Here is a 576,716-nt window from a genome sequence, read left to right on the forward strand (position 1 = left end):
GTTAACCAGGAAAATTTTTAGGCATTTGGATCTTACCTAGTGTAGAGATCTGTGCATAGCTTCCTTAGGTCCACTTTATCATTCCCCATTTCTTGTTTTTAAGGACCAGATGACTCTTGCTCCTTCTACCTTTGTGTGGATCTGCTAAGGGCATGATGCTGAATGCCATTTTCCCTACAGCAAAGGCAGTTGAAGGAGTACTGTCATTCATCCTTTCACCCTGCCCTTCCCTGCATCTAACAGTATGCTTTCAGATGTATCACCAGGGAAACTACATACAGTCAAAAGTAAGAGGTTTCTGTTGCAGATATTATACACAACTTTTTGGTATTTGTCTTATGTGAGGCTCAGTCCTCATCTCTGGAGCAGCATACAGAGAGATCCTTGTATATAGAACATGAAATCCTTTTTACCCACCAGATTACGTCACTAAAACGCAACAGCTGTTTCCACACCTCTTTTGACTGCATAGGAAGGTGTCAACACATTTCTGGCATGTGTCAGGTTGTAATAAGGTATTCTCTCCTTGCTGATGTCCCATGCAGCTTTAGCTGCTATGAGAAAACAAGTAGTGTAACAAGAACAGTGAAGGATCCTCTGGCTGAAATTCCCCAGATGACTGCTGTGCAGACAGGGGGGCTCAGAGTGCTCTGAGCCTCTCCTTTCTGTCAGTGCCCAGATCTGGTTTCCAGACTGTGGGGCTCCATCAGGAGCACTCTGAGAGCTTCAGTGCTTCTGAGGGCCCGTGCTGCCCTATCAGACACCTACTGGCCCACAGGCTCAGGAGACTTCCAAAACGCACAAGCAAAGAAGTTGTGCAGTTTTTCAGGCCTCCTGCTTTTCCTCAGAGGGAAAAACATGTGAGAGGATCCTTGGATGCATCCAGTGCTGGGGCCCTGGGGCCTCATTCACATGCAGCCTCCAGAGGATGAACATGGCACCTGGGTGGCACTCTGGGAGGTGCTCGCCTGCCAGGTGACTTCTTGCCAAAATCACCTTCTCCTTGCTTTCCCCAGCAGGAGTTAGTTCCCTGTGGAGGGTGATTACATTTCAGTGGGAGAGCACGTAGGCTAATTGCTCGGCATTGTTAGCCCTGTGCCAACATTCCTCTAGAGTTTTAGTTCAAAGACCTGTGTTGCAATCAAAATACTTTGCTGTTTGTCACTGATATACTCAGAGTTCATCAGCTTGAAGAGAATGACTGCATTGTGTGGACAGAGTGCTCAAGTGCTGTCAGGGGAGCAGGTAACCAGCGGTACAATCAGACTGCAACATTCCTTCTTCAGGTTCTAGAACCGAGAGGCCTGTTTACTGCAGCTGTTTTTACATATAAAGGCCATAAAAGATGGACCTCCTCATCACCAAAATTTACTTTGCTGCTCAATTTCACCTCTTGATAAATGCCATGGGGATACTTATATCCACTTCAGTTGTTCGGTTTGCTAAATCAGACAGAAGCAGAGAACTTCAGGGTGTTTCATTTGGTAGAATTTCCAGTCCAGTACAAAAAGAAAAAAAAATATATCAGCAAAACCAAATCTTTCTGCTTTGTACAACACATTCTCTGGATTGCTACTGTGAAATATTGTAACACCCGTCAGCAAAGGTTCATGCAGACACTTCCTTGGGAAAGCACGTAGTGAGTATGAAATTCACAGTCAGTACAAGGAAGGGTATGGGCGGAATAATGGCTTTTTGGAGACAATTGTCTGTGAATCTTTGTAGAGAAAACAATGAGGAAATAATGAAAAATGTGTTTTCCCGATTTTTTTCCTCTCTATTCAAATACAAATAATTGATTGTGTTGCTTTTCTAAAACATTGCTTTCATGGACACCATGCATTGTATATGATAAATTAATTCAGCGTATTTGTGTCTGTATACACATATGCTTCAGTATACATCACATCTTTTGGTGATGACTCTCTTTCCTACCCAGGTAAAGCCTGAAGTGCTTTCCAAACTTTAAAACATATCAGGGGAGCCTTTATGGCTCATTTCTACAGGGAAGCTGTTTGGTGTGCAGCTATTCTGCACAGTAGTTTTGAGCAGAACAGCCAAGTGAAATTATGGTGGGAGTTTTCAGCAGACAGGCTGTAATTATCCAGTTTGGAATTTGACCAGAGTGAAATAGAAGCTTGCCTACCAATAAACATACTTGAAGTAGCATGTTTTTGAACTTTTTAAACCAAGAAGCTTGTTTGGATGGTGAAAATGTAAGATGAGAGTCATAAAATCAGTGTTTCTGTGGCATAAACATAGATGACTTATACTGTGAATTATTTAAGGTCTCCTTTCCCTTATGTTTTTCATCAAAAAAGAACAACTGTGTGGGGACTTACCATCACTTGCTCTTTTTCTTTGTCCTGTATTACCTTGTTACCTTAGGAACAATGCTGGAACTGCAGAAGACACAGAGACTCAGTTTCTTATGGTTGGTACTCACTGGTTGCTCCCTGGTGACTCCAAAATGGCCTTGCCCATGCAGGGCTGGCTTCATTATCCTGGTGAGGACAATTGTGTGAGCATCTGTCTGCAGTGCCTCCACCCTGTGGAGTTATAATTTTAGTAATTATTTAATTTTCAAACCAGGGTTGTCATTATTTTTTTTTTGCTTTGTTTTGAGTTTTTTTCCCATGGTTTTCATTCTGTGGTGGCTGTGAGCTGCCCTGTGTAGACAATCCCCTTGCTTGGGACTTGTGGATGTTCTCTTGGATCTTCTTGTGGAAACCAGTGAGAAGAATGAACTACCATAAGGGAGCTACCTTAATAAAATGATCCAAAGCAATGTTTCAACTGTGAAATAGGCAGATGAAAGTGGGTTACTGACATCAAGTTTTCTCCATAATTTTCACACCAATGTGCTTCACACAATATTTGAAACTTCAGAGCTTTGTTGTCAATTCATTTGTCCATTAATTTCAGCTAATAGAAGAGATGGAGAGAGCCTTAGAAATGCACAGGGTGAATCAATGTGCACATATATAGTTGCAGCAAGGCAGGGCAGAAGTGACAAAAGATTGATTTGCTCAGAGTTGACCTCAATTACTGGTGTGTTGCAAGGGACATGCCAGGGTTAACTTTGCCATAAGTTTCATGACATGTGAAAGTGGCTGTACTGGATGGATGAAGTGCCATCATGACGTGCAGAGGTGGGTAACTAACAGGAAAATATGAGAGAGTGATGAACACGTAGAGACAAATCCCCAAACATCTCAGGCTCAGCTTCTTAATATGCTTCGAGAAAGCTCCGAAACTCGGTGAAGTGGCCTCAGTTAAACTCAAGCACCTGAAACTATACTTGGCATAATTAAGGTTTTATGATAAAATCAGGTGCTTAACCAAACTATTAGTATTCATTGCAAACCTTACCAGGATTGAAGGTTGCCTTTTCTTCAGAGGATCTTCCCTGGTGCCATTCTGAATCACAGGTCTCACTGTGTATGTGGTCAGGAGAAATCAGGAGCCAGGCAGAAGCTGTCTGTCATGCACTGTGCTGCAGCCAGGAGCAGCATGGAAGCTCTTCCTGTTGCCACCTCTGGAGTGACAAGATTTTGTGGTGTGACCTAGAGAAAAGCACAAATTCCAGCCATGGGCTTTATGTAAGTGAGTTGGTAACGCTCTTGTTTAGATGGGGCAGATACTTAACTTCTTTGAAACAGAACCAAACCAATTGTGCTAATAGCATCCACACAGCTGAAAAGGCACTTAAATTCTTGCAGTCACCCTGAAAACATACCACACATGCTTTCACATGAAACACTAGATATGTAACCTTTTCCTCTTGCATCGCTTCATTTTTTCCTATTATTTCACAAAGTAGCTGTGTTTTTGGTAAGAAAAAAAGTGTTACAAATATATCACTCAGCTCAGCACACTGAAATTCTTTCTTTGCACTGCTTCTAACCCAGTAGTTCCTCATTTTTCTTTTGATAGGATGTTATGTAAGGTTGGATTCTGGTCCTGGTTTTTGTGGTAGACCTCTGGAGACATTTCACTGGCTACAACATGCCTTCACAGACGATTAGACAGCATTGTGCTTCTACATTTTAAATATGACCATCCAGTTTCAGATATCAGTTTCTATTATTTAAAGAAGTTAAATTGCTTCCATTTGCTGTCTAAGTAGCTCACTACTGTATTGGCTAAGAGAATACTGAGCTTCTTATAGCTGAGCATTAATTCACATTGCCACATATCTCACTGTCTTTTTGGGCTGACTGACAATGGCTAACTACCGTGACTGGATTTAAAGCATTTCAAGATTGGCATTCCTGGTATTAATTCTGTTTATATTTACAACACAACCAAGTCTCTGATTTGCTTGGTGCAGTAAAAGATTGATAGACTGTCTGTTACGAAGGAACATGCAGTACAATGAGCTCAGCTGCTGGCTGAAATATTCCAATCATAAGAAGTGCTGCTAATTTAGCTGGACGATAAATACATTGACTGAGAATATTTATGAATATGTGTTTGTGCAGATGGCCAAAGACAATAAGGGAATGATATTTCCTCACTACATGAGGAGCTGATGTTTATCACTTGCTAGCGTGGCAGGTATTTACACTGTTTACTTTTGGTCTGTACATTCAGATCTCCGGGTTAGGGGCCTTTTATCTCATCTGACTTAGGCACTTAACCAAGCTGAGTAAATCAGAGAACAGAGCTGTCCTATTTTCCTTAAGTAATCAAAGTGTGGAGGAGGAGGAGGGTGAGTGAGAGAGAGAAAGATGTCTGAGAAAATGCTTTGGTCCCCTGCAATCCATGTGGCTTTGGAGATTAGATACCTAGTTCTCCAGTGATCAGGGTAATTCAGTCAAGCATCTGAAGTCATGAGGGGTGTATCCGCATCACCCCTTAAAGCAGTTCATCTCTGTCTGCTGTGTGTGGGGACTGCTCTCAAAACTCATTTATCCGAGCCTGACAAAGTAAGTTTCATGAATAATCCTCCCCAGGTCAGCTGTGGTAAGATTGTTCTGAGAGTTATTCTGTTATCCTTTCCTCTGGGGTATTTGTCTTAAAGGAAGACCAATGATCGTAGAATCATAGAATCATAGAATCACATCGATGTTGTGGACTTTGGTCCAGTATAGATATTTGATCTCAGTTCTGTGCCTTTTCTAAAAGCAGCTCCATACTACCCAGATACAGCACTCTTATACCACATGTGTGATTCAGATTGGTCTTCCCGAACCACTGAAGCCAGAGGGACACATGGAGATGTGCAAAATACTGTTTTCTGCTACTTCAGACTTACCCGCATTGGAAGCTCTTTGAGAAGTTTAATGAAGTTTCATGCTTCTGACAATCTTGCCTTTTATTTCCATAGTATGTCTAATTGCAAAATAGTATTAGGCACGGTAAAAGCTAAAACAGACCACAGGGCTCTCAGCACCACATTATCCCTACTAGGCCAAGTGCTCATTCATAGGGGTTGGATGGCAAGGGCACTTTCAATACTTCAGGGTTTAGAATCTGGCCATGTTTAGATCATTTTGTAGTTTCATTATGTCCTTAAGCAGATGTACTTAATGGTGACTATAGCAATTCTATGCTTTCCATAAACAGGTATTTTTGGGCAAATTGTCTGTATTCTGCCTATGATATTTTTTTCCAGAAAAAAAAAATAAAATCCCAACACCTGTACTGTACAGAATTCCAATTCTTTTTAACCACACTCATTAAAGCTCAATCAACCAGCTGTGCAACATCGTATTTCTCCTACTCTCACTTCTGTTTGGAGGTTCCAGATATTTTGAGAGGACATACGTGAACACTGAATGCCATTTCATCATTAAATGCTGTTTTTTTCTCTTATAGGTTCTCTGCGGAACTGATAAATTTCAAATAAAAGCCCATTTTCCCCTTAAAATGGGGAAACATAATGAGATTATAATTTATTAATATTAATTTAGTTCTATTCTAGTGCTCAGAGAAAATATACTTTTCATTCATTTTGCTCTACCTGATGGTTTACAGCTCATACTTGGTCTGTGGGATTCTTCCATCAGAGTAGAGAAGATGGAGACCAACTGTTCTTTTTAATGTACAGTTGCATTTTTTTCACTCCCATTTTTTCAGAATTTGGGAAAAACACCACCCCTTCTCACATACAGTGTATCCAAATAGTCAAGTTATTCCCCATGTAGACAAGAGAAACTCCAGCACAGCTAAACAAGCTTGGAAACTGTGGGCATGTGATTTAGGTCTCTTCCTTGTTATTCATGTGATGGGCTGGAACTGAAGGTGGAAGAAATGAAAGTCAGGGCTATGCAAGAACAGAGTGCAGGCAATGACTTAGAAGGAAAATGGATTAGGCAGAGTTTGTTTTGACAGCTTTTCAGGTAAAATTTGAGTCTGATAGGGAATGCAAGAACAATGACTTTCTGTTCCTTGTGCTGCCTCAGAAACAGGGTCAAAGAAGGAATTAACATACAAATTTTCCTCCCAAATATCAGATAGTAAAAATTCTGAAGTCATTGTTTGCTCAAGTTAAAGTGAATTTGGAGACTAATTCTGCTGGTGTTTTTTGGATGTTGTTTAGCTACAACTCAGGAGGGAGCATTGTGTTATTCGTGCTTGACAGGGTCCATCACTGTATTTCAAGGTGAACTACATCCAACATTGTGCAAGCTGACACTGATTTAACTCCTCTTATCACTTTTAACATTTTTTCCACATTAAAAACAATATTCAAGCCATATCGAAACATGATAAAATTGACACTGTACGAACATCTGCAGCCTGATTCTTCTAAATTATTTTACTTATCTGTTAATATTGGGTAATTTTTTTCTCAGTACTACTTGGTTGTGTTTTTTAATCTTTTCATTGTAGGATCATAGAACCATAGAATGGTTTGGGTTGACGTGGACTTTTGATATCACCTTGTTCCAGCCCCCTGCTATAAGCAGGGACACCTCCCTCTAGACCAGGTTGTTTACAGCCCCATCCAGCCTGGCCTTGAATGCTTCCAGGGAGGGGGCATCCACAGTCCCACTGGGCAACCTGTTCCAGTGTCTCACCACCCTCGCAGTAAATAATTTCTTCCTAATATCTAGTCCAATTCTACCCTCTTCCAGTTTAAAGCCATTTCCCCTTGTTCTGTTGCTACATGCCCTTATAAAAAGTCCCTCCCCAACTTTCCTGTAGCCCCCTTCAGGAACTGTATACTCTATGGACCAGTTAACAAAGGCCTTGTAATTGCACAGGCATTGGTGCTTGTGAAAGATACAAATCTGGTTGTTGTAAAATTGAAGTCTTCTGTTATCTCTGAGCAAGAATAGCAGAAAACTGCTACTATTCTAATATGCCGAAGTATGCAGAACCTGGCCTAAAAGGAGGTTCAGATTCATTCTCCCATGAAGCTTTTACGACTTGACCTCCAGCTGCCAAGTGTGTGGAGTTTTTCTTTTAATGTGGACACCTGTCAGGAGTAAATGGCACAAGACTGCTCTTTTATTTCACATAAACTACTAAGCACCTCCTCAAATTTGTGCAATAAATAACACAAAAATGACCTGGAAGAGAGTAGCACACCATAGCAAGTACTGAAATACCCAGCCTGAAGAAAGATTGTGAAACTAATAGCAAGCAACTTCCAGGTACTCAAAGACCACAACCTCCTCTTCAGAAAAAAATGAATAAAAAACCCCACAAAATCAAGAGGGGAGAGTATCATTCATTGAACCATAGCCCTTTTTCTACTGTGACTTCTTTTGTGTGTGTAATATGCATATTCACAACTTATTTCCTGGCTTCATCTCTTGTCTGTTACTGACCACAATGTGCAGCCCTTCCCTGGACTGTGTATTAATTCAGATGTCTCTGGGCTGCCGTCCTGCTTCAGACAGTATATGCATGCTAAGCTTTACCTCCTCTCACAATCAAAGAAAAAGAAAAAAGGAGGAGCAAAGAAACAGTTTATTTATTTTAGTTATTTACCATTATTTATTTTAGTTTTTGTTTATTCATTATTTTTCTCTTCTACGTTTAACACAAAACAAGCACTACATCAAAGATGTAAAATATCATATTTTTTGCATTAAATCCCTCACAAAAGCTATTTGCTGCTCTATATAATTTTCTCACATTCATAGAATGCTTTAAACAAACCTTCTCATTCTATTCCATCTTGTTTTGTGTCTATTTACCTCCCAAGGAAATCAACTGTATTGCCAATGGATGAAGGTCTTAAGTGAAAAACTTTCTGGCAAAATAAAAGGCACATAAAAAGTTAAGAAATTTCACTGGATGAGGCTGTAAGAATAAGTAGGATTTCAAGGAAAGGTAGACAAAGAAGGCAAAGATGCACAATTTGAGCTGAATGCTGTATTAGAACAAGTTCGTATTGATGGAATAGTTTTTAGAAGTCTTGTGAAAGAGTTGCCGGGGTAAGACTGTGCTTGAATCTGGCCTGCAGAACAGTAAAACCTTAAGTTTAGAAGTGTTACTTTCCCAGTGAGATTGAAAATAGAAATACAAACTATTTCAGAGTATTTTCCACTGAATTGTATTTACAGGAACAAAGATTGTAGTTTTATCACCTCAGGTTAATTAGTTTTTTTTTTTCTGAACTAATGAATTAAGGGTTTGAACAAAAGAAGAAGGTTATTTTCTCCAAATATTTAGCTTATGAAATGCTGAACTTACTTCAACTCAATCTTAGAAACTTTTCACACAAACGGGAGCTTCTCTGAAGTTGACCTAAATGTATTTGGAATCGTACCTGCGATGAGTAGAGGAAGGGAAGACCTGGATCATAGAATCATAGAATTACTCAGGTTGGAAAAGACCTCAAAGATCATCAAGTCCAACCACAGCCTAACATAGTACCCTAACTCTAACAACCTTCTGCTAAATCATATCCCTGAGCACCACATCCGAACGGCTCTTAAACACATCCAGGGATGGCAATTCAACCACCTCCCTGGGGAGCATATTCCAGTACTTACATTTTTTGCTACCGAACAGATTTTACTGCTTACACCTCTGACCAACAGAGCAGTAACTTCCCACCTCAGCTGTGAGCTTCAGCCTTGTTTTCACTCACGCAAAATCTCCAGAGACGAAGGCAACAATTTAAGGACTGTGAAATTGGTGATTTTGTAAGATTTTCCAGTTTTCAAAATTCTCCCCTCTGTAACAATGTCTACAGCATTTATTTATTTTTTAAGGAACTATGCTTTTAAGGGTTCTGAGAAAGTTTACTGCATCTTAGAGAAGCATCATCTCCACAGTACAGCCTTTTCTTTCGTAGACCTAGATGATGAAGAGGATTCAGCAAGAAATAAAATTAGATTGTCAATAACGGAATTCATAAGCAGGAAATAAAAATGCAGGTACATTAAGTGAGGTTATTTTTGCTTGCTTTCAACACTCCATAGAAAAGCAATGTTTCTGATGATTTGATTTACTGACCTACTTTGCAGGAATCTATAGAAAGCTGTCTGTAGTTGTTGAATCGCATTTTTTCAGATGAAGTGCTGCTTTTCTTTCTATGTACATAAACGTCTAAATAAGATAACGACGTATACACATAAAGCCAATTCAACTCATGGAAATGGATGGCAAAACCTCAGTAATGCAAGATCTGGCCTTGGTCAATTGGTGGGGATATTGGGAAGGCAGAAATGTTATGAATGAAAGGTTTGCAATAGCTGTCCCTACATCTCTTTTTTTTTAAAGCATATTCAGGCTCCTATCCCATGACAGAAGCTGCTGCACTTTGTCTTATGTCTACCCAAGAAAGCTGGTAGTTCCAACTACCATATCTAACAATTTTTTAACTTGTGATATGATTTCCCCCAGAATATTCCTGTGGGACAGGGGACTCGCCGTTATTTTTATTTTACAGAAGGAAGAGTGAACTACAGAGAAGTAGCTCTTCAGGGGCCCATGTGTTTGTGTTATGGTAGGTACTTCCAGATAGGCTGATGATCTAAACGTGATGTCATGTTTTCTCCTGCTGTTCTCTTGCTTGATGCATCCTCACAGCTGTGTGGGTTGAAGAAAATGGTGCAATCCTGGAACAGTGCATGAGGGTAAAGTTCAAACTGTGAACTTGAGAAAGGAAGTGTAGCAAATATGTCTAGCAAATTTGTCTAGCAAATATGTAATGCAACAGGCAGAAAGGAGAAAAAGGAGAACATCTTCTGTGCACCAATGCACTGCATCAAATAATAATTAAAGGAAAAAAAAGGTAAATGCTAAGAGGTTGCAATAAGAGATTGGATCCATAGTCTGAAGCTTCCTCTAAACTCACAAAGTAAACTGAGCAGTCCTATTTTTTGACTGCTGCCTCTGCTATATTTTTCTGTTTTTCTTTCTGTAAATAGAAGGATGCTATTAACAGTCACATAACTCATTCTGGTTTACGACCTGGTGGAGGAAATCAGCTCTAATGCTTTATGGCACCAAAGCAGAATATTTTTTCCATGTAGTTCTCTTACACTGATTATCTGCACTGTAAAAACCATAAATCAGTATCTAGTACAACTTAAAACATTTGAAGGTTAACAATTAAACATTATCTCTCCCTGCAAGTAGACAAAAAATGTCAGAAATGCATCTGGAAAGTCTGATCTGCAATGTATTTAATTTTTGCATCAATAAACATACAGGAATGTCCTCAGTTCAGCTATTGAGATTTATAGAGTGGAGTGTGTGTGCATATACATGCACATAAATATATATGCATTATATTCAAACAAGAAATATTGTCTTATTTTATTTTGCTTTACCGGTATCTTTAAGGGAAGATATTTGCCTGGAAAAGGGATAAGGTAGCAACAGTCTAAAAACAATGTGAAGACTAAAAGCTTTGAAAATGGGTAACTTCTGGTAAGGTCATTTTAAATTAAAAGAGATAGTCTACCTTCACCATACCTCCAGAGGCTCAGTCTAAAACAAATAATTTCCATGAGACAACTAGGCAATTAACAGTTCTGCTGCATCTTCTCTCCAGCTCATGGTTACCCATACAAAGTCAGACTTAATCTCTCAGACATGAGGACATGACCGTACCACTGACTGATATGACACAAGTGAAGGCTGGTATCTGTTGAAGTCTTAGATTATCGAGGTGAGGTTGCAGCAGAGGTCAGGTGTTAGAGTGGTCTGTCTTGTTATGACTTCTAGAACATGACTTTTTTCTTTTGCCCCAGAAGGCAAAGAGCTTGATGCAATGTAAATAATCCATGCTACATATGAGTTAAACATATACATAGGTGAGCATGTGGGATAAAAACACCCATTTAGGAAGAACCTGTAAGTTCTGAGACATATTTAGCTTTTGCAAGGGGAAACAAGATTCCCTAGAAGACATGCAACTGCGCTATTTTTAAATAAGTTCTTCAATTTCTTCTATACCCTGAGAATCTTGCAAGACTGGTCATGGGTCAGAATACGCCTCTTAATGGGAAAGCTGTCCGAAATAATGTGCTAGCCAGGAGGACAGATGACACTCCCAGCTATTCACCTCTTTGCTAGCCTGGAAAATAACAGTTCTGTTCAAGCTTTCTTGGCTTTTACAAACGCTTTAGTAAACAGCGAATGACAACTTCAAGCTGTTAGCCCAGAATAGCCAAATGGTCAGCATAATGATGTCTGTCACAACAGCAAGGAAACGCTGTATTACCTTATTAAGTTATCATTTCTGGTAATAAATTCATGCCCTGTTTGCAGTCAACAGAAATGCAAAGGAAGAGAAATCGGCAGAAAAACCTGGAAAAGAATAAGTATTCTTACCTAAAAAAAGGCTTTGAAATCAAGCTTTGAAGACCATGCAGTTTATCAATGAGTAAAGTTAACAAATGTAAGAGCAAACCAATGAGAAGAAACAATTGGATTAATACCAGCATTTTGAGCATTTTGTATGAAGATTTCTGTTGATCTGAAGGTACAGTGCTACTATGCTGTCAGCTGATAGAAATCAAGAATGAAACTGTACTGCAGAAATACTTCTACATGACTTGTGCAAAAAGTATTCACTGATCAGGGAAAAAAAGAAGTTGATATCATTCTGTGGGGCATGCTACAATGAAAGGATGCTCCTTGTCAGTGTGTGTGAGCTGCTGCAAAAGCCTTGTAGGACAAACTAATATGTATTCATTAGAAAGTGGGATATCGATCATAAGCATGAACCTAATAAGAAATACAGGAAAACATCCAAGCTTTGTGGAGAAGAAAAAGAAGTATGAAAAGCTGTTAGAACTTCCTTGTTTTACTACTGAGGCCAGCTCACATGCTGCCACGTAACTCAAAGACTGAGTGCTGTAGGCTTAGCTCTTGATCATTGTGGCTATAGACCAGGATACAAAACTGAGGAGAGAAGCATAAGAGAGTCTGTTCATAGCAGTGTGCTGGGGCCTCAGGGAGTCAAATGACAGCAGGAGTCTAAGGAAGCCTGATGATCTTAGGAGATAAATAGCATAAACTAAGAGAAAGCTGACATCTTGGTAGTGGTGGAGCTGTTTTGCAAGTACAAAGATGAGACACTCTCACATGTATGTAGGTTGCTCCAAAAGTATTGTCTCCTATTTATTTCCATGGAAACTGCAACAGATACAAATACCACAAGAACTGTTTGACACAGCAAATTCTCAGCTACAGAACACTGTTCTTTAACATAGTCATCACCATTAACTCATCATTTTCATCAGTGATGAGCAAGAGTCTGCATAAAAATCTGTACTAATGGAGTTGACCCACTGTTTCATACCAGCTTTGATGGCATTGTGGCTACAGTGCACCACCCACCACCTCACTGTACTCACATCCACTGTTTGGTCTCCACAGATGTTCAGCAGGTGTCAATGAATGTTGATGGGTGCCATTTTTTCCACATGGAGGAATACAGTGACGCACCTTCATAAGCACTGCCATATCAGATGCAATCTGTCAGACTGCCCTTCTGTTGCCATCTGTCACATGACAACAAAATGTAATGGAATACTGGTGGAAAGGTTCAGCTTCTGCTGCCATACCAACATCCACTTCTGAGGCCGTGGGCCAATACAATAAAACAGACAGCATTATTTTCAGAGCAGCCAATGTATTACCACATTTCACATTCTAATAAAAGCTGCTGGTTTCTGTGGTTTCACATCTCTTTCTTCTCCTTTCTGACTTCTGATTAATTTTGAACTCATTTCGGATTTCCTGAAAAGTAGGGTGGGTCTACCACACTAATGCTTGCAAAGCAAAATGACGAAGAGAGGAAGCTGTGTTTGTATTAAACCACACCAACGCCATTGGTGACAGTGGAGGCCATGAGTGCTCATTTTACTGGGAGCAGTGGAAAGTATTTTTCAGTGAGTGAAGAAACAAACCTGGAGAAGTACAGGGAACCAGGGCAGATTTGGGAACTTTGTCAGGTGCCGAGGCTGGAAACATGGCTCTGCTCCACGTTGGGACTTCAGTGATGTTGTCCATGTTCAGCTACTTTGCCTGTGTGTGTGGTGAGGGAACTACAGGGCATTCCTTACCCAGGCCTTGATCTGGGCAGCCGGAGGACTGTAATTTGAAGGGACAGAGCTACATCCCAGCTGGTCAGCTAGCAAAACTTGAAATGCCAGTCAACAACTCCAGGAGAACAAGCCCCATGTCTGACAAAGCCAGCAGTGCCCTGCTGACATCTCACAGATACAACATCCACCAGCCTACTCAAAAGAGAGATTTTCTGCATTACAAAAATACACAAATGTACAGTGTGATTGACAAATGTCAGCATTCAGCAAAATAGATGCAAACTTCATAACCTGACTATTCCATCAGAGAAAGTGTTTGTGCCCTATGATCCAAGCCACTGCTTAGTGCAGATGGAGATTAAGAGAGGATGTATGTAGATGGGTATGCCTCGCCTACACATTTATAAACATTTTGATGTTATACTGAAGCCTCATGGATAAGATAAACAGAGAGGTGAAATCCACATGAGGAACAGCAACAGATGTATGGCAGGATTGATCTCACCTAACTTTAGACACCTAGATTGTCGGCGTCTCCATCTGAGCCAGCCTGCTCCTTTTGTAGCCAGGGAAAAGAAATAGATGCTTCCATGGGGTGGTTCGTCTGCTTCAGATTGCACCTACATCACAGTGAGATGAGATGCATCCTATAAATGCCACTCTCTCTCCATAGGTCATGAAAGGACCTTGCAGTGAATAACCTAAATATAAATTTAAGTGCTGCCTAAATCAAGTTAAAAAGTTCAACTAAACATTTTTTTTTTCTTCTTTTTTCTTTTCCCCCAAGGGATATTTTTAAAGGTACCCCTGTTTTCTGCTCTCTCACTGTGTGGTCCCATGAGCAGCTCTCTGCCTCCATGGGAGGGCTGCCTTGCAGTATAGGCCTCTGTTCAAGTGACATGTGCTATGGGGTCAGGACTATCTCAAATCCCATTGCTATGGAACGCTCTGTGCCATGAAACCTTGACTTTGATGCTCAGTCCACATAGGGATGTAGGTACAACCTTTACAAATTGAGGATGGGGTAGATTAACCCATTAAATAAGGTAGAGGTTTATTTAGCTCAATATGCAGGAGATTCAGGCAATCTATACTGTAATTACCTCAGTGATGATCAGATTGACCAACAGATCCTTAGGGTCAAATGGTTCGCCTGTTATTGAGTGGGCACATATCCAGCTAACAACATACACTGGGTCTAGATTATTTTGTTACTGTTGCTGATAGCTGAGGATTTAAAACTAAAAAAAAAAAAAGAAAAAGAAGATCTTATCCCAAATTACTTTGTTCTGTAAGACAGAGCAACCTGGATCTTCCAAATGCATTCAATATGAGAGATACCCTGAGAAATTCAGTACTTCCTTAAGAACGCTTTGCTCTGGGAGGATGAGAGTGTCTGTTTGGTGGTCTTCCTTGTGGGTTTTTGTTTCTGACCCCCTGGCTGATTTTTGATCCAAGCACACAGGGTATGCATCTGTTTGCCTGCCCACCTTGGGACCTTGCTGCCCTGACATCCATCAGCAGACCTGTCTGCCCAGAGCAGTGCTAAGGCAGCAGTTTGTGCCTTGCGCTACTTCACTGAAAACCTGTCTTGAGGGGCAGGTGCAGGAACTTGTTCCCTTTGGCTACTTACTAGATGCCTTATTAATTTTGTTTCTGAATTAAATATATGATGAGCTACATGCGGCAGCAATCTAATTCAAAAACAAGAGGAACACCAGAAAATCCTCATTATTCAATATTTCATTTCAATATTCTTTCAAATTAAAATTCTCCCTGGATATTTTTTCTGCCTTTCCATGTCACATTCAGTGTCCATGATATTTAATTAGAGAAAGACCATGGATTTAGCCTAAAGGAGAGAAAGTTTTTGACTACGGATGTACGTTATCTCTCTGTTGATGGCAAATCATTTTGAGAGAATAATTCCTTCTGAACTCCCTCAGTTGAGTCACCCCCTCCCTGCAGTATGAGTCCCAGCAGCTGGAGCAGTTCATCTTTTTACACAACTTCACTGTAATCCAGACTTCTGGAAAGATTCAACTTAGAAGTGTGAGTTACCAACACAGTCTTACCCTGGATGCCAAAACCAATGCATAACTACAACCTGATTCTCCAGATTCATGATTAGCAACGGCAGAACTCCCCACCCAACCATCAATTTGCCTATAAACTGAACACATCTTAGAGCTGTATGCAGACAAATCAATGACAGTCAGTAACTGCAGTTTCCTACAATATTGTTTTACAAATCACTTTACTGTCTACCACATCTGAAATAGTTTTTTGTTTTAACAGCATAATTTAAAACTTGCTTGAGGTGCATCAAGTGAATAATAGGCTGGCAGCCAAAATATGCCAAAGGTATTAAAATTTACATTAAGCAGAGATTTGCAGGAAGCTCTGAACTATAAAATCTTCCTGATTAAAGTGTGGTTCTGGGCTGAAAACTATGTATGAAAATATGAAATATGGCACCTGCTTGATGTTTGCTTTAGAGATTAAGAATTTTCTCTATAGCCCTGTTCTTGTTTCTGCTGCAAACCATTCTCTGGCACAGAAAAGTTATTTGGATTTTCTTTACATTCCTGTATCCTTACAGTTATTAGCTCAGCTTTCAGTGTGGGGTTTGTTGTGCCCCCTGAAATTTTGCTGTTGCTGTTTGTTTGTACCAGGTACAAGGATAGTGTGGTTGTTAGCACCTTGACTGGGTGTTAATAATCAAGGATCAGGTTTTCATTGTTCCAGTCTCTACTTGTGAGAGCTCAGATTTAAACAAATGATAAAGACAAGGAGAATTCAGAAGCATAAGAAGATTTATTGATGTTTCCCCTGTTTTGCAAGTGGGGCCAAAAGGACCAGAGCAGAAATAAGAACTGGGTCCCCTGACTCCAGGCCCTATTCACTGAGCAATATTATTTTCTGAGTAAAATTCATGACAAGTAGTCCCTGACCAAACCAGCTTAAAATTTAAGAACAGTATGAAAGCAAAAATGTGGTGTCTGGGAGGAAGCAGTGTGACTGCAATGAGATGAATAGCAATTTGCTCCAAGTGGATTTTCCTGCTTGTTCTCACCATCTCTTTTTCTTTTCCCATCCCCTTCCCACCTCCTGACAGCCCTTCCTTGCTCATCAGTGAGGCAGTGAATCCTGCGAGCTGGCAGAGCTCTGTGCTCTGCTGCTTCCTGCCAGGAGGGTGAGTGAGCTGCCACACACAGGGCTGGAGTAACACTCAATTTGGTGCAAGAGATGGGGTTAAATTATGCCACCAGCAGAAGAGACTGCAAACCTAGCAGCCAGAAGCTGTTAAAGCAGCTCAGTCTTCCCTATTGAACAGCACCCTAATGAAGGCTTTTCTGTTTTTTTTTAATTTTTACCTTTCTGTTGTTGGCATTATTATTGAAGACTGTGATTGCCTCTACACAGGGGAGCCATGAGAACATCCAGCACTCCTTCTCAACGTGTAACGTCATTCTTTGCAGAAATCCCCTTGTGGCTAAGAATCTAAAGAGGAATTTTCAGCCCTTTAATTATCATTGCTAGTGACGCTGTGAGAGCAAGAAAAATACCAGGCTGTAATTTTCAGTCCCAGGTGAGCTTTGCAGTGATGGAAGTTCATTAAACCATCTTCTGAAAAGAGCCTACTTGATCCTGAAGACATGCAGCCATGGACAATAAAAGAAGATGGCTGTCATTTTTCAAACTATTGGTACTTCTTTAGGTAGCCGCTTCTCTTCCAAAGGCTTTCAGTCAGAGGGAAACTCACGTTCAAAGAAATGGACAGCAACCAGTTTGGATAATCATCAGTAATGCAGTTTTACTCAGATCTAAATTGTTGCTTAAGAAAGCGAGACTGAAATTTGGCCAGCTTAGAAAGCAACTTGGGAAACTTCATTGAAGTGACAAACTATGCGACTGCTAAGGAAATAGGCTCTTGTGCACAGGGAAACAGTGTTAAAGTCAAAACCACACAAGGCTTATTAAAATCGTATTGAGTGTTGGCAGTGAATAAGTGCAGATGGCTTTATGAAAGCAGCTTCCTTACGCTTAAAAGAATAGAAAATAAAGACAACACAAAAACAATTAACAAATTGCCATTATTGCTGAGGTAGAGAAGTAGGAAGGCAGACAAAAGAAATTACCAAATGTCAGGATGAATTTGCTAGTTGGCAGTGATGTTGCTTAAAAATGAAGTAGGTGAATGCACATTTACAAGTTCTCAGCTGCCAGCTGCCAAGAATGGAAGTCGCACATCTGGCTAATAAAATAGATTTGCTCCTGATTGCCTGGTTTCTAATAGTGTTAGTTGGAGATGTAAAAATTCAGGAAAATGCTCATTGCACTAAGGAGACTGTTCTGTAACACAGACCAACATGAATCTTCCCATATCTTTATAATACCTGCATGAAATTCTCTGTAAATTTCAGCATTTCCTTAAAATTGGTTTGTTCTGAAAGGATCAGTGTCTGTTTATTGGTCTTAGTCTTCCTTGTGCTTTCATTCTTCTTCCTGCAGCCCCAGGGAGATATTTGGTATGCTGGCTTGCTCTGATCAATGAGGAATGAGCTCCTACACAAGGTTCCTTTCTCCTCTGCCCATCCATCAGCTGACCTGCAACACCTGGCACAGAAGAAGGCAATAGAAAGCTGATATATTGCATTTCCTGCATCCTCCAGATAAAGGTGTGGGGCAAAAGAGAACTGGGAAGATAGGGTAGCTGGATGAAAGATAAGAGAAGGTAAAACAGGGCTGGGATTCTGTGAAGTTGTGCAGGAATACGGGAGATAGAGGTCATAGCACTAGGGTGAAGGTCCTGGCTTAAAACTGATACAGGTGTTAAAGTATACGTAAAGGACATCGATTTTAGCATTGAGTTTTGACAGTTTCTTTGGGCATGCCACAACTCATTTTCACGTTTAAGAAATTTCTAGGCCTAAATCTTTGTGTTTTTTTTTTTCTTGAGCTATTGGATCACTTTTCAGGGCCAGACTCATTTCTGATTCTCATGTTTGATTTCACTTTCTGATTCTGCAGATCAGCTAGCACTTGTTTCAATGAGATGAAAAAGCATCCCCAGCCCAGGCGTGATCTTTATTCTTTCATGCCCAAACAGTACACTCTGACTGCCTATTTATCTCTCCTAAGGCCTGAAAGTCAGGGTATTGCATATCCCAGAGTTGTCAATAAAGTCACTCATGTATCTATGAACTACTTTTTGTTTCCTCTCACAGGCTCAGGCATTCACTATTTATTTAATGCCACTTTGACAGTACATTTTAGTGAGGTTGGAAGTTGAACAGTTTTACTGCTGTTGAGCTACAGCCAAAGATGCTTCTTTTTCATTTGGGAATGGAAAAAGACAGAAAGTGTAATAAATGTGTTTTTACTTTATTTCTCTATGTCAATCACAGCCATTGCATGTATAGAATATCACAAGGCCACACAGCCTCCAGGGCCACATGTGACTTACAAAGAGTTCCAGTGTGATTTCCAAGCTGAGCGTGCATTTTGTGACCAAAGGCTGTACTCGTGTAATCCACATCTCTGCCTCTGAGACGAATGGAGTTCACAGAACTGTGGAGACTGAGGTACTGGGTTGTTCTGGGATTCAGCTGCATATCCAGCCCAGGCAAATCGTGAAGAAGTGTTTTGTATATGATGTTTCTGGTGGTGTGTATCTTGATGAAGTTATATTGGTGTGTAGTTTTGGTGACATTTTTGGCATGCAGCTTGCAAGATCAGGAAAGTTTTTAGTTTCAGCTTGCACAGGTGCAGCAGATGCAGTGAGGCAAACATGTTCTGCCCAAGACAGCACTGAGGAGTCTGTCTGATTTTGGCCTGGGTTCACCCTTCCTGTCTTAGGGTATATTAAAGAAACAAGGTTGCATTGTACCTTATCTACTTAGTAGAGAAACATATGAATATTCATAGGGCCTTGGAGACCATTTCTGATCTGAATTACCCTCTGAGCTGACTGAAATGGTGAACAAATTCCTCCTACCTATTATCCCCAGGTTGAGACAAGCGTGAAGTGTGACATCATTAAGGAGTCACTTTAATCTTTATTTAACGGGCATCTTTAGTTATGAACAATGTGATCAAATACAGTGAAAGCAAAGACATGTCAAGGCAATATTGCACATACCACTGTCTACGTCACATTATAACATAGATAATAGCATTTCTTGTAACTTGCTGATCATTAAGGGTGTCTGGTGAGCATGATGAGCTTTAGGGGAACTTCACAAGTACAATCACAGTTCTAAGCAAAGAATTTTTTATCTGACAGTCAGCCACTACAGCTAACCAGGATGAACCACCAAGGCCCAGTGTATACATTCCTGCACATAAGAGAAAAGGAATGAGTCACCTTAGGCTGTTTGGTTTATTTTCTATGTATTTACAGTGCTCTTGCAGACAGTGTGTTCATTTATATGGAATTAATTTATGTACGTAAACTATTATCAGCTAGCTTCTGTGGGTGGGTGAGGAAAGGAGTGGTTCGAAAACCCCTGAGAAGTCTTGATGAACAGAAGAGGAGATGATCTTCTGCCAGATGTAAGCTAAAGAAATGGAACAAGCATACTATATCAGAGCCCTCAGCCAGCAGGAAGCCCTTCATACAAATGGCTGTAATTTGTTATGGAATGTCAGGAGCAAATGTCAGCATTTTCTCTGATGTACTTGAAGTAGCAAGCAACTGGAAGGCCATGAAAGCAGCTGGTTGCAAAAAGGTCTCCAAGCCAGGGAGTGTAAAATGTGTGCATGTACCTAAGATATGGAGGAAAATACAGTAGGTAATTTGACAGGTTCGTAACATGGAAAAGTAAATTGCTGTGTTAGGAAATACTATAATCTTCTTTATGCTTGAAAGCCATAAAGATTTACAATGTACAGGTTAGTGGGTAGCAAATGGGGTGGCAAGAGCAGGCAGACCTGCACAGCAGCAGCAAGCAGATGAGGTCAGTCAGCAGCAGCCTAAACCAGACTACCAAATAAGGACCTCCTTGCCTTGTATTAGATTTATCAGTAACACTATCTGGCATACAGACTCACAGAATCACAGAATCACAGAATTTTTCAGGTTGGAAAAGACCTAGAAGATCATCCAGTCCAACCATTACCAATACTTCCCAGCTAAAACATATTCCTCAATGCAACATCCAAACATTTCTTGAACACTCCCATGGTCGGTGACTCTACCACCTCTCTGGGCAGTGCATTCCAATGCCTGACTACCCTTTCTGAGAAGAAATACTTCCTAATGTCCAGCCTGAACCTCCCCTGTCGCAGCTTGAAACCATTCCCTCTAGTTCTATCACTGTCTACATGAGAGAAAAGGCCAACCCCCAGCTCACCACAACCTCCCTTCAGGAAGTTATAGAGAGCTATAAGGTCTCCCCTGAGCCTCCTCTTCTCCAGGCTGAACAATCCCAGTTCCCTCAGCCACTCCTCATAAGGCCTGTGCTCCAGACCCCTCACCAGCTTCGTAGCCCTCCTCTGAACACGCTCCAGGGCCTCAATGTCTTTCTTGCAGTGAGGGGCCCAAAACTGAACACAGTACTCAAGGTGCGGCCGCACCAATGCCGAGACTCCTCAGGTCTGAATGTTTTGTAGGGTCTGCCCTCCATTTGGACCTTTCTGAGGCTGCTCTTTGAGGAGTGGAGGGGAATAAGCTGTGAGAGTTGCCCATCCTCATACAGATAGTGGTAAGAGGTGGGTCACATCATTGACAGAGTGCCTTGGGGATGTTCAGATATAAGCAAACAAGGAGGCCAGGTCACTATTTTAATGGGACTGTAGTTCTGGGAGCACTGCCTAATACAGTGCGGGAGATCTGAGTAATGATATATATTTGTGTCCACACAACTATGTATCTTCATCTTCCACTTTAGGTTCTGCAGACTCATTTACTCATGATTTATTACTCTGTGTTTCCAACATAATGTTTATTACACTATTCTTTTCCTCCTGATAAAGCATTATGGCTTAACACTTTGGATACAGTGTTTGTCAGGGGTCAGATACAGTTCATAAGTTCTTACACCATGATGCTGTTTTCTAGATACGCACATGAGAGCTGGAGCTAGTTTTGCTTAAGATTCAGAGAAGCCTCTACTCTTGGGAACTAATCTTTGCTGCTTAGCAGTGTCTTGCACAGGCATGACATAATGATGTCTTGAGAAGCTGTCAGTTGTAATGTCTCTTTCATTGTGCTGCTTGAGATAACAAAATTAAGGAGGGTTATCATAAACTTCTTACTTAACATTCTATTACACCTCATAAAAACAATACCACCTTAGACACAACAGTAGCTTTATTTAATTGACTTGTTTGACAACTGAGGAACTCCATTCACAGTCCTCCCTGGATTTTACATGCAGTGTTTGTAGAGGCTGTTCACCAAAATGTCCTGCCCATTCCTTTATTGGAGATGGTTTGCCAGAATGGGCAGAATGGTTACTGTTTGTTATTGATGAACACAGGTAGCCTTCTCATTAGCGATTATAGTTCAGTCTGGTATTGTGATGTAACGTAACATCAAGGGCAGTTTAAATTACCTCACTGGCTAAGAACTGTAGCAGTGAAAACATCTGATTGATGATCCCTGGTGGATTATGCTGTGGCAGCTGAAGAAGTTACTGCTCCAGCTGTGGGGGAGGTCACCAGTCCAGCCTAGTGCAGCTGAATGTGACAAGGAAAATGAATCAAAGCTGAGAGGCATTTTCCTCTAGTTTGGAGAGAGTTGTTTATCCAGGCTTTGTGTTATACAATAAGTCTTGTGTATACTTTGAAGGCAGTTTGATGCTAGGCTCCATTCAGTATCAGCCACTCAGCATTCAGTGTTCCTTCTGCATCCTGCTGATCAAATTTTAGTGGAATGAATCTTTCATCAAACTTCACATAGATAAAAATAGCTTGTGCTCTGAGTGAAAAAGGTGTCTGCAGCTTTAATGTATTTCCACCTACCACCCTGCTGAATTTCACAATTGTCCAAAACATGCAGCTTGCTTCTTAGCCCACAGCCTACTCCCAGAAGACAGGCTGAGCTACTTGAGTCTGTTTGCAGATTGTATTTGGTGCTGGAATGTATGTTCCTCATTTCACCATTGCTGTTTGTATTAATCAGCATTCATTCAAATTGCTGACATAACAGCCAGTAAGGTGAACATATCTCTTCTGCTGTGCTGACTGGATCACTGCACAGCTTCCCATTCCTTCCTCTCTTTTCTTGCTGGCACTGTTTCATAGAGCATTAGCAATACTAATCACTGGTTTGCTTTTACCAGTTAACAGGCTGCATAGCAGTGATGATGTGCTAGAATTTCCATTTCCTGATACATCTTACAAATGCCACTGAAATTTATCACCCAAAACTGCTATTTGGGACACACTGGGTATCTCTGTGATGTCTGTATTCCCAGAAGAGCAATGATATTTAATTCTTCAGCCTCTCCAGATATATAACAACTAAAGTCATTTGCTAATTTTCTCTTGTATAGTTTCCTCTCAAACTTTTCACCAGAGCTGAAAAACCAGGTTTTCCCATGATTTTGCAACCACAAGCACCTACCTTGTTGCTTTTGCTCTTTACATCAGGTCAGAGTGCCCAGGAGGACATCGGAGTGGGATTCACCTTGCCTAATCCTCTGAGTCACTCACCCCAGCTCTTTTAATATCTGGTGAGAAACACACTTCCAATGTGTGATTCATCTCACCCTAATATAGAAATCCAAAACAGGTCAAGTGTGTGTGTGCATTCTAGAAACTCCTGAAGTCAGATGAGCTGAATCTCTTCCCAAATGTCCTGAGAACTGCTGTCACTTGCAGTTCTGCTGGAGATACTTCTATTTATTTCCCTGGTGTTGCTGAGCATAATGTTGGGTGTCACTGCATCTGTTGTGGTTTCCTTAAAGTTGTCTCTGTGTTAATACGGTGGAATGCTTTGCATCCGTTTGGATTTCTATGAATTGTAGTAGTCCTTATTGGTGAAACCACTATTTTTCCTTAGTAAATTGATAGCAAATCATGCACCCAAACACCTCAAACTACCCAGTGCTACACAAGTTAATAGAAAGTACTCATTCTTTTCTCTAATTCTTGTTTTTGGCAACAAAACTACAGGGAAAGAAGATCATTTCAAAGTCACTCACTTCTAAGTTTCCACTTTTAGCTGAAGGCACATGAGAACAACGTTTAAATATATGTAAATATGCAGTTTAGCTAATGCATTTTAGCTAAGTTTAGCAACAATACCTCCTTTTTCCACTCACTTTATTATTCATGTATCTTTTTTCTTGTAATAGAATCATAGGTATGAGACAGTGCTGTGGCTGGTGAATTGTTTTTATCTATTTCCAGGTAAAATATGTCCAGAAGACTTTCCAGCCTTTACATTCAACTTGCTACAACAATGCTGCAATATATTGCCAGGATATAATTTTCATTTTCTTTATGCTATGAATTGTTTATACCCCATATAGGGTCAATATGCTCATTAATTCCTCTATTTCCACAGCACTTTCTGCACTACCTATAACATCAAGCTTTCTCTTTCTTGGAACTGCCTGCCTCCCTGGTGTAGGCCATTTCAAAGGACTCCAATCAGTGCAGCCATGGTCAGTTGTGTTCCAAACAAGCAATCCCTACTGACAGCCCCAGCAGGGAAGTGCCATTTCCCTTTCACTGGACTATTCTGGCTGATCCTCAATCACATTCAGGCAGCTTATGGAAGATGTTTGTATGTCTCCAAATAAATGATGTCTCATCTTGTTTATTATGTGATTAGCCTCTTGGACTGTAACCCCTTTTATTCCTAACTGAATGTTACACCCTTTGCCACAGAGGAATGCAAGAAATGCATCGTGTTTTCCCAGAGTTAATTGAATCAAGAACCTTGGACTGAATTTATAGTTCTCTTCAGAATTTGCAGCTTCCAGGTGGAACTGTGAAGGTACCATCATATAATTTTAATCGGCCTCTGCTTGTTTGTTGTTTTGTTTTGAAATCTCCTGCGATGCTATGGGAGAGTTGTAACTGGGCATATTCACTAGTGCCCTGTTGTTCATTCATTACTCTGTTTCCAGTTTGCTGTATACTGCAGCTTTGTCTTTGTTGATAGAGCATTCAGACATTATTTTTCTGCTGCCGATCATGTATCCAATTGAAATTTTGCTGGAAGTAATTTTTCTTGTGGAGAAAATCAAACTTCAAAGATAGAAGAATAAGTAAGAAAAAGATGCTAGCTGTCATTCTCTTTCCCTTTCTGGGCCTTTATAAGGTAGCCAGCAACACCAAACAGTGCTTACTATTCATGATGCAGTGCTATGTGGCATTGAGCAGGAGCTGCTGCATGTTTTGTAGGTACATGATCTCTCTGTCCAAACCTTTAGATTTTTTTTCTATGATTCTGAGAGGGGAAAATGCAGATTTTTTACTCCTCCTTTGTATAAGACTCTTATTCACAGTCCTTCTCTTCCCTCAGTAGGGTGGCATATACATATTCCTTTCTTCATTCTTTGTATGCTTAATGATATTAAAAAAAAAAAGAAGAAGAAGAGAATAAAAACCAATTTTCTGTACTTCCATTATCATTTTGATTTGCAGCAATGAAACAGTTTTGAACACCCGCTTCTATCATGCTAACTTATTTGGTTATGTAGGTAAAGCTTTTGAATCTTACGTATCTTTCTGTAAATACACCAAAATACGCATGCTCAACGTGGCCTCAGATTCACTTGTACCATGTCAGTGTTGGCACTTAGTAACCACTGACTTTAAAAAATCCATTAGAAACATTCTCTTTTGGCTGTGGCCTGAGAATATTGATTTCAAAACTAGAAAGTTTTAAATCAGATGGCTGCATGAGGACTTCCCACAAAAAAAAATGATCTCACTTTTAGGACTATGTGATCAATTTCACTTGAAACGTTCCTGATTATTATAGCTGGCAGCATGTATCCTAGCAAAGCTAATCAATAAGCACTAACACACAGATTGATACCATCCTCTGTCAGGCAGTTAGGATATAATGTGTTTGCAGAACAGGGTCCTGGGAGTGAAAAATAAAAGAAAAATGTATTATTTTATTGACTGTGCTCTTATGACCCGCTCGCTATACATTTTCACTCTATTTGTCACAAGGCAGCTGGGTTAATCATATATGCCTGTGATGCACTTCATGTCATGATAACAATTCTGCAGTGAACTATAATCTGACTTAATAAAATATTAATTTCAGAAGCTTGTAACGTAATCAGATTTAATTCTGGTATTTACAGAAATGTTCAAGGATACTTTTTCAACAAGAGCTAGCCACAAGCCAGATTGAAATGTTCTGCCTTTAGTCATTGCAATAGCCAATGTGTTCAATTACAGAATTTTGTGAAATGGAAAAATAATTTGTTTTCTTTGCCATTCTCATGCTTCAAGGAGATAAAATCAGGAGATAAAATCATTTCTACTAAAATTGAAAACAAACGAACCTCTAGACAGGCTGCTTTTATTGTTAGTGGAAAATATCTGGAAAAAAAAAAAAAAAAAAAAAAAAAAGAGAGATTTACCTTAGCTTCCACCTTCATCTGCATACAATGAATTCCAATGGAGTGGGAAAAATACAGTTTGAAGGCAGCCTCACCTCTGGCAACAGCAGCCTTTAATGCACTGCATGTCCTAATGGCTCTTGATTAACTCAGGCAAAGGAGGTCAGCTCTGACCCCTTACAGAAATACATATGGTACTCTCCTCTATATCAGTCTGAAACACAAGAAAAGTATTTTTAGGTAGATATTACAGAAATTAAATTAAATTGAAGAAGAATGTAATTACTGAAGACTTCATCACACTTCTGAGAAACTAATGGAACACTTGCTTAGATATTAGACCGAGCTTGAGATCTGGAATGAATAATATGAAAAAGAATGTGGGGAAACTCACTGAAACCATACGACAGACCGACAAGAACTTGCCATGTTAAGATGGAAGTGCAGTGACAGTGGATATTGTGTGGGCATTTTAGGCACAATTACCAAAAGAAAAGAGATCTGAAGCAGAAAGAGATTGGAATGTCCAACCTAGAACTATTGTTCAGGAAAAGTTAGCACTGAGATAATGGTAACTAACAACAATCTTCTCAGAACTTATGACTGGTACGGAAACAACAGCTGTTCCTATGTGTGATCTTGTTTCTAGAGCCAAAGATCATGGCAGAGATGCTGCATAAAAAATAACGCATTTGCAGTCCTGAGCAGGTTAAAGATGTCTGTCATCTATAGCAAGTGTACAAGCTAAACTAATAAAATGAACTGTGTTGATAGCACAGGAAAAAAAGAAAAAGAAAAAAGAAAAAAACCCAACACTTCTGAAGAAAAACAGGTTTATCTGAGTTGTCCAAGGGAATACTCTACTTATTCAATACACCATGTACTCATCCTAGAGAACTATTCTAATTGTGTAGATACAGATTCATACTAGTAGATATGGGTACTAGGAGAACTGGGTAAGTATCTATGCATACTAATACTTTTCTCCCAGACATACTAGATTGGACATATTAAAGACTGTAAATACACATGACATTTGTATTTCAACCTGTAATCCCTAATCCCTATTATTTTCAGTCTGTCAGGCTAATGCAAAATTGGATTCATCATCTGTAAACCACTGTTTGCCTACTTCAGGTATTACTTGTACTATGAAAATAAGATTTAGAATTCTTGCAGCTTTTGATGGTTAAAAAATAAGAAGCAATTGGGATTTGTAGAACAATGAAGGGACAGGTAAAGCTGAAGAAAGATACCCTCTCCTTTCAGCAAAATCAGCTGTATTATGAATATGTAATACGAATATGTTGCACTCCTATCTCTCATACCAGTCAATAGCTGCAGATCTTTCTGTGCAGTTTTTCTGTGGTCATATGCAGCTTTGACTGGAAATAAATTGATGGAACCTTCTCAGCCTTCAAGAGCAGGGGAGATAAGATGCCTCATATTGCTTGTTTGCACTAGAAAGTCTATTAAAAGGCCACAAATGCAGCAAGTGCTGACTGTATCCCAAGATATAACGGGTGAAAAATAAAATAAACCAGGCCATAGCCTCACCAGACATCAACGATTTTTGGGAGCCTTGGGACACTGTCAGTTGCAAAAAATTTTACATGTGGTGCTGCCTGTTTGTGCGCATCCTCCTCTGCCTACAGTTGTAGGATGTTTCTTAATGGATAACTTAGCATTCTTGTTCTTCTGAAAATTGAATAATTTTACCTAGTCCTGTTTCTTTGCCAGAAAGGAGGTATTTTAAAAACTGTTATGCCCGTTGTTACTCAGTGCTGACTCAAAGCACGGATTCTGCAATTTCAGTTTGGTGTCAGTTTATTCTTTTCTCATGCATTCTTCTATGTTTGAAGATAGACAAAAATAGAGTATTATTTCCCATTTAAACCCTCACCTTCATAGACCAAAGATTCCCCAGCACACTGAATAGGATATTTGCTTTTTACAGCTTACTGTCTTTTAATTAATTTACATTATTCCTTTTACAACTGTTACCTGATACTAGAAAAAGAAAATGTGTTATCTACTTAATATAAGGGAAGATAGACAGTGTAAAGAGAAGACCATATCAACCAGTATAAAACAATATTGAACTGGAATAGCAGGCTTGTGTTTCTAACTTACTGTGCTTTCAGGTGTGGGAATCTGCTGAAGACAGAGGGAAAACGTGACCATTAATATGATGCTGCTTAATATGTAGGTGACTAATTCTCTAAATGGGAAGCAAATACCGGATCCGTTGAAATCAGTGGGAGGTTAGATCCTGAAATATGCTCACACATCTGGTGCTTAAGGATATATTTATACAGCACAAGTTCTACCTGTATCCAAGTATCTTGTCAGTAGAAGAATGTTTCAGATCACCTGCATAAGGTGTCTGAGCCAGACAAGGTGACAAGCAATATATAACATCAGGCATGAGAACTTCTATAGAATTTAGACTCCTGATCCATGAAAACTTTTCTACCTTGTTATACCAATAGGACGTTAAGAGGACTTGGTTACTTATTTCTTTTCTCATAAAGCAGAGGTCATTGCATTAACATGAGTAGCCAAAGGAGAACCAGGGGGGCAAATTGGTTTTAGCCCACTACTGAGCTGAATCAACATTCCCATTAAGAAGGTTCTAAACATTAGGAACCCATAGACATCTTTAAGACATCAGTGATATAAGACTGTTCTGGAGAGGGAAGCTCTGAAGTCCCTACAACTCAAATAAAACAGGGTGACTCACTGCAGGTGAGTCAGTTCAGACTTGAGAAAGTAATTGAAACTAGTAATTCTGTTTCTGATCATACAGGGATGCACATCTTCAAAATTCTTGAAGTATATGTATGGAACCAGTAGAGGTGAATTCCAGAAACTTCTTGTGCTGTATTGAGCAGGTTTTTGTCAACATTCAAATCACTCATAATTTATTTGCCCTTTCATTTATATTACATTCAAAATAGAAGTTAGTAGCTCCATGGACTCAAAATCAGTTCTATAATACAGGGGAACTTTCCTTAGAACAGATATCTTTAATCAGATATTTTGGTACATACAGGTAAAACTGTACAAAAATTCTCTCCCGTTTCTCTGTGAATGTTGAAATTTCTGTTTTCAGCCTTTTATGCATAATCTATGGGAAATAAATGATGTGTCAGTACACAGATGTGTCAAGAGAATTCTGATATATCATGTGTTTCAATTATCCGTGGGCTGTTTATCCAGGTTGCAGATTAACTCAGTGAGACAATAGAGCTGGCTCTCTGCACAGCTGGTTGGTTTTGGCTTGTATCAGTGCAGGTGCAGTAGAGGCATTTCATCAGCTTTCATCTAACACAGATGCCACACCAATAGCACTTGTAAATGTGACCTGGATGCATGCAGACTTGCTGTGGATGTGTCTCTTATTCCTATTGCCTTCTGTGCAGTGCCAATTCACATCTGAGTGGCTTGGGTCAAATTTGCACCAATTCAGAGTTGATACTACTGGAATAATGGTAGTTCTGACAGAGTCTTGTAGTCTCAGATTCTGAGAGAGTCTGTCAGTTTGAACTCAGTACAGTGATGATGTTCAGAGCAAATTTGGCGTGGTGCTGTGCCTGAGTTAAGAAGCTTCTCCAGGTCAGCAGAACTGGAGAGGGAAGCACACAAGTAGGTAGTCTGAGCAGGACTGGCCCTGAGCCCCATGAGTATGCCTACTCTTATCAAGTCCCAGGTTACATGATCTGGGATGAGCCCCCTCCCTGCCTCTGTGACTGTATGTACAGAAGGGTTTTACAGGCTTAACCGAGCTACAGAACAAAGTCCTTATTTAATGCAAAATGCTATAGCCACCATATAAAATTAGCATGAGACAATTCAGCTTGTCATGAGACAGAGTCTACTTGGCTACTTCTCATTTTTCATTGCTTTCTCTTGTTTTTCTGATTGCATAAGCCAAATAATAAGTTTAAGTTTGCTTTATCAGCAAAACTGTCAATTATGTCTGTCTTCCAGTAACCCAGTCAGCTAAAATAAGCTTCTTACTCCTGAGCCTTCTGTCCTCTCTTCAATCAGGGAATATGGGACAGATGTATTGTAGGGGTCATAGACTGCCCATTGGCACTGTACATGTGGAATACACATAGCTGTATAGCTGCTGCTACCATCATGTGGGATAAGTAGATTCTCTCTTTCTCTAGCAGGTGGCTGTTTCTGGCTATCCATTTTCATGCTTGTACAGTAGTTCTTTCTTTCTCATTTTAAATCAAAGACTCAGTAAAAGCATGGCTGAGTCTTGAAGTTTCTGACCTTTAAAATAGACCCTTTCAGTCCTTCTGCAGCACTATAACAGGCTGGTGCCACAGTGTGCTATGAGCAGAGCTTCTGGAGTGGATACATGGACTACTTTGTTTGGAGGAAAAACTAAGACAACTGCATGTTTCTGCAGAGCTGTGCACACAGACAGAGAAATTGAAAAGATTCTTTTTTTGTTTTCAATTTTATTTAAGGAAAAATGCAAATAAATTGTCATAGCTAGAAGCACGGGAAATTATCCCATATTCTATTCCTATTTTGGAGAGAGAATGAGAGCTCCAATCTTCCATTTCCAACAAGATATAGTTACCAAGAATCTTCCTTTCAGACACACTAGATTCCTACTGACTTTCTGACAACTACCCAAGAGAGTGCCTCATTCTGTCTGCTAATTCTTCCTCACTTCTTCCCTTCTCTCTCCACTCTTTCCCCCACAGTGAGTTTGTCCACAGGAAAGCTGATCAGGACTGGCCTGCCAAGATCTAGACTCTTTAGGGAATTCTGATAGCAATAATCTAATTTGTTCCCCAGCATCAGTCAAAAGTCTTCATTCCACAGCTGGAAGATTGCATTTTTGTTTGTTGAGTCACTTAATCAATTTACGTAACTGAAATTATTGATAGCTGACAAAGTAAAAGAGATGAGCATGCCCACACAGGGAACTTCCCAACCGTGACAATCTACTCTTTGACAGAGAATGTGGGCCACACCATCGCACATTAGGACTACTGAGCCTAAATCTCCTGTAAACCTGCCACTTGTTACAGATCCCCCAAATGGGAGAAAAACTGACTGGAGCATAAAGGTGTAGGCCTCAGGATCTAGCCAAACTACTGTGTTTCAAAAAGCATACTGTGATGAACTGAGCTGTGGTAACTGAGTGACGCAGAAGCGGTATGACTTCACATAGCACCTTCCACTGTAGGCCAACAGTCTGTGCACCAGCCGAACATGAGTTGTTAGGCCACAGAAAGCTCATCAGGAGTAACTCAATGCAATTATTACTTAGTTTTCAGTCTACAATATGGTTCAGATTCCTCCCTTTTTGAAGTGAAAAAATGAAACCGTCTCCTGGCCAACAACATCTGATGTGAAGAGAAGACAAGAAAGGCCTGCTTGTCTTTTGTGAGCTGGTCTGAAGTTCCAGTCTGAGAAACTGTTTGTGCTTTCAGGACCGACTGTTTTTTATCAAAACCTGTTGGAGATTTGAAGAGTTATAAATAGCTTCTACTTCATTAGCCAAGATCTCAGACTTCTAGCACAGGTGCAGGGATTTCTACAGGGATAAGAGAGAAAAGATCACTCTCCGTGGAACTGCTGTGTCCTTGACAGTCTGAAAAATCACAGATTGCCTTTTCTTGTTGCTGAATGGAATGTAACACTTACATACTTCCTTGGATTATTCTTGATTTTGAAATAATTTGCATGGAAAATACTTTTAAATAGGTAATGCTGTGAAAATACATAAGGATCAGCACCCAAAAACTGAGAAAAATGGATTCATGAGAAGCTTACTGCCTGATCAGAATATTAATAACATCCTCCCCTTGTACATTAGATCTGAAAAAGGAAACAGCAAACATTTTCAAAAAAATTATCTCTGTCATGAACATCTGTTACCAGTCAAGCAAATGGTAACAATAGTAAGCAGCCTTTCTTTCATCCTGAGCAGAGGTTCATCTCCAAGTTCAAAATGAAGGTCAGATTGCAGAGAGTCCTACAGCAAACACAGTGAAAAATTCAAGGTGAAAGCTCTGAGCTGCTTTTCTCCCAAGTATAATTCTGATCTGTAGCTTGGAGAGATGTCACCTTCATAGTACAAACAGGAAAAGTTAGCATAGCAACAAAAATATAACAGCATCTGGGCAACAATTTTAATAAAGAAGAGAGCAATAAGAAGAGTCCAGCTAATGGCAGCAAAAGAGGAAGGCCGCATAGCCAAGGTACATCTGAGTTTTGAGAATTTGAATTTTGTTTTCTTTGGCTGAACTGAAAATTTTAAACATCTCTTGGAACCTATCAGAATTCAATATACAGTTTAAAATAAGTCCGTGATTGAAATGAAAATCTTAGGTGTGAAATGTTTTGATTAACAATATGACATGAAGATTTAGAGACCTAAAGTAGGTCAAGATTCATAGCACCAAATAGCCTGAGATCCTCACAGCGGTATGACGTAATTTAGCATTGTAATTGTTTCAAATTTTCACAGCTGTATCCAGATGCTTTGAAATATCAGCATACCACTTGTTGCAATGTTACCTTCCCTACTTTGTGAATTGATGTGGAATTTTTCCTTTAATTGTAGTCAGAAAGCTAAGCAAAATAAATCAATTTTACACTTTGTTCCAGTGTGTTTGGAGTTATTTCTTGAACATCCTTGCTCTCATTTTCTATAAGTATATAAAAACAAGATACCTAAAGATAACAAGAGAGCACATGATTCTGGAAAGTGAGACTGCTAGACTGGATACGTGAAGAAATACAGATTTTAAACGTAAGGTGTGAAAGAACTAATTAAATAACATTGCAATGATGAATGACAAAGCAAGTAAATATTTAGGTTGAATGAACTTATTTTACTGTGGTGGTTCAATAAACTTAATTAAACTCAGGTTTGTTTTTTACCTCTTCAGAATACTTCAACACTCAGAAAATTCACAAACAAAGAACTGGTATGTTGTAGTATCAGTTCTGTAAATGCTGTCAGAATTCACTGACCATTTACTTACATGTTAGTTAGAAATTATAAACAGAAAGGAATTTGAGAGGATACTTTCAGTCTGGTGATTTTGGGTATTTACATGACAATTCAATTCAAATTCTGTGTAAAAACAGGTAGGATTTATTTCGCCAATATAAATCTCAGGCTCTATTTCTAAGCTCAGTGGAATTTCTTATTTGAGCTTATTGTTCTGAAACACAGATGATCAGTACTGTACACAGTACTCAGAGTGATGAAGTTTATATAATGACATTAAGACTTCTATTTTTTTACTGGAAATACTTCCTGTTACATTTTAGGTTCTTTGCTCTGTGTTAACAATTCAGATCCCCCATCTGCTTAGATATCTAGTTTCATTTCCTCCCAGGCTTTCTGGTGTTGTTCAGTAACTATCATTTTGAAGCATCAACTTCTATATAACTGCTGTTATGATAGCCTTCAAGGTCACGATAGCACAATATTACTCTGTAACGCAGATGATTTTCAATTTTACATCACTAAGAGATTCCTAGAAAAAGGCCCCCATGCCTTTCTGTTCTTGAACTCCTGTTAGTCATTATGCCTTTCACTTTGCATTCTGAACTACAGTCATTAATGAAAACTGAGAAAATGATAGTTTATTCAGTTTTCAGAGAAACTGAGGCTGTCATTGCTTAGCGGCTTTTTTTTTTTTTTTCCTGAGTTTTTCACATAGATGGCTAAAAAAATCCTGCTACTTTTATTTTCTTATCCTCTGCCAGTCCTTGTTCTCACTTTACCCCTAGATTTCCTGTGATTGAAGGCAATTTTATCCTCATTCCCTTCCTTGTCAGTTCAATTCTGCATTCCCTGTGGACTATGCTCTTCCTTCCAGTTTTTCCCTGCTATCTTAGGATATTCTTTTGTTTCCTGATTTTGTCATGCTTAAAATATATATATATATATATATATATCCTAGTGACTTGAAAACTTCAGTGACTATCTTTTAAGTGACTGAATGTATTCTTCAACCAGGAGACTCAACTACATATAGCTACATTCCCAGTCCTCAAATCGCAGCTTTGTTTCATGAGTAGAGCCATGTCACTTGTCCCAGCATGAAAGATAATCAGTTAATTCTTCCAGTTCTTATCAGAGGTCTTTTTAGCCTTACAGTCTCATCTATTTTTTATGTTAAATGCATCCTGACAAGTAATATATTTTCTACTGGGTTTGCTCAGGTGATAGGTCTACTGTTTCTTACCTGGGACTCCTAGGTAAATAAATTCTTCTTCTACATTAGACTATTATGAATCTTCTGTCATTTGCTTTTTTCCTTCTTTCTGAGAGTCATCTCTCCTAAACATCTTGAAATCCATTTATTTTTCCCTGATCTTCTCAGTCCTGACTTTTCTAAGTGAAAAGTCAGTTCTTGATTTTTTTTATTCATTTTATATTGGAGCAAGTCAGTGTCACAGTCCCTCTTACCTCACCCCCATCTCTCTCTGTCCTCATGATGATGTTACCCTCTTCATTTATGACTGCTCTTCAGATTTTACCCAATGTCTGTTTGAAAACACAAAGTTGTTTGTGGTTCTGTCTTCCTTGATACACTCAAACTCATACCTACACTGTGTTGATCAGTACACTCTGGCACTCAGCTCTTCTCCAGCATTAGAGTTCTGTCAGTTGACAACACACACATTGACTGACTGCAAAGTTTTGATAATATAGGCAATATAGGACAATATGGACCCTGAAACCTCCACATCCGGCAATCTTGATTGTCTTGGCAAATCTTAAGGTTTTACTCACTAACAGCTCAGCAACCACTACAGCTTTCTTACAAGTTCCAAGCTTTAAAGAAAAAAAGAGAATTCTTCTGTTTAAGCCTCTGGTGTTTCAGACTTCATGCCTTTATAAGCTTTGTCTAGGTCACTGCTGTCAGCTTGCTGAGACTTAGCAGTTAGTTATTTTTCAGCTGCAATCAGTCAAAAGCAGGAAGCTCTCTTAACACCATTAGCTGCAGTGCCTCAGTCTTACTCATAAAACGAAGTTCTGATTTGAGAAGCTGGGAATATTCCAAAAAAGAAAAGAACCAAAAGCTTTAAGAGTGTTACCTGAAAGGGACAAAAAACAGCAACAGAATAAAAAGCTAAACATTCTGGAATGATCTACTAAATTAAACATAGATTTAAAAAACACTATAAGACAGATTTATTTGAATTAAACAATATTTCATAAATCAATGGGATAATTTGACTGCGTTGGGCTACATTTGTTTTTTTGGCACAAGGTTTGTTTGTGTTAAGATCCTTTTCTTTCATTTCAGGTGGTAAATCTGAAGTTCCAGTTTCCACACTTTTTTTTTTGTAATGGTGGTTCAATGTTTTATTTAGTTGGAAATGGAACTTTTGGTTGGGTTGTAACAATTACTGCTTGTCTTAAGTAAACAAGCACACAATTACTTTTTTTGTAAAGGCATAATTACTTTGCATACCAATGTCACCTGCCCTATTGCCAAATTCCAGATCTCCTATTACTTACTTTACCATTTCTCAGCCATGGCTGATACCAAAAGAACACTGGGTGTTCTCCTACTGAGCAATTACTTGGATCAGTTCCATTATTCTAATTCCTTTTATGCCCTAATTCCCTAATCCCCTCTTTTATAGTGTCCTGACAACCTGCATTTCCTTTGGCAAAGGGGAGGAAAGAAATCTCCTTTTACTTACCTCAGTTTTGATTTATTTTTTATTTTTTTTTCAGAGCAGAACTCATCTCTGCTTTTCCCAGAGGTGACCCATCAGCTCGTCTCCAACCTTCCTGTTATATGGAAGGCCATTAATTAACTTCAGTGTCAACCTTAAATATTGTATGTGGACGCATACAGTTTCCTGAAACACAGGGGAATTTCTGGTTTTAATTCAAACTGAAAAACAGACAGGGAACTTCACTGTTCCTTTCAAAATCCTCCTGAAATATTTTCGTGTATTTTTAGCATTTTATCTTCAGCAAAACATTAGGCTTGAATGACTGAAAATATAACTGCTAGCTTTTTACATTTCTCTCTCTCAGTTTGCTTACCTCCAGTACAAGAACTTGTTGATTTTTTTTTTGGTTGTAGGGATAGAAATATTTCTTCCTCCTTTCTTCCAAGAATTACAACTACAGTTGATGACAAATAGAATTATAGGATTATAGAATCCTTCAGAGGAGTGATATGATTGCAACAAATGCCCCCAATGAAGACTTCCTGTCATGAACTGATCCATTTCTGCTTGGTCGAGGAAGGAATAGTAACATTACTGTTTTGTGGGAAATTTACTTTGAGTCTTAGTAGGCCTTGGGCTAAGTCCTCAGCTGGGCACAGCATGAGAGTTCATTAACTTACATTAAACTACACCAGTTTATGCAACTGGAAGAATCAGTCCATTATGCTCTTTCAAACTGCTTAATATCACTGAAGTACATTTCTGGCATTTCCAAAATATTATGTGGAGAAAGGACAAGAAATATCAGAGCTAAAGCATCTGATTTATTTGATTTAATCACTACTACTGCCCTGTAGTAGTACTTCCAGCATGAGATAAGAGTAATGGGAACACGGGAAGGCCAGCTGTTACAATCAAGACAAGATACAAAAAGATGCTGCAGATTTCTCCATTCATTTACATCTGAAGACATGACCTATTGCCCAAGCATGGCAGCTGCAAAGGGGTATTATCATTCTTTTGGCTCTAAATTCAAATGATCATGATGGGCTTATGACAGTCCTGCTATATTATATTATCACATGTCAAAGTAGACATACAGCTAGGAATGCACTTCAGAATAGCTCTCTTCTGGGTGTTCTACAGATCCAAAGAAGAATAAGGAGTGGACATTGTTGCAGAGTAAAAATGTGGCAGAGTTGCAAGGCACAATGCTCCTTCAGCAGCACATCCATGATGTCATGTTCATTCTCTACAGTTTCCTTCAATGAGGTTTAAGCCTTCAGTAATTACTGAATCCTACGGAAGGAGTTTTATCTCACTGATGCCAGAAGGTGCAATTTTAGCTAGTGTGATTATAGCTCAGAAAGAAAAGGCCAGGCTCAGTCCAAAATAAGTAGAGAGTTATGTCTACTGTCATCTAAATGGATTTGGCCTCAGATACTCAAAGAAAGTATTACAAGAAAAGCCAGAGAAGATCGTATGTTCATTACGTATGGCTTCCATTATATATGTAGTATGCATATTTTCTTTAGGTACTCTTATACACAAGCTGTGGATGCTCAATTTTTGGCTGTATATCTACTTGGAAATGTCCCATACTGCTTGATAAGACCCAGATGGCAACCAGATGGCTTCATGTAACTCTTTGGAAGTGCTGCTGGAGACTGGGAGTAAGAAATTGAAGTAAGTCTACAAACAACTCCCTCTCTTTCTCGTGACTTCTATTAATAAAGAGTGAAGATTACCTTACTGTATTCCCTTGTTAAATAACGATAGATGCTTTGGGGCTTGCAGATAATTTCACCATTTCACAAATAACAAAATCACTCTGATCCAGTCTAAGCATTTTTTTATGTTGATTTGTTTGCCTATTTGATATACACTGCATTGTTGAATTGGAGGCAGTCATAAACTTGAAACTGATACCAAAATCCAGAAATATGAAAATATTCCAAGACTTTAGGAATATAGCAAATTCTGCTACAATTGCCCCCTTTCTAGGAGCTCTCCTCTTGACCATCGATTTTTAAAGGGAAAAGAATGCTCAATTGCACTAAGCAACTAACAGAAGATATATAGGCAAATAACATATAGGCAAACCCATCTTTTGGAAGTCTTGGCTCTGAAACCAATGATTAGATCTCAAGAGAATTTCTGAATTAATGCTTATCCCAGCTACAAACAGAGAAGTAACTTAGTTGCCCTTTGTTAATAACATCCTTTCCAAAACCAAGAATTACAAAAGAGTCGTAACGTTTGTTCTACAGTACTTTTCCAGACACGATCTGTTTACAGTAAGAAAGAGAAGTTATGGGATGGTGATGATTCACACGATCACGGTATTTTCCAGTCACATGCAAAGACAAGGTAATGATTAAACTGCTTCTTCCAGTCACACATCAGGAACTCATAGTAGAATTTGAGCCATTTTTTTTTTTTTCATTTTTCAATTCCATTGGCTTCCCAAGCACTTCTGTAAGTCACCACGCTCCTCTCTGAACAGAAAAAAACCTCTTACTAGGCAGAAGGCCTAAAAGATGATTTAGCATAACCTGTAATACCAGACATCTTTCTCCCTCTCTCACTCGCTGTTTTAGTCTGCAGTCAAAGAAAATATGCTGATGGGAAGATTTAGAGATTTAAACAAGGCCTGGAGTATTTAACTGTTGCTACTCTAATATTGCTACAGTGCCATGAAAAGTTAACATACCCCGGTTTCTAGATCTGTGGAAATTCTGTGTGCTTACAGGAATTTCTTAAGGGAAGTTCTTTGAAAAAATGTATTCAGCTCCAGATGAGTTACATTTTCTCAACATACTTCCTAATGTGGGTCACCAATTCACTGTGAAGTTTTTGTTTTACTTTAGAACCTGCAGTGCTGTCATCACCTCTGCATTATAAAACACAATAAACTTCCTTCATGGTGATACCTGACACAAACATTTCAAATTCGTTGGAGTTTAATCATACCAAAGCTTTTTGGAATCGAAATGTATTGCTCTGTGAGACACAAGTTAAATAATTTTCAGCTCTACAAACAAAGGATACATGATATTGGTTTGTAGTTAAACACATCAGACATCTATTAAGGAGAAAAACAATTGCATGGGATAATGAATGTGTATTGATAGGGGAATATACGTGTGTGTGTGCATGAAGGAGATTCAGGACAGACAGGCAAAAGGATAGAAAGGAAATGTCTGTAGTGGATGATAGATTTAAATGCAGGAAAGTACTGCCACTCAGAATGAGAATCAATGTTTTCTTTTAAGTATCATAGCTGCCATTTTGATGAGAGAAGACCCCAACAAAAGTACATTCACTGAAGCCTAAATCATTTAGTTGAATGCTAATATTATGATGACTTGGTGATTTGAAACTGTCCAATCTGTTGATGAACTTCCATCTAAAGGTTCATTTCTTCATCTTTGTTCTACTGTACAGTGTCAATTTTGCATGTTATAATGGTTTTTGCCCTGTCTTGAATATTTGCTCTCTGAGTGTTTCTCATTATTAACTATTCTGAATTTTAATTTTTATGTGTTTTAAGCTGCCCGTATTTATCAAGAGTGTAATAAAATCAGTGATAGGGAAGATCCAAAATAGCTTTGGAAAGTCCCTTTGTTTTCTGCTTTCATACTGCCATCTTCAGTATGAGCATTAAAACTACAGTTACTATGTAAACTTACAGTCATGACTTTGTTTTCATCCATTAAAATATCCTTTTACATACTTGAAAGTGGGTTTTAAATACTGCCAGATTAACATAGTTGAACTTTATAAACAAGGAGACAAATACACGAAGGAGAACCTGGTTATCAGTGATGACTGTTCAGTACACCACAGCATCATGTTGAACAAACAGCTGTACATTAACATGGTTATTTGCTTTGTCATATATATCGTCTAGAACAAGTATTTCCATTTTCATCAAAGCCCGGAAACTATTTCAAGCAGGAATTTTTTGTTTGTTGCCTCCTCCAACATGAAGATTTATTTGTAGATCTTTGATTTCCAAGAATGTGACAAAAGGGCTTTAATTTGTAAACATAGAAAAAATATTCCCCATATTTTCATATTATTACACTTTAAGTAGAGCATGTCCTGTTCTTTTGTTGTTGTTGTTGTTGTTGTCACTGTGTTCCAGGAGTAAGGACCTGCCTCACAGTGCTTAGCTTCAATTTTCAAAGTTGACTATTGACTTAGAAATGAACACAACCTGATTCTCAAGAAGTTTTGAGCTACTTGGCCCCCCATCAGGCTACCTTTAGAGCATTCACAGACTGCTGGCTGAGGTGGCGGAGGTGCTGCCCAAACAGCAAGTTGAAATGGCTGATCTTGTAGTAATAAGGATTCATTTATGATAGTATGACAATGGGCAGGTCATTAGTATCTGTCTAAAAGGATAACGTTTTGCAGTTCTTTTTTATCAAAGCTGTATCTGATGATGTATCACCTGATATACATAAGCCAATGTATTCAGAGATTACCATCTAGAAAATATAAAGAAAGACTATTTTCTGTAGGGCTGCACTGAGTTAACAAAGCTTCTTGCAAATCAAGAAACACTACTCATGAACAGACAGTCCCTTGGAAGAAATAAAGAAAAAACAAACAAACAAAGGAAGAAGAAAAAACAACGGAAAAAGAAATTTAAATCTTTGATATTTGCACAAAGAGCATCATATCAAATCTTTGCCTAGTTATGATTAAGAGCAATTTAGCTGTATTAAGAACAATAAATGTCTGTGTGCAAGGAAAAGCCATATTCTAAAATTAAAAAGATTGAGAGATGATTAAATCTTGTAGGTTCTCCAATTATCTCAGTCAAATATAATGACAGCTATTAGAGAACGATTGTAATTTTTGTGGTCATTCTGTCTTTCTAATAATATATGTGCAGATTTCATTTTTTTAATCAGGTTTCCTTCTTCACTTAACTGATTCATGGACTGACCATGTGGAACTCAAATTATATTTATATTTTACTTGTGATCGGGTTTAAGACTGGCAGAAAATTATAACTGGACATTAAATATATAATCAAACAAAATCCCTGACTGAGCGGGCAGGAGAGGCAGATGAGTTATATCACTATGAAGTTCCTTCTCAGCACAAGGAGAAGGAAAAAAAGAAAAACGATATTTCTAGCAGATAGACAGCAAGGAACATTCCAAAAGCTTCCCAAAAGATTAATTGATGCTGTACTAAATAATATCTGATGTCATCTTTCTGAGGATGGGTCAAATCTCAGAATCTATGGCATACCTTGAAATGCTTCTTGGCATTAATCACCTTTTCAAACTTACTTTTTATCCCATTAAATGCCTATTTGAAAATAAACTTACTTTCTCAAACGCACATATTTGAACAAGTTGCTTTACATCCTCACACGTTAACTGAAGGATGTCATGAATTAGTTAATAGTTGTCAGTAGCCTTTGGGAAATAAATGTTTGCTCAACAAGTTTGCTTGTGGAACGTATTACATCCAGATTCCATTCTTCCTGGCAGTTGAATGGTGGGTCTGAAAAGTACAACATCTATTCTTGAACGTGCTTTGAACTGGACAGAGATGGGTACAGTCAACAGAAGGCTGTTATTCTTCACATAACCTGTGGAAAGGTAGGAGGCAAACCTATGATAGAGAAGTGTGCTCTATTAAAAAATAATTGTGTATCACTTGAAGTTGTTTTTACCCTGTAAATTGGCAAAAGAAGTGGCCTGTCCTGTTTTTAAAATCATAGTAATTATATTGTTGAATATAAATGAGTACCATAACATCATAAGGATTATGCAACTGCAGGACTGTCATCAAGAATTCCTTTAATTAAAGATAACCACACCTAAAGAAAACATATTACGGAGTTATGAATATTACTATTAAACTGTAGAAAATTGTGTGTGCATTTATAACTACACCAAAGACATCTCAACTTCAGTTGCCTAGATCAAGTGTCTGTGTTTTCAAGCACTATTTTTGCACTATTCCACCTGCTTAACAACTGTAAAAATCTGGTCAACCCTGTCAAGATTTATGTAGTATGAATCATTAAACAGTCAGAACTTTCCAAAACCAGCCTATGTTTGCAGAGATTATAGCCCTCATTCCCTCCCTTTTTATCTTTTGTTTACTGCAGTCTCTGTCTGCCACTGACAATTATTGTCTTATTGCTTAACTGGAACCTCTATCTTTTTCTTACTTAGACTGTAAGTTTTGAGGGTAGGAATCATCTTTTTCTTCTGTCTTCATACAGTGTCTAATACAAAGCAGGCCATAATGTGTTTCTGCTGTATACTTAAATAAGTTACTGCTCTTGCCCAACTAAGAAAAACAAACAAACAAACAAAAAACAAAAACAAACAAAAAAAAAAACAACCCAAGTTTACCATTGAATATAAAGAAAAAGAACTTGAAATATTGGAAGGATTACATCAAGAATTTGCAGGAGCTATTCCCACAGTCCTACACAGACTCTGTGTTGCATTCAGCAGTTGCACTTTGAAGGGCAGAAATCAAACACTGATAGTATTCCATTACAGGTACCCAATTGGACAGAAATGAAGGCATGCTGGAGAGAGTCCAAAAAGGACAAGATTTAGATGTTTAGAGCTTGAAAGGAAGTAGAATAGTTAAATCTAAGAAAGAGAGATCCAGCAGAGTGCATGTAATAACCTTCCAGGATGTGAAACAGTAGAGAAGATGACAGGAACAGTAAGGAATCCATTTTTGCTGAAGTTGGCACAATGATCCAACTAGGATGATAAAACACTGGAGCCTAAGTGTGCAGTGAAATCTCCACTGGAGTGTCTCATGCAAACTTACCAAGTATCTGGCAAATATCCCACCTTCCTCAGTTCAGCATCTGACAGAAATGATTCCTAACTGCTTATCCCTATGTATTTCAGTGATGCCTAGGTGAGGATACACTGAACTCCCAGTAATTTTTGGACCATCAGAGTTGCAACTATTACACTTAATCTACTACATTCAACACTTTCAGTCTGCACGAAAAGATATGTTGTCCATATATAAATAACTACAGCTCCTTAGGGAGTAGACGGGAGATGAAATTCAAGAAAAAGCCTGAAGCTGTACATTTAAATTATATATTGTTTAGCAACGCCGGTGGCGCAGCGGTAGAATTGCCGCTTGCAACACCAGAGGGCCCGGGTTCGAATCCCCCCTGTGGCGCAAGGGGTAGAAGTGCCGCTTTGCTACACAGAGGGCTCGAATCCCGGGAGTTCGACTCGATGATCTCTAAGGTCCCTTCCAACTCGCACAATACTATGATACTATGATGATGATATGCAGCAGGTTTAAACCAGGACATGAAGGTCAAATCAGTGAATCATCAGGAGTAGGGAATAATCTACAGTTAGAATGGTGGCAACTTCCCCACCTGCTGAGAGCTGTTAAACAACAAGAATATGATCTAACTTCCAAGAAAACATCTGGGCCATGTGGGATCACATAAAGTCCCAGATCTACACTGACAGTGACCCTGAAGTGGTCCAACAAAATACTGCTACACAGATTCTTTTACAGTATGTTACCCCTGTGGAAAGACAGGCTAGGAAGGTTTGGGAAAGGTGGTTGCATTAATATGCATTGGGAATTTATTTAAAAATCTGAGCTGAGATATTCTGAATCACCTTGTTCTGTGCTATGCATTTTAAAGGGCAAAATACCCCCAACAACATTAGAGTAAGAGACAAAGTAAAAAAAGGAAAATGGAACTACTGAAAATTACAATACTAATGAGCAGCAACGGTGCATCTAAATCCTCTCCAAATGCTAAGAACAAGAGGACTATTCTATATAGGCCTCCTGTGAATAGGCTCCTGCAGAATAAACTTTCATAAATATTCAGATGACAATTCTCTGCAGGAAACTGTGGAATAGTTGGTAGTGAAAGTGCAGGCTGTCATGCTCCGAGACTGCATTGTATGCACTTTATTTATGTATTCTCAAGTTTATACATCAGTAATTTAAAGAAACATCTTTCTAATTAAAAGAAATGGAACCAGATGTAAAATTTTCTGTGAAGGTAGTTCAACTACGAGTTTTCTACTTTCTTCCCTAATATTCTGACAAATAAGCTCACTGGTTGGTTTGAAAAAGGAGCAGTGGCTGTGGAGGGAGCAGTTAAACACAAACACTCTCGTTACAAAGACTCACCTGGTGTCCAAAAGATTTTATTTTTGTATCCATGCAAAGCTGAGCAACATCATTTCAGTTTCAAAATGGATTCAGGGCTCGGCATGCTGCTGTGCTGCTCTGCCGAGACCACTTGATGGTAGTGTTGCACAGCAGCCTTGGAAGTGCAGCCGGAGAGGGGAGCCAGGTCTCATTCTTTGCAGCTAGGACAATAAGTGTGAATGCAAGCAACCTCGCTGTTCTACAGCTCATGACTGCCTGCTAGCTAATAAGCTGACAAGATAAGCAAAGTATAACCAAACGGGATTCTATGCCCTCCTCGTTGGAACCATTAATAACTGAGGTTCAGCTTGAAGTTATTTAAACAAAGATGCACTGGTTACAAGATCATACCCAGAAAGGGACGGTCAATGGCTCAGTATCCAGATGGTGATCAGTGACAATTGGTGTCCCCTCAGTGACCAATGCTCTTTAAAATCTTCATCAATGACATCGGCAGTGGGATCAAGTGTATCCTCAGCAAGTTTGCTGATGACACCAGGGGGACAGGATGCCATCCAGATGGACACAGAAAGGATTGAGTAGCGGGCCCAGAAAACTTCATGAGGTTCAACAAATTGAAGTACAAGGTCTTGCATATGGGTCAAGGCAACCTCCACTATCAGTGCAAGCCAGGGCATGAAAGGATTGAGCACAGCTGTTTTGAAAAGGACTTGGGGGTACTAGCAGATGGCAAGCTGGATATGAGCCAGCAATGTGCCCTCACAGCCTAGAAGGCCAACCATATCCTGAGCTGCATTCAAAGAAGCATGGCCAGCAAACTGAGCAAGTGAACCTGCCCCTCTGCTCTGTGCTGGTGAGGCCTCACTTGGAGCATTGCATCCAGATGTGGAGTCCTCAGTACAGGAGAGACATGGACCTGTTGGAGTGTGTCCAGAGGAGGGCCACAAAAATGATCCATGAAATGGAACATCTCTCCTATGGAGACAGGCTGAGAGAGATGGGTCTGTTCAGTGTGGAAAAGAGAAGGCTCCAAAAAGACCTGAGAGCAATCTTTCAGTATCTAAAGGGGGGCTGTACAAAAGAAAGGGACAGATTCTTTAGCAGTGTCTGTTGTGATAGGACAAGGAGAGATGGTTTCAAACTGAAAAAGGGGAGATTTAGACTGGCTATAAGGAAGAAGTTTTTTACAATATAGGTAGTGAAGCACTGGAACAGGTTGCCCCGAGAGATGGTGGCTACCCCGTTGCTGAAGACATTTAAGATCAAGATGGAGGGGGCTCTGAGCAACCTGATCCAGCTGTAGGTGCCTCTGTTCATTGGAGGGGAGTTGGACTAGATGACATTTAAGGATCCCTTCCAGCTCAAACCATCATGTAATTCTGTGATTCTATACTGAGCATGAGAAATATATTTATGCAATTTCTTCTGGCTTTCTAAAGTGAAGAAAGTGTTTCAGACTCCTCACAAAACAATCCAGGCTAAAACCAAGCTAGGGGTGTTCCTATTACTGATTGCTTTTCATATTGCCAAAGATACACCATCTGCCTTTGGCCTACCTTCTCTCTTTCTGTGGTTAATATTATGCTGGGATAAGGAGAGCAACTTGGCAGAGCGAGAAATCACTTCAGTCTTACCACTAATCCCACAGTAGGATAAATTGGCCAGGCTTGAGCATGCCACTGCAACTAAGATATGCACAGTACCATGAACTACTTTATTTAAAGTGAAATTGGCTACTTTCTCTCTACAGTGGGACACTGACATACCCTCAACATTCTGTGCCCACCGAGACAAAGTCGCTTCAGTTTTTCAGTGTGTAGATTGCTCTAATGCTGGCAGGGCTGCTTTAAGAAGCCTGGAGGCCCTGAGCATTGCATGAGCAGCTATACACAGAATTTCATCAGGGCAGGAGGTAGCACTCAGGCAATCCCAGGCAGCTGGACATGGTTTCAAATTATGACAACTGCCTCAAACTTGAGAGTTTCAGATATTGCAGTGCTGTGGTGGTTCGTACTCAAAAATATGCACTTTTTAAGAGCTGCAGAAATCACGGGAAATTCCTTCAACTCTGTCTTCCATGCTAACTGATAAGATCCATCAACTTCCTAAGCTGCCTACGTCCTCACATTTGTTTGTTTGTTTGTTTTGACAGTGATCAGTAGAAAGGGGCAGAACATACAGGCATTCAGCCAGCCATCAGTGATGCCATGGATTACACCTAATAGCCTTTCTTGTGTTGTAAATCCATTGAGCACACACAAAGTACCACACCAGAGTCCGCGTGTCTATCGATGCCTCGCATTGCATTGAATGGTTCTCTACCTCCTCCTAGTGGATGTAACACTGCAGACTGCTGCTGAAATGAGCAATTTTACTTTGTTTTTTTGTTTTTGGGTTTTTTTTTGCTAAGCATTTGAGTGCAAGCCGACAAGCAAAAGGGGGCTAATTAACCACACAGACCAGCTGAATTGCAGCTCAGTGGTTTGATATAAAAGGCCATTTGACAATCTTGTCTGGTGTATGCAGGCACTTTTTTTTCATGCTCTCTCAGAAGATTTTTCTAATCAAGTCTTTTTTTAGCTAAATTAATTGAGAAATCAAGGCATATCTCAAGTTGCAGCGTCTGGGAGCTTGGAAATGTTACAGTGGATTCTCCAGAATCCACTGAATAGGTGGAAACTATTACAAGAATGTGTCTAGAGAAGAATATCATTCAGCCATCATGCACAGGAAGGTGCTGGTACTTGGAAGAAAATGTTCACAGGCTGATATCTAACTTTGGTCCTGTGTTCAACACTGCTTCACTGTCTGAGTGCAAGAAAATGGGCTAAAATGTATTAATGCACTTGATGTGCTTATCACTTCACTGAAGCATCTTATAAAATTGAGCTATTGCTCTCAATTTCTTTCAGCTGAAGTAATGTGATAAGATGTTAGAGAAAGTCATATATGACAGTAAGAACATGAGTTCCAATCCTTACAATAGATAAAAAAATCTTAAATGTAGAGACTGAATAAAAATATTATCATGATAGAACATTCCTAAAGATACTACTTAGAACCAGAACATGTCACCAAGTTCTTGCACGTAGCCTAGTACCAGTATACTCCACTGGCTTTACAGCTGTAGCAAGGAGAAGTACTATACAGTGGTATGACAGTGGACAGAAATTGTACGCAAAGGCAACAAATGTTGCCTTCAGGCAGATACTGGACTAGTTCATTGCCCAGTGCACACCGGCAGCAGGTTTATCTCAGGGTCACCTTTGACCTGTAAGCACAGTCAGTAATCAAACAAGTAAGCAATTATCTAATATATGGAACCTAGCCAACATTCCCTTAACTATAGTCCAGACTATAAAGTTAGAAACATTTCAGTGCTTGTTATGACATACTGTTAGGTGACATAAATTATTGCATTTTGCTACTAATATAGGTAGCAAATGATACCAGATTTGAAAAAAAATATATCCTTCATCTTTCAGGATCACTAAGCAAGAACTGATATGGAAACTGTTATAAATGCTTGCCAAGTACCTGTATTCATCAACTCTATTCAGTATGTTCGTATATTTATGACAAAGTGACTCACACAGAATATGCTTCTTGGCATTCAAATTGGAAGATGGATGAACTATAACGTAACGATGGAACTTACATTTATGGCAGCAGTGGAGCAGTAAAGCCTTCAACTAATCATTTCTTAACTGTTGTATTCATTTATGCTAGTTAATTTTGTAACTATCAAAATTAGATTTGGAGTCCGACCCCACATGAACTTCTGTGAACTAATTTTCTGAGTGTTCTAAAATATAATGTCCCCAAGTACAAACATATATATATATATATATTTTCCCAGATTAACTAACAAATTATTTCTCAGGAACATTCAGATTTTGCTTCAGTAACTTCTGAAGTCACAATTACTATGTAAATGACTAGCAAAAAAAAATCTTTTTAATTATTTCCTCAATTGTTCTGTTGCCAACATGTTCCTCCTAACCAGGACTGAAGACCTGAGCTAGTCTTTATGATAATGTACATCTGCAATGTAATGTTAGGATCTTCTGTCTGGGACTATTAGATGGCCATTAGATGGCCTTATGGCATCAGTACTACTGAAGGCCCCTTTCTATCTTCATTTGTACTTTTGGAGTAAATTGTGCTCAATAACATGCTATACTCTAAGTAGACATAAAAAATACTGTAGGCTGTTTGGTCACAAAGTCTGTGGTTTACTAAACTGGATCCTTTGTTTGAGGGAGCACATAAATTTCCTTAAACATTTTCCCATACTAAAAGCTGCAGTTGGGATGTAGAGCTAGCAACAGATTTGCTTGCAGGTCAGACTTTTAACCTCTTTCTGCCCCAGCCAAACACAGAGTTTATACGCCCCATCAGTTTTAATCTGCAATTCCTACAGTCGCGTGTAGGCCTGTATTGTAAAACACAGCTCTTGCGAATGGTATGGTTTACACTTTCAATCTTAAGCTGCAGCCAGTTAAATTTTCACACATTGTCAAAAGAAACCACCACAATGGAAACAAATTCCCAGCAATGCCATACATAGCTGCAGATGCTGTTGCAGCTATAAGCACAAATAAACTTCCACTTGCTTAATTTACTGGAGTTCAGTATCTGGTTCTAGTAGGAGACACGAGGAGGTATTTCAAGGTACTTAGAAGGCCTTAGCCTGTATGAATTACTGTGGAGAAAGAAAGCAGAGTTACAGACAAAATTCCTTTAGAGATTTTCCCCCAGAGAATGTTTTATTGTCCGCCAGCAGTCATCGAGCCACATAATCAAACTAAAACCACAGAGCAAGTGGGCCAGGCAGAAAGGCTATGCACCCTTTCTAACCCTGCTTCCCATTTCTTTTATAATTTGCCCCATAGTGGTAGGGCACATCAGCTGGAGCCGATTAACCCTCTACTATTTGAATGTTGTCATTGACTATATTGCCCAGAGAGGAAGTTTTCTCCTAGTTTTGAAGGTTAATTGTTTGTTTGTTTGTTTGTTTGTTTGTTTTTAACTTTAAAATCATAAAGCTTTCCAGCTTTTCTGTATTGCTTTGCAATGTGATTCTGATAAAAATCATTACTCTAAAGCTAATGAGCATAAAATGTTTATTTCCCCCTGTTTACTTTTCCTCTGTTCACATCACTTAATTTCTCTTTTTTTAGGCTTGACTTGTTCCCACCTGAACCCCACTCTGCTTTTCCTTCATACGCCTCTCCTGTCAGAGCTTTGAAGATACAGAATACAGAATTGATACTCAAAATCCATAGACTTGCTATGTAAGTGCTGAGTTTTACAAGTACTAATGAAGACTGTATGTCCTAGACAAAATCTATAATATTTCCAACATCAACCACACTGTGATTCAGGAACAACCCAACTAATGCAGAGGTTTTAGCATAGTCATCGTATATAGAACATTTACTTATTGTGTATTCTGGTTTGGATTAAGAAAGAAATCTTCAAAACATTTCAAGCAGTCTCAATTTATTGGCATAGTCTCTACAAATTATTTACCTATATAAATATTTGTAAATCTGAAACTACAGTCAGGAATGCTTCTGTCCTTATGCTGTGAAGTTTCTTAGTTTAACTTTGGCACTATAAAACATTGAAATCCTTTCCACGAAAACAAACTTACTAATGTATATTATTTAATAACTACAATAAATGTAGCTTAATGTCATAATAATCAAATGCAAAGACCACAACCACCAAAAGTTAATATTAATTTCTTTTGTAAGTTTTGCCTTCCCCTACCATTGCCCATAGTTTACCCTCTGCCTTCTATCTGCAGCAGATTTCTCCATCCCTCCTTTGCTTTCTTCCAAGAAGGATTTTTCTTCCTTGTTCTCCTTTTCAACCAAAAAGCAGTCTTGGGAAAATTGAATATTTTCCCCCAGGCTAGAGCTGCAGCTCTTGTCTCCACAGTTACCTTTACAAATGCCAGCACAAGGAAACCCAAGCTATTATCAGTGTTGCTGTTCTGTGTCCTCCAGATGCACAACTTGCTGGTGGCTGTTTCCACCCGCTCCTGACAGCAGACTGCCCATGCTGCACACCTACTGGGGTGGGGAAAAGCAAGCAATGTATTTGCTATTTCTATTACTTTGCTGATGGATATAAGTTTGGCCAGGATACAGCTATTTACATTACCTTCAGTATTTTATTGATGAAATAAAATTACTTTAAAATGTGATGGCAGCTATAGCGAGCTCATCCACCACCCCTTTCTTCAGTTAGCCACCTGCTTTTCAGCACTGGGTTTCATAGCAGTGTGAAATGCAGTCTCTACAGCCCCCAGTTTCACATATCTTACAGCAATCCCTTCCTTAACTCCACCATGTCTCCCACACACCTTCCCTGAGGTGCATGCAGCTCCGTACAGCACCTGCTACGTGGGCAGGGCAAGGAGAGAGAAGCTGTGCCCACTGACAAGATGGCCATCAGCACTGTGGTTGGATGAAGCAGGTTGAGCTGCTGTCCTGGAGAGCAGCAGCCATATTGATGGCCAGAACTTTGCCACAGAGTGGCAGCCATATTTGTTGATTTATTAGGCTACTATTTGAGAGGGAGATATGGTAGTATGGAAGAAGTAACTTATTTGTGCTCCCACCATTAAATAACTTTAACATATGGCACAGATGATCCTAGATAAAGACTGAAAAAAAAAAAAAAAAAAAAAAAAAAAAAAAGGAAGAAAAATATTACAAAGTTTTGCATTACAATGAGCCTGCCTTGTAGTATTTGATCATATGTGCTTGAGTATACACTCAAAACTCTCTCTGGTTTGTTGAACCCAGTGAAGTATGTGTGTGCTACTGCTATCTGAAACTGAGCTTCATGTGTGGCCATTAAAAGGTTGAGATGACAGCTGAACTGCCCTGTGGCCCTGTCTTGCCTTTCTGTTAGTGTTCCGGAATCCACAGGAGATTTCTTGGTAAGAAATAGTAAATCAGTCATTTAGGAAATGTCTGGACATTTGACTTTCTTCACTTTACACGGAATAGCAGCTGTACCAAGAGGCTCTCTGTAATGGTAGAAGCTGCAGTATAAAATATAAGATGCTGAACCCAGGAAGGAGAAAAGAATAACTGTTCAGTTGCTGTCACTATTGCCCTGTGAGGTCAACAAAAATCCTGTGCTGCCCTACAGGTGCATCTGGGAGCAAAAGGTGGGTGACTGGCCAAAGGCAACCCCCAAATAATATCACTTTACATTGTTCTAAGGATGTTCAAAGAAAGAGCTAGTGCAGGGTAGTAAGTGCATTGAAATTCTTACCAAAGATTAAATTCTGCCTGCATCTCTATGTAAACAACTCCTTAGATTACTATATGTAAATTTCAAAGAATGGGTCATCAAAAGCAAAAGCAATGAATACTGTTTGACTGGATTTTCTCACCTAGTTAAATCATGGGTAAATAAAATTTTCCACATCTCTACTGTAATCTACAAAAAGACAAAACCAAACAGAAAATCTCACAGAAGGAATACAAAGAATACTGTCTTTTTTAGTACTGCCTTCTTGTCTGATCAGACAGCAGCAAGGACATGCAAACTTTCCACAACTCTTGGAAAGATAAAAATGACCTAGGTAACCTCCCTGTGTTCTGTTATTGCCCCAGACTGCAGAAGCGAAAAGAAATGCTATTACATGGCCACGGTGGTGGCAAGTTCCCCCTAGTCTGTTGCTGCATGGGATAGGCAGTAATATTTTTTTAGGACTAACTACATATATTGTCTCAGATGCTTAATTCAGTTCCAAGTCTGGTATCTAACTTGTACTGATGTTTCCATCAGTGAGATGAAAATTCAAAGTATGTTTCTGGAAGCTGTTCACCTACTCTTCCATCCACTTAAGATTCAGCCTACTTTAACCTTTCAGGCTAACATTTAAGACCCTGGGCAAGAAACAGTTATTCAGTGCATGTAAGCGTGCCTCAAATCAGGTTCTGTGTAGAAGCTTTGTAAATATGATCACTTCTTTTGACTAGCAGAGTAAAAATCCATCCCTGTCTTGGTAGAAGACTGAGTCAGAGAATAAGGGTACAAGTTGGTCTATATTAAGATAAATTTCCTGAAGGCAGCAAGACAAACTGACTTCATTGGTTTAACTGTGAAGTGATACCTGCTCCCAGAGTAGCTACCCGGCTACTTTGCCTTGCTGTGCTAGGACGTCAGGCTGTCCATTTTGCACAAGCCTGCTTCCAAGTTTGCACTGTTTGTCATGGGAGGATTAAATAATGGGGTAATAATGGGAAGGAGAGTGAGATCAAGAGCAGGAAAACACGATCATTTTCTCCACTCTGTTATAATGCTAGAGTGCAGCTCTCATCTCTCACCTGATCTTAGCTCTGCTGGATTTTCCCATAGTCTTTTGTCCACACTTAGCTAGTGTGATTTTTCCCATTCTGCTGAAGCAGTGTGCATTGCCTGTTTCTCTTCCTCTTTCACAGCTCACCTTGTGTGAGCATTCCAGAAGATTTCCAGTTAGAGTCTTTCAGCTCCCAGTTTGACTGGATGCGCCCTTTTGACTCAGGCCACTTTACCTCAGCAAGTTTCTTCTTTGGATATCCCTTCCCATGACTCTGAATCTGAGGAATATCCCAGAAATATTATGTGTAATATAATGAACATGGCTAAATCAAAATGAAATTGTGAAGTTTTCACTTTACCCTTTTCAGTGTATCTGTGAACATTTGGTGATAAAATATCATGCAGGTTTGTAAGGTTACCAGCAATTATGTATTTTGTACATATCTAAACATTTCTTTGTGAAACTGAAAGATACTGCCAACCCACATTTTTCATCAGTGTGACTGGCTGACAAAAGCCTTCCTATGACTTCATTTCTGATTGTTAATACTGAAGGAAAACTACATAATATCTACAAAGCTACAATGGGAATGCAGTCAGAGAAAGCAGCATAATTGATCATTTCACAGACATGGGGATTTCACCAAAGACAGACTTATGAATAGACAGTGTAAGGCAATAACAGCACTTGGAAACCTTGAAATCTAATGTTCTCACACTTACAACAGCAAATAAAAGAAGGAAAAGCCATCTCTAGGATAGATAATCAAGTATCTCAAGATCAGACTGAGTTTAATGCTCTGAAGGCTTTGGATCTTGGAAGAGTGTAAAATGACTGTGAAAACAGATTGATCTGAACATCTTTTCTTGTGTGACAGTTTAATTCCATTGATTTTGACAAACTTATTCCAGACTCGTGCTAATGTAAGGTTAGAATGTGTCTTTATCACTTATTAGCCAGTAGCTGTCTGTAAAATAACCATCTCATAACACTTCACTGGCAACCACTTCCTTTTTTTCTCTTCCTTTTTTTAACCCATCAGTATTCTCTTACACAATCTGAAAATAGTGATTTAGCCTGGACAGAGCTGTTTTGAAATGTCTGTTTCTCATAGAAATGAGGGAAGATAAATTAGAAAACGCTAACATCAGTAAAGTGCTGGTTGCCTTCAATCTGTTCTGAGCACATACAATAGAAATAACTTCAGTATACAAGAAAAAAAAAATAATAATAAAAAAAAAATGCCCCAGAACTTCAATAAGAGATCCACTACTTTGTTCATAAAGACTTGCCAAAACTGGATTTCAGCATTACCACACTGGATGTTGCACTGTTGTATTTTTAGCAAGTGTACAAGGTAATGATCTCTTCAGCTGCCTGTGGTAGAGATAAGTTTTGCCATTATGCAGTCTCCTCTCTTCCTGCAATACTTTGGCAGCAGTAGACTTTCCTTTCTGACTTCCCCACTCCCTCTCTCCTTGCTGTATCACAGAGGGTTGCATTTCTTCTCTAGAGAAGGTATCCATGCAATGAAAGTGGAGGACGTTCCATGCCTTGTAGCAGAAACTGGGCAGAGAAATCTGAGTAGCAGCCTGTCAGTAAAGCAGAAGAGAATGGTTGCTTGAGCAATGTTCATTGCTCGAATGGTTGTTTCTACTCTCCATTAGGGAAACAGTAGTAGACTGGATAAAAACATCTCATCTGCTTGATGTTAACCGAGAGCTGTTATCTGAATGTCGTTACCATTAAAATGCACTGTAGCATTAAACCGTTAGTGAGCAGATCCATAAAATTCAGTAGACAGTATGAAACTACCTCAAATAGGAACTTATAAAGAAGGAACAGATCTGAGCCTTTCCTCTCTATAGGGTTTAAATTCCAGTTTTCAGTTTACTTTTCTGTGGGCTAAATTAAACATTCATTTCTGAATAGGTATTTGACAAAGGTCTCCTTTTTGGAGAACATTTATTGTTGGACTGATGAGTATTTTGAACTCTGATAAATATTTTGGTATTTCTTTCTGGTCTTTTTCCTTCTCTCTATTAGTTGTGCTATATGAGGTGTATTTCTGCCTGCATGAGAGGCTCAGAGTGCCCCCTGTAGAATAACCTGTGTTGCAATTTGACTTTGCCTGGGGAAGGTGATGCAGGCTCAAATCCCTTTGCCATCCCTCAAGGGTGCTGTAACAGATTGAATGATTTAGTAAGTGCACACTGCAGAAGCTGTGCCTCATCTGGCTGTACTTTGTACAGAGTGTAATCTGATATGTGTGGCTAAAGAATGCCTGTTGGATTGGATTTTGCTGAAAAATGGCAGGGATCCTGAGCTTGTGAATCCTGAGGGATTTACCCTATTATTGGCTTCCATGTTATGACCTGAATCTAGGAATGCTTACAAGATGACTCAGTTTATGTTTCTTTACTATTGGGAATTAAGTATCTGTAAGTGGTTAGGCCCTTCCAGGATTAGGTTGGGGAAAAAAAAAAAAAAGGGAAAAAAAAGCCAAGGATGAGTTTGAAGGTCTTAATGTTTAAATTAGGTCTTTCTACAGATTGTTGAAAACCTAAAAGAGTCTTTGGGTCCAGCTCTGAGCACCTGGGTCTGCAAACCCTTGTGCAACACAATGGATTTTCATGAAATTTATCAAGCATGTTTACAGGATTAGAGCCTCATTCCCTGATGTACCATCATGTTGTAAGTTTCTATGGGTTGAAACAACTTGTTAGTACTAAAATTGTTGCAGTAACACAATAAGTTCTATACCTTATGGTAAAGACATGACAGGGACAAATACTGATTGAAGCTTCTTGCTTTTTCAGGGACAAAGCAGCTCACGTGAAGCATTTCCCCCCTGGTATATTCCATACAAAGATGTGAGTACCTTCTTTTAATTGACTTGAACAAATTGTGGCATTTATTTCTATAAATCTGTGGAATGACATGGAGATGTTGAAACCCCCAGAATTTTTAAAAACTGGACCTGTGTTTGTAATTGAATATGAAATTGATCTTTTCTAACTGCAGACTTACCCAGCCCCCCCTCCCCCCCCCCCACACACACCCCTTAAAGTACACAACAAGGTTTCATTTACTATTTACTTTTCAGTTTCTGCTTTTCGCTGTTTCACCTACGATTTCACTGTTCTTGTTCTTCCCAGCAGCACAAATGAAAATAATGATTTTCGTAATTGCAAGCTGCAAAACGTTTTGTCTGCCAGTATATTAATGGTCTTTACGAATAATATACATCTATTACACAGATTTTCAAGGCTTTTTTTTTTTTTCTCTGTGTGAGTTATTTCTATCTCCATGGGGACGCTTTCTAGCTAATAATGCATAAACACACTATAATGCACAATTAGTAAATAAACAAGTAGATCTGTTATATTAAAATGGTACTGTTCAAAAATCCAGCCCCCATTGGAAGTGGCTAACAAAAGCATTCATCCAGTTTCATCCTACAGCAAATGACTTCAGTATTAGTTGCAGCTGCTCAGCTTTTCAGTGCGTCTTTCTTGGCCTGATGTGTCCTTTAAGAGGCAATGACACATATTGCTGCACGTGTTCAGTTGCTCTACCTTTGTGCTGCAGTTCTTTACTCTGTAAAACGTTCTCGGTACACAAAAGCAGCTGCTGAAGAAACCGCTTCAGACCGAGGGTGAAAGAAGTGATGGCAGCACCAATAAGAAACTCCAGTAGAGACTGAGGGAGTGAGACAGTGCAGAGACAGCAAAGGAGCTTCTGTGAGAAACAAAAATATCAGCATTATTGCCTGTCATCAGAACCCCAGGTGAGACTGAAAAGCCACCTTTTGGCTGTAGATCTGTGCACCTGTGTTATGTTTAACTCGAAAGGGTTCACCTTAGATGATGAAAGAAACTATTTTGCAAAGACAGTACTAGCGGCTAATTCTTTATCCTTTGCCTCACCACTGGTGATAATGATGTTTTTTTGCAACAGCAACAAAATAATTCCGGGGGGAATTGTCTGTACCTTTTGGAAGTTTCATAGCTGATTGTTAAGGGAATTAATTAAAAATTCCAATACGCACAGACTTGAGAAATGTCTATAGCTGGCTAAGTCACCAGTGCCTCCTGGAAGTGGTGGCAGAAAGCCAAACAAGCAAAAACTGATGCTTACTACTTAATTTACAGCCGTATATTTAAATATATTTTATTCTAATCATTTGTAGTGAGAGATTTACCCGGGAAGAGCCCTAAAAGCTCCATGTGAAACATGCACAGTTAGTTCTGTCAGCGCTCCGACTTTATTTCAGCAGGTTTTTTTTTTGCATTGCTCTAGCCATAAAGCAATCTGTAAAGGGAACCTACTCTGATACAGTTTGAAAAGTGCATTTTGTACTTGGCTCTCCCTTTGATCGAATTAATCTGGGCTTTTTTGTAGTTCTAAATGAGGCCTATGGGCTGACAATGTAGCTGTTTAAAGGGGATTTTAGGGGATAATAGCCAATGCAAATAGTGCCATGAGAATGGCAACTTGCTTTTGCACTTTCAATCACATAATAACAGCAAAGAAAGCTTTTAAAATGAATTGAAATTTTGTGGCATGCCATCTGGGATTATTTGGGGAAACAGTTCTGAATACTATGGTTGTGTAAAAGAATGGTACTATGGGGCACTCTTAAGCTGACATGTTTCAGATGGCACCCTTATGCTAACTGCTGCAAAGTTGGCTAGCATTTTTTTTATTATTTTCTTTCTTCTGGATTATCTGCAAAAAATTCTCTTTGCTGGTATTTGGGCCTGAAAAACTTTTCTATTGTTAAAGAATTCAATTCAAACCCCTTGCAGCTGCTGATCCCTTTATTGTTCCAAATGTTATGTATACGCGTCTCAGATGAATGTAGCCAAGCCTTTTAGTGCCTTAATAGGTGTCTGTATAAAGGTCATTTATTCTGCAGTACTTGTTTTAACAAAAGTTTATACACAAACAACAACTACAGCTAAAACATTCACATTAATCAATGCTCCTCGCAGTGTAAAATGCAGAGAAAAAACGTAACCGGAGAAAGTATGTCCAAACATGAGAACTCTTTCTGTGTTTAACAGTGAAGCAACAAATATTTTAGACTCCATCATCAAAAGCTGCATGAAAAATCATTTCAAAGCTGTTCTGAACTGGGACGGATGAGTCTCGACTTTTCAGAACAAGCACTGTTTGAATGAGGTCACTGAAAGGTTTAATACATAGGAATGAGTTGAAATGTGGAAAAAATATCTATCTATCTGATTTCCCCAGTCCAATTAGTTTTGGAACTGAGCTTTAGGCTAGCCAGCACCTTGACATTTCAGTTGACATAGCTGCCTTTCCTTTTCCCTATCCCTTTGTCTGAGTTCCAACTGGCTGCCCTTATAAACACTCCTGGAGGAATTAGGGTGCCTGTAAGTCAGGTATCTTAGATGAGAAGAACTGAGCGCACTCCACTGGCATGCAAGATTTTTCTTTTTATAGAAACATTAAAATACCATCTGTAAGGTTTAGGAATGTAGGTCGTGTCCGTGGAGAGTTTAAATTTGAAGTTATGACAGATGTTGGATGGTGAATTAAAAATTTGGCTCCAAGTCTGTAAATTAACCTGATTCCATTGACTTTCCTGGAGTTAGTTCTGCTGACACACATGTAATGAGATCAGATTCTGACTATCTAAGTACTCAGTTGAGTGCTACATAATATAAATCCATCAGTGAAATGAAGGATGGGGCTTGTCGGGAGCATTATGTGTGAGCTACGGTGAGTATGCATAAGGAGCAGAGCCAAAGAAGCCCAACTACTTGATCTCTGATAGAAGAAATTGCACAGCATACTGTGTTTCCATATTTGTTCCTTGGAATTCTTTGTCATCCTTAACAGTAATTATAGTGCTCCAGTCTCTAAATGTGTGGTTTTTACATATGTAGCAATTAAGCTATTCCTCCTGCTGCTGCTAGGGACATTATTATACACCACTCCTGAAGCCTGGGGTAAGCTGTATAAAAGAATCACAGCAGCTCTGTATAAAAAGCTGTATAAGGAATTCTGAGAAAAGTTATGTGTGTTTCTCTGTGTTGATCATTTGGATAACAGCTGTGGGCTCTGTTAGAAGAATGAAAATACTGTAAAAGCGGGGGCTGCAGTGGGAACAACTTATCTCTCAGCTCTCAGATCACTAGCTGGGACAGTTCAGTTGCACTGTAATGCTACGTGTAAGAGTGAGCCTGACTGAAGCCATTTCATACAGGACCTCACTGAGCACTGTCAGTTCTACTGCAGCCAAATGCAAATAGATGGAACATGCCGTGTTTGGAAAGTTGATGTAGTACGTGCCTTGCAGCTGACATTGTTAGTCGCACAGGCAGCCACATACTGCTTTAGTTGTGGATTCCAGGTGGTCTTCAAAACTAGTCACATATATAATGCTTTGTAATAATCCCATTTGGCAACAACATAGGCCCAGCTAACTGCTGTTAGGTCCTCAGCCAAGGGAAATGGCTGCAGTCTTGCCAGGAAAAATGAGGTATCAACAACTAGTGACATGCTGGGTCAAAATCCCAAATCAGATATCCCAAATCCTTGTTTTGGTGGACAAATCCCATTGCCATAAATAATCTGAATATTGAATAATGACAGTACAGTGATCCTGCATAGGAGATGTTGAGTGGCAGTGGTGTGATGCTGCCAAGTGCTCTGTGAGAACAGCAGGAGAGGAAAGAGAGTGGGATTTTGGAAACAGAGTGAAAAGGTTTCTTCCTTCTGATAAATCTAACTTTAATGAGACTAATAAAAAATAATGAAGTAAAACAGAAAAACATCAAACAAAACAGAGCATGCTGCCAATCATGGGGGCATGGATTTTTCCTATATGTGTAACAAAATTTCTCAACATCTGCTGAGCTCAGCATACCTTGGAAAGTGGACTCCAGTACACTACAAAAGCAAGATGCTGCTAATTAGCTGCTTGGTGGTTTATTGTTTCATAGACAAAGTGTGGCTCTCAGCCAGTATAACTGCTGCTACTTGCAGGAATTCAGTGCCAACAGCATCTCACATCAGGTTCTTGAAAGCATTCTGGGTGACACTGTTTTGCCCTACAATGGGATGCATTACTGTGTGTTGGGTTTTGGGTTTTTGTTTGTTGTTGTTTGCTTTTTTTTTATTTTTTCTCTATTTATTTATTTATTTATTAAAGGAAAAATGCTATCACAGTAGTTTGTATTTGTGCCATATCACCTGACTTTGTTCTGTACCAGATTGTGTAAACAGGTTCAGAAACTCAAGTTGAAAGACAAACTACTCAAGATATGCCTAAGATATAAAGTCATGGGGTGTTCAATAAAAAAGTCCATGTACTACTACTACTTAATTTAGCATATATTGAATTTAAAACTAGAAGACTTTCTGACAGCATCAGTGAATGTCACATCAAAGGAAAGACAATTGCAACAGAGTAAAAAGAAACACACAAACACACAAAAGGAAACATGCACCATCAAGAACCTCCATTCCTTCTAGCTTTCTGGCTGCTGTGCAGTAGGTAAGGTGAGGGTAATTGCTACAGCACCACAGAAGCTGCAGACATTGATAGTGCTCCCACTGAGCAACAGGCATGTCTGTAAACCAATTTCTCCACCAGCCACTGTCCACCAGTGAACTTGGACTCCAGGATTTTTTCCCTCACCCCATACTACTAATTCTCTCCTCTGTCTTGTGAAACACTATTTCTACTCAAATGGAAAGGACCGATCTTCCCATTCATATACGTTTTGTATTATCTATGCTGGGGACATAGCTGAAACTTCACCCTGGTGTTACAGAGTGACATGATCAAGCCATTTTCAAATAATTATTGATATGTTTCAAATTGGGTAATTTCCCGATCAACACCAACAACAGTATTTGTTCCTCTGGATAGTTTATTAATGTAAAATCACATATATTTTGTCTGAAGATGTGAAATGCTGGTAGGATGTTATTATGTCCATATCAGGCCTGCTCTCATAAAATGAGGAATCAGTCAAATACATTAGAGGCTTTTATGGTATATTTGCTGCCAAACCCTTTGCTGGGTTAAACTAAATATACTCCGTTATCTCGCTCTTCATGTTGTGAACCTGATCTCATTAATGCTGCAGGTATAGGTGCACATGGATCTGTCTTATCCCCGAACGACACCTACAAACTTACAACTTGTTTCATCACTAAATCAGCTATGAGTAGCTCTTTAGAAACAACAAAAATAACAATTAATAACAAAACCAACTAAAATAAATACCTAAATATAATAACTATAAAAAAAAAACCAACAAAATATAGTATTCTGAAAGAATGATTCCAAGTTAAATGCTGGAGCGATCAGTAGCACAAAACATATATATAGACGGTGAAGAACAGTGGTAATCTGATCAAAAGTTTCATAAAAGTTTAAAAACTCCCTCAAAATCCTCAGCGACACAAATTTTCTGCTTGGTGGTAGGCAGCTTTAATTTACTGTGGATAAATTTGTTAAATGTTGCATTTTTATGTATAGACACAAACAGTGGTATTAATCTTTGGGAACGCTGTATTTTTCTAATGCAGCAAAGCTAATATGATACATAAAAATAGTGAAATGCTCAGAATATATGCAATTATTTTGTCTCTCACAAGTCAATTACTTTAGTTCAGCACAAACAATACATTTTGTCCTTACCACAGTACTTGCATAACTCTTATTAAGAAAAGCCACGCACACACACACATACACAATAAATAAGTAAATCAAAACGAAATCCACAAAACTCTGCAGCAGAAAACTGTCATGAAAAAAAGGCTATCACTGAGTGGTTTGCAGCACACTGGAAACAGCTGGCAGGCTGTGAATGAATTGTTGAAGTTTTGTTGGTCCTTAATATTCTCACAGCTTTAGTGTCCAAAGTCACTCATTAGATCTGTCAAATTGCAATTGGGGGTGTTTCACAAACATCAATTAGCATCCGGTTCCTGCACTGATAAGCTTAAATATCTGCTAAGGTTGCCAGGGTATTGGAGTGTGTTTTTGCAGCAAACTGACCATCCTCAGGTTCTCTTTGCAGGAGTTTAGAGTTGGGTGTCCTCTTTCCCCACTCACATTTGGAATATTTATTCTTCTATGAACAAAGGGTTGTAGGAATGGTTTTCAGTCTGTTCATGGCTCCCACCTTGGACCCTTAACAGAATTAAGAGCTAAACAGGATCCAGGAGACACTAATTTAACCACAGTGGATTAAAACATCTATTGAAGTGGATGCAAAGAGCCCTACTCTTACAGTCTTTCATGAGCGTAAATTCACGTAGACTTGTTGTTGACAGGAATGGTATGGAATGTCTGCATAATACCCTGGGGATTCTAGGCAGAAAACTGTTCTCTTAGACCTATAATTACAGTCCTCACAGTAGTTTAACATCTGGAGGGCATGACAGGGTTCTCTCTTTATCTCCTGATATTTTATGCTTTTCCATGATGTGTCACAGAGTAAACAGAGTGCATGCAGTTTTCTGGTTTACTGGGCAATGTGAGTGTGATAGGTTAAAAGTTACTCACCCCTGTGATTGGATATGGGAATACCATGTTCTCTTGTGACTTTGACTCCAATGGATCCTTATTACATAGATAATATTTGCTATAAAGACAGCGTTCTATCTACAAAATTCAGAGTTTTCATTTTCTGGTATAAAACACAGATTTTAAATCCAAAACTGTGTGATAGATTGACCCACAAAAACAAACAAACAAACAAAAACAACCAACCAAAATCCTATTTGAAGTTTTGATTATCTTGAATTCATATGAATGTTTTCATTTTGTACTTTGCAATTCAAGTACAAATGACTGGCACAGACAGTTTCCCCTGTGTTAATCACTACGTGATTCACCTGGCGTGAAATTTCTGACGACTTATTCTGGGCTCAGTTCTGTTTAACTGACTGCATTCTGCCAATCTAGATTACTTTCTGCATACCCACATATCTAAGCTGATCCTACATTCTGTTCCCATTCCTGTTAGTGCAGGTACTGCAGTAATGTATGATACACGTATACAAGTTGGTCCTTCTCTGCGGAGACGTGGTAATGCACTTTGGTCAGGAGAAAATTCCTGCAAGGGAAGGAGGGCAAACAGGTCTCAGGGAGAGCACTAGATCCCATACATAACATTAACTAGGAACTGGAGGGGGTTCTGAACTCTCATTTACCTTGGGAAAGGAATTGTTTTTTAATGTACTGAGGGCTGAATTAATTATTGAACTGTTGAAAGGGAGGCTACCAATCACTAGACAAGTGAAGACAAGACTATTCTGTGACCTTGAATGACTACAGGATTTGTTGCCAGTTCAATTTAGCATTTGATTTGTAGCTGATGTTGCTTCTTTTCAGAAGTATTGGAGTCAAGCAATAAAAACATAGAGCACATACTGAAACACAGCTTATTAGGTCAGCAAGAGTTTAGGTGGCTGCTGCTAGTGTAACACTTCACTTTGCTAAATGCACTATGGTATGGTGCTGAGAGTTGGCACTGTCATCAGGTGCTAAACTTGGAAAGTCTCAAATCACAGATTTTTGCTCTGGTGGGTTACTATAGCCAATGACAGTAGTAGGACCTTATCCTCTATAAGGACAGGCAGTAGTGAAGTAGGCAAGTTTTGGTGCTATGCTGAATAACAAGTAGATCCAGTTGCCTCTTTGTTCAGTTTTCTGAGACTCTTACCTCCTCAGTTAGTGATTCCTGATAAAAAAGAAAGCTCAGATCTCTCTATAATGTGGGAAATGCCATGCTTCAGTCTGTTATTGCTCTGGTCAAATGCATCTCTCCTTTTTTTGCAGGAAGGGAGCATGAAAGTTATCACATTGTTGGATTATTCTCGAACAGCATTTATTTAAGCTGCTATTTGGCCTGAAGATCAGTGTTTCCTCTTCATGAACTATCATACAATTATAGAGTTCTACACTGAAAAAACCTTTTTGTCTAAATTACATCCAGCAAAGCACTGACAGGCATTTGTATATCTTACTGCAGTTGGCTGATACTGGAAGCTCTAAGTCACCAGATAATAGAATACGCATCGGCATGCACTGATATATTGTAACTTGTGTTGGACCTCAGCTGCATATGGATCTTAGCAGACATGGATCTCTAATTTCAGAGATACTAATATTATTCTTATATTATTCTTATATTTGGTTCTTCGCATCCAGGTAACTTAAATATGGAGATGGGAGTGTGTTACATAGGCTGAGCTCTCAGGTCTTCTGAGAATGTAGTACTGTAAAAATGCAGTTATATTTTGTCATGCAAAGTGTCTTGGTCTCTTCTTCACAAACATTCTCATTCTTAATCACTTGTGTGCCACGTGCAAGCTATGAATTGTAGCAAAATTGTAGTTTCTGATCATAAATAAGTGGAACTATCATGTTGTCTGAGCAGAATTGCTCAGCATTTTTATCTGCCTACAGACTTTCAAAATTCACAGTTTAGTTGTTTGTATGTCTAAATGCTCAATCAGCCTCATCTGACAGGGATGATCTGAGCATATCTAACCCACAGAGGCATCAGTGAATTCAGTTAAGAGCACAGAGCAAAATACAAGGAAATGTGCATTCCACATATTTCATATGTGCAGTGGCAAAAAGGTTCTTATTATTATCTTTTCCCTTTTTCAGGGATAAAAGAGTTTCTTCCTTACTTTGACATTTTATTGAGAGATATTTTCCCATTTCTAATAGCATCTGCTATGATCTAGCAGGCAGTTCACAATTTTCTGTCTGGGCCAGTCAGATGCTATTCATTTTTCACTCTCTCACTTTCTAGGAGTAACATTCTGGAAAAATATGAGGTCAGATCCTTTTAAAGTAGTTGGATTGACTTTAGAAAACTGTAGGTGCAGACAAAAAGGGAAAGTTTAACTGGGCAATCTGCACAGACAAGTGCAAAGCAGAGGAAATGACTCACTTCTTTCCAGAGGCGGATAACCACAAGACACTAGGGTGTTAGTCAGCAATTTAAAGTTGTCTTCTTCAGTAAAGCAGTCATATACAGGAACTAAATAATTGCTACTGTATATCAGTTACCTGCTGCAACATGCTGACTTGATATGATATACACTGGTTATGAGGAAGTAAAAATCTTGACACGTGATACCCAAATGTCAATTGTCCATGCACTGCATAGTGCCCTGCTGCATTGGTTAGATATTGAGAGGAAGTTTTTCCCACAGAGAGTGGTGATGCACTGGAACAGGTTGCCCAAGGAGGTTGTGGATACCCCATCTCTGGAGGCATTCAAGGCCAGGCTGGATGTGGCTCTGGGCAGCCTAGTCTGGTGGTTGGCAACCCTGCACAGAGCAGGGGGTTGAAACTAAATGATCATTGTGGTCCTTTTTAACCCAAGCTGTTCCTATGATTGGCACCTTGAAATGGAGATCCAGATGGCCTGTTGCATGTGTATCTAAAATAGATGAGTAAATATTCTCCAGTGCTACAGAACATCATGGAAAAGTTGGACTTGACAACAGAAGTTGACTGGCAAAAGGCAAAGAAGGATTTTTATTGCACTGTTTAGTGTAGACATTTGTGAAGAAATATGTGAAATAAGCAGGTTTATATTGCCGCTGCTGCTGCAGAGAATATTTGCACTGTATGCATTAAAGAACAATTCAACAGAAGTTAACTCTTGAGGGTATTATAATCACTGTTGCTAAGATTAGCAAGAAGGTAGTCATATAAATGTTGGCTGTGACACAAGAGCAAGTGTCTTATTGAATGTGTCTACTGGCAGTTATTGCTGCATTATGTTACTGATGGAAATAAACTCAGATTGGAACAGAAACCTGGTATCAGAGTTTTAGTTTAGGTGAAAATCATAAAGCTTATGTGTTGGGTTAACCCTGGCCAGCAACCAAGAACCTATCCAGATGCCTTCTCTCTTCCTTTTCCTACAGTATAGGGAGAAAATAGCAGGTAGGTGGACAGACTTGTGGATCAAGACAAAGGCAGTTTAACAGTTGAATTAAAAGCTGAACGTGCAAGGAAAGAAAATATAGCATTTATTCACTTTTTCCCACTTTCTGGAAATCAGGGTCTCAGTGCATGTAATGGTTACTTGTGAAGACAAATGACAAAATCACAGATGTCCCCCCTTTCTCATTTCCTGGAGCTGTTGCTGCTGGGCACCTCATCGTATGGTATGGGATATCCCTTTGGTCAGGTCAGGTCAGCTGTTCTGGGTGTGTGCCCTCCCAGTTTCTTGACCTTCCCTTAGTCTGCTTGCTGGTGAGAGGCAGAGTGAGGAAAAAGTGAAAGCACTGCTCAGACACAGCCAAAATACTGGTTTGTTATCAACTCTGTTTTAGTCACAAATCCAAAATACATCATCATACAGGCTATGATTAACTCCACCCCAGCCAAACCCAGTACAGCCTACTGGGACAGAAGAAGTAGGACGTGAAGGATTCAACAGAGATTTGCACCTTCCCCTCCCTTTTGTGCTGCTGCTTAAAAAAGTAGTGCTTTTGATAAGCCAAGACATACACATCAATATTTGGTGCTCTGACAGAAAATGAGTGAAGGTTGTATGCTGGCTTTTGTGGCAAGACATCCTGACTGCAGTCATCTGAATCTTTTCTGCAATATCAGATGTCACATCTCTTCTTTTGAAGAATGGTAATTTTGTAGGACATGCTGAAGCAAATTGAGCAGGAGTGTAGGTTCAGCTTTAATAAAAAAGACAGTAACATTACTTGCAATGTGTCATGTTTTCATCTCATGTATTAAACCAAACCAAATGCAATATATAACTTCTGCCTTATTCATGTCAGAAGAAGTTACATATACAAAATGCTTTTGCAAAAGCAAATGTACCAACATTGTTATAGTACTATCAAAGAAGATTGATATAGTATAAATGATGAGCATAGGTGATTAGTATTTGTAATAAAGATGATAAAGCATAAGTTTTTTGGGTTTCACAGTAGTTTTTTGTTGTAGATTTTTTTGTTTTAGGGCTCTGAATGTTAGTAGGGGATTCTATCGGGGAATATGCACTTCATTTCTGCAGTGATAGAGCAGAGTGTAAGTACAGAAATAGCACTGGTACAATGTGTGCTTTACAGAGTGCTAGATTTTAGATCACTTTGCTGGGAAATGAAATAGTATATTATTAACAGTGCAAGGTGAGGGATTGAATTTCCTTGTCTGAGTTGGCTCATTCATCTACAGCTTCCTTGGTGGCACAGGGGTCACCACAGCCTTGACTAGTCCCTAAAACTATCACAGAGAGTTCCAGGTATAAATTTCACTAAGGTTTTGAAATGCATCATCCAAATTGAAAGGGAACTTCAAACTATTATAACCTGGCTTTCAAAGGAAATCAGACATATGTACATGCTTGACTAACTCTTCTCTGTAAATAATTTTGATGACTGGCCAACTTCAGTTACAACTGACAGGAGTGTGACGATCTCTTCATTAAATTTTACAACTTAAAAAGGCATGAGCTGGACAGGAGAGAGATCTAATGCTGGCATTGGAAGAGCTGTTGCAGTGAGTGGCCTACTGTACTTAGTCTGTTACCTGACCAGTCTGTTCTGACATGCAGATTGAGCTGTATGATTACCATTTTAATAGTCTGCAGCCATTTGAAATGAGTTCTTCCAGTCTGGGTAGTAGTACAAAGCACTGGACGGAGTTAGGGTGTGTTGTTGAACAGGAAAGTGAAGAAGAGTTGGGTGTTACAACAGAAGCGATACTGCAAAGATTATGTAGAGTTCAGATTTGAGTTTGTTACTGCAAGGATGGTAAACGGATGCTCAGAACACATGCAGGAAACAATGGTTCATTAGTTTTGTTATTCTTAGTCAGTCTGGTTTATTCTCCTTTTCTTCCTTATCTGAACATTTCTAGTCTCTTCAGCCTATCTGAACAGCTCCTTCTGCCCTCTATATCTGGGCCCATCAGATGGCACACCTAAGTCATAGTCCTCTGAAGATTTGTACAATCTGTATCACAGTTTACATTTAGAAGCATTTCTTAAACAATGAGGCATCTAACTTTGTCCTCCTTTATTAGCAGTGTTTTGTATTTTTTGCAAAATTTTTATTCTAACTAGCATTGTACATGAAGAATAATGTAGCATTATTCCTCATAATAGGAGAAACTGGGTATTTTTCATGTTGATAGCCAAAGCGGGGCATCAGTTTTCTACTAAAGAGGAAAGAGCAATTTAATGTTATTTACTGTGCAGTATCTTTCAAATATATTGTCCTTCTTTGTACAAGCATCATTAATTTCTCCAGCACGTCTTTATTTACTTTTGGTCGCATACCCTCAAATGTAAATGCAGTATGAGAAATCCAGCTCATTATTTGTTGGAGTTTTTAACTGGTTCATTTTCTTTAAGTCATATCATATGCATTTTCAATTACTTTGTACAAAACATGATTATTTCAACTGCTTCTGCTCTGCTAATGTAAATTTGTTTCTAATGTTAAATTCAAGATTAAAATATTAAATTGTGCAAATGAGAAAGTGAGGACAAATTACCCTCCAAGTCGGATGAAATATTAACAAAACATTTTGAAAATAATGAATGTCTGCTGGAGAAAATTATAGGGAGTGCAATCACTATCTTGAGATAAATTATATCTTTTGCTGTATTCTAGTAGCTGTTTATTTATACTGACTAGAAGACATGTACAGCAACACTTTTTCTTTTTCTTTTTTTTTTTTTTTTTTAATTAACAGATGCTTTTCCCTTACAAACCTTTTCTAGATTTCTAGAAATGAAACTGGTCCTTTGCCTTGACCTCTGTTTGATCATAACATCTAGTCCAAAAAACTGTTTAGTAACCACTAGCCCAAGATGTTTGCTGAACTCCTAGGAGTTTTGTTTCCAGTCATCCCTAAGGGCAATGCATTTTCTGTGCTTTCAAATGCCCTTGCTGCTAAGAAAGCTAATGGTAACTTTGGCAGCATTAGGTAAGGTGTTGCTAGAAGGTCTAGGGAGGAAATAATTCCCTCCTCGTTTCTGTATCTATTTGTGGGCTACATAGTACAGCAGAAAATGTGGACACAGTGGAAAGAGTGCAAGAACCACAAAGGTGGTGAAGGAACTGGAGTGGCATTCCTATGAGGAATGATTGAGAGAGCTAGGACTTGGAGAATGGGAGACTCTGGGGTGATCTCATCAGACACTTCCTAACACCCAGAGCTATACTGGTGCTCAGTGTATTTGCCTTTGGATCAGTGCAATACATGTGTTGCTGACTCTTGTTTGTCTGTGTCCATGTGTTAGCCTTCAATCCAATCAAGTAGAAAGCCTGATGTGTCTCATCCATTCAGTTTTGTTGAATGCTCCCAGGTTGCACCAAGTGACAGCATTGTTTCTGGTCAGCAATCTGTTAATGTGGACTAATTTGATTATTATTTCTATGATGTTACCTTAAAAGTAATTATCAGAAATTCAGATTTGAAAATCTTTCAAATTAACGGTTTAATTAATCCAGAATAATTGCTAGTGAGGGCCAAAAGGCAGCTGTGTATAACTCTAACCACAGCATTAGGTCCATAAAATATAAATCATTTGCCAAGTCTACCTTTCTTCCAGCTCCCAAAGCCTTCAGTAGCAGCAACAAGTTTCTCACTCCTATCTGCTGGTTTTGAATCATATCATTAGTAGTATGGCAGTGAAAATGCAGGGTCAGTAGCTGTACTCCAATGGCACTACTGCACATGCTCTGGAAACACTGCTCACCTACTAACTTAGAGAATTCAGAGGGTCTTAGAATTTAGGTTATACGAAGAATAGTGATATGAAACATTAAATCTATGCGTTTGGTGCTTGAAAATGAATTGCATTCTGAACACTTTTATAATGAGAATTGTACGTGCACAGATACAAGCATGAAGTTAATGCAATTCGGGGAATTACAGTTCATTCTCCAGGAAGTTACTCCCCACCATAATTCACTGACTTAGTCCATTGCAGTGGCAAGTAAAATGGTTTACTTAAACTTAAATGCATTCCTTCTAGATTAAACTGTCACCGGAATAAGTCACAGCCTTAGTAGCCTTTCGATGAGATGAGATATATTTTGAAGATTAATTTTCTTGCTGAAAGAAGGTAACGGTAATACTGTGTTTGGAACCCATTTATAATTGAGATGCTTTTTTTTTTTTTCCAAGTGTATCATAGTTAAATATCATTTTCTTGACAAGTCTTTTCATCTTGACTATTTTTAGGTGTATAATCCTCCACAAGTGATACAATAGCTTTTTTTTTCATGGCTACAGACTGGGATGCGTCAAACTTGATATTATGGTCTCTTAATGTCAACAATCTGCAGAAACATATGTTTTGAAGCAGAGAGCTGCTAATTAAAATGCAGTTAGTACAAACTGAATTCGCCAGAGGATTTAAAGAGAAAAGGTTCTTCTCTTACAATGGAATAAAAACAAATTATTTTCTTAGATTTTGATATGTATTTCCAAAGGAGGGAGGAAGCTAGGATGCAAGACATAACAGTTTGTCAGGTGAAAAGTGCTAAAGTTCACAAGAAGTCAACACAGCCTTTCTTGAGTCTTGTGTTCTTATTCCTGGTGGGACTGAAAGTTGGACTTCTCCTTTTGACTTTGTTGGAGATGTGTTTTAGCACAAAGAACAGAGTCTGAAGGGAAACTCATCCTGTAGAATGGAGAAGATACGTATAAAATAGGTAATGAGGAGAAGAATAAAGACCTCCCTAAACACTGGGGCCTGGGCAAAAAATAGCTGTAAATTCCAGCAAAAGAAATTTAGATTAAACACTGAGGATTTTTTTAGCAGTTAGAATAGACAAGCTCTGAGAAAATTTGCTGGAGACAGGTGTGGAATTAGTGATTTTTAAGTAGGGCTTCAATAAGATGTTTAAAGAAGTTAGGCAAGATTTTAAAGAGGTTAAACTACTGTGAGAAATGATTTATGTCTAGGTGATTCTGCTGAAAGATCTAGGCTGGTTAGGTGGCCTATTTTGTTCTTAAATCGTTTGCTGAAAACACTTCCGGACAGGCCTGTTCTGCCCTATTGCTGTCTTCTGCCAGGATAAGGCTAAATGAAAGGCTCCTTCAATTCAGGCTTAGAAAACAAAATGGGGATAATTTTGTGCCATCTTTGGCTCAGTAGAGACAAGCAAAATGAAATCCAGAATAGGACACATTCAAAAGATCTCTGACAGAGTTAAAACGAAATATGTTTCATTTATCATGCCTTATTTCTTTGACTCTGAGATCTCAATTTACTCTACAGAAAAGAAAACCCTCTCTATCACTCACCTTTCATTCTGCACAGAAGAATATGCACAAGTTTGGTTTTGTTGAGAAACAGATCTAACCTTCAAGTAGATCTTTTCAGTATCAAAAGTTTGCCTGCCTTTTTTTTCTTCTTGTTTTTAGATTAAATTAATTTGAGATCATGGGGGCAGTGTCACAGAGCTGAATGTCTGCTGTTATTGAGCTTTTGTATACTGAAGAGGAGGAATAGAAAGTTCAGTGAGATAAAACTCTGTTCCTATTCCCTCTGAGGATATTTATTTTTGGGTGAAGGAAGATAAAAGTTACAGCAGTTTGAACATGCATTGACTTAAGTAATTTCCTGTTTTCCGGGCTTAGTTTTGCTGTTTGTGTGTTTATGCTTCCCAGGCAGATGGTGTGAGTGTTTGGAGCAGCAGAAATTATGCCACAGTTGTGTTAACACTATTTTCATCTTTTCTTTGATGTTGCCAACTGTTCTCATTATAGTGAGCATCTTGTCACTAGGATGTGATTTAGTTGAAAGGCATTTTCAGAAATTCTCCAGAAAACAGTACTGCACTGAGGCAGAATCTACTTTTCCTGTATTTTTTCTCTGCGTTCTTTTGGAAAGGCTGATCATTCACTGATAACTAGGAGGATGAATTTCTTATTTTTCCTTCTTATTGGCTCTGAAGCTAGAAACTACCTCTTCTCTTGCCACACGTGGATTATTTTGAATTATGGAAAAAGAAAAAGTGAGAAGAATGGAACCTGTATTTCTTGAGCTTCGATTGTATTTCTGATTTGCTTTAATGCAGCTATAAAAATTTACTTAAATAAAGGAGAAAGAGTCTGCAGATTTTAATTTCAAATATTAAAATAACCTTTGAAAGTGGTAACCTTAAAAATACATTTTTCCCCGCTTTCAGGAGTTTTCCTAATAGTCCTAAATGGAAGGTACACCACGACACACAGTCTTGAAGAAAATGGTATCTGACAGCTTCAAAAAAATTATGTAGGAGGAAAAAAATATATCATTTTAATTGTCAAAGCAGTACATGGGAGTGCTTCAGGGCTGAGCTGCGTATAGAACATCAGCATGCAGATAATGAGTGCAGTGAAAGGCATCGTTACTCAGATATTATCAAATTATTTTTTTTTATTTGTTTAATTGAAAAATAGAGTTTGATCTCAATAAATATCCTACATTTAATCAGTAAACACATGTTAAAATTAAAGAGTGAAAAATAGAAGAGATTTGTATTGCTGGTGCTTTGGGATTATTCTCTCTGGTACTTTGTGACGGCAGGAATGTTCACAATAATGTTAACTTTGAAGTGCAAAATGTTTGAGAGTATTTGATCAATATATATTTTGAATTTATAAATAAATTTTCATGTCAAATGCTGGGTTCTAACAGCAATACTCATACTGGCAGGAGTCAGATCCAATAATATGTGACCCACATAAGCAATGAAATCGAATTGAAACTGTTCAAATTGCAGATGTTGCTATGAAATGCTTGTGAACAACCTTCAGAGCAAAGCTTGTTCATCTAATTATCCACTGGGTAACTCTGAATAACAAACAAAATTGAGCAAACTGTAAGCTTCTCTTCAACAGTTCTTCAAAAGAAAGATGCTTTATCTGTTCAATTATTCACAATGTATTTGTTCAGCCATAATAGCAATGATATATACAAAGGTTCCCTCTGGCAAATTATATCACTACTAATATGGTTCTACGCTTGCTGAGCTTCATCGTACAAAGTTCCTCCTAATGTCTACTAATGCCTACAGAGTGCTGAAAAAAAAGCTGAGGATTAGGTTGTTGTGACTGTGAAGGAGAGCTGCAGAAATGAGTTTGCAATGTCCTTTGCTGCACAACTTTTTGTGTTAAAATCCACAAAAACCTAAATGCAGTTTTGCAGTCAGCAGGAGAATATCAGACCTTTGTACTGCTTGTGTCTTGTTATCATGGGCACTACAAATACTCTTTCTCTTGCATTAAATCTCAGTTGTTGTTGTTGTTATTTTGAAAATAATGGCATATATTTAGCAGGGAAATGTCAGAAGTTTTTGTGCTTTCCGTAGGCAATGTATGAGAGAAAATGGGTGGGACAAACATTCTGGTAGTAGGCCTACATTCTGCTGGTATCCATTATATGAGAAATATAGTTTCCTCTTTCATATTTCCCTAGTTATTGTGTTGATTCTGGTCAATTAATGTTCACATCACATTACAAGTTTACTTTCTTATAATTTCAAGATAATATACATAAGACCTTCTCATTACATTTTTTCACACTAATATCCTTTGTTATCCTGTCTGTCATCCTGATCTGAAGTATCTTTAATATTTGGTGTTCTTTAAATCTCTTTAATTGTTTTCATTATATCATCATCTGAGTAAAAGTTGTATTCTCTTGAAGAACTAAGGAAGCTATGGATCACAGACTCATGGAATTTTAGGGGCTAGAAGGGTCTTCTGGATATCATCTAAGTCACCCCCACTTCTAAAGCAGATTGGTGGCAGAAGAGATTACTATTTCTCAAACTGGTAAATTTTGCATTTTATGTGTTGTGTGTTTGTGCCCAAGTGCTGACAGGGGCCTCTGTGAGGAGAGGCCAGGGCTGCCCTGTGCTGGGCACAGCCGGTGCCAGTTGGCTCCAATGACCCCAGCACAAGGTGATGCTGGGCCCCACTGCTAACATGGCTGTGCCTTGGAGAAATGGATTTGACAGAGGTTCAGAATCTTGTGTGTCAGTGAGGAGTGTGGGAAAAAATAAATAATTGAGAAACTACTCTGCAAACACCAAGGTTGGATAAAAAAAGTTAAGGAGGAGGTGCTAGAGGTACAGGAGGAGAGATTCTCCTGCAGCCATGGTGCAGGAGGAGAACATGGTGGAAGAGGCACAGAGAAGCACTTATCACACCGCAGCCCACCAGGGCATATCCAGCAGGGCAGGTGGATATCTCCAGGAGGAACTGCAGCCCACAGAGAGCCCACAGTAATGCAGGTTTATCCTGAAGGATTTCAATCTTTGGAGAACAACCCTAGAGCAGGGGAAAGGTATGAGGGGGAAGGAATGGCAGAAAGGACCATAATCCCATTGCCCTGTGCTTCTAGGTGGGTTAGAGAAGTAAAGAATAAAGGGAGCAAGGTAGAGCCTGGGGAAAGGGGATGGATAGGAAGAAAATGTTGTAATCTCTTTTTCTTTTTTATTTCCTCAGAATTCAAATATTTTGTCATTAAATGAGTTTTCCCCAAGTTGAGTTTGTTTTGCCCTGATGGTAACTGGTAGGTGATCTCTCTGTCCTTGATAGACCCATGAACTCTTTTTTTTCCTCCCCTGTCCTGGCTAGGAGGGGCAGTGAGTGGGCAGCTGAGTGTATACCACCACACAGAGAAGATCATGAAGTCAAAAGTGCTTTCCTATAACAAGTATTTTTCTTTAAATACTTAACACTTCAGTGTTTAGAGAAGTATTTTAACTCTTGAAAGTATGTTTTATGAAATACAGGAAGCCCACATACACCTAGGATCCAGTGTGGTTTGGATGGATTTTCTGTTTCCCAGCAGATGGATAGATACTCTCCACTGTATTCTGCCTTTTGAGTTATCAGTCTTTCCCAAAGTTGTAATACTAACTTCAAGACTTGCAAGTGAACAGAAAATTTGATAAATGGCTACTGTGTATAGTCCTCTTTACTTGATTCTATCAAGTGACTATTTGAAGACTGGCCTTTAAAGAAAAGAGTGCATAGAAAGTATCAAAATGCTTTTCTGTTATAAAATCTATGATTTTTCTTTTTCCTCATGGAGATGTTACAACATGGGATTTTTTATGTTCTACTGACAAGATTTCCATGTTGAAAATCTTCATATGATATCAACAAAAGCAAGAACTGTAAAGAGAAATTTACTCTCCTGGTGAACAGAAGAAAGTGGAAATGAGATGATGTCTTTTAGAACTGACTACTGATTCTAGGCTATTCTAAGAACAATTGCTTCAGGGTTGATTGACAAGGTGATGATATGCTTTTAATCTCTATATATGAAATTTTATTTTTTAGTGTCTGTAATTCTGTTTTCTATTTCTATTGGTCTTCTTAGGTACCCTTTGTAATAAAGAAGAAAGTGACAGGAGAGCAAGGAGATGAAGGACAGCCTTGCGACAGACACATTTGGGGAGGGAGGAAGAGAAGTCTTGAGCCTTCTGGAGACATAAATATATGTAAGATTAATGTTTGTTTGCACATCATTTTCATATGGAGTATACCATCTTATTAAATAAGATATTCTCCTTGTACACTGTTAAAGAGAGAAGTGAAAAGCTTGATGAACTTGCCATGCCTACCTTTTTTGAAACATCATAACCTTTTGAAAGGAAGACTGGGCTACTATCATTAGAATTATACAACTTTGTACACTCCTCCGAAAGGCTGATTTTATGAATAGTTTTACAGACCTGTTATTCTGCTGGCATAAGTAGCAGAATGTTTTCTATTGTTGTCATTTTTTTTTCAAAGATGTTCTATTATACATGAACAAATGGGACTTAATAATTGGAATGTCTGATATGCTTTGAAGAAATTAAAGGATTTTATCATCACACTTAAGATATGTGATAGTTTGCAGGGTGGAATTCACTTCTGTACATCTATTTCAGCAGTGGTTTTTGAAAGGATTCTGACACCTTTGAGAAATTAAAAATGTTATCCATGACAGGGAGATGTACGACTTCATGAGAACTTCCTTACTTAAGTGTTGATCAAGTAGGAACTAGGAACACAACAGTGAAATCCACATTGTCTCCAGAGCATTACATATTGATCTTTAGGACCTGCATATATAGCAGAAGAATTGTGTGTAAATCTTACAAAAATATGGATGGCTAAGTCAAATTCAGCTCGAAAGTTAATATGAGTAATAAGCATAAACTTCACCAGGATTCAGTATAAGAACACATTGCATGGTTTTAAAGAGCCTAAAGGGAGCTATAATATCATCTTTCAAAATATTGTTCCATATGCACTGAAGAAAAAGACAGCTTTCAAATATTTCTGTGTGTTTCTAATTTCACACGTGGCTACTTGAGAACAACATTTCAATATTGTTCTTGCCTTTTAAATTAGACAGGAATATCTACAGTCCTGAGGCATTAAGCACTAGTAATTCACAAGCCTGTACTGGTAAGGATAGTCCATTTGGATTTTTCAGAGTTAAAATCAATAAAAGATCTTTTCGGTAAAATGATATTAAAAAGAGGCTTTAAAGCAAAATAAAATAAAATAAAATAATAATAAAAAAATCAAATATAAGTAAAGCCTTTTCCTAGATGGCAGCAGCAGTTGTGGAATCCATTAAGAGCTGGTTCTGGACAATGCCAGGTTTAGGAGTTTATGCCCCGTAAATTTCAAATTATGCTAAACTTCATAGCCTTGATCAATGAGTTCTAACTGCAAATGTCTTTTTGGCTCCCACCACAATGTGAGTCTGACTCCTGCAGTGGATATGCACAAAAATGTGTCCAGCTGGCCTGGAGTCATGTTGTGTCTACTATTGTTTGAGCTCTGAAAACTGCACACTGTAGTAGGAGAAAAGATGTAGCTTCTACGTATAAACAATCAGTGGATTGTCTTGGACTCTAGGCTCTTTTTTGCAAAATTGAAAGCTTTTTTATTCTCGTTACATTCAGGGAGCATTCAAGAAACTCAGCACTTCATAGGATGGACTACAATTGTGAGATTTTTTTAATAGGTGAAAACAATAAAGCTGGAGTTAAGGTGGAATCATTTTAACAAGTGGATATGCACTGTACTTAGAATCACATAATGATATCCTTACAGTTGCAAAGGACCTCTGAAGGCCAACTAGTCCAACTCCCCTATGATGAACAGAGACACCACAGCTAGATCAGGTTGCCCAGTGCTTGATCCAGCCTGGCCTTGGAAGTCTCCAGGAATGAGGCATCAACCACATCTCTAGGAGAGCTGTTCCAGTGCCTCATCATCCTCTCTGTGAAAGACTTTTTCCTTATATCCAACCTAAATCTACTCTCTTTGAGTTTGAAGCCATTTCCCCTTGTTCTACCACCACAGACCCTGCTAAAGTCTGTCTACTTCTTTCTTGTAGCTCCCCTTTAGATGCTGAATGGCTGCTATCAGATCACCTCAGAGTCTTTTCTTCTCCAGACTGAACAGCCCCGGCTCTCTCAGCCTGTCCTCGTAGGAGAGGTGTTCTACTTTGTAGATCATTTCTGTGGTCCTCCTCTGGACACAGTCCAGCAGGTCCATGTCTGTCCTATACTGAGAACTCCACAGCTGGATGCAGTATTCCAGGTGAGGCCTCACAGTGAAGAATAGAGGGACAGGATCACCTCCCTTGCCCTGCTGGCCACGCTTCTTTTGATGCAGCCCAGGATACAGTTGGCTTTCTGAGCTACAAGGGTCTCTTGTCTTCCATTCCTAAGTTGCTACACCTGGGCATGGAGAGCTCTTGTGCCCTGAAGAAAGCCTCATTAATGATCTGCTGGCTCTGCTTCACACCCTTGCCTATGAGTACAGTTTCCCAGGGTGTTTTGTTCACAACTCTCTGAAGAGCTAGAAGTTAGCTTTCTGGAAATTTAGCATCCTAATTTTAATCTTTGCCTGTTTCACATTGCGCTGGAGCACAAACTCCATCACAGCATGGTCACTACAGCCCAGGCAGCCTCCAGTCCTGATGTCATCAGTAAGTTCATTTGCACTGGTGAGCAACAGATCTGATATTTCATCCTGGCTGGTAGGGCCTTCAATTACTTGACTCAGGAAGTTATCCTCAACGCATTCCAGGAGCCTCTTGGATTGCTCATAGTTTGCCATAGTACTTTTCCAGCAGATGTCTGGGTGGTTGAAGTCCCCCAGAAGGGCAAGTGCTTGTGATCACGACACCTCCTGTAGCTGGTAGAGGAAGGCCTCATCAACAAGCTCTACGTGATTGGGTGGCCTGTAGTAGATTTCAGTCATAAGGCTCTCTTTGCTGCCTTGATGTCTAACTGTCACCCATAGGCTTTTGACTTGCCCTTGACTATTCTTTAGGGGCAACTCTTCATATTCAATTCCTTTTCTGGTATAGATAACAACACCCCCTCCCCTCCTTCCTTACCTGTCCCTGAACAGCCTGTAGCCATTGTTGGCCGCACTCTAGTCACGGGAATAATCCCACCAGGTTTCAGTGATGGCAACTTTATCGTGGCATTCTAGAATAGTAGCACAGTAGCTTCCATCTCTTCCTGTTTATTTCCCAAGCTGTGTGCACTGGAGTAGAGGCACTTCAACTGAAATTTGCAGTCACTGTTTCCTAGCCAAAGAAAGGCATTTCTTTTCCTTGTGCTTTAGAGACTCGTTGCCATCTTTAGGATGTCAGGATAATTCTGCTTATTACTTTGAAATAGTCCTAGTATGATCTATATATGATGTAGAATCAATTTTGAGAGATAAAGTGGGATTCAGATAGTGCATATGTGATGTGCTAATTCTTTATATTCGGTACATTTAACCACATATCAGCTGCATTTGTTGTAGCATCAAGAGACTCAGAAAACAGCCACATAGGGGCAGCACACATTTATGCTCAGCTGATGCAGGGCTTGTGTGCTTTCCTCACCAGATCTGTGCTCTCTTTAAATAAAAAATAAATAAATAAAAAACACTAATAACAGCCCTGGACAGTTGTCAGTCTAGGCTTTTCCACTGATAAGCACAATCTCGTGACCACTTCCTTTCTGAAAATAATGCAAAAAAGGTAGGTAAAAAATACACGTTTACAGGCAAGAATCTTTTTTTCCCCTAATTTTATTTAAATTATTAGTATTTTTTTCTAGCCATCTTTTTGAAGAAGGCATGTGCTTAATATTGAGGTCTGCTCCAACTATCTATAGCTTTTGATTTTCAGAGATAGCTGGCTGTTAAAAGAACGCACAAAAAATTATTCATTCTCAGTGGCAGAAAAATTGCTGTCTTTTGTTGTTTCTGCACTGAAGGTATCAAACAAAAGCTCTGAAAACTCCTTGAACAAGTAATTTTCCACATAACAGATATTATTTTTTTTACACTGATAAGAAGTAAAGATTAAATGTCAGTTCTAGTATGAGCCTCCTACAGTGTAAGAGAAACAAAAGTCACATTTATGAACATCTTTGCCTGTTTGCTGATTTTCAAGATAGAAACTCAAAGGTATTTTGATGAACATCTTGCATATGGATGTACTTCAAATTTAATTTTCATTACATATTTTCTGTTGTTTACATTGTGAGTTCTATGTTCTACTGCAGAAATTACTGTTTGCAGTAGTATGCAGGCAACTAAGAGGTGATTATTTTATGTAATTAATAATGATAATTGCGCATAATTATGATTCTATTTAAAAACAGCAGCTTATATACACTTTCATAGGGAGGTAGCAGTAGCCTCACTTACATGGGACCTTATCATAATGTTCAAATAACCTTATGATACACGCCTGTGTATATTTTCCTGAAACATACTTAAAATGGTTTATATGCAGCATTTAATTTTCTGCATGAAAGGTATTGCTATTTGTTGCAGTGACGGGCCTTTAAATAAAGGGATTCTGGATTTTCACACCTTCATTTTCAGCAACTCCGTTTTTCCAGAAAGTGACTGTATCTGCTGAAAACTCTCATGTTTGCTCACTCAGAAGTGAACATTTCTCTGAAGTTAAAGGGGAAACAATTTTGCTCGCTTTTAATGATCTGAGTATGTAAGATTGTTGTGGTTCTCATACTTCCAGAAAATTGCTCAGATGTTATCTGTTCTTGGGTAACTCAGAATTGGATTGATTGTAAGACTTCATACATGGCATGAACAAAATTACTTAGGTGAAATATGAGTTTTAATGAAGTCAAATTATAATGATAGAAAACTTCAAGCTCTACATCTACAGTCTCTATATATAGCACACTCCACGTATTCAGGCACTGGTGCCAGCATATCAAGCAACGAGCTTAGTACTGTGCCCAAGCAACTAAGCTAACAAAGTTCACTGAGGAAGTAGCACTCTTAGGCACATTATAGCAGTAACGTTATGTCACAGATATTTCCCCACTCCAATGGCTTGAACTATTTTCCTACATACTATCCCTGTGGACTGTTCAAGCTGAAGGAGAAATGTGGTGTTGTTCCCCATTAAGAAGGACTTTCACCCAGTTTAAATCCTGAGGGTGATGGCAAGTATACTGCTAATGTAAAATCCACTGTGCCCTTTGTCAGCTGCACTGAAGGTGCAGCTTGTTTATCTTGGTCACTTCTCCTTCTAGCTTTTATGATTTGCAAAAGATCATATTACTGTCAAATCTGATATTGTACCACAAATGAAAAGAATTGAAAAAGCAGGTGATGCATTTCCTATGGCCAATTTCAGAAGATTCATTTTAATATTAATCAGTACTGAAACCATTATTTAGGATACTTTGAGTTAATTTCTTTTTCTGTCTGCTTGCTCTGACTAAGGAGCAAAAAGCAGTGACCTGCAGTAGCCTTGCTGAAGTAAGAGTGGCCACACTGTGATGATACAGCTCCAAAGAGTGATTTGATTAGCAGCTCAGAATGTTAGCAATTCAATTAAGTTAGTCCCTGCTGGTATGAACTCAGTACCTGTATCTGCGCAGACTGTTCACCTACTCCTCTGCACTATAGCCGTGTAATGACTTTCCATCCTCTGTTGCTCCCTCATTCATGCTGTGACACTTGCTTGGGGATTCATACAGTAAACCAGATTAGAGAACTGAATAGCTGTTCTTCTTGCCAAATTATATTTCAGTTGCATCAGTGAACTGATCCAGTTTTCCATGCAGCCTTGCAAAACTTTGGCAAAGCTACACTGGATAGATGGTTACTGCTAGTGCAGATGACTTCCTAAAGCCTCATTGCTGCTGAGAAAATGATGCATAAATGAGCATTAAGAAGAGCTTCATCCAAAGCCCATCATGGTTATGGCATTACCAGACACACAAACAATGGCCTAATATGTAGAACTGGAGCACATCACACTTGTGAGTGCTGCTTACAAAAGATGAGCTATGCCTCTGAAAGCATGAGAAATGAGTAGGCTATGTATTGAAAGACATACAATTAAAATGTGACAAAATTGCCTCTGATTCTTCCAAGGGTAAATTTGTTTCTGCTAGAGAAAGGTCTGTATGGATTTTAACAATTTGTACAGTTTAAAATACATGGAATCATTTGAGTTGGAAGGGACCTTTGAAGGTCATCTAGTTCAGTTCCTCTGCAACAAACAGGGGCATCCACAGCTAGATCAGGGTGTTCAGGGCCCATCCATTCACTCCTGAATCTGTGGATACAGCTTTCTTTGTAGAAATGCTAAGCTATTGCTAAGGTAGCTAGCCCAGGTGCTTCCAGTGATCTGGGTAATCAGCCACTTGAACACCTCCACTGCAATTTTAGCTACTATTGTTAATATTTGTAGTAGCAGTACATGAAGGGAAAAAATAGATTGCAGCTATTTACAGAAAGTAAAGAGGTAAGAAGAAACCCTCAGAAATAAAAAGAAGTGTTATTGAAAGTTATACAGAAAATACATGCAGCCTTCAGTATGACTTTTTGAAGAGCAGTACTTCTCACATGAAGGACTTTCACCAAAGAAATTCAGCCTGAAGTACTTTGGATGTTTTTTATTTACTAAAATAGCATCAGAAAGTCCAGAACCAGAAATGAGAGCTGCACTGATAGAAATAAAAAAGTAGTAACAGAGGGTTCTCACAGGCTTATGAAGTTTTTTCTTTGTAAGGACAAGAGCACCTTGTCCACATGAGTATTGGTCATGAGTGGGGCATGGAAGTGGCTTCATATGTGAAGATCCCTCTTGAATTACCAGTGCTAACAGCTGTGCTGTTGTAGATGACGTGTTTTGTGACTGAATGTCCTGAGATATCATCTTAATTAATATACAGGTGGTATTTACCAAATGGCTCAATTGAACAGATTTTATCCTAGATTGCTAATAACTTGCTGAAACATTTTTGAGTAATTTTGCTAATTGCTCTCAGTTGTGAAGTACAAGTTTGTTTGTTACTGTATCAGTGCCACGAGATGAAAGTAGCTGTCTGTACTTTCAGACTAGTATATCAGTTGCTGAACAAACTTGTTTGCATGTGACAGTATCTTAGGAAGAACGGCAATTTCTCCATTGCTGCAATGAGCAAACCTTATTTTCCACAAAAGTCAATAAACAGTTAATAATAAGGGTTAGTAAAAGGATCAGAAAAAAACAAATGTTTGGAATTCAAATGAAGGCTCATGAATACTGCCTCACTAAATGCCATGCCACATTTATGACTTCAGGGCAAAATATATGAATACCAGACAATGTGAACATATTAATTAATGCTAATTACATCTCTGCAGTACAGATGGGGTCTATTCTCTTGACATGAGTATGTAATATATTTGGCATAAATGTGATTTAATATATTTATGCAGAAAAAATATTCTGTAGTTTGCAAATACACAATCAGCTGTCTTTTACTGTTGAACATGTTATGTGCTATAGCCGATCCACACTGACCTGCAGTGTGAATGGTCATCACCATATTTATCACATATTTACTGTGTTACAATGACTCTTGGGGATTCTTAAGCTTTCTGCTGTTCCTGCTGTGTGACTTTTAGCACGGCAGATGCAGATGGAATGCAGGTAGATGTTGCATAGTCTCAATCATATCACATAACTGAGGATAAAATGAGGAAAAACATTCTTCTTTAAAATCCACATTCTGTAATCCACCCTAGTACAGGCACCTAGTCTAAATCATAGAATCATAGAATGGTTTGGGTTGGAGGGGGCCTTTAAGATCATCTAGTTCCAGCCCCCTGCTATAGGCAGGGACACCTCCCACTAGACCAGGTTGCTCAAAGCCCCATTCACCTTGGCTTTGAATGCTTCCAGGGAGGGGGCATCCACAGTCCCACTGGGCAACCTGTTCCAGTGTCTCACCACCCTTATAGTATCAGTCTAAATGTACCCTCTTCAATTTAAAGCCATTTCCCCTCATTCTATTGATGCATGCCCTTATAAAATGTCCCTCCTCAGCTTTTCTGTAAGCGCTTCAGGTACTGGAAAGCAGCCATTAAGTCCCTCTGGAGCCTTCTCTTCCTCAGGCTGAAAAGCCCCAGCTCTCAGCCTGTCCTCATAGGAGAGGTGCTCCAGGCCCCCCCAGATACATCCACACTGATGTTAGTGGTGGATGTTCCTACTGGAGGTCACATTAACACCATATGGTGATACTCTCTGGTGCAGACAAGAGGCAGGATTTCTGTCTTGCTGCAGCTCCACTCAGGAGTTCTGTGCATCACCACGACAGACCTCAATCAAGTGGTTTGTTCTGTGGCTTAGGGAAGCTTAAGCTCCACAGCTGTGCCCAGCCTTTATATGCAGATACAGAATAGTAAAAAGTCAACCAAAAGTGAAATTAAAGATTGTCTGGTTTTGGTTTTGAGTTTTTTTTATTACAGTACTGTAATATCTTCCAAGGTTTGGAATGAAGTGCTGTTTGTCCTTGTTTTGTGATGTGCTTATAAATTTTCTCCAGTGAATTTCAGCAGTGCTGTGAATGAGATTTGCCTCTTGGATAAATGTATATATATATATATATATATTATTTTTCACCATAGATACTGCCTTCATTCATGCATAGAAGCAAAAATCTTTGTGTGCTACTTTTTGCCCCAGAATGTCCCTATACAAGCCATGGTGTAGAATTCCATTTAAGAAAACACAATGACCTGTAGCCCAGATTCTGTCCTTTCACTCCTGTGTAATTTGTTTTCCTTTTTTTTCCTTCTATTTTTTTTCCCCCTTTGTTTGGCATAAATTGTCTTTCCCTTTGAAGGGAGCATAGATGCCAAACATTAGATTTCAGATGTTCCAGAAATAGTATACATTAATTGGGAAACTGACATTTACTAATTGTCTGGCAAATTGTTACTATGTAATTCTAAAAACGTTTCCAGCTATTCAGCAATGAGCACTTCCCATGTAATGCATTCCAGTTTCACTCCAGTACAGGTCTGAAATACAGTGCTGAGACTGAATACATACTCAGAATTCCTCTTCCAGTGCAACCATTACTAAAGGACTCTGATTAATTTAGCTTAATATAATGTTATGTAACACATAAATTTCAATTAAAACAACTTATTAAAAGATTATTAAAAGAGATGATTAGAAATACACATTTTGGCTTTTTATAACAAGAGCTATTATACTAAAATGTTACTGGGCATTTTTCCACTGACTTATCAACCTGACGGCTGTGACAATTTTGCCTTGAAACAGGCATGTAAAATTAGGCCCTCATCATTTGTTTGATGACTAGCAATTATTTTTAATACTTTCAGAGCTCTTAGGAGATGACAGTTTGACATTAATAGTTCTTGGTATCTTAGGTTTGGGAAATGCCTCTCTTTAACTGGCTTTAAATGATTATTTGCAACCTGAGAAGCTTCAGTATAAGTGATAATCCATCATTATTTCAGCGTGCTACAGTTCAAGGCATACAGGGTATTGTCTCCAGTATTTTCTGAGCTGTTCATGTTGGACAAAATTCTTTGTCTCTCCCTCTAACTCTTTCTCTTCTATCATTTGAGCTATTGTAATTGCCAATACTTTATCTCACCTGTTATTAGGTTTTTTCATTCCCTATACACACCTGTTATGTATGAGTTGCAATCTTTTTGATGTGTATTGTTTTCTAGTGAGCATCACAGCTAAATCTATTGTATAAGATAACAGAATACATTTTCCTGCTACTCAGTTGTTTTTTCCCCCTAACCTTGAGTACTTCTGCCTTTTCTTGATCACATTCCTCCTATCATTTTTTGTGACATTACCTATGTGACCATTCTCTATGTGTTTCTTTTCCATTAGAACCGAATTATGGTTGTTACTATGTTTTTTTAACCAGCTTTCTCTTTTCCTCTATCAAAATGCAGAATCTACATCTGCTTGTGAATGACAGCAGATTTCACCACCCAGCAGTTGAGATTTTAGAGAAGAACCTTACTTGTTACATTGCATCTGCCCTGCATGATGGGGAAGAGATCTTTGTGCATACTTGGAACCACTTCAGTCCTTACAGTCCTTGTTATTTATTTTTGCTTTTTAGATTTGTAGCAATGGCTACTTGGTGAAAGACTGGATGCTGCAGGGTTAGAGTGCCGTTATCACTGCTTGTCACATTGTCTCCTGTTCCCACCTCTCTCTGCTGTTAGCTACCAATTTTGTGGTTATTTTGTCTCATATCTCTTTTATTTATTTATTTATTTATTTATTTTGTGGAAGGACCATATTTTCTTAGACTGATACAAGCCAAAGTCTATAGCTACCAAAATTAGAATACAAAATAATAATGCCTAATTATATGAAATACTGCAATGATTTTACCTATCTGGAAATCATGTAGCTAAAACTTCAGTTCTGCTTTTCTGATCACATAAGTGTTACTCTGGCAATGCAGTGAAGGTCAGAGAACTAGACTGTGAACAGTGAAACAAAGAAATAAGAAGCATTTGCCATCTGTCCTTTGGAACTATTACCAGAATTACAGCAGAAAAATTCAAAAAAGTCAGTCAAATAGTAAAAATCATAAGTAACGATTGCCTGTTGATTCACTTGTGAGATGAAATGCAAATCAAAAGATCTGATTTATAACCATGCCACTAAAATGAGGTACTATATCACATAAATATTTTACCACCTGGTATGATATGTGTGACATGACAGTCAGAGATGCCAGCTACTGATTTCACTATGTGTGCTACTGCAGTAGGACTTTGTTATCCCTAGACATTAATTATCACTATCTTCATAATATTAACAAGGAAATTCTGTTTGTCAAGACTTCAAAGCATTTTACAAACATTAACAAATAAAGCACATATGAATGTTTTATCGCTTCTGATCAATATACTTCAGCCAATAGGCCATGAACTGAATCTACCACCCAGTACATTTCCATCTGTCTGCATTTCCAGAGAGGATGGGAAAAGCTGTTTAGCAAACATCTTCCAAATACTTAAATATTCTTTCCTGCATTTGCAGTCTGAAGCAAACCTAGCATGTTGTCTTGGTGGCAATAGCAATCTTCCTGGTGCTTCTCTCCACTTCACTGCAGCATTTATTCTCTGAAAGCAATGGAGATTGTGTTCAATCACCTTTTGCTGCTTCCTGTATGGGATGGAAAGAGATCTGGGGTATTTGAATTTTTTTATATTTGATAGGCTGCAGCTTCTTGAAGAATGAAGGCTGAATGTACTGACTTGCCTGCAAGACTACTAATGAGTCCTCATCAGAGCTAGCACTCAGCTAGCTCAGCTACAGAGGAGAAATTGCTTTTGAGAAGGAGAATTTCTTTCCAAGGGATTTAAAAAACAACAACAAAACAAGTAGCAAGAGCAGAGAAGGAAAAGAAAATATTCTTACTGATGGAATATGTGTGATGTGTGGAAATCTGTTTGAAAGATGAAAGTTCTTAAGTTCAGTTATGAACCCATACAAATCTCCATGAATTTACAAAACCAAAATGGAGATCAGAACAAGATCATAAGAATCAGCGCTACATCGTGGTACATAACATCGTCTTTTTCAAAAGTTCTGGAAACAAACTGACATCTGTTCACCTTCATAATGCTTGGGATTTGCTAGAACTTCAGCAGTTTTGAAAACTCAGGTAGATTTTCAGGAATTCCTACATAAGAAATGCATGTAAATTAAATTGCAAGCATTGTTCTCCTGTGTAATTTTGTGGAAAGCAAGCCTCGGCATAGTTAATGTTTATGTGCTTTCCTTGCCTTCAAAATACGCACTGTCAGACAACAAGGTCCATGAACTCAGTCGTTCTGGCTGCAGTTTGAAAGAGCTCTTCCTTTCTCTAATATCTCCTCTTCTTTGTCTCTATCTGCAGTTAGGGTGCTGGGACTCGTGTCAGATCATTTCAGTATTAGGTCACTGACTGGAGACACAAATAATCATGAAGAAAGAATTACAGTTACCATCTGGGACAGTTTCCATGTGGCTGGGGGAACTGAACTTCACACTTCTTCCAGGTCCTGTCATAACAATGTAGTCCACATGAGTTCATACATCAGAGAAGCCCCTTCACCATATGAGAGTGGTAACCAGTTCTCTCTTGTCACACACTGCCTTCCTACTCTGTTCACTATCAGGTCACTTTGTACTTTCGCATGGTACTGGAGCTTATCTAATGCACTGCAATAGGAAAACACAGCTTTCCAGCTCAGTGGAAACAGAAAAGGAGACAGAGGCTAATGGGATTAGGAAGGCTCCTGGTTCTATAATTATGTTGTACAGACACTTCCCAGTGCTGCAGTATTATTAAGTTGGACATGTCTCCATTTGTAGCAGCAAGATTTTATTTCTCTATATTGCATAGCAAATATGAACCACTTGAGCTCATATTTGCTGCCTAAGTCTGACAAGGAAAAACCATTCCATTAACAAAGCAAAGGAAAATTACTTTTCTAAAAAGCCTAGTGATAATCTGAAAAGTTCTTGAAATTTAGTATGCAGTTGATGTTTACATCTGCTGACAATTGGTCTCACAGCCTTTTGAAAAAATGCCAGTCCACCTATATGACCAGGAATATAAATAGGACTTTTAGCCAAGGTTCCCAAAGATGCTATGTGGGCACCTTAGCCCCAAACTGAGAAGGGCTTTTCTGAAAAGGTAGTTCATATTAAATAGGTGAGCTGATTTTGAGAAAGGTTTTCCCTTGTTTAGTATCATCCTTATACTTCCAACATTTGTGCTTGGACTGCATGGAGGAGGACATCTACTAAATTGTCAATTGATCAAGAGTAAAAATCTGACAGGGATGTGGGAAGACAAGAGACTGAAGCAAGGGTTGTGCAAGGAACAACCAGGCCAGCTGGGCTTATGTGGTGAAAGAAGGTAGGAAACAGGCTCTTGAGTGACACAGTATCAAAGAACTGCAGGGGTTTGAAGGGACTTCTGTAGATCATCTAGTCCACTCCCCTGCTAAAGCAGGTTCCCAAGAGTAGGTTACAAAGGAAAGTGTCCAAGTGGATTTTTAGTATCTCCAGACCAGACTCTAAAACTTCTTTGGGCAGCTGGTTCCAATGCTCTGTCACCTTCAGAGTAAATAAGTTCTTTCTCATATTCTTGTGGAGCTTCTTGTGTTCCTGCTTGTGCCTTATTCTGTCACTGAGAGGAACAAGGGCCCCACCCTCTGGACACCTCTACTTTACATAGTAAAGTAAGTAATAATAAGTAAGCACTATTAAGATCCTCTCTCAGTCTTTCCTCATACTGGAGGTGCTCCAGCCCCTTTGTCATCTTTGTGGCCCTCTACTGGACTCTGTCTAGAAGTTCCTGTCTTTCTTGAACTGGAAAAGACCAGAACTGGACAAAGTACTCCAGCTATTGCCTCATCAGGGCAGAGTAGCAGGGGACCACCACCTCCCTTGACCTACTGGCCACATTCTTTGTAATGCACCCCAGGATAACATTGGCCTTCTTGGCCACAAAGGCACAATGCTAGCTCATGGCCAACCTGTTGTCCACCAGCTCTGCCTGGGAAGACAGGACAGATTCTCTAGGCAGACTGGAAGTAGCTGGTGAAAAGTGAAGAGGATGGCCTACAGCCAAGGGACAAACAGTTGGACCATCAGTTTTCAAAGGATATGCAGGTTTTCAAGCATTCAGTGGTATCTTGTATGCTATGGGCTGCATAGATCTTCCTTTAACAAGTGTATGAATGTTTAGTTACTGGAGATGTTACTGAAGATTGTTCTGCAAGGACTGTCTGGATCCTTAGGAAGCCATTAACATATCCTAGAGTTCTCCTGATGTTATTATTCACTCATTCTTTTGGCATACAGTTTATATGATCCCCAAAGGGTGGCTATTCTTGCAGTAAATGGTAGAAAATAGGCTATGCGATGAAGGAGACAGGGCTGTAAAGGAAAGAGGCAGCAAGAAACTGGGCTGATCCAATGAGGCAACATTAGATAACTGAGACATTTACTTTCTGTCTCTTGTCACACAGTTAGACGCTACTCAAGTACCTTTAACTAGGCTTCTCTTACCTTAGATGGTCATCCATTTTGTAATTGTTTTATGGATACTGGACTAGAAGTACTGCACTTTCATTTGAAAGCAGCCTCTGAAGTTAACAAAGGCACTTTGAGTCTAATGAATCTTGTATTATGCCGCATACACTGAACAATCGTATTGTGTCTCAAATTGAGTAGCCAAAATTATTAAGTACTTTTGACCTTAGTGTCTCTATGCATTTCATAGTCAGCAACAGAGAGAGAATAATATCTCTAATCTCATTGATATTTTATAAAAATAAATCTTTTGAAAATATTCAGTTCCTATACAGATGTGCTTTATGGAAGAGCCTCTAAGTTAATTCTGTGCAGAAGGTGCACTGTGTACAATAAAAAGGGCATAGACTATACCGCATAATTAGGAGAAAAGAGTGTATTGGAAAATCAGTCACTAAAGGAGTTCAGTGCATTATGAGTGCTGGGTGAATACATTCTTCACAACCTCAGTGCTCTTTTAATGTAATTGTTATGTTTAATATCTGCAGCAGTAGTATGAAATACTTCTAGCAGGATTAAGCTTAGAGCTCTAGAAGGTGGCATTTAGAATCTAATTTTTAAATTGTAGAATAATTTTAATTAAAAGAAGTTATAGGAGATAATTTCATGACCTGTTTTACTGCATAGACAATTTGAACACAAAACAAGTTTCTGAAGTTCCTCTAATCTCCATGTATACTTTACCATTTTGTGATCTATGCACAAAAGCAAAGGCATCTCTCAAAAATAAATTAGATAATTCTTTTAGTTTTAATTACAGGGACCACAGAATAAGTGGAATTGCAATATAACTGTAGGTATAGAAAAGTTAAGGAACCATAGCAAAGAAGCATTTTTAGTCCTTTCTTGTTACTCTTTTATTCTTATCACTAACCCATATTTACATGGTTTCTGTAGTGAACAGACACTTCAGGAAAAGGTTTGGTGCCTTCTTACGTACATTATTGTAAGTATTCTTCAGCAGAATCAGGCAACACTGGGTCTGACATTTATGTAATTGTTTGTTAAAATCATGCAAAATTAAGCAATAATTATAAGCCAGAGAATGTTTGGAACTAAAGGAAAAAATCTTAAAAACATTTATCACTTTTGAGAGTTAACATGAATGTCTGGTTTGAGGTAGATGTATACACAACTGCTTCTGTCACTGTAAGTAATAAAAATTACACTCATCTAGAGCCTGTTGAACTGCACACTCTGCTGTAATGTGCCAGTCATGCCCAGACTCTGCCTGTGTGAGCTGGAGCAGTCCACTTTATGCAGAGAAGAACATGCCATCATGGCAGTGCTACACCATCATGGCTATTCTGTGCCATTACAGAGGTTCCATGCCATCACGGTGGTGGTGTGCCATTGTGTTGGTGCTCTGCAATTATGGCAGTGCTGTGCCACCACAGTGGTTCTGGGCCATCCCTGAGCTACCATGTCATCACAGAGGTTCCATGCCATCATGGCAGTGCCATGCTTTCATGCTGGTATGTGTTGCGCCACCAGGAGCTTGGGCTCCACTGCTTCTTTTTGGGCAAACAGACCCACTGTTGGCATAACCACCGCTGGCAGCTGATAGTGCCAGTGATCTAGAAGTACCTTTAAATAGTTGTCATCTCTGCACGTAGCCTTGTTCTGTAAGCCGTACTTTAGTGTATAAATGTTTCCAACAGCTTGCACTAAATTTAAAGCACAAACTATTTCTTCTCTGAAAAGGATTAAGCAAAAGATTTCAGTGAGCTGACCTGAGCTTTCAGCCAATGTAGCACATATTTCCTAAGAGAAAATACTAAATAAGGTGATTGTATCTACCTTAATATGACATGCTCAATTGTTATATATCTGGATTTTAAAAATAAGTAAGTAAAAGGAAATTTGAGATTGTCCTTATAAAACTAAGAACAGATCACCACTGACTGCTTGAAAAATGAGCAGGGGAATATGATAGAATACAGGAAATAAGACTAAGCAGTGATTGGCAAGTCAATGGAAAGGATTATGGATGTGAGGAACAGTAGCTGAGTATTTAAATAAAATTATAGACAGTGTGAGAGATAGTGAGAGATGGAATGAGGAAGAATATAAAAGTACACAAAGACAGCATGCACTGCTGGATGCCAGTATCCAGTCAAAATAATATCAGTCTACCAAATCGAACAATCCAGTCCTCAAATATCAGAAAAAACAGGGCTCTAAGGGATGCTGAACGCTAATGTAGCCTACTGACCTCTCTAAATCAGAATGATCTGTAATTAAACTTTTAAGATCCAGATCTAACATGTCTTAAAAAAACCTAGGATGATAGAAATTCTACAATTTCCTAGCAATTCACACCAGTATTAGAAGTGTCGTCAGAAAGTCCTCCCTAAGGTCTAGTCTAAATCTTGTATGGAACTGTTTAAGCTTTCTACATTCTTTTCCTTCAGTAAATGCCCAGTGACTCAGTGAAGAAATTTTCTTCCTTCTTCGATGCCACCTTTTAAATATTGGAAATTTCCTGTCTAAATAGAAGGTCCATCATTCCTCTTATGTTTCCCATAGGTCATATGTTTTTAACACTTTTTACACTTGCAGGTTTATTCTGAGCCACCTTCAAAATTCAATAACAAAACTTAGACAGCATTTTAGCTAAGGATTTACCAGTTGAGCTGAGCAGAAATACTCCTTCCCATTCATGTTTATAGTTCAACACTTGGTGCTTTTCATTTTTTGGAGCAGTGTGATATCGCTAAGTCTTCTTCTGCTTGTCATTCACTAAAACCCCAATATACTTCCCTGTAGAACTGCCATCTAGCAATTTCTTTGCAATACTGCATGTGTACATTTCATAGGGACCTCTGTCCTTTCATGCTAGACTGAAAGAACCAGGTTCACCACAGAAGCCAGTACACGAAAGGAAGAATACGATAGTGATCCTTCCTCTAGCGTATCTTCTCAGCTCAAGAGCTCCCCAGACTGAAGAACACTGTGATATACAGCCACAAATGTACTCTTTTGCTTCCATTTATACATCACTTTTGGAACACATTTGTACTTTTATTTTTTTATTATTATGATTATTTTTCCTGTGCCAGTGAGGCCTATAATTTAGTTACATATTACATTCAAATCTAGTGTTTAATTTGCTTCCCAATAATTTCTTATAGGGTCTGAAAGTAGTTTTTGTTTGTTTGTGTAGTTACAATATTTCTAATATTCTTTTTATCAGTTACTTTTTCAGTATTATTAGTTTCAGATCTTTTTCTGAAAGATAATGAATATCACAGTGAACCACCCTGTCATGTATCCATAATTAGAGCACTGTTAAGTTGTCTGCATGGTATTATACTTGTCAAGATTTAGTTCAGTTGTTTTTATGGAAAGTTTCAATATTTTGAGATCCCTCTGGATTTTCAGTCAGCTTTATATTTGTCTAGTTTACATAATATTATATCATCACAAAATTCTGGCCTTTTGTAATTCAGCCCTTTTCCATATGGTTATGAGACGCATTAAAGCCAACAAAAAAAGATGGCTTAGATTCTGAGGTGTCCAAGGGTAATATCTTCTCACTATAAAAGCTGATTATTAAACCTTACTCTTAGTTTTCTGTCTTATGTTTGACACCGTAACTTCTTTAAGAGGCCCTGTATGAATCTCTGTGAAAAACACATCAATTAGGTGACATTTATCTTAAAAACTCCTCCAGAGACATCTAATTGATTTGTGACGTAGGAGTTCTCAACAGAACTTCTGCTAATTCCTTGCCAGTACATTACATTTAATATACTTAATTATATAGAAGAAGAGCTGATTGAAAATACCAATCAGATTTAGGGTCTAGTAGTACCCAGAATTTCTCCTGGTGTTTGCTTTAAGCTTGATGTCACATCTGTCACTGACCTTTGGTCTTAGAGATTATTTTGAACCATAGGTTACATACCACAGTATCATTGCTCAGCAGTTTCATATTTGCATTTCTTTACAACTCTGGGATGATTACTATCCATCATGTCCCTGTAATTTAGTACAGTGAATTTTATTAGTTTGTCCTTATATGAACATTTTAATTGAGATAGCTCCTCAGGTTCATCACTTGTGAAGAATTACTTTTAGAGCTGCCCTGATCTTCTCTTTAATGGAAACTGACGCACTCTGATATAGTTTAATATAGTAAGGGAGGTTGTAGTGAGCTGGGGGTCGGCCTCTTTTCTCATGTCATTAGTGATAGGACCAGAGGGAATGGTTTCAAGCTATGGCAGGGGAGATTCAGGCCGGACATTAGGAAGTATTACTTCTCAGAAAGGGTGGTCAGGCACTGGAATGGACTGCCCAGGGAGGTGGTGGAGTCACCGACCCTGGGGGTGTTCAAGGAAAGACTGGATGTTGTGTTGAGGGACATGGTTTAATGGGAGCTATTAGTAATAGGTGAACAGTTGGACTGGATGATTTTTAGGTCTTTTCCAACCTTCTTGATTCTGTGATTCTATGATTTAAGTTTATCTGCCTTGAGAGCTGCTTGTGATCAGTGATCAGTTTCACTGTTGGTCTGATGAGCCACTTCTTTCTGATATAGCTGGAAAGGTGTTGAGCATTTAGTTAGGGCTTCTTCAAAATGGGTTTTTGCACTAATCTGTGATTTTACACTTAAGACTGCTTAGACTTTTGGACATAATTACTGTTTTTTAGGAGCTTATTTCTGTATTTTAGTATCTTCCCACCAATTTCATCAAACTACTGTGTTGCTTTTAAGTGCTTCTGATATCCTCTTAAGTGAGTTTATTCAATGACCCCTGGCCTATTCCACGACGTTACATAAAGTTTCCACCCCAAAGTAAACTTTTGTTATTTCAACTTTTAGCTTTCTTTTCAAAATGTGAATATTGCCATTCAAGAACTCTAACATCCTTTTATCTGTACCTTTACCATCACAAGATGGGCTATTCATACTTGCTTCTTGATCGCTGGGAGCTGTAATCTCACTGTAGCAAGAACTTGAAGTCTCTCTATAATTTTTGCCTCACTGATGTTTTTAGCCTTTTGTGGCAAGTGTCAACACTCTGGTAATCTGATAGACTGTGACTCTACTATCATGCATCTCCTATTTATAATATAATTCACAGAGATTTGTGTATATATGAACACTGATAGCATCTTCACCTTATTACCCTGTACTATAAATGCATGCTTTCTACCCACACAGTATCTATTCTTACCTGAGCAGTATTTCTCTTTTCCAAACTAACAATGTCCTATTTTTGTAGGTTTTTCTTCCAATTCCCCAAACTTATTTAAAACTCTCATTTTATCCCTCTCTATTCTTGTAGATCCTTTAGCATGAAATCTTTGACAAAGTTAACAAATACGCCAAGTTATGAGATAAAATATTTGATGGCATTGGACCAGGATAGAATCTTAAAATAGTTCTCTGCTTTGACAGCAAACCATTGATATATTTCTTTTTCAGTCAATGTAGTTTGCATATAAATGAGCATACCACATAAGAAAACATGAAAAACCTTCCTGAAATCCTGTTAGATTCCACTTCTCATTTTCTCAAGTCCTATTAATCATTAAGAAGGAAATTAGAGGACTTGTCACAATTCGTACTTGGCAGGTACATGTTGTCTTTCACATATTCCTCCTATCTTCTAAATGCTTAATAATACTGTCTTCCGTTATTTGCTTCAGTATTTGGGTAACTGGGGATAAGCAGACAGGTTTTTTAAATCCTGACCTTCTCTTTTTCCTTCTTTAAATACAAATAATGAGCTTACTTTATTCCAGTATTTGTATCTCATATACAGGATGAGTTAACATCAGTGTTAAATGAATGGAATCTAACTACTCTTGCTGTGTAATGGCCCAGAGCTACTGCAATCCTCTATGGGCTGTTGTTTGTTCCTTTGCACATAGGTAACTGAAAACACTACTTGCCTGGGACCTTGTCTGTGCTACATATTCTTTACCATAAAAATGCTACAAGATATGTACTTATCTAGTGATCAGATCAAATGTATTCAATTTGCAGAACTATTCTCCAGTACCTACACTGCTTAATTCAGTCTGATATATTATTCTTGCAGTGAATTCGAGAAGACGTATTCAAAATGAAGCAAATAATAGAGTTAATTTACCTGGGAGGCAGCTGGTATGCTGGTGGACAATATATTCTGAGTGACCAGTTAAACATCACATCCTAATTTATTTGTGGTAGAGTATTAGGAAAGTGTTCCGAGCTGATGCATGAATAAAATACAAAACCTTTTCTTTAAAAAATAAAAATAAAAATGGGAAAAGGTGTAGGATGAGTTTGAGCAACTGTCATTATGTCCTCCTTCCCAGTCAAAATAGCCTCTGATAAAATGTCCTTTGCCAAAATATCCTGCGTCAGTCTCTTTTCAGTTAAATTCCATTAGCCTGGAAGCCACAGAGATACTGACAAAAAGTTAGAGAGAGACACAGTGTGTTGGCATCAGAGCAGGTGAGCCCTGCTCATTATAAGAATTCACTTTGTGTTTGAGGTTTGATTCCTTGAGACTATTTGTCATTGCTGTCTGTTTCCAACCTGAGAGGAGACTGCTGAAATTATGTTTCTTGACGTAACTGCCTGCTTTTCTTATTGCTGCATAACACTTCTGTCATCACTTCTAAATCTTCGGCTGCCTGATTTTTGGGGGGTATATCTTTCTTATGCATTAATGGATTCTGAACACTGAAATAGGAACAGCCTTGTGACAATCCTTTCTGTCACACTTGTTTCACAATCTCTTTTGTCCAGGTTTGTGTTTTGCTTTGTATCTCCCAATTTGTACCTTTTGTTCAATGTCACTGACTTTATTTTAACAGAAATGTCCTTTATTTTGGCCTTCTAGTTCAAATTAGACATGCCATGTACTACTATCCAAGAAGCCAATTTATATCACAGTCCAAATGCAAACCGTGTTTAGCTTTAATGTAGTGGCAGTCAGCTGTCTACTTGAATTAATTTCATCTCTTTTTGCTTTTTTATAGTTCTAGCTTCACTTCATCAGGAAGCAAGATTTACTCATCTGTACTTTCTGTCATTCTGAGCCTTGCCATTTCTTTGGAACCTTCTTGAAAATTTCAGCCAACTCTGAGAGTGCTCAAGGTCTCAGTGTTACGACAAGTGAATGGAGCCAAGCAATCTCCCACTGAGGGCAGTGATGCAGTTCAGCTCATTTATTTAGACATGTCCTGTATACATAAAAGATACTGCTTAACTACCATCCAAAAGAGAAGATCCCATTAACGCTTCTTCTCTCTTAGACACACTTTGGCTTATCAGTTACCTGTTACTGGTATTAGGCAATGCACTCTTTCATTTTTCTTTCATCACCCAGTTTATCACTTGTAGTCCTTCTTTATATGAAATAACATTTGTATGCTGACTGGGATAACTGTATTTACCCAGAGCTTATATATTGGATTTCTACTAATTTTTGTCCTTAGGATTTTTGGTAGCATTGTTTCTGAAATTCAGCTTTTTTGTTTGTTTGTTTTCCCGGCTTTTCCTTCAACATCTTCAAGTACTCGTATTTGCTATTGATGCTGAGTAATATCTTGCAAATTTGCTAATAAAATCAGAATTTCCATAACGAATTTTAGAAGTTTGCCATTATCCTGCAATATACAATTTGATATACTTAGGGATGCATGTACTTTATGAATAAGCTCATGAAGACTGTATTTTCCTTATTAGTAGAAATAATCTCATTATGTATGGATATGCTGTTATTAGACCCAGGGCCTGTATGTTTATGTTTATACCACATGTTTCCTTTTACTGCAAATCTTGTGAAAATAATAAGCACATAAGAAAGTCTTATTCCAAGTTATAAAACCACAGGAAACTTGGCTTCATACATTCTGCTATTTGTTCACTGTTCCTTGACTCCCTACCTCTTCATACCTCTTTCAGTTGTGCTTCTTCTGTCTGTCTTTTATGCATTAATCTTAAGCTACTGTGTCCAAATATCTCTTTTCTAAATTCTATCTCAGCTCTTCTCATAAATCTCTCTCATTTACATTTCCTTCTTCAAAATACCTTCTAAATACATTTCTCTTACTTTCCTATTTCTCCTAGTTATCTTGCCTACTTCCTGCAATCTTCTCACACTGTATCTGATCTAGGGGGAACTATATACCTGATCACAGTATCCCTGCCTACACCAAGGGGGTTGGAACTAGATGATTTTAAAGGTCCCTTCCAACCCAAACCATTCTGTGATTCTATGATTCTACACACATAGGACTACATGTGTATGTATACACACATTTATCTAAGCACACAAAGAAAAACATATTTTTTTTCCATGTCTGATTTTCTCTGATACCTTTCTCTTATGATCATGTTTAGGAATATCTTTAGGAATATTTATTTTTTCCATTGAAACAATTCAGAATTCTAATTTTTCTTCTCTCTCTTCTGCCTTCTGTTGTCTGTATCTTTTGCTATCAGCCATAGAGGAAAGAGACAGCTGTCTATGCTTTATACTGATTGCAAACCTCACTATATTCATGTGTAGGATAGTTTTTCTGTACACTACATGGTACAAGACATAATCACTCTGTGGCTCAGCATACTGGACTAGGTGTACATTCTGCTCCACATTACTTATCCAGATGTATTTCCCTCCATTTCTTAATCTACACCATAAATCACAGAGTCATAGAATAACTTGGGATGGAAGGGACATCAAGGATCATCAGGTTTCAGCCTCCCTGCCTCAGGCAGTGTTGCCAGACACTAGACCAAGTTCTAGACCAGGTTGCCCAGGGACCCATCCAACTTGGCCTCAAACACATCTAGGGAGGGGGCATCCAAAACCTCAAACATCTGGGCATCCAGTTCCAGCACCACACCGTCCTCTCAGTGAAAAAAGCCCCCTGCTGTCTAATCAAAATCTTCTCTTCTTTAGTTTAAAATCATTCCCTCTTGTTCTATCACCATCTACCAGTGTAAGAAGCTGATTTCCCTCCTGTTTATAATCTCCATTTAAATACTGGAAGGCCACAATGAGGTCTTCTCACAGCCTTCTCTTCTCCAGACTGAACAAGTCCAGCTCCTTCAGCCAGTCTTCACAGGAGCAGTGCTCCAGCCTTCTGATCATCCTTGTGGCTCTCCTCTGGACCCTCTTAACTCCTAAAATATGTATCTCAAATTAAATTATTTATGGAAGTATGCATCTCACTGTGTTGTGTATATGTATTTTCTATTAATCAGGTTAATCAAGGATAAAAGCATAAGTTAACTTTTTTTTTCCTTCTATAGGAAGGCTGTGCAAGGAAAAAAATCACTGGACTGAAAACTGAATGTGGTAAGAAGATGCAAATTCAGTTTATAATAGTGTTAGCAAGTCTTTCATGCTTCCTAATGTATTTGCTAAGATTAATTTTTATTTTAATGTTGTTGGTAAGTACTGTAAGAATGCTTTTTTACATGCTAGATGGGTAACAGTAAATTAAAGGGGAACAACAAGTAAAAAGAGAAGACTGTTTCTACAGAAGAATGTCTTTTATAAAGAAACCTATGTAAAACAGATCATTTTTAAGTTGAGAATCGTGCTGTACCTGCTAGAAATCCATAAGGAGGAAATAAAAATAATGGAACTTCTTGGACAATGGAGGTAGGTTCCCAGCAGGACACGTGCCCAAGTCCCACTCATAAACTATCTAAGCTATGTCTTCAATGCAGTTATGCTTCCCCCCCCCCCCCCCTTATTTCTTGCGTAAAAGGGGATTACTGACCACACTGATCTGGTGACTCAGAATGCCTTCAGTGTCTGCTTCTTGTCCCCTGCAGTATTCTGAAGCTTTTCTCTTCAGTTGTTTCCCACCACATACTATTTTTTCTTCCAAAAAGTGTTTACTTTGTGTGCTACTGAACTCTTCTGCCAGAAAGTGTTGTCATAAGAAGGTGCAGCACTGAAACAGGAAACCTGGATTCCAGTCCTCATGCATCCCAGCTTGAACCTGAACCATGTGTGCATGCTTTCCAGGAATACACTGTAATCACAAGCTAAATAATTCTATGGTGGAATTATTTCATGCCTCCATGCGAAGCTGGATCACTGTGCAACCAGGAATCTAAGCTGAAGAGTACGAAGAAAAAAATAGAAGAGGTTGAATCTATGCTCAGATGATGACATGGGTCTCCTAGGGAGAGGTGCATTGCAAATTGTTCCATTTACTGAACTTTATACCAGTGTGCCAGAAAGAACAGAAGGAAATTAGACCCCATGAGAAGTCTGGTTAATTATGAGTTTCAGTAACTCTGTAAATAAATGAATTATGGGTAAGATAATACACATAGCAGTTTATTTTTATCCCCAAAGGGTAATGAAGCTTTGTGTTAATTGGGGAACAGAGCATGCAGCCACTTGTTAGACTGGAGTACATATTGACTAAGATTCAGAAGGTCCAGAATATCTAGAATATATCTAGAATATCTGTAAAATTCTGCCAAGGCTAAGATATGAAAGTGGTGTAAACTTTGCAATCATGAAAATGTAGAATTGATGCAAATATAAATGAGTTTTATTTTGGGATCTCATCAAAAGCAGAAGCATACAAAGATATGCAGTTTAAAACTGTGAATATTGCAAGCAAGTTGTATTTGAGCTATGTTATGGGGATCACTGGTTCATTTGTAGTGCATGAAAACTCTTAGTGTACTTTTTCATAGTGACTGATCCAAGACAACCAGTCGTCTGGATGATCCCACCTTTATCTGAAAGTCAACATGTCTGTGCTCTAAAGACTTGTTTATGCATTTCCCATTTAAGCATCAGTGGATATAAATAAATAAACAGCACTGGGAATTGCAAGCAGATCTCAGTATTGTTTTCCCCCTCTCCAAGTTAATCGCATTCTCAATAGAATCAGCCTGTCTTTGTTAGTCTCTTTTTAGCCTGCTAGCTCCTGCATTCCTGATTGAACTGTGCCTTGTGCTTAACAAAAGGGGTCTCTAACTTGTAGTTTAGGATTTAGAAATCAAGATCTTCTTCTTCCTCGGTGAATGTTCCACCCATCTGGCCATCATGGATGCAGAGACACTAACAAAGGAGCCTTAATGTGCCCGAAACAGTCTGAATTGCTCTCAGACTTCCATGTCGAAAATTTGTTTAATCTGGAGTTTATAAACAGTTCATCAAAGGATGCCATCAGTAAGAACAGCATACGAAGCCACATCAAGTCAGTAATACAGATGAAGAGCAGTGTATTAAGGAATGCTAGAATATCTGTATATGCAGTAAAACGTTTTATGATTGGGATCCATGATACTGTTTGACTAGCGTACATTTGGTAAGAGATCCTGCAGAAGTTATGAACTCTCCCTTCATCTCTGCAAAGCTGAGCTTGGCTCAGTGTAGTTCATTCCAACTTAACTTAGAATTGCTTTCTTGTAGGGAAGGCTATTGTGAAGTTAGGTGCTTCATCCAAAATACACCCAAATGCAGGGGAAACAAAAGGTGGTCATAGGATATGAGCAAAAGTTTCACTGATCCAATCTTACGGTTCTTGGATGTGTAAACAGATGGCAAGATATCTCAGCAGGTGTTGCTACCGGCCCTTTGGCAGAACAAAACCTCTCAGTGGACACTAAACCGACTTAAAAAACTATTTGAAATAATGCCCCTACATCCTCTACTAAAAAATACCTCCCTTGCCAGAAGAGCTTGTTATACATCTTGGAAACACAGTGCAGTAACTAAGAGAAACTGATCTGAATTTTGGATTTCTCAAAGCCATTAACCATATGAGAAATAATTTTAAAAGAATTTGATCATCAAGTTGTAACAGAATTCTCAGATCTAAATGTGCGCCATTTGTGTATCATGTAAAAGGCAATAAATAAACAGCGATGCTGTTTAAAATCCTAACGGTTACGCTGAGAATATGGCTCAGAGGAGAAAAGCTCAAAAAACCCACCTAGTAACTTATTTAAGTCTAGAATCTACATGAAATGAATTGAGTGAGAGGATTTTCATCTTTCTCTTTGTTACATGAAAGAACTTCCTGTGCTTTTTTAACAACATGAGTGGTTTAGCTGAGAAGTATGAACGTTCTTTAGATACCATATATATTTTTAAAGATCCCCCCTTACAAATGATACCACAAAACTGACAAAACCACAGTGTATGGCAGCCAGGACAGCTTCAGTGCACAGGAAGGTTAATTAAGGCAGAACTCTCAGTAGGATAGCTGGGATAGAAGAAAATCTTAGGCGCTACGGAGGGCTGCTGAGTATGTTGTTAAGTAGATTTGTGGTTTCCTTTTTCTACTGACTCTTGCAAGAACATTTCATTAATAATTTCTGCAGGAACTCCTGCAGGGAATAGTAGGCAACCGATTTATCAGGAAGAATATTTGACACATAAAGAAACCCACGAGTACTTAATTTTGCAGAAGTCATTGCCATAGGTTGTCTTGGATGTATTGGTTCTCTCAGGAATAAATAGAAGAAGCCCATGAATGGCAGGCGCTTCATTTGAGACTACAGCGGTCCAAAGAAAAGTGCTGGTTTGCTCACAAGCAGCAAATAACTACAGAATAATCTGAGAATATCTATTATGAATTCTCAGGACTTATGAGCAGCACCTGATGTGTTAGAAAAGTGATCCGAATGTCATATTTTGTTAGTTAAAGTATTAAGAGGGATGTTCAAGAGAAAATACAGCACTCATAATCTAATGTTTAGGTTGTCATTACCTGAGACTGTGTCTCTTCAAGTTTAGAGAGCAAAAGTGGGCAAACCTGGAGAGTGCAATATAGCAGCAGCAACTTGGGTGCTGTGGAAGGGAACAACAGTATCAAAGCTTGTGCTATTCTTTCTTCTGGTATGCTTGGCTATGCTAGTTTATCATAAGAAAGTCAGAGAAGAAAAAGCAAAGGGGACTTAGCAGCCAGGACTGCTCCATGGTTTGGCTGCCCGTGTGTACAGCGTCTGGGACATGCTCACAGATCTACCCAAACCCACACTGCTGCTATATCATGGGCATTCATCTCTTAGCAGAATCTATGAAAACAGTAAAAGGAAGTGAGTCAAACCCCAGCTCCAACTGTAGTGGATTCTTAGCCTAGATATAGGCATTAATTAATTAGCAGCAGCCATCCTAAGTTAATTGGTTAGCAGTTAGCACAGTCATTATGTTCAGTGTCATAAATGGTGTAACACTTAAATCTCTGAGATTTCTTTGTATGCAGGGGGATTAGTTTCAGATTTTGAAAGAATTTGCAATACACCTGTTCTGAGGAATTCTCCAGCTGGACAAATCTTTTTAGTGATTTCATGTTAAACCTGCTCTGTGCTGGGAAGAGGCATTTCGCACAGGACTGGCTATCCGAATGATCATAGCTTGGGCCCATCTGCTTGACCATTCTACTTGGTTATTTTATGAACTATATAATGAGTAAAATGTAACAATGTACACATGAACACCTTCCAGCTAGAAGCAAATTGTAAGTATGACAGCTTAGATACAGATTCATACAAGCATGCAACACTGTCCACTTTTTTTCTTCCCGATCTTAAGATTAGGATACAAAGTTCTGAGTCGGCTTTTAAGACAAAAGGATCCTCCTGTTTCAACACTTGTATCCAGTGGCACTACAAGAATAGAAGGTGATCTTATTTCCAACCAGACATTGACCTCTCCTAGGAGGTGGGGGATGCTAATTCTCCAAGTTTGTTACTGTTTGAGCAAGTGCTGCAGTCAGTGGACAGTCTCACAGGAAGGAGTTGAGGGCTGTGCTCTTGGAACTTTGTTACCCGTGAGCAGTGCTTTGTGTGGGCTGAACCCAGAGATACGTTTGGGTGGAGTGCAACCTTTTTCCTGTCTGCGTGAAAATGTAGCAGAGCTCAGGATGTAGCCAAACTCATCAAGATAAGAGCACTTCTGGATGTACACCAAGACCCATCTTTGAATGAGTTGTATGAAGGCTTCAGCTGATGTCTGCTGGGATGCTTCCTGACACGAGGCTGCTCAAACTGTTCTCCAAAGCGTAGGGTGCCTCAAGTTCTTTAATCAAAGCCCAAAAGGACTTCACAGGGTTTGAATTTTGCCTCCTGGTGCTCCAGGAACGGACGAGTTAATGGTGAAACAGATACCTGCCTTCAAGAAGAAGACTGCACTGCTTACACGTGGTGGCTGGAGATGGCAAAGGCTGATGTGAGGAACAGGGTGAACAAGGCACGGCATGGACAGCAGGGATGGCTTTGAGCTCTGTCTGAAGCCGTGAATCCTGTCTCCACTGCGCAGCAATCCCTCCACAAGCCGAGGTCTGACCCGTCATCGCCACGGCGGTACCGCCCCTCAGCGATTTTCCTGTCACGATGCGTTTATGTCTTGCGTTTCCTAGCAAGTGATTTTCCTTACTTCAAGGAAGGTCTGACAAACTTCTTGCCTTTGGCAAAAATCGATGAGCACCATATTCCATTCTCCACTCGCCGCACTTTGGATTGCACTCGCGGAAACTACTCCGTCCTCCAAGCGTGGAAAACACCGATCCGTCCTTCTTCGTGGCAACTCTACCACAACAACCTTTTTCAAACGACGCGGGCCGGGCAGCGGCACCACCGCATTCCGAACGGCGGCACGGCAAGGCACCGCCGAGCACCCCCGGCGGGCACAGGGCGGCGAGCACGGCGCCAGGCTCCTTCGGCCGCCGAGCCGCTCGCCCCGCGCCGCAGCCCGGCGCCAACGGCCGCGTGCCGCCGCCCGGCACCTGTGCGGCACGGGCGGGGGAGCGGCGGGCGAGGCGCCTGCGCACTGTGCGCCGCGCGGCCCCTCGCCGCCACGGCCGCAGTCACTTCCTGCCCCTGTGCCCATCCGGCTCCGGGGTCAGCGGCTGCCGCTCTGGCGGGACAGGGGCGAATAAAGTGGAGTTCGGGGCGGGGGAGGCCGTCCGTTCGCTGCCAGGTAGGGGACGGCGAGCGGCGGTCCCGCGGCGGTCCGCCCGCCGCTCCCTGCCGCTGCCGCCGGTGGCGTTCGGCGCCCGCTGTCACCTGCCGCCCGCCCGTCCCTCCCTTTCTCTCCCTCTCTCTCTCTCTCCCTCCCTCCCTGCGGCTGGCGCGTGGCGGCCCGGCGGGCTCTCCCGGCCGCGGCTCCGCGGTACTCGCTCTGCTCCGTTCCTTCGCACCCGGCCCGGCTCGGCGAGCTGCCGGCGGCGCGGTTCCGCTCCCTCCGTCGCGCGGGAGTTGCGAGGTGGTGGCGGCGAGGGACGGCGCGGGGCTGCGAACGCGGCTGAGGGGGGAGAAGGAGGGCGGGAGGGAGGGAGGGAAGGAAGGGCGGCGGGAGCGCGGCGGGGCGACCGAGGCGCAGGTGGCGGCGGGCGGGCGCGGGGCTGGAGCGGGCCGGGCCGCGCGGGAGCGGCGGCGCCGTGCGCTCCGGGAGAAGCCGCTGCGAACAATGGAAGGGCCGAGCGCCGGGGGCCGCCGCGGAGCTCGGAGTTCGCGCTTTCGGAGCGCTCCGCGGGGCTGACGGCTGTCTGCTCGTTTCGGCAGGGGCGAGCCGCTGCATGTAGAAGGACCGCAGGTCGTGCGCACCGAAAATGCCTCTGCGGGACAAGTGCTGTCAGACGGATCACCACCACCACGGCTGCTGCGAGCCAGGTACGGCGCGGGGGAGGCCGTGCGGAGCTGTGGGAGCACGGGGGTGGCGGCTGTGCGTCGTCGGGGGGCGGCCGGGGTGTGCAGCGTTACTGGACTCTGCTGGAGCTGTCCTGCGGTACCCTCGAGCTGTCATGTTTAGCCGGTACAGTGGGATAACAACTCGGGTCCTGTGGGGTGCCTCGTTGTAACTCATGGCTCCAGGTGGGCACTGTGCGTGGCGGTCAGAGGCAGGCCAGAAAACATGTACAAACTCCAAGTGTTCTTGTTCCCGAGAAGTGGAATATCTTGGTCTGTTTTCAGTTGCTTTTCTTGTTAAGTGCTGTTTCTGGCAATCTCTTGCATCCTTTATTTTGTCCTTCCTCTGGTGAGCTCTGATGAAGACAAGGATCTTCTTGTCAAGTGGGGGGAAAAAACCCTGCAAGTCCTAAACCTCATGTCTGCATCCCACTGCTGTGTGATATGGGAGAGGCTGCCAGTAGAAAGCGCTTAAAAGTTTCAGCCAGCTCGCTTGTTTTTCTGTAATTGTTATGCCTGCAGTTACAATTGGTAGCCTAAAAGGGAACTTGGTTCCTTTCTTCTTGCCTTGATGTAGAATTTGTTATTTGGATGCTTTCACTTGCGTTTGGAAAAGAAAGGCATCTGTTTTTGGAATTAGTGCTTGAAAGTCTGCGTGTGGCAGCTTGATAATACTCCTTTAATTAAGTGTAATTTGAGAGAAGGTACTGTTCAGTTAGGAGAAATGCTTTTTGTGTTTAGGATGAAATGGCTTTGAGTTGTTCTCATGTTTTATAAAGGCTGAAATACTTTTCTTGCCCTACAAATAACCGTGATGTGTGATGCCTGCTTCGTGTATGTCACTCCTTGATGTCAGTGGCTGTTGCATATGCATGTTAGGGGCGGTATGCAACTCCAAGTACACTATTTTGAAGAGGATGGAATGGGCTAGTAGGATACAATATGTCATTGTGTTAGAAATCCCTAAACGACTAGCTGATTTGTAATGGTTGTTATGTGTTCATATATAATAGTATATTAGGGGGCCACAGTTGCGTGGAGTGTTCATTCTGTCATTCCTTTCTTAGACTGCTTTTTCTTTCTGGTATTCTTTTCAGCTTGAATTTACTTATATAACCTTACATCCTGCATTTAGGCTATTTGCAGTTAGTAAAACTAACTGTTTTACACAATGCTGTTAGTGCTCTTTACTAATTAAATAAATTTCTTAGAGATGTTTTGTGCTGCCATTAGGAACAGAGACTTGAAAATGGTCTGCCTTATGGAATGGGTAATGGAGGAGCCAATGGAGGAGCTACAAGTTTAGTTTTGTTAGTAACAAAGATGAGTTATCAGGTGATTTTTGCAAACTTATGCTTGAGTAACTGCTGGCATTCCTGTAAGTTTGGTATTCCATCTCAGCAGAGCTTGTTTGGTTTCTGAATGGACAGCAATGGAGTGCTGTTAGTTCTGTGTGCGTGAGCACTGTGTATCACAATACGTCATAGTCTTTATGCTGGGTAAATCTTATAGTAGGTTTTATGAGGATTCCAATGTAGCATGAGATTTCAAAGTGCTCCTTTTGCAGTTTGCTTGAACCAGAAGAGTTTTTTGAGTGTGATTTTGTTTTATGGTATCTATTATGGTATGTGTCTTTGGACCATACCAGTTAGATATGCTTGTGCTTTATTCTGATCATGGTGGAATGGATGTGAGCTCAGGGTGTAGTGCCAGCAATTAATGTAGCATGTTCAAAAGAGATGCGGTATTTGATAATTTTCTGCACATCTGTTTTGTTGTTTTGGTTTAAATGATGGGAGTCAGGTTTTGGGGAACTGCCTTAATTGATGGAAACTTCTGAAGAGTCAGCATGGTTTTGTATGTTTATGTTTGATACACATAGCTTTGAATGCGTTCTTGGTTTGACTAATCAGAAAACGACTCATAATCTCAAATGACTTTTTATCTTTTATGCGTTTCAGTGCATATACTGGAACCTGGTGATCCTCCATTATTACAGCAGCCTCTGCAAACATCAAAGTCTGGTATTCAACAAATCATTGAGTGTTTTCGATCAGGTATGAAGCCGTGACTTAACTCTTAGAAAAGTTTGTTATCTTGTTATTACAGTTATTAATTTATGGTATATTTAGTGCATATTTAAACAAAACAAAAAACCAACACCTGACTTTCTACATATTTGCAAAATACTTGTGGCTTTTTGGTATTAAGTGGTATTTCTTCTTGTTTGGATTTTCATGTACACTGGTCAAGGTATAAGGTATCTGATTCTACCCTTCTGATGTGGCAAAGCAAACTTAGTGCAAGAACACCGAGCTTGTTCTTTTCAAGCAGTTACGTAAAAAGATTTATATAAAGCAGCAGAGCTTTATGTGTATGAAATAGGTGTTTCACATAGAAGTCATTGCTGGCATGCAATGTGGTGTGTGTCTGCTCTGAGTCTTGTTGAATGACACAGTATTTTGTATGTTCTCTACCTGCATTTAAAAGCTTTATACAAAAAAAGGAAAACTGGATATGAGAGTCACCACTAGCAGTCTTATTTATATGTGTGAGTGAATGAAATTGACGTAAAGCTTCAAATATGTGTGGCAGGCCTCTTTGACTTGAAGCAGGTTAATGGTATTTCAGTTGGCACTGGCACAAACTGCAAGTAGTCTGCCTCAAGGCAGCTTCCAGATTGTCCTTTCTGGCATTTGTTAAATTGATACTTACCTTGTTGTCTTCAGGGCGGTTGGACAGAAGGCAAAGTGACTTGGACCAAGATTTTACAAGTTAGTCTTGAGCACACAGCTTTCCATTTTGCTAAGGAGCCCTTTTGATTTCTACAGTAACCTTAAAGAAATAGATGTTAAAGCCATAACTGTGAAAGCAGTCTTAGCAGAAGGCTTCTCCAGTAGTACAGAGCATTAAGGATAACAAAATAATTAGTAACTCCTTTCTAATTGTGTTAGATTCAAATATAACAAAATATAATCATAATATCGTAATCAACGTTCTTATATGACTCATAGAATGAATAACAGAATGGCCTGGGTTGAAAAGGACTGCAATGATCTTCTAGTTTCAACCTGCTATGTGCAGGGTTGCCAACCAACAGACCAGACTGCCCAGAGCCACATCCAGCCTGGAACCTTGAAGTTCTGGAGTTCTATAATGCTGTTATGGAATAGAATGTTCTCCTATGTGAAAGTGAACTGCTGAGATTTTTCTGAGAAGTGAAATTGCTTGCTGAGGGCCTAACCTTGGCTGTTTCTGCCAGAGGATTGTTTGCAGTGTCTGATACTCTGTAGCAGTTTTTTTGACAGTGATGCTTTTCTGTCACCTACATCTACAGCTGTTAACATAATTCATAGAAGAACTGCTTGCCCCAGTGAAATGAAACTATAAAACAAAGCTACAGTAAACTGGAGGATGCATATGCTGGCAGAAAACTGACTGCTCCTTGCCACAATCAGTAGTTGGTGAGGAATGTGCAGATGCTTGCTTTTTCTCTGCCTGATGAGTCAACAAAACCAGTGGATGTTTTAACTTATTTTCTGTTTCCGGGAGTTTGTGAAGGTCTATTGTATAATTCACAAGGACCCATTAATAATAAGTAATTAGCTCTTATGAGAAGCTGCATGGTCACGTAAGAAAGATTTGAGGCCAGAGGAACCACTGCATCATCTAGTCTGACCTCTAGTAGAAGTCCTTAAAATTCTTCAGACTGGTAGTATGAATTAGACAGCACTTCGGTACTGAGTGGAAGAGAATGAACTCGAAATGAGAGAGGGGTGGGAAAGAGGGATTGAGGGATGTGTCTCCTTGATTAGGAAAAAGAGATAAATTAGATGAGTTTTTTCATTTGAGGGGGATATTTGTGCCTCAGACGTGCACTGATAGCACAAGTCAAGTTTTATTTCATGGTGCGCTGTCACCAAGCTTGAGGCCTTTTATTTGGATTACAAGTAGTGACTTATTGGAATTCCGTCTATGTGGAGCACCTTCAGTTTTGTTCAGCTGGGTTTTCACCAGTTACCAGATTCTCAAATTTGGTTACCAAGTTCTCAAGCTTGTTGTTTGTTTTTTTTTTTTTTTTTTAATAAATGGAAGTATTTTTCCAGTGGTTTGTTGTCTGCAGGTCACAGAATCACAGAATCACACAGAATCACAGAATGACCCAGGTTGGAAGGGACCTCAAGGATCATGTAGTTCCAACCCCCCTGCCTAGCAGGGCCACCAAACATACGCCTTTACTAGATCAGGTTGCCCAGAGCCCCGTCCAACCTGGTCTTGAACACCTCCAAGGACGGGGCATCCACAACCTCCCTGGACAGCCTGTTCCAGGACCTAACCACTCTCCTAGTAAAGAACTTTCCCCTAACATCCAACCTAAATCTTCCCTCTTTTAACTTAAAACCATTTCCCCTAGTCCTGCTATTATCAGCCCTTTCGAAGAGTTTGCTCCCCTCCTGGGAGTAAGTTCCCTTCAGGTATTGAAAGGTCAGATGAAGGTGAGGTTGGTAATGCTTGAGTAACGAGCAGTGAGAGGAAAGGACAAGAACCCAGGACAGTGGGACCAGGAAAGGCATAAGCAGAGCGGGAAAAAAATGGATGGAAGCATCAGATAGTCAAGTTTGGGTCCTGGTTTTAAGCAACTGAGGAAGGTGTTGAGCTTTACTAAAATGCAGTCATAAAAAGATTTGGAGCACTATTATTAGGCCAAGAAATAGAAAGCTAACTTGGTAAGGTTTATTCACATCGAAAACCAATTATGGAATTATTTGTATTTGAACAAGTTTTTTGTTTAGAACACAGTTCTACAGTATGACTAAATTTGATCTTTAAATGGAATCCTTAATTGTCCATGTTAACCAAAACCTTGAGCTTCTGCCTCAGCTGGAAGAATGTATCTTGATGCCATTTTTGTTGTTTCGCAGTTATCTGTTGCATAGTTTGTACTTTGCCAACTTTCATTATAGCTTTGCTGTTTTGACTAATTTAGATTAATTTTGTTTTGTTCCTTTATTAAAAATCAAGTTAGGACAATTAACTGAATTTGTTTAGCCAGCGTTTCCTTCTGGTTTGGTGTGGTAAGTATTCATCATTCAGTAATTCACTGCTAATTGTGGACATTATGTTCATAGTTTTAGTGAGATGTGAAATGAAGGAATGGATTTGAAGTGTAACGCAAACAATTAAAAGAAGCAAAGTTTAAGCAAGGCAGGAGCTGGAAAGCACCTATAGTGCTAGATCAAACTTCTTACCCTTGTGGGTTTAGGGTTCTTATTTTTGAATATACAATGTACACGTATACAGTAGTCTGGAAAACCTGCACATTTTGTTGAGCAATGCGTGTTTTAACAGAACATTTTCTGAGTTATTTTATTCCTTTTGCAAGCTTGAAAATATGTCTCCAGTTCTGTTTTCTTCTATAAGTGCAATCACCTTCATCTTGTATCACATGCCTAAATGTAGTAACACTGGCATTAGCTTTTTGTGTTTCACTCTATGCTGCATAGTTTTGTTGTTTTTGTTTTTCCTTATCTGGTAATTTATTATATGAAATAGATGTATATTTATTGCTTCCTTAACATGAGGAGCTTTTTAAAATGCTCTAGGTGCTTATTCTCTTTATCTGTCTTACAGCAACCAGACATTGTACCATGGAATCCCTATTAACGTTAGCTGTTGGTTTTGATCCAAGTCATCGTTCTTTTAGTTCACTGTAAAGTGTGTAAACCTTAATTTTTATGTATTTATTTTAAAGTAGACTTATTTTGATAATGGAAGTTGGAGTGTGTATCACAAACTGTGCAGTGAAATGGCATTAATGCAAGATGAAATGCTGATGTGATTATTGTGTTTTAAAATGCTTTTGTTTTCATGTGATGATGTGAATTAAAAAGTGAACAGAAAACCTTCCTTAAGTATAATGTTTCTTTTATTACAGGAACTAAACAACTTAAGCATATCTTGTTGAAAGATGTGGACACCATTTTTGAGTGTAAATTGTGCCGGAGTCTCTTCAGGGGATTACCAAATTTAATTACTCATAAAAAGTTTTATTGTCCTCCAAGTCTTCAGATGGATGATAGTAAGTTGTCCTAATTGTAGTATCTAATAAAGCCACCTGAAATTGAGAGCCTTTATGGTAGAAAACAAGCTACCACATCAAATAAATATGCATTAACAGCACAAACCCATATTTGTGTCATAGTTTATATTATTTTATAGGTCCAGTGTTTTAATGAAAGGTGTCACTGTTAATGATTTTTAATTCTTCCCCTTTTTCTTTGTTTTTTCTTCTTTTTATTATGAAAGATAATGAAAAGTTCACCACAGAATGGGAAGCTGAGTCTCATAGAAAAGCTTGAAGGCATTTTTGTTTTATATCAGTAGAATTCAAAAAGAGTTTGGCTGGATCATGTAGAGCGATGTGGGTGATGTGTGTCATTTTCTTCCTGTACTTGGAAAATATTCATTAATCTCGGGTGCAATCCTTCATTGTTAGTCATGAAACAGACTGAAAAAAAACACTCTTTTTGAAGACTTTTTCTTCAGTTATACCGTATTCCTTTCTCACCACTACAGCTCATTCTTCCCTCTGGGAACCAGGCAGAATGCTTGGGAACAGCACGAGGCTGCACCAGGGAAAGTTCAGAACAGACACTAGAAAAAATCTCTTTACGATAAGGGTGGTCAAACATCTCTCACGCTTGGTAGACAAGTAGTTGATGTTCCCAAGCCTGTCAGCGTTCAGGAGGCATTTGGACAATTCCCCTTAATGATATGCTTTAAATTTTGGTTAGCCCTGGAGTTTTCAGGCAGTTGGACTTGATGATCTTTGAAGGTCCCTTCCAACTGAACTATTCTGTATTCTTGTTGCATTTATGTGATCATGTCTAGACCACTTTCTTTTTTGTGGAGAGTAAACTTTATTATTAAAAGTAATTAAAAGGAAAAAAGAAAAGTACTTGCATTTAAAAAAAAAAAAAAGTATTAAAGATTCATTTCAAGTTATAATGATTTGTTAATCTTGGTAAAGCTGGATAACTGGGGAATATGCTAGCATTCAAAGTGTTTTGTAAAGCTTTTTCTGTTATTTTAGTCATCTTTGTTGGCTTCATCAACATTGGTGTGATGGTGATTTTTAGATCCTTAGTTAGCATCTTTGTACCTCGACATGTCAAAACCTATGGAATTGTAAGTGTATGTGACTTAAATGCAGGAAAGACCGAGCAAAATAAGATTAACTTGAGTATACTTCCAGTCTAGATGTTGACTAGGTTTCCTTTAATTGGCTGCTTGGCTGATACAACTGACTGTTCACTAGGAAGAGTACAAATGAAAGCAACAGTGCTATGTGCTCCAAATGAAAAGAATAATACTTAGATGCTCTGAATTAAGTTGCTGCTGTGTAGGAGATATTCAGATCACTGCGGGGAATTTCAAATGGTATCATCTCAGTGCCTCGTGCTTTTATGTTAATGCACTGGAGTTTTAGTTGTGCCAGTGCTGATGTGTAGCCTGCCATGCTGGAATCTAAATCACTGAACTTACTTGGCATTGAAAAACAGATTATTTTTTTTTTAATCTCATTTTTCATTTCATAGTATGAAACCTGTAGGGTTTCTGTCCAAAAATCAGGCAGTAAGATTATCGGTACTTTTGCTTTTAAAAAATACATCGCACGTAACATCATTGCAGTAGCCAACAATGTAAATGGTTCAAAAGAACATTTGAACGAACTTTTCTGAGAATTAGTGTATTAAAACAATACTTCAAGGGCAAACTTACACTTGCAAAGTTTCCTCTTTTGTTTATGCCAGTGAAGGAGAACCCCTGTATCATCTTTTTTTTGTAGTCTGTTCCAGCTCACTGTCAGGGCAGACCACAGTGAGAACTTCTGGAGAAGCTCAGTGGGGTCATTTCTTGAAGTAAACTCACTGAATTGCTTTGAGAAATTAGTAGGAAAAAGAAGATAAAATTCCAAAATGATACAGAATTTTTCTGTCCTTACATTTGTTACTAAGCCTCTCAAGTGTTTTGGTAGTCCTAACAGTTTTCACTGCCCCAGAAGTTAAGTTCTGTCTCATCTATGTCTGTCCTCATGCAATGCTCAGGTTACGCAGGCATTTCATTGGTTCTGAAGGACTGCTCTGATTTCATGACAAAATGCTTGTTTTCAGAATTGGGTTCATTTATTGAGAATGCCTGTTTCCAGCAGTAGGAAAATTGGTTTTTAGTTATACTTTGGACTTAAGACTGTGCTTGTTCTTAGGTGTGCAGCTTATGTCCTTAATTTTGCAATTGATACTGACTTTAGGAGGGCAATTCAATTTGAAGCAAACTAGTTTTTAGCTTAGGTGGCTTCCACATTGCCGTACTGGAAGGCTGTAGTTCCACAATTGGCTTCTAATAAAAGTGTCACTTATACTGATTTAATAAAAAGGATTACTCAAAGCCTTTATGTATGAAAGATCAGAAGAATAGTAATGATTGTGCACATTCGGTGTCTGAATTGACGTAGTGGTGGAAAGACACTTTGAGTTTTGTGAAGCTTAATTCAAAATTGCCAAATCATTTAAAAATGTCTTTGCCTTTTTTTTTTTTTCTTTCTTTCTTTCTTTCCCCAGACCTTCCAGATATAAATGATAAACAGAGTCAAGCCATAAGTGACCTCCTGGAAGCAATCTATCCAAGAGTAGATAAGCAAGAATATATAGTTAGATTAGAACCTATAGAAACAAATCAGAATGCTGTATTTCAGTATGTGTCAAGGACTGATAGCCCAGATGAGAACACAGAAAACAGTAGTGCCCCTGATCAAGCTCCAGTACCAATGCAGGAACCCAGCACTGAACCACCCAAGGCTGTTTCAGCTCTGGCTCCAGTTGGGGAGACTGTGGAATTACCTCCTGCTGATCCTGTTACAAACAAGGTGACCCCTACTCCTGAAGAACAGCCCCCAGCAGTAACACCTGAAGTGGACTCTGTGGATAATTCTGATTTTGGCCACCAGTTGATTTGTTGTCTCTGTAGAAAAGAATTTCATTCTAGACGCAGTGTACGCCGGCATATTAGAAAAGTACACAAAAAAAAGATGGAAGAGCTGAAGAAGTACATAGAAACAAAAAAGAAACCAAATCTGTGCTCTGCAAAAGGCCGAAATAAGAACGTTCTGGTAGCACTAGGTAGAAGTTGTCCTGTATGTTATAAATCATTTGCCACAAAAGCCAACGTAAGAAGGCATTTTGATGAAGTCCATAGAGGATTAAGAAGGGATTCCATTACTCCTGATATAGCTACAAAGCCTGGGCAACCTTTGTTCTTGGATACAGTTTCTACTAAAAAATCTTTTAAGACCCGAAAACAAAAGTCGTCTTCAAAGGCTGAATACAATTTAACTGCATGCAAATGCCTTCTGTGCAAGAGAAAATATAGTTCACAAATAATGCTGAAAAGGCACATGCAAATTGTTCACAAGATAACTCTTTCTGGGAAGAACTCTAAAAGAGAGAAAGGGCCCAACAATACTGCCAATGGAACAGAAATAAAACTAAAAGTTGAACCAGCAGATTCTGTAGAACCTTCACCCCCTTCCATCGCTCTTTCTCCACAGAATGAATTAAAGGGAACAAATCATTCAAATGAGAAAAAGAACACACCGTCAGCACAGAAAAATAAAGTTAAGCAGGACTCTGAAAACCCTAAATCAACCTCAAAGTCAACCACTAAATCAACCTGTAAATCAACTACTAAATCAACTCCTAAGTCAACCAATGCATCTGCTGCAGGTGGCCAGCAAAAAACCAGGAAGCCAAAACTTTCAGCTGGCTTTGACTTCAAGCAGCTTTACTGTAAACTCTGTAAACGCCAATTTACTTCGAAACAGAACTTGACAAAACACATTGAATTACACACAGATGGAAATAACATTTATGTTAAATACTACAGGTGTCCTCTCTGCTCTTATGAAACACGTCGCAAACGTGATGTGATAAGGCATATAACTGTAGTTCATAAAAAGTCACCACGCTACCTTGGGAAAATAACTGCAAGTTTAGAAATTAGAGCAATAAAAAAGCCAATTGATCTGGTTCTAAATAAGGTGACAAAAAGAGGCCCTCAGAGGGATGAAACAAAACAGATTGGTTCAAAACACGATGTCACCTCTAATTCGCCCAATAAAAAGTATGAAGGAGCTGATGTTGGCATTGAAGTAAAAGTAACAAAAAACTTTTCTCTTCACCGATGCAATAAGTGTGGGAAAGCATTTGCCAGAAAAGCTTTTCTAGAACATCATAAGAAAACACACAAGGCAAATGTATCTCATTCACCTGAAGAAAACAAAACCAAAGGCAGAAGTACAAGATCTAAAGCTGTTGTCTGGTGAGGAAAATATAGTGTTTTGTCTTTTCTTTTTCCCCAAACAAAACAGAAGCACTGCCTTTTATGTTCTGTTGTACATGTATTGCCAAAAACATTATTGTTCCATAGATTTTACGGTTTAGCAGCTTAAATACTGTGATATATATCTGAATTGGTTCTTACTTTTTTAAAAATGTTTTTAGTGTTTAGAAAAAGAGTTAATTTCTAAATTTATCATGGTAGGAAACTGGAGTAGAGTATAGGTGAAGCTGTACCAAGTTGACTCTTTAAATTGCTTTAAGGCATCTATTGTAATCAAGCTATCATAAGGACATTTCTAAAACAGTGTGTTTTCAAATTATCAGTGCCTTTGGTTCATTTGAATAAGTTAGCCTGGTAACGAACATCTCGGTAACCTCACTGAAGAAGCACTAAAGGAACCACGATAAAAGCTAATGACAGAACATTTCTCTACGGATGTATTGGAATGATCATTTTATAAATATTTATAAATACTGTGTGTTGTCTGTGTTCTGTCCACAGAAAGACATAGAACAGTTTCTTTGAATGTAATTTGGATGCTTAATTTCTTTGGTTTAAAAGGAGTTTGGGTTAGGTTCCTAAGGACACTTCTAAAATAGTCAGGATTTGATCCTTCTAGTACTTATTTATATAAGCACAAGTTTGGAGACTTCTGGTGATTCATTTTTAAAAAGGTTTGAACCTGATATTTTTTGTTTGCTTGTTTTTTGCCTAAATATTTATACAAGTCTGGCCAAGAATTTTCTTAATTTCTGCCTATACAGAACACCGTTTTTTTTTTTTTTTTTCTTTGTTTGTTTGTTTTTTAAACACTTAGGGGATTTCTATATGTATTTTCTTAGTTTTCTGTTGCCTTCATATTAAGGATTAGGGATGGTCTGATTTTTAAGAGAACCTTTTAAAAAGGGAAATTATATACATAAGCGATAATTTTGTATTACGGAATGACTGAGTGATGCCTGAAGGTGTGGGGACTGTACAAAAATGGAACAGAGAGACATTACTGATACCTATATGGGCTTTTAACATCCTTATTCAGAAATATCCTTGTAGCGTATTTGGGGAAAAGAAAACCAAGCAATGTGTGCCTTATTCCATCTTTTTAACTTCAAAATGTTGTATCCCAGAAGGTAATTTGGTTTGAGTTTAGCTTCTGTAGTGAATTGCTACGTAGCAATGTTAAAACATTATGTGAAATATGCGTGACTTCCTAGCAAATCTAGGCTACATGGAATGGAACTTCAAAAAAACGAGCTGAGCTGGACCTTGAGTTATGGTGATTTTAAGAGGTCTTTTGTAGTTTGATGGTAAATTAAAAATTTGAGCTTATACATTATTTATGTTGTGTAATTTAAAACAGGATTATGCTGGTAAATGCAAAGTATTAATTTATTCCCATTTCTTCTCAGATAGGTTCAAGTGATGTTCGGAAAATTTGGAGTTCATTTGCATGAAAAAGACTTTAATGTGGTGTTGGAACTGCTAATATTTTGATAATGGTACTATAAGGAGGAAATATCTTCACAAGCTGTTGTTTTCTTACTAAATTACATCTATTCTGACTACGTGTCATTAGACAGTGCCTCCTCCCAAAACACTTCTGTAGTTGAAATGAACTCATGCTTCTAAATTGGCAGTTAACTGTGCTTATCTCTATGCAGCTGTGGTTTGACATGAACTTTCTGAACTTAAAAAACCAGTACAGAAGCAACCTGACAAACAACAGCTTTGGAAGAAGACTTTTGTTCCTCATGTAGGAAGTCATCTTCAGAGAGCTCATCATACAGTTCCTCCCTGATAGTGCTAATGGATGAACAGCTCTGACTTCTTTGTGATATCCTACTTTGGCAATTGTTGTTATATACTGTTTTAAACTTATTACAAATGAATGTATAAGAGCAAACATGTAGTGTATATTGGCTGAATTGTACTAATTTTTAGTATTTGCCATAACATCAGTTTGTTCGTATAGACTAATTTCCCAGTTCTGGGACGTTCTGAATTTCACTGTACTACAGTCGCTTCAAAGATGTCCATATGTTTTCCATCTGTGGTTCGTTGGACAACTTGATAAACATCTAGGATGTTTACAAGAATATCCACATTCCTCTATTCTTTAATTTAAAAAAGAAAAAAAAAAATAATTATACAACAAGCACTTTAATGATAGTCGCAGTTTATTTTTTCAATTTATTTTTTGAAAGATCAACACACTAATGTTAATATGAAGGTAGTGAATATTCGTCGATGTGTTATAGACAGACAATCTGTGCACAACCACTTATAATGTTAGTTTATTTCATTAAATATTAATAAAAAGGGAGGATAGTATGAGAGAAACTCCAAGTAATTTTTCTCTCAATGTGATAAATGACCACTATAGATAGCACTTGAATTTGTATAATATGGAAATGGTTTAGATCCCTTTTATTTTGACCTTTTAACTAGGATTTCAGGAAACCCATTGCATGGCTGCCATTATGGAATTCTTGGCAGCTTTCATGCTGCAGTGGTTTTGTTCTTTTGTTTGTTTGTTTGTTTTTTCTTTCTTTTTTTTTTTTAATGTTTTAGAGAATATTTTGTTTAGTGATTTGTGTCAAATTGCTACAATTTGCAAGGTACTGTACATCAGAAGAAATACCGCGTCTTTTATATGGGTTTACTCTCTTACTTAGGGAGGTGCCCCGTGTTCATATATACTTTTTGTATAAAATATATCTAAAATTGTTGATCACAAGATCAGAAGTAAAAATACTTTTATGGATAGAGAACTATTTGGCCCTGTTAGTGCATTGCACTACAAGTACTGTGAATGGGAACTGGACTGTAGCCGTTGCTCAAAATGTTCTATATTGAATGTACATCTTTTGTTTGGATAAATGGACTGTATTTGATTGAAAATAAAGCAGACTGGAAATCACTTTTAAGTGTGCATAAACAGAAAGACATTTTTGTAAACCTGGAGTATCTGTCATTCCACAATCAGAAAGTACAAGTTTTGTAAAGTTTACCCTCTGATCCTTGAAACTAGTTGTTTGTAATATTCTGTTGTAATAAATGGTTTCGTTTTGATATTAAAAGTTTGGCACTTGTGGAGTGAACGCTTCTCCACCTTATGGTTGACCCTTTGACACCGACTTTTTGTCATTTGTAAAGGTATCTCCTCTTTAATTATGCAATGTTTGCTTTTGCAATCCTTCTAAAACAAAATTGGATACAGATATTGGTGGAGATAGGTTATGTGTTTATTGTTACTAAGAGAACTGAGTTATTTAGCTTGCACTGTGAATTGTGTTGGTGGCCAGAGAATATTAACTCTTCGTGTGATTGGAATTTAAGATCTGCCATAATTGTTGCTTGTTCTTCTGGAAAGAAAGAATTTCTTTCTTTGTAAGTGCAATTTAAATAATGTTCCTGAAAGCCTGTAGGTTGAGATTGAAAAGTTAAAATGCTGGAATAGCGATAGAATAACAGTTCATTTCTCGGCTGATCTGTGTGGTTTCTGTGTTCTGTTCTGGATACGTGAACAGTCTGCATCTTGAAATTCTAGAAGGTAAAGTTATAGCTGTTTCAAAGAAGCTTTCTGCAAAAGGATCTCCAGTTCTGCATCCATGTAGAAAAATCATTTTGTTCCGCTTGAGATTGTGAACAGTGTATTTCCTTTTGAAGATGTAGCTTAATAATTAGCAATTGCCACACCATTCTTTTTTTTTGTTTTGTTTTTAATTTAATTTTATTTTATTTTATTAAGTCTTCCATTAAGTTAAATCTGCTGCAAAGCTCATTTGATGCACGAGTCTCCTTTCTGTCTTGTGGATTAGGTTCACAGTGAGGAAAATGAATGCAAATACGATAGACTTGTTCAAATCGGTGATTTAAAAATATATATGTATCTTTTTATGCAGCTAACTTGAATGGGGGGAGAAAAAAGAGGAGGAGGAAAGGGTTGCTCATTGCTCTTTTCTGATAAATCCTGAAAATTTTTAATAGAGTTTTGGATATAATCCAGATCTATGTGGGGACTTATATGCGGGGTTTCATGTGAACATGTGAGGATATCAGTTGTTAATTAGGATGTACTCTTGCATGGGTTTGCTTATTGATGAGATAAGTTGGTTTGGCCTTTGTTACTTTTAATAGCAAAAGATAAATGTGAACTGTCCAGTGTGCCTTCAGGAATAAGGTGGAGTCTTGTTAAATAGATTTTTATTCAGAATGGATTTGGTATACAGTATGGAAAATTTTGAGGCTGTTCTAAACATTTTGTATGGAAGATGATATTGAAAAAGAACTTTTTTTTAAAGTAATTCTTGTGTTTTCTAATGCCAAGGCTTTGAGAGGCCAGCTCAAATGTCAAATTGATGTGAAATTGTGCATAACAAGCAAGTGAAACTCACACTTGATGACGCTTGCTGAAATTTCCAGTCTAGTAGAACTCTGACTTCTAACTCTAAAGCAACTTTTCATTAGTTAATCTTCAGTTAGCTGAGGATGTCCTTCTTATTAATGGTTCGACTAGATGATCTTTTAGGTCTTTTCCAACCTTGGTGATTCTATGATTATTGGTTTTCATTTTTTATATCTTTCTTTTTGGTGTGTTCTACTTCACTTGCCTTTTCTCTCTGGAATCTCAGTTTGCAGGGTTTAAAATCCCCGTAGTATTTGGTTCACTCAGTTTTAGGAGAGAATTAAGTTGTGGCTGAGATAGTTGATGGTCATTGTCACCATCTGTGTTTTGCTGGATTCCAGTGAGATGGAATTGAAGCTGCCGTGCACAGTATTTGTGTGACTAGTCAAATGCTTGAAGTATTTTGGAAAGGGGCGACTGTTTTTGATTGCTGGTTTTAAGAACCTTTGGATAGATATTTTGTGTTTCACTTTTGCTGAATAGTGAATTACAGCAATTGGATAAACAGATGTAGATATGTATGTTAGTTGAGAGATGAGTAATAGAAAGGAAATTAAGTTGCTTGGATATCCAAGAATTTAGATACTTCCTATAGAAACAAGTCTGTTGTGCTATGGGTTGGAGCAGTAGATTACTCCTTTATGCTTAAAAGTCACAATTGCATGATGTGATAGTTTCCCTTTCTGATACTATCTTCATTTTTCCTTTTCTGCTACTTTGACTCCTTTCCATTGTTTTGAGATTCCAGCATTTTCTTGTATCATTCAGAAATCACTGAAGATTATTAGCTACGCCTATTCCATTAGATAATTATGGATTTGTTTATATAGCTTTCAGAATTTACTTTTATTGTGATTTATGTTGTGAGATTTAAATATGGAACCTACTAATGTGATATAAATTAGGGCTTTTGTTTTAATGTTAGGGAGCCATCAGAGCGATTAACTTGTCTCCATGTTTTCCTATGTCATTACAGCTGTAGAAGTCAGCTTTTGTTTTAGTAGGCCAGGAGAGTAAATGTGTTGAAAGCAGATTTTGAGAGTGAAGATCCTGGGAGAAAGACATTATTATTATGATAAAGACTGTTATAAGGACAATAGGGAAGAAATAATCTAAATTGGTTTCAAGCCAGTTGTCTGGATCACCAATGGGAGACCTTAGTAATTGTTGAAGAACCCCTGCTTTTTGTACAAGCAAAGAGATCTTCATGGTCTTCTCGAGGGACTGCTGTGTAGGTACAGAGGTTCTGTACCCATACTCAGAGTGGAGAGGAAGTGAATTATGTGGAATGCTTTTCAGTTTCCTTTTGTTTTGAGCTTGCAGAATGTGCTTTCTGGTACGCCACAGTTATAGTCCTGAAGTGGTAATTCAAGTGGAATGTAATTTGAGAAGTTATGATTGCCTGAGTTCAGAGATCCCTTGGGGAATTGGAAAGATATTGGTAATCTTAATAAAAATGTTGTGTGCTTGGAACAATATCTGCAATGAGGAAACAATATCATTGACTTTGGAGGACATAGTGGGAAATAAAGATAGCCTGAGCCTTTGATAGTACATAAGGCCAAATACGTTTTTCTTCAAAATAGATTAAACTATGAACTATTTTGCTGTGTTGCCCGGAGCAATGCTGACAAGGTTGTGAAGACTGAATGATAGAAGAGGGTGTGCTGCTTTATCTCTAGGAGTGGATTTCATAGTGCTTTTACCTCAGTTAGGGATGAGATGGAAGTTCTCTGCGTCAGCGATTCATTGTGCAGAATATTGGTGCCTGGTGATACTGGTAGTCTGTGGTTATAGTGGTGGTTTTCCTGCCATGTCAGTCTAAGGAAGCTCTGATTTACCTGGTCTGACCTCTCAGCACCAAGCTGTTCGTTCAGCTTTGTTGGCTGAACAGGATTTGCTTTTCCACCTTATTTATGCTCTTTGATCCCGGGAATCTGCTCCTTTATTAGAATTATAAGAACCTGCTTTAATGATCTTCCTACAGCTGTTAATGCTTCCTAGAAGTATCCAGGGGCTCTGCTGAAGAATGTATATCAATAAATGTAGTCTAGTTTTATTCTCCAGAATGTTGTGGTTTTACAGTTCTCCCCAGCTTGCAACACGTGGCAAAGGAAGGGATGAGTAAGACCATTGGAGCAATGGTTTGAAGTCACTGTCTTGTGGAAAGGCAGGTTGGTTGCAGCTTGAATTTGAAGCAGGTGTGGAAATGCAAAACAGTAATGGAACAGGCTGCCCAGAGAGGTTGTTGTCTCCTTCTCTGGAGACATTCAAAACCTGCCTGGACTCATTCCTGTGTAACCTGGTCGAGGTGTTCCTGCTCCAGCAGGGGTGTTGGACTAGATGAGCTTTTGAGGTCCCTTCCAATCCCTGACGTTTTGTGATTCTGTTAATTGTTTTGCTTCCTTATGTGTCTAAATCTGACCTGTCATTCTTTCTTTGAAGAAACATAGTTACCTAAGAATGAACAAACCCGGAATGGACACATTCCATGCGTGTAAGAGTGTGCAGCCATGTTCTCCGTCAAAAATACTTTCCTAATATTGACAGGTCACCAAAGATCAATTATTTCTCTTAGGTATAAAAGTGGGAAGAGCTTTCCAAAATCATGGAGAGATTTCCCTGCAAAGTGTCCAATTGGTAGCGATTAAGTGGTATCTGAGTTCATAGAGTGTAACTTCTGGAATCTGTACTGCTTTAGGGCACTTGTTCCCACCTCACTATAAATGAGGAAAACAAAAGTGCACACACCTCTATAGAACTGAACTGGCTACGGGTGACTTTTTTAATTAAGCCTCAGTAGTTGAGCAGTTCCATTTTCTTTGCTGTGCTTGCCTGGGGCAGTGACAGCAGTTATCTTGTGGTAACCCAATGTCTTTTTTCCTTTTTCCTTTTTCCTTTTTCCTTTTTCCTTTTTCCTTTTTCCTTTTTCCTTTTTCCTTTTTCCTTTTTCCTTTTTCCTTTTTCCTTTTTCCTTTTTCCTTTTTCCTTTTTCCTTTTTCCTTTTTCCTTTTTCCTTTTTCCTTTTTCCTTTTTTTTCCTTCCCAGAAGTAGCCTATGCCATTGTCTGTGTGGAGACAGAGCTCTGGTGTAGGCTTATTTGAAGACTGTTGGCAAAGCTGTCTCTGAGAGACAACTTTGGTGACTTGCACTGGCTGACCCTTTCCTCTCATTGTCCAAAGCTACAGTTATCATGGATAATGATGCCATTCTGAGAGAACAGCCTCAGCCCAGCATTGTGTTACTATCACAACAGACAGTAGGTGTACTCTTTCTTCGGTACCGTCATTCACATACAAGTGTGGTGCCAAGGTGGACTGTTCTGGTTGAAGTCTCCAAGAATTTAAAATACTCTACAGTCCATGTTTTGGGACTTCTAGAAACATCATAAGAGTGTTATTTATTCATAGACAACATGTATTTTCTTAATTAAAAGGTTAATTCTGTGTACCTTTGACTAACCATTGGTCTGGATCTCAAGAAAGTAATTGATTCATGTTATGCAATCAGGACACTGTTTACCTTGATTAGATGCACAAACTTCTTGCTTTAATGATTTCTTGCTGAAAATGCCATTCCTAGAAACTGAAGCCAATTGTTTGGGTATTCTTACGAGTGGTAATGTTTGTAGAAACCATGTTGGAAACATCCTTGGAACTAGCAGCAAATTAAGCAGCATGAAAATAGATGTGTATGCTTAAAACGTTTCATGGACTAATTCTTAGACATCAATGTCTAGAATCTCAGGCTGAGATAAATTTCATTTTTGTCTTTTTTATTTTTATTTTTTGCAGTTCAACAGCAAGCAAACATCTAAACTGTACGCAATCTATTGTCGATATTCCAAGCTACAGTTAAATTACCATTATCTCATGTTTCTAACTTGATAATTTGCTTTTTTCCTACTCAACGTGATACTGAGATATTCTGCTTTGATTTGAAGATTTATCGGCTTACTAAGAGTCTAAAATGCAGTGTGTTTGTTTTTCATATCATCTTGCTGTAAATATTAAGGCAACTAACTGACTGCAGCATTGCGGAGTCAGGTGCTCGGTTGTGTTCTGAGAGATTTCCCTTTAAAAAGAAGTTTCAGCTCAGGAAGGCACATACTGAGAAGCATGGAGAACAGCTTTGAAACACTTTGTGAATGCATGCACAGCCATGCACTGACTCAGTGTGGTAGGAAATAGCAAGCAACATATTAACATTCTTGGCTTCAAAACCAGACTAACAGACTAAGATACTGCTGTATCTTGAAGTACCAAACATTATATTTTTGTATCTTGGAAATATTTTTTTTCCATCTTGGTAGACTGATGGATTATGTTTGCAACAGCGCAGTGCAGGGCAGTATAATCCGGAGGTAGCAGAATTGCCAAAGTCAGTATTTGAATGGGTCTGGGGGGGGACAAGACTGAAGTGAGTAAGGATCTCTTCCAGCAAGTAGCAAGGTGCTCACCTGCTTGCATTGCTGTGTAGTTCCACAGTTGTTTTCTCAACATTTCATTGTTGGGCTGTAGTTGAATTGTGCTGAATTATGATTCAGCTGCTTATTATTTTAGCTTTTAAAAAACTCTTATCAACTCCACCTACTGGCAGCAGAAACTTTTTGACCTACTTTGATATTCAAAGGTGAGGGTAAGGTTCTGTGTTGTTAAGATTTTTGTCTGTGTTTTGAAACTGATGGGCATTTGATAGTGTTGAGTCAATGACTTTTGGTTGGTTTGTTCCTTTTCAGAGAGCAAAGTGATACAAACACCACCAATGCAGCAGTCTACAATTTGGCTACAAAGTTTCCTAGAAGATGATTTTGAAAAACATGGGGCAGAGATCTGGGTGGAAACAATGTGGATCTAATTGTATTTATGTCTTTAAAAATAGATTGGAGGAGCAGTTGCTCGGGATAACATTTGTCTGTGCACTATGCGCCCAGTAAATGGCCTGCAAGCCCTGTCCAGCTCTATTTTCCTCACTTTTTCCATGTTTGAATTAGAACCGCTGCTTGCAACACTGGAGGCCTGGGTTCGAATTCCCCCTGTGGGGCAAGTGGTAGAAGTGCCGCTCTGCTACACAGAGGGTTCGAATCCCGGGAGTTGGACTCGATGATCTCTAAGGTCCCTTCCAACTCGCATGATACTATGATACTATGATGATGATGATGATGAAATGCAGTGCTCATTTTTCTCTTGCCACCCTGCCCCCACCTCCAGGTGAGGTTTAGTGCACTTTAATCATTTTTTTATAGCCATTAAGTTGTCATTCACTGTCTCAGAACGACAACATCTTCCTAAATTCAAATCACTAAGAATCCTCAGCTCCTGGTGCTGGGCTTGCTGCTGTGGAGCTGCACCTTTTTATTTTCAGAGCAAAACACAAATAAACCCTAAATGTTTAGCAGAATAACCCTTTAGCTGCAGTAAGTCTCAGGAAAGCACCTGAGGTAGCGGTTTTTTGTTGACTCACCTTCTGCCAAGCACACGTGGGAGGAATGCAGTAGTTGCTGCCCTGAGGAGCTCCACAGGCTTAGAAAATTGCCCTTTTCACTTCACTTATGTACAAAGAGCTTTGGACAAGTGTTCCACTTGTGGGCAGCAGAGAGGCAGGGGCAATGGTGACCGCTGAACTGTGTCTTTGCTGTCAGACTGCTGCATCCTCCTTCCCCCCCAGGGCCAGGGTCAGAAGGGAAACACAGACCCTGAAGCAGGTGGGTGCCTGGCATTTGAGACAGCAACTGCAAGCAGAGAAGCACAAAATCAAAACGTGAGGGGTGGAGAGGGGTAGGTATGAAGCAAACTGGAGGCCCACCTAAACCTCCAGCCCTCTTCTGGCACAGTGAGGGTGAGGTGGGCAACTGGGCCACACGGCTTCAGCTCCTGTACTACCAGGGGACTGCATGAAAATCACATCTGGTTAGTTTACAAAAAAGGTATTTGCTGTGTTCAGGGCTCTTGCAGGGCTGTGACAACCCCTTTTTGTTGGGCCAAGCCTCGCTTCGCAACTGTCGTGTAGCAAGGTGTGTTTTGCTGCCATGGGAGGGCTCCAGGTGAATGCTGGAGACAGCAACGCCATGTGGGCTTTGGGTAGAGCCACTTTCTGGAGGCATGTCTGTGTGCAGGGAAATAGTTCAAAAAAAGAACACAAGGATATTCTGACAGTGAAGACCAAATGTCTGCAGAAAGGTCAGCCTCAGCCAAGTATGTGTCAAAGGAATGAGTCATTAATGTGGAAACAGCTACTAGGTGGTGGTATTTGAAGTTCTTGAGTAATATCTGTACAACTTCCATTTGACTGTGTTATTTCTGGTCCCAGGGCACAGGGACAGCGCTGGGCTGTGTTGTTCCCATGGTGGGTGCCTCTGCTCAGACATATGTGGGGTTAATGCATTGAGAATCTATGCAGATCAACAGCATTTCAGCTCAGTGCTGTTAATCCTTTATGGAATATTGAAGAGAAACTGTACTTTATTAATGCGTTACCTCCTCCAAGCTTTGTTTAACTCATCTCTGCTTTTAAAAAGCAAAATGCTGACAGCAAAATTACCTCAACCTTTTAAAGTGTTAAAACTTTATCTGGGGGATGATGGAAGAGATATTGTAAATAGAAATTGCTGCGTTCTACTGTTATTATCATCTGCAAGCGTGCTGTCTTCAGACCTTGCATACTATTGTGCTCTCAGACGTATCATTCAGAAAGGAGGAGTACAGGTCATGTCTGCAGGTAGACACCATCTCGAGGTTTTGATGAAGTTGAATGTCTAATTTCAAGTTAGCAAAGTTTCTCCGAAAAGAAATACAGAAAAAAAAAAAAAAAAAAAAAAAAAAAAAACAACATGGAATTAATGTATTTTTTTCTAACCCCCTGCAGTGAAGGAGGAAATGACTCAGTACCTTGTGTTCAGAGGAGTAACTACAGGGAGTGCAATAACACGGTAGCTATGATGAGGCATATACAGGTCAGTGTATATATGGTACAGTGATTGTTCTGTCTTGTTGATGGCTAAAACCAGGAGTGCCATTGCAGAGCCCCTTGCTTTCACAGCTTGTATTCTGCTTGGGAAGAAATATTTGTGTACGCTATTTAAAATGCATGCAGCAAGCTCAGTTCTTCTCTTTGTATGCAGTCAGATCAGACCTCCTCAGGACATGCTGGATTTAAAGCACAGATGCTGGTCAGTTTTCTGTGGGATCATTTGCATGTGTGAGCGCTTTCTAGCATTTCATGTCAGATTTGTTGGTATCATACAGTGCAGCTTAAATTTAGTGCCTATACAAAATGATGGCATTGCTTCAAATGAGTGTTATGTGATGGTTACATCTGCAGTTCTGAACATCTAGAAATCTCGAATCAAGGTACTAAAAGCCCAAATTGTGCACTAAAACATAGTCCTGCATGGCTACTGGGAGAGCATGTTTAGACAGTGAGAAGCTCACTACTGTTGCCATCAGCCCCACATCCCAGCTCACCTTTCCCTGAGGAATGATCCCATTCCTGGTGTGCCTTGGTATCCCTGCCACCAGCACTTGCTGCTAATGCAATACATCTACCAGCTTCCCTGGTACCACGGTGCTTTATGCCCACAAGGGAAGATGCGCCACAGGTAATTTCCAAGAATGCTTCTCCTCTTGTTCCTTCTGCTCATCTCTTAATTGCAGACAGCACTCCCACCCAGGTCAGACTTCTTGTTCCTTTGAACATTTACAGATAGCTGATTCACAAGTACGTGAGGCTTCAGCTCTGTAGAATGAAGGGTAAGCTCTGAGCTTCAAGAGCTTCACTTGGAGGATTGTTCCTTGTATCCACTCCATGGTGTCCCTACATGGCTGTTGCAGTTTCTGCTTACACTCAAAACCAGATGATGTAATCAGATATCTGGAAGCATAGTAGGGTGTTTTGGGGATGCATCAGTAGTAGAACAGACTATTATTTTCCTGCAGAATTCTGTGTGTTGCTTTTATGTTAGTGAAATGTTATCAGCTCCAACATGAAGTTTCTGCTTTTCTTTCTTCAGTGTTCACTTGGGTTTTGCAGATCATTCTGTTCTAGATGAAAACAGATGAAGTTCAATGGTTACAGGCAAATGATGCCCTGTGATTTTTAGTGAAGATGCTGTCTTCCATTAAAACCTTCAATTTTTTTCTCAAAAGAAAGGAGAGTTCATCTCTATAAGGGAATGAGCTCTCCCTAGTCTTTCTGATCCTATCGGCAATGACCAGTTATAGTCATTAGGGAGAAGCTGTTCATCCAACATGCAGCATATTTTTATCTGCAGAGGAAATGAATTACCAGGATGCTCCATCTGCCAAATTCACTGTCACGGTTTCATTGCCAGCTTATCCATGGGACTAGTCATTCTCCTTAAGGACCTCTCAGCATTTAATGAGCCCTGAGAAGGCCCTTTTGTGTCATTTTCCCTCCTGTTTGCTGGCAGAGGGAGCCCCAGTGCTGTGCAACCAGTGCCTGGTTTCCAAAGGGGTCTCACATGGAGCTGCAGGCAGTCAAGTCTGTCCATGGTGTTGCAGGAACTGCCTGACAGGTGTGATGTGCTCATTGCAGTGGGTCATACCTGCATTCTTCTGACAAAATGGGCTGCAAAGTAGAGATGGTATCTACTGTAAGGGTAGAGGAGATGCAAATGGTTGTGGGAGGGCTTCTGACCACTGTGCACTGTAATGCTGTGTCTTGTAGGACCTTGGGACCTCCTTGAGATTTACCAAACTTCTTCATGAGATCTTCCCTCTCTTTTTCTTCCTCTTCCCAAGCCATTTCTACCACAGGGGAGGCTTCAGAGAGATGTCAACTTTGATGCTGATAGAAGTAAGCAAGTTGATATAGGTTGCAGTTTTCCCCAGGGCAAATGGTCAGGCTGTACTAACACCTACATAGAGATTTCCTCCCCCTTTGAGTTTTACTGTGAAATAGCTACATTAGATCTATACAGACAGGTGTGTGCAATACCTATGGCTTTCAGGCTTTGTTCCAGTGCTAGAGATCTGTAGAGCAGCTCATAAAGGCATGAAGCTGTGTCAGGGGAGGGGTCAGGTCGAGTGTTTGGCAAAGGTCCTTCACCACAGAGTGGTCAGGTCTTGGATCAGGCTGCCCAGGGCAGTGGGCACAGCCCCAAGCTGCTGGAATTCAAGGAGCATTTGGACTGCGCTCTCAGACACAGGGTTTGATTTTGTGCGGTCCTGCATGTAGCTTGAGTTGGACTCAATGATCACTGTCCTATCCAATTGAGGTTATTCTATGACTATATGTTAACCCTGTGCTATCCTATGACAGAAGGGTCAAAGCCATTTTGGCATAATCCTGTGGTTTTCAGAAAGGTGCCAAATGACTGCTCCCTGTAAATTACATTACTTTATGTGAAAACTGGCAGAGGAGTATATATTTGGATAGAGATGTCAAGAAGCAGCCATGATTTTTATGTATTGCCTCTGCTATCATGATAATGTTTAAGCTTTTTAGTTCAACATAGGCTTACAGCTTTCCTTGATTTTGTGCTTAGTATTCACTTTTGTCTTCATACAGGTGTCATTTAGATTTATGAGCCTGAAAAGAACCATTATGATCAGGTGGTCTGACTTGAATACCCTAACAAAACTTGTGCCTACATTAGACCTGTCCCCTCCATGGCTGACTTCCAGCAAGTTACTGAGAAAGATCTTGTCTTGATTTTAATATTAACCTTCTGTTGTTTGTTCTTGCTCTCTCTCCCCCTCCTTCTCTTTTGTTATATTCTCTGTTACCTGTCTCCTGTTCCTTTAGGCAATTTCTATCACGCTTCATGCAGATGGCGCACCTTTAATCTTTAGTTAATTGCTTTCCTGTTCTTCTAATAAAGCCTGAAGACCTCTTTTTCAGTAAGGAAAAAGGATTTTGTGTTAATTAGCCTTTGTGCATATGTTTAGAGAAAAAATTTCCTGGCTTTGTGTGGTGGGATGGTAGGAATCCTGAATCTAATCTGTTTTGTAAGTCAAGGATTCATGAAGCTGTCATATACCATAATTAATTTCAAGTTTCACTTTCCATAGCAGGTGAAATGCTTTCATTATAACCATAGAATTGAGAGCTAGTCTCTTAGTCCAGAGGCCCAGCTTTAGAAGAAACTGCGTTTTTTTGTTTTGTTTTGTGTCAGTTATCTTTTCTTCGTGATACCTTTTGTTCCTGCTTGATAAATAATACAAGATGGGGGAAAAAAAAATTAAATTATATATAGTAGGTACATCTAGACTTTTCTGCATAATAGCTACATATGGACTTTGAAATGTTGCATCTTGAGTATATTTAAAGTTTACTGAGCAGTGGTGGTGTGGGGGAGCATTTTGCCTACCTATCTGAAGCCTTCATTCTATGTTTATGTGATGAGTACATGGAGTATCAGGACTTGTAGAAGTGGTCTTAAATTCTGATCTAGTCAAGGAAAAGTTATAGGTGGCTTTAATGACCTCCCGACAGAGGTAGTGTCTGCCCTAAGTTTTGTCATCTAAGCCATCCATGAAGTATGGACAGACACTCTTCTGGACAGGCAACGTAGCCACTCATTATCACAAGATCATTTAGCCAGCTGAAAATAGGCATTTAAATTAATTACAGAACAAGATTAGTTTGTATGTCAAACAAAAGTGGAGACTGAATTCAGTGCTCTTTGGACGTGAAGCAAATAAGAGGACTGCATTTTCATTAAAACAGGAGTTAAGGTGCCTCGGATAAAAGTGTTTTTTGATGTCATCTTTTCTAATTAGTAAAGGCTAGTAGGTATTGCACATGCAGACTGGATATCTGTACCGTGCAAATGTTGCTTATAAATGCTAGCTCCTTATTTTGTCATTTAATTTACATAAACACCATATGGCAACAGTCCATCTACCACATACTGGCTGTAACTAATCTTAACATTATTATTCATCTTTCTTCCAATAACAGAAGGAAAGAGCTTCTGCTGTTTGAAATTGTATGCATTAACCAACGTGTTGTAAAGTGGTGTTTTCTCCCTTAGCTATAATGCAGCCTCATCATTGCAGAGCTGAAAATTAGGAAATCAAATGCATAAAACTGGAAAATTGGACTAATTCTTGAACTGCTTCTGTGTCTCTACGACATTTTCTTTTGATCTGTGTTTAAGGTTTATCTATGTATCCTTGGGGGATGCAGTGGTGATGGTCTGTTGAACAAAGTGGCGCAGCTCTGTAATAGGTGTCTGAAGAGGTGGTTAATAATGGAGAAGAATGATTGAAAGAATGAAAGATGTTGAGCTGAATAGTCACTTTGTCTGTTGGAAAGAGCAGACGAGAAGCTGGCCAAGATCTAGATTAGCTGACTGATCTATAAGATGTCGTTTCTAAGCCAAATCATTAAGACTTGAAAGCTAGCTATTAATCATCCATAAAGGTTTTTGTATCCTCTGTGGAGTATTGCTTGGAGGAAGCAGAAATAGCCCTGGTGCATGCACAGGAAATCGACAAGTTCAGGTAGCAGCTCTGGAGCAAGTAAAACCTGTGTGCTGATCTGGGGAGGGCAGATGAGTGAGAACACAGGAAGGTGTAGATATCTAAGGAGGGACAGAGGCTGGCTACTCACAGGGAGAAGATTGCTTCTATAAGGTATAAGATACTGTCTCTCTCTCTTTTTTATTTTTTGTAATATATAGGCAAACAGAGATTGTGATAGGGCTGAAAGGGGCATTTGGACTTTATTCACTCCAAAGGAGGGTCAGTTATACCTCATATATCTTTCTCAGTGAAAGTTTGTCTGACCTCTTATTCAGGCAGTCTATTTCCACGTTTCATTATTCTTGCCAGCAAAATATTCTCCTGGCTTCAAATGTAACCCTTGCTGTTAAAATTAAAGGCTGCTTCTTTCTCCCCCTTCTGGATGGACATGAAGAACTACCAATTCAATCCCTCTTCACAGCAGCATTTTATGTGCTTGAGAGCTGTTATTATGTCATGCCTTGGTCTGATTTTCTTTAGATTAAAAACTCACTGCTCCATCTTTCTTCCAGAATCACGTTTCCCAGCGCTGTTTTTGGAGCTCTCTTCTGGATTCCTTTCAGTTGACCCAGATATGTTTTACTTACATATTTACCGTTATATTTTGAGAACAAGGCAGTATCGCAGCTGCACCCCATAGGAGAGAGCACAAGAGTTATATCGCATGGTTTGCATGCTATGTTCTGGCTCTTGGCTGCATGCGTAATCCTGCATGCGTAATCCTGCTTTTACCTAAAGGAACCTGTCCTGTGATGTTGACCTATATTTGGTTCCATTTTTATATAGTTCCAGGCCCTTTTCTACAGAACTGATTTCTTACCAGTTCTATCCTCGTATGCGTTAATCATATAATCACAGAGGTGTTGGGATTGGAACAGACCTCTGGGTTCACCTCTTTAACCACTGCTCCAGCAGGGATACCCATAGCAGAGCGCACAGGCAGCTTCCGAAGATCTCCGTGGAGGAGACTCCACAGCATCTGGACAACCTGTGCCAGTGTTGATGCACTGGCTCTCTTATTGCTCTCTCTACTGGATATGTAGGTGTTAGTACAGCCTGACCATTTGCCCTGGGGAAAATTGCAACCTATATCAACTTGCCTACTTCTATCAGCATCAAAGTTGACATCTCTCTGAAGCATCCCCTGTGGTAGAAATGGCTTGGGAAGAAGAAGAAAAAGGGAGGGAAGATCTCGTGAAGAAGTTTGGTAAATCTCAAGGAGGTCCCAAGGTCCTACAAGACACAGCATTACAGTGCACAGTAGTCAGAAGCCCTCCCACAACCATTCACATCTCCTCTACCCTTACAGTAGATACCATCTCTACGTTGCAGCCCATTTTGGCAGAAGAATGCAGGTATGACCCACTGCAATGAGCACATCACACCTGTCAGGCAGGTTCTGCAACACCATGGACAGACTTGGCTGCTTGCAGCTCCATGTGAGACCCCTTTGGAAACCAGGCACTGGTTGCACAGCACTGGGGCTCCCTCTGCCAGCAAACAGGAGGGAAAATGACTCAACAAGGCTTTCTCAAGGCTTATCAAATGCTGAGAGGTCCTTAAGGAGTGTGTCAGTGCTTCACCATCAGCACAGCAAAGAAATGCTTCTTGGTGATCAAATTTGTGATCACTGCCACCTGCACTTGCACTGGAGCACTGCTAAAAAGAGTCTGACTGTTTTTAATGCAGTTCAGGTATTTATAGATATTCCCCTCAGCCTCCTCTTTTTCAGGCTGAGAAGTACCAACTCTCTCAGCTTTTCTTCATAGGAGAGATGCTCCAATTCCTTGATCCCCTCAGCCCTCTGCTGGACTCTCATGTCCTGTGGCTCTCAGCTGGACACAGCGCTCTACTCACCAATGCTGAGTAGAGGCATTAGTGCTCATTTGTGTCATTAGTATTTATAGTATCTTCAGTCTGTCCCTGTTGAGTTGCATTCTGTTTGTTCTTCTCCCCCAGGCCTTATTTCCATTTTTGTTGGGAATATTTTGGTCTTTTCCAATACTTTCATTTCCCCCTAGGTTCTTGCCATCTGTAAACTTAATATACAGTACCTGAATCACGAAGTAAATCCTGAACTGGGTTGCAGCCAGGACAGACCCCTGGAGAATCCTGTGTGACACATCTCTGTCCATTCTAGTTGTTACTCACATATGGCAACATTACGGGATAGATGCACACCTCTGCTCCCAGTCCGAGAATTTACTGGCCACAGGATTGTCATTTTGGTTTGTTCCTTGCTTTATGTCCTTAATTAATTCTATCTTTTTGATTTGGGGTAATAAAAATATGAGCAATCATACTGTCTGGAAGGATGCAGAAGTTGAAAAAGTATTAGTCATAGGTAGAACCAGTACTTTGAAACGTAGACCTCAGCCTTTATTCTTCCCCCCTGAGGAAAGGAAATTTTGCTGCTGCATATTGTTCAGGTCTGCTTGCAAAGGCCAAACTGACTGAGATGCTGGAAGAAAATGAAGGAATGATGGTGGTGTCTGAGCACCCCTGCCCTGCAACTATAATATCTCTGCTGAGATAAACCGTATCTCATTCAGCAGCAGGTCTAGCAAACTAAAATGAAAGCGAGCTTTGTGGCTAAAGAAAGGGCATCTGTGTTTTTTTTGTTTTTAATTTTGATTTAACTTCCCAGTTTTTCATCAGTAGTGTTTAAAATTGTGTCTGTCTTCTAGCGCTACTGCATTCTGACTGTTCTTCATAGGGCGATGAGAGAACACATCTCTTTCCCAGGTGCTAATTATTAAGAAGGACTTGAGAATTATTTATTTATTTATTTATTTATTAAGATAAAACTTGGAAAGGAAAGCTGCTTGTTTTGGTGCATGACCTGTTATTGCACACCATTCCCTATGGTTCCAGAGCATTTTTTCTCCAACTTTTGTCACCTTGCTAAGGTGGCCTCGCATCATCTCATCTGAGCAGTAGCTGTCTCCTCACTCTTGAATGTAGTAAGGAGGTAATTTACTTGTTTTGGGGTAATTGGGAGTTATATCTGTATGATGCGAAGGAAAGACCTACCTGTGTTGTTCAGTTGCTCTTCTGTTCTGCTTTTGCTGCCAACAGTCTTGTCATTCCCAGCTTTCCTTCATCCTTCATTTCACTTTTCACTGTTCTCCTTGAATACTCCCCTGCTTTTCCTTTTCATTCCCTTTTGTTTGTTCTCTTTTGCACCTGTCCTCCTGGCAGGAGGGACATTTGGTGTGTGGGGAGGTGAGGAGGTATGATTCAAAATATCTCCCATTTTTCCACTCCATTCCTCCTTTCACACTTACTGCTCCATTTCTGACAGCGGTGAAGCCTCCCTGTGTGAAAGGCTCCATCCTTGCTCCTGCTGCAGGGTCAGTGCTGTGGGCTGGCCTCTTGCTGTCCCTGCAGTGTGAGATGAGACTTTGTGTCACACAGAGTTTTCAGGTGGGTTTTCATCTTGTATTAAGTGCTCTCAAAAGATTAAAAGTTGTGGGGTTTTTGTCCTTTTTGTTAACTTGGAACAAAGCAAATTTTATTTGAATAAAACCAAGGAGGAAGGGAAGATTTAGGTTGGATATCAGGAGGAGGCTTTTTAGAGTGAGAGTGGTGAGGTGCTGGAGCAGGCTGCCCGGAGAGGCTGTGAATGCCCTGTCCCTGGAGGTGTTTGAGGCCATGTTGGATTGGGCCCTGGACAACCTGGTCTAGTATTGAATGTAAAGGTTGTTGGCCCTGCCTGTAAGGGGTGGGGGGGGGGGCGGGGGGGGGGGGTGAGCTGGGGCTGGAGCTTAATGTCCCTTGAGGTCTCTTCCAACCTGAACCATTCTGTGAATTTATGAAATTAAGTTTTCAAAGAGAATGAACTTAAAATCTCTTAAAGGAAACAAAAAGGGAGTGGAAAAAAAAATGATCAATAAGGGCTCAGCAATGCCATTCCTTCCTTTGGGCACCTCAGTGATCTGCTCACTCTCCTCTTCCCTGGGAAGTTCTCAGTGCTCTCCCCGAGGGCAGGCTGGCTCCTCACTGTCTTCTCTTTTCATGTGATGTTTTCCTTACATCATCTGTTAACTTAAGCATCCCTTAAGCACAATGAACAGCTCCCAAAAGAAGGTTCGTGTTCTACCCTCTTAATTTCTGGCTGACACCGTATTGTGAAAAGAAAACGACAACTTGGAAGCAGCAAATAAAACAGAATCTGTCATGCAGAATTTGAGACAGTGAGCTTGTTTTGAGCATCAGCAGGTGCATCAGGAAAGGGTCTGTGAACTTGCCATGTGGAGCTGCTTTTGTATTTTGCTGGAAGGGAACTTCAAATGGAAGAAGATAAATGAAATCCAGGATTTCGAACATCAGTGTTCATCTGGGATCTTGGACGAGGAGCTTAATAGTTAAAGCAGAGTGTAATTTTACTTAAATGTCCCCAGTGTCTAGAGCCTTGTTATTTATTTATGATGGTGCCCACAGTTTGCTGAACACTTTCCAAATATTCAGAAAAAGGCAGTTCCTGGTCTGAGATCTTGCAGTCTAAGGACAGGGAAAGGTGGATAGATGGAGCTTATCTGCATTTACCGAATTTTGAAGAGATCTGGAAGATGGCTGCTTTTCTGACACTAATGCAAATATCTAATTGTGACTGATTTATTGTGTAAGAACATGGTTGCTTTTTTGTTGTTGTTGTTGTAATTAAGAAACGTTTCTTATAATCTTGTACAGCTTCACAATTTTGTTTTTGTAATAATTTCAGTATTAATAGGCTTGTTGTGTGAAGCAAGCATTATACAAAGATTAGCAATGCGTGGAAACGCGTTTCTTCATTTGAAGCCACAAGATAGAAGCATTACTGCCATGGACTTACTGCTCTGTCTGATGTATTTTAAGTAAGAGAATTTACAGTTGCACTTAGATGGTCTGACAAAGGAACAAGGGAGGAGGCAGAGCACAGTACCAGTGATCCACACAGCAAGAATTCTGTCCTGGGTTGTCTAATGCTCAGTGTGCTTTAGGAGCATGCATTGCTTTTCTTTTCCTTTTAGTTCTCTGGGCATCAGTTTTTAACTCTTCTGCAGCTCCCCTAGAGATAGTGGTGGGTTGTTGGCTTGAAATTTTTTTTTTTACCACTGACTCTTGTTCAGAGAGTTCCCCCTCTCATTTGATTTATTAACATTTTTTTCTTTTCCTTTTTATCTCTTTCATGTAGATGCTGGAGACATAGAAAATACTTTGCCTATGGTGCTGTACCTGTAACTGCATGGCTGCACTTGTTTCAGAGCATCTTGTCTTGCCTGAGCAGGTCATCTCATCTGTGGAATGCATTACACTGCTGCCCTGGCCTCCTATTTTTGAGGGTTTTTTCTTTTCTGGCTTAATTTTACCTCGTCTGATTATTGGCAAGCAGTGCTTGTTCTTACAAATGTATGTTGCTTATGGCAGGCAGCAGCTTGAACTGAGCAGCATCTGATTGCTGTTTTATTTCCTTCCCGTATTCTCAGGCTAAAAACCAGGAACTGTGATAACAAAAACACAGAATAGTTGGTGTTGGCAGGGTCTGACCCACTGCTCAAGGAGGACCACCTAGGGAAGGCTGCCACCTAGGGAAGGCTGCCACCTAGGGAAGGCTGCCACCTAGGGAAGGCTGCCACCTAGGGAAGGCTGCCACCTAGGGAAGGCTGCCACCTAGGGAATGATCTCACAGCATGAGCTGCAGGACCTTCACTCAGACACGGTCCTACGTTTGTAACTGAGAGACAAGCATTCTTTGTAGCAAAGAATCTCAAATAACAAGACCCCCGATGTGACTCCAAATAAACTGACTCAAAATAATGAATGATTTATGGTAATCCTGACTTTTACCATTGCAATGGGAAATAATGACGTTCACTTAATTTCTAATTGAAATTTATTTGGCTTATGGTTCTCATGTTAGGTCTTGTTATGCATTTTAAGGTTAATAAGTTCTGGAAAAGCTCAACACCCTGTCTTCAGACTGTGTTTTGAAGAAATCCAACTCCAGATCCTTCCTGCAGCTCGTTTGTAACATGTCCTGGCTTCTTATATTTTTTCAGTTATTGACATTAAGCTCAGGTTGCAATATTTGTATATGAAAGAAAATTGAGGATATCAGAGACTCCCTCTCCAAAATCAAAGCAAAAAGAGTTCTTAACAGTTTCTGCAGCTGTAGGCTCAGAAGTAGTCTTACAGCAAACGTGATCAATATTTCATTAGTTTGGCTTTTAATGATTTCCATTTTTTATTTTTAATATGAAGTTGCCCAAGAGGTGAGAATGCTAAATTTAAAAACAAAACATATATTGAAATATATTTAAAGATACAAGAGAGGTGTTGTGGAAATCATAACCTTCTCCCACTTCTTTTTTATCATAACCTTCTCCTACTTTATATTTAAATTCCATCTCCTTGTGAGTATGTGAAATTTTCTGATGAAAAATATGACAGAAAAAAGAAGTATCCCAGATAGCTCTTCTCAGTGGCAAGCGGTCTCCCTGCTTCTGGCAGATTCATTCTTGTTTACACATCTGAGCGCCATGCTAGTCCTGGTAATCACACAGTCATGTTAAGAGCTCATTTTTTAGTCTGCTGTTTCCCTTAAACCAGAGTTCTTAAAGTCGCTGAATTACAGGATACTTCTCTTCCATATCTGGATGTTTGACCTACTTTCTTTGTTCAAATGAAACGAATGCTTCTAGTGCCACAGACTGTGTTGAGCTGATCCATTGTGATCATTTAGCATGCTGCCAGAGTTTGTTCTTCAGCAGCAGCAATTCTTTTGTATTCAGTCCAATAATAAAGGTATTTTATAGTTTTCATCCAAGAATAGAAACTTTGTGTGATACTATTTAAAACACTGCTTTTTGGAAATGTTTAAATCCAATTTCCATTTGAAATCCATTTCATATCCAAGCATCTGCAACTCAGTGATGATCTAGATAATCTTATGAAGCTTTTCTGACTTATTTCTTATAATGTTACACTCCTTTTTGTACAGACGTTATTTTTAAGCAGAAAGTCCTACAGCACGATGTAAAATACCTTGTCAAAACCTGTTATGTCAGTATAATTACTTTTATCGCCTAAACTTCTAATCTCCTCCAGTAATGATATTTCTGTGACAATCTGTTCCCCAAAATTCTTACTGAATGGCATTAATTATGTTACCATACTTTTATTCATGGTAAATGGCATCCCTATCAGCCTTCCATCGCATTGTATGTGATCAATATCAGTTCATCCCTTTAGCTCATCCTTTTTAACTATCTTAATATCTAATTAGCTTTTTGCAATTCTTTCTTCTTTCCACATTATAACAATATTTCTTTAAAATCAATGTCTATCTTCTCCAGGCTTTCTTGTTTGCTGAAGAAGCTCAAGGACAAAGCTCTTTTAATTCACAGGGAACGCTGAGGCTTTATGAACTATTCATGCAGGTCCCATTGCCAGATGCTGAGGAGACATTTGAGAAGTAGCTGTATTACACTTGGTTGTACATGGCAGGGAAATGTGTTTTCAGGTGAAACTTTCCAGGAGATGTGAAAACTGCATACTTGATTGACTTTAATTTGGAGAATTAGATTAGCCTGTAACAACTTGAACTTTTTAAAGTGGTGTTGGCAAGACTGTACATACATCAGTCATCTCTCATGGTAGTGACAATGCTCCATTGGCTGGATAGAAGGCATGAGAATGGCATTGTGTTTTAGTACCCTGAGAATGGCTCCAGGCTGGGAGATGAGATATGTCCCTGTGTCCCAGATGACTTCTGCCACACTTTCCATTGGATTTAATGTAACTTTCTTTCAAGTAACAAACTTACATTTTCCATATCTGGAAAACAAAATATGGCATCTATGCCTGGACGATACCAAATACCCGGGCTTATAATATTATTTACAAATTGTGCACCTACATCTTTGTTCTGCTCTTGCACGTGTGTCACAGCCCATGACTCTCCCCCATCTCTCTCATAGTAAAAGAGGCAGAACCTGTAGCCACATAATATTTGCAAGTGCCTGGGGAACCTAACCAAAGATTCCAGGTATTGTCCATCACAAAAAGGCATGCAGGCAGCAGGGATGTCTTTGAATTATAGCAGCTTTGATTGACCTAAGGTATAATCACTGTTAAGTGCAAATTGAGAACAGGCTGATGAGAAGATGACACTAAGAAAACATCAACTAGCTGATGGCCATCTTAGGCTCAACTGAGTTGTGAAAGAGTCGATGGGTTGACAAGTGAAAGCCAATCAGTTACCACACCAGGTCAGCATGCAGCAGAAATGCATAATGATTTTCAATTTTTCTTGCTGTTTTTATGAGTCGTACACACACTGCCTTCTTAATCTCCTCTGGTGTGAGGAACTCATGTCTTAATAATAGTCCAAACAAGAAAATCTGTTAAGTATTATGAATCCATTTAGAGACGTAATTTTCTGTGTTGGATCCTATTTATTCTGTCAGTGTTATTTGCTACACATGGCAAAAAAATTTGATTAACCAGATTAAAGTTCAGTGCTGTCTATAAACTGAATGTTGCTAAACTGTTAGCTTCAAAATGCTCAGGATTGAAATGGTTAGATTTTTAATGTTTTTAATTTTTGGTGTTCCCAAAGAACATGCAGATAAATAATTATTTTTAAAGAAGCAATTCCCTTGAAGACGATAGAGAAAAGCTTTAGACTGGTTGTCTGCCCCAGTTCCTACTGATTTCATACAAGCCTGCTGACATTCTTCTTGCTTACATTTCTCAGTTGCAGAAAAATTAATGTGCAAAAGAAATCTAAGATCCTTATGGCACTGGTTTTGGCCAGATACATTAAGGGCAATAGTATGTAAAGCTGCTGCTGTCATACAATATCTAAAGCTGGTTGTATTGTACTCTAGCCCTCACTGCCTATTTTATGTCTGCTCTGGAACCATGTATGTCATCTGGTTTGAGAGCATGTTCTCTCTAACTACGCTTGCCATGGTGTTTGCCAAGCTAAACAGTAACTGGCAAAAGCCTTCTCCGTTGTGTGTCCAAAACAAGCAGCCTGCTGGGCGAAGTGTTTGATCCCAAAGCTGTGTGCCTGCTTTTTCTTTGCCTGTAAATCTGCTCAGTTGGGCTTTCACTCCAGAAGTAGTTATTTTTCTCAGAAAGACCTGTGAATGCAATTCTCTGTCCAGACAGCTGTAAACCACTGTATGATCTGTTTTTAAAAAGAGAGTGGAAATTGGAGGCAGCTGAATCTACTTCCCTGTAATTCTCACTTCCCACTAGTTTTACAATATGCAGCTGAAGAACCAGGTCTGTGCTTTGGCACAAACTGTTTACCATAACATTTTATTAGGGTAATAAAATATACAGGAGAACTCACGTTTTCAGATGGTTTTCACCTCTTGCTAGTTAGTATTTATTGCTCCTGGTGGTACCTTTCTCTCAGTGTACCAAAGGCTAGAAGCAAGGCCTAAAATTTACATGCCAAATATGAGATTTATAGTCATTATATATGCTTGTTTTAGTTGTTAAAATGTAGGCATCTAGTTCCATTTATGAGACTGCAGGGTATCTGCTGGCCTTCTGCTTCCACTCCAGAAAAGCTGTGTGGCCTCCATCATGTCTCTCAGCTGCCTCTCACTGGGGCATGCCCCAGACATGATAAATGGTGCTAGAGGTCAGTAGAACTGAGGTCTTAGTGCTTTTAATACAAACATGCCTGCCCGGTGACTGCTTACCTCTCTGGATACTTTTGGAGCCCCAGCTTCAGCGGATCCTGAAACCAGAGAGAAAAGTACGCAAAATCCCACCTGCCTCATGCACTGCTAAAGCAGGGTCCCTTCCAAGTGATAATTACACGTAATGCATTTCTAATGAATCTCTCATGCCTAATAATTCACACTGAAGATTAGGAAAAGGTTCTTCATCAGAGTGTGGTTGGGCACTGGAATGAGCTGCCCAGGGCAATGGTCATGGCACAGTGCTGCCAAGTTCAACAAGTGTTTGGACAGTGCCCTCAGACACAGGGTTTGGTTTTGGATGGTCTGTGTGGAGCCAAGAGTTGGACTCAGTGATACTTGTGAGTCCCTTCCAACTTAGGATATTCTGTGATCCTATATTGTAATATTCTAATTGTGTGGGAGGAGCACTCATCCAACAGGTGAAAACATGGGTGGAACATCCTCACCCTGAGGGACTTCAGGCTTCTGCTCTCGTAGTGGAGCACAGCAGTCAGCGGGCAGGGTGAGCTTCCTGTTGAGATGCAGAAGTAAATAAGGCTCAGCAGCCTCCTGAGGATTTAATTGTGGAGCTGTAGGAAGTGGAATGGTGAGACCTGGGGTCTCATATCTGTGCAGAGTGTTTTGTTCTTCCTGCTGAGTGGCCTATCTCAAGTTTTGGAAGGAGATCAGGTATCTGGATCTGGATTTCATTCTGAAAGCCAGTCTTAAACCAAGGTGCTACAGCCCTTAAATCCTGTACTGGACCCAACTCCAAGTGAATAAGAAAAATATTTTAACAGATCTGTTGGTCTAATGATCTCATAAAAGTCTTTGCAATTGTTCACACTGTGATTTTGATGGGTAAATGTCTGTGCTGCCAACTCTTGTGATTTTGGTCATATGTCTTGTGATATATGTGACCATTTGTAAAGACCTGGACAAATAACAGAGAGCACTAAGTTTCCGTAAAAGCTATGAAAACACTATGTTTTTTCTTTAGTTGTTACAAAAACCTTGAAATTTTTTCTTCAGTGGAAAGTTGAGACCCAGAAGACAAATATGACTCCAAATATAAGGAATGACCAGCATTCCTAATTTCATCTAATGTAACTCTGAGCTCTGACATGACTTTTGATTGAATTGTAGCTGCAGAACTGAACATGTCTGAGTTATAGGAAGTTCTTCCAAACACTGGAAGTGGGAAAGGTCTAGGAAGAAACAGATTGTTTCAAAATGGATCAATTTTTTCATTCACCTGATATTACAGATCAGTTAATCCTGGGTAAACCACTGTTTGGAAAACTTATAAATGAGACTTTGTTTCATGCTTAACAGGAGCATTAACTGTTTCTGCCCTGAGGAAGTATTCAAGGGTCATTTTGCAAGGACTCATTGCCCACACACAAGGGCCTTCATCTTCTTTCTCTTCTCTGCACAATTTTACATCGTGTTGGTTTCATGCTTCTTTCTCCTGGAGAGGAGAAGGAGAGGTGTTACATGGAGCGCACACAGGCATGGTTGTATGGAGTACATGCATAATGCTGTAGTGCTGTTAGTGCCAGGTATGTCATCAACAGCAGACAAGGAGTGAACAATTTTTGCATTCTAAAAATATTGACAAAACACTATAATCATTGCACAAACGAGCGGTACCAGCAGATGAAAACAGGCTCTTTTAGCAGAGCCATTTCTCACAGAAAGGATATGAATGGATGCTAATTTAATAACCTAAGGTTTATTGTAAGTTTTTCAATAAGTTACCTCTACTCTAATACTCATTGAAGACAGAGGTATTTTGATGGGGTGGTTGGTAAGAAAGTGCTTAAGCAACAAATGCATGAGGGGAAAAAATGTCTCTATTAGCTGTTCATTTAATCTCACAAATAAAATTGACTCCACTGAGGAAAAGCTTTAAAAATTATTCAGATTAACCCAATTGGGTTCTCTAGAGATTCTAAATTTAATTGTAAAAGTGTATTTTTAACTGGCAGATACCAGATCAAATTACATGTTATTTTAGTAAAAGTGTGTATGTTTTAATCTCCATTTCCCTTCATTCAATTAGACTCTTCATGGTTGATGTGACAACATTAAATATCACAGCTTGGAAGCAAAAGCATTTTGGAATGCTGACGCGGTGTGCTGGCTGAGCAGCCCTATGCAAGGCTGCAATTAGGAGCACTAAGCATTTAAATCCTGTTTATACAATAGCTCGTTCACGGGAGATAGCTGTATTGCACTGAGAAACCTGCATCTAAATTGCTCCCCTTCTGGAATTCCACATGTGCAGTCAAACACTGGAAGTTTTCCAGATGACAGAGACGAGTTGAACGTGGGTACCAGCTTGCTTCAATTTCAGATTCCTCTCTGGAAGGTGTCATACAAAGAGAGAGAGGTTTTCATGGTTCCCATGAGACTGCAGAAAGTAAGAAAACACCTGTGCTGATTCAGTGTAAAACCTTGTTCCCATTTAAGTCCCATGCTTGTATTTCATCTCTGCAAGACAAGTGGGAGCTGCAGGGCTCCTCCAGTTCAGCAGTGTGACTGCAAAATAGCCATTCTGACATTGGTCTAGATTAGGCAGAGGCTGTGCTTAGCTGGAGACTTTCACCGAAGGTGCTTGTGCTGACATGAGGTCAGCCTGGAAAAGAGAAGGCTATGGGGAGGCCTCACTGCAGACTTCCAGTATCTAAAGGGAGCTTATAAACATGAAGGAAATCAACTTTTTACACTGGTAGATAGTGATAGGACAAGGGGGGAATGGTTTTAAACTAAATGAAGGGAGATTTAGATTAGATGTCAGGGGGAAGTTTCTTACTGAGGAAGTGAGTGGTGAGGTGCTGGAACAGGCTGCCCAGAGAGGCTGTGAAGCCCCATGCCTGGAGGTGTTCAAGGACAAGTTGGATGGGGGCCTGGGCAGCCTGGTCTAGTACATGACCTAGTGGCTGGCATCCCTGATCCTTGAGGTCCCTTCCAACCCAAGCTATTCTTATTCTGTGATTTTCACCTTGGAGAAACGTGGCCTACCCTGGCAGAGGCAGCCCTGGTGGCAGCCATGACCAAGTTACCTCACTCCCCACACTGCGAGGAAAACCATGTTGCCCTGGGGGCAACGGAGTGCTGTGTGGCAGGGATGTCCTTTCCTCCCTAGAGCTCCCAGCTGGAGGTCAGTGTTTTGCTGAAGAGTGGTGACTCAGAGCAGGAGCACATGAGCTGTCTGCACTGGGGTTTGAAGAGGGATACTGAAGGTTCCTGGGAAAGGGCAAACCCCTCTGGACCCTCCCACCAGGAAATATGCTTCTGAAACAGTAGGAAAGATCTTTGATTTTGTTATCTTTTCTGTCAGCAGTTTCATTCCTTAAAATGCAGCTGCAGGTGCCTAAAGCTAGTTTCACTCTGTGCTCATCCCTGAGATGCTTCTGTGATCAATGGACAGACCACATCCATAGAAGTCAGTTTACCAACAAAATGACGCTTAGTGTTACAATTCTATGTCTAACCAAGCTGTTAAATGGCTATGCCAGCAACGCACGTCAGTCTTGGCCTCCAAACTCCCTTGGTGACCACCGTCAGTCCCCAGAAGTGGTCACAGATAATGACGCACAACACAAGCCTTGACTTAGGGGTAAATGCACACCATATTCTTGTCACCTCTGACATGCAAAGCTCAGCCCGAAAACCACAGATTCCATTCACTAGCACATACTAGCAAGGCACCGGAAAACCAGCATTGCTCCATAACACAGGCAAGCTCACTCTGTTTGTGCTTGGTTAGTGGGTGGTATTTTGGCTCATTGCTTTGTGTGCTTGATATTTAAAGCACAGTTCAGTGTTAAGGTTTAAAAACTAATAATGATACCTTAATACACTATTTTAATCCAATCCTTTTCCATTTTAAAATAAATATGCAGCATAGTCTTGATTTAGTAATGTTAATTTTCTGGGATTATAGCTTCCAAACCTTAGTGAGTACAGTTTCCAGTTATATCAGCATACTGTGCAACTGCAGAGAGGTAATTCTAAAGTCCTTGACTTTATAAATCCATTGATATACCATTGAAATGATATGGTTAACAATGTTTCTTTCTGACGATCAACAAACTGGTGCTTTTGTAAACTGTCATTTGGTGTTTACTATGATTTTTTCCTGTTAGGAAATAGAAGTGGCAGAAGGAAATGGGCTATTGACTTGCAGCCACTGCTTCTATGGGCTCTCATCCAGCAGTTAGCAATAGTGCTTATAGGGATCTATCTATACAAAATGAGTTTCTGACAGAGCTGGCAGAAACCTGATCCTCCCATCCTCCCCCCAACATTTTTTTTTGGTGGAAAAATGCTACCATTTTGAAACATCCCTTCTTTTTGAAAAAGATTACAAGCTTTTATTTTATTATTTTTCCCTGTGAATCAAAAATAATAAACAGAGATGTCTGGGACAGCTCACCACACAGTCTGTTTTTCTTTTTTCTTGGATAAAATATATATTCCATCCCGAAACTGGAAAAACTTGTTTTTTTTCTCAGTGCTGACAGAGAATTTCAACTAGCCTGTTGAAGTGATCACACCCTGGGCAGAAGGGAACTTGGGCAATTTTGCTACAGTCCCCTGAGCTGAACAAAGGGCTAAATATCCCTCTGGTCAGCACTGATCTGGGCTCATGCTTGAACATTCTCTGACCCAATGGATTTTATTTTATTTTATTTTATTTTTATCTGAGGCACAAAGTGCTGCAAAAGAGACAGGTTGAAAAACCATGCAGAGCATGAGTGGCACAGATCCACAGGGTGGGCACTGATGGCATGACATCCACCCAGAATTTCTGGAGTCTGGGAGCTTAGTGAAACTGTTGAACAGCTTGCATTTTGGCTTCACCCTAGAGTGTGATCTTGTCCTGTTTCTTGGTCTGAGAACTTAGAAATCACAGTGCTGTAAATCGTGATGGAAGAGAGATTTACCTCAAAATAGCACTCCAAGCAAGAATACTTGTGTAGACATGCACCAAAAAGCATCCTGGAGCATGCTTGTGATCAGGGCAGCCTCTTGATGTTAGGTTTCAGTCACACATAGCAGGGATTCTGAAGGAGAATATCTGCATCAGGTTCTGTTGTGGCAAATGAATAGCTATTATATTGCAGTAGGGTCTAATCTCATGACTTTCTCCTCTTGCATATCTGTTGCCATCCACTGTCAGATTATTTCCATTTATTTTTATTATTTTTTGCAAGTTCAAAACCTTTTAGTTCTTTTGTACATGACCCTGATCAAACCGCATGCACACAGGCCTTTTATTAGCTCCAGAATTCTGGTTGCTATTGAGGAACTAATATAGAGGAGTAGCACGAGGTAATCTTGGAGAAAGCAGTTAGAAACATTAAGCAGTGAATTTTATGTTGATTTTACAATTTAATGGTTTCTATAATGGGAATGTGAATATTAATTACTTCAGCGCATTGCATTAATCCATTGGAACTCTCCTTGGACCCACTAGGCAATAGAATGCGTAAGGCAGGGACAAATTGCTGAGCCTTCCCTCACTATATTTTCTGCATATGAGCATATGTCCTCCTTGCAGTGTCTTTGTGACTATGCTAATGAAAGTAACACCTATACACGTCTTAGACTCATGGCTTAATGCAAGCTGTAGAGTGAAAATGTAAGGATAAGTATTTTAGCATCTAACATAGCACTTGTAATAGCTGTGTTTCACATCTGACAGCTCTAAGCCTATTGCCTTTCCCAAAGTTGCCCTACAAGAAGAGCAATGAGGTGGCAGTTCTGAACTGTAAATGTTTCTGCTGCAGATCTGTCCCTACTCATTAACTGCCTGGTACAACACTCACTTAATTCTACCATTAGTGATTACCAATCTTTAGGCCATAGTTAAGCAATGAGGCACAAGAAGGCAAGAATCATTAACCTTAATACCAATGACATGACAAAGTGGCTGAGGTGATTTTTATAAGACAAGAAATTCCTACTACCATAAGAATACATTGCAATTGGTCTTTCTTGATTAAAATAGTATCATTGATTGTTTTGTACTTTAAGGAGAGCTTAAGTAATGAACAGATTTATTAAGATCACCTTACAATTGATAAATGAAGGTAATTCCTGAGCTGCAGATGCAGAGCAGGATGCTGGACGAATGTTGCATTGTTGTACGTTAATCTTTTTCCCAGTAATACTGATAGGGAGTTCTCTATTATTTCAGTAGCACAGAACTCACAGCAAAAATAATTGCACATACATTTTCTGATTCTCTACTGCATTAAGTGAGCTCACTTTACACATGTGAAGACAAAAGTCTTCACTTCACACATACAAGATAGAATCATGTACATCACTTAGAGCTGGTGAATTTAGTAACTATTCATGAAGGTGTGAAACTTCCTTGTGAAACATTCCATGGACCATCCTAGCCTTTAATTAGTTACAAGATCTAGCTATCTTAGAACTTCAGTCTGGTCCTACAGCTCTGGTTCTTAGGGGAACCATTTTCAAGACTGTAACCTTAATCCAATACTGCTATGCCTATCTTTAAAGCAGTGTGGAGCAGCTCAGGTCTATAGAAACAAACTTCAGTTGCTGAGGAGCTGATGGCTACACTATATTTGATGTGGAGGGTGACTTCAGACTAGCTCTAGTTTGGTCTGTTAGCAGTTGCAGCACTTCATGTGCATTCCTAGAGTGCAAGTTCTAGGTTGGTTTCCTCTAGAGAGGAATCCAGTCCACGAGTCCAAGTCTGCTCTGCTACATTAACCAAAGCATATAGTAAGTGGGGACAACTGAGAGGTTTACTTCAGAAGTGCGCTCATGATCCAAGCAGAAATGGTAATGTGAACTCCCCCACAGAATGCCATATGGATGTAAAAAGTCATCATATGCATATCTTGAGCTTCAGTTCAGTTATATCTTGTTCATGTGAAAGTTGAGCAGGAAAAAAAACAACCACAACCATTCCTATTTACATAGGCAATTGATTAAAATTACTGCTTAACTTCATTTCAATTAATTTTACTTCTTTTTTATTTTGTTAGGAATATTTTGCAAAACTATTTCTATCTATCTAGGTACATAACTTTAATAAATGCAAAGTATTTCTTTTCTGAGGCCTTTTCACTTTGGAATACTTGGCACGCAGCCGGTCTGCTTTTTTAAGGCAACTTTTAATATTTGTCAGCAACTTACTGGGAGGAAAGAGATGGGAGAGGAACAGAGTCATTACTACTGGAGTATGACCTGCCAGCAGAACAGATATAACGAGCACTAAGCTGGTGACAAACTGGTGATGTGTGTTCCCAGAACTGGAACCTGACCTGTTGTCTTTATTGCTGTCTTTACCATCTGCTTCTTCCCATGCTCCAGAGGTGGATATACCTCACCTCACTCTGATCATCTACAATGCAGACATTTACATCTGAGCCAGTTGTCTAGACTCTTTTTATAGTCTGTAGAGAGAAAAACACACTTCTCAGGCATGATTTAGATGTTCTATTTAGACATCTATGGTAATATCAGATGACTCACTGCCTGGAAAGTAGCTATTTCTTTCCATTTCCATATTTTGCATTTACACAGAGAGCCTAGAAGAATATTTAAAATACAGGAGTTTACGCTTTAAATGTTTGAGAACTTGCTCTGAGGACCTGTGTCTGTTGCCTCTCTACAAAAATTCACCTCAATTTTGAATTTCTTTTAAGTAAGAACCTTACAATGTATTTACATCATTCTAAAGAATAGCTTCAGGTGCAACAGTTATTAAAACACACTCACGTGCTTACTGTGAGGTTATGAACATCAGGTGACACCATAATTTACTTAACATCATTCCATTGAGTTTACTCAGAGAATGACCATAGGCTGAACATGAAGTTGGCCATAAGCTGGCAGCCCATATGGGCACTGTGGTTTTAGAGGAATTCTTAGAACCTTTTCAAAATGTTTTTCCTATGACAGTGGGTCTCGTGACATTTTAAAATGCAATTGCGTTTAAGCAAAGTATTTCATTACTTCAGGTGAGTCTTCGTTCACGATTGTGATGATTCCTACTTGTGCAGTTCTATTGCTTCTGCAGCAAGGCATGAAAAGAAATGTTTGGCTTTGCAGTGCAGTGCCTTGAACTCCAGACGATGGATTAATGGTTTGTTTTCTTTCTGTCTAACACGCAGTATTAAAAGGAGAATCAAGTTTACCTTATACTGAACCTTGAGTACGTTTTTCATCTAGGGAGTATGCAGGTCATTTCATGCACTTAGTTTAGAAAACAGTCTCCTGATGAATTCTTCTGTCCCCCAAAATAATGGCAAACACCAGACCTGAGGATTAGCTATTTCCATGCGCTGCTAACCTCAGAAGATTTTGCCAACAGTCTACAAAGCGGAACAAGGCAGAGCATGATCAGCTCTACTTGTTGTTTGGCAAATGACATTTATGCAAATAATTTCTTTGGAAGGGTACAGGAATGCAAAGATTTGTTTTTGTGTAAAATAGCTGGGTTCATCTGCTACTGTGTAAGAGGGAAAGTTATGGCTCACACATGGAACAGGTAATGTGGCTTTACTTCCTGATTTATAAACCCTTTTTGTACCTTACCTCAAAGATGTCAGCAATTCAAAGACTGGTGAAGTAATCACTATATATAGCTATCTATCAGTTTAAGTAGTCTAGAATGAAAGGCGCCCTTAAACGTGGTTTCATTTTTTCCATTAGTGAAGGACAAAATGGAAGACTAAGTTTTTAGAAGCTGCAGAACTTAGTATCTATATAGGCACTTTATTAGATATAGACATAAAACCACACAGTCATTATCCTAGAGGACATGCTAGTGGAGACTGTCCCCATTATAAAAGTATAACAATGCATAACTCCCTCTGTGGGTGTTGTAATTTTTAGTTAATTAGGACTGAGTCTCTCTTCTCTTTAGCAAATATTACGTTGCTTCACGACTGTCTCTGCTGACTTCAATGTTCTAACTTGTGTGGGAGAGGATTTCGCAGGCTCATCATCCACTGCAGTTTGGAAACATGGTATTTGATTATAAATATACTGTATCTTTCACTTAAATTTGCTATGGGTCCACCAACTCCAGCTTCTGGATGGATTCCCTTCATATTTCAATCCCATTGCTGTACCTCAAGAAAGTTGATTGAGTTTTATGACAGTGTTCAGGACAGATGTGTCACTGTCATCTTCTAGCTCTGAGCAGAAAAAGGTAATAAAAGAGAATATAGTTCAGGCAGACCAGTATGAACATCAGGGCCACCTCCCGCTCTCTCCTTTGGGTTTGGATGCCTCTGCTTGAGGCAGCTGGAACGTGGTGCAGCCATGTGGCATGGGGTCAGAATCACAGAATCACAGAATTATAGGGGTTGGAAGGGACCTCTAGAGATCATCGAGTCCAACCCCCCTGCCAAAGCAGGCTCCCTACACCACGTCGCACAGGTAGGCGTCCAGGCGTGTCTTGAATATCTCCAGAGAAGGAGACTCCACCACCTCCCTGGGCAGCCTGTTCCAGTGCTCCATCACCCTCACCGTAAAGAAGTTCTTGCGCACATTCGTGCGGAACTTCCTATGCTGGAGTTTCAGCCCGTTGCCCCTAGTCCTGTCCCCACGCACTACTGAAAAGAGACCAGCCTCGCCACTATAGCTCCCACACCCCAGGTATTTATAAACCTGGATCAAGTCCCCTCTCAGCCTTCTTTTCTCAAGGCTAAACAGACCCAGTTCCCTAAGTCTCTCCTCGTAGGGGAGATGGTCCAGGCCCTAATGGGTCAGGCTGCTGAGAAGAGATCTTTGTGAGAAAGCTGTAGAAACCTTGTTATGGCATCCCCGGAGTCTCTTGGGAGTTTTTTAAGCTCTGACACTCTTTCTTGCTCTTTCCTCACCTGCTGCAACTGTGTGATTTTCCATGTAGCTCTGATAAAGAACCTCATCCTCCAGCTTGACGTCCCAGCCTGACCTCAGTCTTGCCTCACCACCATGAACTTCTCCTGGTTTCTGCCACCAGACCTGCTCTGTCCTGCTGTTTGGCTACTGTGGCAGTGCATCTCTTGTCAAAGGCACTATGGTCCTGCCATACCCTCTTGCCCACCAAGCAGAGCAGCTGGTGCTTGCTTCCTGCTCAACACAGTCCCAAATCCCCACCCACAGGATGAGACTCCTGTGCCACTCCTTCCAGCAGAGGGACGGTTTCCAAACTCTCAATTTTCCAGCATAGCGGACTTTGTGAGACACGCTTGGAAATTAAGACACTAAAACTATTCTGATTCTGAAAGTAAGAGTGCTACCTATCCTACAGAATAGCTATCTTCTTTTTTTATTGTTTAAGCCCTGACATCCATTGTTCGCTGCTGAGAAGTTTATGTGAAATAAGTCACAACTGGGGCCTTCTGAAGGTATGTTACGCTCTACAGATGAATGCACGCATTCCTTGGCCTCCAGATAATACTTTTTGTCATAATTTATACCATGAAATGCCTTTTCTCCCCTTTTCCCTTCTTCACCATGTTACATATATAGTGTAGAAATATTAGCCTTAGAGAAACAAAAGTCCTTTCTTGAGTGATTATGTTTTCTTGATAAAATTTGATACCCATATTTGAACACATCTTACAACTCAGAACCCCTCAGAACCCAGCACCCACCATCACTTCAGTGGAAATTGCTGGCTTTGTGGCTCTGTATTCTTTGGTAGCTGTTAATCAGCATGCCTTTGCCTAACAGTGATTATTCAAGTGGTTTTATTACCTCCCTTGGTTGAACTCTGTCTCTGAATAGCTCCAAAAGTTGCATTCCTGTCTGTTGGGTAAGAATAATAATAATAACATAAAACTCCTGAACTCAGAGTGCCTTACTTTGCACTGTTTCAAGGTTGCAAATATCAGCCCTTTTTGATGGTCATTAATATCTGTGAGTGTGATTATGGAGTGATGATGCTCCAACATGAACGGTCCAGCCCAAACAATTTCTTGGCTTTCTGGGGCATGATGTCTTTCCTGTTGGAGAAGCAGAGGCACAGAGAAGGGTTGGTGCATTTGCTCTTGCTTGGCCTTGGAAAGTTATTCAGAGCAAGCATTTATTCAATGCAGTAATTAAAACTTCAGTTTCTCAGGCCACATTTCCATAGAATCATAGAGAGGCTTGGGTTGGAAAGAACCTTAAAGACCATCTAGTTCCATCCCTATGCTGTGGGCAGGGTTGCCACCCACTAGATCTATGGCCCTGACATTTTACTGTTTCCTTTAATCCATGCCTGTGACCTAACATGCAAGATGCTCCCCCTGAGAACAAGGCCTTCCCACTGATGTAAAGGTCATTTAAGAGCTTCTTTATGGTAGCTTGGTGTCTAGAACTGGGTTTCTTTCACCTGAGTTAGGAGTGCAGGCAGCTGTGTCACCAGCCCTCACATAAGTCTTCTGTACAATCTGACATTGGGCTTGAATCAGAGGGATCCTACTCAAAGAATGATGGATGTATATTGCCTCTCTTTTGTGTCATATATCCTCGGGAAACATAACCATTTCTTGCAAAGCTTCTCATTCTTTTCTTCCTGCCTGTCCCCAAATATTTATCTTCTCTGCTTGCATTTAGTCAAAACACAACACTCATCTCTTTGCTTATGGGTTTATTTATCATACTCCTGCCTGAGACTCAGTAAGCTACTTGCTGTAAGCATATGGAATAAGACGCAGTCCCCACCTCCCTAAAACTGTGCTCTAGAAAAGATGTGGCTGGGAGAGGTGGAGAGAGGGCAGCAGATCTCATTCAGTCTGAACATCAGGGTTTAACCCATGGATTTCTGCTATGGAGTCACTGAAATCACAGCTTGCCAGTCTAATCTCATGGAAAGGTTAGAGAAAAAAAGCAAATGCAGACATCAGTTAATAAATTCTGTCTAAGGCCTGGCCAATTTCAAGTGTTATTGACCAACAGTGAAAGATCTCGTCCACAGCAGAAGTTAAAGGCTTGAAAGATACATCAGTACTGTCAGACTGTATCAGACTGCAGCTGACCTGGGACAGTCATATATTTAGGCCGTAGCACCCAATAAAGACAACAGTGGCAGCACTGGCTGGATACATGGGAGCACACTGGGAATTATTCCTCCTTCCAGCTCCACGTTCCACGTAAGCGAGGCAGCTCTGTGCAAAGCAATACAAAACGAAGCGCTGCTCATTAGTAAGGAAAGCGCTCGGCCTGGCCTTGAGCAGGATCGGGAAGCGCTCAGCTCAGTGACGAGAGTCCCGGAGAGCCCTCCCCGCTCTTCAGCCCGGGCCGAGCCGCGCGAGCTGCAGTAGCGCCGGGCGCCCTCGAGGTGGAACCTTCTCACCGAGGCTGCGTCGGGCGCTGCCGGGCGGGTGCGGCCCCGCCGCTGCGGCCCCGGACGAGCTCCTCGCCCTTCCCGGTGCGGGCGGGGAAGGACCCGAGGCGGGATCGCGGTGCGGGGGTAGCCCACCTGTTGCGGCGCAGCGCTGCTGGCCGCGTCCCTCGGCCGAAACCACCCCGGTGCCCGGGAATGGACGGGAAGCCCCCCCGGGCGGCGAACGAGGGGACGAGACCAAAAGTGCAGGGAAACCGCCCCCGTGACATCGGTGCGGGGAGGGCGGGCACGGCTCGGCGGGCGTGAGGAGACCTCGGCGGGGCCGCGTCCAACAGCCCCCGCCCCGCCGCGGCCCCCGGAGCCGTGCCGAGTCGTGCCGCCTTCAGCACCGAGAACAGCTACAAGTGCGGCGCCGCGCCGAGCCGGGCAGCGCTCTTCAGCGCCGAGCCGAGCCACGTCCTGCCGGACCGAGCCGTGCCCGCCCTGCCCTGCTCTGCCCTGCCCGCCCCGCGGTACGCGCCGGTACGGGCGGGGGGTCAGGCGGCGGGGGGCGGTGGGCGGTATCTCCCGGCCCGGCCCGGCCGGAGCGGCGCGGGGCTGCCCCCAACAGAGCGGCGCGGGAGGGTGGAGAGCGTCACGGGGCTGCGCCGCCGCTCCCAAAAAGTTGTGTTTTTTTTAAGGAGAGGGGGAGGAGGAGTGAGGAAGGAGACAGTGCGAGGTTCGGCGGAACGCGGGTGTCTGCAGCGCCGCCGGACCGCGCTCCGTCCCCGTCCCAGGCCGGCGGCAGTGCGGGCTGCGGGATTACCTCACGCTCCTCCGATCGGCACCGCCGTTAATTCCAGTGACCTCCGCAGCACTGTGGATGTGCAACTCCTTCCCAGCGAGGTATCTGTGTGCGGGCGGCGCGCGTGTCTCCGGTTCGTGTGGTGCGGGGCGAGGAGCCCACGGATAGCGCAAGTTTCCCCTCCGCGAGCGATCCTCCTCGCCCGGGAGAAGGCTTTCGTGTGTGGTTGTATATACATATTTATATGTGTATATATATATATAAAACTTTAATTATTTATCATTTTATTGCCGATTTCCTCCATTCGGCCCCAGCCCACGGGGTCCCGGCACAGCGCGAGCTCAGGGCGGACCGCTGCTCAGAGCGGGACCGCGGCGCGGGGCTCTCCCGCTCCCGCCGCTCCGTTGCCCCTCTCCGGCCCGCGGGCACCGCGCAGCTCCAAGGCAGCTCTGCCCGCCGCCAGCCGCCTCCTCTCCGGGAGGGCTGGGAGCTGGGGGTGGGCACGGGGAACCCCGAGGAAGGGAGGGGGCGCGGAGCCGAGGGGCTCCCCGTGCGGGGCGGCGGGGCGTGCTGCTGGGAGCGGAGTGCCTCAGGTGCGCGCGGAACGCGGCTGGAAAGCTCATAGCAGAAACCTCCACCATCCGAGTAATGGAAATCGATCGGTGACCCAAAGTGCACGCAATCCGGCGTTGGCATTTAGGAGTTTGCGGGCTTCTGACCTCCGGGTCCGAGCGTTCATTAAGAGAGAGTCGGATTTGCTTTGAGGGGAACGCGGGAGCGTGAAGGCTGAGCAGCAGAGGAAGGAATCGCCGGCGGCTGGAAATTAAAGGCGACGTTCGTTGTGGGTTTTTTGTCCCTCTTTTTTTTTTTTTTTTTTCCTGCTATAGCGCTTCCGGAAGGTGCGGGACTCGGGGCCGGGAGCAGCCCGGGGCGGCGGGGCGGGGGGGGACGACGTGGGGCGAGGCGGCACGAAGCGGGCCCGGCCCGGAGCTTTGGGAGCCAACCGAGGGGCTGCGCCTGAATCCCTGAGAGCCGGGCGCCGGTTGGGGTAGGGATGAGCCTGGGAAGGGAGGGAAGGAAAAACAGCTCGGCGAAGTAAAGCGGAGAACAATAGGGGGCTCCCTTCCGTGGAGAAGCGCGGCGGCGATGGGCGATGCCGGGGGCGGCTCCCCCGGCCCCGGGTGCTCCCCGCGTCCCTCGGGGCTGCGCAGCCGAGGGGTGCCCGCGGGTCCCGGCCCGGCTGTGGGCCGCAGGTCGCCGGGCGGCGGGGGCTGGCCGGGCGGTGCTGCGCGGCGCCGTTCGCCTTGAGCTCGGCGGGGCCGGCTGAGGGCTGGAAGCGGGTTGGGAGAGGGGGAAGTGAGAACCAGAACATCAGGAAAAGCTGTACCAGGCTGCCTGGGCAAATCTCCTTGATCGTCACTTGCCGGACCGGAGGTGAAGTCAACTCTAAAGGTGTGAATACTGATGGAGCTTATTCATCTGTGAGTCCAGGCAAGGGCAGAGGGAGATATTTGATGCAGTTTTTCTCTTGAAGGAGAGTAAGCTTCCCTTAGTCTCATCCTGGCAGGAGGACTGGAGCTGCTCTGGCAGCGGAGCTTGTTTGGAACATGTATTTTTGCGGGGAAGAAAGTGAAGGCAGGCACTCTGGGATGCTTGAAAAGCGGCTGATCAGAACGAGGGGAGATATTTCCCTCATGGTGTGCTGGGAAGAGACAGCTCCTGTAAGAGCGGTGCTGAGGGTAGTTCAGAAGAGTGCTGCTTGCTGCGTCGAGGTTCCCGTGGTGGCAAGGCACAGCCAGTCACTACAGAGGGGCTGGGGAAGATAACACTGCTTACATCAGTGAGGAATTCTCCTGCAAGTTAGGAGCTGCGATGCCAAGGCCTAAGGTTGTCTGAATTCCCTTCTGTTGTCAGCAAACCCCATTAATCTTCTCTATGTGTCAGGGTGCTGTATGCAGGTGGCAATTCCTTACCTGCTCTGTGCTGAAATCTGGCTGTTTGTTCACTGGGAAATGCTCTGTAGGAGAATGAGGCGACTTTAATGGGCACTACAATGAGCACAGCCAGGCAGATGGCAACTGAGAGTTCAGAAGTAACATTGGCAGTAAGAAGTCAAAATAACCACATTTTTGCATTAATTTTTCTCCCCAGAACTTTCAAATGGGAGATACTGTTGCTTTGCTTTCGTTTAGTGAAACCAGATAGGCTGTGCAGTGAGGGGCATCCGATGGACATGAGCAAGTAGAAATGGATCTTCTCCCTAAATCTTCTCCTTTTCCAAGTCACTTTTTATTTCATTTTAGGAAAGTGACGGCCATGCACCAAACGCCATGACAAATGCATTTTTTGTCTTCGAACAAAACTGCATATTTTTCACAGACGTTTCCTCTCACCATTTCTCGGTCTGTCAGTGAAGGTTCACATGTGTCTGGCAGGCAGCCTCAATTAGAAATGCCCCCTGAAGTTCAGCAAACCCATTGTCCTGCCTGTGATGCCTGTGATGTTCTGCGCCTGTGGTTGTGGCATTTCTCAAAAGCATTTCCAGGTGATACAAAACCTTCCTGTGGTTTTCAGCCCCGACTTCAGTGCTAACTGGAGACTGTTCTTTCTGGAGGTCTGTTACCAAAATGAAGACCCTGCCTACAGTTATGTTATTACTTATCCATCGTGTTCAGCTCGCTGCTTAGATCTCTTCACACAGAGACCTTCTGCACGGAGCCCCTTTCAGTGCTCTGTGTTGGAGCAGTGAGGTCCCAGCAGTGCCACGGTACAGCCGTGCCCGTCCGTGCGCTCCTGGTGTCTGGCAGTGCCAAGTGCTGTCACGAGGAAGCATTGCCAGAGCCAGACTCGAGGAGCAGAAGTTCCACGTCCGCTGTCTTGCAGCACCCCACCTCCTTAGGTTTAAAAATAAACAGACATTCAAGCAGAAGGAGTGGAGGTCTGTGCTGAAATGCTGACTTTAAAAATAGCACTATGTTCTGATAGTGGCAGATATTTTTAATGAATTAAAACCAAAAGAGGCATGCATTTCAAGGTGACTGGAAGCAAGGCTTTGTGGTGCACTCACTCTTGAACTGTGCTGGGGGAATGTGTGAATATCTTCACAGAGGTCATGTTTTCAGTGAGCAGTGCGTGCTTCAGGGGGGAACCCGGTAAACTGAGAATAGATTTGCATTAATTCAGACTTTTATGGTCAGTCTGAGAAGGACAGCATTTTACTTCAAGTGAGATCTCAGCGCGTGAGGAAAAGCTCATTCAGACTTTATAGCTCAGCAGCCCATGCTTTCCCACAGAAATTCATTGATAAAAATGGGATTCATTTATCTCACGTGCTTCCTGCTTAGCAACGTGGTCTTGCAGCGTTCTCTAAAAGTTGGCGTTAATCAATATATGGAAAGCAGCGTGGCATGAATAAATTAGGCGTTGTAATGAAAGCTTTTATTTCGTAGGTAACATAAAAATAGACTAAAAGGTCTTAAATTTTTAAAAAGTACATTTTAAAATTTTATTTCTGCTTTATAGACAAGCTGTGGACACTTGCAGCAAAGAAACATGCGAGCTCTGGCAGAGCCATTAGTACTTATGTAGACTATAATGTTGAAAAATGCTTATTGTCAATTCATTTCAATTTCCCTCCATTTCCAAAGAAGGTTTTGCAGTCAGCGTACCGGGTTCGTTTTAGCTTCCCAGTGCTGTTGGAATTTGGGTTGCAATAGTTGAATTCATCGCTGTTTATACAGAAGTTGCTTTAATTTTGTGGCATTCTTTGGCTGTAAGGGATTGACCTGAGACTGAGCAATAGAAAAAGCGGCTTTTTTCCCTTCCTGATATTTTTCACTTCTGCAGTGGTGCCTTCTTGCTCTCCACACAGTGTTAAATAGGAGCTGACATCTTTTATTGCCTCAGAGGATCGCTCCCTACATGGGCTGTAGGAACACGTGGAGCCTAATGGGCTGGTTGTTCACAATGGAACCAGAGAGGAAATAGCATCTATTTTAGGTGTAGCTGCATCTTTCACTTGCTGCTTTGAGCCCTTAGCTGTGTTTTTCCAATAAGGCAATCAAGCCGTCAGCTAGTGGTGGCTAGTTAATACTTAATGCAATCTTTACTCTATGGCCTAGGCTGGATTCTGTCCTTAGGCATCATCCCATGAGACTGGATCAACCTGTGGGAAGCCAGTGGTGTTCCTTGAGTTCCTCCATTTGTAACTGAGGCTGAGTTTGGCTCATGGGGCTGACGTCTGAGCAGATTTGTAAACAGTGTGTCCAAGAGGAGCTGAAGGAGAATGATGGTCTTATCATGGGAAACAGCACGGCCTTTTTTCATTAAGATTCAACCCTGAGCCAAACTCAAGCAAAGCTAAATATTAAGAAGTGCTGAAAGTCTTGTGATCTTCTGTTCCCAACTGCAGTGATTTTATTCACACCAATTAGAAAAGTTTCATTTTCAAGTCACTGCTCTGCTACCAGATCACAGTGAGATACCTTTTCATTAAATGGAAGGCTTCCCATGGTGAATATTTTTCCCAGGTCTTCAGACTGTTTTAAAACTCTTCTTTGGCTTTTGTGAGCTCAGTATTATCGTCCGGGGAAAAAAACACACACAACATAAAATCAATTGAAGATGATCAGTTTCAAGTCTTATAGAATCACATTTTGAGTTTTGTTACCACAAAATATATAAACAACTTGTGGAAAATAATTTAAAATGTCTTAGAGAAACGGTGTGGATGGATCGATTCTCTTCTAGTTAGGTGATATTTTGGTAGGAACCAGTCAGATCGCTTGGGACTAAGCACATACCTACAGAGTTCAGTGTGATTCGTTTCATCTGAAATTAAAGAGGGTTTTTTAAAGTCATTTATTTATTAAAAAAGAATGTTCAGGTAAGCTGCACCATAGAATGTCCTCTGCTCTCTGGAGCCTCTAATATGTGCCCGGAGCTCTCTGGAGCCTCTAATAGGTGCCCAGAGGGATGGATTCAGTTGCGGCTGCTCAGAGTGTGCATATCTAATTTTAGGTGAAATTAATTCTCTCTCTCTCTCCTCAGAGATCTAAAAAAATTACTCAGGCATGTGCAGTTTTGTTAAATGTTAAAATAAATAAACGCCACTCACTTGGGAGTTGGCCATTTGGAGGTTTTTATAACAGGCATTCAGATACTTAGGATGAATTCCCGGCCTCATTAAAATCAGTGGGACTTTTCCAGATGTCAGTGGGGGCACATCGTTCTTCTTATTTTGCGTGGTCCAAATGCAGGCAGAGAACGGAGACCTTGTTAATGTTGGACCTTAGATCAAGTGAAATGTCAGAAAAGGAATGTTGGATGTTCAGCTGTTTTCCCAGCAGAACACGCTGTGCTCTTTTCACTAAGGAAACCGGCTACCTTTTCAAAAAAGTAATTTAGCTTTTGAAACGATCTGGCGGACATTTTATATATATAGTGAACCCAGAGAAGAGTGAATTCCATGGGAAAAATAATCAGTTTAATATCCAAATGAATTGAACGTGCTTTTACTGCAGCGGCTGAAGAGCACACTTAAATTGAGGAGATCTGATTACTCCATTGTCACACACGGAGCCTCTCAGTGAGTGCAAGTGTTAGGAGCTGTTGCACTTCTGTGGGCTGGAACAGAATGATACAGCAAAACAGAAAATACCTGTTACGGATCGGATCTGGTTTTGGATGTCACACAGTGCAAAGGTAAATAGGAATTACAGGTCAGGCTGCGAAAATCAAGCTAAGTGTAGTTGCCCTGATTTGGCTTTTGCTCTGCTGGAATCATCAATTTCTTGGCTGGTAGTACAGTGCACCAGGTGTTCAAATTCACAGAAGGCCAAGAATTACTCTCTTACATAGCACCAAAAGTAAAACCTAGGCAAAGTAACTCTTTTGCAAAAGTAAATACACTGTGTGACAGGTTTAAAACTGCTGAACTAAATGGTATTTTTTATTCTTTTTTTTTTTTTTTTTTTTTTTTTCTTTTCTTTTTTTCTTTTTTTCCAGAAGTACCTCAGCTGCAGGGCAAAATAGAAGGACATGAGTTATTGACCTCCTCACAGCATCAGGATCAGAAACACTACCCTGTGCTTCACCATCAATCAGGAGCAGTTGAAAACCACCTCTCTGAAAAGCTGATCAGCCGATGACATCAGTGGACATCTTTTGTAAAGCACGTTTTATGTACTTCTGCTGAGATTGTTTTTCTACCCTCCGTATGGTTCTATATCACTTACTGGGCACTGATGGTAGCCTCCAGAAAGTGCAGTTTCAAATGGTCAACCTCTGTCTTTAGCAAGAAGAAAATCTGGAAACTGGATAGCAACAACGTCTTCAGAGAAAATGGTATACGAAGGAAAACGATTAGTTTCCTGCCATTGTTTCTTCCTGTTAACAGCCAAATTCTGCTGGATTCTCACCCTGATGCAAAGAACTTATGGCCAGGAATATGCCCACTCCATCCGACTGGATGGGGACATCATCTTGGGAGGACTGTTCCCCGTCCATGCGAAAGGGGATAGAGGGGTGCCTTGTGGGGAGCTCAAGAAGGAAAAAGGGATCCACAGACTAGAGGCAATGCTGTACGCAATCGATCAGATTAATAAAGACCCTGATCTTCTTGCCAATATCACCTTAGGTGTCCGGATCCTTGATACATGTTCCAGGGACACTTATGCGTTGGAGCAATCCTTAACATTTGTACAAGCTTTGATAGAGAAAGATGGTTCAGATGTGAAGTGTGCTAATGGAGACCCACCAATTTTCACTAAGCCAGACAAGATATCAGGTGTGATAGGTGCTGCAGCAAGTTCCGTGTCCATTATGGTTGCAAATATTTTAAGACTTTTTAAGGTAAGGCATATTTTCTACTTTTCTTTTGAATTTTAAATGCAAGGAAATATGTGAGGAGTTCATGTTTCTTACTTTCAAATAACAGACTAAAATCTGAAATGATTGGCTTGCCCTTTCTAAGGTAACAAACAAACAAACAAGCAAAAGCAGCGATTACAGACCCTAATTTAAGCTTCCAAATACCTCTTTTAAAGTTCTGAGCAGCCAGAGAAGGTCTGAATCCTTCAGGGACTTCTGGCTTCATTTTTTTGCTACTCACATTGATTGTTTACACTCATCAACACTAGGCTGTGATTTATTTTACAAATGTAAAGAAGAATGAAATATAATATTTAAACAAAAATCCTTTTTTAGTAGAACCAGATAATTTCCCTAAGTGGAAAGATACGCCATCAGTAATCTAGTGCTAATGATGTGCATGCCTAGACAGATATATTTGATTTCCTTGAAGTCTTAACCTCCTCCATATTTTCCACTAAGGGATAATTTTTTTTCCCAGTCTTTGTTACCACTTTGAGGAAGATTACTTTTGGACAACAGTTCTACTGTCGTACTCTTCATTTCCTTCCACATACCTTATTAAGTTCAGTTCTTACGAATGGTGAAAAATGAAGGCTGCCACTTTTAAACTTCCTAAGTTGGATGGGAAGAGGAATACATTCTAATCAATCATTTTACCTGTCACAGATCAGGCAGCAGACATTTAATTTTTAATCCTGTGCATTGGTAAATAGATTATGGTAAACTGTGCACTTTTGCTCTGTGCAGAGAATGACTTTTCCTCTGAATTTATCACTGCTCTGCTCCCCAGTGTTATTCAGATGAATTCTTTTCATTCAGGAATCTTGTCTTATGTCCCACATCTTCACAACCACTGAATACTATTTATTTGACTTTGGCAGAAATGATTCTGGTAATGTTAAATATTGCTGTCAGGGATTTTGAAAAGCATTGTGGTTCTCTAACTGTGTCTGAAGATTTGAATAGAAGTAAGGAAAGATTGTCTTGTTTTGAAGGTTTCTCAAACTAACAAAGAGTGTTTTGGTCATCTAAAGGGAGATTCCTGTCCTCCCCTCTGGCTCTCCCATGAAGGTCATAATGATTTACAGCTCAACAGAAGAGCAAAACATCTGCTGGGTTGTGGTCAGATATGCATCACAGTCTCAAGGCTCATCCCTCGCTGTAGGCACTTCACATTTGAGAGTAGTGAACTTGTTCCAGACGCATTGTTTGCTTGTGAAAATTCAGTAAAGAAAACTGGGCTGTCTTAAAAATGTCCTATATGGAGAGCACCTCTGAAGCCATGCCTGGTGGGAGAAGCCTGTCCTTCCTGGGAATAATCATGCATGCTGCAGGAGGTAACTATTTTTAATTCCACATGCCTTTTTTTTTGGAAATTGTTTTACCCTTTTAAATAATGCATGGCTCTGAAGTCATGATAGATGGAACAGTCACTTTAATAGCAATCATAATGCAAAGCCACGCATTTATTCCCAGATTTGAGCTGAATACAGTGTAGTAGACTGATTTAAGAAACTAAGCCTTGTAAGACATGTATTAACTGAGAATTAAGAGCAGCAAGAAGGAAGGGGGCCTATGAATTGCCTAAGATACCAGTAATTTGTCTTCTGAAACCATGACAGCTACCTCCTTATTTCCATTATACAATAAGATTGCAAATAACGTTCTACTGCAGTCTTAATCAATAGAAAGTCATGTGATATCCCCTCTGGGGAAAGATCTTATTTACTCATTTAATTGATGTAACACAGCTGCTGGCAAAAGGAGGAGAAATCTCTTTTAGTTTTAATTATAGATCCTGCACAAATATTCTTAATAATGTAAAAAACAACAAACGGTACCCTTTAATATCTCATCTTGGACCTGCATCTGAAGTCTGATCTTACACCTTCCTCTCAAAAGTAGCTCTGCTATTTTTTCCTGAGTAAAGGCTTCTGTATAAAGTCCTGGTTTAGTGGCACAATACAAACCACTCACAGTGGAAAGGTCCCTTTACCAGAAATGCAAAAGTATAATCCAGTTTGGGCTGAAATTGTTGGCTGGTGTAGCTCCAACTGCTCTGATGTGGAGAACCAAGAACTTGGTGTATTCACATAAAGGCTTCAGGTATGAAATCTCTGTTTACTGCTTGTTCACATCAGTCAAGGCTGGGCACTCAGCTGGTATATCTCTTACTGTCAGTGATCACCATCATGCGAAGATACCTGTTTTCATTATATCCAGGATTACTTAATTCATCTACATCTGTCTAGCAGTTCTCTTCAGCAAGTCAAACCTGTAATTTCAAGTTCAGTATTGCTTTAACGTCTATACTGAATTTCCTGTATGTAAGGACCACCTATTTTCTGAGAACATTGTATCCAGTTAGATTTTAATCTGTGATGAAATTGTGAGAAGTAGATTGTATCACTGAATGAGAATATACAAACAGAAGCACTCTGAGAAATACCACGCTGAGCTTCTTGGATTTTTATGCTGCTATTTTTCTTTCTTTTTCTTTTTCCTTTTCTTTTATTGATTTTACAACATAAAACATACAGGTCAATAGTCTTATCTGATGATCTGGTGGATAGTGTAAGTTGATTGATAGTCATGGTATCCTTTTATCTAAGTGTTTTCATGAGAAGAGGGGAGGGAGAGCACTACAGAAGATGGCCTTGATCTACATAACCTTTCTTTTGGCCACATGGCTCACCTTGAATTCTTCTCTGTCCTTTTGTGAATATCCAGGAGACACCACTACTGATTTTCTATCCTTAATAGGTCTGCAACATTAAGATCCAAATTTGGACAGCTTAAATTTCACCTGTTGATGGCTTTACACCTCTAAGGAGCACTTGGCAGCAATGTAAAAATGGTAATAAAAATTGGAGACACAGTCTCATCTGAATGAGAACAAAACAGGTCTGGTCATGTAACATGGTTCAGCCAACAATCTAGTGATTGCAAGACAAGCTCATAGTGATGGGGTCCAAAGTCAGTGAGGTCATGGAAAGTCATGGTCAGCAAGGTACAAGGCCAGTGTCATAGCTTGGGCGGGGACCTAAGGACAAGGGCCTGAGCTGAGAAGCAGCAGTCAATTGAACAACAGGTACAGAGGCTCTCCCTCACAACATTGCTCTTTTCCTTGGCTGATTCAGGATCAAATACTTGCGCTCTGTCAGAGATCCTTGAACACATGTAATCAAACCAAACCCAAGTCTGGGAAAGAGATGATGTTGCAGAGCCTCTTGGTGCATTCAGGGCCTTGACTGTTCTTTAGTATTTCTCATAGGAGTAAGTCTGGAAATGGGACAGACAGGCATAGGCCTTCCTCTTTCTTCTGGTGAGCCAGGAGCTGCTCTTTCCTCTGGGCAGATGCTGTTTGGTTGTTATTATTGCCTGTCTGGAAGTCCTGCTGCCAAACTGGTTTGTGTTTGGCTGGTAGCATTTATTGATGGCCTGCCTGTCCCAGTTGGCCAGTTCTCGCTAGTGCAAAGGCAACTTTTCTGTTGACTGCATCATTCAAGCATAACATCTTACTCCTTCCCTGGGTTTGTCTTATGGAAATTTTTGCTTCATGTAGGGCGCTTAGACACAGCCAAGTGATATCCTTTAGTTTATCTGTGTTAAGCATATAAGGATTTGGACTGTTCCCATTCCCTCAGAACTCATCCTGGAAAAAAACAAGAGTCTGTAACTTGTCTCAGTTCATGTTCCCCATACTTACAGCTTTTACTTAACGTAGAATGCTTTGGGTTGGAAAAAAAACCTTTAGAAATAATCTTGTCCAAACTTCCTCCTGTGGGCTGGGACATCTTCCACTAGATCTGGTTTCTCAAAGCTGAAGCCAGCCTGACCTTGAGTACTTCCATCCACAGCTTCTCTGGGTAATCTGTTCTAATGTGTTACCACCCTCATCTTGAAAAGTATTTCTTTTTTATATACAGTTTGTATTTAGCTTCCTTCCGTTTAAAACCATTACTCTTTGTCCTGTTACTACAGGCCCCAGGAAAAAGTCTCTCTCCATCATTTCTTATAAACCTACTTTTATGTATCAAAAGGCCACAACAAGGCCTCCCTGGAGCCTTCTCTGCTGGGGATTGAATAGACTCAACTATCTCAGTCCCTTTTTGGAGAGGTGCTCCAGCCCTCTGATTTTTTAATAGCCCTTCTCAGGACCTGCTCTAACATGTCCACAGCTGTCTTGTGCTGGGGGCCTCTGTGAGCTGCTTGCAGTGATGTTGTCTGACTAACTCATATCAGTCGTTAAAATCTGTTAGAAAGAGAAGAGGTATTTTCTTATGCTTGTTTTCTGCCATCTAAAAGCTTTACGCTATTTGTGAACTCCTTGGTGCACTCCATCTGTCACCTTCACACATCTAGCCAATGTCATACTGAGAGCAGCGTAGGGACGGTGGCTTGCATGTGAATTGAGATGGGTGGAAAGTATGCTTGATGAGTTGTGATCTGAAGCTTCTGTATGTTTACATATGTACATCTAAAGCCAAAATGGTAATTGACAGTTTTGTTCTTTTCCTTGCCTTTTGCCTTGTTTTGCATTTTTTTTTTGCCTTACGTTTTCTCCTCTTTTCTAAAACACTTTTCTAAAGTGCTTTTTTCCTCTTTTTGGTCAAATTCTCTTCTTTCAGCACAACTGTAATCCATTTTAATAGCTGCTGTCTGGAGGGACTAATATTTACTTCATGCACATTTGCCTTACACATTTCATACACATTTACTTCTTCAGAAGCACAGAGTACAAATGACATTCTGGAGTTACTCTTTCCACTTTATGTACAGCCATCCAAAATGCAAGGCACAATTCCTTTCAATAAACCTGAAAGTGAAGGTATCAGTTCTCCCAGCATTTTTTTATTATTATTTTTTTTAATTTGCTTTTACTGCTCACTTGCATCCTTCAGGGTTTTAGTGGATATCTATGGCTGGCAGCCTTGTGCAACTAGCAGCGCTATACCTGGTTGGTGTTTTTTCAGGCTTGGTGGCAGGTCTTTTTACATTTGGCTGCCATGAGAAGCTCCTGTTGCTTTGTGATCCAGACCCAGGCAGGCCTCCCAGGAATGTGGGAATTATGATTTTGTGGAGCCTAACCTCACTGAACTTCATAAATTAGGAGCTATATATTTAATTGTGGTGATAGTGTGCATTTCGTGACTGGATGGAATCTGATACGAGTGAAGTGCAGTAACATTTTACCATATGATTTCAGAGAGTATGCACATGCTTTGGTGAGGCAGTCTGAAATAAAAGCAGATCCTGATTCTGACTCTGACTCTGGAAATTTTGCATCTCCTGAACATCACTGACTTGAAAGTCTCCAGAGGGATGTAGGAACCAGCCTTTTTCACATGACTGCATGGCCTTTCTGTAATGAGAAAAATTTTAACATATACTTTACAATAAGTAAAGAACAGTCTCGAGGAGTTTACTCAACGGATTGGCATTCATTAATAAAAAAACACACTGCACTGATGAAAACAGATCTATCGTCTGTTCACTGTGTCACACGACATTTGTCAATAGCGTTTTGTGCAGCATAGCATTTGAGATTTGCAACGAGTTGTGATTTTTTGTGGTTAAAACATAAGTAGAAAATCTAGAGTGAAGTGTGAAGAAAAATTGTTAGTAGTGAGAATTAGACTGAAACGTTTTGAAATCAGCTTTTAAGAGGAACAGATTTGTTTTGCATTTATTCTAGGTAATATTTTCACTTTCTGAATCATTTTTAATTATGAAGGGAAGCCATTGCCAATACATCCCATTTAATTTTACAGTGTTTTTTGTTGCTTTTTTACAAGCACTTATCTGTTTAGTGCCTGAGCATTTTGTCTTGTTATTGGCTGGAAAATACCTTGTAATCATAGTATATATATCCTCCCTTTTTTCCCTCATAAGTCAGCTTCTGTTAGAAACAGCATTCGTTTCTCCTTCCATGGTCACAGATACTTGGATTATACAAAAAACTCTTCTAATTCAGCTGTGATTTTTCTGCCAGTGCTGTCTTAAATGTGTCTCAGACAAGAGAGGCAAATGGTAGGTCAACACTGAGATAAAATTGTATGTAAATCAGATACTTTGTGAGTATCAATAATGAAATTGTTGGGAAATTTTTTAGCTGCAGCCAGAGGAAATAATAGATTTCCAGATTTTGTGAAAACTGCTAGGACTGATTAGCATCAAATTTTATTTGTGCTAAGCTGCTTGAGGCAAGGGAGTACAAAAGCAACTTAATGCATTCATTTAGGATTTTACAGTATATTAGTTCCTTAAATATTCCTCTAAAGATCTAGTATTTTTAGTCTTCTCCCATTCCTAAATGAAGCTATAAGTAGTGGTTAGAGCAAAGCAGCAATTTGTTTTTCTGTATTATTTTCTGTATTTGTCATTGGTTTGCTACAAGGCTTTAGAACCATTTCTTGACCTTTTTTGAACTACTCTTTTGTCATTGTGGTTTGATTGTGTGTAACCACTTCACAGGAAAAACTAGGAGGTTGATTAATGCTTATTTAATGGTATGAGATATCTCCCCTGTTTTTGTGGGTAAGCTGAAGCTGTCTTAAATGTTGAGGTTTTTATGCCATTCTCTAACCACATACGGGAGCACCTTACCAAGAGATTGTAGCGATTAAAGACCTGTGGTCTGATTTTCTTACTTCCCTGAAGGCAGTTTAGGTTGCATGCGTATTTATCCCTCTCATGAACACATGAAGGAAATTGCATATGCTAAGAGAATTAGTTCTCCTTTTCATGGCTGAGTTGTTACCACTGTATGAAGGTCATTTGTATGCGACAGAGACCCCAAGTTATTTGTTAAGTAATGCCTATATTGATATATATATGAAATGTAATTCTACAAATGAATGGACTGAAAGGCTAATGAGAGGGGCAATTCAGTAAGGGCTAACGTGTTCACATAAAGACAAATTCTACAATGGACTTTATTAAAGATCTTGTATTAGGAGGCACTTTTTATCTTTGCTAGTAAACAAAATGTACCTGGCACAGTTCTCTGGCACCAAGGCCAGCTGACACAAATAATCCACCTCGGTACAATAAAATCACATTTCCCTAAATCATGGGTCTGCATGCAGGCTACTGGAAGGGAATGATCCCTGACCCGTGTTAACTTCTGAAGCCTGTCTGGAAACAGAGAGGCTGTTGGCTGGCACAGGTCATGGCCCAGCTAAGAACTGTCCTAGAAGCTCAGCAGAGGAGGTAGTCTTCACATGCTCAGGAACGTGCTCTGGAAGGATGTGTGCGTTGTATCAGTGGAGACAAAGCTGACTTCTTGGGCAAGACAGAGTTCCTCTGCTCCTATGTCATGCTGAAGGGAAGTCAAGACACTAAGGATCATGTAAACTGTTGCAGTGTTTTAGTAAAACGATGTTAGTTTTATTAGCCATGATGAGAACTAAATAAAGACTGGTGATAATTGTTTCAGTACAGTGACAGCTGTGCCATATAAATAGTTCCGCATTCTGACTGTCAACGGAAACCAGGCAGTATTGTGTGTTATGGCCAACTGGTAGATCTGCTTTTTTGTATTTCCACTGTCATTATTTTCCTTAGTGCACATTGTGCTTTTAGGATTAAACTGGTTCATGGTTCTTAAATGTACATCCTTGTGTTTGCTAGCCCTTATCAGAGAAAAATAGTCATCTAAACAAAAGTCTTACAAAAGAACACTGATTCCAGTTGAATAAATTAAACAGCCAAAAGCAAAATGCACCTCTAGGCTAGGATCTACATATGCTCCCAGATCAGAAAAGAATGATACTATATCCTCTCTCCTTCTGGCAGGACAGTTAAGCATTTAAGTCAAGCCTTAAATGAGGAAGCTGCTTGCCCTTGACTGCCTGTGTCCTAAATAGAGGGTGTAAAATGCTTTCAGAGCAAGACTGAATCAGGTCTGTGTGTGTGAGTGCATCTTTCATGTTTACCAAAAAGAGGATTGTTTGCTCCATGCTTGCGCTTTGACCATGCAGAACCTCTTGTCACTGTGTGTTCTCCAAGCAGTGTTTCTGTCAGACACACTGCGTGAACAGGACTCTGTCTTGGCCTGTTTCTATGAGCATGTGAGGATGTCTTGGTCAGCTGGAGGAAGAGCTGGAGTTTGGTTATCTAAGTGGGACCTGTTTGTGGGATGACAGGAAATAAAGGACATGCTTGTTGAGAGATTGAACTCTCAAAGGACAGTGATACCCTTTTTTAACCCCACTGTGGGATTTCTTGTTTGGGACTTCACATAGATACCTGGCTTTAAGTCTTCTCTGAAATAAGTTACTGCTGTTAGGAATGTGGAACTGTGGAAGCTGTCTTCCTATTACATTTCTTTAATAGCTTGGGACTCTGAGAAAGGTGTAAAAGTGATTTCTATGAGCTGAAATGATTCCCATTTAGAGATCAGGCTTTTGTTCTTTCATACAAGGTGCTCACAGTATTTAGCTCTGTGGCAGAAGTATTTCTAGAGGCAGAATCAGAATCTGTATATTCCCTTTTCTGATACATATATGCACATGGTTTTACAGAGTAGAAAAAAGTAGCAAAAGGACAATAGCACATTTTGTATATAATTCCATAGTATTCTTCTTATAATTCTCATTAGTTTTTTACTTTGCTTATGCTTTGTCACATTTACAATGTCATTATGATCATGTAAGCTGGTTAAAATTTTGTCCATCAACTCCATAGTGTTATAATAACACTGATCCCTCATAGTAAGTCTTATTCAGATAAATTTATTCGTTTTTGTTTGCTTGTTTGTTTTTGTTTGCTTGTAAAGGCTTTTGAAATATTAGCATCATAGTTGAAAAGTGTCATCACAATTAATACTTAGTCTACTAATCAGACGAACATTTTAAAGAGGCAGTGAATCCTGCAGTAATTCTCCAGCTGGATGCTTCTACAATGTATCCCCCAAAAGAGCAAAAGGGCTAGCTTTCTCACTGTTCTTCTTAGTTCACTGCGTACCGTGAGTATGCTTTTCTCAGCAGTGCTGAAATACAGAAAGTCCAAAAAAGCTTAGTTCTTTGAAGACTGCCACATAGACAAGGACTCACCAGTCTGAAAGGTGTGCCTTAATGAACACACGGGGAGCCACAGGCAGCCTCAAGACTTGCCTGTTGAGATGATGTGTGAAAAGATTATTAAGTGAAGTTGAAAAGGAACTAAAATGTGAAGAAGTACTGGTTATGCATAGGTCACTCTAAAAGTAATGCCTCCCATTTATTTCCACGGAAACCACAACAGATACAAAGAGCACAATAACATCATTTGATAGAGCAAATTATCAGCTACAAAACGCTCCTTTTCAACATAATCACCATCATTATCTGTGCATTTCCACCAGCAATGAACAAGAGCCTGCATGTCACCCTTGTAAAAAATCTGTACCAGTGGAGGTGACCCATTGTTTCACAGCTGCTATGACAGCATGATTGCTAAGAAAGTGCTGCCCATGCAGTCCATCTTTCATCTAAATGGATGGAAGTCAGAAAGCATCAAATCCATATTACACTGTGGCTGTGGTAGGACAGTCCAGCCAAGACTGGCAACATTCTCCACGGTCTTCAGACTGGTTTGATGTTATCATGTTGCAAGAGAGAGGTGTTCTTTCCTGGCCTGACTCAGGAACTTTGAGCCTTCAGTTTAGTCAGTATTGCAATGTAGTGGTCAAAGTTGATGGCTTGTCCGGATTCAGGAAATCAGGAAGGATCACCTCATTCCTATCCCAAAAGACTGTGCACAATACTTCTCCCATAGAGGGCTGTGTCCTGAACTTTTTATTTGATCACATATTGCCACTCCATGGACTGCTGCTTCGACTCTGGCTCGTAGTGGTGATACCACATCTCATCACTTGTAATTATGTGATCCAGGAAATTGTCACCTTCAGCCTTGAATTGGTTCAGTAGTGGTTCTGACAAACTTGCTTATGGTGTTCTTTCTGTTCCTGTGAGAGCATTGATGGGATCCACCTGGTGCAAATTTTGGGATATTCCAGCATTGCCACCATCATTTCCAACACATTGAAGCCAATATTCAGCTCTGAACACAGTTCCGAAGTTGTAATCCATGGATGAACAGATCAGTATGCTCTTCATTTTATGATGATAGCTGTTCATGGCTGTCCAGAATGTGGCTTGTCTTTCATGTTGCTGTGGCCACTGCTGAAATGCACTGCCCACTGCATCATTGTTTTCATATCCACTCTGTGGTCTCCATAAATGTTCAGCAAGCATCAATGAATGTCAGTGAGTGCATTGTTTTCTTTATGGAGGAATTTTGTGACACAGCTTTCCTTCATATGCGCTTCTGTGTCAGATGCCGTTTTGTCAGACTACCCCTGTGCTACCATCTGTCACATGGCAACAAAATATAGCAGGCTGTTGGTGGGAAAGTTGAACTTCTACTGCCATATTACCAGTGTCCCCCTCTAACGTCATGGGCAAACATAATAAAACAGGAGACATTATTTTGTCCTCATAGAAGACAGTATATGTTGGCTAGTAGTGGAAAAAAGGAAATCTGTAAGGGCAGTGAGTATGCTTTAGCACATTTATATTTGCTATATTATTGTATTACCATTGGCAATGAACTACCTCATCCAGAAAACCTATGAAGAGAGTGGTGTAGGGGAAGAGAATTTATCTTGGTAAATTAGATGAAAAGCTGTGTGATCATTTGGAGCAGCATGAAAAGTCTTGGAGGTTATTCACATTGCAGTGTTGTCCAGGACATAAGAACATGTTCTGCAAAAAGAGATCTCCTACCAGGCCTGGTATCATACAGTGAATGGAAAGTGCAGAGGGCTGGGAATCCCAAGACTGCAGAAGACTGCTTGTATTCTGATTCAGGCCAAGAGCACCAGATGAGAAACTTAAGTGACTAAATTCTTCTGTTGCCATCTAGGACGTCTTTCTTGAATTTTACTTACTCAAAAGGGAAATAAGAGTCTGATTTTTTTGTCACTTAGACTTGCATAAAGGAGAAAGAATTCCTGGGAAGGTAGTGCATTCCAGGGAAGCCAGTGGATGATGCAGCTGTAAAACTGGATTTATCCAGAAGAATATAATATCCTGTTGGTTTTAATGTTAGAAGGTTTCCAAGGTTTCCTTTTCTACTAAGGGCTTTTGTCTGGTGCACAGCAAAGGCAGACGTGGCTCCTCTGTTACTTTGTGATGCTTTCAGAAATGACCGTGGTAATGCTCTTTTGGTGTCAGCCTGCAAGGAGTTGTGGATGTGTTTATTTGGAAGAGAAGTAGTTTGTTTCCATAGGACAGGAGCAATCTTGAAAGCACTGGCTGTTTGGTATCCACAGGCAAGCTTCTTCAGAACATCCTTTTTAATATGGACTAACTATGAAAATAGCATTTCATATTCTACTTAAAGAGCATTTAGCAGAGTACATACATGTATACTACACTGTTGTTTCAAGGGGAAACATTTATATTTACTATTAGAAATGTATTGCAAGAAGTATTCTGTTGTACATTGTCTAAGGATTAGTTTCTTTGTGTAGGATAGGAGAAATGTCAGATTTTCCATTGCCTGGATTTCTGAAAATTATATTGGACAGAATATGAAAATATGTGTTTTTATAGTGGCAGGAAGGTGATCTAGATAAAGTAGCCACTTTTTTTATTTTTATTTTATTTTATTATTTTTTTTTAGGAGTTTTCCACACCTAAATTCGGTGGTTCTGTTTTCCATGCTTTGTGTAGCAAAGAACAGGATTTAAAAGTTATCAGCTATTATATTTACTTGCTAAAGTGGGAAGAAAATATGTATTGTCCTGAGGATTAAAGGGCTGATTCTCTTTGTGTTCAGTTCAGGCAGAACTGAAGCATTTGCAGTGAAAGTAAAAGCTGCTAGAAAGCATGAAAAAGGAAAGAAAAAAATAAATAAATCTGTTTATGTCTTCTTTGTCGGACCAGATTTGATGATGCCCTTTGAAAGCTTAAATGTAAACATTCATCTTATTAACCAGTGTTTCATTCTTTTTCTGCATGTTAAACAATGTCAGTTGTAAAACCTTAATGCAGTTGGAGCTGTTGCTTCATCCTAGTGGAAACCATCTTGCCAAACATCGGAACAGCAAAATCTCATCATCTGTGAACTAGGGGACACCTCCAGTAACAGCTGGACAGCATTTTGGAAACTGGATATGTAAGGAATCTGGGACAAGATGCACCACAGAGAAGGAATAATATTGCAAAGGTAGTCCCAGGGACAGGAATATGAACGAGAGTAGCTGTGCTGCATATAGGAGTATAAAAAATGTCCACTTGGAACAGATGCTAAGAGTGCCCTGTGACTCAAGGTATGATTTCCTGCCATTCCTGCCAAATTTCAAAGCTTGTGTTTTTCTTCCTCCCCCCCTTCTATTTTTAGGCTGGATAGCAAAGAACTTGTGATACAGGAATGAAGATTCACAGTTTGAGTTCTTCCTATTTTATTGCCCCTTTGCATAAGTATCGAATAACTTTTGTTTCTAATGTCCAGGAGAGAATGGGAGTAAAGATGTCAAAAGCTGAGGAAAACAGAGTGTTTTTGAGATGGGTCAAATAATCTCCTGGCTCAATGGCTTTGTCTGCTTTGCAGAGCTTTGTCTGAGTATGACAGACTGCCCTCGCTGTGCATTACTGCCTGCTGAAGCCTTACGTCCTGTATCTTGCTGCACCGCAGAGCTCTGCGACCTTGGCAAGTCAGGCAGAACCAAATCCTCAGCCTGAGCATTGCTAGCCGTGGGTGCCTAAGTGTCCCTGGGGGCTGATGTGCAGGGTCTCCAGCCTCTGCTTGAGGTGCCTGAAGGGATTTTGTGAATATAAAGGCTCCTCGCTAATCAGATATAGAATGAGGGCTGGGGGCATACCTCCTACAGCGAGCTCTTAACGAGGGATTCCTTGTATCCTCTTACACAGCTCCCTCCCCTGGGTTTTGCTATGAAAGGGGATTATCTGACTCTGTATGATCTAAATATGCAAGTCATCAGTCTCTGGAGCAAGTGGTGAATCTTGCCTGACCGAAATCAGAGGCTGCATATTCCCTCCATGAAACCATGATATTCTAAGAAAGAGAGTCAGGAAATCAGGCAAAAACCATCTGGATCATTGCCCAGTAAAATGAAAATTGTTAAAACTCATCTCTGCAATCTATACTTGGGTGATTAGGAAAAACGAATGCCTTTTGTTATTAAAACAAAACCTGAAATTATGCAGTGTAGAATAGAAGAAAATTAAGACAGGTGCGTGCAAATATGTGATCTACTTCAGATGAGTGGATTTTTCTTTTAAATGCTTGAGAAAATCAGTTTTGAAAAAGACTTTTCAGCTGATGTTTATTCCAAACTTTCCTTGGTGGTACAGAAGCCCTTCTTTTGTTTCTTCTGCTTGTTCATTTTTTCACTCTAACTCCATTGGAAGTTTGATTGCTTCCATGCAGTTTGATGAAGAACCTTATTAGCAGTGCAGCATCTGGTAGCTGGGTGTCAAATGTCTGCCTCATTGGTTTACCAGGAGCAGATCAGGAACAAGAGAGCCTTCTGTACCTTTTGCATTTTCATTTCTTTCTCCTTTTGAGTATAACTAAGGCATGAAGGCAGTACTGTGAGAAGGGCTGTGCAGATAATTAGTCAGTTTGACGGTTGAATTGAAAAATATTCATTTTAATCTGAACCAAAACGTCCACGTTGAAGTGAGATTTGGGGGCTTCTGAATTGTTTATTTTTATGAAGTCTCTCCTAGAAAGCCTTGTTTTGCATTAAAATGATAACATGATCCATTTGGAATGAAATATTTTAATTCTGTTTCGGATGTTTCACAATTTAAAATTTAAAATCAGGTTTGAAATGTCTGTCTTGGGTACCAGTAATTATGTAGTAGTTCCCCTGTTTGCATCACTGTGCAGAGCACTTCTTCATGATGCACAGTGCTTGTGAACAAGTTCTTCCTTCTGGATTTGGAGCAGGGCATCAAATATAGTTAAGGAGATGGGACAACAGGACTGTCCCCACAGCAACAGATGCAATTACCTTACAGTATAATTAAGGGTTGCATTCCTTCATGGAGTGCTCTCTGTGTGCTTTAGCCTTCCCATGCTTCCAGCCCCGTGACTTTTCTTTCTGCCGCAGTGGGTCTTGTCCTGCCAGTCTTCTCATGCAGGGGCTTTCCTGGGGAGGTCTCATCTCAGAACTGTTGTCAGAGCAGCCCCGTTTGAAAGCTGCTTCCCGCTCTTCTCCCACTGAACAGCTGTACTGGAGTTAACACTGCTGTTGCCAGATGCTGTCTTTTCACTGCTGACAAGCTTTCACAATGGGAACATTTTATTTAATCTATGCTAGAATTCATTAAATATTCATTTCAGCAACGATTTGAACTTACCTATCCCTGTTCCTTTCTGAATAGTGGACTGTGGAGTGAATTACTCTCAGGCAGGTCCAATGGAAGCTTAATTGTTTATGAAAACACAAACAGATTCAGCAGGAGAGACTTTCATGTCCAAAAACTCCATAACTCAATGGTTAGTTGCTCCCAGCTGAGTACTCTAACCACCAGGCTATTAAGTATAATGCAGGCAGCCACTACAGCCTCATTTTTTCTTTTGGAGCATGCTGGTGCATTATGAGGATAAATTTACAAAAAAAGAGAGATATGTGGTGATGTCAGAGACCAGAACCAGTGGGAGATCTTTAAAGAACTCAGCTGAATGCCACAGGGAAACCTGACAGTAAACCATGTTTGGATGCTGCAACATTCGTTTAGATGTTTTAGCCATGGATTTTTCTGCTTTTATCCTTAAAATGTTTGGTGGTCTTGTCCAGAACAGTAACACAGGATTGGTCTTAGCTGCTGATATGAATGTAGTCCTCAAGGATAGATACTTGCATTCCCATGGATGTCTGCATCATGCTCCATGAGTCTGAAGTATGAGTGGACTTCTGAAAGTGGCTATTTGTGTTCATTGGTGTTAGAAGACATAATGACTTCCAAAGGCTAAGAATTTCTACCTCCCTCCTGTTTTTAATAAGCATCTCACTTCTGAATGGTCCAGATGTTGAGCAGGTGCACTGGTCCTTCAGTATGCAGGGCTGAGCTTTTTGCAGTGCAGAACCCGTGCCGTGAACTGTCTAGTTTTCATACTCTCATAAAATATAGATTGTTTATCTCCTTGACACACTGGCTTGTAATTACTTCTGATTTGTTTTTCTCATAGGGCTTTACATAAAATCTGTAGAGCTTTTTTATTTTGAATATGGGAAATTGGAACACACTCTCACAGAAGATACAGGCAGTATTATTAGTCGCTCTTCTTCAGTCTACTGTGCGTATCATGGATACCACAGTTATTTAGGCAGACTGACATCAAAATAATAAATAATGCTGTATTTTACTTTATAGCTCCTATTTGTTGTAGCAGTGCTCCAAGCACCTTGCTATAGTACACTAACAACCATTAAAATATTAAAACATACAGCAAATGAACCATAAAAAAATTTCCAAATGGACAAATACAATAATTGAAACTGTGATGAGAGTTTTTGTTTTATTTTCCTCCACATCTAGCATACAGGTTTCTCTGAACTGTTTAGATCTGAAGGCTCAGCTTGTGGGGTTGGCTGGAGGAGGGTAGGACTGCATGCAACCAACATTTTCTGCAAGTCATAGTGAAAGAGTACAGTAGTTATGACTTTCATTGGGATATTTTTCACATCCAGTAACTGAAAAAAGAGTTATAAAGCCAGATGTCAATATGCATTATTCTCGCTGATTTTACTAAAAGCTCCTATTGAAAAGAGTGAAGAGAAAATAGTTGTTAGGGAACATCATTTGTTCCCATTTTTTTTTAAGAACTGTATTCTGCACTCCCTGCCTGGTACCACATACTGAGGAGAACAGAAAGTTCTCACAGGAGCTGAATCCTGTGACTGGGTGTCCCTGCGTGGTCTGCTGGTATTCCTGGACAGTGTGTGAGAAATGCAAAGCCCACAGATCAAAGCGACTGTGCTTTTGGAGATGTGGAATTGATGTAGACCTCCAACCAGACAGAGCATGTGCTACTATTAGCAAAAATATTTATTTGGATATGTATCAAGTAGGGACTTTGCTTTGGTTTATAAAGCCTGGTCATGTGTTCTTTGTTATGCTGGAGCATCTTACCCTATGCCAACAAGTTAAACTACTTTCACTGGGCTTGCAGAAGCAGTTGTCCTTCATGCCAGGAAAGCCTCCAGCATCTGAACATTGGCTTTTGCAGGAAGGACATCTCAGCTTGTGGGCCAAGCGTGCTCTTATGGGCACAAGCTCAATTTCCATCAATATCAATGAGAATGTGAGAAGTTGATTTAGGGCTTCAAGTGACTTGTGGGGATTTAGTGCCAAATGGTGCACACACGTTTCCTTTTCCTTTGGTCACAGCTGAAAGGCAGTCCAGAATGATGTAAATTGGGAAGTGTTTATTGTTACCCTAGACAAAAATTGAAGGATACTTTGGTGTTCTCACTGCGCAGGCCAGCGTAGCACTTTGGCTGATGATCATACCAGTGACTTGGAAATTATCTTTAGAAAGCCACTAAACCAACCTTTATAGTAACATTACAGTTTATAAAATGCAGTTACAGATTTCTCCTAGAAAAGCTGAACAATATTTAATTCACTTTTATGCAAGGGATTATGAAGTAGGATATGCAGCAGAAAGGCAAAGCTAGTAAAATTTGGTTGCAGGTAAGAACTTCTAAAACTAAAAGTAACATCAGTTCCAGACATCTTTGATCATTTTACAGTGCTACGTGTATTTTGTGTAGAACAATTTAACCTGCCATAAGTGATGTCTGAACTGGCCATCTATCACTGCACAATTTGTCTGCAGTACTTACAAATCTAACACCCAGAATGACAAGTGTAATTACATGCTTCCATAACATATGCTGTAATTTATGGATATTAAGTAAGTGTAAACAAGAGATCAAATTCTAGTGTAAGCAGTCATCCAAGAAATCATCTTGACATTTATTTCATTAAAACCTTTCTTTCACTACAACAACCAGAACATACCTGAGCAGCACTATCAACACATCTGCAGCCACTTGCCAATTATTGCACGTTTGCAAAGCAAAAGATCAGGTACATGCATACAGTTAACACTTAATTTTCAGTTATGTTTTTCTCATGTAGTCGTTTAGAAGTTTATCATGCTGCTTTATTAGCCACAAGAGATTAATATATAGGACCAAAACAGTAACAGCTCTTTTCACCCACTATACTATATATCTTAGCATTTGGTGTAATTTGAATGAGAGGACTGCTAAAAAAGGCTCAAGACTGGGTAAAAGGCCCTGGGTCTCTCTCCTTGCAAGGGCTAGCTGCAGACATGGACACAGGAGCAACTACACCTGAATTGCCATCTGGGATCTTCCACGTCCTGTGTCTTACTGGGCTACTGGGAAGGCAGCGGGGTTGCTTATGTTGTGGAAATTGCAAACCTGATTTCTATTTCCTGTTAGCATCAGCCCTGAGTATCTGCATCTGCCTTATTCCTCCTGCTAAGCACTGCTTTCCTCCACAAACACTGCCAGGGAAATCTGAGAATTAGTATAAGCCAATATTTTAAAAAGGAAAAGAATTTAAAATAAATAAATAAATAAATAAATAAATAAATAAAGCAATTCTGGCTACCAATCTCTGCCAGGGGCAAAATAGTGCAACAGCTGATATGAAACAGTATTAATGTAGAATGAAAGTATCATGACTGCTAGCCCACATGCCGTGATGGAAAATGGGTCTTGGCAAATAAACCCGATTATCATTATAGGAAGATTTCAAGTTGTAAGGTTAATGGCATTGACTTTTGTAAAACTTAGTGCCACAAGTTATTCTGTAAGGTACTGAGTCAGCTTTAACTTTATCTTATTTAGTGAGACCGTCACATACATATATATTTTTTAAGCAGTTTTTCCCAGGAACATCAGTGGTAGCTTAGGCTGGATAAGCTTTTGATTGGGGATGGGAAGATTCATGGAGAAAAGTTGTTCTCCAGTGACCTACTGCTGATATTGCTCATGTGACAGTGACTGATTCAGTGAAGGAAATGCTTCCTCCCCAAATTGACAGTGCTCCTCTATACCCCCTCTGGACTCCTCTTTCCTGATTTGTGAGCCAGAAACGATGGGGGTTGTGGCCAGTTTCCCTTGAATCTCTGTAAGTATCCAGCTTGTTTCTGAGGGTTTCTTGGCATCTCTGTGAGGCATAAACAAAGTACGCTGGTGGGAGCTGATGTCTCTGTGTTTGCCAGGAGCTGTCCGATGGCCTCTGGGAGAGGATAACAACACGGAGGGTGGGCGAGGGAATTGCATGTGACAGTGAAGGAAATAAGGCTGTGTCAGGGGAGGCAACCTGCTGACAAATTACAGAACGCTTGCACGGTTGCTTTAGCTAAGCAACTGGGAGAAGTGGGTCGAGGAGTTCAGCAGGCACTGTGAGTGCAGTGAAGAAAACCACATTGAAAATCATTAGAAGTGGTGTGTAACACTGCAGTGCTCTCACAGGGAAGTTGAGGCGGGTACGTTTGTTGTGCCTTTTTTAGGTATTTGTGGTTTTATAATCAATCTGTCAGCCCTACTGTAAACCTTCAGAAGCTCCAAGATGCGGCATTTATTTTCAGAATGATAATAACCATGGTTTGTTATCTCCTATTGCCAGTCTATTTTACTCTTCCCAGTACACATTAGTTCGTAGCATCATTTATCAATGTCTGTCTTTTCTCAAATCTTAATGAAGAAATTAGGCACAAAAAGTTCATATTTCTTTTAAATTATACTGTCATATTTTTTGAAAAAAATTAACTTCAAAAATGTATTCTATAACATGCTGATTTTTATTCATCCACATAACAGCGGGATGATGAAACTGTTTGGTTTTGGTTTCTTTTCCATATTTTGCATGATATTTCTCATTTTATTTATTTCCTTTACATGGTCACAAGTCCCAGAAATAGCCCACTCTCACACCAGGAGCATTTCCTTCACTGGCAGACTCCTCATGCCCTTGGCTAGTACTTTGCAGTTGCCTTAGGGCCTGGCCCTGTGGTTAAGCTGTAGCCTGCACTGCCTGCGCTGCCTTGTTCTCTGTGCAACACGCTGCTCAGGCACAGGTGCCCTTGGCTCTGTGCTGTGTGTCTCACTGTCAGTTCAGCAAGCTAGTAGCAGTTGTATTGTATCATTTGAATTTATTGTTTCCCTGCTAGCTCAGTTACCCAAACCATCTCAAGACATACACACTGAACCAAAAGAAATGGGATCCCTTGACAAGGATTATTTCTGTTCTGTGTGGTGGCTCCATAGCTTAAGAAATATCAAGCAAATGGTATATCTGGAGGTCATTGCTACAATTGTCCTGTAGGGAACTTGACCACAGCTGTGATAGTTTATCATGAGATTAGCAGAATAGCTACTACTGAGTTTGTGCTTTGGCCCTTGTGATCAGTAGGAAATAGCAGATTGAGAAGGAATAGCCAGGAAGAATATCTGAAAATTAGACTATTTTATAGAGTATATTCTTGAAAAACTTGTGAATAGGAGTCAAAGTTGACAGAGCACAGTAATGTTGGTATTACTGCTATTTCAGCAGGAGGCTGAAGAGGGAAGACTTCTATTTCAGCCTGCAGCAAACACATGAGCAGCACTAACGTTCTGCTGTATTGTGTCCTGCAGGGTCCTCCACCAGAGGACTGCTTAAAAGATTAATTGGCTGTAAAGCATTCCTTACCTGAGATCTGTCTCTGCTGCTTGACTTTCAGATGGATAAAGTCTCAGATCCTTTGCACATGAAATGTCTTTTCAGGCTGGAAACACTCCATTTCCCAAAACACACAGAAAATGTGCTTGCTTATAACCAAACATAATATTGTAAAGGAGGTATGGAATTATCGTGCTTAGCGTTCTCTTTGCCGCATCTTTTCCACTTTCTTGGGCAGGTGCTCTGCTGAGAAAATTAATTGCCCTGTAATTTTCTACACTTACTGGAATGTATTCAAGAATAAGTCTTGCTATTCTTGGTAAGCCTATCAACATCTTCTTAGAGTATTATTCATTTTACCTGGGAAGTTTCTGGTGTATGTAGGGCTGTAAAATAGGAGATTGTTTGCTAAAATCACAGTCCCTCTGCAACTTTCCTTTACAAATGAAATAGTATTATTAATGTTGCTGTCTTGGTCCATTCCCTGCAAGATAATATTATCAGACCTCTTCTAGTACCATGAACTTTACTGGCACAAACAAAATTTGCTTTGGGAATCACTAGCTTTAACAGAGCATATTCATTTTTCTTTTGTTATTCAACAAAAAGCTGTTGGATTTTAAAGTACTTTGCACCACTCTGGAGCTGGCTGCAGAGCAATCAAGCATGGCATAATTTGCCATCATACTCATTACCTATTTAGCTCTTTGAGAACTTTCTCAGCTACGCCTGCAGTGTGGCTGAATATTACTTCCTGCTTTTAAAGAGTGCGTGAAGCAAGGACTGGATTCATCTGTACATGCTGACACCGTGAATGAGAGCATGACAGCGGTCCTGTTCCACCCATCATCCTATATTTCAAAAAGCTCAGTGGCTTTAGCGTATGATAAGCTTTTAAATCCATTTTGTTCAGTTACAACAATGCTTATGCTTCATGGTAGGAATTAATAGACTTGTAAAGGCCTCCGATAAACTGTGAGCCTGATGGGTGAGGAAGAGATCGGTTGCAGAGTAAAATTCCTGAGTGCTGAGAGACCCCTTTTTATTCTTCAGGTCCTGGCAGTCGGAATCTCCCAACCCACTCTGTCAGACGTGCGGTTATTTTTGTTGTTGACAGACTTCAAAAAGTAAAAAAGTTAGGAATTAAATTGGAAGGAAAACACAAATATATTCTGTGTCAGCCCTTCACAACAAATAATGTGCTTTTACTAAAGAAAAGAAAAAAAAGCTCTGTCATCTTTATTGATATTTCTGTTTAACTTCCTATGTTCAGGCATAAAACAAAAAGTTACGTATGTCCTTTTCCTGCATACTGACATTTCCTATCCCAGATATTCTATATGGCTCTTATAATTTACTTGCTTCATAGGACCCATTTCAATATCATTTGCAGCATAACTTCCCATGTGATTTATTTTTCTGAGTTTTAAAAATAAACCAAACAAAATGCTATCTGCTCGGTTTGCTTATGGAAATTTATACATGAATGGAAAAAGGAGAAAATTCAGTGTACATGACTAATAAATTAGCAGTCTGCACTCCAGAGAGAAATGGAAAATTGTGGCATTAAATCAGTTTTATGTGGTAACATACCAAAACAACAGATTGTTTGGGGTACTTGAGGTAACCACCTTTTCCTGGTAATATATGACTGTCAGTAACACTGAGGAACACATTCTTCATCAAGTTTATACTGAAAATTTCTGACAGTGGCAGGTGAGGAATTAGTTTTAAGGATGATGTCCTTCTGGTGGCTCATGCCGAGAATGAAATTATTTATATTAACTGGCAAAATAGCCTGGCAGCACACAGGCAATTACCTCAATTTTATGTTTAGTGCTCTTCTCATAAATCTATGTAATGATGGCATCTCTGTTATGAGCTTACATTAACTTACTGGTTACAGTAATTGTATTGAAACAAGTAAATGTCCACTCTGTGATGAAGGTAGTACAGTTAAAATATTCCAAATAAATAATTGCTTCAGGTACATTTGTAAGAAGAACAGATCAGGAGTTTATGAAAGGAAATTTTAAGAGTACAATTAGGTAGAGCCTAGGTAGTAATCTGTCTTGCATATGTGTGAATTTGTTCTCCGTAAGGACTTGTCTCAAGAAGGTGAAGTGCGCATTATTCATTTGTCTGCTAGGTCCTGTCCTCAAAACTGATGTCTGAAGCCATTGCTGGAGGTGAAGCAAGATGTGGTGTATGTCTCCTTGGCCTTGCCAAAATATTTTTCTCCTCAAGACAGCTCAATCTGAGACCATCACTGAAGATGGAAGGGTAGAAGTTTGGCAGCTTGTCTTACTTTTCCCTGAGGTGTTTGTTACTCAGCACTGTCAAAGAAGGCCCCCTGGTTTTTCCTCATGTGGTTGTTTTCTCATGAGTTGCTATAAGAGGAACTGACCAAGTTTCTGTGGGAGCTTATGTTTGGCTTGAAGCTAGAATTTACCACAGCCCAAGTGTCAGGCCAAGCTGGAATCACACTTCACGTGCAAAAAGCATAGTGCTTTGACAGCTTATACATGGGGTGTTTTCTTACAATGTATAAAACCTTTGTTTGGGTGTCCTGGTCAGAAGGGAAACAGGATATCCTTGTGTCCTTTCAAACATTCCTGTGTTAGCTAATAAAGAAGAATTGTAACTTCACTTGTGTTAAGTGGAAAGTTAAAAACGTATTTCCTCCTCCCGTGAACGCTGGAAATTCATCTTAATGTACTGACCTTGGTTGTGGGCATTTAAAACAGATCCATTAAGATAAAAATAGCTTTTGAATTACCCAATTTGTAGACTACTTGACCTGTTAAGTACCTGCAAAAAAATTCATTCAGGTGTCCTATGTCCAACGTGTTTTATTATCTGATGGCAACTACTTGGGCTGAGCTGTCAGTAAGCTTTAGCAAAAAATATTTGAAAAGTTCAGAAAATGTCAGTTTTAGGGCATTTGACCTATAGTTCCTGTGTTCCAAATTCAGTGTAGAAGGAAGAAACAAAATGAGATTTGCCATGAGTAGGGGATAAGACAGACTACTTGGAGACCCTCTGTGTTGACTCAAAAAAAACCCTTTACTTATGAGTAATGCTGAACAAATAGACTCTTTGCCCTGGAGATGCATTTGTAAGCAGGACACCTGAGGAATGCTGCTGTTGATGGAGACTATTGCTGAGAAAAGTTTGGAATCCCCCATTTTTATTAAGCAAATGCATAGGTAGCTGTGTGCCAGCCAGGAAACAGCAACTCCTTGCTGGTATCCTCGAGTACTTTTGACATCCCGCCTGATCTCACTGCTCTGCAGTGTCCCTGGGAAGTTGTGCTTTTGGGTTGATTCATTAAGGTCACTCAGCATGGCTGAAGGGTTATGCTATTGGGGACTGGCAGTTTTGGAAACGCTGTAAGGGACTCAAGTATTCAGAACATAGGAAAGGAGTTTGAAAGGACTGGTTTTGATCTCTGTTCAGCCTTACTGCTTGCATGACGGCTCAGGAAAGGGGAAAAGCCAAAGATGCTGCCTGTTTTTTAAAGGTATGGGAATTCACAGGCGTTTCAGCTATCAGATGTGTTCAGCACTGAAATTCTAGCTATTGCCTCTTGCTGAGAAGCAGCTGGCAGAAGAGGGTGAACATCACAGGACCAGCCCCTAAAGGGATTGATCTGTATTTTCAGGACAAGGCTGAAATAAGCAAAAGAGAAAGAATGTAGAAATGATGGGATAGATACAGCAGTAGAGAGAGGGAGTGAATTTAAATGAACACATATTAGAGACATGGGGATTATTTTTGGTACTTCCGTCAGATAGTAATAATAAAAATGATAATATTATGGTTCCAGCATCAATAGGAGGAATGTCACCATGATCTTTCAGCTAGTCAAATGGCATGGCTTAGAAATTAAAGCTCGTGAATGCTTTGACGTGAGTGAATTTTCTTCCTTAAAAAGTACCTTTCTGAAAATAGATTTATCTCTGCTAAGCAGAAAAGCAGATTCAATATCCCACAGCATTCAGAGATACTGTGAGGTTATTACTGCAACATGTATCATTTCATCAAGAAATGTTTTTCTCTGAACTGTCTGAGCTGCTTCTTGTCAAAGGAATTTGTCTCTGAACTTGCAGCACGACAGGACTCCACAAGCTCTACTTCATGCACTGGCTGCTCCTTTCCCTGGTTTATCCCTTTCTCAAGTAAGCCAGCTAGGTTTCTCACCCCAGCCAAATGAAAAAGGACTTTCTCCACTAGGAGATCCTTTCCCATAATAGCTAATTTAGTTGCCTTAAACACTGCTTATTACTAAAATGGCAGGTTTACATCTGTATCATTTTATGTGACTTGAAAAGTTACTGCATTTTCTTTGTTGGTATGCCAATTACACAAACGAATTCTTATCTTTTTTCATTTTTAACAGTCAGATGTTTACTGACAGACACTGAGCCAAAGTCAGTGGAAGGATATCCTGAAGGCAAATGTTCTTTGGCTCGGGTCACGATACTGTGCAAACACAATGTGAAAGAACAGTATTTGGCACTCAAATTCCTGTTGACCTCTTGCATCCATTTTGGGCTTAAAAAGAAGCAACTGATCAAGGATATGTCAATAGAATTGTTTTTACCTTTGCCTTTGCCAACCTGTCAGTGATGGCAGTAGCCCAGAAAGCTTGCAGTGGATATGGAGACAACTGAGACATGGTAAATAAGAGGAAGCATAAAGAGAGTATTGGCTGGAGCAGTGCTCACTGAGGTGGACAAGGGGAAGCCTTTAAACTGGAGATCGCATTGAAAGATATACCAGTGGATCTTCACATATGAAAAGCAGAGGAAGGAGAGTAATCATAGAATCATAAGGGTGGAAAGGACCTACAAGATCATCTATTCCAACCATCCTCCCCTGATCCTTCTGCATAGCATAGTTGCTTTTAGTTTTCATATCAGCGAGGTCTTCAAAAAATGTTGAGAGATAGAAGATTCATAGGGGGGTAGCTGTGCAGTTTGACCCTCAGGCGTGACTCGGATTTATACAAGGCTCTCAGGAAAAAAAAGTAAGGGAACTTGAAACATAGGTTACACAACAAGGGAGCAAGAAAGTAAATAAGAAGTAGACAAAATGAATGTGATTAAAAAATATCCAGGCAATTGAAGCCATTTTCCAATACTGTCTTTAAAAAGAAATGGAAAGAAAAAGGTCTAGGCAATTAGAAGACAATTGAGGTCTAGTAAAAAGAGCTACTGATAAAAAACGGACTTGGGAATACTTGGAAAATATAAACAATCAGATGTTCCAGACAGTGTTTAATCTCTGAAACTGCGCCTGACCACTTGCAAAGACTGCTTCTAACAGCTGGGATGGCACCAGAAGCTTGAGTCTTTACCTGACATTACCCAGCTCCAGGAAATGAAAAAAAAGAAAGAATGAGAACAGCAGTTTCTATCAAAGAACAGCAAATTAGCTATATACATATGCTGTGATAAAGGTGTAGAAAGGGGCAGTGCATTTTTGATATGTTTTCATGGCAGGATTTTACCACATCACAGAGGAAAGGAAGTAGCGGTTTATGTCAAAATTTGTATAGTTATTCACCCTTTTTCCTAACTATACTATTTGTATGGTATATTAGTATAGTATAGCATAACATAAAAATTTCAAAAGTGAACAACAGAAAGTATTGTGACTGGAGGAGGTCACAATCAGAAAAGATTCCAAGAGCTAAATATGTACAGAAGTTAAACAATGGTTAAGGGAGTGTAATCGAGCAAGAAATGGTGACCATTTGCAAGACTGGGAAGAAAACCAGAGATAAGTCTGTGTCAAGATCTGATTAGGTCATGGGAGGTACGTGCATGTTCTTATAGAATTTTACCCTGGCTGAGTGTCAGGTAAGAAAATACTGTGAATCTTGTCCATACGGTAGGTGTGATTTGCCAACATATTGTTCAGTTTAACTAATAATAACGTAGACCTCTGGAGATCAAGGATTAATCAGAAATCCTTATGTTGGATAGAACTAAATGGCTTTCTTGTTCCATGTAAAATTATGACCCAAAAATTGTTTTGGGTCATTTTCTCTCTCTTTTATAGCCTTTATCTGTCTATCCATCTGTCTGGCTGTTTGCCTGTATATTTGTCCATCTATCTTCCTTTTGTGCCAGAAGTATGCTCACATCCATATAGCTAAATTACATTTCTGCCCAAGATGACCAGTCCCTGGCTCATTTTATTTCCTGGGTTAAGTCTGGACACATTCTGGGATGGTAGCTGTTGATGAAAGCCAAAGCTGTGCCATGGGGCATGGTGACATTTCTGCTATACAGACAGTTGTGTGCCAGTCTGTCCTTGACCTTGTTATGTTTATTACAAAGGCTGCTTTGCCATTATCTAGGACTCCTAGATAACCAGTGGAATACCAGCCCAGGTTGAGATGGAGTTGGAGCACCCCTTTTGACAAATAACTGCATGGCCCTTGGGAAACAGAGAAGGAAACTTCCTTTGCCTCCAAATAAAAGAAAATGATCTGTATAGTTAAGTCAGAGGGATCCATTTTTAGATGATGTTGCTTCAGGAAGCCGGTGGAAGATCCATGCACACTCCCAAATGGGGGAATCATTTCATTCCTGCTGAATCTCTCAGTGAAGCCCACTGTAGCTCATCTGTGCAGCAGATCTGAGATTTCCACCTTAAATGCCTGAAAGATATTAAACTGTTTAATTTAAGAAGCCTTTTAACTGTGGCTTCAAAAAGCCAGTTGTTGATCTTGGCACAACTGCACGCTGAGGCAAGGAATCTGGGTGCTAGTAAAGCTTTTTTAAATGGCTCACAAAATCCTAGTTTTTTTGTGTGAACTCAAATAGCCTTTTGACATGAGAATTTAGTAACCAGATGACAAGTGCAAGGTAATAATAAATGACATAATAATAAATTATTAGTTATCTAGCAGGATGCCAGGGAGATTATATTGCTCTTTCTTATGCAAAATGATCTGAGGGAAAGGATTGGAAGCAAACTGATGACATTATCAGATGATAGTAAACAGAAAAGAAGTGAAAGGCATATTTAAAACTAATAGGAGTAGAAGAAAATGGAAACGCATCAGTATTTTTGGAGATGCAAAACAAAACAAAACAAAACAAAAAAGAACTGGATTTAATATGTTGGAAAATGCAGTTTTGGAACAGAAAACAAATCTGATGAATCTAATGAGTGACTGCAGTGTACAAAGTGGGACTGAGCAGTATCAAATATGGTGGAGTGTATCAGCTCCTTCTTGGGTCCAGTTTCATCAGCAAGGCAGCTGCAGCTGTAGGTGATGTAGCCACATGAGAAACTTGCACACAGGGAAATTCCAGTTAAGAAACAGGAGAAATAATAGAAAGAGAAGGTTGATGAATTTGAAAAGAAAATTTACCTCAGTTAATCAGCCTGAATCCTAGGTTTCTAAGAAAGTCATTTCAAGCCACCTTAACTCATTGTGTAGAGTCCAGTGAGAATCACAGAATTGTAGGGGTTAGAAGGGACCTTCAGCTGGTAATACCTGTTAGAAAGTTCATGTGATGGGTGGAGATTGTGGCCCTCTGGATTTGTCAGCAGGAAAATAAGATTTCACTCACTGTGTATTTGCAGGTAAATAATTTTAAATGACTTAGAGTGGTCTTAGGGTTTATAAGAAGTAATTAAATGAAATGAAGAAAATGGTCATTGACCTTGACTATTTTCTTTTATGGCTGCAATACTTCCAGAGACAAACTGGTCTCCTGAGGATGGAATATGTCATAGCTCATGCCACATCTAAACCTTGGTGGAACAAAGTGCCAGAAAATGCCCTTTTAAAAGATAATCCTATCCTGGCAGATGGATGGAGTTGCTAGTAATTACACATTTTATTGATACACGATCAGCTTATAGCAGATAATAGCTGCTTTTGGTTTTAATTTATTCAGTCCCACAGTTCAATATACTACACACAGTGAAGTCAGGGGAATTGTGCAGGCAGACCTGAGGACAGAATGAGGCCCTGTTGTTCTGTCCTGTTCCTCTTTTTCAGTTTGGGCACGTTGTCTCAGTGTTGAGTCTTTAAATTCAATCATATTCAGACATGTCCTTCTCATCTCAAACATAAACAATTCAAGTTTGGAAGCATGAGATGCAGAAGTGAAAGGCTTATGAATCTGTTTCCAGTAATGAAAGTGCATTCAAAAGGAAATGAAGATGAGCTAAAGTATCAGCATTTCAATGAAAACAAAGCAGTTCTTTTAAAAGTGTTTCAGGGCCTCTGTATCTGAAAACAGCATGACTTGGGCTCATTTGTTTGTCATTTGGAAGCCTTTAAATCTGTACTGGGCTTTTGCTCATTTTCAATCTCCCGGGACACTCTGATCCATTTCTTACAGGAGGTCTATACATGTCAGCAGTAGATCAGAGAAAACAATGGTGAGTCATGGTAGGGGGAAAGGGACTGTTGACTCTGCACTTCTCTTGGGTTAATGATCTGGGGAACAGAGCTAGGGATGAAACATGAATTCTGGGAGACTCTTACAGTTGATCAGCTTTACTCTGAGGTTGTTCACCTGTTCACCTTGCTACTAAAGCTTTTAGTAGATATTAGTAAGTATGCTAGACTTAAGATTAAAGGAAGAAACTAGAAAGTACAGTTACGAGTATTTGGCAGATGCACAATTACGTTATGAATTGTATGAATTTCTTCTTTATTAATTGGAACACGCAATTGCTTGAATTGTTAGGTTAATGTAACAGCAGAGAGGATCTAAATTTGTATGCTCTTAAGAAGTTAAACCTTAAGAAGTTAATTCTTAAGCAGCTAATGTCTAAGCTTTTTAAGTTTCCTAATCAGAGTGCCTGTAGATTCTGCAAATAAAGAAAAAAGCTGAAGGAAAAGAAAGGATGCAAATAGAAGCCATTCTATTGATCACAAAAAATTCCAGAGATTGAAGTTCTCTCAATTGCTAGAAGTCACTTATCCATCAATTTACATAGTTTTTGGCTCTTAAGCAGAAATATTTTCTCAAAAAATTATTGACATGACATTTGAGCCTTGAATTCTAATATCTCACTCTATCATTCCTTCAGAGTATGCTCTCATAACTTTTCCAAATCCAATATTGTATTTTTTTTTCCCGTGGTGTTGGCATCATGGACGAGCCATGGCCAAGCAGCTGGACTGTCTTCATCTGAGGCGCCACAGGTTCACCTATGTGGCAGCTCACTGCAAAGTGTTGGTAAGTGAACTCATAGAGGAGAGATGCCATCCTCAAGTAGATAATGTAAACCAGGAACCTCAGTTAACCTCTTTTATGATAAATAACAGCGGAGACTACACAGTGGCATATGATGTTAGCAGGGTATCCAAATGCACTGTTGGGAAATGGCTTTCAAACCTCAGACTGCTGTTGGAGAAGCACTTACAGTGGAAGATACCAGGCTCAAAAAGCAATTTTACAGGAACTTCTTTAGATTCCTTGTGGGGTATACTTATATGAAAATGAAGTACCTCTTGATGTAAAATCATCTGTTTGTACTGTACAATATTTAAGAAAATCCATTTAAAGTGAGGTGAACCATCTGGCCTTGTAAACCTGCTGAACCCTGTCATTGTTGCCATGTGCTCAGAGATGGTGTTACCTCAGGTAAACTCAGACAGCTGGTACCAATTCGCCCTCAGGATTTTTGGCTATGCCACCCCCAGCCCTCCAATTGTCTCAGCTGTGCCAACACACCTCCCTTTACTGAAGCCTCATCTTGCCTTTGCTGCGCCAGATGAAATTCTCATTTCCCTGGGAGATTTTTCTTGCTGAAGTCCTCAGGGTCATGCTGATACTTGCAGTTCTGTTCTGCTGAGTCTTCTGTAGTGCAAGCATCTCAGACTGTTTTAAAGAAGAATGCACCACTGTTCGCTGGTGTCATGGTCTAATGTCAATTTCCAGGGAAATTCGCAGAGCAAATGTTCTGTAAGGCAGATAGACTCCTGTACATAAACATATGGGGGCTTCAAGAAGCACACCTGGATCAGGCTGCCAAAAGTTTTATTTTCTTTTTCCAAATACATTTATAAGCATATAGGAAGTACTTCGTAATTAACTTTATTTGGGCAAATCTGCATGAAAAAAAAAGTATGTGTCCACAAATGATCTGTGAATACATCTGCTGTAGGTGATATGTAATAAAGTGGTACTGGTCACAGTTTTGGAAAGTAAATGTAAGTGTAGATCCCTTTAATTTGGAATTATTGCTCATTTGCTTCTGAATTGTGGGACAATTGCGGGAAATAATAACGGTTTCAAAATCTGCATCAATTCTGGTAAAAATGTTGATGGTTCCAGAGCCACCCTGCAGTATCTACTTCAGTGTCAATATCACAGAAGCCCCAGATACTGGATCTGATACTCAAGTGCTTAATTACTATTGTTATGCACTGTAATCAATAGGAATATTGCCTGTACGCAGTACTTTCTTGGCATACCCGGAATAAAGCATGCTCAGAGGCTGAGAAAGACAGAAGAAAACCATCTCAGTCACGCAGCTGTAAGATATGAAAAACTGCTTTTCAGTGGGAAATAAGCCTATCCTTTTCTAATGAAATGAATAGCACTGTAAGTTGACAATTGCAGTATTTCAACCAATACTCAGAATAAGAGATTATTCATTTGTTATAGGCAACATAATGCTCATAAAAAAATACCTAATCCTTCTGTTTTTATTATTAGCCTTTGCCATTGTTCTTTAAAAAGATAATTGCATTCAGAGAAACAAAGATCCAGTCAAAGCATTTCACGTGTTAAATAACACACAAACAAAAGCAATGCACAGGCCAATCCTTCACTTCTGTAATCGGTGCATTACATGAAGGTTAATGCTGGGTTACTTGGGCTTTGATAACATGGCCAGGTTTTGGTATAAAAATATTTTAGTTACAAAAGCAGACATATTTAAATGTGTAAGAACAGTTTACAGTGGGTACAGTGTGAACAGTAGGTGTGAACACAGAAGTCAGTTGTGCAACACAAAAAGTGTGTTCTGGCATAAATCAGTAACTGCTTATGTGAATAAGCATTAAGGTTGGAGGATAAAGATCTTATCCTTCCTTTCAGGAAGACTTCTCCATCCTGTTTCGATCTTTCTTAAGAACTGGATAAGGCCACCTGATAGACCAAAACCAAACATGACCTTAACTCTGTCTTTGCCTCCTTTCTAACACAGGCAGCTTTCTAGATGATCCATTTTCTGAGTTTACACTGTTGTGGCTTAGATTCTCTTTTTTTTTCCCCTCCTCCCCCCCTCCCCCACCCTTCGCTTGCAAATTGTTTTTGCTCAGCTGTCACTTCTATTCGTTGCTTTAAATAGCGATAAGAATCTGTAATTATACTGATGGAATAAAGGTAAGGGAAGAAGTAATGAAATGACAGTATTAATTCTCAGGAAAATTTCTGGGCTAAACCAGCCTCTAGCAGATTTTCTTTTGATTTCCTGTGGATAAAATGAATGCAAGTTTATGTCAATAAATTAACCCTCAGATACAGTTTCCCTGGACATTTCCCAGGTCCCAACAGTGTTGGTTCACAGCCTGAGGAGTCAGGGACATTAAAGAATGGTCATTTATGGCTGTGCTTTCTGCACTGATGTCCAGAGGTGCAGTGGTGCCTGGTAGGTGCTGCTCGCAGGGTTTGCGAGAATAGAAGAGTGAGATGCTCATCCTCTCTCTTGAACTGTATTTTCAGCACAATCAGCAGAGTACCTGTGACTTTTAACAAGGAGCCCAATGAATGAAACCATCCTACTGAGGTAAAATGATGAAGAACCAGAACCTTAGCACATTTAATGAAGATCATGCAGCTTATTATCAGTTGTTTAAACCTAATCTCGCACACCGTGGTCAGCCGTGAGCTGTGGTACACTGTTTGCCTTGTTTGTTGCTGACATTAAGGCAGAGTGTGCATGTTGGCATAATCTGTTCTGCAGAAAGCACAGATTCTGCTCACTGAATCTGCTTATAGAGTGCATGTGCAGTGTGTGCGTATATCCTAGCTGAGTGCAGTATTTGCTCCTGTTCCTACAACACAACAAAACACTTTTCTGACCATGGCATCCCAGACACTGACAGTGAGTTGACTGTTGCCTGGGGGTGGACTACAGGGGACCTCTCTCTTCTTGGCTGCTCTCTGTGTGAGTTGTTCAGCTGTCTGCATTGCCCATGCTTCACACCCTTACAGAGGTGGTTGTCTAGAAATAAAAAGCACTCTCTGTTCCTTACTACATTTAAGTGTGAACTATTGTTGATAGATGTGATCAGGTGCTCTGCTCTTGATAAAATTAAGGAGGAGTGGTACATGCCTATGCTTTGTGAGTGCATGTTCACACAACAGACTGAATTTAAACTACAGAAAACTCTATTAGGAGGAGAAAGTTTCATCTAGAGTTCATAAGGATTTTATTAGAGCCTGTATATGAAGACTACATATACTGCTGTATATGAAGGCAGGACATTTACATCAATATCAATAAAAGATAGGAAAAAAAAAAAAAAAGAAAAAAGGAAAAAAAAAATAAGATGTTGGCCACCAGGGGGCAATAATTTCTTCTGTTCTTCAAAAGTAGAAATAATCTATTTTGAGTCAGAGTCAGTTGTTAATATAACCTCCTGACATTCGTGAACTTTGTAGTATGGATACTTTCACCTCTAAGTTCAAAACTGGTTGCTGTTTCTGGTGACTAAAAATTCTTTACTTTTGATAGTTAACTGGTGTATGTGAAACAACTTTTTTTTTTTTTTCTTTTTTTTCTTTTTTCTTTTTTTTCCTTTTTTGGCACAGTTGTCTACAGCACAGAATTGATAGTTAGCCCCTGTTCTGGCAGGTCAATTAAGATCAAATGAAAAAGCTAATGGGAAAAGTAGAGAAAAAATAACTTTAACAAATATCCTCTCAACATGCAAGGATTACAAATGTCTTTTCCTTAGGTTTCCTTAATCATTTAAATTTACAGTGATCCATCAATCTGTCTGTCTACACAGAAACATCTAAGCTCTCTACATTTCAAGTGAATAGATTCCATTTTTATTAAAGAGCATATCAAAATTATTTTCATACGTGATAGCTGAATGTGAATTAATTGGAATAAGTTTTATCCTTGTTATATATTGCCCATTAAGTTATTTTTTTCTAACTAGGTTTTAGTTGTTATCATAGCTTTCAATTAAAATTTCAATAGGAAGATTTAGTAGCTATTCAGGGAAAGGCTATTGAAGGATATTATTTCAGTCTTGTAAACAAATTTCATGCCAACACGAAGATTTAGCAGACAAGCTGCCAGAAAGCACTGGCTTTCTTGCCACAGTGCTCCTAGAGATATCACTGAATAACTGTGGTCAGCAGATCTGAAGTCTTGTCAGTGTTTTAAAGCATTTTGAGTGAAGGCACTCTTAGAGCATGAATGACTAATGGATTCATCCTGAGCAGCGTTATTCGTCATGGCCTGTTTTGCAGAGATTCTGAGTGGTTAGCTGTCCCATTGTGGTGACCAGGCTTCCAGAAATAAGGCCACTTGTCTGAAGTGGAGCTCACATATGGATGTCATTTAAGAAAGATTCTTAGCATTTTGGTGGAATTATGATTTGAGCTATGTGGAACAGATATAAATAGCATCATCCTGGTTTCTCCAGTATGTCCTTGCTGTTTCCATTTGCTCCATCTACTAGAACTTCTACAGACAGAAGGAAAGAATGTGTCTGCAAGTGAAGGAAAGTTTAGCATCTGCTTCGGAGCAGATGCTCAGAATCATGTGCTACCCAAATTAGCTGGCCATCAGCCTCAACCTTGCTGGAGTCAGCTTCTGTCCTAGTATTTGGAAGAACAATACTTTGCAGTGGGAACTCTTGCTGAGAGACCTGTGGATTTATTAATTACAAATCAAGCTGAGCTGTCACGTGAGCCTTCTGTTCCTGAGTTCAAAGCCATAAAAGTTTTCACTTAGGAGGTACTGTTTGCAGCTAACATATTCTGTGAGATCCTTCAGTGATACTGTTCCTATAACACATCCAGTGTTATAATTTGGAGAAATAGTTATTGTAGAGAAGCTTAATAGATTGCTGAAAAAAAGGTAAAATACAAGCATTTAGACAAGAAGTGATTTTCAGAATAACCAAACAAAGTAGTTTTATAGTTGACATGTCAGGTTTTAAAGTCTTTGTGTGCTGAGACTCAAATCTGTGGGAATCCCTACTAGGCTGCGTGCATAGCCTCAGAGCACAAAGATTTGATTATATGTAATGCAATTCATATATTTTCCATTCTAGAACCACCTTTGATGCTGCAGCAGAAAGGTGATGAAGGAGGAATGAACACTGGTTGCAAGGGTTCTGATAGAGAATCTTCAAATGCTGGAAAAATTGTTCTATGGCTATAGCTATCATTCTGCTTCCATATTTATCCCCTTGCACAGTGACCCAGGAAAGGTAAGAGTGCTAAGTACCAGTGCCCTGGTGAGAGCCTTGTGCAAAGAGGCCAACAGAGAACAGAGAGGGCTCTAAGTGGCAACTTGATTGACTCCTCCACATTATGTCCTGCAGAGACTATAGCATAGCAATTTGTGAAATATCTCAGTTTGTCCCAATTCACTGGAAAACTCCTCTAACCTGGATGAATCAGCCTAGTTATTTTTAAATTGTGACAATTTCATGATGTACACTGAGAATATCCTTGCAGTCAATTGATCAGTCACTTGATCAGCATTGATTCTTGCTGCCACCACCGCAGAGAAACAGGTAGCAGATGATTTGTTCAAGTGGCTGCACAAAACGGTGTTATAAACTAATGCCACAGAGACACTCCATGGCAACGTATAACGTTCATTAAGAGTGACCAGAAACCACAAAAATTACAGTGACTGAGCATGAAATCTCTCTCTGAGGCATTTACAGATTAAGAGAGAAGGTGGCAGAGGAAGACAAAAGGGACAACACAGGTTTTCCTCAATGTGGCCGCAACCTGGCTACCTGTTGCTGTCTCCTGCATATTCAAGGGGTGGCCAACCTCCTGGCATGGCACAAACCATCAGCCCATGTTTCATTACCAGTGCAACAAGCGCCAGCTTCATGGGATGAAAGGAGCTGGGACAGAGCCAGTCAGACTGCAATTAAGATAGGTGCCAGTGCCCTTGTTTTTGTGAAGTTTTTGTGTAGTTTTTCTCCAGTGGTAACACTGTGAAAAATGGAGAAAGGTTTCCAAAAGTGCCCTACTGGAAAGACAGGTTCTCTGACACTGTCTCTCCTCTCTGCACGTGCTTCTGAATGGCCAGAATGCACTTCCCTCAAAGTATGAGGTGCATTTAAACCTAGCTAGACTGATTGCACAAAAGTTCTGCAGGCATCAGTGCCTAAATTAGTCGTTCTGGAGGTGGGCTTACATTCTGTAACAAAAAAAAGAGCAGACTAAATTAAATCAGTGTAAAGAAGTAGATTCAGAATGTTAACTGAGCATTAACAACATTCTGAATACCTAATATAAAAACCTTACAGTTTTTCTTGAAAAAAGGAAAACAATACGGAAGATCCTGGGTGCTGCTGACAGCTTTTAATAATAGGAAAAATGAATTAAGATCTGTTTGTGGTACCTAATGATGCAAAACAACTGATGCGCGCTGATATTATTCCCACTATTATTTTGGTCTACAGGCTCATTGATTGCAACTTTTCCAGCCTCTTCTAGCGAGAATGAGCTGTGTCTGCAAGACAGCCTTTTTCATGATTACAACAACAGTTTTTATTTCCTTTGCATGCAATAAATGAATAAAAGGGCAATTCTGTGACTGATTTGATAATACAGAATTTCCTACTAGGCTATTATGCAGTATTATACAAATCATATGGAATACACCCTTTTAATAAATTGCTTTTGATCTTGTGATTACTATGGTCTAATGTACAAAGTGGGAAAGTGGTTTCTCCAGTGAGTTAAATTTTAAAAGTATCAAAAGGGGAGATCTCATTAGTTCATGAGTCGTAATGTTGACTGTGTCTAATGAGAGAACTTGTATGAGAGAACCGTAGGCTGAAACTGATGCCAGGTTTGTTTTGATTGACGATTAACTTACTGCAGATTAATAACAACAAAAATAAATAACAGTAAAAACAATAAAACATTGACAATGTAAAGGCATTCTGAAGTTTTACTAAAACTGCTTTCCCAGATCCAGTAAGCAGTTTTCCTGTACCTTCCACATAGCCTCCAATTCTACATGAAATAACAGCAAATCCCTTTTCAGTTACAAGTTAGACACTTTGGTTTTCCAGATCTTGGAAATGTTAGAAACATCCCATATGTTAAATAATTGATTCTTATCTTTGTTATTTCTATTATTCTTTTATATTTTGAAATCTTGACAGTGAGTTAGGGAAGTCTTTTCCCACCCAGCTCTGGCAGCACTGACTTGCAAAGTATTTTAATGAACATGTGTTGTATTTGTTGCATTAGTACTGAAAATAGCTTTCTTTAGAGTTTTGTGATGATCGTCAAGTGCCATTATCTTTATTTCTAATTGCAAAGATTTCTGTGTTTATTATTTCTTCCATGCATCAACAGAAAAGAACAGCACAACGTATACAAAAAAACAAATAGGAATTGGTCCTCTAATCTAAATGGTGCATGTAAGAACAACGTGCTTTGTATTTGTGCTGAGAAAAATGACAGCTCAGAAGTGTAATGATGAATATTGATGTTATCTGCAGTATGAGAACAACTGTGGCTTCCCCTCTGAAGGTAATGCCTCCTATGTTATGGTGTTGTCCCACGATGGCAGAGGTGGATGTTGATGGTACAGCAGTAGAAGCTGAACCTTCCCAGCAGTATTCTGTTACGTTGTTGCTGGTTGACAGATGATAGCAGCAGAGGGGCAGTCTGTCAAAATGGCGTCTGACATGGAAGTGCGTATGAAGGAAAGGTGTGGCACTGAATTCCTCCATGTGGAAAAAACTGACGTTCACCCACAGACATTGACTGACACATGCTGAACGTTTATGGAGACCAAGCAGTGGGCGTGAGCACAGTGAAGGGTGGGTGTGCATTTCAGCAGTGGTGACGGTGGGACACCTTCACTGGTGCAGATTTTTATGAGTGCAGCATGCAGTCTCCTTTCATTGCTAGTGAAAAGGCACAGCTGATGGTGGTAACTGTTGAAAATCAGAGATTCTGCTCTGTCAAATAGTGTTATTGTTCTCTTAGTATCTATTGTAGTTTCTGTGGAAATAAATTGGAGACATTACTTTCAGAGCATCCTACATGCTAAGTATGTGTTTCACCGCAGGTATGTTCCTATGGAATACATACTATAGACACTGCAGGAATTTTTAGGCCAAGCAGGAATTTCTTTAGAGGATTATGTGCACTCGTTGGAGGGCTGGATTGCTATCAGAAGAGTGAAGTAAGTTCAACCCTTTGAATTTGGGTTTTGACAGCATTTAGGAGACCAGCATATAGCCTACAGTCTAAACTATGATATTCCAGGCTACCAGCATGTACCAAAATTTTCAAACTTGTGTGCGGAATGCATCAAATATATTGAGCAGTAAAATGAAATGGAATCACTTGGATGGAAAAATCTTCAGAATACTTAGTGTTTTGGAAGTGAATACTCCCTCTTAGTTCACTTTTTCTGCAGTGCCAAAAAGACACTATTAATGTTGCTGTAATGCTCTTTATGCCATACTGACTTGAAAAGGTAAGCAATCCACAACAGGGGAAATCGATACTGTTGCTTGAAGATTGCTATTTGTCTTTTAGCCCTAAAGAGGTGTTTTGTGCATAAAGCATGGCTACATTTTTGGCTATAGCAACATGCTCAAAATGTGATGGATCTGCTTAAGGAGATCAATGTTTTCTGAATACCTATACAGCACATTTATCTATGTGCTATCAGCTCCTTATTCTGTGCCACGATAAATATGGTCGCTTCCAACTTCTTTCTTTTTCACTCTTGCATAGTGTCTGTAGGGACTGAAAAAAAACCTTCAGGGGATATAGTTGCCTTAAGAGGACAGAGAGAGAATAAATGGATCAGTGAGGAAGTGGGAAACTGAAGTGATCTTGTCTGCTGTGAGTATATAATTTAAGATTTCTATCAGATAGTCCAAAGAATGTGAAAGAAGAAACAAAATTTCAGTACCAGTGTAACTTCAGAATTTCTCAGGTAACTGAGTACTCCCCTGGAGAAGCAATCTCTCAGGCAGGCACAGCCTCAAATTACATATGTATGACTGCACATTTGTAATCACATATGCAAATCCTTACAGATAGATTGGTTGATGGGACTGATTTGCCTAACTGCGTTATGATTATTTCTCAGCAGCTCTATCACGCATAAACCCCTTTACTTCTGGCAGTCATTTGTCACTGTGACCTAATCAAAGCAAAAATATTTGCAGTAACAGTGATTATGGAAATTTCTAATTTTATAATCATTGGCACCCAGACAGCCGTTGGTTCCAGTCCTAATTTTCCTTGGTTCAAGACAGTGAGGAGCAAGGCTCAGCCCACTGATGGGCTGCTCCTTGCAGTGATGAAAGCCTGGCTTAGGGCACCCTTAGAGAGAGAGCAGGTTTTGTCAAGAGAGTCCTCATCTCTCAGAAGCATTTTACCAAAAGCATTTTGCCAGAGGCAATCTGCTTAGCTGGAGGTTTGTCTTGGGAGACATTCCCTGGAAGCGTTTTCCCTTGCAGGGTCTTGTCTGTAGAACTGTTCCCTGAGGCTTTTCCCCAAGCATAAGGACTTATCTGTCATAATCTTAATGTTCTAACAACAGTCTTTTTTAATGCTTATATATATATATATATACACACACACATATATTTATGTGTGTGTAACAGATTAACTGCAGTCTTACATTAGTGCAATATATGTCACAAATAGATTTCTCCAGCTTTCTCTAAAATTCAAGATTTTCAGATCTGTGCTAGCTACAAAAATGGCCACTCCAGTTTCTCACTTCTTCCATTTAGAGTGAAACTGCTGCCACCTTCTCACACTCCAGATTGCATATACAGACTCAGAATTGTTGTACCCTCATTGCACACACACAGCACTCATTTCTGCTGACATGGATCACACTTACAGCCTGAGCAGGAAGGTACCATTCTGCATTTAGTTCTCTCAGGCAGCGGTAGAAAGACTGAATTCATGTTCTCATTTTGGGCTTCCTGTTTTCTCTTGAAACTGATCTTCTGGGTGAAATGCTCTATTGTGTTTTGCAGGCTGTAAAAACTCATCTGTCACCTTTTAGTGAGCATGGAAAACATCTCTGTCTTGTTTTTAGCATATGCCGCTTTGCAGACAATGTGTATGGATGTGATGGAAATTACTAAGTAATACTTGCAAGTGAAATGTGCACCTGCCAGATTTCCTTTCTGACTGGGTTTACAGCAGCTTACTCTGCTGATTTCAACAAACTCTTTGCTTACACCGCTACAAATGGAGAATTAAGTAAAAGAGTTCAGAGTAGGAAATAGAGCATCTCCTTTGCGGCTTCTGAACCGCCTGCAATATCTCCCAGGGCCTAATCTTTGAGGTATTTAAATATGTAGAGTCAGAGAGACAACTCCGTGCTCAGCATTAGGTACACAGGAAAGGACTTGGCTGGAATAGAGTCCTGGGGTTTTTTACTCCAGTCCTCAAAGCAGTTAGATGTAGATAATACTCTAATTTGGGAGACAAAGTGCCTTCGAAAGTAAGGTAATTCTCCTTTTCAGTGTACTGCACGGCAGTTATGTTTTAGACAGCTGCATCTTTTCATTGCTGACAGTATTTACCATCCTCTTTCCCAGGATTCCCTTGCCCTATTTTCAGAAGTTTGCCTTGAAGTACTACTGATTTTCTTTGGCCTTGAATATTATGCATTATAAATATGATTTGCTTAGAAGTTCGTAATGCCTTTTTATCAGCGGTTGGTATGACTGTGCAGCTGTTCGGCAATTACATAGTATGAAGCTGAACAGAAACTTTAAGACATGAAGCATTTCTAGGGAAGTTTGATAATTGAAAAAAACCTGACCTAAAAGTGAAATCTCAAATACTGAAAAAAGGAAATAGACTTTTCTCTGCAAATGTTATGATGTTTTCGAATGTCAGTGCGTCCAAAGGAATATCCACCAGGAGATCACTGTTCTTAGCACCATTTTATATCGTATTTCCTCCGGTAGCAAAAATTAATTTTAAATGTCATCTGTTTAATTGTTTGTTACGCCTAATTAAAACTGGTAATTTATTTGATTTATTTGTAGCCTATTTGGTGCATTGCTTTCTTTAAAAAATTACAGAGTTTGATTTGTAATTACAAAGATTGGGTATTTCCTAAAATATCTCTTTCAAAGTGTTTTTACCCTGGACAAAAATAATGCCATTCTGGTAATGGGGAGTTCTGTCATTCTTGAAAGATGGATCATGGACAAGGGAGCTTTATATCTTAATGACAAATTATTTTCACTCTACAGATGGTAAACATGATAGCAAGAAAATGCGCTTTCTTACATTCAGAAAGATTTAGCAGCCCGTGCCCTTGTTTATTTTCCCAGTGACTTAGCTAGAGCTTATGTTGTGGACATGCGGCACAAATGGAGGTGCATTGGGCTGGGGAGGCCAGAACTAAAGTGCATTTCACTGGAGCAGTAGTTGTAAAGGCTGATGTTGGGAAGCAAAATAAATCTGAAGCACTGTATTCTGGGGGAAGGAATAGATGCTTATAAAAATTAATAAAACATTCCAAGAGCTGTTTAGTGCTATGGTATTTAAGAAAAAGAAATTGATTAGATGAGATGGGCATTTTTTACAATGAACATCTTCAAAATAATGTGGAAAGGGCAAAACCAAAGAGGTTTTTCATCTTTCTTTGCTGATGCAAAATTGACCTTTTTAGCTGGCTGTTTTGTGCATCAAAAATTAGTTTTGGACAAATACTTAAGCAGCATATTGCTAAAACATCTTGAATTTGCAGATGGTGAAAGCTGTCAATCTCAGTAAGGTTCTGCTCTCCGACTGGTCTTTAGGGCTAGTGGTTACTCTCATGTGAGAATGCTGTGACACTGAAAACTGACCCTTAGCAGGTAGAGGTGCACACTCACCTAATCTTACTTACTGCTCATATTGTGAGATCAAAATCAGGGTGCATGATGAAGCCAAAAAATTCCTTGGCATTTTGCTAGTGAGGGGCAATTGCATCCACCAGAGCTGCTGCAGCATGGAGTGGAGTCCTCTACTGACAAGAAATGGACCTCAGTTCTTGCTGTGGTACATTGCTACACTCAAGTGTGTGCATGTACATACTTTGTAAGAACTCATGGGAGCTTATTACTCGGTGAATACAAATTTCCCTTTTTGTGCTGCTGCAGAATTCTATGCTTGCACAGACAGCTGAAAGTTTATTTACTACAAAATCTTTCAAGTTTGCTTTTTAAGGTGTGGCAACATCTTGTCAATCTTCTCTATCATTTTAATGATTTACTGAATGAAATTTTAAAACTTTTTTTTTTTTTTTTTTTTTTTTTTTTTTTACCTCTCTGGGACATCTTACAGAAAGTAACACCAATACAAGCTGCAATTCCTGAGGTAGCAACAAAATCTGTAAAGGTTTATGTTCTTATGTGTTTGCACTGACTGTGTTATATTTACTTTCCTTTTTCAGGACTTAGAGAAGGACTAACATTAGATCAGATGATGCCTACTTTAAATTCTGAACATAAACAAGAATTTAAACAAATATTTGTTGGCTTTTTGGTAAACAGTAAGATATTTGAATATATTTAAGGCCATGACTTTAATCTAAGCTCCCTCTACAGTCACTAGAGAGAGAAACGGGTCTCCACTAGAGGTTTATAGAATTGTAGAATTACAAGGTTGGAAAGGACCTACAAGATCATCTAGTCCAACTGTTCTCCCTTTACCATACCTACAGAAAAACCACTAAACCATATCTCCTAGCTCCTTATCCAGTCACCTCTTGAACACTGACATCACCTCCCTGGGCAGGCCATTCCAGTACCTGACTACTCTCTGAGAGAAAAAGTTCCTTTGTATGTCCAGTCTAAACCTCATCTGATACAACTTGTGGCCATTTCCTCGGGTCCTGTTTGTTGCCTGGGAGAAGAGGCCAAGCCCCTCCTCATCACAACTTCCCTTCAGGAAGCTGTAGAGTGCAATGAGGTCTCCCCTGAGGCTTCAATTCTCCAGGCTAAACAATCCAAGCTCCCTGAGCCGCTCCTTATAAGACTTGTGCTCTACACCCCTCACAAATTTCGTTGCCCTTCTCTGAACATGTTCCAGGGCCTCAATGTCTTTCTTGTAGTGAGGAGCCCAAAACTGAACAACACAGTACTCGAGATGCAGCCTCACCAGAACTGAGTACAGAGGGATGATCACCTCTCTGCTCCTGCTGGCCACGCTGTTTCTTATACAGGCCAGGATACTGTTGACCTTCTTGGCCACCTGGGCACACTGCCAGCTCATGTTCAGCCAAGTGTCAACCAACACCCCCAGGTCCCTTTTCACAGTCATCCAGCCAATCAGACCCAAGCCTATAGTGCTGCCTGGGGTTATTGTGGCCAAAGTGCAGGACCCGGCACTTGGCCTTGTTGAACCTCATCCCATTAACCTCAGCCCAGAGATTCAGCCTCTGGAGGGCCTCCCTACCTTTAGGCAGATCAACACCACCTCCCAACTTGGTGTCATCTACAAAATTACTGAGGGTATACTCAATTCCCTCATTCAGGTCATCAATTAAGATGTTATCAGTCCATTTAATTAGGTGTGAATTGCCCACTGGAACGACCTGTCTCTATTGACTACAGAGAACAGTAGGGTGAATAAATTCAAAGCTCAGTCCTGTCACCTGTGAGGTGAAATGAACCAGCCTATCAGTGTCAGCTGTGAGATCAATCCAAATGACTTTTACCAACTTAAGTCCTGAAGATCCCTTGGGTCTGAGAGAGACTAGACAGCATGTCTGCTGTATTACACCATGTCACCATGCATAGCTGTGGAGAGCCCAGCCCCATCTTCTGACTCTGGAGGGTTGTTCTTTGGCTTCCCTCAAGCCATCTCTCCTTAAGACAAAATAGCCCCCCTGTTCCTATAAACATCTCACAGGGCAGGAGTTCCAAGCGCCAACCATCATGGTGGTTTCGCATGGTCTGGTTTATCCATATTGTTCTTGTACTGGAAATAAGCATTGCAGAACCCATCTGCTATAAGTGATTTTCCTCTGTAAACCCTCTCACTACACTCAGAAACAAAAAACTGTTAGCAAAGAAAGCACTGAGTGTCTCTACCTTACCTGTTTTGGCTGTTACTAAATCACCCATTCCATCCAGCAGTGAATCCACATTATTCTAGTTCAGCACGTTGCTATGCACATACTAGTATGAACTCTTTTTGCTGTTTTTTAAATATTTTCTATTTTCTACTCCAATTAACCTTTGGCTTTTCTGACATCCTTCCAGTGTCCTGAAGTAATGTTTTAAAATTCCATACTTGGTCCTTCTTCTTCCTGTATATTACCTGTTACTGTTACCTTTGTGCTGAAAGTCCCTTGGTTAGTTAAGAGAATTTTCTGGTATTTTTGCTAGTCTTCCTGAATACTGGGAAGGACTGCACTTAGCTTGTGGGATGTAGTCCTGAAAGATTTGCCAGCTTCCCCCAACTGCTTTATTTGTTAGAGCTGCAATAGGTTCACACCTGACATTACTGTTCTGAAATTTCAGGTCTTTACTTCACTATCTTACACCAAATATCAAGAAGCAGAGCCCAGCACAGCCCAGCATGAAATATCTTTATCTTATCTAAGCTCTAATTTTTCTACTTCTCTCATTTTAGTTAGTGGATCACACTATTATTTCACTTATATAAGCAAATAAGTTTTTTATTATTGAAAGACACTAATATCTTAAACAATCAAATTACCTCTTGATCCTTATTTGTTGAATTCATTCTTATCTCAGTTGCAAGGCACCACCATTAGGAAGCAGCTGTGCGAACAGGTGACTCATGCAAGCAGGTGGAAATTATCTGGAATATAGGAAAGTTTCCTGAAGCAGATATAATTAAGCATTAGAGAAAGTGGAGAGAGCATTTAGAGAGCTGTTGGAGATATAGTCTGAAGTAGAAGGAAAGGGGGGGGGGAAAGTAAAGCATAGAAACCTTAGGTTTCTATTTTGTTATTGTTAGAATTTGTAATAAAAGTCAAAGCTTAGGAAGCGAGTAAGTTTTGACTATGTAGAGCATCTGTTGACTAATCAAAGCAGGTATTCCAGACTTTACCTTCCAACTGTTCTTTAGATTGAATGTTTACAGTCAATAAAAAGATAATATATTTTTCTCACTCTGAGAGAGATTTTGATATTTAACTGGTTGCCTTTTTTGCATTTTAAATGGAGTAAATTAACTCACTTTCAGTACACAACAAGAAATTGTTATTAACTGTTAGGCTTGAACATGTTAATTTTTTTTTCCTTAGGTTTCACTTCTGTAGCAGGTATGAGCTGAAGTGAGATAAGATGTGGAAATTGATGCAGTGCGAGAAGAATCTCAAGTGCTTTTTATTGCTTGAGAATATGTAGGCGTGTATATAGAAGCTTTAAAAAAAGATGTGTGTGAGAAGATCACATTTCTGATGATCTGTTTGATTCTTCAGCTGTTGCTTTCAGGTTAAGTTCTATGTCTGTGAAAAGCTTCCTTGAACTTAATAAGGACTTGGTTAATGAATGTACTGAGTTTAGAACTTCAGCCTCGTATTTTCTGAGAAGTCATATTAAGGAATAAAATAAACATGCATTAATTTTGTTTTATAGCTTCAAGGCTGTATTAAGGAGAAACTGATGCTCTCCTGACATAAGAGCATGACTGTTGTTCTAGAAACTTCTGTAGAGCTGAGATTTCTAAAGTCTGTGGTGAAATGATAGTGTGACTATCCAGTAATTTTCCATACAGGGAGGCTTCTAGTTGGCACTTTCTGTACTGTGTGACCTGTATGCATCCAGACTGTGGAATGAAGGTCTGAAGAGAATTTGGCAAAGAGATTGTGGGTTTTGTTTTTTGTCTGCTTCTTTGTTTTTAGGGAGGAAAAAAAAAGAGAAAAATGCAATTAGTAATAACAGTAGTTCATGTTTTGAGGTGAGCACTCCTAGAATAGGAAGGGATGGCAGTGGAATTGTACCTGAACTGTACAAGCATAGAGGAACTGTTAATTTTTGGAGTGCCAAGAGATGTGTAGAGCCCTTGTCTCTGCTACAGGAGGGTTAGCCATTCCTGCCTGCTGCAGTATGACAACTGTGCTCTGCTTCCTATAAGCCTGCACTGAGCTGAGGAGTCCCTCTATGTCACTGTCCCTTCTATCCCTGCTTGGGTTCAAGGGCCTTGAGCCCATGAGTCCATGGATGGGAGTATAATGGATTTTCCTTCTCTGCTGTTTAGAGGATGCTAAAGTGAGGAAGCCTCTGGGGGAAGGGGCAGAGGTTAATCATCCTCCTTGGTGTTTCCTAATGATGACTATATAGGCTCTTTAGGAGAGTGCTTTTTGTCTTGAGAACACCACTTCTAGCTGTTTTTCTCCATCTGCTGTCCTGTTAGGCAAAGCACTGAAGATGAGGATGTGTTTCTGCAGCTAATTGCTCCTCTGATACCAAGGTCCTTCTCTGCTGTGGGCTGCAGGGCACTGCAGGCTTTGGAGACTCCAAATCTTAGGCTTTGATCCACCAATCAGTGGAAAGAGCAATCTGGCCTTGTTAAGGTGCCTTTGCTTTGATACCATAGACAATAGAGACTCTGGGGCTACTGGCCACCAGTGCAGGCACTGATTATTTAGTTCTGGTTTGTTTTCTGTACAGTGCTCTCTGCATGTGAAGCAGTATAGTTGAAACCATTCATTTTGTTAGTCTGACTGTTGTGACATCTGTGAACATAAAGGCATTTTTTAATCCCTTGAGTAAAATATTGTTAATTGCTGGCTCAGACAGATTAAGCGAGTAGAAAGGATAACATATACAGGGAGCTGTAATCAGAAATAATGGGTAAGACCCTGATTGACATACAAATATACATATAGTGAACTTAATTGTATGGGGTATTTTGTTTAGCATAATTTTCTTATCCTAATACAGAATGAAACCACAGTTCTTTGGAGATCAGATAAAGAAAAATTTAACTGGTTATTTTAGAGACTTCTATGTAATACTCTCAGACTCGTTAATTGTTCTCATAAATGCAGAGAGTTATATTTGGACTACCTAGCCCAGATAAAATAAGACCTCACACAACCCTCTTATGTGCCAAAAGTGGCACTCAGACATCGCAGTCTGTGATCTGTGAAGATGTTCTTGGATCTGTGAAACTTCTGGTGTCTAATTTTGGTCAGTAAAGTTCCCTTAGTATTTACAGTTCATTGGTTATGTTTACCCACAAGGGCTACCACCCTGCGAGTTAGCTTATTGCTGAAAGGTTTGGCAAGTAATTATTACATTCTGTATTAAATATGTTCCTCAAGAAGACTGGATTCTGGAACCTGCCATGCCCAAGCCCTGCACAAAAGAATGTTATAGTGAAGACTGATGGTGCAAAGTGTGGCTTCAGGACAAATAGCATTTCCAGAGGGGAAATTAAAAATAAATAAATAAAGAGGGGTGAGTGGGTGGGGGAAGAAAGAAGTTAGAGATGATAACACTGTCCTTTTCTCTGTATATGTTCTAAAAGAGAAGCATGGACCAATCAGGTATGGAGGTGGCTGTGGGCTATTAAGTGCTGTCTTGGTTCCGACCTGGATATTATTTAGATGCATCTTGAATCATGGGGGAGTTGGAGGTGACCCTTAAAGGTCACCTAGTCCAACTCCCCTGCAATAAATAGCAGCACCTACAGCTAGGTCAGGTTGCTTAGAGCATGATCCAACCTGAACTTGAGTGCATGTAGGTATGAGGCATCCACCACATCTTGGGGCAAGCTGTTCTAGCGCTTGACTACTGTTATTGTTATAAAAAAAACAACAACAAAAAACCTTCTTTCTTGTATCCAGTTGAAGTCTCCCCTCTTTCAGTTTGAAGCTCTTCATTTTGGAGGGGGTCTATATAAGGACTGTGAAGATAATCAGAGGGCAGGAACACCTCCTGTATGAAGACTGAGGGAGCTGGGCTTGTTCAGTCTGGAGAGGAGAAGGCTGTGGGATTACCTCATTGCAGCACTCCAATATTTAAAAGGGGTTCATAAACAGCAGGGGACTCAACTTTTTACAGGCGGACACAGTTGATAGGACAAGGGGAAAATGGTTTTAAGCTCAAGGAGGGAAGGTTCAAATTGGATGTCTGGGGAAGTTCTTTAGTAGAGTGTGAAGTGCTTGAACAGACTGCCCAGAGAAATTGTAGTTGCTCCGTCTCTGAGTTTTCAAGAGCACAGTGGATGAGGCTCTGGCCAACCTGGTCTAATGCCAGATCCTGAAGTTTGGTGGTCCTACCTGTGGCAGGGGGCCTGGAATTTGGTGATCCTTTGGGACCTTTCCAACCCAAGCCGTTCTATGAAATCATTTCCTGTTTGAAATGTCCCTGTCACTACAGACCCTGCTAAAGAGTCCATCCCCTTCTTTCTTATAGCTCCCCTTTAGATACTGAAAATCCACACTGAAGTATCCCCAGAGCTGTCTGTTCTCCAGGCTGAACAGTGCAAGGTCTCTCAGCCTGTCCTTGTAGGGGAGGTGATTCATCCCTTGGATTGTTCTTGTGGCCCTTGCTTGGCATTTCCTACTGGCTAGTTCAAGAATTATGTTTCAAGGTGCTGAACTTCAGTCCTGGTGTAAGACAGGGACCACAAATTCTAGTCCAATAAACGTGAGTGATTTGTTGTCTGCAGTCTGTGAAGGAGAAGATAGACTTAAGACATCAAAAGCAAATGTTTTTTTTTTTTTCCATAATTTTATTTTTACTTTTCTTTTATTTTATTTTTTAAGGAAATGTAGCCAACATTGATATTCTATGGAAAAATATGTTGATTCTTTCAGTTAACGGCTTTATGCCAAATTATTCAGTGCCTGGGAGTGGATAGGTGACACTGATATGCAGAAATACTTTTGTAAACCACTTTCAATAAATAGATGGAAATGGAATTGTATCAGGTTCAGCACAGGCTGGCGTTCCCAAACCACTTGTCATCAGGAGCATCCACTCAGGTTTTTGATGTCTCCAATGTTTATTCAATACTCTTGACACTTTTAAATCTAGTTTAGTGTAATTTTGCTTTTTATGGGGTCTTTTAACATATGCAGCAACAGACTGAAGGAGGACAGTTTCAAAATAAAAGATGTTCACTCATCAAATGCTGCTATAGTATTCAGAAGTAGTACAAGGTGCTCTAGTCCCTAATATAAATTGTTAGTGCACAGTATATGAAAGATTTCCATCAGAGCATCAGTGTAGTGCATACAGTGGTTGTGTACTGGAACAGTCTGGTAAACATGTGGTTATCTTGGACATATGTAATTGAATTGAATTATTGAAAGCAAATGTTTTGCATCTATCAAAAAATAATTCAGAATTCTAAGTCTTCCAGGGTTCGCAGTACTTAGCTGGAGCAGTTGACTTAATTTTTTATTTTTATTTTTTTTATACCTCAATGAAGATGCTGAATTATGTGCAGTAGTTTGTGGGTTGCTCTGGGCATTTTCTGTTGCCCTTTTAGGAAAAAGCAAACATTGTCTGGAGTTCCAGGGCTGAAGTTCCCTTCCCTGCCCACTGAAGCACTCTGTAGTTGTGCTGATAACAGGCATGAACCCAGGTGGAGGAGCCCCTGAGTCTTTCTCTGAGCAGCAGAAAGCAGTTGCCAGTGACCTCTCCCTCTGACTACTGGCATCCTGACAGAAGTATCTTCTGTTTCTGGGAATGCTGAAATTGGGAAAAAATGAGCGACTGAGCTTTTCTGGCTTAATGAAAGCTCCTCATGCTCCCTTAATTCAGCATCCTGCAGAGCTGCTGAAGGATGTTGTTCGTGGTGGGACCAGACTTACAGGATCAAGCTAACTGAGGAGAACTTTTAAGAACCTTCAAAAGGGCTTATATCTGCATTTGGGCTTAGAGATATTGGACAGTCACAGCTAGGGAAGAAATCTCCATCACACTAACCAGGAAGGCTAAGACTAACACTCAAACAAGGCTGTATGGTGTTGATAACAGTAAACTGATTTATACTTAAATTGCAATGAATAAAAATAGGGAAAAGGAGAATTTACAGGAATGATATGAAATGCTCATCCAATATAAGCTATTTTCCTGCACCAAGTATTGCTTTTGCTGACTTTGTGGATGTTTTCTCAATATAGATGGAGAGAAAATATATACACTATGGGGAATGAAGCCTAATGCAGTTGACTAGAGTGAGTAGTGACCTTGAACACATCCAGGGTTGGTGACTCTACCACCTCCCTGGGCAACCCATTTCAGCACCTGACCACTCATATGGAGGAGCAGTATTTCCTAACATCCAACCTGAATCTTAAGTGGTGTAAATTGAGGCTGTTCCCTCTAGTCCTGTCACTACTTAGGTATGAGAAGATGCCAACTCCCAGCTCACTATAACCTCCCTTCAGGTAGTTATAGAGAGCAATAAGATCTCCCCTGAGCCTCCTCCAGACTGAACAATCCCAGCTCCTTCAGCTGTTCCTCAGAAGACCTGTGCTCCAGACCCCTCATTGGCTTTGTTGCCTTTCTCTGGATGTGGTCCAGCGCCTCGATGTCTTTCTTGCAGTGAAGGGCCCTAACTGGACACAGTACTCAAGGTGTGGCCTCACCGGAACTGAGTATAGGGGGACAATCACTTCCCTGCTTCTGCTGGCAACACTGTTTCTGATGCAAGCCAGGATACCATTGACTGCCTTGGCCACCTGGGTGTACTGTTGGCTCATGTTCAGCTGGGCATTGGCCAATATACTCAGGTCCATTTATTCTACAGTTTTCCAGCCACTCTGCTGCAAGCTTATAACATTGCATGGGGTTGCTGTGGCCAAAGTGCAGGACCTGGCTCTTCGCACAGAGGAAAACATAGAGAAGGTAATTGGAGGAAAATACAAGTTGTTGAAGTATCTGAAGGAAGAAGGTAGGCACTAGCTATAGGAAGCATGAGGAAAAAATTATCATGGAAAATTATTTATCTATATGTCTATCCTTATTGGGAGCATATGTTGTCTGCTCTGAAAGTAATTTCTTCTATTTATTTCCATGAAAAATGCAACAGATGCCAAGAGCAAAAGAACACTATTTGATAGAGCAACAGGACACTATTTTTCAACAGTTACTACCATTAGCCATGCATTTTTTCCAGTGATGAAATAGAGCCTGCATGCCGTGTTTGTAAAAATCTGTATCAGTGGAGGTGACCCACTGTTGTCACCACTGCTGAAATGCACCACTTACTACCTCACTGTGCTCTCACCCACTGTTTGGTCTCCATAAATGTTCAGCTAATATCAGTGAATGTCAGTGCGTACAACTCTTTCTGTGTGGAGGAATTCAATGACACACCTTTGCTTCATATGCACTTCCATGTCGGACACCATTCTGTCAGACTGCCCCTTTTCAGCCAATTGCTACATGGCAACAACATGTAATGAAATATTGGTGGGAAGGTTCAGTAATCTATGCCACCAACATTGCCCCTGACACTGTGGACCACCATCATAAAATAGGAGTCATTACTTTTAGAGCAGCCCTTGTGTATACATATATCTGTATCATCTATATCTATATACAAGCGTCTTTTTAAGTTCCAAACTTACAGTGCTGTCCTATTCTTTGTGAGATTTTGCTAGTGACTGCTGGCAGAGTCAAAACAAATGATGAACAAGTTTGTACTTGTACCTCTGATATGCTGGATCATGGGCACAACCTCCTGCTGCTTGATTTATTTGTTTGCCTTATGATTTTAATGTTGTGCCTTTCCTATATGTATGACAGCATTTATGTAATACTGATATGTTTGCAAACCGATTGTTAGTTTTTTTGTTTGCTACCATCTTTTATTATGGATACATTATAGAGACTATTTGTGTACTATTCTATTTTCTGGTGTAGGCTCCACTTCTTGATAGTTTTTGATCTCATTACCCTGTTAGGGTTTGAGCATGGTTTGTGCTGCTCTGACTTCTTGTCTGTGGAGCAGTCTCCAAAACACCAGTCACTGTGAAGACCTCACAGACTGTCTGCAAAATGCTTCAGTGATGATGCAAACTATCCCCAAACGGCAGATAATGTGTTCACATCCATTGTTGAGTGCTACAAAGCTGGGATTTTCAAAATAGTAACAAAAAACTAGCACACCGGCAGCCACTTTGATCTTTGAGAATTCCAGTTTCTGACACTGCTGGACACAAGGAAACAAAGCAGTAGGTCATTCCTGTTATTTGAAACAAGTTTGGTCACATAATGGATTTATGTCAGCATCCTTTTGGTTTTATGTTGTTCCCTTCTCACCCCATGTCACTTCTTCATTCCCAGTGCACTTGACCAGTTTATTGAGTTTCAATATTGGGACTGTCACAACTTTCTGAGATTCAGTAGGAGCTGTTGTGGAGAATCTGCAAACCTATGGCAGTTCCTACTTTGTTTGCTCTTACTGGGTTTGCTTGGATTTTGATCTCTCTGCTTGCCCTTATGCTTTTGGTGACGTAATCCATGGATCAATACAGCGATAAACCTCAGTGCTTAAGTCAGAGATCAGGATGAAAATCGGGTAATGATGGAACAGAAGACACGTTGCCATATGGTGTTCAGGAGCCATGTGGAGGAGGATTCCTTCTGTACTCGGCCACTCTATTTTTAAATGTAGTACATTTTGAATAGGAAGAAAGGTCTGGATATCAGTCCTGGGGGCCTCACAGCTTAGTTCATAGATGACTCCTAATCTCTTGATTGGAAAAGTTTTGCGTTTTTCTTCAGCTTTTCTTCCAGTAGCAAAGGGACTTAGTATCTCAGTGTTGTAATGTGAAAAAACATTTAATTCTTTGGAAATGGCTGGTAATGCAGATACATGTTTTCTTGTAGCTTTTCAGGTAAAAAACACAATGTAAAACTGCTGATTGCCAAGGCAGATTGTTTTTAGAAAAGTAGAAAAATCATCTGAAATCAAAATAAAAAGAACAGATAACATTTCTATTTTACAAGTCTGTAATATACGGATTTAAAACTGTGTTTTATAATTCTATATGAACTGGCTTTACTACAGAAGGAATCCCTAGCTGTGGTGAACCATAGGGATTCCCTTAATGTGCTCTGATATGATGAAGTGTCCAAGGCATTAGTGCAGGGCAGACGGATTACAGGGAATCTAGGCTTTCTGAAGGAAAAGCTGAAGTGCAGCATGCCCTAAAACACATGAAGGATGTGCAGATGTGTCTGGACAGCTGAGTACTGCCTACATAAACTGTTCTCCTCAGCTGTGGAGAATGCTGTGAACAGTACAAAACTCACTGTCCCTCACCATATCATTTTTTCAGGTATCTGTATCTGATAATGATAAGCCGACAGCATGGGTAACAGAAGGATAATACTGCTGCTCAGTCAGTGGTATAAAGGGTACTGGTCTTGCAGCATTGAAGAGTGAATGTAAAAACCAGAACTGTCTGTTAAGCAGAGCACCCATCCTGCATCCTGCTGAGAACATTTCCTTCATAGCATTATTCTCTATAATCAGGAAAAACTCCTGTGGACGACTGCATGTTCTCATGGGTGAGTGAAGATGGCTGCTGCGCTCTCTGTAGTTCTAATTAGTAAATGAATGTAAAGAAAACCTGTCTTGGACAGCTATATTACCTTACAGCTAGAAGGTAATTTTATTGCTGCTGAATAATAATAATAATAAAAAATTACTTTATTAGTTCGGACCAAAAGTAATGCACATCTTTATATATTTCCTCAAACTCATCAGAAGAGGCTACAGTTGCTGCCAGCACTGACATGACAGAGCCTAATGAGGAAAGTGGAGGTAAAAAAGCTTTAAAATATCAGAGTTAATGCTTTGCTCAGTAGAGATTGACACAAGTTTAACATACTGACACACACAATTAAGAGAGTTTTTCCAACAAGTAGAAAAAAGAGGTTTAGTAGTTGAAGTCCCTAAAGCTATGTGCCCATCCTTGGCTTCACATTTGATCTGATGAGTGGAGAACATAAGAAGCTGTAAATGAAGCACTAACAACTGTTCCCAAGGTTAAGACCCCCCACTCACCATTTGGTGATTTGATCTCAGTATGAAAATGTTACTCATTTGATCTACTGTTTCTCCAGTTTATCGTTCAGTGCTTGGACATCATCTGGGTTTAAAGTATTTGGAAAGAAGCTGCCTACAAATGGTGGATAATTTAATGTGGAAATGCTTGTTGTAGCTGACTTTTCATAGAGGCAAATCCAGGACTTAAAGGGATGTGGAAATAGCAGAATAGAGCTTCCTTACTGAGAAAATGCCATTGTTAAACATTTATCAATAGACTCTGTTGCACAAAACATTGATGACATTTCAAGCTGTCCTTAGATGGATTCTTGTCCTCCCGGAGTTGCACAGCAATGCACAGTGTGACACGATGTGCTTCAGCTGTAAAAATGTTCATAATGCATAAATATCCTTTTAATGTTTTTGCCCTAAAGTGCATCACAGAGCACAAAGACCCGTACTTTACAGAGTGGTAAATTTGTTTTGTAGATGCTGCATCTATTGAGGGATTTGAAGTTGTGATATCACTTTTCTTTTTTATGTACTATTCCCTATGTGTAATTAAAAGTAATTACTTCTAATCAGTCTTTGACCTAATTCAACCCACTGGAAGCAAACTATTTATCAAATTCAAACCTTTTATATAATACACATTCCTTCTTTTTGTACCCGGTTGTATGAGGCAGCACAAAGGTCACAAACTAAAACAGCCTTGCTGTAACACATCTGGTTAGACTTTATGAAAGGTATTTTCTGGCTGGTGGAGGTGGAATGAAATACCACACAAGTTTAATATTTTGCCGTCCCATACCTTGATGCTATACAAATACGTGTTTTAGCTATAAGAAATTACTTTCTTTAGGGTAATTCACTCTATGCAGAGTACCATAGTTGTCGATTGATTTGCCCTCCAGAGGTAACCTCAGAAAGAAGTGTAATATCTCATTTCTGTTTTTTTGGTTGGGGAAAAAAGACGATCAGTAATGAACGAGGATGTGCATATTTGGCCTTATCTCTGTATTTCTGTTGATCTAGTGATTATATCTGAATCCATCATGTTTCAAAAACTGGGCCTACCTATGGTGGTTGCAGTTCCTGACCAGTATAACTTACTGGGCATATGATGAATATGCCCAGCAGATGTCTCGCGGATGGTGTCAAAGTGCTAAACATTAAGAGAGAACATACACTGTGTCTTTCTGAATAAAGAAAATTTATAAATACACGTTTTAAATCTAAATGAATATACATCTAATGGGAACATAAATAGCATCAGGATGGTCTTTTTCTTGGTAAAATCCATGGAAAAAGGCTAAATCAAAAACTTCATGTGCTGAACTTCTCAACATGAGCTTTAGTGGAACTGGCAAGGCATCAGCCTGCTCTGAGGCCCTGAAAGGGTCATTTTGCATCTCCAAAGGCATGAGTGAGTCTTAACATGTTAAATCTTTCTAGGATGTTCTCTAGTCTTGGTTTATTCTCAAAACGAATGAAATAAGGCCTCTAGTAATGCATGGGTAAGCATTTCAGTATTTGCTGCAGGTGGACGGATGAAGGCATTTCAGAAAGAAATTGATAATTAGCTGTGCTAATCATCATGTGTTGTTGAAATGAATGGGATAGTGAGATTCAGCAGAAGACCTGTAGCTGTTTACAGTAATCTTCTAAATTGCATATAAAATGGCTAAGTTTGTCTCCCAGGCTCCTTTTAGTGTCATTGGAAGGAAATGGGCAGTTTCAGGGTGCATTTCATCTCCTATAGCTGGTAACAAAATGGAGCAGTTTTAATCTTTTTTTTTTTTTTTTTTCTTTTCTTTTTTCTTTTGTTTTGTTTTGTTTTGTTTTTTTGGTATAGTTCAAGATATTATTAAGCCTCATCAAACTCTTTTAAATCTTGTATGTCTAACCTGAGTGAGTTTAGCATTACTGCGCTGCAGGCTGACACACATTTTCTGAAGTGCAGGCAGACTAGGATGATGCTCAGGCTAATGGCAATTTACAGATGTGCCTAATAGCTGAAAGACAGTGACCTCAGCTCTCATTCAGAAACTGTTCAATATCTAAGCCCCGAGGATTCATTTCACTGCTGTGAGTTGTTTTTTTTGTTTTTACTCATGGAGAACTCTTGCTGTACAGAAGAAGGAATAAAAATCTTGAAAAGAAAGAGCTATTAATGTTTAATGATAGATATTTAAAATTCAAAAAATCACTAAGATGAAAACATGTTTCCACAGTCAAATTTTATTTCAACCACACTTCTTTGCAAGATTTATTAGTTGGTGGTAAAATGCCAGTTAATGCTGACCAATAATGAACCTAAAGCTTACTTCGTTACTTTGTTCATTAAAATTATTACTGTTTTTAATGTGCTATTGCTAATGGTTCACAAAAAAACCATAACAAAACAAAATAAAAGACTGCTCAGTGGTGAGAGAAAGGAAAAGGAAAATAAAAAAGATTATTGATAAAGTTAGTAGTGATAGGACTGAGTGGGTAGTGAAACTGAAGATGTGAGTTATTTAAGCCCATTATGCTGCGTGTCTATATTTCATGGTTACTTCTCTGAGTGTAACTCATTATCAGTAATGCTCAAAATTACTGGTGATTCTTTTCTTGGGTCTTTTTTTCATGTGAGTTTAGCTCTTTTTGCTGTCTGCTACTCTGCTTCCAAATCATGCTTCCAGCTGAAAGACTGCATTAAGGAAGATGGCACTTGAAGTGACCAGCAGATACTATACACTGACAAATGCAGCAGGCAAATGGATTCGAGAGCTCAATAAGAAAAAATCCACTGAACTTTTGTCCTTAATTTGGACAGAATGTCATGGAAGAGAAGGCACAGTGGCTGAGAGCTGCCTGCTGTGTTGAAGATTCATTACTGGAAGGGCAAACAGATCTCAGTTTTTTGTGCTTTTCTTAGTGCAGCACCTGTATGGATTTGGATCCCTGCACTGGACCCACCAAACACATCCAGAGTCATAATCACTGAAGAATAGTAGTTGGGAGATGGATTTTTTTTCTTTTTTTCAGTATATGGGAGACTGGAAGTGGTTCACCACTTGGGTGAAATAAATGACATACAATGTTAGCTGCTTTTGGCTCTTCTGAAATTGCTCACACCTGCTCCATCAGGAAGCAGCAGTCTGTTCTGTAGTAATGCTTGGTAGATATCTCATACAGATATTCCCTCTTTGAAGTGCTGCCACAATTGCAGCTTTTGGACAGCTAGTTCTGACGTAACTGCTCTGTCTTCTTTGATCCTCTTGGAAGAAGAGATCTATAGAGACAGATTTTAAATCAGCTTGGAGATGTGCCCAAAAAGATCCAGGAAAAAAAAGAAAGTTCTCTTGACTGATGATTTTGGCTTGAATCCGTGTTGCAGACTTAGCAACAGTTATAAACTGTGGTTTTTTGTTTGTTTGTTTGTTTTTGTTTTTGTTTTGTGTGTGTGTTTCCCCTCCTTTTTTTCTTCCAATTTTATTTTCTTTTGCCAAAACACATAGAATCATTTTCTGATGTCTGTGACTGTGGATAGTAGACAAGACGAGATGAAACCATCACTGACTTAAAGGACTGACAAACTGCTGGTAGTTTCAGCTGCAGCCCGGGATGCACTAAGGTTATGATCAGTCCATACTAAAACTGGATATTATTTCAAATCCAGACATTGTATTTAAAACGCCATGCTGTAAATGTTTGTCTTAAATAACATTAGAGTTTTTAATAGATCAGCTTAAGCTTAAAAAGGAAAATAAGGCTTTTATGAATTTCTCTGCATAGTAATTTCAATGAGTTCAAGAATGTCACTCACTGGAAGTAGAGTTTATCATATCATAGGTTAACAGAAGGAGAGCGACCTAACCATAGACTAGAAAAAACAGGAAAAAAATCATCAGTGAACATTCAGACATAAATGCTTCCAGCCCTTCACAGGGAATGTGACAGCTGTTGTGTGACAACTCATTCAAATGTAGTTATACAATCCTTTGTTTTTTCCCTTTTGTCCCCCAAAGAACTGACATTTTATTGACAGTGCTACATAACATAAAAATACAATGCAAATGTTGAATGTATTCTATTTAATTTTGTAAATTTAGAGTGATCCATTTAGAATGGGAAATACAGGAGCAAAAGACCTTTTACAGGTCTCTTTCAAAAAGCAAATTTACATCTCAAGGGGCCAATAGAACCTGAAGTATAATACAGAATGTATTTAGGGAGTTTTTAAAACACATATTACTGAATTGATAGAGCATAACAGTTCCTTTGCTTAGGCAGCATTACACTCTGTCTTGTAAAATGTACTTGGGGACATGTAGAATGGTTTATTAAACATACAGTCCATGACTAGGGTTGTTACCTTTTAATGAAAATATTTTTGATTCATGGGTTGTGGAACCACTAAATCCTTGCAATTTTTCCTTGTGCCAAACAATTTCTGAGCATTGTTCTGTGTGTCTGCAAGCAACTGTATTACTGTATGATAAAAATAAATAACCTGAATATGCTGTTGCATGATCTATTTTTCTTGAAATTTAGGCATGGTTTCTGTTTAGGCAGTGGTTCCCCCTCCCTTTATTTCATGCTAGTGATAAGAAGGCAGGAGCTACAAAGCTGTGATGGCTTAAGGTGCATCCAGTGATTTCTGGGGTGTTTGGTTTGGACCATTATTTACCTTCCCTTCTCTTCCACTGTTATTAGAAATAACTCTAGGGAAGGAGCTGAGCTACAGGGAGCTGAAAAGTAGGAAAATTGCTTCTCTTCTCTGCCTTTTCCATGGCCCCAAATCAGCAATACTCACCAAACATAAAATATCTCTATTGATCTGAAGAATCTCATTGCAAAGTTGTACCAACAGCTCTCCTACCCGTATCTAGGATTCATTATTCATCTCATGCCTGAAGAGGAAGAAGAACTGAGAAACTTACTGGGTGTATAATGCTGTGGTCTGGTCTACAAGTTTTTCAACAGCAAAAGATCTGTCTGAAAGGTCTCTTGCTGGTGTTGATTTTATGGTTGTTATCAATGAGATTATTTTCCTCAAACCCCCTGGTTTTTGTGAAATGACACACTGAGGTGCAAAATGGTGCACAAAGGTTGTCTTTACTTTCTTTATACCTAGAAAAAGCTGACAGTTTTAAACAGTAATGGAGCAGATTTTGAAGAGGAATGATATGTGCTCTAAATGTGCATAATTGTGTTGTTGGGAAACAGAATCTATCCTCTGTAAAGAGATAAAGATGTTTCAAATATTTTCTGAAAGAAAGGGAATTTATACAAGACAACTTTTGTAAAGAGATTTTATCTTGTTTTTTCTTGGTGGGTCTTTGTTATGTTAGTAATACTGATTTGTATGAGATATAATCTTTTACTTGCTTTATCTGTGATCCTCCCTTTTTTTCTGTTCTAATTGTTATTATTCCAGTATTTCAGATTGTTTATTCTAACGCTTCTCTATGAGTAGAAAATTTCTTAAAGAAATGTGTAGCTAAGATAAGTAAGTGTTTGTTTTTTTTTTTTTGTTTTTTTTTTTTGTTTTTTTGTTTTTTTTTTGTTTTCCTGGCTGAGAAATGATTTTGCCACCCCTTAGGCTATAAACTGTTCTTTTTAAGGTTGTAGGAATTTGCGCTGCTTTTAAAGGCAGGGTTAGTGACTGGAATGTTAGTAGCATACATTTGCCTTTAATTCAACTTAAAAGAAAAATAAAAATTGAATAAACACTATACAGGATGCAAGTGTTCCACTGAAGTCATCTGCCGTAGCATCTAACATAACAGTGGGCATTTATTGGATGACTTGTTGTCAAGACCTTTTAAATGTGGTTCTTGAAAAAATTAGTTTAGAACTGATATCAGCTTAGGAACTCTTAACACTGCTTCATTGAAGGCTATTTTGTATTTTGTAGGATGTACATTCAGCACCTGTTATTAACAGAGATTATAAATGCAGTGAAATATTTGTGGTGTCTTTCATTTGAAGCCAGTGACTATTCATCTATCTTATCCTCGTAAATGAGGAAATCATTCCCTTTTTAAATGTTAATTAAACTTTCTTGAACCAAAATGCTTTTCAGATAATTGAATATTATCTATTGACAGCTTTGTTTGGACTCTGACAAACCATTTTCTGAAGATAAGAGTGTTGATTTATTTTTAAGTGTATTTCAATTATTTACGGGGTATATTGTCTCTCTCTCTCTCTCTCTATATATATATATATGTATATGTATATGTATATGTATATGTATGTATGTATATTGTTTCCACAAAGACTACTGAAATGAAGGACTACAAACCTTCATTTCAACCTTTTTCCTTCTCTAAATTTATATTGTATAGAGACTATATATGTATATATAGTTGTTTATTTTTCATCAGATAGCTTTTGGTATTTGGTATCCAGAAAGAAAAAGGAAAAACACACATATAGGTATGTACACAGAGAAAACAAGAAAATGGGAGTAACCTACATTTTACTCATCGAGTTGAAGTGTGGCATTTTTAAGAATCACAGACATCAATTATGTGACCTTCTTACCTTCTGTAGTAGTACTAAGCATCCCTCCTTTAAAAAAATCTGTTCCTGTCACGACCAGAATCACAAAAGAAGTTATTACGCTTACACATTGACAATCGTGACATCTGGAGCAAAGCAGAATGCATTATTTCTTACTCAGAGTGTTATTTAAGACTTGACTGGCATTTTACAAAATCTGAGCTGCTTTCTGATCAGTTGATTTAATTAAAGCAAAATATTCAGTTCTGCAGAGTGCATGTACATAGTCTATTTTAAGCGTTTTGAACACATACATATATAGAGAGAAATGATATTGTATAGTCTTGCATTACTTGTCTTTTTATTTCCAGATACCTCAAATCAGCTATGCATCTACAGCTCCAGAACTGAGCGATAACACCAGGTATGACTTCTTCTCTCGAGTTGTCCCACCTGACTCCTACCAAGCGCAGGCCATGGTTGACATTGTGACAGCTCTTGGGTGGAACTATGTGTCAACGTTGGCTTCTGAAGGAAATTACGGAGAGAGTGGCGTAGAGGCATTCACCCAGATCTCTAGGGAAATCGGTAGGTGTACGCTTGTCGGGTTTTGTATTTATAGCTGTCAGATCATCACTGAGCTCTGCTTGGTTCTGTGCAGGATGATCAGAACACCTGTATGTGCATGCTGTGGACTCAAATGGAGGGGGTTACTGATGATTTTGCTGTTTGTCAGTCTGCCAAGGTAATAGTTCCAGTACTAATTTAAGAACAGCTTGAGAGAGACAAAAAATGTGTGCCTTGTACCCGTTTTGGAAAAGAGAAGCTTCTTGATGGAGTTGGCAAGTATGATAAGTCTCACCATAGTCACTTAAAGTTAATTTATACTAACAAACTATTAACTGGGGCAGAAAGCAACCACCGAATGCATTAGAGCCAGATTAGAGGAAGTGCAATTGAGTTAGCTTAGGAAAATCGTATTGCAATGAGACTTCATTTTCCTTGTTCCGGCATGGATACATCTCAAGCTTTTATTTTCAGTGAATTTGAACAACAAGAAGTAATCTGTGAAGTACAAACACACGCTCTCATTGTTTTTCATTCAGGATGAAATGTGCTGTGTAAATACAGACATTATTATGAGAATTATTTTTAAATTCCTTTGATTTTTTTTTTTCCCCCTTCTCACTTCTGTAGTTATTTCTGGTCTGTGAAATTGATTATTTCTCTGGAGCAGTAGGTTTTGAACACCAAGGAATAAAGATGACAAGTAGCAGATGGTTTGATAGAAGGATAAATTGGTCTTCCACTAACTAAGATGATAAATGGCAAAATAGTATCCTTTCTGAAAAAAACACAGTAATTTGCAAGTAGTGTTCTCATCCTTCATAGCCTGGGTTAATTTACTGAGTTTGATTTCCAGGGCGTGTACTTACGAACTCTGTCTCTTTCATGTCAGGTTGGGTGAGAAAATATTGCATCTCAATCATATGGATAACATCTCAATCATATGGAAAGTTGTGTGTGTGTTTCAGGTACTTAGACTTGAACCATAAAATTTGCTGATTCCTCACAGCAACTTGGCAGTAAGATGAAAATGCAGCAATTCATGCCACTTAGGGAAGTCATGTGTATAACATACTGGATCAGTTAGCTAATAAATATTCTGTTTCTACCTTCAAATCAGTACTGGTAGATCCTTGGTATCTTCATGGGTGAGCTAAACTACACTGCAGTGGTTTGACTGGGGGTTAGCAAAGGCATGGGTAATTCATCCACACTTCACATCAGAAAGGCAAGGTTCATCTGTTGTGTCGAATACTGCAGTGACTAGATTGGCTCTAGTAGAAATTCACAGAATAGTTCATTGGTTGAAAAAATCTAATATATATATATGTATATATATATATATATTTACAGGCTAATAGCTTTGTAGCTGTAGAAGAAACAGACAGGGTCATGTTTTTTAATTTAGTAGTGATTTTAAACTTTTGCATATAGCTTTCTCCTAAGCAAATTTGGGAACAGTGATCAGGTGAAAATCTTATATGCTGGATGCAGGCCAATTAAGAAAAATGCTCAGGGAGTAATTATTAATGGTGTCAGTTTTAAAGGAAGGATGCATTGAGTGGTGTTTGGCTTGGGTTTTTACTGGATCAGATACTAGCCAATATTTTCATGTTTAGTACAGATGGGCTTGGAATGAAGAATGTACTTGCAAAATCTGGAGGTAACTTCAAGCAGGGAAAGACTAGGCATGTATTGGAAGAGAGAGTGAGAGTATGAAACTGTGGTCTTTAAAAATAGCATGGATTTTAAAAGACAAATGCAAGACACTGTACTTCAGTAGCATGCAGTACAATGAGGAAAGGCAAAAGATTGGTTAAACAGTGCTATCTCAAAAACGATCTGAGTGTGATAGGAAATTATAACCTGCCTGTATTTCTCCTGTCATCCTGGGGCATGCAGACAAGAGTATTATCTTTAAAATAATTTGAGTAATCACCTAATTTGCCTGGCAATTACGAAGCTTCATTTTGATACAATACGGGTTTTAACCCTCACGTCACAATGGGTGAGAGAATCCACAAGTGAGAACAAGGCCTAGATCTTAAAAATGTGGTCGGTACAGAACATCTGAGTGACGTGGTTTGTTAGTCTGAAGAAGAGCTGATTAGGTAGATGATGGAAAATAATGTTTTCAAACAGACAAATGGCTTTTACAAAATGGTAGAGGAACACGCATTCATCCAAAGACAGTGTGTCTGAAGAGAAATAATGGATCTAATCTCCAGCATTAGAGATCAGTTTAGATTTAGTTCAGTTTAGATTTGAAGGAAGCCCCTTTTAATGATTAAGATATTAAAGCATTAGACCAGATGGCTTGGGGTTGTTTTGGAGCCTCCATCACTGAGAATCTGGGAGAATGCATTAGACAAACACCTGCCCAAGGATTATATAAGTGTACTTAGCTTTTCCTTGAGGCTGGGAGGTGGATTGGATGATTTTTTAATGTCCCTTTCAGCCTAATTCTATTATTCTCTTTCCTCTGACTTTTCACCTAAACCACAGGACTGGAAATCCTTTTAAAATGTAAAGTTCAAGTATCATCTAATTACAAGGCCTTAATCTAAGTAGGTAGGTTTATAAAAATCATGATTCACAAGTGGACACAAAATGGGAAAACATACCAGCTCCATGTTAATAAAATATGTATTAAGGATCTAATAAGGACATTGCTCCCTTTGTGCTGTTAGCATACAAATACGTAGGACAGCTTTCTGAATTCTTTGCATCCTTCTGAAGGTAAGTAACCAACAACTGGAAGAAAAGTAAATGTGAAGATAAGTGCAATGGAAAGCAATAAATTGAGGAGGGGATGTGAAAGAAATTGATGCATTCACTTCTGAAAAAAGTTCAGTGCCTGCGAGGATGTGTGAGATAGCAGTTTTGTAACTATAGATATGCAAGCATGCAGTTTCTTTTTTGATTTGTTTTTTTCTCCAGGCATTTAAGAAAAAATAATGGGTAAAAATATTTCCAAAACGAAAAATAATTTCATATACTTATTTCGAGCACTTATTTGTCATGATCTCAAGTCTTTACATCAAACTTATAGTTTGATGGGTTTTCTGTTCAACTTCTATTTCTTGATTGGTAGCAGAAGCAAAATGGAACAGGCTCCCAAATGAAATGTGGAGTACTGAAAAGGTCAAAGTGGTGCCACCGTGATGTGTCACAGGATATATTACTTATCAAAATCTGCTCTCATTTTAATGACAGAAATCCTGTCTGGGACAAAGGATAGCTGGAAATTAAATAATTTACATGGCAATGATTGCAAGGAGAATTATACTTATTCCAACTTGCTCTTCCATGCATTACTGTTTGAAGACAATGATTATAGCATTTTTACTCCCATTACAAAATTGATCAATGACATTACTATAATCATTTTGGCATCATAATCAAATCATTTTGGTACGTTGGCTAAAGGAGTGGATTGGTATGGTAATGCTTAAGAGTTTAAGCACCAACTGGAGAGAAACTGGCTCACTGAGAGAAACTAAACAGACGAAGGAATAGAAGCAAGGATGCCTTAACAAGTCCTCATTAAACTGTCATGCTGAATGTTGTTCTTCTATTTACTGTGCTGTTAATGACGTTTGACAAAATAGGTGTTGAGAAGTCTCTAATCAGCCTTTCTTGTAATAGTTCATTCTCCCTGCTGTTATGTACCAAATGAATCTACCATCAGAGATAAAGTCATGGCACTCTTTTCATTTTTTTTTTTTTTTTTTTTTAAAAAAAAAAAAAAACAACAAAACAACAGAATACAAAACAATTTTATTCAGAAAAATCTATTTGGCATCAGAATACTCACTCCATTGTACTGAAAAATGGAAGAAATCCATGAGCAGTGTATGTAATGTTACATGAGAGATTTTATCCCTTAAGTGGTCAATGAAAAATTGACACAAGTGCTGTTGGGTAGTTGTGCTGGATCACTTATAAAGTAGTATTGGAAGAGTAGGTAAAGATCATAAAGGAAGGCTGTGGCTGCTTATTAAGAAAAGATTAGGAAATTTAGCATTGCTTGCCTGTTTTAGCTTGTCTGTTTGTATTGCACACCTTGCCAAAGGTGTAAAAACTGTAGCAAAGAGAATTTAGGACCAGATCTTAGTCTGAGGCAAAATGACAGCTTTGTTGCAGCTTTGCCTCAGAAGAAAACTATGTACTTCATATCAAAAAATACTCTTGCTTGCTTTTTAGAAACAGAATTTTGTAGTTTTACCTACCTTTTATCCTGATATATTGCAATTAATAGCATTTTTCTGAGAGGGAAAACAGTTTATGGTCCCTCGTAGTATTTTACCATTACAATCACACTGATAACTATATACTTAATTTAAAAAAATATGTATACTAAATGAATGTGACAGGAGCTTCATGGAAATTGTTCCAGATTTCAGCACATCTAGCTGTGTTTTGTTTACATGGAGAACTGTCTGTGAAAATGTTTGTCTTCAGTGAGGTTCTTAGGTCACCTTTCTCTGTTGTTCTGTGTGTGTCCACAGTAGTTCAATGTATCTCTACTTTACTCAAAAATTTGTGATTTCTTCAAACATTTAATCTCTTTTGTACTTCCAAGGTTTCAGTGGATAAATTGAAAGTTTAGCAGCAAGTGAGGGAGGGATGTACAGGAAAATAAGCCTGTAAAGTGTATAACCTTTCCTCTCCACTTAGATGATTCATTGATAATTTAGAAATAAGCAATATTGATTGTTATTTAGATTAATTCAATTCAAGTATCTAGCAGTAATCTTTTTTTTTTTTTTTGCTTCTGGTATAAAACTGAAGCTTTTTATATCTTAGTAGATAAGCTGATGAATAGACTCATTTTTTCTGCACTCACTCTTCCCCCCTTCACCCAAATAGTGATACAATATGTAAAATGTAACCTTTTTCCCAGAGGTATTTATGTTTTAGATACTGAATTCACGCTTAACTAATTGTCTCAACTAATAGTATTCTAACATGCTCTTACAAAGAGGAAACAGCTTAATTCAGTTTTAAGTTTTCCTTTTATATTTATGCAGCTGAACTCTATTGATAACACTTTATTTCAAGCTGCAAGCTGCAATTAATAATAACACTACATAATTGAGTACAGGATCTTCAAAGTAATGTTCAAAAAATTGTGAAATCTGATGGTAGGTGTATTAATATTACAGCTGGAAAATGATTCCATTATTTTTAATATTTGTACTAATTAGTACCTGATAAAGGGATTTACAATAAAGGACCATTATGGTTTCTCTCAGAGATATTAATCAGTGTGGTGTTCTTCAGGTTCAATTTTCTATCTATCTGTCTGTCTGTCTGTCTGTCTCAATAACTTAAAGGCAGTATCTCAGCAGTAAGCACACTGGCACTTTTATGTTACACTGTGACCCTCCTGTGACTGATAGAAGAGGGGCTTCTTTACCTTTAATAGCTCTTGAGGACTTCATACTTCAGTGAGTGAGTTCAGGTACCTTTTAAACATGTAGAAATTTCACTATCTGCACTGGGGAAAAGAGCCAGAAAGCTTCTGTAGATCTGAGTTTTTTTAACCTTTTTGCCCTGAAGAATATATAGTAGGCTGTGGACTGTGTTGAAGATGTTAGCCAAACCTCACTTCCTTAACTGGCATGGTACCAATGCGCTCATAATCTTGAAAAGAGTTGTATTCCATTCAGATTCTTACTCCTGAGACAAATTCAAGAAATAATATCTCTCAAACAAATATTTTTTTACGCAACTGGGACAAAAATATATATTAAAACTGCTGTAAACCATTGCAAAGAAAGCTGGAGATGCTCTGCAAATAATTTATAGACAGTACAATTTACTCAGAGGTTATCTAAGCAATGTGGTCACATGTTCAAAAGCACCATTATGTTTTAACACTTCTGAATTGAATGAAGTTGTTATGCGAGCTGGCAGAGGGGGTCCCAAGGAGATTTTATTCTGGACCAGGTGGTAGATACTGTCTCTGTCCTACAAGAGATAAGGATGTATGCTCTTGTTCTCCTACCAGTACAAATAATTTCTGTTCCACAGGAGACAGTTTGCAATTTGATTCTGTAAAACAGTCTTGTGCGAGAAGTGGAGACTTGTGTACTATGCTCGAAACGGAAAGAAGTCAGTACTTACCTTCCTGTACCTCATGGGGTTTAGCAAAGGATTCCTTGTGCAGGAAGATCTCTTCTGGTTGTGCCAACAAGGCTTGGAGTAGGAAGACCTCACACTTTGTGCTTGGTCTTGCCCACCGATGTTTACTGTCTCAAGCCAACTGGTCTGTGAACTGAGGTCAAGACTTAGTTCATTACCTCCTTTTATGTGATACTGCTGCCAAATAGCTGAGATATTCAATCTCTTCTGTGTCTGAAGCTGATTTTATTTCTCGTATAGCAGTCAGCCCTTGGAGATCAGAGACAAATAAGCTCCTCAGAGCATAGTGATGCCTACTGTGGAATTTACTGTGAATTTAGAAAACTCCACAAATTAAATGTTAAAAATCTCATTATGATAAGGAGGAACTCTGTACCTTTATGTCTACATTGTACTGAACTTTACTGCTGTAAGGACTAAGGAAGGTACTGGATTATCTGACTTCTTTTTTCTCTTTTTACTTCACTTGAAAACCATACTCCATTTAAACATGAGATATTTGCATTGATTGTAAGCACAAATTCAAAGAATATTAAAAATATCCAGGAAGCCAGCTTGTATCTTGGCAGCACTTCTAGTGCAATGATTTATTTGTAGAACCATTTAACTTAGTCATATTACCTAGTTTGAGATTTGTAAATGTAGAAATGCAAATAAAAATCTACATCTGTCAGCGCTAATTTTAAGAGAGAAATCCAACAGTATTAGAAGCATGCTTTGTTGAAATGCAGTGTGTAGTGATCAAAGCAAATATGAATTTCTGTAGTTGTTTTTTTCAAATGCAGTGGAATTTGCAGCAGTGGTTGGTATTACAGATTTTGGTGAACATAAACAAGTCAATAGTTTAAAGGGGGAGCAGTTTCAAATAAGATGTAAAGTGTACTTTCTAGTGTCAGATATGTATAAGCATTAAGGAACACTAAGAGATACTGATATATTTTTAACTCAGAAGGAAACTTGGTGTTTAACTCAGTAGGAAAAATCTCTCTAAAAGGAAGCTCACTACAACATGTTGGGCCAAATACAGAAATTGCTGCTTCAGCTTTAGTATGTGTTACACCTGGGATCAGACCTCTGAGATTATTATAAGGGCGCTTTCTGGACATATGACCTATTATTAAAACTTCTGAAATAAGCGGAAGGACAAATATGTATATGTATATTTATAAATTTACTACCAGACTGAAGTTTAATTTCACAACTGTTAGTCTTTTTTTATTAGAGCATATTACTGCAGCATCTGTAGCTTCTCTTACACTCTGCAGCTCTCTTTTGCTAGAAAGAGTACCGGAGCAAATAATTCCCATGTAATAAAAAAGCATCAGTGAAAGCAAATTTAGGAAACTTGTGATTTAAAATGTAGCCATTCCAGTTGTTTGTGACCAAAGTCCACACAATCCCATTAATAGGAAGTAGATTTTAATAAAGTTAATCCCAGTAAACGTTATTGTTTTAGGTGGAAGCAATTGTAAAGGAGAAGCATGAAGGTGAAGCATGAACAACATGCAGTGTGATTTGCAGTCTGAATAAGCATGTTTGTTTTTACATTGTGCTTTTCATGTGGTGTAAGATAGAAAAGAACTGTGGGAAGTACTTTACAGTTTATTGTCATGGTGGTTATGCTTAACCTGTAAAAGAAATTCTGTCCCAGATGTTTCACAGATTCTGTACAAAGAGTGAGATTTGTTGTTCTTTGTAAGGAACTAAGATCTCCTTTGTCCTGTATTTGTTACAAATTCATGCTATTGTCACTTCCACAGAGGTGGTGTGAATAATTGCATTGAGTGTTCTTGAATCAGAGTTGAAATATGTAGGCAATGGCATGTTCTTAATGAAAGGCTGTGTGAGTGAACTTTAGCAAGATAATGTTTAACAGATCTACTTTCCCAGCATGTAAAAATTTGGTTAAGGAGCACCTGTATATAAGGCACGATTTGAGCAGAGGTGAAGGGAAAAAGCATGGAGATATGGACTTGGACTGCATTTATGTGTTCTCTTTTGTCAGCACATTGCTCACAGTATTTGATCTGTAATCTTGCTTCTGCTTCCCTGGTTTTGAGTCAGTAGTCTTATTGATGTTAAGAAATCAAATTGGTAAAGAGAAGATCTGCCAATTGAGTTTGCTTAGAAAACTGCATTTTCTGTTTGTCTGCTGCCCCAAGTTCCATCGTTTTCTAGTTATTTTTAAACATTTCACATTTTTACAGGCTTTCTTTCTACACTTCAAGACAGAAGAGTCTCTCTTAACTGTCATTTGTGAGAAATGCCTATGATTGAGTATTGGAAAGATTTTCTTTGCATCAGCACTTTCAAGATCTATACCTGCGGTTTAAACAATGAAACACTGGAACTTTTGGGCTGAGTCTGACATTGCAGGTCAATATCTTGTCTCCAGTGGTGGCCTCATTTTTCTGGATGAGACTTCTCTGTCACTGGCAGAATTACCTATCCAAATAGCGTTTTGTAACCCTGGGCATTTAGTAGCTGGTCCATAGATTTCTCAAAACATGGCAGTTTATAAGCATGTAGATTCATAAATTCCTCTTTTGAATTTTATTTGTTCTCTTGCTTTGGTATTAGGAGTTGTAGGTAGGAGAATCCAGTTAACCTCTTTAGTAACATACCTTTTTACTTAAATCTAAGTTAGAATATATGAAATAATTACAGTATAATAGTTTTTACTGTCAGTTTCTGGATTTCTTATTTAATTTGTATTTATGTTAAGCTGTGTAGCCATGGTTGAACAGTCCAAGTGAAGACTTGCTGTTGATTTATGTAGTGTCATTATAATTTCATTCTCCCTCATTCTTTATGTATCCTGACAAACTGTAAGCTTTTTATGTAGGCTACGGTGTATCAAGCAAATTATTTCCAAAAGCTATCTGTTTGGATGCTCAAGGTTTATTAACAAATGGCTGCAGCTGATTTAGAGATCAGTGGTGTGTGTGAACAATACCAGGTATCACTGCCAGTGTGTCCTCCCTTGTATTTGTCAATAGGCAGTATTTTTTCACTGATATAGTTGTTAATCAGCCTTTGAAACTAATTTGTTTCCTCTCTCTATTCTTTATTACTTCAAGTAGTTTCATAACATCTTCAAATTTCCCCATCTCTCTGCTCAATACTCTTGCCCACCCCTCCCTCCCATGAAGAATATTGTGTCATACAGCACAAGCCATAGCAGGCAGTTCCAGTTCATACATTTTTATCCTTTTCCAGTAATGACTTTTGACTCTTTCTGTTCATTGCTTTGTTAAGTAGAGGAGGACTTGTCCATCCTCTCACTCCTATATTTCTGCCTGTTGATTTCAAGTTCTTGGAGTAGTTCTTTTGAAAGCTCTGTTATGAACTTTGAAATTCTATATGCAAGACAGATAATGTCTGTTTTGGTAATAACTAGCATTACATTTTAAATAAGTACTGACAATAACAGAATGAAGGGAGATATGAACTTATACATTTATCTGCTGTGCCTGCGTGGCCCTTATGAATACATTTATTCTTCGAGATAGTCTAAACGCATCATTTTCTTATCACATTGGATCTTATTATCTGTTACTGAGCATGTAGAGCTAGTAGTTTAAACATCAAAGTTAGCAACTTTCAAAATGTGCCAAGTTAAATTTGTGTTATCATACTGCTATAACTGAAGCAACAGACTTAGTCACATAGAAAGCCCATGTATCTGGATGGAAGTCTCTCAAGTTTTAGATTAGCCCTAAACACAACTTGGGATTTCTCTTTTTGAGAAATCCTGGCTACTGGTAACCTCACCGTGAATTGATGCAAGATATTGCATTAAACTACTTTTTTGTGCTTTTTTTTTTTTTTTTTTTCTTTTTTTTTTTTTCCCTGTTTATGTTCAAGTGAATAAAGTTTTGTTCAGATTTTGTTATAATTTTATTTAAAAAAAAACCCTATGAAATAGAAAGGTAGTATTTAATCTGATGTTTTTGCAATGATATATTCTGATACTAAAGAGACAAAAAAATGAATAAAATTGAAGCTGTTTGTTTTCAAAAAAATGTTTCAATTTAGGCTAAATAGTAATCTCTGTCAGAAAAGAAGTCATAAAGGTTATTGCTCCACAAGAATCAGCTTTCCTTCCTTTCTTCCAGTGACTGTATGCCAAATTTCTGTTCTGAAAATAATTAAAAAATTTGCATGTGCACAATAAGTCATCTGTATTTCTGGGCAGTTCTACCAAGACCTCGGAAACTGTTAAAGCTGATGAATTGTGATTCTTTTTAATCTCCAAAAAGAAAACATTATTATTATTTTCTATTTTTTCCCCTTACACTGTAGAAGTATCCATGGCCTATATGAGAAACAAAATTTTGCAGTTGTCACTGACTGCTATACAAGGCACTTAAGCTTTGCTCATCTTCATGATGTAGAAGAGCTGAGTGAGTTGAACGTATGATGACACTGTACTTGAAAGATTATAAGATAAGAATGTCTGATTGGAAAATTCAAATCAAACTTCTGTTTAATTATGTTTACTTTCTTTCTCGTGTTGAAAAGTGAAGGACCATACTGTGCTCTGAGTCAAAGTAAGCAGATATTTGTTAATCAACTTGTAGTGGTGTAACTTAGCAGTAACTCTCTCTTGGATGCTTGCATGAGCCTGCACATGTTCAGAATAGGGTAACCCATTTAGTCAGCTACAAGAATTTCCTTTAATTCTGTTACCTAGTTAATTGTCCACAAAGCTCCAAAGAATTCTGTTCAAAGAATACAACATTTCAAAGAACTGCTATTACTCATTACAGAAAGCAAGCAAGCATATGTGTACGCAATACTAATAGTTGGAAATTCTCCTACATCAAGTTTTTCTTCTGTTAGAAATGTGTGATTTTTATTCAAATGACCAGCTGTGATGCTATACTAACAATTTGGATGGCAGTAATATGTATATTGTGAAACTTTAGTGATTAGAAAAAAGTTATTTTTCTCAGTTTGGTTAAAACGTGTTCTTACAAGGACTTTCTATGATGGAAAAAGTGGTGCTTATTCCCCTACCTTTTAGCATTTCTTCAGTATAGAACGATGAGTGAATTTTCATCTCTTTTTAGAAGCAACTGAAATGTATCTAATTGTTTCAAGTGCTGATATTCTAACAAAAGTGCCAGTCTCTTTCTTTAACACTGTTAATTAAAGTAGGATATTTTGACTAGACAATTAATCAAGGGAATGAATTACAAAACACTACCCTTGAGTAGCAGAAGTGTCATGCAGATAAATCCCTGTGTACTGCTGTAGCTGTATGCTTCTAGAAAAGCTTTCTACCACATATATACTAAGTGAAATATTCAGACCTGTAGCATAGCCTTAAGTGTCCTTCGTAAGTCAGCTTCTCCTTGAGTCATTGCCAAAATGCTGTGATTGGTCATAGGAGGAGGAACAAAAATTCATAAACCTTGCAAACCAAAAATGAGACAGTTGTTCTTTTCCAAATTGAGACCGGAGACCATTCAAGTGTATGCGTATATGGAGTTGGTAAATGTTTAAGGAGAGGTTGACCAAGAAAAACAAGTGTCCCAAGATTTCAATGATTCCTGCAAATGTTTCTGTCAATAATTTGCAGAATGTTATTAAACCTTGTGGACAAAAACCACACCTAATTTCAGCAAGGCAAGATCTGTTTTCATTCAAGAACGGTGACAGAAAGTCCTAAATAATTTTCATGACAAGTTACTTATCCTCTTTGCTCTTTTTATTTTAAGGGGCTCTTTGTGTTTCCCTTTTGCACTGTCTGCTCTCTATAAAACAGCATACATGTGCCAGGACGTCAATGGAGCCTATAACCTTTGAGAGAACTGCAGATTATTAGGCAGTGGTATCTGGGATGCAAACTCATAGTGGCACCATTTGTAGAAAGACTCCAAATGTGACTGAATGATTTTGCACAGTCCCAGGAAATACCCCCCCCCCCCCCCCCCCCCCCCTTTTTTTTTTTTTTTTTTTTTTTTTTAATCAAAGTTTAAGCTCAGGTTTGGCATGAGTACCATTGGAGCCGCTGCATGTAGAATGGGGCCATGTGTCTCAGCAGAACCTGTGCATGTCTTAAGGGCCATCCCTCTTGCATAAAATGGCTTTTTCAGAATTTCCCATGGACAACCAGTGTAAAGTACAAATCCATAAGCCAGGGACACTATTCACTAACGTGCTTAGATACCAAAAGAGGGCAGAACTTTACTGTGTACTATAGCAGATTTGTTGTGGGATGCATTTCAATATTTTCTAAGTCCAGTAAGTTGAGCGATGTGATTATAAGTATCTTACCCAACATGTTAATGCACTTAATGAAGTGCAGATAATGGAGCGCTGCTCAATTTATAAGAATTGTCAGACCTCAAAATTGCTTCCATTATATTGTAATATTTTATTTATTAAATCCTTTCAGAGCCTATTCAGGAAGTAAAAATATTATTTAATTTCAGTTAAATTGTTTTAGTTGGTTAATGTTTATTTTTTTCCAGAGTACTTTTTTTTTTTTTTTTTTTTCTCCCAAAATGTCTTTTTCATGGTATTGAGAAGATGAAGCCAACCTGGTGGATGCTCTTGTTTATTGTAACATTTATATAGAACAGAGTATATAACACTTCTTGCCAATAATCAAGACTCCTTCGTCACTGCATAGACATCTAAGAAAGAATATCTCTAGCTTCAATCTGCTTGTAAAAAGTGTCAGAAATGAATGAAACTGTCAAGTACAAGCAAGATATATTCTTATATTGCTAAGCTATGTGAAAAATATATGGATTTATTTCTTCTTCCAGTTAAATGCAAATATTTTTATTTTATTTTAAGTAAACCTCTGAACAATATTGGTGACACAGAGGAAAGTTTTTGCAGGCCTAGTTTTGGATCTCTGATTGATGTTTGAGGGCATTTCATGACTAAATTGCTTCACTGTTTTGATATTTTAGTTAATCAGATTTAAATGCGTTAATAGTGATATCTGCAGGGAGACGAAGTCATAGGACTTTGAAGATGATTTTCTTCCCATGTGACCATGGTAAGGTCTGAGCACAGTGGGCAGAAAAGAATTTCAAGAAATGGCAAGTGTTCAATTCAGATGTAGAATGACTTCATAATTAGAGAGTAATGGTAATGGTCAGTTCTCTGCGGTAATGTCCTTGGAATTATAAGGTTCATTAACTAAGGTCATTTTAACAGGATCTGTCTTAGCTTTCCTTGTCTGTGATAAATAATTACAAAGGAGACGGATTTCTGAAAGAAGAACATTTGGTTGTGTTCAGAAAATGTGTTAGTTGGTAGAAGAGCATCAGTTCCCATATGTATACTTGCCACAGGCATCACAAGCTTGTGACAAATTCCTTTGGGCTACCTGCTCCTCAGGTGCCTCTCAGGAGGAGTGGTGAAAGGCATTCAAGGACTTCTGTGGTGGGTAGAGAGCTGCCTTCTGTTTTCTTCTTTTGCTCATTTTCTACTTCATTTATTATACAGACATAGAAAAAATGTGCAGGCTGTGTCCAAAACCTTTTTCATTATCCAGTACTGGAGAATCTACACAGAATAAAAGAAAGAAAAAGAGAAATGAAAGAAAGGAGAGAAAAAATAAAAACGGTGAAAAAAATAGAGTAGATTTCTTCTGTTATCTGTTATAAACCCGCAGTTTACATTAAGTTCATCTTGGACTCGATGATCCTTGTGAGTTCCTTCCAGTTTGAGAGATTCTGTGGTAACAATAAAACACTTAACAAAGTGCAGTTATGTTTTCTAAAGGAGTGTATTTTAATGTTGTGCTGCATAGGGTCCCTGAATTCTGCCTGATTGATTTATTCATGAGAAGGATAACACAGTATAAGGGAACTGTTATGTCACACCCTGAACTGATGATTGAGCATGTGGTAAAGGTGAGGGGAGGGGGAAAGGGAGAGGAAGGAGGGAGGTGGCTGGTCCAGGAAGCACAAATGCAAGCAAACTCAGGGTCCACCCCTCCCTGGGCATATTTAAGGGCTAGCCTCTGAAAGGAGATTCTAGACTAAGGTTGCTTCATTTCAAGGAGCATTTTAAAGCTAGAGACTATCTCCTGTTGTGTGAGGTGACTTTTTCCTATGTCTGGTTGTTGACATTCCTAATGATGCTTTTCCTGGTACTGCGAAGAACTTATCAGAAGGAATTTCACTGCTTCCAAGGACTAAGACAAAGCAAGTCTCAAATTGGCCCTTGATCAGTTTATGAAAGGGACTGTGCTGTGCATTTGCTTGATATAATGTGGGATCAGCCCTAAGCACTGGATGATTCCTTCACATCCTGTATCATTCTTAGTCTTTGCTCATGCTCTTGAAACTGAGTGATTGTACAGGTTCTAAGTTTGAAGGTCAAGCTTGGTTTCCGTATACACCATCCTATTTTGCTCAAGATGTGTATTTACTGTTTCTTTTGGATGATATCCTGAATGGTGATTGTGTAATTTCTCTTTTATCTGAAATGGTTTCATTCAAGTGAAATCTCTAGTCTTCAGTAAATGTTCCTCTTGGTGATGCGCATAATCTCTGTCTTGCTCTGTTTGACTATCCTGGCACTGCAAGAGTAACTAACGGCAGTGAAGTACAGTCACAAACATGGCTTACCTCTTCAATTAGGAGATACAGTTTTCAAATACAACTAGGGATGCAGATTCACAGACTTTGAGAGTGTTTTTATGCTGCCAATTTTTAAATTACAAGAGCATAGATTGTGACCCTTCCCTATTGGAAAAAGTACAATTTTGTGGACTAAAGGACAGATTAGTTTTTATCTCAGTGACTGTTTTTTTTTAATTTCTGGTTAATTAACTATACCCTAAAACATAGAAAGGATTTACAAGACACCAATCATTCACCTCTGTGAGCGAGCTCAACTTGTGCAAAAGAACTTGTTTTTCTCCAAGTTTCCTAGCAGGAGCTATTCTTGTATAAGAAGATTTTGACAATTCGTCATCGTAGCACCCTATGCCAGATGTAGTTAAGAGTATGGTCAGAGTTTACATAGCACCACTGCTTTTTGCTTACTTAATGTTATTAACTCTCCACTTCTAGCTATGGAATTCCTGCCATTCTGACTCATTCCTTTACACATATGTGAATAAGTATTTTAGAGCAAGAAGGAATACAAGTAAGAATGATGCCTCTAAGATCCAGAGTGATGAGATCCCAAGACTAGTCTCAGCTAGGATTAATTTGCTGAATCAACTTTTTATTCTTACTGAAAGTACTGTTCACTTACACCAAAGGGAAAAGAGAGCAATCATTTCATTGCAGTCAGAGAGGGGATGGATGGCAGAACCATTTATATATTAATCCTAAAACCACCGAGTCTTTCTCTGAAGTCCTTTAGGACTAAGGTAAGGCACAATAGAAGTGCTAAAATAGCATATATTCATCTCTGATTTGCATATAATGTAGGTTTATTATTAAAATGAATATCAGGCTTAAATACTCAACTTTTGATTGCTGACATTTAAAGTGAGGAACACAGTTATCAAAGAACTTTTGAAAATGGAAACAAAGCTGGTGATAGTTCATCTGTGACAGCCTTATAAAAAGGAAGCAAGTAATGGTGTATTGGAAACTTTCACTGTTTTTATACCTGAAGCTTACTGTCAAATCTTTTGTTGTAGTTACTTTCTATGTAGCTTTAGATGCAACGTTGTGCTAGTATGTGTTAGATGAGCTGAATCATTCTTGTCTTCATAGCGTAAAGTTAATTCAACTGGTTTGTGATTCGTTTTGAGTTGAGTCTTGAACTTAAGAAGAATCTGAACACATATTTGTGAGTGGTGCAAAGAGTGGAATGGTGCTGTATGAAGGCAGAGGCAGGGTTTGTACTCCCAAAGCTGATGACAAAGTACTAGGGGAAATGAAAACACTGCAGGTGCTGTATGTTACAAGGACTTTGTGTTGAAGAAAGCAAAAAAGCACATTTGTTTCACTTTTATTTATAATGGTCCTTTGGAGTTAAAAAAACAAAAACAAAAACAAAAACAAAAAACAAAAAATGAAAACACCAACAACAACCCAGAAATGGGATGGTGGAGGGAAAGCACTGTGATTTGCAGGTCACTGGTGATGGTGTAAAACTAAAGGTGAAAAACAGAAAATGTATGTTGTAGTAAATGATGATGCGAGTTTCATCCCATTCACATTTTCACAGCCCCAAATGGCCCTTCCAAGATGACCCGGCTCTTAGATGCCCAAACTCATTCCTTTGAATGCTCCTGATTGAGGCTTCTGGCTTTCAGCAGGTTATGTCCTCAGCCTAGCTGCAGTCTTCAGAGTAGCCTGAAATACTGGCTGTGATCAGGCGTGTGACTTACTTTATCTGATGCTGTGGACATCTCCTGCATTAGTGCAGGGACTGACTGGCACCAGAGACCAGAGACTGGTGACGTTTGGAGACCTGTGAATACCCTCCTTGGCAGCAGTCGGAGCACACCTGGCTGGGAGGGTGTTGGTAGATGTAGAGCATTTGCATGCAACTGTGAGCCATGTGCATGCTCAAAGAGTGCAAAAAATGAAAATGCTTAGGGGAAGTTGAAATAACATGTGTGCATGTGAACTGTCAGCAGTTGAAGGTAGCAAGTGTGTAGGCTAAGATCCAAATTCTCTGAGACACACTAAGAAATCACAGTTTTTATAAAGTCACTGTTTTACTTGACAGAAAAAATAAAAATAAAAATTACAGGAATGTGAATGCACAAGCACACCTGCTTTTTAGAGGGCTCTTTAAAAATAGTTTCTGTTAAATCACGATTTCTACTATGAATGAAGAATTATATCTACAGTGAATTCTTTGTTACTTTAGTAACTCCTGATTTCATCAAATAGTAATTATGGCTACGGGGATTCCTTTGACTAAAGGTTGCCCCCAGAATCTGCAAGATAATGCAATTACAATGTCAAAAAACTTACAGCAAGGATGACTGGCTAAAGATAATGCATAAGGAAAAGAGAGAGAGAGGAGTATGTGTGAGAAAGAGTACTTGATATGAGTAGAGGCAGTAGTAAAAGTTTCTTTTTCATAGACTGGTCAGGTAGTGGAACAGGCTCTCCTAGGCAGTGATCTCAGGGCCAGGCTGCTGGAGTTCACAAAGTTTGGACAGTGCTTTCAGACATATGGTTTGAATTTTGGTGGTTCAGTGGGAAGACTGGAGTTGGACTCAGTGGTCCTTGTGGGTCTCCTCCAGCTTGGGGTATTCTGTAATTCTGTATGTTAACAAAAAGTAGCTCAGTATCCTGCAGCACTCCTCTGTGTTAGAATAGATTGTCCTCTGCAGATTTTTCTGTTAAGTGCCTAAACTCCCTAGAGAGTCAGTTTAAGTGGGCTGAGAAGTCCTCATTTGGGCCCAGACATTTACAGTTTCAATCAGGCTGTGCCTTACTTAATCATCTCATTAGCAGGATTGTTCTCCATTCCATGCATATTCTGTGCCAATAGAAGAAATCTTGAAGGCAAGGAAACATGGAGTTTTGATCAATTTGTTATTTAATATTATCAACCAAAATGCAGACAGCATTTCATTTAAGTGAAGGTATAACAAATGTCTGAGTTTTTCTTGGAAGAGAGGCCAATGAAATTTAATTTTGATTAAAGTATGTAATTATCCACTATTCACTAAACATGAGAGCCTTAATGTGACTGAATGGGATCTAATCAAAGATCCAACTAGCTCAGGTCTCTGTCTCTGGCAAAGGCATTTTGTGGGAGTACCTAAGGAGCAGGGTGTACGTGCCAAGTGATTCACCAGGATTTCCTACAACATGGAGTGCAGCTCCATTCTGTTTAATAGCCATTTAATCATTCTGTGCTCCTTGAATTTATTCGAGGCCTGGAGGATATAAAAGGCCTGGAGGGGTTTCTAAACTGCAGGTAACTGAGGTTCTAAACATTAAGGAAGGAAGCACTTCTGTGAACCAAGATAATGCAGTCTCATTAACTGTAACTTGGTACTTCATGACTGAATTGGACAAGAACTCTGTTTATCTGTTGTTGGAATATTTGGAATGGATTTGTCCTGTGTGGATGATGTGGTATCCAACAAAAGCTAAAATCAGCTTTTCTCTCAGTGAGAGCACTAACTAGATTTCCTTTCCCTAGTCAGTCTTTTGCTATCACAAAAGATAAACATACTTAGACTTTTAGACCCGTGTTTCTGTCAAATTTGGCAAAACTGTATAAAAAAGCCAGTAGGCTTCATGCAAGTGCCCGAGAAAGGGAGACAGCTACGTGCATCCATGCACAATATTACAGTATGATTGTACAAGCTTTGTTTCTTTAGGTAAAAGAATATTAAAAGAGCGATATAAGTACAGCTTGCCAATAATCAAGTTCTGACCACATTTGGAGTGTTAAAAGAGTGGTCCCTTACTTGCCCCATGAAATTAAAGCTCTTACAGTAAATAATAGTTTTATTCCTTAGAAATCATTCTGAAGACAAAAGGAAAGATAAATCAAATACAAGATCTTATTTTTCAGCGAATTGCAAACTGAAAACTATCAATGCCTATATCTTTCGTGTAGGGCAATACATACATTCTGTACAGCGTTTGTGTGGCATGGTGTCACAGTGTCACAAAAAATGTGAGTACTGTGTGTGGTGAATGTCAAGATTTTAATTGCACCTACTAAGCCATTTTGTTTTGTATTGCTTGTTTGGAAGAAGCACATAATGAGCAACTCCTCAGGAAGTTATGTGATGAAGGGATTCATCAACATAGTTTATGTGATGTCGCTCTAAGGATAAGATTGTTAGTATGTAGCTTTGGGATGTTAAAAACAGAACCTGTAGAAAAGAAAAGGAGATGGAGAAGTGTGTTTTGGGGGAGTGTCCCTCCCGTGTATGTGCAATTTACTATCAGTCAATAAAGTACAGTTGGAAAGGTGGATTGCCTTCACCAGTACTCCCATGGCTGACTCAGTCCTTGCCTCAGGTGGTCTATCAGTGTCTCAGGCCATGACTCAACAGTTCCCATACAACAACAGTTAAATAAATTGTCTTTACCGTAATGTGCATTTTGCCTACATGATGCCTAACCTTTACGGGATATCAATAAAAATGTCATTGTGAAAGACTGCAAAAAGAAACAAATAAAGGATAAATTTAACACGCTGCATTCATCTCAGCTGGTTTAAATCTTTTTTTCTTTTTTTTTTTTTTTCCCCAGAATTTACTTCTTATTCTACAGGTCTGTCCAGGTTCCTCATAGATCTGATTTTTCACCTACCCACATCACACATGTTCTGCCTGAGATAGGCCAGTTTGTACAGGAGCAGGTAAAGGTCTCAGCAGTGTGCTAAGCTCAAAATTCTGCACTGTTTCTGTGAATGCAGTTAATAATGACCAAGGTGAATCTCTTGCAGGGGTTTGCAACTGATACAGTTGTGGTTAACTGAATGTTGTCACCTTCCTTTGGTACCATGGATGAGAAAATGCTCTTTTACCTGAATCCTTTTTCAATACCCCTTTCTCACCTTTTCTTAATTTTAAAGTGCCAGAGAACAGAATCACAAAATCACAGAATTGTAGGGGTTGGAAGGGACCTCCAGAGATCATTGAGTTCAACCCCCCTGCCAAAGCAGGTTTCCTACACCAGGTCCCACAGGTAGGCATCCAGGTCTAATAGTGCTTTTCCTCTGGACTGATCTTGTCTTAGGTGGAGATAGATTCACTGAGAGGCTAACAAAGTTTTTGCCTTTTCTTCATGTTAGTCTGCACTTTCTGATGTTCCTACATTAGCAGCTTGTGCATGTGTGGACTTTACCTCAGCTCCTCTGTAGCAAGGTGTCAAGCTGTGGTTCACATGTGTTTTTATGTCATGTTTCTTTCCTGTGTTCACCAGGATGTGAAAAAACAAACCTGAACCTTAGGACAGAGATGCCTGAGAAAGCACGCTTGCAACTGAGCTGCAAAATTTCCCTGTAAGCTGTCAACCCCTGTCAGTGGCTTTTATGTGCTCATCCCAGAGGCAACATTGTGCTACAGGCACTTTGTGTTCTTCTGTTGCATTATGTGAATTGCAGGAATGTTTTGCTGTTATTTCTTCAGGTTGCTGGTTGGTTTTCTTTTTTTGACAAGCTCAAAGCAGATCCTAATTTGTCTGTTAATGAATGGTGGCCCAAAGTAGTGTTTGGTGGATCTGTTGCATAACTGTTTGCTCTCACTGGGAATGAACTTAAGGACCTGCTCAGTTTCATCTAATCCCATGTTCCTGTACACCTGAGCATAGTGTTCTTTCTATGATAGAGAGATGTAGCAGTGCTATTCTTTTTCTTGGACAAGCATAGATTTTCCAGCTGTGTTAGGATTTCTCAGGAGAATTAAGTTTGTTTTAAGTGAACAGAAAAATATTAATTATGCTGTGGTCATATTTTCACATAAGCATTTCATGAGATTTTTTCGTAACATTTAAACAATAATATTACTTCTTTTCCTAATTGTGTTATACATCATCATCTGACCCCATGTAGGAAAATGTGCTGAAATCTGGAGATGGATGAAAATAAGTGCATGGGTTACTCCCATAGCATAATAATTTGTTCCAGGAAAAAAAAAAAAAAAAGATTTTAATTCTATACATCACTGGAGAAGAAGGAAAACTGAATTCTATTTATATGTATTATAATTCTGCCCCAGTGACTTTCAGCACATTGCTTTGTTGTATTAGGTGCTCATGTTTGATTATGGAAATAATGTTTTAGGAAGTAGTACTTAATGAGATGCATAGAAGATATGAAGGAAACAGGCTGGAGATCACTGAAAGGTGGCAGATGGAAATAGAACAAAAAATTCAGTGATGAGATTAAGGTATGATCTGAGTTATAATTGGATTCTGGATCAGAATCCTTGCTATGTGCTTCTTGCTGTGTGCTTCTTGCTGTAGACTGTACTGGGATCCTAATATCTGGCAGTACTGAGGAAATTGGCCAAACGGTTTGGGAATATCTGCCTCAGTATTGTTCAGAGACCACAAAGTGCATCCTGCTTTTCAGAAGCTAGTGGGAGCCAGGACAACAGCATAAATGCAAATACCATGCCTTGCAGGTTAATTAATAACATTGTGTTGTGATGATCAAATGTGTCTAGATGATTTCTTAAGACTGATTATTTTCTTTGTGTAAGGAAGGAGAGACATGATGCACTCTTACGCTGCTCTAAACTAGATACAAATTGCGTTGTTGAAAAGCAGTGTTGTGAAGAAAAGGGCCTTCTGAATCCTGTTGAAACTAAGAGAGAAAATAGAGTTCAAAAGGCTTTCTCAGCATGTCATGATCGATACCAAGTATTGCAGTGAGATAAAAGGTATGTCTTGTAAGTGCTTTTCACAGGCAATGTGGCAAATGTTAATAATGGTATCCCCTAATTGGACAATTGTGGAAGACCAGGCATATGGCACTCATTTGTGTTTCTGCTGAGGCACATATATCATGCAGAATCCCCTGTTGCATTCTCGGGGAGTAAGAGCATTTGGTGACAGCATGAGTGACCCAACTCAATGCAAGTGTTTAGAGTATCTGACATAATGAAATAAGCTGCACTGGAAACATGTTATCTTAAAGTTTGTTGAATATACATCTGACCTCTCTACCTGTTGAAATACAGGTGTTCTGATATTGTCAGTAAGAACAGTTCATATGGAAACCGCTTATCAAGAAATATGGAAATTAGTTGGCTATACCAGTTCTGAAACACGAGTCTAAACTGCAGACTAATTGTCTCTTCTTATGCTTGAATACTAACACAAAATTCAGCGAATAAATGATTCATCATTAATGACTGCTGTTTCATGGGCGTTCAGGGTCTGATTGGCACATGCAAACCTTGCCCAAAGATTGTCATATATAAAAGCATGTATCCTTGATTACTGTGTGGATATTAGGTGCAGTTAGCAGCAAGAAAATAATAGTCATACCTTATTTATTGGATCAATTTTAGATTTTTTTGTCAAGCTAAATCTGTTATTTTCTCTCTATAATCCCTCACCCATCCTAACATGTTTTCTACCAGTGTACCTGCCTGCTCTTTCAGTCTCCATCCTGAGATGCTCCTGCAAAGCTCTGGGTAGTTCCTACCTTCTGATGTGATGCAGTGTAGCTGAATGCATGTGCTACTTCTTTTTTGTAGATGTGGCAAATGAAATGTTTTTTTTTTTTAGAATTGCAGGGATACTATCCAGTAGAATTATGGATTGTGCATCCAACCTTCATGGAGTTAAAATAACATTGTCCAAAGGTTATTTTGTGGAGATTAATTTTTTTACAGTTTGGTGTCTGCCTCAAACCTTTTTGCCATTAATAACACTCTTGCTCTTGAGGTGTCGGCATTTCTGTGAAGAGTGTTCAAGGCTTATCCAGTTCAGGGGTTTGCGTGGTTAGAGAACTAAACCACAGTGAATTCCTGTATTTTAATGCGTTTAATGATACTGTCATTTGAACAAAATGACCAACTACATGCACTACAAATTCGTGCCACTCTGTAGCATTTAATTTTGTTTGTGATGATTACCACAGCCAGTGTGCATGCTGATGCCATGTGTAACAGCTGTCACACAGTATCATTGGGAACAAATTTTACTGTGATTGCAGAAGATGAACTGCCACTAGAGAAAATGTAGAGCTGGGATACAATCTGAGAAAATACAAACCATGATGAATTTGGATCCTTTCTGGCAGTCAGAGAAATAGTGCACCTGTTCATATCTGGTGATATAAGTACACAAATTTTAATTCAGATGGATATGGCTTCCTTGAAGTGCTATGATTTATGGCTTTATAATCTACTGTGACTGTCTCTTGAAAATTTTAGTAAAAAAGAGGAGCTGGTTGTGTTATGGACTATGGTGGAAATAATGCTTGTTTCTGCAGTTCAAATATTAATCTTTGAGTTCAATTATGTGATTTAGAAGTATATACTAAATGGAGACAACATTTTAAATCTTCACTTTAAAAGCTAAACTGGGCTTTTAGAAAAACACCCTGGAAGAAGAAGGCATGGTTAAAGAACTGCAGGTCTTCATAGGAGTGAATATGAAGATGCATGAAAGAGTGTTAAACTGTATAAAATATATCATGTCTGCCACTGCAAAAATCAGTCAATCACAGATGCCTGTACTTTTGGCCATTGGTATCACCATCAGTGCGGTAATAGTCCAAGGCCTGATCTGAACCTCAATTGCGTTGCATGTTTTTTGAGCTTATATTTGGAGGAGCACCTCACTGGAATTTGAACACAACAACATTTGAGATAGTTAATATTAAGATACTGATTATTATTTTTTTAAAACACAGATAGTATTTAAACTCTCTCCAGTAAGAATGGATGAAGACACTTGACCATCTTGACTTAGCAACTCTGTATTATTCTGAGTTCAAAATAAAGCGAAGCAATCATTCCTTGGGGTCTGCTTAGGATACTTTACCGTCACTGGTGATACTGAGGAATTCCAGGGGAAAAGGTGTAAAAATGTTGTGTGTAGGAAATAATGTTTTTCTGATACTTTTGGTTGTATGAATGTTGTTTTAACCCAGCAGCTAAGCACAACACAGTCATTTGCTCACTCCCCACTCACAGTGGGACAAGAGAGAGAGCTGGGGGGGGGAGTGGGTAGGTGGTGGTGCTCATGTGTTGAGTTCATAGAGCTCATGGGTTGAGTTACGAAGATAGGAAAGGAAGAGGAAATAAAAAAAAAGGCAATGATTGTAAATGTACATATTTACAAAACAAATGATACACAACACAATTGCCCACCACCTACTGCCTGATGCCCAACCAGTCCCCACGCAGTGGCTGCCCCCCCAGCCAACTCCCCTCAGTTTTCTAAATTATTATTTTTTCATGATGTTATATAGTGTAATTTAGATTTGTGTCCTGGTTCTATCCCTTCACAGCTCCCTTGCTAGCAGGGCAGTACTGGAAGCTGAAACATCCTTAGCTCTTTGCAGCACTGCTTGGTGACAGAGAAAACACTGGAGTGTTATCTACATTGTTTTTCTCCCAAAGCATCATACCAGACACTATGAAGGAAAAATCTACTCTATCCTAGATGAAACCTGGACAACAAGACTTTTGGAAACTGCATCTAATTATGGGTAAATTGTTTCTGGTGTCGCTCAGTGTTTTCACAGTGCAAGAGTTTCATCCAGTGCTTTAAGTAGTTTTTCCTGAATACTGAACAGATGTTATTTCTTAGAAGTATCAGAAAAGACAATAAATCAAAACATAATCTCACAGTTACTGAAAATGGAAACTTCTAAATGGCAAAATGAAAATACTGGTGAAAGCCAGCACATTTCTGAGAAAATACCTCAAATTCTCTGAGTAGCAGACCATGTGTGTTCTTGCACTATATCACCTGTTAGTAGGGTAACTATTGTTTTGAAGATAACCTTTTCAATCGTAAATCACCTAAAGATGGAGACTAAAAGACCCTGGGAACTGAGGAGGTGAAGCATGTATTGAAATTCCCTTAGACAGGATGTCTACTTAGAATGATCTTCATGAAGACCTAGCAACTTTTGTCGTTTGTTAATTTTAGTAGTCCCTCCTTTTTTAATGTGCTTCATTTCTTGAAATATATTTGACAGCACAAACCCTATCATTTTCATTATATATTTTCATGAAATATTTTAATTTCTTATCATGGTAAACAAGCGAACTATTAAAGCAGCAGCTGGACAGTGAATAAAAGCTGTGAATATTGGGTCTGACAGACAAAGCATAGCCCTGAACCTTAGGGATTTGTTGTTTCAGTTTTCAAGTACTTATTGTAGTATGCTACAAAGAGCTACAAAGATTGGAATCATGAAAGAATGTGGAGATTTAATTATAAATTGTTTCAACGAGTGACAAATTTGATGCTCTGTGAGCACAAGGTTATTTGTCTAGTTCAAATGGATGTTTTACCATCCAGTGTGACTCTTAGCACTATACACCTAGGTGTCCTAAGAGTGCTATCTGACAAAAGGAAAGTTAACTCGGAATTTTTAGTTCTCTGAAGTGAAACTGATGTTCTTGTTTAAGATTACCTTTTCTTAAAAAAAAAAAAAAAAAAAAAAAAAAAAAAGAAAAAGAAAAAAGAGAATCTTTGATATTATCTAAGTGTCCTGAAATGCAATGTATCAATGTATTATCAGTTTCATGAAATTATGTACAGCAGCCTATGTTCTGGAGAGATTTAAAACTCCTCAAGGTAGTAGGAATTTGTATGAGAGATTTTGTTAAACATATTTTCTTTAAATACACGAGGAAGTACCAATACGTACCTCTATAGAATGCAGTTGCTTCAGGAGTGTGAAGCTGACATGTTTTTTATATTTTGCAACACCTCATTCAAGAGTTTAGGGGAGAAAAATATGTTCTTGTGGTATTTAAAAAAAAATTCTCTAAGCAATGTGACAGTTGTGTAGTTCTGGCCAAATTTTACTACAAACGGTGTAGTTTTATTTTATATACTAAAAGTGAGGTACAAAATAAGAGCAAAGAAGTTATGCAAGTGCTATTTTTAAGGTCTAAAGTACCTGAGCATCCTGACCTTCTTGGTATGTGGTTACTGCAATTAAAAAAAAAATTTTTCTCAGACTGAACTGTCAGTAGACTTAACAAATCTATCAGTCTAGGAAAGGAAAGAATGTTAATTGTTTTTTAGTACTTGAATGTTTCATTCATGGTACAGATTGTATTTCAGTTTAACTGTGTTGATAGAATTACAAAGGTTTTTGTTGCCCTAAAAAATCCAGAGGAAACTGCAGAAGGGAAATAAGAAATATTTTTTTCTGAGTATTGGAAATATCTGTGTCAGTTTAAGGCACTGAAATGTTTCTGCTTTTTTTTTTTTTTTTTTTTTTTTTTTTCCTATCAGTAATGGTAGCCTGCCGTGGATATGCAACTAGCATAGGTCTGTTTCCTGAGGGACATGCTTAGTCATAAGATACCTGATTTGTTTTAATGGCATATGTCTTGCTCCAGGACATCCTTAACAGTGCTTTGGAGTAGCAGTAGCGGGCCATCCCAGTAGCTGGGAAACCTTGATGTGGGGTAGAGGTGTTCAAATGTTCAGCCCACCAAGAGTTTGGTTTGCTGCTGGGAAGGGGCTGCTCCAGACATGCTGAGGAGAGTGGACATTGCTGCTTTCATTTGGCAGTCAGCACAGTTCTTTTAGTGGGATGACATGTTCTCCTTGTTTGTCCCTTCCTTCCTCCTGATCCATCTCTTTCCTCATTGTCCTCCTTCCCTTCTCTTAAACTTTTTAGTCTTAACTTTTCTCTCATTCTGACTGGCATACCAAAGGCTGTCATTATGCCAGTAGCTCTTCTGTATACCGTATATGTTCTCCATGGTTTTTGTTTTGATCTTTTTTTATGATTCAGGCATCAACAGAGCAGATAGTGTGTTCATGTACACAGTAAAATGGCACTACTCTGTAGATGGTACCAAAATGTAAATAACTGCATGAATAACTGTTCCTTTTTTTCTTGTCTAAAGGTCAGGAAGCTGGAACTCATTGTAAATGCACAAGACAGCTCTGTAGGTAATGATATTCATGTACATGGTATTCTAAGTGCCACAGTAACAAATTAAATAAGAGCTATCATAAGAAACTGTATGAAAACAGGGTGACAGAAATGCAGTTATAGCGGTAGTCTTTGTTGTCTCACTGACGTTCGTATCAGAAGAATGTAGGGTGAGAAATGAGGCTGGTTATAAATAGTGAGGGAAACTTTGTCTCAAGTGTTCCCAAATATTAAGACCGTGTCTGCAGCTTGTAGTGTGGAACAGGCAGGCATATGGAGCTGTACTCACCTTGTCTGTGTTAAGGGTTCAAACATTGCCTATTTGTGACAGCATTAGCTATCATAAGCTTCTCTTAGATAGCACAGAAAGATAAAGGCATCTTTTGGTTATAATTTATTGTCTTACATTACGTTTCTCTAATTGAATGAAGTGAACAGCACTCTGGTACGACGTTTTTCCCAAATGGCTATAAATGGATCTGGGGTGGCTACCCTGTATTCTGTTATCTAATGTTCAGACACTGAAATGTAGGTGATACTGCTGTCAGCAGTGATTGCCTGATTTATATGCACTTTCTGGGGAACAAGCAAAATATTCAGGCCTGGGGCTGGTGGAACATTTTGACTTTTTTTTCTCCCCACACTAACTTGCTCTACATGAACTGCTTGGCAGCGCAGTGAAAATAAAGGTCTGCATGGAACAATCAGCTGAGTGCCTTTTGGCACTGACAGATGTTCAGTGGTACAGAGCATATAATCAGAGTGGACTTTGATTTTGATTTGCGTAGGACACAGTCTCCTGCTTTCCACAGCTGTTGCCCCAGTACCAGTGCTATATAACAAGGTTCCTGCAGTCAGGGTAGCCGAAAGGATTGTGTTTACGAGTGTCAGTCACACCTATAGCACAACCATGCATAAACCTCTGATAAATATGCATTGTACTTGTGTTTTATCTCTGCACTGCTGTAAGCATAACATCAACATGTGTTGTATGGCAGAGGAGCAGCAGGTCTGATGCAGGGGATCTCTAAGTGGGATACACACACCCTTGGGGAGGTGCAACACAGTACATTAAGGTGCAGGAAGAAAATATTTTTGTACCATTAATAAGATAGGATACACATCTTAACAAGAATGTTTATTTAATCTTTCTTATCATTTTTATGTTCTATTTCTACGTATGCTTTATAATAGTATATTAGTAGTATGTGTATATTATAAATACACATACATTGGAGGTACATAGTAAAATGGTTTGTTGTTGTCTTTTTTCTTTTTTTTTGTTTACTGAAAAGGGTGTATGCTCAAAAATGTTTGGAGTTAGCTTATCTTGTGAATATAATAATGTTTAAATTGTGAGAGCATGATTTGTTAGCTCATGTCTGTTACTTGCCATGTTTTTTGTGAGTTTTGGGAAAGGAAGGGGTTTTGCTCTGCTGATCTCATCCAATACAGAAGTTGGCTCTTGTTTATTCTAGGTAATGCTGTCACGAGCAATGCCTCATCAAGATGCTAGATTTCTTTTAGCATTTAGTAGAAAAACTAATGTGGCTTCTGATGAAATCTGGAGAGAATAGAAAGAAAGAGTGTTGAAGTAGAGGTTTTGAAACTTAATTCAAAAAAAATAAGCCTTAAAGAAGCATATCTTGCTTAGGAGCATCTTTAGGGAAATTTTAAAAGTAACAACACAGTCATTTATTGACAGGGTTGCCTGTGGGACAGGCAGAATTGATTGCGAGGCTACCTATGCCTCCATCTTATCAGACAGGCAGTCAGGCTGGAATCCAAGTTTGTACTTTGCAAATGGATCTTATCCTCTTATTTACAGTGCAAAACCACATATCTATAGTGCTTTGTGTGTTTCAGCTATATGGTCTGATATTTCACTTTTTGGTCGTAGATTATGAGCTGTCATAAATTATTTGTTGTTAGTTTCAGGCTTGGGGGTTAGATCTGCTCAAACTAGAATCAGATAGTCTAGTAAAGACCCGTAAAAAGTGTTTTTGGTGGTTCCTATCAAGTTTCAGATGATGTCAAGAGAGATCAATGAAGCATCTTGGAGAAGGAATAGGAACAGTATAGTAGTGTTTTAAGGTGTGGTAAACTGACCTTGAGTTATCTGTGATTCTTCCTGTGCAGGAGGAATTGCTGGGCTTAGACATCACAAGAGCCCATCAAGCCCAGTTTCCAACTGGAATAACTGTCAAGATTCAGTTACTTCAACTGAGTGTAGAAAAAAGCTGCACTTTCAGTAATGAGGAAGGTTGTACAAGGACTTGTTTGAAAATAATCCCTCCTTTGTTATAATGTCTGCCGGTGATATCAGAGGCAGATGTTGATGGTATGGCAGCAAAGGTTGAACCTTCCCACCAATATTCCATTATGTTTTGTTGCTTTCTGACAGATGGCAGCAGGGGGCAGACTGATGAAATGATTTCTGATGTGGAAGTGTGTGTGAAGCAAAGGTGTGTCACTGAATGCTTCCATGCAAAAAACCTATTGACATTCATTGATGCTTGCTGAAAGTTTGTGGAGAACAGACAGTGGATGTGAGCACAGTGAGGCAGTGGGTGGTGTGTTTCAGCACTGGTGACAGCAACAGTGGGTCAGCTCTACTAGTAAAGTTTTTTTACAAGTTCAGTATGCAGGCTGTTGCTCATTGCTAGTGAAAATGCACAGCTAATGGTGGTGATGTTGAAAAATAGAGTTCTGTAGCTGATATTTTGCTCTATCAAATAGTGTTACTGTGCTTCTTATGTCTTTGTTGTTTCCATGGAAATAAATAAGAGGCATTAGTTTCGGAGGGACCTACCTACCTTTATGCCATTTTTGAAAGGTAACAATATTTTTAGAGGAATTTGGGTTCTCTGAATGTTGCTTTCAGGACTGATATTCAGTGCTTCTGTGCACCTGAATTTTCAAATTAAGCCTCTATGAGCAGCAGGGGACAGCATGTCTAAAAATCAGTGTAAATCGAGTGCCTTTATATTTCAGTGCTTTTTTTGTTTTCCTTTGGACTTTCTTTCTGAAGAATCCTGCTAAAACAGGATTGCAGTGATAAGGCAGAGCAGTACCTCTCTTCCATTAGTAATCATCTGTGTAAGATGTTGATATGACCCAGAATAATGGACATTATTCCTGGATTGTTTCTTGAAACAAGAAACATCTTGAAACTTTTACTAAGCTAAGCTTGCTGCTGAAAATCTCAAAGGTATGCCTTTAGATATGTCAGTGTTTCTCAGTCGTGTTTCAAGACTAATATGGTGATATTCCTCTAGTAGTGCTGCAAGCACTCCTGCAAGTTATCTTCATTATTTCATCATTTTTGAAGATGTCACTTCAGATAAATGCACGTGAACAAATTATAGGGGACATAAATTTAGTGCATCTTTCATAATACTACAGTAGTGGTGTGGACACATGCTGCTACCCTTAATGTGATGTATCTTATCTTTGTAGCATGTATGAGAGCATTTACTGCAGAGCAGTGACAAATATTCCTTAGAATACTGTGCCAAGAAAACATCTGATTGTAATTTATCTGTGTTTGTGTTCCTTAGAAAACCAAATAACACGTATGCAGTTCAAGTCTGAATTGTTACAGTTTTTTCACACTTTCCTGACTCCTTTTGTATTAGTGTCATAATTACTTGGTTTATATTCTAGTGTTTGCATAACACAGTTGTCATCCTGAAGTGAGGAAGTGTCGTCATGCACCCTCTGCCTGTATACTAGAGAGCACTGGTAATGTAAGTGAGGGAATCTGTAACAGGTAGCACAGACTGGGGAACACAGACTGTGGGATAGAAAGGGTTGTAGAAATGTGTAGAATGTGGATTAAAAGAAAAATTACTAAATGCTATTTCTCTTATTGTGGGAATTCTGTTGCAGGATGTTCAGGAAGCACTCTTGGCTGAATTGTTCATAATTTAGATTTGCAAGTACGCTCAGAAATTTCACATTTCTTGTTAACGAAGTTAGTAAGAGCATGAACCATTTATAAAGGAGAGAAGATAGGGTTAACGTCATCTGTAAGGAGAAGTGCATCGTAACTTTCCATTTTTTTTTTCTCTCAGGGTGTTCTGAGCTACTTACTAATGATTCAAAATAAGATCCTCAGGCTTCTGTTCTTAATGCCTTCAGGGATCAAGCAGCTTGTTTTCTTGGGTTGCTTCATAAGACTGTAATCTTTCTGTAGCTAAATTCATGAGGTAATTGTAGTTCTCTCTTTCTGTTAATAACATCAAAAGTTTTCCATCAAATCTGTCATCCTGATGTTGTATTCACTGTATTGATACAAAGACATTCCCTACCTCAAGACACTGTAGTGTATGGAAACAGAATATGGATTGTTATAAATGGTCTCTAGGATGGAAGTAAGAAATGAGAATAGACATTAGTAGAGGAATAGAGGATAATAGTAGAGGAATGTAGGTAGCCTTGTGTACACCTCAGTTATTTTAAGGTAGGTAATATAAACATAGGTAGGCCTTTCTACTGAGCAGATTGACATTACTAATCATCAGATTATTTTACAGAGACTGTAGCTAAGGTGTAGACTGAGAAAGCCCTCCAAAGAGTAGAGGGAAATAGTCTCCAGTGGATTTCTTTCAGAGATAATGTGGAAAAGCAAAAATTACAGAAAAATGTTGACTGTTGCTTATGAAATATATCTTTATAGAGTAGGCTTCTCAAAATGAATAGTAGAGTTGAATGCCTTGCTGTAGTTGAGATGTTAGAAATTGTTCCATGCCATATTCACCTATTTATATAAGAAAAGATACAGATTTTCAGTCTTATTTTGACTAGAACTTGATTAGAGAAAATGGTGGCGTACGCTGCACTCATTACTGAGACTTCATTAAGACTTGCATGAAAGTGTAGATCTTGTGGAAACCTGCAGAGAAACTCTATTTCAGAAAGATTTTGTGCTACAGTGTAAGACAAAGTTTGATACATAGCTTGTAGTTCTCTGTTAAAAAAGAATTAAACACTTTGTCGTGGTAAAATAACCTTCTGTCATCAATATAAAGGAGAAAATCAAAAGAAAACAAAGAAGAATGAATTATCCTAATTGTACAAGTTACATTAGCAAAGAAGTTATAAAAGTGTTATTTGAAATAAAAGAAAATAGTACCTTGACAAAGCTCTACTGTACTATCTTGGTTAATACTGTTATTGTATCAAGAACCAGCTCAAAAAAAGTATCAGAAACACTGGAAAAATCTGTTTCTCAAACTTTATTGATTATGGAGATATATTTCTTATTTGTAGTAGTGAACACTTTGAAAAATCCATGCTTTTAAATGCCTAAGAGTGAAGGAATGCTCAAAAAAGTTTTGTAACAGTAAAAAGATGACTGAAATATGTTACTGTTACATTAGGTCTTTGAGGAAATGTTGAGAATTCAGTACTCACTGATGTTGAGTAAGGTTATGGCTACCTTCTGAATTGCTAAGCAGGTTGATGAAGGAACTGTTAGTACACAGCAGGTGGTTCTCTAGTTCCCTGCTATTACTTCAGAAATGTGTAGGTGTCTAGTGTGGCCTTCTTAACTTATTGTTGTGCTGTGCCTGACATGACCTGGTGAGCAGGACCATGTAATGCTGTTCACTTTGTGTGGGCTGTACTTCTCCATCTGTGCTGAGACTGAACTGTGGGAGCAACCCCAGGTTTTTTTGAAATTCAGATAGGTGTCATTGGCTGCAAGTGACCTTGTAATCCTGCTCTACCTCTTTGAATAATGCTTCTATCTCTTACTAGAGCAAATCTTTTTTTTTTTTTTTTTTTTTTTTTTTTTTTTTTTTTTGTTCTGAAAAGATTATAAATGCATAATTACTAATTTTCAGTGCATTCTTTTTCATGTTAAAAACACTGAGATAGCATTTCACAATACTGTAGTGGCAGGTACCTAGAGAAGATTTAAAGAATGAGCCAGATGGAAGATTGATTATATCTTGAGAAAATTACTGCTAACACCTTCAACAGGAAGAAGATTTATGGAGATCAATAATGTTGAAAAACAGACCTATGGGCAATAATAGACAATTAGATATAGGTTTGTTGTGAAATATGTCAGCAAAAAGTCAAGGCGGTTTAGAATTGCAGCGTATTTAGAGGCATCACACCTAGAACAGGAGGTGATAATGCCCCTATCTAAGGTATGTTAACACTATAACTAGGAAAAATAATCATCAGAACTGGTCTTTTCAGAACAAGAAAGGTGCTAAAAATCAAGAAAGTGTCATGGATAGCAATTGCTGTGGTGAAGAACCTAAAACTAATACTTAAAAATAATAATACATATTATATAAATATAGAATAAATAAAAAATTATTTTTGTCTGGTGTGACATGAAAAAGACATTTATATTTCTGAAGGAAAAATACAAATATATATATAAAAACTTGTTTTATTTTTATCAGAATAGAACTTTCTTCATTTATTGAAACTTATTGCATTAGTTGTGTTTAGAAACGTATATGGTATTACTAGTGTACCAGAAAATACATCGGTGCACTCTATTTCTGTTTGTAAAACTACAGTTTTATATTTTGCGTGATGGTTTTCATGATATCAGGAAAAGGGCAGAATACAGCAGGTGAAAGAAAGTTATTTAGTGATGTTTGTGTGCATTATCACTTGACCTCCAGCCACAGTTCCTGGAAAAGCACAGGTTGTTCTCCTCCTGTACTGCACCAAACAGTACAGTGACAGCACCTCAGGACCACAGGTGCACTTTCTGTGCCTAAAAAAAGCTCTGGGTGCCCACAGCTGACACTTACTTAAATCCTTCACGTAAAATCATTTCAATGTATTTGTACTGCTTGCTTTTGTAAATTCTCTTCCTAAAGAACTTGGTAAAACAAACAAACAAAACAAAACAAAAGAAAAACACACACACAAAAAACAAAACAAACAAACAAACAAAAAAAAACAAAACAACAACAAAGAAGAACAAAGCCAAGAACTAGGTGAAAAATCTCAGCATAATAAATAAAAACCCTCTATAAGGAGCTGAAATTTCAGAACAGAAGCTCCCTTAATTTCTGATAAAAGTAAGGGCGTAATGATGAAGACTACAGTGTTTAAGAAACTGAATGTGGCACACCCAAATAACTGTTAGGGAAACTTTATGTACATGGGGGCAGTGGTGGGTGGAAGCTGGACGTGAGCTAGCAGTGTGCCCTCACAGTCCGGAAAGTCAACTCTGTATCCTAGGCTGCATCAAAAGAAGCATGGCCAACAGGTCAAGGGAGGTGATCCTGCTCCTCTGCACTGTGAGACCTCACCTGGAAGTCCAGATGTGGAGTCCTCAGTACAGGACAGATGTGGACCTGTTGGAGTGTGTCCAGAGAAGGACCACAGAAATGATCCAAGGGTTGGAACAACTTTCCTATGAGGACAGGCTGAGAGCTGGGGGTGTTCACCGTGGAGAAGAGAAGGCTCCAGGGAGACCTGAGAATGGCCTTTCAGTGTCTAAAGGGAGGCTGTAAGAAAGAAGGGGACAGACTAGTTAGCAGGTTCTGTTGTGGTAGGGTAAGGGGCAATGGTTTCAAACTAAAAAGGGGAGGTTTAGACTGGATAAAAGGAAGAACTTTTTTACGACGAAGGTAGTGAAGCACTGGTACAGGTTGCCCAGAGAGGTGGTGGAAGTTCTTGTTGTTCTGCACAGCTTGGAGTGAGGAGGATGGGGGAAGGTTTTGTTTGTTTGCTTCTATTTTCTCACTGCTCTAGTCTTAATAATGGGCAGTGAATTACATTAACCTTTCTATGCTATGTCTGTTTTGTGCATGCTGGTAATTGGTGAGTGATCTTCCTGTGCTCATCTCAACCCTTCAGCACTTCTAATTGCATTTTCTTTCCGTGTTTGAGGGGAAGAATGTGAAAGACGTGTAATGGAGTTTAGTTAGCCAGCACACCACATCTACAGCTGTCCTTGCCTTTTCACATACAAGAAATCTGGAATATTGTTCACCAATTCCTCAAACATATCTGTGTGATGAAACAGGCACCACAGTGGCACTGGTGTATCTGGATTATAGGTAGTACCGGTAATCCACGTGTTGCATTTGGGGAGACAGTAACAGTGTTATTAGGACCTTCATGATAAAGATAAGAATCAGGGGATTTCACATGCGCAGAGACCAGATGACATTCTTATAGAGACACAGCCACACAGAGTTATTGTTATGTTGTGTATTTGTCACATTTAGATACATCACTTCCTTCCCTCTTTCCATCCACCCCACAGAAGAGCACTTAGGAGGAAAAAAAAGAGTTCTGAGAAGGGGTGAATCACTGAGAAACAAATTGTTTTCTCTCTCAGTGTATGCATCTTAAGTACACTTAAATTTTCTGTGGGAGTGTTTCCTTGTGTGCTTGTTCCACTTTTCTTTAGAAGCACTTATGGTTGCTATCATTTTTTTTTTTTAAAGTGCCAGAAGAAAATAAATGAACATTAGCATCAGATAAACTCTTCTTTTCTTAAAATATTGAGTCCAAATTATTATGATTACTATTTTTTTTTTTTTCCTCACACAGATACCACTCCCAGACCAAAGGAGTGGTATTTGTTAAATATATTTGATGGAACGATAGGAACAGTATTCTTCTAGTCTAATGAATCTTTCTGTATGCGAGGATTGGGGTAAAGAGGATAAAAGATGTTGAAAACTGAAATGTCTTCATGGAGTTTGCTACATGAACTACTATTAATGCTAAGATTATTTAAATCTTTTTAAACAACAACAAAAAAAAAATTAAGATAACGAGTAACTGAAATTATGAAGGCAGTTTGTACTGTATTGACGTGCTTTTAGTTTATTAAAATGTTTTCACATGCATGACTAAACCGGAAGAGTGCTCATGTTTTAAAGTCTTGTCATGTGAAACTTTTTTCTATAATCATATATATATAAATATATATATCAATCTGCACAGTATCAAAGAATAAATATTATTTAGGGAGATTTTTATTTACTTTTATTCTCAATCTTTTCATGTCACTCCATATATACCACTTTAGAGTTGAGAGATTTGCAATGCAGCATGCAAGTATTTAAGGTGCTGGTGGATTGCTCAGCATCATCCAGCTCCTGTTGACATCTTCTCACCTTCAGGAAGCTGAGAACTGTAAAATGGGATACGTTCCCAGTCATAATTGCTATGATGAGCAAGATTAAGAAGAGGTGTCTTTTGAGCTTTCAGTCATCTCTTTCAGTCCTCTTCCAAACAACAGCAGCAAATGTGTATTTGTCTAATAAATGCTCAGTTTCTTTGTCTCTGAGACTGTATAGTTGAACAAATGCTCATTTAGTGAGCATCTTTGTAGGCTCTACACGAGTACAGTAGTCTCCTGCTTACTTGTTGCTCTTGAACAGAATTTAAGCAATACTTGTGGTTGTTGAGAATGAGTTTAAAAAAAGCAATAATGTGATAAAACAGGACTCCTGAATGGGGAGAGCATGTTAGGTAAGCTGATTACTTGAATTCTGTTCCTAAATCTGATTTAACTGTTTTCACTTGATGAAATAAAGCTGATTTTTGCAGTGTTGGCTTTATTTTGATGAGGTTAATAATCTGGGATTCAAAATGTTTTCAGTACCTGATCTTGCAATCCCAAATGTTACATCTTAATCTCAGATGCCAAATTCCACGTGGATTTTGCCTTTTCTATGTGTGTATGTGACTATGTTTGCTGATGCATACATGGTACAATCACTTGCAGATACTTGAGTGAGTGCATAATGGAAGACCATTCTTCAAATCACTAACCAGGAATTAAACTTCTCATTCCAACATGATGAATTTAAAGACTTTTTTATTTAAGTCAGACGAAGTTCTGATTTACTAGTTTTGAAAATAATGGGTAAGGACCTGGTAAGACTTCACACTGTGAGCCAAACCAGTGTTGTAGTTGTTTATTTGGTTGCTGTTGTCACTTTAATCTCAGTAAGTCTCTTGCAAGTTAATCCTAACCTGCTTTCTCTGTAGAAAGAAGGGTGCTGTAGCTGTGTCATTGAAGTGTGCTATCAGTGTATAGGTGTTTTGTCATGTTAAAAAGACTGCACATATGGAGATAGGAGGAGGAAAAGAAAATCTTGCAGTCTAACTTTCATCACTATACTTAGTTGAGATAAAAGGCTAATCTGTCTAGGTGACCTATGACATCTGAGAAAAGCTTGGTTTCCTCTGGAACGTTATTCAGTATGGGGAATAAAGCCTCCTTGATATAAACCTTACATTGATATCTAAACTTTTAACTATCTGGAGGACCTACAGTGTGTAATCAGAAGGATTTGTTTGACTAAGCAGTAACTTGGTGAAAATCTATTGAGAAGAACCACAAGTTTTCATTTGACCAGGAATATTTCTAATGTATAGAAATTAAAATTTGACATGAGTATTTGAGAATCTGATTATAGGTAATTGCAATAATAATGAAGTGATAAGTGCTAAAATGTTGAGGACAGATCATACCTATAAACAGTTCTGATCACGTGGGAAAAATGGATGCTCTCAAGCTATGGTAAGTTGAAGCTAGATGAGTTTAAATTCAGGGCCAAACATGATTATACAGTAGTAAAGAGTGTCCAATAAGGTGCTTTGGCTAATTGGGCTAAAGAAATCGGCGTGTGTGTGTCATAGAATGGCCTGGGTTGAAAAGGATCACAATAATCATCCAGTTAAAACTCCCCAGCTATGTGCAGGGTCAAAACCACCAGACTAACCTGCCCAGAGCCACATCCAGCCTGGCCTTGAATGCATCCAGGGATGGGGCATCCACAACCTCCTTGGGCAACCTGTTCTGTTGCATCACCACACTCTGTGTGAAAAATTTCCTCCTGATATCTAACCTAAAAATCCCCTGTCTTAGTTTATAACCGTTCCCATGTCACTGAGATAATACTGGTAATAGCAAAGTGATATTACCTCTATGCATGTGAGTAAAGAGGAATATTTAAACGGTGTAATCAGTTTTTAGTTCTGAAGTTAAAACATTGATGATTCAGTGAAAAAGTTTTAAGATGGGAGACAAAAGGAGCTTGCTGAGGAGATAATTGGAAGTAGCCTGCATGTAACTCAAGAAGAAAATATATTCTTTATCGATTAGAAGGTATTGTTATATTCAGGAACTAGAAATGCTGCCGAACAAGTTCAAGGAGGAAAATTTAGTTTACCAATGGCATTATCTAAGATACAAAAAGTTCAGCAAGTGATGCTAAGCTGTTCCACTGCTGACTATCATCAGCCAAATCTAGAGGTTTTTGTAGCTGAATGCTGTAGAGCACTAGTGATGTGGTAGCTATTCTATAGAAAGTTGATCTCTGCACCTGGGAGTTTAGAAACTTAAGCGGAAAACATGAGAAAATAGAATTCACAGTTCAACATAAATGTATGGGTCTGAGTTTAGAATTTATGGGAGATGTAAGGTTTGCTGCACAGCAGATAATAGCAAGTATTAGAAATAAGTTGATATGTTCTTTTAAACCAAAGAATTTCAACTCAGAATAGGAACTGTGTGGAAAAAAATGTGTACCTTTTCATTTTAGAAAACATCTGACAGTGGCTGCTGAAAGAGGAGAGTGATCAGATGTAAAAGAAAAATAGAAGCTTTCTGAGCACAAAGTGTGAGGGCTCTTTCACTGAATACAAGCATAGCTGTGTTGTACCAAGTTGATCATCACTTGCAGAATGCTTCCATAATCTCTTTAACTGGATCATTATACATCTAGCAAAAGGGAAGTGTGTCTGACTTCCTTCTACAGCTTAAAAATATCTAAATATAAAAGGAGTCCCTCTTCACTACTGAGGATTTTTTTTTCTTTCTCTTTTTCTTTTTTTTTTTCTTTTTTCTTCTTTTTTTTTTTTCACAGAATTTTTTCTGCAGCAGCAGTAGAGGAGAATTGTTCCTCTTAAGATGCTAAAAGGAGTGCCTGCACTCTGCTTGACAGACAGGGGTTGTCTTTGGTCTTCCTGATGCAAGGCGAAAATTGAATTAGCCATAAAATATCAGTGTATCACTTGTTGCATATTTTATAGAAAAAGTGGTAGGATATTAACTGAACCATGTTGCTGAGGAAAGTGACAGCTGTAACTGTTTTGCGGAGAGCCCTATTCTGTTAGCCCAGGAATGCTATTTTGGTTCAGATCCCTTGAGGGAATTTAATGGGAAGCAGAACTCAGGTTTGATTCTAATAGCTTTTTGTTTGACATTGTTTCTGATCTGTTTAAGCCTGTCAAGGATGAGGTGATGGTAGGCATGAGCAGAAGTGAGGCTCTAGGCCACAGGGAGCTTCAGCACCACTTACAATGGCTTCTGTAGGGATGAAGTTTCTGCAGAGGTAAGAATGAAGTGTATGTTTTTTCTACATTTCCTGTTTTGGATTTAAAAGTACATTCCACCAAAAAGCATTTTGGATCCTTTCATTATGTTTAGAATTCTATTAAATACTGGGAAATATGTCACAAAGAACAAGATAGATGCATCAGATGTTTTTTCTTTGTTGATACTGTGAAACTTATCAGGAATTAGGAAATCTGTGATGTACAATCAGAAATAGGGAGTCTGTATTTTTTTTTTTTCAATGTCACAGAGTTACGTTTGTCCAGTTGTTCACAAAAACATTGCCTCATTCATTTGGAAAACATCACAGAAGTGAAAATACCGTGATTCAAAACTCCATTGTTTCACTTTTTATGGTTTCCCCCATCTTGACACTCAACATTATTGAAAGTTTCCAATCTTATTCATTCTGTCACTAGTTTGGACTTTATTGATCAAATGTCTGTGGAAGTAAACAGTCACTTAAGGATGACAATGAAGTAGTTAGCTGATGTCACAAGATGCTAATTTATTTCTGGAATATGCTAAATGACTTCAACTCACTCTCCAGCTACCAGCAAGAGCTCATAGATCTGTCTGTGGACAGAAAATCCTGAGAACCCTGCCAGGCAGGGTCATAACACAGGGAAACTGCGTAAAATATCAACGTAACCTGGAAGGAAATTAGTAAGATAATTACTTTCTAGTGCTTTAATTTATATTCAGGAAAATTGGAACCATGAAGTGCTTCTTTAATATGCTGACAAGTATTAAATGTCCAGATATGAAAATATAGCTTTAACCATCTATTGTGTCTTCAGAACCTGTCCAAGATTTACTAAAATGTAAGGGGAAAAAAAAAACTAACTCAGAAGCTGGAGAAGGAAACAGCTGAACACTAAAACAATGGGGAGAAGAATGTATTTTGAAGATGCCCCTAAGCCAGTTCCTTACTGTACTTAAGATCTGTGCCTATGTGTGCAACCCGCTGTCTCTTCTGTCACTACTTCCTATATCAATGTCAGAAAAGGGAGAATCAGATTCATTGTGTGTATCCCAAGAAATTCCTGTCCTAACTCCTAAAACAGAGATCTGCAGTGACATACAGGCCATGTTTACATGGACAGATTTGGACAGCTGTGTTTCTGTTCCATCTGTGCTCTTAGACATCTGGGTGCAAGCCAACAGCACGTGTTATTGCAGTGCTAATCCTGAAATAATAAACCAAGGTGGCATGGGTCTGTACTTTTGGACTAGAGCTGGCTTATATCCATCCAGTTCTGACCTCAAGCAAACAAGTGATGGCACCTGCTAATATGGATATTCTTGTACAGTCACACAGGATTTTTTGCAGCTTTGCATTCCCGGGATGTACATATTTGATATTACCACTTGTTTCTTTCTATCTGGTGTAGAATTTAAGTGGAAAATGAGCTCTACAAAATAAATAAATAAATAAAAATAAATAATAAAAAAAATCCACTTACACTGTGTAGACAGTAATTCTAAGCTAATTTTAAACTTTTTATGCATTTTACTTGATGTTAAGTGTGGTGCATTTTATCTGTTCAGTGGCTCTTTATCATTCTCTTAGAGAAGAAAAGAGGAGGAGAAAGATCAATAAGCCCTTGGTTGTCTTGAGTTGTCAATGAGCAGTGTATTTCTAGCTCAGATTATTTCAGTAGATGTATTTTTTGAAGATGGCACTTGAGTGTGTGCACATAAAGACTGCAGATTTTGTTTCTTTTTTAAAAGTTGTCTGTTGGTAATATTTCTTTAAGTGATAGACTGATAGAATTGGTGATAAATAAGGTGGCAGTTTAATCAGGACGCAGAACACAGCTGCTTGCTTTCATCTTCTCTGATGTGTGGATACAAAGTAATTTTTCTCAGCCAGCTCTGAACTGTGACCTACTGTGTGAAATTATGGCTTTCAGACTTGGGACTCTTCTGATCATCAGGAGCTGTCACTACTGAGCTTTGTTGATAATCTTACACTGTTTAAAAAGAGTAAAACTAAAAAATAAGCAGGTAATCAAATAACCTGTTGAGTACGCAAGTTGATTTACAATCTACTCTAAATATTTCTCTATAAGCGTTAAATGAAGCTATCCCAGGAGCAGCAAGATAGAAGGAAACTTTCAGGGTGTTTACTGACCTCCATTCCCACAGAGAAGGAAAACGTGGGTGAGAACTGCAAGTTGATGCAGTGCCGTGTTGCAGGGAGTCATGGCACTTGATGAGGGGGTGGTTCAGGGCTGGGGAGGATGCAAGTTGCAGCAGATAATGCATTGCTTCAGATTACCTGGCTAAGGGAGCCAGTGTCACCGAGGCACAGACTAATAGCCAATACTGGGAAAGAACTGTCCCTCCAAGCCTTGTTCCAAGACGAAGCTCAAGTACATTGGGAATAGTTTGAAACATGAAGTGTTATTTTGCAGTTCACAGGGAAACAAACTGGAATGCAGTAAGCAGCTCTGTGAGTTCTATCTGGTGTTAGTTAAAGATGATTGGTAGGCTTGAAATGCTTGGTGGCCAGCAAATAGCCCCACAAAGTTAGGATTTGTTTTTTAAACAAAAGGAATGTCGTATTTCTTATATTATTTAGCATACACTTGTCTCAAGAGTGGTTTTTAATGCACTATTTGTGCAGTGTTGCATATTGTTTCAGATGAAGCCTATGTCTGTCTAAATAAACATGAGTCCAGTATACAGTGAAACGTAATACCAACTGCAATTGGGGGTATCTGGTAGAACTGGAACAATCCTAGCATTTTGTAAGTATAATGCTCGCAGGCAGCATGATAAGGAGCAAATGGTATGGCTCTTGGCTAACCAACCAGCCAATCTTTGAACTGTTCTTTCAGAACCAGTAGAAGTCCCCCTAGTAATAAACTGAATAAAAAAATCACTTTTACCTTACAGTAAGTAATACCTAAGCAAATTATTTCTAAACAGATGCTAATAAACTTGAGATGGCCAGAAAAGGTTGAACAGTGTGGTAAAAGGTTAGGCCAGACTTGTAAATGAATACAGATTAAAGGGATTTAGGTTTTTTAATTTAGAGAGAACAGCAAAGTGTGAGATCATAGAAATAGTTTGAAACCAGAAAGGTTTCAAATGAGACTGGAAACCTCCTTGTTCTAAGTTTATAGTAAAAGAACTAGTGAACATTTACTGAAACTATGTTGCAGTAAATTTACAATAGATACATTTGAAAAAGGCTTGCCTTTGAATGAAATAGCTATTGTGAAATTTATTTCCATAAGGAAATTTAGTCAAGGAATTTTAATAGAATTTCAATAGAATTGGAATGGATCTGTGAAGAACTACAGCAAAGGCAATTAAACCTAGACTAGATGAGTAGTTAAACAGAACTGGGTGGCAGGGCAAGGTAAATGCTCTCTCTGCCATTTGAATTACAATGGTTATGCGTAAGAAAAAGTAATTTCCAATAAAATCAAATGATTGCTCACACTCAGTGTCTTCCTTTCTTCTGAAATAGCATACATGTTCTCAGGTGTGGGTAGAATAGTTAATGAGACACTTGGTGGTTTCTTTCTCTTCCTTTCTGTAGTAAAATGTGAAAATGCACAGTTATAGTCTTGGAATTTCATAATTTTCCAGTGTTAACTAGACCAGAGATTTCATTGAAGAAGTAAGAAAGGTCAATTAGACGGCTCAGAGGCTCAAGTCAACCTAACAAGATCATCCTTAGTACAAGTCCCCTGATAGGCAGAGACCTGCCTTTGGTTGCCAATACTAAATACAAATTTTGTTTTTCTGAAATATGCAAAATGCATGACTTAGGCTGTTTTTTGTTCCCTACATATATAAAGCTGTTGATGATGTGTGTTCTCAAAAAAGTTGGTTTTGTGCAAATGACTATACCAAAACATCATCAGAACTAGGATCGTTCTAAAAATCCAAAGAAAGTGTATTTCCAGGTGTTGAAAAATTTTGAGTAATGATAGAGTTATAGAGACAAAACTTATGATAGAGTTATAGAGACAAAACTTAAAAGAAATGTCACTACTAACTTCAAATTAATATTTCAAACTTCAAAAGAAAATTGGGATTTTGGGGAAAAAGTAAAACTACTGACTTCATATTTTCTGGTTTGAATTATGCTACATTTGAGAAAGCTAATAAAGTAAATTGTCAAATGGTAGCACTCTAACCTCAACTGCAATATTGATCAAGTAACTCAGTTTTTAAAAGATTAATTAAATACATATGAGAATTAATGTAGTCAGAAGTAGAGATGTGAATGCAAATCTTTTGTAGGTTAGGTTGGAATCCTACTCACTTGATCTTGCTTTTTTGCAGTAATTTTCCCCAACATACAAATGATTTCAGAAATACAAATTCAAAGATATGATTAATATTTATGATACACGTCTTGTACTATAAAAGAAGTAGCCTTTACAAATTTCGCCCACGTTTGGGTAGAGTTCTCTGACCTTACATTCTTTGGTAATTGAGAGTGATCTGTAACGTGTAGGATAGAGTCACTGTGGAATAGAAACCTTAATATCAGCTGTTAATGGAACCCCAATCAGCCCAATTTTCAAATGAAGAAACACTTTGAGCTGAACTACTGTTCACATTGCTGTTTTTCTAACACATTTTACATTTGTATCAGTGGACAAAAGACTCATCCGGACATAAGCAATTTATTTAAGTGTTGAGTCCAATATGTCTATTAAAGCTTAGTTTGTATGCAGACATTGACTGTGAGCCTTTTGGGACTTGAGGAGTGTTGAAGAGCTAGGCATCTGCTTGTCTTTTGTGCCCTGAAAATGGTAAGTGTGTATCATATTGCTATATTTATACTAGGTATGTTTCTTCAGTTCTACAACTGAGCAATTTGGATAATCTTTTTCTTTCTCTTTTTTTTTTTTTTTTTTTTTTTTTTTTTTTTTTCCCCTTAGTTTGTGTGGAAGCACAGTCAAAGAGGATGTTTCATTGATTTTATTTGTCTTTGATGTTTCAGTGCTATCCTCCTTTTTAAGAAAACCTCGCTGTTGGACATTGAATTGTAGTACAAAAGCAACAACACAGCTGTGTTTGGCAGAAGCTTTCACAATGGAAGGAGGAAGAATTTTTTTTTTTTCCTTCAAAGTAAATTAATTTTGAAATCTATATGAAAATTTGTAGTAAATGTGACTTATGAATTTTGAGTGTGATTATTCCCTGCTGTTATTCTTTACAATTTATAAGATAATTGAAAATTCATTTTTTTAAACTTCATTTGAAGGGGGCACAAAGCCATGTTCATTAGCTATATTATTTCTGACACGAAAGCTCAGTAGGAGCTAGAAGGAGGCTGGGCAGATATTTCCTGTTTTCTGTCATCACTTGAGAATATCTGAAAGCTGTTTTCAGAGAAGACAGAAGTACTACAAGACCCAGGCTAATGTTCTAACTCACCCTAAGGCATCCCAATTAACAAAAGTTACTGTCCCCATTATGAAAGTCATTGCCAATGCATATCATTGGACTGAGATGTGTTCACTGGGAGACATCCTGATTAAGTAGAGCTCCTAAGTGTGTATCCTAATTAAATAGTGCATCTAATAATAGACATTGTAACAGGTCACTGGCTGGATGACAGGATATTCCCTCTGAGCAGGAATCTTGAAATTTGGTTTATTCCTTTATTGTGAGCTACTGAAAACAGAAAACAAGATCACCCTATGTAAGGAATTTTAAATTTCTCTGAAAACATTCAAGTTATTTTATTTGGCTTACTGCATTCACATAATGTTATAATGTAATAAAAAGGAAGCTTCCAAATTAGAGATTAATTACAACATATCTTAGTAATAGAAACTGGATTTCAGTCAAGCAAATTTCCAAAAATTGTTGGATCAACAAACCTGTCAAACCTGACATCAGATAGCTGTCAGTGGCAGGTAGTGGTTGGGGTCTTGTGAGTCAGAGGCACGTTATTTTTTTTGATAAACTTACAAGAAAAAGTCTTGATAGATCAAACCAAAGCTCAGTTGAACAGGGTGGGAAGTAAAATTGGGAAGTTTCTTCGCAGTTCCAGAGCTAACACTTGGAATAGTTGGTTGAAAGTAAACAAGTGGGAAGAGGGAAGATAGAATAATGGAAAAAATCTGGGTTGGAAGGGACCTCAGAGTTCACTAGTTCAACATTTTGTGTTAAAAGCAGGGCCTAGGGATGATCATCTTGACACCTTGTCCAGATGAGCCGTAAGAGTCTAAAATGTGAGAGAATCTCCCTTCCTGGGAGATTCCTTCTGCCCCAGACTCTCCCATACTTGAGTGCTCAGGGAGATTATGGAGAAACAATACTTTGTAAGCATGAAAATTTGGCAAATCTTGCCCTCATGCTTGCATGCTCAACTTTAAATGTAATCATTCCACATTTTTCACCTTCCTTGCAACATATATATGAGAGCAAATAATTATGTTTACATAAACATGGGGGAGGAAAAAATGCTCTTGTCAAGAAATTATGTATATTTATATACAATATGATGTGCCTTTGTGTGTCTAACATGAGATTACTACTTCTTCTGTTTCTTTTATGAAAGTATTTCACACTTATTTTCTCCATATTATATTTTCTGACATTGTTTACTATATTACTGCTAGAAATAGTGTTGGACTGCTTAACATAATACCTGTGGTTCCTCTCTCTGTAATTCTAGACAGTTGAAATAACCACTCCTGTTGTGATTACGATAGGGAATTTGTAGTAATTTACCTTATCCCCCATATGCATAAATGTTATTTTTTGTTGTTGTTTTGTTTGTTTGTTTTTGTGTTTTTGTGGGTTTTTTTGTTGTTGTTGTTCGTTTGTTTGTTTTTAAATAAAATTGAAGATTAGCTGCAGTGATTCTTAAAGATAGATTCAGATGCAGAATGTGGTCTGATTCAAGATTTTGTTTTGGATTCAGTTCAGATTCTGATGTCCTCCAGTGCTCAGATTCTATGTTTTGCAGTAGAAACATTTAATCTGCATTGCTTACCGTTGCATCTAAAAGCCATTATTCTTCCCATATGATTTTTTTATATATCCTTACTGTATTTCTGTATGAGTGAGAAAGATACTTGTTCAGATTTTGAATGGTTTGTGAATAAAACCTGTTATTTTTGTACCATTAATGAAGTGAAAAGATTGATAAGGGGCTTAATGTAGGCATCTAATTTGTTACATACTTTAAGTTAGACTGAATGGTCGTTGTCCTTGCCTAAACAAATGAGCATTTAGTCTGAATTATCTAAATGAGTAAAAAAGAAGTAAAGAAATAAAGACTGAGGTAAAGGAATATCTGACTGGCAAAGATTTACACATTTTATTGAGAGCATGAGCAAGCAAATTGCCCAACATTTGGTAAAATATGCCATAAATGTAGTGGGAAGTCATTTTTTCAGAGTTATGTTAGTTACAGAGTTGTGCTAAGAATGTCTGTGTTGTATTTGAGATGCTGGTAGTTAGACTAATTGATCACTCTCTTCCTTTACTATGAAGTCTCATTCCTATCAATTAATTGAGCTGTATATATTCAGCTCTTTTGGGAAGTAAAATTTTTGTGCTGTGGTTACTGTTCCTTCCTTCATAGATATCTTGAATGTAGCAAGAAAGCTGTTGTGTTTTAGTTTTTTCCTTTCCATTTCATTTTTCCATTTCCATTACTCTTTTATGGGGTAAGTGAAAGAAAAATATTATTACATCCAAGACATTATCTGACATAAAAAAGGAGTTTGTACTGATATTCTCATAGAATGGCCTGGGTTTAAAAGGACCTTAAAGATCATCTAGTTTCACCCCTCTGGCTTTGGGGAGGGTTGCCAACTACTAAACCAGGCTGCCCATGTATCATATATTGCATGACATGGGTTTGATCTTCTACTGAGAACTATGCTCTGCATGAAATTGAATAAATAAAAAAATACAATTGAAGAGGTATGTTTTAAAGTCTAATATTATTTTCCAGAAACAAGAGTCTGTGGGTGTAATGAGCAATAAGGCTGAGACTATTCAAAGGACAGGATACAGTATAAATTCTACTGCCCTTTTAGCCAGCAAAGATCAGCAGAAAAATTTGTGTGCACTTTTTTTTTTTTTCCTTAATAGGAAAAGAAATTGCACTTGGTGATGAACACACTGCAGTTCATGACGTGGTGAGGTATTCCCTGGAATGCTCTTAAATTAAGTGCTACTGGTTTGAGAATCAACAGAACATCTTGACTAGAGTATCTGAAGTAGACAAATTAAATTTTAATCTTTGATCAACCCATCTTTAATCTGATCATTTCTGTAATTGAAAATCTAACATTTAATTATAGAGGCTTACATTAAAGTATTGAATACCAAAGGGTTCTACTGATCTTTTCTAGGCAGCTTCTTTTGCAGCTGTCATCAGAGAACTTCTGTTAGCTTCGCTGATTCCATAAAGCAGGCAGTTTGTCCATGAATCTTTATGCACAAAAGTTGCTGCCATTTTAAAAAACAAAAAACAAAATAGTTTTTAGCCTTGTATTTAGTCATTGTAACCTGACAATAGAGCTAGAATACAATAATGACTGCGCTTTATAAGGCAGAGGTTAGGAGTAACTAAAAGAAATTACTGTTTACCCAAGAATTCTTAGTAAGTCTCATAAGGTAATAAAAGAAAAAAAGGAAAGAAGAAATGGGATGGGATGAGTGTATTTGTGGTTGGATGTCTGTTTACATCTGTTTAGAGAAAAATGATGCAAGACAGAACTACTGTTAAACCTCAAGCAATGTCATGCTAAGTTGCATTTCACCCAATGGAAAACAGGGTATAATCATCTTTCCTTGTTCCTTAATGGCTTAAACACCTATTTCAAGGCCACCTATTTGTGTTTCTCACTTCTTTCATCACTTCAGATTATCTGTCCCAGTGTTGTCCTCTATTTGTAATGAACTCAGATTGAGCTGGGCTACTGCAAATAATGTAAATAGGAGTTTACCTTTGCCTCACTGCTACTGTGTGAATACTACAAAAAATGGATCGTGTATTTGGATTGGGTTATTATTGTTGTGCCATTGTAGAAACATCTCCACTGACAGATAAGACAATGCAGTGAACATGCAAGTGTTGCTTGTGGGCATGTGTAGGGGTGGTGAGGTCCTCTTCTGGAGCTCAGTCTGTGCTGTCACTGCTGTGTTGCATCTGGCTGTCTGGGACACGAGATTTTCAGACACTCTGATTTCTTCAGGCTACTTGCCTCCTCATGGACATGAGTATGCTTTCAAGGTTCTTCTCCAAGAAGAAGAAGAGTACATTTTAGATGTTTCTGGCATCAAAATGTGTAGCAAGAGGTATGAAAATAATCAACGGATAGAGGAGAAATGTCTAAGTCACTTGTATAAGTCAGGTTTTCTTTCATGAATATCTTAATGAGATCTTGCTATTATGAGTAACAGTATCATAGTATCATATCATATCATAGTATCATAGTATCATGCGAGTTGGAAGGGACCTTAGAGATCATTGAGTCCAACTCCCGGGTTTCGAGCCCCCTGTGTAGCGAAGCGGCACTTCTACCCCTGCGCCACAGGGGGGGGATTCGAACCTGGGCCCTCCAGTGCCGCAGGCAGCAGCTTAAACCACTGCGCCACTGGGGGCACACAACAGTAATATGAAGGAGTGTTGCATTGGGTAATGTTTCTGGTAGGATGTTCTTTACACTTACTTTTTTTCACCAGAGATGTGTTATTTTTATGTGTTGCTAAAAACCACCCAGAAAAGAGCTGTAGAAGGCAAATTCCTTGTCAATTATACCGTGACTATATCTAATGTTATTATTATTATTATTATTTTTCTTTTTCCTTCTTTCTCTTTTTCTCTACTTTAAAGGTATCAGTTCCCTGGGGGCAAGCATTCTGCTAATAGGTGTTGAAAGAATGAAATGGGCTCTAGAGATGAGCTCAGATAATAATTTAGTTTAGTAAACACTTTTTTAGTCCAAGAATTGAAGTTTTCTCTCTCTCCTGCACATTCTAGATTAATATGGATAGAAAACACCACAAGGAGTTACTTTGTCCATTTCACTCAGGCTAAGATTGACAATACCTGTAACACTTCAAGGTGGATTTTTGTTTCTACTCTTAGATACCTCCAGTAACAGAAATGTCACAGAACCCCAAGCACCCGGTTTGAATGTTTTAGCTGTCCTGGTTGTGTGAATGCTTTTCCTCTTTCTAACCTGACTCTTTCTTACTGCAATGTAATCACATTACTTTGTGTCCTTTATACCATGGGTGCAAAGAACATTTCCATCTTTTATGTAAGGTATTTTATTTAATACTGCATTTCCCTTGTTACTTAGTTTTGTGAATTGACAGATAGGTGTAATCTTTTTAAGTATGAATAATTTGACTGGAGGATTACTGTTATAAATGTGTGAGAAAGAAAGAACTGTAGGCAAGATATCTTCTAAAACCAGGGGATGTACATGGCCGTTTAATGATAAGAAATACCAGTGGAAATCTAAGATACAGCTGACTACCAGAATTCTTCATGATAACAAATATTAAGAGAGTATTTCTCACTGGATCCAAATGATTTGTTGGGAAAAGGGTAGGACTGGTACAAAGGGTATCTGACAAGACTCAGAGAATTTAGACTTTTTGTTTCTGTGGTTTCTATAAAAGTCAAATATCTGGATCCAATAATTAGCTGGTCTTAAGAAAAGATGTTCATGAGCTCTTGTTAATAGGCAAACATAACTATACTTTTTTAGAGTATTTTCAAATGTGTATGTATTAAAAAAAAAATAATAATCTAACGTTCCCTCATCAAAAGACTTGGTTATTACTGAGTTGCTGCTAAAAAGATAAACTGTGCTTCCACCATCCATACTCTTTCCTTGTATAATCCCAGTGGCAGAAGTATTTTTACCAAAATCTACAGAGAAACCTCATCATTTGCAATGATCATGGAATCATAGAAAGACTTAGATTGGAAGGTAGCTGTCATCCACTCCCAAGCCCCTGTCATAGGGCTGCCATCCACCATCTTAGGCTACCCAGGGCCCCATCCAATCTGGCCTTGAGCAGCTCCAGGGGTGGGGCACCCATAGCTTCTCTAGGCAGCTGTGCCAGTGCCCCTCCTCCCTCTGAGTAAATAATTTCTTCCTACCATGTAACCTGTGTTTTATAATTAAAAACCATATAGAAACAGATACACCAAGAAAAAAAAAAACCACAATAGTGATTTTAAAAGTTCCAGGAACAGTATTTCTCTCCAGTGCTTTTCAGTTGTTCATAGCACTTAGTTATTGGCTGCAGTCAATTAAGCTCTGACAGTGTTTGGAAGGGGGAAGGGTTTGAGAAGTTGTGATGCTAGTGCAGAGCAGATTAAACGTGGATTACAGGAGATGCATTCATGTCCGTCCATGATGCTGAAACATACTTGGTAATCTTCACTGCTGCTCAACACAATTTGGCATGCACAGTGAACCTTCTGTTACCTGTAAGTATAAAGTATCTTATTTTCAAGTCTAGGGAAGAGTTTTTCTGCCTCTTGTACTCTGGGTGTTAGATTATCAGGTTTCACCATGAATCTCACAGATGCGTTTGAAGAAAAAGAATAATAAATGGTAGAGTTGTATCATTAGCAAAACTCCTTTTTTGAGAAGGAATTCTGCAGCCCTTCTGCTCTGCAGAGCTGTTGTGAATCTGAAAGGTTGTTCATTAAGGAACTGGTCCCTTTCTGTGTCATGGATTTGTGAGTCTGCAGACTACTGAAATTTTTTAGCTCTGCCATGCATTTTCACAGTAGTTTTCCTGGGAAAGGCTGAAAATAGTTTGTGGAAGTATTTATTGCATTATTTCTGGATTTTCTGCTGATGTGATATACTGCTTTGATGTCCCTTGCTACTTAACGACATAATGTCATCTGCAATGACTTCACAGTACAGAGAAAATATGGAAGTTTGCAGTTGTTTGCCTGCTGTGCATGTTGATGGAAAGTTTGTACTGTAGTAACTCGTACTGTTTGTCATGGCTCCCATTAATCCAAGATGCATTCCACAGCTGTGTTGGCAATGCTTTGAACAAAGGAGACTCAGACCTCTGTAATTTCAAATAAAATTTCAACTGAATTTCTGCTAATAATATAATACTGAAAGTGGTATAACCTTCATTAGCACATTTTCAGCATACATTTTATGGAGGGAAAAAAAAAAAAATATCCTGAGCTAATTTGCAAAAACGTCACTGATTATGATACCTATGTGGGTGCTCTCACCTTGGGAAAGGTGATAAAGCCAGTATCTATTAGCAATGTGGGAATATTTCTGCTATGCAGTTCTGTTTTAATAGAGTGCTGACAAATGTATTCAACATATTTTCATGCTGTCCTATATTTAGAGATTCTCTGTAGTATTTGCAGCCAGTAGCTGTATGCCTTTAGATATGCTATGCAGAAAAGAAAGGAAAATATGAAGGTAGGGAAGAAAACATTCTTTTATATTAGAATTTTTTTGGTGGAACAAAGGCATTCTTGTGCTGGTAAGTGGAGCACATAAAAGCGATGTGATACAGAACGAGTGTTTTCTTCTCTCTTGCACATTTGCCTTTTTAATTAAAATAAGTTAACAACTAAGTACTATTTAAAGCTCTGCTGCACATGCCACAGGGCTTTCGGTGACCTGTCATGATGAATCAGCATGTATTGAAACATTGCTATGTCTGGCAGACTTTGCTGAGTTTTGCAATAGTGTTGATTCAGCAAATATGAGATCGGAAGTCAGACAGCAGGGTACCATTAAAACATGAACCAAATAGTTTCTGAGGCTCCTTGTTACTTTAATGACATGAGCAGCTGGCAGAATGGATTTGCATTCATAGTATGAGGGGTCAGTAACCACTCAGTTCTCCACTCAGTCCCATTTAGCATGTTGATAGTCTTCATGGCATTTGACTGTTTGTGCAAAACATGTCCTCGAAATAAAGAGTGAAGCTCTAATTATTAAAAGAATCAATATGTTTTGTTAGTGGATTAATAATAGAGATGTGACAGCTCTTTAAGGAATGACAAAACTGATGTTGACTTTGCTCGGACTTATTGTTTTGTAAAAATCAATGGTGCTAAAGGAACAGATGAGTAAAAATTTGAGGTACACAGAAAAGCTATACTACCAGTCTTAATTAGTGCTATCTCACAGCAAAGAATCTGCTTCTAACAGTTTCCTGTAGATGAGTCGGTAAAGTATGATGCAGAAACCTGAGTGTGTATGTTAAAATAAGATAATTTCTGTTCTCAATATCTGGCATTTTAATTGATATCCCCATTATATGACATATGTATAGCAGGACCAAAGTTTATCTGTCTTTGGCAGTACTCTCATAAAATGATTTAGTTTAATTACCGTCATCTGTGTAATCAGTGGGAGTTTTATGTAAATAAGAGAGAGAGAGAGATGGGTGTGTAGCAGTGAGAAAAAATGTAGTTTTTTGATGAATGATGGGCTTAGACTTGAATTACTATGTTTGTATTCTGTATGCATTTGCTTTCAGAAGTGCTGCACTGGGTTGTGTGAGTATCCATATGGGGACTTCAGACCAGTCACCAGAATTAATATTGTGATCAGAGTAAAAGTAAATGTGTGTTGAGTATGTAAGCCTGTAATGAGGCCTATAAATTACGAGATGGAGCACCCTGAGAACAAAATCGGAGATGACTTTATATCTTCCTTGCATGAATAGTGTCATGGCCTCCTATTTTCCTTGACTTTGAAACAGCTTGTTAAGCAAGACAGAGACTTTGCTGTTTTCTGTTTCACAGCACAGATGTTTGAAGGAGCACACAGTGATCTCCTGTTAAAAATTACACATGCTTTGAGAACTCTTAAAAACCAGCCCAAAGCTAATAAATAAACGTGGCTGCTCCCAATCACCTACTTCCATTTCAATTGTGCGCAGAAAGAAACAGATACATACAGCTGCTGTATTTATCACGTCTTATTATAACTGCAGCATGGAACTGTCCTTGCTGGAAATTTCTGATGATATTCATGTTGAAAATGTGTGTTAGTTTAGCTCACATATTTATTTCAAAACAATTTGGGTTTGAAAAAAAGTAATGAGCTTATGCCTAGCCTCCTGTTAGACTTCATCAGTTCTAAATTTTAGGCTACTGAATCTGTGATTCTGGGGAGGATTCAGAAGTTGGACTGCCTTCCTGTTAGGAATGAGTGCTTCCTGAGAAATTGGGATCAGAGAAAATGTTATTTCACCACTGCTATTAGCAGTAAAAAAGATGGGAGCTTAAGTTTCAGTGAGCAGATGCTCTGTCTGCTCACAGTAGGCAAATATCAGCTTCAAACCCAAATTTAGATAAGGAATCTAAATTTCTTGATAACCAGACATATTGTGTTTATCTGTCTAGTCCTAGCTTCTGTCATTACTGTAAGTATCTGAGATAAAAAGAAGCATGTGCCTTCTATGTAAATAAGAGATTAATGGCAGGTTTTCACCATTGAAGCTGTTCTTCAGTTTGTAATAGCAGTCAAAGGGCTCCCGCAATTTAACTTCTTAATATAGCTTTTTCTCTCCCTCTTGTTCTTCCATTTCCTCCCCTTAGAAATTCAGCACAAGTGTCTATGACTTGTACTCAGCTAAGTGCTCTTCTCCAGATACGCTTACAGAGAATGCAGTTTTTCTAGAGAAGATTCATCTCAGCATATGTTTGGAATGTAAGAGTTCTCTCCCATCACATTTAGCAGTCTTGTTTTTTTGTTTTATTTTTTTTTTTTGGGGGGGGGGCATTACATCCAAGTGACAGTTTCATACCGAGGAAGCTTTATTTTCTCATTCCTCAGTCTCCATCACAAATAATTTTATACTAATGCACTTTACTTTATTCTTGAGTTAAAAGATAATGTGAATTGTACAGAGTTTGGAGAATAATTATACTGGGCTTTCATTCATAAATTCTTAGCTCACGAGAGGGTTCAGATGAATCAATGAAACCTAATTTTCAAGAGCTATTCCATTGTTAGCTCTTGCTCTTTGTTCTGTTAGTGATGGTTTTGTATTTGGAGTAATAAAATTGGCAGTTTGTTCCTAAATTGAAGCATATTAGCAAATTTGCTTGGTGGAAGTTGCTGTTTTGCTGAATTGTCTGTGATATTTTGTGTTCTTTTGCATGAGGTCTAGTCTGGAATCCAATCTGTTCTCAGAGAGATATACATTAAAAAATGCCTTTATTTTCTCAAAATGGGAAGACATTAACAAGGTATAGAGTCTGTATGCTGTAGTGCCAGTTCACATGGCAACCATTTAAAATAAGAAGAACAAAACAAAAAAAACCCTCACCCAAATAACCAAGAATACAGAACTGCAATATAAAAGTAAGGGACAAAGAAGAAAGAAGGTTGCTGTCTATGTTTAATGATTCTCCATCCTTCTATGCCTCCTTATTCTGTTACTTTTTAGTGAAAATGGTTCCGAGCATAGAAATATTTTTGTATTTGCAAGAGCAGTGGTGAATATAATCTCATAACCAGAGAAATACTCAGTTTTGAGAAGTTAGGAAAATAATACAGATTAAATTAATTTCATAAGGCTGCCTCAGTTTTCTCAATGGATTTATTAATAGTGAAAGTCTATACTGTAATCGCAGCAGAGCAATGCCTCATCATTCAAAGGGCAGGAGTAGAACAGTGAGAAGAAATGTAGAAAATTGACTAAGCTGTAATTCAACATACTTAAAATATTAAATCGGCGATGAACAAATTAGCGGGAAAATCCTTTGGGTTTTATTCATGTGTCAGTAAGGTTGGTGGTATGGTAGTATGAATAAATTGTTTAGAAAATTTTCAAACTTTGTATTTTAGCTGCAAGCATTTTTCCCTGCTGGCAGGAGCTAAAATTAGAGTAGATACATTTATATTGTTATATAAATGCACATTTCGCAACAACTGCAGATGCTGACTGTCCTTGCAGCAGCTCAAAGAGACATCAGTAGGTACATGGGATGATTGGGGGACCTTGCATATGATACATGGATAGGAATCAAGATTATGGATTTATTATGTAATTATGAAAATTAATCTATTGTGAATACTTCTTGGTAAATGTTTACCCACATTAATTGACAAAGTTTCCAACATATACCCTGCAGCCTGGGCACTATACTTAAAATTTAATGACTGCTTTCATCAAGAATGAATATTTATTGCCCGTATGTAGGGAGAGAGTGGAAAATTACTGAACATGGAATGAAGTAACTTGTGTACCTAATGTGAACTGTGTCTGTGGTTCTCCCTAAGGTGAACTGAGCTGAAAAGACCCCAGAGCTCACAAGTTACTTCCAGAATGTGCCAAAACTGAAGACAAGCTTCAATTAAGGGGATGTTAAACTGCATATTTATAAGATCTACTTATATCTGCAGCCGTATATTTTTCTTGAGTTAGTAACAAAACTATTTTACTTAAATGTCTATTTATTTAATGCTTCTCTTGAGATGTGGTTTTATGTTAAGAAGCTTTCCTGCCTCTTTGGCAAACAGTCTGGGGAGAGGAGTGTTTGGTGGTCAAATTGGCACAGGAGTATGTGTAGGAAGGGTAATTCTGTGGCAAATGCTCCTAAATGTGCCCTAGAAAGGATCTGGGCTGGAGCAGGCTAGTGAATGTCCTACCAGGCAGAGCTCAATTGAATCCATGATGGAGCTCATCAGTGGGACTGCAGCTGCTGCATGCTTGAATGGCTCTGAAAAGCAGAGCTTTAGGGGCTCTTCATGATTTTTTGCCTTTCTTTATAAGAGTGAGGAAGAGACACTCAAAATAATACCCATGCCAAAAGATCTTGTAAAAGATAAGGTGCCATCTGATGATTTTATGATTCAGTGGACAGCTGAAAATAACACTGTTGCTGAATATCAATCTCTTGCTTGATTGCAGCAATGTGATGATATTTTGCAACTGCAAGTCCTCCTGCAGTTGGTAGGCAGCCATATTTTTTATGACTACATTTGCTGTTTTAGCTTACATATACACTAACAGCCAAGTGGGTCAGAAAGACTCAGTAACATGTATTTCTCTCTGAAAATTTATCGGCACATCTCAGTGTCCTGCAGAGAGCAGACAAACACTGCTGGGTAGCTTTAACCTGCTCAAGTAGTTATTTTTCTGATAGGATGAACATCCTGTACCTGGCTCAGTAGGGTGAGAGACTGACTCTCTAGCTTGGCAATTCACCTGGGAGAGAGTAGGCTTTGATCTTGGTTTTTCTCTGCTTACTCCCATTCACAGAAAAGTACACACATCTGGGCAAAATTGCACAAGCCTTGTTTGAGTGGTCACTGGGGAATACAGGACACTAACCTAGGCTGATGCTGTTATATGATTCCATTATGATATTTGCACATGAGAACTGGCCAAGAAAATGCACTGTCAGAACAAGAAGTTCAGCCTGTCAATATCAGTTGCTTTGCTAACTGCAGCTATGTCAAATTGCTCCCATTCTACTTTGGGTTTGGATCATCTCCAAAATGACGGGTTCTCATCTGAATTACCTTGAGATAGAGGTGAAAGAAACCAATGTCTAAATAGCATCAAGACTCATTTACTGTGCTGGAAATCCCCTGAGAACAGTCCTTCTCTATGAGGTTTTGATGGGGGAAAAACATCATAACTGGCTTTGATATTGCTTTTAGAATTGACAGATCAGCACTCGAGGTAGGTAGCATCTTTTATTTTGTGTGGTTTCCTAAGCAATAGTCAAATGCTATTTGCTCAGAGACTTGCTTTAGCATACCACTTTAACGCCCCTAAGGGTGATCTGTGCTTGCTTACCGCTCAGTTTAAATGAGAAACAAGGCCTTCAACAAGGTCACAGAGACATTCTTTCACCTTTCTTATGTAAACTTTAATATGCAGAGAAAGTTCACTCTTCTCAGTACTGCTCTAATTCAACAGAAGTAAGCCTTAAGTTGTTTAGCCTTGTACCTGAAGCTGTGGCAAGGCAAAAGAAGTGAATGAAAAAACTGATTCATAGCTCCAAAGAGCAAGGGAACAAATCACAAAGCTTTGCTTAAATTTACACTGTATACTAGCTGTTACTGTGGCTTGTTTAAATGGTCTAATGGACTGTCCAGTGGTGATACAAAGGAAAAACTTGGATTTGGGGTTTTTGAGGGATTGCTTCGATTCCTCCTCTGTATGGTGAAGTCTTATTATTTGAGTAGTGAATGAGAATTTCTGCACAATAGCTTAAATCTCTTACAGAAAAAAATAAGTTTTTATTCCTATTGGCCTATATTTTTGCATTTCTGTCATAGTCATATAGAACCATTTTTTCTAAATTAACTGGGTATTATGCAGTATCAATAGTGGATATGATAAATGAGCACTGGACCTTTAAGGTTAGTTGCTTGCTGGCTGTCTCACATACTGTAAGCCTTAGCTAATGCTGTGTTTGTGTGGCTGACTGTACCTTTAGGTTGCTTAATAATGACTAAAATTGCCTTTACTCAAATGTGTTTTAATTGTGGTTCCCCATTGGCCAAACTACAGTATCAAAGTATATGAGTCTGAGTGTTTTATGATTTTTTTTTTTTTTTTCTGTATAATGAGCAGAGGCAAAGTCTTTAGCACAAATGGATTACAATTCCCAATACTAGATGAGAATGCTTTAGAACTGCAGCACGCTTTTCTTTTGTTTGACATCCCCTTGTCCTCAATGTTTTTCTAATCCTATTATTTCCTTTCTTCAGAAGTAGAGAATACAGTAGCTGCATCCCTCAGAGGAAAGGACAAACTGACAAGATCACTTGCTGCATTATGCTGTGTTGATAGATTGTTTAAATCCTGCATTCATAATGCAGATGGAAATAAACAGTTTCTGAGCAAAAGCTGATTAAAGAATTTAGCTAGAATTCTGTATCACAAAGAAATTGCTTACTAAAGTAAAATAAAAACTGATGGGACCCAAGTGATTAAGCAAAGAAACCAACAAAACAACACCAACAAATGTCCAAACAAAAGAACAACAGAGAAAAGCAGTAAGAAACACAGAAGCCTCACCTGGTGCAGTTCTCCAGAATAACCTATCACACATTGCAGTGAATTCACTCAACACTCCCACAGGAACTCAAGGGGAAGTGATGCTGAAATGGGATCACATGGCACAAAGCAGCCTGAAACTTCAGTTCTGTGAAGGGAAGGGAGCCCTGTGGTAAGGATTACTCTAACAAGTTCTACAGTAGGATGCTTCCTTTGTTTTCTGTTACTATGCACATGCAGAAGCTGTGGATGTAGATGAGATACTCAGCTCCTAATTAGAGCTGAACCCTTCTATTCTCTTGACCTTTAGGCAGATTTGGGCTAAGAGTCCAAATCCTGTATTGAATATTTTTTAGATTGAGTTACCTTTAGTTTCTTTGTGGGGATATTAGAATTCCAAGCAGACATGGGGGTGAGCTGTTATTAGGTCAATAGTGATCTGGCGTCTGATCTGTGGTTTCTACAGTGCTGCTTACTATCCACTAATACATCAATAGTATATGTATTGCATTTAGGTTATTTTCTTGAATTTGCTGGAGTCTTTCTTTCTTCCACTAATCCTGTATTTATAAACTTTCATAATAAAGATCTGATCTGGTCTCTAATATACTGGTTTTGACTCATTTAGGGTCATCCTCTGAAATGCCTCACAGGCACCTATATTTTTTACTTCATTTTCTGTTAACAGAAATCTAAGTGTACTGTTAAAAGTTTAACGCTGAATTTTCAGCCATACTCTGACTCCAGGTGAAAAATACATATAAAAAAATCTTAATTGAATAAGCTATTCACAAAATCAGTGATCACATGGAAAATACAAAAGAATGTAGACTACTTTAGGTTGCAACAAGTGGACAATTTTATACTTAGCTTTTTGGTACTTTGGCTGACTGTTGAATGTAGTGCTTTCTTCTGGCAAGTCAGCGATGATAAACCATGTGCCAGGCTGTACCAAACCAGCAGGTGTTTGGAAAAGTGCTGAAGTGCCAGCCCCAGACTCAAAAGAAGCTGCAGTGGTGAGAGTGCAGCTGTCCTTTGATGTAGCAGCCAGAGGAAGTGCAGTGTCTCCCAGCAAAGCAGGTGAAGCTGAATTTTGTTTGTTAGAGGTGCCTGAGGGTCCTACCCTCAGCCCTGCTGCTCCTAACAGCAGTCAGAGAGGAGGAGGATGGTGAATCAGAAGGCTGATGGAAAAGCCTAGAGAGTTATTGTTTTGATGCTGAGGTTATGGGAGGCAGAGGACGTCAGTCTCTTGTGCCAGAGTGGTCCAAAGCTGTCCCCAGCCAGATCCCCTGCTGCGTATCATCCCTCCTCTTGGTTCAGCAGCTGCTGTGCAGCCCAGGGCTCCCATTCTGGCTCAGGAAGCAGCAGGAGCACAGGCACAACATCATCCTTGCTGACTGGTGCTCTTTGCAGCTTTGTTGTCTGTTTCTCTGTGTCCTCTGTGCAGTGCTTCTGACACCTGGCCTGAAGCACAGACGCCAGCTAGGTGTGCTAATGGGGCTCAGCAGCCTGTGCCTGTAGAAACAGAGCTTTTAGATTAAAAGCACCCCGTGATGTTACTTACATGATCTTTGCCACCTTATTCTATAAGGTCTTTGCAGTATTGATCCTTGTACTCACCTCTGGTGGTGTTAAGTATTTCATTTTGTCAAGCATGAAAAAATTCTGGGACAGAGATGTGCCTAAAGGAAATGCAGGAGGCAGAACAGCAGAGCAGGAAGTGGAATCCAGGCCACAGCCTCGCCTCCTGGCCAGGAGGATCATTCATGTTTGCTTGCAGCATTGCCTGCGTTCTTGGATCTGCAGTGAAGCACTGTGCATCTCTGTTAGCTCTCCTAATTTGGACCTGAGAACTCAGAATATCCCTTCTGTTTTGCAGGATTTTTGTACACAGAAGGATCCAAGGAACTTTAAAAGTATTAATTTTAGAGATCCTCACAGATCCACTCTTTTGTTGGTAGGTGTTTTACCATCTCAGTATTTAAAGGGAGTTTATAAACATGAGGGAAATCAACTTTTTATATGGGTAGGTAGTGATAAGACAAGGAGGAATGGTTTTAAACTAAAGGAAGAGAGATTTAGATTAGATGTTGGGTGTAAGTTTTTCACTGAGTAGTGAGATGCTGGAACAGATTGCCCATAGAGGCTGTGGATGCTCCATCCCTGGAGATGTTTAAGGCCAGATTGGTGGGCCCTGGGCAGTGATTGATCTTGAAGTTGGCATCCCTGCCTGTGGTCGGGGGCTTGGAACTTGATGTTCTTGAGGTCCGAAGCCATTCTATGATTGTGTTCTATGATTTTTTACTATAATTTAAAAGCATAACAGTGTACAAAATCTGAGTATAGTTTGGTACCTGGTTATGTGTTTACTGGCACAGTAACCCTGACTATTTGAAAAACCTTCTGTGTTACTAATGGAAAGTGTGAATAGCGAATTTTAGGTGTCTCCACTTTCACCATGCCAGAAAATGGCTTAAAATAATCATAGTTTACCAAAGGTCATGAGAGTCCGGGGAAATTCCTACTTGTTGGAATCTAGTCAGCGCCATACCTATCTACACAAAGGGCATGAGAGATGACTCAAGAAACTACGGACCCATTTTAGCCTCACAGTTTAGCCTCATTGCCTGGAAAAGTTATGGAGAACTTTTTCTCGAGTGCAATCGAAAGGCAGGCAAGAAACAAAGCTATTGTCAGATATAGATTGGCATAGATTCACAAAGGGAAGGTCCTGCCTTAGTAACATGATCTCCTTTTATGATAAGGTCTTGTCCCTGGTGGGTGAAGGAGAGGTGGTGAGTGTAATCTTCCTAGCTTTTGTTAAGGCCTTTGATACCATCTGTTACAGCATCCTTCCAGACAGACTGTCCAACTTTGTGATAAACAAATTCATGCTATGCTGGGTGATGAACTGGCTCAATGGTCAGTCTCAAAGGATTTTAGTGAATGGGGCTACATCTGTCTGGCAGATAGTCACTAGTGGTGTCACTAGGGACAGTTCTGTTCAATATTTTTAACAATGATCTGAATGCAGAAGTGGAATGCATCCTCAGCAAGCTTGCTGAAGACTTGAAACTGGGAGAAGCTGTTGTATTTGTGGAGGGATGAGAAACTTTGTAGAGGGATCTGAATAGATAAGAGCATTGGGAAATCAGCAACAATGTGAAGTTCATCAAAGGAAAATGATGGGTGGTTCTGCACCGGGAAAGAAGCAATGCTGGACAAAGGCACAAGCTGGGAGACAAGTGGCTGGAGAGCAAATAGAGATCTGTAGGTGCTGGTGACAGCAGGCTCAGCATGAGCCAGCAGTTTGCTTTGGCAGCCAAGAAAGTAAAGGACATTTTGGGAAGAATTAAACATATTGTAACCATATGATTAGAAGTAGTGTTTCTCCCAAAGCATTTAGAGCTGGTGCAGTTTCACCTTGAATACTGTGTACAGTTTTGGTCTGCACTATACAAAAATGATGCTAACATTCCTAAATGCGTCAAGAGGAGTGTAACCAAGCTGGTAACAGGGCTAGATGGTGTCACCATCTATCCTATGAGGACAGACTTGTGTTGTAATCTGGAAGAAAGAAGACTGAGAGGTGACTTCATTGCTCTTTGTAACTTCCTGAGGAAGGGAAATGCAGAAGGACATGCTGGGCTCTGCTCCCTGGGGACCAACAGGAGGACACATGGGAATGGCACAAAGCTGTGCCAGAAAAGGCTCAAAAAATTGTTTGTTCTGAGAGCAGTCAAGAACAGAGCTGGCATAGTGGTATGGTTGATGCTCCATACCTGTAATTGTTCAAGAACCATTATGGCAGCACCCTCAAGAATATGCTTTAAGTTTTGATTAACCCTAAAGTGGTCAGACAGTTGGACTAGATGATCTTTAAATGTCCCTTTCAACTGAACTATTCTATCATTAATGTTATGCTTTGCTTGAAAGCTAGATCACTTCTTCCCCAGTTGAGAATGTGACTGGTGCAGTCCAACCCTCAGTGTGTGGGGTTGACCTGCAGTTGCTAGCTTTGAGATGTTTGTAGGCTGAATATCTCTTGCCTACATTATTTGCTGTCATGAGACTCTTAAAGCACAAGAATGAATTTATCCTGGGCTTAAATAGTTCATCAAATGCAAATGTGATAGTGAGAAGGGCATGTAGCACATTACCTGCACAAATCTCTAATATGCTTTTGGCTATTGTTGGTTATACTGAGGTCTTTCAACTTTCACCTTCCAATATCAGTAGGGCTCAATTTGAATTTAAGGAAGAAGAATATCCATTGAAGAAAATGATAGAAATGATTCTTCTGGCAGCAGAGAGAGTGTAACTGTAATGACTATTTTTACTGCAGCCTATACATATGCAATACAAACCCATATTCTTGGTGTAATTTCTAGACTATTTCAAAAGAAAAAAAAATGTATGCTTGATTCTGAATTATTAGTTTAACCCTCTGGATGTTGGTTTTAAAACGTGTCGTTTAAGAAATAGTAATATAATGTAAGCGCACTTAGATCTGGTTGAGATTTTGCACGTGCCTGAAGGTCTAGAAGAACCTCAAACAATTGAAATGAAGAAGCAGTATAATGAGGAGGCAGTATTAAATTATGCAGTGCTAGTATTCTTGTTCTCAAAATTTTCTGTGTTACAGGCCTACCAACTGTACTAAAGCTAAGTGGGATGGTTGAGGAAAGGAGTAGGTGGGAGTAAAACTTTCCCATAAGCAATCTTGAAGAAAAGGAGGGATGAACACAAGAGGAGGCGAAAGAAAATGCAGTAAAACATGAAAGTTCTGACTGTATAGATTAAATTGTCCCAGGGGCTGTTTTTCCTGATGTATGATGATCACTTTTCTAAATCATGATGCAAACTCTTCTGAAATGTGTGAGAGTTTTGCATGCATAAGAGGGGCAGGATTTAGCCCCATATGGCTTATCACTTTGATCTTCAAAGGTCAATTTTGTATTGCTGAAACAGTTCTTCGTAAGTCCCAATTAATTAGGAAGAGAAAACACTTCTCTGCAGAAAAAACAAACAAACATGCATCTGCTCAGTGTTGCTTTTTTTTTTTTTTTTTTTTTTTTGGCCGTGCAGAAATTACTGACAGGGCAAATAAAAGGTATTTCCCATCCTGCTCCCTCAGATCTTACAGAACAACAGTATTGCAGAGTACACCATCACTAACTTTTTCTTTCTTTTTCATCATTCAACTCCCCATGAATGAATACAATAATAGATATATTTTGTCTTAGAGAGCTCTGTTTTCTTTGGTAGAAATTTGATTATCCCTAGTCTTTTACACAGCATCTTTCATATAAACTACTTTGTGAAACACACTGCAGAATAACAACAGCAACATCAAAGAAAGAAAAAACTAAAATAGGGAATACTAGAAATAGACAAGGGAGAAAATGAAGTCTGAAAAGAAATAACATGTTAATGGGGTAAGTAATAAATTTCACGTGGCAGAAAAAGCATTCACATCTAAAAATACTGACAGAGTGAAGAAGTAGAAAAGTCCATGTTAGATGAACTGAGGAAAATGAGAGTTAATAATACCTTTGGGTAAACTTGCTATACGCATAAGCTGAAATTCTTTGAAATCTATAGACACAGCTTACCAGTATCTCCCAGATGCTTTTCAGTGCTTGGGTATTTTGTCTGCATAGGAAAACCCTTTAGTTTTAGATTTTATTTTTTTTCATTGTGAGTGCTCTTACATATATATGATGCATATGCATATATACGTATACACATAGACACTCACAAAAGAGCTTCTCTGAAAGCAATGCCTCCTATTTTACTATGGTGGCCCATGAAATCACAGGCTGATGTTCATGGTATGGCAGAAGAGGCTGAACCTTCCTGACAGTGTTCCATTACTTTTTGTTGCTGTGCAAGAGATGGCAGTAGGGCAGTAGAGTGGTAGTCTGACTAAATGGTACCTGACATGGAAGCACATATGATGCAAGGGTCTGAAATGGAATTACTCCATGTGGAAAAAATTGCACCCATTGACATTCATTGACACTTGCTGGATATTTGTAGAGATCACATAGGCAGTGAGGCAGTGAGTGAAGCATTTCAACAGTGTTGACAGTGATGTGAAAGATCAGACACATTCCAGGTGGCCATACACAGCTTTCATACCACAAAATGAAGAGTGCCTTGATCAGTTTGCCTATTTGATTTGACATGAATTGACAGATTATGACCTGGGAAATGTGTATTGGCTTCAGTGCATTTGAAAATGATGGAGGTAACATTGGGATATTACAAAGTTTGCACCAGGTGTGTCCCACAGATGCTCATGCAGGAACAGAAGCAATACTGCATGCATGTTTTTCAGGATATGCTGATCCAATATGAGGGTGAAGGTGACAGTTTCCAGGATCCCATCATTACCTGTGATGAGATGTGATGTCAACACTATGAGCCAGGGTCATGTGAATTGATGACATATGAATTCCCCATCAAAGAAAACAAAAAAGTACAGCCTGCGGAGGGTAAAGTGATGTGCACTGTTTTTTGGGATAGGAAAGGAGTGTTCCTTATGGATTTCCTTGAACTTAGATAGAGCATCAACTCTGGCTGCTGCATGGTGGCACTGACTGTGCCGAAGGCTTGAAGAAGACAGTATTTCCCATGCAACATGTTACCATCAGGCTCCATTCCAGTTTGAAGACTGGAGAAAATTGCCTGTCTTTGCTTCACTGTTATAGTGCACCCACCATATAGTTCATATTGGTTGCCTTCTGATTTCCATCTATTCAAGCCAATGAAAGATAGGCTGTGCGAGCAAGAATTTCCTACCAATGCCAGTAGTGCAGCACGCAGGCTCTTGTTCCTTGCTGGCAAAAATGCACAGTTAATGGTGGTGACTGTGTTGAAAAAGAGTGTTTTGTAGCTGAGAATTTATATAATTACTAATTATTAAATAATGTTATTGTGCTTTTTAACTATTATAGTTACCATGCAAGTAAATAGGAGGCGATACTTTCAGATCAACTTACATATATATGTGTGTTTGTATATTTCAATTTTACTCTGATGCTGTCAATAATTAACAATACCTTAACATGATTGGTTTATGTGTGAAATTAGAAATACCACTTTTTACAGATGGAGGAAGTAGAGGTTATGATTCTCCAGAGCTGCAAATAGCACAGCTAGAAACACATCCTCAATCTTTTGAATAAAATGAGATTAAAAAGCATTTCTTCTCCCATGGATTACTTTCCCAATTGGCTTTATATGTCAAGTGAATGAAATAGAGTGTTGTTAGCAGAGGTATTTTGCATGAACCAAGCTGAGAAGTTGCACTTTGTTTATGTCAGACTCTGCAGAATTTGGACTTTATAAAGTCCCTGCTTGAATCTTCTTGCACTGAAAGTCAACTTGAGACAGTAGGCTGAACGATAAATGCTACAGATTTAAGACCCATTCATCATGGGACTTATGTGCACATTACTTTAGATGTATTCAGAATCCCACAGATGATTCCAATGCCTGCATGTTCACATGCTGGGAAAAAATCAAGTAAGAAAGTCAATCTGAGATTTATGATAATACTACTACTGAAGACATCTGAAGGAGGGATGCAGTGTGATCCTATTTCATGTTTGAATGCTCTAGAAGAATATACTGTGAGGCATTCTGTGTAATCGGGACTACTATTTTTCCCAACACAAAACGTGTGAGGAGGAGTGAAGGAGAAATATGTAGTTAAAAAGGAACGTTCACATTGAACTGAGCTCAGCTGGTTGCTCTAGAAGGTATGATTTACTCTAACCGCAGGTATTTCAAATGAAGAGATTCTGAGTGCGCTGAGTAGGAATTTACCAAAGAAGATTTGACCACAATAGGAAATTGCTAATTATGAGTTGCTTAAACACAATGTGCACAACTCAATTACTATGAAAATTCTTGCAATTGTGCAGAATATATGACTACATTATCACCACTCTTGGAATTATGGTCTGGAGTTACCTCACTTATCAGAGTGATAAGATCTAGTCAAACGGTTTAAGATAATTAAAATTGCTTTGAATATTGCCACAGTAATTACTTGCTTTGGAGCAAAAGCAAAGATAAATTGGCTCTTGAATCAGTGGACTCCTAGGTAATAGTCTTTTTGTATTCTGTGTACTTCCCAGGAATGCAGTGGTGCAAATGAGTTCCTAAATGCAAATCATTTTGTATGATGCGCTATAATGATGAATCAAGGATAATTTGATTCACATGGCATTTTTTCCACACACCTACTCATCTCAAGGAAGAAGCAGAAATTTATCTGCCTTTCCACCTACATAACAACACAAGGCTTAGATAAAATAAGCTCCTGGTGTTGATTTAGTTGCTTGGATAAATATATTTGTTGTGCTCTAAGTAAATGAAAGAAAAAGCATAAAAATGTGTGCTGTCCCAAAGGTGGGTTCAGAAGTACAAATGTCTAAATCTGTACTTCTGCACATCTTTCCCTTTCACCAAGCATCAGCAGGGCAGTATTGTAGTTTGTAGCAAAAAAGTAACCCAAGTCACTTCTCTTTCATTTGTAGTATGTTAGCATAGTGTGAACTATATATATATATATGTATAGCTCTGTGACAACTCTTTTTCTGTGCTATTATTTAGTATAGTTTCTCATGAAACTCCAAATGGTGGACTAGGTTTTGCTCTAAGCTTGCAGGGCTATAGTTGCACATTGTGCACCATGAGGTTCTGGCATCTCAAAGACAAGGGTACTTCAGAAGTCAGATCACTTTTGTTCATTCTGCAAGCACAGCCCCCTTGAAGACCATGTGAGAATTACAATTAATTAAATACACATTTTTGTGTCTGAGCAGCATTTCTTCCATTAATTTATCTTAGCAGACAGGCAAAGCTTAACAAAAAAAAACCTTTCCTATTTGAAGTTATCCAGCAGTTTATGCTGTAGGACTTGTTAAGGTAAACATCAGCAGTGCTCAGTGCCTGATTAGCAGATGGAAGGGAGCAATCAGAAGAAATTCCCTGCTGTTATATTTTAAATTGTGCAATCTTACTCATCTGTCTCTAATGGCCATATATTTGCTGTGCTTTGCTTTCAGTTTGAAATGCTGTTTTGCTTTTTGTTGGGTGAAAGGGCTTGTCTTACTGTATACAGTCACTTTGGAGTCTGAGAAAAACTTTAAATCATTTTCTCTCTCCCTTTAATTCCTTTCTTATGATTTATCTGAGTACTTATTTGAGGATTAGCTTACTAGCAGGGTAAGATAGAAGCCAAAGAGGGAGGAAGGAAGTAGACAAGGAATTTTGTAAGATCAATCCACTGATGAATTGGTGGAAAGATGCAATTGTGTTAAACAATAAGTTGCATTTGGGCTGAAGCAAATGAGGAACACCTTTGAATTAAAGGACAGTTGAACTAATGAACACTTCTGAAACAGTTAATCCTGGTGTTTCGTAGAGACACTTTGGTCAGTGCTAGCAGTGAATAAAGGATATTGCTTCTTCCAATACATATATATATTTTTTTTTCCTGAGGTGTGTTAAGAAGAAGGTAGATAATTGTTTGCATATCCTTTTGTATGTTTAACCTTTCTACATGTAAAAAAAAAAGGATTTCCCTTCCTTTACTATAAGCTTTGGATAAATTAGATCAATACAGTTTCAGAAACTGCACATTTTTCTGCTATAGATACAAGAAATCTACTGAAAGAGTCTATGCGAATAGTGGTGGAAGATAATTTATGCTTTCAAATGTAGATGTATTTCTGGGTGGTATGTAGATAGAGAATTATCTTACTTTAAAAAATGGTGATTTTATATTTTCCAAAGTCTACAATGAGTAGGGAATATAATAAAATAAAATACGGAAGTGAAATGTTTAGAAAATGCCACTCACATGCCATAAAATGTCATCAGATGTTCCAGCTGATGGAGGTTTACATGAACAATACCGAGAGCAGTTTGGAATGAGGAAGTGCTGTGGAGGTCATTCTAGCAAGGGTGGCAGGCAGAGATATCGCTTCAGAGCATGCTGAATGTCTGGGTCAAGGAACTGAGGCACCAGATCTTGTCCAGTTTTCATCTGAAGGGGTGCTTTGAAGAAAGATACTTAACATTCAGTTATGTTCTCTTCAGAGTAACTTGTCCATGAGCAAAGCTTCTGTCTAACCCTATAAATTACTGGTTGGCTTATGCCCCGGAGTATAAGAGTTTACTGCCCTATGAAATTGTTTTTGTTCTTTCTAGCGTAACATAGTTTGCTCTCATTTTTCATATAAATATCTAATGAACATTCCAAACTATGAAAAATGAAGCTCTTTTGGTGACTTCAGTGAGAGTTATGCAGTGTGAAATAGAACTTCATGAAAAAAATTTAATGAAATTGATAAACTCAAACTAGTAACCAATTGTGTCTTGTGCAATTTATTGTTATAAATACAATTATTCCATATTTATGGGAAATAGTTTTGTTTTCTGGCATATTGTCTGAAACTGTACCTTGAAACAGTGCAATTACTAGAGACTTAATATCTAGCCAGCACTTAGTATCCAGTCAAAACTACTTACTATCTACAGCCAATGTAATGTAGGAAGTCACCTTATTTGAATGTATAATATATAGCTGTTCGATATGTAAGTACAGGATCAAATTTTAAGCCATTGTTAATAAGCCTCAAAAACATTATACCTGGGATTATTCTTTAATTAATATTTTGGTTAATTTATATATATATATATATAAAAGATCCTCTCAATTGCAGAACACCAAATTGCTTGTCACATATATCTGATGCCTTGGTTTAAGTTATCCTAGAAATGAAAGAACTTCTTACTTCAAAAAGACTTTCTTACAGCCTTTAGAGATTTATGTATCTGCCTATACATTCAGATTCTTGCGTATGCTATTTTTCTTGGCCAGTTTTCTAAGGTCTATTAAAAACTCTGCAGACGCACATATGGGAATATAAAAATATGCTTTCAGTTTTAGAGCTATTCAAATATTCTGAGAAGCTCCTTAGAAATTTATCTAAATATGTTATGCAGATCTGTTCGTAAAGGAAGAGAAAAAACGTGGTGTGTATATAAGATGTGTTGGGCCAGTAACAACAAGAAGACAGAGTTGAAAGGAACATGCAAAAGTGAAAGACTTTGTCATGGTACTAGCAGAATCAAACTATGATTTTTGAAGCTTAAGGCTGTAGTAATGGAGAAAGTCAAAGGAAAATTGATCTTTAGAAACTGGGAGACTTTGGGCTTGAAGTGATGTTGAGGGAGCACCTGGAACATCTACTTGAGTTTTCACCCTTATTCTTATTGACTAGGTATATTAATAGAGAAAAAATCTTATCAAGATTTTTTAGTGAGGATAGAGACACCTCCCTGTCACAAAAAGTGCTTGATCTGCAGACTGTTGAATCAAGATTTTTTAATGAGAATAAAAACAGATCTTTTTCTCAGAGGGCTGTTGAACTGGAGATTGTTAAAGGCTACGATAACATGCCAGTGCATTTACTCTGTTCAGCTCTTCATATAGCAGAGACAGAAAATGTGCTGTCAAGGCTAGGTGAACTGGAATAGTTGTTGTTCTGTAGATATTCTTGCAATTAGAAATCCAGTGTGCTCTTCTGTCAAGATTGAATTAAACTGAGAGCTGACAGAGCATTTACAGTTACTAATTTGAAAACAACAACAACAAACATCAAGAAAATTATTCTGTATAAAAATATGGAACTAAATACTTCTGAGGAGATGCTAAAAGGAAGAAGTAATACTTTATCACAGAGAATTGTTAAGCAAACTTGGAAGCAAACTTTATGTCCATCGTGGTAATAGGTAGATAAGAATTCCATGTCCTTTCCTGTCATCAGTACAATTTTATTAGGAGGGAAGCATTTTGGCCGTCAATCAGAATAACGGTACGCTTTCTTCATAGTCCATTCAGTGACAAACCAAATTCAATACATAATTAATTACTTAAGCTTATCCAATCTGTCTTAATTACTGAGAAACAGGTGTTTGCCACTCATACTTGATCTGAGAAATGCTGGTGAGAATTTTCATCTCTCTGGGAAGTTACTGTGAAATAAGATGAGGATGAATTTATTTTCAAACTCCACTGTAACTGTCCATGTATCTGCTGTTTTTCAGTAAAATCAGCTTTCCCTTTCCTTTTTGAGAGAGTAGACTTATCCATTGTTCAAAGTAGATGGAAATCTGCATACTCCTCAACTTTTTTTTTTTTTACTTTTTTTTTTTTTTTTACTTTTTTTTTTTTTCTTTTTTTTTTTTCCCAGTCATATAATATCTGGGAAAACTGTATTTGAGTCAGTCATTTAAGTCCCATTGTACCAATTCGTTGTCTGAAAAGATGATACTGGCTTTGTGTATAGGAGTGCTGGAAGAAGTCTTTGAAACTTGGAGATTTCAACAGATGGTCTAACAATAGTAAGAATGCGCTCCATAGAAAATACCAGGGATTGCTGGATAAGTAAAAATATTTTCTTCCACCCTTACTAGTCACTAGATTCAATCCTTCAGATAAGTTGGGCTTCTTTCCAACTAGATGTGAGAAAGAAATCTCAGTCATCTTTTACGGCAAGATCTTGATTGTTCTTTTGAATTTATGAATCTGTCTGCTAATTCTGTGTATGTTCCCATGTGCTTTTGATGGACCTACACCAACTGTATTTTCTCCACTGCCATAGACATGTTTGTACTGTGCCTGTTGATTTTAAATCATGCTGTCAATGTGCCCAAGTCAGGCTTGGCTTTCAGTGCCAATCTGAGACATGCAACTTGTAGGAAGGCACAGCAACGCTGTGTGTCAATTCAACTAAAGATATCCCATGTGGACTTGTCTGTGATCTTTTATCATAGACACCATCACCCTTCTGCTTCTTGAGGACTGACCTGATTGCAGCAGCCACACAGATAGTAAAAAGTATTATTTTCCAATAAAAAATTAGCAGCCCCAGTGGACCTAACCATTGCTATTTCCATTTCACAGAGTGTAGCACTCTTAATGTCCTTTTCACATAAAGGATTTTACTCCAAACACCTTTGTAGAATTGCAGCTGGAGGAGTCTCTTTAACTGACTGTCACATTATATTTCTTTCCTGAAATGCTTCTGTGCTTGACCACAGTTGCACTGATGGTGAGAAAACAAAGAAACTAATATCCAACATAGACCTGTGGTATTTTGACTGCTACTGGAATTCAAAATCTGAAAAAGTCAACATCTCAAAATTCAGATTTCTATTAGCTTTCATTGAGCTCTAATGGGATTTGAAAACATGCATCTCTCTGGATTATTTTTGTGCAAACTACCAAAGAATCATTATCGTTTACAATTTGGAAAGAGCTAAGTGCCATACTTGTTCCTGTCCTCTTTCTCTTTACAGAAGAATGTGTATTTCACTGATGGAACTTCTTAAACAGGCAGAGAAAGTTAGTTCTCAGAAAGTCTGGGAAATAAAGGATCCATCCTACTGTGTATTTTTTCTACTTCAAAACTTGACAATGATTAATCATAAGGCATTGCAAACAAAGGTGCATTATTATTTTAGCACTAGACATTTGCAGAAGATTTTGTTTTAGGATCGGCGCTACTATTATTTGTGCAGTGAACAATGAGCAAGAATAGCACAACTCTCCGGCTCTTGCTTTATTATCTTTCCTTTGTCTTCTATGTTATCTTCATTTTTTGCTCTCGTTTTCTACTTTCATCAAGTAATATAGACTGGATTTTTTTTGTTGCTGCAAGGCGTAGTTTCTTATGAGTCATATATGTTTTTGTCAGGATGTAACTCAGTAAATTGAAACACCTTCATTTTTGTGCTGTTGCATCTTTTGACAGATTTGATGGGCAATGCATTTCAAAATTAATTAATTTTGAAAACATTTATGTCTACATTTTTCTATTATAATGAGTGAGACACAAGTGCTCCATGGATAATAGCTTTTTGTCTGGTATAATTTTTGAGAGATTTAGGTTAAAAAAAACAACCAAATAACAAAAAACCCACACAACATAATGAAGGATGCTTAAAAAATTTATATATGGTAGAAGAGTGTTATCAAATTATTGAAACCATGGGATCAGATGAGTAGCATGACATAGAAAAATCCATCAGGCTCTTGTAAGGATGGTCTGTTGATCAAAATTCTGTGGAGACTGGATTCATGTTAGAATAAGCTTTCATCTCAGACTATTAACAGCATAATGGTGACCACAATACTGCAGTGTTCAGTAAAAGTAATTTTGTACTTAGTGATTGTAGGTTTTTTGTGTAATTGGTTTTTTTGGGGGATTTTTCTTTTCCTTCATTGTCTATATAATATGGTCAATCTATTAAGCATTTTATTAGAAAGGAGTGAGCTACAGACACCCTTTGCCAGTTACTAAGTACCTTCAATTCCTAATCTATTACAGAGCAAGCACTTCCATTTCGTTTTTCAGTTAATGATGATTTCTTATAGCAAAGCTATTAGTTGTATGGAAGAAATTGGGTCTGTACTCTTTTAATTTTGAAGCATTAAAATTTACATAGTAACAAAGCCTGAAAATCACTTGCAAAGTTTTGACAGGTAGACAAAGAAAGAGTATACCTGTATGGCAAGGGCTGATCTGTGATCCAACCACCTTCCCAGTGTTCGATCTGTTTTCTGTATTCTAATCCTTCCTTGAATTACAGACATCATTTTGGTATCCTTGATAGCTACAGTATGAAAGGTTTCTAGATTTCTTTTTTTATTGTGATGTACTGTTAGCACATTTAATTGTACTCACAGCTGCATTCATTCATCTCATGTAATGAAGAGCCTTGACTGAGGTTGACAGATCCATTTACTCTGGCCAAACTCTTCAGAATTTGGCTTAGGTGAGCGAAAGCTCATCCTCCCAATAATTGCCATTTTTTACATGTAATTTTAACTGAGGACTTTAATGGAAAGAATAGGTTTTCTCCCATTCCTTCCTGCATTGGTAAAGAATTTCTCCTTATGTTTATTTCTTTGGTGCTCGATAGAGCCTTTGTTCCTTTCAGAATGTCTAGGAGAAGTGAAGCTATATTTTTACCACCTGAAAAAAGGTAAGTCAAGATAATACCTTGTCCTAGTACAATTACTGACAGGCTACATAAAAGCAGACTTTGATCCCACTTTCTAGACATTTCCCAACAAGTCAAGGCAAGGAGAAAGCTTCATGAAGAACAGGCAATTAAATAAATGCATTACAATTGTGCTCTGTGTAACTACCACAGAGAGCTGAGCACAAGGAGAGGAGAAGGTTAATAGGCAGACTTACAAGCGTTTCAGAAAAGCTTTTCACTGCTTGTTAAAGATGCATGCAAGCCAGCAAGGAGCACATTGCCTTCATTTTAGAAATAAGATAGTAGACTTGAATCAAATTATTTATCATACCTGATCCAGCATCCTTTATCTAGTAAAGCCTGATTCTAACTGTCTTTTAGTGGTTCAACTTACAGAATTGCTACTTCTGTTCTTAGTCCTTATTCAGGAAAATGTACGTGTATGTTTGGTGTATCATTTACGAATTATTGTTCTATTGATAGGTAGAAGCCAGAGTTGGAGTTCACAGTGTTACTGAGAGGTAAATCAGAATTGATATTCACTTAAAACCAAACCAACAAACCCAAAACAAACAAACAAAAGAAAAACAACTTGAAAATCTTTTACAATTCAGGCATTTCTGAAATTTCTTGTCATAAAAAGTGTTTCCTTGTCCTTTAGATAACAAGGCAAAGAAGATCTGCTTTGTAATTAAGGAAGCACCAGCTTCTAGACAGAAAGTGGAAAATAGCAGCGTATTTCTTTTTTTCATATTATGCCTCCAGAAGTTCTAAATCTGAAAGTAGGAAGACCCACCTTTCCCCTGAGGGAGACCTTTATATCCACTGTGATGATAAAAAAGGATATAGTTCTGAAAGCAACAACTGATCAGTAAGTGAAAACCAATTCCAATTAGATTCTTTTGGCCACAGATTGTTTTGAACTTTGACTGGGCATCTCCTCTTTCTTATGAAATACAAAGTTGAGAGGAAAATTTCTCTCTCACAGCTTTCCAGAACTCATTTTTTTACAGTCTTCCCTCCCCCCCTGCACCCCCATCCTTTTATTTTTCCCCCAGATATTGGATTTTTGCCCATTCTCAAACATCTTTACTACAGATGAATTTTTCTTCTTCACTACTTTCTTTCAGGGCTGAAATGAAAGTTGACTTTCATTTACTCAAATACAGAAATAGCACTAAATAGTCAAAGGATGAAATACGTGGTTTTTGTTGTTGTTGTTGTTTCAGGGTTTTTCTATGATTTATTTTATTTTATTTTATTTTATTTTTTTCCCCGCAGGTTTGGTGGTTGTAAGAATATCCCCTACAGTTAATTTCCAGCAGATGCTGGTGTTAATAGAAGCTGTAGTGGTGCATTCGTACTGCTTCTTTGGAGAAACAAAAAATTACTGTCGAGAGTAGAAGTATAAAATAACAGGTCTTTCTTGATTCATGTCACTGAAGTATAGACTCTGATCTCTGAGGCCAATAGCAAGTGATTTCATAGAGAGCTGTAGTGGTTCTTTTTTTTCTTTCTTCTTTTCCTATTTTAGAATTAACAGCTGTTTTGCCTATGATGCAACTATCTGTTTGAGTGCATGAGTGCATGTGCTCTTGAAATATGCATGGCTGTATGCTTATGAATTCATATAGGAACGTAAAATATAGTTATAAAAGGAACAAGTGAATGCATTTGTCCAAAACTTTTGTGTTCTTTCATAGTTTTTTTTTTTTTTTTTTTTTTTTTTTTTTTAAATGAGATGAGAATAAAAGATCCATCCAAAACATTGCTAAAAGGTCTTTGCTAAAACACTACAAGAAATAACACTTGGATCTCTTAAAGTTTTGAGTTGAAAAGCTCATGACTGTAGCTGACATGTCAGTGAACAAAGCATCACTGAGTCACTGGTGCATTGAAGCATCTTTGTCGTAAATACTAAGGGGTTTTGAAAATTTTTGTTTTTACTTGAGTGAAGAACGAAAGAGCAAACTCTAGGATCAAAATACTGACTGCTTTTGTCTCTTAAAGGCTTATAACAAGATCTCTAATTTTCCATGATAGTTTAGTGTGCTGGTTATCATCTCTCTTGAGCATTCAAAGCAAAGTATTATTTAGATTATTTAATTTAATTTTTACTCTTTCTCTCTGTTACCCTACATCAAAAAAGTATTTCCACTGTTGGCTGAAGAATTGACCATGAAGAATACATGAATTGTTTGTTGAGGTATTTGGTGAGTTTATGAGAAAGTAAAAAGCCTCAATAATTTAAGGTATATCCTAAATGCAGATAGTTGGTGACTGCAACAAAAGAAGCATAATAGAATGATATTTAACTAAATTTGGAAATGAGTAGCAGTGAAGATGTTGCAGCATGGACTTAAGCACAAGCAGGAGAACCTACAAAGTGCTTGGGTTCTAATACATAAAGCTAAGCTACCCTGAAGTCTATATAACCACATTGGTGTTCATATCATTTTTGGGGGTAGTCAAATGAAAGAATCTCTGGAAAGAATGCATGGCTGCATTCAGACCTCCCAGTTACAGTAGTTTTAGATTAGGGAAAATGCTTACATTTTGGAAAATTATTGCCTGTGAAATTTGATCTTCAGCTTGTAACTGTATGTTCCTAGATGCTACTCCTTCTTGACTCCTAATCTAGAAAATTACCATTATGAGCATCTGGGGATACAAAAAAGAATGGCAGTATGCTGATTGTTGTTTAAATAATGGTTCCTGAAAGTTCCTAATTATCATAATCAGTGAAAGTGTGATGCAAAGTAGTCACTTACCTTATTTTATTGTTATATTCAAGTGCTTTTGTTTTTGTTTTTGTTTGTTGTTTTTTTTTGGTTTTTTTGTTTGTTTGTTTTGTTTTTTTCATCCAAAATTATCAAGTAATGAACTCTGCCTGCTTAGAAGGAAAGTCTTCAAGGATTCACTGCTTCTTGTCACCAGAAATTGAGTGTGGATTATCATGTTTGCAGTTTTTTCAACTACCTTCAGGTTGAACACAATTCCTGGCAATTTGAACAGATTTTCAATTCAGACAGGTCTAGGAAAGAACTGGAAGAGGAGGAGAAATCTAATTGATTTTCCTTATGTTCTCATGCATGATGTGGTAATGTCAGAAATGTACAGTCTGCTATCAGACAGAGGCTGTGTCTGCCTTTGACAGCACCCTGCTTGCCTCACAGGAGAATTTCTTTTGAGGAGTTTTCTGGGTCTCTGACATCTGTTCTGCTCATTGGAATTAGAACTTCTATATCTTCACATACTTCTGTAATGTCTTTTAGGGGGTTTCCATAGACTTGCCTTTCTGATTCCTTGGCCTAGTGACCAGTGACATATATTTTGCCTTAAAAAATTAAATCTACACTTGAAGGCATCCAGGAATGTCCTGCCAGGTGGGACTGGGTCCCAAAAATGTTCTGACTCCTAAACTTCAGCTTTTTCAGGAAACAGTTGGTGTGCGATGAGGCTTACACTGAGTTACACTGAGCGAGGTGAGGTATATCTCCTATTTCTAGGAATGAAGACAAAGCAAGTGTATACCTTGATCTCTTCCCTTTCCACAATAATAGGGCCAAGTGCATAAATGAGAAGATAAATTAGTGGGTAAATTGGTTCTGAATGGCGTGGTTTTGGTCCCATCGTGGAATGCTCTTGAACTGAAAACTCTGACATCATGTTTTTTGGTGCAAAGACAGTGCCTTTTCCTAGTATCTCCCATGGTTGATCCATAGTGTAGTGCTGGATCCTACCCAGAGAAGAAGATAATATGGCCCCTGTAGTTACATTTAGCTTAATCTTTCAGTTTTTTATTTAGAAAATTCATTTGTTAGTACTAGTTTTCTAGCAAGTCAGCTCACCATTTTCCAAATACACATTCACTTCTTCTGACACCCACATCCACATACTTGACTATTTAATAGTTTACAATTAGCATGCCATCTTGTGACTACAGAACCCCTGAGAGCTAAAATGAATATTTATCATTTTAAAATCAACACAAGTTTAACCATCAAAATGATGTAATTACTACGTTTACCTTTCATTTAACTTTTTTTTTTTTTCCTTAGTGCAATCACTGTAAGAACAAAAAAAAAAAAAAAAAGGAAAAAGTTTATTGATCCATCATACTGACAATATCTTCAAAATCGAACCGTTTTTTTTTGGTGATATCCTATTTCCCACCTGTGTTATACAGAACACCTGTAAGCAAATCTAGCCTAGCATGGAAAAATTTAGAGTGCATTTTTTTTCTCATAGCGGAGGAAACGACTCAACATATTACTGTAGATGGGGGCTGGTTATGTCTTGGTTTTAAAAACACAAGAGTTATGAGCTGTTGAATGTGGTGCTGAGTGGCTGGACTAAGCTATGGATTACGAATGGACAGCGAATGCATTGAGTCCAGTTTCCAGCTCTCAGCTCCTCTCTCCTTCCCTGCATGGTTCCCTGGCCCCAGGTGCTGGATATCACACTGAATAGCTGTTAGACAGAAGGCAAATAGATAGTTATCATCACGTTGTTCATAGTAACTGCTTTATTCAGCACATTAAGCTCTGGGATGACTGAGTAATGCCTTAGTTTTACAGATCTGAGAACAGAAAATGATACTGATTGTATGCTATTCTATTTTCTTTGGAAGAGGTGAAGAAACACCATTCGTCACTGCTATCTTAATGTTTTTAAACTGTTTGAGAAACCCTCAATTTCATCTTCTATGTCATATTTTAAAGATACAGGAATGGTTACAATCACCAGTCCATGTTCCTACTAGAACTAACTGAAATGATTCTGTCTGGCTGAGTTCCTTGGTCTCTATAATACCTTCTAGTGCAAATCTCTCTGAAGCCTATTCATAATCCTTTTCACTGGCTGGGTTTGAATACAGATTTTCTTTTCAGTAGGCAAACAATTAGCTTTCATTTCCTCATACAAATGTCAGGCAAGTTATAATTTTAACTAAGGGAAATGGAGCAATGTAGTAGATCTCTGGAGATTGAAGGATACCAAACATTTGGAAACAGATCTTTGGCTTTTTTACTGCAACCACCTTTTAGTTTGTGAAAGTTATAGTACATGAATACGCACTCCTAGAAAGGTGCATATAGAAGCCAGCAATAGGAACAAGCAGTCATCTTGCCAAATCAGTGAGAAAAGCTGACAGGGTGAAACACGTAGGCACGATTTGTTTTTATGATTCACAGCCATAAATCCTCCATTGGCACTTGGTGCCTGAACTGTCTGTCCTTTGACACCTGTGAAACAAATGGTAAATATATTGCTATCACATCCAAGGCACCTGTTCTCAAACCTTCTTTAAACTTAATTTGGGAAGATCTTTATTTGTTCACCTGTAACCTAAATGCTGGATTTAGAACCTGTCCTCAGTACCTTTGCTAGCTATTTTGGAGCTAGCTCTAATTATTCCTTATACATCTTCTGGCTCCTATGAATCCTATTCCTAGATGCTCTGCTCTCTCTGAGTCTGGGCATCTAGCCCAGGCTGTAGATTTCAAAGGCAGCAGGGTGCTGAGAGGTTAGGTGCTGTAATGTTTTAAGTACCTTTGTGGATCTAGCATTTCTTCATTACCTGAAAACTGATACTCTGTTATTTGTTTAAGCAACAGCTGTGTATGCAATATATAGATATAGGCATATGCATAATGTTTTGTATGCCTGAGGTAGCTTACACAATTAATTATAAGTGCAGCAGTGAGGCTGAAGTACATTTTATTTTGTTCCTATTAGTACTTAACGCATTCTTCATTGAGAGAAGCCAAAATGCATGGTACTGTCATGATTGAACTTGCTGCTGTGATGATGGAATTGTATTTCTTCTACACCATTTTGATTGAAAATAGCTATTTTTGAGATACTGCAGTTTTTCATCACTTGATATACATTTCACGCACCTTGTAGATGGCAGTATGCAGTACATTACATATACACATTTTGGAATATTTGCATTTAAATTTTATGCGGAGAAAATGTTCTGTGGCTTTTTTTTTTGTGTGTGTGTGTGTATGTGTGTGAGTGTGTGTGTGTGTTGTTGTTTTGTTTTCTTTTGTTTTTTCTAAGGGCCGCTACATGAACAGAAATTGTTGAAAAATATACTCTCAAAATTTATGAGGTAACAAATTGATGCTTTATATTATTTTTTAGGATCTGTTTTGTTTCTTGTGCCTGACTGACTTTGGGGACTGCTAAGAGCTTAGCACTGTTTTTCAGTTTTTCATTTATAGGATGTTTGCTACATATTTCTCTTGCATTTCATTTTCATATTTCATTGGCAGGTTGGAAGCCCCATTGCTTGAGAAAGAAGTTGCAGTAAAGAACTTTTGAGAGTCTGTCACCTTAATATCAGTTTTGAAAGTTTACTAAAGCTTTTCATAGTATGATGAAGAAAAACAAATATAATCTGAGTTTGTGTTCATTTGTTAATTAACAATTTAGAATTTTCAATGACAACCAATGCCTCTTAAATAAAGTTAACTTAATTATGAGCATTAACAGTTTGAAGTATCTATTCAATCACATCAGTATCCAATCATAGATTAACACTTCAAATTCTGTATTTGATTATATAAACAGAGTATTGCTAATCTTATATTCTCAGCTGAAAAAGCAGAAGTGTATTATAGTTCCTGACTCTAAAGAGCCACACTCTGGACACATGATAACAGTCAAACTGCAGGTCTGTGCTTAAATGCAATCCTGTGGCAAGTTTGGCTTCTCAACTGTGACAAATCAGAGTAGTTCTGATTGAGTAGTTACTGAGCCATGGCTCAGCACTCAAGGATCTGGCTCAGGATGTTTTAATTTCTATTTAAAAAATAAAATAACAGTTAACTGAACCATAATCTTTAATGCAATATTAAGTGTATATGTTTGTAAAAGGTATTCTTCAAAATGCATAAATAAGGTAACTTTTGGCTGGCTGTGCTGCCTTTTATCAGGTGAGCAACTTGCTTGCTTTGCCTGCCTCTTCAACAATCCTTCCCCCCACCCCCCTCCTCTCTCTCCTCTCTTCCTCTTTCCTCTCTCCCCTTTTTTTTTGTCCTTTTAATTTCTTTCAGGAGGTGTTTGCATTGCTCAGTCACTCAAAATTCCTCGGGAACCAAGACCAGGAGAATTTGAAAAGATCATCAAACGCTTATTAGAAACTCCAAATGCTCGAGCAGTGATCATGTTTGCGAATGAAGATGATATTAGGTGACTGTTTCTTAATTTTGTTTGTTGAATATGTTCTCTCTTCACAAGTGTGCACAATTGACTGTAGAAGAGAAGAGAAGAAAGGGGGGATTTAAATTTAAACCATGGTTAAAAGATGGTTGAAAATTTGGTGATAAGTAATTCAGTTGCAGTTAGACATTACTCTTTTCCTTTTTATCATGGAGAACCGGAAACATAGAATAATCTAGGTTGGAAAATACCCTTAAGATCATCAAATCCAACCCTTAGCCTAACACTACTAAATTCCATCAGTAAACCATGTAACATCATCATATCCATACTACTAAGTACCTCCAAGGTTGGCAACTCCTCCACTTCCCTGGGCAGCCTGTTGCAATGCTTAATCTTTCTGTGAAAGAATTTTTCCATGTGTCCAGTCTAAACCTCCCCTTGTGCAGTTTGGGGCTTTTTTCTCATGTCCTACCTCTTCTCACCTGAGAAAAGAGGCAAACACTCTCCTTGTTGCAACCTTCTTTCAAATAGTTCTGGAGTGTTATGAGGTTTTCCTTCAGCCTCCTTTTCTCCAGACTAAACAGCCCTAGTTCTCTTAGCAGCTTCTCATAAATCTTGCTTCATTGCTTTTCTCTGAATGTGTTGGAGCAAATCAATAATCTTGCAGTAAGGGGCCCTAAACTGGACACAGTATTTAGTTGTCTCACCAATGGCACATATGAGTCTGTCACTTCTCTAGTCCTTCTGGCCACACTATTTCTATTACAGGCCAGAATGCTATCAGCCACCTGAGCACACTGTTGGCTCACATTCTGCTAGCTGTTGACCTGCACCTGGAGGTCCTTTTCTAATGGGCAACTTTTGAGCCACTGTTCCCTGAACCCATAGTGCAGCATGTAGTAGTTCTGAGTGCAGCAACTGACTTGTTGAATGCCAGACAAGTAGATACAACCCACTGATCCAGCCTGTCCAGATCCCTCCACAGAGCCTTCCTACCCCTAAGCAGATCAGCAGTCCTGCCTAACTTAGTGATGTCTGCAAACCTAGTAAGAATACACTTGATTCCCTCATCAGGTTAGTTAATGAAGATATTAAACAAAACTGGCCCCAGTACAATGCAGGTGGAGCCCTGGGGAACATCACTTAGTACTGAGCTCCAATCAGATTTAAATTCATTGACAACAACCAATTTGGCATGGCTTTCTAGTCTTTTTCTTTTTTTTACCCAGTGAACCGTGTTAACCTATTCCAAGTTCCTAACTAAAAGTACAGCTGTAATAGATTGTTTGGCATCTGAAAAGGAAGAAACCAGTAAGAATGCTAGAAAAATAGTTTCAGTACAGTCGTTGTCACGCATATTTGAGACTGCCCAAATCAGAGCCTATTTGGTTTGAATGAGCTTACTAATAGATTCTGAAATTCTTTGTACATTCAGTTTATTTAATTAGGCATTTGTTTGTTTATTTACAGGCGAATACTGGAAGCAGCTAAAAAAGCTAATCAGTCTGGACATTTCCTATGGATTGGCTCAGATAGTTGGGGGTCAAAAATTTCACCAGTTCAGCATCAGGAAGAAATTGCAGAAGGAGCAGTAACCATTCTGCCTAAAAGAACATCTATAGATGGTAGGAATGCAATGGAATAAAACCCAGTTTTGTTAAGGAACTGAAGAAGTGTTTATTTTAATGGCTTTTGTTTACTTTTAATATAGCTCAAAGCCAAGAAGATGCTGAATCTGCAATTATGAAATCTTATAGTGGTTTAATAACTACAACACATGAGGAGGAGAGTTTCTTAACCATAGTCTGGTAATTCTTAGTGCAAAAGAAGAAGAGCAACAGATGGATGTTAATGAATTGGTTCATTCTTATGGGAGGAGATGCATCTAGGATCTTCTTTTCTCTCCTAATCTTTTTATAAATTTTTCTGTAAGAAGTCACTGTATTAACAAAGTTTATGATGTGGAGTATGAGACACTTTCCTGGCAAGTGGAGATTGTGTTTTGTCCCACCTGTGGGGATAACAGCCATACTAAGACCTGGACATAAGTGCTTAAAGCTGGGAAATGATTAGAAAAATGTCACTATTGATCCATTTTGCAGAATTTACCCTGATGGAAGTATTTATGAAGAGCTTGATCCTATTGGTGTGTTGGTCATAATTTTATTAAATCTCCTGGATTGATGGAGTAATACTGGTGTAGAATCCGATCAGATTTAAGGGGGAATCTTTAGTTTCCCAGCTTGAGTGGGCTATTTATGTGACTTGGAAGACTTCAGGTTCAACAGAGAGGTACTCAGTGATTTTAGGTGGCCGTGAAGACAAATTTGTTTGAATCATGGCACTTGAGTCAGGTTGTCTAATTTCTTGTAGGTAGCTAATTCTTTATTTGGGTCATCTGTTGTATTAAAAATTAAGTTCCCCTTAACCGTCTGCCTGGTATTATTTTTTACTATAGAATTCTGCTGTAGATTTAGAGATGCTGTAATTACTGTAGATATTAAAAAATATATTTTTCTACAGGAAATATGGAATAGTAATAAATATACTATTATTTATTCCTTAGATGTGCACGTAAAATATAATTCTAAATAGTACCTACAGTTTCTTCTTGCTATGAAATTCATACAAAATCCATTATAATCTTTAAATGACTATCTGTATGCTGTTTGACATTTTAATGACTTTTTCTCTCATTCTTAAATGTAGGATTTGATAGATATTTTCGGAGTCGAACACTTGCTAACAATCGAAGAAATGTATGGTTTGCAGAATTTTGGGAGGAGAACTTTGGATGCAAGTTAGGATCCCATGGAAAAAGAAATAGCAACATCAAGAAATGCACAGGTAACTTTAATAGTAAAACATTATAAGTTGTTTATTGGAGTGCTGGAAAGGAACAACTTCCTCTTAGCCTCTGTTGTGTCTCCTTTCAGTTCTCTTATACAAACTTGTACTGTAAAAAAAGTGTGACATTTTTCCTCTAACTCAAAGAAAAGTTTCATGGGCAATATTTGAGAAAGTTCATAGTTAATTTGTGCAAATCCAATGATGGTACAGATTTTCTTAAAGACCTATGACTGTGGTTCAGTTCCATTCCTGTTTTCAGTGACCTTTTCTCTCACCCCATGTATAGTTGTCTACATGCATTTTGTAGAGAACAGGTACATCACAACAATTTTCATATTGTTATCCCTGAAAAACATAGAGAGCAAATTAAATTACTTTTTGAACTACTGCGGTCTTGATAGTAGGTCAAGTCATGAACTCCTTATTTAGTTTACGAACTGTGCATGAGGATGGAGTAAAAATCAAATCAGTATGTCCTTAAAACTTGTCCTTATTTGAAAAGAACAGGATTCTGTATTGTTTTATAAAGCTGAATATCTCTATGAATTTTGAACAAAATTTGTATGTAGGTGGCACTGGTGTTCTCAAACATGCTTGCTCAGACGTTGTATTAAGACACAGTTGTCATATAATAGGATAATCGGGCAGTCACATTAGTGGCTCTGAGTCTCATCTCACCTCTGGAAGGTTACCTTTAGTCTTCTGTGACTACAGCAGTGCTATTGCTACCACTACTGATAGGGAACTCTATCATAACCTATTAGTACCAGCCATACCCAGTTTTCTGAACCGTGTGTGTAAGTTATCCACGTACCTTGACTTTTGATGCAGCATTTGCTTTCACAGGTCTCACTGCCCCCAAACCATCAGGTTTATGTATTTGTCCTGTAACACTGACTTATAGACTTACTGCTACACAGTGCACAGATATATCACACTGAGATGTGAGAATCATGCACATACTCACTCTTTTCAATAGTGATACCTTGTCCTCTGCCTTTTGCCATGAATTCCACCAAAAAAACAACAACACAAAAAAGAATTAAAAACCATGCCTCACTGAGTGAAATGATAGCTCACTACTCTAATCTTCTACTCTTTGGTCTTGATTTCTGTAGAAGTCATGGTTGTGTAGCTACCCATGGATGGAAAGAGATAATTTTCCTTTTATTATTTTAAGAGAAAAATAGATGCTGTTTTGACAATCTGTAGTGTATAGATTGTGGTTTGGGAAACTCTAAATGTTGACACAGATGGGCTTCTGACTTGATGCAGCTCATATCTGTCAAATTTGAGTACTAAGTGAAAAGTAGCGTATAAAATACATGGTCCATATCTTAATAGTAAAAAACCAAACTTGGAAAAACAAAAAACATCAGTTTACTCTTTAACACTGTCCTCGCTGAAATCAGGGCATCCTAGTTTTCCCATCTTTTGTCTGGGAAATGCTGATAAAAGATCTTCTTCATCTTTCGCCCTCTAGCCAAATTTGTGTGTATCTGTAGCAGTGGATAAATCTGAAAGAAACCTGAGATCCTAAGATGCAGAAATGAGTTTTGTTAGGCATAAATACAGCTCTTGGTTGTCCTTGGTAGGTTTCTGGACTATATAGCTCTTACGAAATGTGCAAAAGTATAAATACAAAGATTTGAAAATGAAGCAAAGATATCAGAGTACTCTTCTAAAAAAACTGCACTGAACTGTGGATCTGACAATGTTCAGTGTCATTCCTTCAGAGAACCAAAGCTCAGTGATAGAAAACAGCAATTGTGATTGAGATTTAAGGGAGTGTGGTAAGAATTAAATGAAATGTACTTCCATTAACCTCAAAGAACATCCATATTTGATTCCACTCTAACTGAAAATTCTGAATAAGTCCCCTTTACGTATCTTAGAGCGTATGCATATATAGACATTACTTTGTGTTTATATACATAAACACATGGAAAGCTGACATTAAATAAAGTTGCTTACTGTACCATTTTAACATGGGCAGTGAGAGTCTCAAATTCCAGTCTGACATAATGAAATATAGTTCTAGTGAGGTTTGTTTCCCCATAGCATTCCTTCAAGGCATGTATTTATCACACTGTTTTCAGTCATTGAACAGTAAAGTGTGGTCCTTTAATAAAACATCAACAAAAAAGTTAATTAAAAAAAACCCTTCATGCACATCCTTTTACAGTTACAGTAGTCTCTCCTGTTTTGTATGGTTAGCATTTTAACTACTCTGCAAAGCTAATCAGCCTTTAACTGTCTATAATAACTGTCTGCACTGCTAAAAATAAAGATGGAAGAAGAGTTTCCAAAAGCATGTGGAGACCTGTGTAAATTAGTCTAATTTCAGTTTGCTCTATCAAACTGAGCTATTAATTTCAGAGAAAAATTCTCAGTGCAGTGTAAGAGATCTTTATCTGGAAACTTTACAAATCCATTACTTGTTTTCTCTTATGTAACCTATTTAAAAATATAGTTGTGCACCTACAGTATCAGTAGAAGCAGATTTAGTCATGTTTATATGTTTATATATATATACAACCCTATTCTGAGGAGTGTATAGAACAAATATAAAATTTCAGTAGCGGGCTGTGCATCTGAAGTGCATCTGAAGTGCATTGTGTTCTATTTAATTTGGGTAGCAGTTTCGTTCTCAAAAATTCTCTCCTAAGTAAGTTTTTTTCTACAATGAGATTCATAAAAAGTTTAAAAAATCAGCACAGGTACAACGTTATGATGTTATGGAATTTACAAGTCAATATTTTTCAGTTGTACCACAATTCTTAAAAGGTGCTAAGGTTATGAGGGACTGTTTTGCACACAGAAGGAGTTGCGTGCTCTTCTAATTTGTGTAGCTATTGTGTGGTGACAAGTACCTATAGGCATGAGAGGTAGAAAGACCAGCTGTTACTTTCTCTTCCTTTGCTGATTGCCATTTTCTTGAATCTTATGTGAAATGCTGCTTGTGAATGTAGCTTATAAATCCTTTGCAGAAGGATTTTTGACTTTTAATTCATGTTTATAAAATGTCTACTGCTATTTTGTCTACGTACAGCAGTACAAAGTAAAGATTACATTAGCCAGATTGTGCTTCTGAAGTAATAAGCAAGAGCTAAGATGGTTGTTAAAGCTTTGTGATCCATCACGTTTGGATGGGTGAGACTTTTTATGTTAATTGTTTATTACTTTCCTTTTGACTTTAACTCAAAATTAGGAAAATTTGATCAAAATAAATGTATTTGGTCCTCTTCCAGAGGACCGGTTCCGGTCCTTACTCCTGAAAATACAGAAGAATTCCAGAAGATTCAAGTAGTATTTAATCCCAGTAGCATCTAATGTGCAAAAAATATTACTCAGTATGTCTGAAGGCCATCACATCAGGGGACCTAACATATGTTGAACATTCATTAATTTAATTTCATAGTTTCACTTGCTGTTATCCATTTTGTTATTTCACCATATAGTACTCTCAAATCTCTTTATAATGTATCCAGTTGATAGTCACTTCTCAATCTTGCTGTCAAACGTTAGATTCAACTACAAACTATGTCATTTAAAAAAGCTGCTTATTCTAGTATGAAAAAGAAATTGTTGATGTACTCCCCAAACACCTTTGTTTCTCTATCGTTTTATTCATGAATAGGAATTCAAGTCTTGTATTCTGTTGGGAAATGAATCAATTTTGGATTTAGAATGTTTTATAAAGTTGTGAGTCATATCCACTCCACAGTAGTTTAGTGTATGTTGCCATATGAAATGTGATACAATTGCTGCCAAGTTGGAACACTTGCAGTGTGAATATGTATGTGCACACGAGTTTCTGTATGTTTATTAGTGACTTACGGGTCCAGAAATTCTAATTCCAGCTCAGACCTCTGCAAAACAGGCATAACCCAGTGAATGAATTGTTGCTCCAAGTGCCATTTTATCTGAATTTTAACTGCACCTTCTAAAGTACAGCCTCAGAAAACCATCAAATGATGTTACTAATGATAAAGCTTAGATCTAACACATGTAAGAATGTCATCTGTATGAAATCCTTGTTCCTGGGAGGAAGTAAGAGTTTACTCTGTCATTTCCAGTACTTACTCAACTTATTTGAAAAGATTCTACTAAAATGGAGAAGTCAGTACTTAAAATGTTAAATGTTGTGTTCCATTCTTCACCTGTTCTTCTCCTCTGCCACAAACAAGTCCTTCCTGTGAATGGGAAGATGGGCTCTGTACAAACCTGACTCCCGTATGTCCTTCTTCAGGTAGGAAGGATATCTCTTGTTTTCCATGCTGAGGAACTCGTAATCCTGTCTTCTGAGAAGAATGAATAATTGTTTTATTTTTGTATATGAATCTGTGTCATTACTCAAGCATTTGTATGTATGCAAAGCATTGAGATATATATATATATATCAGACATATATATATATATCAGATATACTTTCTACCTGACTAGATATTATCGTAGTATCATAGTATCGTGCGAGTTGGAAGGGACCTTAGAGATCATCGAGTCCAACTCCCAGGATTCGAGCCCTCTAGTGTAGCAGAGCGGCAGTTTTACCCCGTGCGCCACAAGGGGGATTCGAACCCGGGCCCTCTGGTGTTGCAAGCGGCGGTTCTAACACCGTGCGCCACCGCACGGTATTATTTTGTATAAAGCAATAAAAATAGTTTGAGTCTTAAAAAGAATGTTAGCTGCATAATTGTCAGTGTCCTTGGATTTGGCCAGACAGACTAATCTGCTCATTACTAATGTTTGTAGGAGGTTACTCATCTTTCAGACTTGTTACCTGCTGTCCAAACATTCTAGTGCTGTTCTGTCAATGGAAGAATTTGGAGTTGAAACTCCATTAGTAAAGTCGGCAGAAGATATGTTAAAAGTAATTGAAAAGATTTTCCAGTGTTCACAGGTCAGTGGTCAGAGGACATAATACATTTTCTCCTGATCTGTTGCCTGGGGAGTTGGAGAGGAAGAGAGTAGCTTTTCTGAGGTACCTCCTTCCATAGTGGCCCAGATACCCTGTGACCTTATCTGTGTTACCAAGTGGCAAAGCAGTTAGATCTGAGTGTCAGAGATCTGACTGTGTTCTTTAGGCAGATTTTACTTCAGGTTGGCTGTTTCTTGTCTTTGAGCTGAAGGGCTATACCTATATTCCCACTGCTTGTCCTTATTTTTTAATTCTGAAAGGAACTGAGATTGGATTCAGTGAAACTGCTCTGCCATGTGAAAGTGAAGACAGTCAGGAAATTTGTTCCAAATGTGTGTTCCTTGGCCAAATTAAATTTGAGTGTAGCTGCACTCAAGGAAATGAGCAGGTAGAGTTGAAGACATGGGGAAGAAAATCTCCTTCTAATATTTCCAGAGAGTATGCTTGACGAGGAAAAACACCTCCTGATGATATTGATTCCTCCAAGTAACTCAGAAGGATATACAGTCTTCTCTGCGCTCATTTCCTCGGGATGGGGAGGGGAGAAAGTCTGAACTTTGTCCTTATTTGCAGAAGATCATTAATTGTGAATTACCATATATTATTTCACTGATTAGCTGTTCTGAAGGGAAAAAAGCCTACTTATTATGTAGTGCAATATTTATAGTCTATCTTTTTATATTCTGGGAATATGCAGTAATTCAATATATATATTAAAATTTACCCGTATATAATTACTCAGTAGATGCCCAAAAAGGTAGCTTGTTTGTCCTGTTTCATGACTGCAGAATAATGTCATCTTTCAAATATGCAGGAATACAGTGTGACTTCTATTATAGACTGCATGTACAGAGCTGCCTACCAAACACCTTTTTCTTTATTTGTTAATACTTAATTTGCAAGTTTTGCAACAAATTAAGAGAACAAGGGAAAAGAAAGTAGTAAAATAAAGAAAATTATGTGATCTTTCTATTCTGATGTATCTACTGATTAATTATGTTTGTTATCTTGCAAGTTTCAACTTATTCAGATGTTAGATACCACCAATATCCTAAATCAATCTACATATGTTACATTTCTACAATTGATTTGTCGTATTATTAGTATAGGTAAAATAAGTGGTTTCATAATTCCATAAATCAACAATGAAAATACTTAGCATGAACTGCTTTTAGATCATGAATATTTTCAATATATTGATGAGAACTTATCCACCTGTATAATCAATTTGATATATAAGTAATTGCTCACCTTTTGAGAAAGGGGGTTCAAATTGGTCATCTGTAAACAGAAGCAGATGTTTTTTAATCTACTGAGTAAAATTTTATTGCAGAAATAAACCTAGCAAAATCAATGGGGCATGCGTAATGGGCTGTGGAATAAATCAGCATAGAGAAGGATGTCAGAATTTGGCTTTTAATGGATAAGCATATCCATTAAATATACCAGTTATAGTTCAATATTTCCAGAATCTTGTTTTCAGTATTTGAGATAAATATTTTCATGTGACGCATTCTTGTGAAAGGTCAGGTAGAAGTCCAGGTGTTCTCATTTTGTGTTACAATCAGTGCCTGGGAGAGGAGAGGCATGTTTTTTACATTGAACTTATACTGGTTAACTGCATGGCTCGACATAAAGATTCTGATGCAGGGCTCCCTTGGGATCATAAGCTCACAAGGAAAAATGTAACCTATTGTTTAATTTCTGACAGGCAACCTCTATCTCAGTAAGCTTTTCAGGCTGGTATGACTTACCATTTCTTCCTATCTCTCTTCATTGGCTTTGATGAATATAGACTTAGATGACCCATTTGGATGAGGTGACTCACGTTGCTCAAGTCAAGTGAAATGAGTCTCATTACATGGTTGCACGGATCGCCACCTTCTCTGAATGAATATATGTGACCATTTGCCTACTGATAATATAACAGATTTCCAGGATGTTGTATTCTGTGGAATAACCTAAAATATTTAATAGATTTATTGTAAAAGGTTTATCAGGTTTATGGAATCACAGAATGGCTTAGGTTGAGAGAGTCCATAAAAATCATCTAGTTCCAGTGCCCGGCCATGGGCAGGGTTACCGGCCACTAGATCAGGGCGCCCTGGACCCCATCCAACCAGTCCTTGAATACCTCTAGGATTAGGGCATCCACAGCTACTCTGGGCAGCCTGTGCCACTGGCTCACTGCCCTCTGAGTAAAGAATTTCTTCCTAACATCTTACCTAAATTTCCCCTCTTTTAGTTTAAAATTCTTACTTGTTCTGTCACTGTCAGACCATGAAGAATGTTGGTCTGCCTCCTGTTATAAACTCTTCAAGTACTGGAAGGTCACAGTGAGGTCTCTCTGGAACATTCTCTTCTGCAGGCTAAACAGGACAATCTCCCTGTCTTAATCAGATAGGTCCTCTAGTACTGCGATCATCTTCATGGCCTTTCTCTGGACCTGTTTCAAAAGTTCTTGTGCTGGAGGCTTCAGGGCTGGACACAGATAGGGCCTTACAGAGGCAGAGTAGAAGGGAACAATCTCCTCCCTCACTCTCTTGGCCACTCAAGATTTACTTAAAGAATATTGGAACTTCCTAAAATAGATCATTTATCACATTATGAGATAATCCCAGGAGATAGACTAATTAAGGCTTTAAAATATTTGATAAAAAAACCAAGGAAAACAGAGACAGACAGATATACAAACACAGAAAAGCAAAGTGTTTCACCACCCCTAGATCCAGCAATGTCAGGTGTCAGGTATTGATCTTCAGGGGTGATTGGTCATTGCAGTTTGTGTTGTTCCGCTGACAATTACTACAGAACAGACTTTTAGTTATAGTATGAGGTGGCTGAGTATAGTATGAATGACAGTCTCTGGCTTAGGGATCTCAGAAGGAACTCCTTTGTTCCCTGTCTTCCAGGCCTTGCAAATTTAAGTCAGCAGGTAAGAGGAAGCAAGGAGTTGCCAGCTTGTGTCTTGCCTTCACAGGATACAATGGTATAATCTCCAGTGTCTTGTATCAACCTGGTTTCATTTGCTCCCAGACCAAGTGTTCAGCCAGTAAACACTCCTGAGCTTTCCCTTTTGAAGGCAAACAGCTCCAAAGAAATGCTTTCACATGTAAAACAGTGGACAGATTTGAGTCAATCCTTACTAATCTCAGACAAAATGTATGTGATCAGAACGTGTTGTCATGTAATGTGCTGCATACCCTCTGAAAAATAAATTACTTTGAATTATTAATTAGCCAAATTATTAAACAAAAGGTGAACCATGAGGTTGTACTGTACTTTCTCCTTTAAGTTTTGGCAGCCAACAGTGATCCTGGCTGGTTTGTTCCTATCTTAGATAAATTTCATGATTGTGAAGTAGAAGGTAAGTCCACTACAGACATTCTGAGACCCCAGAATGCTTGCAGCAGGCTAGATGCCTTCAAAATATTTGCAGTCATGTCAGCTGACGCTACAGAATACAGTATGATGATGCTTATGTTTTTTCTTCTATACCTTGTGCACAAGTGTGAAGTCTTTGGGCCAGACTGCAATATTTTATTTTATATTATTTTAGTTTAGTTTATTATTATTATTTTTTGTTATTTTATTTTATTTTACTACACTTAGGTTTCTTGTTCTTTCAAGCAAAGAAGAAAAATGTGTTTGCACATTATAAACCTGTTTGGAAGAATGCAAGTGCCACATAAACACTGTTTGGCTTATAAAATAAGGGTGCTTTTTCACTCTCACTTTTTAGTTCTGACTGATGGTAAACTTTGTCCATAGCAATATCCTTGAAAGAGCTGTACATCAGTGACTCTAGACCAACAATTATTCTCTCATCTTGAAATGAAAAAATCATTTCCAGATCCAGAAGCACCTCAAGGTAACATTTTAAATTGTCTTTTCCTATGACCTTTTTTAAACTACAATAAAAAAAGAAATGAATTATTTTTATTCCTTACATATTTTGAAATTGAGCATAAGACTCTAAAAGTATGTAGGTTCCTCCAAAAGTTGATCCTATTTATTTCCATAGAAATTTCAAGATACAAATGACACAATAACCTAAAGCTATTTTTCAACATAGCCAACAGCATTTGCTTTATGTTTTCACCAGCCATGAATAAGAGTCTGCATGCTGGGCACTTGAAAATCAGCACCAGTAGAGGTGACCCACTTTTGCTGTCACCAGTTCTGAAATGCACCAACCACTGCATCACTGTGCTGGCATCCACTGTGTGGTCTCTATAAATGCTCAGAGAATGTCAGTGCCAATGCCTGCAATTTTTATTTTTATTTATTTATTTATTTTTTCAGCAAGGAGGAATTCAGTGACATACCTTTGCTTCATCCATACTTTCATGTCAAACACCAATTTGTCAGACTGCCCCTCTGCTGCCATCTGTCACATGGTAGCAATATAACAGGATGGTTAGAAGTGGATTCAGCCTCTAATGCCATACTAACACCTGCCTTTGGCACTGTGGGACAATGTAATAAAATTGGAGGCATTATTTTTGGAGCAGTCGTCAGAGTAGTTTTAGAAACTAGACAGCCTGGACTGTGATAGAATAAATTTCATAATTCACTGAACTTTCTTCTTGAAGATAAAACCTGAAAATATAACAAATTGTCCACTTGTATGAATGACTAGAATAGGTTACATTATTTTGTAACTTTGGTGACAGAAATGTTAGTGCTGCCAAATGACTTCATTAGATAAAAACAGTTTGCAGAACTGACTAATTACTGGTATCTACCTGATATGGGACAAAAAAGCCATTATTTGTCCTGCACTTCCACTTAGAAATATGTGATGCTCCTTAGGTTCTAGGCAGACACTAAGCAAAGAACAATGTACAGATCACAAATTAGCCACAGTGTCTGTAATTGATCCAAATAAATACCTTACTTAAGATTACAAATGTCTTTCACACAGTTTGGAAAGCAAAAAGAAAACTAAGTTTGCTGTATAAATTGATCATAATTTACTGATAGAGAAAGCACATGCATTCATTGTTTCATTCCTGAAACTCATTGCTTTGATTTTTTTAATTAGACTGGTTTACATTCCTGCAAAATCAGAGTAAGAGTTTCACAGGAAGAAGCTTACTCATGAACTTTCAGTACCTCACCATTGAATTTGAGATGAAACCTGTATTTGCAAAGGTGTTATTAAATGGAGAGGGGAAAAATATTAAAAGAAGAATTAATGCAATTTTTTAGATTGTACAAAATCTTTGTGTCAGCTACCAGAATTGGAAGTGGGAACGTGAAGGTCATTTACAATTGCAATGTCTGTGTGAAGTAGAATAATGTAGAATGTAAAGATTGACACCTGACAGCCTGCAGGAAAAAAGACAAGTAAATCTACATATTATGCCATATCTTCAGCACTTTTGCAGCAGAGCTAGGTATGGCCAGGATATTAGGATATGGTAAAATTTTTTCTGGAGCTCTGTGTTGAGCATTGTTCCTTTACACAGACTCTGATTAAGCTCTGTCTTTGTAAACTACAGTATGAGACCTTCGTGTCTGCAAAAGACTTGGGTTGAATTTCAGATGAATATTAACGTTACTTTCCGTTATACTTGAACTATTTTCTCAAACTCCTCTGTGAATTTTTCTTTTATTTAATCTATGCTGATAATAAAGGAAGCAAGGTTTGTGATACTAGGGCAAAGATTTTGCAAATTAGTTGCAGAGAAATAACATATGACGTATGTGTAATAGCCAAAATCTTCAATACATTGCAGGAGTGTTGCTTTATTGATATGAAGAGGTATGAGATTTGAGAGGAGATGGCCCCCAAATGAGAGTAATAACTTGATTTTGTGTAGAAATCACAGAGAGGTCAGTAATCAAAGGCTGTGTAGGATAAGAAAAGCTTTAAAGGAATGATCAGAAAGGAAGCTACATTGCTTTTCACTTCAGAAGACAAGTTTTAGATCTTAAAAGAAGGACAAAAATGAGCAGATCTTTATAGACAGGTTATACAGAGCCTTGAAATAGAGGAGACAAGAAGTTTGAACATCCTGTAAAAAGGGTAACCAACCAAGAATTTGGCCTCAGCAATACTATATTCTAAAACTCTCCAGTATTGATGAAAGGAAAATTGTATGTGGGAGGGAACTACAGTGCACTGAAATCACTTTTGGTCTACTGTTATGTCGTTCTATTTTCCACGGTTTATCCTTTTTGTTTCTCTCAGCTGAACCTGAATCACACTTCTGAAATGAAAAAAATAATAATATGGCAGCCTCCTTCACTGTGATACTATATCATGCTGGCTTTTGCTTTTAGAACCTTTACAATTAGAACTATATTGTCACTTGCAGTTCTACACATGAACACGTGATGTAAAAAAAATGCTTTCAGAATTCAATGCTTTTACCAGTCTCCTTGTCTTTTTGTAATGTCCCTTTAAAAAACAAGCAAGCTAGTAAACAGTAACAATATATGCAGATTTCTTGTGTTATTTTATCTTATTTTCTTAGAAAGATATAATCTCTGACCATATTTTCTTTGCAATTATAAAGAAGCTTGTTCATAGACCTATCTGGAGCTGGATCTGATGCTGTCTGCCAGATAAAACCAAATGCCATTTTTTGTCTCGGGGTTCTCTGCTCTGTTGTTCATAATGGTCATTTACTGTATCTCTGACTGATGCTCTGTTGTGGTATTTACCTATCTGAAATTTCAGATGATCATGTTTTCATGTACCTTGCTGATTTCGTGGCTGAGTAGCTGACATACTCTTCCTCTTGTAACACTTGTTGATAAATTTTGTCTTGTTGCCCAGTCTGTGCTTTCATATAGTGTTAATTCTGCACTGGTCTGATGTCATTAATCATTACTAGACATTTGGTTCATGGTGTTCACGCTGTTAGTAATTCTTTTCTAAGACTGAGGGGAGTGTTGGTCAGTGCTCGGCTGAACATGAGCCACCAGTTTGCAGAGGTGGCCAAGAAGAACTGGCATCTTGGCTTGTATCGTCCACTATACTGAGCTCTGGTGAAGCTGTAGCTTGAGTACTATGTTCTGTTTTGTGCCCCTAACTACAAGAAAAACATTTTGGCCCTGGAGTGTGTCAAGAGAAGTGCAATGAAGCTGATGAGGGAACTGGAACACAAGTATTATGAGGAGAAGCTGAGGGAATTAGGATTATTCAGTCTGGAAAAAAAGGAAGCTCAGGGACATCTTACTGCTCTCTGCAAGTACATGGAGGTTGTGGTGAGGTGGGGATGGACAGCATCTTCTCACAGGTAGCTAGTTATAAAAAAAGAGGGAATGGCTTCAAGTTGCTCGAGGGGAGGTTCAGGTTGTGTATTAGGAAAACCTTCTATGATAGAGTGCTCAGGCACTCAAATGGGCTGGCCAAGGAGGTGGTGGAGTCACTGTTACTGGAGGTGTTCAAGAAATGTGCGGAGGTGGTACTAAGGAGCATGGTTTAATGAGAAAATGTTGGTGGTAGGTGGACAGCTGGATTACATGGTCTTAGAGGTCTTTTCCAGCTTCAACAATTTTATGATTATGATATGCATTTGCTGTAATTTAGAACGTTAAGTCCTTTATTAGCAAGGTTTCACAAGGTTTCATGAGATTTATTTTTTTCAAAGTACTTTCTTAAATGGAATTTTGAATGCTACTTTAAATTACTTCCCATCCAAGCATGAGGAGTTTAATTACACTGTGATCAGGCATTTCATGTGTAATCATGACTTCAATCAATTTGCTGTGCAATATTTAGAAATATAACTCCATCATTCAGGTAAGCTATACGAGTCCTACTTGTGCATCTGTGCAGGACTACACTGAAATCAGGAGCATTTCACAACTGAAAGGACTCAAGAATGATTATGGCAACATATAGCATGTCTTCAATATATTTTCTAGCAATGTAGAACTATTCCATGGCTAATTCCACAAAGAAATAGTAATAGTAGTTCTAAAAGCTTGTACTATGCTTTTATATGATACTTCTCTAGAAAGCATGTTATTTCAGTGGTCATATTTTCAACTTTATATGTTGAAAAGAAATAGGGAAAGAAAGGGACAGATTCTTTATGAGGGACTGTGGTGATAGAACAAGGGGAAATGGCTTCAAGCTTGGGGAATGTAGGTTTTGGTTATATATAAGGAAAAAAAAACTTTTACGGTGAGGGTGTTGAGGCACTGGAATAGATTGTCTACGTTGTGGTTGGTGCCCCATCCTTGAAGACTTTCAAGGTGAGGCTGGATAAGGCTCTGGCAACCTGATCGAGCTGTGTTATCCCTGTTTGCTGGAGAGTCAGACTAGATGGCCTTTAGAGGTCCCTTCCATCTCTAAGGATTCTGTGATTCAATGAGATTCTCCGAGATTTGTTTTTTAATCAAAAGGATGATGTTATAACCCTATCCCTTGGCTTTTGATGGACATGTATATCTCCGATGCATTCCATTTTTGAATATTGCTGCAGTGTACAGCATAAAAGTATGTTTGTCTCTGGTAGCAATTATTTTCACTATATAAAACCTCTATCCTTCTGCCTTAATTCTGTTATCGTCCCTGTGTGTATGTAAGGCCACAGAGGATGCTGCTGGAGCAAAATATTCTCCCCTTTCCATCCCATTTCCCTTTCTTAAGTCTTTATGTTACTGATCTTGAATTCAGCATAGGAGCTCTAAGTAGGATGTGAAGAACAGCTGAGGGAGTTATTAGGAGTCAGAGCAGTCTGCAAGAGAGGGAGGAGCTGTGGGGTCTGGAACTCAGGGCTGAATCTCTTGGTGTTGACAGGGACTGGCAGGCCACAGGGGAGTTGTTCAGGTCCCCTCTTCCTCACTCCCAATCTCAGATGATATGTTTAAACTCTTCAAGAAAATGGAGCATTTCCAATGTCTGCTGTTATACATTCAGGACCTATTTCAGGGAAAAAAAAAAAAAATACAATAAGGGTCAAAACCTTTATTCTTAATCTATTATTCAGAAAATTCTCTTGAGAAGCAGAACTGTGAAGATCAATCTTCTATTTCACAAAGGATTTTGACATTTGGAATTGAAATTAAAACAGACTTTTAAAGTGCCAAGCAAATGATAATTAAACCTTATTCTACATTAGTGAAATTATTACAGTGTTATTTTATCTAACAAGAAATCAAATACATGTAAACAGAAGATTGTAATTAATTAAATTCTGAAATGTAAAAGTCACATTTTCAACAAACTTCTAATTTCTTTTTTGTTGTTGTTGTTTTTTTGTTTTCCTGCAAACTGAATACAGGTTTTAGATGAATACATGATTTAGAAAGTTTGTTTGTTTGTTTGTTTTTTAAATGATAGAAATACATTCCCTAGTGGAAAGTAACTGTAAAAAAGCATTCTAGTAAGTCTGTGGTTTGAGAAAGAACAGATAACTTTGAACCCAGAAAAACATTTTTTATCTGAGTATTGTTTAATAGGGTTGTGTGCAGCGTGTATGCGAACAGTTTCCTGTGTAAATGTTTACCTAGCACACAGTTAATGATGGATACAATAATGACAGTAGCTATAGAGGACACACTGATTATGATGAATCATGCAGATAAAACTGTGACATTGATGTCTAGTAATTTTCCATATCTGTGGACGGTGGATTTATCTTTCTATAGAGATGTTTTTCAGAGGAGGATATATAATCTATGCATTTAGTATCTTCCTTGAAAAAATCAAAGATGTCATTGTAGAAGTGGAATGATGTCAGGTGGAGCACAAGAGGTTGAAGATCTCTGGAAGATGCAGAACTGGTGCTCTTAAATTATTATTATTATTATTATTATTATTATTATTATTGTTATTGTTATTGTTATTGTTATTGTTATTTTAACTTATTTCCCCAGATTTCAGCAATTCTGTTTCTTATTTTATCCTGATCTATGGATTCTTGAAACAAAAATAGGATAAAAACTTTAAGAAGCTACTGCACAAGAACCACAGGGACATGTTGGCATTTTTGCAGCAGTATCATGATATTAGGACTGAAGTAGTTCTGTTTCATGACAAATTATTGTGAAAGCTGTGTTTTTCACTGTTTGTTTTTTATTCAAAATGCATGAATTGTTGTGGAAATCTCATTTCTAACCTAAGGCTTTTTTCTTCAGGGGATACCTTAATTTTATTCCTTAGTTGTGGAGGCAGTTCTGATGTTCTGATGTTTAGAAAAAAAGTTACTGATGGATAACATTTGGTTGTCTATGGAGCATGTCTCTGTTTCTTTGTTGCTATTCATACTGTACAACAGAAAAAATCCTGATTATTCCTGAGGAACCCACACTAAGAGCACATTCAAGTACTTGACCATAGATTTCTTCCTGGCTGTGATTGTGTCAGCTGGCAGGTTTTGATGGAGATGAAGGACCTGGAGACTGTGAGGTTAAGCAGTTGTCAGGGCTCCAAGCAAAGCCAAGTGTCCAGTCAGAGAACTGGATATTTTACTTTGATTTAGGCCATATGCACTCTTCAACATATCCTGTTTCAGAAGCATGCATTGTATACATGTAGTTTTGACAGTCTCAGTTATTGATAATTTAAAGACAGAAATTTCTCCGTTATTTGAAACTGAGACATAATCTGTTGATTGCTAGTTCAAATATAGACAGATCGTTTATATTTAAGGGTTTGGTATTGATTATTAATGTGCTTGCTTGTGAATAGAACTATGCTATAAAAACCAAGGCCCATTGTCCATTCCTACTAACTGAGAAAACGAGACAGAATAAAAAAAGAAAGGATATGTTACTTCTGTCAAGCCCCAGATAATATATTTCCAATTTATTTGATTACTTATGCATTGTGCGCACTAAATTAACAATAATAACCTGGTCAGTAAATCCCTACTACCTCATAAAAAGCGTTTACAACTGTAAGTGCTGTCTGATCTGTCATCTTCACTTCCTTTGGGCTATGTCCCTTACATAAACTGAGCTTAATTATTCTCAGATGGAATAGAATTCAACTGTGAGAAGACTAGAAGATTGATGTGGAGGTAGGAACCTGTTGACCCTGCGCATCCAACCACACCGCTTCCTGGCGTTGTGCTATGATGCTTTCAGCTCTGGGGAGTGCTTCCCTCTCTGATTTCCTTTGATTGCAGTATGTGGTGCCATGTTACACCAAATTGTTCTAGTCCCAGGGGAAAAAGGCAATAATGCTTCAAACTTGCATTTCACAGTGTTAAAAAAGTTTGTTCACAGAATACAGGATATCTCATTTATAACTCAGGTGCTGAACTCATCATGTCTGAGATACGAGAGAACTTTGAAAAAATCTTAAAGCTCAAAGAAGTCTGGCTACATTCATGCTTGAAATGTGTATGGGACAGAAATGCAGATCATTCTGACAAATGATGGAGGAAATTCAGTCGGCTGAGGTTGATGCCTGAAACAGAAAATACTAATTTTTATTGAATGTAAAATGGATTCTATAGGAAGAATTACAGCAGAACTTTAGCATTAAATACATTTTGTTGCAAGAAAAGGATAAAATAAAATAATATATATATATATATTATATATATATATAAGAAATATTAGAATCATAGAATCACAAGGTTGGAAAGGATCTACAAGATCATCTAGTCCAACCATCCTCCCATTACCGTAGCTACAACAAACCACTAAACCATATCTCGTAGCTCCTCATACAGAGCCTCTTGAACACTGATAGGGACAGCGACTCCTCCACCTCATTGGGCAGGCCATTCCAGTGCCTGATCGCTCACATTTTTTCCTTTGTATTTAATGTTTTTTATTTGTTTGTTTGTTTGTTTTTTCTTTTTTTTCTTTTTTCCTCTGTTATTAGCTTTTTTAATTTTCCTTCTTTTCTCCTTACTCCTTTAAGTTTGATCTGTAGAGTTTATTGAATCACTCTATGGAAGCAACTTTTGAATCAGCCCTTGTTTGTTAGGTCATAGAGTACATTAATTAGGTGTGTTCAGGTAGGCTTGAAAAGGAACAAATAATATGAGTTTATTCTGCAGCTATTCAGCGTGAGAGTCCTACAAGTCTGAATTGTTTTGACCATTCTCACTTATGGATGCCAGTAGTTTTTTTTGCGGCAACCGACCCCAGTTGAGACTCATTGTCCTTTACAGATGGAATGCACGACTTGTTTCCATTAGCAGGGTCAGGGTGTTTAAAATCAACTTGCAATTTTGTTTTACCTACATAGTGACTCAGTGGTAAAATGCATTAATAAACATTTAGAAATAATAATGGTATTTACACTTGGATATAGAACACTTTGAGGATGTGCCTTAATAGTGTCACAGAAGTGGTACAGGTTCATAGGAATAGATTTATTTCTTATGCTCTGCTAAATTTCCTGTGGAATGCTGAGTGCATTAGGATCCATGGTAACCATGCCTGCTGCAGCCCTGTATTACTTTGCTGTTGATAATGCAAGTCCATCTAATTAGGACCAAATGTCAGGGTACTAAGAGGAGCAGGTGGCACCATTTGTATCTGAAGTAAATACAAACAGTATTTATGTGCAAAATCAGACAAAATAAAGGCTTTTGTGAAATCTAGTATAGCTGATTTGTCTGATGAATAAGATCTGAGAGAGAAGAGAATTACAAACAGAGACCCATTGATGTAATGGATAATGTCAACTCCAGGCTGAATCAAATGCTATTGATAGGAAATATTTGGGGCTCTGAACCTTAAAGAAACAAAATGTATTATTTTTGGAACTGAGACTATAATTTTTGGCATTTCGAAATTTCATGGTTCACTTTGGACTCATGTTCTATTTTAAAAGTTGTTAGGAATAATGACAATTGTGAATAATAAGAAGATGAAGAATTTTAATAAGCTTGATTTTTCATAAAATACTAAGAATTGTGAACAAGAGCTCTAAGCTATGCCTTTAGGTGGGCTTTAAATACCTAAATCTCCCAGTGACTCAGAGTCTATATAAGGATAGTATGAATGTACCCAAAGTGAAGGGACTTGTCAGTGATCCACAGGTTGCTTTGTCTAGGCACCTAGATTTGTCTCTATATTTGTATAGAGACAAATAGCTTCAGAAATCTAACAAAGATCATTATCTGGAGGTGGCTTACATCTCCAGGACAGATACAAGTTATAGGTCCTCAGAAAAACTTCACTATAATCCGTGTTTATGTCTCAAACCATCACAAGACCAGAGACGAGGGTTAGGATTTCTAATACATATCTGTCTTCTTTTCTGGGGAAAAACAAATAGCATCTCACTTGTCAGATATCAGGAACAAAACTGGTGTCAGGAACAAAACAGGCCAAGATGCCATAATGCCTTGTGTCTCATACTTGTTCCTTTCACTGACGCTCAAGTGTCCAGGGCAGAACCTTGTGTGGAACCCTGCCAGTCTGCAGCTAAAACATTGCTTGGATACCACCTTTATGGCTTCATAGATAGTCTGAAACTGAAGGATATGGGGACCATTATGTGGGTCACCTACAGCTGTGCAAATTTCACCTACAGTGACTTCACTGATGATATCTGGACTGCAAAGGAAAAGCTTCATTTCCACATTGTGCCAGTCTCCTTATTTTTCTGAAACAGAAGTAGTCACTATGGTGACATATGCCCTCTATATTTAAATTTTAAGCTTTTTTTTTTTTTTTTTTCTTTTTTTTTTTTTTTTTTCTAAAATAGCTTAAGTAATCTGACAACAGATACATAAATAAGATTTAGAGTTCAATCTAGAGTATAAAAAGGTGTGCTTTTTTACATTATTACAATTTAATAAGAATTTTCACTCTCTTCCTTTTATAAATGAAATAATAACTCTTATTTTTCCTTTTTTAAGGGTAATTTAATTATGAGAAAGAAAATGAGACTGTGATGAATGTATTTTGTGAAAAGCCTAGAGCTTGCAGCATACAGTACCAAATTTTAAGGAGGAATAATTTCAAGAGGGGGAACTTTTCAGGAGAGGTAATTAAGTAAAATTTGTATCTAGCAGATCTGGAAGTACAGAACATACTGTACAAGGAGAAAGAATAAATAAACCTCCAGATGAAAAGAACACCCAAACATATTCCAAAAAGATTAAGAGACTAGGGGAAGTAATAAAGAAAGAATATAAAAAGCAACATTTCTAAAAATAATAACATACTTCTCTTTAGAGCCATATAAGAGTACAAAAGAGGCAAGCGACTTAACAGGGAAAAAAAATGAAGTTGGGTTGAAAAAAGCAAAAGAAGCTTTTTTTTTTTTTTTTAAATAATAAAATATTCTCATCATAAAAGAAATATTTAAATTCAAAGCTATTAAAAAATTCTGTCAACACCTTAAAATAATATCCAACAAAATTATCTCCAGCAGTTGATTTGTGAAGAAAGTAAAAGCAACTAATTATGTTGTATCATCCCAGCCTGTTCCAGTAGCACTGTTGTTAGCTCATATGTCAGTAACAAACTGCATGCTCTTGGGACACTCAGGTGCAGTCAGGGAGAAGGAAGGACACAGTAGGTCATGATCTTCATTGCTTACTTTTTGCTACCTTGGAAAGGGTAAACTCTAGTTAGTCTACATATAGTCTAATTAGTCTAGTATTGTGGCATCCACAATGTGTTGGTATTCAAAATGCTTCAAGGGACAGCCCCTGTCTCCCACAGTACCTTCATGTGTTTCTGAGTCAAGAGAAGCCCTACTTCCTTTGGTGAGAAGATACCAGTGATTGATAGCACCTTGAGGGTACAGTCCTCTGTTCATGGAAAACAAGGCCATTCTGTTTGCACAAAATAAATCTTATGTTCTTTCAAAAATGATATTCTGTTCTTACTTATATGGAGATTTTGGAAAGGGTCCAGAGGAGGGCCACGAAGATGATCAGGGGGCTGGAGCACCTCCCCTATGAGGACAGGCTGAGGGAGTTGGGTTTGTTCAGCCTGGAGAAGAGAAGGTTGCGGGGTGACCTCATTGCAGCCTTTCAATACCTGAAGGGAACTTACTCCCAGGAGGGGAGCAAACTCTTCGAAAGGGCTGATAATAGCAGGACTAGGGGAAATGGTTTTAAGTTAAAAGAGGGAAGATTTAGGTTGGATGTTAGGGGGAAGTTCTTTACTAGGAGAGTGGTTAGGTCCTGGAACAGGCTGCCCAGGGAGGTTGTGGATGCCCCGTCCTTGGAGGTGTTCAAGAACAGGTTGGATGGGGCTCTGGGCAACCTGATCTAGTAAAGGCGTATGTTTGGTGGCCCTGCTAGGCAGGGGGGTTGGAACTACATGATCCTTGAGGTCCCTTCCAACCCGGGTCATTCTGTGATTCTGTGATTCTGTGATACTAGAGTCCATGGTTGCCCAAGGTTCTCCTGCTACAGGAAAGTGTTGAGCAAATCAGCTGAAAACAGTGTCCTATTTGCCTGTAAGAAATACAAATTTCCAGCCTTTTTTGTCCTGCAGTATTCTTAGAAACCTAAAAAGAACAGGTGGTTGCTCTTTGGGCACAACTGCTGCTGTGGCTTAGATTCTGCAAGTCAATATTAATGCGGCTGTCCCTTTTCTCCACCCCTAAAGAAATCAATGATACTCCAAATTTTAAAATAATGAGAACGGGAGCTTGTCATGCAAATATGTACTATTTGCACAAAGACCATATCAGTCACTGTACATAACTGTGATAAGTGACACTTTTAGTACCATGTATGTGTGTACACATAGCATTTAAAGAAAAAGATGTGGCTGAGCAGCAGGCAAAAAGGCTGCGTGTTGGCAATGCTCAAACTGCTTCAGTGCTGGTATTGTGGTGTCAGCAGGAGAGAGGGGAGATTGGTCTTTCCCTGGGGACAATTGAACATGGGCGTATGGGAGAGGATTCTGGCATGGAGGGTAAGACAGATGAAGATTGGCAGAGCCATGAATAGAGATGCTGCTGTGCAGGAATGCAGGCTGGGAGACTTCTGAGGAGAGCATAGAGCTGGCATAAAATCTTTAAGGGGTGTTCATGAAAACCCTCCTTGCAAAAAAGAGGATTCTTCTGGGGACCCCGAATAGATTGTGTGGAGTTTGTTGGAGTACAAGACACTGAACTGGAGAATGAGAATGAAAGAACCTACCCATCATGTCACAGTGAATAAGGGGAGGATTTGTTTGGAACCCTTTTAGTTTACTCTGCCTTACCATATTACATTTAACAGAGCATGTAAAAAAAGCTTGTTTCAGTGCATGTTTTAATAAATCACTAATGTTACAAACCTTTTTAGTCTGATCACTTTTCAGCAAAGAGTACAGTGGTTCCAACTGCAGAGTTATAGCCAGCTGAGAGCCTGTCACAATAATTTTCCAGTTACTCTCTATCCTGTCCTGCTCATTTGCAGAAGGGCAAAAAGCAATGGCTTTGCAAAACCTATTAGCCTCTCCTGCACTGCTTTAGTGCACTGCCTAAAGAAATAAAGGATCTCTTTATGACTCCAAGTATTTATTTGCATCTTACCATGCAGAAATATAACTATCAGGATTTTATATGGATAGAAATAAACTTAACTGTATGCAAAGTCACATAAAGAGATCTTAACAGAAATGCAGAAGTGTGTAGAGATTCTAACTGATGTGTGCCTGTGCTTTGAATCAGATGAATGCCACATCTGAAACCTGAAAATGACTAAACTGTAAAAGATAATGGCCAGCTTTTAGTGCAGGAAGAAATCACTGACCTGTCATCCCTGTGAAAAACCTACAAATGGGCGTTAGGTCACAGATCCATCAACGATGATATTTGAAAGTAAATTACTTTAAAACAAATATACTAACTCCTGAAATTTCAGTCCAGACCATACAGTATTCATGGAACTTGAGCAAGAGAAAAAAGTGCTGGGTCCCAAATCTGTCATTTGTGTTGCTAGCGTTTTATGTGCGTATTCTTTGAGGATGTCACAGTGGATTCAAGTGTGTGAATCTAATAACAGGCAAATCACTTGGCCCCGCTGCACAGAAAATGATACAGCTTGCAAAGAAGTATGCAACAGTACATTTAAACTTATGGAGCAGATAGATAAATTCAAAGTTATTTACAAAAAGAAAGCAGAGACTTCCTCCAAGATCTAGGAGAGAGGAATGCTGTGATTACTTAGCCTGCATTTGTATGATCCATTTCCAAACAGAAGGAGAAGAAAAAATTGAACTATTTCCACTCAGTATATGCAGTTAACTATACTACACAGTTTTAATTGCCTAGCAGATTAGTATTCTTTAAATAAATGCTGAAGTTTCTTAACCCATTAATGAAGTGCATTTCTATTTAAAGACCCTGTGAATATTAGTTAAGATACCTGATCACATGAGGTGCTGAAATCAGCCATCATCTTCACACTAAGATTATAGGTAGCTTAGATGTTTGTGGTAGGAGAGTTGGTTCATATAAACTGAAGGTAGTGATTAGGCACTTAATGTAGGCAGAGGTTTCACCAAGCCTTCTCCCTCACAACCACTTTTGGTATAAATCTTGTTTGCTTGTTCTGCTGATAAAAGATCTAAGAGGATTGAAAGACAGAAGGAAGAGTGTTCCTGCTCATCTTCTGAGCCAGAGTGGGCTGAAGGTTTAACTTGCCTGTAAGGGTTGTACACTGTACAAGGAAGGAGATTAATTCAGGGTGGTAGAATTTCAGAAGTAGGCGTTAGAACTGTTCCTACTAAGAAGGATGCACCACTTAATGACTAGTAGCAACTGACTCAGCTGTCTGTGAAGTAGTGGGAATATTTAAAATGTGTTTTATTTACTATTTTTAAAACTTAATTTCCTATTCTTAATCAAACATTTAACATATTCTTCTGCTAAATGAAAGCTTAGTGTTAGCTAGTTACAGAAACAACCTTTAAAACTGAGCACTTTTCTGCTCCGGGAGCAACAAAAGTTAGGAGTGCAGCAGAGCACATGCTTGCCCTGGACAAGGTTTCTGAAGAGTGTCAGGTGCTGAGGATTATTTTTCTATGAAGCTGTGGGAGTCAGTTTGAATTTTACTAATACCAACAGAGAGGAGTTGCCTTGAGCGAGTGTGAATCAGCATAAACAGCACAGACAGTAAGAAAATTTCCAATCCAGTGAGTAAATCACAGACATCATAAATTTCTTTCAGTAAATTGATATCTGTGTCATCCCTGTCACGTCATTTATAAATGGTGATTGTCTGTCAAAAGAACTGAGGAAGAAAGGATGACTGGAAGAAATGATAGATTTAACACTTAAGAAAGCAGATCCTGACAAACTTTGCGTATCTGCTTTCAGGAAAATTAAAAAAAAAAAAAAAAAAAAAAAAAAAAAAAAAAAAAGTGAATATAGAATCATAGAATTGCTAAGGTTGGAAAAGACCTTAAAGATCATCAAGTCCAACCACAACCTAACCATACTACTGTAACTCTAACAACCCTCTGCTAAAGCATGTCCCTGAGCACCACATCTAAACGGCTTTTAAAAACATTCAGGGATGGTGACTCAACCACATCCCTGGGGAGCCTATTTCAGAGCTTAGCAGCCCTTTCTGTAAAGAAGTGCTTCCTAATATCCAACCTAAACTTACCCTGGCACAAATTAAGGCCACTTCCCCTTGTCTAGTCACCAGAGAGAAGAGACCAGCCCTGCTCTCGCTGTAAGCACCTTTCAGATATAGGAAGAGAGCAATAAGGTCTCCTTTCAGCCTCCTTTTCCTGGGACTAAATAGCCCCAGTTCCTTCAGCCTCTCCTTGTGCCCTTCACAAGCCTTGTTGCCCTTCTTTGGACCTGCTCCAGCACCTCAGTGTCTTTTCTGTACTGAGCTGCACGAAACTGAACACAGTTCTCAAGGTTGTACTGAAGCTGAGTGCAGGGGCAGTAGTGCATTTTAGGTCTTGTGTTTTCTAAATAGACCAAGAAAGTATTAATTTTACAATCTCATTTAAAGAGTGCAAGGGTGGAGAGAAAGAAAGTAATCTTAAAGGTGGTAAGTAACAATAGAAAAAAAAAAAAAAGAAATGTTCTTTATATTTAGCTTGTTCAACTGAAAGGACAGGTGAAAAACAGAAAACTAGACAGTCACTTGTCCTCAGTTTTTAAAGAGGCTGTCTAAGTGAGGAATCCAATTAATAAACTTTTGCAAAAGGGGATTCAAATATCAGATGGCTTAAAGAATAACGTCTTTTCTTCGTTTGTTTGTAAACTTAGTATTAGCCTTATCTAGACGTTTTAATATGTAGTAAGAGGAGGAAAAAATCTGATAAGAAAAAAACAAAAAAACACAACAAAACAAACAAACAAACAAACAAAAAAAACCACTTGCCGTTATGTTCATTTGGTTCACCATACCAGATTAAATAATAATTATAATGTAAAATATAGTATGCACTATAGAATACTAATTATTTTCTTTGCATCTGTATTAGCATGAGAGTCTTACCATGAAAATGCTCAGTTAATAAGGAGTCTTTTGATCTTGTTTGTTTTCTATATAGTGGAGTTCTGTCTTTCACACAAGTATGGAAAGCCACATTTGCATTGGAAGGCTTTAAAAAGAGCCACCGCGTAATGTCAGTCATTTATATCAATTTACTTATTCTTTTTCCAGTATATTATGTTCTTAATCTATTATTAAGGTATGTTATTATGCTCTTGTTAATGTTAGTTCATTTGGGAACAGGGTGTCTATAGGGCATGAGAAGTAATCATTTCAAACACTTTTTGTCTACTTAACTGGTAGCTGTAGTCTTCCACATTTCATTAGCAAGAGACTTCATAGCCCCTTTTCGTAAAGATGATATAGCTACCTTTGCAGCTTTTGAAGTGCAGACTGAATATCTTTGATTTTCTGCAATAATGCTTGAATGATGAAAATGTCAAGCAGGCTGACAGCTAATGAACTGAGTGTTCAATAGTTCATCACCTTGGTTTCACCAAAAATCATTTAGCAACATGTTTGAAATAAATTTCTTTGGTAGAGTGCGATCACTTGCCTTTTCTGATTCAACAGTCAGTATGACAACATATCCTACAAGGGGTAGATCTAACATTCATGACACAGTGTTATGTAAGAAAAGCTAGCTCCAGGGTATTGCCAGACCCCAGCTCTGCCTTCAAGCAGCGTCCCAGCTCTTGCTCATAGATACTTACACAGAGAAGGAGAGGACAGGCAGATGTGAATGGGTACTGTGCACTAGTGTTGCTCCAATCACCAAAATACCCAGTGCAGCTTTAAGTAGGAGTGTGTCTGAGAAAAATATGATATTGCATTATAATTCAGAACTACTGTGCTTTGAAGTTTGTTGGCACTTCCTCATGGAAATGCATTTCTAAGTGCCTGTTACTCCCTTTCTCTTGTACTGATATAAAAAATGTATCTTATTCAGTATCAGTATTGAGAATGCTGAGAGATGCCTTTCCATGTGCTTGTTGCTGCCTTGCTCTTCTGAGCACTCCTTTGCCATTCCAGTGAATGGGAGATGTTTATTGAGTCAGCTAAGAGTGCATGATCACTGTACAAGAAATTTTAAAAGAATTTAAAACAATTTTAGGAGGAAGTTTTTCACTCAGGGGGTGGTGACACACAGGAACAGGTTGCCTAAGGAGGTTGTGGATGCCCCATCCCTGGAGGCATTCAAGGCCAGGCTGGATGTGGCTCTGAGCAGCCTGGTCTGGTGGTTGGCAACCCTGCACATAGCAGGGGGGTTGAATCATAGAATCATAAAATTACTCAGATTGAAAAAGACCTCAAAGATCATCAAGTCAAACCTCAGCCTAACCATAGTACCCGAACTCTAACAACCCTCTGCTAAATCATATTTCTGAGCACCACATCCAAATGGCTCTTAAACACATCGGGAGGTGGTCCACCATTGTGGTCCTTTTCAACCCAGGCCATTCTATGATTCTATAGTAAAGTATTACTCTTCTCTCTATATCCTTGGGAGTTCCTCCATTGCTCATAACAATCAGAAAAAATAGCTATGTAAAAGAAAAGCTCTGGAAGAGGACTCATGTGTCAGTGATTTAAGTTCACTGTAAATGCGGGTACTCAGATCACAGAGTACAATTTAGAAATAATGTTTTTTTTTTGTTTGTTTGTTTTTTGTTTTTTTGTTTTGTTTTGTTTTTTAAATGTAATTTTTTCTCTCATTCTCTTTTGCCTGATTTGGATGAAGGAGAAGTTGAAATGTTCCAAATCCAACTCTCCGTTATGAAGAGAAACATTTTTTTAGCCTTCTACCTTTCATTTTGCTCCTGACTCATGCACTTCCTGTTGCATGGTGTTGTTCCTCTCTAGGTGAAGGACTTTACATTTCCCTTTCTCTAACATCAATAGGTTTCTGACAGCCTGTCGAGCGCCCTCTGGATGGCAGCACAACTATTTGGCTATCAGCCACTCCTCTGAGCATTGTATTGTATCATCAATAAACTTGCTCAGGGTACTTTCTGCCCCACTATCTAGTTCATTAATGAAAATCTTGAAGAGTGTTGGATCCAATATTGACCCCAGGGGTACACCACAAGTTGCTGTCTTGCAATTAGCGCCACAAATCACTACTGTCTGAGCCATTCAGCCAGTTTTAAGTCTGTTTCACTGTCTGCTCCAGCCATATTTCATCAGCTTCTCTATGATAGTCTTCTGGGAAACAGTTTGAAAGCCTTACTGAAGTGTGTAGGGACAATATTGGTGGCTCTTCCCTTGCCTGCTGTATGGGAAACTGTTGATCTCAGCCTGATTAACCATCTGGGACAAGCAATGAGTCAACTGCAGGAGCACAGGGGAAGGTAATTCAGCTGCGCTACCATAAGGGGTGGAGCTTGACTCCACCTCTCCCAGATCTCATTTAAGGGCTGACTACCACTAAGGCAGGTTTTTTTCTCTGGAAATTGATCCTTTGTGGAGGTTACTGAGAACCTTCAACATTGGTGAGCATATTCCATTTATCATAGACTATTTATCATTGATTGTCTTTCTATCACAATAATCTTTCATACATGTCTAGCTTCTGTTTACTTATTGACTGTATAGTTGTGTTACTGTAAAGTTGTATAACTGCATGCCTACCAAGCAGTCATTTTATCTTAGCAGGCAACCAAGATTTGTCAAGCGGTAATTCTGCTTTGTGAAAGTCAAATCCTGAAAGATGAGGAATAGAATTGTGAACATAATATGTTATTTAGAAACAGCTCAAAGATTACTTCTTCTTTGGGCTTCTCCTGTGGTTGTATCATTCCTTTAGTTTTGTCCTATGTAATATGGTTTCTTTCATTAGTGTGAGTTTTCTGTTTGGCAGAGGAACCAACCTGACAGATAAAAGCATATTTTCTCCAAAAGACAGCTCTGCAAATAAACCAAACAAAATATCCTTTGAAACTGCAATTTTTGTTTCTTTCTCTGACATATAAGACTAGTAATTAGCAGAAATGCCATTCAAAAAGGTTGATTTGGCTTTGGTTGTTTCAGTGTTCACAAATCTGTTTTTGCCAACTAGAAGTCTTTCTCCTTCTTAAGTTTTACTGTTTGTATTATGACCTAAGAGGCAGGAAAAGTAAGTGTATGAAATCTTGAGAGTGAGATTTGTAGCAGAAATGTTAAGTTACAACTTGAATCAGTGACTGAATGCCTGATGGTCATGCAGTACACCTGAGTGATGGAAGGGGTGCAGCCAGGATCCATGTCTTCCCAGACCTCATTTAAGGGTTGGCAGTGGAGGCAAGGTTGTCTTGCTGGACATTTTTGCATGTGTGAGGCCTTCTGAAGCTAAGCGGCTTCTTTCCTTTATTTCTGTGCCCACAGCTGTTGAATTTGAGCAAATTCTCACTTATTGCAGCCTTGGACATTTCTGCTCTGCTGTAATTGCTGTACTTTCCATTGCATTACAAGATTCCAGAAGATTTCTAATAATGCTTCTTTGCTTAATATGTCACTTGTCTCAAGATTAACAGTTTTGAGGATAAATACTATTGTCTTATCATTAACTATGATGGTTTGATATACTAATAGTGTATTAAAAGAAAAAAGGTGTCATAATCTGTGAAATGCTTGCCAGTTGAATACTTTCAGCCAAAACTTTTGACATCAGTGAGACTTAAATCTTTAGTCTCTTTTTCTATGTGACTTCTTTCTACTTCGTTAGCATGGCAACCTGCAGTATTTGGTAGATTCTTATTTTCTTACACGTAAGTTAAACTGTGTTCTTTGATGAAACCTAGCCCTTCTCTTCCTTTCCAACATTTGCCTTGTAGGATTCACAAAAGCCAGTGAAGTACCCAGCGAACAATTACTTTCAAGTTATTTCATATTTATTTCTTAGATTACAGTTGTATGGATTATTTGTTTTCTTTTTCACTTTTTTTTTTCTCCTCTCCACCCCCCAGTAAGGAAATTATAGTTAATCTTGTCTTTGTGGATATCAGTATAGGTTTTAACACAATGATAGAGGATGAGTAATGAGTTTAAAATGGAGGATATGGATATTAATAAGAGCTATAAAAATTCCAACTATCATATGTAACTGTATTATAAAGCTAATATAACTGGCTAAGGGAGGGGAAGGAGTCATATTCAAAATGAAGTCAAGATAAATGACTAACAGGATATTTCAGACATTGACCTTATGATTCATCTTATTTTAACCTTGACCAGATTACAGATATGAAGATTTGGTCAAGGAAATCAAGCAGTGAAGCACACCTGTGAGGTAGATCTTTAGAAAGACTGGCACCTCAAATGTTCATAAGAAATTGAGAAATAGTGCTGGAATGTGAATTAATAGGGACTTTTAATAAAAAGCTAGCAAGCATATATATATATATTCCAGAGCAAGAGTTCATCTAATGGAAGGAACAGAGATGGAAGGCTAGATTTGTTATTCTGTTGAAGAATGGTTGTGAATTTCAAATGTGATCAGGCTTTGAAAAAGGCAAAGGCAATCCTAGAAAGTTTCAGAGGAAGAATTTCTGATAGAAAGTTGAGTCATCCCTACAATTCACAACTCTCTTAACAGTAGAAGACTGTTTAGGGAGACTGCGAGAATTACATTCACATAGTAACTTCTTCACATCCCAACTAGTTCAGAGTGAGAGCTTCTCTGACAATCCTGTATAACTTTTCAAGAGATACCACGATGACGTCTGTGAGATCAAGATCTGTATTTATCTAACAGCCTGATAGATCAAGGATGTATGGTTAGATCTGAAATCTCAAAACAAACTTACAGAATTAGGTCTGTGTGCTTTGTAAACTCTTGCAAATTGGGTAGAACAATCATTTCTTTTTGCACCTGAGTCAAGCAGTTAAGTTATCCATACACAGGCCATTTGAGATACTCAGCGTCCATGTATCCATAACACAACTGACTGGAGTGACAGCTAAAGCAACTGTTCTTGTGTGGGTGCAACTGAATTGAGACTCGGAAGTAGATTCATTTCCTGATTCATACAAGTAAATTTAGATATTCTCCATAGTTAACAGAGCTAATCAGAAGTCTAGAGTTTTATTCAGTGAATGCAGGTGTCTTTTTTTTTTTTTTTTAGTGATGATCTGGGAGGTTTATTAAACTCCATTGCACTGACTTGATTGTTTAGAACTTTTGTGACCTCAAAGGAAGCAACATACCTCACTTGTATGGAAACATCTAAGTTCAAGGTGTTTAGGTGTCTGCATCCAGAGGGTGATCCTAGTCAATAACAATCAAATGTGTGAAAGCCAAAAATAAACTAACAAAAAAACCCCAAAAAAACCTCAAACTTCAGGAATGGCCAATACTTACTTATTTTTTCATTTTTGAATTTCAAGAGCAGATTGCCTGTGAGATTTTTGTCATTAAAAATACGTTTATTTTGATGATAAATGAGAAGTTATTGGGGAGGGTGTTGATGTTTATTATATTCCTAATTATGATTTTTCATTCAATTTTAGGCCCTTTCATTGAAAAAGAAAAAGCTATTAAATGATAGTGCAAATTGTGTTGTGCCATTGCAGTAGGAGGTGAGAGATGTTTCTGTCCAGCTTGGTTTAGTAAGGAATTGCCCTGACACAGACACATCATTACTGGAATGTCAGATGAACTGCTTTTCTGTGCTTGATGTTCAGAAGAAGGAAGGATGTCACTGCACAAGCCTGGATTTATGATTGTGACTAATAGAAGGGATGCAGTTGCTTTCTTCCTGCTAATGCTCCCTCATCCAACTCTTGTGTTTGTGTTGAAGTAACATAGATGCAGCAGTGCAGATACCTGGCTACTCCATTCAGCTCACCACTGTGTCCCTTCTGCTGATGCAACCCTCCCATCTGCTGCTTGCTCTTTCCTCTTGACACTGAGCATTCTGAAAGCTATGATGATTACTTTTTCTTTCTTGCTAGTCATTATTCTTAATTTATTTGTTTTACCTCTATGGACATTAGTCTCTTCCCCCACTCTCAAGTTCTATTTTTTTATTTTTTTTTTTTACTTTCACCCTTCCTGATGCGGCATTCCTTGAACTTAATAAAATTTAAGGACTCCACAGTTTGTGAATATAGTGTGTGTGTATGTATGTGTATGTATGTGTGTGTATATATATACATATATACACACATATATATATGCACTAGAGAAGAAAAAAGTGCAGAGAGTGGGGAGAATGGTTCTTGAAAAGCAAGATGACAAAGTACAGTATTTCTAAGTGCATCTATTATTCAGAAACATGAAGGTTTGATGTGCTGTGTGGTACGTAAGTCACTGAGTGACAATCACAGAACAGAATCCAGTGCTGTAAATAACAGAGTATGACACCAAAACTCAGCTCCACTTTTGCTTGTCTCTCTTGCCTTGAGTATGATTCAGCTCTTCCTTTCTGTGATGGCTCACTTCGGTGCAGCAGTGATTTGGTCACTTTGCATCCTGCCGAACTATCTGCCGACCTTTCATATCTGTTTTTAAGCTCTCTCAGTGTACTCCTTTCTCCTGTCCTTTGCTGGGCTGAGGAATATGGTTTCTAATGAAATCTGAGATTCTGGTCTTGTTATGTTATTCCAAAAGCTGGTACCCATATCTCAGACCTATAGTGCATAAACATTAATCTGGTTCTGCTTGATTTAGTTACTGTTGTCTTTTCTGTTCACTTTTTCTTAGACAGGATAGCTTTATTTTGACACGTGGATGATCTGCAAACCTTGAAAAAGTCCTTTTTAGCCCTTAATTCATTTTTTTCTTTTAATTATCTCCCCTTTAGTTCATAAATGAGAACCTTTAAATTAGGCACCTCATCAGAATGTTTTTATTCCTTTAAAATAAGATTAAATAATTAAGAGGATTCTGACAAATTTACATAGCTTTGCACTTTTTCATTTTGAATTTTCTTGTTGCTATGACTTGACTCTTTTCAGCCTACACCATTTATTTTTACATTTGAAGGGAGCTTTTCATCTACTGTGATGTGTACCTGATACTAATCATAAACAATACTTCAAAGGAACAGGCTTTAGAAATGTTTAGAAATCTGATTGGTAAAGTTTAAATAAACTGTGCTGTGCTTAAGACTGGCAAGAGTTTTAAGATTAGTAACCACCTGCCTTCCTCTTGACAGTTTCTGTTATAAACACACATGCAGCAGGTGGGGGGATACTTACAGTTATAGATTTCTATGATCTCTATGGTCAAATGTATGGACAAGATTACTCCTCTGTGCTAAACAGAACTAGTAATAATGTGTTGAATTTCTCCCTCTGAAAGACTGCCTGATCAACTAGATATGATGCTGCACCAAATCCAGGAGATTTGCTTCCTTCTCTAACTCCAGTTACCAGTTTACTGACTTTCTTCTATACTTTTATTCTATTTTTAAGCTCTATTTTCTACAGAACAAGAACTGCTTTTATTTATTTATTTTTTTAAACAGGATTTTAAAGTATTCGCACAGTGGTTTAAATATCCGTACGTGCCTATGAAGTGCTGTAAAACTGTGTGGGCAGAGGCAGCTGAGGTATCAGCCCACGATGAATGAGAGTGTAACAACACTGCAGTGGTGGTGTGTGCTAGGTAATGGGAGTCAGGTTTTTCCACATCCCAGGTAAGACCTGGATGGTGAATCTACTGTATAGAAAGGAGCAACAGCACCACCAGCAGGTGTTGCAACAAAAGAACAGTTTTAGAAGGTTTAGCCTTGAAGCTAGGATGAGCCAAAATGGAAGATGCCAGTCAGCAGCTCTGGCTCATTCCTGCATTTCTCCTACTATCAGCATTATACTTGATGCTAATCTGTTTGCTCTTTAGCCTTGTGGTATAGTTCCATTTTTTTCTTCTTTTCTCCGCTACTTTTGTCACAGTTCATTACTCACCACCCTCTTATTTTCTCTTCCTCTCTTTGGCATTCTGCTAGTGCCTTTCTTCATTCTAGCAGTCTCTGATGAGTGGACTGGCAGACTTTTTCCCTGTGTGGTCCAACTTGATCTATTCTGTACATCCAGCTCTCATCAGTGCATCCCCAGTTTATACTTTCTGGGCACCTATGTATAATCTGTGCAAAAATACAATTTTGCTTTATCTTTATATAGGCTGCGTTGTGGGGGAAAAAAAAAAAAAAAAAAGAATTGTTAGTGGTCTGCTACTTTCAGGCAATCTTACATTTTAGCATGATGCCTTCTAGAAGTTGCTGTGATCTTTACACTTTTCTCATCCAGAAGTTTTTGGAACTGTAGTACTTTTTCAGGCATAGAGCTTGACTAACAATATAACACAGAGGGTTACAGCACACCGTGGTGAGTTATAGGGCTCCCAGAGCCAACTATTCTTTTTTCTTAATGATGAAATCTTACCATTTTGCTTTCTTAAATGTGAAGTATTTTGGTATTAGTGCTACTACTACCCAGTATTATAAGCAACTTTGACAGTCCAACTAGTTTGACTTTCAGGCACTGCAACTTTCAGTATTTAACCAAAGTCATCTTTTTTTCTTCTGGCTTGTGTTCTTAAATTGACATTATTTCTTGGACCTTGTATGTTTTCCTTTTTATTTTTGATTCCTTTTACTTTGATGATTGATGGTTATGATAGATACATAGTAATATAAAAGGTGACACAATGGATTGCATATTGTGCCTCTATCACTGAAATGACAGGTAGAGCCTAATGCTCAGAGAAGCAGCCTACATTCATGATATAAGCTATCAAGATTCCTTTCCTTTTGTCATATTTATAAAAAAAATACAGAGTAGTTCAACTTCTTTGTTATGACTCAGTCTTTTCAACATTTATTGCCATCTGTTGTTGCAGAACCTACAATTTCCATTCTTTACGAAGGCAGAACAGACAAGTGTAAAATCTTATCTCAATAGCTCTGTAGTTTATGGCGAAAGTTTTTGGAGCTGTCTTTATCTTTGATTATGCTGTTCCCAGTAGAATGACAAGCCATGAGGTTTCTGTTAAACTACAGATAGTCTTACAGATGCATGACTATATGGATGGTAAAACTCAGTTATCGCACCAAAGTCTCAGAGCAGGTTTATGGTATTTTTGAATAGAGAGACACCACTGTGGGATGATTCCACTTTTATCCTTTAGTCCTTACCTTTGGACTTCAGTGACTTCAGTCATCAGACTGATGAAGTGATTGCAAATCACAATCACTGAAGAAGGTCTGTCTATGCTTTCTGATGCATCTTTATTTGATGTTTGCCTTCTTCCTAAGTCGAAGTACAGAGGACTGGGGTTGCTGACTTGGGACTACACACAGATTTGGAAGATGCTTGGGATTATGGGATTATGCTGGTGTGTTGCTGGGATATGTTTCAAGATACAGCATTTTGTGCCTTAAATAACTTCAACTTTTTTTTTTTTTTTTTTTTTTTTTTTTTTTTTTTTTTTTTTAATCAGCACTATGTCATGTTACAGCATTATACCACAACTACAGTAAAAATAAAAATGGAACTTGAATCGTCCCTACAGAGTCACTGAGTTAAAAAGCCAGTTTTACATTAGATGAAAAAAACTTTTAAATAGTAAATATGTAAATGTCCTCCTCTTCAGGTATTAGTGTTGGATGCAATCTGGATTTGGCAGGGAAACATTCAAACAGCATGGTAGACAAACTCTAGATAGCTTCCAAACATTGTGCATGCATAGAAGATAATTTAAAGATAAATTTGTTGACATCCAGATGAGTCTGTAATTTACAAAACTTGATAACTGCATATTTGTTAAAGAATTTGAAGATCTGTACAGAAATATAATAAATATGTAATTGATGATGATCAGATGCATTTGGTACTAAGAATGTCCTTTAGATGAACTTCTTAGAGTCAGTCTACACAAGAGCTACCACACTATATTTTTGGTCTTTTAATCAGGGTTGATGAGTCAGTGAGATAAGCTCTTTTGTTTAACACTTTTCTGAGGAAGTAGGGTTGGGAATTATACGTTCAAATTCCAGAGCATCTTTACAGCCCACCTCCTTGAGTGGTATAAGGCTGACGTATTTGGTACCAACATATCTACTGTCTATAATTTCTTTACTATTAGCTCTCCTACACATGCCTTAGGAATGGTTCTCGGATCATCATAATTTCCACTTACATCACTTAAGATAATGTATTTTTTCTTCCTCCATCATAGGAAAATAAGAAATTATTTTGGGAAGAGCAATAAACAATACTAATTGGTAAGTTCAGTATGGCTAATAGCTTAATTAATTGTTTTGATTATCTCTGGGTCTTTGGATTGGAAAATAAATTCTATTCTCTCCAAATAGCACATCATTTAACTCTGATGCCATATTCATGTATTCATATTCAGTGTAATTTAGTAAAGTGTGGATGAGATTTTCTTTCTCTACCAAAGCTAAATAGATGGCACTAGAGATTTTTGCAAGAACTTAATCTGCCTCAGGCTCCATTATTGCTCTGTGGTACAAAGGATTCATAAATTCAGCTTGACTGGATTCTTGTGGATTTATTCTACAGAATCCTTAGGATGCCATTGTGCTAATTGTACCTTAAATTGTAGGAAGAAGAGGAAGTATAACCACGATAGTTCTGATTTTCCACTTGCCGGAACATCTAGAAAACAGCAGGGACTTCTTAATTTCATCAGACTGGTGTTTCCTGAAGGCCAGACAGGACAGCCATAGTGGTTTATGAGACTACTTAAATACTGGAGATCTCACCTTTTCTAAAACAAAATAATTGTGCAGTAATTGTGTCAGCCTGGGTAATCTATGCAAGGTGAAAATATGATATAAGGTTGAAAAGAATGAAAAAATTCAGCAGACCAGTGCAGTAGAAAGCCTTGCATTTAGTATTCAAGCCATTTGTAACAGTTATGTTGACTTTCCCATGGCTGGAGTTGTCACAGAGAATCCTTTCGTAATAAGGCATGTTAATGAGATCATCCTTTCTACTAAGAGACCTTATTTCTCTGGAAGAGTTCAAGGGGAAGTAGAATTCAAATGTATGTATATGTGTTTTTGTTTTGTTCTTAACAACTTTCAGAGTACTGTAGCTGAATTAATCTAGTTCCCTGAATTGGAAAGGAATTTGGTACTGAGGGGGATAGGCCACAAAGCATGGAGGATATGCCAGTTACTGTGAAGGATTTATGATGACTAATACAACTGTAATTCAGAATAGTCTGTTTTTCCTGATCTTCACTTCACTGCTTTTTGTATTACCTTTAAGTTGAGCAAAGAAAGGTGAACTTAAAGCACCCAGAAATGCTGAAGAACTGTGTTATGCCTCCTTATTGGATAAGGTAGATATACTTAGATCTGTGTCATTGACATCTATTGTAGAATCATAGAATATCTCAAGCTACAAGGGACCCGTAAGGATCACTGAGTCAAAATCAGTTTGTGATAGCAGCCACTGCAGGAAGCGCACTCCTATTGGAGAAGCAGCAGAATGACATGATGCTACCTGTGAATGCTGCATATGAGGCACAGCCCACGAGGGAGTTTGTTTTAAATGGGTAGCCTCATTGCACGGGATTGCAATTAACGCGGGAAGGAGATCCAAGAAGCCATAAAAGTTTAAAGCAATGACTGTCGTGTGATATTCTCTTCAACTTAAATTATATAAAAAGAGTGGAGCTTATGGTTAATAAATGACAGCAGAATTAATCTTTACCATGTTTTTGGCTCATTGTAGTCTTACAAAGCCAAACACTGATTTACCTATGTTGTAGCTTTGATTCATGAACAAGCTACAGAAAACACTAATTTATACTGCTGCATGCTGTTTATACAATAATATCGGCTTCTCACTTTTAATTCCAAATCCTTTTACATCCATGTACTATCGCAAGGTCTCAAATATATGATTCAGCTTTCAAGTAAGTATATATTAATACTGTAATACAAATGCAAAAGAAACAAAATTATTTCTTTAATGTTTTCCAAATATAAACAGTAAGTGAAGCATGGAATCTTAAGTTGTTCTTTTGAAAAAGATGATACTTTCCACTATGAGCATCAACACTAAAAAAAAAAAAAAAGCTTCTAATGAAAATAATGGAGCAATAGCTGCCCTTTCTATGTCAGTTCTGTATGGGCCATTAATTCTGGCCAATCTGTGTTAGAGTCACTATTAGCAGCTTCACAAAGACAATCAACCATTAATCCTACATCAGTAGCTCATTATTTTTTGAACTCAACTTATTTTATGACCAATAAGTTGACTTAGAGGATGTAGAAAGGTCCTCTTTGCCTTTTGATGAGTGAAAAACTTTACTTTAGAATGGAGTGAAAGATAACAGAGTCCTGACACTGTATTCTATTAATGCTTCTCTGAACACTTAGTAATCAGAAATTTTGTTAAGAGGATAGAAATATTTCTCTTTTTATCTTTTTCTTTCATGACTAGAGAAATAGTATCTCTTCAAAATATCATCAAAAGTTTTAGAAGAGTTAAAGCTGAATGAATTTCTGCAGTAGTAGCTGAACTAACTGCTAACCGAATGGATTAATGGTAATAAAGATTGTAAATGAACTTGTGGTTTATTTTACTGGAGGTGTTCAGAGTGTATCATTCAAATACTAGTAAGGTGGAGCTGGTAAATCAGTAAAGCTCAGGAATTCCAGTACTGATTCAGCCATCCTTTCTGAAATGTACTTTAGTTAAAATCTGTGAAGACAGGCAGCATAAAGAAAATAAATAATTTCGCTGCTCTTTCCATGTGTCTGGTTTCTGAAAGTCAGTTTCTCTTTAGTGAAGTATTATTTAGTTGGTGTAAAATAAACAGCAGGGAAGTCAGTATTTTTTGTTTTCCCATTTCTCCTCCAAGCTAGGATGACATTTGTTTCAGAAAACTTCTAGGGATCTACTTGGTACCAGTTGTTGGGAAGCAAGAGGAGCTGTACTCGTGCTTCAGCCATCCCCCAGCTCCCAGGCAGAGAAAGCAGAACAAGGATGAGCTAGCAGCAGGTTCCATTCAGCCAGCAATCACCATGCATCGGTGTTCTGTCCTGGAAGTGCCATTACCAGACTTGATCCACACACTCCTATTGGGATACTTTAGACAGGGACTAAGGTGAAATGAACCATGGGCAGGACTTAAAGAAACAGGTTTCAGACTGTGATGCATACCAGTATGGAGTAGCATGCCCATACAGCTTAACTTTGTTGCCCTCTCACATGGATATGGCTTCATCCCAACAGTATATGGTACCAACCTGACCAGGCATTATCAGTCCAGGTTAAGAATTCAGCAGTACGGATAACTATACTAATGCTTAGGTTAGAAACCCAGCCCTGCTTTGTTTACTGATATGGGTGTAGAAGAAATCTACATCAATAGTCCTATTTTACATTAAAAATTAGTGCAACTGAAATCCACATCTCAGCCAGGAATCCATAGGAGGGAAATAGAAGTTCTTAACAGTACATCTTTACAGACAAGAAAAGCACTGCATATCTCTTAAGTGTTGAATTCATTCCTTTAGATAAAATTTCTGTTCATCACTATTCATAAGGTTATCTGAAGAAAAATTCAGATAAATATTTTTCTTTGAGAAACCCCTCTGAAAATCTTCAGCTGCTGATTAAAAAGGGAGGTGATTTTAAATGCTTTCATACTATTTAAATCCATATCTTGTTTTGAGTGTCTAGTTTTTGTGTGTGAACACATACCTGTCTATCTCTCTGTCCAGCTGCACTGATACCAATCTGTTTAAACTCGCTTTAGCAACTCAGATATCTTAGCTTTCTATGTACTGTAATAGAAATGAAATGCATGTATTCGAGTTAAATGGATGTATTATCAAGATATTACAGTTATGGAGGTGCATACAGTGAAATGGATTGCTCTGACCTGCAAAACCTTTCAGTTTTGCCTCTAACTAAAAAGATGTAATTGACTTGGTCTCCTCTTAAAACCAGCGTAGAGTTAGATGTGAAGGGCCATGAGGTATCATAACAAAGTCACTTAAGGCAATAATCAGAACATCTATGGAAGTAAATAATTCTACAGGAGTGATTCTTAAGGACTAATATTAAAAAAGACTATTGCACACTGATTACCTGGAACAAGTCTTTTGTGGCTACTGTTTTGTGCATCTTCTCTGCTTCTGTGGGATTTTCAACCACACTGCCTAAACCAAAGCAGAGCAGAAATATTAGCTTGGTTGTGATTTTGATAGGGTTTATTTTAAGGCTTTCTAGGTTCAAGGCAGTACTTAGATGTGACTGAGAAAATGATTTTCACAGCTTCTTCATAGTAAAGACTAGTTTTTGCTTATTCGAAACTAGACTACTGTGGAGTCAAATTTAATTGGGTAACTTGAAGAATTTGAGTTTTATTGAAACATGGTACATATTTTATTGTTCTTCCCGGGAACACATATATTCTGTGAGAGCTTGGAAGCAGGATCTCTAAAATTTGAAAAGGTGTCATTACTAGGGCATAATGAGAACCACTGTCCATATCCTTCAGTCATTAATCAGCTACTTGTTTTGAGCTTTAAGGTTGGATGTCCTGAAGAAATATTTCTATGACAGGTTCACAAAGCTGATGGCTTCTGATGAAGGACAGTATTCTGTAGCCTGTGTAGCGATCTGAAAGTATTTACCTCAAATACTACTTGGTTATCAATGAATATCCACTTTGGTATCAAGGAACATCCTTTTAGATTCAAAAGAGAAATCAGGAATGAAACTGTGCATGTATGCTCATAAATACTAATTTTATGGCAGTAATAGGTTGTATCTTTCACACAGAAGTTTCAGTTTAATTAACAGAAAAGTTACAAGTAAATAGCAACTAAAAGCTTAAGTAAAGCAATTCTTCAGAACTGAAAAGAAAAAAATAATGTTCATTTTTCAATGAAACTACGTGGTAACAGCTCCAAATGAACTGAATGAATATTGCTTTCAGTAGTGTAGTGTTTATACCAATAAGCAAAATGTAAATTTGTTGAATTCATTTCCATTGTCCAAGTCAGAGAAGAGTAAATGCTTAAATGACAAGATGCAGTCAGCTGGCAAATTATCCATCTATCATTTTAGTCTCTGTATTGTCATTAATGTGTTTGATAGAGTTTGCTTAATCATAACACTACAAGGAGGACAGTTATGTAATCATTTAGGATTATCTCTTTTTAGAGCCTGTTCTCTTTAATATTTTCATCAATGACTTGGATGCAGGACAACTGCATGTTGTATAACGAGAGTAAGTGCTGTATTCTGCACCTGTTACAAGGCAAACCTGAATATACAGACCCTTGGGTTTGTTCAGCCTAGAGCAGAAGAGGCTGAAGGCCTTATGGTGGCTTCAACTCCTTGCAACAGAGTTTCAGTGCTGAGGGAATGGAATGGATCCAAATAAGGGAGAATCTGAGTGGGTGTTAGGGAAGGGTTGGGCACTGAAATACACTCCTCAGGGAAGTGGTCCTAGCACCAAGCCTTCTGGAGTTCCAGGCATTTGCAGAACGCTCTTAAGATAAATGGTTTGAATTTTCAATAATCCTTTGTGGAGACAGGAGTTGGACTTGAGTCAGGTTAATCAGGTTGGACTCTTTTTGGGGGTGTACAGCAATAGAACAAGGGACAGTGGGCAGAAAGTAGAACACAGGGAGTTCTATGCACCAGTTCCATACGCAACACAAGGAAGAACTTTGCTGTGACAGCGATGGAGCATTGCAATAGGCTGCCCAGAGAGGGTATGGAATCACCTTCTCTGGAAATGCTTTCTTGTGCAACCTACTGTAGGGAACTTGCTGTGGCAGAGAAGTTAGACTACATAATCTCTGAACATCCCTTCCAACCCCTATGATTCTGTGAAGTTGTGTGACTTTTTATGATGCTGGCAAACCAAAGTCTACTGTTGGAGAGTCCTAGTCATTTTCATTGAAACTGCTATTTTAGATAAACTAAAGAGTATGTACAAAGAAATATTCTAGTGGAATAAATAAACAAATAAATTATCTTGTTCACTTGTATTTCAGTTTCAGTGAGACAAATAGTAGATTTGTCATGCTTAGGTTTTTCTCTATTCAGACTATGTTCCATCATTTAATTGAAGTGTTTGTATCCTTTAACTTATCCTGTCCCTAAGAGGAAAATTAATCTTCCAGACACTGAGAAGTGACCTGAGTAACCCTGGAGAGTAGGAAAATTGACACTAACCAGTTGAGACTGGTAGTAATCTCATGCTGTGCAGAAGGTCTAAGAGAACAGTCTACAAGGTTAATGTGTTAGTACTTCAACACAATGTCCTAGGAAAAAAAATAAAAAAAGAGAGAGAGATAATTAACTCTGCCTGAGCCACAGGCTATTTTGCGTTTCTGCTGTCATTATGATGATAGAGATAGACTAAAAAGACTTTCTCTTGTGAGAGTCTGTGGTCTGATGAATTATAAGGGCTCAAATCAGAATGATGCTTGTCTATGAACTTAATGCAGTTAAACAGGAGTAGAGCAGAGGGATGTTCCCAAACTTTGCCTTCACGAAGTGTTTCTGTCTCCCATTATCAGAAGAGATAACTTTCCTTAATGTGCTGCTTTCCTAGCATCAGAGGGATGATGCACATTAGATTTACAGTTATTATGAATGTGCTCCAGTGTGAGTCTGTCTTGAACTGCAACAAAAGCTTATATAGAAGAATACAAAATTCAGTTCCTCAAGATTATAGATCTTTAAGAAGAGTCTAGAACAAAGAGAAATAAAATTCCATTAACAGGGACAATAGAAACAAAATTTTAAAGAATCCCTTATACTGTTTAATGTCTTAAATACTGAGTTGTTTCAGCAAGAGCTCTCAGTTGTGGAATCTTTAAATAAAAAATATTGTCATTCATTTTATTCATTGTGTATGTGATGTTGCCAAAGGGGATTGTGAGTGGTGTTTAAATTAGATGTTACCCGTATTCTGGTGACATCAGGATCATCAGGCCCATCTAGTGATACAAATGATTACTTCTGAGTTAGCAATCGAGAAGAACTCTGACCTGGATAAGTAGCCTTATTGCAGTCCCATGAAGGCAAGAGTGATGGAAAGGCAGTTTTCTGCAGTTATGTTATAGGGGAGTTATAGATGGAAGTTATGGCAAAAATGGCACATTGATCCTTTTGTCATAGCTCCCATCTATACATCATCTGTAGGCCTTCAAAGGCGGTGGCCTCTGTAGTACTCCATCACTGACATGTTGTTCCCATTTAGTCTTTGTTTTTGACTTAGGGAACAGTAAAGCTATTTATTTATTTATTTCCAGACTGCTTGGTCAGATAATGATTCTGGGAGCCAAATCTTGAAAGAGATCACCAGGAGTTATTTACTAATAGTATTCAGGGAGACTATTGCTTGACTAAGTAGAATTCCCCATGCAGCATGTTTTTTATATCACTTGCACTTTTGTTGCTGTTTCACTGAAACCTTACCACTTACAGAAGTCCACTTGCAATTATCACAAATCATAGTGGGAACATATTTTAATTGTTTCTACTTAGCTGCCTTTTGTAAATGATTCTGCAAGTTCCTGCTGCCCAGTAACTTGGAGAGCCAAGCTGGTTGCTGCCAGTTCCCATGTGAGTGACAAGAAACAATGACTTTGGCTAAAAAGTGGATGAAGTTACTTTTGATTATAGTAAATGCTTTTCCTGTCCTTTCCATCTTCTGGTGCAAATACTAAAAGCAAGACTAATTCTTTTTTTTTTTTCAGGGCTATGAAAGATTTGTCTTCCCTTGCTTCATACACACTTCCATTTCAGAACCATTTTGTCAGACTGTCCCTCTGCTACCAATCATTGCACAGCAACAGAATGTAATGGGATATCGACTGGAAGATTCTACCTCTTACTGCCATGCCACCAACATCTGTGATGTCATGGGCCACCATGATAAAATAAAAGGCATTGCTTTTGGAGCAGTCCTTTTAGCTATACTTTCATTTCTTTTGAGCAAATAACAAATCAAGTGTTGTTTCCGTTAAGCTCCCACAAAAATAATATGATATATAGGCTGAATTCTTCAGGTCCTTCGTATGCAAAGCTACTTCATTGATTTGTTAGTGATTTCTTACAAGATAGATGATCTACCTTATAAAATAGTTCCCAAAAAGAATGCAGAGTAAAAGTATTGGTCACAGTCTCTGAAGCTGTAATAAAGTGTACATTCCTTGCAGGCAAGAAAAAGAGGGGGAGTGGAGGGGGGAAACAAAAAGATTCAATATGTATTATTCATTTGGTATTTGCAAATATGACATGTACATTTAATTTTAATCTCTTGAAAGTACTTTTAAGGAGGAATTGCTCTACTGTAACATGGTAGTGCCATTTATATTTTTAAATCGTTCCATGTCTAAAATAAGATTTTTACAGCAATAGGAAAATGTATAAAACAAATTTCACTCTACTTAACCAATTACCAAAATATCCAGTTTTAACATTATTTATGTAGAATACAATTTGTTCACCTTTTAATTTTTCCATGAATAATGATACTAGATGTTTTTAGATAGTATCTAACAAGGATAAATTAATTGGCTTATTCCCCCAACAAAAAATAACCAGCTACCACTTATTATTGGCCATATCTTTGCCAGTCAGTGTGGGATGGCACATACATAGCCTTCACTAAGATCTGATTATTTATTTTTTCCTTCAGTGTCCTAACCAAGTAATACATAGATATCAAAGGGGAAAATAAAATTCTGAAAACATTCTGTTAATATGAAAGCCAGAGGTGAAGTCCATGTATGACCATGTTTGACAAGTGTCTCTTGAAGTAAAAGAAAATCTAAATCATAGCATAAGATAACTAGATGTCCCTTTATATAAAGATGCCCCTTAAGATAAATGGATGCACCTAAAACACTGTGATGTAGATTCATTATTTAATTTTGGGAAAAAAAAAAAAAAAGTTATTGAATTTGTCATGCACGAAACAGGTAACCACTTTATCCTCTTGATTTGCTTTATTTAAAATAAATGAATGAGTAAGTAAGAATTTGTATTTGTCGCCATCCATGGCACTTTTGAAAAATGAACTGCCTTCTTCAGAGGCATTGGTATGTATCTCTGGTTGATGCTACTGATGAAGAGGGCTGCAGACTAAAAAATGCAGCTTTCCAGTTGTACGTAAGAGCAATGGAGATAAAAAAGCAGAAGAGACCACAGATTTATAGTGTGGAACAAGATGCTGGTTTCTAGTTGCTTCTTTATGTTTACCTTGTTTGTGTAGCCATAATTATACACTGATTACAGCTAGAAAAGAAAAAGCCTCTGCTGCTCTCCATCCTGAATAGTAATTACTGTGTTGCTGTGTTTCAATACCGTCACTCTTTTTTCTTTTTGAACATTATCAGATCTATTTTAGATTTTAATACAGCATTTGGGAAACAGGAATTAATAATATTGTTTAGATTTTTTACAGTAATGATCATATTGTGAATTACATATTAGCTATTATATATTGCTAAGTAATTTAGTTTAACAAAGTGTGCATATCCATAAGATTGGAGAATGTTAAAAATGAGAGGCGGACTACAGCTTCTCAGTTGTTGTGTGACTTAGCTTGTATTTGAATTTCTATACCTTCAGGTGCTCTCTCTTCAATTAAATGAAAATAGAGAATGTCAGAGCGAGTCTACTGAAAGGAAAGAGTCAGTCTACTGTAGCAGAAAATAGCGCAGTGTGTCTTGATGTAAAATTCTTGTCATTACTCTGCCAACATTCTTGTAACACAACAGATTTTGAAGTAAAATTGGAGAAATTGGAGGGGCTGTAAATTGTCCCTAATCAATTGACTTCCTTTGGAACTTAGTTTAGCAGAAAAGTTCAGTGCCAACAACTGGCTTAAAAGTGATCTTAGAAAAGTACATTTTGGCTTTTCTTTCTGTTTTTGGAAGTTTGGCGTCCATTAAGGTCACAGTGGGCAAGTTTAAAACCAGGAAAAATGAGACCAAGGATTTTACCACCACTTTGTCAGTTATATTTTCTTTACTTCCATTGTCAAAAAACTCCAACCTCATGGGGAAGAGCGAAAGTGCCTGAGTTATACCATTCTCACAGTAAGCAATACAGTACTCACAATAAAATTCACCCAACTTGGCAACGTTAAATGTATTTTAATTCTGTATGTCACGTGTCCTCAAAGATGCAGATTTCTTTTTGCCATGACCTGTTCTTACTCATCCATGTACTCAAAGAGAAATCAACAAAAGGCCCTTTTGTCAGAACCTTTGCAATCCATACCTGCCTGTTGTATCCAAGACAAGGTGAAGGGTGGGAAATAATTCACCATAATAATAATAATAATTCCCCCAGGGCCTCTTCCAAAATGAGCTTCACCTAGATGGTTGAGGATCGGCACATACTTATCTGCAGGAGTACATGCATTTGTACATATACATATGCACATATACACTTGAGATTGTTAAACTGCATTGACTTAGATGTCTTTTTTTGCTTCTGAATTGGGTCATGTAACAGTTCTGGTTGGAAGGTCTCTAGTCATCCTTCTTCTCCAGGCAGGGTCAGATTTAGGCTGCATCCAGATGGCTCTGGGCTAAAGCCAATCAGGTGTTGAAAATATACAAGCATAGAATCCTTAGGGTTGGAAGAGACTTTTTAAGGCCGTGTAGTCTCATCTCCCCTGCACTGCACAGGGACACTGCAGCTAGATCAGACTACCTAGGACCTTATCAGGCCTTGCCTTGAAAATCTCCAGGAATGAGGTCAACCACATTGTCGCCTCCCGATCTGGCAACAAATTAAGGCTGCTGAGTGAAAGTACCATGCTCATGTGCTGCTTTCCATCCACCAGCACACACAGGTATTTTTTGTCAGGGCTGTGCTCAATCCTTTTATCCCCCAGTTTGTATTGGTAATGGATGTTGCCTCAACCCAGGTGTAAGACCTTGCACTTGGATTTGTTGAATCTCATGGGCCCACTTATATGCCTGTCTAGGTCCCTCTGGATGGCATCCTGTCCCTCTGGTGTGTCAAATGCACACCACAGCTTGGTGTCACCAGCGAACTTGTTGAGGGTGAACTTGACCCCACTGTTGATGTCACTGATGAAGATATAAAAAAGTATTGGTCTGAGCACCACCCCCTGGGGGGCACCACTCATCACCCATCTCAATACAGACATTATGCCACTGACTACCAGTCTCTGGACTTGATCCTGCAGCCAGTTCCTTATCTATTGAACAATCCACCCATCAAATCCATTTTTCCAAATTGGAAAGAAGGATGTTGTGGAGTACCATGTCAAAGGCCTTACTGAAGTCAAGATAGATGACATCATTGGCTCTTCCCTTGTCCACTGATACAGTGACATTGCCATAGAAGGCCACTAGATTGGTCAGCAGGATTTTCTTTTGGTGAAGACATGCTTGTTCTCCTGTATGACCCCTCCCTGCCTTCCTTGTACCTTAACAAAGCTTATGGGAGGATCTGTTTCACAATTATCCCTGGCACAGAGGTGATACTGACAGCTCAATAGAGAGACTGCACATCACAGAATCACAGAATCACAGAATGACCCGGGTTGGAAGGGACCTCAAGGATCATGTGGTTCCAACCCCCCTGCCTAGCAGGGCCACCAAACATACGTCTTTACTAGATCAGGTTGCCCAGAGCCCCGTCCAACCTGGTCTTGAACACCTCCAAGGACGGGGCATCCACAACCTCCCTGGGCAGCCTGTTCCAGGACCTAACCACTCTCCTAGTAAAGAACTTCCCCCTAACACATCATCTTTTGGGAGGCTGTTCTGCAGCCTGACCATTATCATGGGAAAAATGGTTCTTCTGATCTAAACCTCTCATTTCAATTTATGCCAATTGTTTCTTGCACCATGCACCATTGTGAAGAGCCTGGGCTCATGTCCCTGTAGGTACTGGGCGCTGCTTCTCAGCAAGGTCAACACTGAAGCTGTATTGAGAAGGCTGGGCAAACTCATCTCCCCCAGCCTCTTCTCGCAGTTCAAGGTATCAAGCCCTCTGGACCTGTGTTTTTCTCTCTGCCAAGCCGTCTCTAGATTGTTGATATATTTCTTATATAGTGGAACTTTAGACATGTTTATATGTCTAATGCACTGGTGAAACACTAAAATGATTTTAAGGGTTTGTCTTCAGTCTATAAGCTAAAGTTTGTGATACAAGTTATGAACAATAAGGAGAAATTGAACAGCTTTGGAAAGATGAGATCAAACTGCACTTGGTAAACTGGAACATGAACTGCATATGACTGTGCCATTTTATGGAGGAGTTTTGATTTCTTCAAAAACTGTACCTACAATTGTAAAATGTGTAGTAAGGAAGTAGATGGGAGACGTGCAGTTTTGTTCAAGATCAGGTGAAAAATCATTTTTGACCAGCTTTAGGTTACTCTAATAGGCTTATGATATTATGATGGCTATCACAAATGTTCTATCTACAAAGCTGTGTCCTTTTTCATTTTACTTCAGAAAACCAGAGAACAACCACATAGTTGCTCACTGTCTTGAGATTACAGTGATATGTACAGTATACCAAAGATGTACTTTTTCGGATGTGTATTGTCAATAGAATTAATTGATAAAAATGAAGCTTCGGAATCAGAATTCTGTTATAACACTGTGAATACAGTAAATAGCAAATCTGAAGACTCATGGTCATAACAGATAACAACAGGGGTTTTGCTGATAGAAGTATATAAAGTGTGACAATTTGAGTCTGTGCCATTAAGAGAAAGCTGATGCTTAAACAGTAGTTAACATATTTATTGTGTTATAATTACTAGTGCTTTAGCAACTACGGATGAACGTAAAACAAACTGGTACTCTGTGTCTGAAATGGTCAGCGCTGTCTACCAGGAAATTTCAAGACTATGACTGTCATTTTTGCTGTGGTGAGGACAGAATATGTGTAACTGTAAGAGTTCTGGAGCAAAATCCCTAATGTCCCTAATTTGACAATGAATCCTATCAGTTCTAATTAGTTTGTGATTAAAGAACAAGCAGTGGCAATGTAGTGTCGGCAGGTAAAGTGTATTCCTGTTGTAGACTGAAATCCCCTTCCAGAAGCCAATTGTCCATGTCCCGTTAATGGCATTGAGCAGTCCATTAACTAGTTGCTTACTTCTAATTTATGGTGCTTTTATTTTTAGTAGGACCTGAAAAACATCTTTAATTAGAACAATGAGTAAATTGCAAATTCCAAATGCAGATTTTCACCTGTGGAAATCTGATGTTTCAGCTGTTGACTGTATGTTTGCTCATTTAGAAAAGTGATATTTCACAATCCTCAGTAGAGTGAATATGTTACTACAACAGTAATACAATTTAGTATTATAGTCTATAGCAACTGAAAGATCTTGAACCCACTTTTCCCATTCTGACCACCAAAAAATAACCCTTTTCTTACAGAAAAGTGGAAAATGGAAGAAGAAGAATTTAGTTTTTTTATGATATAGTATTTTTCCTACTGGTTACACTGGTGAAATAAACTATTTCTTTACTCATCATCCCCTGCTTATAGTGTGATGATATCATTAAAATGGGAAGCAACAGGAAGAGAAAGTGGTGGAAAGGACAAATAGAAAAGGCAGTGCAACATTTTCGTTAGTTTTTGATATTGGATCTTTTCACACGCTTAAATTGGCAGTTGTGCCTTTTTCATGAGAAGCATCCTTCCCTTCGATTGCAGTTTATAAAATTTCACCTTTTTTTTCCACATGGAAACTTCTTCATGACTAGTTCTGTTTTGTCCAGCTCCAAAAATTTTCACCTGGAATTTTACTGGTGTGAATACAGACCAAGAAATAAGTCAAAATTATTTGATTATTTATTATGTTTATCTTCATTTTACATTTCATTGCATTTTTATTGCAATATTTTTTTCAAACTTGTCTCCTGTGTAGTAACATGCAGTCTTATAAACTGATCCAAATATACCAAAGATGGTGACAGAATAAGCACAGGAAAATAATATAGGCCCAGGCCAGTGAGAATGAGCAGGAGGAATAAGATGAGTAGGCTTGTGGCTGAGAGTCTCAGATCTTGGGTTCAGTGCTGGCAACACAGGGGATTCATGTGGCCAGAGAAGATAAACAGTGGTGAAGAAACCATTCACTAATGGAAATGCTCTAGTGAGTTTACTTAGATCTTGATGAAAGGGATGTGTTCATTGAACTACTGTTTGAATAAAAATAGTGAAAGATGTTGGGTTTTTTTTGTTGTTGTTGTTTGTTTGTTTTGGCTTGGATCTTGCTTAATTTTAGTCTTCTGATGGTTAAGTATGTAGTTTAAGCTAGTCACATAAGAATGAGTCAGTTCAGGAGAGCAATGTAACCCATTTCCTTAGATGCTTCCTTTCCAGAGATGGAGAGATGAATTATGAGTTAGAAAACCCCTAGCTCTTGGCAGCAGAAAAGCTTTCTTTAGGTGAGACTACTAAATGCTAGATCCCTAAAACTGTGTGAGATACATCCTACCCTAAGCAACTAATGGAAAAGGAACACCAAAAATTTCCTGATAATTACTGCAAAATCATTACATTGGAGCACTTATTCCAAGTGGACATCTACACTGCAAATATATATATTTAAATTTTCTACATACTTGTGCTATCAAATATTTATTTCAGAAATGACCCCAGTAGGATTCTACTACTCCTTGTCTTGAAAACTTCATGCCATACCATCACATCAAGTCCTTTTTTGATGCAGGAGCAGATCATCCGGCCCAGGTGTCCAGTAATCATAGGGGAGACTACTACATAAAGCCGTGTTCATTAACAGAGCTGAGAAAGTCTTAAATTCCTATGGAAGGATTAGTAACAAGTATTAATGGGTGATGAAAATAGAATAATAATATCTCAAACTGGTAGTCTTTCCTTGTTGAATAGATGACTATGAACCCTTTGCCGCTTGCATTAGTTGGCTCTTGTGGAATTTCTCATCAAACAGAAGGAAAACACTTGAATTAACCTTCCAGTCAGTAGTCATTAGTACAAGTAGTTCTGACGTTACAATTTTTTGAAGCGAATCCTTTAATTCTTTTTTTTTTTTTTTTTTTTTTTCCTTCTCTGAAAATACTTGTACTAAGTAATAACCATAAATACGTAAGAAACTGATGTGCTTGGATGCCTCTGTTTATACTTCCAGCAAATGCTTTCCAATTGCAAGAAAGGCCATTCCCTACCAAGGTCTCAATCAAGTTTGTAACTAAAAATAATAATCCTGAGGACAAAAGTCCCTGGGGTTTCTAGTCTGAAGCTTAAACTTAAAAGCTCTCAAAGTCAATAAGCAGAGGAAAAATTTTTATACATACGGTTGCTATGCACCTAATGTCCTCTGAGATTAAATACTGACAGACAATGAATAAATTCAGTTCCTTGTACTGAAGCTTTTTTGAACCTGATAGCCACTGCTGTAGGCTTTGTAGTTATGCGCTCAAGTCTGCATTAGAAGTGCTCGTATCCTTTGGGGTTTTAGAATGATATAAGTTATTTCCAGATATGTGCATGGACTAGTACACCAGCAATCGCTTCCGCATAGATAGAAACTCTCATGGATAATCTATGTTAGAAAATGTAGGCTCTTTCTGAATGCTCACCTCAAGATCTGAAATGATGATTTTATTCTCTTTTTTAAACTAGAATAAACTGTTTTAAACTAGAGAAATTTAGCAAAATACTTTGTTGACTGGTTGGTATACTGACCCTATTTTGAAAGATAAATAAAATCAGAATTTCTCCAAAATGTTATGTTTTTTGCTTGTAAATACCTGAAGGAGTGTCCTAGGCTACCAAAGTGCATGACTTCGTTGCTAAGAAGTTATTAAATGGAAAGAATACAAAACAGTGGTAATTTTTTATAGGCTTTATTGAGGTAGGATGAGGACTGAAAAATGCTTCCATGTTATTGTGATCTTTTAAGTATTATTATTAGTGAAAACTTTTATATTTATGGGTAAAGTAATTCAAAGTAGAGTCAAAAAGTTTGATCTGACTTTGAGACTTAAAGTCTGAGTAACATTTAAATATATCTTTGATCAAGTAGTTCTTAGATCTCTGTATTAGCAAATAACAATCAAGTTTTCTCCTTTATTTTCCTGTTATTCTGTTCAGAAAGGTCAAATGAAAAGGTTGACCTGCTTTAATTATGACAAACACTTCTTTTTATGATGTAATTTAATACAATTTTGATTTGATCAAAACCTAAGCAAATAGGATTTCTCATTTACAAATCTAACTGATAACTTTTGTGGCTGATTTTTTTTTTTTTTTTTTTTTTTTGGTATATTTTTTCAGTGTGTATATATATATACACACATATATATATTTCTGTAGAATTTATGGAATAGTAGTTAGCTCATGGTTTTACATTTGCAACTGATTGTGTAAATATCTAAGAAACCTGCAAAATCATAGAATTTTAATGTTTTGGTTTAGAAAGAACCGTTAAATATCTACTCCAACTTTTCTTTTGTGGCCAGGGTCCTCTTTCACTAGGTCAGATTGCCTAAAGCCCCGTCTAAACTGATTTTGAACACTTCCAATAATGAGTCATCCACAGCTTCTCTAGGCAGCCTGTTCCAATGTCACTCCAGCTTAATCATGAAAAATTTATCCCTTTTATACGTTGAACAAATAATAAACAAGTTTGCTAAATTTGACAGTGTTTTGCTCTCCAGGCATAACAGCTGGAGAAAATCTAACAAAACCTACTGTAATGTGAGATTTATTAATTTCTTAATACTGGAATTCTATTTTTATTCAAACTCCAGCAGTGTTTTTTTGTTTTGTTTTGTTTTTCCTGTAAGTATTACTGGAACAGATATGTGCTCCCATGCTGTCAGATGTATTGCAGCCAGAACCATTACAAATAAATGGAGGTCTGACAGACCACTGTTTTTTGGAGGGCAAATATCTTCCTGCTATAGCGCTGATAATTCTCTGCCTGCAATTTAAAAGCTGCAGTCTGTTGATAATACAGACATTAAACTTTTTAAAATGTTATATGTGGCTTTGAGTTTTGTCCACACTAAACTACATATTTCAACACAGGCAGTCCCATTAATACTTAGTACTGATGTACCTGAAATAGAGATTATTTATCTCACTGTATTTTTGATGCATTTTTCGATTAACATGTGTGGCATGGTTCTTATCTAGATTTATGGAAACCACATCCAACAGTGTCTAATCATTATGTGATTTCTGTCAGTGCTGCTTAGTGAAATATACACATCAAAGAAAATCTTGGATCAACAAGACAGTATTTTACACAATATTGCCACTGTCACATGTAGTGAGCTAAAATTTTAAATGTCTGAGAGTTCTGACTGCCTGCGCGCTGCAACTTTTTATACAGTGTTTCAAGGAACTACAATTAAGCAGTACAAAAACAGTAAGTAGAAAAGGGAAAGCTGTGGACTGCAGTAAGAATATTCAAATTATTGTTAGAGACTTAATGCAGAGAAATGAGTAATGCAGCTTCATTTTGTTTTTAAGAAATGTTTTTGTGAATTCTACTCGCCTCTAAGAACAAAAAGTTCCCACCCAATTAAAACTAAACAAAAAAACAATATGACTAGAATTAGTTTATTTCAACTTGGATATATATAAGGGCTACTCCAAAAGTAATGATGCCATAGACAGAAGCAGGTGGTATGGCAGTAGAGGTTGAACCTTCCTGCCAACATACATTCTTTTACTTGTGTGACAGATGGCAGCAGAGGGGCAGTCTAACGGAATGGCATCTGACATGGAAGTGAGTATGAAACAAAGGTGTGGCACCAAATTCCTCCATGCAGCATACATAAATCACACCCATTGCCATTCATAAGTGTTTTCTGAATGTTTATGGAGACCAAACAGTGGATGTGAGCACAGTGAGGTGGTGATGTATTTCAGCAACACTGACAGTGATGTGAAAGACAAGCCACATTCTGGATGGTAATATGCAACTGTCAAACCACAAAGTAGTGTCTCAATCTGCTCATCTGCATGAATTGTTGGATTATGACCAGGGAACTGCATAAGTGCTCCATTTAAGGAACCAGGCAAAGAAAAAGATGTAGTTTCTCATTTAAAGTGGAATTAAAGGGAAAGTTATTGGAACATGGTGACTTACCTGAATTTTTTTTTTTTTTTTTTTTTTTTTTTTTTTTTTTGCTATTTTGTTTACAGTGTGTTTGAAAACTGAGCTGTCTTCTGGGCAGGAACTATTTTAAAATCTCCAGATTGTCCTAGTTAGAGATTGGAAAACTGGTTTTCATTTTCCCTCTCAGACCTTTGCCAACTGTCCTTTCATATGTACTTTTGAATGTTTAATTTTGGTGAATTGGCTTAAACCATAACCTTTCAAAAATCACATCAGCAACCAGTTCATGGTATCTCATCTGTCAGTCGTTGAATAATAGAGTCAAACTTTCACTACCTTTGCTTTTACATTCTCAAATTCTTGTTTGGAATGGCTGAGAAAAATAGATATAATCCTTAACTTACTCTCTGAATGGCTTTCTAAACTGACATTGTACTATTGCAGAAGAGCCACAGATCTTTTGAGGCTCTCTGAGGACTAACAATGTACAAATCAAGCATGACTGTTACCATGTGGCTACTAGAAAGCTCAACTCCTCCACCATAATAGTACATCATTCCCTTGAATTTCAGTAACTGGAGATGATGATCTCTATTGCATTATTTGTTCTGGGAGAGCAAACTGTCTGTAATGTGTGAAGAAAGCTGCTGAATAATCAGGGTAGACTGCAGAGGTAGCAATATACACTTCTTGTGCTTCCTGCTGAGACTGTAAAATGGCTTACAGTTACAGATGACAACATTCTAAGGAAAAACTGATGCTACAAAGATGGAAAGTTCTTACAAATCCTGACAAATAGAGAACTATCGTGTCTGAGCTGAGGAGTGCCTGTGATTTAGCTGTGATTATGATAGGCGTGCAAAGAAAGATCAATCTCAACACAATAATATTTATCTTTGATCTTGTCTGCTTCCAAGGGTAGCTTAACTAAGACTGTTTTGTATATAAATAAAGGAGGCAAAATGTACAAAATGTGAATTAAAATTGTGAGCTGACAAAACGTCACTAACTATCCAACATCCAGACTTGTAAATAGATGTCTAAAAAAAAAAAAAATAAAAAAATTTCCCAGATGCACCAACTGGCTTTGCACCGTTATTAGAGCATAGAACAAAAGCCAGTAAAGGGAAACTAATAGAATTCGTGGTTCACTGGTAGCTATTTTGTGTATTATCATTTTCACTAATCATTTTTATTTTCACTTTATGCCCCCAACATTATTTGTCCTCCCCCTATTACTTCCAGAGAGTAGTAATCACATCAGTCCCTAAAAAAGCAGATTTCTTGCTCAGCTCATGTGAGAGATGTGGGAAGAGAGGCACTGTGGGAAGGCAGGAGAAAAACAAACTCTTGGAAAGGGATTCTTCGCTCTTGGTAGTGAAATTCCAACTATTCTGCAGCAGCATTTTTGTCATTGGAAAGCCAGTTATTCACATTGTTCTGTTCTAACTGAAGGATAAGACATACAAACCTTGTGTCATTTTATTTTATTCGTTTGTTTGTTTTTGTTTTAATAATTTTTTATTTCTGGATAAATAATGATTTTTTTCCAGAAATTACCAACCCTAGGAGTAAGATATATAAATCAAGTAATAGCAAACATTGCAGTAAGTGGATTAAAACACTGTAAATGGAAATCTGCAGTTACAGTTTTTTCAAATGAGTTTTTCAAGCAGAATTCTATAAATAATAGCTCAAAAAGATCAAAAGTATTACCTTAGTATTGTTAGGTTAGTGAAATAAATGATGTAGCCCTACCAGATGATAGTGACCAAGTAATTTCCATTTAAACTAAAAGAAAGACAATGACACGTTGCAGCAGCAGTGAGAGTTTTTAAACAGGCATTTTCTATAACTTAGATGTCAGAGTTTTCAGAGAGTTGGCTGCATGTTTTCAGAGATGTTAATATTGATTTTTTGGTAAGCTTTGAAGTATCAGTACCGAAAAGAGTGGAAGAGTGCTTGCAATGAGCCAATATTTGAACTGAACATGAAAGGTGAGCTGGCCAATTGTGCTCCAGTCAGTCCTAAACAAAGCAAAGATAAAATCATAATAAAGAAGATTAATAAAAAGAAAAACAACAACAACAAAAACCCATCGTGGACTCCAGTAAGCACTGAGAAATCAAAATAGATATTTTTAAGGTTGATTAATAAAGGTGATAGTTCTTGTATACACTCAGTGTTCTTAGAAGTAACAATCTAAAATGTTAGAAATCAAGATGGCTCAAATAAAAGGAACTGAAAAAAAAAAAAAAATGGGCTGCTGATATACTTCAAAAAGGAATATTTCCTTTTGTTGGTTAATGATTAGGGAAGCAAGACTCCTCCTTGGAACATTTCATTTCCCAAGTGGAGCTCTAGTTATGTGTCTTGTCTTTTTTGTCTCTGACTACACTACTTTTCTAAGCTTGGAAACTGAAATTATTATTATTATGCTGTCATTTGTTTTACCAAGATTAGGATCCTATTCCCGTGTACACTACATCCCCAAATCACAGATTTCTGTTTATCCTAACCGGACCCCCACTCCTGTGTCTCAAGTGTCTCAAGCTGTCCAGTATCTGAAACCTTTCTCAGGAGCTTCATATCTACAGTTCTAACTAGTTGTTGTATGCAACATCTTTAATTTTAAACTATGGTTTTCAAGTAGCATAAAATAAAATTCTAACTATGCATAAAGGATGTAGTTTTGAAAACATGCAAATAGATTTGAGATAATATGGGTTGCAATTTTATGCAAATTGTTTCAATAATACAAACTGGAAACAGAAAGGTTGGTAAGACAACATGAGTAGTATTGATGGGAAACATAAAGCGAACTGGGAATTTCTAGAACACTGCAGTTAATAAACAAGTTAATTAATAAATTTCCTATATCGCAAACTATGAAACAGGTATATCCAATTTTGCCTTATCTATAATTGTTTTTTATTTATTCATAAGGCAATAAGAAAGAAGAAATCTGCTCTGTGCTCTTCCTGTTGCCACTGGCATTTGCAAAAGGGTTTCCATCTACGTGTTCCCTAAGATCAATATTAAAAACACAGTCTAAAACATGGGTGAACAGTATAACACTTATCTCTCAGCAGATTGGTCACCTGTTGGGGAGACCAACAACTCTAGTAAGTTTTCGTTGTTTCATTTGTATCCCACATGTGATACCATCACCCAAGTATGAATTCATTGTGTTAGCTCTATTGCATTAATCTTTATTTACTTACTACGTTGTGTTATTAAATTTTTAATTAAGACATAATTTATTGTTGTTAATAAAATTGTTTTGTTCCCTGAAGTATTTTCATTCCCAATTCATGCATAGGGATTTGATGATGTCAGTGCTTCTTCTTCCCTCATAAATGTATCTACGTAATCTACATCTCACCTTATGTTGGTTATCTTTTCCTGCCATAGCCAAGTTCCAACATCCTGAGCAGGAAATGATTATTCCTGCAGTACAGGGACTACCAGAAGCAAAGGGGGAAATGGTTACAAATTAGAGTGATGATACTACCTGCAATAGTCTGGCATGTCACTCCTGCTCAGGATATGCAATAATAGCTGTGGCAACATTCTCCAGTCTCTTCTGGGATCACTGATGATCTCCATGCAGGATTCCTGAAATAGATTCCAAATAAAGACAGACAGGAATGGTTGACACTTCTCCTGGACTAGTGATGCATCATCTCTCCTAGCTCATCTCCAGCCCAAGATGATAACACTAGTACATATAGCTATGTCTCAACATCTTGCTGTAATTCCTCACAAGCCTGCACTTTTCAGCAGCTGGATTGAAAGACCTGCTGGAAAATATCATGTTATATTTCCTTGAATTTCCTTTGTTTGGAAATCAGAGTACAGAGGAATGGTGTCAGCGCAGTTCTTGTCTCAGTTCTTGGCACACTGTCAGACCAAGTAGGTATTAAGTGCCTGAATTCAAGAGTTGTGATCATCCCCCCCAACAATGCAGCCTCAGTAATTCCTTTTGGAGTAAAAACTGTAAGATTAGAAATTGAAGTGATCATCAAAAGGCATAAAGGAATTTTGTTATGAGATGTGTCTAATTACACAATTTCAAGTTGTTCTTGTGTATGTGTGTGAATGTGTAAGTATGCTTTGTATAGCTTATATGTAATGTAATCAGATGTAGCAGACGTTTAAGCTGATGAGTTCTTGTCATCTTTATAAATTTTGAAGCAGAAAATAAAGAGAAACTTCAAAAAGAAATCATTTCGATTAAATTGTTTGTTGTGTAGAAAGCAGAGACTTCTATTGCCTTCTGAGATTGCTAGATTTGAAAGCAATTATTCTGTGATGTTGCTCACCCCCTCATAATTAAGGAAACACATTCAGTGGTAATATATTCATTTTTAATCTGTAATTTATATGATAAATTAGTTTTTGAAAAATTAGTTCCTGTAATTTATATGATAAATTATTGCTGAAGAGTAAAGGTGAAATGTTATGATGTGGAATAAGTTTATAAAAATCCTGCGTATGCTTAAACTACAGTGAAATGCAAGGGACTATATTATGCATTTCTTTTTCTTTTGTACCACTTTTTAGGATGTATTTACAGAAGTATTTGGAGCGTTCAGGACTCTATGGCTTAGCACTTATTATAGAAGATAATTTCTTTCTGTCTTTCACCAGCCCTCCACCTTTCAACATACATCTTCGTCTGTCTGATGTGTGAGGGGAATTATATTTGGCTTGGAAACAAAAAGAGGTGTATCTCCTTCAGACATATTCTGTCCTGGCCATCCCACTTAGAGGATGAGGGAGCTCTTGGGAACACGTGTGGGTTATTGACTGCTGTGTGCCTGCAGCAGTTCTGTAAGCCTTGCCCTTCTTGTCTGGCAGTCTTCACCAGGCAGGAACAATTAAGGGAGGGATCCAGAGCTGTCCCTGTCAATTACTGTTGAAAGCTAGTTTGCAATTGAAGTAACTTAATAGAGTTACAATCTCATTGTCATGTCTCAGCAGTGTGTTTCAAGTAATTGTGCAAATTTCAGTGCGTGCAAGGAAATGTTTTTCTATTTGCTTGGTTTCTGTAATGTCACACAATTTAATAATTACTTGCCAATCATTAGATAGCATGCCTTGTATAGTGTCAATTGAGTAATTTGTAGTAAGTTACAAAGTTATATGCTTTCCACTCATGGTCAGTACAAGAAGTAAGGAAGTTATGTGGGTTTTGTTTGTTTGTTTGTTTGTTTTGTTTTGTTTTGTTTTAAACTATCCTATGAGGAGAAATAACCTTGGTTTTAATCTTGTGTTCACTGAGTCAGTGGGAGCTTGACTGTAGACATCAGCAGAGCAGATTTCAAGCTGAGATCTGCAGAGACCTCTTTCCCATTGTAAATAAAAATGCTAAGCCTTAGAAATCAGTGTCTGAATTTGCATATAGGGCATGCTGGTTGTCTATTTAAAATATAAATTTCCTGGACTTTAACTTTTCCACTTGGTGCTATTACTGCTGAACATAAAAGGTATGTCTGGATTTGCACATGGATGATTAATGTGGGCAATCCCTGCAGAATCAAAATCTCATAATGTATTGATTCGCTCTGTATACCCACTCTAGGAAAAATGTTCCTGTAGGAAACAGCAGACAGTGCATAGCTCTCAACATGAAACATAATTCACTAATAAATACAGGGGAAAGTCTCAGAATGAGCACTTTTCAGTATGGAGACAGATGGCCACATCACTTGGCAAACATTCGGCTTTTTTTCCCTGACATGTTTAAATAATCTTTATCAAGCAGTAGACATAGATAAAAATCGAGGTAGCCTTAAATTTATCTAAAATAGAATGACAGTGTCCTATAAATAACTACAACCAGCTATTGAATGAAAGTTGATAAGCTGCAGAGTGGATTTCTACTGGATTGTAGAAATACATGTAGAAATATATTTTTTTGTAATGAAATGCTCTGTCCTCTTTCCCATTGCAGGACTCAGCATAGCATTTATGTACCTGGCACAGCATACAAGGATTAGAGGCAGAACCAGATGGCCATACCTTAACTTGTCTTGTTTATTTAGGTGATGGATAGTGGAGTCCTGACTTTACCTATTTGTCTGACCATGATCATTTACGTTCTGCTGTGGCTTTGTGCACACACATGCACATAAATGGCAGTAAACAGACTCTTTTTCTCTTTATTCCTTAGGCTTAGAAAGAATTGCAAGAGATTCAGCCTATGAGCAAGAAGGAAAAGTTCAGTTTGTAATTGACGCAGTGTATTCCATGGCCTACGCACTACATAACATGCACAAAGATCTCTGTCCTGGATATATCGGTCTGTGTCCAAGGATGAGCACAATTGATGGTAAAGAACTGCTTACCTACATCCGGGCAGTAAACTTTAATGGTAAGTTACATGTACTCTTTTCTTTTTTTTACCTTCTTGTTCTTAAAATGTTTCAAAAGTGACAAGATGTGTTTTCTTCTATATATAGGATACTTTAAGGCACAGTAGAAAACACAAGATTAGAAGCAGTTCTCATTCAGTCAGAACTGTGAGTTTTTCCACCTGCTTTGAAACCCCAAGTGTATTTTTCATCTTAACACTAAGCTGCTCCCACAGGATGCAGATGTTAAAAATAAGAATCTGTCAATCAAAATATTTCAGTGAAAAGCTGCTATTATAGAAACAAGTTGAGGACTCGTAGTCTTACTGACAGATTAAAATCCTTAAATGGAGGTTGCTCATGTGTTTACAAGAGAATGAACTGAAAATATACCCTTTTGAAAATTGCATTCTCTTGAAATTGCTGTTAACAATTTCTTTACATAATTGAATAGTGGAATTTTCTTTCAGCTTATGTGTTTAAATCTCAATTAAAAGACTTACTAGAAGTTACAGCTGCTTTTCTTTATCATTGTTTTTCATCCAGTGATGTAATCAGTTTTAACACAACTACTATATATATTTTTAAACAACAGTACATAATATTCTGTGCAGCTGGGATCTGCCTGCTGGAGAAATACAATTACTATTTCCTGTGCTGTCAACATTAGAGACTAATAAAGAACAAGCTTAATTTATGAATGTAGAATTGAAAAGAGTAGAACATACTTGATGGTGAAATAAAGTTTCTGAAAACTTAGATTGTTTTGTGAATTTCATAGCTGTTGTAGGCTATATTTCCCATTATTTTACAAAGAAATAGAACAGTGTTCTTTGCTGTGTTTTCTTTTTCCTTCTATTTTTTTTCCCCTGTGTGGCAGTAATTCACATACTAGGAATGCCTTCTAACTATAGAGAGAAGCACTGTCTATCACAATTCACTCCTGTGACCTCAGCTGCCAGCCTTTTTGAAAAAAGTACAAGGTCATTTTGAATTTAGCTTCCAAGTGGAAGCATTTTTTTGCTCTAGGTAATGTACCAGACCATTTGGTTGATATGAATATTGGCTGTAGTTCACAGTTTTTTTTCTCGTTTGAATCTTTCTTCTTCTGCAACATTCATAAAAAGGGAATCCCTGTCTACAGGAATACAGAAGAAAGATAGGAGTTAAAATTATTCTTTAGTGATTTTAAAGAAAACCTGGAACAAAATATGTAGCAAACAAGTGGGAATGTTGCTATGATGACAGAGGTAGGCAACAGATTGTAAGGTCTGCAGTGGTAATTATCTACATTTCCAACACATATGCTTTTGAGTCTGTGTTGTTGAAGTGTAAGGAAAGCGATCAATTTTAATTTGGTTAGCATGAAAGATTAGCATAAAAAGATAAGGTGTACACACTATGTATAACATTTTCCACCCTACAGATTGTTGTACTTCATCAATAACTGTCTTGATTTTTTCGCTGGCTGACTATTGAAACAACAAGGGGAGATGAAAGGGTTGTATTGAGCATTCTGGACACTAATGAAAAAGGATGATTTTGAAGTAGCAGTCTTTCAGTATCTAAAGGGGCGGTATAAGAAAGAAGGGAATAGACTCTTTGTCAGGGTCTGTTGCAGTAAGACAGTGGGAAATGGTTTCAGGCTAAAAAGAGTGAAGATTTAGACTGAATATAAGGATTTTTAAAAATATTTATTTATTTATTTATTTATTTTTATGGTAAAGGTAGTGAAGCACTGGAACAGGTTGCTCAGGGAGGTGGTTGATGCCCCATTCCTGGAGACACTCAAGGTTGGCCTGAGTGAGACTCTGAGCAATGTGATCTGGCCATGGGTTTATTGCAGGAGAATTGGACTAATTGACTTTTAGGAGTCCCTTTTAATTCAAATGATTATATGATTTACTGAAAGAGGGAAGAAGAAATACAAGAATATTTCTGTGATTTTAAATGTCTGTCTTGTGGGATGAATAAAATCTTTCCTGTGTTTGGCTAGTCCACATTATGTACCCGCGTACCAATTTTTTGTGTTTACCACATGATCCAGTATTTTCCTTTTTGAAGTCATGAACTGGGAGGCATTATCAAAAGACAGTCTTTGATCTTGTGCCTCTTACTGTAAAACTCAAGTTCTTGCTCTTCAGAAAAGCACTGTAGCTGTGTCTGACTTGTTTTACAGAGACGAATAGGTATGTGGGTTGCTAGACCTCATGTGTAGGGGGTGGTGATTGTGATGCTGCATGTTAATTTGGGCATGAATTCCTGGTTCAAATCACCATTAATTTAGTATTTTAAAAGTGAGCTGGTATATGAAAGGGAAACCCTGGCTTTGAAAGCCATTCAAGGTAGCATTTTTCTGTCCTGGTAGTAAAAGGATCACAGCATTGCTGAGGTTGGCAGGGACCCCTGGAGATCCCCTGCTTAGATCTGGTTCAGCTAGATCAGGTTGCTCAGGTCCACAACCTGTCATGTTTTAAATATATCCAAGTATGAAAAATCCTGCAAAATTTTCTCTGAGCAGTCATTTATACTGTTTGATAATCTTCACAGTAAAAAGGTTCTTTTCTTAGGCTTAAACAATATTATCCATGTTTTAGAATTAAACTACTATGGTCCTACATTTAAGTCAGTGAGTTTCATCTCACAAATTGTGACCTGTGTTACGAAGGACACCTTTCTGCCTTATGGAGAGCCCTTGCAATGGGAAGAAAATGTGTATTTCTGGTTATTGGAGGTATTGCTCTGTTTTTGATTGCAAGCAGTTGCTTTGAAATGTGTTGGTTTTTATTTACTCTTTTTATTCATATTTATGAATGGTAAAGAAGATTTACTTCCCTGCAGGATTAGTCTGTGTAATATTCCATGACACCTTCATGACTAGAGTGGTAATAACCACCAGTGCACAGTATACTGATATAATTGATACGACATTTGCTTCTGCTTGGATATTCTTCTGCCAGTTCTGTGTTAAGTGCAGAAAATATCACAGTTCAGCAGTTGAAAGGAGCAGAGCTTCATTTTCACTTGAGATCTGAATTACTGCTGAGTTCAGTCTCCTCTCTTTCTACTGTCTTTGTTTCTCTTAGAACAATCAAAACATAGTGTCTGTAAACAATTGCTTTTCATTTACAGTAGGCATTTGAATTATTAATTTCAGCTCATAGAGGAAGAAATGACTAGTGTGTAATTCTGCAGCCTATTTCAGTCTATGCAGAAATTAAAAGTTTTTAAGAAAGGGATAAATTTTAAGACTCATATTTCCAAGCCAGTGGACTGAGGCACAATCTACATAGATTGCTGTGTTCTTGGTGGTCATTGCTGGTAGACCAAAACCAATCCTTTTCAGCTATTTGTTCAAAGACTACTTAGAGATGTCAGACTTTTGATGTTCCTTCTTATCTTGGTTTCTCTCTGGAAACCAGTGAATATGTTGTCACTCGATAGCATCATTTTAAATAGAGGCGCCACATTTGGAAGGTCTTCCCTGCCAGTTTTTGTATCTAAACATTATGAGATATTTATGTGGAATTGGTGTTTAATGTTTAAAATTATCTAAAGCAAATATGCTTTTTTCTGTAAATTAGGTTTATAAATAGCAAACTGTCATGGTTTAATTGCATCATGACTCGGTAGATCTCCTTTCATATTTCTACTGTGTTTTTACTGTGACTTCATTTTTCTGCCTACAAATAAGCAGAGGTTCTCTAAGAGTTTTTTACCCTAGCACGTGCTGAGTATTTTTATTTTTTATTTTTTTAATGAGAAATGCTCATCTTTTATCAGTAATGAGACCTGCATTTGTATTGGCTGGAGGTGTTTCAAAGTGTGGTGTTCTTTTGTTGCTGTTCTGTGGTGATTGGTTTTAATTTTAGTTAAAGGATTTATTGTGCTTTTTCTTGGTTAGGAATAAACTACAGAGAGGTAAGATTGATCAGTGTCCCCCTTCCTTGTTGTCCCACTTTGGAAGATCAGAATTCATGGTTGAATTCCAAAACAAAAGTCATTACTCATATTGTACATTAAGCATTTTTACAGAAGAAAACTCATTCTTTCTATATAGAACAATTTGCAATGAGTATGTGGTGCTACGTAGCTATTCTATGCCTATCTTTAGGCATATATTTTTGTTTACATTAATACACTGTGACTGGTCCAAGGATAAATACTTAGCAAATGTCACACACTAAACCACAATATATTTACATGCGTTATGACTCTCTTGTTCTATATTTAAAGTAAGGGCAGAACTTGACCCTTTCTCTCAATCAGGCAGGCAGGCATCTGTCTGTCTGCTTGCCTGTCTGTATATCTATCTATCCATCTATTTACACTGATGGTTTACTTATCTTGCTGTGGCATCTTTCCTGGTGAGGAGCTAGGAGGGAGCAGAGAATAGGTGAAAACAGGTGAAAGTCTCGATTGACAATGCCTAGATCAATGTATGTTTCTGCCGGAGTTCACTGCAACATCACTTCCCCCTTCTGGTAAAAAGGAGATAGTAAGTAACTTCCAATTCCGATTGTAGCCTTTCCTTTAGTCTTCTTTGGGATTGTGTAAAACAACTGTGTTTCTTGCTGGGATTTTCTGACAAATTTACAATGGCACTGGGCCAGATTGACCAGAGATGTTATGGAGTCTCCATCCTTAGAGATGTTCAAAAGATGCCAGTTTTCTCTAGCTGTCCCTCCTGTAAGCAGAGGGATTGGACTAAGTGATCTCAGAGCTTCCTTCCCACCTCAGCCACTCTCAGGTTCTGTAGTTCCAACAGAACTCAAAATAAAGAAAAGTAAGCACTCACCCTTGCTTTAAATGTTTTAAATGAAAATATATTACATTTACTCTAGTCTTCTGGCACTAATTTCATAGTCTGTATGGATCTGCTGCTCCTTGCTGCTTTTTGTGTTATAAATCTGATAATCAAATGCTTTTAAGAAAAGAATAATTTTGTATGCATGCACATGAAGCATCATCTCCATTTATAAAGCAAACATAGAAATTTCTTCCTAAAAAGTTAGGATGGTGCCAGACAGTGAGAACATAAGAACAGAAGCTGCCAGGCAAACTTAAAACGAAGCATTGACAATTCTGTAGAACTAATTAAAGATCACTGTACACTGATATAAATATATATATTTTCCCAGAAAGCATTATCTATAGTGGGCAGTTTTCTAAAAAAAAAAATAAAAAATGAAGAGTTGCATTCCTCATGGAGAATTTTGAATCCTTCAGAAAATCATTAATTTAGGATCAGCTGTTTACCAAATTCATCTGCTACTGCTATCTGTTCTAAGACATTAATCTGATCTTGACTTAGTAGTCAGCTCAGACAGTTATAAATGTTTTCTTCAAGAAAGCTGACACCTCTCTATTCTTTCACTAAGTACAAAATTTACATTCTCAAATCATTATTTATCATTAAAACAGAAGCTTTAAAGTGGGTGCCCTTTGAAGTTGACATGTTTTGACATTTTTTAAGGCATTAAGCACAATAGAACTAAATGTCCCATTTAAATTGTACTGGATCTATGCTCCTAATTTATTATTTTTAATTAAGAGCTCAAATCTACAGCTACAGATAGAGAAAAAACAACTTTTTGATATATTTGAACACATCTGTGAATTTTAGTTAAGTTCATTATTTAGGGACTTGTACTGTCAGAAACACTTAGCATCATGTGATGCCACTGGTGTTGTGTTCTGTTGGGGTTAAAAACTATCCTAATATCTCATTTCCTGTGCCTTTTTATGAAATTAAGAAAGAAATAGTTACCTCTGTTCATTTCTTACTTGCGATGATTTCAAATAAGTTCTACTTTGTCATGTTAATTATTTTAATGAAATTAATCCAAGTGTTTGTACAAGAAACTGAAATAGCACAGTGGTTTGAATCACTCTAAGAGGCTTGTGTCGCATATGGTTATAATATGTGTAGTGAGCAAAGCTCAGCGCTGCTATGATTCTCAGGTACCTCACAAATCCATATGATTCAGAGCTTATGAAAATGCAAGGTGTGAAACTGGAAGTTAGAACCTAAAATAAATGTAATTTGTTACCACACTTTTGCCATGTATGGATCTTAAGTACGGATTAATTGAGCAATATATTTGCTTCACTTAAAAAAATTATGATGTGGAGCATGATTGATGTCAGTTCTCTGTTTTGAAGAACAAGATCCAGTTCATAAAGTATTGCAGGATATTCAGATATATTACAGTTTTCTGCTAAGATGAAGTGAAAAACTCAAGCTATAGTGAAAAGCAGTAGAAACTCTAGCCACTGAGTGGAAAGGTCTCTGGGTGCAGAGAAATGGAATCCTTAACATGTATAATTATTGGCTTTTAGTCAGTGTAAGAAACATCACTGCTACAGTTCTGTCTAGTTATTAAGCCCTTCAGATATGCTTATTACCTTAATTACCAGGCAGAAGGCCAGCCACATGTTTTAAGGAAAATCTTTCTTTGTCGATCTTATAACTGGAGTGGTAAAATCAAAAATACCCTATTAAATCCATAAAATAAAGTGAGAATGTCTGTACAAATTATTAATGTTTCTGTATATTGATTTATGGCCCACTTGGTGAGACAAAACTTCTACAAGCCAGAAGGAGAGCCATGAAGGGCACTGAATTGTTTTTTCAGTGCTTAGGTGACAGAATTGTGTGAAACTTTTTCATCTAACTACAGCACTTTTCGGTTCTCTTATGAAATAGACACACTTAAGAGAATACAATTTTAAAAAAGCAACAAGGATTCCATGAAGGATATTTGGTTTTATTAATAAGCACCACTTAGAGTTCATTCATGTAAGAAGTGATCTAACTATTAATATCTTTTAACCATCTAACAGAAAACAGAGCCATACTTCAGAGAAGTTGCTGTCAGATAAGCTGCCTTGACAAGTCTTAGATTCTCATATGAGGAGGAAAAAAACAGTTTCTGTATGTTGAAGAGAATGATAGAAAAGTCGGGTAATCAATACCCTAGAGCAGAAATTACAGCAAGGAGAGAATAATTTTATAATTAATAGACATTGCCTACATCATCATCTCTCTAGGGAAATGTATTCACCAAAATTAAGTCTACAACTAAACAGCATTGGATTCAAGAGCAAGTTAGACATGTTAAATCTTGTACTCAGATGTGATCTTAAACAAAGCCAGGGAGAATCTGAGCAAAGTAAACATGACGTTTAAAAGCAAATGATGAGATTCAGGTCACTCCTCATAGGCAAATAGTTTTGCCTCGGTTTCAGTAGCTGATGTAGTCTAAAGTAAGTGTCTAGTTCTCCATACAGCTGAAGGGAAAGGCTGATACCTCTAAAGGCTACCAGAGAGCAATCCTGTCCATTAGCATTTAGGCACCATAGCAACTCATCTACTTCTGTGCATTTTACCTCAAGAAACTATGAGTCAGAGAGATTATCTCAAAGGCTGGTTAAATCATTTTAATAGCATGAAATATTAAATATGCAGAAGATAGTTTATCTTAGAAGCTTCTCTAATTTACTTTGGTAGAGGAAGCATTTGCTGCTATTCCTGAGGCTTAAGGTATCCAGTCATTTTAGGCACACAGCAGGTTGTGTTTTATGCTGGGCAGTTTGAGCCCAAAATGTTGCACCCCATAGTCTTAGTCAAATCTCTCCCTTCTGAGCTTCAGGTAAAATGGATTTGATCCACAAATGCCTGAGGTGTTCTATTTTAAATAAAGAGACTGTTCATCTTAATTCTCCTGTGATCTCCATTATAAAAACTGAATCTTTGATAATTTAGAGTAAAATCATTTGTAGTAGAGATTTTGGTTGCAAGTTTGCAGATTCTGTGCATAGCTCAAAATCAGAGTGATGATGCATTAGTGAAGTATCTTTGTTAACATTTTTCAATTTGTGCCAATTTCATTAGGTTATTAACTTTTATAATTACATTAGCATTTAATCAAAAATTAGCTTTCAGTAGAGAGATTCTTTACTGGTAGTTTTACTTGGAAGGCTAAGCAATTTTAAGCCAAATTACAGGAGCCTACACAGCTGGATAAATCTGAAAATGGTACTTTTCTGTATTCCTTGCATCTCTATTAGCAAATTGACAGCTTGACTGGCACTCAAGTATGGTTTTATTTGTTGGTAGTTGAGCTCTTCATGTATGGTAAGATTGTCAGATGAGACTCAGCTACGTTTCAGAGACTTAAAATCTGGATTTGTGTTTAGCTACCACATCAGATCATGAAGAATAATGATAGCTTCCTCCTTTGGCCCACCTGTTACAATGAGTGAGATTTATATCCAAGATGGGTAAGTTTGATATTGACTTGCTCATATTTTAAGTGTTCAGTGTGAGTAAAAAGGATGCGATACAACCCTTTTATTTTAAGTCAAAGACAAGTAATTAATTCCTCTGAAGATTTTCAGAAGGGAATTAAAAATATTTAATGTAGTAGTGCTAATGCTATTTTGTGATGAGGATGATGGAAACACTGAAGGTTGGTCTTCCTCCCAGACTCTTCCTATTGGTCTAGGATTAGGATGTTCACAAAATAAAGGATATGATTTTTAAGACTTAATCCAGAAGAGACTGAAGTCATGCACCAGAATTCCTAGAAATCCTACCCAAATTGACTCCTGATAGCTCATCTAAGTGCCACCACATCCTCATTTTTCTAAGAGAACAAAAGTTGAAAGAAAAGCAGAAGAAAAAGCAGAAGACACTCCGTATGCCAAAATTCAAAAAGACACACAGAAGGTTGAAACAGATCCAACAGAAAATAAAACAAGTAAGAGAGATGTCATTCCTTGAACTCAGTCATCCAGACCAGAAGAAATTTTAAAGCATGTTGCAGGTGCAATTTAGACATATTCTGTAGGAACTTTTGATAGTAGCAGTATAATAAATATAGTGCCAAAATTACTTCTGCTGATACTACTTTAATGACACTTTCTTAAGCATGTTTCATTCCTACCAAAACAGTGAGTATCTGTAACTACTTTTTTCAGAAAAATACCCCACAGAATGGAGAAGTAAACTCTGGGTTAAAATCTGAAATAGGGGAAATATGTGTGTGTTGAGGTGCAAAAGAGCCTGCAGCACTCCTAAAAAAAAACAAAAAAGAGAAACAAGAATCAAACCAGTTAGAAATATATGACTCTCTATTTTTATTGAGGCAGCATGGAAGCATGAAATCTTAGTTCATTGTAGGATTATGCATTTGTTGGAGGTTTTTTGTTTGTTTTGTTTTGATTTTTGTTTTGTTTTGTTTTTATACAACATATGCAAAGAAAGAAGCAACCTATCATCGGCATCTAAATTGGTTTTGGTTTTCATTCAAATGAAACTTTGCTGCTTTATAGAAGATAAATTACAATTTACCCTTTGGGACTAAGGGTTTGAGAATTTTAGTATAATTTTCAAATACTACTTATTGCTGTTCAATAATGAAAAAAAAAAAAAAAAAAAAAAAAGAAAAAAGTAACCAAATAACCTCAGATAGAGAAACTATCAATATGCTATCATAGTTTTAATATATGTGAGAAAATTTTCATTTAGAAACAAAAAAGAATTTTCATGTAATACTGCTGGTTGATTACTCCATCACTCACTTTTATGTAGTTTCAATGAGTAGCAAGTCAGGTGTTATTATATCATGAAATGACTGTCTTTCATGTTTCGTATCCTTCAAATATGTGAAATACAACTCGTTTTGATAATGTCTTGATGAAAAGAATTTTCAGAGAGTTGGGATTGACTAGGTAAGTCCATTTCCTATGAAAAAACACAGTTTTGCAGTTCTTCAAGCAATAGATTTATGTCTCTATTCCTAGAGTAATTGTTTGCAATTGTGGTTTCATGCTGTTCACTTATCTCCTTGTAACTTTTCCATGGATTTTAAGATAAATAAGGATTTGAAATTGCTAAAGAAATTAATGATTGCAATTTACTAGTATAACCAACAACAAAGTAGAAATTCAACTCTATTCTAATCTATTCATATGTTTAACTAATTAATGAAAAGGGTTCTTATGTTATGATTGCAAGAAATCATCTTTATTCTGTGATCTTGTCCTGGTGTACAATAAAATGCAAATGCCATGTCATACAGCAGTTAACGGTGACTATTATAGTCAGACATTGCCAGTGCCTGGAAGGATTATGTACCACTGAATCAAGCTGAATGCACTGAGGTTATGGGGATTTAACTACTTTGTTAAATTAGTTCACTATTGTTTTTTTACCTTTTGAAATGGATTATCACTCAATTTACTGAAATAGGTATTGAAAAGCAGGTAACAAGTATCACCTTCTATTTAGGCGAAAAAGGAGAATCCTTCAGCTAACCACTAAAATGTAAAAATATTATGTTTATCCATGATACTGGAAATAAAGTCTAAAAAGGTAGCCACTCTAACAGTTTTAAAGAATTAATAAAAATTGGCTAGAGCAAAATCACAGTCAGTTATGAAGCAAACAGATAAGAAAAACACTTGAAATTACTATTCCTTGTTATGAGCATTATGTAGTCACTTAGGGATCACTTCAAGCTGATATACTGCACTTGTTCTGTGCAGGAAGACAATCCCTGTGCTTGGAAGTCATCCAGTTTTGCTGTCTGTCACATACGTTTATTTGCAGGAGTAGGAGAACAAAGCAGTAAGAAACAGTCCTTGCTGTTCAATAAGTAAGTATTCCCCTTGTAGCTATATATTTTCCAGTGGAATGGGGAAGGAGTGTTCGCATGTGGTGGGCAAAGGTGGTCATTCTATACAGACTCGGTGGAAAGTTAACTGCTCTTTGTTATCTGTGCACTGTGTTCTGCTACCTCCTTAGAATTTCTTTTCTTTCAATGTTCAGTGAACATATACCCATCAAATTCTTTAAATGGCTAGAAACCCACAGTGCTCTCTGTTGTATCTTAATGAATAGGGGCATGGAGACTTCAATAGTAGATTGCTTTCCTTTTACTGTAAAGCTAAGCAAACATAATCATGGATGACACATTATTGCTCTCTCGGAGCTCCAGCTGGATCAGCATTTGAGTTTCTTGTTTGGCCCTGCAGCCACTCTGGCCTACCCTGGCTTTTCTCCAGCATAGTTTGATCCTGAGTTGAGAGACAAAAATGTATTGGCACTGTTCCTGTGCCACACATAATCACATTTTGTAAATATATCCCTAGGTAGCATCAAGTCACTACTCATAATATGGTCATTTAGGGAAGCTGTGTCCCACTTATTGGAAGGAATTATTATGCATTTAAAGGAAAGTGAACGTGATGTATGGAACCTCAAGTCATCATCTGTGTGTGAGATATGCAGCTGCAGGGCAGTTGGACTCCTCAGAATGTACCAGTCTGCAAACTTGAAAGGTTTATTTAGTACAGTTTCTGCCTTGGTTCTTCCAAGTTCCTACCCGGAGATCTGAAAAGAAAGCCTCAGGATACGAGAGTCCAGTGCTTATCATGTTGGAGAAAAACAACTAAAGGTGATTAGAAATAACCCTTATATTGACATACAGCCACTGTGGGAAAGTTTCTACTAAGCCAGCTGGTGTTTAAAGGCTCTAGCTCTTGATAGTTACAAATTGCTGTATTGATCTTCCTTTATGCGTGCACTTACTGCAGCTCAAACGCTGATAATTTTTTCTGTTTTGCACTTTCGTTGTTTCTTAACAGCAAGAGATACTGCTCATGCACGAAGTGTTTAGGCAGGATTTCTTGCTCACCTGAGCATAAAATGCACACAGTTTTGTCTTATAGTGAGATGTCCTGAGCTTCGTGCACTCAGTCAGAAAATTCTAAGGAATGTGTAAAACAAAAAGAAAGTAATGTATGAGCAGATGTTTGCAAACCCAAGAACACTGTTGATTTTTTACTTCCAGCTATGGATAAATGTTCGGGTTGTTCCTAATTTCAGCTGATTTGCTCTAGAGTCAAACTGACCTTTATAAGATTCCTTGTGTTTCTGTGTTGTGGTGATTCTGAGTGAAAACATCAAGGCAATTAGTTCCATAAATGAAATCTCTTAGCTTCCAATATTGCAAGCATTAAGGGCAAGCCTGTCTGAAATGTGGGCTAGTCTTCCCTGTGCCAAGGTAGTGCTGTGTCCGCAGAGTTGCCTCCCTCAGCAGCCATGATCTCAATGAGTTTGTAAATGCACTTCTCTTGAGTTCTGCCCAGAGACGACAGATCGGATCAGAGGCATAATCAAAAAGAGGAGTCTCTTCTGCATCTGAGCTGCACTGAGGTTGAAATGGTATCTGTGTGCCTCACATCTTATGAGCTTCCTTAAATGCTTCAGACACTCAGAGGTGCAAATCAGTGCCACTTGAAAGGTTCTTAGGCAAATAAATTCACTACAGTTCTTGATCACCAAAATAGGTCAATAAAATGTTTTCCTTGTTATTGATCTTGTCCTGTAAAAAAGATCTTCCTGTTTCATATGGATGAATTTCAGACTGTGGAATCTGGAGTCTGTGGCCTTGTAGACCTCATAAATTTATATGTACTGGGATTAAATGGGAGGTGGTCAAGAAAAGGAACGGCTCTCATGGGGTTCAGTGTTTTCAGAGATTACATACAGATCTTTAATTGAAGGTTATATATGAAGAATGAATACATATCTACTGTTATAAACATTCACCTTTATTTTCAAGATTTAATATAGACATCTGTTACAAAGATGGCTATAAATATTCATAATTTTTTGCCTTGTTACAGCTACAATTGTTTCTTTGTCCTCGCTTAGAGGTTCTTTTGCCATAACTCTTTGCATCCATATCAATGGAATATTTTTGAAAGTGTAAATTGTTCAGCTTTGTGGTCCTGACTTGCTAATGATTTGTAATGAAGTATTTAACAGAAATGAGCAGAGACCTTGATATGGATTGCCAGCCAGACACTTAACAAGAGAGATTCTGAGAAAGGAATTGTAGAAGGATAATGAAGCCTGGCAATAATAAAAAGCCATGGACAAAGCACTGAGGGTGAGAACAAATGAACGTGACTCCCATAGAACAGGGTCAGATGTTGGTGCCAGAATCATATGATGGAAAGTAATAAGGTTAGGCAGAGAAAACCAGAAGGACTGATAACTTCAGCATCTTGACATGTTACAAATACTGAGCAGCGGATAGATTAGAGACAAGGGCTATTTGTAACAGCATTGCCTTTTTTTTTTTTTTTTTTTTTGAGAAATAGCAGCAAATAGTATGGACACTTGATGATGTAAGTGATGAAAAGTGCAGTTTTTCTTGGTGTTGTGAAAGATGGTAGCAAAACTGCTAGTATCTGGTTCACCTTGTTTTGTGCATGTCATACAACTAGATAAAGTGGAAGGGAAAACAAATATAAAAACTGAGTGACACAGGGACACAAGTTTTACCTATTAATAGAGCCGAATAGTATAAGAGTAGAATTCGATTTATTTCTCATTAGATATCTACAGTACAGGTGTCTACAAATGAAGTAGTCAATGAGACTGATTTGTATTGAATGGAAAGAAAGTTACTTAGTGGGACATGGTTCACTGAATCATTTACTTGTCTAAAATAAGCCAGATGAATTGTACTGTAGAGATGCCTCTGTTGACAACAAAGCAAATCTGGAAATTTATAATATCAGGTTTATATGTATGGTACAGACTTCTAGAGACAGGTGGACAGAATCCAGTACTCTATTTGTCAGAGGAAAAATGAACTTGAGAAAGGAAGTTAGGAATAAGTCATGAGTCGTCATTATTGTGTCACCTGAGTATTGTCCACTAGATGTAAGAAGAAAGGGCAGAAATGTAGAGTTGTTGCAAAAATTGTGATCAAAAGACTTTTCGTTGAGATGTTAATCAAATTACCAAGAGTGGCAGAAAGCATACTTCATTTAATAGGAACATCAGTCTATGTTTTTGTGTCTGTTTTAAAATCAGTGTAAGGGGAAGGAGTTGGTATGGAGTTCTCCCTCGTATACAAAGAGATTGTATAGGCTTCTTTGTCTTACAGTGTTCTGATATTAATAAACACAATTCAAAATTATAAAATGTCCTTACCAATAAAAGAGTTAACTCTGAAAAAAAGATGGTTAATATGCACCTTGTAAAAAAAGATTTTAAATTACACCATTATGGAAACAACTTTAAAACTAAAAAAGGCTTTAGGTTATAAAGCTGATAATAGGAAAGAGGAGTGGAAAAAATAGAAATAAGGAATAACATCTGAAAGAGCAGAAATAAAATTGGTTTCAAAGAGTCTAGTAAAGCCAATAGATAAAAATGTTAAGAGCATATAAATACCAAGTATAACGTATCTCTGCACAGCAGTAAGGCAAGTGATTGTGACAATAAGTGCTGTGTTGACAAGGCTGGGGAACTGAATATTAAACAAACAAAACAACAACAAAAAAAGAAAAAAAAAATCTGTACATGGAAGCAAGCACTGGTGCTTCCAAGATCACTTATTATTTGGAACTCAAGTGATCTGGTGAGATTGACTAGGAAAAATAATTAGGTGCAGTAGAAAAGTATTCTATTTAATCTAGAGGCTCTATGGAACACAATAAGATAATGCAGTTTTTTTAGTTGTCAGTTGTCAGCGCTCTGCTAAAAATGGGAAGGACTCTGAAAATCATGGGTATAGAAATGCAATGAGGAAATTGGTTACACAAGTCTCATAGCATTCATCCAATCCATTATTATGGCCTCTATCAGTACAGTGCAAATAACCAAAGATTTCCTGGGAAGAATTAAATGTATTTTCAGAAATGCATGTAAAAGCATTTGAAGTCTGACTGAGAAAGAAATCAGAATGAAAATGTAGACAGAAAGCGGGACAGTAGATTTAAAAGAGTTGAATTTGAAAATTTATTAGGAGGTTGTCTTTCATGAGTTAGTGTGATGGCCTATTTAAGGATCTAAGGAGATCCACATCAACTCCTTGATAGACTTACTGCTCTAAAAAATAAGACTGGGAAAAGTTTGGATAAAATAGAGAATCTCACAGTAATTATATTAGAGATAAGAATATGAAATAAAAATAATTTTGCATTATGAAGATAGAGTTATGAAGGCAGATAATGCATTCTTAATGTGTCTGAAGAGGCTATGGACAAAGACAGGAACCCAAGATGAGATTTATATGAAATGGTAAACACTGAATTTATTTTGTGACATCTGGAAACATATGCAATCCATTCTGTTAGAAACATTATAGTTATTAGCTCGTAAATGCGTCAGATTACACATATATTTTTATTTTTATTCCCTTAATTCTCAAGATTACCCAAATTCTGCCATGTCATGCCATGTTGCTTGGTATTACTGATACATTTTGACATACATGTATATTACATTAACATATTCTTAATGTACAGGAGCAGTTGCTGGTGAAACACTAGCTAAATTTTTTCAAGACAGTCTGTGAGGAACTGTACTGGGAACCTAGCAATACCCAGAAAGTTTCAGCATGATCTGTTCGGTGTCCTTTTTTATTAGCTCCTTGTCCACTTCACCATCCAGCACCTTCTTCACAGATCCAAATCTTCTCAAGTTTAATCAGTCATTTCCCATAGAATTAAAGTCTGATATCCAGAGAGATTATATCTGTCATTGTTTACTTGTAAAGTAAATAACCTAATTGTCAAAGAAAGATAGCAGGATCATTAGCATGATTGATTTCTGAAAAACGTATGCAACTTTTATTCTTATTTGCATTTCTGTCCATTTGTCCTACAGAGATTACTATGGGTAGAATAACTGTTGATCCTGAAAATGCAACATAATAAAATATATCATTAAAGTATAAAAAGACAAAGTAAAAATCCATTTAAAGAAATAAGAGATTTACTTGTAGCTAAATGATTCTAGCACAAAACACATCTTACCTTTTGTATATCTAGAATACAAACAACATGTTAGGAAACCTGACCTCAGTGTTTTTGTAGTTGTTTTCTCCAGAGGACAGCAGACAGTAAACAAGGTTTTCTGAAGCACTAATTTCAGAGCTGAATCTGCCTGTTGGCAAACTGGATTTAACCAGTGGTACCTGGAGACATGTTAATGAATTTCAGATTAACACAAGTGCTAAACCTAATGCCATAATTAAGAAAGGACTGCCAATCACTGCCTCGTTTGCACTGGCACAATTTATTCTGAAGATTTCTGTTGCAGCAATATCATCTAGCGAGTACTGCATTAACTGTAATTGCAAATTGATCTGCAATAATTTATATTAACCTGTCCATTGTCATTCCCAAAAGCATGTCTCCTAAAAAGTACTGCTTAAAAACAGGATTAATTTATAGTTAAAATTACCCATAATCTGGGCAAGATTCAGTGCATTATCAAGAATTATCTATAACACACAAGATCTGTGGAATTTCAATGAAGCTTTTCAGTCTGCATAATACGATTTGGTTTATCATTTCATTGATGTGTGTTGCATTGTCTGTGTCTTTTTCTGATGCATCAGCTGAAATTTCCAGTAATACTGTCACCTTCATTCCACTGTGGTTATATCTAGCTTTTTTAAGATGAAAATATGTATATATATATATATATATGCATATATATATTAAAAAATATATATATAGAAGAAAATTACCTATCTGTTTCCAATTATGATCTACAGCTACTTTTTTTTTTTTTTTTTTTTTTAATAGACATGGAGAGATTTGTTTCTATTTAAACATATATTCAAAAATCTAATTTATTATTCAGTTTTTACTTGCTTCTAATACATTACAATATCAGAATAAGCATAAGAATCATGCAAATCATAAAAGCACTTTGACTACAGGTCTAATTTCTTAAATGACTGATCCTTTGTTAGCTCATCTACTGTGGCTATTGAAGGCTGAGTTCTTGAAGCAAATCCAATGGGCTGACAACAATTAATGATGTGAGTGTTTCATGGGTCACCTCCCTTTCTCATTCTGGACTGTGTATGCTGGATTGCATAACATCGCAAAGACAGTGCATGCATAGAATTGTAATATCCCTTTACATTTAGAGATGAGGCTCCTGAAACATATTAGGATGATTTTTCATATATTCTTTGTTGATACTTAACTGTGGGAAATGAGGCATCAAACATGGCTGTCTGTGGCTGTTTTACACCTGTCCTGGGTTGGTGATGCAGCCAAATGGCTGCAAATATTCATGTCATTTGCACTGATCATTTGTAGTTTTCTAAAATTCTAGGCACCGATGGTGCACGGTGGAAGAACTGCCGCTTGCAACACCGGAGGCCCGGGTTCGAATCCCCCCTGTAGCGCAAGTGGTAGAAGTGCAGCACTGCTACACAGAGGGCTTGAATCCCAGGGGTTGGACTCAATGATCTCTAAGGTCCCTTCCAACTCGCACGATACTATGATACTATGATACTGTGATACTATGATAGGGTCACTGGAGCTCAGATACAAGGCTGCTGCTCAAAGAATCACAGAGCAATTGAATGCTGAACAGGCTGGCCTCTGGTGGTAACTAGACTAGCATAGGCTGACCCATAGCAGGTTGTACAGGTCTGCATCCAGAGGAGACTCCCCAACCTCTCTGGGCAACCTGTGTGACTTTGCACACTCAAAATGCTTTTACTTTAGCAGATTTTCCTTTCCTTCATCATGTATCCACTGCCTCTTGCCACATCATTAGCCATCACTGAGGAGAGTCTCTATCTTCTTTATTTCCCTGAAAGATATTTAGATAAAAAGAAGAGATCAACTCTGACACCTTCTCTAGGCCAAATGATTCCATTGATCTCAGCCTTTCCTCATAGGAGAGATGCTTCATTTCCTTTACTATCTTTTTGGGCCTCCACTGGACTCTCCCAAGTATTTTTTTTTTTTGCCCAGGGGAGCCCGGAAATGGACACAGCAATTCAGCTTTGGTATTGGCAGTGTTCAAGAAAGGGGAAAGATCACCCCATTACTTTTGTGCTTAAGCTCAGCGCTTTGTCAGCTGTCGGGGCACTGACCCTGTTCTGTAGTTGAAGATCTGCAGGTAGAGAAGGAACTTTGCTCCTGCTGTTGGAAGTCTCTAGCTTCACTGTCCAGGGAATATCCACTTCCAAACCTGGTAAGTGCAGACTCTTCCTGCTCCTCCTCTGCTTGGTGGCACAGAAGCTCGCCAGCACACAACTGCTGCAGGGAAGGAGACCATCTCCTTTATGCCCACAGCCTCAGCAAAAGGCTGAAGAGAGCCATACACTCTTAGTATCTCTGTCCGTACCTCTGATTCACTGGATAGTTGCTCAAGTGCATGCTTGGAACATATCACCAATACTGCTGAGCACACAAAGGCTTCACTCTTCAGCCACAGAGTTTATGGTCCTCTTTTGTGCACCTTCTGCAGAAAACTTTTCTAGGATCTCACCCTGGACTGACCCTTACATCCACCTGTCCCAGCACCTGCTGAATGGATGTTTGACCCTCTCTGCTTGGAGTCAACTCAAAGCACCTTTGATCTGTCCAGGAACAGCATCTGAAATTTCTAGTGTCTGCTGGAAGTTTCAGCCCCACCACATCTGTCTTCCCCTAGAGATGCAAGCACCCTGCCATTCCAGCAGGAGTCCCTAGGAGTCCCCAGCCATCCCAGAAGGACTAACCAGAAAATACAAAAGCAGAGCCCCAAAAATTTTGAACAAACTGCTGCAGCTACTGGCTACATCTGATGACATTTCTGTTCCTTTGATGTGTTTTTACTCCAAGAAGAGCTGAACCATAAGAAATCTACATTCCTATTTTTGTCTGGTTTTAGGTTTTTCTATGTTGCTGCAATATTTACTGAATTTTGTCGGCATATGAAGAGTATATGGTATTACATCAAGTAATTGCAGGACATTGGTGAATAGACCTTTTATTTATACAGAAACAAACTACTTCACTCTGCATTGTGATCAGTAGAGCCTTAACTGACTATGTTAAAGGTTTTATGGGAAATATCAGGTAATATCCACAAACATACTCATTTTTTTATCTATGATACATTGCTGATGAAATGTTGAGATGGATACCATTATACAGTATTATTGTTGTGCAGTTTGGGAGTGTTACAGTATTATCACCCCATGATCATTTAATTTACCTAGTAAATCTTTTAGTAGTCTTTGAGGAAAATGAATTTCAAGCTTTTCTTTTGGAATATCAAATTATATTAAATCAGATTTAAAAATCAAGGTGAAAAACCTTTCATCTTGTCAAGCACTTAAGAATTTCCTTAAGGCATAAAACTGCAGTTATCAGACAAGTCGTCTATTGTCTCACCAAATTTAGTGACACAGCCCACATAAAGTTATGCGTGTGACTAATTATTTTCTTAAATTTCATCTTAATGGAATTGTACGTAGTACACAGCTAGAAAGTATGTAATAGGGATGCATTTTAAGCATAAATGCAACTATCCAATTGAACAAATGAAAAAGAGTTGTAAAGGGAAGCTTCCTGGAATTAATGATTTGAATATCTTTTCCTTCAGGAAGATATAACAAAAGAGATATGTATGTAATATATGTATATACAGTTGAAATGAGATAGAAGTTATAAAGATCATGATACTACTTCAGCTGAAAAATACATCTTTTTATGGATAGATGTTATCTGTTCTATGTTTACAACTGAGGGACTTCATATGGAGTTGAAGATATGTCCTTAATTAACTTGCTTGCAGGTTAATAATGAAAGTCCCAAAGCTCTAATGTAAAGCTAAAGTGCTGCTGGGGCAGACTGACATGTTTCCTGTGGATTCACATCATACATAGAGGTGTTTCAGTCATCATTGGGACAATGGCTGAAATCAAATCTGAATCACCTTTAGGACTTGTCAGACAGCAATCTTCAGGTTGTGAACCGTGGAATATTTCTGTCTATTTCTGATATGTCATGCTGTGAATCTCCAAACAGTTTTGTTGTTGTTGTTGTTGTTGATGATGATGATGATGATTTTTTTTGTTTATTTTCATAGAATTGTTATTACAAAACATTAAGAAATGTGAATGTAACTCTAAGGCCAAATGATACTTCATCCATCAGTTCACCATCCATCAGTTATATTCTTCAGTAGTAACCATATTTTTAACTTCACATTCTTGTTCTTCATTCCTGTGTTTAAAATTAAGGCACTTATTTCATGATTTTCACAGTTTCTGACCTTAAGTAAATGTGCTGCTCAAGTTTCACCAAGGGTGAACACACAAGTTCATTTTACCAATTGTTATTAAAAGTATGTTACTTTATTGTCCGCATCTTGGTCCATAAGGACCAATCAGCGTCATGTGGTGAATTTGTTATAAGATGAATTTGGAAATGATATTAAAGAATTGCCTGATCTGTCCCACTACCAAAACCAGCATTTCCTGGCAGCTGGTTGCCCACCCTGTTCTTGGCAAAAGTGTGCTAGGGAGATTTCACAGCCATTGAAGGTTGAAGATTGATTGAAGAATTAAAGTACATTGAAGAATCTACTTACATTCTGCTAGAGAGTTTTTCCTTATGAATAACTTAGATGTTCATACTTGCAAATAAAAGTTGTTATTCTGTTTCTTGGAATTATGATGCTATGTTTCCAACTTATTTTAAACTTCTATCCATAGTGGAAAAGAGTTTTTTGACAAATTATTTTTTATGTTTTTATATTTTTGAATAGTATCATATCTTCCCTCAGTCTTCTATGACTAAATGTAAATGGTTCTTTAATCCTTTTATGACAGTTTTTGTTTTCTTAATCCTTCTTCTGAAACTTCACTTACTTTTCCATAGCTTTAGTAAAATATCATTCTCAAAGTTGGATACAGTATTCCAGTTAAGGTCATCCTGGTTTTAAATGAAATGGAAGAGTGCTCATTCATTTTAAACAGAAAATGATCTCTTTATACCTCTATGACCATCATTTGTCATAACACAACAGCATTTTTTTAAAATTTTTTTTGGTTGAGGTGCTTGGCGCTGAAATAGATGCAATCCACAATGAAGCAGGTAATTGCCTTGGCTCTTTGAGGGGTAGCCACTTAGCAGTGCTCCACTTTGCAGCAGCATTCTGATGCCATGGGGGTAGAGCCTGGAGCAGCAGTGGGATCATCCCCTATGCATAAAAAACCTGCCAGTAGAGAGTGGAGCAACCCAGGAGCATGAAGAACAGGACATTGTGTGCCCCCGGTGGCGCACGGTGTTAGAACCACCGCTTGCAACACCAGAGGGCCTGGTTTCGAATCCCCATTGTGGCGCAAGGGGTAAAACTGCCGCTCTGCTACACTAGAGGGCTCGGATCCCGGGAGTTGTACTCGATGATCTCTAAGGTCCCTTCCAACTCGCACAATACTATGATACTATGATGACACACAAATGGGTCATGGCACAGCAGTTTGCACAGGCAGTTTGCAAAGAGCGGTCAAGCAGGGAGGGCAAGGAGGGCAGAGTAGTCTGTCCCTCAGGAGACTGACTCACCTATTGGCTGCCTCCCAGACAAATCTAGCCATGGTCTTCACTAGGTGGAAATCTCTGGCAGAAAGGAATGTGGCAACTCAGATGGAGTGCCTGCCCAAAAATGTGGCAGTTCAAGTCTCTGGCTGTAGTGAGTGCCTGAGCCTGTTGCTACTCATGAAGGGCAGCAGGGATTGTGCCTCTGTGAGGTGTGAGTAGGTGGGTTGTCTCCTTAGTGCAGTGGTGAACCTGAAAGAGGAGGTGGAGAGATTAAGCAGTATCGGAAAGTGCAAGCAGGAGATAGATTGGTGGTGTAACTCTGTTGAACTTGCACATTGCTATATATGATAAATTATTTGGAATATCTTAGCATTGTTTTAGAATGATAAAATATTTAGGACATGCTTCAGAACCATGGAAGATGCAACAATAAGGCTAAGACTGAAGTGCTCAAGTCTGACAGTAATAAGGTTGACATTTATGGTCTGATTTTTCAAAGGATGGAAACAGCTGTGGTTCTCATAAAACTGGCAACAAACTACATTTTGTGACCAACTGTTGTAAAAAACTGTCAATAAAACTTTCCTTCTCAGTCTACTCCAGAAATTTCAGTGCTGATTTGCTTTTCAGCTTCTTTACAGTGTATTTGCAGAGTATTCATTGAGACTCAATAAGCACAGATGTTATAGGTTGGGCAACATCTATGACTTATGAACTTATATATTTTTATAACATCTAACAGAAATGTGAATATTTCTGTTACAGCACACGGCATTTATAAAGGGAACAGTCTCTAAAAGTTAATCTTCCAGTGCCATTGAAAAAAAAAACAAAACAGAAAATGAAAACATGTATTCGTCAAAAAATGTATTCATCAGTCACTAAAACACGCAAACAAACAAAGTGGCAAGGTTTCAGTCATTCTGAAAGTACAGTGAGTTGAAAAATAGGTGAAATATGTAATACCTGTCCATGATTATTATTCTGCATCTCCCCAATGCTAGCTGCACTCAGATAACATTTAAACACACGCTCACTACAGTTCTCTGGGAGGGAACAGAAAAGAGAAATGGAATTTCAGCCATTTTCTTTGCTTGATGTGGAATCAAAGTCCTTTTCAACTGTAATGTTGAATGATTTTAAAATGATAGTACTAAATGACGATGCGAATAATGAGTTTATTAAAACAACAGAAGCAATGATATGATTAAATAAATTTATTCTAATCTTATGCTAAATTCCCTTAGTGCTTGCTTTTGTAAGACCCTATGTTATACTTCTTATATATTTTGTCTACCATGTGGCTGGAAAGGAGAAATTAATATGGGAAAAAAAAAAAAAAAGATTATGTTCACTGTTATAACAAATAGGTCAAATTAAAATCATTAAAGCCGACACCTATGTCAAAAGCATTTTATGATACTTATTTGTAACTTTTCTGGCATGGGAATTTTAATGCAGAACACTGTTAAATAAATAAATAAATAGTGAAATGACACCAATCCATCATTTTTACAAAAATTTCTGATGGCTGAGGAGAGGTTAATGATTTTGTTCATGGTGACATTATGTTTGACTAGCAGAACATTTGAGCTGTGTAGATTCTGCAATGTGAATTTTTATGACTGAGTTCTTTGTGAAATCATCCTTGTGAAATGTTTGCTAAGCTGTCACTCCGATGTTACTAATGCACTACCAACTCCTATTCAGAACCTTTGCAACCTGCAGTATATTGTCTTTAAGTACTCTGTATTCCTAATTTTCATAGTGATTGTGTTCTCTAAAACTTATAAACTGTCCATCTCTACAAAGGGTGAGTTATAAACAAAATGAAAATGAAAGAAAAACTCCTCTAAGTGCTTCAGGTAGTTTTTTGAGCAGCGAATTGTTTTAGGTGGACATTTTAATAGATTTTGTTCCTATATTTATAAGAGCTTCAGGCAAAATTTTATTAAAATAAAGTAACATATTGGATTTCTGTAGGAAGCACTTCAGAATAGGCTTGCTTTTAATTTTGGCCTGCTATTATCATTAATAATTTTCTTAAATACCTTTCTATGCACTGAATTTTCATAGTGTTTACTGCATTTGCAATCCCCAAAATGCTAAAAGCATACATAGAGAAGATTTTCAAAATTTTCATCTCTCAAGCAAAATACAAGCCAAGTTTTGCATGTACTGTTATCTTCCCTATAGTAATAAATAATAATCCTTTACCTCTAATAGTTTAAACTGGATTTGGTTCTTTTCTGCGTACGCTTTTAAGTATGTATGCTTGTGTTTAATCTCCCTTCAGATTTAAAGAACAGCAATAAAAACTAAATCCACTTTCTACTAAGCTAACAAATAGACAAGAGGGAATACATACATGCTTTTAAGAGGAGAAATATCCCTATTTTTCCAATAAGAAATGGCTTTGCATACTAATGTGAAGACAGCTGCCAACCTGCTGGAGGTGAGGGGGGATTAGCATCAGCAGTCATTTAAGCACTCATTCAAGCATTGCCTGTATGGAGTCATGTGCTGAGGTTCCAGTGCAGCAAGTTCATAATTCCAGTGCAGCCACTCCTTGTCAGCTGTAGTGTGAAGCTTTTTTTCTCACCTGATTTCTTCAGTTTCTGGGTATTGTTGAATTTGATGAAAACAACCTAAAACCTTCAATTCTGTGCTAGATTATTTATTATTCTGTGAAAAATGAGTGTGGTAGGTTTATAGCTGTTAGAGTAATAAGATATCATTGTAGCTCATCACTGTTAACTCATTGATTAGAGATTAGTGGCTCTATACGATATCTCGTATAGACATACATGAATGAATAAGAACCCTAAGTCTTAGACCAGGAGTTTTCTTGTTTCCACAAGACCATTCAGTTTTTGGGATGAAGTAGTATACATTACTTAGCTTTACTACTGTGTCCCAAGGTGTTGTTGGATAGCACCATTCTTAAATAGGCTGTATAGATGAGATATTGAGAGAATTTTGAGAAAACCTTTTTCTCTCCAAAATGCTGTAGCACTGTGTTAATGTTATATTTGAAGTCCCAGTATGATTTTAAAAGTGATTGCAGCTCTCTGCTGCGAACAATGGTAATAGTCACATTTGTGATGTAAGTCTTGCCTTCTTCCTCTGAAGGAATAAAATGGAGATTGCAGTTGTTTACCTTCTTAGTTTCATGGAAAATTGAATTCTAATTAATTTTATTACCTAAAGATGTACATTCACTTGTGTTTGAGAAACAGGAAAAAATAATAATTCTTCCTCATTGCATAAAAATTCTGAAGGAAAGCACAAGAAATGTTTTATGGTTAGGAGTGGAGACTGAGTTAGCATAAAGCCCCTGGTAAAGTTTCCTGGGCTGTTTTATCTTTTGGGATGCTTCATATCATTATGTCACATTGCATGAAAGAACCACAATGATTTAAATGGATATTATCATTGACTTTAGTTCAGGGATTCAACATGACAGGAAATGTCTAGAATAATCTTGGGGCAGGAGGAATCAATTACAGTGCTCCTATTTAGAAAGCAGCTTCACTGCTTTTCTGTGAGGTATGTGGATTCTCTAAGCACTTCATTAACATTTTAATGCTTATATATGACTGATGTTACGCTGTCACAATTGTGCACTTCTCATAATGTATTTATAGGCTTTTTTTTTCTGTTGTCTTTTTGAACATTTACGTAAAAATTCTCATCATCTACACAGGACTATGCATTTGTGCACTACCAGCATTCTAGAAATCTCAATTTGTGGAATGATATTAATGCTTGGGAGGAAAAATGTGTTTCTCAGGTTGCAACTGGTGTTTGCAGATCAAACAGAAAATTCAACTTCAGTAATATTCTATAAAATCCTTTCTTATGTTGCATGGTCTTTGGTCTTTGCATTCATTATTTTCTCTTTACTCTGCTTCTCTAAAATGCCTTTTCTCCCCTACAAACACATGGCTCTTTTTTGCACTTGCAGAATTCACACTTTATGGGCATCTCAAAAGATATGTGCTCTTAAATGTAGGCAATGTGTATATTTATTTATTTTTGAAAAATGATTTGTCTTTGAAAAAATGGAGCAGGAGTAGTAACTGCACTTCCAAAGTGCAGTTTTGCCATGAGGTATAAGGATTAGTAGACTCAGTAATGAAGAAATGATGTTTGCATTATTCATTTAACTGGTCTGTTTCCAAACAAAGTATCTGTATTTCAGCCAGGTTTTGCACTTGGGCTGGAAAACATAGCTGGCCTAATTCTGATCACGTCACTCTACTTGAAGTGACGCTATTCAAGTCAGGAGTGGGATCTAGATCCGTATGTAATACATCTGTCCATTTATCTTCAAAAGACATTACATTCATTGCATTAGTTTTAACTGCTTCCATTCTTCTTCTTGTTTGAGGAAGCCCTTGTGCAGAAACTGTATGTTGTCAAGACACAGACCTAATTAATGTCATTAATTCAACACACAGAATGTAAAAGCCCAGTGTCTTGGGTTGGAAAGGGGATGTCACTGGAGTAATTACTAAGTGTCTTAAAAAGCAAACTGAAAGCCGTAATAGCCATTGATTGCATAGATATCACATCTAATGAAGAAGGGGATATTATGATAAACTGATGCTAAGGGTGTCAATGAAGATAATTTTATGAATAATTCATCATCTGAGACCGCAATCTAATTTCTCCAAATCTGAGAACTCTGAAGAAATTCAGCTATTGCATAATTTTCTTGAATTTTTCTCAGACATGAAAATGTCTTTCATCCTAGCAGCTGCTTGATGTAAAGTTACACCCACTTGTTGCTAACATATGCTTGTATGACAGCATGTTAGTCATGCTGGTGCTCAGCAGGGTTGCTCATGCAGTGAGCAGTCCTCAGCAGAGGTGTGAAAGAGCTGCTAGCACTGGTGGCTGTCAGTGGCCTTTGTTTAAACTGAGGTGGACATGAGCATCTGCGAAGGCTTGTTTCTGAGCTGACACCAGCATACATCAAACACTGTGATCAGACTCAGTATGTTTATTCCAAAATACTGCCAGTGGTACTTGTTAAAGGATAATAAGGCCTGACCTTTTCCTGTCTCTGTGATTTCAGTGAGAACTATGCTTGTGCAGCATTGAATAAAACCTAATTTCTACATTTTTTGTCTGTTCTAATTATATACTGTTTATGTGATTACATTTTATTAAAGATTGCAAGGGTCTCCAAGTTACTGACTGCTATGGAGAAAGGTGTTAGCGTTACGATAATTAATTTACTCTCCTCATCTATGTGATGCTAGCAAAGCTCACAGAAGAAACAGATAAATTTATTCTCCTAGAAACAGGCAGCTTGGATACAGCCAGAAATGCCTAAATTGTTACACTCTAGCTTTGATCTCTGATATACAAATTAATGAGAGTTTTGATGGTTGTATTTTTTTTACTCATAATGATAACTGTTGTAGTGACCTTTGTCACAGTGCTTTGTTGTAGTGCTTTGTGAACTGAGGGAACACGTAGCAATTTAAATTCTGAATTTAAATTCTGAATTCTGAAATACTTTTTGGAAAAGGTAATTGCCATGCTATTAATTTCTTTCAATAATTTGTAGACTCTGTGATTACATGGAGAAATACCAGTTGTTCCTTTTTATCTTTAAGTTATGATATTTTCCCCAGAATTGCAAGGTTTCCTAATTTGGGTCCTGCAACGAATTTCAAATTATGGTAATGAGAGGACGAAAGTCCTCTTATTTCAGTCCTCAGGTTTCCTCCTGACTCCTAACAGCCCTCTCATTTTCTAAAAGTGACTTCCTTGCCCAAATAATGCTTTAAATTGCATGAAAATAAGGATCAATATTTGCAGTTGTGTTTTCTTCCTCTCTTCTAAGGTAATGGTCTCTTTATCTGAATTTTATCTCCCCATAATATCCTAATGTACACTTTGGGCTACTTTGCTTTCCTTAATGCTGTAAATGAGATATCCTGGCAAATCTTAAACAGTTTAAGGTTAACACAGAGAGTGTTTACACTGGAAATTGTGATACAATTTCTTGATAGATTTCCATTCTGCTCTTGCTCATTCACACACAGTTATATATCAAATGCAGAGGCCAGAAATTTTTACTTTTGTAGTAAAAATAAATAAAACATTATGTGGATAGGATGTCTCAGTAGTAGTTATTTGCTCATATGGTATAAATGTAAAATAAAATTGATATGATAAACTTCTGGGTAATACCTCTGAATTACTTTTTACTTTATGGTGTTCATGTAGTGGTGTTAGAAAACAGACCAAGGGGAATATCAGGAGGTTTACTCTGCTTTTCAACAATTGGGCCAGGAAGTGTGTTTGAAAATACCAGTGAAAACTCCACAACCTTTCTCAGGTAGTTAACTGCTGAGTTTAATTACTCATTGTCATGGAATGGTCATAAATCATGCTTTACCCTCAACCTATCTTTATCATGTTTCACTGTTTAAATCAGATGAACTATCACCTGCAAACCAGGTACTGCCCTGGTTAGCATTAAGTCATGTTTAATAATATATTTTACAATGCTTTCCCTGAAAACTCTGGCAGTACTCTATTACTGGATTTTAAACTCTTCAACCATATTTCAGAAACCCAATGTGGAATTACTGTCACTTGGATGTCAAACCTTTTATCACTGCCACCCTGGAGAAACAGAATAGTGTTTAAGACAGAGCCTTGAAAATTTAATTTTGCACAAAAACAGTTGCTTGAGCCAGAATGAGTTTCCTGTTACTCTAAGCAGAACTCTGAAGGAAGCTTACACATAAAAATACTAATCAGAATGTGCTACGAGGAGAAGAAAGAAGTGAGGAAGGAATAAGGAAGGAGCAGGAACTGACAACTGAAATCAATTTTTAATCGGGAGGTCTAGATTTATCATCTTATATAACTCAGTGCAACTTGTTACTGAAGTACCCTGAAATTTTTATTTTAGGAAGTTTAATCTTGTTATAGATATCTCTAGTTCAGTCAGGTCACAAGGTGAATCTGTAGCAATACTTGTTAACTGGATTCAGATTATAATGGATTATACTTCATATTAACAATTCAGTTGTGAGTTCAAATACAAATAGGAAAACAATTCTGTTACTTGTCATTAACCATACAAAATAATAAGAAAAATCATAGGGGAAAAAAGATCAAAGAAAATTAAATATCCGTTCTGACTGATTGATTAGGAGAGCTCCAAAACTGTTGTGCTGCTGCTTTATGCTAAGGGTAAAGGAATTTCATTGTGAGAGACTCCCTTGGTTTTTCTCCTGCTTTAGCCAGGGTCTTCAAAGGCATCGACTGAACTGGATGAAGCAAAGAGAAGCCTCTGGGGCAACAGAGAGAACAACAGTGTATAGTTCTCTTGTAATTATTATTTTGCTTACTTAAACATATGCACTTATTATAAAACTGTGTCATGTTTGCTTTTTTCCAGGTTGGCCTGCTTAAGAGTTGCTATAAAATATATGCTCACCTGAAATGCTGCAGTGATTTAAGACCTAATTGTGCAGTTATGCTCCTACAATCACAGTTCAATAAAGAGATTAATTGCACAGTGCTTTTTTATAAAGATGACTTGCAAAGTGGAAAAATCCCATAAAATTCTTTGGCAATCATACTTTCCAAGTAAATCAATGTCAGTAGTGCCTGACTGGAATAATACTTCCTGCAGTCTTTAATAGGCATTTCATATGCTACTGTGCTTAGCTTATGTTTCTTTGTGTTTACACACACTGTACTCTATATTTTATAAACACATTTATTTATATAATTAATGCATATATAACAAATTCTTCTTATAATGTACCAGTTAGTGATTCCACAGCTAAACATGAATCTTTAAATAGTTTTATTTCATTTCTCGTACAGATTTGGTATCTGAATCTTATTAGTAAGCTGGGAAATACTTACCTTTAGATTATTTTTTACAGTTATGAACATGTGTAAGAATGCTATCCAGATCTTTTCTTTTACACACATAACAAGGGGAAAAAAATCAAGCATCCTGCTGACTTGCTACTCTGTGGTTGGGATAATTATTTGCTGCTCAAACACATCAGAAAACATGGACTCCTAAAATACTGTAATGTACACTTGCTTACAAGCAGCCTAAGAAATAACCTTTGCTTAGATCTTAGAGGAATTAGAATGCTGAGCCTTCTTAGTAAGACATTACATATGTTTAAGCTATTACCTTAGTAGAGAATAAATTTTTAGTCCATCTAGAGAAAGCAGGTAAAATGGCATTCTTTAACAGGAGTGCCATAGCCCTGACTGGTATTTATTACTGCTTTTTATTCAGAGAAGCCATTCTTAAAACAGAAAGGAACACCAAGGAATGAAAAAGAGGAAAGTGCAACTCGTCATTTTAATTAATGACAATCTATGTAGGCTGCTCCAAAAGCAATGTCTCTTATTTATTTCCATGAAAAGTACAATGATACAGAGAGCATAATAATAATGTTGAGAGAGATGATTCTTAGCTACAAAATTCTCTTTTTCAACATAGTCACAACCATTAGCTATGTGTTTTCTCCAACAATCAACAGCCTTCATGCTGTACTCACAAAAATTTGCTGTAGCAGAAGTGACCCAGTGTTTCACAGTTGCTATGTCTTTCCTAGGAAAACACTGTCTATGCAGTCCACTTTTGTTAGCCCAAAACGATGGAAGTCAGAAGGCACCCAATCTGGATTATACAGTGGATGTGGTAGGATGTTCCTGCAAAGACTGACAATGGGCTCAATGGTTATCAAACTGGAATGAGGCCTGGCATTATCATGTTGTGAGAGAAAGGTTGTCTTCTGCTCTGGCCCTCCAGCCCGTTCTTCACCCAGAAAAGGTTGTAGATGTCCAAACCACAGGCTGCCAGCTTCTGTAGGAGAATACTGTGGGATACAGTGTCAAAAGCTTTTGCTGATGTCTGGGTAGGGTATAGCCTTTCCCTCATTCACCAGAAGGGTTACTTGATCAGTGAGAGTGAACAGATTGGTCAAGCAGGACCTTTGTGAATCCGTGCTGGCTGGGTCTGATGCCCCAGCTGTCCTGCACATGCCAGGTTGATTATATGCTGAACATTACTTCATGGAGAAAAAAAATAAATATATACATATACTAAGAAATCAAATGTGTTTCTAAGTATTTAAATATAAAAGTGTAGTTTAAACTATTGTCTTAAGAATTTCTGGTTTTATCACTGGAAGTTATCATCTTATCATCCTTTACTGTTATTCATTGTTTAAAAATGACGCTTGCATATTGAAGAGACAAAGCTATTTTATAAGGCTTTAACACAATTTTTTTTATTTATTTTTTTTTTTTACAATGAGAATCTTAAGAAGCCTTATCTAAGGAAAGATTAAGAGGTATTTTGATTTCTTTCTTCTCTCATGAAATAATATACTCTGATAAGGGAGGTCTTACTTAATTTTATTTTGCATGGCATGGTTTGAAATCTGGATCTGGACAAATTGAAAGTAGAATTTCCATAATATTTTCAGAGTATGAGGTTTTCGTATGTCGCTAATAGCAAGAAACTTGAGAAGAAATCAGATAGAAGTTAAAATTAAAATCTCCTGCAGAGAATGAAAGAATAGAAAAAGATAAGAAAATAGTAAGCAAATGTGGAGACAGCCATCTACAGGAGGCAACAGCAGAGGCTCTGGCACTTGCCAGAAACTGGTAGATAGGATGGGTGGACAGTGAAGGACTTGCCTGATGAATGGAAAATTCATGTTGCTCTGCTCATTTGGAGAAGGCTGAGAGAGCTGGTGCATTTCCCCATCAGTTGAAGTCTTAAAGCAAGATGAGGCTCCTTCCTTAGGGGCATACTCTGATCTGGAATTATACAGCTGATACAAGAGTCACACGATCAAATTTTCCAGTAGTCTTCAGGTAGATCTTCACCCTTTTTTTGGTATTTGGCTTTCGCAGAACGACTTCCAGAATACCTGAGTAACCAGCACTAGACAAGTGTGCAGAATGGTTGTTTATAATTTACTGCATTCTACGTTATGTTTTTGTTAAGAAATTTTTGTTTTTCATGTTTACAGGCTGCTTCTCAGTGACTTATATTTTTGGTGTAGATTATATTTATAATATATATCTAAGATTAAATATATAATTGTATAATAATTCTAACTTGGTAGGGTTTCAGTGCTCTTTTATCTAGACAGAATGTTGTCAGCAGGATATGTCTAGTAAAAAGAGAAGAATAGAGTGTGACAGAACATCTAAAGCCCAATTGATTATTTCAGTTTATGCATCTTAGACTGAAAAATGTGCCTTACTTGTTTCAAATAAAAAATGAATTAACTAAATTCACTTAATTTTGGGCAGATTTAGACATGTGTTTACTCATTTTCATTTATCAGCAGCTGACAGAAATCGACAGGTAGTTTGCTGTGTATAAGATAAATGGTTTTTGTTTGTTTGTTTGTTTGTTTTTTAAGGCAGTCAAAGGCAAATCACAATTTGAGTTTGGGAGTTACTACTGTGTAGTTGAAATGTGAACACAATGAACTGTTTTCCGTACACTAGAGAGTGTATAATTTGGGGAGTCTTCTCTAGTATTTAGTTTAGGCAACACCCCAAACATCCTCTTACATTGTGTTATTGTTTTATAACTGAGAAATCTATTTGAAAATGATATTTCAGTTTCAGACATGCATGGCCTGAGATGATTGGCATAACCAATCATGATGTTACTTTTTTTCCCACCATAATTAACTGCAGCCCTCACAGAGAGATGACAGAAATATCAAAAGTGGGCAATTACCTGACTTCTGTGGGTAGAAATCAAGGTATATTAAAAAAAAATCACCAATTTTAGTGATAGAACTTTTGTGTTTTATATAAAACATAAATCCAAAACAAACTACATCATCATGATATGGTTATGCATGTTCAGCGGGGGAAAGTTTATGTTAGTATCTCTCCTGTTAGCTTCTGTGTCTTCTTTATAAGTATTTTCTTGAAAAAAATAAATAAATTATTTCTAAGTTATATTTTAAATAGTTTAGTTTAAATGTATTGTGCTTTTGAAATTATAATATATAATACAGCAGCAGTAAAGCAAATAGGGGTAAGGGATCAGTTGAAAAGAACACCAACAGATTTTCCTATTAGTGAACTAACTAATACAGGAGGAAAGTTTAAGATAAACTTATTATTTAAAGTTTATTTGTCAGTGATTTGCTATGTTAGTGTCAGATTTGCCTTTTAAATTATATCCGTGCAGATCACACTTCATTTTAGATGTAAAATTAATTTATAAACAATATGGTTAACCATGTCTAAAATATAGTCATGATAAATAGAAAGAAAACTGTTATGTTGTGTTTGCTTCAAGGTTATTGAAATCCTGTTAGGTTAATAAAAGTTATTTATATGATAGATATATATTGTGGCTACAGATGAGAAACTTGCTAATAAATTTATTACATTCTAAAAGTCATGGTTTTAGGGCTTATAAATAAAAGTAAAATCATTATGTTTGTCATCCTGAACTACCTGATATTGAGCAAGAATCTTTCTTGAACAACAACATATTTCATCTTTTCAATATGTTAAATCATTTCAATATTTTTCAGTATTCAACTTAGACAGTTGAATTGTACTGAAAGACAGTACAACTGCTTAAGACTTTTTTTTTTTTTTTTAGAAATAATCTGGTTCGTAAAGTTTAATGTAACTTTTTTTTTAATTATTATTTTTTATGTTTTACTTTTCAAATCAAACGTCTGCACACTTTCATGAGGTAATGAAACAGCAACTCTCCTATTTCTGAAGGAAATAACCCCAGTGTATTAACAACGCTGAAGTAAGTATTTTGGTACTATAGAGGTATAAACTTTCAGATTTCAGGTTAAAATATAAAATGATAGAGAAAATAAAATAAATGATGGGCTTCAAAACACTACCAGAATAATTTTCTCGACAATCCTCTCTTATTGTAGCCTTCTCTTCTGCCTTCCCTTTCTCACAGAGTTTTTGCTTTGACTCCATGATTCATCATTTACAACATAACTCTACAGAAGGCATTAAAGATGGAAAAAGATGTTAGATCACTTCCTTGTTTTCTCTGCAATCTTCCATTTAAGAATTGACATAATTGGTCTGTGTGGGACAAAAAATCAGTGTGAGTCCAAAATGGCTGTGAGAAACTGTTTGATATAATTTGAAGTATTCGGATCAGCAAGGAGCTGATATTACCCTAAGTACATAGTGAGGTTTTTGTTTTTATTTTTTCCACTTCTCCTTCTATGTAGTGCCTTCACATTTTATGATATAAGAGACCTCGTTTAATAGCTTGTTGTTATTCAATCTGTATTAAATATTTTTTGGTTTAAATTACAGTCATTTGACACTGTTCCTCAGTAACAGTGTTGTTAACAAAAAGAATGATCTTCTTGACTGGATAAGCTTCTTCTAACGGCAGATATTATATGCACTGTTTGATGTGAAAAACATAGCTTTATTTTACTTTCTTGTTTCAATGAACTTGTGACTGCATGCAGAGTGATGTGGTCCAGAAGATACATTATGCATGTGTATTGTCACCCTCAGCAAGTTTGCTGATGACACGAAGCTGGGAGGATTGGCTGACACGCCTGAAGGCTGTGCGGCCATTCAGAGAGACCTGGACAGGATGGAGAGCTGGGCAGTAAGAAACCGGATGAGGTTTAACATAAGCAAGTGTAGAGTCTTGCATCTAGGTAGAAATAATTGCATACACCAGTACAGGTTGGGGGGAGACCTGCTGGAAAGGAGCTCTGCTGAGAGGGACCTGGGCGTCCTGGTGGATGACAGGTTGGCCATGAGCCAGCAGTGTGCCCTTGTAGCCAAAAAGGCCAATGGCATTCTGGGGTGCATTAAAAAGAGCGTAGCCAGCAGGTCAAGGGAGGTGATCCTCCCCCTCTACTCTGCCCTGGTGAGGCCTCATCTGGAATACTGTGTCCAGTTCTGGGCTCCCCAGTACAAAAAAGACAGGGATCTCTTGGTAAGAGTCCAGCGGAGGGCCACAAAGATGGTGAAGGGCCTGGAGCATTTTCCCTATGAGGAGAGACTTAGGGAACTGGGTCTGTTTAGCCTTGAGAAAAGAAGGCTGAGAGGGGACTTGATCCAGGTTTATAAATACCTGAGGTGTGGGAGCTACAGTGGCGAGGCTGGTCTCTTTTCAGTAGTGCGTGGGGACAGGACTAGGGTCAATGGGCTGAAACTCCAGCATAGGAAGTTCCGCATGAATGTGCGCAAGAACTTCTTTACGGTGAGGGTGACGGAGCACTGGAACAGGCTGCCCAGGGAAGTGGTGGAGTCTCCTTCTCTGGAGATATTCAAGACCCGCCTGGACGCCTACCTGTGCGACGTGGTGTAGGGAGCCTGCTTTGGCAGGGGGGTTGGACTCGATGATCCCTAGAGGTCCCTTCCAACCCCTATAATTCTGTGATTCTGTGATTCTGTGATTGTATAAGTTGATCAGAATGACGTTATCCTGGTGGTCACATACCGGACATAAGAGAGCAGGTATTTTAAGTTACGCTAGAAACCATTGCTAAGACTTTGTTGAGGATAACTTTAGAAGCACTGAGGTTTGTACATTACAAAGAAATCTTAGTTCCCCTTCAAGCCTTACTTTGTGATCCTCTGTAACAACAGTCGTAAGATGTGCAATGGAAGTAACCCCATATGCTGAAAGTTAACACAACAGCTTCAATACATCATTCAAGAATAACTTTTGTTTTTATGTTTCAAATTGTAGTATTTAAATGCTGGCTTAGAGGATGCTAAGGAACTTCATTGTCCTTCTCAGCATTTGACAGCCTATATTTTTTTATAAAGGTGTACCTTTCTGGTATACAGCGATGCAATCATTTCATCCGAGTAAAAGCTTATCAAACTGAAATTGAAAGAAGAGAGTGAAAAAAAAAATTCTTATTTATTTTATTTATTTTATTTATTTTTATTTTTATTATATTTCTCCTTCCCACTTAATGTGGTTTTCATATAATTACTTCTTGTTTTATTCAAAATGTTCACTTTCAGATTCTTATTTTTTGGAATGTATTGGGTATTTATAAAATAAATATTTGTCTGATTTTAGATATTTGTAATGGAACATAAAAAGTAAATCCAGATATACTTTAACTTATTTGTACAAGAGATGCTACATGTCAAACTTAGAAGAAATACTCATCACTTTCCACTGAGACTTACATCAATTTTTGTGCCCATGGGTATTTAATTTTTCAGTAGCTTGCAAGTATCACAACTTCCTGAATTTCTGTTTTACTGTCTGCAGTGCTGGAGGGAAACAGTGGTTATCAAGAAGGCATTACTTCATACTTTGTTTCAGAAGTACATGTAATTTATTTTTATGTGCTGTGCATCCAATGGTCTTCATCTTTTCCTTAAGAAAGAAAATAAATTAACATCACCATTCTATAACATCATCGTTCTAAAATAGAAATACTACTGAAAATTAGTTTTAGCACATACATCTAAAAGAGGTGAGCAATCTAAACAGGACTGATCTCTGCATTAACTTGAAATTATGTAAATATTTATAGGTTCTAAAAAAATTTATCACTCAGAATATTCATGTTAGTGTCAAGATTTGAGCTCTGCAGAGAGGAACCTGGGTGTCCTGGTGGACGACAGGTTGGCCATGAGCAAGCAGTGTGTCCTCATGGCCAAAAAGGCCAATGACATTCTGGGGTGTATGGCCAGCAGGTTGAGGGAAGTGAGTAAAAGGGGAGGCCCTTCTACTCTACCCTGGTAAGGCCTCATCTGGAGTACTGTGTCCAGTTCTGGGCTCTCCAGTACAAAAAAAAGACAGGGATCTCTTGGAAAGAGTCCAGTGAAGGGCCTTGAAGATGGTGAAGGGCCAGGAGCATCTCCCCAGTGAAGAAAGGCTAAGTGAACTGGGTCTGTTTAGCCTTGAGAAAAGAAGACTGAGACCTGATCTAGGTCTATAAATATCTAAGGTGCAGGGGCAAAGTGGCAAGACCAGACTCTTTTCAGCAGTGTGCGGAGACAGGACAAGGGGAAATGGCGAGAAAATGGAGCATAGGAAGTTCCGCATGGATGTGCACAAGAACTTCTTTACGATGAGGGTGATGGAGCACTAGAACAGGCTGCCCAGGGCGGTGCTGGCGTCTCGTTCTCCGGTGATATTCAAGAACCACCTGGACGCCTACCTGTGCATAGACAGTTGGCTTTTTTTTTGTTTTAGATGTTTTATTTTTTTTCCCAAAGCATTAAGCTCAACTCTGGTCTAGAGCAATCTTTTATCTGTCAAAATATGCATGGATCAGTGAATAGGGATGTTAGTCTGCATGGTGTACACTTCACACATTTCACACATCTCAGTCATTTCCATATATTACTATATGGATTCACTTTTCCTTTCTCTGCATTCAAAATGAAATACATCCTAGTCTTGGTTTGAAGCTCTTTGTACCTTAAAGCTCTAGGCAACATGTTCTTTCTGTCCCCACCTACTGGCATTACAAGAAAAAAAAATCATTAACTTCTTTGGTAAGCCCTGAAGAGCACAAACTAAGGCATGCCAGTGTGACCCTTATTATATCCAGAGATAAAGTCCACAGGAAGTCTTTGAAACTGTGTTCACAGCCAATGGGACATATGTTTTGTTACCACTGTGCCTGCAGTAACCCTTTGCAGAGAGGAAATATGTGGTGAATTTAACAAGACATCATTTTGAATTCTGCTTTCTTTCACTACACCATGGGTAATTGGATTTATTTGAATGGCCTTTGTGTGAGTTTTACCCATATCCTTATGTGTCTCTTTCTCTGGTTTAGTATTAAATATGCTGACATGAAAAAATAATATTCGAGAGGACTGTTTTTGTTTGTTTTGTTTTCTTTTTACTTCTTGCAGAAATGTGATACATGTGACATCCTTGTTAATATGAAGTGGGTTAATGTAATAGTTCATAACAAGCATCTTTAATGGTTCATTAATACATCCTTAGGGAGAATTAGGAGACTAGATAAACGGAGTTTCATGCCTTTGACCACCTGAAGTGTATAATAATGTGATGATAAAATGTCATCCAAAGTGCCTGATGGTGCTAAAATTAATAAGTAAGTAGAAGAAAGTTTAGATGCTGTATGTAATTCAAGAAAATGTATAGAGATTCTTCTCAACCTCAGTTTAGCTCAACCTTTCACCTCTGGATTAATGTACAAATCTAGACAGTACGAGAGCATTTGGTTTACTTCCTTGATTTCTGATGTTGTCAAGATTTCTGCTATACTGTTAAGAAACACAATTAAATCTCTTCCTGTGAAAGTCTGAATCGTCTTGCATTCTTTTAATTGTTTTATTATATATTTCTGGGCTTATTTAGTTTAAGACAAATATTTCTTTCACTATAAGGGCACTCAACTTGATTTCCTTGTCTTCAAATATATACAGTATTTATTCATCAACAGAAGCTTAATATATTATGTTGTTTTACTTTTTTTCGGAAGCCTTTTACATTTTCATTGAAAAAACAACTATTTTTTACTCAACAGCTTTTATAAGAAAAAGAGCACTATTCTTTAACTCTTTTTTTAAGTTTTGTCAGGAAGAGTTTATTGATAGGAATTTCATTACCTTTAAAACTGCTTGTTTTGGTATTTTTTAAAATATATAGAAAGTATTTGAAAGAGGAATTTGGCAATAATATATTTTATACTTATATTCAGTTCCATTATTTATATGTTACAAGATTCAGAGTGCTTTACAACTTAACTATATTGCTATATTTTTATTTTATTTTTCACCACGAAATCAAGCAATTCTGGGAAAGAGTATTTAGTTTTGTGCATTAACATTTATATTCCGTGACAATTTAAAGACAAAGGATTAAATCTGTTTGCGGGAAGTAAATGAAAAAATTCCATAGATGTCAGAGAAGTTTCTGAACTAGAAGAAAGATTTCCATATGAACCTTAGAGGAATATTTAGTTAAGCATGTGATTAATTGGACTGAACTTGTAGTCTAATGCCTGCAACAAATCACAGGTGAGATGCATTGCTTCAGGTGGTATAGACTATGTTTTCATATTTTACTGTGCATTACTGATTAGATTTAGGTCACTGTATTGGGAAATGATCATTTTAGACTTAGATGCTCTCTTTGTGGTGTCTCAAGTCATTATTCCGCTCTCATGAAAATTGTTCATTACTTTTTCAATTTTGGAAAGGCCATTACTAAGGTGTTCTGTTATGGAGTTTATTTTAGCTGGGAGGAGCTTTTATAAAAAAATCTGAAACCTTTTTAAATATGTTGCATTGTATCTGAAAAGAAAATGTTCTCAGTGACCGAGCAATTTTAAGTGTATGTTTCTGAAACACAAGAGGAGGTGTTGTTTTGTACCTTACTTTAACGTCTTACCATCTGGACACAAGTTGAAACTGTGATACTGAGAATAAGCTGTTTTCTGCACAGATTTTTCAGAAGGGTCATGAGTGATCTATCAGAAGTTATGAGCATTATTTTGCTCAGTGAAGCACAATTCCTCATACATTTAAATGAGTCCATCTGATTATCATCCAGTGGAAATCAGTTTAGTTGCATGAATTTCAGGAGAATGTTTTGGTGACTACACTTCAGTTATGCCTAAAAGAACTTCTTATGAAGATGAGCTCTACTCCGTGATCTGATTTAGTTCAGATGGAGAACCACCCTGAATTTAAAAAAAATGCAACAAGAAATTAAAACAGAGAATAAAAAGAATGGAATGGCCAGAGTTGATTTTTTAATCTTTAATTTCACAGTGAGAAGTAGAGTGAAAACTCAACAGTCATTACAATCATCAGGTGAGACGACTCTAGCTGAACCTTAGCTTGGGCATGCATAGCTGCTGACTACAGAAACAGAAGTGAAAATGTTCAGTCTGTCACCTCTTCACATGGAGAATTCACATTGATTGCAAGAGAACCTCTAAATCCTTTAAAACTAGGATTTCGGATATGAGAGTGCAGATGAGAATGGAGCGTGAGAATTAGAATTTTCTTGGATATGGACTGGAATATGTTTGTAGTTAAGTAGCAATTTCTGTTAGTTTTCAATTACAGGAACAGAAATACTAATTATTTGATTTGTGTAGTGTGCCTGAAATACCTTTCCATAGTGGCACCAGGCAACACTTTCTGTTCACTCAGTTTGGGAATAACTATGATCCTACTAAAAACCATAGACAGAGGTCTTGCTGTATGATTAAATATTTTCCTTAGAGCTGTGCTGTATGTATTTTACAGAACTAGCAGTGGGCACAGCTATTCAAAGTCCTCCTTGTGGCTTCAGCAGCTATGCACCAATACACCTCTCTTCTCTCTCCTCTTCTTTAGAAAGATTTGGGGAGAAAAAAGGATGAAAAAAGAAAAGCTTGTGGGTAGAATAAGGAACTGTTGAATAAACATTAAAAAAAGCAAAACCCTCACAGAAGCAAAAGGAGAAAAAATATTATCTATTTCCATTTTTTCATAATAGTAGACCAGGTTGAGGTAGATCAGTTTTCTGAATTTATGGTTTTAAGCTTTATTGCATTAACAACATGTCCTTTGTTATTCACTAATGTCAGTGTAGAACTGTATCTGCAAAAATGTGTGAATGAAGTGCACTCATTGTCATTAGCCTTTTCAAGAATATATCATTACTCTCATATATATTTGTTATGCTGTTAAAAAAAGAACAAAAACAAAACAAAACAAAACCACAACAAACAAACAAGCAAAAAAACTCACAACCCCAAACCACCTTTTTATTTGTATTCAGTAGAAGTTGCTCCTCTAGATATCTTAATAGTTTGTAATGTGCTTTATGTAAATGGATGAATAATCTCCTTTTATCCTTAGCAAAAGAGCCAGTAAAAAAAGTTCAGATACACTTTTTCATAGCACCCCAAAATATATACGGCTCGACATTGGTGTAGACTGTGCTATAAAAGCTTCTTAAAAGTATTTAAAAACGCTCTTGGCATCCTAAAACATCCACTGTGATCTCTAAAGTAGAGTCTAAAACGTGGGAAGTGTTAAAGTGCATATACACATTAAATATGCATTAAATGACTTCAAATTTAAGTCACTTACTGAGAAAGGCTGTGACATATAAAGTCCTCAGAAAGCACTGTAAGTTAAAATGACTTCTTAAATGTTTTGTAGATATTGCATTTTTGTTGTATAGTGTCTTTGAAAATTAACAACTGTATAATTACCTGAAAAAACCATGGCAACAGAGTAGATTTTCACTATGTACAAGTTACTTACTAGTGGTCACTATAATTATGAACAAACAAACCAACAAACAAAAAGAAAAGAAATGCTTTGTTATCTTTTGCACTGAATACATTAATTAATGCTGCTATGCAGAGTTTGAAGGACTCAGAAATATCAAGCATTTTTTTCCTTGCTATAACATCTCAAACTACTCAGTAACTGCTCTGTAGATTCTTCCCCTTTTTGGCATAATGCCTTAATGAATAACATAGGAGTTGTTATGAATTAAATTAGACAGTTTTGAATTCTAGTTACATCAAACAATAAGCTGTGACAAGGTCATGAGACTGAAATAACATCACCTTGGATACTTCAGAAAATACAAAGCTGTGATTCAGACAACAACATCACTACTTGATACCTCTCTTCAATTTTTTTCTGATAATTGAAGTGTGACCTGCTCTGTGTGCGTGTATGTGTGCTGATCATGTGGGTTAGTTTGTCTTTGATGCAGAGTATACAAAAGAAATCTAAATAATGGTTTGTGGATGTTTGACAGTTCCTCTTCAGAGCAGTGTCCACACTAAATACCAGAGTTTAAGCCCTGAAGCATTGGAGAGAGAACCTTCTGTGGTCTCTGGAAATACTTCACAATCAATACTAGATCATTATATTTTCTTACCCTGCTTAATTATCACAAAACTTACTGCACATGGGAAGCAAGAAGTAACTTAATATGTCAAATATGATTTTGTTCAACAAGATGAAGTAGTTTCATGGTTCACTGATGGTATGTTGTTCATACTAAGTGGCATGTGAAAGAAAATATTAATTGGACTTGGGTTAAACACAGATGAAAGTGACATTTATATTGCAGATGTCTGCTAAAAGTGTTAACATATTAATGGCTGCAAACTAAGAACAATCCTAATGGGACAGGGTTGAGGATGCAGATATGTCTTGTTTGAGAAATCTGAATTTAACTATACGCTTTCAGAACTTCACCATAATTAATAGCTTCATGATTTCTGGATTTTTCATTTCATTTCATTTTAAAGTTAGTAGTCAGCTACAACTTATTGAAAGTTACATAGCTGCTACATTTCCTTTTTAATCCATTATTTCAACCGCTATTATATGACCTTTTTCTTTTTTGCTTGATTTTTGTTAATTTTCATTCTTGCAATATGTAATTTTAGAAAAAAAGAATGAAGTCTTAGACAAGAAACAACTAGTATTAATATGATAAGTCAAGCTTATGTATCTGAGAACTGAGATTGTCATAATTTAAGTTACCTAACGAAGTGACTGTTGTCTGCGTCAGGTGGAGTCTTCCAAAGAAGAGCATGGAGACAGAAAACCAGAATCACAAATAAAATCTATACTATTATTAGGAAAGATATTCCTGTACTTGAGATTATGACAGTAGCTGGCATTCTCTTTCCCAATTTGATGCCATTTTAACAATTGGTTTGAAGATGGAGTTACCTTTCCTGACAAGGATGCTGCCTATGTATGGCAAAGCAATTTTTATTTGCCTCCCATCAGTCTCCAAAATTCTGTGAAACAGCAACTGGAAATGTAGGTGGCTTGTAAGACATAGTTCCAGGCCCCATAACTTTTTGAAGACCATGGAGTACATTGGCAATCTTGGCTGGACTGTCCTGCCACACCCAACATATAGTTAGGATTTAGCATGTTCTGTCTTCCATCTGTTTGGGCAGATAAAAGATGGACTGCATGGGCAATATTTTCTTAGCAACACCATCATAGCAGATGTAAAATAGTGGATGACCTCTGCTGATGTAGATATTTTGGAGTATGGCATGCAGTGTCCATTGATGGTAAAAATGCAGAGCTTATAGAGGTGACTGCATCAAAAACAGTGTTACTAGCAGGAACAGGGAGGTAATTGTCCCCCTGTACTCGGCATTGGTGCGGCCGCACCTTGAGTACTGTGTTCAGTTTTGGGCCCCTCACTGCAAGAAAGACATTGAGGCCCTGGAACATGTTCAGAGGAGGGCTACGAAGCTGGTGATGGGTCTGGAGCACAGGCCTTATGAGGAGCGGCTGAGGGAACTGGGATTGTTCAGCCTGGAGAAGAGGAGGCTCAGGGGAGACCTTATAGCTCTCTATAACTTCCTGAAGGGAGGTTGTGGTGAGCTGGGGGTTGGCCTCTTCTCTCGTGTAGACAGTGATAGAACTAGAGGGAATGGTTTCAAGCTGCGACAGGGGAGGTTCAGGCTGGACATTAGGAAGTATTTCTTCTCGGAAAGGGTAGTCAGGCATTGGAATGCACTGCCCAGGGAGGTAGTAGAGTCACCGACCATGGGAGTGTTCAAGAAACGTTTGGATGTTGCGTTGAGGAATATGGTTTAGTTGGGAAGTATTGGTAATGGTTGGACTAGATGATCTTCTAGGTCTTTTCCAACCTGAAAATTCTGTGATTCTATGATTCTGTGTGACTGCACTGAAAAAAATAGTATTTTGTAGGTGAGATTTTCCTCTATTAAGGTGTTGTGCTGCTCTTTGTGTCTGTTGTAGTTTCCATGGACATAAATAGGAGGCATTAATTTCAGAACCACCTATACAGTACAACTGAGCAGAGGTGCTCACTCCTGAGTAAATGAGCATATTAACTAAATGAAGAGGAGGAGCTTTATGAAGCCAGATTTTCACACAAAGTCATAATCAGAACTCTTTGAAATTTTAGGATAATGAGAGAAATGAATATTTATACTTGCAACTTTTTGCAGCAGGGCCACTACTGTAGAATGATTTATTAACAGTAATCCATTAGGCAATGTTTTGGGTTGTTTGTTTTTGTTTTTTGTTTTTTGGTTGTTTTTTTTTTTTTTTCATATAGCGTAGTGTGCTAGATAGGCCCGTGTGAACATGGTGTTATGGAAGCACTACATATGTGGTAACAGAGGTTCTGAAATTAGTAGAGATTAGTTCTCAAAAATAAAGTGCTCAAATGCTGTGCCTCCCTCCCCTGAATAATGCAGAAAATCTACATAGAGATGAAAAAACACATAGTAGAAAACAGGAAAAGGTAGAAATAAGAGAATCCTCAGTATCTTATGAAGATACAGACAGGGTGCTGGCAGGGTGCTCCTGAAAACGTAGACTTCTTGCATTTTTTACTCTGAGTGAAACTGCTGGACAGATTTATGGTCAGGAGGGAGTTGTTTCATGCTTCTTAGCAACATATTAATTACAGTTTTAGGCGACAAAAACTGCTAATGAGAAAGTTCATGAACACTCCTGATATCCTCAGTCTCTTCTGATATCTTCCTCTAATACTGTATAGCTACATATGCTTGAAATAGGAATTTTTGTTTGTTTGTTTGTTTGTTTGTTTGTTTGTTTGTAGTTTGCTTTGCCTCTAAAATCATGAAAATGAAAATAAATGATGTGAAGATCTTTTTAAAGTAAACATCTATTGCGTGACTATGTTGCTGGGGACTGGGAGTAATGGTGCTCATGCAGGGAAATGCATGTTCACTCAAAATGTATTCATCTTTGCAATATCAAAGCCAAATAATTGCAGCTATGTTTGTCATAAAGATTCCTCTCACTTTCACTCCCACTTACATCCCAGTGTATGTGTAAGATAGAGAGCGGTCTTATTTTCTTTTTTTCTTGTAGAAAACCTAACCTCAGACTCTTCAGGAGGATTGCAGGAGGCTATTACTGTTATTTCAAATTATATTTTAAAAAAAATTATTTTAAATATAAGCATATGCTTAATGACATTAAAATGAATGTTTCTTACCCAAGAGCTTTAGATAGCATCCAGTCTGTAATATCATACAAACAAACAGCAAATTGTGGTTGTGACACAGTGAAATGGTGGGATGGTGTGTTTCTATAATGACAACAGTGACATGAAAGACAAGGCATGTTCCAGACAGCCATGCAGATTTATACAAGCGTGACATTCAGGCTCTTGTTCATCATTGGATAATGCTGGTGACTGTGTTAAAAATAGTGTTTTGTAGAATTTCCTCTGCCATATAGTGTTATTGTGCTCTTTGTATCTATTGCAGTTTCTGTGGAAATGAATAGGAAGAATTTCTTTCAGAGAAATTCATGTAAATTTAGATCTATGCTTCTGTTGTGTTCTGTATATACGTATGGTCTGCAATTAGACTCAAGGTGTAAGAAGTGACACGAGAGTTATGCTATTTTATATTCTCATTCGAATATTTATAGAGAATATACACAGTATTTCATCAGTGTAAAGTGCTTTCTGAGAGTGGCCAGTAGCAGATAGTCGGGGAGAGAAGCAAAGAAAATGTGAAGAATTTTTTACAAATATATTCTTGTTGCAGTTATTGCCTGAAGGGCTGCATGAACTGGAATTGAATCTAGATCACCGCATTTAATAACTACCAATAGACAGAGAAAGGAATTATAGACAAATCTCTTTAATAAACCTACAATTCTGGCTGCAATCATTCCATTTTCTTCCTCAAATTTTCATCATTTCTGGGTAAACTTTCTGGCACATCGTATCTCTGGCCTTTTTGTGGTATGAAGTTCTAATACTGAGTTGAATTCTGAGAGGAAAAATGTACTGCTTTTTGCTTGATATTTTAAACACCATGTGCTCATGGTACTCACCCTGACCAACATTCTTAGGCATGGGTGGAGTAAACTCTTCCTTTTGCAGAAGTACACCTTTCTAATCATTAACTGAGACCAAGGCATCAATTTATTTATTTATTGACCCAAATTATTCTCATCTCTGCAGAGTTGTGCTCAAAATTCTTGTCCATCAGCATAAAAAATAATACAAAGCTTTAGTACCTGGCATGGAATTTATTTACATCATATTATTTTAATACTAGATTATTTGCTTTTTCTAAGCCTTCCAGTGGGTACTACCATAATTTATACCATACATGCCCTAAGTATGTATATTATGCATTTTCTGCATACTGTGTTTCCCTTTGGTTTCTGTTTTGTGCTTTCATATGTGAACAGCCAGAATCTGCCCTCTGGTAAGTAAGATAAATTGCTTAACATGGGCATTGAATGCTGTTTCAGATAACCCTAGGGTATCCATCTGGCCTCCAGCTGCTGCCTCAGCAAGGCACAGAATCTCTGTCATAAGCATATTCTGCATATCTGTGTGGATGTCTCCAGTATCTAAGGATATTTAAAACAGCAGTAAGTTTATGACAACTGTATGCAATCATATTTTATTGCCTTAATCATGAACTGTGATATTTTAGAGCAAGCATAAAGAAGCATCCTTTCAGATTTTGAATATGTGTAAGAGAATAATCTTTTTCTTTCTTCAGTCACAACATTGTTCTTAATTTGAAAATGTCTGCTGTATGAAGATTGAGCATATAATGGTTTCATTTATCACCAACCTTACATAGCCTAATATAGTGTATCTACCAGTATCACTCTCACAAATTACCTCTTATTACTTCTACTTAATTGCTTATAATTCTTTGTGCTTTTTATTTTCAAGTATTAAATATTTTAACAGTCCATGTTTACTCATTCCATTCATTCCATTTCAACCTTCTATTTCATTTGTCTAAATGAGGTACTTATCAGTGACAAATTCCTTTGCACTTTTACAGATAAATTCTTGTTCTCTGAGAATTATAAGTACTGAAAATTCAAATGGTTACCTCTTCTACTTCTACTTTAGTGAGAACAATTCAAGTTATGTACATCTCTGCAGCACTTTTTCTTTTTAGCAGCTAATTAAAATGAAATGCTAATTAGAAAAAGTTCCTCCAACAGTTAGCGCTTAAAACTAATTATATAAATTAATGAAATAAGAGTTGATCCTATAAATTTGAAGAGTCTTCCAGTAATGCCAAATTCTAACAGATGGTGCATTCTGAAGTTTTTGACACACAACAATTAACAGATATAATAAACTTCTTTTACTTCTATTCACCTAAACATAGCCTTGAATCCCTGCTGACTGCAGTGGGTTTCATAAAAGATAAAGCAGCCTGTATGGAGCAGTTCAAAGGATGAAGATTTAGCTTAAGCAATTTTCATTTCATTTTGGAAAATGAAATTAATATCAAACTACTGAAATCTGGTAGAATACCATAGTAAGCTTTGTAATGTAATCAGCTCTGTTGGTATTGGAATATTCTGTAGTGAGCATTTCTGGGGCTTATCGTTCTACACTTCTGTCACTGAAGTAGCAGAGCCCCATGATACCTAACTTTTTAATGAAGTATTTATTTATTTATTTATTTGTGTGTGTGTAATGTGTGAGTGTAAGGGAAATCCAAAGATGTTTATTTAACAGGTTTTATTCTTCTTTCTTAAAAAGCAAAAAAAAAAAAAAAAATAAATAAAAAAAAATAATAATAATAATAATTAAAAAGTCTTTAAAAGCTCGCTACTTTTCTTATTTTAGGTTCCACTGCAAATTAATCATTTTCATCTGTAGTCAGCTACTACCTTATATTTATTTTACTGTCATTTCACTAACCGAGGTATACAGAGAGAAACTTCAGTGGAGCTCACCTGGGCAAGATAGTTTGATAATCCTACAAGGAACTAAGATCACAACTTGCATTAGAAAAGAGGAGTTTTTAGGTCCACATGAAAAGAAACTTGATAAAGCAGGCACAGCAGGGAGTTGCTGACCAGCATCTTAAGAACATCAAGGTTCATGTTTAATTATTTCTTCAGAAAAAGGTGAATTTTCAAGTTCAGTGTACAGAGGGCTTGTCATAAAACAGTTGTTTATCAAAAACAGTCTTCCTGTCAGTGTAAGGCAATAAAAATTCAGAAGGATCCAATCGTTGATTCTGAATTAATAAGTTCATGTGGTTTTGTTTGTTTGTTTGTTTTTTAGTTTTCTATTGAACAAATTTGGATAGTTTAAGCTATGTTTTGAAAGGCTCTTAAGCTACTGATATCACAGTACTTTGGTAATGCTTAGTTTAAGTCCTAGTTGAACACCCATCATTGTTTTATGCTGCTGACTGTAGAACAGAAAGGAGGAGGAAGAATTTCCCTCAGAATCACATTACAACTTAATATCTACAGTAAGTGTGTCTTCAAACCTATTAAATTGAAACATTCTTTTACGCTGTGGATATGGATTATCTTGAATTGAATGATAGCAGAACTATTAGACAATGCATCCAAATATAGATTTTAAATAAAAATATTTGATTTGTTTGATTATGGAATGATTTTTAATCAGTATCTATTTATTAGTTATTCAGTCTATCAAATACCGGGGGGACCTGATATGCAGTGTATAAAAGAAAGAGAAGCTTTTAGGTGACCTCATCATATATACTTACATGAGTATTAAAATGATATTGGGTAGTAGGCAAATGACTTCTTCACAACTAAGAGTTGTTCAGATATACAACCCAGTGTTTCTTTGTCTGTCTTTTCTTTGTCTTAAACCACAGCACTGCACATAGATAGCATCAGCTCTGCTTTTAGGATGCTGTAACCAGTTTGGAACTACTCACTGCCTCACAACAGTGAGGCATCCATGGTTTGCTCTCAATATATGTTAAGGAAGCATCAATAAATGTCAGTGGGTGTCATTTTTTTCCACATAGTGGAAATCAGTGTCACACCTTTGCTTCGTACGTACTTTCATGTTAGATGCCATCTGTCAGACCACCACTCTGCTGCCATCTGTTGCACAGCCACCACATTTAACAAGATATTGGTGGGAAGATTCAGCCTCTACTGCCACACCACCACTGTCTGCCTATGATGTCTTAGGCCATCATAATAAATATGAGGTGTTATTTTTGGAGCATCCTTTGTAGTTTCTATAAAGTGAAATGAGCACTTTAAACCTATGCTAACCACAGGACTCAACTGCTTGACTTTCCTTCATAATCTGAGTATGTTAAATAAGTTCATTTTCCTCTTTTGTTGTACCTTCTTAAATAAAAATGAGTATGATTTCAAAACAAGACTGAATTCTGTTTGAACAGTGCTTCACTGTACTCTGTTATAAAATTTTATTTTTTTTTCCTTTTATCAATGTACAGATAAACATTTACAATAATTATAATAATAATCTAAATGCAGTTTGGAATCACCCAGTGAAGTTAAGCATGAGAAATGAATATCATAATAAGTTAGTAGCAAAGCTTATACAAAATAAAATGGAAGAGGTGGCTATAAGGAAAGATGAAGCTTCATCCATATTTTTCAGTAGTTAGCCGAACTTGTCATGTATTCTTGAAATTTTGTATGTTCTCATGTTTTAGTCAATCATGGGTTAAAATGATACATCACAACAGAATCACAGCATTACTACACAGAATAAAATGTGAAAAAGTACATTTCCCTCACTGCTCTTTGACTGCCTTGTTAGTTGATTGCTGTCAAGATAAAAAAATGATTATGAAATTAGTGAAATTATTTAAAAAAAGCGTAGGTTGCCCTTTATTCTCTGAGACAGCCGCGATAAACATTGCTGGGGCATTTTTTCATAAGCAAAAATAACATTTTTCAGATGAGGGTACCCAGTAAATTTGGTTCATGAATGAGGAAATCTGTGTCTAGTCTCTAAAGTAAATATTCTTTCTAAGAACTATTCAGTGAGGTTTCCCAAAGTCTTTTTTGTATATGCTGGAGTTTATATAACCTGGGCTGATTCCTTCAGGTAGGGAATAGTTTTCTATATTACTTTCTGACTGAAATGTGTTGTGTTTTGATTTAGCAGCCAGCTCTCAACATCCATTAAATGGAACAATATTCACTCTTGAAGTAATACTAAAATGCAGTTCCCTGTAATGGCAATAATACTGCACAAGCACACATGCCAGTATACAAGCACATATAGTAGAGGATATGAGTGCTTAATTTTTCATGTCAGCTTGTCATAAAAGGGGCTGCTTGTACAACTTAGTGAGGTTTCTTAAAGTGCCTAAATCTGAATGTGTTTCCACTGACATGACTAGTTACAGTCAGCTTTAGTGTTTCCCCATATGGGTTTATCATCTTGTTTCTATACAATATTAGGCAGCTTTTCCACAGATACATTCACTTTAATTTGGAAAAGCATATATTTAATGGGTTATCCAATCAAAGTATATTTTCTTAGGTAAAATGTTTCCTTTTTGTTTTTTGACTAGCCTTCTTAGATGTGATTCATCTAAATCATCCATAATATAATATAATATGAGATTATATAATATAATATAAGAGGAGATTAACATTCTTTTAAGAACACTGATAATTTGTTGATAATTTGTTTCGAGAACATAAATAACTCTAGTTCCATTCTCTGCTTAGATTTTCAAAGCTTCTGGTAAAATCTTGCTAAAACGTCCTGAGGTTCTCCTGAGTCTACTATTTCAACCCGTCTTGATCTCTCTGCATTGCATCCCATCCCTTGTGTGTGTCAGCTGCACCACACAGCTTGTTGTCATCTTCAAACTTGCTGAGGGTTCACTTGATCCCACTGTCAGTGTCACTAATAAAGATCATAAAGAGCATCAGTCTCAATACTGATCCCTGAAGGACACCATTTGTCTCTGATCTCCATCTGGACATTGAGCCATTGATCACATTGAGCCATTAATCACTATTCTCCGGGTATGATCTTTCTTGTTTATTAAACAGTCCACCCATCAAATCCATATCTTCCCAATTTAAAAAGATGGAAGTTCTGGGGGACTGAGTCAAAGACCTCTCTTAAGTCCGGATAGATGACATCAGTGACTCTTCCCTTGTTCATTGGTGCAGCTACACCATAATAGAAAGCCACAAGTTTGGTCAGTCAGTACTTGTGCTTGGTGAAGGTTGCTGCTGGTTGTCTTGGATCATCTTCCTTTCTTCTATCTGCTTCACTATAGCTTCCAGGATGATCTACTCTGTGATCATCCCAGCACAGAGGTGAGGCTGACAGGTTGGTAGTTCCCTCAGTAATCCTTTCTACCTTTCTTCAAAATGGATGTGATGTTGCTTTTTTTTCTAGTCACAATGGACTTCATCTGACTGCCATGAATTTTCAAATATCATCAAGAATGTTTTGGCACCTACACTGATCAGTTCTCTCAGAACTTTGGGATGCATCTCATCAAAACCCATAGACTTACAGATGTTTAGGTTACTCAGCTGGTCACAAACTTAAACTGCTTACATTGGGAGAGGTGTTTCTCCCCCAGTTCCTACCTTCCAACCCATCTGCTTGAAGGGTGTGTGAAGAGCAGTTGCAACTTCTGCTGTAAGAGAGATTGTGTTGGACTCAGTTAAGCAACAGCTGAACTGAGGAGAATGTTTGCCACTGCCAGCTGAGGAGGGCAGTGTGAAATGCTATAATTGAAAACATGACTATATCAAGAAGAAGATTGGTCTTGCTAGTACTATATTATGTAGTCTTTGTACATTATATTTCTAAAAAAATAAAAAAGCAGTAGATTTTAAGTTCACTTTTTGCTGAGCATATGACTGAAGTCCTAATTGATCTTTAGAACAAATGACACTTTGCACCTCTTGGTAAAAGATACTTGCTCTTCCATGTGCTGCTAAAATGCTGCTGAGTAGAAAGATGAATCCTATTGCTACTTGACAGCAACAGTGTGAAGGTTACCTCAATAGCTACTCAGTAAAACTGCTGAGTATGTGTTTATTTTATGAAAGAATTTTATTGGATCAACCATCTATTTGTGCAGTGAAGAATAATTTCACAGCTTATAAAAGACTGTAGACTGCCATTTGTCTCACAGTTCATTCTGTCAAAGGAATTGAAAGCAAAACATGTAGAGATTTCCAAAATTCTGTACCAAGCCTCTTGTATTTTAATGGGGTCTTAAGTATTTATGACACATAATCTGTTGATACTCCTCTTTCGTAGTTACTCATATCTAATCTTTGCTGCCAAAGTTTTGCTGGCAGAACTGTGAAATTGGCACAGTGATTAATGTGCTAGTTGTCACTCAGAAAGCTCTGTTTATTTCACTGGTTATCAGTTTTGTATAAAAGCTGTTACACAAAACAGGAGAACATAACAGTTTATGCATGAGAGATACAAGAAGCATTTATGCTGAAATTCTGGGGTATGTAGATTGCTACCCCCACTTCCACTGGCCAACTTCTGTGTCATATTTACACAGACTTTCATGTTTTTTGTTTGTTTGTTTGTTTTTGTTTTGTTTTGTTTTGTTTTGTTTTTGCCATTCCCTGGCAAAAAAAAATATATATATATCCACTCATGCATTGGACTTAGTGCCTCTAAGTACTGCAATAACAAGGTTATACTGTAGGATTTTATTGTGAACACGATACTTTCCTTTTATTATTATTCATATGGAGAAATGTAAAAATGCAATTGTTTTGTGTTTTTGTTCATTTGTTCTTTTACACAGTAAGCACGTATTTCATTTTCCAGTTACTGAAAAACAACCTTAAGATACTTGAATTTTGTTTTCAGTGGACCTCAATTATAAATTTATTTCTTCCATATGTATGAACTGGCGGGACTGGTGAATATAACGTTCTTTGTGCAGCTTTCAAAAAGTCTCTGTAGGAGTGCCGATGCTTGGATGTGATAACCTTGTGGAAATTCATCAAAACATGTTCTAATTTGGCCAGCCTAGTTGCCAAGGTAGACATGTAGTTTTCAATCTTTGAACATTTTGTTGATCGAAGTAAGAACAGAGTGCCAATTTATAACTTTTGACAGCTTCAGCAGTGGACCTTTCAGTCTGTCAGTGTCGTATATAGAAGAGAAAGCAACAAACACAGCTGCTAACCTCAGTTTATTTTGATGAAACACTTAGACACAGGTGGTCATTGCTTCCATCGGATCACATTAATTGTGACCAAATTTAGACACTTGTTCCTCAGGGTCTTTTATAAGCATTGGCACTTACATTGAATGTATTCATTTGTTTTCATACTTAATGAAGTAATTCTTTAAGGAGTTCATTCCAAGATTGCTATTTGTGTCTCCTGCATTATGTTCAAATCCAAAAATGAAATTGTACCCTTTTGCATGTCAAAAGTAACTCTTCCACTACTGATGTTTGGATTTATTTATTTTTTTCAGTGTTGTTTTAGTTAAATTACAAGTTATAACAAACGTATAACTTATATATAAGGGAGATTTTGTTATAATAATATCACGCATTTTCTATATGAGATTTTTTTATTGCAATAGTAGCATTGCACTAAGAAGAACCTACTCACTGTCATCGACTGTGTCTAATTAGTACTTTTCTTCCAGAGTGTGTATTTTTCTAGAAAATTACTGTAAAGGTATTTATGCTAAGTGCTTTCTAATTTGTTTCAGGGAGTGCTGGAACACCTGTTATCTTCAATGAAAATGGAGATGCTCCTGGACGTTACGATATTTTTCAGTATCAGATCAACAACAAGAGTACAGAATACAAAATAATTGGTCATTGGACCAATCAACTTCATCTAAATGTAAGTGGTAGTTTAGCTATGATGCAGACATTGGAAAAATGCAACCATTTGTGTATTACATCATTACACTTCAGAAACACTGAAGATTTCTATTAGTAGGCAGAGAAAAATTATTCCATTCTCTTTTTGAGAAGTCTCAAAAGACTTGCAAAAACTAACATAAAAAATGTAAATGAGTTTGCTTTTTGTTGTTTTTAAAGTTGTGCTACACTTTTTCCTGCTGCTTTAAATTACATTTTACAATCATTATATATCCAATATTCCTTGGTTTGACTATGAAGTTAGGCAGGGAAATAGTAATTCATAGTTCAAAAGAAGGTGTCAGACAAAATATTTCACACATACATATTGCTTGGGTATTTTAAATATGGACATAATGAAAAGGGATGGAAATGTAGTTTGTAAAAGGGACGTTTGAACTATCTGACCGCTTTTGATTTGGTTGAAACACTGGGATGATGAACTACTGAAAAAAATATATATTTCTTGAATATAAAGGGAGAATTTGTAGTTTTTATATATAGTTAGCCCTTAATCTTCCTTGGAAAGTGTTTCTAATTTGTGCTTTACTGTATTGTGCAAATTTAATGGTAACTAAGCTCCTCATGTGGATTGAGCCATATTTGTATCAAGAATCAACATTCCAGTAGGGTTCAGAGAATAGCCTATGAAATAATATTTCAGTGTCAGCTAAGCATTAAGCCATAGCTGAAGTTTTGGGGATCAGGAAACTTATAGTCCCAGCTGTTAAACCACTTTGTCATATCTGTTATTTTATATCTGTAACTACTTGGTAAGGTCTCATTTATTTAATTCTTCAGAGCAAATAGAAGAAACAAGAAAACAAACAAACAGGAAAAACAACAACAACAAACAACAACAAACAGAAAAAACAGCCCTACAACAGAAATTATATGTAGCAGAAATAAAGCTGAAAAACTGATACATACATTTTGCACATTTTAGCACTAACATAGCAATTATATAGTAGTAACTATCTTAGAATTTGCATCAATTTTAATTCCATTCCAGTTTGCACTTTTCTGTCCCCATCACGGCTACTCAGTTTTTCATTAATCTGTAGATTTTCCATCCCATTATTTCTACCTGATACATGTGTACTGCAGCAAGTTCTCTGACATACCGATGGATTGGCTTCTATTCTGACTGCTGAGACTGCACCATGCTAAAGCACACTGACCACAGAGGTACTAGGAAAGGATTTAAGGATGCCTCTTTGTAGCTCTGACTGAGAATGGATGTATTAGAATGTACCTTTTTTAACCTTTGTGATATCACTCACTGGACATCATAATGTTTCCAAATTCACAGGTGAGCTACCTAGCTTGTGAGTGGTAGAGATGTCAAAGTGTGCGGTTGGTGTTTCAGCTTGTAGCTTCTCACCCCATGCTCACCTGGCCATGATTGCTCCTGTGGGTTGCCTATGCAGCCAGATTCAATAATGAGATCTTTCTTTCCATGTCTTTTCACCTATTTCTGAACTTACTGGTCTTGGAGAACCTCAAAAGGGAAGACTGGGCGTATGGTTTGTCAGGGTTTGAGATGCTGAATTTCTAGTTATTGTTATAGATGATTGAACACACCCTGTCAGTTTATATGGATACCGGTACAGTAACAGTGAAGAAGGAAGTGATAATGTAGGGGATGCATGTTTTTTCCCTCTGTTTCTGTATTCACTGAACTTATTTAGCACATCAGTGATTCTAATGCTACATGGTGATCTGCTGTGACATTCCTACTGTCTCGTCTGAATAGATAAGTATATTGAAACCAAGTAATCCTTGCGGGTGATTGTCAATACTCCGAATAATCATACTTGCAGATTAGATAGAGCCTTTGATTGCCAGTGGATCTGAGGGAACACAGAGGATATTTTCTGTGGTTTCAGATAAAACTTTTATATTTATTGAAGACAAAGAAGTATGATGATGGCAGAAAACTTTTTAGCTTTTTTGTTCCATACACGGGATGTTTCTTAAATATAATACTTTGCCCACTGTATCTTTCTTTCTCCTGCAGAGCTTCCTCTTGATGAAAACACACATTAGTGATTTTTAATGAATCTCTGTGATAGCTAGATATTCTCTATAGATACTTCTAATCCTATTGCTACAGATGCTTGTACTTCAAATTGTGTGGTAACGTGCCATAAGCCGCTTATTATTTTCTAGGTCTATATAGCTTATAACTTTTTTTTTTTTTTTTTTTTTTTTCATTTATTTACTTTCTGTGACAGAAAATTAAATCATGGAAGTGCTGAGTTTGCAGTACAGTAAGCCTTTTGAACAACTAATTAAACAAAGATTGGAAGATATCTTGTACCTAATTAGTCAAGTCAAAATTTTCCTTTTTCCCTTTCAATGTATTTTTATTTCCTTTCTCAAAGGGAACTTAGTGATATTTTCACTGCTGAGTCTTGACTGCAGGTCACTGTTGTGTCATCACCTGGTAGCAAGTCCTGTCTGTGTTCTGAATGCAACCCTCAGGATTCCTCTTTTATTCTCTGGCTCCTCAGAATTTTCATTGCCTCTTCAGATCCTTGTGGTCAAACTTTGGACTTGTTCGTTTCCTGCTGCAATGCTGTGTTCCACTTTGGGCAGAAAGTGCCAACCCTGGCTAGATAAAGGCTGTGTCTTGCTCCCTAAGGGGTTCTTTGTCAGCAGGCCTCATTGCTGATGTAAAGGCTTCTAGCTGGGATACTGATCTCTCCCTGTAGCCCTCACTAACATTAATGCTCTCCTTTAGGCAGACTGACCTTTCAGAGTTCGTCTGAAGCAGCTATAGGTTCCAGATATAGAAACTTCATGATTACTGCTACTAGTGCCCTTGCAATCCTTACAAAACAAAGATGTGTGATAATGTTGTGATGTGTGGTAAAAAAAAAGTTAAATTTGCAAAGAGTTAAAATCTTTAAAATTTAAAATTTCACTTGATTTTTGAGTCTGAATAAAGTATTTTAATCTTTTTCAGATGTAAGAAAATTCTGAGGGCAGATATTTGGAAGTCTCAAACTATAGCATCAAAGAATCTTGGCTGTCTTTTATATAATTATCATTTTACAAGATTCTAGCAATGTAAATTTGTATTCCTTTTAAAGTCATTTTCCTCTCTAAGGTTGTTTGAATTTAAATATTCCTAATGTTCTGTAAATAATCAGACCCAAGAAGTTTGGCTTTTTTAAATCACTTTGTTAGGAAAAATCTTTGCTTTAGATACTAGGTTAACTGATAGGGCTTATGGTTATTTGCTTTCCTCGTTTTCTTTTCTTTATCAGTAGAAAAAAATCTCATTTTGAGACAACTTTGATAGTTTTCACTCCAAAATATTCTTCTTTTTATAATGAATTTATTTTAAAAAGTAAAAGACGTTTTTTGTTTTAATGAAAGTTATGTTTTATTCATATTGCAACAATATTTTGCATATCAGGTCACACGTAAACATTTTCTACAAATGTGTGGGTTTAACAAATTTGGTCTCTCAACCATGTAATCTCAGTAGGAGGAAAGTTAAAAACAAGCTTGCTTTTCCTAGCACTTATGATTTGAAATCAACTTACTTGAATGCCTAATAATGAATATCCTCTTAGAAACTGTGTTCTGTATTGTTCATATTGAATAAGGGCTAGAAAGATGTGTTAACTGATGGCCTTTTATTTTTGTGGCAGAAAATGGAAATAGTTCCAGTCCTGAGTTTCCGTAATAATTTTCTCAGTTACCTTTATGACTCAGCAACCCACTCCGTTGTTTTCAGTTCATTTTTGAGAGGCTTTTTTCCTCTTTAAAATTGTCATTACTTATACATAGTTTCTGTCTATCAAAATCTCTGTTGATAGAACCTAATCTGAAAAATTATGTGGATACAAATGTATATTTTTCTAAGTTGATCATCTTTTAGTGATGTGGCACGCACAATTATTGGTACTTTCACAATCAGAGATTTAGCTAAAGCAGTTAAGAAGCTTGAGTAGAGATCCAATTATGTTAACTTAGTTCTTAAGGAAAAAAATGAATATTAAAGCACTACAACTTTCAAATAAAAATGTCCAATTATTAAGAGGAAATTCATTTATTTTTTATTTTTTATTTTTTATTTTTTCTTCACCAAAGCACAGGAATTCAGATGAACAGAAAATGAAATTTTACAATATCAGATTTTCAACTTCCTCTTAGAAATAATAGGATACATAAGCTCTCTGATTTATAGAGTGTATGCACTGATGAGATATATGACTCAGGGGCAGCAATTTTTCTGTGATGGTCTTGATTTATAACTAAGAAATCTGTAAATTAAAATTACACTGATGTGATGAACTATCAGAGACAGCCATAATCACCATCAGCCTTAAGCATAGTGTTTGGTGAACTAGTAAAATTTGGGAACTCCGCATCGAGAATGAGCTTCCCTTCAGGCAGCCATATCACAGGAAGATTTAAATCAGTGTTTGATTTCTCTTCTTTGCTAGGAGTCTTGTAAATTATGTATCTAATCCTGGAGGAAACTATCAACACTGACATTAGTCAATTCTTTTTAGAAGTAACAGATTCAAAATGCATTAGTTCCCTTTCTTCTGACATGATAACAGAAAATGATTCAAAAAGCTTGTGGTATTTTCTCAAACTGCAGCAAACAAATTTCAAGCTTTGCTGTAGGTCACAATATTTCATTAAAGAAGCCAGAGTTCCTTTGGTAACTATTATATAATCGATATATTTCTTTAAAAATTGCTGAACATAACCCCTGTGTCCAACAAAAAACACCGTCATGAAATGCACAACAGGAACAGTTAGTGCTATATGTGATTTTAACTGCAAACAAAATATGACAAAAAATATTGCCTGTGGGGTATTCTTCTGTCCACAGGGCAATAAAGTTTAAACTTACACTCCATCCCTGTTATCTGCCTGAAAATTGTTGATGCTGGGTTAAAAATAAGTCACTAAGACAAGTGAAACTGTTTGTGTTCTTCTATTTTTCTCAAAAATATACTGCCATTTTCCTTTACTCCATAAAGGGCTAGAAGTCAAGTAGAAAGAGACTATCATGCGTCTTAGAAGAGTACTTACTGCTTACGTTTTACAACGCCAGTCCTGGTCTTAGCACTGGTCAGTAAGTATGACTCAGGATTTATTCTCCTTTACTGTCCAAATCTAAGTTCAGTATAGAAATTGTAGTCACTAATGACAAATGCTGGACTTGAGAGATCAGTCAGCAGTGTGCTGCAGTAAATGCAGACTGTGTACTAGCCAGTGAAGCATCTGAAACGTGGATTAAAAAAAAGATTTTATGATTTTGAAAGAAGGTGAAAAAAAGTGCTGGAGATCCAAGGCCATTGGAAGAACCTGAGAATAATGACATATTTTCTTCTTTCTGAAGCTTTTTTTCTTAGTCTTAGTAGTAACTTTTTTAGTGAAACAGACATCTTGACTGACTCTAAAAGAAAAAAAAAAAAAAAAAAAAAAAAGGAAAAAAAGAAGAGCTGCTAAGAAAATGTCTTGACCTTGGATAATCATTTGTTCTCCATTAGAATGATACCAAATTGCCATTGAAGCAACGTCTGCTGAGAGGATTTTTCCCACATTGTCAGAGTGAGCAAAAGTCAGGTTTTTCAAATGAAAAATGGGGCTGCAATTACAAACTCGGCTGTGAGTGTCATAGGTTTCTTGAGTGGAAGATTCATAGAGGTTCTTTTTTTCCTTTTTTTTTCTTTCCCTCTGATAATACTCTATAGGGATTATTATTAGAATGAGATATTTATTATTTAAATAGTCACAGCCAACAAGACTGCAGAGTATTCTTATTTATTTCAGAAAGTAGAAGGTAGATATTACCGTTCATGACAAATAAAATGAATCGGTTTTGTTTTAAATTAGTATATTTTTCATAGAATTACCAAATCACAGAATGGTTTGGGTTGGAAGAAACCTTGAAGACCATCCAGTGGTCCTGTCATGGACAGGCTTTCCCTCACCAGCTCAGGCTGCACAGGGCCCCATTGAACCTGGCCTTGAATGCCTCCCAGGATGGAGCATCCACAGCTTCTCTGGGCAGCAGTACCAGTGCCCCAACGCCCTCTAACATCTATCCTAAATTTCCTCTCTTTTGTTTTAAAATAATTCTTCCTTCTTCCATCACAATCAGACCATGTAAAAAGTTGTTCCCCCTCCTACTTATAACCTCCCTTCAGGTACTGGAAGGCTTCAAGGAGGTCCCCAGAGCCATCTTGTCTGCAAACTGAACAAGTTCAGGTCCCTCAGTCCTTTTTTGTAGGAGATATGCTCCAGCCCTTTGATCATCTTTGTGGCTCTCCTCTTTCACATCAAAGGAAGTATGCAATAATATAACAATATGAAATCAGAACCTTTTGTATGTATTCTTGAAAAGCTTTGCATTCAAATACAGAACTTCAGAGCTGAACCTGTTGCACTCCACAGTGGTGTGGCTTTTAGCATAAACAAACATTAGTGGTCATTTAGATTAAGCACGACCAGCGGCAAATCTTCAGTGAGTTGCTTTGTGAGGTAGCAGTGTGAAACGTAGTCCATCAGCTTTTTTTTTTTTTTTTTTTTTTTTTTTTTTTTTTTTTTTCCCAGTCCTTTCCATCTTTCTCCTCTCCCACACAGCAATTTGTGTATGTATTATAATTTAAATACTAAGCTGCCCTTTAAACCTAGAAGCAAAATGTTCATGCTTAAAAGCTAAAAAATGGTAGATAAAATGATATTTAATTATTGTGCATTTGTGTTACATAATGGCAGTCTGCTACTAAATTAAAATTCATTAAATAGAAAATGAATAAGACATTCAGTACTTTTGAGATGTTGAAAGAGAATAACCAACAGTTAGTAGTACATTACTGTCTGATTTTTTTTTCTTCTGTTTGCTTTCCTGTAATTTCTCTTCATTTCATTATTAATATCATTTCTTTAGCATACTCATCTAATATTTATTTCATCCTGATAAATCCTCAACCATATTCATTTCAGCTGTGAAAGATAAGAAGTGAATCATTTAGCCCATTTCCAAAATGTTTCATCACTGCTTTTTGTGGTGATACTGTGGTGTTTCTTACAGTTTAAGACAGGGAATGGAACATGATGGCTTATCTGACTGTAGCTTCATTTCACAGTGATCAGATTTAGTGGGGAGCAGGACAGTAAGATGTGCCAGGAGTGACTGGGACACAAAGGGAAGACTGCAATAAGGATTTCAGTATCTTGGTAAATTTCCCCTTTTAGGGAAAGCAGAGGCATTGCAATGGTTAACTGAGATGTGCATTGCCAGATAATATTGCTGCAGTGAATTCATGAATGGATAATACAATCCATCTTTTCCTCATTGCTATTACCTCAGCAGCAAAACTGTGACTTCACTTCCAGAAGTAGAAAGCTGGAAAGTGTCCCGATACAAACAATGAGAACAATCAACCTTCTAAAAGTATGTGTGTAGGGAAAGGTTGAACAGCATAGGACTGTTTAGTCTTGAGAAGACTGAACTGGATGGAGTTATGCTAATCTCTTTCAATGCTGAAAAGATTAATCTTGAAAATAATGTATTGTTAGTCATAGTTAATTTGGCTGTTAGAAAAAGTGGATTTGAACTGCAGTAAATGAGTTTTAATAAGAGCATGCAGGAAAATTTTAAATATGAGGATAATTAAGCATTGGATTGCACTGCCTGGAGGGCTGGGCAATCTACATCACTGTGGGCTGGCTGGAGTACATGAGCTGTGCAGATTGATTTTGACATAACTCATTTAGATGTGGGGTCAGAGGAGTACTCCAGAGATCCCAGTCAGACATGATTTCTAAAGGTTTCTACCTTTTGTTTGTTTTATTTGATTTTTTTGTAATCCCGTCCTCTAAGGCAGATTTCTTATATGCCTTCAGCAAATACTGGAAAAGACGCAAACAATTAGACTTAACACATTAGTTTCTAAAGTGAATGCAAGATTATATATTTAGCAAGAGCTCTAGAAGAATACTGAAACAGATTTATTACCTTATAAACTTAGTTACTTGCCTAGATTCCCTATTGCTTCTGTCCCTCGGGTTGCGTATTCCATTAGTAGGTAAGGACAGATTTTCTATGAATTCACAAAGATCTTTCCATCCACACATATGACTCCAGACTGGTCTTGTTTTGTAATGGAAGACTACATAGCATTTCCCAAATTATTATTATTTTTTTGATTGTGTGTCTGTTGTTGTTTTGTTTTGATTTTATATCAATGTAGAAAAGCTTACTATTGCGACAGTGTTGATTTCTCTTACCCTACCATATCTCAGCAAAGCATTTTTCCCGTAGTAAAAAGCAACACAGAAACCTTACTCTAAAAAAAATGTTTAAAATGCATAAGTATTATTCTTATAAGTATAAAAAGTATTTCCTTAAATAGGCATTCTTTAAAACCATAAAGACAGTCTAAAGATATTTAACTTTTATGAGGATGCATTGCAGTGTTTCTATTTGTCTGATCCAGTTATGATTTGCTTTTTTGTGTGTTCAAAATATGTAGTACCTGAAATCTGCCATAATGTGCTACAGAAGAATGCAGCTAAAGGGTTCTCAAGAGACTATTTAGCCCTTACATAAAGATAGTATCTTGTTACTCCAAGGATGAGGACTTTACTGCCACTGAAGACATTGTGTTCCATTTTTTAACTACCCTTATAACTCTGAATTATCTTATAAATACCCAATGTTAGTTATCATTGCTGTTATTTAAGCCCTTTATGTATCTTGTTCACTGTTCATTGAGCACATCCTCATCCTTTTTATGTATTTGAAGATGGTTGTTTTACCTCCTAGACTGAATAATTTCTTCAGGCTGTACAACCTGAATTTATTCAGTTTTGTCCCACAGATTGTGTTTGCTAGAAACATATGTGATCTTTTCTGGTTTACTTTGGACTTCACATTTGATTTTAATTCAGACAACCACAATGATTCAGCCTTCATAAAGTGCTCTGTCTGATCTCACTAGCAGAGAATGTAGGAGAAACTTCATTTAATATACTTGCTGATAGAGAGTAAATGAGAAAAATTATTTTATCTGTCTGTGTTTTTCAGGATGGCATATGGCTTTTTTGGGGGGAATTTTTACTATTGATTCAACATACAATCTACATCATAGCTCTAACATCTCAATTTATGAAGTGCTGCAATCTCTCTGTACTTTCTATCTTGTAAGACTTTACCTTGTTAAACTGCTTGCTCTTTTTTTTTTTCTCAGACCCTTTTCAGTTCGGCAGTGTTACGTGGATTAAGTACTCTGACCTTCACTGTAGCTCCAACCTTATTCTATCCAGTGTTACTACTCAAATTTCATCACTATATATTCTGTTCTATCATCCAAACTTAATTAAATGTTTTTTACAAGTATTGAATAAGAGCATACTGAGAACAAACCCTTTCCAAGCCCCATCTTATACCACCCCTTCCATTATGACAGCGAATCAATGACATATTTTATCTTCCTGCAGTTTTCTGATATAATTCACACTCAGCCCTTCGGGGCTAGATCTGTTTCAATAGGTTGCTTATGACTGAGAGTGCAATTTGAGATGGTGTCAAAAATCTTTATAATGTTAAGATAAATGACAACTACCCGCTTGTCTCTCATCCACGATGCCTGTTATCCTCCCACAGAAGGAAATGTGACAGCTTATTGTTGACAGATCCCTGTTGGCTGTTATTTGTCTTGTTTATTTGTTTTATCTGTTTTCAAAATGTGTTTGTTTATTCCTTTCGGGATTTTTCTGAGCATTCTAGTTAAACCAATAATTCAGATAATTTGATAAATCCTTGAGTTTTTGTCCCCTTTTCATAGCATAAACACTATATTTGTGTATGTCCCATCCCTGGAGATGCTCAAGGCCAGGTTGGATGGGGCCCTGGGCAGCCTGAGCTGGTGGGTGGAAGCCCTGCCCGCACCACAGGTCTGGAACTGAGTGGGCTTTTCAGTCCCTTCTAACCAAAGCCATTCTATGATTCCATGGTTTACAATTTGCAAGTTTTCCATACTTTCCCATATAGTCTAAATAGTTTTCCAATTCCGCGGTTAGTTATTTGCATATCATAGAATAAATCTCAGTATGCTTAGTCTTTATGAAAGTTCCTGACTTCCTGAAGTGATCTCGTTTAGAATGTTTATCATTCTTTCTTTAGCAACAAGGATTATTTCTCTCCCCCTCACCCTTAGTAAATGCACTCAGTGGTGTTTTCTCTAGCTTAAACTTCTTCTGCATTGACCTGATTTTTGCAGAAATAATTTTCCTCCTGATAGATTGGGTGTTCTGTTTGGGATTTAGGATGAGAATAATGTTGATAACATACTGGTGTTTTAGTTGTTGCAAAGCAGTGCTAAAGTCAAGGACGTTTCAGCTTCTAATGCTGCCCTGCCAGCAAGGGGGCAGAGGTGTGCACAGGGAGCAGGGAGGGGACAGAACCAGAACAGCTGACCCAAATAGGACATCCCACACAATAAAACTGGAGGAGTTTGGGGGAGCTGGTGCTGCTTGGAGTCTGGCTAGGCATCAGTTGGCAGTGAGTAACTGCATTGTTTATCACTTTTTTGCACACCTTTGTGTTATTATTATTCTTTTTCTTTTCCATCCTATTAAACTATCTTTGTCTCAACCCACAAGATCTACCTTTTTAAATTCTCTCCCCCATCCCACTGGGGTGGGGGATTGAGCAAATAGCTGCATTGAGGTTGAGCTGCCTGCCAGTTTAAACCACAACACACATGCTTGTTTTTTGCCTGCCAGACCACTAAGTCTCTTTGCAGAATTTTCAGTTCAGTTATTGACACTTCATTCTTAGCTTCAGCAGAGGCTTGGCGGGGAGCTCTCCCCCTGCTGCTGAAAATCTTAGTATAAATCACAGTCTGTTGCCATTTCTGAAATAGCTCAGACTTTCAGATTTTCTACATGTGATTTTGTTACCTGGATGAAACTATATATTTGAGAGCTCTCTCTGTTAGAATGGAAAGATGTGGCTGTTCCCTAAATGGAGCTGACAAAGGTGGCACAAACTATTATAGTGTGAGCTACCTTAGAGGAATGTCAAAATCTACATCTCCATGTTTATGACTTTGCAGTGCTTCAGGGTAGAAGACACTATATGCATTAGCAGCTATTTTCCTTAAAGAAGGTTAGACAAATAAATCAGGAGTGGTTTAGTGATACCTCTCTTGAAGTGGGGAAATAAACTTGATCCCCACATTTCAATCAGACTTGTCTGTTCCTCTCTCACAGTCAATTATGTTACAGTTCTGCTGAGGTGAGGGCACCTTTGATCAAAATTTCAAGTTCTTCACTTTGATCAAGTGCTTTTTGGAGGTTGAGGGTCATAAGATCATGTGACCTTCCAGCTCTGTTTCCTGTTATTCTTTGGGTCATCAAAGTTGTGCTTTCTGTCTTGTTGACACTTCTGCTTGAATGTAAATATTTGCAAATAAATAAATAAATATATGTTTGGCTAATTTATAGTGTAAAATAAATAAATCCTTGTGATAAGAAACATGATAATAAGCCATCTTCTTAAGTAATATTAAATATGTATAAAGTTAAGCCCTTCTTGACATAACTTCACTGAAGTTACTGGACTGGTCTAAAACCGCATGAGTTCTAGTGTAGGACATCATAGTATCTAAGAAGTAGTCCATCATGAAAGTGTTTGGGGACATAATTTCCCCAGTGACTAAAAACATGTAATGGCGAATCTTTTTTGCATTAGAAGATAGGGATCCTTCAGTGAATTAGCCAGCAACTCAAAGATGAAAGTCCTTTGCATTCAAATGGTATTTGTGATTAACTCCTTGTCTTCTTTCTCTCTACTCTGAGCAGTGGAAGTGAGGGAGAATCTGAGCACCATTGAGAATGAAAGGTACCTACATATTGATGGGAAGTAGTACCTTGTTAGTGATTTCAGACTATGGTTGACAATCTGAATTCTCTCTAGTTTATTTTGTAGCATTTTCCTTTCAAGTATATTTTTTGCCCTTGACTTATTTCCATTCTACATGTGCTTGCTTAAGTGTTTGTAAGTTTAGTCTGTCAGCTATTCTCTAGAGGGATAAAATCTGTCTAGCAGACTGAATGCAATGATCATTATATTTAGGCTCATAATGTATTCACTTCAGTTGAACCAGTTTCGGTTCAATTTTGGTGTGCGATGGTTCAGATGACTTGATTGGACAAGGTACATTAGAGACTGGAACTTTTACTCTGAGAGTAGATGCATTAGACAATTCAAAAAGCTAAATATTGGACTAAATTGCCTTAACTCATTCATTTGCTGTGCACTTCTGATGAACCTTTTTGTCAGAAGGGAAATACTTCCAGACACTTGAGGCAGAAATAAGTATAGCTCTTAGTAACAGCAGCAGGGGATGCTTCAGACCTTTGTCATTTTTTATAACTGAGAATCTGAATAAAATACATATAAAGTTGTATGTGAGAGTCTTGGTGCTTCTGAAGATCTTTGCTAAGTAATCAAATAAGATGTTAACCTGATCCTGTTTTTCTTATAGAATACACTGCTTATATCCCTCTGTATTTTGTATAATTCTATTCATTAGAAAAATATTCATATCACACAGTATCACACAGTATCACAGTATCGTGCAAGTTGGAAGGGACCTTAGAGATCATCGAGTCCAGCTCCCGGGATCTGAGCCTTCTGTGTAGCAGAGCGGCACTTCTAAACAAGTATTTTTCATTTTTAGATGCATTTCTAGCTCAGAGATAAGGCTTCAAAATTTGTAATTCCTGCAATTGATAGTTCAACATAATCCAAAAATACTAATAAAATACTGTCCAGCTAAGTCCTTGATATAAATCCTCTGAAGTGTTTTGTATTATCATCCTTTGGTGAATTATGTAATTGATAATTATTTCCATTATCATAAAGAATGAAAAACAGAGTGTTCTTGTAAACTTAATGGTTCAGAAATTGTATGTGACCTATTAACAGCATTTTGATAGGTCTCCTTCAGTTGCTTGGAGCGTTGCTAGATGAATGAGCTGCTCAATTGTTGGAGGAATATAGGTGCCAGGAATGTGAATGTGCTTTTTGTACAGTGGCATGTAAATCTCATCTTGTTTGATTCCATTTCTCGAATCATTAATTTTTAGCTTTGTTATTAGATATTAGAGAAAATTGTATTTGTAATGTTCATGAAGGATAGAGGTGTTTACTCAATTTTGATATGAAGTGGTATTTCCTCTGTGTTTTGATGGTTTAGTGAACTGTGAACCTTAGTGCTGCAAATTAAAGCAAATTGCCACTCCATCAGGCAGATATCTCACATAAGGATGATTTTTATGTCTATTTAAATAGCAGTGAAGCCATTCTCTTTCTGCATCATGATGTATTTTGTAGAAATTGAATATGTGCCTTACAGACATGCTGTCACAATCTTTCAGATATTTTTACTGTAGTAAGTTTTGGAATAGTAGAAAACAAAACCTCATGATAGGAGAAAGTAAAGTACTCCATGACAGCACATCAATCTATCAGACATTGCAAATTCAGTGGAGCTACTGAAAGTTGATAATAATCATTATTAAATTAATTATATTAATGTTAATAAATACAGATCCAGCCAGCCCAGTCCATCTCATCTAAACAATGTATTTTACAATGAATTTAGTCTTGTCATGTGTCACACTGTAGTGAAAAGCAGCTAGCAGACGTCACATGAAAATGAAAGTTACAAAAATAAGTCTTCTATAATCCAAGTTTACCTGAGGCTACTTAAGAAGCGGAGGCTCACATTGGCCTAGCAGGAGCTGAGGAATATAAAGACTGATAAAGACCAAGAGATTTTGATCAATAAGGGCTGAAGAGCTGCATGACTTTCTCATGCTTTCTTTTTATGTCAAAAAACAAAACAAAACAAACAAACAAACAAACAAACAAAAACAAAAACACTTTTGTTATTCCATTGTTATTATTATTATTATTATTATTATTATTATTATTATTATTATTATTATTATTATTATTATTATTATTATTATTATTTGTGAGTGATCATGTCTTCCTTGTCATTTTCATTCTCCCATGGGAATCCTGTTTAAAAATGTGTGACTAAAATTAAGCAATTCTGATGTTAGTTTTGCAGTATTTGAATTCATAAATCACTTTGGGGCAGGTTTTCCAAAGCATTTAGATGATAAAAACTGCATAGGGAAACAGTGGGATTTTCATAAACAGATTAAGCATGTAGGCTCCCATTTAAATCAATTTAGTGAACTGAATAATTTCCCTGCGGCAGTTTTGAAAGTTCCACTATTACGTGTTTCTGTCCACTTAAAAACAAACAAAACAAAAAACAAAAACAAAAACAACAACAACAAAAAAAAAAACACCTGTTTTTTTGGAGGAGGCTAAGCATCCAGAAACTACTTTTGAATTTGATGACAATTATAGGTATTCAGCAGTTCTAAAAATTATACAGTGTGAATGACTGTATGTTCCAAAATGTCTCTGATGATCCTCCTCTTTCTTGTTTATCAACAGTTACTACTATCACATATTGTCTAAATTCAGTCTCAGAGAAGATGTGGGTTCACTATTGCTGTAAACTATGAATAGAAAAATAATGACACAGGTGAATATTCTGTACAGATTCAAGAACCCAGGAAGCTGATACATTCATTTGATAGCTGGAAAAACAGAGCTTTAAGAGCTTTGTTGTAGTAGTGACTTTGACCATATTTCTTTATTAAATTTTAAATTCATATAATGGAAAAAACTAAAAACTGGACCAAGAATATAAATGAGGAATGCTGCATGTTATGGATAGCTGGGAATTACTGCAATAACCAGAAGTAGCATGGCTTTTCAGTGATATGGATTGCTTCTGTCTGAAAAGAAAGCAGAAGGTACTCCCCAGAAGGACATCTCAGTCTTCTTTAATCATTACTCAGTTTAATCATTAATCAGTCCCAAATCAGCTAATGTCCTTAGATGACTCAAGGGACTCACTGAATTGCCCATGTAAGCATGTTTGTCCTCATTACAATGTGGTCACTTGTTGCCCTCTTGAGTGTCAAGTGAGAGTCAAGTCCTACACTGTGCAGAAGGGACAAAGGAGCCAGTCTACGTGCCTCTTGTTTATTCAGCCTGTGTTGTACTGTAACATGGTACTCAGAGGAAGGAAGTCTGGATATTCTACATTGTGATTTTCTCCCAAATCTGTTGAGAAACAACTGGAAAAGTAAACCTTTGAGGCCAAAATTATCCTTCGTGATAAGCTGTCCCTATTCTGTCCTCCTCCAGGAGGAGCTGAAAACACTTTTGATGTGTGAAGTTTTGTTACTGCTATTTCACTTATAAATAAAACCTCTAAATTTAATGGAAGTGCTAAGTACTTAATAGACAAGAACAAGGCAAGTCCTTCATCCTTGAGTGCTTACCACCTAGCAAAGGAATAAAAGATGGAACATAGGAGCATGGCAGAGCGAAAGTGGTGCCTGTAAGAAATGATGTGCTCTTCAAACTGCGCTGGATCACTTGGTGTGACCTCTTGCAGAACACACTGTTACTAAGGGTGGACTAAGGGTTGCTGGGACTAATTTCAGTGATAATGTTAAGCCATGGACACTTTAAGTCCATTGATTTCCCATACAGATTTTATATGTGGGGTATGCATGAAGAATAGACAAGAGCATGAAAAACAAAACACATCACACACACACACGCAAACAAACAAACAAACAAACAAAACAAAACAAACAAAACAAAAAAACAAAACAAACAAAACAAACAAACAAAAAAAAAAAAAAAACAAAAAAAAAAACAACCAATACATTTATTTTGTTAATGCTCTACTGTGGAGAAATTTGGAACTTCCAAAGGAAGACTGCACTGTGTGCGTCTGCTTTATACTACATAAAATATCTTGGAATTTTTAAATCAGGAGAACTAAAGTGTAGCCAGGACTTCTTTTTCCATTATCATTCAGAAAGCAACATATACTCATTTTTGTCTTAGAAATGAAAACAAAACTCCTTTGTGAATTTTCACATTCATAAAGTAAAAAAAAGTGTGAAATACCAATATTCTTGGAAGAGGTGGCATTGCATTTCCTATTCACTGATGTTTTTTTTCTGGCACTTTTTGTTCTGACAAAACTGATGCAGGGAGATTTCAGTCTTTTTCTTCACTATACCAGAAACTTATTTGAAACTCTTGTACCCTTATTGTGTAATTAAATGGTTGAGAACTAGCGGTACTTATATTTGCATATGATTAACTTTTAAAGCGCTGTGTACAGGGTTTTTTTGCTTTTAAAGCAGCCATGAGTCAATAAATATCCTTATAGATGTCAATTTGGTCAGCAGTAAAGAGGTAAATAGAAACTAATGACACTCATCAAGCCAGTGGCATGAATGATTTATTGGACACAATCATTTAACACTTTCATAAAGTCAATACATGGGGAAGAAACAGGTTTCTTATTATGGTAAACTGCATTTGGACTGTCAGCATGTAGTGATTTATGACAAATGTGTGGCCAGGATTAGGATATTATAAATGGGAGTAAATAGAAGGCTCATTAATTTTTTATACCCGCAGGTAGAAGACATGCAGTGGGCTAATAGAGAGCACACTCATCCGGCATCTGTCTGCAGCCTACCCTGTAAAGCTGGGGAAAGAAAGAAAACCGTGAAGGGGGTACCCTGCTGCTGGCACTGTGAACGCTGCGAAGGGTACCACTACCAGGTGGATGAATTCAATTGTGAACTTTGTCCCATCAATAAGAGACCGAACGCCAACCGTACAGATTGTCAGCTTATCCCCATAATCAAACTGGAGTGGCATTCCCCGTGGGCCATTGTGCCTGTCTTCATAGCTATCCTTGGTATAATTGCCACCACCTTTGTCATCGTGACATTTGTCCGGTACAACGATACTCCGATCGTCAGGGCCTCTGGACGGGAGCTCAGTTATGTGCTCTTGACTGGGATTTTTCTCTGTTATTCCATTACTTTTTTAATGATTGCCACTCCTGATACAGTGATCTGCTCATTTCGGAGGATCTTCCTAGGACTTGGCATGTGTTTCAGCTATGCTGCCTTGCTTACCAAAACAAATAGAATTCACAGAATATTTGAACAGGGTAAAAAATCAGTCACAGCTCCCAAATTTATTAGTCCAGCTTCCCAGCTGGTGATCACTTTCAGTCTCATATCCTTGCAGCTTATTGGAGTCTTCATCTGGTTTGCTATTGATCCACCACACACCATAGTCGATTATGGAGAGCAGAGGACTCTTGAACCAGAAAATGCCAGGGGAGTTCTCAAATGTGACATTTCAGATCTGTCTCTCATTTGTTCCCTTGGATACAGTATTCTCTTGATGGTCACATGTACTGTTTATGCTATTAAAACAAGAGGGGTTCCAGAGACCTTCAATGAAGCAAAACCTATTGGATTTACTATGTACACAACCTGCATAATTTGGTTAGCTTTTATTCCAATCTTTTTTGGTACGGCCCAATCAGCAGAAAAGGTAAGTGATGACTTTGCAAATCAAATACCATACTCTCTTTATTTTTTGTCTTGCATTACTGGTAAAACTGCAACATTTTCACTCAGATTTAGCAATTCTGAGTGCTAATTATGAACAGAATCTCAGAATTCACAGAAAATAAAATATGTGATTCAGATGGTAGGTTTCCTGCATTTCAACACAAGGTGTTGAATGTGACTGTGGGTAATGTTTGCATTTTCTTGCTATATCCTTGCGCTAAATTATTGTTTCTGTTAATGCTCATTACTGCCCTTTCCTAATGCTCCAGCCTGTTACATGAAGCACTATAAGTCTTTATAATCCACAGATCTGATAGCAGTGGTTATGTTTCAAAAGTCCAAGAATATCAACATACATTTGTCAAAAATAATGAAGAAGAATGCTGGGACAGAATGAAAACAATTACTATTCCCTCTGATTGACACATATAATTTAAATAAGATAGGAGGAGTGAATGAAGCATATGTGAAATCACCTAAGGCACTTATTACTGTCTCAGAGGGAAAACTTTATCCTGATGTTTTAATGAGAAGTTCAACATTGCGCGTGTGGTTGTGTGTTACTCCTTTTTTAGTTGGCACAGTTCTTTCCTGGTATCAGTAATAGTGAGACCATACAAATCATATCATTTAACTCTTCCTTTCTCTATTCTAATGGGAAGACAGGGATAAATATCTGCTGTGTGAGTTTGTAGTCAGCTGATAGTGATGAAGAGAATAAGTTAAGTTAGGCAGGAAAGAACAATAATAGCAACATCAATCTTCTGCAAACTTCTGCAAAAAAAACCCTGCAAATCTGTAAGAATTGGAAAAATCATAAGAAAATAAAGTCATTACTCCTTTATATAAATTCTTTTTCCTTCTCTTTTACCAGGTGACTTTTATGTTTTTATGTACATATATTGAACTTAATTAATTTGGTTGGAGAAGTTAGCTTGTATCCACTTTTAGTAGCTCAAGACTTTAACATGTTCCCAGTTAATGTGACACTCTTGCTTGTAAAATAAAGAAATAGACTCACACACACACACACACATATATATATATATATATAAAGGCTGTTAATTTACATGGATAAATTGTATGGTGAAAAGTTTGTGATGGAAAAAAAAAAAAAATCCACACTAAATATTGAAGTAAGCAGGCTTACTGAATTGGATAAGGCTTGATTTCCACAGCTGTTTTTATTAAATCAGAATAATTGAGTAATGATGTATAACAGACACACTAAAGATTAAAAAAAAGACTGATATAAGAAAACATATTCAGGTGTGTTGCATTTAAATTCTGAATTTCTGTTTGTGTACTCAGGGTTAAGTCAGAATAAGATTTTGTAGCACATTTGTTTTAACAGCTTGGACGAGTAAGTTTTATGGTAAGTACCAATAACAATACAAATGTATTTCTGAGTATTGAAGCACAGAAAATATTACTTGGCTGGAAACTAGGCAGTGAGGTCTGATTTACACCACTGTTTCATCTTAGCTCGTAGAAAGGGATGATTTGGTTTTGACATCTATAGATGGGATTAATAAAACCTCTTTTGCATTTGTCATATGAAACCTAAGACTAAATACATGTTATTCTAAATCACACAGCTTCTACACTAAATTTCATTTCTTAGTTGCCTTCTTTAAAGATGATTTCTTATTCTTCGGATAACAACTTTCCAGAGAAGAAAAGCAAATTAATATGCTAATACAGTAGTTTTGTAATTCAAATAATTCTTTTCACAATATTTCTACTTTTGGCTGCAAATAAAAACATATTTCCACACAGAGTATTACAGACATCATCATAATAGCTCGTGCATTCATACAATTAATTGTTTATTTGAAGAGGAAAAAAAGTAATGACTTTTAGTGAACACATACATATATTGTCTGAATATACTTCAGCTTGAAAGGGACCTTAAATATCTGAAGCTCCATCCCCCTTGCCATGGGCAGATTGCCACTGACTGGATCAGCCTGCCTAGGGTGCCATCCAACCTGGTCTTGAGTGCCTCCAGGGATGGGGCATCCACATCTTCTCTGGGCATCCTTTGCCAGTGCCTTACTGCCCAATGAGTAAAGAATTTCCTTCTAACATCCAAATTAAATTTCTCCTCTTTTAGTTTAAAACTGTTATCTTGTCACCATGTATCCATGTAGAAAGTCAGTCTCCCTCCTGTTTTTAAACCCTGCTTAATTACTGGAAGGCTGTGTTGATGTCTCACCAGAGCCTTCTCTTCTCCAGGCTGAACAAGCCCATCTCCCTCAGCCTTTCTTCATAGGAGAGTTGCTTCAGGAGCTCTCTGTTATATTTCTGGAGTTCTCTGGACTCACTCCAACAGCTCTACGTCTTTCTCCTGCTGGGACCCAAGCAAGGCCTGGATGGAGGTTTCTCAGTATTATACAGACACTAGAGAAGCATTTTTAAACCAAACTAATACATTATTGAACATCTTGAGATCTCTTATATTGTTATTCATGAAGGCCTTTTCCAGTCTAAATGATTCAAAATTTTATGATCTTTTTTGAAGAATGAAGAAATTAAATAAAAAAGCAGACATTTATTTAATGCTTAGACACTTTCCATTGATTCTAAAATATGTTTTTAATGGGTTGAATTTGTTTAGAGAGAATGAGCAAGCAATAAGTTGAGGAACTTCAAGTACTCTTCAAAGCAATGGTTCCTTTTTTGAAATGTTGACTGTAATAACATTTAATACAGCATTTGTTACAAGCCAGGTGTATTTCAGAATAGCATTTAATTGTGCTTTTGAGTTTAAATGTACCTCTTTTGGAAGAGAGTAGGAAAAATTTCTTCAAAATGTTTTAGAGCACTTCTTTTTTCTTAAATATTAGTAGAACTTTCAACAGTAGGCAAAATCATTATGCGTATTTGGAAAATGAATTCATATTAATAAACTATGCTATGAACACAGAGTAAGTAGAATGCTTAGAGCATCATTTTTATTTCACTATCAGGATATTTACACTGATAAATGAAAATAACTAGACGGTAAACACATGTGTCTGGATCCAAAATTCATAAATAATTATGGAAAGGTCATCTTTATTTTTAGTAGTTATTGAATCATTTCCCCCAAATATAACGTTGCTCAAAGACTCTGGATAGAATGTACATGATTCTAAACCAAACTATGATTGTTGATAATCTGTCAGACAACAGACATGCATTTTGAGGAACGTGTAAATAAACATAAGTATTTTTCTACAGACAGTCTGCTGTATCTTGCAACCATACTCATTCTATAATTCTGTGGTCTTGCTCATGTTTTGGTTGTATAACATGGGCTGGGGAAAATATCAATGATGGTTAGTATATCTGAATTAAATACCTGCATATGCATGGTGTGACATATCCATAAGGGAAAACATGCTAAAAAGTTGGTATAACTTGAAAAGACTGAGTAAGAACATTGATTTGTAGTCTTGATACTGGTAACGGTTTTAGTAGCACTTTCAACACATACCATTTCTATACAAAATTTATGTAAATTTACATAAGTTTAAAACTAGTACAAAATTGAGAAAAAGACTAAATAATATTCAATGAAAGATTAAAAAAAAACAACAAACAAATCCGAAGTAGCCATCACACCCCAAGCTTGGTGGCTTTTATGGATCTCCATGTTCATTGTTTGTCCTTGCTCTCAAGTAGAAGAACAAAAAAAAAAAGCAATGTGATTAAGCATGACATTTTAGGTTATTTCTGTAGATGTTCTACTGAGAACTGTATGGGCATTGACTTTATCTCCTTTTATGTCCTGTGTAATTTTTTTTTTTTATTCGTCATTTTGTATTTTCATGATTAGACCATTTTGACTGCTGCTGTTGTTAAAAAAAGAATCCACAATCCATAGTTAAATTATTTCAGTGCATCACTGAACTAAATGAAAAAATAAATAAATAAACCCTTAAAAACCCTAAGTCATAAAGCACTATTTTCCTAACACTTGCATAAAAGTTAGTGAGGTACACTAACAGAAATGTTCTGTGAGAAACATGCTGACAATATAAGCTTTCAACTGCATCTATAAGCAGTAAGACGCTTAATTATTGGAATTGTCTGGAACAGAGTTGTCTAAAATATCACGACTGGAATGCCTCAAAAAAAAAAAAAAAAAAAAAAGAGTGAAATTAGCTGAGTGTTTAAAACAAATGTTTGATGAACTTCTGGGTAAGATGAAGTTACAGCAGCAGACTACACAAAAAACAAAAAACAAAAAACAAACAAACAAACAAAAACAAACAGTGAGGATAGATGTCTGTCTTAAGGACATTTATATTTGATAAACAAAACTTTTTATTTTCCTTCTTCCAGTACTGACAGGTAGATTAATCATGTTCATTCAGAAATAATACAGACATCATTTGTTATATTAACCTGGAAATATTCTGTATTAAATGAGAAGATGAATGTTTTTTTCACATATTGCAAAGTAAAACAGGTTGTACTCTACTAAGAAAAGAAGACCATAGAACATGCTGAAAGATTTCCTCCTTCCATTCCCCATGGAAGCAATAGTAAGGTGTAATCTAATAAGGCACATGAATTTTACCACATTTATGAGTTTTTCTGACAACTTTGATCTTTCTTTTCATAACTGCAGCAAAGATAAAGCTGGTGGTAATATAAGGTAGCTGTCTTACCATAAATCATTATCCAGATAATCTTACTATTTCATCTGTTTTTATTCCAGATTTCTTGATCAAGTGGCTCTTCTTTGTATATATATATTATGTATATAATATTAATTGCATTAAAAGGAGCTGGACACTCTGCTAAAATCACCTTAATATTGACTTGTAATCAACAGCTGTAGTTTTCAGAAGGAAAATATTTAGTTCTCAAGTCCTTAGTGGGAAGGAGATGTGATTCCATCAGCCCACAGATGTGTTCCATCAGATACATTCTTTAGCATGCAAACAAACAAGCCAACCCAAAACAAAGCCCTGCTAATAAGAATTCAGGTAGAAATGCGTTGCTTCCCCCACATTTCAACAAAAACATCTTTCTTTTTTTATTTCTTTTTTTTATTTCTTTTTTTTTTATTTCTTTTTTTTTTTTTTAATTTTTATTTTTTTTCCCTTGCATTATGAATTCCTTGCTAAATGTAATCCTGTGTCTGTAAGAAAACAAAACATCTTAATGATGCTTCAGGCTGCGTTAATGAAGCAGACTGAACTGAGTCTTTTCTTCACTGCAAGGCATTCTCTTTTAATGCCAATCACATTCAGAGATCTATCTCTGCAGGTAGTGTACATTACAAGAAAAGAATCAAGAAGGGCAACTTATCATGTTAGTATTTTATGAATATTATTTGGCTTAGTATTTGATTAAACCAGAATCTTAAGTAGCTCTTCAGAGGGATATTTAGAATGGTTTTTACTTTTTAATTTTATGGAATCCAAAATTAGAAAACAGCTGAAAAAATACTTCCCATGTTCCTTAGGTTATCATTTTTCAAACCAATCTGTGTACTCCTTTTTGGTTTTTGTTTTTTTGTTTTTTTTTTTCACTATCATTAGACTGTAGGAGAACTTGAAGGCTGGTTACAATACTATAAATACTTGAATTTTTGCATGTTTTGGAAGCACTAAACTGTTGGACAGTAACCTCCCTCACTGTCACTGGAAATTGTATGTTTAGAAGGAGGGAGCTTTCCATAATGTTTTTCTCATTTCAATTTGTTGTTTTTTCTTTCTTTCCTTCTTTCTTTCTTTCTTTCTTTTTTTTTTTTTTTTTCAAACAAATCTCATTTTTTCAAAAGTATCTCTTGAACTTTATTGTTTCTAAACTTGATAATTTACTTAGGATTTTTCTAGCCCTCATCAGGAATGAGAACTTAATTGTTCTGCTGTTGAAACAATGTTGGAAACAATATGTAAGTGAGAATACAACTGAGTTGTTCTTTGCTATCCATTCCTCCTCTGCTCCCATCCCCAGTGGGACAGAAGTGCCTCACACCTTGCAGATCCTCAAGGCAGCATGTTTCTCTCCAGCTGGTGAACTTATTCATTGTCATTGACATTACTGGGTCAGTTCTTTGGCTTAATAAATTGCAGTTAAAGCAGTTCTATAAACCTGTTCCTTGCATCCAGACTTCCACAAGTTGGTATGAAAGAAAGAAGGAGTGTTTTTACTTCTCTCATGTGGGTGGATAAACTGCAAAATGTACCTCCAGTGAGACACCAGTTAAATTTATAGATTCTCTTTCATTTCACAAGTCACTTTGTAGGATTCCATTCCACAAGCTTTTTTTTTTCTTTGGAAAATCTGTACAGTATCTTTTAGAACAGAAAGTAAAAACTGTAAAAAGTAATAGAGAAAAGAGGTGGACTGACACATTCTGAATACTGTGAACATTTAGAAAACTTTTTTCAGTTTCAGATTTTTCTTTTGAGTTGAACTTGAATTTGCGAAGCAAAGGAGTTTTGAAGTGGATTAACTTCACAGCTTTTATACTGATCGCTCTTTAGGTGAAAATGTTCAGAATTAACTGTTAACTGTAACATCTGACTTGGCTCTTTAAAACAAAGCAAAACAAAACAAAACAAAACCTTAAATCATAACATTTCTAAGCAGCATTTCTGACAAATAATGACTTTCTTAGAAATTGAGTTATACTATACTAATAATAATTAATTATCAGAAAGTGTTGATATAGTCAGCGAAGTTGACTTCTTGTGCAAAAATATATCCTGAGCAATATTAATCTAAATATTATATATTGCACAGACACAGTTGCCTCCCTTTCAGAACTTACATGTTGAAGGTTCCAGTTCACATGCAACAAATAATATTTATGTGGGAGTACAGTTCTAAGAGGGAACTAGCTTGGTGTTATTTTCAACACATAAAAAATATTTGGATGACCATTTGCAAATTTCCTATTTGTATCCATGTTGGTAACATACTGTGTCTTACATAACATAATCACGTAGAGACTGGTGATGATACCTTGAGCACATTAGTGCATTAAAAAATTGTATTTCTAACTGCAGGTTTCTAGACAATAACCTATTTTTAGCATATCTATTTTTTATATGATAACATTTTAAATGTATAAAATGATTACAGTTCACCAATCTTCTTTTCTTTTGTATTAGTTCAGAGGTACAACACAACATACACTGTATGTATAGAGAATTCTACCAGGGGTCAGTGCTGGGAGCAATACTTTTTAATAACTTTATTGAAGTCAGTGACAGTGGGGACAAGTGCACCCTCAGCAATTTTGCCGATGACACCAATCTGTGGGATACAGTTGACAAATCTGAGGGTTGGGATGCCATTCAGAGAGACTGAGACAGACTTGAGCAGTGGGACCAGGAAAACCTCACAAATCCGAATGCAAGATCTTGCACCTGCATCAGGGCAAGCCCCATTACCAGTACAAGCTGGGGGATGAAAGGATTGAGCACAGCCCTCCAGAGAAAGACTTGGGGGTGTTGCTGGATGGCAAGGTGGACATGACCCATGCACCCTCGCAGCCCAGAAAGCCAAACATATCCTGGGCTGAATCAAAAGAAGTGTGGCCAACAAGTGAGGGGGGTAATTCCATCCCTCTAATCTGTGCTGGTGAGACCTCACCTGGAGTACTGAGTCCAGATGTGGAGTCCTAGTTGTGGGACAGACATGAATCTGCTGGAACACATCCAGAGGAGGGCCACAAAAATGACCCAAGGGATGGAACACTTCTCCTATGAGGACAGGCTGAGAGAGCAGGGGTTGTTCAGCCTGAAGAAGAGAAGGCTCCAAGGTGACCTGATAGTGTCTTTTCAGTTTCTAAAGGGGAGCTACAGTAAAGAAGGGAGCAGACTCTTTAACAGGATCTGTTGTGATAGAACAAAGGGAAAATAGTTTTAACCTTAAGGAGAGTAGAATAACATTAGACATAAGGAAAATGTCTTTTCAGAGAGGGTGCTGAGGCACTCTGATTGCTCAGTGATGTGGTTGATGCCACATCCCCGGAGACTTTCAGGATGGGGTGGAGTCAGGCCCTTGGTGACCTGATCTAGCTGTGAGTGTCCCTTTTCATTGCAGGGGAACTGGACTACATGACCTTTAAACATCCCTTCGAAACCTAAGGATTCTATGATGCTATGAATTGCTACATACTTTCCTTATTGCATGTTTTATATGTAAACCTATGAAGTATAGGTTTATTATTGTGAATAAGTAGCTTTAAAGTAAATTGCAGAGTCATGCACAAAAAGTAAATGAAGATTTTAGCTTTTTATGTGGGGCAGTTAGATATGTCCCATAGATTTGCTACTGTGCTCCAAAAGTGAACAGTTAAAGGAAAAATAAGCAAAGCTCCATGTTATTCCAAGGTATTTTGGTGTGAAATGCATATGCAAAGGTTTGTGGAAGCCCCCCTGGATTCCTTGTTAGGTACTGCAGAGAAAAGCATCTTTGGCTCTCCCCGCGCCTAATATGTAGGTGTGCCTTTCTACCTTACTTTATATGAAAGCTAGGTAGAAGATTACTTTCAGGCTGTGCTTCCCACTCAAGAAAACCTTGTGGACAATTGAATATAACTACATGAAAATATTCTAGCCTCTGTATAGTTTTTTTGTTATTCAGCATGAGTTTGAGACATTGTTTTATTTGGTGAATGATGAACTTGGTACATGGTTAGTCTATGTGTAATTTAACAAACTCAATTTTATTGTTATATGATATGCCTACAGCCTTTAAGTTGTAATTTCATTTCTCTACTTAATTCAATATTATTTAAGCCACTTATTTAATAAAGTAAGCGTTTTTCAGTTGCTTAGTGGGAGACTCATGAATGTTCCAGAAGGTTGTATACACTCTTTTCTCCTGCATGGCTGCATGTCAGTTCTAATATCAGTAAGGTACAAGTGTACCTGACTGCATACAGTGAAGACATATACACCTGTCACAAAATGGAAAACATTGGTGTTTTGTATGTGTGACATGTTTTGCCTCTGGCCCAGTGAAGAATGGTAGCTTCAGGGTCTTTGGGAGAGGAGGACATAGGAAGTGAGCTGACAAAAGAATTACAGTGGTTTGTGGTCTTCATCATACCCTATTTGGGGAATATCAGAGAGTTGGTGTATGAAGATGGAGTGCGTGCTAGAAAATTTTGAATATATTTTTTGGATACTTGCTGGCTTGTGTGATAAGTTCCTCATTGTAAATGAGAAACAGAAACAACTTTTTGGAGCACAGGTAACTAAATAACACCTCCATCTTTATCCACTTTAGATAATATTCCAAAATTAAGCATGGCAATTTCTCAAATACTATAGAAGTCTTACAGTGATGATTTGGGAAAGAAAGAAAACCAACATATGACTGAAATACCATATTTCCAAGTTCATCTCATTACAGTGTTGGTCTTTTCCCTCTGGTTTGTTTACTGCCAAAAACTGTACTGCTGACAAATGTAGTTAAAGGGAAATTCTTCCACATGTCCTGGATATTCATTTCATAGTAAAAAAGATATTAGTCTTTGGGATTCAGATGTGTTTCATCTACAGGTCTAACTGTGAGATGGGATCCTCTATGCAATTATTATGCATATGACAGCATCCAATTCACTGTTTGACATAAAAAGAAAAGGCAGGTATTACATCTTAAAATTTAATCATGTTCTCAACAACTTCATGATGTGACGATCAAGCAATGAAATTGGTGTCCCCCAGACTGTATTGAATAGGACCACGGACAGTTCCCTTGATCATTACAAGCAGGTTTCTTTTGACGGAATGCAGACCTCCATTTGCAACAAAAATGCATTCAGGGGATACATATAAAATGTTGTATCATGAGGCCTTATTGAGAAAATGTATTTAGGCAAATGCAGCTCTTGCCTCTTTTTTAAAATTCTGTGCAGTTCTTTATTCTGCATTCAAAGTGATGGGATATGTAACAGTTTTTATACTGAGCTGCCTAGAATGGAACTTATCCTTTCAGAGGCGTATGTATGTTCCAACAAACTCATTCAGATGCCCATTTCAAGTTGAAATATATTCTTAAATTTAGACCAGAACATGCTAATGATGTGTTATTGACAGATGAGTCCTTCATGAGTATCTTCAATACTGTTCTGTGGCCTAAAAGAATCACATTCCTTTCAGCTATCATTCAAGCAATGATGTAACTTGCACTTTATATTTTCTCAGATGAGAGAACTGGTTTCTTTTGGACAAGGCAAAAATGCTGATAATATAAAAAGTATAGAAATCTTCTTTAGTCTTATCACAATAAAGATTTTAATCTGATGAGTTTTAGTATATATATTTATATATATGTATACATTTCAAATAAGAATGATATAATAAATCCATGAAGAAAAAAATATACCTATGGATACAAGAAAATAAAGAAATAAATAATTACGACTACCTTTTCTATCCAATAAAAACAAGATCCAGACAACAAATTTAATTCAGTATAAGCCCATTTTAATTGGTGAAAATTTTCTTTATACAATAAGATTAAAATGTAATGTAGGGAACAATAAATGTTAAATATGGAAAAACTGGGAACTAGAAACTGTTTGTTGGAAGTCTGATTTAACATGGACTAGTGAGCTTTATGCTTGCTCTTAAAAAGCCAAACCAACCCCTTTATGGGTATTATGGGAACACATCATTAATTAGATCATTAACTCTGAATACATATGTGAATGTGTGTCTATAAGTATTCCATTTTACACAACTGTAATCTCTTTCTTGCATGGAGAAAGAATAATTAGCTTAAATGACCAACTAAAAACACTAATTCCAATAAATATATACCACCCTCTGCAAAACAAAGATTTTAATTCATCTTTTTTTTTTTTTTTTTTTTTTTTTTTTTTTTTTTTTTAAATTTTTTATTTTCATTTGCAGGGACTTAATGCATAAAATGACAACTGAGAAAACCATATTAGCTAAACTTGGAGGGTCAAAATTTAACATTTGGAAACATATGGATAGGATTAAAATGATGTTATCAGAATCACCAATAGAACTGATGTCATCACATAACAGTTTGGTTTTATAGAGAAAGTGTCCTTCTCTGTACTGCAGTATAACAAAAATAGCAGAACTATGAAGGGAAGGAAAGGACAGGATTTTATTGTTCCTTTTTTAACTCCTCTGAACTCATGCTGAGTATAAGCAAATATTCACAGGTACTGTGCATGCCATTCACAAAGGTACTGCACAGTATTTCATAGTTAAAAAGCAGGAAGGTCAGAAGGAGATTAGAAGACAAGCAGGAAGCTGCTTAAAAGAGAGCATTTGATATAAAAATATTTTGAGTAAACTCTTCGAAAGGACAGATAATACCAGGACAAGGGGAAATGGATCAAAGAGGGTAGATTTAGACTGGATGTTAGGGGGAAGTTCTTTACTAGGAGAGTGGTGAGGTCCTGGAACAGGCTGCCCAGGGAGGTTGTGGGTGCCCCAGCCTTGGAGGTGTTCAAAGGCAGGTTGGATGGGGCCCTGGGCAACCTGATCTAGTAATTGTGGAAGTTTGGTGGCCTTGCCAGGCAGGGGGGTTGGAACTTCATGATCCTTGAGGTCCCTTCCAACCCAGCTCATTCTGTGATTCTGTGTGATATCGAATACAGAAAAAGTCTTGTACATCTGAAGCTGAGAGACACATGACATGAAAATGTCCTTTCTACTAAGCTAGCACATGTAATTGAGGGAGGTATAGAAGAAGAACTCACAGCAGGCAAAGCATCTATCTTCTAATCTAGTAATCAAAAAGACAGAGGCAAACCAATGTGGCATGATACAGAAATCAGTCCCAAAGCTCCAAACTATTTTTCAAATAGTCTCTGTAAGGCAATTGTTTGCACCATATGTTTTCCTGAAAAGCTTATCTAATAAAATGTTACTTTAGCAGAAGCACTACACATACAATGTGGTACGGTACACTTGAAATTAGCACCCTCCAGAACTCATCACCTTCTATCTCAATGAGCCATCTCAATGCATAAAATTTTATTAATCTAAAAAGATCACATATCTCCATTAAAGCTTGCAGATTCCCAAGTTAGAATATTCTCTGCTTTTCCCTCAGCACTATTTACCTTGTCAGTGGGGTTTCTAATTTCCATTTCTAAACAGTAATGTCATCACCTTTGTCCTTTCCAACCTTCATTATTTGTTACTGTTTATATTGGTTCATCTTTTCTTAACTTATAATTTGTCCAAGATCATAGAATCATAGAATCACAGAATGGCCTGGATTGAAAAGGACCATAATGATCATCTAGTTTCAACCCCCCCACCATGTACAGGGCTGCCAACCACTAGACCAGGGTGCTCAGAGCCACATCCAGCCTGGCCTTGAATGTCTCCAGGGATGGGGCATCCATGATGAGAAGATAGGAGAGTCATTCCAGACAATGCCATTTCTTTCCACGATTTCCAAATTCTTAGTTCTTTCTTTCAATACTGAGATCCCACATTTATCCTAGTGTCTTTTCCTTCTCTCTCTCATTGACAATGAGGCTGATGTTTTGTTGGTGAAGTTTGTGCTTTCACCCCTAAGCTTAGCACAATATTCTTCTGATTTGTCTATTTAAAATGCTTTCTTTCTTTCCATTTGAATACACCAAGAACTCTGAAATCTGTCCAAGTTTTAGTTTCTTTTTGTGTCTTCAGGTAATGATACAATTCAGTTCAAATGAATGGGAGTTTTGCCATTGATGTCAAGAAACATATCACTGCCACAGATTGTGTTAACTTGCCCTTGAATCCTTTTATGCATTCCTTTTATTTTCTAAACTGTTGGAAGCTTTTTTAAAGTGGTATACGTAATTTTGAATTTTGTTCATCTATTAAGAAAAAATAAAATTTTGGAATTTATCTTTGTTTACCTAACATACAAGTTCATAGGCTCAAGTTCATAGGCTCAAGTATGACTTAGTGTTGCCTTGAGCTCATTTTTTTGTGTACTTTTAATAAACAGTCTCATAAGTCTTTGCATTCCTTCCCAGAGGAATCTGAGAAAGGAAAAAGTAGCATAAAAATGTACTGTAGACAGGCTTGATTTTATAAACATTCAAACCAGGAAAGATACAAAAAATATAATGTCTTCATACAATATCATGCATTGTTTCACTGATACAGCAGAACTTTGTAAACATGAAGGAGGTTTTTCATGTAGGAAATATAAATACGTTGTGCGCATCCTTCTGTGTCCTTGGTAGGGATTTAAGAAGCAGATCTCACTGACTGTTTGCTTTTTTGGCCTTTCTCTTTGCTTTCTTTTAGATATGCGAAGTACTTGGGCAGGTTTCATGCTAGACACTAGGCTAGAGGGAAGCAATGTATGCTGGCACTGCTCCAGCTGCACTTGCTGTAAGAAGATGGTTCAGAGCCAGATATTCTAGTAACACAGCAAGGTGTTTTTGCATTCTGCTATATCCATTTTCTCATAAGATGACCGGACTATATGAGAAAATGGCAAAACTGCACTTGAACAGGTCTCTTCTGTATGACAGGCTCGTGAGGTTTCTATATCTCTGCTGAAAAAAAGTTCTTATGTTTCAAAACAGTAACAGTAAGCCAAGTGATCTGGATACATTCGTTTTTTTATATATTATTGGAAAAAGATAATACAAAGAGGTTTTTTAGTGCTGTTATTTTCAGCTGATGGAATGTACTAGTACATTGCAAAACACTGACTTTAAGGCTATTAATTAATTTCTTACTCCTATGTATGAGTGAAATAATAGTTTTGTGAAACAACGCTAGATTTTTTATCTGCAGAATGAGAATTATTAAGTGTGATTTTAATTGTGACATATGAATACTAGCATAACCTCTTTGGACATTTTTGCCCGTGGATGAGCACACATCTTTCTCTTAATGTTATGGAAGTCGTGCATGCATACTGACAGGAGACTCGACCCCTATGGTTGCAAAATGAAACTATGGGCACCTCTCCAATACATGTAATGCCTCAGAGTCAATGCCAAGACCTATTTTTGCTGCAGTTAGTGCTACCATGCTGTTTAAAATGACAGAGCATAGGCAAAGAACTTAGATCTAACCTGTCAGGTTAGTCATCAGTGATGCGTTTCACTGCACCACTGTGCTTCTTTTCCCTGAGATTTTTTTTTAGCTTGTCATCTCTGGTAAACAATACTCTCTTCCTCCTACAAAGCCATCTACTTGGGTGAAGGAAATTTCACAGAGGGCCCACATTCTGTGTTTTATTGACTTCTTATTGTAATCACTTTTTCAATTTATTCACTATTCATCTCACTTGTTTATTTAAGCATGGTCTATTTCACTTATGTTGAAGAATCACACTCTCATTCCTTAGAGATTTAAATGTACATGTTTTCTTACTCAAGTGATGACTGCATTTTGTTCATGACAGAATTAAATTGTGTGAGCAATTTCATGGTTATAAAAAGAGAGAGAAGAAGTAAAGAAATTCCTCTGTTGCTTCCTAAAAGTTTAAAGTACCCACGTTTGACAAAGAACATGAAAGGAACGGCTTGTCATTTTCAGATGAGTCTTGTCCTATTTCTTCACTTGCACAAATCATCCACTGTTGTAGTCTATTAACCACCAACTTGCCTGAAATTTCATAGATCATATCTGTTTACCTCAGATAATTAAACATCTATCTATCTCCTAAGTGGTGTAAACACTGTACAGATCCAGAGCAAATATTTTAGCAAACAATGATTTGGTCATATTTAGGGAGCAGTTCTGCAGGCTAACAATACTGGAGAAAAGGTTAAGAAAAGGGTATGGAGCTGCTGGCTTGGGAAAGGTAGAAATTCAAAATTTCAATGTGTCTAAGACACAGCAGTAAATCCAGACACATAGTACTTATGCTCCTAATCCAGACAGTTTTGAACCTAGTAGATCCAGTACATCCTAAGACCAGCCCCTTAATAATGTATTTATTATGTAAAGAATGTTTTGGTTCATTGCAGACTTCTTGCCGTGTACTTGTTACACAGATGAAATTATCCTTCAGGATTATGGACAATTTTGAAAAGTAACAAAGCATTGAGTCATTGTTTGAGAAAGTTTATAGAGGCAGCAAATTTCTGTTTTCACTGCATCATACAATCATTTGCTAAACATCTCAGCAGTGTCAGTTTTTCAACTTTTCCCAGCAATGAACATCAATGATATAGATTCTACACTTTTATATAGAGTGTTACTGTGGTAGACTATTTCTTTCTCAGAGGAAGTAGAATTCTTTGTAGATGAAAGAATTTGCATAGAAGATTATTTTCATTTTCTTACTTCTTGATTATCAGAAGACAAATGACTTGATATGGCTACCAGAAGACATGATAATACCTTTGAGTGTCTCTGATATTCTATATTACTTTATTATGATAAGAAAAACTTAATTAGTTTCTCCCACACACAGTTTCTATCAGACTTATTTTTACACATCTGTCCTTTTAAAATTCTGTTTTTTATAGCAGATCCTTTAACAGTCGGTAACTGATAGTCTGTAACTCTGAATTATTATATGACTTATTAGTATTGACAAGAAAGGAAAAGGAAAAGATTGTGAAAATGGTGTACAGAATGCGTTGGCAGAAATATGAGTCAGCTTTGGAAGTGCACTGGCAGGATGTTGGCAGAAGACTCTGTTGGCAGAAGAGGAACTTGGAGGTAAACTCCTAGTTTTGCTATTCAAAAAACATTCAAAAAAATCTTGACTGATGAGGAATCACTGAGTTTTTGAAGAATGAAAATGAGCATATTTTTAACACCCAAAATGACACTGGTTGAGAACTCCCACAGAGTTATATTTGTAGGAAAAGGGAAACTTGAAAGTGCTGTTAACTTGAAAGATGTTCACTGAAGAGACAGTTATGATTTTAAAGTAAACTGAAATTCATAACTGAGACTTTAAAAAGTGTTGTGTTAACATAGTATGGTTATTATAACTGTTAATTTCAAGTACATTGGTGGAGTTGTATTTATTTTGCAATGGATGGTGAAACTGGAGAGATTCCCTTGCGTCACTCCTCATGATGGCAACACTATCCCCCTTTCAGCTGGGAATACTAAGGACAATATGGGAAAAATAGAAAAGAAGAAGGGTCATGTCATTGCTTGTGCTTAGGTGGAAGATGGCCATCAGATAGCCTGGTGAAAGCAGTTCAGACATAGTCATTCAACATTTAAGGAAACAACTTTAAATGCAGCATCAGAAATAATGCTTAGGGTAGGGTTGTGAAGCGGGCAGTCAAATGCTGACAAGTGAGATTACAACAGAGTTTGATAACACTAAAGAAAATGTCCTTCAGGGCTCTAGGGTCCACATGTTGCAAACATTCACAGATGAAATGTTTGTTAAAAAAATCTTTTAATTTGCTGACATTTGTGCATAGAGTAATCCTCACGTGAGGGAATTAAATCTCTCAAAGTTGGTTTATCACTGTCCACGTACTTGTAATGGCATTTTCAAATTGACTGTAGGATTTGTTTGTTTGTTCGTTTTTTGCTGTGCTTTTCTCTTCAGCAAATTCATGTACTTTCCCATTTTTCAACTATTTACAAAACATATACTATATTTCGTTACATATGACTGTCCTATATTACCTTGCAAGAATAACATACAAATCTCCAGAATTCCTATGTTGAGATCTCCTATAACAATTAGTTGAAGGTATAGTTGTTCAGTCAGCCACCTTGTCTCAGATGACTCTGTTGTCTCCAGTTAGTCTATTGTTTTATCAACAACACTGAACTGCCTGAGAAATGATGACTAAGTATGCTGCATAAGCACAGAAACATATGCATATGCATCAACCTACACCAAAATTATTTGCACAGGACTAACCAGAATTTCACCTTCATTTTAACTTCTTGATTCTTAGAGAATTCTTGACACTCACTAGTTCTTTTTTAAATTTCAGGCTTAGCCTCTTCTGTGAAATGCATGTGAATAAAGCATTGAAAGTAAAAATGGAGCAGAGCGCAGCAGATAGCATTTACGTAACACACATTGTTTTGAAATCCTCAAATACATTTTCCTGCCCTGCTGAGCCAAGATGAAGAAGCACATATGGTGAGGAAAGCCATTTGCAGTTGGGAGACCTCTGCATTCCCACTGCACAGGGAGGAACAATTTAGCCTCATTCCTTGCTCTCTTTTGCACAAATCACATGCAAGAGACAGAACTTGAATGTTTTTATAAGTGAGAAGATGCATTCTTCATGTCTCATGTGACTAAATGTTTCTTGTTAAGGTCTAGAGCTGAGCAAACAGTGTAATAATATATTCACGATTCTATTTATGCAACATGTAGTCCAGGAAGGGGCTTCTCCCTGTTTTCTTACATTGTTCTAACGCACTTACTTCTACAAAAGCTTGGCTTGGAGTTTATATATCCAGAGTGAATGGGTTTTCAGCATGTCTTTGGCATTTTTAATATTTTTGATTTTGGAAAATGACGTTACTGAAAGTTATCTGTATTTATCAAGCAAAAAATATACAATACAATGTCAACTGAGAAATAACAAGGATCATGCATATAGGAGCAACATAAAAATTACAAGTGAAGTTTGTATACTTCCTCGTAAAGAGGAACAGTTTAATATAAAAGATCATCATTTGAGGGAAAATGCCCCATGGAAAACTTCAGAGACCTCAAATGTGCTTTGGACATATCAAGGAGTGAAAGCCAGGGGCCAGGCATCTGTGTGAATAGCAACAATAGAGGAAAATTGCTAATGGTGACAGAAATAGCAACTAATTACTAAGAAAATGGAAAGACAAAAAGGTCTGCAAAATTTGCTAAACATTGTGTCTTATTTAGATCTCACTCTCCCATTTGCTTGTGGAAGGGAGGAACACAGCAAACATAAACTCCACCGTTCACATTTGCAGCCAAAGATAAACCTCATGCAAACAGCAAAAAACGTTAGTGGAGTAGATATAGGAGCTATAAGGAAGGACAGGAAATTATTTTTAAAGTCCTAAGCGTTCCTATGTTTACTGTCTCTTACTATAACCTTCATTCTGAAGCATTATTAGCCTTCACCTGAATAGACTCAGGGCATTAATAATTATTTCATTCAGTGCTCCTGCTGGCAAAAATTAGGTCATCCAGTCAGGGAAAGTAGTGAAGCCAGGGTACTATGCCAGTGATGTAGGCAACCTGTCAGATAATAAAAATCTAAAAACTGCTTTCAGAGTTACAGGCAAAAGAGATTACAAGGTAGGACACAGGGAAATGAAGTGATATGAGTTAAGGGTTTATTCTAGCAGGCTCAGCAGAGAGGCAATGGTTTAGGGCAACTTTTGACTGTTAGAGGATTTGAGTAGCCAGTAGAGGTTCAAGGTCAGGCTGGAGTGACCTCTGAGCACCCTGATCTTGCTTTATATGTCCCTGTTCATTGCAGAGCAGTTGGAATATATGATCTTTAAAGGTCCTTTCTAACAAATAATTCTGTGATTCTAAATAACAGGATTTGCATTTTCATATTTATTTTATCATGTACCACATAATATTTTGCCTCTTAGTGAAGCTCAGTAGATGTAGCATGATGGTTTTATTAGCTGTTTTACACCAATAGTATATTTTATTTAAAATTGTCATGGGCCATCTGTTACTTCCATCCAAAATATTTCTTCTTAGTATTATAACCTGTCACAAACACAATTTACACAAACCACTACTGCATGCAAACAACAGTGTGCTAAATTTGACTTGACAGTTCCTACTCCAGGCTAGATTATTTATACAGTTATAAAGCTAAATAATGAATAAAATAACATCTTATTGCATCATGTTTATTCTTTGTTTACTGTTAGTGCTGATTTGCAAAGCATGAAAAAAATACCCTCTTTCAGGAAAATGAAAATTGTAGATGTCTTCATTAGAGGCCAGACTTGCTAACCACTGATTAAACAACAATAATTTTAGTTCTCCAGGTTTACATGAATGACAGGAGGAAATGCAATAAAATCTGTCTTGCTTACAAAGGGATTAGTGAGGTTCTGACAAACAGAGTGAAGTACAGACAGTAAGCGCAGCTGTAAATCAAAAGCCCTTAGATCAACCCATGTCATCTTAATTCTACCACAAAGTTAAAAAATTAAAAAAAAAAAAAAGAAAAAAGAAAAAAAGGAAAAAAAGAAAACTTTGGCAACCAGTTTCAGTTTCAGCCAACTTATAGATAGAAGTGATAGTACTCTCAATCACATGGAAACAACAGAGAAGGGAGCAACAAGTCACAGTGTCAACTAAGACATATTAGATATTTGAGAACAGCTTGATTGCAAGAGAAATCCTGTGATTATTTCAACAAGTGACAGATTTCAGACAGAGACTGCAACTTCTTGGGCTTAAGCCAACAGTTAGGGGTAACTTATTTCCAATTCATTTGTTACAAACAGAATTCTGTGAGCCCCAGTATCCCTTTTCTAATCCTCATCTGCTGTTTAATAAATACTTTACAGATGAATGTCATTATCGGATGCCATGATCATTAATATAAATAGTCTTGTGCTGCGTCTACAAAGATTTGCCAATAAACCTAGGACAGAAAACTATAAAAACAAACAAACAAAAAAACCTAAACAAAACAAAAAAGCCCCATACCACACACACACACACACTGAAACTGACTGACATATTTACACTGGCAATACCTCAGTGTGTGGGTATGCCAACTGAGGAAAGCTAATGTTAGTTCTGCATCTGTCATTCAGTGAGGTGATGTAACTGTGCTGGCAGGAGAGCGTCTCTTCTTGGCATGCATCAAGAGGCTTTGACAGTGTGGCCCCAGCAGATTGGCTAGTGACAGAGGCTCTTTATTTTAAACAAGTACTAAATTTTGCATTAAGGAAAAAAAAAAAAAAAAAAAAAAAAAAAAAAAAAAAAAAAAAAAAAAAAAAGATGATCTGGCAAGATAGAGTTGGAATAGCACAACAAAGCAGTTAAGGGAACCGGTGACGTTGCCTCTTTTGCTGCACACAGTATTCCAGCACATTGATTCAGGTCCTCTGAAAGGAGAAGAAATAGCTCTTTTCATCAATTTAAAAGTTCTCAGAGTGTTGGGCCCTTTATTTAGAGGCACTGGAACCATAGCTAACAAATCTAGTGATGTTTTTTAATTTATTCTTTATATTGACAGAAAATCATTTTTTAATAATGTAACTGTGCAGCCATATTCCTTTTAGCATGTGACTGTTCTCTGTCATTTAGTTATAGCATTACAGGTATTAATTACATCTTGAAAGTAGGTGAAACAGTGTATTATTTTTTTTTCTTTTTTCTTTTTAAAAGAAGGGGAAGGAAAGCTGCCTTTAGTCCTTTCACTTAATTGAGTTAGTTTTTCCCCAGAGATGGAATGTCCTATTTAATCATTACAGCAGATGTGCAATGACAAACTGAATATATGGGAACGTAAACCAAAGGGATTTTCTGTTTAAAACATTGGCAGCATATTAAAAATATGCAATCTGTTGAATTCTTGGTTGGCTTTGAGTATTATAAACCCAGTACTGAAGAGGCTTTACTTTATATTAATAATTAACATTTAAAAAATGCCTCAAGGGGTAGAACCTCTTAATTTTTATAATGTAGTCAATTAAATTATTGTATAAAAAATTACAGATTATTAATTGAGCTGACCTGAATCCCAGGTTTCACCATATTTTATCATTTTACTTTGAATACTAATTTGATATTGATATTGTTATTATTTAGGCTATTTAAATGTCCATAACATAAACATTAGAGCATGTTAAAATAAATTAAAATATAGTACCTGCCTCAGTCTCTATTTAGTTCAGAAAGGCAGGACAAGGGAGGTCAAGAAGTTAAGTATATATGACACAGAGGGAAGAAGAAACACTTCTCAGTTATTACTGCAGCTAGGTCAGTAACACTACTTAATTATACTACTGTAATTCAAGACTTGAGTAGATGAAGACATCCCTAACTAGATAAAGGCCTGAACAACGTGATCTAACCTCAAGGCTGACCTTGCTTTGAGGAGGTTGGACTAGAGACCTAATGTTCTTTTTGACCTGAACCAACACTACTTATAAATTAAGAAATATATTTTTAAAATAACTGGTGTGGAATTTAGTATGTTTGTGTGGATTTTCTGTTTGAGAAAAAGTCAGACAATGGTAAGTCTTGAACCTCTTTTTGTCTGAGAATGTTCACACAATGGATAAGCTGCTTCCCTCTCAGCAGCAATGCAGAGGCTCTCTCGCAGAACAAAGCGGATCAAAGAGCACTGCATCTGTTTAAATGTTGGGAAGCAATTTTACATCAACTGTTCATAGATTAGACCAGCTCACCATCAGGTTTATAGTTCAAGTCTGAACAGTAGGAAAGTGAGAGTAGATATGCCTCACATTATTCTTGTTTCTAGGACTATTCTATCCTTGTAGACATTATCTTTCCGAGCTGACAACAAATCTCTCCTTCTCTTGTGTCAGATGATAACAATGAAGTATCTCATGGTTCTAAAGAAAAGTGCACTGTCTTATCTTCTCTTTATGTTATCAAAGCAAGAATAGGTAGGCACCTATTGATCCCCATGTGCCAGGTCTACCTGGTGTGATTAATTGCATTTGGGCAGTGATGTAAATTTTGGGGTCACTCATAGTTCAGCTGGATACTATCAACCAAAGCACCCTATCAACTAAAGAGTAAGATCTGAATCAGTTGCAAATCCAGATTGGTGCTTTTTCTGCAGTGCAGTGTAGACACATCTAGGCTTTCACACACAAGTTGCCACTTTCTGGTATTGCCCCCATATAAAGTACCACGTTAGATTTTATTTCATTATTAAAAAGCTCAACAGGTATGAATAATACCTATGTCTGTAGGTCTAACCCCTCTATTCAAGCAGAGACACATACAGCTGTTTGCCCAGGACCAGGTCTAGGCTGGTTTTGAAGATCTCCAAGGAAGGAGCCTCCACAACCTCTGCATATGAAACATGCATATTCCATATTTGATAGATACAACTACTTGTGAATCATAAAAATTGGCTGTGTCTGATAAATAGAACTACTGAATAACAAAATATCTTGGTATTGCAATAAAAATGCGTCAGAGGACTGATGCAGAGAAAAAGGGATAAGCTAAAGTTATGAAACTTCACAAGGTGACACTACTGAGGTAATTTGGAGTGATAAATAAGATACATTTGTCCTGCTGTACCCTTGGTAAATCTGTTCCTGGACAGACATATGAAATAATGGTGAACTTTTATCAGTTCTGCTCTCTAGGAAGAATTTAGAGTAGGGAATCCATAATAATACATTATAAAACAGTGCTTACAGAAACCAAATTGACTGCTGCATAGCCTACAGTAAATTATTACTTCCTTTCTCAGACAGTGTAATCAGATAATTTTAGATGTTAGGTACACAGACAGTAGGGGAAAGGTGTTGAGATTTTGCATGTACATCTCCATCTGAGCTTAACGAAACATTGCCAATCACTTTGCTAGTCTTCCTGGCCACACAAATGCTTATTCAGGTCAGGATGCCTGTTGGCCTTCTTGGCTACCTGGGCATGCTGGTTTAGAGGCAACATACAGTATATATACCATACCATTCAGCATGCCCTCTGCACTACAGCTAGGAAGTGGTTCTAAAATCCATTTCAAATTACTGTGTGTTTCTTACTGAATAAGTAGGGGGATTCACAATTCCTTTCTGCATTGAATGAAATCTGGTAGAAAATCTTTATAGAAATTATGAAAACAAAATTTCAGATAAACAAATAGTCATCTGGAATTTAAATAGATCATTAGTAGGAGAGGGAAATACTTCGATAGTGCACATATTTTAAAGTCTATGTAAGCTGCTTATACAACAGGTTTATATCTTTTTCTAAAAAGTGGGGGAGAAAAATAATGAAGAAATATTTTTATTAGCTTATATGTTTTAGAGCAATTCAGAGTAAAATCACCAAAGTCAAAGGAGAAAACATATGTGGATTCATCCTGCTGATATTACACTTATTCTGACACAAGGAATAAACTCAGCAAACATTTCTAGATAAGGCTTGTACCTGAGTACAGCCATTGTAAGAATTCTGTTAACAAATTGCAATTGAAATGCCTGCTAAGGGCTGAAGGGACTTGTTTGATTGTTTGTTTTTCTTTTTGTCATTCCATTTTAGCTGCTTCCTTGCTCATTACATTGTTCCCATTAGCATAATGTATTGGTTGTGTTTGCACAGCTTTTCCTGCCAAAGGCTGCCCTGCAGTTGTAGAGCCATTGGGGTAACCAGCTGTTACTTATTTAAACCTCCATCATTTTGTGACAGAGTAACTTAATTATGTCCTGCTTGAAAATGCTAAATAAAATTATCTTCTGAACAACTGTACTTCATTTCATATTTGTCTCTATCAGGTGCTTGAACTCTCACACGTAAAACCTAATGCACAAAATAGACAAACACATCCTAGAACTAAACCTGCCAGCAAGTTATTTCTTAAAGTACTTGATGTTCTTTTATACTATTCCTGGTTCATGGTTATAATTTTGTCTAAGGTACAATGCATATTTGAATTACTTCAGAAACAGATTAAAATGCAGTTATTAGGATAAGAAGTCAGCAGTTAAGGTTGTGCTTTTGCTGTGTTTTATCAATAAGGAAAACAGTCAGTCATTTAAAAAAGACAGAATTGTAATACCCTGCAAATTTTAAATCTGAACAGCAAATAAGACTGCTTTCTACTCAGCAATATATTCTAGTTCTAAGAATGTTTCAGTCAATGATAATGGTCTCTGTGTTGTGGGAAACCATGTTGTTTTTATTTTGAACCTGTAGTATTAAGTCCAAGCCCCATTTTATTATTATTATTATTTATTTATTTATTTATTTTCTGGTACCATCTCTCATTCTCTTTAAAGCAGTTTTCTTCCTTTTAGATTTTCTTCACTAGAAAATCATGCATAGGAATGTGACAATTTTAGGCTTGCCAACTGGCTTCTAAAATTTTGAGTGTTCCAAATTGTCAGCCCTCATTTTTTTCAAATGGATTATAATTGAAGATCTACATGAGTCTGTTTTGAATAGTTGCCCACCTGCCATATTTGCTAGTTCATTTAGCCTTTGGGCAAATACAGTCTGCATTCAAAGTAGATACATGAAGAATAAATAAAATGTCCCAAGAGAAATAAATTTCACTAAGATTTATAAATATGAAAATATAAAATGATTCCCTGGATTTATCTACATCTTATATAAATGAACACATATATGCATCACAAATTAGAATGTATTTGACCAAAGACAGAATTTTCTAAGTATTTGAAAGACATCGAAACTGATTTCCTGCTTGCACTACAAGTTTAGTAGGAAATCTATAACAATCTTAGAGCAAAGAATATTTTTTATTGAATTAAATTGGAAAGAGTGAGATTAAGCAATGTACAGAATACCCAGCTGTAGCCTCTTCAAAAAGTCTTGTTACAAGGAGAAGGCCACAGGCTTTGTACTGACCTGCTATTGATGGCTCTTGGGATTCGTTTACACTTGTGTACTGACCTTGTGCTGGTTGTATTAACAGCTGTCCAGCAAACCGGAGACTATTGCTTAACTTATTTCAGTTTATCTCACTGAATAGTGTACACAATATAGATCTAATAAACCTGTGAAGCCTATGCTATAACAAACTTTAGGACTTAATCTCAGTTAGGCTGTGATAGAAATATGATGAGACATTAATGAGTAAAGGTAGATTGGTTATATCCAGGAATTAATTTTTGAAAAGAACAGATAAGCAGACAGTGTTAGAAAATGCCTACAAGTCAACTCTGATTAACCCAAGATTAAGGAGGTTCGAGTCTCACCATCAGTATCATGCACCTTCTCCTGCTGAAGGACTTGGCATTCTGGTGACTCAACATAAACCCTTCTATCTTCTATTCTAGTGGCAGGATGAACCTATAGGGTTCATTAAAAACAAAAGGAGTTCTGAAAAGGATCACTGACCACCAGAGAAGAGCTATTAATCCTGAAAATTTAAGTATAATAAGTTTAGCTACATGGTTAATGGCTTTTTCTTGTAATATAATAAAATGTGAACAGTAAATACTGGTATCATTATAATTGGTTTAATAGTAATGTTTGCTGTAATTTTGATAAAGCTGTTAGGATTTTTATTAGAATAACAATTAATGTTTACTTGGTATTTCACCTCTAAAAATTCTTAAGTGTGCATAACATACCACAGAAATCCTAATTCTACATTATGTTGAAGATTTAGTATATGTGTAACATAAGAACTACTTCTGAATAATCTTATTCTGCAGGTTTTTTATGATGCAGATTTTTTTTTTTTTCTGGTATTTAATTGTAGTATTGTTTTTATTGGGTTTTGGAGATTTCTTTAGACTTAAAGATTGTGAGTATTCACTTTAGGAGTTCAGCACTCGAACACAGAGACTGCCATATGTGCTACGAAAGATCTCATGTAAAGATTGATCACTGATCAAACTTTACTGGGAAATTAAATGAAGAAATGTATGGAGTTGAATGACCATTAATAATCACTGAGAATCTGTTTCCAAATTACAGGACAGATTAGCAAGGTTTGATGAAGTGAATGTCATCAGACTCCCAGTATCTGAATTCCAGGAGCTGTATGTATGTGGGATAGAGGTGTCCTACTCCATGGTAAAATTAGATATTGAGAAGTCACTGCAAAGTGTTTGGAAGAACTGAGGTTAGTTTTAAGATGGTGATTTTAAAAAAGTACTTTGTAGAGGAAACAGTACAATGAAAACTTTGCAGTGTGCAGCTGTACATACTTGCAGTGAGCAGCTGATGGGTCTTACTTTCAATAATAAATACAATGCTAAAAAAGGACCTAGTAAAGTCATTCTACTCTTAGCATAAAATAATTTATGGGTTGAAAGGGAATACTTATAAATATTGCTGGAAAGGTCTAAATTAGATTTCAAGTGTAAAAGCTGAACGGCGATATCATTACCATAATTCAGTTTTTGAAATGCAGGTATATTCATCTTCCACTGAGGCCTCGTGCTTTTATAGCTCCTCTAATGTCTCAGCTTTTATGAAAATTCATGCTTTTTAAAGCTGACAAACATTTACTTTGAAATCAGTAATTAGATTTGGCCTTTATCTTAAAATTTCTGAAATAAACTGGGATGTAGAAATGAAAATAAAGACTGTTTGTTTTCTCAATTTTTTTTTTTTTTGTAAGTTAGAGTCTCATCCTACATTTGCTGTTTGAGATTATAAACTCATGAATTTGGTACTTTCATGGTTGTGAAAAGGCTTTGACTTTTGGTCTTTCAGCCTTACTTTAATTCATGTTTTGTACAAAGTTTATCATATACCTTGCAAATATTCTTGTAATATGAATGTGAGAAAACCATTAATGACTGACATGCACTTATAATGTTTTTCCTCAAGAAGATATGAATTTTCTTCCCACAGGTCCAGACAGAAATTATTGTGCAATGAAAAGAGTAAAAATCTATAGGTGTATGCTTATGGGGATGTAGGTTCTGTGGAGAAGTATGAATCCTGGTGTTAATTATTGACTCCTCACCAATATTGTTACATTCTTGTTTGTAGAGTTTCCTGGTTTCTAACATATTTGCCTGCAGGCAGCCTTTTCCACATTCATTCTTTCTGTGGAACTGATTCCATGGTGTTTCTTTCTGATCTGGGAACACAACTGTGAAACCATAAGTGATGTTACCCAATCAACTCTTTAGCATGCTGCAGCCCATGCAGAAACAACTTCAGCATTATGGCATGCTAACAAATTCATAAAGAAGCAAGGGACTTCATATTCTGGAGGGGAAGAAAATTGACTATCAGTGCTTTTTTTTTTTTTTTTTTTTTTTTTTTTTTTTTTTTTTTATCTTTATGGGAAATAATTCTTGCTACAGTTCTGGCCTTGAAAAAAAACTGAAGTTAGCTTAAGGGACTGAGAAGATTCATAGAAGAGACATAAAATATTTGATAGCAAGGACAAGGGAAAAATGAAATCATAATTCCCTCTTCAGCTCTGTTGCTGGTGGTGTGGGAATATCAAGAGATATTCTAGTCTTATCAGGATGGTTTTCAGTGCTGAGGCTGCTTCCTTGGTTTGCACTTCTAAAGGGCAAATTGTATAGTGGACCAATAAGAGCCATTAGACCAACTGCATCTTTTAAACAATCACTTATTTTTGGAATACGAGCAGCTGAATTAAATCTAAATTAGGCACCCATATACCTTGTGATGTACAAAGCTTTCCTCTATAGCTAATCACTTCACTGAGTACAAGAATTGCTTATCTTTTGTGCTGTATCTACTAGCAGTTAGAGAACTTGCACCAAAGTGGAAAATATGGATTCAGTTCACTCAAGAAGTCACAACATCTGCATCGCCCACCCCTTTAAGTTATACTGTAAAAATCAGGGAATAGACTGGGTGAAAAGTATCCCCTCTTTTATCTACTAAAACTAAATAGAAAGGAAACATAAATAGGATAAGAAAAGCAATAAGTTGGGGAAGAAGCAATCTGGACAAAAGTTTGACATTACCACCTGTTTTTGTTCTCTAATTAAAACAGTTGTTTTATGGTGAGTTGAAGACATGTTATGTGCATGACATTGCCTCAGCAAGCATAGGTGAGGACCTAGGTGATTTTTAAAATTCTAATCAGGTAGGCTGAGTTGAGAGATAGACACTCAGTTCCTAAACTGGGAAACTGGTGCATGCATGAGCTTTTTTGCACAGATATTTTTCATGTTACCAAGGAGACAATTTAGTTTCAAGTACTTCCAATTCAAGGAAGTCACTGAAGCATATATGCTTTTCTGAAATATTCTTGAATACCCCAATATATCCAATGTCACAGTTTCTATAGAAAGAAGGAGATGGATCTAGAAGACATAGTATAAGATGGAAAATTCATGAATATCCAAATAACTGTTATCTGTTTTATCTGCTGAGGCAGGCAGAGGCTATGTTACCATCCTTCTGATAAGGAAATGGTTTGGGTCATTTACTGGGTATGGAAATACTGTATCTGAGTGGGGACAGCATCTGCATCATTAAAATGAGACACAGTCCCATGAAGGATCCTTCAATTAAAAAAGTAGAAAACAGTATATAAGAAGCCTGCAGTCTGTTCTAGTTAGAGGTGGGTTGATGAATGAAGCTGGGAAGGTGTTTAAGCCTCAAGTTTTTCCCATTATGTGAGGAGAAGCAAGATTTTTTTGTGTGCGCCACTGTGATTTTAGTTTTCTGTCTTATAAGTTTAGACTGTCAAGAACAAGGAGAATAGACATAGCAGCCCTTTTATATCTGTGAAAACATTGTTGGACAAAAAGGTTGTAGTTCAGAAGGGATTTCAGTGTGTGGAGTACTGAAATTCATTTCTGTGTAACCAAGAATTTTGACAAAGGGTCTTTATTCTCATGTAACTTAAAGCGATGTACCACTGTAAGACTTACAAAAAATTACTCAGGCCTCATATTAAACTGAAATTCTTTTGTTGCTACTTGAATTTTAGGGAATCAGACAAAAGTCAAACCAAGTTGTACACTTATCACAAGTGTGCAGCCTCCTGTTTGCTACACTTGGCCTTCAGGAAGGAGGAAAGAATTAACATGTTCCTGTCCTGTATAGACTCTCAGCTTTGAAACTGACTACTTAAAAAGAAGTAGAAAAAGTAATTAGGCCCAGACTATGTAGTAATCAATTACAGTGTCATCTACCTGGACTTCTGCAAACGAGTCCTCACCACATGCTTCTCTTTACACTAGAGATATGTGGATTTGAAGGATGGACTGTTTGATAGATTAAGAACCAGTTGGCTAGTCACAGCCAAAGAGTTGTGATGAACGGTTCTATGCCATGGTGGAGGCCAGTCACAAGTGGAGTTCCCCAGGGCTCGGTCTTGGGACCAGTACTCTTCAGCATCTTTATCAGTGACACAGATGATGTCATCAAGTGCACCCTCAGAATGTTTGTAGATGACACCAAGCTGCGTGGTGAAGTTAATACCTTGGGAGCTAGGGAAGCCATCCAGAGGGACCTGAACAGACTGGAGAAGTGGACCTGTGAGAGCCAAATGGGGTACAACAGGGCCAAATTCAAGGTGCTGCACTTGGGTTAGGGCAATCCCTGGTATTTATACAGACTGGGGGAAGAACCCCTTGAGAGCAGCCCTGTGGAGAAGGACTTGGGAGTCCTGGTGGATGAGAAGCTGGACATGAGCCAGCAGTGTATGCTTGCAGCCCGGAAGGCCAACTGTGTTCAGGGCTGCATTAAAAAAGGGGTGGCCATCAGGGAGAGGGAGGTGATTGTCCCCCTTTACTCAGCTCTTATGAGGTCCCATCTGGAGTACTGTGTTCAGGCCTGGGCTCCTAGCACAAGAAAGGTGCAGACCTCTTCAAATGGGTCCAGAGGAGAGCCACTAAGATGATCTGAGGGCTGAAGGACCTCTCCTTTGAAGAAAGTTGAGGGAACTTGGCTTGTACAGCTTGGAGACAGCTCTGGGGAGATCTCATTGTGGCCTTCCAGTATTTGAAGGAAGTGTATAAACAGGAGGGAGAACAACTGTTTACAAGGGTAGACAGTGACAGGACAAGAGGGAATGGTTTTAAACTAAGACAGGGAACATTTAGGTTAGATATTAGGAGGAAGTTTTTCTCCCAGATGATGGTGGTACACTGGAACAGGTCACCCAAGGAGATCGTGGATGCCCCATCCCTGGAGGCATTCAAGGCCAGGCTGGATGTGGCTCTAGGCAACCTGGTCTGGTGGTTGGTGAGCCTGCACATAGCAGGGGAGTTGAAACTATATGATTATTGTGGCCTTTTTCAACCCAGGCCATTCTATTATTCTGTGACAAAGTTGGAGTATGGAGTCAGATTGATGTACATACCACAGATAATATGCATGTATAAGTACACTTTCAAGACATTCCTCTCATCCACAGAAACCACCATGGATGTAATGATATAACTCATAGAAAACATTTGTACTAAGTATGTTGAAATCTCTGAGCTCTCAATATGGCAGTGAATACATGGTCGTGTTTAGAATCAGTTCACTTACAGAGTTTACTTTGAGTTTCAGTAAACCTTTAGGTAGACATTGTTTCTATTCTGTGAGCTTGACATCATAGGACTTCCTACATCAACAAGAACTTTGTGATCTCCTATTATGCAAATATCTGTTGCTAATCTGCCAGATCTATGTGTTTTACCCTATAACATTCAGTGATTATTTATGTGTTTTTTTTTTTTTTTTTTTTTTTTTTTTTTTTTATCCTCTGATAACTATATTGAACTATGAGAGGAAAAAAAAAAAAAAAGAAAAGAAAAAAAAAAAAAAGAAAAAGAAAAGAAGACATAACTATGGGTCAGGTATTTGAAAAGGAACAAGCATCTACATAGAACTCCATCCACAGAAGTCTGAAAAAAAAAATAAATAAATCTATGAATGTAATAGTGTAAGGTTTTCATTAGAAGCTCAGTCAAGGTTTGTTTTCAGGCACACTTGAAAGGAGTTTGGGAGACTGAATGTACTGGAGCTTTTTCTCTGTAGACTCTGTATTATTTATTTCCTGATGTAATATGTGTTAGGGTATCATTAAAAGGAAGTGTTGCTCCTATACACGTCTTCAGCTTAACAGGAAATTCTGGTTATCTTTTCAGCCTCATACTGACTTAGATTAGACTTAGATTCAAATCCCTACAGTCTTTGAAGCACTGTCTGTCTTTTCTTGAAGTAGATCAGGGTTTCCCTTATTTTGTGTGAGAATTTGGCAGTTTTTTATATGATCATACTGATGCTTTGCAGAGTCGTTCAAAGTGGGAGTCCACTCTGTAGAAATATATTTTACACATTTCATAGACTATCAGCAGTTGGCTGGGACCCTCAAGGATCACCAAGTCCAACTCCTGCCTCCACACAGGACAACCCCAAAATAAAGCCAGATGTCACAGATTCATGCAAAAAAAAAAAACTGTCAGATATTTTTTGTCTCCATGGGATATTAAAAACCTTTATAATTTACCCTTCTGATTCCCTGATTTTCTGATTTCCTAATTAGAACAAATCAAAAAATCTTCTATATTATAAAGTCTTTAGTAGGGAGACTTTTTTTAAGCTTGAAACTTAACTTATCAAAAATGTCATTAGTTTTTGCTTTGTGCCTGTTACTTGTTGAAATATGGATCACAATATGGCTTATTGTTGTAGAGGCATCCATCTAGTAAAATGAATGATACAAGATTAACCCTATTGTCACCCCTCTTGTTCTGTATAGATCTATTTGTTTATTGTATGCAAATACAGTTGCTATGGAATCTTGATTGTTTTCATGAATATGAAGTTTAACAAACACTGTTGTTTCCGGTGTCTACATTTGAGGTTAAAAAAGCCATAAGGCAGCTGTACTCAACTATAAAGGCAAATGAAGTGAAGTGCCTTTCTGAAGTATGTGCAGAAGAGTGGTGATGTTTCCATTTTCCAGCTTGTATTTTTAATACAATTACTTTATCTGCCTTCATATGTTAAATCCATATAGCAATGATTTTTATGTTGTTGTTTCTTTCCTTCCCCAGATGTACATCCAGACAACAACACTTACTGTCTCCATGAGTTTAAGTGCTTCTGTGTCTCTGGGCATGCTCTACATGCCCAAGGTTTATATTATCATTTTTCATCCAGAGCAGAATGTTCAGAAACGGAAGAGGAGCTTCAAGGCTGTAGTAACAGCTGCAACAATGCAAAGCAAACTGACCCAAAAAGGAAACGACAGACCAAATGGCGAGGTCAAAACTGAACTATGTGAAAGTCTTGAAACCAACAGTAAGTCATCTGTAGACTTTCCCATGGTCAAGAGTGGCAGCACTTCCTAATAGATGTACGTTCACAAGAATGCACTGTATTGTTTATTCTGTTTATTGCTTATGCATGAATCCAGAGATGTGTCAGAACTCATATACAGTTGAATGAAGGAATACATAAAGTTGAAAATAACTATTTATATCTTTCCTCCATAATATGTCTTTTTGTTTCTTTATCAAAACTCATGAGCACTAACATCACCCAGAAAAATGCTTCCCATCCGAGTCTTTGTTGTGGTTTAACTCATTTTGGTACAAAAAACATGCTAATTCCTATACAGCTTTATCATTACATGTTCCAGTTTGTCATGGGTTACCACTAGAAAGAAGTTCTTTACTTTGTCAGAAAAGCTCTTGAATCTTATTACTTCTCTAAAGTACTCTGATTTAGAATAGAAGAGAGGTTATAGCTTCTGTTGTGCTACATGACAGAAAATCTGATAAACTGAACATCATAATAATGACTTTAAAAGAGTACAACTTAACCCCCAGAACTCAGCAGTAGTGGAGAATCAGTAGAGAATCTATTGACGTGTTAAATGACACATAGATTGTACAGAAGCTGTTGAAGACTAATTTTTCAAGCATTTTACTGTAAATGAGATTTTCTGAAATTTCATTACTTTCTGATGATGTTGATAGAAAACTGAATAGTACTGAATAGTACTGTTTTGCTTGAGCACATTCAGAAAAGTACCAATTTTGAAGAGAAATGTCATATTTATTTCATAAAAATTCAGCTCCCACTGAATCCAACCAGAGCTTTCTAAGTTGAAGAATATATATGAATATTCCATGGGTTTACCATGCTATAATTGCTGAGTTCAAACTAATTCTCTTGCAAAACCCATCACTCTTCAAAATGTGTAAATTCACCGGAGTGAGGTACGTGTTTAAACAGCTTCAGATTTACACATATACCAAAAGACAATGAAATGGCTTGTGGAATAAATTACATCAGGAAACAGTAAACAACTCATAATTTCTAAAATATTCTAGAGTCTCCAAGAGAAAAATCAGAAGAGAAATAGATGTGGATTTTACTGAGTTTGGAACCTGGTCAGCTTCTGAGGAGAGGTCAAAGGAGAGATTCCACAGTAGGGTGAAAGAGAAAGCAGGAAATATAGTTTTGAGTATCTGATACTTATCTACTGCATTATCTAATTAAGAAATGCTGCGTGTGCTATTCTTTAAACTATGATTATGCAAAATTCATGGAAACAGCTGCTGTTGGAAGCAAGTCTGCTCCTCCAGTAGTATGATGCATGCAGGATAATGAGTGTTTACTGGGCACTGAATGAGATTTTGACAGTAGTACATCAATATAATTTTGAGATCACTAGGAGCTCTTGACTAGGCTTAGATCCAGGCATCATAATGGTCCATCGGCAAAAATTCAACTCAAGTCATTTGCACTCCAGACTGTCCCTATATAATTGAGTTTTGGCCTTAAGATGGGTTTCTGTCTTCTCAGAGTGTCCTCTACTATTAGAATTTGTTCAGCTGTTTCTGCCAAAATAGATACTGTCAAAACTTTTGGAGGCTCTTGTGAGTTCCTGGTGCACAAAGGGAGATTAATCGTTTTCACTAGGTTAGCAGTGAAAGATACTCAACATTGTAGAATTTCTTCTACTGTCCCAATTTGTGAAATCAGTGACAGCATACGAAACTGAAGCAGCCTATTCCTAGTGGTCCAGAAATGGGTTGTGCACTGTTTCTTCCCTTTCCTAAGCATAAATGCAGAAATTTATATTGATATCTCTGTTTCATCCTCTTCATTGTAAATAGCTTACATTCCATGCTGTCCCCCACATGAATACTGACACCTTTTTCTGAAAGCACATTCAGAAACAGTGGTAAACAAAATGTATCTGATAAACGAAATGACAAAGAAATCACAGAATTGTAGGGGCTGGAAAGGACCATCAAGTCCAAGCCCCCAAATAATAAATAAGTTTAAAAAGAACAACAACAACAAACACAAAAACATCCAGAAAAAAATTATAGGACGCATAATAATGACAAGCAATTTAGACTATGCCAGTTCCCAATTTTAATTCCAAAATGTTTTAGATCCTCTTTTCATTTTGTTCTTTTTCTTCTTTGTCTCATTCCCAACAGCAGTGCAGGAACTAGTGCTAGAAAGGAATGTTCATTCCCTGAAGTGTTTGGAGCCAAGTTGTTGCCTTTTCCGGCTATCTAAGCTTGCCAAAATATGGTGTGTTTTATTACTGTGAAATGCTCACAGTCTTAAAGAGCAGGACACCAGCTGCTGAAGCTTTCAGATTCCCACACAGGCACTATAGGCTTATTGCAGTGAACTTTAAAGATGATTTAAGTATTAAACAAATGATTAAATATTTGTATATTATATTAAACTTGACAGATTTTGAACTAGTATCTATACTAACTTCTTCTGCTGTCATTCTATTAAAGTAACAATGCTCAGAACTCAGCAGGATAATTTTTGTTTCTTGAATGTTCCCATGTTAATTTTGTAAAAAATGCTTGAGTTTCCAACATAGTCAAATTGTGGCAAATAAACAAGTTAATTAATTAACAATTAACAGTACTCTAAATTAATTGAGGTAACTTCTTATTTTTGTGTTGTGAGCTTCTTGAAAATGTCTTCCAATAATTTAACTTTCTGTGTTGTGATAAATCTGATTATAATGCATCACTGTGGGCTAAAAACATAAACATGAAAAGTTATTGATCTCAGCTGATACAGGGTAATGTGTTAAACTAGCTTAACCTAATCGCTTATCTGAGCTTTTGTTCAGAGTGAAGGAAAACATAAGCTCTGCTTCCTCCATCCTTTTATTCCCAAATGTGCAGTTTGCAGATGTTCCTTTATTTGTTATTTCTTTTCTGGGAAAAAAAGTTTTTTATGCTTTAAGTTACTTAATGCCATTTTGGCTGTCCTGTATTATTCTCAGAAGGAACTCAGAGGGCCAAAGGGAAAAAAGAGAAACCACTCAGAGATCCAGCTGTGGGAGCATGGGAGAGTTTAGATGGCAGCCTTGAATCCCATCTGAAAGATCTGAAATTTGTAAATGAGGCTATATTTACTTTGAGTATCCCAATACATAATAATGCCATTCCATATTGGTGCTGGAATACTGTGATTTATTGGCACACTTGTATCAAAGATTTGCTTAGTATGCCTGGAGCAAGCTTGAATTAGCTTTTTCAGACACAAAGTGCTTCCAGACATGAAATTCTCCAGTACACTGGAGCTACGTGCACAAGTAGGAATAAAAAATATTTCATTTTGTATCTTCCTTTCACTTATTAGTTTCTGCATATAAATAATTAGGGGGGAAAAAAAATTTAAAAATGTAGTGATGAATGACAATGGCCTGATTCTTATTTCAGATGTTCCAATAGAATCCAGAAAGGGGGAAAATAAAAAATAAAATAAGGAAATAAATACAGTTAAAATCTTTGAATCTATTGACCTGGGCATTTTTGTGCCATCAAATTACTTTCATATTGCCAGCTTCAGTCTTCAGTGTCCTAAGAACATGTCCCTAGCAGATGAAATATAAAACATACTTGGGAAACAACATTGATCTTTATGTATCCTGACCTAGATCATATAAAGATAAAAAGGGGAAGAGAGAGAGAGAGAGAGAGAGAGAGAGAGAGAGAGAGAGAGACTGGACCGTCAGCAGTCTTACTGCCATGTATCCATCTGGTTTGCAGATAGAGAGCCACCTGTGAGACCTGATATACCTGACTTTCTTCTTCCCATCACTCTATTAATGTAGCAGTAGAGACTTGGGTCACATTTTTTTATGGCAAAGGGATAAATTATAAGGGCTAGCAGCTAACACAAAATTCCATGTAAAATTCATCGTTGTTACTTGATGTTAGTTGATAGTGTTTTTAAATTTCTCAACTTATTGCTTCATTTTGAATGAGAAATATCAACTTAACCCAGTAGCAAAAATGACCATCAGCATAAGGACATCATAATAGTATGGCAACTTTAAAACACAAGGCATTTTTGCTGGAGATGTATTATGTTTGAAGACTATACAGAGAACAGGTGCTGTATTGACGTAGGCACTATCTACTAGTTTCAACAACTGGGAGAGGTGTTCCTCCCAAGGGACATCTAGCTTCCTTCTAGCTGCAAAGTTTTGTCCAAGAAAGAGGAGAACCGAAAACAAAAAACAGACAACAATCCAAAAAACAACTCTATATTTAGAAGTCTATGTAGAATTAGCCAAAATAATACCTGACAAACAGTAAGTTGAAATTCTGGTAAAGGAATTCAGAAACCAGAAGTAAAACACAGCTACTAAAAATATTGTTGATAGGTACAGAAAAATCAAAATACTGTAGAAAAAGTTTCCCAAGTCATAAACTAAAGTTATCATCATGAACACAAAAGTTAAGATCAAACTTACTTATTGCTTATATACATGCTTGAGTTTCTTAATTTTTTCCACAAACATTTGGAAATATATTGAAATGCTTAGTTCAAATGCTAAATGAATTCCTTTCTCTTCTTTCTAAAAAAAAAAACACTGAACTTTTTTGTTTTGTTTTGTTTTGTTTTGTTGTTTTTGTTGTTTTGTTTTTGTTTGCTTGTTTCTTCACAGCCTCCTCAACCAAGACAACTTATGTCAGTTACAGCAATCAGGCAAACTGAGCAGGGATGAAATTGAATGGAAGACCTCCAGGATGGGACCTTGCAAAGAAAGACTTTACCATCACCAGAATTCAGTCCTGGAAATATCAGTAGTCTACATTCAAATCAATAGTCAGTCTCCTAAAGAACAAGGATTGAACAAGAGGCAAAAGGCAAAAATGACAGGGGAAGGAAAAGTCCAGTTTCATATCATATACTGACAGTGTCAAATCTCTGAACTTCTCACTCACAAAAGGAAGCAAATCACAAAAGGAAAACAAATGTTAGCTTGTGAAAAAAAAAAAAAAAAAAGCTGTTGAAATAAATCATGTCTGATGTTATATTTGTAAGTACTTTTTTGTGATTGTGACAATTTCCTTTCCTGTCCTACATTGTTCAACTCGTAAAAGAAGAAGAGTTTGTTTCTTGTGATGGCTGACTGAATTAAGTCCTGGGTTATGCTAAAATAAATGCAATGGTCAAAGCATGCTAATTTTTATACAAAATAATTTATTTCTAATAATAAAGGAATGTTTTGCAAATGTTGAGACTTGTTTTGTTGCAGTTTTAAGAAAAAAAAGAAGTCCTTACACTGTTGTCTATTGTTTGTTTAGAATGTGCAGTAAAGGTGGGTGTACAAATAAAATAATAATCATGGCATCAGAAGAATGCAGTGTAAACTCTAAGCATATGTGCGTGTGTATGTATGTGTGCACGTGTGTGTGTGTATGTACGTGCATGCCTGCATGCATGTGTGTGTGTACTCTGCAGTGTGTGAATTTGTTCAAATTAATTTGTTCAATATCTTTTCTAATGGAAGGATTCCCCCCCCCCTTCCCCCTTCCCTCCCCCGTTCTGACATTTTATATGTTTGTAAAGTGAACGAGTCTCGATGGTGATTATTTTGTATGATTGTATTATATTTTTGAACCTCAACGAATAATTCTGATCCTCTTCATTTATGGAACTTACAGTTTGTAAGAATATATGGCAGCTAGACTGGATTAATCTGAAAATTTATTCAGCCTAGCATTCTGTCTTTGACAGGGAATGTAGCAGATGCTTATCTCAATAAAGGTGACTTTGAAATAACAGGAGAGAAATCAATTGAAAATTTGAAAAGCAGTTACCTAGTGGATATATATGCTGTTGCCCAGTGAACACTTAAAAATCAAAGAAATAGATGTCCATCAAAATAATTTCACATCTTCTAACGTACTGTGTTAAATGACTCTGTGTGCATTATAAATGATTACACAAAGAGAAATTCGTATAGATATCTGTCATGTTAATAAGCCCTTCCAAAGAAGTTTAAAAAAGACAGCTAGGGACTTTCAGCTGTTAACATATCTGTGATGACTTTTTCACTCCAGCATTTACCTCCTATCAGGCCAATGGGCCTTCACAACCAATTGGTTATTAAATGCTCTTTCTCCTGAATGTGTCTGGATGGCTCCTTGTGCTTTTTTTTCCTCATAGGAGCTGTATTTTTTGAAACATAGCCTACGGAAGCCATCTAAATATTCAATTATATTGTTTGATGCATTTGAAGTATCTGAAATGGAACACTTCCTGTTACAGTGTCAACAAGTAAATACCAGCACAGTCAGCAAAATGCATGTCAGTGGATTTTGATTTTCAAAATAACAAAGAGAAGAAGACATAGGTTGTTTTTTTTTTTTTTCTTTTGTTTTGTTTTGTTTTAAATCATTGATTGAGGAATGCTATGGCATAGTGTGGTATAGTGTAGCATAGTGTGCTTGCTATGTGTCTTTTCCTTGACTTTCCAGAAGTGCACCAATCCCAGCCCTGTGAACTGACACATACTCAATGAAAAGCCTAGAAGTAATGAAGCTAATATAATGAGATTTACTCATGTGACCAAAGGTAAACTGATTTGGGAGAAGAAAAGTCCTCAAAACCCCATTTGTTGTTTATGGCCAACAAATATCAAATTGAAGTGTCTTCTGTAGATGGACTTTATCGGTGTTTTTACAAGGCAGATTTCCATATTAATGACAATCTTCATAAGATTATTTTTTTTTTCTTTCTTTTAATCTGAAAGCCAGTGTTTTGGTATAATTTCTTTTTAAAGAAACCTTTGAGAAAATTACTTTTCAGTTCACAGTAAAACAAGTTTCAAATATTTTGTCTCTGATATCTTTATATGATAGCATATATAACCATATGCATCCAAAAGAAAAACAGTTTACAAGAAATGCATTTTTTACACAGTTCATTTTAGCATAAACGTTATCAATAAACATAAACACATTTTATATACAGATTAAGATTAGTATGTGAATCTTGACAGTAGCTCAAATAAAATTTTGTTTTAAATAGATTTACCAGTACACACAAGTTTTAGTTGAACACTAGGACTGGTCTGTAATGCACATTATTCTGTGCATTTTCTGTCTTTCTGTCTAAAATGCAGAATATATGAAGGCTAACCAATCTCACTAGTATTAATATAACTTACTAGAAGAACGAACCCACATTCATTACATAATAAACAGGGCATATGCACAATACAACAGAACAGTACTAGTCCACAGGTTTCACTTCCATAAAGTGGTTATGTGCATTTAACTATGTTCATAGAACACTGCATACTTGTCCCTAATAGCAATAACCAAAGGCCCAATCTTTCTTTCATCACTTTACAGCTGTGGGTCAGTAATACATGTTATTTCAGAAGTTAAATTCATCTTTGTTCTCATCAGTTTGGAAGACTTTTCATATACAGATAAATGTACAGATCATCTAAGATTTATTTATTTATTTATTTTCTGGCAACTTCTTATATGTTTAAGATTGTGTCTTCAGGTGTCTTTAAGTACCTTTATTTTTTTATTTTTATTTATTTTTATTTTTTTTTTTGCAATAGATTGCATTAGATCTACAAGTCCTACCTTGCTGGTTTGTTCAGCTAATTTCTATGACCCCATATGAGCTCTGCTTGAGGGACAGTTGCTTTAGGGGTCTGTAGCCCTTGATGTACCTTTTTCAGCATCATTGGTGAACACAAATGTTTCAGAGGAAGGAACAAGATATTTATAACAATTAGTTCCAATTAAGTTGTGTGGTTCTTATTGATCTTTCTCCCTGTTTTATCTGTTTCCATTAGAAAAAAAAAAAAAAAAAAAAAAAAAAAAAAAAAAAAGGAACATCTATAAGGAAAGAAACAGAACAGTATAATAGTTGGGGGGAAAAAAAGAAAAAAAGAAAAAAAACTATAATTTTGGAACACAGGTATAAAACAGGATGAACTTTAGAAAAAAAAATGCTTCCACCGTTATGTACTTTTTTTTTTTTTATGGGAAGACTGGCGGAATTGTCAGCAATGAGAAGTCCCTGCAGAGTCTGTTATTGTGCCTTTGAATACTCACACAGCTGCCTCATTTTTCTTCTCTCTGTGAAATAGCCATCACTTATTCTTTAACTACAGATACTTCACTGCTCTTTTTTAACAGCCTCTGATTCTTGATCTACCTCTTTCTGTTCTTTATTATATTACATTGCAATTCATGAAGCTACAGTTAAAGCATTATAAACATTTCCATTGTGAATGGTGACACCTAACACACAAAGATTCTGCAGCTTGAAACATGGCATGCATTGTCTTTCTGTGTATGTAAAACTGTACATGAAAAAAGTAGAACCATTTTCCCATTGAAGCTTTTATTAACATTTTAAAAAGCATTGCAATTACTGAAAGTCTCACCTTTAAATTAACAGATTTGAGATCAGGCATCAGATGATTAATCATTAAACAGTAGCTTATAAAAGCTATTAACTTTGAATAAATTGCTGTCAAGTGAAGCTACGTTACTACATATCAACTTTCATTATGTTTTTGTTGATATTTATAATCCTTAATACTCCTTATGCGTACACATAACTCTGGTGTGTACGTAACTCGTGTTTTTAAAAGTATCTGTGCAACTTCAGTTTTATTAAATGGTGTTATGGGAACAGTAAGCTTGATCTTCTTTTGGCCTAACATTTAGAGACACAAACCACTCTTAAATCACCTTGTACTCACTAGTATCTGAAAGTGTACATACAATAGCTAGACTTTCAGAGGATTGTTTTTAACTGATGTAATAGAAATGATGTGGGGAAAAGAACCAAAGAGCCAAATTATTCAACAGTGGTTGAGTATGAGCCATTGGTCAAAGGCACTTTCATTCAACAGTGAAGAAGTTCCAGTATATTCTGTCTTGTGCATAGGGTTCTCTTTGGCAAAGATTTACTCTCCCCCACTCAATCATAATCTCACACAGACCCCAACAATACACTGTATGCTGAAGAGCTGATCCAAAGCCAAGTTCACAATATGCTTTCTCGAGACATTAGGCAGAATCACCCACTGGGACTGGATGATGATTATTTCCAGCCTGGGTGGTAACCTGAAATCATGGAGCAACTTATAAATCAGATGGGGAATACATAGTTGGGCAATACATTCCAACCTAGTTTTTCTTTGGAATAAAACTACAGTTTCTACAAATGAGGATCTGGTGGGAAGCAAAAAGCTGATTCCCAAAGCACAGTGACTGAAGAATTATGCTAACACAAGCCTGCGGGGTGTGGCTTATGCATGTTCATGAGATGGTGTCTGAAATCCTGGTTATCCAAACTTTGTTAAACACAAGGGAAGGAATAGTAAAGAAGAGTAAAGAAGTAACAGTAGCTGAGTTCCCAAAGTTTAGTAACTAAACTTCTGTGTAGGCACAGTAAGATTTTTTTTTGTTTGTTTTCTGTCATAAAAAAATTACAGATAACCTTCAATGTATAACCTTAGGGCTTAGTTCTGATCATGGAAAAGATCAGACTGTAGTTTTAAAATTACTATTACTGTTCTTTTATGTGAAAGTGTGCTGAAGGAACTCCATTAGGACACAAAGCTTTACTTTTCTGAAATCAGAAACAAGTCCTTAATGTTGTTTTGTGGCTGCAGGAAAGACACAATGAGATCTGAATGATTCTATGTATCAGCTCAATGAACCAGAAATTAAACAGAATTTATAGGCAATACTTTAACGGTTCTATAGAAAGAGTAATAGGCCACTGTTAAAAATCCCTCTTTCAAGAAATGCCTGAATAGCAATTTCCACAGCAGGGTTTTTAACTAATAGTACTCGCTCTCTTCCAGTGAATAGATATTTTTTGTTACTAACTAAGGATAAAATGAACAAAAGCCTTCTTAACATCTACAGTTTGTATATGTATTGTGTTTGAATACAATTTCCTTATTTATGCCTCTACTTCAGGCAAAATATGAGAGCAGAAGATAAAGCATAGTGGAAAAAAATGTTTCTCCTGCAGCTTTCTTTTTTTATGCTTCAGTTTTAAAATTCACATGAATGAACCAGTGCATTTCATCATTACATCAGACATAAAATATATATTATCATTATACTTTCAGATAGGTTGCATGTCATGTAATTAAGACATTCTATATGGATCCACATGTTCTGGTTAAATTTTAAAGAGCCAAAAGCTCTGTAAAAGAAGGGGCCATCATTACCTTTCCTGTTTTCAGTGATGATACTTTTGGACCAATTGGTGCTGCAATTTCATATTTTAATAACATATTTCATTGGTTGTGGATAATAATCTGCAAACTAATTGTGAAGTGCTCTTCTCAGGGAGAAGTATTTCTTCATGACTTTCTCATGGAATTTCAGTAGCCAATGGGAGAGCAACATATATGTGCCAATCTTCCTTATTACCTTCCCCAGAAGAAGAAACGGTAATGACTAATGGAATACAGCATATGTGAGAATACATAGATCTTATTTGTGAACTTCACCCCATAGTTCTGAATATATGTAACTCGTGTTGCCTCCTTTTTTTTTTCTTCTTACTTGGCTTAGTCACAATTCGGATCATGGGAACCGCAAAGTACGTTTGGTGGAGATAATCTGCTGAGTCTGTGCAATGAAAAGATGTTTATCTGGCAGTATTCTGGCATTGATAATTTAAAGAAAATAGGATATCTTAATAATTGTTCTATTGATTTTATTTTCATGAAATGATTTGAAGATTAGTAGTGAGTTAAAATTCTTTCAACAACAATTTCTGAATATTTTCAGTGTTTGTCTATAAAAGGTCACTGGGAAAGTCTCTGTACATTTCATGAATGTCGATAGCTCTGTGTCTTTTCTCAACACATTGAAATACTGAACAAATGGAGAGAGATAGTTTTTCTTGTTTGGCATTATAGTATGACAGCAGGTGGTTAGCTCCCAGAAACTTAATATTTTCAATGTCATGGCAGCAGGAAAGAGAAAACAGCAGTGTCCCCCAGAGCTGAAACAAGTAAAATGCACAATTTTACACATCCTGAATGGCAAATGAAGCTTTTGTTTATACTAAATAATGTAATGCCTCACAATGAAAGTCAGGAAATATGACATGCAGAGAGACAAAAGTAAGTATGAACGTGTGGGGGGAAAAAAAAAAGAACATTGACAAAACCTAAAACTAATGGAAGCAGCAGACAGCAATGGAAAGTTTCATTGTCAAAGAACCAGGTCAGCTCCAAGGAGTCCATGCTGCCCTCTGTCAAGGGCACATGCTGTTTCCAGACTGGGTGTTAATCTTACATATCCCACAGAACTGCAGTGGGCAAGCATGACAGAATAATTGATGGAAGTCATCAGAACTCATATTGGATGAGGTAGCATAGAATCATTTTTCTTTGAAATCCAAGAAAGTATTATGGTGGTCTCCAAGGAATACACACTACTTCTGCAAAGACAAGCTTGTTAACTATTTCTTAACAAGGTGCAGGCTTGAATAAAGGTTGCAAAATACCCTCTGATGTAGTTGGACACCTGACATTCTGCAAATGAATCAGATCTTTTTGTTTGGTTTGATTTTGTTTCGTTTTGTCAATGACTAACTCAGTGTTTTGCCTCTGTAGCCTTTTCAGTCCATCACATCACAGTCCTATGGGGAAGTGAAAATTATTTGCCAGAAGAACTGGAAAGTTTCTCTGTAAAACTGAAACTCTATCTTGTAAAAATGTTATTTTGTGAGATATGTTATCTTTACACACACAAAATAATGATAATAAAAAAAACCTAAATTCCCAGCTCACCACTACATTAATATATTTAACAGAAAGTATCTGATAACTTTAATTATTATCTCTTGGAAGAAATTTTTCCTTATTGGTCAGATATAGAAGAATGAAACACTCACCTAGTGCCCTGTTCCCCAGTGGTGTTTAATATTTACAACACTCCAAGAGCACTGGTCCCAAAGGAAACAAAACATAAGTTGCATTGCTGGTACCAAGTCCAGTTTCTCACAGATATACCTTTGATAAACTGAAGTTTAGTGTTGCTCTGCAGAACACTTCTGTAAGATTGTTGCCATAAAAAAAAAAAAAAAAAAAAAAAAAAAGTATATACACAATTCTAATTCCAAAGAGTCTTTTTCATTCATCTGATAGAGCATTTACTCCACTTCTGGGAAGTTATTCTAAGTTAGTTGCAGTGTTTTTAATCTTTGTAATCAATCATTGACTGGCAATACTAAATAAGAATGGTCTTTCAAAATATTCCTTTTTTTCATGCATAATTTTTTTCTAGTCTCTGTAGAGTGGCAACGCTTTTCCCAATAGATAAGTTTTGATGTATAGTTGATCATTTCCTTTCTACAACACTACTTCTGGCACTTTTCCTGTGCTCCCTCTAAAGTATTGAATATCATGGAGGGAAACATACAAATGGAGAAAATCAGTAGCAACAATAGTCAATAGGATGAAACAGGGTGAAACAGGGGAAAAGTGCTTCATGGAGGTAAGATTACCTCAGAGAACACTCCTGATTGAAGACGTGAATGATCGCTTTCTTTTTAGGAACCAAAGTCAGATATCAAGACAATTTCTATAGGCTGCAGCTGGAACTTTGCCTCAGTGGCTTACTATTTTCCTAGAAAGTCTCAACAACTGGATATGTCTTGAAAAATACCTATAATCCTTATAAAGTGAAAGATGATATTAATAAAATATTAGAAAGGTAGAGCAAGAGAGAGTATAGAGATGAAAAAGAAAATTGGAGATGAATATAATATATTTAACTGACAAACTTTTGGAGACTTGTCTTTTACAAGAATATAAAATCTCCATTTGAGATAAACCTATCCATGCACTCATTTATCTATCTCTGTACATATCCCACATATTACAGACTGTAAAGAAAAAAAATCAATATTGCCTGCCTACTATATTTAACTCATATGTGCAATTCTTTCATTTTGTATAATTCAGAGATGATGCAGTTGTAAACATAATGGCATCCATATATTCTTCCTCTGCTTCCTTTAGTTTTTCATCACTAGTGATAGGCATTTCTAAAAATGATATACTGTTTCTTTCTTCATTTCTATAATTCATGCAGTTATCTGAAAATGCAGAACAAGTTGCAAATGTTTTGATATAGTTCCATGTGAGAATTTTCATTTGCTGCCACCATTTCCACTGTGACACTGCACAAGGAATGACAGAAAAATTAGTTTTATATGAAATTCGTGATATTTTTCACTGAATGACAGCTATGAAGTGTACAATTTGCAAGATAAACTTACAAAAATGTTATTACTTCAAATGCTATGTTGATGATATTTTATAAATTATTGCCTAAAGCATTGAAAGTTTAGGACAGATACATGGGATGTATGTTCTATAGATAGCTTCAAAGGATGGTGTTTCAGAACCTGTTTCATTACCTATGAAAAATTAACTGTTACTTCTAGAAAGAGATCACATAAAATCAACAAAGAGAGAAACAACAACACTAGCAACAACATAAATATTACATTTGTTATCTCAGGAAGTCTGACTAATTCAGGTCATTTTTTAGCTGTGCATATTGCTTTGCCAAGGAGATAGAAATGAGACAGTAGACATAATACTCTCACTAAAAGAAATCACATCATACTTTGTGGTTATTCTATGTACAAAATGGTGCTACAAATGCTTTAACTCTCTAGTTCAGTGGTGCTATATCCTCCATGGATTTATTTATTTATTTATTTATTTATTTATTTTCTCTTGAAAGAGCAAAACAATTATCCTATAGTTGGTATCCTTAAGACACAATATGCTTTGCTTTCAAGAATGAGGTAAGTCAGACATTCACAGTGAGAAGACCTCTTTCTAAATAATCCTTTCTGTACATTTAAAATGATACTGCAGATTTTCCACCACTGAATCCTGCTGAAAAACTCTTGGTGCCAAGGTACATAACGCAACCCCCTGACCTATGTTTGATGAGGTTGTGTCTGAAAGTCAGGCTTTCCCCAGGCAGCATTAATGATAGTAGAATGTTTTCTGTGGTTGGAAAATGCAATTGGAACTGTTTCCATCTGGGTGAATTTCCCACAGTTAGGAAGTCAGGGATCAAAGCAAGTCGTTTGCCAGAGAGCAGAAGTGTAATGTCAGCTTTCCTTCCAGGTACAGTGGGGTTGAGCTGCCAGCTGCCAGGGCCAAAGGCCTGGTGTTCTCCTGGCGCATCAGAGACTTGGGGCTCTGTGATGTGTGGGAGTAACAGAACTTATCCAAAACATATTTGCATAAATGTGGGACCTGCAATACTTGCAGTGTAACTGGACCTAGGATGCATTAGTGTTTATCTGATAAAATGACAGTAACAGGTAGATTGTGTTATCTGTTTCTTTTAGATTTTGAAATTCCTGCTACATAAGTCCCCTCCCACCCCTTTAGGGTTTATAAAGTTAGTTTTACATTTAATGAATTCAAGGTTTCTTGGAGTCATTTAACTGAAAATACTGATATCAGGTCATTTTCAAGTATTCACAAGGTTTTCTCTCACATCTGTTTCCCACACTGAATTTATCAGCAGAAAATGCAACAAACAGTCAATATTATGAATTTTACATTGCCTTTTGGATAAATTAAGTCAAGTTCTCAGAAAATAAGACAAAGAAAAAAAAAAAGGAAAAAAAAAAAGGAAAAAAAAAAAAAAGAAAAAAAGAAGGCAAGACTGATATCCCGGTTTTCTAAACAAATAGAAAATGCAATGTTCTGACATGTAAAAAGACCAAAGAATTCAGACAGGCACATCTTTGATGAGTAATTAATTGAGTCTGCAGAGGTAATGTTTTTGTCCTGAAAAGGAAAGGAAAACTATAAGCCTCCTGTACTAAGATAAACAAATTATCATAGGTTTTGTGAAAATATATTTTACAAAGAATTGCTGATATATTTTACATTAGAATTTTTGTATCTCTGTTCAAGTATTGCTGAATTTGACAAAAAAAAAAATCACAAACAAACAAACAAACAAAAAAATCCTATTAAATTCCTAATCTGTAGTTAGAAATGTTTAACTTACAACAGCTTATAAAAGGGCATGAGCAGAAGTGGATCTATTTGAAGCTAACAAACTTAAGGCCTGTTTGCCAGAAATCAAGTTAACTCAGCATATCCAAGTGAGCCCTCAGAGACCTGTAACTGATGACAAGTTTGAGCTGCTGCTTCCTTTCTACTTGATTCTGTATTAACACTCCAAAATGTCAAATTCTGGCATGCTCAGAAGCTGACTAATGAACAGAAATCCAAGCAATCTGTTCTACAAAATACAGTCTAGGAGAAGAGTGCATGCACTGTTCAGTCCATTTAAATGCTATCATTTTTCTTTTTGACCACAAAGTTGTTCATAGATGGAATATTGTTAACTGCATAATCTGTACTAATTTTTGCTGCTTAAGAACCTGAGAACTTAGTAAGAACATTACGTGGCAGAAGTACCTGGAATCACAGAAAGACAATCTGTCTAGAGTATAATTGGTGAGCCATGCTTAAAGATAATGGTAGCAATATTGAGGTGCTCAGATCATTTTTCATCACTCAGCACTTCAATTTTGATTCACTTCTTAAGTACAATCTCAGATTTCATTTGATTTTGGGAACACATTTTCTTTCTCCAAACTTCTGATTATGCCATTAGTCTGCAGTTGGGAGATACTTTGAAACATTCTGTGTGTGTGTGTACTTTACTGAAAACAGGGAAGGAGTCATTGGTATAACTCAGTTCAATTCTTTAACACAGCTGTTGACTTTGCTTTGTCAGAAAAGCTGAGAGAACCTAGTAATGTTTGAAAATCCCTGTAAGCTGTTAATTAAAGTTGCCAATGGGATGAAAAACTTCAGTTTTTGAAAGTTAATAGTCCCTTAAATGTCATATATGTTTTTAATAAAATCTGTTGGTACTTACTTAAGCCAAAAAAAATGTTATGTGGTTTAGTAAATTAGCAACTTATCTTGAGCAGTCAAAATGACTTCCGTCTTATTTGACGGAAATATGTAGGGGAAATTATCTGAATGATTTGTCTAGTAGGCCTCAAGTGTCAATAAACACTTGTCAGTATTAATGATATAGCCACACCAATTTAACACAAACACATTTCACTTAAAATGAACTTGGTTTATAATCACTATGTATGGTGATTTTAGGGGAATATCAGCATATTATGAAATCTTCAGTTTTCTACTGACTAGAAAAGGAATTTAGGGTCTCACACAGTTTTCTTAACTAGAAATGTTACTTTGACGGGTAGGTTTGGGGTGCTGGTCACTCCAGTATATAGACTTGAGCCCTCTGTGAATAACAATCACACTTCTGTTTGTGGTAGAATTTCATTCTCTAAACATATGCCATTTTAACAGGCAGGACCAAAATGCAACTATACCAGTATTTCCAGGTTACTCATATTTCGTTAATATTCTGCTAGCAGAATTTAATAAAACTAAATGGTTGCTCTATTTACACAGAATTTATGATAAATAGTTTTGGGGTTTAAAAATGTTTATGAGCTCTATCCTTCACTTGTCAGCTTTCTTACAATAAATCAACATTATAAGATTCCCTATTATAGTGATGTAGGTTTTTGCCTTTGTTAAACTTCTATTACTACAGTACTACTGCCATGTTTAGTATTATGTGTACACAACAATTTCTTTAAAAGGAAAATTTAAAAAAATGAGAGAAGCTGGATATCATATGTTCAAACAATAAGAAATATATTTAAAAAAGGAGTGAAGAAAGAGAAGAATTATAGAAGATATGCAACAAATAAAAAAATTAATAAATACTGACCTTAAAGGATGTCAAAATATCATAGAAGGGTTGGAAGGAACCTTAATGATCACCTAGTTCTAACCCTCTCAGTCATGGGCAATGTTATGAACTAGCAAATCAGGAATCAGGTCAGTCTGCCCTGGCTCCATCCAGCCTGGCCTTGAAAAGCTCTAGGGATGAGGCATCCACAGCTTCTCTGGGCAGCTTGTTCCTGTTCCTCACCACCACCTGATTGAAAAAAATCCACCTAATATCTAATTTAAATCTCCTCTTCCTTTAGTATAAAACTATTCTTCCTTATCCTACCACTATCTGCCTGTGTAAAAAGTCTGTCTCCTTCCTGATTATAATTTTTCTTTATAACATGCATATAATTTACTGTGCTTTCCCCTTGCATATACAGACACTACTCAGTACTGTATCACTTTGAAAAAGATAATTTGAAGATGATATCTCAAAAAGAATCCATTGTAATGCAGATATCTGTAACACATTTTTATAACATTAAGTTGGACAGATAATCAATTTTGTGACCTATAAATTTTTCTGTCTGTTTATTTAGAAGAACTCAAACCTGTCAAGGCTAGGCTGATCTTTCTGTAACTGGCACTTATTAATATACCATTTCATTGCAACTTGTGCTTTGATGATGTAAAATACTATTTCTTAACAATAGTATGCATCTCAGATCTGTAGGTGTACACATCACAATGTTTAATAGATAAGAAGCTTAGGGGCTGAAGGCTTTTCATCCTATCAGAATTTATTTCTTCTCCAGAGTTCCAGTCACCCCAGGGAATCATCTAATGTAATTGTTTTTTGAATGGCTTCAGTGATTTTGCTTTAATGACAATGCCCACTGGGCTGCTCCACACACTTCTCATCTTTTCCACAAAAAATTCTTCCTCAGAGTTTATTTACTTTTTTTTTAGTTTAGTTTTGTTCAGTTTGTTTCTGAAAGACAAAACAAACAACCAAAAAAAATCCCATCTTTTGATAAGATGTATATGTCACTGAAGACTTCGTGTGTATTATTTGATTGTGGAACATTCTTTAATAATGTCTAATATGATATTATTTGCTAACGCATTCCTCTATCTGCATATGATGTGTGGCTGATGGTGATTGTTGATTATAATTTGCTGAGAAATACTCAATATTTAGCAATATATTTTCCACACTGGATCTACATTTATCAATTGAAAACAACCACAAGCAGGAGATTTTTGTCAGTAGGAGGTTAATCTAAGATCTTCTGTGTGATATCAGCATGTCCTAAAATCTTCTAGGGAGCTAAGGTCATCCATGTCTCTCTAAAATGACAAGAAGCCTACAAAATGAGATTACTCTGATTTTCATATCACTGAATTATCACCGTGTAAAAAATAAATCTGGCTGTAAGAATACCCACCTACTACATTGATTTTTGCTCTATTTTCTGAGGAATATGGAAATGAGCAGAGAATGAATAGCTGTGAATGATGACAGGTTATGACTTGGGTACAGTTTTTCATATTGCATCAATGCCACAAAGTTGCTGTTACTTTGAGGAAAATCCACAAAGAAATTTAGGTATTATACTGCTACCCAAAGAGGGTCAGACTGAAAATCAACATCAACCTCAACTGAAAAAGCAATACAAATTATCTCGATTTTAAATATCCCTGACTTGGAGTTAAATTATTTGCTGAACACAAAAGAAAACAACATTTTCCATTTATGTATTAAAATAGTTCAGCTAAAACTGTATGATGGTTCTCAAACAATGTGATGATCCAAAGGGAAGCTATTTTCAGATGTTTTCTCCATGTGTATATGCATTTCTGTTCACATATAGATTCACCAGGGGCTTGAAGATAAAATTTTCTACTATTCCTTGTTGTACCATATCTCCCAGTTCTCTGCTTCAGAGCCCTGTTCCCTACTTCAGCCAAGGATTAAAGTTTCTAGTTCATCAATCCTAATTAACGGATACTGTGATATGAGTAGAAGGAATTAGACTGCACCAACTTTTGCCTAGTGTTTTCACTGAACAAGGACTGAAAACTGACATGTCCTCTATCATATAACCTCTTGCAGTTTTATGTGTGGAACTTTTCAACTAAGTTTATCTGTAGAAGTTTAAACTTAATGAAACAGTTAATGATCCACTGATCACCTGAAATGAAAACAGACAGTAACAAGTTCAGGTATGTGTGAATCTGTAAGGTGACTGAGCCTGAAATACAATCTCAGATCTATCTCTTGTCTTAGCCTGAGGACACCATGCTGTACTGTGGAATTCATAGGCTCAGAGATAGACATTCAGGTTTTCAGATGTTTGGATTTGCACAGCCCTGCACAAGCAGAAGAGCTGAAGAGTAGATCAATAAATGAAACAACCAAAAAAAACACAACAACAACAACAAAAAACAACAAAAAAAACCCAAAAACCCAACAAACCCCCCCCCCCCCCAAAAAAAAAAAAAAAAAGAAAAAAAAAACACAGGAAAATAAACAAACAAATAAAAAACACCCTCCAAAACTAGATCAAAAATGTATGATATTCTAACAGTTATACATGAGTCAAATGATCTACAATATGGAAACCCAATGTTATGATGTCTGCTCTTTTCCCTAATTTCCCCTGTGTTAATACTCCTGTTTTCATACACTCTATATTCTATACACAAAATAGAGAAGAAAAACATTCTGCACAAAACCCTGAACAAAAAAAATCCTGCAGTAATCCTGCAAAAATCCTGGTGGGGGCAGGGGGACCCAGTGGAAGTGACAAAAACGCTGCAACTATTACAAGGAAGACCTGCAAGATGTTTTGTAATAAGTGATCCTTGAAGAGGTATGTTTATACATATCTCTGTGCACTAAAACACTGAAGTGTGAAGCCTATTTTGTATGAGTACACGATGAACAACTTTCTGGCTCTGGAAAGGGAAACCTTCTCACTGGCATTCTGAACAGGTGAGTGTTCTCCTCAGAAAGTGGCACTCATTGGTAGACTGGCACTGAGATGTCATCAAAACAAAAATTTTCAACATTTTTTTCAATGTTTTTTAGACAATTAGCGAACATTTTTAAACAGAACTGACTGAATAGAGTAATACCTAGATTCATCACAATACAGAAAGCGATACATTGAGTGTAAGGAGACAGTGAGTGGAATGGGACTGTGGAGGAAAATCAATACATAAATTGAGCAATAGCTGTGACATGACTGATTGACTGATTATCACAGCTGTGATATGACTGATTTTGTGTATGCTGGTTGTGTGTTACAAGTTCTATGACTCATGATTCCTTTCCCTGAAAAGAATATCTGGAGAAAGATATGTACCTATTTAGGCAGATTTAAATGTTAAAAATGTATCTGTATGGAGAATTTATATGATTCAGGGATGAGTTGAGTGAAAATTTAGAGCTCCTGTATTTGGATTAAGTTAAATTCTTTTGTGGACAAATGTCTACAGATCTTTTAATTAGACATGTCTCTGTAGCATGCATCTCATGTCAGTGCATACCCTAAGAAAACCCTTCTACTAACCAAAGATTTGCATAAGAATTCCTCTATTGGCTCTGAGGTTTTAAAATATTACAAATAAACTTGTTCTGCAGCAAGAATCCTACAAAGGTAGAATAGGATATTTTGGTTAATTTTCTAATAGTTGCATTTTTTAAGTTACATTAGCAATATTAAAATAACTTTTGTACAGTAAAAATAGATACTTGAAGAATTTGTACACTAAGATAAATCCTTTTGAAGGAGAAGGTATATATTTCCACTGTTAATATAATTATAATTAATCTATATATAAATTGTTTGCTCTTTGGAACAGAGCAAAGTACTTTGTCAGTAAAAGGTTAGCGTAAGCGTAAGGAAGTGATATTGGAATTAAGTCACATGAAGAAATGATGATGAAGAATCTACAGCTTGAAAATCATAGATAAGAAAACTTTAGTGTGACAAAAATTTGATCATTAAAAAACAAAAATTCGAAGATTGATTCAAGTAGAAATCCTACAATTTATACACAAAGTATTAATGAAAAAAATGCACAGTGAATTAAAGAAATAAAATCTTAAAACTTACTGCACATCTTCATTTAGGAAATTGTTTGCAACTAGATCTGAAATTCTCCATTATTCCAAAAAGCAACTTAACTAGTTTGATATGATATTGTTTCAAGTGTCCATTAAAAAATTATGCCTGTTTATTTAACAATAAAGGCAATACGTCAGATACAGCAACAAAAATCATAAATTACTACTTAGTGGTAATCAAGATTAAAATAGAAATATTTGCTGTGAAATACTTCCTGTTCCAAATTAGCTGTTACTTCCCAAACATCATCCCTCCAATTTGCATAAAGCAGTTAACATACCAGAACAACTATTTCAAAGCAAATATATGAATGTACATCAATACAAGTGAAAATTTCATGTATTTACTTTTGGGAAAAGAATCACAAAGATCTTTACAATTTAGAAAATGTTTTGAAATCTTGGTAAGTTTTCAATGAAAGTCTCATTTTTCTTCTAACTAGTGTAGTGGAAATACAGACATCTGGCAGCTTAAGTATGTTCAAAATCACTGGAACTCATCACAGCTACATTTTACTTTAAGATTTTACTAGAGAATGTTGCTTTGAATTTATACCCTGGGGTACGGAAGGGAATTTTACTTAAAACTTGTCCTGGTTTTGGCTAGGAGAGTAGCCGGTATGGTGCCGTGTTTTGCATTTAGGATGAGAATTATGCTGAAAATAAATAAATAAATAAATAAAATCAATGTCTAATTGTTACTGAGCTTTTCTTACACTAAGTCAAGACCATTTCAACCTCTATCAGAAAAAATGCTGGGGGTGCACAAGAAACTGCGAAGGGACAGAACAAGAACAGTTGATTCAAACCAGCCAAAGGGATATCCTGTAACATGAAACATCATGCTGAACTGGAGTTAACTGTGGGATGCCACTGCTTGGAGTTTGCATGGGCATTGATCAGCTGGTGGTGATAACTGGGTTGTGCATCACTTGCTATGCATATTCTTTTTGTTGTTGCTACTTATTGTCTGACTGCTTTTATTTACATTTTTTCTATAACCTACAAGGTTTCCCACTCAACAATGACATTTCCAATTTTTATGCTGTAAAATGCAGTGACAAACTCCCACCAATAAGTAAATAAAAAAAAATCCCAACAGCAATATTTCACTTTGCAGTTAAGCTCACAACAACAAAATCAAATATTAAGAACAAACAAGCTTCAAAGAGTTCAGGTTAAAAGCTCTAGCCGTGATAACCCTGGAGCTTTTGGGATTTCATTAAAAAAGGTAGACAGCCCACTGTGACCTCCTTTGATCATTCTTCACATGCCTATTATATTCTATGTATTCATTTGTTTACTAGCTAGAAAATGTTCAGAAATCTTCAAGATTCATCATCAAGATACATTTTATATAAATAAGAAAAGCTGCTAAGATTTAGATCAGATAACTGACTTAAGATGAATAAGAGTTTGAATATCTAAAGCAATAAACATCTTAAGGAACAAAAATAAATACTAGTGTTGACTTGTTAAATCAGTGAAGTAAGACTTTGTTTCTGCAAAACAACGATTGGATTAATTCCAAAGAGGAAAACACCTTAAGTATATAAAACATTAAGGAGGCAAAATGTTCTACTATAGTCATTAAAAGTAGTGGCACAGTTATCTGTATGCACAAACATTTTACTGGATCACATAAAGGAGTGCTTTAACAGGTACATGCTAAGGCATCATGAGATATTCATGCTGCCAAGTGAATGGAAATTACAGTGTAACTGGATCTCAAGGATATGCGGGAGTTTATAGTAAAACTATGGGTCTTTAAAGATAGCATATACCAACTTTCTTACTTTATTGAAGTACCTTTTAATTTTAAAGGGATATAAATCTTGTGGAACTACCTCCTAGAGTTTGTGATCATAAAATGGAGATGGTCACATTTCCCTGTTTTGCACTGATATAATCAAGGTAAACAGATAAAGGCAATAAGATATTTTAATACTGTAGTAAGTGACTGAATGACAAAACTAACATAAAAGAGGCAATACAATGATTTTTCTGTGGATACAGTAGCTGAAGTCATAAGATGGCCTTCAACATTAGAAACTGCTATGTTTTCTGGTACTAGGTCTGCTTGGATGCTCTAAATATATGAAAAGACTGAACTTCACAGAAATTATTATATTTCTTTCAGATTTATGGTTGAACTAACAATACTAATTTTTTTTTTACATTCTGAGATGCAATCTTTCTCTTCTTCTGTGAAGGCTCATATTCATGACTTCTCCTTAGTGATGAGAAAGGAAGTTGTTTTTTTTTGTGAAATACTTTATACATATTTTGCTTGAACTTCTAAAAAAGGGTGGTCTATTTTGTATCAGGAATTCTGAAACTAACAAAATTGATGCATTCAATAAAAAAAGAAGGAAAATAGCTGCCTGCCTAGCTGATGTATAGTACAGAAAAATTTGAACATTTTAATATCTCAATGAGTTGTTTCTATAAAGTATCTAGATAAAAATTTTGTACAAAAACAAACAAGCAAGCAAACAAAACACAAACAAAAAAAAAAAAAAAAGAGACAGGCAGTTTCCATATAATTGAAGGCTATTGAATTTGTATAAATCTAGCTTGATTTATTTATTCTTTAAATATAAAGATATTCTTTAAAATGTCACTTTCTAATTATTCAGTTCTAGTACATTAATTGAATCATCTGGGAATACATTATTATTATTTTTTTCTTGTAGACTTAGCAAGCTGTCAATGAGGCAGCAAAGAACCCTGCTCCAAAAGTAATGCCTCCTATTTTATTATGTTAAATCATGACATCAGAGACAGATGCCTGCAGTATGGCAGTAGACACTGAGCCTTCCTGATATTATTCTGTTGCATTTTGTTGCCATGTGACAGATGGCAGCAGCGGGGCATTCTGACAAATTGGTGACTAACATGGAAGTGCGCATGAAACAATGGTGTAAAATCAAATTCCTCCATGTGGAAAACATTTCACCCATTGACATTCACTGATGCTTGCTGAATGCTTCTGCAGACCAGTATGGGGATATGAGCAGTGAGGCAATGGGTAGTGCTTTTCTGCAATAATGCTATTATAGCATTTGTTCTGCTAGTGCAGAATTGCAACATCTGCAATGTCTGGAGAGGGACTTATAAAATTAATAGGAGATGATGCAATTGCCACTGTCAACTCATATTATATATATTATATATTATATCATTATATATATTATATATTATATCATATCAAGAAAATTTATGAACAGAAGCTTTAAAATTGATAATATAATGCAAATTGTCATCAAAGCTGTGAATTTCATAAAGTCCACAAAAAAAAAAAAAAAAATCTATTCAAGATTTGCATCTGAGGGGAAAAAAAGAATAGGGGGTTGTTCTAATATTAAAAGTATAGTTAGTCCATGAAGCATTATTAGCATATGTGCCCTAGAGATAGTGCTTATTCAGAAATAGAGAGCTGTATTAAAGAAAAAGAAAAGAAATAATTTTAATCAGCAATTTAGATAATGTGAATCTCAACATGCCAGACTGGTAATTGAAAAATTTGAAAGTGGAAATGTGATAGGACATGACATTATGTATATGCTTAGAGGAAAAAGAAGTTAGATCATAGAACCAAAATAATTTAAGATGATATTCATGTTGACAAAATAGTCAAGAAAAATGCAGACAACTGAAAAAAAATCAAAAACTCAAGAAATGTATATGCACCAAATCTCTATTAAAGAGATGCAGTATTCCTGGGAAACTTTAGGTCATCTTGATGTGGTTATCAGAGTAGGACACTATGAAATAACATAAGCAAGTATCAAAGCTTAGTCACTCCCTGCAATTCCATTCAGTTTTTTGAAAAGCCAACTTTCTTTACCTTATTTTTGAAAGAAACCAAAGGAGGTTTTCAAATAATCCAAGAGGAGACGGACACACTTTCCATTTTCCTTGATAACTGCAAATAGCAAAGCTGATGTATTTTGTTCAGAAAATCCATGTGCAGCATTGTACTTCATACACTGAGTTTCATGAGGTATTGAAGAGGGAAAAAATAGCTGTAGAAGATTTCTGAAACTCTGCTTTTGAAGTCATGACAAGTTAGGATGTGAGAGAAAGCTGAAGAATAACAATGATTCAGTATCAATTTAACATATTGCTTTTTAATGCAAATATCTAAACTTTTTGTTTGTTTTTTGTTTGTTTGTTTTGTTTACCCTACTTCAAACTCAACCCCCAGAGAGAAATGGAGGAATGGAACATATGGGCAAATATCATAAACTCTTCATGCAAACTAAGAATTTAGTTTCATCTGCCAGATTCAGATACAGTCTGATGTTTCTATGTGATGAAATGATTTTTAACACTTCAGGAAAGATCTGAGGATATGAAAATGGAAGGAAAATATGAAAGGAGAAGAAAAATATGGATTCTAGATGTAACAGACCCTCAAAGAAGTCATTAAAAGACACCTGTTGAACAGAAAATATAGCTTGTATGATAGAGATGAAATCCGAGGTCAGACATCTGAATAGAAGCAGGGAAGCATATTGAAACTGATCTGAAAAGATAATAAAAAACACAGTAAAAGAAGGCAGATTAGAGAGGTTTTAAAACAGATGCAATTTTGTACAGATACTATTGGTTGAATGTACCTTACCAACGGGAAAAAATGCTGGCTATATCGTCAGCACAATTTGATGTTATATTAATAGATTTACACATCAAGAAAGGGTCACGTAGTCTGACCAGTAAAAGGGATAGAACCTTCTTAAATTAATTCCTGTTTGAACTGGAACAAATCTGGGAAAATAAAGTAAGATCTTAATTTAAACATTCAGATTAATGATGAATCTATCACTCCTCTTGGCAATGTGTTTGAAAGGTTAATACCCTCAGAAAAAAAGTTTTCTTTTTTTTTTTTTTTTTCTTGCCTGAATATACCTATCATTTCCACTATGTACTTCTTGCTTAGATATACTGTTACAGTGTCATCCGTGGGCAACTTGTATCTACCTGCAGACCGTAAAGAGGTTGCCTTTTAACCTTCCTTAATCTTTTAATCAGTCCTGTAACTCCGTAATAAACAATGTGTCATCATCTTCCTTGAATGGAAGCATCAGATACATACTGGAGCTGTGGACATCATCAGCTCAGTGACAAATGCACAGACTAGAGTTGTGCTGCTAACATCAAGCTGCTTGAGAGTGAATCCAGGCCTCCAAGACAAGCTCATCAAAAGCTCCTATGTTTATATTAGTAATGGATGTATGTCCATATTCTTTCACGGTCCAATGTTGCACAGCACTATATTTTAAACAAGTTTCTTTTAGATTCTCTGTGATCTTTCACACTAGTGTAAAGTTCCAGTGCTCAAAAATAAGGATTGTTTCACAGGTTTTTAAAAGATAGACTTCATAGTATGAAGCATATGTTTTACAGGGCCTTAGATATGGTAGTAAGGAAATGGAAATGAAGCAACCTAAAGAGTGAAGGTAGATCTTCGAGATTATAGGAAGCCAAACGTAGTGCAATTTTATTTGTTTTCTCTGTGCAGAATAGTCCCTTGAGCAACCTACCCTTAGTTACATCTAAGTTTTATTCAGAAGCTTTATCTGGAGTGAGCCAGTTTATGTATAGAGTATGTCAGGAAATCGTATCCATATAAACTAAGTTATTTACCAAGATCACATGATCCATGTCTGTTCTTTCACATGGAAAAGATGTTTTAGCCTATTTGCTTTTACATAAATTCCATTAGAAGCTGAAAGTATCAATTGCTTACCAAAATAATGTCTCTCATACTCTCAAGACACCTTAGAGAATAATTCTCTGTGAAAACTGTTGTTCTCTGTTATATCCTCTATATATTCGCCTAATTCGAAAATTGACCTTGAGCACTGTTCAGTTGTTGTCAATCAGATGGACCAAGAGTAGTGGTCTCATTTCTTTTAAAGTAAGATAAAAATAGATGATCTGAATTATATTTTTGCTCATTTTCCTCCCAAACTAACATGAATATTATTTCTGAACTGCAAACTATCTGCATTATTCTCATTTTATACTCTGAGGCACGCCTTTTCAAAGGAAGATCTTGCTAAATTTGAGGGGGATTCTTAAGGCAGATTTATTTTAATAATATATAATAACAAGAATTATTTTGCCTTTATCACAGATTGTCACAATGTAAGAAAATACTTACAACCAGGTAAGCAGTTCGTCTATGTTATTAAGTCTTGTAAGTCATGAAGTATTCAAAGCTTGAAGTGCCTGTTGTACTTCATTGTGGTATTGGAGGCAAAAGTGAGGTTTAGGTATTACACATGGCATTATAATTAGCACAAAATTATCCTCTATTTTTTATTTTGTTAATCAGATTGGAATACTCTTTTCTTTAGGGACACGTATAAAATTGGTATGAGAAATAGAAAAGTCCTCATGTATTAAAAAAAAAAGTTTAGTTTCAGCAACAGGAAATTAGGAAGCTTTAGCAAATCTAAAGAATAGGTATTTGTTTTAAAAATAAAATTCATAGCTCTACATTACTCCTGTCTGCTTCATAATGTTAACACTGCCCAGGAGATCAGGCCTAATGTTGTTTCCACTGTTTTGATCTATAAAATTAAATACAGAAGAACTTATAGAATTACCTGAAGTATAAGCATGCCTTAAATATCCCAAAAACTATATCTTATTTTACTATGATTAATTCTCTATACTTGGAATCTACACTGAGAAGTCTTTCCAAGTAATAAAGATAGGACAGTCTCATCTAAAATCTGCTATTAACTACGTCTCCTTCTGAGCTACTCATACTAAATTCCCTTTATCAGTAAATTGTAAGAATAATCTCCTCTTAAGGAATGTATTTCAAATGTGTTAGGTGTCCCTCACTTACATCTATTTAACTATGAAGGAATCTGTGTGACTACCTTCAGTGTACATATCCACACTGAGTCAAGCAAAGCCCTCTCAGAAGGTAAGGGCATCCTTTAAATGTGAAAATATGTTATGATTTGGTTTTTCTTTTGGTTTCAAATCAGTGAAGGTGTTCTATATTTCTCTCCCATCTTTACCCACAGGTCTTTGTACAATGATATATAGTGACAAAAATGGTGCAAGAGAAGTGGTGATAAGCATTCAAAAGGTTATTTAAAGGAAAGACTCACCCATTAGAGGCCTCGAGGCTGCTGGAAAATGCTGGAGCAATCTCCACCAAGGAGCAATCTCAAAGAGAGATGATGCTTTAGTGGTGGTTAGTCCTTAAATGAAGTCTAGAGGAGGTGGAGTCAGGCTCCACCCCTTCCAGGAGCACTGCAGATTTACCCTCACCTGTGCTCCCACAGCTGACCCGAAACTTGCCTCAGCTGAGTAATCAGGTTCAGGCTGTGATTACCAATTTCCCATACGAGTCTTTCTTTATGGCTATATGATAATACATATTTACCTAGTCCTACTTCTTGGCAATTCATAGAGGAAATGTTCAGAAGATGGCCTTCTGGATGAGCTCTGATGGTGTGCTCATAGTAAATAAGAAAGTAAAATGCTGTGTAGGGAATGATTTAGCAACTGCTTCCCCAGAGTTTGACTACACTGTTTCTCTTATTAATTTTAGGTTCATCACACAATAACTCTTCCATTATAATGTAAGAATAGTATGTAAAACATTTTAATGCTTTTAGCTCTTACATGCATGCACATAATTCTATTCAGCTTCTTAATAGTTGGCTTTGATAAATGGTTCCATTGTCCATAACATGCTCTGCAGATTTATGGGTATTTTCTAGAGGCAATGCAGCAAAGTGGTTAGAGAATCACAGTTGTAACAATGACTGACGTGAAAATTGTGTTAGGTGATGGGGAACAGGTGCATCTTCTGTTTACAAGAACATTTGTTTATCAAATCTACTTCTCTGTAGGTATTTGTAAAAGGCAAGTTCATTGTTATCTCAAGACTGCTTTTAAAACACTTTCAGACTTTCTACTCCAGTTGAAATCCATTCGTTTCAGCCATAAGCAGGACAGTGTGACAGATACCACCTGCTGTGACACTTCGTGAGGCAAATCATTGCTCAGGAAATATAAGATGATGAGAAATCCTTCACTTTGATAAAAGAATATGTACTTTGAAACAGGAATGGATGACTTACAAAAGCATGTCCTGTTATTCTGTCAGCTGTGCTACTATAGTGATAAGTAAAGAGACCAAACACAGAAAATTAAATACTTGTTTACTAGCTACTAACTCTTGGAGAATGGAAGTGGCAGTTTAAAATTAGATTACAGTTTTCAGGTGTTTTAAATACAAAGTGATTATATAACAAAAGAGGAAGCAACTCTCTGTTACATCTGTTGAAATGAGGATACTGACAATTCAGAGCCCCTGAGGAGTATAAGGAGGAAGTTACTCTTTGTCCAATGACGGGGACACATTTGATGATATGAAATGATCAATTATAGGCTATTATACTGTTACCTGTTACATTACACAAACTCAGTACTCCAAGCTGAAGTGTGTGTGAAAGTGGAGGAGTGGAAGGAAATAGATTTTTGGAAGTGAACTGAAAATTTTACAACCCTTTTTTCCTAAAAATTTTTCTGAAACCTGCTTTGTATGTCTGTGGGAGAGATGTGTATAATGCAATTCTCATTAAGGAGAAATTACTAAACATATTTATCTGAGAGAACAAAGATGTTCTTCACTGTCCACCAGTGTTCTTGCTACCACTGCATATAGCGCTGTCTGTTATTTTCTTCTGTTATATACCACGATAAATTTGACTTTAATAGATTTATTTTTTTTTCCAATATTTGTAGTTTTGTAAAATTTCTGTGGAAAATTAGTCATTTCAAATCCTGCATGCCATACAGCTAAGCCAAAAAATTAACCCTATAAAGACAGTAAGAACACAAAGATAGAACAAAATCTCACAGATTTCATGCTAATGTAGATAGACCCTGAGGGGTTATAGGTTTGCTATTGTAGATTCTCTCTTTGTAGCAGTTAATTTCAAGTTCTGCCAAGAAGGTATTCTAAAACAAATGTCCTACCCTAAAATCTAGCCTAACAACAAAGCAATCCGAGAGAGCTGCTGCCAGTGAGTCACTACGAGATCTGTGGTAGCTGGAAGCTGTCTTCCTTTTTTCAGCAGCACTGGAGGTGCTCACCAGCTGGGGCAACCAGGTAAAGAAGTGACACTGTCTGCTCACCTATCTTTCCCTACAGACCATGTGGTGGAGGAACACTGCAGCAGCAGTGGCAGCAACTGCTTCTTCTTACCTTTGCACCTTAGTGATAGAGTGAATAGAATGGCACACTACATTATCAGTCATAGTTTTGTAATTTTTGCTATTAGTATTCCACACCAAGATATCATATGGAGCCCAGAGAAGAACTACATGTCCCAGAGGACCTCACAGTCAAAGAGGAAAATAAATCACAGAAGTGATGCTTGCTCTCTCTCTCTCACTGCCTCGTAGTGGTTGTGGGTGTGCTTCCAAGCCGTGCACCTTCAATTTCAAAAGTAGGCTTCTTGGTCTTTGGAAAACTCTCTTTTCACTGGATTTAAAAGCCTCAGTTTTCAATTAGATTATAGCATTATATTGTGTTATCTTGCATTCTGATAACATAGTTAGTAAAATAAGTTTTCCTCCTTAGATCCTTGCTCCTTCTCTGTTTGTTTCTCTGTTTGTTTCACATGACAGATTGCAGCAGAAGGGCAGTCTGAGAGAATGGTGTCTGACACAGAAGTGCTTATGAAGGAAAGGTGTGTCTTCTCTGTGCAGAAACAGTTGTACCCAATGACATTCATCGATGCATGCTGAACATTTATGGAGACCAAACAGTGGGTGTGAGCACAGTGAGGTGTTGAGTGGTGTGTTTCAGCAGTGGTGACAGCAACAGTGGGTCACTGATATGTAGTTGTTGTGCATTAAAAGTACCTTCAGTGTGTCACTGATAAATTCATGGTAGTAAGACACAGAATCACAGAATGGTTGAGATTATAAGGGACTGATTTTTGAAGATCTCCTTGGAGGGAGATTCTGTGACCTCAGTGGAAAGTCTGCCAGTGCTCTATCACCCACACAGTGAGGAAGCATTTCCTCATGTTTAGACAGAAGCTTCAGTGCTCCAGCCTGTGCCCACTGCCTCTTGTCCTGGGACTGGACAGCACTGAAAAGTGCATGAATTTGTTTCTGTTCATATTCTGTTCACACCCAATTATTAATAAATTGACAATTTATTGTTATTATATATATTTTTCATTATTTCAAGTATATTCATCCCAATTGTAAAGCAGAGTAGCATGTCCGTATATAAGCTGTTTGTGTTTTATCTATTAGTTTTGATGAAGAGACACTTAGACGCCTAGAAATGAGCTATATCCAAGTTTAGAGCTGAGAGTAAAACAGTATTTTAGTCAATGATCTCAATTTTTCTGTCAGTCAAGAAACTCCAGCCGTGTAGAAAGAAGATTGCATTGGTGTATCTGGAAATGCCACTGACAACATCCATTGGTACAGGTGACCAGATATAACCCATTGCTCAGGGAAAACATGAAGGGAACACAACACATATAGGCTCCAACCCAGGGGAATTTCTTCTTTCATCTGTTAGTAGCAAAGACATACTCCAGCATCAATGGTCTTTGTTTTTTAAAGGAAAGAAAAAACCCAGGCAGTTCTGAAAAGGTGAAAATAATATGGAAGACAACTATTTGAGAAACCACTCATCTTAGTGGCAGAAAGGGGCTGACGCTTGATTTTTGCCCTTTAATTCACTTCAGGATAATTGCTTTTGCTTGGAATTCAGTGAGCTGATGTCTGTTGCACTTCTAGGTAAGGAGCTAAAATATCAGAAGTTGTGAAATATCGAAGGAAGGGGGTTTGGAGGAGTTCATTAAATTACCTCCCAGTTCATCATTTTCTCTACAGCTCCACAAGGAGGCTGAGTTTCTTTGACAGTCTGACCTTTGTGCTTAAATAGGTTGGCCTGCCATGGAATCTGTCTTCTGGGGCTTTGGAGGCCACAGATACTTTGTGCTTTGAAAGACATTTGAAGCTAAAACTTCCATTTGTACTCATTCAGCTTATTTTAAGCTGTCATTTACCTCTTCCACTTATCCTTGCTTGTTCAGCCTTGCTGATTTCTTTCTTAATATTTTTTATGCATTTCTTGCCCAGATGACTTCCAGGAAAAAAGTCAGGAGCAAGCATGTAACATTACAATGACTTTAGGCAGTGGCTACTTCTTTTCCCAGTTACCTGACAGTTGAGATGTAAAAATCCTCCCAATCTTGCCAATAGAAAACTCAGTAATGACTCAAGTATCTTTCCTGGTAAGTTAACTCACTTTTTCCAAAATTTAATTTAAGATTATATGTTTAAGAACAAGTATGTCATTTTCTGTTCATGCTGCTGCATGACTGGTATCTAAGAGAGAAACACATGTACACATGCAGATATATGTGTATATGAATATAATTTTAAGGATCTTTTTAATAGACATATATGGTTAGCAGTTTGGAAACATATGTATATATTTCTAATTACTTTACAAATGCCTTTGTTCAGAGTTATGTCTTTAGAACAAGAAACTTCACCAGGAGAAAAAATAATAATAATAATAAAACAAAAACAAACCAAACAAATTATCAAACAACATGAAAAACCCACAAACACACATGAAAAATCCCTCAACAAAAGCCCCCCCGCAGACTCACATAATAAAAAATCTCCTCACAGCACAGCTATAGCACTTACCAGACAAGAACACTAAGAGATTAATTAAAACTGGCCACATCATTCCTAACTGCATCAAGTATCACAAATAGTACGTAGTCCACATTTAGAAATAATTAATGGAAATACTAGTAAATTAACATAATAAATAACATTGTAATTACAGGAATGATACATACAATTACTAAAGGAATAATCATCATTAGCAGAAAATCTTTGTTACTGCATTTGTGTTTATGTCATTCTCAGTTGTAATACTCAGTGAGAGTTATTTTCAGACAAATGGCAGATAACGACTACCAAAAATCTGCAGATCAGTATTCCTGGCATATTCACAGAATCATAGTGGAGTTAGATGATATGTGTTTCCTGGTTAATTTGCCAAAGAAAAAAATCCCTCACGAAACACAGTTTTCACTGTCCCAATGTTTTTTGGACTGAAGAAGTAGTATTTTGTGCTTCTCATTTAGTAATTCAACAGACAGAGTGCTATACAGCTCAGAATCAATAAGTGTAAAATTTTTAACCAATACTTAAATCCTTGTTGCCTGTGTACTCAGATGCATCTCACCATATCCCATTATTACTTTTCTGTGTTGCGGCTGGAGAAATGGCTCTATAACCAACTCCACTAAATCAGTGCTTATGTTGTCTTTCTGTTTGAAGAAAGGAATGTGTAAATAGTAGAACTCGGGTCTTCTGTGTTCTAACCTGCAGTATACCCTAGTCCTACATATTTTGCAAGTACCATATTTGACATTTTCTAAAAGGAGGAACAGTTAAGCCACTCATCAGAAGTGAAAAATCTAAGTTAAAATCTTTTGTCCCTGTAATTCAGGAGGGAGAGTTGAACCTACCTTTTCATACATTTTAATCAAGTAGAGCCATGGGACACATTACCTTTCATTATTTCCTCTTAGAGTTCCTTAGCTTTAATGAAAAATGCTTGCATTGTTATTCTCCACAGAAAGCTCAGACCTTAAATATACATTTTCCCAGAATTTCAACAAAATTCTCTTTTCCCATCTCCCAGTAGGATATTTCATTTACTCAGGAGAAGAAAAAAAATCATAACCATATTATAAATAATTATGTTATTTACATCAAATTTTCAATCAGTTATCTATACTGAAAATTATGCTTTCAAGACACTGATTAAAAATAACCTATTGGAATTCAGTAATGGCAAACAGAGAATCAGTTGTAAGTTGTTTATTCCCTCCATATATAATGAGGTTCTGGAGACGTATTGGAGATTATATCTAAAGCTGATGAAGTAAGATTAGATTTTCCTTTATTTTCTGCACTTTACTTTCTACTTGGAGACATTTTCTGTTGGTTTATAATGGAAGAATTGGGTCATTAAAAATAAATGTTTACTTCCATGAAAATGACCACCACACACCTCCATGTTTCAGTTGTTGTTTTTTGTTTTGCTTTTTTCCAATTTTTTATCAATGAATTTATTTAAAGTCTAAAAACAAACATGGACAAAAAGTGAAAAATGGGAGATGATGTAAATAAAAAGATCTAACTTTCTGAGAAAATCAAAATATGTTTTCAGTAATATTCATGGGTAATATAATGCTGCTGTTCCATAATAATTAAATTATCTTAAAAATCTTTATGCTAAGCTGCTTTGTTTTGCCCACAGTGAGAAATTCCCAAATGGCCTCTATTGTTACAGTGGTAATGCTTAATTTCTACATAAAAATAAATAACATAGGGTCAGTTGAATTTTTCCTACTTTTGATACTTGATTTAGTCAGCCAAGATCTCTGTACAACTGTGGGAAGAAAACTACCACAGAGTAACTTCAAAAATCTCTGGAGAAACATGTCTTGATCTGTTGATAATAAAGGTGACCTATGGAGAGAGCCTAGGCAACTCGGTAATTTCAGTGATCAAAACAGAGTGGTGTCAACACTTATTCCTATTTCAAAACCCAACATGAGCAAACTGGCTCTGAACTCAATGAATGTTAAGTATTCTTTCAAAATAGCCTTGAGGTTCTAGTGCCTGCTGTTTCCTTGTTTTCCACCTCCCTTTTATCAAAGTTTGTTGTAAGTGTTGAACAAGATTTTAGAGGTTATTTAGGTGCTTGGAGAGAAAGAGTGGTGTTTAATGGGATTTTCAAGAGTGCTCATCTCCAGATAGATTCAAGTACAAAAGGGATGATCTTGAAAGAAATCTGGAAAAAGAATTTCCCTTCACGTCAGTAAAAGTTAAAACAGACTCATGCATCTATGTACCTCTCGAGGTAACAAAATCTCTACAAGTCCACTCTAGGCCCTTTACAGTGATTCTCCTGCAAACTGCTGAATTGATGTTTTCCACAGATTTAACCAGAGAACTCCAAAGAGGCCTTCAGAACTGTGTTTTGTTTTCAGTGACTGCTGAAGCATCGTGGTGTGTTTCCTTATATTTTTGAGCAGCAAGATTAGAGAGAGACAAAAACTAGGTCATCAAACGGGGCCAGTGGGGGATATTTCCTCCTCAAAATGATAATGAATTAGAATTGTGTACACATTGATACCTTAGAAATAAATTCAAAGAATTACCTTGAACAGACTTGAACAGAAAAGTCTTACCCAGGACTTCACGCTGTATTTCACGTTAGAACATACTCTAGTTTGGTTCTTTTATTTTTCAGACAAAATTGGAACTAACAAATCAACAACCCCTCATTATGTGCTGTGATCTTTCGTCTATGTTTCTGCTTTTATTTTCTACCATAATGAACTCCACAGAGAATTATTCCTGGTTAGGCAAGGATGTAATCATGAGCAATATGATAAATTATAAACTGCTAGGCATCAGAAAACCCATTGTACAGCAAAATCTATCAGTTCTTCTGGTTCAATGTCACAGCCAAACAGATTTTATTATTCAATAATAGAAAAGGCCCTAGTACTATATCTGGGGAATAATCTTTCTTATTTCTATAAAGACCTTTAAGAAACTTAGCTTATTTATTGGGTTTTGTTTGTTTGCTTGCTTTTGTAGATATAAGACACTTCATTCACTCATCCTAGTTGTTTTCTGACATTGCTAATCCTTTTGCTGCAGCTATGTAGCATTTCTTCAATTAACTTTGCGCAGAACAAACTGTCACCTCTTATGTGGAGCAGGCTTGAGCACCTGGACTTTTTTTCCACCTGGGAAAATGAATAACTGTGGCTAAAATTCCAGAGGCTCAGGGCAGTATGAGGAGCTCATAAAACTTTAGAAGGTACAAGAACTAGATCACAGGAGTAGGTGATGCAGATGAAAAGGCATGGGTATGTTTTGTTGCCCGGTACATAAGTCAGATTTAGAAGCAGAGAAATATATCTCATCTACAGAATTAATTCAAAATTTAAATAAATAAATAAATAAGTAAATAGGTATTGATTGAATAAATAATGTAAGAGTCACTAAAAGAATAAATATGTTGGAATGATGAGGGAAGGTTAACTGGATGAGTTTCAATAGGGCCAAGTGTCGGGCCCTGCATTTTGGTCACAACAACCCCAGGCAACCCTACAGGCTTGGGGAGAAGTGGCTGTAAAGCTGCCGGATGGAAAGGGTGCTGATGGACAGTCTGGTGAATATAAGCCAGAAGTGTGCCCAGGTGACCAAGAGGGCCGGTGGTATCCTGGCTTGTATCAGGAATGGTGCGGTGAGCATGTTTCTTTTTGTTTAAGGGTGGATTGGTGGTTTGCAGACAAGGAGGCTCAAAGGGACGTAATGAGCCCTAGAGGTCCTATGCAATGGCTGCATATAGTGAAGAGAAAATACATAAAAGAAAATCTTTGTCCTGGTGGGCAAGTTCTGTTGTTATCATCTATTAAACATCCATTTTTGCATTTCCTCCTTCTTTTTGTTTGTTTGTTTGTTTGTTTGTTTTGTTTTGTTTTGTTTTGTTCTTTATCAGGTTGTGTCTTATTTACAACAAGTTAGTTAAATTTAATTCTTGTTTGAGATTACTTCAGTATGGAAATCCACAAATTTTATAATTTTTGTCTCAGTTCTGGCTTTGGAGCTGTTAAGAGTTCACTCTAATCGCTTAAAATAACATCTTTGCTTCACAATACAATTGCAATAGATAAACAAGCTTGCTTTACCATCTCTGTCATGAAAAGCTTTTTCTCAGGCAAGAAAAAAGTTATATAAACCGAATCAACCTTGGAGTCTTATTAATGACAGTTTATTCAGCTAACAGTATTACAATATCTGTTAATAAAATCTCTGTATTTCTGTGTTCCTTTTGAGCTCAGAACAAACAGAAGTTATTTGTATTTTAGAGGTGGTCTGCAGATTTCTGTAGGTCTTTATTCTACTAATTGTAGCAAGCCTTCTATTGACTTTTTTTTTTTTTTTTTCAGAAAGCAGAAAGGTTTGGGAGAAAGGAGAAAAAGTACTGAGGAGAAAAAATCCTCAGAGTAGGAAAATATAAGATTAATACAAGTCTTAGAATTTCTGTCAGTCAATGTACGGAAATACTTATTCTGCAGTCATTATTTCAATCAAAGCTAGTGTGGAAGGCTTTGTTTTGGAATAGCTTTTTTGTTGTATTTCCAGCTAACAGTAAACTTAAGAGCAAGGGAAAACTCAGATGTATTTTAGGAACATTGGATCTCTTGCCACTCTGATAATGGCTAGTGAACCAAGTACAGTGTGTGGATACTTGAAATAAAAATAAAAGCCACAAAACTCACTGTACTGAAAAGTTTAGCTCAACAGCTACAGATGTAATAGATATAATAATCCTGTTAATTCTGTTTTGCGTAATCAAGCTTCTGTGTTACAGTAGTACTGTGACAATACACTCTGCAATTTAAAATATGAAAGTCCAAAAGATTTTAAAAGATTGTTATTCCACTGAATGTAGTTTGTAATTGATACATGAATCTTTGCGTGCTTATCTACAATTAAAACAGAACCAGCATTTTCTTTGTAAAAATGATATTTTTTTTCTTAATGTTGGGTCAGCTTGATCTCATTCTGTAGACCAGGTAAGGTAACAAAGAGGACTGCAAATCTCTGTACTGTTTACATATTACTCTTGTTTATATAAAAAAGTTAATGTATTTTTTGTTAAATAAAAATAGAAGCAGGGATTATAAAAAGCATAAGTGTTCCTTTGAAGGAGAGTTACAGAACTTACTTCATCCTCCTCTTATCACCAAGTAAATGCTTTTATTGTTGGGTCAGACAATTGATTGTCCTTATGCTTGTTTTTTCTTTCTTTGCTTCCACACAATCCTTTAACATTCCAAGGAAAAGTGAATATCTGACTTGTTTCTTTTTAAATTTCTTCATGGCATCAAATTGATCTTAGTGAGCTGAAGATATGAGTTTAATTCCCATCAGGAACAGAGAGGATTTGTTGCAGGTCTACAGCTGCCTATCTAAATCTAGCTGTTGAACTGTTGGCTAAAATCACTTGGCCTCAATTTGAAGGAAACACTTGATCTCTGCTTCTGTCAGAAAGAGTACAGGCTACATACATCACAGGAGATTTAGGTACCATAAGACCTGACTGGAGTACAGAGGTCCTAATGTTTCAGAGATGTCTTGAGAGGAGTAGGATTCATGTAGTCTCATCAGTCAAGAAGGCTCACTTGCATCCTCCTGGTGGGACCCCAGCTTCTTCCAAATAGGATGCAGCAGGAGGTGGTGTGATTCTGAACTTCCAGCAATGAATAAAGAGAGGAAGAGGTCTTTAGCTGAAATACGTTAGTAAAAAATCGCCATAGTCACTACTTTTTCAAAATAGTACTTGCTCATAATGTCGACTTTGGTGGATTCTTTTCTGAGGTAGCGGATTCTGGCCTTGTGTACTTTGCTTTGGTTAAATTTGTCCCATTTCCTTTCTAAATCCAAATTTCAGATTTCTTCAGAAACTAAAGGAGTTGGGCTTAGTCTACTGGCAACAACTTCATACTGTATTATTAAGGTTAAGCAATGAAATGATGCTAGCTTTTAAAATTATTGTTTGCATAATGTAATATGCTGCCACAGAGTTATGTGGATCAATCTATGTCCATGACAGGGGGGGTATCAGGCCCGTGGGCCCACTGGCCCCGACAAATGGGAAGGGAAAAGGGAAAGGGGTAGGGAAATGGGAGCTGGGCTCAAGGAAGCAAACAGAGAAGCGGCAATGATCTAGGGAGAAAAACTTATTTTACTAACTATGATATTGGAATACACAATAACACAATATAATACAATCTAATTGAAATTGAGGCTAATAAATTGAGTAAAATATGAGAGAAAGAGGTTTTCAAAGACCGCGAAGCCTACGGCTTGGAAGCACACCCACACCCGCTGCCAGGCAGTGAAAGAGAGAATCAGTGTCACTTCTGTGACGTGTTTTCCTCTCTGACCATGAGGTCCTCTGGGATGTGTAGTTCTTCTCTGTGCTCCACATGATGTCATGATGTGGAATACCAATAGCAAAAATTACAAAACCGTAATATATGCTCACTGGTGATTGAAATATCTAGAGAATTAACTTTGAAAAGAAAACAAAAAACCTATATGCACAAGGCAAGACTTCTCTCTTTTCCTCCAGCCTCCTTGCACAATTTCAAATGAGACTTCGTTTGTTAATTCAATATATAATTGTTAAGTAGAGAGACTTCTTAAATCTTGGCATTCAAACTGAGTGCCTTAGTTATTTCTAAATCAGACTGTACTGAATATGGAAAGTATGCAGTTCCTACTGAATTTTAAAATGTGAAATTGGTGCTATTTCCATATAGGTCTTCCATGAAACATTTACTCAAACATGTTATTTTCTCTGCCAGAAATAAACTGTATTGCATGTAGTATAATAAATAAATGTTTATTTTAAACTGAAGAGAAAATATTCTACTCAACACTTTGAAATATTGTTTTTTATGTATGAATCAGTAGAGTATAGTATGTATAAACACACTATCTTTGCCAGAAGATAATCACAAGTTTTGAAACAGCACAGCAACAATGATGCTGTGATTAGAGAACTTCTAAAGAATGATGAAAAAGAAAAATAAAGGAACTACAGTTTAGATGATAAATAATAAAATGTTCAATCTAGTATTGCTGAAAGGAAATAACCTTTTCATTGCTTGATATAAATATTCTAAATACTATGCTTTTGATGTTCAATCATCTGTACTGGATAAAATTCTGTTCCTGTAGATCTTTTATAGCTGCAGATATATCTTCAATAAAAGACAAACTACTGTAGTTTTAAAGAATGGTAAGGGGAGAAATAAATCCAAAGTGTGTTGCAACATCACGGTCACACAGATGCATTTTTTGCAGTTGATAATTCCTGGTGGATATTAGGAAAAGGATCTTCACCAAAGAGCAGTTGGGCACTGAAACAGGCTGCCCAGGGCATAGGTCATGGCACCAAGCTTCAGGAGTTCAAGAACTGTTTGGACAGTGCTCTTAGACACAAAGTTTAAATATTAAGTGCTCCTGCGTGGAGCCAGGAGTTGGACTTAACGGTCCTTTTATAGGTCTTTTCCAATGTTGTTGTTTTATGATTCTGTGATCTTTGTCAGTCTCTTCTAACTCAGAATCTTCTACGAGTCTGTATTTAAAATAAATAAATAAATAAATAAAAACCAAAACAAAACACAGCAAACCAAACCAAACCAAACCAAACTGATAAAAAAGTACCATCTGAGATAAAATGTTAACAAGGAATTTTGGGGATGCTGATCCTTGGCACTTCCAAATAAATAACAATTTTTTAAAAGCAGAAGATGTAAGCCAATCAAATTTGTGTTTAAAATAGAAAATATATATATATATCTTTTTGTGTACATATTCAGATGAAAAGGATAGACAGGAAAATTAACTTACACCACTGAATAGGAAATACCCTATTCATTCATTTTTAAAGTAAACATATAGGGACAGTAGAGAAGTATTTGTTCAGCGTCATCATACAAAGCATTTTACTACAGCTTGCTTTATGAAAAAACAAAATGTTGGTTACTTGATGCATTGTTTTAGATTGATTTAGTACTATATTATGGCAATTTTGATTAAGCAGAGAAGGCTGCCAATTTGTAGGCCTCAAATCTACTGTATCAAGATCGCTAAAGTGTACCAATATGCCAATAAACCATTTAAACAGTCTAAGAGCAGGTTTTTTTTTTTTTGTTGTCTTGAGCCATGTGATATGAGGTTCAAGCTATCAGAGAACTAAAAGCAAAGATTTCATTTGAGATATTAAAAAGAATAGCTCTCTGTATCATGGCACCCAATTGTGAACTTTATTAAAATGCTAACAATAGCCTGCAGTTACTACAGAATGAAACATAATGACAGATTTCTTATTTGTGTGGAATAGGAAGACTGGTAGAGAGACTTTTAAAATACATTTGTACAGAATTACTTTGTTTTATTGTTTTATAGAAAAGGCAATGCAAAGGTAAAATACTCTGCCTACTGGAAAAACACCGTGCCTCAAAATTAAAACATAAAACTGAATCTTCTCTTTGATCCCTTTTTTCAAACAGTATTATTGGATTACGGAAAAACTGGCCCATTTTCATAAATAAATAAATAAATAAATAAATAAAAATAAAAAATTATTACTTATCCAAATATACATGAAAATTCAAACCTATGAAGATGAAATACCATAAAAGGCATTTATCTTTGGAGATGGACATATTTATTGGAAACTACTTAAATAATAGGATGCACCTATAACAAGCTGTATTATCTAAAATTGCTTACATATTAATTTCATCTGTGGCAGGACCTCAGAAAACCCAAAATGAAAACTAGAGTTTTATCTCCACTGAAAAACTAGACATTCAAAATATACATGAGATCTGTTTTCATTAAGCAAATACAATTTTTTACCAAGTATTGAGTATGCACCTAATTTATTCATGATGAACACATCTGATGTGTAATAATATCTTCAGGTGCATTCATATAGTTATTCAAAACAGTACTTACTGTGTCATAGATCTTTCTGGAATAGGTGAAAGAGGGAAAAATAAATGGATACAACATATCGATAAATGATTTCAGAACTGGCAGCCTGGCAGCTAGGTGACTTTTTTTTTTTTTTTTTTTTTTTTTGCTGTTGTTGTTATAGCTTGTTTTGTAAGCTGTCCTTTTATCTGAGCTATAGCCTGAGCATGAGCATGGACACTTGTCACCTTATGGCCTATTTTCTCTGACAATTATAATAGTATATGTGAAGGAAAGGAAAGAAAGGAAAGGAAAGGAAAGGAAAGGAAAGGAAAGGAAAGGAAAGGAAAGGAAAGGAAAGGAAAGGAAAGGAAAGGAAAGGAAAGGAAAGGAAAGGAAAGGAAAGGAAAGGAAAGGAAAGGAAAGGAAAGGGGAAGGGGAAGGGGAAGGGGAAGGGGGGGGGGTAAGGGAAAAGAATCATATCACAGTCTGTGTCACTTGTATGAGATTAGCAGTTCTTTGTTATTTGCTGATTTTCTGGGGAAAAAGACCAAAAACACATGAATATAACAACCAAGATATAAAATTCCTATTTGTTTTAAATATATGACAATTAGTAGATTACTTCAGTTAAATCTCCTTACTTTTGCAAGGAAAATGAAATACTGTATTCTGGTGTTTCTGAGCAATGTACAGGAGTGAATGTGGTTTGAAGTACATTAACTTTGAAAACATGGCATACTTTGAGTATATTCCAGCTCCGTGGAGAGAGCAGACTGTTCTGAGTATTCATCGTGCCTGAGTTTTATTCTGAAGAAAGCCAGGAATGTTAGTTAGTATGGAGGGAGAGCTGGCATGCACTTGTGGGTTTTCCAGCAGAGAATAGGCCTGGAGGATACAATTCCAGAGATGCAGATCAGGACATAAAGTCAAGCAGGACAACAAATTGCATTCATCTAGGGATTCTGAATGTGTTTGACTACTTGTTTATTCCACACCTAATGATTGCTTATAAACATTCACCATATTGAAAATATCACTTTTTATTTTTTATCCTCTCAAGAGAATTGCCATAAATTAATTATTGTCCTCTAGCATCTTCAACAAGAAAAACCCAACTGCAGCATAATCTGCTGCAGAAAACCAAGCTGAGAATGATGCACATGATGAAAGAACAGCAACATAGAGGAGAATGTTCATGTGTTGCAAAATTAAAACGATAATTTTCCTTGAGTTCTTTCAGAGGGTGTTACAGGATGTTTGCATGTTTGCTGACTAAACAGCATCTTCAGAACCCTGCACAATGCTATGAGAACAGAATGGGATTCCATTTTTTTGTTTTTTTATTTTTATTTTTTAAACAAAGAAACCAAATATATAGGAAACATTGCAATCAGAGAGCTTTAATTCCACCATTAAGCCCAAGTGCCTGTTCAGACATGCATATTGGTAGACATTCTTAGTTAGATTAACAGTCATCTTCCCAGAAGGTGATGTAGTCTGATTCTTTCTGAAACTCCCACAGGTATTTTTACTTCTATAATACTGGTTTATAATTCTGTATTGCATATGCCACTACCTTTGAAATTCATTCTGAGTACTCCTCAATGTCTCAAACAGAAGAAACTTAGGAAAAAAAAAAAAAAAAAAAAAGAGTGTGAAGAAAAGCTGATTCTTTTAAGTCAGAACTGCAGTAACAGAAGATAGAAATAATACAAGAAATCAATCCTGAAGTTACAAGGAATTAACTGAAATGATGAGACATAAAATTATAAGATTTTATTATTATTGTCCACACACAGAGCAGTTACAAATTCACTAGCACCATGGGATGTCCCTGGAGACCACATAGAAGGGCACAAAGAATACTGACCTATTCACAGCTAAAAGTATTAGAAAAGGGATTACAAAATACAATGTGGGACAAATGACTACAGCATACGAAAGGAATATCTTTATCAGATGAGTATTATAAAGCATATGGTAGTGTAGATTTTTAAAATGTCACAAATAAATGTAACTGAAAACAAGAATTTTAACAGTAACCACTGAAATTAAATATGAATTCTGTCATAGCAATTTGAATAAGGTATGCATAGAGTTTGATAGACTTTTTTTCATGCTAAATGACAAGGTTTCCTAAGATCTACTTTGAAGAAGCTGTTTGTATAATTTCTAAGGATATTTTACTGAGTATTAGAATACATAAATGTTCATTATCTGAATCACATTTAAGAATATGAAGCTTCATCATATTCTATGAAGCTGGATTTTTTTGTAATTTTTGTGTGTTTTTATTCTGCTTGATATTGATCCCCAAAATAATAATAATAAAACTACAACAACAACAATAGCAAATACCGTATTTGATTTTATTTTAATACAATATAGAATATTCAAATAAGGTCTTTTTTGAGTCATCACACTGAAAAAACAAAAGTAACTACAAGATTTAGGAGATCAGTTCTGCTTACTGGGACAAAATATGTATTCATTCCCAAGGGAGAAATCCATAAAGAAGGAATTCTAGATCAGATAGGGCAGCAATATATTATATAACCAGACATGCTACAGAAGATAGATATGTTATTCAACTCATAATGAGAAAGATCATATCCAGATATAAGTCTGGAGCAATGAAAAACCCTTACAACAAGCCTTCAGTGCTTCCTGTCATGGTTGTGACAAATGGAGACATCAGTATGCATCTTTTCTTCTGTAGTGTTCCCACCAAGATCCAGTTTCAATTTGTACATCAATCCCAAATGAAATACCTATTATTATTCCTACAAGGACATAGAGTAATTAAAATAATAATAATAATAATATAAAATTAAAGAAATATTATTTTTTCCTAGCTTCAGATTAATTAAAAACATTTCCATACTGGATCTTTCAGCTAATGTTATTAATCCTTTCACACATTTTGAATTTCATGTAAACAGTTCCATGCGTATTGAGATATCTTTAAAAAAAAAACCAACAAGATATATCCTAAAGTCGCATTTCCCAGAACCATACTTAATCAAGAATGATTCTGATGCTGTTTTTATATTGTAAATTTCCTGTGTAGAGAACATTAATGAAGTAATTCTAATGTCCAAGGACTAAATCACCATTGTTACAGGCAGAGGAGAGGAAGTGCCTTTGCGCTGTTTCCTTTATCATAGCCCTGCTATGGTCAGTATTGTTGATGTAGGCTGGTCTTAGGGTGGTTCACTTGCTGTTTTCTAAGACATACGTGTTGACAGTGAGAAATCAAACAAGGGTTTTTTGTACTTGGGATGTAGAATCCAAAAACTTCTCTGCTGTTGTCTGGTTGGGGAAACCTGGAAGTAGACGTGTTCTATTTTTATGCAGCCTCCACCCATCCTGCTACACCAACAAGATATCTGAGACTTAAAAAAAAAAAAGGGGGGGGGGGGAAGGGGGAAGAACTGTTATTTCTTACTATGCTATGGGATCAATAATCTTCACTAATATTTAGAAACTAAATCTTGCATTCTCTATTCATGCTGTGAGAAAATATACAGATAAAAACGTCTGTCTTACTGATGTATTAGTAGTTGTGCATATGACATCTAAAGTGATAATGTTCTTAACATTTAAATATAAGAGAATCATCTGAAGTAGGATTAGATGATCCAGAACAGCCCCAGGCTATGATGAGAAAAAATGTTGCACAACTGGGGGAAAAAATATTTCCCACTTTCAAACTGTCTCTCCATAAAATAAATAAATAAATAAATAAACAGAAAACAAACAAACAAACAAACAAACAAAAAACATAGGGAATTCATTATGGAAGATGGGGAAGAATTAAATTCTACAGCAAAATTATTTTGCCTGCGACAGTTCAAACAACAGGCAAATAATGGGGAAGTTCAGTAGGAAAATCTAAATTATTTTGATATGGTAAATAGAACAGATGAAAAACATAAAATAGGAGTATCTAGATGTATAGAAAATGTAAAATAAATCTCTTTGACAATAATGCATATTTGTTTATAAAATTCCTCTTTTCATGTAGCTGCAGTGCTATAAATTCCTGTTTCCTACTTTCAGGATTTATCGGCTTAAATAATAAGAGTCTGTATGAAATTTCCCATTACACAGGCAGTACTTTCAGGCTCTATAATTGTACAGTCTATGGAGTGAAATTCTAGCTCCTCATAAGAGAATGAAAAACTCCCTCCTGGTTAACTTAAAAAGTACAGGGTTTCTCTTTGTGAGAGCAGATATTCCACTTATTTCCTTCTCTCTCTCTTTTATTTATTTATTTATTTTTTTAAGCTATCACTCTGATGTTTTACTTTTCATGGGAACCAGGAAGGGCAGGCATGGATGATGTACTTTGTTCTAGAAATATCTGCCAAAGGCACAGTGACTCAGTGTACCTGCTTCAAAAATTTCTTCCTTAGTTCCCCATGAATTCAGAAAGGAAAAAATGTGCCTAGTGTAGGAAATACTCTGAATGTCCTTTCTTTGTGGATACACTGGGAGAGGAAATAGAGACAAATTATCCCACTCAGTCCTATGCTCCTTAAAATGGTTTCCCACTCAATCTCTTCTAGATGTGTCTGAAGACTAAAGAGTATTTTCAGTAAATGATAAAATGAAATATAAGTAAAGAGCTTATCAGTGAGTCACAAGGTTTATCATCTTTCTTAACAGGTACAAAAGTAGAATTTCTCTTAAAAGAAATAAAATGTTTCTGATGTTCCTTGTTTATATGATTTTGTACAACTGGAATTGCTAACATCAGTCAAATCAATCCTGCATATAGACGAGACTGAATAGAATAACATGATAGGACTACGTGTAAAAACTATTATCAAAATTAAGATTTCTTACAGTACAAAGTTCTTAATCAGACCCCACGATTACTAATCATTTCAATTTGCCAGTTGTGTTCACTAACATAATATCTAGCAGCATTTTAGGGGTTTGATATCTCTTCATTAGTGTTAATTGAATACAAAGGCCTTTTGTAGTCTAAAGTCAAATGTATGCATTGTGGCAAAACTAATAGCACTTCACCTTCATTACATTGGTCTAGCCTAAGGAGATAAGTATTTAGAATGTTGTCGTAAATAGGTGCTGTCAAAATAAGGATAATTACCAAGAAAATTACTTTGAATGGAAGCTAGTTACAGAGCCATCAGAAGAACATATTATAACTGTTCAATTAATCAGTCTAATCATTTCTTGAGTAGGTAGAGTATTAAATATTTGCTTTTCTTTTTCTTCTGCAGTCCCAAATAACGCAAGAAAGCAACTACTTGAAAATTATGCACCTTATCATTCTAAAAGGTTCCATTCTGCTTCTAGTTATCTCCTCACATAAAAAATACAATAAGTTAATTTCTGGCATGTTTTAGATGTTATGAATTGTAGAATGCATATTTAATCAATGCATGGGAAACACTTTCATAGTTCACAGACACTACCTAATCATAAGGGCAATGTGGAGCTACATAAATATTTCTAAGCCTTTCTCTCATTGATATCTATAATTTGCCAAGCTTCAAGGAATTTACTGTTAATAATTAATCTTGATAATACCTTACTGTTATGTGATCATTGCATTACTGAAATTTCCAAGATATCAAAGATGCAGTGGTTGAGAATAAAGCACTACAGTGACAAATGTGCAAGCCATTCATATTGGCAATAACTGCAGTTTGCATTTGCCCTATCCTTGCCATCTCTGATAGCCAGACTTCACTTAAAACCTGCTGAGAAGTATTCAGACACTCAAATTGTCTTTAAAGTTATATCAAAGTAGAAATAGCCAATGAATATTAATTATATATGTGCTATAATATGGTTACCAGTAGATCTCTGAACTCTTCTTTCTGAGATTAAAAAAAGCCAAACAAAAAACAAACAAACAAACAAACAAAAACAGAAAACATTTTCTGCTTTCTGCTCTTATTCACAAGTGTATTCTCTTTTCTATTCCTCTTATCTGACTCTTATTCTATCTAGTCTGCTCAAAATTATAGCTTCTGCAATTCTCTTTTTTGGTGTATTTAAAAAATTTTTTTTTGGAGTTGCCATAACTAGAACTTAGATCTCTTAGTCGTTTTCAAATTTACTTGGATAATTTCTGCTGCTACCTTGCCTAAAAATGGCATGACTAACCAACTTAAAAGTTTGGATCTTGTCTGAGGCTAAGAATATGAGAAATGCAATGTTTACATATATGGCTTGTAATTAGAATCCTTAGTTCTACTGCAATGCAAAGAAAGGGAATAACATTAAGTGAGAAAGAATATAAATATCAAAAGTCTTACATGATAGCTGAATTATATAAACTATTGCTTAATAATCTGTTTAATTTTTTTTTTTCCATTTTTTATGGTTCTCAGGTCCAGTGGCAAATCTTCATCTGATCACACTTAAAAATCACTTCTTTAAAAAAGAACAGTAATATGTCACAAGAATACATATATATAGTAAGGTGACACAGAAGTGGCTGTGGGTTCATCTCCTATACTTTTACTTCTTCCTCTTCACAATATTATAGGAGAAAGAGGACTGGGGCTTGTGTCAGCTCATAACACTCCTTCTTCCTCACATTCTTTATTTGTTCGACTGTGGATTTTCTTCCATGGGATACAGGCCTTCATAGTCTCCTCCATTGCAGCTTTTCCTTTCATAAGGTCTGTTTTGGAATCATCTAGAAACAGCTACCTCTGATTTGCAGGCAGATTGCCAGCCTCTTCTTACTGAGGCCACAACCGTAGTATCCATCTTCCTTTCTTCCTGGAAAGAAAAATGGTACCATGTGCATTCAATACAGGAACAGAGGCATTATTTTATGCTCATTATGTGAGTGCATAGCTTGTGAGGAAGTTGATGGGTCATATGCAAGTGCCCCAGAGCTAACTTAAATAAGATCTGTTGTCCTAATTCACTGCTAAATATTCTTTCCAAAGGTGATTTTACAGCTTTTTGTTTGTTTGTTTGTTTTTCTATGCTAGAAAATATAACCCATTTCTTCAATGTCATGAGCTATACCTTGATCTGTCTTGATAGTGGAAGTAGCAATTGTGCCCACTGTTAGGATCTCAGAAGAGACCTGAAGAAACCATTCTGCTGATACCCTCCCTTAAGATATTTGTACACATTAACAAGATACTTTCTCATTCTTCTTTTCTCCAGGCTAGGCAGGCTCAGCTCTTTCAGCCTTTCCTCATAGCAGAGATGCTCCAGCCCCTTAATCATCCTTGTAACCCTATGCTCAGCATGTTGCCTTACATTGAAGTTTGAGCTGTGGTTTCAAGTACTGGTGCAGGATTCTAAGGAATCAATATTGTCATTTTGTACTATGACATTACAAGGTATTTCCTTGAAATGAGAGGATGTGCTTTCAGCAGCTTCTTATACATCAATCATGCACATCCTGCTCAGCTTCTCCATAACAGGAGTCTATTTGGTCTGCTTGAAAAAATGACTAAGATGCTGCAATACCTGAACCAAATGCATCTCCACAGGAAGGTTCAGGTTTCATTCCTTATATTCTCAGGCTCTTCCACTGAGGAAGTGGACAAGTGGCTTCAGAGTGTTTCTCCTGCTGATTTCAATAAAGCCTCAGTGTCTAATGCACTACTTCTGATTTCATTGAATTTCTCTTTTTCACTGAGTGCGGTCAAGAATGTCCAACAATTTTTTTCCGCTGTAGACATTCCATTTTGGTCAAAGTTCTTAATCTTTGAATTTTACTGGAATTTAGGTATGCGTAGACTTGAGCTAGGTCATTTCTAAGCAGAGACAGGAATCTGTGTTTAGCTGTTCAGAACACTTCTAGAGTGAATGCAGTTATTTAACTGCAAATTCATATATATATTAAAAAAAAAAAAAAAAAGTTTTGTGCTTTTTATGCTGTTTCAATTAGAAGTTTCTCATATCCATCACTACTTTTTTCATCATGCTATTCATGCTTCAAACATGCTTCTGGCCATTTTTATTGAGACCTGTTACCAAATCCTACTCCTTGAATGAGTAGAAAAGGAACTAGCTATATTAAAAATAACCAGCTTGTGAGACATGAATTTACTCTTACTAATGTCTATTCCTATAGATTTCTATTAAACAAATCCTTACTGTAAAGTCCTCGGATACCTACTCACAATACACTTGATCCCTTACATCTGCTTAGACATTTTTTCCCCACTTAACTACTCAAGCCTTTTTTATTTGTTTTTGTTATTAATCAGACCCACATCTGTGATTTCTTATATCTTTTACTAAACTTTTCATTTGAAGCAGTGAAGCATAACTCCCCTTCTATTCAACTAGTTATTTTTAATTGATCTAACCAGATGCAAGTTCCTAGCTAGCTAGCTAATTTCTTCAGTTAATGAAACCAGCTGTCTCACAGTCGTGTTATTGATCATTTTCAAGTCAAAGCATCTGTTATTCTAAGCATTTTATTGGCCATTTCCTATTGCCTCAAATATCATTGAACATAATCATTACACTAGTTTCTTAATTTCATTAATATCAGACATCTCCACTTCTTTTATCACTCTAGCACTCAGAACTTTAGAAAAGAAGCCCACTCCTATGGGCAGTAAACAAAAAGTTATTACTGCATTCTTTCTCAAATCTTTCTTTCAGAACACATTGCCAGCATGATGCCTAGAAAAACTTTGCTTTGTAAGAGGCTATGGAATTTCTTTTTTAAACCAAATATTATTTCAATTTTCCTTCCAACTACTTATGGCTTTCCTTACTATACTATTAAATTTTTACGTCTGACACTCTCAGTAGTAAATTTGAAAATCAACAAGCATTCGTCAATTGCTGTTCAGGTCTGAAATAATTTTCAGGAAGAATGTTCAAGTAGTTGGAACACTCCTGAATCCAGGAGGCAACAGACAACGTCTACTCATGAGGCTCAATTATTCTGACTGCTAGGACATAAGAGATGATAGAGATACTAAATTTATACCTAATATCTCCTAGCTGTTAGCATCCAAGTTTACCTTCACTATAAATCTACTTCAGTCAGTGCTTTCTTTTCCAAGGAATGAAAACAAACAAACAAACAAACAAACAAACAAACAAACAAATAAATAGAAAGAACTGCATGAAAAGGTGAAATTACAATTAATATCCAACCCCACCTTCAAAATCAAAATGCTGAAACAGATAAATGGATTGTATACTGGCATATTGCACATGATTTCTTCTTGCAGTAATATTTACATGTTCTCTTCTAAAAGTGTTCCTTTTTTGAAAGTGCAAGATAAATAAACCACTTATTTGAATAACGTGAAAATAAAATTTTCCACTAAGAGGCCAAATTTAAAAGAATATTGTTAAGAAGTTTCAATCAATATGGCCATACCGCCACCATTTTCCTTTGACGACTTGGGTCAACACTACTAAACAGCGGATGTATAAAACCTTGAAAAACACTCTTTATTCTGAGTGTGTGCTATAAAATACGTGTTAGTGTATGAAAGATGGCAATGTAGTGCTGACTAATAGAGGTTAAACTAAAAGACATCTCCAACTGAAAAAAGAAAAAAGGAAAGAAGTAATGTGTGGAAATGTGTGGTACTCTCCTTGTAAACTGCAGTTTCAAGTGAGATGTATCAAAGATCGAAACTCCAATATAATGATTTGCCAATAAGCCTGTGTATAGAAGAAAATGTGAGCACTTCAATAAAACTGCGTTGTTCAGACAATGTTTTGAATACCTAATGATGATAATTTAATTAGCTGTTGATTGCTGCATGACATCATTCAGGTACAAGCTAATATTCCCAGTTTCAATAGTTGCAGTTAACCCTATTAAAATGCTGTTACTGATTAATTATCACTAGACGCATTTATTGCTGTTAAAGATGGGAAGCATAATACTATGAAATGACTATCTATCTCAGTAGTGCACAACCTTTAGTCACACCAGAAGGCTACACTTACAGTAAAAAATTATTCAAATAAAAATGAGGATTATGTGAGAAAGCAAATTGATTAATATGCAAATACACAACAATTCTTAACATAAATATGACACAACACAGGTAATGCTGTATACTTATGAACTAAATTTCACAGATACGTTGGATAAGGGGAAGATGCAACTCAATATTTTTCCAGGTGAAACTAGCAATGGACTTACAAACTACATAAAATATGGCAGTATTCAGTGTTGTTATTTACAACATGTATATATGTGACTGTTACTGCTCATACTGTGTCCATCAGTGCATTCAAATGCCTACTGAAGATTAGTCTTACAAATTTTCAGTTCTCAGTGCATAGGTCACTTATGTTGTTCAATGTTATTTTCTTACTTAGTTACTTGTGTGCCATTCCAAATCAGCAGTTAGCACTGCTTTGGATAGAAATCTCTTCAGTATTCCATGATAGATATCAACAAACAGTGTTTGATAAAAAGCTTGTTAAAACTTTGTGATTAACCTTTCCTTTAAAAGATAATACTTTAAAGTCTCTATGGCCAGAGGAATTGCACAGATACTGCAGATGCTAAAACTGGTCATGGCTGTTGCTAAACACATCTGACCTAACAAAGTTTCACAGGAAAAAAAAAAACCAACAAAATATTTTAATGATATTTATGGTGATACTGTATCCAAAATAACTCAGAAGCATGTGTATCTTTTTTTTTCTTTTTTTTTTCTTTTTTTTTTTTTTTTCTTTTTTTTTTTTTTCTTCTCATATCAGTTTCAGTATTGTCAAATACAAACACTTCCAAGGCTTAGTATTTTACACAGAGTATTTTCCAGGAACGAGTCTCATCACTGCTTAGCACATTAATATTTTCAGTACCAAGCACTAGTTCTTACCATTATTCCAAGCACTAAAAAACCCCACCAAGCACGTTAACATAAAAACAAAGAACTATAGCTTTGATTCACATGAAATACTTTATAATTTACAAAGACTGAAAAAGAAAAAAAGTACTTTCTAGTTGGCTAATAACAGCTGGGCAACTCTTAAAATGCCTTGAGAACACAACTAATTAAAGTAAATACGTATTTACAGAAATTAAAATATTAATTTGCATTTTGAATGAATTCTGTTGCAGTATTTAGAAAATTGCTTTGTGTTTCCTTTCACAAACTTTCCAGTTATTTGCTTTGCTGGAAAATGTTCACAAGCTGAACAGCTGAAATCATTTGTGAAAACTAATTTTTGAATACCAAAATAGAAAATATGTGCAGTAATTTGTATGCAATATAATCATGAAGAAAGAGCAAGTTATGATGGTTATTTATTTTATTAAAGATATACAGCAGTGAAATATTATTTCCCAAAACAAAACATTAAAAAGGTACAGAACAGAGATAAATATTTTATTGCAGATATTTCACAGATGGAGATAATGTTGATAAATTTTTGAATAATTCATCAAAATTCATAAGCTGGCCTATTACTTCAAAATATTCACCCCAATGCACAGAATAGCTTTTCGTAGCTAGACAGTCATTTCATATCTTGATGCAGACACAGAACAAGAACATTTTTACAAGTTTCTGAGTTTTCATTCCTTTTTCCTTTTCTTATTTTTAACTTTTCTTCCAAAAGTCAATAAATCACATTGTAGAAAATGCATTTTGTGTTTACACCTACCTGTTATCTGTTTGAGTGTAATATAAACAAATTCATACTTTCTTCTCAGAAAACTTCTATATTTTTATTATCTTATGTCCACAACTGCGAGATCATAGGAAATTTTATTTGTGGAAATAAATTTCAGAAGATTATAAAGAAAAAAAAAATAAGGCTTCTAAGAATATGTTTCATCCATTTGAATTTTGATGCAAATGTAAAAATACTTTTCATTTCTTTCATTTAAATTTTCTTTGGAATGAATCAATGGAAAGAATATAAATAAAAAAATATATCCAGTACTTATTCACCCGAACACCTAAGTTATTCATCTGATGATAAAAGCACATTCAGGTTGCTTTAAACTTTGAACAGCTGATACGAAGACTACTGTTAATTATGCTAGTTGTCTGAAGAATTTGTTGCTAAAATCATACTTTTTCATCATTCCTGTTAATTCAATGAAGCATGTTTGCTCAAGTTTTGTCATTATATTCTGTGAAGTTATAACAGCATATACTTATCCAAATTTACATTCTACATGCAAAATCTAATTTGCATGAAATCACTGATATAGGTTTAATTCAACAGTTTGTGATACTCACCATTAGTTTATGTGTCACTGGATGTAGTAATAACATATTTCTAATTTTACAATACAGTGTATTACAAAATGAAATTTTTGTCTATTCTCATCACTTTTTATGACAGCAAGTGAATGTTTGGTACCTGTAAGTAAAGGATGAAGAAACTGACTGTACTAATGGTGCTTCAGGTGAGTAGTAAAACCACATACATCTAGGGTAATGTAAAATTCATGTTATAAGTTAAACATCTTAATTTGTTTCCTAAGGAAATTTAATAATTTCTCAAGGACTAGGGCTGACAAAACAAAGAAACAAAAAACAAAGAAACAAAAAACTTCAGAGACTGAAGGCAAGTCTTCTAAATTTGAAAATGTCAGCTGACTTAATGCCTAAACGTGGAATTATATAAACTCCACAACTGTGGTTTTATATGTATCCAAGTTGATAGAAGACTCTCCTTTTGTGCATGAATATCATCACAAGCCCGGGAAGCTTCTGTCTGTCTTTATGCAAAATCCATTCTCTGTGTAGAAAATTGTCCCATTAGGACTCAAGTCCAAGTAGACATTTTTCAAAATTGCCCTACACACTGTTTTAGGACAGGCACTTAAACAACAATGATTACCTGTTTTCTCAGTGTGTGTAGTAACTTGATGTCAAAGGTAATCAGTACTTACAAACATTAGTTATCAAGTTTCTGTTTTAATCTAAAGCTGAATTATAACAAGACAAAGCATTCAATTTGTATAAAATTCTTTTTAAATATGTGGCAATTCAAAGTGTTCTGCACCTGCTTTTTCTCTTAAGAAATGATATTTTTATGTGTCTGGGACTGGTTTCACAAAGAACTCCAATGAAAACACGTTGCATGATTGCCAGGTATCTTGGGAGAATATGCTGAATTGTATCCAAGGCAAAGAAAGCAGCACTTCTCTACAGCACTTTAGCTGTCATTGCGTGTTATGTATATGGATACAGACAGATATATGGACAGTGCATATATTCGACCACAACAAACTACTTCCAACTACTAACACTCCCTTTTTTTATCATTCCATTTCATCCAAGACAAAGGACTCTTAGCTTCCATTTTTATGTGTCTTTTTTCTGTACATCACTGTAACTTAATTTAATTATAAAAAACAGAAACAAAACCATTGCTATTTTATCTGTGCACAATTTGATTATATTTGTTATATTGCATCATAATTGGTTAGTATATTTTTTTCTGCCATGGTTTCTTAGCCTTGATAATCTCTCCAATATTTCCACCTACAAAGTTCACACAGATTATCTTTCTAAGATAATTTAACATGGAAGTCAGCTTTTAAGAGTAATTATAAAATCATATTAGAATTTAAGACTGTCTTAATTAGAAAATAAATGTGCTTCAAAAGTAATTGAATACCTTATGAAATTGCATTTTTAAACTACATAATGTGCTTTGAAATGGCATTCACAAGATCCATTTGGAAGATCTGTATTTGATGTTTTCTGTTGTCTGACCAGCAGGAACTGCAAAATTTGCATATGTTAATCAAAATGCTTGGTTGGTGGCCTTGGAAAGGAGTTCAGCCTGTTATTCTCTGCCAGAAGAATAAAAATTATCACAGGAAAACTTAGTTGGTATGTAAAGAAGTGAAATGAGGTTCTCCAGTGGCAATGCAAAATGTGAAAGACATTTCCTGAGGAAAATCAATATGTGTGTTTATCTGCACGTATCTGCTTTAAATGAAAACACACAAACAGCCCCCCAGAGAGAATGGATGTGAAGGATTAAAGATAGCCTCAGTGTCTATCATAAGGATTTACAAGGCTTAAAGAAGAACAAAGTATTCAGACTAGTAATATGTCTAAATATGACATTTTAGAAGCTTGTATGCAGCATGTTAGGGAATGCCTTGACTGCATGAAATGCTGTGATGAAAGGGTTGTAGAAAGGGATATATAGCTGTTGTCAAATTGTGCAGGGAAAAAGTTATAAGGGTCAAAGCCCAACTGGAATTCAGTTTGATTACTGCAGTAAATGACAATTAAAAAATAAAAATAAAATACAATGAAATAATTTAAAAAGCCTTTGTAGATATATCAAGGGCAAAAGAAGGATTAAGGAGAATCTCCATCATTTATTGGGTGTGTGGATAAATAGATGAAAATGAGGTTGATGTACGTAATGCCCATTACAGTGGAAATTCTGCATGACCTGATGATACTTTTACTACATTTTTTTTTCCCAGTAAACATCTGAAAGAATAATATGTATTTTCATTTTCATTATTATTTTAACTATTCTTAAATATAAAACAACATCTGCAAATGATAGCAATGGCTCTTTTTCACAGTTAATTTCATTAGCAATAAAGAGTATTCTTAAGTTTGCTAAAATCAAATTGTACAACAGCTTTGAACACAAGAGCTTTGCATTACTGTTAGAAGTTTCTAGGCTGCCTGTAACATTCATCAGACTTTCGTTTCATTTACTGTTAGAGTAATGCAGTTTGTGATTACTTCCAGTCTTTCAGACTAGTTTTAATCTCCATCAATGAATACATAAGATCTTTGAACACATTAGGCTTAGTCTTCATTTGCTCCAGAATTCCCATCTTTCTGAAAATTACAATGTTTCCTGTAATAATAGCATAAATGTTTTAGTTTTCTTGCCAACATTTATTTCTGAAAATGTTGTTCTGTAATACCACATAATTCTTCAGCTATATCATTGTGTCTTTGGTTTCTTACTATCTCTTTCTAGCAGCTCACCTAGTCCATGATGTTGGTTTGAAGTAGACACACATATGAGATCTGAAATACCTAGCTGTGATACTTCTATCTATATTTCATGACAACTCAGGATTCTGCATTTCCTGTGTAGACTGGCTCACAGTATGTTCAAAATGTTTTAGCTATAGTGTATCTGACTCCACAACATACTCATAGCTTACATATGTCTGCAGCATATTAATGTTTGGAGTAGAGTACAAACATACGCCTATTACTAGTGGTACAGGGAATAAATATACTATCGTCCAGACAGTAGCCATTATATAGACAATTGAATGGAAAGCAACTGTACTCTAATTCTAACACTTCATACATGAGTAGAATAACTTTGTATTAATAAATTACATGTATTGTTTTCTTAGTCACTGAAAATGCTTTCTAATCTTTTCTGAAATTCTAAAATACTCTTTCTTACACATATCTATCTGTATTTTGATGATGCTAAAGTACTCTGTAGAAGGTAAATAAAGGGAGATGTAATCGGGTTATCTAGATTTATCCGTGATAGAGGCTGCTGCCCCTAGAAGGGGAAATGAACAAAAACAACGGCAGCAATCTAAGGAAAAGAACTTATTTTACTAAATACGAGACACAATATGATACAATATAACTACAACTACTATATCAAACAAGGCAGAGAAAAAGAAAGAGAGAAAAAGAGTCCCGGAGAACCGGGGGCCTACTGCAATCTCTAGGCGACAGGCTGGAACGTTGCTGATAGAGCGAGACAGCAGGGATGGAGCGCTCCAAAGCGATAGACAGGGCGAAAAGAGGGCCGTTCCAGCCTGGGAGCGAGATTATATGTGTGTCCTCCTCCTCTGGTGATTCATCTCTGGCCGCGTTGTCCCCTGGGATATGTAGTTTCCTCCAAGGGCTGAGTACTCGGGATGCTGCCATTCCACAGATCTGGAGCATGAACCTTCCACACTTCCGCATACCCTCTGTTACACTTCCACATACCCTCTATTACACTTCCACATACCCTCTGTTACACTTCCACATACCCTCTATTACACTTCCACATACCCTCTGTTACACTTCCACATACCCTCTATTACACTTCCGCATACCCTCTGTTACACTTCCACATACCCTCTATTACACTTCCACATACCCTCTGTTACACTTTCTTATACCACCAAAACAGTTCATACCGCACATGATGTCATGATGTAGAATATTGACAGCACAAAACCATGACAGGAGAAAAAATTGGTTTTTAGTTCAGTAGAATCTGTGGTGGAAAATCAGTGTTAGCTATATGGAGGACAATCAGTGGGGGACAAAAATGTAATGGAAAAATGTGTCTCTGAGCTCCTTACTAAAATAAATACAAATAAGTCATTAGCAGTTTGAAAACACAGCCTATTGTATAAAACAAACAAAATAAAAAGAAGACAGAGTAAACTTAGTAGAAACCATTGTTCTTCTGCAGAACTCTAGAAACTAAACCCTGTTTGTTGTGAAGTAATAAACCATTAGTGGTTACTGGCATACTCCTTCAGAATAATCTGTACATTTCTTTGGTGTATAGGGAGAAGAAGAAAGCAGCTCTTTGAACAAATTTAATTTTAGAAGAAAGGTTTAGTAGTTTAATTCCCAGACTTGGTATGCAGCACCTCATAGTCAAGACTATGAGCATCTCCATGGAGTACTTTCTTTCATCTTCAGATAATTAAAAAAAAAAAAAAAAAAAAAAAAAAAAAAAAAAAAAAAAAGCAAATCAGAATTATATGACAGGGTTTTATTAAATAGGAAGTTTCCCTCTAGATATATTAATCTGATGGGCATCAGTAGCAAAAATCCCATTCACTCTACTGAATTCAGGATTTTATCCTTATAGCTCAGCCTAAAGTTACGTGAACTTTGTGAGTTCTGTTTGTCAGGTTTTTGTCTTTTGAAGTCCTGCTATATTATGCTCTCATTAAATACAGGTTGACTATCATAAAGATGTATCCTATAACTTTGCAGAAGATGGCAGATGAATGCAGAAATCTCAGAGAGAACTTATTGACTTTGTTTCTTGGGAGTCAGGAGAGACTAATAAGGCTGTATTAATTGGGAAGTCCACAAAGTATTAGTTCTGTTTTTGTAAAAGAAAATTTTTATTGTACAATTTCTTGTTGGATTTCCTGACATATTTTGTTTAAATACTATTAAGAAAAAACTGTGTTTAATTTTCAGGAACAATATGAGGAATCATTTTTTACTAAATTAGTACTAACCAACTACCACTTTCTGTATTAGCAGTTTCATCCTTTTCAAATGAAACCTGTTAGAATTATTCAAATGATTATTATTTGAAAAGCATACATTTTCATCAGCAGTAATACAAACCATGAGCAAATGACTGAAGCAGTAAAACCTGAGGCATAAACCTGGGTCAAAATTGCATCATTACAGCTGCAAGGGAATGATCAGGATATATATTTTGGCATATGAGATAGAAATAATCACTGAATTACAAAATGGCCAAGATTGGAAGAAACCTCTGGAGATTATTCTGTCTTCTCTTTTCAATCAATCATGATCCTCTAGATCACATTACCCAGAATTGCATCCAGATGGCTTTAAGCATCTTCACAACCTCTCTGGGGTATGCAGTCTCCCTCCCAGCAAAGAAGCTTTTTCACATGTTCTGAAAGAATTTTCTGTATTCCAGTTTCTGCCCATTACTTCTATTTCTATTTTCTTCACACCACTGTGAAGAGTCTGGCCCCAACATCTTGAAACCCTTCCTTCAGATATTCAGATACAGACCAGCTCCTCCTGAGCCTTTTCTTCTCCAGACTGAATGGGGTCAACTCCCTTGGCCTTTCTTCACCTGAGATATACATCAGTCTTGTAAGAATTTTAGTAGCCCTTTTGATGGACTAACTCCAGGAGCTCCATGCCTCTCTTGTACTGAGAGGCCCAGAACTGAACACAGTTATTGCTACAGAGACCTCACCAAGTCTGAGCAGAGAGGGAGGATTCCTTGCCTTGACTTCTGGCAATGCTCTTCATAAAGCGGCCCAGGCAGGATACCATTAGCCTTCTTTGCCTTGTTGGCTAGTCTGTGTACTGAAGTTGCAAACATTAACCTTTAATGTTAAATAAAATGAAAATTAATTTCTCATTTATGCATTAGACATTATACAGGCTGAATATAAAATTAAAACAGCTCAACTTGCCAAGCATTAATCCAGATATATTTGTCCACATCTTAAGATGTCTTAAAACACTACAGACCATACAGATTCTGGTTCTACTGCAGAAGTAGCACAGTCACAGGAAATAGCACATGTTTAGTCATTGAATTTTTGTGCCAGCTACTCATCTATCCTCCCTTCAAGGTAGATGGAATAATGCAGACATCTCCAGAGGTTAATTCATACTGTCCTAAAGTAAGTATCTTCTGGAGGTGGCTTCTCGAGGGACCTTAGAATGACATTAGGTATTAAAAGTCATAACTTTTTAAAATCAAAACTTATATGCAGTGGACCACAGTGGACCATGCTTCAAGTGTGGCTACTTTTTAAAAAGTGCTGTTTTGGTTTTTTTTTGTTTTGTTTGTTTGTTTTTTTTTTCCAATAGTGACTTGAAGAAAGGTAACATACAGTAATATGTTATTAGTACATATTTTGAAGTTAGGCTTCCTCTCATGTATATCATTGTGATCAAGAAAATCATCTATCAGATTTGTAGATACAGATCATAGATCCTAGATACAGCAATTTTTTCCACTAATGCAAGAACGACAACATTTTAAGAACGTTTAAATTAAGATGCCTTCTTTCTCCAATAATATAAATTCAAAATTCATTTCTTATGTACAGGTGAGTAATAAATGACATATAATTTTGAAGCAGAAAAATCAAAGTCACAGATATTTCTTCAGATATATCTTACTGAACTTACTGAACACTTGATAAATAAGGTAGCACTGTATGGTCAGCATGGAGAGAAAAGAAAAACTTGTTTTTCTTATAGTAGGTTGTTGAAACAATAAGATCACATGAAACACAAAGCACTAGAACTAAATGGATTTTAGCTTTAATGATCATCACTGCTGGGAATTTTACCTGAAATATAATTACAGCAAACTGTCTGCATGTAATGACAGCTTACTTCCAAGTGATTTAGTTCTTTAAATAATTCACTGAAACTACAATGATAACAAAATTTGGAAAGACAAACGAAGTGAGAAATATAAAAAAAAATAAAATAAAAAAATTCTGGGACAGAACCAAACTTATTATATGATTCTTGAGTAGCTGAGTTAATTCCCAGCCCCCTTTTTTAAGCTAAGTGATTCTTTCTCTACAAAACTTAAGCCCATAAATGTATTTATTTTAGTTTTATTCTGTGCTACACACATAAGAAATATCTACTTAATGTAAAAGAGGAAGAAAGACAGGAGTAGAAGATTCTAGATCAATAATCAACATCTCTTAAAGAAAGGATTCATATTTTCTCCTTATTTACAGTGTAATTCATGGGCTTATCCATTAAGATAGGTAACCAAATGAAGTTAAACAAAGTTACTTCATTTTTTATCTTTATTATGAATAATATCCTTGTGTCAATTCTTTCTTCTCCTTTATCTTTCTCATTCATTTTCTTTAACTACTGGTCAATTGTTATTAGTTTGCTTTATTCTTGATACTTTCCTTTTGCAATATTTCTGTTTCCTGCTGATTTTGATTCAGTTCTCACATTGACAAATAACACTTGTGCTGAACACATGAGACAAGCGCCAAAGGTCTTTACTGAACACAGAAAGCACACTTACAAAAAATGAGTTTTTATAGCCCACCATCTTTCATAATTGTTCCTAACTACCAGAGATGAGAAAATAGGAAATAAAAAATTACCTGTTATAGAGCTACATTGCTCTGCTAAAACAAAAGTGTTACTGATGAAATAGGTGAATTATTGAATAAAATACAAATGTAGAGTTTCAAATTTATTTTGTCCTAAATTTCTATGAACTACCCAGTCAGTAAATATAAATATATAAACAGCCAAACTACTGCTATGTCTTGGCTACTGCATCAAGGAATAACTTAAAATCTCTATGGCAGAAATGATTAAGTTTAATGTCATCTGTCCAAATACTGCATATCCAGCCTGATCTAGTTGTGTAGGCTTGCTCTGTAGTCAATGGAGCTTTCAGGGAAATTTATACCCTATCTTAAATGTCTGAAGTAGGAGGGATGACCTAGTCTCTTTGAATGCGCTGATTTTAAAGAGAGACATAGGCTGGTGTCTCATAATACATGTACCAAGTAATTTTAAAAGCTATGTAATATATATTCTAGTCCTGACATGTCTGGTAGCACACCAGATAAGCTATCTGCAAGGTGGACACAGCATGAACAAGTCCCACTTGTGGAGCTTTTTCATAGAAATGGGAAAAGAGTTCAAGACTGTAAAGGTGAATTCTGCTACCCTTAGCCACTAGTTATCACTTTCACACCCACAACTCACATATAAACACCTGAAGTGCAGAATTTGACAGTTTTTAGGGTGTGTTTAAATTTAATGTTATGTTTCCACACAGTTGTGTTTGCATGAATATCTGGTCTTTTGATAGTAGTGAAGGAAGCCTGAAAAGTGAAAGCAATCCAAAACTGCCATGATAGTACTAAGAATTACAGCATTTGTATATCTTGTAGCTGCCTCCAAACAAAAGGAAGAATATTATAAAATATATAGTAAGTAATAAAAATAATAATTTTCTCTATTCTCCTGTGTATACAAATGAAGTTGTCCAATGATTCATTTTACCTATAGATATTCTGCAGTGTTCTAGAATGTTGGGTTTAAAATTTGATGGTTAGACATAAATTTCAGAGCAAAGAGAATTTGGAGTCTAAAAAGAGGCAACAAATGTTCTATATTCTCAATTTTAAAAATCCACCTCAGTAAATAAGTATCCAATTCCAGGTCAGCCCTCTGTCTCAAATCCACCACTTCAATGAATGTGAGCATGAAGAGTTTGGCCTTATTTTTCTTAACAGTCCAAATCTCAAAACTCTTCCCTATAAGGAGAAATCTGCTCTCAAACATTTATGCTTTCTGATTTGTGGTTCTGATTGGATCAAGGCTGAATTCCCTTTATTGTAAATAAGAGTCCTAATCATTGCAGTGCTGGATATGAATTTGTCATAAAGCAGTTTAATGTCTATAAATTGTTAAACAGTCACTGGCAGGGGAACTGAAAAAGAGCTATCCCAACATCCCATGACAGAAGCCTACTCACCAAGACGCTGGATATCCTAGTATGAACTCCTCTCTGTATACAATTGATGCTATTTCTCTTTGTATAAATAATTAAACTGAATTTGTAACCTGATTCTTCCATATCCCAGAAAAGAACACCAACCAGCACAGTGTACAATCAGCTTTGCAGTTTCTCCTTTGTTCCCTCTATCCCACCAAATGTCCAGTTATTTATTAAGAAGGATACCATTAGAGCAGGAACTAACTATAATAAAATAGCCCCTGATCTTGACTTAAATATCTGGTTTGGGATTTTTAACTCTTTAAATCCAGTTGCTTTTATAAATCAGATAAAAGAAGAAATTCATGGCCCTAAATACCAAGATTTGGGCCAAACAAAATTTTCACAGAATTTGAATCATCAATATACAGAGAACTGAACTGGCTTTCATTAAAGGAAAATGCCTCTTCTGAAAATATGAGCACTGCTTTGCAAAAGGAAATATTCTGTAATAGGTGCTGAACACGAAGACCTTTTGGGGGTTATATCTGCAGCATGGGAGGTCATTCTCACTACGTTGGGTGTTTATAGTGCTACATGACAAGTGAGAGGTAGAAAAAAAGACCATTAAGCAAACACATTATTTTCCTAGGCATTGCAGGTTTATCTGTCATCAGGAGGAAAGCTACTCCATAGCCAAAAAGATATTCTGAAAGCAGAGAGAACCTGCCTGCACTGGATAAGTTAAAGGGTGAATGAGAAGTAAAGAAGAGCCAAAGAAAGAAGCCCAACTAGGATTAAGGAAGTAGGAAACATTCTGGTTGGAAAGGCCTGTAACACTCATAAAAATTTGTTTGAGCCATAAAGCAGACTAAAGTAACAGAGATAGAAGTAAGAAAATGGAGAAACTGATAAAAAATTGTTGATTTTTATGACCAAATGCTCTATGCAATAAACAGATGTATTGAAGGTATACTTCAATAATCTCACAGGCTTCACAGATTGTTTTTTTAATAGATAATAATGTCTATCTCCTCACAAGAATATTTTAAATACAAAGACGATACTTTTTCATTGAAACATAAATTCTATTCAAGAAATTAGATTAAAAAAAAAGGTATTGATAAACTTGAGTAAACAGATGGAAGTATTCAAGACTATATGATTAAGTAATCGAGGCGGATATGTTTTTTTTCTAAACAGGGTTAAGTGGTCTGGCAGCATCTGTGTCTAACTATCAGGGAACTGACTGTGAAATGTAAAGTCTGATAGATGAAATTACGCATACATGTAAAAAAAAAAGAAATCATAGCTGTAACATGCTGGACTTGGCCTCTGGTCAGAAATATGCCAGGTGAACTAATTGATCAAAAGGGAATTTTATATCAATTTAAATCAGGGGCTAAGTAAATCAGAACTCTTTTGGAGAAATACTTTCCTGGCTTTTCTCAGAGGGAGGGAGTCACAAACCACATTGCATTTCTACAGTGAAAAAACATAAACAAACCGTGTCATTTCTGGAGTTATAATGGAAACCATCTAGCAATGGATAGTCACTTGAGCTGAAAGAAGCAGACAGGCATTCCGGAGGAGACTGGACAGTGAATTTATTCCAGCTAATTCCAGCAATTCTGAAAATAAAAAAGAAGTTTGGAAATTAATTAATAATTGCAGTTAATTATTTAAAAAGTAAATATTTAATCATAATTACGGGGCCAAAATGGAGATAGTATTCCCTGAATTATCATTAGACAGACACCATAGAACTGCAGGTACAGACGCACAAGCACTGAACTGTCGTGAGGAAGAAATGCTGATCCAGCAGCTTAGGTCACCTCACACTACCTCAGGGCTCCTTTGGATATTTCAGGCACACCATTAACAGTCTGCAAACAGATTCCCAATGAGCTCCCGGAATGTTTTGCTATATGGCATGTGGTCTGAAAGCTTGACAAAGTAACACACACACACACACACACACACACACATACACAAAAGAAAAGAAAAAAGAAAAAAAAGGAAAAAGAAAGAATATGCAGAAAAAGACATGGGTATATATCTAACATGATCAAAATACAAACTTCAAAGAATTGGTACTTTGGGCTTTTGCGGTATCAGTTACTCTGTAACTTAATAAACCTGCTTTCAGCTAGCCTGCCTTTCTTCCTGACATCTTACATAATCACACCAGATGAAATCGGAATATTATGTCACTATTAATTCTTTTAAGGCTGTATAGATACTCCCAAAAACTTGAATGGTGTCGTTTTATTTGAATGAATCTATATGTGGTCAGTTTGATTCTTAATTCCCATTCTGGCATTATTTTCAAATTACATGTGCAAATTTACCACTAGAGTTGCATAATGTAAAACTAAATAAGCAGTTGGGTGAAAAGTCTCCTGTAGTGCCTTGTGAAGACTGAACAGTAGATAAACTGTTGCAGTAGGGTCATTTCAACAATAGGTAATTCTATCATTTCAGTTATGGTTCTAATGGGAAACCTATTTTTACAATATAAATATATTTCCATGCTCAAACTGTAATGAATTTCTGTACTCAAGCAGCTTGTGTGTACCTCTCAGTCAGATAAAGTCAGATTTAAATGTCCAAGGCTGGAGATGGTTTCTTAATATCATATGAATACAGCTTAATTCTTTGCACAGACAATGCCTGAAAGGCCTTGAAACACTTCAGAATAAATTGGCTTTGATACTCATTTTAATTGATTTTAAGAGATGATTGAAACAAAATTGGAGATGTTAATACACATATTTATATATATATATACATATATATATTATATTATTTTATAATATCATTTATATAATTATTATATATTATATATATTATTTATATGTATATATATTATTTTTATGTATATTTTATATACATATTATATATATATTTACAGGGACTCGTAAGAGTAAAATGAAATATAAAAGTAAGCATGTCAGCACCAAGGGTGAAGAGCTGAAAAGAGTGATTTTATCCATCTCTAAATAATTTGGTTTGTATGTTGGCTAACACGGTAGTGTGGCACTCTGTGGCACTCTCCCCTCTGGGACTAATACAAAATTATATTAACTTTGGAAAAGCACCACAAGGCACCATCAGTGCCTGGTCTTCTTAATACACAGGACCCAGAGAAGCTCTGGGAAAAAAAAATAAAAAAATAAAAAATAAAATAAAAAGAAAAAATAAAAAGAAAAATAAAATAAAGACATTTTCAGTCTTCTGATTTTCTCACTCTGAGCTTTTTTATTTTTTATTTCTTACAATAAGTGTTCATTGAACACTTATTCTCCATCTGTTTGTGAATTTTTTCTACATTTATTTTGAAGCTGGGTTGCATGCGTCTTCCTCAGCTAACTGCTAGATAGACCAAAGCCTTTGAAAGCCAGATGCCTTAGAAGAGAGGCTGGGCCAGTGATATTTACTTATATCCTTCTGACAACTTCTATACACAAATCTGTTTCCACATTATATACCGTAACCTTAAATCCTTTATAGATCCAATGATCAGCATTTTCCAGAATGTCTTTCCATTTGTATTCAGGTCATTGAGTTCAACTGTGGGCACTGCTTTAGGTTATCCATGCTTATAGCACCTGTTGTTTAAAGTGCAAGAACATTACACAATACACAATACACAATACACAAACGTGTATATTAAAAATGTGCAAAAATTGAAAGGTAAACAAAAAACAAAATGAAACAAAACAACCCAGAAGGAACAACACCAAACAGAAAGGAGAGTGCTGTCTACCTTAGTGACATTTCTTTCTGAGAGCAAACTATGGCTGATCTGTTGTGGCTTCATGTGTATTTTTGTTTAAAGCTTAACTGACAGGGATACAGTTTTGAAAGCTCTAAAGATTTGGAGGTCTTGTCTGCAAGATTGATTGCTTTCTGATCTGGTGCTATAACTGCTGCCATTTTCCGGGGAAATTAGTCTAAGAACGTTGTGTTTTGCATGTGAATATAACAATATCAGGGCATATGCTAACAGGCAACTGGGCTCACAGGAAAGCACTTATTAAGATACAGATATGTATATCATATCACCTAGCTTCAGTCATTTAACTGTCCAAACTGAAATTTTATCTATGCTCAGTGGCAAAAATCCTGACATATTGTTGTCATCAGTAGTGATATACCAGAGAATTGAGCAATCTGTATGAACTGTTCACTGCATGAACAGTTCAAGAAAGGCTTTGAGGCAGGAGCTACATCATGTGGCCAGGAATGTGCAGATGTTCATGAACGGATGGGAAACCAGCCTCTCACTATGGGAGGAAATAAGTCACGAATGAAAGATGAAGGTGAAGCTGACATGACCAGAGACATATTGTCAAGTCCTATGGCTTGGGAAATATACAAGATGGAGTGGTCCTTCCTGCCCCTTGACTTCCATGGAGAAATGGTATATATCTGAAATGTCTAAGACATGGAAAGGGAAATTGGACTATCCTATATATCGAAAGGTATCTTTACTTGTTTTAGTGTTGGAAGATTATATTTCTTCCTTAACATAAATACAGGGGCAATGAGGTTTTGAACATTTAATTATGTGTTTATTGTTATATTACTCTTTTTTATTATAATTATCTTACTATTCTTTTTACTTTTCATTAAACTTTCATTTACTTTTCTTCCTTCTGACAAGGAAGAATGCTGATACATGAAGAATGATGAGCCACTGAGGTTAAGGGAAAGTAGCTAGCTGTTTAACAGGAAATTTGGATGCCAAATGGAATGGAGAGTTACACTTCTGCCTCAAATCTGGAAAAGAATCACAGGCAAATGGTTTATAACTTGTTCTTATCTGATCTGGGGGTTTTGAACTTTTGTTGTTGTTGTTCTATAATTGATGTGGACATTATCACCAGTACAAACCATTATGTGAATATGTGTTCAATGTCTGTAATAATAAAGTATGTTTGTAAAACATACCAGCACCAAGAACAGAACCCTGGATTTTATACATAAACTTTGACCTGGAGCTAGTGTTGTTTTCTGGCAGTCCGATTTCTTTTTTCTCAACTGAAAATGCTTCATCCTTCTCTTTTTGAGCTCTTACTTTCTATGGTTGCAAGACTGCATATTCAAGACAGAAACAGGAACAAAATTCTTGCACCAGGAAAGGATACTTTTGAAGTGCGGATTTAATTTTTTAGAAGGTCCAGCCTGTCTTCATTCTGTGAGGACACTGTTTAGGTTATATTCTCAATTTCTTCCCTTCTAGCCACAGGTGGAAAAGAACTCTGTACAAATTGCTTCCCAAGATAATATTTTATTCACTATATTCCCATTGGAAGGAAAATGTTTTGCCTTTTTCAGGAAAGCAAGGCATTATCATGCACAACAATTACTTTGGAAGACAAACTCCATGATACTTGTGGGTCTCTTCCAACTCAAGATATTCCATGTTCTATGAAATCTGAATGTTCTGCTGCAAACTTGTTGCTACATGGTACTGAATAACCCTTTGGCCAGTTCAAGTCAGCTGTCTTGGCCGTATCCTCTTCCAGCTACTTGTGCACTCCCAGTGTTCTTGCTAGCAGGGCAGCGTAGAGGCTGAAAGGTCCTTGATTTAGTGAAAACACTACTCAGCAAGAACTAAAACATCAATATGTTATCAGCATATTTTTTTCCAAAAATCCAAAGCACAGCATCCTGCAAGCTACTATGAAAGAAATTAACACTGTCCCCACCAAAATCAGCTCAAGAACAAAGTAAACAGGTTTTAATAGGTAGTGTCTTCAGGAGCAAAGGCACAAGCTGGTAATATACTGGCTGGGAAGTAGTTCTGCTAAAAGTGACCTGAATGTGCTGGTGCACAGCACAGTAAGCCAGTTGTGCCTGGCCAGAAGAGTTGGCCAGCATCTCCTGTACAAGCAGGAGCACAGCTGAGGAAGGGATCTTCCTGCTTTACTGTAAATTGGCTATTTTGTCTAAAAAGGAAAAGTTTAGGGAGAGAGTAAATAGAAGTGTTTGTATATTTACATATGGGTAATCAAAGAGATGGAGCTGAAGAACCCAGTGAAAGACGGTTCAAAAGTGGGAACAATTTGTAAACAGTAGGTTTCCAACTCTAGTACTGGGAAAAACAGACTAACAAATAAATGAACAAACATTCTTATTATCAGGTGATTAAGCATTAAAATAAGTTGTCAAGAGAAACTCTGTTCTTTCAGTTCTTCTCTCTCCTGAAACAAAGTCTAATGTATCCTGTCTTAATTTAGTGTTTCAAATCTGTTTTGAAGATTTGGGTGGACTTGGTGACCACCCAAGGTCCCTTCTATTCAGTGATTATAAGAGGCCATGCTTTTTACTATTGCCTCAAAGTTTGCTGAGTATGGACAAGTCCAAGCAAGTCCTGGGCAAGGGTTGAGAAATCCTTTGTCTGAGGGACACAGATGGACAATGCCAGGGGCAACGAGAGAGATAAGCTGCAGATGAATGGCTGTGGTCTTTTGTGTGGGCTTATCTCAAGGAAGATGGCCATGTCAGGGGGATGCCGCTCATGACTCTTACCCAAGCACCCAGGAATGTCATATAGGCAGGAAAAAGGAGAATAAAAAAAGTATCAGCAACCATGAAGTTAGGTTTTCTGATGTCAGATGCCTCACAATGTGAACAAGAAGTTTTTCTGACATCAGATGCCTCACGACCTGACACCTGCATGCTGAAGAACAAGACAGGTGTCTGGCTTCAGATCCCTCACTGCTGCTCTGCTGCTGCCCTACTGTTGCAAACAGACTCTTCTGTGCCTGCTGTGTCAGACCTTGGCTCCATGAGGCCCTGCTGCTTCCTCTACCACCTGCTCTGCACTGCACCGGATGGCTGCTTATGGCCAGTCACTCTGCTGCCACTCCCTTCTGCTGCTGCTCTCCCCTGCATTTTTACCACAGACCAATGGAACACTGTGTGCCGGGACGCTGCTGCATCCAGGTGGTGATTATCCCTGCTTTACTCAATTCTCGCTTTCTTCCTACCTTTCCTATCGCCCACTTTCCCATCCCCTAATTCTTGGTAGTCACCGCTCTCCCTTCCCCATCTTCTTGGCTGATTATTATTTGTAATAAACTGGTCGGACCAGTGTTTGAACTGTTGTTTCTTAATCTCACGTCGGGTATAATACATCAAAAGAACCTTACCTCCCTCCTATAAATTGGAGAGATACAGTGATTCTACAGTTTTTCTTCTCCATTCTCTCAGGCCAATTTCAGCAGATTGAAATATTGGAAAGCACTGGAACTCTGAATGATTATCAAAATACAAACAGAAGGAAATCAATAAAAGTCATATGTGTACCTTCAGGAATACCTGTGTCTAATAAAGCAGCATTTATCAGTAAGCCCAAGGCAACATGGCATTTTTTTTTATTATTATTATTATTATTTTTTATACAAATGTTTTATCTACTCTGTCACCTTTGTGTGAGATGTTTCAGTTCAACATGAATTGAGATTTGATTTTCATTTCTGAACAAAGATTACATATGAGTCCCTTCAACTCTAAAAAGGTTTCATATGGTCTATTTAGATGCAAGGCAGCTCATTCTTGACATGGTAGAAACGAAATTATATTTATGTTGTCAGTAATCTTTAAGGTGTCAGTTTTACTAATGCTTCTATCAGTTTGCAGAATAATTTTTTTGGTTAATTTCTGAATCCTCACTAAACTTGTATCAATGTCAAATGCTACTGTGTTTTCATATCTATTTCTAATTTTATAATACTAACATGAATACCTAACATGAATGCATTGCAAGACTGAAAAACAGCCTTTTCTTTTATGGAATTTGTTGAGTCATGTTATCCCACATTAAGGGCAATGCTGTAAAGGTCATGCAATCAACTGGCAGCTATGGGGCCCCCTCTCCTGGCCCTGTACATGGCCCAGGTCCCAGTTCAACTCAGACCAGGGCCATCTGGCACTCCAGGCTTATATTGTTCAGTTTTAAGAAGCATTTTGTTTACAGAATCCTATGAAAATGCATATCAGTGCTCAACAAAGGCCATAAAAGCAAAACAGGTGTTAGGAATTACTATGGAAAATAGAAAATAAAGAGAAAAATATCATTATGACACAGATTTCTGACCTCACATTTCAAAAGTGACATTTTGTAAAAATTGAAAAATGTAAAGAAATGAGCAAAAAAGAACTGAGAAACCTAAATGTAATAACATCACCTATGGCTTTGGAAATCCCAGAGAAAACTTACTGGAAGGTTTCTGGAAGCTGTAGTGACTGCTTACAGGAGTAATGTAATTCTTGTAAATGGTTCTGAGATCTTAACCATCTAATTAAATACTTGTTATTGTAAAGCCTAGGCCATCTACTATATCTTCCTCAACTCTCTTAAAGTTTTTTAATAGAATACTTCCAAAATAGAATAATACAAACATTTTCACAAGGATAATTTCAGTATCTATATTAAAGATTGCTGCAAAATACTTTGAGAATATCTTAATCCTCAAGCAATCAATTATGTTTGCAATAATTACAAAGTGAAAGTAAAAATAAGAAATTTTGGAAAACAGTAGTGATGAACATATTCTTTTTAAGAATTTTTGCATGGTTTTATTTCTACAGTGGTTATAAGGTATTATGAAGGAATATAAATGTAAGGAGATGTCTAGAGAAATCATCATTTGAAAGTACTTGATAATTTTGTTATAACAGAAGAAGAAAGCGGGCATCGTATGTTGTGAGGGTCAAAATTTGCTTTGTCACAGAACAATTCCTGTATTTTGATTACTTGCAAGAAGCATATTCCTTGAAATTACTCTTCTGGTTGTATTTCTTCAGTTGGTAAAATAATTGTGAAAAGTATGTCCTATTTCTTAATTTTCTGTCTTTGTAAATATGGGTGTTAAATCACAGAATGAATCACAGAATCACAGAATGACCCGGGTTGGAAGGGACCTCAAGGATCATGTAGTTCCAACCCCCCTGCCTAGCAGGGCCACCAAACATACATCTTTACTAGATCAGGTTGCCCAGAGCCCCGTCCAACCTGGTCTTGAACACCTCTAAGGACGGGGCATCCACAACCTCCCTGGGCAGCCTGTTCCAGGACCTAACCACTCTCCTAGTAAAGAACTTCCCCCTAACATCCAACCTAAATCTTCCCTCTTTTAACTTAAAACCATTTCCCCTAGTCCTGCTATTATCAGCCCTTTCGAAGAGTTTGCTCCCCTCCTGGGAGTAAGTTCCCTTCAGGTATTGAAAGGCTGCAATGAGGTCACCCCGCAACCTTCTCTTCTCCAGGCTGAACAAACCCAACTCCCTCAGCCTGTCCTCATAGGGGAGGTGCTCCAGCCCCCTGATCATCTTCGTGGCCCTCCTCTGGACCCTTTCCAAAATCTCCGTATCTTTTTTGTACTGAGGGCTCCACACCTGGACACAGTACTCCAGATGGGGCCTCACAAGAGCAGAGTAGAGAGGGACAATCACCTCCCTATCCCTGCTGACCACCCCTCTCCTGATGGAGCCCAGGATCCCATTTGCCTTCCGGGCTGCCAGAGCGCACTGCTGGCTCATGTTGAGTTTCTCATCTATTAGGATCCCTAGGTCTTTCTCTGCCGAGCTGCTCTCAAGGACAACTCCTCCCAGCCTGTACAAGTGCCTGGGGTTCTTCCGGCCCAAGTGCAAAACCTTGCACTTTGCCGTGTTGAACCTCATTAGGTTCACCCGAGCCCAGCTTTCCAGCCTGTCAAGGTCCCTCTGAATGGCATCTGTTCCCTCCACCGTATCGACTGCACCACTCAGCTTGGTGTCATCAGCAAACTTGCTGAGGGTGCACTCCATTCCCTCATCGATGTCATTAATAAAGATGTTAAAGAGCACCGGTCCCAAGACAGACCCTTGAGGGACACCGCTTGTTACCGGCCTCCACCTGGACATAGAGCCATTGACCACCACCCTCTGTCTGCGGCCTTTCAACCAATTGCTTATCCATCTAGTTGTCCACCCATCAAATCCACTTCCCTCCAATTTGGAGATGAGGATGTGATGGGGGACCATGTCAATTAAATTTGTCAAATCAATTAAACAAAAATAATAACTCAAAGTTCATCCATAAATCAAAGAAAATCCTGTGCTTTGGTAAATTCAAAACTGTGATACTTCTTTTTAAAGTTACTATATAACATAGTGCATCCATGCCTTTTCACTACTTGGAATGACTACAGCAATTCACAAAGGGTCTGGTAGCAGAGTAAAATTCTGTACATTTTCGAGACTAGCTTAGTGACAGAAATCTCTGCTCTCAAAGCATATTTATCTTTTATTATTTATTCCCAACATGACCTGCTTCTCTATCAACCTGAATTCCTCTCCATGTAAGCAGTTAACCATGCTCTTCCTGAATCAATGCCTAGGATGCATTGTGATGTAATGGTTGCTTATACTCTTATATTTTCTTCATATACCTCAGCTGTGTCATGAATACCTCAGATGAAGCCAAAGGAACTAAGTATTAATTTTGAGCTTATTCACTCTTTCTATTTCATTCATTTTTAACCTCTTTCACTGTGTAATTTCCTAGTTCTATATGATTTTCCCAGTCATGGAATAATGATAATTTTGAAGTACTTATTTCTTAGATCCATTTAGCTATTGACAATGTATAAACATGAAAACAAACAAACAAACAAAAACATTTGAAATTGTCTTTTTACATGACAGTTAAGGAAGAAAAGTACAATACTTCATTTTTCTGTAGAGCTAAACCATTCTAAAAGAGATGGCACAGAAGACTAATTAGCCTTATTATTTCCTTTAAACTGATTAATGATGTGGTATACTGGCAGCCTTTACTGTTAGTATCACTCCTTATTCTCAGGAATTATCCAGAGGACACTCTTTGGATTTTTACATTTCAGGATGATGGAAATCTGCTTTCAGCTTCCAAAGAGAGAACTCCTTGTGCAAAAGCTCTTTTAACTCCTGTATGAGAGATGCCAAATTGAAAGAATATATGAGGTGCTCCCTTTTGAGGAAGGGTTGACATCCCTGACACAGAAGTTTCTTAACATCTTTTGACTGTTAAACCAAAGACACAGTATAGGTGACTAATTAAAAACTAAGAGAGAAGAAATAAAATCTAAGTCCTCTTGTACAGAAAAATATGCACTGAGGGGCATTTGTACTGAACTTTATTTATGTTTTGTATTTTTATTAAAGTGGAAATTTGATATAAATTACCATTTTTATTTTTTAATATCTATATATTCTATACAATTACAAAACTGCAACAATAAAGACTATGAAAATCCTTTCAGCAAGTTTAAGTGTACCTCACCAAGCTTATCAACTCTAGTTTGTAGATTAATAAACAAGAAATCAAACAACCCGAGTATAGGTTTCTACGTCTCAAAAAATTAAAATATACAAAATACACTATGGGATTGAAACAGTTAAACTGGATAAATTTTATCCTTCATAATCTAGACCTGAAAATGCAGGTGATCTTCCAAAAGTGATTTTGTGCCAGAATACTGGGAGATAACACAGGGAGGATTGGTAATAGTTCTTTTATGGCATTAAAGCGAACATAAAACCTTGATTTCAAGGACTGTTTTAGCATGTACAGGTCCATATGTCACTGTCTTCTATTCGACATGAGCTCCATCAACTCAGCTATCAATGCTGATGAACAGACATGCATGGAAATTCTCTGTTTTTTCCCCATGATTCATTTGCTCCATTTCACACAGCATCTGGGATATACCAGGAAACAGAGATGAAGAGTTTCATCTATTTTCAGAAGAAATAAATAAGATTACCACAAATTAGACTAAACGACACTCATATTAATAAATTAAATTTTCTCTCCTGAAAATTAAGGTCCATGAGTACATCAGTAGAAAAAGAGCTGTGTTGCAGTTATTTGCTGGTGGAACTATTTTAAATTGGAGCTTTTATTCAATAAAGTATAACCATTTATGGACCAGATTTCAAAAACAGAATTTGCACAGTAATTATTGTATTACATTTCTTCAGATATACAAAATTTCTTCCCTTTAAATTGGAAACTGAGGGCACAGTTTGTGGTAATTTTGTCAGACCGAGCAATGAAATGTTATGCGAATAAACAGCACATGTGATCTTAAAGCAGTACATGTCCTGTTCTGTGAAAAGTATAAATTCTAACTTAAAGGAATAACTGTGGTGCAGTTGTGCATTAAACTGAAATTTGAAACCAAAATATATCAATATATTGCCACCAACAGGAAAAAAAAGATTCCACATCACTCTTTTGTGTGTAAAATAATTATGAAAAAAGGGAAATTGTATCACTAGATAACAAGTCTTCACATAAGATAATAAGTACTCATATATATTGAAGATAACAAGTATTCTCATAAAAACTAGTTATTGTTTTTTGTTCTTGTTTTTGTTTTCTGTAATTATTGTACAGAGGTTAGTAGTCATAGCATCTGTTCACCACTCATGACTAAACCAAGAGTATATGATACAGTCAGAATTCCTTGTTCACGTAAAATGTACACCTTTGATAACAAGCATAGTAAAAAATACTATTTTTTATTACTTGCAATCAAATACTTGTTTCTGTTACTTGCAATTGTGTCATTCTGTTAGCAATTCCCTGCTCATTAGATCTTACCCATAAAACACTAACTTCAAATTCAGTAAAGAATGAATTCTTTCTTTCTGATAATTACTTTTTTCTTAATGATCAAGTGCAGAGAATGGTTTTTCTGACTTCCTTCTTGTATATTCTGAGGGAAGATTTGAATAGCTGAAGATATCCAGACATGAAAATAGAGAAGAAGAAAATACTTGAAGTCATAACAAGGAATGGAATAAGATGCCTGATCGGAGGCACCTAAGTCTTTCAACTCTGAAGAAGAGCTTGACTTTGTTTTGAATTAATTACTCAGAACTTTACTTTATTGGCTGGAGTTAAGATTCTCTTACTGAACACTCTTATCTAGCAAATGCATCAGAATAATAGCAATAATAATGAAACAAAACTAACTATATCATGTTAAATCAGATTTTTCTCAGCAAATTAAAAAGCCAGGTTGAGATAGTAGAGTTCTCTTCTAAACAAAACATTTCATAAAGGAATGCTATCCCTCTAAGAATTTTTATTTATGAATTTTATCCATATGAGCTATGCCAGCATACAGTCACTGTGAAAAAAATGTGTGCTTGATTCTTTGGCAAGTATTTCCAAATTCATTCCAAACTGTCAAAAATATTGGTTAGATGGAAACAGTCATAAACTCCTCAGACATCAGAGTTATTCAATAAAAGATGAGCATGCTCTTACTTTTAATCTTCCTTCACTTTCATTCTAAGTGCCTAAGTGGAAGACTTGTGTTGACTAGAAGAATGATAAACAGATTTAAGCATAATGACTTTTCAATTAGAAAAATTACCTTCTTTAGCTAGTGAAAATCTAAGAACTTCCATATTCATGAGTTACTTTGTTCCTGCTGATTTTTGTTGTTTTCTTTTCCTCTAAAAATAAATAAAAATATTGATCATGTACATAACATGATTAGTTTAATGATAGCCTTACAAATTAATTTGTAAATTTTAGAAATATATAATTAAGATTTAAGAAATACCAACATTTCAGTTCTGTCATCAGATATGTGTCATTGTTGATTAGCACCTTTTTGCTTTTATGATAAGATCCGTTGATCAGTGCAACAGTATAATGCTTATACAGTTACAGAGTGAAGCTCTATAACTGAAATGTTAGGCCAGACAAAATCAGAAGTAGTCATGTGGAAATACATTAGAGAAAATTAAGTTATTTGAACTGCAGGATTTATTTATTTTTTCTTTCTTTAACAATGTATAAGAAAATAAAGATGGACAATTTTTCTTCTTATGAAAGGAGATGTTTCTGTTACTAAATAAAGAAAATTTTTTCATTGCAACATTTGCTGACTTTTGGTTTCTTCCTCCAAAGTAGCTGATGCTTAGGCACTTTCTCTTGATGTGGGCTACTACACTGTACAGAAAGTAAACGTTATTTTGCTGTTCTATTATTATTCTAAATTGAAGTCAGAACTTAATCATAAAAAGCAAAGTAAGGCACTTTTGCTAGGTTTCATTTAAATCCAGAAGTAGAAATTCGATTACAAATGAAAGCTTTACTCATACTTTCTGACTACCAGCATAAGCTTATTCAAGCTGTTGTCTGGTTAATTTTATAAGACAAATGCATGCACTGGTAAAAGTAATGATTCACAACTGGAGCTGGTATAATGAAGAGTCAAGATATAGTATCTTCATGCCACAGCCTGCTTTGTAGAAAAATTCTCCAGTTCAAAATTGTAATGGAAAAAGTACATTAATGAAAGCAACGTCTAAGAAGGAAAAAAAATCTTTAGTTTTTCCAAAAGAAAGTGTTTGTGTTACTACCTGATAAAAAAGGCCCTTAAAGCGAACATTCAGGTATTTCTCTGATGCATAAACTACCATATGGTTGTTCTGAACTAGGAAGGATGAACATTTAATACCTGACCTGAATGAGTTATTTATGAACAATTCAGCTGTAGCAGAAGTTAGAATATGATTGCAGAAATTAATTGTTCCCTTATTGTGAAAGGGCAACCCCCTGTACCATGAATCTCTCACTTGATAATATGTATTTTTCTCAATTCTTTTTAGACAACTGGTCTAAGGCATCTACAAAATTAAATAAAATATAATGGAGAATGGAGTAAAACACTATCATAGAAATAGAGAATGGTTTGGGTTGAAGAGGACCATAAGGATTATCTAGTTTCAACCCCCCTGCCACAGGCCACTAAAATACTCTGAAATCTTTTAAAAAGTCATAACAAAACCAGAAATATTTGTGTCAGTTTACCAGAAGAGTTTCCCTTTGGGAATAAATCCTTAGTACTTGAATACAGTGTTGCTGGCACTGTAGAATAAGAGCAGATTTTCATTTAACCAAGTGTTCAATAACAGGTTGTTCAAACCTGCCTTTGATGATCTGGATTTCAAACTTTCTGTCTTTAGTGAAACACAGAAAGTAGCTGTTAAGAACAGCCTGTACCCATTTCTAATCTGCAATCTTTTCTGATGCTTACAGAAAAGGTTAATCATTTTTTTTCTGACACCATAAGAAAACTGGAACATTTTAGTTTGGTTTTAGTTATTATCCACTCAATGCTATTTGCATGTTATTTTTCCCCTAGTAGCTATAAAGGTGCGGAGGAAGGGCAGAGAAAAGTGCATTTGGACACTGCTTGAGACTTCAAGTAAAATTCCAAATTCCAAAAGAGTGCAGGCTAAAGTTCTCAGATGAATTTTAAAAGTAACAATCTTAGAACAAGAGAAGTGATGTCATCTTCAACTGAATCTTAGCAAGAGATTCATTCATTCAAAGGCTTCACTATTTTTTAATTTTCTTGAAGCTGCATTACACACACTATGTTACACAGTATGAGTGGCTTGCATTTTTACATTATCACATTTTCAGAACGTACAAAGAGGGCTTATGCATTTAGACAAATACAAGGCACAAAAAAAAAAAAAAAAAAAAAAAAAAAGGTAGTATATGGTATACATTCTGATTTGGTCAGTAATTTACTCCAAAATTAAGTGCATTGTGATAAACAGAGAAGAGTGAAAATTATGATAAACTTAAAGATAATCAAGTGACATCAAGTGTTCCGTACAAATACATTTAACATACCCAGGTGAAAAAAAGTCTTGCTATTTTAATAGACTTCTGAATGTGGCTGATTTAGCCTATCCATCTAACAAAATTGACAGATCTCCTAATTGACTGTAAAATATAGTCAGCTAGGTAGGGTTGACGTGATATTGTTTTGTGAATTATTTTAATATTTGGGTAATGTGTTTTATTAGAAAATCCACTACTACCTCTAAGTTTCTGGAGTATTGGCCAGCAGAGTCTGTTCTACAGCCACAGAACTTGGTATGCTGAAAATCGTAGGAGGTTAGAAATCTTGACTGTCAGTGTTTGTATTAATTGATAAGGGAACCCAAAGAATTAGTTATTTCATCAATACAGTTTCAAGTAGATATAGGCCATGACCACTAGGACTGCAGAAACACCCTTGTGAACTTCTGCCATCTCTGATATTACGCATCCAACCTGCAGAAATACTGCAGTGGGCTAAATTTAATACTACTAAGTTGTATTCCAAAATAAGCTATGACAGAACAAGAAACAGATGAATAGATTTATGACCTGTAACAGTATGAATATCTTCACATTCTGCATGAATTTCTTACTGTTTTCAAATAACACTACAGTAAAGTATAATGTTTACAACTGAATGTTTTGGCAGATGAGTTATCACCTCCAGAAAAATCTCAGGTTGAATTAAGTGGAGGAATATCTTGAATTTGTCTCAAATTCAATTATTCAACATAGCATTGCTTTGTAGTTCTTCTGTTTTATGGTAACAATTACTACATCCAAAAGAAGTGCTGAAATTGTCCTTTAAGCACAATGCTGATAGAGTACCAGAGGCAATTTTATTTCTTCATGCCAATTCTGCAGTTTTGATATTTTTCTGTTATATCCAAAAGGAGTTTTACCCTTATTTTTATCCTTGATAGCTTTTTAGTATAGCAATCATCTTAATTTAAATTTATTCTCTCCCAAAGAAAATCTCAACTTTCGATACACTACAAGTAAATTCATTCTGGTTCAAAAGTTAAGCTCATTCCTCATTAACTCAGGAGTCCAGAGATTTACAGTAGTTAAGGTTAGACGATCAGTGACAAGCTTCTTATTTTTAACTCTTACCTTAAGTAAATAACTTCCATTAAAATCTCCATGCCTTGTCTCTGCCTAACACATAAGCATCTTTTCAACTTTACGCAGTTTAGAATGTTTAAGTCAGTGAACTTAAACCTAATGAATATTTATGTTTTACTGAGCAGGATGATTATTCACCAGCTTCAAACGTATGCATGTTGAAACTGTTACCAAGCATCATAGAATCATAGAATCACAGAATAGTCTGGGTTGAAAAGGACCACAATGATCAATTAGTTTCAACCCCCTGCTATGTGAAGGGTCTCAGCCATTAGACCAGGGTGCCCAGAGCCACATCCTGCCTGGCCTTGATTGCCTTCAGGGATGGGACATTCACAACCTCCTTCGGCGACCTCTTCCAGTGAGTCACCAGCCTATGTGTGAAAAACTTCCTTCTAATATCTAACCTAAACCTCCCGTGTCTTAGCATAAAACCATTCCCTTGTCTTATCAACCTGTGTAAACAGTCATTCCCCCTCGTGTTTGTACGCTCCCTTCAACTATCAACCTATAATATCATGCAATTAATATTAACTATGTAGATGAGTGCATTAGCATTCAATAATCCACTTAAATCATTCAATATTTTGCCTAAGTGACACAGTTCCAAACAGAATTTAATGAAAGAAAATCTGCTTGATTATTGAGAAAATAAACTGCAAGAAAGGCAATAAATTGAATCTGATGAAGAGCACATTCACTGTTTGGCTAGCTGAATATTGAAAAAGAAAAATGTTTATATCAAATATATGACAAATCAATGATAATACACATATTTCCCAGATAAACTCCTAGCTTTTAGCTGGCATGTTTTACTTAAAAAATGGAGCAGTCTCTATTTACTACTATAGTATTCAAAAATACTCTTGAATTGCAATGCCTTATAGCTTTATTTGAAAAATCTTTAAATGTTTAATAGACTTCAAAATGTAGAGTACAATCTTTTCTAGACTTTTATAGCTAGTTCATTCTCAACTTTTCCATGCGGGTTACTGCTCCATTAAAGCAAAAAAGGCCCGCTGAACAACACTTTTGAGCACTGGAGATATCAGAGCTATGAAGTTTACAATTATTTGTCACAGTAGATGTGAGAAAGCATTAACATTCTGATGCAGCCTTTTTCCGGCAGTCATGAGAACATGAGGGAAAACAACATCAGCATATTGTCAGTACAATTAGAATAATGAAAATGTGACATAATATAAATGTGCCATTCTTCTAACAATGAAGTTATAATTTGTTTCATTTTCACTGAGTACTGTAAAATATTTAAGGAGATTTAAAGCAAGAGATAAAGTCTCAATCTTGATAAAGTTCCTGTAGCTTTTTTTTTTTTTTTTTTTTTTTTTAGATAGAATAATAATGAGAAATTTGCAACATTTTTAGATAAACTACTAGGTCATTGTAAAAATATTTGCTGTAAAATTTAATTCAAGCACTACAGAACTTCATAATCTTAAATTTTACACACTCAATCATGATGCTAAGACCCTATTTTATGTAATTTGTGCTCATTTGTCTGAACTTCAGTGAGGTTTGAAAGCAGAATAAAGTCCTTAAAATCTGTGTTTCACATATATGAGAAATACTATTGTTCTTTTCATTTCCTTACTCTGAATATATTTAATTTTTTCATTGTTCTTTTACATCTTACTTTTTGGACCTTTTAAAAGCCTACAGCTCTCCTAGGGAATTTCTTTTGATTTCTATAGCCTCAGATTAGAAATGCAGAGGATTTACTAGTAAAACAATAACATACATTGTTTAATGCTTAATTTCTGTCTGTTAAATCAAGGTGTTTGCTGAACATTCTGAAGGATGATGTTTGTTGATTATTGTTGAACTCCATTACCATAGGAACTCTTGTTCTTTGAGTCAGCTGTTTTGATCTACCCTGTCATAGCCCCAGAATGTGGCTATTATCAGTAGCATTCATGTTTGCAAGTTCAGATTTGATATGATTTTCCATTTTACTTACAATACTATTTTCCTTTTTTCTTGTTTGTGTATATGTAAATCTACATCCTGTGTAGGATGTACATCCTGTGTAGCATTTACAATGCTGTGTAAAATTAATTCATAAGGACCAGAAAAGGGGCCCCATGTAGCTACTTTTACACCCAGAAGTATAAGCTGGTTTATAAATCAAGCTTTTTGAAGCAGTGAAAAAGTATTGTGCACAAGATTCCTTAGGGATTGCAGCTGATTGTCACCTGGCTAATTGAAATTCCTCTGCAGTGCTGACTGCTGACTACCATGGAGCCAGCCATCATCTGCTTTCTTCAGTCAAGCAAATGCTGTACCTGACAGTTGAAATGCAAGTGAAGGAATTTCCTGTAAAACACATCCCAACACTGCCAGGAGCAGTGGAAAGTGCAATAGACTTACAACAGGTATCAATCAGTCTCTTCAGGGATTCCTAGTGCACATAATACTGTCTATGTATCCAGGGACTCAGGGGTTCACTGTCATTTATTTTAGCTGGAAGTAGTTTACCTTATCATAATATGCAAAATAAATACATTTATATGTGTAAGATACAAATTAAGCACTAGAAGTGTTTAATGTGAGTTCCACATCTTTCTTTATAAATATTAGACAAGATGGCACAGCTGACTCCACCATGGAAAAGGGGGAAAAATTGAAAAGACATTTGCAAATGAGTCATCAGCACCACAGACAAGGAGTTTGTCTTCTGTTTGTTTTTATTTCATTTCTATTTTTTATTCTTGTTTGTTTTCATTTTAATAAGCTACCTGTCCTGGCTTGTTATATTATATAAAAGAGAAGATGTATTTTTTCTGTTTCATACTTTGTTTACTTCACGTAGTTAATTGAGACATCAAGAAACATGTACCTGTCAGCACTTCCCAAGCTCTAACTTTTCAGATTTGAGATAAGAAATATCCAAGATTTTCAATTTTAAATGCTGATCTCAGTGATATTCTTGAAAATGACATACTACTTGAAACATCCAGATTTCATGAAAATTAGCATTAAATTTTGACTTTGTGAAAGTTATACTCTCACTTGACCTGTAAATTTAAGTTATTGATAATTATGTCATACTGTGTGGATTACAAAGCTGTAGCATGTTAATAAAAATTCCAAAACTGGACATTTCAATGTAAAATCTGAAAAAAAAAAAAAAAGTCATTAAAAAACAAACAAACAAAGAAACAAACAAAAAAAACACAGTTCATTGAATGCTACTTTTTTTTCCCCAAAATATTTCTGTGTTAAAAAGCACCAATCTGAAACAGCAACAATACAGAGTAAATGAGATTGTATGGATAACAGTTGTGATTTAGATAACCCAATACCACAATAACCATCAAGATTGGTAGTCCTCCCTCTGTGTATCTGTGTAATGCAAAATTAATTCTCTTCAGGATGGATTCCTATCTATATACTTCCCTCTGTGATGCTTGTTTAATTTCTCAACAAGATGATCCTGTTGACTAATGACCTAAATTCTATTCTGAAGAGATGCCACCAAGACAGAGATTTCTTTTCCTGTATTTGTGCAATCAGTGTTTCCTTAGGACATCTGTGAGCTGTGAACCCTGCTCTATGGTCCATCTGTCAGTAAATTATGTGTTATAATGTTCACAATACCAGTGCCAAAGTCCTTGTTGAATATCCATGTGGTAGCTTTGTTTTTGAACCTCTATATACCAACACTGAATTGAATTTTAGTGACAGTATCATTCTAGTCTTGATATTTTGCTGTGTAACATGATTTACAAAAGCATGCGAAAGTGAGTCACAGTGAGACAAATCTCTTCTCTGGGAATATATAGCAGTCCTAGAAAATAAATAACATATTCAAGTTCAACTTTCTTGTTCTTACTTCTTTAATAGCCCAGTTTCCATCCTACAGCAAAATTGGATGATTTTACAGGTGCAAATTAAGTGAGCAGGAAGAGACTGCTGGGACCTCAGTATATTCCAGATAGTATACTGCTCTGTATACCTTCTCCATTATTTGAACAAAACCTGAGCAAAAAATCCAGTCTTTCATTTTTATCATTATTTTGGCTTTTTCTACTGATCAGCTCCTCCTCTAATCTACTAATTAAAAAATCCAGAAAGTCTTTCCTTCTTTATGATTTCATTCGTTCAAGCCTCAGCCTTACACCTAGAAATGTGTGATAAATCTGCAAGAACAGTAGATACTGAGGGAATACAAGACTAACACCGCTAAAAGAAAACATAATTAAGTTTTCAAATGTATACACAAATACAACCTATCTATCAAGACAGCTGCATGGAGTCCCATATGTATAAACAGAAGGTAAAAAGAGAAAATTTGAAAGTATAGGTGGAGGTGACAGGAGGAACCATGGGGATATACCTGAAAATCAGAAAAAAATCAACCTTAGATCACCAAAAAAAATGTAACCTTGAAAGTTTGACAGGTCTAATTTATGTTATAACAAAGCAAAATAACAACAACAAAAAACAGTTATGCAGCATATCTACAAAGTCCCACATAAACTGCAAAATAAAAGTGGTAACAAGGAAGTAAAATGATGTTTGCAATCCCTGCATGAAGATGAGAGAAAAAATTCAGTGGAATTACCCCTGATTTAAGGATGCTGTGACTGATCAGTATCATTACATAACTGCACCAATTCTTCCATTCCCTTTGATATTCAAACAACACTGCTTTTTCGCTGATGTTCATATATTTTGCTGAAGCAGCCATATGTAGTCTGTTTTTTTGCAGCATAACTGGATTAAGTAAACAAGTATCCTGAAAATTCTGTTTTTCCACATGGCAAGGGAAAGTGTAGCCATAACACTGAGCTGGAATAAACTTTGGCTCTGCTATGCTGATAAATAGACAGATACAGAGATACACAGAGAAACAGATATTCCCATAAATCTTTCATATTGTTTGAATGTAAGCTCACTTCTGCACAACTAATGACCAAATCTTAACTGATTTAATAGAGATGGAGGAATTTTTTAAATGCTGTGGACAAGGGGATGAAATGTAAATTTAAAGATATAATCATTGATTGGTATAATCAATATATATTAACAAGAAAATAGTATTAATATTGCTTATTCAATACTAAATAACTTGCCATAACATATCCTTTTTAGGATTGTAAATTAACAAAACCTGTTGGAAAATGCAAGTCACCATGAAAATTCATATTACTAAAGACAATTTCAAGGCTTAATATGTTCCAAAGAATAAAAAAATTGCTCTTGCTGTATGGATATTTATTTGATATATATCATTACCCATAAAAAAAAAAAATAAATCAATACATTCAATAAAAGATAATGATAAAATTTGTATTTGGATTTTGCCTTGTCAAAGTTTAGATAGCAACATCTGTATGCATGATCCAGTAATATGATCTACGAAAAATACTGTGTCTGTCCGACAATCCTGAGTTGTCTTCTATTCAGAAAAGCATACCTTGACCTTTAGTAAGAGCCAAAAAGAACTGAAAAACCCTAACATAAAAACTGTTTTGCAACATAAATATTGTATTATTTGAGCTTTTCTATTCTGGTGTCTGAATTACACTGTAAAAAAGAAAGCTCTGCAACCTCTCTATATATCACAGTTGTGTCTTCACTTAAGGTTGCCTTGACTTCACCATCATAATAACTGCAATCGAGAAATACAAATCACATGAAAGCAACTACTTCTAGCCTTGATAAATACTCATAATAAAATAAAACAATAAAATACAATAAAATAAAAATTAAAGACTAACTAGAAAATACTAATTACAGTAGTACTAATTACAAAACAGAGCCAGTGGTGGGCTGAACAACCCAAACTGTCAGTGGCACTTGCACATTAAAGCTAAATTAAAGAACAGCACAACTCTATCATTATTTAGATGGGAGGAAGGAATAAATATCTACTGCTTAAAACCTTTACAGTTTAACATGAGCCCTAATCAGATATGTGATTTTAATACATCAGTTAGTGAACATCTGAAAATGAAATGGTTGATTTCACAAATCCTTCTTGTTGTAACAAATTGGGAAGCTGGGGAACTGTAGAAATGCATGCTGGTCTTAGAAAATTTTGACTCTTAATTCTGCAAGGTAAGAACAAAATAGTTTTCTCAAAGTATAATAGCAGGTTAAAGAAATCTAATATTTTGGGTTTCACTTTCCTCTTGAAACTGGCAAGAAAATGCCATGTCTACTGAAGGAAAGCCTGCAATCCAAACAGCATTTCTTGAGTGGAGCACAGGTAATACTTTACCAACCAAATTATGTGACAGGACTTCATTGACCTTCTGTCCTCTCTCACACTCTTCTTGGCATCATTCATCATGGAAAAAAAATGACTAGATGACAAATAAGCAGCAGACCTCCAGGAATAAAATAGAGAAAATTCATGCAAATCTAGACCAGTGTAGGCCTTACAAAAATAAATAAATAAAACATATGCACATATGTGCTTTATATATATATATTTATTTATTTATGAACTATATACTATAACTGTATATATATATATATATATATATATATAGTTCTTGTCATGCTGTTCTGTGGGTGTCTTAGGAATCCATTTCTTCATTTCCTTAGGAATCCTTCCCAAGTTTAGGAATGCCACATAAAAAATCATCTTGACAGCAAACATTTCCAGCTGTTTTCCCAACTTGAGGAAGGCAGATGCTGCCTGCAGCACCTGTGCTCTGTGTTCTTCGCATTTTAGGTCAACACTCCATTCTCACAGAGCCAAGCAATTGAATTAGAGCTAGCTCCTGGTCTCTCAGATACCTGCAGTCATTTCTTTACTCCTCAATCGCCTCCTGTTGTCACACTCACCTACTTTTCTCTCTTACACACTTTGTGAAAATGAAACATCAAAAATTTCTTAAAAAGTGCCTTAAGGGGCACTATGATATCTAGAGACACATTTGATGGCCTTTATTAATTCCTTTGTTTTTCAGAAATTAATCCAACAGACTCAATAACATAAATCTAATTTAAGTGAATCAGGATCAGGAATTGTAAACAGGAGACATTTCTTGCATGGGGAAAGATCTGCTAATGAGAGTATAATTTTTTAAACTGCCTACAAGCTACCAGTATGTTTATTACCCATTTCACTTGGATTCACAGTTCGACCATTACAAATACCAAACACAAAGTTTCTCTATATGCAGATTATAATTATAGTATACTTTTATGATCATGTCAGCAAAAAACAAGGTGGATTTTACAGTCTTACATGCAAAAGTAATTAACTCAACAAATCCTGTGTGTCAAAAGGGAGATGCTTTGCATATATCTTTTAGATATGACTACATTACTAATAATAATAACCAAGAAACAAATCCACTTTATGATTTCTACTTTTTTATCCATTAAAAGGAAAAACAAAACAAAACAAAACAAAATAAACAACAACAAAGCCACACCAATAATTACATATATACACTTATGTGTCTCCACTGATCACATTTCATCATCATCGATGTAGGAATAGCAAAAAGATAATGTAAACTTACATTTGCCTTCTGGGGATTCAGATTTTATAAACGGGGGTTGGTACAACATGTTTGGAATAATGTGATAACAAAAATGCAGCAATCTTGATGCTAAAAGGTTCAGGAACTTTTTGCTGTACATGAGATCTCTGTGTTGCCACACAATGAAATCTCCCATCTCTGTTGTGGGATACTACAGTGGCATGAGTGCCTCCACTGATCTCCACAAGAATCCAGCATTTGTTTTAGACATCCAAAAGCATGTAAGGTTTAAAGATTAAAGTTTCTAGCAAGAACTGCTTCCCATTTATATGTCTATAACTAGCTAAAACGGCACATACTGCTATTAACTGACTCTCAGATTTTCCTCCTTCACTGTTATTTTGAATCACAGAATCATAAAATCACAAGGGTTGGGAAATATTCTGTCCAGCTTTGCAGCTACTTTAATAAGTGTGAAAAAATGATTATTAATATTCCATTTCTATGTTTCCCTACCTCACTGTAGGGTTGGCAATTTACATATGACAACTTTCTTCTTACATTTTTTTTCTACAAATTACCTCTATAAGGATACATACTAATCTAATGTTGCTACCATATTCTTTTGCTTATGAATAAATGGCTTATTTTTTGCTCCAATATGATCAATTTTGTCAAGCACATTTGCCCCGGAAGAATAATTTATTGCATTTCAGTTCTGCTTATATCCTTAGCTCCTTTTCCATGTCATCTTATTTGCTTTGCTGCTATTATTTTTTTTTCTTTCCTGAATCAGTCATTAGGATCATATCATCTGTTAATTACTACTATCAGTATGCTTTTATTCACTATTACTTTCCAAGGGAGTGCAAGCTACATGAGATAGAATTATCAGACCTGATTTTGTTCTGCTGTTTGTAATACCACATGGAATAGACATTTCACAGGATCTCTGTCTAGGTGGTGTGAAGCATACTTTGCAAGTTTTCTCTGTTTGGTGAGAAATTTTGCAATTTTTCATGACATGAAAGTATTTCAGCTGAGTTGGGAGACCATAAACCTAGTTCTGTCAGGAACTTGTTTGCTCTCAGATGACAAATTCCTATGGATTCTAGAGGGATTTGAAATCAGCCCTTGATGTTAATGCATTCATCTCTGTGTGTATTGCCAATAGTTCATACTCACAACACTCTGTTTCAAAGCAGTCACCGAATGAGCTGAAACTATAAGTGCTGGTCACACAAAGAACAGAACTGTGCATCATATACCAGCAGGAGCATCTCATAATAATGTCACTATATAGGAGTGAGGCAACAGTATGAATTTAGATAAATAATGTGTGGTATTAGCGACACTGGCAGGATAGCAGGATAAGAATCTGCTTATTTCAATCAGGTTCATCCAATATAAATCCTTAATTGTGCAAACTTATGGACTTTTGAATATCTCACTGTTTATAATAACACTAAGTGGATGCAATAATGAAATACTGTGAAGAACTAAAGTAATGTGATTTCCCAAATTTGTCTACAACAAAACAAAACAACACAAAAAAGCTTACAAGATTTCAGCTGTGAAAAATGTATACTAAGATCACAGCTTTAATAAAGTAATAAAGATACCAAATACCAACTGCCAGTCATATTACATTTTTTTTTTTTTTTTTTTTTTTTTTTTTTTTTGGCCATTTTCAGCAGTTTTATTGCCCTTCTTTGGACACACTCCAGGGCCTCAGTGTCCTTCTAACGGTGAGGGGTCCAAAACTGAATACAATACAAAATGGAATGAACACCAAATAAAATAAAATTAAAATTTAAAAAAAAAAAAAAAGAAAAAAAAAAGAAAAAAGAACACAATGCAAATAATGAAATAATGCAACTTAACATGAAGAGCCTGAAAAAGAAACAAGAGGAAATATTTACCTATTGCCATTTTAAGTGACTTTTTAAACAACAATTCATAGGCACAATATTTATGATATGGAGGCAATTTCAGAGTAAGATCTTCATATGATATGGACATTTTGGATATAATATTTCCACTTGGAAAACCAGAGATGTCTGTCAAAAAAATTGCTATTAAACATTTTAATTGGATATAATTTCTCATGTGAAACAAATTCTTCTGAAAATGTAAAATGTACTACTGTAGCAATATTTTAATGATGTATCTAAGTAATGTTTGAATTTCATATTATAATAAATCACCTTTTCCTGGTGCCATCAAGAACCTGTTCTAAGAGCATAACAACTGCAGCTAGGTTTTGCTGGGACCCTGAGCAAGACACAGGCTGCCTCAGGAACTCTACATGAGACTCCAGCACTTGGAAATTAGTGTGGACAGTAGGACTCCACTATTCAAATCTCATGTCTAATGCACCACGCTTAATGTTCTGAAACAAATATTTATCAGACTTAGTCTCAGTGTGATTATACTTGAGATAAACTGAAAATCTGCCTCTAGGAGAAAGTCTGGGGAAAATTTGCCACATAAAAATTTGGAAGAAAAAACAAACAAACAAACAAACAAACAAACAAAAAAACACAGATATAACAGATATTTTGGAAACTCCCCAAAACAGGCTTGTTTTATTAGAAAGTCTGCTAAAACCATTATGTTTCTCAGAACATTAAATCTCATCAAATGCTATTAAGTCCACTGTAAAAGATGTCTAGAAGCTTTTGTAGTAAACAAGACAAATAACTGAAGAAAGAAATAGAACAATTTTATTTGTTAAGATAGATTAAATATGACCTGGTAAACTGTATTCTATTACTTATTGTGGCACAAAACTCCATTTGATCCTAGACAAACAGTTAAACCAAACAGTCTGTTTGCTGTTTATTTTCTGTAAATGTACTTTAAAAAATTGTGGTTTTTTTATTATTTTTTTTTCTTTTGAACAGCAATTCCAAAACAGCATAGTGTCAGGAAGGAGGAAATCAGACTTATGCTTTGAACTACTGTATTAAAGAAAGAGTCAGGTTCAAAAAAACATGCCTAAATTGGTTCAGCAGGGTCAGAGCCCTGCTGTGTTCATTCTAGCATCTTTTTGCTCAGTTTACCTAGTTGGGAGATGATGGAAAAGTAATGTTAAGTAATCAGATGCATTGACATCTTTGAACAAATTCAGCACTCATGTAAATAATGACTGCTACAAAGAGTACATAAGTAGAGAAGTCCATCATTAATACACACAAAAGTACAAAAAAGTACTATAAAAAAGTAAGCACGTAATAATTAAAATGGTTTGGACTGACATATACATGACATTTCTTAACTTTTGAAAACATGCAATTGCATTCTCAATTCTGCTTTTTCAGTACAGAGCTTTCAAGTCTATTACATGTTTGTATTTTTGTGTAATAGTCATGCTTATAAAAAATGTAAGATGGCCTTATTATATCTTCCTATATGGGTTGATAGCTTCTCTCCAATCATTTCTCATTTTCTATGTTGAATACTGTTTACATCTTCAAAGATTCATAGCTCTTCTGTGCAGATTTTGTTACAAAGCAGAGCCTGTTATGGAGCTATCTTGGATATTGGTGAGAACTAAGCATTTCACATAAAAAGTGTTATTCATAGTGTCAAAACTGCTGGGGAGTGGAAAATGCTTGCAAGGAAATACACAAAGCCATTAGAGCAGTAACTAATAGAGAATGCCAGGCACAGAAACATTTCTCAAATTCCACTCTCATTTTGAACTTAGATTAATAGCTATCTCTGTGCACACCCCATGCAGAGCACTGAATCCTCTTTGGAGAGTAAATACCCTTTTGAGCAAAACATGATAATACCCACTTTTTACACAGTGGTCATCCAAGTAACTGAACATTTGGGTTTTTCAAATGAAACATATTCCAATATAGTAGCTAAAGCCTATAACTGCTAGATATAAAACATAAAAGAAGAACATGCTATCCATACACAACAATGTGTAGACAAGAGTTAAAACAGAGAAGTGACTGATTATAGGAAATAGCTATTCAGGCAGGAACAGAGAACAGTGCTTCAGATCTCATAATACTTGATAACTTTAACATTATATGAAAATAAATGCATTTAAGTAATCAAAGACTCACATATGGATGTCTTCATTACAAAATTATAGCATTGTAACTTAGGGATCAGCCTGCCATACTTAACATGCTATCACGGAGTTATCTGCATCCATCTATGTCTGTAATAGGGGGGAGCAATAGGCCCATGGGCCCCCTGACACCTGACAAATGGGAAGGGAAAAGGGAAAGGGGTAGAGATATGGGAGCTGGGCTCAAGGAAACAAACACATCTAAGGAGAAAAACTTATTTTACTAATTTTGGTACCAGAATGCAAGATAACACAATATAATAAAATCTAATTAAAACTGAGGCTAATAAATCAAGTAAAATAAGAAAGAGAGAGGTTTTCTGAAGACTGAGAAGCCTAGTTTGAAATTGAAGGTGCCATGGCTTGGAAGCACACCCACACCCGCTGCCAGGCAGTGAGAGAGTGAGCAAGTGTCACTTCCATGACATATTTCTCTCTCTGACTGTGAGGTCCTGTGGAACATGTAGTTCTTTTCTGTGCTCCACATGATGTCATGATGTGGAATACCAATAGCAAAAATTACAAAACCATGAAACATACTGATGGATAGTATTCTCTCAGGAAATCACAGAATCATAGAATGGCCTGGGTAGAATGGCTTGGCACCCTCCGTTTAGGTACTTATATGCAGTGATGAGATAATCCCTGAACCTTCTGTTCTCCAGGCTGAACAGTGTAATATCTCTCCATCTTTCCTCAATTATTTCCCAGTCACTTTGTCATTTTGGTGCCTCTATGTTGGACTCTTTCCAGTATGTCCTTGTCTATGTTGTACTGAGGAGCACAGAAATATACAGGACTACAGGTGTGCCCACAATAGAGCTGAGTAGAGAGGAAGAATCACCTCACAGGACTTGCTGAGAGTATTTTTCCTAATACAGCCCAGAATATTATTAGCCTTCCTTGCCACAGGGGGCAATAGCTGTCTCTATTTCATCTTGGACTAGGACTCCTAAGTTCTTTTCCACAAAGCTACTTTCCAGTTGGGTGGCCCACAGCATGTACTGGAACTGATATTCCTCAAATGCAAGACTTTGCACTTTTCCTTCATAAGGGTATCAAACCACTTTTTCACTCTGTTGAGAGCCCTCTGCATGACAGCAGAAACCCTCTCGTATAACAGTTTTTCTCTGAGTTTTTGGGATTACAGTTCTGCATGCAAGTCTGTTTTATATGCCTTCAAACTTAAACATCAAGGCAAATGTGTAAGAAGCTTGACAAGAGTAGTAGAAAAAAAGAGTTTAGTACATTTATTACCTGTTCCTTGAACAGATTACAATATTTGATGGTTATGCTGACTGTAAAGTAGCTTATATCCAAACGATAAATTCACTAATTGATGAGGGCTTGGGATATTTTCCAATTAAGGATGCAATAATATTTAATGATAAAACTCAACAAGAAAACACACGTAAAGCCTGTTCCACTTGTTCTTATTCCTGAATCCATGCTCTACTACTGTGATTCTAATAAGAATTTCTTCATTATTTCCTGTTATCTAATAGTTACTTATTTTGATTAAAATAATGGATTAAAATAATGAATTAATGTCTGCCTTATTTTAAGAAGCATTAATGTGCACTGAAATAGAAATAGAAATTGAACAAGTAGGTGTTCAAACCTAACAAGTCACCCTACAAGCTCTTCAAATTTAGGAAAAGAATAGGTACCTGCAGAACATGATTCATAAAAAATGCAACTAAAAATAGATTAGATACATATTCCTAAGACTATTGGTCTTGAAAGACTTTAAAGAGCAAATAAATGTTGATTCTCTGAGCATCTGAGCATTAGAACAAATTACAGTGAAAGTCTGAAAGGCAAATTAAATGCATACGCACAGTCACACTTATCTATGTAAAATATACTTGATTTGATTATGGACTCAATTATTTTGATCTCAGGAGAAGAAAACAAAACACAACTATACTGTACTCACATACATACGCATATATAACCATACATATATATATATACATATACTGATATGTGTTTTTTTTCCATAGACCAGTATATTTACAGATATACCAGTGTCTTTTTTGTTTTAGTGTATGTATAAATCAAGAGGAAAACAATATAAGCCCATAATCAACAAGAAGCCAATGGAACTCTAATGTTTGTGCATTAAGAAACAAAAAAAACAGACAAAATATGTAAAAATATTTTCCAGATAATAAAGTCCAAGGTGTTCTAGCAGTATCTAATTCCAAATATGGCAGTTAAGGGTTAGGTACACAGTAACAGCACTCGTTTGATATACAGATTGCCAAATCTCACAGCTTTCTTCAAATAATAGCATCCTGTGCTCAGTGCATATTGGAGGGCATATAAATTAAGTTGACATGTTGGTACTCCTCAGATTCTCACCATGTAATACAGTGACTTCTATTTATTTAAGCTAATGTAAATGAGGTTAGAATCATGCCACTGGTGAGGAGACTGAAATGCAATTTAAACTAAAAGAACTGTACCTTCCCTAGGTAAGTAAACATCTGTAACTAGAAATTCAATTTTTAGTGAATGAGGAAGGCAATTTTATTATAAGCTACAGTATAAAATAATCTCTAAATTTTTAACATAAAAAGGGCTAGGGATCACAGCTACCATAAGGGTGGCTGTAAAAATGGCTGTATTAGCCTACTTTTAGATTTGTGTTGCTGCGTACATCAGAGTTCTGAATTTCTATTTAATTTTGAAAGTACCTTGTCCTCAAAATCAAAAAGAATGGAGTTTGGTTGCTATTTTCTTCTATTTCATTCCTGTGTTTTTCTTTCAGCAAGTCAGTCAAATAGCTTCTGCTGCATGAGAAAAACAGATGACATAGGAACACATCACACTCAATGTCCTTGGGCATATTTTGCTGACTTTAAATAGCATCTGGCTCTTCATGACAGAAAATCATTCCTATTTCAGAACTTCAATGGCTGAAACAAAGCAGTGATAGGTAGCACTTTACAGGTTCATTAAATACAGAGTTAGAAGCACTTCAAACTATGTCCCTGACCTTGCAGGAGTCACTTAGTAAGATGAGAGATTGAGCAAATTACAGTTAACAGTAAAACATACCTTTATAACTTTTAATATCAAAAGAAGTCTAATGTTTTCTTTCCCTCCAAACTATGTAGTACCCTGCCGGTTAGGTCTGCTCACATTTCTTTGGACTGAGAACAAGTACAAAAATCAGCCAGAGAATATTACTCCAAAACCTACAGTAATTTTGTCAGTAGTCAAATTACTTTATTGACCTGTATGCAACAACACCTTTATTTTTGGCTGGCAGGATAAACAAAAAGTTCTCTTTCTCATTTCCTTTTGAACAAAGTTCTTATGTTATTACATGCTTTATCTGATAAAGGATTAGGATAGTCCTTTCTACCTGACCTGTGAAATACGTTATGCATTGTTACGAAATAATATATTTGTTATGGTTTTACTACAGTTTTGTAGTACTATGCAAGTATACAAAATAATCTGTTACTCTTTACATATTGTTGATCTCCAAACATGGATCTTATCTCACCCAACTTTAGAAGATACCTACATTTGACTCCCTTTAAATTCACTGGAGAGAACAATCTATTTTAAGGTGTGAATCATCTCGTAGATGAGTACATTCAGATGATGTTACATTAATCTCATCCTAAAGTGTCTTCCTGTTCTCACTGACTATAAAGGAAGTTTTGATGACTAGTTCAGATACAGTAGCCTATATGTTAGGCTTTACATCTTGTCAGATGAATCCTTTGCTTCATTTGTTCAATTTCCATCCACAGGGTCAGTCAGAAAGAGAGCAATGAAAAGAGGATCAAGGACACTTGCTGAGAAAGGAGCTCCTCTACTTGGCCTTCTCTGCCCTGCTATTTGTCGGCAGCTGTTTAAAAAGTGCACAGAACTTTAGTCTGTCTGTCCTATTACCAGCCAAAATGCTTACAAATATGCAGGTAACTGAATTTCAACGTCCTGAATACTCAGACAACAATTTAAAGCTTTACTGTTTATGACTAAAAAGCATTAGATTCTCAATGTGATTTTTGTAGTTAGTGCTCATATCATTATAGATTAGAAAGAATGCCATGTGTTGGCATGAATGGAAAGTCAAATAATGATCAAATGTCAATAGATCTTTCAAAAGAAATCTTAAGAAATACGAATCTGCTTAAAACAAACATATATATATATATATATATATATATATATATATATATATATATATGTTGAGTAAAACAGGAGAAACAGTCACACAACCTATGAGTAATGTAGTGGTTTCTCAGGTGCTTTCAAAGACAAGTTGCCCAGACATTTGAGCATTTACACTAAGTATTCTTGTGAAATAAAACACTTCAATTTACATACATTACTTTCGAATTAGTTAACATTTAACAGCCTTAAAACCAAACTAACCATATATTGGCACGTTCTTTTGAGTAGGGATGACTGATCTATTCAGTATGTGAGGCTGGAAAAATTGCACATGTGAATATCTACTATGTTGTCAAATTTTCTTCAAGGTCAGAGTTCCACATATAACAAAATAACAGATCCATAAAAAGTTGTACCAGTGAAGATTCAGAGACACTTGGGTAATTATAGGTGACTGTTGGGGGGCTGTTTAAGAAGCTATTTCTCAGTAGAGATATCGTTGCTATGGGTAGCATATCTAATTGTTGCTGTATAAAGCAAAATGTATGAAGTATAAAATTAGATGATTTTGAGTGCAAAAAAGTGTGTTAAGTGTGCTAAGAGTTTATTCATATTCTGATATTTCTGTGGAATGAATAAAAATGGGAAAAAATATTCAGTGAAATCGAAGTATAAAACAGATAAACAGATTGATTTTCAATACTTGGATAGTGTCAGATCATTTCAAATTCCCTAGAAAATGCAGAAAACAGAAACACAAAAACCAGCTGTGCTATCTTAATGAAGTCACCTCAAAAAGGATGAAATAAATAGCAAAAAGGGAAACTGCCTTTTAAATAAATAATTTTTATAAATTATATACTTATATTTAACATAAAGAATATTAAATAATTTTAAATAAAAGTTTGTTTCAATAGTCAGGATGGATTTTCATACAGAATATGCTGTTAGTTGTTCTGTGTTCATGGAATAAACTGTGCATATATACAGTGGTGGAACACACCAGCCATTATAGATCAGCCTCAATCTCTCAATTATATTTGGGTATAAAATATACGTGTTACGTTGTCCTTCAAAGAAATGAGCTATTGCTTTGAGCACAACAAAAAATGTTTCTTTCATTACATGACAAATGCAAAAAAATCCAGTATGTTCTTACCACTGCAGCTACATGAACTTGTTAATTTTTTCAAATACCAACAATGAAAAATATCCATATTGAGGTGTCCTATTGATTGTATCAGAGTGACTATTTAAATGCTTTGTGTGTACTTTTACAGTGAGCGCTGTACAGAGGAGTTCACTAGTGTCAGGATGATTCTGTTGTGAACAGATAAAGGATGAAATTTCCCATTCTAGGTATATTCAATTACTACTAGAAACACGCACAGAAAGTATATTTTTCACTTTGTTGATGAATCACTATTATTATATACCTGTGTTTTTCCTGCAGAGAATATTATTTCCAGTCAGTTGTAAAAACTGTTATTCTTTTAAACATCTAATTGTTACTGTTTGTTACTCAACATAGAGAATAATGTAATGTGTATATAATAAAATACAAACATATATGCACTTTGTATGTGCATAAAATGACTATGTTTATTACCTTTTTTTCAGTTTAAAGCTTTATGCTCTAAACACATGCCGAATCTGAAGATATGATGAAAAAATAATTTCAAATGCAGAACATTTCATTTATTATTATTATTATTATTTTCTTTTTTTTTTAGAAATAGACGCTATAGAAAAAGATCAAAAAGAAATTAACTCACCCCTCCCAGTAACAGTCTAGAGAAAAGGATGAGCTGAGGAATGTGACCCTCCCCCGTTCATACCGTCCCACCACTGGAGAGAAGGGTGGGGGAAAAGGGGAACCCACACAGACTCAAATTGCATGCAAATTATTGCGGTGACAGAAGGGGTGGCTCCAGGCACGCCCCCTTCTCTAGGCACCCATGCACTCACGTAGCTCAGCCATTGGTTCAGGCTGTGACCTTGGAATTCCTCTACATATATACATGAGAAAAAAAAACAACCAAATGTAATTAAGAAAAGATACTGCTTCACAATACAATCCTTGTCCCATTGCATCACTCTCTGTCGAGCTGATACTTCATTCAAGCTCTAAAAGTCCTGGCTAACAAAAAATGCTTCTCAAATCTGTTCTCATCAAACTAGGAGCATTCAGGTACACGAGAAGACAATACAGCAGAAATAAAGCTGCGTGAAAATAGAGAAGGAACACCATGATTTATATTCTGAACACTCATACCTTTTTTTTTCTGATCTCTTGTTACAACACGTATGTGAAAGCTTTACAAAAAGACTGTTTCAGTTAGTAATGGAGCTGACTGGACTTTGATTCCTGCATATTTGGTTTCTTAATGTAGAGACTCTGCATAGGTCTCAAAAGGTTAATACATTTTGTCTGTCTTACAGCATTGCCTGTAGGCATTAGTGGGTGTTCAGCAGTGTTCACTTACTAGCTCTGTGAGTTTTACTTGCCTGACAAAAACTCTTTCAAATTGGTAAAATGTTCAAAGGGATGAGCATATACATATTTTTTGTTAATGAAAGAACAGAAAGATGTGATGAGCTACTGTAAAATACTTTATTTACCTGGAAAGAAACCAGGAAAATACTCACTATTGTTACTTATTCTTAGATAACTTTTCTTAAATGTCTAGTGTGCTAACTGCATAAGTTAAAGATTTAGAGGTCTGATTTCTAGAAATTGCAGAGAATTCTCAGTCATAGGTATGCTTTCTTAAATTGTACAAATACTCAATCTTCTCCTTTCTAAAATCCTTTGACAATATCTCAGGGCTCATTAAATATATATATATACTACATATATGTATTATTTTTTAACTTAAGGTTATTCTGCCAAAGGCCCAAATAAAGACATTTACCTGATTCCACGCTTTGGGACCCCTGCCTATTTGACTTATTCATCTTAAGTTCATTATCCCATGCAGTCCCCAGTTAATATCAGCTTTATTTTATGTAAAAATTGAAAAGTTTGAAATTTGGAATGGGACTTAGAAAATTATTCAGAGCTGAGGTCCCCAGAGATATGACCTAGATATAGGTCACAGCATATGGTGAAGCAGTATGAAATGCTAAAGCTGTGTCTGTTGATGTTGAAAAACTGTCTGCCCATTCCTACTCTTCCATTTCTAAAATAGCAAATACACAAACAATAACAACAACAACAAAACATGAAGGAGACAAGGGAATATTTATACCACAAATGGGACATTGTATAATCTTCCTCCACCTGGTTCCCTAACATCAGGGAATCAGGAGGCAACAGAGTTCCATAAGGTTAATATAGCATGCATCAGTTGCCAGATTCTCTGATACAGTATGGCTGTTCTACATCATACCTCCAGCATAATCTATTTTCACTTACTTGGTGAGTTCAGGTAAATGTTGAACATGATATGATATGATAAAGAAAATTATAAACATAAATTGTTAGGATCATGCACAAACTTCATCTATACTCCATTCCATAGCCCAATTGCACTAACAGGATTTGTTAGTTGATTACAGAGTAATTTACATTTACTAAATTGGTACATCAATAAGAAAGATGAAAGAAATCTTACTACAGCAAAACAAAGGCTTCCAGCAAAAGAAGAGACAAAACTGATCCCACTGCACAGCTTAAGCCAGTTTAGCTTTCTTCCAGAATGCATATATGACCCTGGTTATTCATGCTTAGTAAAAATGAACTAAGAACAGAACAAGCATAGGAAGACTTTGTAGGATTTTCAGAGAACGAAGCAGCTACTGCATGACAAAGTCTAAATAACTGGACTCACCCAATTCAGCTAAGAAAGGCTAAGAAGTAATTTGAGTGCTGTCTGTTACCATCATAAAAAGAAACAGAAAGCATTACTAGCAACACTTAGGCCTAAAAATTAAAACTAAAAGCAGTGACAAGCAAGAAACTGTCATCTAATGCAGCTTATACTGGGCCATGTAATGGCAGATAATGTGTACTCTGACAGAGTAAATTTGCAATTCAGCTGCTCCAAACTGGACTTGCAGAAAATCATGCCTTCATATTTACTTTAAAACATGATGTCCAAACATAGTAGGTCCAAATGCTGCTAAAAAGTCCAAGTTAAAATTCCCGGTCTGTGTTCTAACTTGGTTATGCAAATACAGTTTGAAGTCTCAAATCCACAAGTATCACGTTATGCAAAAGAGACTGCAATATATATTTTAAAGAAGGAAAATGCTAAATAGTTACATTCAGATTCTACTTGCTGAATAGTTATGTGTAAATTTTTTTATTTTATTTTATTTTATTTTATTTTTTTTTAATAATTTGTCCAAGTATACTTTTTGTTTCTGGCCACATTCCCAGAATAAAAGAAAACAGAACAACCTATCTGGTGTCCAGTTCATTTTTTTCTTCTTAGAATTCATGGTCAAAAAACCAACAGATTGTGCAGAAACAAACAAACAAACAAAAGTCTCCCAGCACTTGTTGGTGAACGGAAAAGTCTAAACTGTCTGTGAATAATTTAGTGTAGGTGAGATGACGATGAAACCAGAGATGTTCTGAAATAGCCTGCTGGGGATAAGAGGAGGCAAAAAAACCTCACCACATGTAAGACAGAGCTCATTATGTTTACAAAAATGATTATGGAATGAGTTAGCCCAAACAGTTCAACCCCCAGTATTTATTTATTTATTTTTAAAAAAGGAATAAAAGGATGAATTACCTAACCAGTAATCACAATATTTCATGCACTCTCTTCTCCCACTTCCATTACACAAGCTTCTGCATTACTTCTTGTCATCTCCCTTTAGACTCTTGCTAATTCCAGTACATTATTAATGGTTTGTCACATTATATATCAACAGGTCTTTCAGCTACCTCTGTGTGCTCTATAAAATCCTCATCAGCACTTCCTATTTAGGGTCAATGAACAATTCAAGCAGAAATGTAAAGCCTTATGAACCGAAGTTGAATGCATCTGCTGATTTCCATTTAAATCTTGGAATTAAGTTCATAGGGGTTATCCAACTCTTATAGTTACTAGCAGTAGCAGTAAGATCACATCCAGTTACTAGCAGCTCTGTTAAAATACGCAACCGTGTTCCCTCTAATATTTATTTCCAGCTGTAACTCACTCCCAGCTAAAATTCAAGCTGCTAGGCATCCTTCAGAGATATACATTATACTAGAGTCTCTGTTTTGGTAAAAAGATTTCTTGTACTAAAAATAAGAAAAAAACAGATATCTTCAATAGTGTTTCTTACAACTGTATGGAAACGCCAGTTCAGCACTCATTCCCATCCTGTTGTTGATACCATAGTGTTATGGTTGGAAAAATTATTGTGGTAGAATGGACAAAAAAAAAAAAAAAAAAAAAAAAAAAAAAAAAAAAAAAAAAGAGAGAGAGAGAGAGAGACAAACAAAGAAGGAATCCTGCCCTAAATCCAAAGACCTAGGCTCACAGAAAAACTCCACAGAGTAAGAATCTCCAGAAAGAGATCTTTCCCCAGTGGTAGTCAGCCCTTAAATGGGGTTTTGGTGGGGTGAATCCTCCACTCCTTCCATTCACTCAGGTGAATTGAATTCACCTGTGATCCAACAGCTGACCCAGTCCTTTCCTCAGATGATCAACCAGTGCTTCAGGCTGTGACTCAACAGTTCCCTTATACAAAGGAATTATAGAAACATAGAATATTGTGAGGCACACACAATGACCACTGATCAATGATCACAATGTCCAACTTCCGCCTCCACACAGGACAACGTGAAAATCAAACCATACGTCTGAGAACATTTACCAAATGCTTCTTGAAAGCCAGAAGGCTTACTGTCATAACCACTACCCTGGGCAGCTCATTCCATGCCCACCACTTTCTGGTGAAGAACCTATCCCTGATCCCCATTCCATCAGGCACTGTCACTGTCACAGAGAGCAGAGCTCAGCACTGCTCTTCCTCTCTTTGAGGATCTGCAGCCACCATGAGGCCTCCCCTCAGCTCCTCTGTTCTGCTCTGAGCAAACGCTGGGACTTTAACTGCTGCATGTGCCCTCCCCTCTAAACTTTTCACCATGTTTCTTTTAATCTTTTTCTACTTTCTTCTAATCACTCAGCCAATAAAGACTATCAATAATTGAGCTGTAGGTCTACTAAACAATAGGTTACTTTATTCTGTGATGGGGGAATTTATTTGATCTATTTGCATTCAGCAAGAACCACTGAATTCCAGAGAAATTCCACCCCCATAAAGGACTGTGAGATGAATAGCTGTGTAAAAGCTGGAATCCTTAATTCATGATTTGTAAAGAATTCCAGGAGTTGTAAACCATGACAAAAAAAGTAAGATGGCACAGTATTCTAGAATCAAATAATACCGATAAATATTTTATATTCCTCTTTGTAACTCTCTATCTACACTAAATTTTTACATTTAATATGCTAAACTTTAACAAAGAGACCAACAAACTGTAAAGTAGTAAACTAGCCATTCAGAAGAGAATCAGTTGCTTCTTCATCACCGAACTCTTGTTGAGGGGTTGCAGGTTTTCTTATGCCAGTTCCTACACTTCCACCCCCACTTGATTCCAAATAGATATCTGAATGACAGCTTCAGCTTTACATGTAGCAGGTAGGAGGGAGAAAAAAACAAACAAACAAACAAACAAAAAACTTCACTGAATTTTTTTTCATAAGAGGACTCTGAAGAATACCTTGAGCTAAGATTTGTTGCTTGGATGGAGTTTTTGCAAGACTTTCACATGACAACCCAATCTGAAAGGGAGTAAAATAAGTTAATCTATACTCAGAACTGGCTAAGGTAGTTTTCTTTAGAACATAGGGAAGAAAATTGAAAATTAAGATCTCTGAGCATTCTGTGACACTACTCATAGATCTGAAAATACATCGCTGACAGCATGTATGAAATGCGTCATTTAATTTTGAAAGTCAAGACAGGATCTATTCCTGAAATCTTCAAAATACTAATTAAGTAAAAGAACTGGTTATATGAAGACTTGTTTTGTCCTTACATCCTGATAAATCAAGAGAATGCCAGTAGATACCCAAATCTTACATGCATTCCATGTGTACCTGAAGCACAACACCTGAACGTATGGATAGGTCTATTGTAAAGCAATTTCATTATTTCAAAAGCTTGAAAATAACACAATAGTTGTGTATAATACAGGTAAAGTTACCCTTGGCATTGCTGGAATGTCTTGAGAATTAATGAGGGAAAATGTGATAAAAGATTTGGTGATGTTTCTCTAATCCCAACAAGAAGCACAGAAGGAATACAGCCTGCTATCAGATTACAAATCAGTTAATTCCTATGTTGCACAAGAGAGGTTTTCTCCTGACAGTATGTCCCGAAAGAGTAAATTCTTCTGCACTAGAATAAATATCTTGAATTCAAGTGCTGTTCAGCAAGGAATAAGATGTAGCACTAATAAGAACAAAATGGAAGACTCCACCAAGGAGAAGTGAAAAGAGAGATCAATCACTGTGTTGATGTTATGAAAGAAGTTTTCTCTAGAGACCCAGAGAAGACTATGTGGCCTTTAATGTAACCCATGTTGGTACTGAAACTGATGGTTACAAAACAAGTCCTTAGGGACTTAAGGACCGGCACAACAAAGAGGCTGTGGAATGTGAAAGGTTTATTTTCAAATCTTTTTATCCTAATGAGCTGGAAGGTATGAATCTTCTTGAGCTAGAGATTTTTGTTCCAATTTTTGTTTTAATAAAATCAAATGTCAGAATTTCAAAACCCTTCTTGTATTTTTAGGTTCTGTTTACAAAACAACTGCACAGGCAGATCTGCTCCGGAGTCTTGGTCAATTTACTGTCTCATTAAAGTATTCAGGAAAACACAGTATGAAGCTTGGGACACAATTGAAAATGAGTGAAAAGTGTGTCACAGAATTTCTCTGTAATATGTAACATCGGTAATAATAACAAAGTACAAGCTGATTAGCAATTGAAATGTCTAATAAAGGATAAACAGTAAAAGGAGTGCAAATTAAAAGAAAAAGAAAGGTGAAAGAACAAATCATTCAGGTGTCAGTCATTATTAGTACTACAGAATAAAATGTTCCTGAGTCTTCCTGCCATTTGTTCAAGGTACATTTTTATAGGAGTCTTTCTGGTTTAGTGAAATTACACTTTAGGACAAACCTGTTTTTCTGGTAAACAGTTACAAAGGATTCTCTACATATAGTGCACCTTGGAAATCAAATACATATTATAGTCTCTGTAATCCATAACACTTCTCAGCTCACATTTATTCTCTGAATTCCCATACTGTTGAATGTCTACATATATAGAACTTTTGCTGCTTCAATGGAAAGTCTCTTCCCAGAGGGTCTGGAAATTTTCCTTGAATTACCTGATGCCAACCATAATACCTGTCATTGTCACTTTCAAAGTTTATTTCTTAATCTACAGTTGCATGATCATTTCTTCTCACTCACTAGAGTTTTACTTTGGACTTCTCATACCCCCTGTTCTCATACCTAAGGAAAAAAACCATCTGGCCTTGTAAAAAATGCAGGTGAGACATACATGGTAAAGAAGAAATGGAAATTGAAAATAGAACTAGTAAACAAATAATAACATTGATGCAACTGTGTATGTATCAATACAAGGATGAATGAAGGAGGCCTGCTTTGGCAGGACCTTCTGTCAAAAGAGGAGTTCACAACTTTTTGACTCAAGTACAACTCAGTTTTTGTTTTCATTTTTTCTCCCCAGGATAGAAAATTAATTTTTACTGTCAACTTCATTTCCCACTAGGGAAGTCAGTAAAAATAAAGCTAATATTACAGATAGCTGTCAGAAAGAGAAACCATTGTTGTTCATGAATAAAGGAATTAAAAAGTTTCAATTTTTTTAACTACATAGTTTTTTACTTCCGTATCTTTTTGTTGTGAACAGATAGAAAAACATGTAAAAGTGAAATAGTTTCAGAATAGTTTGAAATCAGAAACAACTAATTTCCATTTTCTTTATGTTCTCTGTTACCTTTACAATTAGTTATTTGAAATGAACAATGTCTTCTGCTATGGCAGAACTTTCAAAGGAAAATCTTTCTATAGGCATATTTCTCCAGCAGCTCCCTGCAGCCCAGAAGTCCACAGAGGCCATCCCCCTGCAGCTTGTGGTCACTGCATGGAGCAGATCCATGTGCAGCCACAGAGGAGTCCATGGTGTGGAAGCCTGAAGAGGGTACAGTCACTGGATACCCCTGCAGGAGCAGCCCTGGTCTAAAGCTGCTGCCCTTAGGGACCTATGAGTGCCTGAATGGTGGGCCTCACAGTACAGAGCCACATTGGAGCAACCCTTGAATATTACCAGTCACCTCACTGTCTTTCTCCCTGAACTGATCCTACAGGGGCTTCCCAGAGTCTGGCTGGAGGTCACTAAGAAGTGGAGTACCTCAGAGTTCAATACCGAAAACTATCCCTTTTCACATTGTCATTAATAACCTTAACAATGGGGTAAAGTGTATCCTCAGACAGTTTGCAGCTGACACAAATCCAGGGAAAGTGGCTGACTCACCAGAGGGTCATGCTGCCCTTCAGATGGACCTCAACAGGTTGGAGAAGTTGGTTTCCAAAAAGTTACAGGTGTTCGACAAGGAGGAGTGCATAATTCTCCACCACTTTGGGAGGAACAACCCCAAGTACCAGTATGTGATGTGAGTCACCCAGATGGAAAACAGCTTTTAAGAAGTTTGAAATAAAACTTCCTTACACTTAAATTATCACAAACTACGGAAAACTCCTTTTTTTTGCTCTGACTCTGAAATGGGAATTCCCCATATTACTACCTATAGCCAACTCCATTTTGTGTATACTAAAAAGTAGTGCACACGTTCCACATTAAAACCCTATTAGTCATACTTCACAAAATATTCTCTAGATGAAATTAAAATGGAACACTGAAAAAAAAAAAAATAGTATTTTTGCCTGTACAGATAATTTCTCAATGTTCAAAGATCAAACATGGAAAAGGGGAGACTGTGTGATCAGGTGTATTTCGCTACAGAAATCCTGCTGAAACATTTTCTTACAGCAATCAATTTAAACTTTTCTACCCTGTGGTGACTTTCCTCATAACTGCACAATACAAAAGCATAACAGCCCAATTCTTTCTCTGTCCTCATGAAACAAGGTCAATATATCTGTATTACTCAACGCTCATCTTTTCCTGTTTTCCCTTTTTTCCTCTCTCATTTTTCTTCTTCTTATTTCAGGAGATGCAAGAAGCTAACATTCTGGTAGTCATATATCAAACTGATACCTCAATTTCTACAGCATGTTTGCACAGTATTTATGGTCTTTTCAGAATTTAATCCAAAGTGCTACATTGTCAGGGAAGAATCCTTTCAACCGTGAAAGAAAGACCTAAATACACAGTCGGGTTATTTGACTGCCCTATTGAAATGGGCATTTTTACACCAGTTGGAAAGTAAATGTGATCTATAGCAACAAAGCAAAACAAAATAAAGAAAATATAAATTAATAGAGCAAAGCATTGAATCCAGTAAATTCAGGCATTTAAATGTTATATAACTATGCAACAACACTTGATTTCAGTACAAGGAAGAGCAGTATAATCCTCACATTAAAAACTTTATCTTTACAGGAGTTTATCTGGAGTCCAAACATTCCAGTGAAAAAGCAGAAATGAAACTGTGCCTTTGCTCTGTCTCTTTCCAGAGAAGTGTCATCTTTGCTGTCTGACATATTAATTAATATGCATTTGGAAAGAAAACAATCAATTTCCTAACACAGCATTTGCTGAGTAGATAACATCGAGATGATAGAACATCATCCCAGATACATGTTGCACACACAAATGACTATAAATTAATTGTAACTGTTTTGAAAGACAAGATATTAACACTTGAATTCTACAAGAAACAAACAAACAAAAATGAACATCTGTTCAAGACATTGGTACGTCATTAAAGAAGCATCTTTACTACTTTGTTGAATATTTTCCAGTGTTAAAGGTTAAAAAGCAACAGATAGGGCACCTAATATGTTCAGATACCACCATAAAATACCTAAAAAATTTAGTCACACATTGGCTGTATGGCAAATGAAAGTGAAATACAAATTAGACCAAAAAAAGAAATCGCTAGGTAGCCCCAATCAGTTTTTAAAACAATGTGTAGAAATGACATCCTCTAAGGAAGAACAGCACATACTTTTGTTGTCATTATAAAAGTTTTCTTAACAATATGAAAATTCAAGAATTAGAACACTTTTCAAACAAACTTATGTTATTTATACCCTGATTTCTGACAAAACAAAAGCTCTTTCCTAATTGTTTGCTATAGAACGATTAGACTAAATGAAGATGACTATAGATTATACAAACCCTGAAATTGTGTGGATGATTAGAAAAGGGAAATTGTGTATTGAAGCACTTCAACTTTCCTTTTTCAGAATTACCTGCATCTTTAGATATACCAATATTTTAATGATGTAATTGTTAGCTGAGTTACTTCACTGACGTGAAAAAACAATATTCTTTGTTTCAAAAGTGTAGCTGAATAATAATTAAAAAAAAAAAAAAAAGTCAAAAAAAGTCAGACAAACAAGAAAGCTGCATTTGTCATGCATGAAGGGATATTTCAATTAGTGTAGATTTCTTTTTACCAGATGTATAAAAGCACATGTGTTTCCCAGAAACATTCTTTCCAACTTATTTCCCTAGTGAAGAGACTTCTCAAATGGTAGGCTTCAGAATCAGAGTGATTTGGAAATTTTCAGATGGAGCAGAGACTGCAAATTCATCAGAATTAAAGTGTTTGCAGGAGTCTGTTCAATTTTTGACAAAGCTGGGACAGAAAGGAAACAGGGTTCCAGTGGCCTTCTGCAGTGCCAGCTCACCCACCTGTCTTTTATAAAGACTGTTAGCGAACTTCCAGGCTCCCAACTTTTCAGCTGTCCACCTGGCAGCCTGTTGAGCTGTGAGTCCTGGATCCTAAGTCACACTGCCTTTGCCAAGACTGCAAGGATCTCGGCTCGGTTTCAGCTTCTCTGGTGGAGAAGTGAGAAGGCCACAAGCCTGCACTGCCAGATCCAGCTGCCCAGCTGCTGTGCAGAACAGGCTTTCATGGTCTATGATCTAGGTCTACCTGTCCAGATGTAGACCTAGAGACTTGTGAATTCTAGGATTCACAGCATTCAACTGATAAAGTTTTCTTATTTCTGACACGCCTTCCAATTCAATCAGAGAAGATTGACTGTACTTATTAATAATTGAAAATTGAGCTCTGTGAAACAGAATTACTTTTCTAACCTTAGTTCTTCTCAAATAATTATTAAAAAAAATATATGCTTTTTCAGCTTTTGCTTCAAAATTAGATTTTCTTCACAATTACATCAACAAAGTGAGGAGAAAGATGCTGAGGCCCTGAAATGTGTCCAGAGAAGGGCAACGAAACTGGTGAGGGGTCTGAAGCAGAAGTCTTATGAGGAGTGGCTGAGGGAGCTGGGATTGTTTAGTCTGGAGAAGAGACCTCAGTGCACTCTACAACTTCCTGAACAGAGGCTGTGATGAGGACAGGCCTGTTCTCCAGGCAACAAACAGGACCCAAGGAAATGGCTGCAAGTTGTACTAGAGGAGATTTAGATTAGACATAAGGAAAAACTTTTTCTCTCAGAGAATGGTGAGGCACTGGAATGGCTGCCCAGGGAAGTGGTGGAGTCACTGTCCCTGGTGGTGGTCAAGAAGTGTCTGAATGAGGTGCTATGAGATATGGTTTAGTATCTTAGTGGGTAGAAATGGTGATAGAAGAATGATTTTAGTAGATGAACTTGTAGGTCCTTTCCAACCTTGTGATTCTATGATTCTGTGAAATAAGGAGTTAAAATAGGAGTCTAGAAAATAAAATCATTTGCTGAGTTTATAGCCTGGCACACTATTTCACTTGCATCTAGTACAGTGACATAAAATAACTCATAACCAGTGGTTGGGCTGATCTGAAATAACTGTATTGTTTCCTGCTTTCTGTAGTTCATCTTTAAGGGAAAGCTAAAGAAAAGTTTATCTTAAAAAAGTCTTTGAAAAGATAAAGTCTTATCATATTGAGTTTCAACAGGGCCAAGTGTCAGATCCTTCATTTTGGTCACAACAACCCCAGGCAACCCTACAGGCTTGGGAAGGTGTGGCTGGAAAGCTGCCTGATGGAAAGGGACCCCGGTGTGCTGACGGACAGTTGGTTGAATATGAGCCATCAGTGTGGCCAGGTGCCCAAGAAGGCCAATGGCATCCTGGCTTGTATCAGGAATGGTGTGGTGAGCAGGACTAGGGAAGTCATCCTGCCCCTGTACTCGGCATTGGTGAGGCCTCACCTAGAGTACTGTGTTCAGTTTTGAGCACCTCAGAAAAAAAAAGGATATTGAGATACTGGAGCAGGTCCAGAGAAAGGCAACAAGGCTTGTGAAGGGCTTGGAAAATCAGCCCTATGAGGAGCTGGGGCTGTTTATTCTGGGGAAAAGGAGGCTGAGGGGAGACCTTATTGCTCTCTTTCAGTATCTGAAAGGTGCTTGCAATAAGAGCAGGGCAAGACTCTTCTCACTAGTGATAGGTGACAGGACAAGGAGAAATGGACTCAAGTTGTGCCAAGGTAAGTTTAGATTGGAAGAAACACTTCTTTACAGAAAGGGTAGTTAAGCACCGGAGTAGGCTCCCCAGGGAGGTTGTTGAGTCACCATCCCTGGATGTGTTTAAAAGCCGTTTGGATGTGGTGCTCAGAGATATGATTTAGCAGAGAGCTGTTAGAGTTAGGGCACTATGGTTAGGCTGTGGTTGGACTTGATGATCTTTGAGGTCTTTTCCAGCCTGAGTAATTCTATGAATTTATGATATTATACAGAAACTGCACGCACTGTAGTTAATGGGAGTTTTTACTCAGAGTAGCAACTTCCTTATAATGTCAGTGCCATGCAGTTAAAGTCAGGAACACAAAATAAGTTTCACAGCTGCTGGGAAAATGTTTCCCACACCACCTGTATTTCCTAGACCTGAAGAGATGGGATTCAGAAGGTTCAATTCTATTTGAAATCTCCATTAGTTATCTGGATGATAGGGAAGAGTATACACTCAGGAAGTTTGCCGATGATAAAAGACTGGAAAGGGTGACTGATATGTCAGAAGAGTTTGCTGTCATCCAGATGGACATGAGCAGGATGGAAAAAATGAGCTAACAGGACCAGTTAGAGGAAAAGTCCTGTACCTGGGAGAAACAACCCCATAGAACAGTACATCCTAGAGACCAACCAGATGGAAAATTACCAGTATCCTGAAGGACATCAAGTTGAACATGACTCAGGACATCACTTATATTAATCCCGAGGTACATTGCTATTTATTTGTCTCCAACTAGACCGTGCCATGGACCATCACCCTCTAGACCTGGCCAGTTTTGAACCCACTGTACTGTTATACAGAATGTATTTCATCACTTTATCTATGAGTTTCTGATGGGAAACACTTTGAAAAACTCTCAGGGAAACCACTTGGCTCAGTTTCAGACCTTTGGTTCACCATGGATGGGTGCTCAGATCATTTCTTTGCCACTCATCAAAACACATTTTTCCACAGTTGGAGCTTTATTAATACTGTACTGGATATCACAAGACATCTAAGACTTTTGTCATAGCTATATTGTGCAATACAAGTATTAACAGAAATCTCTCTTCTGAGAGATTTACATCTAAATAATGACTCATGATTTTGTCACAGCTTTTAGTGACTTTGAAACGACAAATTTGTATTTCAGCCACAAAGTTTTAAAGGAATAAGTTTCTCTAATCAGACGCATATATTCAGCTTGCTACTTAAATTAGTTTTGTAATACCAATCTTTGCCTTAATGACAAAAAAATAAAATGCAATTTGCATTTAGTATCTTCATTTGTGTCTTAGGGTCTAGCCTTCCTTCCTTCCTTCCTTCCTTCCTTCCTTCCTTCCTTCCTTCCTTCCTTCCTTCCTTCCTTCCTTCCTTCCTTCCTTCCTTCCTTCCTTCCTTCCTTCCTTCCTTCCTTCCTTCCTTCCTTCCTTCCTTCCTTCCTTCCTTCCTTCCTTCCTTCCTTCCTTCCTTCCTTCCTTCCTTCCTTCCTTCCTTCCTTCCTCCCTTCCTTCCTCCCTTCCTTCCTCCCTTCCTTCCTCCCTTCCTTCCTCCCTTCCTTCCTCCCTTCCTTCCTCCCTTCCTTCCTCCCTCCCTCCCTCTTTTTCTTTCCTTTCCTTTCCTTTCCTTTCCTTTCCTTTCCTTTCCTTTCCTTTCCTTTCCTTTCCTTTCCTTTCCTTTCCTTTCCTTTCCTTTCCTTTCCTTTCCTTTCCTTTCCTTTCCTTTCCTTTCCTTTCCTTTCCTTTCCTTTCCTTTCCTTTCCTTTCCTTTCCTTTCCTTTCCTTTCTTAATGAACTTAATTTAATATTCACTTTCTTTAGTGTCTTCAGAGGAGCATCAATTTTATGGTGTTGATGCAAAAAATTTCTTTACCTCAAATTTGCTTCAAGACTTTTTTCAATTAAAGAACCCACACCCTGTGAAAGCTACATCTGTGCATTTAAGTAAAAATAATTTGTGCCTCAAAGCTATACAGCAGAAGAAAATGGGAAAAAAAAAAAAAAAAAAAAAAAAAAAAGGAGAATGGAGAGAACAGACAAACTTTCTGTAGTTATGTGCGTACACAGGTGTTTCTTTTTGTACTCCATTCTAGCATTCTATCAGCTAGCTTTTTCATACCATACTTCCAAATTGTTCTCTTTCTGTAGCCATTGCGGCTTTAGGTTACTTAAAAGTTCTTGGTAAAGACCTTCTAACAGTAGTTTTCTCTATGTGAATTCTTTACTGCCTTTTACAATGGTATCTGAAATAAAGAATTAAAATGTAATATCTGTAATCTATCTTCTAAAATTGTATCTTGATGAGGTAAATTCAGATCTGTAAGAAAGTTTTAAACTGACTCCATTCTTTTCCGTGTTTACACTATTGTGATGATTTTACACTGTGTGTATTGGGCTTAAGCAGCAAGGTGTTGGTAGCAGGGGGCTTCTGTGAGCAGAGCAGCTCCAGCTGCTCCAGCAGGGCCCCGCTGCTGCCAGAGAACAACTGCTGCACGGCTGGGAGAGAAAGAAGAGAGCAGCAACCCTGCAGGCACTGAGCTCAGGGCAGGAGGAGGGCAGGAGGCACTCCAGCAGCTCCATGCAGCCCAGAACAAGCCCAAAGAGGAACAGGCCATATTTTGTGTGCAGCCACAGAGCAACCCGTGATGCAGTAGTGGATGCAACTTGAAGGAGCTGCAGCCTGTGGGGCCCCCTATGGAGCAGTCTGATTTTAGTTTCTCACTAGGCTAGACTGTTATTACTAGTGAATAAATGTCATTAATCATCCTTATGCTGAGTGTCTTTTGCTCATGACAGTAATTGCTGAGTGATCTCCCTGTCCTTATCTCAACCCTGGAGCACAATTTCATCGTATTTTCTTCCCCAGTACCTCTGAGGAAGGGCAGTGAGAGAGCAGTGTGTTGAAGCTTAGCAAGCCATCAGTGTGACAGTACCACCACTGCTGTTGTGTTCTGTCATTTCCTCCCTCCTCAAAAGAATAGGAAGGTGAAGTATAATGAACAAAAACAATCTGTTGAATCAAAAGCTACTCTTCTTTCCCCAAAATTATGTTATTTATTACAATACATTTTGTTGAAAAAAAAATCCTTATGAGTAGCAAATCTTTTCAGAACTGCTTAGTATTATCCTTACTAAATACAGATTTAAAATAGAAAGAAAATGCCATTAGGATGATTTGAAACAGGATCAATCACTTTTAAATAATAATAATAATAAAAAGTATATGTTAGGAAGTGATTTTACTAGTGTTCTTTCCTTCACTGCTTGAAATAAAAGTTCAGCATATTTACAACTCTCACTACAGACGTACTTAGTTATATGTAGTTATATCTTTCTTTCTGCTGCTTTTTCACAGGTGGCTTCTTAGTCTTCATTGTATAGCTAATTTAGCTATTTTGTCATTTAGGTTAT

At 37.4% G+C, this 576,716-nt stretch overlaps 2 protein-coding genes across 9 annotated transcripts; both read left to right on the plus strand.

Annotated features, from left to right (window-relative positions):
• The first annotated feature begins 103,404 nt into the window (after positions 1-103,404).
• Positions 103,405-117,587, plus strand: ZNF800 (zinc finger protein 800). Of its 3 annotated transcripts, XM_072340671.1 has the most exons (6): positions 103,405-103,563; positions 104,148-104,255; positions 106,232-106,327; positions 110,206-110,349; positions 112,892-114,647; positions 116,078-117,587. In XM_072340671.1, coding segments are annotated over exons 2-6 (2,058 nt in total). In that variant the 5' UTR covers positions 103,405-103,563; positions 104,148-104,194; the 3' UTR covers positions 116,079-117,587. The 3 variants fall into 3 exon arrangements, with proteins under 3 accessions (XP_072196772.1, XP_072196758.1, XP_072196765.1); XM_072340657.1 differs by lacking the exon at positions 116,078-117,587 and having other exon boundaries at positions 103,416-103,563; positions 112,892-114,780; XM_072340664.1 differs by lacking the exons at positions 103,405-103,563; positions 116,078-117,587 and adding an exon at positions 103,759-103,848 and having other exon boundaries at positions 112,892-114,780.
• Positions 117,588-152,943: 35,356 nt separating this feature from the next.
• Positions 152,944-470,203, plus strand: GRM8 (glutamate metabotropic receptor 8). 6 transcript variants are annotated; one of them, XM_072332477.1, is made up of 11 exons: positions 152,944-153,082; positions 159,361-160,206; positions 220,030-220,246; positions 300,380-300,515; positions 301,959-302,113; positions 303,198-303,335; positions 361,853-362,053; positions 414,919-415,055; positions 431,667-432,602; positions 464,191-464,492; positions 469,089-470,203. In XM_072332477.1, the coding sequence occupies exons 2-10, from the start codon at positions 159,697-159,699 to the stop codon at positions 464,485-464,487; spliced, it is 2,727 nt and encodes a 908-aa protein (XP_072188578.1). In that variant the 5' UTR covers positions 152,944-153,082; positions 159,361-159,696; the 3' UTR covers positions 464,488-464,492; positions 469,089-470,203. The 6 variants fall into 6 exon arrangements, with proteins under 6 accessions (XP_072188578.1, XP_072188560.1, XP_072188595.1 ...); XM_072332459.1 differs by lacking the exon at positions 152,944-153,082 and adding an exon at positions 153,176-153,455; XM_072332450.1 differs by lacking the exon at positions 152,944-153,082 and adding an exon at positions 153,181-153,455 and having other exon boundaries at positions 464,191-464,437.
• The last annotated feature ends 106,513 nt before the right edge of the window (positions 470,204-576,716 follow it).

This window comes from Excalfactoria chinensis, chromosome 1, assembly GCF_039878825.1.
Source record: "Excalfactoria chinensis isolate bCotChi1 chromosome 1, bCotChi1.hap2, whole genome shotgun sequence".
Lineage (NCBI taxonomy): Eukaryota > Metazoa > Chordata > Aves > Galliformes > Phasianidae > Excalfactoria > Excalfactoria chinensis.

What these genes read in the sequence shown, in the direction of transcription:
- ZNF800 (XM_072340657.1), top strand. Translation starts at nt 104,195, where the DNA reads ATGCCTCTGCGGGACAAGTGCTGTCAGACGGATCACCACCACCACGGC. An exon ending in CCACGGCTGCTGCGAGCCAG is followed by an intron (nt 104,256 to 106,231) that starts GTACGGCGCGGG and finishes TATGCGTTTCAG; the next exon opens with TGCATATACTGGAACCTGGT. An exon ending in AAGTCTTCAGATGGATGATA is followed by an intron (nt 110,350 to 112,891) that starts GTAAGTTGTCCT and finishes TTCTTTCCCCAG; the next exon opens with ACCTTCCAGATATAAATGAT.
- GRM8 (XM_072332477.1), top strand. Translation starts at nt 159,697, where the DNA reads ATGGTATACGAAGGAAAACGATTAGTTTCCTGCCATTGTTTCTTCCTG. An exon ending in ATATTTTAAGACTTTTTAAG is followed by an intron (nt 160,207 to 220,029) that starts GTAAGGCATATT and finishes TTTTATTTCCAG; the next exon opens with ATACCTCAAATCAGCTATGC. An exon ending in GCGAATGAAGATGATATTAG is followed by an intron (nt 300,516 to 301,958) that starts GTGACTGTTTCT and finishes GTTTATTTACAG; the next exon opens with GCGAATACTGGAAGCAGCTA.